Below are 576,716 nucleotides of genomic sequence, written 5' to 3' on the forward strand. Positions count from 1 at the left end.
CTCGCGCCATATTAGTGTACTTTGGTCATTTTTTGCTAAGGCAAACAGTAGCAGAAAAAGCAAGACCTGATCACAAATTAACCGTTAATGAAATTACTTTTTTTACGAGACCTGATTTTTGTCATGCTACTGTTGAGAGACGTTGGCGCTTAAGGTCATTAATCAAACCCTTTCAAGAGAAAGGAGCCCAAGCATTTTTGAATAATCCAGCTAAGCTTAAGGTTGTGTGGGGTGGTCTAACCAAATTTTTTGTTTCTGAGATCAAAGCCAAAAACTATCTAGAGGAGTTGCATTAATAATCTGAATAGAATAGAATATGATTCGAAAATTAGATTTCTAATTTATACCTGAGGGTACTGCTAAAACTTAGAATAATTCTTATACTTAAATACTTTCTTATGATTTTTATGCTTTTTCTAAATATGCTTAGGTATGTTGAAAAACGTTTAGTAATATGTTTTCTTTTCTCTCTTCTCTGGTATATTTAGTGTCTCTAAATTTTTCTCTACATCATTACACCATGAAATTATTCATTTTACTTTTCATTTAGTTGAAGCAGTAGCTCAGGTGTTACACTGCATCCATCACTAGTCAGACTCTGGTAGAGTCTGATGGCCTACACCTTGGGGGGGAAGGGAGCGGGCAGGGGGGAGGGGTTGCTAGAGGGGGTTGGGGGGCTGGTGGGGCACTCAAATAAAAAATAAAAATGAACCAGATTTGACGACAGAACAATACGCCAACTTTCTTTTTTTCGAGTATACTAAAAAAACTTTTTGTATAATGACTGATTATAATAACAACTAATAAACAAGGAGAGAGTAAGGGTATGACAAATCACTCTCTTACTCCAAAAGGAATAATTACATCAACAACTGAAGAGTGATAGAACAAAACATCACATCCAGGGGAAAGTCTTGGCGTGGTGAGAAAACAAACAGAAAGTGAAGGAGACCCAAAAGAAGGTTGAGTAAGAACCCTCACTCACCACCTAGTGGTGACATGCTTCATCACTGGGTTCCCACTGGAAAGACCTAGCGTCTTTCCAGTGTGCTACGACGCCTGTTTTGCAGCGGAGCTGGTTGTTTGTGAGTGTTGAGGGTGCAAACAGAAAAACCGAATTGTGATAAGTGAGTGCAAATATTTAAAAAGTGCGTAGTTGTGACAATCAACTATTTTATTCAAAGTCCAACCAGCACTGGTTAAAAACAATTTGAAGTGGAAACATAGGGTAGGTCTCAATAATTAAAGACACCTAGTCCACTGAGTGAGAAAATTGGTCGACATGTTTCTGCTCAGTGAGCCCAAGTCGCTCAGCTTTCGTCAGGACCAAAGGGCAGTGATCCTCCGGTGGTATGCACGCGCTAAGGTGCACCCAACCGTGAGGAATAATATGTGAAAAATTTAAATATGAGGAAAATTGTTCCAAAATATTTGCGGCTTAAAGCCGGTTAAGACCCAGGTAGCAAGTTGCTGAGGTCTGTACCTGTAAGAAAAAACTGTATGTTTAATCAGCACAACTTCATTACAGTGTTTCATTAATAAATCATGGTAATCCTTCACCACAATAACCACCCAAGTGATGGAGTTGGAATCAACGGGCAGTTTCGTTAGACGTGCATAGTAGGGAGTCTTAGCAGGTTGTGTTTTCATTTAATTAATAGAAACATAATGAAGAGTCCGAACGGTAAGTCAACAAGTGTAATGAGCAAATGAGTTGAGTCTATTTGGATCCGCATTTACTAAAAACCTTCCCCATACTTTCATTTGAATTCAGAAGGATACTTGGGGTTATAGGAATTAAAGGCTATTTGGCCCAAGGTGCAATTAGTTTTGAGAAACATAGAGTGTCCAAATGCACTCCTGCTTGAGGAGACGCAAAATGGGCTAAGGAATTCTTGCCAAGCGGTGTGATAACATAGGAAGACTGGGAATGAGATTCTAACTCACTATCAGAGGACGACAGTCTCTCCTCAATGGCAAACGCGGTGGAGGGAAAGCTTCACGTCGCGTATCTGAGGAGAGATATGCATGATGTTTAAACTGAGTTAAGCAGTAGTTGGAAACGTGTGGCCAGATGTCTAATATATTTCAATGAGCTACAGACTTATTTCCGAAAGTAGTAAGACATCTATGGCCGTTAGTGCAGTTTTGCCGGTAATGGATAGCACGAGATCAGATTAGAAATCTGTCCGTGCATCGTGCTGGTCATATAAAACGTAGAGGCGTACTTACATTTCTACTAACATCCGTAATTGTTTTAGCGATTTTCGCGGTGCCAGGCAAGACATTGGCGGAAGTTAAATATGCCCGTGTACCGCACTGATCTTTGAAAACAAGTTGAAAACACTTACGATCCCGCTGACGACTCCCCGTTTGCGACCTATTTAGTCAACACCGGGGCCCGGAAGAACGCCGAGTCTGCGCGGTGTGGGGTTAACTCGTCTGTGTAGCGATCACGTGGTGAGCACGTGACCTCGTGTAGGGTCCGACGGGCTCTGGCAGTTAAAGGGGCACCGACAATATTGACGGGCGCTCAGGAAGCCTAAAGTAGTATTTACATTACTAAGGAGAAATACAGAGTGGGATACGGCCATTAAATGAAAAACGAGCTGATCGAGTGAGCTCGGCAATGCAATTTTCATATCAAAGAAGTTGTTCCCATCCAGACTTGCTACATACGAACATCCCCTTCGGGTGAAAATGGTGTATTTATACATTTATATATTTTGGGCCAAAATAATCTCTTAGTGGAACCCAAGTATGTCAACGAACCCTTAAGTCAATAGTACAAGCAGTCAGATAGATGGGCCGAGGGTTTTTACTTTATTTACAGTGCAAACGCTAGGGACCGCAATTAAAAGTGTGTCAGGCGGAGGAAAAACCAAGGAGGCAAATCTGTTGATATGGAATGACAGATCAAGGATAAGAAATGAATAGACAGTATCACTAAGCATTGGCTAACATCTGTTCATTCTCAACGTTAGATCACAGTCCTAATATGAGTGTGTACTAAGTCACTATGAAGATATATCATATCATAGAGGTGATAGGACTGTATTTGTTTACGGAGCAGTATTGATATGTAGATTATTAACACATTTAGCGCCTTAATACAGAGCCCCGCGGGATATCGTCATTTAATCCATGTTTGTGACTGGATAAACGGTGGATCCACCGTTGTTCTTTTTCAAAAAGAAGTCTTTCGTCACCTTGAATTTGCTCCACCACAGTCCACCGCATATCATTCGGTGTATGATTGCTAGCAATGAAATGGTTCGTCAGTTTCGTTGCATTACGTTTACACCGAATATTGCTGCGGTGCTCACAGATCCTTAACTTTACCCTTCGGGTGGTCATACCAACATACTTTAAACCACAGGTGCAGATGATCAAATATACCACATTACTGGTATTGCAGTTGGTATGACCACATTGTTCCCATTGTTTACCTGGTTCAAGATTCAGAAATTTCGAATGGGTGGTAAGGTGACAAATACTGCAATCCCCGCATGGGAAATGTCCCTTCACTGCTGGGAGCCCCCAGGTTGATAAGACAGTAGAGACAGTGTTGCTTTGTTTTTTAGCGGGATGTGTATGGACTAGTGTGTCCTTCAAACTGCTCGCTCTTTTATAAGAGAATAGAGGTTTGTCCCACTTCAATTTGTTACTTGTCAAAATTTTCCAATTTTTCTGGATACATCGGCTCACCTTATTGGACATCGTGTTGTATGTTGTTACAAATGTTAGTGGGATTTCTTGTACTTCATTTCTCGGGATGTTCTCCAGAAGAGCATCTCTGTTTTGATTCTGGGCTCTCTTCCGACTCCTGTTAAGTATCCTTTTAGGATAATTTCGTGCCTCCAGTTTTTCTGTCAGTTCGTCTGCTTGTTGTTTAAAATCAGACTGGTCACTACAATTTCTTCTAATACGAAGGTATTGTCCATAGGGGAGGTTCTCCCGTAGGGGACGGGGATGAAAGCTATCAAACAACAACAGGTTGTTTTTCGTTGTTGGTTTATAGTACGTCTTCGTATGAAGCAGATGTTCTCTCTTATTGATGGTGATGTCGAGAAAGGTGACACTATCCCTGGCATACTCATGCGTGAATCTCAAATGGGGATCACAGCTGTTGATGCAGGTGAAGAAAGGGATCAAGGAGGCCTCATCTCCCTTCCACAACAACAGGACATCGTCAATATAACGTTGCCATAGAACCATGTTGGAATTAAAGGGGTTCGTGTGATTCAGAATGAACTTTTTTTCAAAATTGTACACATACAAGCCGGCCACCGAAGGGGCAAAAGTGCTGCCCATAGAGGTCCCCGTAGTTTGGAGGTAGATCTGATTCTCGTACTCAAAATAATTTCTCTTGAGTGCTAAAGTGGCACAGTCTACCACAAAGTCTTTTGGTACTGAGAAATTCCAGTCAGTTTGTTCCAGAATCTCTGCCACTACATTGATGGTATCGTCCTGTGGTATACAGGTATAGAGACTCTCGATGTCTAGAGTCACATGAAAGGTAGGTTCTTCTGATAATTCAATGGTCTTGAGCATAGCTAACAGGCTTTTAGTGTCTTTGATATACGTCTCAGTCGACTGTATAATCGGTTTCAAAAAATAGTTGCAATATTGCGAAAGAGGTTCCAAAAGGGAACCGATACCAGACACTATTGGGCGTCCAGGTGGCGGTAGGGTGTTCTTATGAGTTTTTGGCAGCATGTAGAAATATGGTATCCTGCCGGCCGATGATGTGAGGAAGTCTGTTTCTTGTTTTGACAACCATCCTTCGGATTCAGCTGTGGAAACCAGTTCCGAAATCTCGTCCTGAAGATTCTCCGTGGGATCCGCCCTCAGGGCGGTGTAGTTGTCTGTGTTGTCCAATAACCGTCTGCACTCAGCATCATAAGCTGCTTTGTCCTGGATCACTATGCCCCCGCCTTTGTCGGCACTTTTTATCACTATGTTGGTATTCTTTTTCAGTGATTGGATTGCTTGATGTTCAACAGCACTGAGATTGTTAAAGGTCGGGGGCTGTTAAATGCTTCAACTTCAGAAAGAACGGCTTGTTCGAAAGTCACAATCTCAGGTGGAATGAGATGTGTGGGAGATGTGAAATTCGACTTAACTCTGAAAGGAGTGTCAGGTTTTATCAAATCTGTGTGCTCAGTGTCCTTGCTCTTCTCAAAAAAGCTTTTTAATCTAAGTTTTCTAAAGAACTCATTGAGTTCACAGAGTAACTTGAATTTGTCACATCGTGGGGTCGGAACGAAACCTACGCCTTTTTCCAAGACCGATTTCTCAGCATCATTCAAGATGTGTGTCGACAGATTTGTTATTAGACTTATCTGTTGCTTGGGCCCGCTTATCTGTTGCTCCCCGGTTTTGCTTCGGGTGTTGTCCCCTACAGTCTCTGTTGGTTCCCAATGGACCTGGTTGGATCCCTTGCGTTTCCCCCTGCTTCGTCGGCCCTGGTCTAAAAAAGGCTGCCGAAATGAATTAGTTTGAAATTGGGGTGGAGCAAAGTGTGGATTCCAACTCATCATTGGCGGTGTGGGGACTTGGAAGGGGTTGTTTGGATAGGGCATCATGCCTGGATGTTGAAAGAAGTTGGGCCATCCCTGGTAGGGAGGGGGGAAGGGTTGATTACCCCGTCCTCGTCCACGGCCTCTGCCTCTATTGCCTCTCCTTGTGTTGCCTCCGCTTGAGCCACTCATATTCGAATCAACCGAAGAATCGGAACTGTAATCAGTTGTGGTCGGTTGAACATAGTCGGGACTCGAATATGGATAGATACGTGTATATGACCACTTTTTGAGGTCCTTCTGTAGTTTCTGCACCTTTGATTGGGCTAAATTTTCTTTGTATTCGTTTTTTCCTTATTGAGCTCTTCTAGCTTTTTCTTGAACCCCGTTAGTGTGGCTTTAAATTGGGATTCAGTGGTTTGAATTTCCAAAAGTAGAGTTTCAGAAAGCCGCAAGGCTGTTTTTATGATTAGTATGCCCCAATCTCTAGTGCAGTGCCATGCTATCTGCGCCCACTCTTTTCGAAACACGGCATCATCTAAAAAGATTCTGGGAGCATTGGTCACAAGTAGTCCCTTTGTATAGCTCTAATGCGACTTCTTTTGAGTTCCCCTAACTTGTCCCAATCCTCTGATGTGACAAATTCAAGTTACTCTGTGAACTCAATGAGTTCTTTAGAAAACTTAGATTAAAAAGCTTTTTTGAGAAGAGCAAGGACACTGAGCACACAGATTTGATAAAACCTGACACTCCTTTCAGAGTTAAGTCGAATTTCACACCTCCCACACATCTCATTCCACCTGAGATTGTGACTTTCGAACAAGCCGTTCTTTCTGAAGTTGAAGCATTTAACAGTCCCCCGACCTTTAACAATCTCAGTGCTGTTGAACATCAAGCAATCCAATCACTGAAAAAGAATACCAACATAGTGATAAAAAGTGCCAACAAAGGCGGGGGCATAGTGATCCAGGACAAAGCAGCTTATGATGCTGAGTGCAGACGGTTATTTGACAACACAGACAACTACACCGCCCTGAGGGCGGATCCCACGGAGAATCTTCAGGACGAGATTTCGGAACTGGTTTCAACAGCTGAATCCGAAGGATGGTTGTCAAAACAAGAAACAGACTTCCTCACATCATCAGGATACCATATTTCTACACGCTGCCAAAAACTCATAAGAACACCCTACCGCCACCTGGACGCCCAATAGTGTCTGGTATCGGTTCACTTTTGGAACCTCTTTCGCAATATTGCGACTATTTTTTGAAACCGATTATACAGTCGACTGAGACGTATATCAAAGACACTAAAAGCCTGTTAGCTATGCTCAAGACCATTGAATTATCAGAAGAACCTACCTTTCTTGTGACTCTAGACATCGAGAGTCTCTATACCTGTATACCACAGGACGATACCATCAAGGTAGTGGCAGAGATTCTGGAACAAACTGACTGGAATTTCTCAGTACCAAAAGACTTTGTGGTAGACTGTGCCACTTTAGCACTCAAGAGAAATTATTTTGAGTACGAGAATCAGATCTACCTCCAAACTACGGGGACCTCTATGAGCTGCACTTTTGCCCCTTCGGTGGCCGGCTTGTATGTGTATAATTTTGAAAAAAAGTTCATCCTGAATCACACGAACCCCTTTAATTCCAACATGGTTCTATGGCAACGTTATATTGACGATGTCCTGTTGTTGTGGAAGGAAGATGAGGCCTCCTTGATCCCTTTCTTCACCTGGATCAACAGCTGTGATCCCCATTTGAGATTCACGCATGAGTATGCCAGGGATAGTGTCACCTTTCTCGACATCACCATCAATAAGAGAGAACATCTGCTTCATACGAAGACGTACTATAAACCAACAACGAAAAACAACCTGTTGTTGTTTGATAGCTTTCATCCCCGTCCCCTACGGGAGAACCTCCCCTATGGACAATACCTTCGTATTAGAAGAAACTGTAGTGACCAGTCTGATTTTAAACAACAAGCAGACGAACTGACAGAAAAACTGGAGGCACGAAATTATCCTAAAAGGATACTTAACAGGAGTCGGAAGAGAGCCCAGAATCAAAACAGAGATGCTCTTCTGGAGAACATCCCGAGAAATGAAGTACAAGAATTCCCACTAACATGTGTAACAACATACAACACGATGCCCAATAAGGTGAGCCGATGTATCCAGAAAAATTGGAAAATTTTGACAATTAACAAATTGAAGTGGGACAAACCTCTTTTCTCTTATAAAAGAGCGAGCAGTTTGAAGGACGCACTAGTCCATACACGTCCCGCTAAAAAACAAAGCAACCCAGTCTCTACTGTCTTATCAACCTGGGGGCTCCCAGCAGTGAAGGGACATTTCCCATGCGGGGATTGCAGTATTTGTCACCTTACCACCCATTCGAAATTTCTGAATCTTGAACCAGGTAAACAATGGGAACAACGTGGTCATACCAACTGCAATACCAGTAATGTGGTATATTTGATCATCTGCACCTGTGGTTTAAAGTATGTTGATATGACCACCAGAAGGGTAAAGTTAAGGATCTGTGAGCACCGCAGCAATATTCGGTGTAAACGTAATGCAACAAAACTGACGAACCATTTCATTGCTAGCAATCATACACCGAATGATATGCGGTGGACTGTGGTGGAGCAAATTCAAGGTGACGAAAGACTTCTTTTTGAAAAAGAACAATGGTGGATCCACCGTTTATCCAGTCACAAACATGGATTAAATGACGATATCCCGTGGGGCTCTGTATTAAGGCGCTAAATGTGTTAATAATCTACATATCAATACTGCTCCGTAAACAAATCCAGTCCTATCACCTTTATGATATGATATATCTTCATAGTGACTTAGTACACACTCATATTAGGACTGTGATCTAACGTTGAGAATGAACAGATGTTAGCCAATGCTTAGTGATACTGTCTATTCATTTCTTATCCTTGATCTGTCATTCCATATCAACAGATTTGCCTCCTTGGTTTTTCCTCCACCTGACACACTTTTAATTGTGGTCCCTAGCGTTTGCACTGTAAATAAAGTAAAAACCCTCGGCCCATCTATCTGACTGCTTGTACTATTGACTTAAGGGTTCGTTGACATACTTGGGTTCCACTAAGAGATTATTTTGGCCCAAAATATATAAATGTATAAATACACCATTTTCACCCGAAGGGGATGTTCGTATGTAGCAAGTCTGGATGGGAACAACTTCTTTGGTATGAAAATTGCATTGCCGAGCTCACTCGATCAGCTCGTTTTTCATTTAATGGCCGTATCCCACTCTGTATTTCTCCTTAGTAATGTAAATACTACTTTAGGCTTCCTGAGCGCCCGTCAATATTGTCGGTGCCCCTTTAACTGCCAGAGCCCGTCGGACCCAACACGAGGTCACGTGTTCACCACGTGATCGCTACACAGACGAGTTAACCCCACACCGCGCAGACTTGGCGTTCTTCCGGGCCGCGGTGTTGACTAAATAGGTCGCAAACGGGGAGTCGTCAGCGGGATCGTAAGTATTTTCAACTTGTTTTCAAAGATCAGTGCAGTACACTGGCATATTTAACTTCCGGCAATGTCCTGCCCGGCACCGCGAAAATCGCTAAAACAATTACGGATGTTAGTAGAAATGTAAGTACGCCTCTACGTTTTATATGACCAGCACGATGCACGGACAGATTTCTAATCTGATCTCGTGCTATCCATTACCGGCAAAACTGCACTAACGGCCATAGATGTCTTACTACTTTCGGAAATAAGTCTGTAGCTCATTGAAATATATTAGACATCTGGCCACACGTTTCCAACTACTGCTTAACTCAGTTTAAACATCATGCATATCTCTCCTCAGATACGTGACGTGAAGCTTTCCCTCCACCGCGTTTGCCATTGAGGAGAGACTGTCGTCCTCTGATAGTGAGTTAGAATCTCATTCCCAGTCTTCCTATGTTATCACACCGCTTGGCAAGAATTCCTTAGCCCATTTTGCGTCTCCTCAAGCAGGAGTGCATTTGGACACTCTATGTTTCTCAAAACTAATTGCACCTTGGGCCAAATAGCCTTTAATTCCTATAACCCCAAGTATCCTTTTGAATTCGAATGAAAGTATGGGGAAGGTTTTTAGTAAATGAGGATCCAAATAGACTCAACTCATTTGCTCATTACACTTGTTGACTTACCGTTCGGACTCTTCATTATGTTTCTATTAATTAAATGAAAACACAACCTGCTAAGACTCCCTACTATGCACATCTAACGAAACTGCCCGTTGATTCCAACTCCATCACTTGGGTGGTTATTGTGGTGAAGGATTACCATGATTTATTAATGAAACACTGTAATGAAGTTGTGCTGATTAAACATACATTTTTTCTTACAGGTACAGACCTCAGCAACTTGCTACCTGGGTCTTAACCGGCTTTAAGCCGCGAATATTTTGGAACAATTTTCCTCCTATTTTAATTTTTCACATATTATTCCTCACGGTTGGGTGCACTTTAGAGCGTGCATACCACCGGAGGATCACTGTCCTTTGGTCCTGACGAAAGCTGAGCGACTTGGGCTCACTGAGCAGAAACATGTCGACCAATTTTCTCACTCAGTGGACTAGGTGTCTTTGATTATTGAGACCTACCCTATGTTTCCACTTCAAATTGTTTTTAACCAGTGCTGGTTGGACTTTGAATAAAATAGTTGATTGTCACAACTACGCACTTTTTAAATATTTGCACTCACTTATCACAATTCGGTTTTTTTGTTTGCACCCTCAACACTCACAAACAACCAGCTCCGCTGCAAAACAGGCGTCGTAGCACACTGGAAAGACGCTAGGTCTTTCCAGTGGGAACCCAGTGATGAAGCATGTCACCACTAGGTGGTGAGTGAGGGTTCTTACTCAACCTTCTTTTGGGTCTCCTTCACTTTCTGTTTGTTTTCTCACCACGCCAAGACTTTCCCCTGGATGTGGTGTTTTGTTCTATCACTCTTCAGTTGTTGATGTGATTATAATAACAAGCCACCAAAAGAATTTCTTGGTCAATTTTTCATGATAAACAATGGCTAAGTTGGTTATACAAACCTGGAATGTAGGGGGGCTATTGAACAGTGAGAAACAACGTCGGTTCGCAGAACTAATTGGCCTGAATCCAATAGATATATTATGTCTCCAAGAGACACATGTGCCATGGGCTCGGAGATCACTATTGAAAGTAAGAGGTTATAATCTCTTAGCTGCATCAACGCAGTCATCAAATATAAGAGGTGTTGCAATCCTAGCTAAATCACACTTAGGTGGGCCGGTACGTCACCTCTCTGATTCTCATGGAAGATGGGCCATTGTAGGCATTACTATTTGTACCATCTACGGCTCTAACCAAGATGACCCTACAATCTTCACATTTCTTGAATCAGAACTCGCCACTTGGCAGGGCCCTCTAATTATGTGTGGGGATTTCAATATCTCTCTTAATCCTATGCTCAATAACAATAGTGTTATTCAACAGACCTATACAGGCCGGAAACCTAAAGTATATAAAGCAATTAGGAGACTGGTGAATAGTTTGGGATTAATCGGTATATGGGAGGAAAAAAATCAGAACACCCAGAATGCTGGATACACATATTTTTCGCATCCACACCAAAAGCACGTTCGTATAGATTATGTATTCACAACTAGGAATCTAGCCACGCAATCCTCTATCAGCAAATATCCCAAAATCATATCAGACCATAACGCCCTGGCCTTCACAATGAAAATAGAAATGTCAACTAACAAAACTAGACAATGGACATTTGATCGCAAATTGCTCTCTAACAATAACTATATTAACTATATTTGTAATTGGACAGATTAATTTTTTAACATTAATCGCTTTAGCACCGCAAGGAATGTGGTATGGGACTGCTACAAATCGGCACTTAGGGGGGAAACTATAAGCTTTCAAGCTAGGGCTAAAAAACAAAATACCATGATCTATAGCTTAAAACTTGCGGCCTTAGCAAAGGCGGAAGAAAGTCACACCTTAATCATCTCACAAAGGCTAGATGCAAAACAATCAATGTATCAATTATCATTGTTAAAAGCGGAGCTGAATGCAAGCCTTAGTGAAAAAGCGGCCCAAACTTATAAAGCATACAGGAAAGATGTCTACGAGAGTGGAGAGAGAGTTGGTAGGCAACTGGCTCTACGCACTAGACAAAAGAATGTATCTAGCTATATCAGTCAGATAACTGATAGTGGTAGAACCTATACTGACACTCCTGACATCATTTATCAATTTCAACAATATTATCAGAAACTCTATACTGAAGAAACTAAATCTGCTGACAATGAAATATTCTGTTTTCTTGAGAATCTCCTTCGTAATCATGAGGCATCAAAAACTTAGATGATACTACTAGGGATGATTTAGAAAGTGAAATCACCTAACATGAAGTGGAAAATGCTCTGTTATCACTCTCATCGGGCAAAGCAGCTGGACCTGATAAAATACCAATAGACCTGTATAAGATACTTAGTCGTCAAATATCTCCTCTGCTTCTAGATCTCTTTTTGGGAATACAATGGAATGGTGTACCACCACACTCTTGGAAAGAAACAAATATAATTGTCTTCCCTAAGAAAGGAAAACCCCCTGAGCAATTAACTTCATATCGCCCTATTTCTTTGATAAATTCGGACTCTAAAGTATATGCCAAAGTGATGGCCATGAGACTCAGCAGGGTTATTGAACAACTTGTCTCCCCTTGGCAGCATGGCTTCGTTCCTGGTAAAGGCACTACCGATCATACATGCAGGGCTATTGCCCTCTTTGATGCCATGTCTGTCATAGGGGGTCGGATGTCAATGATCTTGCTGGATGCCGAAAAGGCTTTCGATCGTGTCTCGTGGAGCTTCCTTTGGGCAGTATGGTACACAACAATTTCGGCCCCAAATTTATTAAAGCCATTAAATCTATGTATATATCACCCAGAGCCAAACTTCATATGTTAGGAACTGAATCTGGTTATATTAACATCACAAGGGGCACCAGACAAGGGTGCCCATGCTCACCCCTATTATTTGCATTGTATATAAATCCATTAATTTTAAAAATTCTTGAGAGTCAATCCATCAACCCAATTATCTGTAATCAATACGCGACAAAAGTTCTGGCATACGCCGATGATATCGCGGTTATTACATCCGACCCGATTGAGGCTATAGATGAAATCGTGTCCCTCACCTCTGAATATGGTATTCACTCAGGGTATTCTCCGAACCGGGGGTAGACAATTGTACTATGTACCGATAACATTAATGATATCGATCAGAGAAGAGCTGATAGAACTACCTACTTAGGAATTACTATTAGCCCTGATGTTAAATTAATAAATGTTCTTACCTATATAACCCTCTTATTGAAAAAATCAAAAAAGATCTGGATCGGGTTAATGGTTTACACTTATCAATTATTGGAAGAGGCAATTTTCTTAAAATGAATGTGCTGCCTAGATGCTTATATCTGTTCCGTACAATTCCCTTTGCAGTAGACTCCAAAACCTTAAAAACACTCGACTCTCTTATGAGCAAATTTCTATGGCAACAAGGAAAGATCAGGAGATCCCATAAGTTATTATCCTTACCGAGAGATAGAGGTGGGCTTGCCATTCCCAATACTAGTCCATATCATTGGGCAGCACTCTTTAAACAAATGTCACCCATGTTTAACTTTAGTCCTGAGATAGCTATCGTTGACGTCAGTGTTGTACCATCAATTTATGAGCTAGTTCTTGGAAGAGATGTAAATGGGCTGTTTCTACAACAAACAGAAGCCAAAGATATTAGAAAGATATGTAAATTTGAAATTGTAAACAGTGCTTGGAAGGTTTGGGCTAGAATTGTTAAACATATGAAAATTACGAAATTTAATAGATACACTTCACTATGGCAACCGAGAACCACTCATTGCCTCTCCCATGATGTTATAGCTAGGAAATGGCAAAGACTTGGAATTTGTAGAATAAAGGATTTTCTGTTAAATAATTTTGAAACTAAGTTTATAGATTTAAAGAATAAATATCAATTATCTAATGGTGATTATATTAAATATGTGCAAGTCTATGCTTATCTCAAGGCAAAAGGATCGGCCATAAGTCTAACAAGAGTGGATATTATAGAAGCTGTTAATAGACCAAATATAAAAATAGGATTACTGTATGACATTTTATTAACTAACATCCAAGATGATTTGGAGAAAACCGAAGCAAACTGGGCTAGAAAAATTAGTAATCCTAATGTCGATATCTATAAAGTGTTGGAACTAAGTGATTCTTTGTTTATGGCTAGTAATCTTAAAGCTCAGACATATAAAACTGTATTCAACCTCTACTATACTCCTGCCAAACTATTCAACTGGGGTAAAAGGGAAAATGATTTATGTCCTAGATGTTCGCAGGGCCCAGCGACACTAATACATATGTTTAGCAACTGTCCAAAGCTCGATCTTATTAAAATAGCGATTAGTGATTATTGGCAGGTGATATTTGGGCGTAAACTCCCTGAATCCGAAACTTTGTTTATGTTTGGTTATGACTCCTCGTTAGAACTCTCAAAACAAGAGGATAAATTGTTATTTATTGGGACGGCTGTCCTTAGAATCATTTTGTCATCCCGCTGGAAAGAACTTGAACCCCCTAGCTTCCACATGTGGTTAGCCCGATTCTTAGCAGTTTTTAGCTATGAGACGGCTATTTATGCTACTAGGGGAACTAGAGCAAAGAAACGTGGTGATTCAATATGGCACCCAAAACCAAATTGGAAAACTGGTGTCGTAACTATGAATTAAGTCAATGTTCTTGTTATATATGCATTTTCGTTATATATGTTTTGTTTTACAATTGCATGTCGCTTCTTTTAATAGTCTTATTGATTCAGTATTGATGTATTATTTGTATTTGTATTATTTGTAATAAGCTATTGTACTTTATCTTTTTCTGTGTTTACTGTCTGATCGGATCTGGTTCAATAAAAAAAAAAGAAAAAAAAAGGACTGATCCCCATGGGTGATAGCTTGTGTATGCTCTAGGATCCGTTTTTTGGCCTCGAAGATGGTGCTTCCTATGTAGCTTTTGGCACAAGGACATGTTACCATATACGCTACGAATGTGCTTTTGCACGTCAGATTTTGCTTGATTTTGCACTTCTTTCCTCCAAACATTTAAATTTCCTTGGTTGTTGACGCTATTCTACAGACCTTGCATTGTTTGCAGGGCCAGAAGCCTTCACGGTGCAACAAGGTGAGGTTGGGGACATCTTTGAAGTGGCTGTGAAGCAATTGGTCGCCCAAGTTTTTTGCTCGGCAAAAGGTAACAAGTGGATGTTCTCCAATAATTTCGGCCAAAGTCTGATCTGAGCGTAATATACCCCAATGTTTTTTGATTGCTTTGATCAGTGTTTGTTTTTCTGCATTGTAGGATGTTATGAGTCTGATTTTGTCTTCTTTCTTTGTTTCTTTTATTTTGTGTAGAATTTGCTTTCTATCTGTTTCAATCACTTTCTTGAGACATTTTGCCACCGTGTTTGGTTGATATTTTCTCTTGATGAACCTGTTAGTGGCCTGTATGCTGTGTTTCTGGAACTCTGATTGTTTTGAACAGTTTCTTTTAAACTGAGAAATTCCCCGTATGGGATACTCCTCCTCAACTTGTCCTCATGAAAACTCTGTCCATGTAGAACGGACTTCGTTGCAGTCTTTTTTCTATGTAGAGTGGTTTCCAAGCAGTTATTCTCGATATAGATCTCTGTGTCTAGGAACACCACTCTTTCGCTGCTTATTTCATAAGTGAACTTGAGGTTTGTAGAGGTGTTATTCAATCTCTCAAAATATTGTTTAAATTCTGTTTGTTCTCCGTCCCAGATTATGAAAAGATCATCTATGAATCTTAGCCATAGAATCGTCTTCTCTTTCCATGTATAGTGTTCCGTTTTCCAGGCCTCATTTTGTTCATACCATCCCATAGTGAGATTAGCATAGTTGGGCGAAAAAGAGAAACCCATGGCACACCCACATATTTGTTTATAGATGTTTTTGTTGAATAGAAAGGTGTTGTTGTGTAGGCACAGGAAGATCATTTGGTTCAAAATTTTGTTGTGTTCCTTATATCTTATGTTTCTTTTGCCCAAATGTTCTGACCGACTTTTTCGGCCCTCCTTTGAGGAAGGATGATTGGAAGTGACTCTAGTCTATTATCATTCTAGTGCAAGGGTTAGAACCATAAACAGGGCCTATCCATAGGGCACAGTAATGCACTTTCATACCCTTTTCCTTAGATCAGGGCTTATAAACTTATGTTAGGGGATAGATTCATTAGTATTAGTGATAATCCGTCCTTTTGCAAGAGTGTTAGTATACCTTCTATGGAGTTATGCTTATTTCGGGCCTTGTAGGCCTCAAAGGGGAGAGACTCCATCTTGCTTTCTGCCCGGTAGCTTAAGATGCTTCTAGGTCAAGTGTAATGTTTAGTTTCGAAGTGTTGTTCGCTTGGAGAGAACCGGCTCAGGCTGGCCCTTATCGAAAGACTGTATTTTTCTCCACTCCGAAGACACAACATCAGGCCGGCCGGCTGGGAACGTGTCCTTGGTACGGGGAGGTACAAGAATTTGGTGGGCGGCAGGTTACTGGCCGTAACTTTCCATGAAAGGACAAGCTTCCATATTAGCGAAAGCATGAGGCAGTGGGTTAGTCAGTCTGTAGGTGGCAGCTAGCCGTTAGCATCAATGCTATTAATTATTTCCAGGCAGACAGTCGCCATTTTGAAGTCCGAGAAAGATCGAGAAGCTGATACTCTCTTAGAAAGATTGAAGTTATTTTAGTTGGAGCAGCTGGCGAGCTTTGACCCATACGATCAGAGCATTTCGAATGAAGCAGTTAATCAGAAGAACGAATACCAGAGTGGCTGAAACTAAATTATAAGATCGAAGCAGAGAAGTGGAGATGGTCCGTGATTGAGAGGAGAGAGGAGTAGTGCAGAACAGCCAGAGAGAAAGCAGCTAATGAAAGGAAGGTTCCAGTGACTTGGAGGGAAGCAGAGAAGACAGAGCATAGCGGTGCAGACGTGTATCCGTGACTGCCAAGGTGTGACTTTAAGACGAGCCAAGGCACAGACGGAAGGGAACCTAGATGACTGCTGAACCCACACTTCACGTTAATAAGGTGATATCTGCCCATATTCTATAGTGTGCACATTCTAACCTTTCACTTTCCTTTGCAGGATATATGTCATAGTATTGTATTGTTCTTTTTATGATCATTGTAATAAAGATACCCCAGTTCTTAGTGAACCAGCATGTGCCTCGTATTCTTGTTCAATCAGGGTAAACTGCTCTTCTAGTCAGGCATTGTTTTCATGAACGGATGTAATTCCCGGTCTGGTAAGTAGTGACTGAGCAATGAGGGAGAGAGGGGCCCCTTAAGGTGGAGAATAGATTGCACATCCTCTAATTTGGTAAGTTGTTGTATAATTCATCATATTGTAGTATCATATCCCGAGTAGCCAATGAGAGATTCCTTCCAAGGGTATTCATAGGAAAGTGGTCGTCGTTGGTAAGCGGCGTTAATGAGAACACCAGGCGGGAAACTGGTGCATAGGTCCGCCGGATTGTGGACCGGGTTGTGAGTGAGAGAACACCAGGGAGGAGACTGGTGTATAGGTTCGCCGGATTGTGGACCAGGCTGTGAGTGAGAGAACACCAGGGAGGACACTGGTGTGTAGGCACGCAGGATTGCGGAGGTGCCGAGCGAGCACTGACTGTGGTCAGTGTGTAATGGTAACTAATCAGAACTGCCCTAGAGTAGACTAGTCTGGGCCTAAGTCGCTGCGAGACTAACCGGTATGAGTGGGATATTGTAAAAAACCTATGCATGTAAATTGCTAATTCCCCATCCTTAGGTACAAAACATATACATACCTATTGTAAATACGTCCTAAGGAGGGAGGTGATTACGTTCCGGCTGCGTTGGAGGTGCTCTGAGGAGCTGATCCTATCTGGTCCGAGAATCCGGCCGTTACATCTGGCGTCACGAACTGTTTACGAAGCCTGTATGCGCTGTATTGTTTTAATCTTGTTGGTTTGCGCTCGGCTCGTACGTGGTTTCTTTTGTTTCTTATTTGTTAATAGTTGTATATATCTTTCTGGTGTGTCAAAATGTTTTCACGCTAATCGAAATCTACTTTTAAATTGCCTGTTGAAATTCCCGGCTGGGAATCTACGCCTTACGAGGCCTTGGCCCGTGAGTGGGCCGACTCTACTGGTTTGAGTGAGAATTGGACTTCTTGTTTGGAGCTGGCGGAGCCGGCTGATGTGGTTTCTTGCTTGCAGAAAGCACCAGTAGTGAAGGGTGACGAGCTTCCTATTTTAGGACGCAGAGGTTGGATTGTTTTGACTGCATACAGAATTCTTCATGAAAAATTTGTGAAATTACAGCAACGTTTTGTGGATGTGGAGGAAAAGTTTGTTGAGGTGCAAAATGCGCATACTCTTTTGCGATGTCAAAATAAATTACTTGCCGATAAACTTGAGACTTATCAGACTATTGCCGAAAGGGCTGCTGTTTGCATTGCGAAATATAAGTATAGACACCGTCGCGGTCGTGTTTCTAAACGGAAAGTGCGTCTAGTCATGGCGAAAGCCGGACTGGATTTGAACCCCGATGAATGGTATGGTAATATCTGGGACTCGAATGATTCTGGTTCCTCGGCTGAGGAGTCTGACAGGTGCGAGTCTTCTCGCTCCGGACGTGACTGTAAATCTACTTCTTGTGATACAAATGATGATTCTGGCGACCGTGGTCGCTTTTCCCGTTCTGATGACGTTTCTCGTCCTGATTGTTCCTCTAAATCTATGGATCGGGCGTCTTCGGATGCTCGTCCGGAGGTTTCTGCGCACCCGGTTTTTCGACGCAAATTACAACAGGCTCCTGGTAATCCGAATGGTGTTGCTTTGGATAGCTTGGAAGACTTTACTCAACAGTAAGTTAGTGACATTTTGCAACGATTTCGACAACGGCCTGGTGAGGCCTTACTTACGTGGATGGTATGCCTTTATGAGTTGGGCGCTGCAGGTATCATGTTAGATGCAGGAGATGCCTTGAAATTTTGCTCTTTGAGTTCCGATTCTACTGTACAAGATCATTTTCGAAATTTTAGTGGTGCTGGCCAAATTAGTCTACTCCAGTTAGCAACTGATGGCTGTAACCATAAATATGACAAGCCGTGGTACACTTTGCGCGATGCGGCGCAGCGATTGAAAGAGGAGGTAATGAAAACTGCGATTTTTCTCAGTACTGCGGACAGGTTGTTGGATGGTTTATTGACATCTTCTGTGCGGAATCGCATTATCCGTTCTTCTCCTGTTGCTTATAAGCAGGTTATGATGACTTTGTTGATCAATCAAACTGGCAATGCTTTGTCAATGGTGCTTGAATCTGTCCGTCAGCTTGGTGAGTTGGGTGACTGGTTTAAACCTGAGAGACAATCTCGACCGGAGGGTCGTACTGCTGGAGATTATAAATTCTCTAGAGGTGATATGTTTCTTGTGCTGTTGGCTGATGGTGTGAAAAAGGAGGACATTGACGGTGAGCCTAATAATCGCTTATGGGACATGTTTCGCAAGCGTTGTTTGGATCGTAAGGAGGGTGCCCGTCGTGTGCGAAAGAATGATTGTGATCGTGGATATTCTGATGACGGTGGGGATGAGAGGTGTCATGATGATTTTGATTGTCGTGGTGATCGACGGCGTGAGCGTGAAGTGTCCCCTCACCGTGAAAAAGAGAGGGGGCGAGAGAGGAAAGAGAAAGGGGGAGAGATGATCGTGTCTACAACAGATATAGAGATGAAAGGGATCAGTCCCCTGAGTTGAGGAGAAGGGAGGATCGATACAGACTGTCCGATCGAAACTCACAGTACCATGACAGGAATCCATTTCGTAATGGAGATGGATATGAGCAGGATGTTTTGATACCCAAAAAACATGAGAGTATTTATCCTGATTTGTCCTGGTTGACGGAACGCAGTAAGAATGCCTAGGAAATAGGTCAAGCTCCAGTACGCAGGTGGGCTCACAAAGACAATAGACCCTATGTAGATATTGAAATTTTTTGGAAACATCGTAATATCCAAAGGGCCCGAGCATTGGTAGATACAGGAGCGGAGGCCACTCTTATTCATGGGAAATCAAAGAAATTCAAAGGCCAATTTTTCACAATTACTGGTTTAGGTGGAAAGGAAACTCCCGCAGTGCAAACTACACTTGAAATGAAAATAGGCAGAATTCCCCGAAAAGAATATTCTGTATTAGTTGTACCACTTTTGGAATATATAATCGGAATTGACATTTTAAAAGGAATGACTTTGCATTTAGATGACGGCTGTTATCAATTTGGAACTAAACATTATATCTCGTCCAGACCCGTACGGGTTGGTCGTTTACGGATGCCCCCCATAAAAATCCCTCAGGCTACAAAAGTTGTTTCTCAGAAGCAATATCCTATTCCGGGTGGCCATGAAGAGATTAGTGCCACTATTCAGGACTTAGTTGATGCAGGAGTTATAACTCCGGTTACTTCTGCTTGGAATAATCCCGTTTGGCCTGTGCGCAAAAGTGATAATTCTTGGCGCATGATTGTTGATTATCGCGAGCTGAACAAACATACACCCCCTTTGACTGTTGCAGTACCGGATATCATTACTTTAATTGAAAGAATCCAAAAGCATCCAGGTACATGGTATGCATCCATTGATATTGCTAATGCTTTCTTTTCAATTCCGATTGCCCCCGAGTGTCAGGAACAATTCAGTTTTACTTGGAATGGACGTCAAATGACGTTTAGAAGTCTTCCTCAAGGCTATGTACACAGTCCTACGATCTGTCACCGGCTGGTGGCGGAACATTTGTCTGAAGTAACTGTACACCCGCTAATTCAGGTATGTCATTATATTGACAACATTTTGATTCAAGGTGAAACACAAGATCAAGTTCAGACCCAATTAGATCAAATCCTTGAGTGCTTACGTGAAAAAGGTTGGGAAATTAATCCCGATAAATTACAAGGTCCATCCCAAAGTGTAAAGTTTTTAGGCATCAATTGGCATGAAGGTCACAGAGAGGTGATCCCACAGGTTAAACAAAAAGTTTTAGACTTTGCAGTCCCAAGAAATCGGAAAGAAGCCCAGAGCTTCATTGGCCTGTTCGGTTTTTGGCGTCAGCATATTCCACACTTGAGTCAAATATTAGCCCCTTTGTATCGAGTCACTCGTAAAAAGAATGTGTTTGAATGGGGTGAACCACAGCAAAATGCGTTTAATCTGGCAAAAGAAGCAATTCAGTATGCTTTGGATTTGTGGCCTGTGTGCGAGGGTGATGTGGATTTGAATGTGTCCGTGCAAGGTCTTTATGCAAATTGGAGTCTGTGGCAGAAACAAGGCAGACAAAAAGTACCATTAGGTTTTTGGACCAAAAAGTTACCTGAGGCTGGTGAGCGTTATACACCTTTTGAGAAACAGTTGCTTGCGTGCTATTGGGCTCTGGTGGATACCGAGCAATTGACTTTGGGTCATGATGTGATTTTGAGACCTGAAATTCCTATCATGCAGTGGGTTTTGAGTTCGCCAAAAACTCATCGAATTGGACATGCTCAAGAGGCGAGTGTGATTAAGTGGAAATGGTACATTCAAGACAGGGCACGTGTGGGTCCGAAAGGTGTAGCATCTTTACATGAGCAAGTGGTGCAGGCGCCATCGATTGAGACTGGAAGTGATTGCTCCGTACCTGTAATGCAGGAATCTCCTGTTAAGTGGGGTAAGCCATTTGATGATTTGTCCGTGGAGGACAGAAAACATGTGTGGTTTACGGATGGTTCAGCAAGGTTCATAGGAGAGAAACGGCATTGGAAGGCAGTGTCCTATAACCCGATCAAACAGAAATTGTTGAGTACAACCGGTGAAGGTAAGAGTAGTCAATTTGCTGAATTATATGCAGTTTACCAAGTTTTAAAGTAGGAATTGCCTGGCACATGTCATATTTTTACTGATTCCTGGTCCACTGCTAATAGACTGGCGGTTTGGTTACCAACTTGGCATTCTCATAATTGGGAATTGCATTCAAAAGAACTGTGGGGAAAATAATTATGGCAAGAAATTTGGGAAATGCTCCCACAGAGTACTGTGACAATCTTTCATGTGGATGCTCATACCCCAATAGACTCCCTTGACAAATTCTTTCATAACATTGCAGATGAGAAATCTAAAATTGCTGAGGCAGTGGTGGACATGCAAGATTCTGATTTGGCGGGATTGGCGAAATGGGCCCACCAGAAAGCAGGACATTTTGGAGAGAGAGTCACTAGCAGGTGGGCTGCCGATCGAGGAATTTATATTCCTTTAAATTACATTAAAGATACCATTTTGCATTGTCCCATCTGTCAACATTCTAGACAACGAACAGTACCTCAAATTGTTAAAGGTCATTTACATCGAGGAAAATTGCCCGCTCAAATTTGGCAGATTGATTATATTGGTCCACTACCTATGAGCAAAAATTGCCAATATGTTTGTACAATTGTTGACACCTACAGTGGCCTTTTAGTGGCCTTTCCTTGCAAACAAGCTACCCAAGTGAATACCATTAAAACATTGGGATTGATTATACTTTATTATGGCGTCCCATTTCAAATTCAATCTGACAATGCATCCCACTTTCGTGGAAGATTGGTACAGGAATTTTGTGCGGAAAATAACATTGAGTGGGTGTTTCATATACCATATTATCCACAGGCATCAGGCCTTATTGAAAGAATGAATGGTTTGCTTAAAGAACAATTGCGAAAATTGACTGACAACAAGTATAAAAATTGGAGAGATTATTTGTTTCAAGCATTATTAATTCTGAACAATCGTCCCTTTTTGAATGCTGAATCCCCTTTAATGCGTTTGTTTCCCCCAAGTATCGATGCGAAACCCAACACCATTGGCAATACTGTAATGTACTGGGAAATTTCCCTGGCTCCATGCAGAGCAACCCCAGGTTCCGCAGGCTTGGACCTGCATGCAATGAATGACACTGTAATTAAGAGTAAAGATCGAGCCATTCTTGAAACCGGTGTTGGTGTCTGTATACCAACCGGAAATTTTGGACTGATTGCCCCTAGATCGGGCCTGGCCTTAAAAGGCATTCAAGTACTCGGAGGAGTCATTGACAGTGATTATCAGGGAGAGATTAAGGTTCTCCTGCTGAATAGCAGTGAGGTTGATTTATCGATTCAAAAGACTGACCGAGTTGCTCAATTGCTAATTATGCCTGTTTTCAGTGGTGAGATTCAGGAAGGCACTGCCCCAACGTTGCTAACTGTGCGAGGCCAGAAAGGCTTTGGCTCTACTGATAACCCTGGAGCGAGAATATGGGTGCAATCGCCTAAAAATCCCCCTGAACAAGCTGAAGGTATTGCAACCGGTCATGATAATATGATCCTTGTCACGAGACCAGGGAAAGATAGCTGGGAAGCTGTCCCGGCTGACAAATGTTACTTACGAGAATGAATAATGCCTGTATTTGATTTTCTTTCAGATCATTCTCTGGACTGCTGCTGCAGGATGTGCCGGCGTTGGACTCCTTTTGGTCTGCTACGTCGGGAGAGGAGAGAACCCACAGACTTTGGTTGATTGGAGAACCCGAGTACCGCGTTCCTTCGCTGCGTGGGATTCATCATCGAACTTTTGGACAACTTTAGCTAAACAAGTTACCAATTCCCCTCATTTTTGCTTGACACCGATGCGTTCAGTGACTGACATTCTAGCGACCTGTTTGGTTGCTGTCCCCGCCTCCCTAGAGACTCTAAAGCATATTTTTAATATATCAAATGCCCGACCCAATATCATTCTAGGCGATTTTGCAGCACATGAGTATTGTCCCTTATGTACTATCCTTTCAGATTCAATGCCCCCAATTCATTCCCAAATTACCACCTATAATATCACCCAGGGTGACTTGTGTTTCTTTCTTACTTGTGATCCTAATGCAATTACTGAATGTGTAAAGTTGAAACTCAAAGCATCAACCACTTTTTCGACTCATGAACGCACTTTGTGCTCCCGGAGACCTCCGAAATCATGTACTTCTGTTAAAAATAATATGACTTGTAAAAGCATAGTAGTTGCTCCTAGCCACTACCGTTCAATGTTGCTACCTTCTGGTTGGCTGTTTTCATGTGGCAACACTTCTTGGCCCTATATTCCCGCAAATATTTCCGGAGGCCCATGTGCCATCACTAGATTGAGTTTGTTAAGGTTTTCCTCACATCCTAATACCTATTCCCGTACAGTTCGTGATGCTATGATGTTACATGAGGATTGTGATTCTTCCCTACATCTTTATTCCAAGTCCGAATATCTTAGTTTAGCTATTTCCATTATTGGTGTCCCAGCATTGGCTGTTTATAACGCCAAATCCATCGGGAAAATGGCCTATTGGATGGTCAAATCAATTAATCAAACTTCTACAATTTTATCGGATATGTTATTAGATGCCCAGGGTGAACGCCGAGCTATCTTGCAAAATCGTGCGGCCATTGATTACCTTTTGCTAAAACATGGACATGATTGTTCTGATTTCGAAGGTCTTTGTTGTTTCAACCTGTCTGACCACACTAAATCTATTCAGGCTCATATTGACAAACTTCATGACTTGACTGAGGAGGTTGGTTTGACTGGCTCTTCAATTGGTTACCTGACTTACATTCCCTGCGACAGATATTAGGGGGTATTGTGATTTCTATTAGTATTTTAGTGGCTATTTGCTGCTTTATTCAGTGCATCCCTTCCCTACTCCAATATTGTAGATTCGGCATGAGGAATAGATCAGTTAGTTTTGTTTCCTATTATTCTTCCACAGATGTTAGTTCCGTATAACGAATGATTAATAGACTAAAGTCAAGGGTGAAGTGTTCTGACCGACTTTTTCGGCCCTCCTTTGAGGAAGGATGATTGGAAGTGACTCTAGTCTATTATCATTCTAGTGCAAGGGTTAGAACCATAAATAGGGCCTATCCATAGGGCACAGTAATGCACTTTCGTACCCTTTTCCTTAGATCAGGGCTTATAAACTTATGTTAGGGGATAGATTCATTAGTATTAGTGATAATCCGTCCTTTTGCAAGAGTGTTAGTATACCTTCTATGGAGTTATGCTTATTTCGGGCCTTGTAGGCCTCAAACGGGAGAGACTCCATCTTGCTTTCTGCCCGGTAGCTTAAGATGCTTCTAGGTCAAGTGTAATGTTTAGTTTCGAAGTGTTGTTCGCTTGGAGAGAACCGGCTCAGGAAGACTGTATTTTTCTCCACTCCGAAGACACAACATCAGGCCGGCCGGCTGGGAACGTGTCCTTGGTACGGGGAGGTACAAGAATTTGGTGGGCGGCAGGTTACTGGCCGTAACTTTCCATGAAAGGACAAGCTTCCATATTAGCGAAAGCATGAGGCAGTGGGTTAGTCAGTCTGTAGGCGGCAGCTAGCCGTTAGCATCAATGCTATTAATTATTTCCAGGCAGACAGTCGCCATTTTGAAGTCCGAGAAAGATCGAGAAGCTGATACTCTCTTAGAAAGATTGAAGTTATTTTAGTTGGAGCAGCTGGCGAGCTTTGACCCATACGATCAGAGCATTTCGAATGAAGCAGTTAATCAGAAGAACGAATACCAGAGTGGCTGAAACTAAATTATAAGATCGAAGCAGAGAAGTGGAGATGGTCCGTGATTGAGAGGAGAGAGGAGTAGTGCAGAACAGCCAGAGAGAAAGCAGCTAATGAAAGGAAGGTTCCAGTGACTTGGAGGGAAGCAGAGAAGACAGAGCATAGCGGTGCAGACGTGTATCCGTGACTGCCAAGGTGTGACTTTAAGACGAGCCAAGGCACAGACGGAAGGGAACCTAGATGACTGCTGAACCCACACTTCACGTTAATAAGTTGATATCTGCCCATATTCTATAGTGTGCACATTCTAACCTTTCACTTTCCTTTGCAGGATATATGTCATAGTATTGTATTGTTCTTTTTATGATCATTGTAATAAAGATACCCCAGTTCTTAGTGAACCAGCATGTGCCTCGTATTCTTGTTCAATCAGGGTAAACTGCTCTTCTAGTCAGGCATTGTTTTCATGAACGGATGTAATTCCCGGTCTGGTAAGTAGTGACTGAGCAATGAGGGAGAGAGGGGCCCCTTAAGGTGGAGAATAGATTGCACATCCTCTAATTTGGTAAGTTGTTGTATAATTCATCATATTGTAGTATCATATCCCGAGTAGCCAATGAGAGATTCCTTCCAAGGGTATTCATAGGAAAGTGGTCGTCGTTGGTAAGCGGCGTTAATGAGAACACCAGGCGGGAAACTGGTGCATAGGTCCGCCGGATTGTGGACCGGGTTGTGAGTGAGAGAACACCAGGGAGGAGACTGGTGTATAGGTTCGCCGGATTGTGGACCAGGCTGTGAGTGAGAGAACACCAGGGAGGACACTGGTGTGTAGGCACGCAGGATTGCGGAGGTGCCGAGCGAGCACTGACTGTGGTCAGTGTGTAATGGTAACTAATCAGAACTGCCCTAGAGTAGACTAGTCTGGGCCTAAGTCGCCGCAAGACTAACCGGTATGAGTGGGATATTGTAGAAAACCTATGCATGTATATTGCTAATTCCCCATCCTTAGGTACAAAACATATACATACCTATTGTAAATACGTCCTAAGGAGGGAGGTGATTACGTTCCGGCTGGGTTGGAGGTGCTCTGAGGAGCCTATCTGGTCCGAGAATCCGGCCGTTACACCAAATAGTACCTGCACACATTCATACCAATGTGGTGTTCGATGTTGGTGTACAATAAGGTCACATCCATAGTGAATAATTTAAAAGAAGATTTCCAGACAATCTTTTCTAATCGTTTCAAGAGATCAGTTGTATCTTTTATATATGATGGTAAATCCCTTACTAGGGGCGCCAAAAACTGGTCAATGTAATTTGAAATACCTTCAAGTGTGCCATGGGTTTCTCTTTTTCGCCCAACTATTCACTTCTCTTTTAGCTGTTTTCAGTATTTGCTCGGGGTACCCCCTCTTGCGAAATCTTCCATCCCCCACTTGGAAGGTATTGAGGCCATGGAGCAGGCAATCCTCAAACTTAAAGTAGATGAAGGAATGAAAGTATTTTTGATGGAATTAGTCATATTTACCCTGTATCAAAGCTATTTCAAACATGATCAAGATTGGTACTTGCAATTAGTGAGCACAAGCATGGGAAATTGCGCAGCTCCAGTCTACGCTAATACATACATGGGTCAATTTGAGAACATTAACATTTGGTCCAATCCCATTTGGAATAAACACATCAAAATGTATATTCGATTTATTGATGACTTATTCTTCTTATGGAAAGACACCAAAGAGAATCTTGAACGAGCTCTTAACACCCTCAATTCAGTCAACCAACGTATTCAATTCACATGGAAAATAGAATCTGAATCGATCACTTTCCTGAATATGGCCATTACACTCAAGGATAACCATATCACAACCGACATATTCCGCAAACCCACAGATCGTAATAACATTCTTCATTACACAAGTTTCCACCAGGCATCCCTCAAAAAACACTTACCGAAATCACAAATGTTAAGAGCAAAACGTGTAGTTTCGGACCCCGAGGTGGCCAAAGTAAGAATAGAAGAAATGACTGACAGATTTCGCAAGAGGGGGTACCCCGAGCAAATACTGAAAACAGCTAAAAGAGAAGTGAATAATCTAAATCGCCTGGATTTATTACAGACAGTGAGAGAGAAACCTCAAAGTGACAGAATGGTCATTGTGTCCAAATTTTCCAACGTGAGCACAACATTAAAAAAAATCATACTAAAACATTGGCCCATGTTACAACTTGAGGAGGATTTCAGAGATATGTTCAAATCACGACCACTTTTCGCTTACACGAGAGGAAGAAACTTGGGAGAAATTCTAAAACAACCGAAACCAACCAATACAACATCCTTAGGCACAAGACCCTGCAATAATTGCAGCAACTGCAACAATATCATTCGAGGCAATAAAATGAGACATCCAATGAAAGGCAATGAAATAACGCTGAATGCCACTGCCACCTGTGACACCATGAACTTGATCTACCTATTAAAATGCCCATGTGGTAAAATCTATATAGGGAAGACAGAACGAAAATTCAAGGTTTGTTTAAATGAACACAAGTCAAACATAAGAACTAAAAATCTGAAATCCACAGTGGCCAGCCACTTCATGGAAATGAACCATAATATTGCACAACTAAAAGCCATGGTATTGGAAGTGATTACTAAAATTGAAGGAAGAGACAACACTAAAGATTTACTCCAAAGAGAGAATTACTGGATTTACAGACTGAATTCCATTAAGCCCCATGGGCTTAATGAACGCATTGAATTTTCGTGTTACCTATGAATAACTCATATTATGACTGCTTTAGCCCATTTTGGGCATTCATGCTCTGATTAATCTCCTGTCCGTACATGCATATATTTTTAACATTCATTAGTTTTTTTAACAACTATTTGTTTTTGATAACATGCAGTGATACTAACATCATTTGTTACCAAGTTCCTTCAATTTCACAGCACATTGACGCATATTCGCTAGCTTTTTATTTTCAATTTTATTTTGATTTTCTCACCGCGACCCAGCCCTCTCTCTACCTCGACTTTTCCACATCCACGTGACAGGTAGACCTTCCGGTTTATACCATGGAGTAAACGCACACACTAACAACCCGTTCACCTACACGGAAGTATATTGCACAGAGGATTATCTTCGTGACCCCTCGCTGTTACAGACCGTAGGTAAATCATCGCACCATAACTTCTTAACGCTTGTTACAGTCTATAACTGTTTGAACCGCTTGACACACTCACAACGTCCTCAGCGTTTAACTCACTCCAGTTCACACTATCCTTAGCGTTCAACTCACTCCAGTTCACGTCGATTATCACCTTACCCGCCAATATTGTACACTTGGACACACGCGATTCACAGTCCTGTTATTGTTTATATCACCGTTTATCACTCTTTTCCCCTACCGTTCGGTTTTCATCACCAGCACCGTCGATAACATGTTTAGTCACATAACATGATGTGCATTTTTTATTATTACAACACCTGATATGTACGCAATATATGTTGTTCTTGTAGATGCTCCCAGATGAAGGGAGGTTGCCCGAAATGCATTGGAGCTGGTGAAACTATTGTTTGACAACGAGAAACTGTTTTCAAAAAAACTTCATTGAACATGTGGATGAACATGTATCATTGAAGCAATGTAAATAAAAGAACATTTTCAAAACATTAAGATTAAATCTTTTCAGAACATTAAACGGAGGACAATATCCCCATCTTCTGAGTGCCTAGAGGGATGCAATCAATTTCCAATTGATAGCACTTAGCCTTTCCAGTTACACATCAAGAGATGAATGTAAGTGCAGACTTGCATAATGTTTTGTCATGGAACATTGCAGGTCTGTCGGGAAAATTCCAGGACCCTATATGGTTGCAGTTCATCAGACAATTCTCTGCCTCCAGGAGACCTGGCTTGTGTACAGTAACCTGTTCTTGGAGGGTGATTAAGCCTTCTTTGTTCCTGAGTCCCCACCTCCATGTGGCAAAGCTAGGGGCGGGGTGGTGATTTATATTTAGTTGGCTGTGCCCTGTAGGATACAGCAAGTTCCTACTGATAATGAGGATTCTCAAGTTATTGTCCCAAGGAGAGGAAACAACAGTATGGGCATTATTAATTTTTATAATGCAATAGGCAGGCAGGGGGAGTGCAAGATTTCCCAGTTGGGTTGTCTCATAAGACAGTCCTGCGGTGCTGTTGCACATAAGCTCATGGTGGCGAGGGATTTCAACATCCAACCCTGTGGAGATCCTAAAATCAGAAGCATGGCCGAGCTGGGTTGTGCCAGGATGCGGGGATTCCATTTTGAGCATTCTGTCCAGGAGGATGTATTGAATAATTTGCTTTATGAATTTGACCTGTTATCATCAATGTCTTTATATGCTCCCCTCAGCACACAGCCTGTCCCCTCTTTCAAAGGATGTAGTAACAGCTCTTTTATAGATCATATTCTGATCTCCACTGATCTTCAATCTAATTTCCGCGGGTTTGCAATTATGGATAGTGCTTTTAGTGATCCTAACCCTGTTTGCATGCACTTGGAAGGTAGGCTGCTATCAACACTAACTAGGGTGAAAGTACCAGGCACGTTTAAGACCCGTGGAGGGAAGGCGCCGCCTAAAGTGGTCGCAGATATCTCCAGACTTAGTTTAGGGCAAAGTTCAAGTGTCTTGTGTAACAGAATTAGCTTCCTGTGTGTCATCCGATTCCGATCCGGGGGTTGTCCTTAAGGCTTTTGATGACATTATCTTCAAGGTAGGGGCACTCCTATGTTTTCCAGTACATAGGACAGTGTTATCCGACCCTAGATGGTTCAACCCACTATGCTCTAAGGCAGCGAGACAACTAAAAGATGCCCTAAAAGCTACTCCGAGAAATCAAACTTTGATTTGTGCCCACGTCTTGAATACAAATGGGCTTTGGCCACCCATAAGGGTGAACTGAAGGAGGAAAGGTGGAGAGATCTACTGGAGGCTAGTGCCTTAGGGAACAGTGCAAGGTTCTGGGGCACCATTAACCAACCTCTATTTGAAAGGGCGAGGGATGGAGATTTAGCCATTAACATAACTGAGGATGAATGGGTGTCTTATTTTCAATCTATCTTCAGCTGCCCCATGGTTCACCACCAATTCCAAGGCAGGGCTAACATTATGTTAGACCTTTCGCCGACTCAACCCACAACCACGGAAGCGAGGATGGCCCCACTCATCTGCCCTCTCTCGGCCCGCCACACGCACTGTAGTACAGCGTGACCGCGAACCGGGAAAAGGGAGAAGGTAGGAAAATAAGTAAAACAAAGAAAAAGAAAAGCCAAGGCTCTCTCTTTGTTACAGCTCGGCAGACCCTCCTAGTAGTTGGGGTAAAGGAATCCTGACCTGCAGCCACAAAAGACAAGAAACACAGAACAGAAAAAGAATGTCAATGTATAACCCAGAGCTTCTTCCTTTGCTTCCCTATTCCCACCTATTAACCACATCCAACACACCCCAGTCCCCTCCTTACCTGTGTAACCAATAGAAGGTTTCCGAGAAGAGCAAATAATTCACTTGGCAAATAGAAACCAGCGTGACTTAAATTCCTTTTGCAGGCAATGGGGGAAAAAGTCATACGTCTGACTGAAAAAACCCCTTGCAGGAAAAACACGAACAGTGCGTTATAAGCACAATCTAAATCTGTGGCCACAGACTAACACGCTAACCACAAAAAGCGGGGAGAACAAACTGTACTAAACTTCGGGCACACCGTACCCGGAAGGCTAAATCAGTTCCCACGAAGCAGGAAACCCAAATGCAAAGTCCCGATACTGTCAACAAATCCCGCTGCAAGGCACTCACTCGTTGGGGAAAAACGGACGCTTTTAAGTGCGTTACCGCCGTGCTTCACTCGTTCTGAAAAACAACCGGAGCAGCACCCATCCGGGCGGCTGTCACGAAGCCTCGTGCAGCTGAACGCATCCGTTTGTAGCTCCGCCAGTAGAACGCTCCAAACATACAGATTCCCACGTAGGCTCTTGGCGAACACAAATCCCGACTCCAGCAAGATGCCAACCAGGTTAGAAACCAAGCACAGAGCTCTAGTGCTGGTCGCCTAAATTCACGGAGGGAAAGGGGGCGGGGCTACCGAAAATAGGGAAACAAAGGAAGGACACCATTCCAAACAAAGAAAGAAGAAAAAAGACTAGCCCATGGAGCTAAACCCACACTAATTCCCAACAGTACCTCCCCTCAAAGGCCTCCCCACCGGGCGAGGTTTGTTCGGGTGACGAAGATGGAACAACCGAACCAATCTGGGAGCATGCACTGCAGTAGCAGGTTCCCAGGAACGGTCTTCTGGGGGATACCCTTTCCAATCAATCAAGTACATCAACCTCCCACGTCTCCTCCTGGCATCTAGAATAGCGTTAACCTCGAACTCTACCTCTCCTTCAATCATCACGGGAGGGGGAGGGGGCAAGGTTTGATCAGTGTCGGCATATGGCTTCAACAATGAGGTGTGAAACACCGGATGGATGCGATATTCATCCGGTAGCTCCAGTCTCATTGCCACCGGATTGATCACCTGAGCTATGGGGAAAGGACCCACAAACCTAGGCTGCAGTTTCCTAGGGCCATCCAAATGCAGATTCCTAGTAGACAGCCACACTCGTTCCCCCACGGCATAGGACGGAGCAGGTACTCTATGCCTGTCTGCCTGTCGCTTCATGTCATCCTTGGCCTTTATTAGATGTTCCCTAGCCAAATCCCATATCCTGCTCAAGGCGATCCCTAAGGTATCCACAGCAGGCACATGACCTGTAGGTTGGATGGGTATTGCCCGGGGATGAAACCCCATGGAACAGTAAAAGGGGGACATTCCCAGTGCGGAATGAAAGCTGTTGTTGTACGCGAATTCCGCAAGAGGGAGAGCCACCACCCAATCACACGTTAAGGAAGTCAACAAACATCTCAAGTACTGTTCCATGGTTTGGTTAACCCTCTCTGTCTGACCATCGGACTGGGGATGATAGGCTGAAGAAAGGCAGAGTTTCATATGAAGGGCCTCCCCTAACTCAGTCCAAAACCGGGACACAAACTGGGAGCCCCTGTCAGACACAATGGAGGAAGGTAGGCCATGCAGCCGCACGATAGATGACACAAATATCAAGGCCATTTCCTTGGCTGAGGGTAATTTAGGCAAGGGGATGAAATGGCTCATCTTGGTGAAGGAATCGACCACAACCAGAATCACCGTGCAACCTGATTTCAATGGCAGATCGGTAACAAAGTCCATACTTATCGTATGCCAGGGTGCAGGTGGGACAGGTAATGGTCTCAACAGGCCAGACGGGCAAGAATGTGATGGTTTACTCACAGCACAAATCGGACAAGACGCGACATACTGTTGCACATCCTGGGTCAACGACTCCCACCAAAACCAACGTAAACAGAATTCCCTGGTTTTGTGCATTCCTGGATGCCCAACCAAAGCAGATGAATGACACCATTCCACCACAGAGTCACGTAGAGAGGGGGGTACGAACAATTGCGATCCGTGATACAACAACCCATCCCTCTGTGCACAAGAAGGCATCGACAACCAAGGTGTTAAATCCAAACCCCTCAACTGATCTTTCACCGAGGCCACAAAATCATCCAGTGTGATACTACCTACTATTTTCTCAGAAGGAATAAAACACCCTGAGTCCTTATCGGTTCCCCACTCATTCGGTTTCACATGGATGCGAGATAGAGCATCCGATTTCAGTTGCTGAGCTGCAGGCCGATAGGTGATAATGAAATCGTACTCATTGAAGAATGAGACCCACCTCATCTGTCTGGGGGTAAGGGCCCGAGCAGATCGAAAGAACTCAAGATTCTTGTGATCTGTAAAGATGGTAATGGAATGCCGGGCCCCCCACAGATGATGTCTCCACTCCTCAAAGGACAATTTAATGGCCAGCAGTTCTCGCTCTGCCACCGTGTAATTTCTTTCGGCAGGCAACAAGGTTTTCGAGAAGAATGCTATGGGGTGCATAAATCCGGTCTCTGCCTCTCTTTGTGACAAAACCCCCCCCACAGCACCCAAGGATGCATCGGCTTCAACGAAAAAGGGCAACGCAGGGTCGGGATGGACCAGAACGGGGGCAGAAGTAAACTTTTCTATCAATTGATCCAGAGCCATCTGAGCCACATACGACCAGACAAAAGGAACACCCTTCCGTAACAATACTGTCATGGGGGCCACTATCTCCGAAAAATGGGAGATAAACCTTCTATAGAAGTTAGCGAATCCTAACAACACTTGGACGTCTTTCACATTTTTTGGCACTGGCCACGATGTGATTGCCTCGATCTTCCGAGGATCCATCTTGATACCTTCGACCGAGATCACAAAACCAAGAAACTCGACCCTGTCGGTATGAAACTTACATTTCTCAGGCCTGACAAACAACTGATTGTCTCTCAACGTCTGCAATACCTGCCGAACATGAATAACATGTTCTTCCTCGGAGTTTGAGAAGATCAGTATATCATCTATGTAGACAATCACGCTTACATCCAGAAACTCCCTCAAGATCTCATTGATAAAAAACTGAAACGCCGCCGGGGCATTACACAACCCGAAGGGCATCACACAATACTCATACAAGCCGAATTTAGTCCGGAAGGCTGTCTTCCATTCATCGCCTTCACGGACTCGTATGAGATGGTATGCCCCTCGGAGGTCCAATTTGGTGAACACGGTCGCATGCCTCAGCTGGTCGAGCAACACTGGGATCAACGGGAGAGGGTACTTGTTCTTAATAGTCCCTTTATTAAGCGCCCTATAGTCCACACAGGCTCGTAACCCACCTTCCCGTTTTGGTATGAAGAAGATAGCCGAAGAGGCAGGCGAAGAGGAAGGGCGAATAAACCCCTTAGCCAACATCTCGTCTAAATACTCCTTTAAATGGAGTTCTTCCGGCCCAGATAAGGCGTAGACACGACAACAGGGTAACGTCGCCCCAGGTATTAAGTCAATGCGACAATCAAATGAGCGGTGGGGTGGCAAGTCCCTCGCTCGCCCCTTGTCAAACACCTCCTCAAACTCCAAATATGTTTCTGGGATTGTCTGCACGTCACACCGTAAGCCATCGCCAACTGCACAAGATAGAGGCGTAACCCAATCAGTAGCAACTTTATAACAGCTTTGCAAGCAAAAAACAGAATCCAGGGTGACCGTTCTTCTAAACCAATCGATGCGGGGATTGTGGGATTGCAACCAAGGAACCCCCAATACAACACCAAATGAAGGGGCATCAATCAAATCAAACCCAATATATTCTGAGTGGCCGTTATCACAAATCATACACAAGGGTTCGGTCTGTCTAGTGATGGTCCCTGAAGATAATTCGGTTCCGTCTATCGCCCTCACAGGTTCGGGTTGCTCCTTTAGAATCCAGGGCACTTTCAATTGTTCCGCCAACTTGATGTCCATAAAATTGCCAGTGGCCCCTGAATCCAACAAGGCAGACACCGGAGTCCTGTGGCTGTTGGTAATGACTAAGCAGACGGTTATCATAAAATGTTTAGGGACTCGTTTGACTATACCAGAAACCTGGTAGGAAGGATTCAGTCGATCAATCATCTCCACTTCTGCCGAGGGTTGCACACAAGCCACCACCTTTCGAGAAGACAAAGAAGACGGTTTAACTGTGCAATCCCTGGCATAATGGCCTCCCTGCCCACAATACAAACACAAATTCTGAGTTCGCCTTCTGTTTTTCTCCTCAGTTGTTAAGGGACTTCGAACACCGCCTATCTCCATCGGTTCAGGGATCGTCCTACTCTCTACTGAACTCTTTACCTCTACTCTAGATGGAACCCCACGAGAAAATTGGAATCGATTTTTCTCTCCTCTCCGCTCAGTGAGCCTATGGTTCAGCTTTACAACAAGATCAATGAATTCTACACAGCCTTCAGGTGGATTCACTACCTGTGAGACAATGTCCTTTAAGTCCTCCGACAATCCTTGATAAAATAAGGACGTCCTTTTTTCGGCGGGCCAATGGGTTTCGGAAACCAACCGATTAAAGGTGGACACATATGTCATTAGATCTAGTTTTCCCTGCTTAAGTTTCAATAATTCAGCGTCGCTTGCCTGCATAAACGCGTGTTTAGCAAAGAGACAACGCATCTGTTCTTTGAAAGCCGCAAAGTTGTTCAGAACAGGGTCATCACTCTCGACAAGGGGCACGGCCCAAGACGCCGCAGTACCGGCTAAATAGGATATAACAAACGCCACCTTGGTAGAGTCATTAGGAAATGACGCAGGTCGACACATGAAGTGCAAATGGCACTGATTCATAAAGATGCTATATTTACTGGAATCCCCAGTAAACCTTTCGGGAACAGCCAAAGGTACCGGAGAGGGTGTAGTCACATTCACAGTCAAAGGGGGATTACCAGAACCACTAGTACCCACACCCCTATCAAATTGGAAAGTAGCAGGCTGGACTACGGGAGATTTACCCATTCCCCAAACCGGAGCCTTAACCTTCCCTGCACTCATTTCCTGACGTAGCCCTTGATTCTCCTGCTGTAATTCCTGCACCTTTAGCTGCAGTGCGTTAACCGCCCCTATCAATTCCTGCACAGTAGGGGCCCTTTCATCCACCTCATTCCCATCCTCATCCATACTCGCTCGGGTGGTTGCAATTTCGTGGGCTTGGTTTTCTGTTAGACCTTTCGCCGACTCAACCCACAACCACGGAAGCGAGGATGGCCCCACTCATCTGCCCTCTCTCGGCCCGCCACACGCACTGTAGTACAGCGTGACCGCGAACCGGGAAAAGGGAGAAGGTAGGAAAATAAGTAAAACAAAGAAAAAGAAAAGCCAAGGCTCTCTCTTTGTTACAGCTCGGCAGACCCTCCTAGTAGTTGGGGTAAAGGAATCCTGACCTGCAGCCACAAAAGACAAGAAACACAGAACAGAAAAAGAATGTCAATGTATAACCCAGAGCTTCTTCCTTTGCTTCCCTATTCCCACCTATTAACCACATCCAACACACCCCAGTCCCCTCCTTACCTGTGTAACCAATAGAAGGTTTCCGAGAAGAGCAAATAATTCACTTGGCAAATAGAAACCAGCGTGACTTAAATTCCTTTTGCAGGCAATGGGGGAAAAAGTCATACGTCTGACTGAAAAAACCCCTTGCAGGAAAAACACGAACAGTGCGTTATAAGCACAATCTAAATCTGTGGCCACAGACTAACACGCTAACCACAAAAAGCGGGGAGAACAAACTGTACTAAACTTCGGGCACACCGTACCCGGAAGGCTAAATCAGTTCCCACGAAGCAGGAAACCCAAATGCAAAGTCCCGATACTGTCAACAAATCCCGCTGCAAGGCACTCACTCGTTGGGGAAAAACGGACGCTTTTAAGTGCGTTACCGCCGTGCTTCACTCGTTCTGAAAAACAACCGGAGCAGCACCCATCCGGGCGGCTGTCACGAAGCCTCGTGCAGCTGAACGCATCCGTTTGTAGCTCCGCCAGTAGAACGCTCCAAACATACAGATTCCCACGTAGGCTCTTGGCGAACACAAATCCCGACTCCAGCAAGATGCCAACCAGGTTAGAAACCAAGCACAGAGCTCTAGTGCTGGTCGCCTAAATTCACGGAGGGAAAGGGGGCGGGGCTACCGAAAATAGGGAAACAAAGGAAGGACACCATTCCAAACAAAGAAAGAAGAAAAAAGACTAGCCCATGGAGCTAAACCCACACTAATTCCCAACACATTAACAATCCAGTAATGTTTGAACAGAAGGAGGTGGCAAAGGGCATTTTACGGCTGACGTGTCACAAGGCCCCAGGCCCGGCTGACATTCCCCCGGACCTTTTTAAATCAAATCCACTCATATGTGCTCCGGTCCTGATGGCGGTGCTTAATGCGGCGGCCAGGTTCAGTTGCTCGGCTTCTTGGAGCACCTCGACCATTGTGCCGGTCTTCAAAAAGGGTGATCGTAATAGTACTTTGTGTTATCCTCCAATCTCCCTTCTCGATTCTGGGGTTAAGGTTGTGGGTGGGGTGTTACTGGGAAGATTATCCGCCTGGGCAGTAGAGAATAAGGTCATCTCCGATATTCAATACGGGGTCCGCCAAGGGCGGTCTAAATTGGCCCAATGCCTAAACTTATATATGATCCTGGGGAAGTATACAATCGCCCGCCAAGACACAATCTACATGGCCTTCACGGATCTTTCCTCTGCTTTTGATTGTGTCAATCGGAGGAAGTTGTGGCAATCCATGAGGGTGGAGGATAATTTTGTTAACTTCCTGGAGGATCTACATAGGGACACCAAGGCCAACATCAGATTTGCCCAGGACCTGTGTGTATCAGGGATTTTAAAATAGAGAGGGGGTTAGGCAGGGTTGTATCCTGGCCCCCTTCTTATTTAACCTATATGTTAATGATCTGGAGAAATCTCTGGTAAACACAGGGGTCGATTTCCCTTATGGGTGGAGGTAAAGAGAGGTAATTGATTTTTGGGTTTGGAATGGGCAGAGGTAAATGGAGGTATGGGTGATTTTAGGATACGTTGTGGGTAGATGTAAAGGGAGGTAAGGGTTAGTTTAGGGTTTAGCGGTGGGGAGAAATACAGAGAGGTAACAGTGGTTTTAGTACTTAGGGTGGGTAGAGGTAAAGGGATATAAGGGTGATTTTAGTGTTATAGGATGTGTAGAGGTAAAGAGAGGTAAGTTGTTTTAAGGTTTGGGGTAACCTTTTGAAAGTTCAGCATGTCTGATGATGAATAAAATAGCCTCCAAATTATAAATATTAAGAATAATCCAGGATTTGTAAAGTGAAACAAATCACCTGTGAGGGTCTCAAGGCAGTAAATTATAAGCACAGGGAGTTTAGGAGAGTTGCACAGAATCACAGGATGCCGACACTGAAACACGAACCTGGTTCCCACCAGCTCTGAAGTCGGCAGCTCAGGCTATTTGTGCCACAACAAATAAGTAAATGTGACACAGCAGCAAATGTTAATTCTTAAAAACACATTCTGTATTGCAACATTCTTAAAGGAAGGAAGTATGTGTATAGCTTCATAATCAGTAAAAGAGACAGGAGTCCAAAATGTATGTTTGTGGGTTACCTGTTTTATAATTTAGAGGATGTTTTATTCATCATTAAAGATCCATGGTTTTCTTAGTTTAATGTGTCCACACTTACAGCTCAGAGACAACATTATAGTGTGAAAATTCCTTTATATGATGTATTACTTGTTCGCACATTTAGCAAAAATGATTTATTATTTAAAGTAATTTGCACCAACAAAGTTCTCACCAACCTGTAATCAAGTTTTCTTCAAAGAAACAAAAAATAAATAGCACAATCCCAGTGCAAGCGGCAGAGAAAACCACTAATGAAGAAATTAATTGATTCAAGGTCGAAGCTGTAGGAAAGAGAGGCAACTGAAGCTGTCATGGCACACCTATGCTCACCAATGAGAAGCAAGAAAATAACAGTGACAATGAAGGCAACCAATGATAAGTAATGGGCTGGCCCAAAGCTCAATTACTTTTTAAGTAATTAAAAATCTTTGCAAACAACAGCACATGCGTTGTCTTAGGTGACACCAAAAAATGAATGTGATAGTGCCACAAAAACAAACACCATCTACTTTTATTTATGTTTTTATTTTCAATTGATACTGTATGAATACAAAGTTTCTAAAAAGCTACAAAAGGCTACCACTTTTATCAAGAAGGCATCAAAATGTGTCACTTTGCGAAGACATGAAAACACCTGCATTAACTGACACAAAAATAGCATTTTTTAGAGTGATGAAATAATTGCACTTAAATGTCATGGATATTAAAGTTATCACACATGTGTACCGTAAAAGCAAGAATACATTCTTTTTTATTTCACTTTTTAGTTTTTTTTTTACAAAGCACCGTTTAAAAAAAATGTGTGCACACAAACCCTATAATTTTCATAGTTCTATTATACTAAATATAAATTCACTTTAAAGCCAACACATGAATTGAGTTTAAACAAAGGTACCAGTACCTACACAAAGACAATAACAAATACAAGAATACTGTACTGTCAAGAGCTTTGACTGAAAATCCTTTTGATACTATATGAAATTGAAAGAACCATAAAGGAACATTCACTAATCATTTACAAAGAGCCTTCCCTCTTAATTTAAAAGCAAGGTATATCAAAAGGCAAGTTCTATATCAAAGTTACCAGCAGCAGTACAATATTAAAGTAACCACTGACCATTTATGAATATGCTTAAGTCACAAACTCAGTTTATACACATCAGACAAATAAACATAACATAAGAAATATTTTAAGTCATTTACAACATGAACAGATGAATATCGCAGAAAAGTTACATATCTGTACCTACATTGAAAGGTTAAAGGCTAATTAGGCTTTTTCTAATGTTATAAAATCCCCTTTGTCTTATTCAGGCACGTACTGAAGTTAGCTTGTTTGTAGACAGGAGACCTAAGTAAAAGATCCAAAGGAACATTCTCAAGAGATGGAGAGAAGGAGAAATACACACATTGCTTTATCTCCATTCATCACAGTGGAACATTCTCTGAGAACACTATGAATTTACACACAAGCTTCTTTTTTTAAATTTTACTTAGATCCTCAACAATTACACACAATTTGGCCCAGTGTGATAGGATTATTATACCCCTTATTATGTTTATAACATAGGAAATTCAAACTCAAAATGAAAGAAAGGCCACAGGATCAACCTGAGGAAGTTGAGAAAGTGGAACTATACAAAAGTATCGTAATGTTTCAAGTTTGAAATATTCTTATGTCAGAATTAGCATGTGTTACTTGGGGGATAGGATTAATGGACAAGATTATTTTAAATATGTTTATCAAAATAAGCAATTTACTCATAAATATGTTTGCCCTTTAAAAAACCAAGACCACTTACCAAAGTACTTGTTTCAACTGCTACATAACAAACATACACCAGGTAAGAGGAGTGCATTAAAAAGTAAACATGTTTAAAATAAAAGATAGGTAGGAAAAGTTTGGATATGCAGTGTATTTCAAGTAGTGGTAAACAAACTAATCAAAATATATTTCCAAACAAGGGGGTGTATTTTATAATAGGGGCAGGTGATAGAGAAGTGTTTACCTAAAACAATACTTTTCTTCTATCCCATGTCTTTAACTCTGGCACTGTAAGTAAATAATAATAATATTAACAAATAGTTACAATTGCCACACACATTTAGTGTAGATATATGTCATCTACAATGCGCAATATTTCTATGTCATATTACAAGATCATTGTGTCATCCAAATGGAAGACTTAGTTCTTTGAAAAACGAAACAATTTGGGAACAATAAAAAAAGTTTGCATGAGGCAATTGCATGGTTTGTTGTTTTTCTTTTAATATATTTTGAGGTTATTTGTTATTCACCGAAGCATTTTATAGGGCTCCTATAGCATTTATTGTATTGGGTATTCATTCTCTAAGCCTATATCCCCATTCTCTCATCATGAACTTGCTGATAGATATGCTGAATATTTTAGGTCTGTAGTTTAAACATCTTTGTGGATAATTGCATTACATCCTGTGTTTCACACTTCAGAATTACTAGTATTAATATATTTAAAAAAGGTTTAATGGCATTAAAGGATTCTGCAGATCTCTCTTTTAAAAAAACATGGGTAGTTCATGTCTACTGTCTTGATTAGCACTAGTTACCAATTTATCTGTGAAGGTTAATACATTATATCAGAAATACCATAGGAAAAGAATCACACAATTGAAATAACATGTGTTGTAATAAACACTAAACTTTGAGAAATCACAATAAAATGCCATTGCAATCATGTGATCACCCGTTTGCCTGATAGAGTTGCAAGTATTTGTTCTTTTATGGATGATCACTAACCCTCCTCAGCATGAGCACTACTCTTTAAAGTGATCTTGTACATGAATATTATAAAACAGTCTCTCATCACTCCTACCCATATGAATATAGTTACCTTGTGTTGCTGCTTGGTGGGCAGCGGAGCACAACAATCCCTGTCTGATACCAAATTAACCATACACTGGTATAGGTGCGTATTAGGCAAGATATGAGACAGCAATGATGAATGCTCTTTCTCAAACACTCCTACCCATTTCTATTCTTATCCATGGTTATGGGCACTTTGAGCTGAAGATAGGAGGAGTCCCCACTGCCTGGCAAACATGTATTGCAAAACTTTTAGCAAGATTATCTATTTGACTCTCTAGGCCCTTGGAGATCATATGTTTCCATGGAATAGGTTACGTTTCATTCATCGGAGATGTCTGTTAATGCAGTTTGTGCAGAAGTAAAGTTGTGTCTTTTTATTAGATGTGAATGGAGTAGGGTGCTGCACTCTGTGTATCACACTGCAGTTTTAATCCTATATGGCGATACGTGTGCTGTACCAGATTAGTACCTGCCAACTAGTATTCAAACAATGTATATGGCCTAGTGTCAGAAGTCACTAGGACTCTAGTACGCACTACAGAAAAAACTTTTTTGAAATTTATATCGTTCAATTTATTTTAAACTTTTTTCAAATCATCAAGCATATAATGTTTACAACATTCTCATCAATTAATATGCACAAATGATACAGACATCAAAACCAATAATTAAATTGTAAGCGACAACAGAAACATTTTCAAAGGACTTTGAAATCTTGCACCGCCGCCGGCCGGCAAGCTTAGTGACGGTTTAGCTTTGATGAGAGAAGATCGGATTCTTGTGCGTATCGTAAAGAGAAACTTTCGCGTGATCGAGACGCCATCGCTTAGACACGCAGGTTTTCTTCATTTTCACAAGCTTGTATGCAGATACAAACTTGATTAAAGGACAGAACTTGTTTGGCTAAATAGGAATAACCACATGCAGGTTACATCTCTGCTTTCATTTTTTAGACCCCCGACGAAGGGGCAAATGCCCCGAAATGCATTGGGTTTTTTCTTTTGTATTGTTTTGTGTTTTCTCTTTAGTGAACCTGTGTATTGACAAAATGTTTCTGTTGTCGCTTACAATTTAATTATTGGTTTTGATGTCTGTATCATTTGTGCATATTAATTGATGAGAATGTTGTAAACATTATATGCTTGATGATTTGAAAAAAGTTTAAAATAAATTGAACGATATAAATTTCAAAAAGGTTTTTTCTGTAGTGCGTACTAGAGTACTAGTGACTTCTGACACTAGGCCATATACATTGTTTTTATTAGATGTGACTCTATCAGTTGAGTGATGTGGTCATAATTTTCCAAATCCTTATATTCAATAAATTATTGTAAGCAAAACAAAATGTATAACAGTAGTGACATATTCTAGCTATTTCGGATGAATAGTTGGAATTGCATTTTTAGAAGTATCTAACCTGAAATGAAAAAGCCTTTACAAATTTTGTGAACATGAGCCAGTAAAGAAGTTTACTTGCCCATAGTCTGAATTTCCTCAGCGTTAATAAAAATCACATTATGCAGATGCAAGGCTGAAACAGTGATGAACTAATATTGTGTAGTGTACGTTGCTGGCTCGTGTAAAGCAGAAATAGAAGAAACATGTTCATTAATGTATTCCCCACCTTAATACAATCAGTATCTACAAAATACTTGCAGGTGTACTATGAAAACTAGTGCTCTTCTGTAGTGGAGACCTATAGTTGTATGTGTTCTATTAAACCAAAGGCATTATGGTGATCTTGAGTTTTTGGTCTCTACAGATTTATTATAATGGCAGCACTTTTCTAAGCTGGAATTTCTAAACCAAAGGCACTTTCATGCTAGAGTGCAGACGACTTATAATTATTTAAATATTTGGTCATGAAAGTTAGAAGGCAGCTTTTTATATATCTATATTTTTCCTGGAACTGCGGTGTTGATTTTTGTTTTGGTATTTACATTTAACAGTGTAATAATAGGACTGTCCTGCACTGAAGGCTAAATGACAGGCAAAATAGTCCGAAAGTGTTCTTGAGCAACAAAGAAAACATACATTTAATAACAAATCTATTTTAAAACAAGATGCATTACTGATGAAAGAGAGGACTAATAACGCTAAGGCACTGCATATTGTAATGCTTTGGCAGCTCTGAATTGAAAAGTTCCTAGAAAAAGTAACAGTAACAGGAGAAAATATTCCAGCTTACAAAAGAGCTCACAGTTTACAGGCAGCCTTTTGGATTTATGGACCTCAACATAGGACATTTTAGGGGTTTAAGGCTTTCAAGAATGAAGATATAAAGGGATTAAGCCATTTATGCAAAAGTAACATTCACGTAGGTAAGGGTTTCCCAACCCTGAGCCTCACAAACTCAGAAAAGAAAGTCTATGAATGATCAGAAATTATGTAGTTTACCAGATTGTAGTTAAATGTGTACATTTTGTATTACATCTTGTCACATTAACATACTTTTTGATTCTCAAAAAAACATAAAAATTCCAATTTGACTATGAAATCAACCATATGTTTTTGACCTGTAACACCAAGTGCTTTTTATATACTATCCTACTGCTGGTATAGTTTAGTGCTTCTACACGCGTAGTGATTAGTGTTAAGACTTAAACAAAAATAATAAGTGGTGGATAGGGGAGTGTACAGTCAACGCACTAAACAACTAAGAAGTGTACCAGAGCATATACAGTTTTGTTATGGATCTGGCAGCTAGAAATCAGAGCAAAACATTGCAGACAGGTGCCGCTAGATATTCTACAACAAACAACTGCAATATTAATATTTATGATTCACGTGATGAAAGGTAATACCTCTTGGTTTTCTAATCTGTTTATAGTGCAAAGACTGGACCATAGTACAACACTATAAATTATCATTATTTACCCTTCTCTATGGATTTAAGCATTACATTTATCCAACAATGTTGTGATGACATCAGTGTTTTACAATTGCATACTGCACCTTACATGCTGCAGTGGCTATACAATTGCATGATGGTAAACCCTACCTTTCTTTCATATTGTGTGGCTGTATTTTTGTCCATATCTTTGGCATCACTCAGCAAAACAGGCTTAAGTGTATTTCAGGCCTGTTTGAGGACATTTAGAAAGGCTGGTTGTTTTGGTCAAATAGCAATAAAGGATAACATATTACTGTAGAATTGAACAGGCACAAGAGAGCTTGATAAGATGACAGCAAGCTGTATCCAAACAAATGTATTCTTTAAATAGATATGTATCACTACCACATGGCAACTAAGGTGCAATTACAATTATTAACAATTTTATTCAGGTTTCATAGATCAATAATAAACTGGAGGATCAAATTATAAAATGTGCCCCCTTATTATACATTATGATATTTAAATCCACAGGCATTAAGCGCAGAATAAATTAAGTAGTAAACACATGTTGAATGTTGTGTAGAAATTGCTAGGGAAGAAGCATAACCTAAGTAAATGCAAGGATTCCCATCACATGTTGATAGAACACACCATGTGGTTAAATTCATGGAGCAAGGTGAAATCCTATTCCATGTACTTGATCCTAAATGAGGCCCTGTAATGTGGGTGGTACCAGTTGTCACTAGTGGTGTAGACACAACCATAATTGTGACTATGTGCCCAAAGTGTGTTACAAATGGTAATTTACTTTTTGCAACTCATACTATATGCTGGTCTCTACAACTCTGCACGTCTTTCATATGTATTTCAAAACAATGTCTTAATGTAGAAAACTAAACACATAAAAACCTGCACTGTAATATATAATGTGAAAATGATAAAATTGTATTAAAGAAATCTTTGTGTGCTGTGAATGGTGTCATTCCCTTTTATAGTATTTGTTCTTTGCAGGGTGAATGCATGGATTATACAGTGGATTACAGTGCAATTCAGCAAAAACAGAAACAACTCAGCACCTGATAATTTCCATTTACCAATATATTTGTGTTATCATGGGCTAGCAAGTCTGAATTTAGTTCTGAATTTCTGGCTGCCAAACTGTATTGGTAATGGTAACACCTTCATGGCCTGTAATAAGTTTTAGATGGCAACTCACACACCTACTTCACGCAAGTGTTATACTTAATCGATTTTAAGAGCCTATCCACCACAGAGGTAAAAATAATTGCAGGGCAGCAAATTCTGACTCAATTCTATAGAAAATGTCAGTTGTTCATATAAAAGAAACCAGTTACAGTAGACAAGTGTACCTAGTTATTGCAAAAGCAGCCATCTTTTAACAAACTCCAATCTTATTTGTACATAACAATCATACATGTTGAAAAACACTAGATATGTTAAGTTCATGCGACTTCTTTTGCACAGTACCTGTTTAACCAAATGACTGTATTAGAAAGACAGTTAAACTTTTCAAGAAAACATGAAAGTGTGCCATGCTCGAGTTTTTGTGTTTCAATTCATCATTATATTCAACATTTGGTGTCAGAACAGAAAAGAAACATGTTTCATTTTCAAAAATAATTTAGCTAAATACATTCTTCCATAAGTTTCCCTCTAGTTACAGGTAGATATAAAGATAACATTTCAAAAAAGTTTTAAAAACTTATGAACTGATTTACATTCATATTTAATCCACATTCCACTTGAACTTTACAAGTGGAAAATTATTAAAAATTCTGCAACGTTTCCCAGGGTGAATATCGCTGTCAGTTGTATTATCATCTTTCGAAAGATAATTCCACAGGCCTCGGTTTCTCAAATGCAGTCTTTTCCAATAACTGTTCTGTACATATTTCAACAACATTTGAGTTTAGAAATAAACCTCTACAACTGTAACAGAATTTCACAGCTACAATGAATACCATCAACAATAAAATCACTTCACTGACACAGGAATCTGAATAAGGTAAGTGAAATCTGGCCAGAGTCACTGTCACTTTTGTGTTGTGGTGTACAGTATATTTCCATAATGAAGTTTTAAACGAGTGTACACTGTTATACCACTGTTCATTCCTTGATAAGCCTGTAAATGTGATGCTGTGCACCATGTTCACTGTTCGAAACTTCGAATACGCATGCCATGCAGAGTAATGTCTCCTGTGTATCTCTGTTTGTGACGACCTATAAGGAAAAGAAGACATGGTATGTTAATAAAACACAATCACAAGGTCTCTGATATATATATATATATATATATATATATATATATATATATATATATATATATATATATATATACACGAAAAGCTTCTAAGTACCTGTCTCTGTGTTTTTAAATGAAGTAAAATGGAAAATAGGACATCTTTTGAGTGAGTCACAGGGCGGCGGTCATTCACACTAGCCTGCCCAATAGGTATGGACTGATAAGCACACAAATTTAAAAAAGGAGCAAGGTTATAATGCTTAGATCATTTCAATATTTGCACTACAATGATAATGTTTTTCAGTTGAATATACATCTATAATATACATGTCTACATTTTAAAGCAAAGCCTGTCAGACATGCACGTGTAAGTGTTCTTTGATTGGCTAAATTAATGTGGGAATATACCAGTTGCATCTTATTTTGTTTTTAACAAAACTTAAAATAAATATGTATAAATACAAGATTAGTACAAACCATAAGACGGATAAACACAGATTAAAGTTTAAAACAATAAATACCAAAAAGGGGAAATTAATTATATTCAGCTACATGAATAAAGCAATGTACTCATTACTAAAGTAAGCGCCCAGGAAGCTAGCAAGATGTGCTAGTTTTGATTAAATACACAGTGATGCCCGAATCATTTAAAACACCCTTCAGAAAAACAGAATGTCTTACTTATACACTACATATTATCGGAAGTATTTACTTGAAGTATCAATTTGCAATTCACAAACAGCTAGGGTTACTTAAGTAAAATATGACCAGAGGCTCCTCCTACATTAAAATAGGACCATAACTGCGTGTTACTTACAATTGTTGCTAATTCACATGTAATTGAACTATGAGTGGAACTTGTGCATAATATGCATCCCTTGCATTAATGGACCAGGGTCTCAAATGAAAATCATTGTAACCACAGGTTTTGCCACAAATGCAACGTGCAAAGTGTCTTAATTTTTGAGCACTCATGAAAACACATTTTTGGCACTGGGGTGTTTCTTTGGAAGGAACAACTTAATTAAAAAAAACAAAATCACATTTGTTTTTATCTACAACCAGAGTAGACATCTTGACTTAGGGCCTGATTAAGATCATGGTGATGGGTTACTACCATAGGAGATAATGAGATTTATATTTTGGCTGACAGGATACCCATCACCGTTATGACAGAGTAACCCATCTCCTGAGATCTAAATCTAGCCCTTAAATGTGGGAGAAATGTGAGTGCTCCAACCAGGAAAACTGTGAGAAAATCCAGTATTTTAGATTTTCGAAACCCTTAAAGAAGCTTTGGATCATCCTACAATGCATGTATGCACCATCGTTTGCTTTGCAGGCTCACTGTTACCTCTTGGAAATTTCTTTAGGCATTCCTTCTTTTATTCATCAAGTTCTGCATTTGTCATGGCCACCACACACACAGACACACAAACAAAAGAATACATGCACACATAAAGAGCACATATGCACACACAAGAGGCTGATGGGATGATGGACGAAGCGTTTGAGCAAATTTGCATATGGCCATGTTTGAACTGGGGTGGCTGAGTGAGCTAATAAATGGTGATGGATTAAACCCAGATCAGTTGACTGGGGGTGAGTGTTTGATTTGCTCAAACGCTCCGTCCATCATCCCCTTTTGTATCGCTTTGTGCGCCCTAAGTGTGGCAGGGTATGCTCCGACGTAAGTCCCTTGCTCACTTTGGCACTGGATTCAAGATAGCCTGACTGATGAGGATTATGAATCCGAAACCGGTCCCAGGATGCTTGTTTCCGGTCCAGGGACGATATGGCTTCGCAGTTCGGGCTGGACTGTTCCCATGAGGCACAGGGTCAGACTGATTTGCATTTGGCCATGTCTGAACTGGGGTGGCGGAGTGGGCTAAAGAATGGTGATGGATTAAACCCAGATCAGTTGACTGGGGGTGAGTGTTTCATTTGCTCAAACGCTCCGTCCATCATCCCCTTTTGTATCGCTTTGTTCGCCCTAAGTGTGGCAGGGTATGCTCAGACGTGAGTCCCTTGCTCACTTTGCCACTGGATTCAAGATAGGCTGGCTGATGAGGATTATGAATCCGACACCGGTCCCAGGATGCTTGTTTCCGGTCCAGGGAAGATAGGGCTTGGCAGTTCAGGCTGGACTGTTCCCATGAGGCACAGGGTTAGACTGATTTGCATATGGCCATGTCTGAACTGGGGTGGTGGAGTGGGCTAAAGAATGGTGATTGATTAAACCCAGATCGGTTGACTGGGGGTGAGTGTTTGATTTGCTCAAACGCTCCGTCCATCATCCCCTTTTGTATTGCTTTGTTCGCCCTAAGTGTGGCCGGGTCTGCTCAGATGTGAATCCCTTGCTCACTTTGCCACTGGATTCAAGATAGCCTGGCTGATGAAAATTATGAATCCAAAACCGGTCCCAGGATGCTTGTTTCCGGTCCAGGGAAGATATGGCTTGGCAGTTCAGGCTGGACTGTTCCCATGAGGCACAGGGTCAGACTGATTTGCATATCGCCATAACTGAACTGGGGTGGCCGAGTGGGCTAAAGAATGGTGATGGATTAAACCCAGATCAGTTGACTGGGGGTGAGTGTTTGAATTGCAAAACGCTCCTTCCATCATCCCCTTTTGTATTGTTTTGTTCGCTCTAAGTGTGGCAGGGTATGCTCAGACGTGAGTCCCTAGCTCACTTTGCCACTGGATTCAAGATAGCCTGGCTGATGAGGATTATGAATCCGAAACCGGTCCCAGGATGCTTGTTTCCGGTCCAGGGAAGATATGGCTCGGCAGGTCGGGCTGGACTGTTCCCATGAGGCACAGGGTCAGACTGATTTGCATATGGCCATGTCTGAACTGGGGTGGCGGAGTGGGCTAAAGAATGGTGATGGATTAAACCCAGATCAGTTGACTGGGGGTGAGTGTTTGATTTGCAAAACGCTCCTTCCATCATCCCCTTTTGTATTGCTTTGTTCGCTCTAAGTGTGGCAGGGTATGCTCAGACGTGAGTCCCTAGCTCACTTTGCCACTGGATTCAAGATAGCCTGGCTGATGAGGATTATGAATCCGAAACCGGTCCCAGGATGCTTGTTTCCGGTCCAGGGAAGATATGGCTTGGCAGTTCGGGCCGGACTGTTCCCATGAGGCACGAGGTCAGACTGATTTGCATATGGCCATGTCTGAACTGGGGTGGCGGAGTGGGCTAAAGAATGGTGATGGATTAAACCCAGATCAGTTGACTGGGGGGTGAGTGTTTGATTTGCACAAACGCTCTGTCCATCATCCCCTTTTGTATCGCTTTGTTCACTCTAAGTGTGGCAGGGTATGCTCAGACATGAGTCCCTTGCACACTTTGCCACTGGATTCAAGATAGCCTGGCTGATGAGGATTATGAATCTGAAACCGGTCCCAGTATGCTTGTTTCCGGTCCAGGGAAGATATGGCTTGGCAGTTTGGGCTGGACTGTTCCCATGAGGCACAGGGTCAGACTGATTTGCATATGGCCATGTCTGAACTGGGGTGGCGGAGTGGGCTAAAGAATGGTGATGGAGTAAACCCAGATAAGTTGACTGGGGGTGATTGTTTGATTTGCTCAAACGCTGCGTCCATCATCCTCTTTTGTATCGCTTTGTTCGCCCTAAGTGTGGCAGGGTATGCTCAGACGTGAGTCCCTTGCTCACTTTGCCACTGGATTCAAGATAGCCTGGTTGATAAGGATTATGAATCCGAAACCGGTCCCAGGATGCTTGTTTCCGGTCCAGGGAACATATGGCTTGGCAGTTCGGGCTGGACTATTCCCATGAGGCAAAGGGTCAGACTGATTTGCATATGGCCATGTCTGAACTGGGGTGGCGGAGTGGGCTAAAGAATGGTGATGGATTAAACCCAGATCAGTTGACTGGAGTTGAGTGTTTGATTTGCTCAAACGCTCCGTCCATCATCCCCTTTTGTATAGTTTGTTTGCCCTAAGTGTGGCAGGGTATGCTCAGACGTGAGTCCCTTTCTCACTTTGCCACTGGATTCAAGATAGCCTGCCTGATGAGGATTATGAATCCGAAACCGGTCACTGGATGCTTGTTTCCGGTCCAGGGAAGATATGGCTTGGCAGTTCGGGCTGGACTGTTCCCATGAGGCACAGGGTCAGACAGATTTGCATATGGCCATGTCTGACCTGGGGTGGCGGAGTGAGCTAAAGAATGGTGATGGATTAAACCCAGATCAGTTGACTGGAGTTGAGTGTTTGATTTGCTCAAACGCTCCGTCCATCATCCCCTTTTGTATCGCTTTGTTCGCCCTAAGTGTGGCAGGGTATGTTCAGACGTGAGTCCCTTGCTCACTTTGCCCCCGGATTCAAGATAGCCTGGCTGATGAGGATTATGAATCCAAAACCGGTCCCAGGATGCTTGTTTCCGGTCCAGGGAAGATATGGCTTGGCAGTTCGGGCTGGACTGTTCCCATGAGGCACAGGGTCAGACTGATTTGCATATGGCCATGTCTGACCTGGGGTGGCGGAGTGAGCTAAAGAATGGTGATGGATTAAACCCAGATCAGTTGACTGGAGTTGAGTGTTTGATTTGCTCAAACGCTCCGTCCATCATCCCCTTTTGTATCGCTTTCTTGACATATGGCATAAAATGTAATATGATGTTTTTTGTATGAGTTTAGGTAAGTGGAATTATTTAACCTATAGGAAGTGAGAGTGAAAGAACCTTCCCCACCTCTTTTCCCACTCAAAACTGCCCTTCACAATGATCAAGTAAAACAAAAAAGAAAGCAAATCCATTATGAAAAACTCAATATTATGTATTAATCAATTTGTATGTATGCAGTGTAGAAAGTCTTTGATATATGCAGTGTACAGAGAGGGAAGGTAAGACAATGATCATGGTACATATTTTTATCAGTGTAAAGTTAGTAGGCCTAGATGGAACACTGACATGTTTTATCAATCACAACAAGGCAGTTCCCCTAAATGCACAACATACTTACTCATCATGCATTTGAGAAGTCTAATTGTAAAAATAAAATAATGCTAACTTTGTATATTGCATACCGGCGTTGGAATATTCTTTTGATATTAACCATTTTATAAATGTCTCAGAATTCCACTATATTCATGCTACACCTAAGTGATGTTATTACCGAAATGACTTTTTCTACATTTTGAGAGTTTTAGGTCTTTAATCTCAATATTTATCCAATCCAATGAGTGTTTAGATGTATCTAAAGCAAAAGCTGTAAGCTCTCCTTCGCAATTTTCACTAGCAGTAGTTCTTAGTAAATGCCTTAAATCACCTAGGATAATATCTCTATTGACTGGTAATTTCATTGAACAAATATCTAGTTGGTGCATAAAAGAACATAATATGTATTTGGGAAAGAAATGTATGTGTACCAGGTGCATACTTTTTGGTCTTACAAAATAATCAGTTGAATATTGGGGGAGGACAACATTGCAAATTGTGGCTTGTGTCAATGTGAATACTGAACTTGAATACCTTCATAAAAGCAGCATACTCCTTACACTTGCAGATGGTAGGTCGCCCCTAAATGTTCTATGACAATGGTGTAATTGTTCTTTGGCACTAAGAAATAACATTTTGGCTTTGTGATCATGGGCAGTGTTATTGGTGTCAAGTTTATCAAAGAGAACAAGGAGCTGTGGATCTGTTTAACAATATCATCTGTGCACAATGGTTTCAGCAATAATGGGGATGAAGATGGTGAGTGGTGAAGGAAAAAAAAGAGAATCATTACTGTTTGAAGATTAGCAATCAAATAGAAGAATAGTAATAGATAAAGGATTATTTATTGTAACCAATTTCCAGCACTAAACCAGAGACTGGTATACATGGCTTCCAGTTAGTAAAACTGAAATGCAAGGTTTACTGCGCAAGAATTAGTGCAGGAGTCAGAGTCCCCTAACACACTGAACCAAAGATTTTCTTTCACCTAGGCGTTTTACATATTAGTTTTTACATTCCATAATGAGGTATGGATGTAGTTAATGTCACAAAGTTCCAAGAAGCTTTTGTGAGTGTGTCACCTTTTTTCTTGGATTGAGCGTCTTCATCATCTCCTAGGGGGTTTCACTATTTCTAACTTAAAATGAATATAAAGCATGCACTTGAAATAATCCCACAAGGTCTATGACAGGATGTGCCAAGTTAATTCACTCACATTGTCATCATTTGTTTAAGGCTTTTAGCACTTTGGCATAGGAATGGGTTCAGATTGTTTTTAAATTTAAATGCACCTTTTCTAATAATAATAATAAAGAAGTTTGTAGAGCGCTATGGCTGCGCCATCTCGGCGTGTCCCCGCGCTGTAGGATTGTCGGGCCAAAAAAGACATAAGAGCTAACCAGCAGCAGATACCAGAACCCAACTAGCATGTAAACAAGTGAGCTTTTAACAGACAGCGAAACTTCCTTTCTGTTGGCTCAAGACGCAGGTTAAGTGGAAGTTTATTCCAACTTATGGCAGCAATCAATCTAAAAGAGCGACCTCCCATTTTTGCCCTCTTAAATCGATGGGTCACCAAAGTGCCCATTCCACAGGACCGCAGTGCTCGTTCTGGCTCATATCTGGTGATCAAGTCAGCCAGATATGGGGGAGCCTTCTGCCACAAGATCCAATGACAAGTCAAGAGGGCTTTAAACAGTATTCTTTTTTTAACAGGCAGCCAGTGGAGGGCCGCCAGAGCTGCACTGGATGCCGCTCTTCTGGGGAGTCTGAGCACAAGCCGCGCTACCGCATTTTGTAGTACCTGAAGCCGCCCTATGCTTTTACAGGATGCTCCCAGAAAGAGGACATTCCCATAATCAATCCGGGAGGTGATCAAGGCCTGGGTCATCATGCGTCTTGCCTCCAGGGGGAGCAGATCCAGGGTTTTATGTAAGATCTTGAGTATCCCAAAACACTTTCCGACCACCCACCTAATATGCGACTCATAGGAGAGTGTAGGGTCTACTCAGATCCATAGATTCTTGGCTTCGACGCACGGAATAGGTGCTACCCTCAGACACTTAGGCCACCAATCGCCAGCCCATTTCCGTTTATCACCACCTACCACCAGTACCTCCGTTTTTTAACCATTCAGCTTCAGGCAATGATTATCCATCCATACAGCTAATGCCTGCATACAAGCTCTAAAGTTGTCTGCTCCACCTGACGGTACTTGGGAAAGGGTGATCAGCAGTTGAGTATCGTCGGCGTAGGATACTATCTCTGTGCCAAACGATTGCACTACTTCTGCTAAGGGGGCCATGTACAAATTAAATAGGGTGGGACTCAGGGCCGAGCCCTGAGGCACCCCCTGATCCAGTGCTATTTCAGCCGATTGAAAAGAGCCTCTCTGGACCTGGAAGCTTCTGCCGGTCAGGAAGGATTTCAGCCAGCCCAGCGCCCGACCAACCACACCACCTTTGTTCAGACACTGTAGCAAGGTAATGTGTGCAACAGTGTCGAACGCTGCACTAAGGTCAAGCATGACCAGTGCCATGGTGTGTCCTGCATCTGCGCCCTGCCTCAGGGTCTCTGTAGCCCGCAATAAGGCAGTTTCGGTCGAATATCCTGCCCGAAACCCTGATTGGGAAGTGTGTAGGAGTTTAGCCTCCTCCAGGTAAGCCATCAGCTGTATGTTAGCTATCTCTCTGGTGTGCTATTCATGAGCGATCAACATATAACATATTTCTGTGTTTCTTACAATCTGATACTGATTTACACGAACATTTATCCATTAATGAAGTCATATGAAAAGGTGAATTATGGAATTATTAAAACGTGCGCTGTACTTCTGTACTGCAACTGAAATATGAACTATTTTGTGGTGTACTCTTTACATACCGTCAAAATACAATATCTGTTTCTCAGAGACATAGATAGACTGAGTATGTGGAGCCTGATTTAGATCTTGGCAGATGGATTACTCCGTCACAACAGTGATGGTTATCGCGTTCACCTTAGTATAAATCCAATAGGATATAATGGGTTTATACTTCAGTGGATGGAGTAACGTGTCTGCCAAAATATAAATCAGGCTCTTAGTCTGATATATTAATATTGTATCACCTGAAATTAAAATATCTTAAAAAGTGGTTAAAATAGTTAAGTTTTATGAGTATAGGTACTGTGGTAAAAACATAAATTTATAGTTAGGAGGCAAAGTTAAAAGTAGCTTTAAGATATTCTTTTAGTACTACTAATATGCTCAAATAAAGGTGCACTGAGGCCCCAGGACCAGTGAGTTTTAATGGACCTACTTTTTTCCCAGAACCTGGAAGGATTTTGCTGGTATGCTATAGGCCGCTGGCCTGTAGAAAATGTTATCTGGTTAGTGAGATAAGAAAGCAGGTTAGCAAAAGGCAGTCATGTCTAGCTTTGTGAGACTGGTGGTACTTCTTGATGAAGCACACATTCATTTAAAGTTATCTGTGGCTCAGAAAATATGCAGATTCACAGGCCAGCCTTACTGTCTCAAACAGCTAATTCTGTTTGGTTGGGGAAAGCTCCAAAGCAAAAAGCAAATAGAATTGTACTGATTTGAGGATACCCTTATCTTATATCTGGATGTTCTCTAAACAGAAGGTTTACATTTTTTCAGATATACTGTTACTAGGATTTTCTGCAAAATGAGTCAATTTCCAGGTTCATCCAAGCATCATACTTCTGGGTTACTATGAATCCCGGCTCTTGGTTAGTTGCTGACAATACCCTCTACTCCATTAGGCTTGAGGAAGAATGGGTCTAGTAGCTACCAAAAATGGTTGTGCAAGACTTCCATTGGCTACTTCCCCAGCTAATACACTGGAACAGCAGTTTACATTAACACCAGACATTCTGAAGTGGTTGTGGATAAGTCATGGCAAAGGAAGTAATGCTTTGGAACAATATTAATTTACCTGCACTAACTTGTAAGGCTCTTTCTATAGGGGGTTGCATCCAAAATATAGGCCACAGTAAAATCAAACTCCTTGGTTTTACGATGGGAAATTCCACAAGTTTTCTGGAGGAATATCTACAACACAAGAGTTATGTCAGTGCCTGTGTTGACCCCTAATGTTTAATAGAGATAGGGATGGATCAATTCAGATGCAATTATGCATGTTATTTCCTGGGGATACTTAGGTTCTTACAAAGCACCACAAAAACATTCATGAGGACAGACTCTTTTTGCCCTGAATAATATAAATTCTGATAAAGTGATGCCAGCTGCAGACCACCTGGTAAGCTGGCTTCATCATGCAGCAATCCTGAAATGTTCCCAAAAAATGCCCATTATAACTCTCTGGGTAGAAAAGATCTGCACTCTATGAATCAAAAGTCTTGGATTGTCTTTGGAGAGAGCAAATAGCCAGAAGTGTTTATATGTGTGCCAGCCATCTGTGATGAATGGCCTGGAAAAGAGGTGTGTGAATTTTATCTAATTTGCAATCGAGTGATTCTGCAAGCCTTTAGAGAAAATAAGCAAAACTAGGTGAAATGCAAATCTGTCATTTAGCACTATATTCTAAAGCAAAAGATACCCTAATGGCATTATTTGCTTTGAGGGCATATTTCAAACACGAAAATAGCACAAAATGCACCACCGCTTGTATTCTGGGAGTTCAGGTTGTGTCTGTGCTTCCATGCTGTAATTTTGCTGCAAGCAGAGGCATAATTATGTAGCACAATTTCAGGAATTTCGCTACCAAGCATAAAGTAGAATCCCAAAATTATGTCCCATTTTACATTCTCAGACCTAGAGTGTATCTAACCTCCATTCTGGAAAGAACATCACAGCCGATTTCCACTGTACACTGTGACGGAGTTAAGATTTACTCATGCCTTTGAGGCATGGTGACAATGGAAATAACCCGGACTGACATCACAATACAACGCTCTAACAATTGAGAAATCCATGAACTCTGAAGACAGCACATGTATCCAAATACAGTATCATAAAATGATGCTGGTTGCAAAATTTGGCAAGGACCCAATGAGAGTTGCTCACCTCAGACTTTATTTGATTGATTTGTCTTTTAGTCAAGCAAAGTTGTTTTATTGCTAGAGAATTTTTCTTAAATCCGTTTTTTAAACATTTTTTTCTTCAGTAAGTCACAGTGATCTTACCAATTCAAGTACCTTTGCATCACAAAAATATTTGCCTTTTACCTTGGTAATGCAATTCAATTCAATATAGCTTTATTCGATTTTGATTCAAAAATCATAAAAGCGTACAGTTTAAACATTATAAAATAAAAGCATACATACAATAATACATAATATCTACAAGTTAAAAACTTTTGCCCAGCCCGTGTGAGTAAGTGTCTTGGTTATAGAGTACTATACACAGGTCAAAATGTGATCAACCAACAATTAATAGGGGTTCCAGTACTTAGAACTATAGAGCAATAATTCCTGACGGGTATGAGTAGGAAAACTTTTGCCACTCAATGCATGATGTCCTCTGCCCATTGACATGTTGCACCCTGCCTTTGGACTAGATGTGGGGGACCACGACATTCTGGTGTAAAAATCGTGCAAATCCCAGATGGAGGTTGGGCTGTTTCCCACTTGGGGTGCACAGGTACGCAGGTACGGGACAATATGTCTCTGCCTAAATCTAAAAAGAACTAAGTCACCAACGATATCTTTATGGAGGGAACCCAGCCAGCCCACCCTTCTAACACTCATGATTGTACCCACAAGGTTGGGTGGCAAGGGTCTATTGTTGGTCAGCCAAAATTTGACCTTGTTCAGCAAGTCGTGTTGTCTCTCGGTTTTCCCTGGAGAAAGTACTGGTACTCCCGCGAGGACACACACAAAAGGAGCAGCCTCCGGGGGGAGTTGGATGGAAGTAACTTTGTTATAGTGTGCTCTAGGAGCAGCGAGTTGCGAGAGAGTAGGCAATTCCCTTTACCTTGGTAATGCATTTTTAAATATTTGCCTTGAGGTATTTTTTCCACTTCATCTTATAACATACCTTGTGATTTGCTAGGGTTTTTCATTAAATTATATATTTAAGGCATTCTTCACATTCTTTACGAATGCTTGTTTTCTACGCTTGATGACAGAATGGCCACATTCAAGATATTTGTTGGACGGTAGGTACAACATTTCTCTAATGTTGTGTCCTTAATAGTGTCAGTTCAAGTTATTTTTAAAATTGATAGCAAAAAATAAAGGAAATTACATTCTCAGAATGGTACTGTGATTACCAAATTGCGCAATACTTTTTAACAGAAAGATTTTGAAATAATAATTTTCCCTCAGAAATAGGGAAAGGGGAAAGTGATTGTGGAATACAGTCAATATTTATTTTAATGAAGAAAGAGAAAAACAGTTGAGGAAAGAAAAAACAGATAGGCAATGTGTAGGAAGGAGTGAAGAAGTTATAGATCTATCATGGAACACGAAGGAATCTTGAGACAAGGTTCCCAAGGAAAGTCAAACGTTTAGTAGCCTAAGAGGTGGGCACTCCAAGATACGGAGAGGGTGGTTGTGGAAGATTTATGGGACCAAATCAGGGGAAAAAGAACCATGAGCAAGGGGAACAGACCCCAAAATCAACTAAAAACAGAGAGCTAAGCCAATGGCCAACAAGATGTGTGTACACTAAAATGCATTTCTGTCAACAGCGGATACAGAGATGGGCAGCGAACTGCGGAGGGTGTAATTGACGAAGATGTGATGGACGGGAATAGGTTACATAGAGAAGAACAAATGGACTCTCTCACTTAAGAAAAAGGCTGCAAGAAACAGACATTCAGGAATACAAAATGATTAGCTACAGCTTAATTAAACTTAGCTTACACTAAAGAGAGATATGGTCAAGCAAGTTAAGTGCATGGACCCCTGTGTCATTCCATAGGAACTTACCAATAAAATAGTAAAATTTTCCAAAACGCTGTTCATCATGTATTTTTCGGGTAAGTGTTTGAGCTTGTGAATAAAATTAATCATATATTCACACATCGGTGAGCGATTAATTCTATATACAAATCGACCATTTTCAAACCGTGCATATTCCGTCTGGAAAAAAAGCAATAGACAACAGTTTAGAATTGCTACATTTCTCTAAAACACATGCATATGTGTATGCACACACGTACCTATCTATCTATCTCTCTATCTATCTCTCTATCTATCTATCTCTCTATCTCTCTATCTATCTATCTATCTATCTATCTATCTATCTATCTGTATTTATATATATACAAAATATTTGCAATCAATCAATGAAATATTAGTTTTCCATCTTGCTTATAAAAACAACATACTATTATATAGTGCCTTGCATTAGAGCAAGTGGCATTCCATTACACTGCAAATGCCTTAAAAACGACATTGCAAAACAGATTAGTAAAACATATCACAACTACAACTGTCATTTAGAGTGTAGCGATAACACATTTTCGCAAACAAAACATTCCCAACCTTAATTTCATACAATCTACATGTTTTGACTCCTGTGATTTTGCTATAGTAATGACCTCTTTTCACAATCTCGTAGATGTGATATAGAAATATTGAGGTGCTAACAGAAAACTGCAATAATATCAGCTCCGCAATATTAACTACCAATATATGCGACTTTTCGCCCGCCTAAGCCTTCTGCGCAGCTGCAGTTTTAGACATTTGATGAGGCAAGCAGCGCTTCTCACAGAAGGCCTATATTTAAAAGCAACAAAAGGCAGTAAGTAATTTGAAATTCTGTAATGTTTGTTTCATAAAATGAACTACTGTCTTGTGCCCGGAAAAGTGCAATCACTGTGGTGTGGTCTGGTCATAGGCGAGGGTTCTTTTGCAAATTCCCTTGCAGATGACGACATGCTGCCATACAAACCTGATTGCTGGGCTACCCGACCTGATTCACGAGTGCTAATAAATAATAAGCCTATATTTCGTACCACAAATTCAACTAGAAAGGGAAACTTTACTTGCCCTGCATAGAAAATAAATACGTTTTGAAATGGCGCCGTGAAAGAGACATCCATATGCTACCCAGCACATTTCATGTCATGACAGGAGCCATGCTGAGCGCAACTTCACAGAGAACTAATGTTAAAAGCTAGTCTGATGTAGAAAAAAGCAATAAAAACAGAACTAGCCATATCAGTCTTCAAACGTTTTAAAAACGACTTGCACACAAATGTTAATTACCAAAGCAAAGAACAAATGCACAGTCCTGCAAGATGTGCGAGGAGCGAATGCATTTAAAGAATATTAAAAAATATTTCAAAGAAGGCAGCTGCGTATTTCCCTAAAAGCAATGTCACTATTAAGGCGTGTACTATCTAAAAATAAATTTTGACCAACAACATTATTCCTTTTTAGTACACAAATTGTGATCTACTAAAGGCTCAGATGTTAATCATACATATGCTCCTTTAGGCTTACACTTAGTTCAGGGTAGATGACACATAATTTGTGTTTCAACAAAACATCGGAGAGCACTATAGAGACAGTATGACTGAGACATAAAATGGAAAAGTGTGGCTATTTACTAATCCAGAGTACCTTCTTCCTACAGCGAAGTGCTGGTACTCCCCCATTAAACATATTGAACCTCTGCTGAGAAGTGCAGGTACTCTCACTTGAAAATGAACAAAGTACAGGTTCTCAATCCCTGAAAGTACCAGCCCATTTAAAGCACCAATTATCACTACAGTAGTTTTCCAGAAATACATACACGTTTGTCAATGTGCATGGTGCAGAGTTACACATTTGCTTTAACGCTCATGAAAAGGTGGCCACACATAACATATTTCTTTCAGAGAGATTCTGATTTTCATTTAGACAATCCCCTTCTCCTACACCTCACGAATTTAAAGATTATTCCTTCTACAGTGCATCCTTCAAAAAACAATCTTCTTTTCCCCTGACAAGAATACATCAACGTTTAAATGTACCTTTGTGAATGCCAGCAAACTTGCAAGTTTGTGGGGCTTTCACATCGTTTGCAAGGCACTCTTCCCATTGAATGTCCACTTTCCAGGCTTCCCCCTCAGATTAGGGTAGAGGTTGTGGTATAACAGCCAGGGCTCCTATTTTGGAACTGGGGAACCAGTTTTGAGTCCAGGTGTTGGCTCACCACCCTGTGATTCTGGGCTAATCATAAATCTCCCTGTATCTACCAAAAATTAATGTGTCCTTGTGTAATGTAACTGGTGCTCATGTAAACCGCTCCAATACCATTGGGTCGAGTTTGCACGATCTAAAACAACAAGAAAAAAAAGAGCACATTTACCCACAAATTATATTAATATTAGTTGTTATTGTTTGAAGAAATAATTTAGATCTTTTTCCCAGAAGTGATATTTTTTAAGTATTGAGGTAATACTGTGAGGTAAGGCTGTGTTATTGTTTGTCAGTGTGAGATTTATGTGCTGCTGACGTTAAGACTTGCGGTGCTTATTTTGTCCATAAAGTACTGATGTTTGTCAATTTACATGTATAGTGAGGAATTTTGGCTATGAGGTCCTTTAGGGAGTGCATGACAGCCTTGAGAAGAACACTGCATTTGGCAGTAGCATTGAGTATTGAGTTCAGATTATGGTCAGACTTTGCCACAGTGATGTGAGTTTGACGCTCTCTGGGCTACTTCGAGTGTGACAAGGTTGTGTGGTGCTAGGAGGTTCCTTCAGGTCTTTTAAAGCTTCAGGATGAAAAATGGGGAGTATCTGTCTTTAGTGTTAAAGGTGATGAATTTACAATAGGCCATCACCTCAGCTTTGTTTAGCCAGCATGATCACTTATATAACACCACTAGACCTCCTTAGGAGAGTGTCTTACTTTTTCTAACTATCAGATGATGGATTACAGAGTCACTTATTGACACTAGCTCAGTCTGTATCATGTAAAAAGAAGAAAGGTGACCTGGATGCATATAGGCCCTAAACTCCTTATGAATATGTGTTCAAATGTACTACTTGTGGATCTCGGGCAAGGTCCAGAAACAGATTGTTGAAAATGGAGTTCTTCAGTTTAACCAAGCCCCCTTTTTAAAAGGATTCAATACTAAATGAGAAAAGCAACAAAACCTACATCTTTTTGTAGATTTCCTTGAGCTTGCACAGGCTTTCGATTCTGTGATTCAGAACTGTTGCCAAAATATGGAAAAGTTGGGGATTGACTGATTTGATATCTTTAATTGGTATTTTGTACAATGATACCTCAATAACTGTACACATGGCCAAGGGAGGGTATTTAGTTTTTTCTCAATATGACATGGAAGGGGGTGGGATAGGGCTGCGCGTGGGTTTCTGTCCAAATTGTGTCTCTACATCACTGAATTTTTCTATGGGGAGAATGATTGTGTTAAGGATGTGCCCATGTAAAGTAAAAGTGATGCCCTCCTTCATGCAGATTATACAGTCCAGGGTCTGCATTAAGGATATGGTGCACTATTCGACTCTGTGCCGCCATGGACAATTAAATCTATGTGCAGAACAGGACAGATTCAGAAGAGGCACATTTCTATAGTGGGCAACATTGTGAAGTGTGTGAGGTGTAGACAGAGAGGATCTAAAGAAGGTACTATATTATTATACATTATTCTGGTGTAATATTGCTTCTGAAGGTATCTTTCAGGATTGGTGGGTCTCTCAATCTTTTTTCTATGCCAGTTGAGGATGTGGGTGGAGCAAGTGGTGGAAGTGGGTGGAGGCGGGGGAAGTGGTTGTGGCCTCCTATAAAAATTTGAGCACCTGGACTTAATATTTTACAAATTAAGCACTGATACAAAGTTCTTAAACATGCAAGAAACAAAAGATATGCAAGAAACAAAGTGCATGTGAATGATAGTAAAGTACTGTGAAGGGTTCACCCCGGGATGAGAACCTTTATGAATAGCTTCACTTTCACAAAGAAATAGGCCATTATGTGAGACTACTGTCTCTCTAAGGGAGCATGCTAGCAAGTCTATCAGTAAGTGATAAGAAAACCCCTTTGCTGCAGACCTAACAAGAATCACTCTCACAAAAGGAAGAACCCATCCAATTCCTATTGAATACATGGGTGGTCCTAAACAGTGTTCAGTATTAATGAAGAATTTATGAGGAGGTCTTAATTCAAGGGACACTTGAAATACACTTTTTTCTAGTGCAGTCTCTTGTTCTGCACAGATTAAAATGTCTGCCAGGCCTGTGCTGCAGATCAGCCATTTTGTATGAGAGTGCTGTCGTCTACATCAGAACTCTCTGGGGTGATCTGCAGCTCTTAAGTGTGTTTTTTCCTCCTTAAAAATCAAATACAGTTTGATGGAGCAAATATATTGTTGTTTAAACATAAAAGTGGTTCTGTTGGGTAACAACACAATTAATTTGCAGATGCTTATACATGCAGTAAAGAAAACTGCCTCTGACACAGCACAGAACAGATTCTTACAATAAATGAGAAGAATACCTATATATAACTAGCTTGCTATATTTTTATGGTTTATCCAAGTTAAAATTCATTCAAAACAATTCAGAAGTGACTGTCAATAAATTGAAAAGTACAACAAGTGACAATAGTGAATAGTGATCACGTGACAAAGTGAATATGTACAATATATAATCAATTTCACTATGAACAATCTATACAAATATATACAAGTTGTAATTTCTCGGCAGACCTGGAGTCCAAGTGCATGTGGGTCACCTACATCAAAATGGGCACCAAGTCCTGTAATCGGTCTACTCGTATTGGTTTCTGTTGGGTTCAAAGGATACTCCGCCAGCAGCTACGAAGAGTCAGCTTACCGGGTAAGCTGACTCTTCGAGCTGCTTACAGGACTTGGTGACCATTTTGATCTAGGTGACTCACATGCACTTGGACTCCAAGACTGTCGTGCCTTGCACATCTTGTCTTGAGAAAGACACGGCGCGACTTCAAACATTACAAAAGGAGGTGGTAATGGACAGAGCATCTGAACCAATCGAAACACTCACACCCAGTCAAAAGATCTGGGTTTAATCCATCACCGTTCTTTAGCCCACTCTACCACCCCAGTTCAGACATGGCTATATGCAAATCAGTCTGACCCTGTGCCTCATGGGAACAGTCCAGCCTGAACTGCCAAGCCATGCCTTCCCTGGACCGAAAACAAGCTTCCGAGGACCGGTTTCTGGCATTCCAGCCATCTTCAGCCCGGCTTGCTTGAATCCAGTGGCAAAGTGAGCAAGGGACTCACGTCTGAGCATACCCTGCCACACTTATGGCGGCCAAAAGCGGTACAAAAGGAGGTGGTAATGGACGGAGCATCTGAACCAATCAAACACTCTGACCCAGTCAAAAGATCTGGGTTTAATCCATCACCAATCTTTAGCCCACTCTGCCACCCCAGTTCAGACATGGCTATATGCAAATCAGTCTGACCCTGTGCCTCATGGAAACAGTCCAGCCCGAACTGCCAAGCCATGCCTTCCCTGGACCGGAAACAAGCTTCCGAGGACCGGTTTCTGGCATTACAGCCGTCTTCAGCCCGGCTTGCTTGAATCCAGTGGCAAAGTGAGCAAGGGACTCACGTCTGAGCATACCCTGCCACACTTATGGCGGCCAAAAGCGGTACAAAAGGAGGTGGTAATGGACGGAGCATCTGAACCAATAAAACACTCACACCCAGTCAAAAGATCTGGGTTTAATACATCACCGTTCTCTAGCCCACTCTGCCACCCCAGTTCAGACATGGATATATGCAAATCAGTCTGACCCTGTGCCTCATGGGAACCGTCCAGCCCGAACTGCCAAGCCATGCCTTTCCTGGACCGGAAACAAGCTTCCGAGGACCGGTTTCTGGCATTCCAGCCGTCTTCAGCCCGGCTTGCTTGAATCCAGTGGCAAAGTGAGCAAGGGACTCACGTCTGAGCATACCCTGCCACACTTATGGCGGCCAAAAGCGGTACAAAAGTAGGTGGTAATGGACGGAGCATCTGAACCAATCAAGCACTCACACCCAGTCAAAAGATCTGGGTTTAATCCATCACCGTTCTTTAGCCCACTCTGCCACCCCAGTTCAGACATGGCTATATGCAAATCAGTCTGACCCTGTGCCTCATGGAAACAGTCCAGCCCGAACTGCCAAGCCATGCCTTCCCTGGACCGGAAACAAGCTTCCGAGGACCGGTTTCTGGCATTACAGCCGTCTTCAGCCCGGCTTGCTTGAATCCAGATATTTAACAGGGTCCACGGACCACGCCAGTGGGAATTCCATGTCGGGCTGACTTGTGGACTCTGTTAGAGGGATGACAGTGGACGTTTCCTAATTTACAGCCAGTCCCGATAGCAGGCTGAACCTGACATATTCCCATAGCAACTACGCTAGATAGAGCAATGGCTCCCGGACAAACAGCACCATTTCATATGCATATAATGAAATGGCTACCGGGCAATAATTGAAGTTCAGAGCTGTTTCTCTATGCCTCTGTCTGATAACACACGCCAGCGGCTCCAGAGCCAGCGCAAAAAGCAGTGGGGATAAAGGGCAGCCCTGACGGGTGCCCCTATGGATAGGAAATTGATCTGACGTGAGGCCCCCCACTCGCACCCGAGAGGAAGGCTCAGCAGATAGTAACATAACCCATTGAATAAATATTGGTGGAAAAAACATGCGCTGTAAGATAAAGAACATATACTTCCACTCATCCAATTCGAAGGCCTTAGCCGCATCCGCATTACTGCTGCAGCAGACAGGCTCAGCTCCAACCCGTGAAGCATGGAAAATATAGTCCGCAAGGTTTGCGCGGTGGAGGGGTCAGGTATAAAAAACGACTGATCCGGCAGCACCAGGCACGGCATCAGGGGCTGCAATTTGATGGCCAGGATTTTTGCAAGTATCTTGGCATTTATATTAAACAGCGACAAGGGCTTGTATGAATCACACCTGTCAGAAAGTGTATCTCTTTTGAGCAGTGTTATTATCAACGCTTGTCGAAGCGATGGCGGCAATACCCCGGAATCGTGTGCTTTCGCAAACACCTCCAGCAGGTAGGGTACTACCAGGTCCGCGTATGCTTTACAAAATTCTACGTGAGGCCGCCAGGGCCCAGTGCCTTCCCAATAGGCATATCCAGAGTCCTCCGCATCAATTGGCAGGCTCAGGTATTCCCTGTGGACATCTGATATCCAGGCACACGCCACATCCTCCAAGTATCTCTCCATCCAGGTTGTTGCAGATGTGTATAGTTCCGCATAAAAACTGTCAAACTGTTCAGTGATAGCAAGCGGGTGGTAATGGTCTATCCCATCGGAGTCTGTAATCTTATCAATATGAGGTTGCTCCACACGATCCCTGATTTTATTAGCCAGGGTGCCACCTAGACTCCCTCCCTCACCATGCCTATGGGCTGTGTGTCTACGCGAAGTGTATCATAATTCAGTTTCAGCCAGCGCGTCATATCCCGTATAAGCTCATGTATACGGATCAGGGTATCCGCCGATGGGGCAGATGTAAAATGATGCTCTAGATTGCGAAGTGTTGCTTCGGTTTTAGATAGTTGCGCTCTGAGATCTTTCAATATGCCCGCCGTGGTACCAATGCATACTCCCCAAATTGTCACCTTGAAGGCCTCCTCTAAAGTGGAGGCACTGTCCACAGAACCTTTATTGATCTCAAAGTACTGTCCTATTGCCTCCCGCACGTAACATCATATATTGGATCTATTAGCGCTTCCGACCACAGCCGCCACGTGAAGGGGCGATGTACCACCGTCGGGATATTGATATCTAATAGTACCGGGTTATGGTCCGAAAAAGTGTGCGGTAAGTTAGTGACCTCTGATACCCAGTCAGAAGCATCCTCTCCGAGTAGCCAATAATCCAGCCGAGACCAACTATTATGTGTCGGTGTAGCATGGGTACCCTCTTTCACAGAGGTGTTGCGAACACTCCACACATCCATCAAACCAAACTCCAACATGGCACTCCGTACAGCCTGAGCCACCCTGGGAGTCCGATTCGATAACTGATTAGATTTATCTAGCTCAGGATTCAAATAGATATTAAGATCACCACCCCACAAGATGACCACATCTGGCCATTCCCTCAACTTAGCATACATTCTTAAGAAGCAGTCCGGGTCATCTACAGTTGGTCCATACATATATACGATGTGCACCAATGAGCCTCCCAGCTTCCCCTGAACTATTGCGCAGCGCCCCTCTGAATCTAAATGCATCCGGATTGGGGTAAACACAACACCTCTCTGGATCAAGATCAGCACATCCCTGGCATAGGACAAGTAGGAAGAAGCAAGCCTGTAACCTGCCCACCTGCTGGCAACCCTCGCTCCGTATGTTTAGTTAAATGCGTTTCCTGCAGCAGAGCAACATGGATATCATGTCAGGACAAATTGGCTAAGATCTGCCGTATTTCCTTAGGAGAATTTAGACCCCTTAAATTCCAGGTTAATAATCTGTGTCACCCATCAATCACATCAACATTCCTAATGCACAGAGCAGCTAGAACAGACCAGCACAGCAGAGCAACAGCGATGCCACATGCATCAAAGTGACAATATTCTTCGACTCCCAATCCAGACAGCAACTGCCCCAAAAACAAAGTCACAAAAAACAACACAACACCCATTCCCCCCTTCACCTCCCTCCCACCACTCTAACCTCCCAATTAGGTTGTGAACGTCTTCCACCCCCTCCCTCCCTTTTACCCAATCTTCAATACAACTGACAATAGGGGATCACCCGCTCGGGAGGAGGGAACAGCACCGTGCACCCACCATATGGTGAGGGTGCCAGGCTGAAGCTGTGTAGCCCAGCTGCGCGCCAGCCACCATGAGAGACAGTGGCATATAAAATGCCCAGTAAGCAAATTACGTAAACAACAGCATGCAGAATAACAGAGTGGCAAACACTTCTCTTGTCATAAACGTAAGAGCGCACTTGAAACAACCATGATATGTACTTCGTTAGCCCGCGAAACGTGCAAATAATGAAATTAAGTCACTATAGCTAATCCGAATCCACAACAAACGGTTTATTGATGTGAAGTTAAGAAAAGAAATAGCGTTCTTGTGTACTATTTTTCACACAAAAAACCCAAATGTACCTACAGTTTGGCTACTTTCTCAGGCTACACCAGGAAAATCCATAAACCCTGCACACCTTTAGAATCCATGGGATGTTTGAAAAGAAGGAATCAAGGAAGAAAGAAGAAGCGGGGAGGAAAGCAAAATGGCGGCCGTTTGACATGACTGCTCGTAACACTCTGACCAGATAAATAGATGAATGGAAAATGTAACCTCGCCGACTACTGGGAGACAGTGTTGTTTAAAATTCTTTTACCCCCTCCAGAATCTTACCTACCTCACAGAGGGTATCACCTTGCATAAGCTGCTGTAGATTAAATTCAAGGCATGACAAGGTGTTTCTGGCCTGAAAACAGCTCTTGAGGTGTTGGATTGAGCCAGTTGCCTTTCTGTGTCCTCTCTGGTAACCGTAATGGGTCCGAAAGCCCCCACCATCAATCAGAGGAAGGCACTAGCAGGCTGCTGGACCCATGGCCCCATCTCCTTCATTGGGCAGGCAGAGTCAATCCACGGCGGATGTAGCCACGGGAGCAGAGATTGCCATGCGCCAACCAGGATGGTGCCAGATGACCCAGATGGACCTCACTGGTGAGAGGAAGGTGAAGGGCAGGGCTGTGACCCAGCAGCGTTTGCCTGGCTCAACCATCTTGAAACTGCTTTGCGGTTCAAGACTGGTGGGAAAACAGGAGCTAAGCCAGGATTGGCGTGGCTCATTAGGATCTGGATACTGAGCCGGCGCCTATGGCTGCAGATATGCACCCCCTCCTGCCAGTGTGCAAGTATCTTCTTCCCTGCTTGGAGTACCTCAAGTAGGGACATGCCCCAAGTTAGTGAGGGGGGCAACCTAAGGGCATTGGTCCATCAGACATTGACATGTACATCCGGGACGGTGAAGGAGGGTAATGATTATGACTCTGAGGCTAATGATTGTTTGTTTTTCATTATCGGATGAGACATGATCTGCTGACGGATCGGGTTCAATTACTAAATTGAGTGATAGTGATAGCCTACTGGATGCTAGCGAGGTGAACTCTGCTGCAACAATGTATAAAGTGCAGAGGAAGTCGGGTAGCTTCAATAGAGATTGGGGCAAAAAATCTTCAATGGGATCATTCCCCTGCAGAACAGTTGATTGGGAGTGTGGTAAATACATCTGAGGAAACACCATTCCCCTCCCTAAATACTATTCTACAATGTATACTTTCACGAGTATGTGAGGAAAGCCCTGTCGGACATTGAAAGGCCAGAATGGTACCATAAACCTGAACTAATTGGGAAAATCCCTACGAAAGCCTTAAAAAACCTATGTATGGAACATTTTAATACCCTAAGGCTTGGGAATGAAGTCAGCAAAAGAACTGTGCTCGACCACCAGCCGCTGCTGACTACCTACAAAATGCAACCGTACTTAACTTTCATCACCTTGGGATTTGAGCGCTTTGTCCTGACTAGAATCAGGTTTAATATCTTCCACCGCCTGGTCTCATATCCGGAGAAAAATGACTGGAATAGAACTTTGGCCCCATGTCCATGTGACAATATATCTACCCAGTCGACCTTCCATCTTGTACTATTCTGCAAACTGTATAAAAAAGAACGTGCGAGATGGCTGAAATCCTATTTAAGAGATGGGGCTTGGAGGCAATGTAGACCGGCTTACTTAAATCTCCAACAATTAGGAAACCCTCTATGTATTAGTTCTATGTCGATGTTTTTAAAAAGTGTTGTAAAATCACGGAACCTATCATGAACTCATCAATTATCGATTAATCACCCAAACTTGATTTAATAATGTTTTTATAACTATTTATTATATGTATTTGTAATGTGATTTTTTTTTATGAACTGCTTTAATGATTTTTTACTTGGTGAAAATCGAATAAAGTAATTGAATTGAATTGTATACTTTCACATCAGGAGGAGACCCAGCAAGATAGCCACCGATCTCCAGCTGCTATATGCAAAGTTCAGGGGTCAGTAAGGAAAGCCGCCAAGTCATGCAGGGCTATTGGCGAGAGGCTCACGGATTTGGAGACTAGAGTGGACTTTGTGGGAGCTTGAGGCCAGACCGAGGCCTATGAGTCTCACCTGGTAGATATTCAGTGGAAACTAGAGGACCAGCAAAACCTCCATAAACATATTATTCTGTGATTTCTAGGTATACCATAGGGCTAGGAGGGATCGGATTTCGTATATTCTTGGTAGATCTGTTGAGCAAAGCCCTCCCCTCCCTAGATGGCTAGAATTGGTCCCATGAGATACAGAGGGCTCACAGGGTCCCCTTCACATTAATACAACCAGCCATGCTGGATACGAATCCCAGAGCAACCTAGTGTACTTTGGAAACTATCTTTTGCAGCAATCAGTATTTGAGAAGGCCCGACCTGTAGCCAAGTGCACTGTGGGAGATATCTAATTTTTTGTTAGGCCGGATTTCTGTCATGCAATTGCAATTGTGGAGAGATGATGGCGGCTCCCCCAAATGGTTAAACCATTTCAAGAGAAGGGGCACAGGCGTATGTGATAAATCCGACTAGTCTTAAAGTAATCTTGGGAGACCATACCCAGTTCTTTACTTCTGAGATCAAGGCTAAGGGTGTAATAATAAGGCTTAGCTACCACTGAGCTAATATGATTTAAATACAAATCTTCTATTATTGACGGATGCTAGGATATGTTTGGGGGTTTGGGTTATGGGAGTAGATGCACATTGTCTTTGGATAGGTGTTAATCTCTTTGCTTTCTAGTTGGGGGATAGCTACTTGTTTGATGTGTGGAATTTATTTTTATACTGGTCAGAGGGGGGCTGCTTTCATCTACCATAGACCGATGTTCGGTCTGTAGTTTTTATGGCTGGTGGGAGGGAGGAGAGGTAACGAGTTGCTGGATGGGGTTGCAATGGGTGGGAGGTGGTATAGGGGATGGGTTGGGGCTGAGGGATGGGTAAGGATGGGGGCAAGGATAAAAAGGGGAAAACAACATTTCAGAGTGACATTTTTTGGGGGGATGTGCAGCATAATGGGATCCCACCCCAATCTTGGCAGGGTACAGATATGGTTATCTCCCCATAAAAGGGAAGCCGCTGGATATTCCCACATCTTATCACCCAATTTCTTTAATTAATGCTCTACTCTACTCTAAATCTTGGCCATTCGGTTAGGGAGAGTGATAGCGAACCTGGTCTCTCCATGGCAACACAGGTTCAAACCGAGCAGGGGAGCCACTGATCACATTCAATGTGTTATAACTTTATTTGATTTAGCAGAGGTAACTGGAGACCGAGTAGCTGTGATCCTCCTCAATGTGGAATCAGCCTTTGATCGAGTGCTCTGGCAGATTCTCTGGGGAATTTTGGCATAGAATGGTTTTGGCCCACATCTTATTACAGTCATTAGGGCAATGTATTATAACCCATATGATAGGTTTACAAATGATGGGTATAGAATCTGGTAAAATAGAGGTGGCTAGAGGGACAAGGCAGGGCTGTTCCTGCTCTCCAATCCTGTTTGCCTTATATATCCATCCACTTATTAATCAGATTCTACAAAACAAGATTATAAAGCCTGGTATTATTAATGGCTACGAAACTAAAATACTGGCATATGCAGATGAAATAGCTATTGTAACATCAGACCCGGAAAAGACAATTGTAGAGGTCAAAAACTTAGCAGGTGAATTTGGGAGGAAATCAGGATATCACTTGAATAAGGAGAAGACCCAGATTATTTGTTCTAAAAATATTAATTTCCATGATACACGCAAGACCAATACAGCTGCATATGTAGGAGGCAGGATAAATTGTGAGATGGACTCTATGTGGTTGACCAACTTGGATCCACTTCTAAGCAGCATAAGTATCAATTGAAGATGTATGGTCAAACTACGCCTATCAATAACAGGTAGATCTAACATACTCAAAATTATTATCTTTCCAAAGGTACTTTACCTCTTTTGCTCCATTCACCTGGAGATGGAACTGGCACATTTAAGAAATTAGATTCTTTGTTTAATAATTTCATATGGCATGACCAGAAAATACGCCGGTCTTTAAAACATCTTGTACTTCCTCAGGAGAAGGGTGGGTGGGCCCTTCCTAATTTGTTACTCTACTATTGGTCGGCTCTTCTTCAGCAGATGGGAGTTTTGTTTATAGCAGATAGTGCTAATATTGAAGGGCAGGAAGGTTGCTCTGCTCCTCCTCCATATATCAACTGAAGAGATGCATAAGGGGTTCTCCTCCAACAAGTGGAGCCCTGCTACTACAAAAACACTGTTATTAATGCCTAATGGCAGCCTGGAAAGTTTGGACTGAGGTGGGCACACTTATAAAGAATATGAGATATAACAGATATTCACCCTATGGAGATCTCCCTTTTTCCCTGATATGTTGTATGCTGTAATCGGCAGATATTGGGAAGAATCTGGTATCAGTAAGATTGACGACATTCATAAATCGTCCAAATTTTGCTCATTTGTAGATCTACAGCAAGATTACAGGATATCCTCCAGGGGTTATTTAAAGTATGTCCAGGTGAAGACATTTTACACTCCACTTCGGAGTGAGTCTTTGATTTTAGATAAGATGCCTCTCCTGGAAATTATTCATCAAGGTGGATCTAAGATAGGGGTTATCTTTAAAACCCTACTCGACACCTCCCCCGATGATATAGAAAAGGCTGAAGCTAATTGGGCCAGGAGGCTTGGGGATTTGAAGGCTCAGCATTATAAAACAGCTTTTAACTTGTATTTTACTCCGGCAAACTTATTCAATTGGGGAAGAGGGAGGATGACCAATATCCTAGATGCGCAGAGAGACCGGCCGAAATAGGACACATGTTCTTTGACTATGAAAAACTCCAACCTTTAAAAACAAGAATTTAGATTTTCTGGAAGAGGTGATAAGAAAGAAGGTGTCCATCTATGACACTTGGGTAGAATTTAAGGTGATGCAAAGGTATTTTATCTTTATTTCAGTGGCAGTAGCTCAGCTGCTGATTGCAAAAACCTGGAAGGATCCAGAACCTCCTACCTGTCAGGCATGGTTTGGTTGCCTCATAAGTATATATAGGTAAGAGATTGCTCTGTATAACTGTAAGGGTTTTGCTCTAAGATTTGAGGGGTGCAAGATTTGGTTACCCTTGACCACATGGCTTACTAGCAGAGGAAGATAAAAGAGCAGGTCCAACTAATTGGCAGAACTTTTATATATGTTAAGGCACTCGTATAGATTGTACAGAGTTTTGACATCAATTTGTAGATGTTTACGATCAAGTCTAAAGGAATACCCTTTTGTTCCCTCATTTTACAAGCTTTTAGCTTTGTACTTCTTTTAATACAGTTGACTAATAATTTCAAAGTAAAATCAAGGAACTGACTATGTATCATGCACTTTAGGTTCTTAATGTAAGTACTAATTGTGTCTCTCTGAAAATAATAAAAAACTGAAATTAAAAAAGAGAAAAAGAAGGATGCCATAAGTACGACCAATTATATGAGAATCTGCCTAACACTATGCAAACATAAACAATGACAGGTGAAACGGTTGAAGTCTCATCTGTAGAAGCTAGTGATTACAACACAAATATCTCTATAGCCACTACCAGCTCAACATCCGAATTAATCATTACCTCTAAGCAAGTGACTTTTTTGGACGAATACCGGCTCCTGAGAAGGGGTCGGCAAACATCAAGAGTAATACCTACAACAACGAATCATAGTTGAGGAAGAGGACAACGGGGAGGAACAAACAAAGAAGAAAACGAAGGAAACAAAAAGGCCAAAAACGAAGAAAGCAAGAAAGCAAATGGGAAACAAAGCTGCAAGCTCCAAGAACAAACAATTATGGATACAAATATGGTAAATAGAACCATCATCAATTTGTCTGAACGTTCTCTCTCTTTCCTGGATAAGAAAACCTTATGTTTAGGCTTGACCTTTTGCCCTACCAAGCTTATTAACTATTCTAATACTCAGGTGGTGGACTTGGGGTGGTGGGCGGTTGTGCTCCCCCCCATGGCGCCTGGGGGGTGCTCCGTAGCCGGCTGGGTTGAGGGCCTACCAAGGCCCCCCTTCCTTCTGGTTTGGTGCCCCTCTGGGACACACCTATAGGCCCGATCACCCGGCTGTGCTGGTGGCTGTCTAGACTTCCTGATATGCGGCCGTCCCTACTTGATGGGCCTACATTCTTTTCTGGTCCTGCCTGATGGGTTGCTGCGCTCTTTGTCCATCCTGCAACCGGGAGACTGCTGCCCGTTTCCAGCCACAACGGAGTGCCACATGACTCTCTCCTGGTCGTTCTGCCACATTTACACCACGTCTACTATCCCCTCTGGCGCTATCCTGGTCCTGCCTTCCTGCTGTTCCTTACTGGTGGCGCTCCTGCTTCTACTAGTTTACTGTTTGCTTGGGGGCCTGGATGGCACCGTGACTTTCACTGTGCCTGCAGCTTTGCCCACGTGGGCGGCCCTGCTCCTGCCAAAAGATCAGTTGTCCGCTCCTGCACCTGCCATCTTGCCTGGCTGCACCTTCCGCCACGCATGTCCTACTTGAGGACCTTAGTATTGGTCATCTTTCTCGCAATTCTGCTTCAACTTGCTTGCCACAATGGTCAAGAAAGACCCTAGGCAGCCCAAGCTCCAATTTGAAAAGATGCCGGGTGCCACGTCGGACCCCGCAGCGGAGTCGGCCGCGGAGACTGCACCCCCCTCAGGACGCGACCGACTCGGAAGTGGCTATAAAGAACGAAGATTTGGAGGCTCTGGGGCGCCGCAACAACATACGCATTCTTGGCGTTCCGGAGACAACAGCCACTGGTCGCCTAGACTCATTCGTGGAGCAGCTTCTTTCTGACCTGTTTGGCAGGGAATCCTTCACCCAAGGCTTTGTTGTAGAGCGGGCTCATCGATCCTTAGGCCTTCGCCTCAAACCAGGTTTACCTCCCAGACCAATTTTCGCAAGACTTATGAACTTCCGTGATCGGGACACTGCCCTCCAAGCGGCCCGCGAGAAGGGCAAGATCCAGTGGCAGGGATGCAGTCTCTCATTCTTTCCAGACTTCACGGTCATGGTGCGGAAGGCCAGGTGCGAATATCAAAGTGTCAAGGCCATGCTTAGAAATCTGGGGCTCCGATACGGCATGCTTTATCCAGCTCGTCTCAGGGTGGACATTGACGGCAGGCCAAGGATCTCCGACATTCCGCATGCTGCACAGGAGTTCTTTCGAGACTACAAGAACAATAAAAGTGGGGCGTCAAGTGGCTCAAGGTCCCATTCTCCTCCACTGCAGACGTCACAATCCAGCGTGGACCTTTACTCCTAGACAGGGAATGGCTGAGTGCAGTTTTGTATTGTTCATTGGCCCTTGTAGAGTTTCATTGACTTAGGCTCTTTCGCATGCTTACTTGTTATCCGCTTATTCTGTCGTTTAATTGCTGATCTGCCTGACTCGCGTGGCATCGCCATGCCCCATGGTGAATACCTCCATGGCTTGTTTTTTGGGATGTGATGTTAGGGTGCTCCTCTTTCTGGGTAGTGAGAGGGTGGGTGGGGGGTAGCAGGGGGGTTTTGTTTTGTTTAATGATGGATATTTCAGTTTGCAGAAGATGAGGTTTGCTTTAGATGATGTGATGCATTTTAACACTGACTTCCCTTTTTTGTTACAGTATATATGGTACAGTTAGGAAATGTGCCCGGTCCTTCCGGGCTTTTGTTATTAACGTGGAATGCGCGTGGCCTGAATAATAATAGGAAACGTTGACATGTTTTGAATTATGTAGCATGACATAAGACTGATATCCTCTTTATGCAGGATACCCACTTGGCTGACACGGGCGCTAACTCAATAGCTTCCGGATGGGGCCCACACAGGTTCTTCTCTACCTACAGCACATATTCAAGAGGCGTTGCCATTTTTGTACACAAAAGAATTCAGTTTGCACACTATGCCACACAACGGGACCCCGAAGGCCGGTTCTTAATAGTCACTGGTCTGCTGAAGGGACATAGGGTTTCCCTTGTATGCCTGTATGGTCCGAACACTGACTCCCCTTCATTCTATCACTCCCTGTTGACTCGCCTCTTCGCTGTGGACACTGGGCTCTTGATCCTGGGTGGGGACTTTAACCTCCTTTTGGACCATTCTAGGGACAGCACTGCTTCCACTCCTGACTCCACGCCCCATGCCTGACTAGCCCTTCGTTCTACTTTGGATCAGATCGAGAAGAAAATTGCAGCAGCAGATCGTGAATTGCTCACCTCTCCCTCTGACTCTCTTGCCGCCCACCGTTTGGAATTATGTGTCAAATTTTGGGACGAGGCTGATAGGGAACTATAGTTTCTTTATAAACAATGTGTGGCGCGGTGGTATGGGGAGGGAGAACGTCTGTGCCGCTTATTGGCCAACACGCTACACCCCCCAGGGGCCCCACGTATATCATCTCTGACAGGACTGGACAGCTCCCCATTCATTCTACCCCCGCGGTCAGTGAGTTGTTTCTCACTTATTATAATACCCTTTATTCTTCACGCCTCTCTGGGGATCCCGGCGGTCAGGAAGATTACTTATCCGAGGTGGCTCTGGTGTATCTGGAGCGGTACATGCAGGAGTTCCTTCTGACCCCCATCACCTCGGCCAGTATTGTGGAGGCAATTGATGCCCTGTGCGCGTCCTCTGCCCCTGGGCTTGATGGCTTTTCGGCTGACTTTTATAAAGCAAACAAGGACCTACTGGTGCCGCGCTTGGTCGAGGTCTATGCTGAAGCCTTGGTAGTGGGTATCCTCCCACCGACATTCTGTGAAGCGGTGATCATTTTACTGCCCAAACCCGGGAAAGATCCTATGCAATGCGGCTCGTACAGGCCACTGTCCTTGTTAAATTTGGACTACAAGATCTTAGCCAAAGTCATCGCCATTAGATTATCACTATTGATGAAATTTGTCATCTCCCCGGTCGGGCTTTGTTCCACACAGGTCGACCTCTCTTAATCTTCGTACATTATTCCCCGTATTGACCCTTCCATGCCCGCCACCACAATTTTACTTGATGCGGAGAAGGCCTTCGACTCCCTTGAATGGCCCTTTTTTCTTTCAGTCATGCGCCAAATGGGTATGCCGGAATGTTTTGTGGCCACTGTTACTCTTTTATACACTAAACCCACTGCCCGGTTGCGTCTTAACAGCACTTTGTCTGACCCTTTCCCTCTGTCGCGAGGCACCAGGCAGGGTTGCCCCTATCCCCTCTCCTTTTTATTTTAGCCATGGATCCCTTAGCTCGACAATTTCAGAAAAACTACCTCCAGCGCGGTTTGCAATTACGCACTGGCCCTTTGTTGCTCTCCATGTACGCGGACGACATGGTGCTGTATGTTCGACAGGCTCACGATAATTTGTCACCGTTGATTCGGGAAATCATACGATTCGGCAATTTTTCCAGGCTCCATATCAATTGCACAAATTGGTAATTTTTCCGCTTACAGCGGGCACCGTGCCTTGGTCATGCGAGTTTCCGCTGGAATGGTGCGATGATTCCATTAAACATCTTGGCATTCACATTCATCTTGACACTGCATCGGTGATCCGTCTCAACTATGGCTCCACAATTGACACATTGGAATCATAGGTCACCCGGTGGCTCCGCCTACCCCTGCCCTGCCCATGGTGTGTAGAATCGCAATTGTTAAAATGATAAAATTGCCCCGCTTTTTGTTTCATATTAATATTATTCCTGATCCCTTAACCAAGGTATTTTTCACGCAACTCCGCTCGCTTTTGATTCGCTTGATATGGGGAGACAAGACACCCTGGGTCGGTTGTAAAGTCTTAACCTTACCACCGAACAGAGGAGGCTTGGGTGTACCAGATTTTTATTTGTATTATTTAGTCGCGCAGTGCTGCTACGCTTACGCTTGGTTCCATCCGGATGCATGCATACCGTATTTGCGGCCAGAGGCAGATCTGGTTCTCCCGAGACGGTTTCTTACGATTCTTCCCACCGGCTTCCCTCGTGACCCCCGATACATACAAACAGTCTCCACCACATGCTGAGCTTGGATTAGATTGGTAGATTTTTGGGAATAGATCTTTTATATTCCCCGGCCTTACCCTTGCCTAATGCCTCCCTTTTCCCTATTACCAGTGAAACGTTGGTAGAGCGCACTTTGGCAAAATTCAACATATGTACCCTCGGGGACTTGTTCCCGGATGGTGAAATGAATGAGAGACTTATATAGCGCACGACTTACCCTGGGGCATCTCAGCGCTTGCTTAGGGAACCCGTCCTGGTATTCCCCTGTGAGATAACCCTGGCAGGGTATCCACAAGGTGAAAGTCAGGCATCCCACCGCGAGGGGCCGTTGTGGAGATTAAGCAAGCTATTGCCCAGAGTCGCAGAGTGTGAACCCGTGAGTCAAGAAGGCACCGGAGCGAGAATTAACGAGTCCGTGGAATTTTTGAGCCCAAGACCCCGCCGAGGCGGGGAATTGAACCCTGGTCCCGGGCCGAACTCAAGCTCCAGGTCTGCCGCCTCTAACCCCTGAGCCACACTTCTCCACAGAAGGTCATATGGAGAAGTCATGGTCATGTATTCTCCTTGTCGGAGGAGGCTCGATTTAGCGATCGCTCCTTTATAGACACATTCATTCTCACCAGGATACGCTCCCTTTAAGGGCTGGATTTCCCTCCTTCCATTTGTCCCCGGTTGAGACCCCTCCCCTCACTTTGTTGATTCAGAACCCAAATAGTTCACATCTGATCTCCAAATTGTATAAACAGTGTGGGACACTCAAACCAATAGATGACTCTAAGCTCAGGGCCGCCTGGGAGGGGGACTTGGGTGGGTCTATCTCTATTGATCAATGGGCACACTGCTGCAGGACCACAATGGACTCTTCTTTGAACAGTCGTCATAAGTTGTTTCAGTTTAAATTCCTTCGCCGGATGTATTTCACTCCTGCCCGAGCACACACAATTGACAATTCCCGGCCACACCACTGTCGGAAATGTCTGCCCCCCTTTGCTGATTTCACACACTTAACCTGGACTTGTCCCAAAATACACCAGTATTGGCTGGAAATCCACTCCACCTTGGGAGATATATTGTCCATGCCGCTCCTTCCTACTCCTGAGATTGCACTGTTGGGTTATGTTGAGAACTTTCCTAAGAAGGTTCGTAGATTAGCGGCGCTTGGCTTCCTCTTGGCCAAATGGAAGATTGTATTGCTGTGGGGAAGTAGACCCGTTCCTACCCTTCGCTCCTGGTTAAACAGCTTAGCGTTCTGTAATGTGAATTGCGAAGAATTTAGTACTTTACTCCCCAATTCTTCCAGGCCAACCGATATTTGGGGCTTGTATAGAGACTATATCTCCCAGCGCCAATTAGTGCATGATTCTCAGTTACAGTCCGGCATTACCCCTACTGGAGTGGGATAGTTCCCTACAGACTCCGGAGAGGAGCAGCGGGGAGATGATGACACTGCATTTATTTGGCTTTTGGTTTCTGTTTTCGACAGTATATATTGTTTGCAGTTATATCACTGGATTAATCTTTCATTATGTATATTATTTTGGTCGTTGTCAGTGCTTATGTATCATATTGCCATTTTTTGTTACCATGATTCGTATTTATGTTTTAATTGATATGTTTCTCAGAATCCTTATAGTTAGAAATTAGCATTTAAAAAAACCTATGAAATTCACTGAAAAAACCATTGGTTGCAGGGCTGTTATATTTAGTTAGACTTTTCACTCGTGGTGCTTACTGAAGGTACCTAGTGGGCTAGTTGGACCCTAGGGTCCTTCAGGATTCAAGGGGACTTAATCTCCCAATTTAAAACGGCCGCAAGGCGTGTTTACACAGTGGTGAAGGGAGGGGACCGGACTTGAAGTGATGTGTGCAAACATGCTCTCTGGTGCGTTTTAAGTTGGTAAAATAATTCCCCTTCAATCCTGAGGACCCCTGAGAGCCAACTAGCCCACCAGGTGCTTCCAGTAAGCGCCACTGCTCTGCGTTGCAGAGAGGTGGTCCAGGCCGTGCCTCTGTTTACACCTATCTGCAACGTAGCTCTGTGGTGCTTAATGGAGGTACCTAGTGGGCTAGTTGGACACTAGGGACCCTCAGGATTCATGGGGACTTAATCTCCCACCTTAAAACAGCCACAGGACGTGTTTACACAGTGGTGAAGGGAGGGGACCGGGCCTAAGGTGATGTGTGCAAACATGCCCCGTGGTGCATTTTAAGTTGGGAAAATAATTCCCCTTCAATCCTGAGGACTCCTGGGAACCAACTAGCCCACCAGGTGAGGTGCTTCCAGTAAGCGCCACTGCTCTGCGTTGCAGAGAGGTGGTCCAGGCCGGGCCCCTTTTGACAACTCTTTGCAACACAGCTCTGTGGTGCTTACTGGAGCTATGTAGTGGGCTAGTTGGACCCTATGGACCTTCAGGATTCAAGGGGACTTAATCTCCCAACTTAAAACGGCCACAGGGTGTTTACAAAGTGTTAAAGGGAGGGGATGGGGTCTGAGGTGACGTGTGTAAACACGCCCTGTGGCACGTTTTCAGTTGGGGAAATAATTCCCCTTCAATCCTGAGCACCCCTGGGAGTCAACTAGCCAACCAGGTGCCTCCACTAAGCGCCACTGCGCTGCATTGCAGAGAGGTGGTCCAGGCCGTGCCTCTGTTTACACCTCTCTGCAACGTAAATCTGTGGTGCTTAATGGAGGAACCTAGTGGGCTAGTTGGACCCTAGGTACCCTCAGGATTCAAGGGGACTTAATCTCCCAACCTAAAAAAGCCACAGGGCGTGTTTACACAGTGGTGAAGGGAGGGGATGGTGCCTGAGGTGACCTGTGCAAATATGCCCTGTGGCGCATTTTAATTTTGGGAAATAATTTCCCTTCAATCCTGAGGGCCCCTGGGGGCCAACTAGCCCACCAGGTGCTTCCAGTAAGCACCACTGCACTGCGTTGCAGAGAGGTAGTCTAGGCCGTGCCCCTTTTTTTACACCTCTCTGCAACGCAGCTCTGTGGCTCTTACTGGAGGTACCTAGTGGGCTAGTTGGACCCTAGGGACCCTCAGGATTCAAGGGGACTTAATCTCCCAATTTAAAACGGCCACAGGGCGAGTTTACACAGTGGTGAAGGCAGGGGACGTGGCCTGAGGTGACATGTGCAAATGCGCCCTGTGGCGTGTTTTAAGTTGGGGAATTAAGTCCTCTTTAATCCTGAGAGTCCCTGGGTCCAAGTAGCCCACCATGTACCTCTATTAAGCACCACAGAGCTGCATTGCATAGAGGTGGTTCGTGGCCATGCACCATTTTACACTTCTCTGCAATGCAACTCTGTGGCACTTACTGGACATACCTGGTCGGTTAGTTGGCCCCCAGGGACCCTCAGGATTCAAGGGAACTTTATCCCCCAACTTACAACACCCACAGGGCGTGTTTGTACACATGTTATGTAAGGCTCCCCCCTCCAATCACCAGTGTGCAAACGCACCCCGTGGCGCGTTTTAAGAGGTAGTTTTATTCCCCCTGCCATATCATGTACTAGGGGCTTACAGAGGAGGTCATGCTAATCACAACTCATAGTGTTCCCTACTGTCTGTAGGTCTTTTCACTGTATTCTAAGTGTCTTTTAGCATACCACTGGCTCTAGGCCTGGTTATTCAGAGTCAGTTAATACCAGAACCCATCTGTAAAAGTTGTGGGCACAGGATGATTTTGTAACAAGGCCTCTTTCTGCTCCTTTGTTGGTTCTTTCTGCATATGTCTTGCTTCTTCCTGCACTTTTCTTAATCTTTGAGGAATTCTGTTGCTTCTTTCTGCATTTCTTTTGCTTCTTTCTGTTAATTTTTTCTTCTTTCTTCACATGTCCTACCTCTGTAGGCATAGTTAGAAACTAGCATTTAAAAAACCTTTGAAATTCACTTAAAAAACCATAGGTTTCAGGCATGTTATAGTTAAGAATTATCATTTAAAAAACCTTTTTAAATTCACGGGAAAAACATAGGTTTCAGGCACGTTATAGCTAGAAATTAGCATTTAAAAAACCTAAGAAATTCACTGAAAAAACATAGGTTTCAGGGGCGTAATAGTTAATATATATAGTTAAATGATTGTTTATGCTTGCAGAGATGCATAGATCCTCATGACATTAAAATGCTGAGCATGATGTGGAAATTCACTCTGGAGTTGATTTATAAAGCTATTTACTTGGGTATGACTGGCAATTCTCTGTTTATACCAAGTTTTAAAAGTGGAAACTCCTTTTGTGAATTCTGGTTTGCAGTACACTTGAAAAAAGGTTGATACACATTTTTGACAGTAGATACATTTAGTCACACGAAATGGGCAAGTTGTGGCTGGAATAATTTGTGAGTTTGAACATTTGTGAGTTTTCACAAACTCTTCTCTAACTCCATGTCCCTCTGGAAAGAATACAAATGTACTTTGAAGAAGGGCAACAGTAAATGCGTTGCCAGAATGAGAGTGGGGCTTGATAACTGTTGAGAGTATAAGTGTTTATATTTGCTCATGGCAAAATGGAAATGGTAACATTTTCTAAGGCAAGTCATTGTAACCTGCATCTATCAAATGAAATCAGCCATGATTCTGGAAACAGTTGTAAATTCTTGAAAGCTGTGAACCTGCATCCATTGGAGGGCATATACGATTGGTGCATAATTCTGACTCTGTTTAAGCACTGGATCCATATGTGTCATTGTTAAACATGGAAATTGCTATGTGGAGATTCACAATTTGCCAGCATAACACACTACAATAAAGTTCTGTGAATATGTTTGGGCTCATGGATGAACAGCCGGAACATATCCAGAATTATTTATGAAACAAATTAGTGAACTGATACCCTTTTAATTACAGAAAAGCCTTATTTTAGCCTAGAATAATTATGGTAAAAATAAATATAATCCTTAGCATGACAAAGAATACCATACTTATAAAGACACAGTCCAAAAAAAAAAGTCTTAAAATCAACTCACCTCTACTTTCTCAACTACTTGTTTTCCAAATGAACAGACCTTTGTGGAACAGGTAATTGTCATATTTTCAGAGCTCTCATACTGACTCGTAACACCGTAGAATGCTCCTGCATCATCCTGAATATTGCAGTTTAAATCCGCCTAGACAGAACACAGAACATTTTAGAAAATAGAGCAAATATTCAGGACTCCCTCCTTATCATAGTGAAGAAAATCAAACGCATTTTTTTACTGGTGTGCACAAAGAAGTGCATATCTAGAGTTCCTAATCTGGACAAGTGGTTTGCTGGTGGTGGGCGCATGTGCTCATTTTTGGGAACTGTGGACTTATTTTTCATCATCACATTTTGACCCAAAGGAAGAGAGACAAAGGCAGAAACAGGGAAACAATGGAAGTAGAGAAGAAGAAAACTCATTCACTTATTTTTTGCTTATTTAGCTCTGCATGTTTGTATAAAATAAATGACGGAATTTCATGTTTACAGTAGATAATTGTAAACATAATGTACACAAAGTGTAAACATATTCTTTCATTCAATGCATGTTGTGTAAAGGTTTAACCCACTGTTAGTTTGAAAACATATAATACAGGTTCTTGATAAATTACATTCACTCGTTAAATGTTGTGGGCCCTTACCAATGATTTGTCAGTGCATAAAATGGGTTATTGCATTAGTGGGTATGATAATCATGCTGTTACACAGAATCAGTGCAGCATTTTTCTAGGTCAAGCATATTTTATCACAAGACATTGAACGGAATTCCACCAAATTTGGCAGAAAGCTAGCTTTTGGTACAAACGGAGCCCATCTTAGGTTTCACCTGCATGATGTGCTTGTGAAATCTAATGTTAATATATATCTAAAAAGGGGATTACAAACTCCCCCTTGCTTTTCATTTGTTACTGTGCTTGCCACCTACTTTTCCTCCATTTCAATTGACTGTAGCATGCTATTTCCTGTTGTTCTTCGTGTGTTTGCTTTTAACAGTGTCCCAACGCCAAAGTACTGTTTTCATCCGCTTTTGTGGAACTTCATTTAATGTTTTGCTGCATAGCGTTTGCTGTGCTTGTTAACATAATCTCTCCCTTATGGCACGCCTTTCAATCCTGCTTGCGAGACATGCTTCTCCACCCTCCTCCCACTCTCTGTTGTGTTTTGCCCAACCCCTACTCTGTCCGTTGTCTCCTCACCTCCCATCCTCCTCCCATGTTGGTTGTTTCCCCTGATTCCCCCGTCTGTTGTTTAATCTGGGGTTGCTCCGGCCTCACTGCAGCATAGGAGGGCGAATAACTGGCATGCATATCAATACATCTGCCGTGCATAGCACTTTCACTGCAAACTTATATTATTGTGATTGCCTTAACAATACGTTTACGCCAATGCCCATGACACTTCACAGTCAATGGCATTTTGGGAGCTGTAGTTCTGGAGCTGGGCTTATTCACAAGCTTCTGTGATTATTATCACTAATAGGTGTCTCGATTAGAACAAACAAGATTTCCCACCTTATTCTGGTTGTGTCTTCTTGTTGTCCATGCAAGCTTGCCTGGCTCGCAGGGAGGGTGTGTGTGAGCCCCGATTGATTTACTAGCGTTTAAACTTGACATCCATTGGCAGCAGCTGCCTGAAGCCCCCTGGGGAAGTCTGTACCATTAAAGTCAGCCGGGGTAGTGGAAGAGACCAGTGTGTGTCAGGCTAGGCTCTTGTTTGTTTTTCTACCAATACTTATTTTTTATGTTAAGCCATAATTCACTGGTAAGGCTCTCTCACCGAATTACATGTGTGCGCTTTGTTTTCTTTCTGAGCCTGCTGACTTAGGTATGTCTCGCCTCAGCTGTGTGTTATTTCCCCTCTGTTATTACTACTGTTCTGTGTCTGGCATGTCTGATCTGTGTATTTTTTCATGTCTGCAGAGTCCCATCTTTGATCGTTATCTCACATGTATCTTTATCTGTGTCTGCGGTTTTTGTGTCTGTTTATTATAGTTGCTGCTTCTTGACTCATATCTGTGTTTGTATTGGAAGTGCCATCTCTGATCCAGGTCCAAGCTGTCATATGTCTCAATCTGTGCTGTCTTTTCTCTTTGTGATAATTGTGTCTGCTGTGTCTTGTCTCTTTCTTGGTCTGCAGTCTGCCATCTGTGTTTTTTGTCCCTACAACCACCTGGCTTTGATGTTTGTCTTTTTCTCTGCTGTCCTCTCTCTCTATCATTATAGTATGTCTCTACTTTCTGTCTTTGCAGCCCATATCTATGCCTTTATCTATTCTATCACATAGAAGAGTTTGCCTCTGCAGTCTCTGAGACTTATCACTGCAGCTTTCCCACTCTGACCTGCCGTAGTCATATTGCTTTTTCCCTAACATTTAGCTTTGGTGCACAGCAGTCGTGTTGATGTACAAAATGGCGAAAAGTCACTGGCAAAGTCAATAGGTCTTAAATAGTTGGAACCTATTGGCTTTTCCAATGTTTGTTCTAATTTGGTGTAAATCCATTCAGTAGTTTGGAGTTATTCAAGAAAAAAGAATATATGTAAATTTAGGGATGAATTTTCTCTGTGGATCTGACAGATCTCGTGGTGAAATCTGGTTGGCTGCTAACAATAGTAGGTGTTGGCAGCCATCTTCGGATTGGGACTTGGGCAAGTCCAAAGAACATTTTTTTTTTTAAAAGACAAGGGGCAGGGTAGGATTACCCTGCCCCCTAGGCTTGGCAGTGGTGTCCCAACGGGACCTTGATGGAGGTCCAAAACGATTTTTGGGGCCAAAGATGTTTTTTGTAAAAAAAATGTAATATTCTGCTAATTTGTGGATAGTCTGTAGATAAGCTTCAATGTTGTAAAGAACAACAACAAGCATAGTTTTCCATGTTTGTTGTTATTAGCTCCCCAGGTGGGCCAGATCCAAGGGGAATTCATTATATTAATATTCGGGCAACAAGTTGCACAAGGTCCCACTCCCCAGGCCGCTTTTGGACCCTAAGAATGCCAACCCATATGGCACGGGCAATGTTTACAAGGGAAGTGGCCTGTGCACCCCCCTACTCCTCTGCCCGATTTTGGCACACACAAACCACAGAAATGTATCAGTTATAGTTATCTGAAATAACAATAGCTTGAGAACTAAGGTAATTAAACTCGCACTACGCACTGCTTCTTACCCCACATGTTACATCACTCATGCCATATTCTATGACATCATTGATAATATTACTGCACATTTGCTGTAAAATTATTGCCAAGAAAACTGTGTATGGTGGGACCATGAGTTATGGTAACATCAGAGAACATGTTTTATTTACTTGAGATACCTCTAACTATATCTGCTCAATTTATATGGTTTGTGTAAAATCCGAACCTAACTATAATGCCTCTATAACCTTTGTTTTTTTTTTGTGAATCTCTAAGGTTTTATATATATTGACTTGCCTATATCCCTGGCGCTGTTTGATGAATATTCACAAAATTACCACAAAAGAGAGCTTTGGTGATTCTTGTTGTGCATGAAAAGTTTCAGGGTGATCCGTCAAGTGGGGCAGAGAAAAAAGGGGAAGGAAAAAAAGTGTGTTTCTCATGTTAATTTCTATTGACAGTTAAGATATGCCTGCAGTCCGAACTACTGGAAGGATTGAAGCCAAATTTGGTAGAAAGCAAGTTTTTGGTTTGTTATTAGGTGTGAATCTGTTTAGTAGTTTGAAAGATATTAAAGTAAATTCTAATTTGTAAATCTACGCTTGCAAAGTCTTCATAAATAATGATGAGCTTGTGCAGAGATCTGCAGATCTCCGACTGGCTGCCAACACTTAAACCAGGAAGGGTTGGCAGCCATCTTGGGACTCGGATAAACTGTAATTGTTAGGCAAAAATATCAATTACAAAATACCATATGAAGTTACCTGAAATACATAACTGTACTTATGAAACTATATTTTATAAAACCTGGTAGAAATTGCCAATTGCGATTCAGGAAATGCAAATAGGAATTACCTACTTGCGACTACTAAAGCACATGAACAAGCCATTTCATCAATGCGAAACAGATAGTTAAATAATGCTATTACCATCAACTCAAAGTAAATGGTATTCATATGCAAATGCATTTTTTTATGTGACACGAAGCACACATATGTCCCTACGGCACTTGCACACTTACATGTGAACTGCAAATGTCCGGGTGCATTTAGTGGGGCCTTAAGCCCAGAGGCACTCTTTGGTTTGTATTTCCTGAATTTCAATTTCTTATTAGGAAATCGCAGTTTAGGAAATTCACACCATTTCCTATTTGGCCCATAGGTGGGAATGCAATAGCATTTCCTATTTGCGATTCCTACTCTGTGAATAGCTATTAGTAAATCGCAAATTTTGTACATACCATTTTGCATTTCCTTAATTTGGGGAATGCAAAATAAGAGTTTCGTACATCTGACCCAAAGTAACAATCAAGATATGATTTTAAAAAAAATGGGATTGGTTGTAACCATTGTGTAAAGCATACATAGATGATTCCTACTCAATCACAAGTTCTGCTGTTGAATTACAGACTCCCACAAGTGCTGTTTTTTACAGAATGTGAATTCTACATTTTCTTGCACTATCAAATGGGAATCCCTGGACAGCAGAGATTCAACAGGTCTAACATGCTTCTGAGACCAGCCTTGAAATGTGTCTTTGTCATGAAGAGAGTTAGTTAAGCCTATAGTCCCTCTTACCCTGGCACATAATTTAGGTGCACCACTGGACGAGTATTTTCACTTCCAGAAATTCATACTGGGCTTGCGATAGTGAAGAGGCACAGAAGATCAGTTGCAGCATGAATCTGCTATTTAACACTGAAAACATCCCATAATAAGTTTATGCCATTCCACTGATAAATGTGTAGGAAATATCGGCAACCCGGGGGGGTGAGGTTCTCCATGTGCCTGGATAGGGAGTTCAAATCTTTTCCTAATTGAAGAAAGTAGGGGTTTAAAGACTATGGGTGACTTCTGCTGCTTTCTGATCTAGGCATTTTCAATGAACCATGTGGATGTTTCCAGTGAATGAAGGTGAAAAAAACATTTTGCAATAAGCAAAAATTGTTTTTGAAGAAGGCATCTGGAACTTGGAATGGCTCTGAGGCTACCATAGTGGAGAGAATAGGTATGGATTGGTGGATAGTGCACAAGATTTGCATGTGGCTGTTTGCCAGTTAACTCTGAGAACCCTCTTTGTCTTGTTGTTTTAAGAGAAAAATAGTGCCAATCTGTACCAAGACTATTGCCTTAACAACTACCCGAGATTCATGTCAGAAGCAGCGGTATCTGGAGCTCCAGTGCTGTATAAATAGTCAGTCTGCCTGTCTCAATTTAAGGAGCTCAGGAAGGATGTCCATCAGGAACTGTGGGAAGAATGTCAATTAGCCAAGCTGTGCTCAGCATACCAGTTTACAATAGCACTCCTGATCGCCTGAAAGACCTGGTGAGCGAATACGACTGTCAATACCCTGATCTCTGCTACAATCAGAGTATCCTCCAGAGGCACTCATTCAGATCATCACAGTTTCCAAATTCTCCTGGGATAATTTGGTCAATTTATTCTTCTCAGTGACTTCATTCTTATCATGAGGACTACCGTCTGAACCCACTGAGGAGTTTGAGATAAAGAGGAAGGAAAGAAAGTGTGTGAACAGGTGTAAAAGTCAAAGATTCTGTCAGATCTTTCATCAGTCTATGAGCTGCTGGCAATTGCAGCAATGGAACATTACAGGGAAGCAGAAAATGTATGCCCATAGAAAGTGTAACAGCATCCACTTTTGGTTAGTGGCTCTACTTTAAGCACCCATCTCTTGATGAAGTTTACCTTTAACAGTCTTTCATTGTGTCCCTGGAGCACAAGAGGGCCAAAAAACCCAGAAAGCATGTCCTGTGCCTCCAGGGTCTATTTTCATTTATCCTGAAAGTTATGCACTGAGCCCTCAAGCCTGTGCAGTAAAGTAAAGTAAAGTAGTTCTTTATTGTTGGTTAATTAAAACCATTACAATATATACAATTCCACAATGTTTAAAATGAACATTTAAGTAAATAAAAAGAGAAAAGGTATGTATTCTAAGTGTCCAAAAGACTGACGTGAGTTTCAGTGAAATTATTCAAGACACAAATTGTCTTTGGAAACAGGGTTCTTAAGTCAAGATGAAGGTCGGACCTGTGACAATAGGTCTTGTTTTTTCACGAAGCTGTCCAGGAATTTAACTGATCTACAAATCAGTTGAGGATCCGCAGTGCATAAGATTTGGATTATCGCAGTCCGGCAGGTACGAATTCCTTGCTCGTTGAGCTTGTCCTTTAACCAATACCGCCGACCTTGATACATAGCCGGACAGATGCAAACTATATGAATAATGTCTTGTTTACCTGCGCCACAAAGGTCACATTCCGTTGATTCTTGTGGTTTCCATTTTGGTTGATCAAATCTTGTCGGGAGGTTACCCAGCCTTAATTGAAGAAATTTACATTTGATAAAGAACGAGAAGGCCATGTCTAAATAAGCTGCTGGTATGGGCTTTATGTATGATTTGATGGTCATCCAGGCGTGGGTCCGGGCGCTGAAGGTTATTTTATCGTTGAGAAGCGAGTGTTTCTTGGCGATCCTCACGACCGCTTGTTTGAACGAAGAAACTGGCAGTTTTGTTCCCCACAGTGGTCCCAGCTCGGTTGTATCCAGTGAGAGTTTTAGGTACTTTGCGTGCTCGGAGCTCGGGTTTGTGTGGATTGCTTCCCACAATGCCCCATTCATTTTGTTCTCCTTGTTCCTCCAAACGTTGTACCAGAATTTGATAGCCTCATATTTTTTCAGTAGTACTTGTGATTGTAGTCCAAATTCAAGTCTTACTTGCGCTGGTGAAGAGCTGTTCGGTAGGGAAAAGACCCGTTTATAGACTTTAGTTTGTATTTTGTCTATGAGAGTAGCACTTTTCCCATGATGTAATACACTCCCATATGCTATTGTGGGTAACAGCTTTGATTTCATTGCGGTTAGCAAGGGGGAGACAAGAGGACCTTTTAGCTCTGCTGCCAAACTAGTGAAAGCGTGCAGTAAGGTGGACCCTTTTTTTTCCATGTCCTTAAAATGCACTTGGAAATTGAGGCGGTTGTCTAAATGTACCCCCAGGTACTTGTAGCTGTTTACCACTTCCAGTTGATCATTGTTTATTCGGAAGCCTGTGCAGTAAATTGAATTCAATTTTGTCATTAGTCAGATGACAGGGTAGTTAGCTTGTAGTGAGAAAGATTTCTTTTTTGAGATGCCTTAGGGGCCAATTAAGACTATGGCGATCCGGGGGGAGGACAGTTTGCTGTGGTTGAGGCCGAATGGAAGGGGAGGGCTCTTAATGTAGTTTCTGTTTACCTGCCACCGGCACTGGGTAGAGATGCCTTAACAGATTTGGGCCGAGTATTGACCAAATTTCCCAATGGTACATTGATACTAGGCGGAGATTACAATGTGACTATGGACGATACAGTTGACAGATACCCACAGAGGCAGGGGGCCAGACCAAACGAACTTATGGCGGAATTTAAAGCGCCATTGCGCCTCTCAGGTGTGGGGAGGGACTCCAAATTTACGTACTTTTCCAGTGTGACGGTAATCTTTCCTGAATAGATTACTTCTTAACATATACGGCCTCAGTAGGTGATTTTAGACACACTTGGACGTTGCCTAGGGGTATCTCAGATCATTCCCCTGTGGGGGTTGAGTTTCCTCATGGAGAACGCCAGCTGCGCAGTACTATCGTTATTAACCCATGGCTGTTGAAAATACTGGATATAAGGGAGGAGCTCTTTGTGCAAACTGGAAACTTTCTAACAGAAAATCTAGAGTCTATAGACTCTGCACAAACTATATGAGAGGCATATAAAGTGGTCCTAAAGGGATATGCCTTGTCGCTGAAAACAAGTTTGATATTGAAGTAGGATGAGTACAGACTAAAGGCACGTGAACACATGATGGCGAAACAGAATGGTACCCAGCATAGGTTGTATGAGCTTGGTGATAGGGCAGGGAAGACACTAGCCTGGTTGGAAAGGAGGGAACAGGGTATGAGGTGGGTGCATCGGCTAACGTTGCTTAGCGGAGAGGTCCTACATCACCCCAGCGACATAGCTGAGGCGTTTGCAGATTACTTCGAGAAAGTATATTCTCCCTCCACAACGTATACAGCAGAGGACTCGCGCCAGCTTCTAGCGGATAGTGATGTGCCAACTCTCTTGGAGCTGGACAGAGAAGTATTAGATGCAGATCTGTCAAATGAGAAAATCCAGAAAGTTATTGTCCTAATTAGGTACGGGAAGTCGATGGGGCCGAATGGCACCCCCCTTGAGTTCCTTAAGGTTGTGGCCTCTCAGGTTGTTCCACACCTGCGGGCAATGTATAAAGAAAGTTGTGAGAGGGGAGATCTGCCAGCAGACCAACGTCTAGCTAGTATAGTTGTTATTTATAAGGCGGGAAAGCCGGTAGAGGACTGTAGCTCATACAGGCCAATCTCACTGATTAATGTAGAGGCAAAGATCTTGGCAAAAGTTCTTGCCACGCGACTTGAGACAGTGATTTACTCCCTGGTGCACCCGGATCAATTTGGCTTCATGCCTGGGAGGAACAAAGCCTTTAACATTCGCCGCTGCATAATGTGATGGCACACAGGGACTTTTTGAGGGAAGATGCAGTTATACTGTCACTGGATGCCTCCATGGCATTTGATTCAATCGAATGGCCATATCTTTTTGAAGTTCTCGTGAGAGCTGGGTTGGGTCCTAAATTTATATGATGGGTGAAGTTGCTATATACTGACATCAAGGGGCAAGTGAGAGTTAACAACTACACGTTCCAAATGTCCAAGCTACGGAGAGGCACCAGACAGGGTTGCCCACTGTCCCCGATGCTGTTTTCCCTTATGCTGGAGCCTCTGGTGGCCTGGATCCATTGTGACATGATGGTGCGGGGTTTCAGATGGTCACTGCAGTGTGAGGACAGAATATTCCTATACGCCGATGACATATTGCTATATCTTGCCTCCCCTTATAAGTCGATCCACACGGTCCTCAATATTTTTACAAACTTTGGGAAGCAATCCGGATACGCAATCAACTGGGGTAAATCTGTGCTATATGTGCTGCATGGACAGACTCCCGGTCTCCCTAGAGACTGCACGCTAGTGATTTCAGTGGATGGATTTAAATACCTGGGAGCCTTTATTACGTTGGACCTGTTCACTTTTACAGCCACAATTTGGTGCCCGGATTGCGAACTGATGTTAAACATTGGAGGTCGCTGCCTCTGTCGTTGGTGGTCCGCACTGCTCTTTTTAAAATGTTTTACAAAAAGGGGGTGGTGATGAACAGAGTGTCTGAGTTAAACAGACCACTCTTACCCAGTCCAAAGATCAGGGCTTGATCCATCACCGTTATTTATCTCACTGCCCCATCCCAGCTCAGAACCTGGCTATATGCAAATCAGTCTGTCCCTGGCCCAGTGCAACATGGGAACAGGGCAGACTAAACTACCAAGCCAATTCTTCACCAGAAAGGAGACAAGCTACCGGGGACCGGTTTCTGGCATTTCAGCCTTCTTCGGCCCGGCTTGCTTGAATCCTGATGGAGCAGTGAGAAAGGGACTCATGTCTGAGTATACCCTGCCACACCTATAGTGGCCAAAAACGATTTACAAAAAGGGGGTGGTGATGAACAGAGTGTCTGAGTTAAACAGACCACTCTTACCCAGTCCAAAGATCAGGGCTTGATCCATCACCGTTATTTATCTCACTGCCCCATCCCAGCTCAGAACCTGGCTATATGCAAATCAGTCTGTCCCTGGCCCAGTGCATCATGGGAACAGGGCAGACTAAACTACCAAGCCAATTCTTCACCAGAAAGGAGACAAGCTACCGGGGACCAGTTTCTGGCATTTCGGCCTTCTTCGGCCTGGCTTGCTTGAATCCTGATGGAGCAGTGAGAAAGGGACTCATGTCTGAGTATACCCTGCCACACCTATAGTGGCCAAAAACGATTTACAAAAAGGGGGTGGTGATGAACAGAGTGTCTGAGTTAAACAGACCACTCTTACCCAGTCCAAAGATCAGGGCTTGATCCATCACCGTTATTTATCTCACTGCCCCATCCCAGCTCAGGACCTGGCTATATGCAAATCAGTCTGTCCCTGGCCCAGTGCATCATGGGAACAGGGCAGACTAAACTACCAAGCCAATTCTTCACCAGAAAGGAGACAAGCTACCGGGGACCGGTTTCTGGCATTTAAGCCTTCTTCGGCCCGGCTTGCTTGAATCCTGATGGAGCAGTGAGAAAGAGACTCATGTCTGAGTATACCCTGCCACACCTATAGTGGCCAAAAACGATTTACAAAAAGGGGGTGGTGATGAACAGAGTGTCTGAGTTAAACAGACCACTCTTACCCAGTCCAAACATCAGGGCTTGCACCATCAGGATTCAAGCAAGCCGGGCCGAAGACGGCTGAAATGCCAGAAACCGGTCCCCGGTAGCTTGTTTCCTTCCCAGTGTAAGAATTGGCTTTTGTAGTTTGGTTTGCCCTGTTCCCATCATGCACTGGGACAGGAACAGACTAATTTGCATACAGCCAGGTTCTGAAACTGGGATGGTGCAGTGAGCTAAAAAACGGTGTTGGATCTAGCCCTGATCTCTTGCCTGGGTGAGAGTATTCTGTTTAATTCAGAGACTCTGTCCCTCACCACCCCTTGTTGTAAATATTTTTGTCCACCCTAAGCGTGGAAGGGTATACTCAGATGTGAGTCCCTTGCTCATTGCACCATCAGGATTCAAGCAAGCCGGGCCGAAGACGGCTGAAATGCCAGACACCGGTCCCCGGTAGCTTGTTTCCTTCCCAGTGTAAGAATTGGCTTTTGTAGTTTGGTTTGCCCTGTTCCCATCATGCACTGGGACAGGAACAGACTAATTTGCATACAGCCAGGTTCTGAAACTGGGATGGTGCAGTGAGCTAAAAAACGGTGTTGGATCTAGCCCTGATCTCTTGACTGGGTGAGAGTATTCTGTTTAATTCAGAGACTCTGTCCCTCACCACCCCTTGTTGTACATATTTTTGTCCACCCTAAGCGTGGAAGGGTATACTCAGATGTGAGTCCCTTGCTCATTGCACCATCAGGATTCAAGCAAGCCGGGCCGAAGACGGCTGAAATGCCAGAAACCGGTCCCCGGTAGCTTGTTTCCTTCCCAGTGTAAGAATTGGCTTTTGTAGTTTGGTTTGCCCTGTTCCTATCATGCACTGGGACAGGAACAGACTAATTTGCATACAGCCAGGTTCTGAAACTGGGATGGTGCAGTGAGCTAAAAAACGGTGTTGGATCTAGCCCTGATCTCTTGACTGGGTGAGAGTATTCTGTTTAATTCAGAGACTCTGTCCCTCACCACCCCTTGTTGTAAATATTTTTGTCCACCCTAAGGGTGGAAGGGTATACTCAGATGTGAGTCCCTTGCTCATTGCACCATCAGGATTCAAGCAAGCCGGGCCGAAGACGGCTGAAATGCCAGAAACCGGTCCCCGGTAGCTTGTTTCCTTCCCAGTGTAAGAATTGGCTTTTGTAGTTTGGTTTGCCCTGTTCCCATCATGCACTGGGACAGGAACAGACTAATTTGCATACAGCCAGGTTCTGAAACTGGGATGGTGCAGTGAGCTAAAAAACGGTGTTGGATCTAGCTCTGATCTCTTGACTGGGTGAGAGTATTCTGTTTAATTCAGAGACTCTGTCCCTCACCACCCCTTGTTGTAAATCTTTTTAAAATGTTGGCACTCCCGCGATTTTTATATATTCTCCAGAATTGCCCGCACCGAATTCCGGATGCGTACTTTGCAGTGGTTGAAGGGGAGATACGTACACCGCTGTGGGATGGTAAGGCCCCTAGGATTGCTCTTCAGAAACTAACGAAGGGGTGGTATGATGGGGGATAGGGTTGCCCAACATTAGGTTGTACTATTAGGCCTCTCAGTGGATATATGACGTTACAACGCGTTATTTTACAACGCAGACCATTACATCGCAATTTTTACAACGCAGGATCCATTACAATGCATGCCTTTACAACGCATGTCATTACATAGCAGATACTATTACAACGCATGCCATTACAACGTAAGTATAGGTAAGTATATCTTTAAAAAAAATTTTTAATTAAGTTAATTTAATTAATTTAATTTAATTAATTTAATTTTATTAATTTAAAAAAAGAAATTAATTTAATTTAATTAAATTATTGTAATTTAATTAATATTAAACATGTAATTAATTTAATTTATTTAATTTAAATTAACTACTGTAATTTAATTAATTTATGAACTGTAAGTAATATAATTTAATTTATTATAATAAATTTAATTTAAATAATATTAAAATAATAATTAATATAATTTAATTTCATTTAATTAATGTAATTTAATTAATTTATAAATTGTAAATAATAAAATGTAATTTGATTAATTTAATTAATTTATAAAATGTAATTAATTTAATTTAATTTAAGTAATGTAATTTAATTAATTTATTAATTGTAAATAATATAATTAATTTAATTTAATTAATTTAATTAATTTAATTTATTTAAAGTCCTGTTTTTTAAAAAAAAAGTGAACCCTAAAAATACCCCTGTACCCCAAAAACCAAACCCAACCCTAAAACCTAAAAATACCCCTGTACCCCAAAAACCAAACCCAGCCCTAAAACCTAAAAATACCCCTGTACCCCAAAAACCAAACCCAGCCCTAAAACCTAAAAATACCCCTGTACCCCAATAACCAAACCCAGCCCTAAAACATAAAAATACCCCTGTACCCCAAAAACCAAACCCAGCCCTAAAACCTAAAAATACCCCTGTACCCCAATAACCAAACCCAGCCCTAAAACATAAAAATACCCCTGTACCCCAAAAACCAAACCCAGCCCTAAAACCTAAAAATACCCCTGTACCCCAAAAACCAAACCCAGCCCTAAAACCTAAAAATACCCCTGTACCCCAAAAACCAAACCCAGCCCTAAAACCTAAAAATACCCCTGTACCCCAAAAACCAAACCTAGCCCTAAAACCTAAAAATACCCCTGTACCCCAAAAACCAAACACAGCCCTAAAACCTAAAAATACCCCTGTACCCCGAAAACCAAACACAGCCCTAAAACCTAAAAATAAATATATTTATGTACATTTAATATTAATCAAATTCATTAAAAAATGTGAAATAAAATATAAAATAAAATTATATACTTACCTATACTTACGTTGTAATGGCATGCGTTGTAATAGCATCTGCTATGTAATGACATGCGTTGTAAAGGCATGCATTGTAATGGATCCTGCGTTGTAAAAGTTGGGATGTAATGGTAGTGCGTTGTAAAAGTTGCGTTGTAACGGTGCAATACCCTCTCAGTTGGTGGCTGTAAATCAGTAGATATACGTCCTGCCAACGGACCCAGCATATGCCCTGGATAGGTATCGGATGGATCGCTCAGGTTATCTGGGTGTCCTGTATTCCCGCACCAAGAAGCAAAGATATATTGGCCCGACACTGCATACAGGGCAGATCTGGCAGCTGGCTAACTCGCGGCTGGGATGGGCTGGTATTCTCACTAAGGCAACGCCACTATGGTACATGCAGAAACTAGGCAGGTTGTGCTATCAACCAGGTTTTCATAGGTGGGATGTAATCAGCATCTCGACAGTTAAGGATTTGGTTTAAAAAAGGAGCATTACTCAAATTTGAAGATCTTCCGAAGAGCTACCACTTGGCCTGCAAATCAGACATGCCTTGCGGGCGGCCTTCCCAAGCTGCGAGGACATAACGGACTCCTCGCCTCTGGAGGATCACTTGTTAGATGGACCGCTGCAGTCCAAGACGATCTCCTTGACCTATAAAAAACTTAATAATTTGCCAGATGCCTTCGGGAAGCTCAAGTAACAATGGAAGAGGGATCTAGGACCGATCGATGAGGAGGATTGGCGACTGGAGCTTATGTCACCTAGGAAGGCGGCTATTACTCTTAGATTCAGACTAATACAACTCCAAATTCTGCACCGCTTCTATCTGACGGGGATAACGCTGGCCAAAATAGGGTCTAGGCAAGATGACCTCTGTCTGAAGGGTTGCAGGCAGCCAGCTACTTTCTATCATATCCTGTGGGAATGCCCGCTGGTGCGGGATCTTTCGGAGAGGGCTACAACTCATATGCAGTCTGCATTGGGGAAGGCAGTGAACCTGACGCCCCACCTGGGTTTGCTCAATATATGGGAAGATACAGACCTGACTGAAATAGAACAACAATTGGTGCTGCTGGGATACACATTAGTAAAGAAGGAGCTGGCAAGGGGATGGGGTGGAGTGACGCCGCCTGCAGTGTCAGTGTGGCTGAAAGAGTTCGACAGGTGTATGCCAGCGGAGAGAGAAGTCTTCATAGCCAGGGGATGCACGAGGAAATGGGATAAGAAATGGTTCAAATGGAACACTTACAGTGGGGAGATTTGTGTATCACCCTTGGTGGACATGGAAATGCGAAGGAATAGAGACGGAGAAGTAACTGTTTAACATGTCTATTTTCCACATCTTTGTACCATGCGCGGTGCTGAATGCAACTTGAGAATACCATGTGTAATTGCTGTTTATCTGTCTGTCACAAACTTTATTAACTCCTTCGACGCTCATGACAAGCTCAGCTCGTCATGATGTACACCTCCATACACTCATGACGAGCTGAGCTCGTCATGAACAATGGTATTCAGAGAATATCAGCACAGGAGGAAAATAACACTAGCATCGATGGTGTTAATAAAAACATGTAAATTAAAAAAAAGACTATGGCGGTCTTTTACCGCCATTCTCGCGCTGGCACAGTGGTGATGGAACTGCAACTGCCTCATTACAAGGCGGCTTTTAGGACCGGCGACAGCTGCACCGGCTGTGCTGACTGCACCAGGCAACCTCTGTTCCTTGGCCGTTGCACAGCGCAGAGGGCCTATATAATATGCAAGGCTGGACTGCCATGGTCCACCGAGTATATAATGAGTTTCCCCTCTGCCAACCATTCCATGGTGGGCTAAGACTGGCAGAAGGGAAACAAAGAGGGCCCTCAAGGGCCACAATACCCCCGCCACCATAGGGATGCATTCAGGGGGCCACAACATGTGCCCCCCTGTTTGTATGCACCCTATGTTTCAGGGTGGTCGTTCTGGAACTTCTTTTGGTTCCCATTGAGGTGTACATTTTCAGGGCACCATCAGGAGAACAACAAGAGAAAAGACAGGAAAAGCCTGCTAGACACGAGTTTAACTTGGAATCTTGCAGGCAGTCCATGCAGGGCTTTGGAGATGCTGAGCTGGATCAGAAGAGGCGCAGGAGCAGAGCAGGCACAGAACAGGCGCAGTACTGCCAAATTCATAATCGTCACCTTGGTTCTGAAAATTCTGACTTTATCAAATTATGAAAATAAACTGCAAACATGGGGTGCTTTTTTAATGCAGACTGAGACCCCTCTAATGCTCCTAGACCATCCAGCTTGTGACCTGTGAAATTCTTGCACCATGGTTTTAAGGTCTTTGAACAGGCAAGAAGTCTCTCAGCCTGAGACAGTGGAAGAAAAAAACATATCAAGGACTGTGCTATGTGTGCTATGAAAATTCAGCAGAAAAGAATAGGAAAATTGTGGGCCATGGATTAATTGGATTACTTGGAATTACAGGTGCACTGTGGGATATAGATAGGTGTAAAGTATGACATCCAGGGTTCTTGAAAAACATGCAATATAAACAGAAAAGATGTGTGTCAGCTTCAGACATTTGTACTTCACAAAAGAAGCGTTGTTGGAATACGGTCATCAATGGCATGAGTGGGCACAAGAAACGGGACAATAGGGTGGCAACCGAGGCTTATAGGTTTTGAACTGAGGAAACTCAAGCAGTAAAGCCACTTGTAACAATTTCACGCTGAATAAGAAAGCTGCGTTGTGGAAGTAAACAGGGACCTAAGAGACCAAACCCTGTATTGCAATTGCACCAGTTACATTTTACTCTTGCTCTACAAAATATAATCCCAGGCCTGACGTTAAATATGTTTACCAATCACAAACCCTCAGATTGAATAAATCAGAGGATTTGCAAAACTAAAACACTTTTTGTAACTTACTAAATGCAAAGAACGATTCGGAAAAGATTTTCTAAACCTTTGTATTATTATTGACCCTCAACCCGTTAGTAAAACATTATTATTTTACTACCAATTCAAAACTGATGGTCAACCTTTCGTAAATGGGAAGGAGTGGTTAGGGGATCCCTTCCACTTTGAAATGTTCAAAAACCTATTTCCATGGGGCCAGTGCCTACTCCTAAAAAAGGCTTGTTTAGCTTTTCATTTTATAAAATGCGTTTCGATTTCATTTTAGGAAAACGACTGCATTTAACAAAAAAAAAAGATTGCTTCATGTAAAAGCAATCACAAATATTGTGGTATGCTGCCCCCAACAGGCCACCATGCCTACGACTTTAGCCAATCGAAGTAGGTCGCAATTCACGACCTGCCTCATACAAATTAATGAGTTGGATAGAATTGTGTGCCAGTGTAATTCGAAATTTTGTGAACCAACCTATTTGTACATAGGTCGGATTGAAAATATTCCTTTCCATTCACAAGAAGTCGGGGTGAAATGTGAGAACACTTTTCAAATGGAAAATGTGAGCTTCTGGCGACTTGCCTATGGCTAAGGTCTGTAGGTTAGGCAGAAGGAATATTCCTGTTGTAACATTATTTTAGGAATCCGAGAAGGTGAATATCATTATATATATTTTTTAACTTATATGCAGCTTTTTCCAAATACGCTCAAAAGATATAAAAAACTAGACACACAGTTGAGAATCGTTTAATCACACTGACTTTTAAAGAAAGTTATCATGGAGTGTAGACTCGCCAAATTAAACAATGACCCTGGAAATTTCATGCAAGCTAGCCTTGAGTGCAGAAGGCATTCAGTACAGGTCAACCACAAAAGATGGAAGGTGAGAGTTAAAGTGGAATAAAGTTCACTTTGATAATGCCCATTAATTTACATAAAGCGGTTGCATGGGCTGGCAGCCACACAACATGCAAAAATCACGAGCAAATAATGTGGCTCTGACGTTCTGCGTCCCATGGCATTTGAGGTGCAAAAAGACAGCCTCCTTTCTCTCTCGGCTTTCTTTTCATATACTTGCATGCCGGCTCAGACACATTTGTCTCTCAGCACTGAGCACATTGATGCACAGTTTTCGTGAGTGGGTCGATAATGGAACAAAGGTTTCGTTGTGCAATACAATCACACGGTCGTTTTTGTTTGCATGCACATAAATAGGTTCTTTCATTGTAAAGCGCACTGCCAAGTCCAGTACCAAGTACAGTACCCCTTTTTCTATGAACGGAGGAAAGAGGATTTGCATAAAATGATATCCATCAAAAACAATAAAGGACTCCTCATTTAAGGGGTTTTATGACAGACACATTCAGAGATAAAAACCTTTGATAAACCTAGCTCCCTGCAATAAAGACAAAGGAGATTAGCTGTATGCATACTCAACGTATTTCAATAATTCAGCAATGAACAGCACATTCAACAGTCCTCTATTCTTAATCTTTCTTGGCAAGTAGCACACTTGGTTATTTTGAAAAAATATAGCATTTTTCAAAAAACCTAATTTAATTTCCTTTTATTGTGCAAATGTATTTATTCATTTGGATTTCAGGCCTGATTTTAACTTCAAAGGAATATTAAAAGCTTGATCTGTTTTTAATTTTATCTAGTTTGAATAGAGAAAGCCTGCCCATTTAAGTATTCAATAGAAAAAATGGCTAATATTAAACATCTTCAAATTATTTGCATCCAACAAAGCCATACAAATAAAAGAACATGTACAAGTTGTCATATGGCCTCATATTATGGAAGACAATTTGAGCAAAGCTAGTTTTATATACAAAATTATCTGTACGCTGCAACATTCGTACAATTAGAAATATGGATCTACAAGTCCCATAATGCTCTTACTTAAAAAGCCAAAGCTTATGCAATCTGTTACACTTAGGGCACAGTCTCACAGATTGCATTTTATAAAGACTTTAGACGTGGAAACAACTTCCCTAGACATGAGGCCTCCTCAAAGTGATTTTACTTTACAGCACAAATGTTATCTACTGAATACTGGTTTTGGTTACATACCTTTTTAACAACAAATGCTGATGAATAGATGCCATGGCATAAACAAAATATGTAGATGAGCAGAATGTACTATGCTATTTATTACTACTGTCATAAGGAGGAGTGGGATGTTATGACCCTACGGAGGAATATTGTGAGTTATGGCCCTAGTCTGCACATCTGCATACATATATACAGCACACTGTTTATAAAGGGGTAATGACCCAGCCCAGCCCCAGAGGAGATCATGTTTTAGGGCCCGATATGAGTCTGGCTGTCTGAGTGGTGAGGCGCTAGCTGCCACCGCACCGTCGGTCAGACTGCCCTATTACGAGTAGGGCAGTCTGACCAACCTGAGACAACCGATGCTGCCAGGGAACCACAGCTCCCTGGAGGTGGAGTACTGGTCAGAGGCGGCAATATGCTTGGGGGAACGCCAAGCATATTATGAGTTTCCTCTTCTCCAGGGTTTACATGACCGTTCCTCCTCCATGTACACCTTAGAGGAGAGGAAACAAAGGTGCCTCCTCCGCTTTGCATGCACACGGGGAAGTACAACATGTGCTCCCCTGTGTGCATGCACAAAAGTTCCTGCACAGCATGGGCTTTCGAGGCAATGACGTCCAGGAACCTTGTGAGGTGTTCCCATTGAGGTGCCTGTTTCAAATGCACTGCAGCCTTTAAAAGACGCACTACCCAGGAAACGACACGCTGCCTGCCAGACTCCAAATAACGTGTAATCTGGCAGGTGGTGTCAAGTCTTGAAGGTATGAGCATCAATTAGAAACAAATGAGTGATCACAATGTACACAAAAATCACTTCCAAACAATTTTTTTTCTCCATTTTAATGATCACATTTCGATTAATACTGGGAAAAAATCAATGTAACCATATATGGTTATATTTATCGAATCTTCATAGAGTTTTCTACATGTTAGAAACTATACCTAATATGAAAACACAAACACCAAGACACTATAAAGCTTAGGAAAGTGTGGGCATTTGTTTATATACATTTATATACATTTTCTGAAAACACGTCGTAAAAAGAGCAGCATACAAAATGATACACAGACTACACTTACCCAAAATTTAACTAGGAAAAATGCATTTTGTGGTCCTTTGCCAAAGAGTTCTTTTAAACCGCCTTTCTTCTCAGGAAATTTATCATAAATTTGACGAATATCTACAGATTCAATTAGTGGATCACTGTATGAGTGGCTTGACTGTCCGATGTGCACAAAAAGATGTTTGTTGTACTGCAAGAAAACAAATTGAAATACATATAACCACAGAATTACATCGAATTATGTTGTATTTACCAAGGTACACTCTGGAGAGATGAAGTCAGGAAATCTGTAGAGTTACTGGCCATATATACTGAAGCATGTTTGTCACTTATAAGAAAAACAAAAGCAATATATTGACACAGTAAGAAAAGGTGCTTTACCTGTGACAAAAGTAATCAACTGTTGGGCCTATATAGAATGACACATGCTGTTATCTATCCTCCATCCTGAGAATAAAATTACTTGTGCACTTTCAAGTTAATCAACCTTTGGTGGTCAACTATGGAGGAAAGGGTAATGGCAGAAAGTGACTGTGCTCAGGAGAAATAACACTAATTAAAAGTTCTGATTATGGTACTTAACTAATTTAAAAACTATATATTCCTAAAAGAAGTTTGTTATATATCTTCAAGGTTGTAAATCAGAGCAACCACAAGCAATCCAGTGAAAATGAAGGAATACAAACGAATGGCATACCCACAACACAAATTCAAATTACGAGAACAATGCCATACTATACACTTTTTCAAATAGTTTATAAAGGAAATCCTCCTTGTTTCAAAATAAATCCAGCAGATGTTTAACGTGGAGACAACCAAACATTTCAAGAGGTAGGGGTAAGAGATTCTTTTTTTTTTTAAACTGCACCAAACATAGTTTCTCTTCTGTAAAAGTAGAACACGCTGGAACCATTTTTGATTTGGCTTTTGTTTGAGGTTCTGTTATTTCAGAAGAGTTACTTTCATTTAGACCCACAGGATGAGTGTGCCACATAAAAGTCTGGTCTCAAATTTGCAGAACAGTTCTTGTTAAACTGAAACTGAAGCATACACTTTGCAAATAACAGTGAAGGGATATATGTCTATGTGTAAATTAGTGGGACTGTTTACTCATGCAGAATAAACTTAGGGGTTGCACAAGAAAAGTTAAGTGGCTAGAATACAACAGTATGTATGGGCCTGATTCACAAAGGTAAACATACATGTTTTAGTAACTTTATAATTGCTTGGTATTCAAAAATGATTTACAAGTAGTATCTGCAAATACAAAATCTATCTTATTATGTGCAGAGACTCCGCACTTGTAAAGATACTACTCGTAAATCCCTTTGTGAATAGCAAAACATTGTAAATTTACCCAAAAGAGCAATTTGCCTTTGTGAATCAGGCCCATCTCTGGTATCACTTTTTCTGTTATGTCCTGTTTGGAAAAAGAACCAAGCAAAAGTTAGGGAAAAGTGTTTTGTTTTGTCAGAAAATTTGAAACAGTACACAGATTTTCATTCATCCAGTATTTGCAACATTCGAAAGTGGGAGCAACGGGACTAGAATTAAAAAGAGAACTGTATGGGGCTGGACTAAACTTTGGATCAAAATGACAAATATACTTTAAACATTATTTTATGCCTATTGAGTACAGTAAATTCTATATCTACAGTCAGGACGTGAATGTTTCTGAGTCATCTGAGGTAAGTAATAGTTTTAATGATTGTTGCATTTCCACATGTATTTAGAATAACACTTGGGCACAGAATTGAATGGAGCAAAGATGTTTATTATACAGTTCTAGGTAACGCATGGTACAATGTTATGAAGAACTAAGAACATTATTTCTATTTGTAATTTGTTTTCTGAGTTCTATTATAAGAGCATGGATTCCAAGGATGACTGTTGGAGGCTGGCTTGCTAAGGGATGGTTACACTAGAGAAGATAAAAGGCATTTTCTAACTTACATTTGTATACTGTGTTATTAGAGTAGGGTGCATGTACTGGTGACGAGTAGAACCAGCAACTATAACTTTTTGAGGTAGCCTTGAACCTATTTGAAATTCAGATATCGATGAGAGGAAGTTGACGAGGCATTCACTTGATGAATCACAGGAGGTAGTCAAGGCATGACTAAGTCAGACTGCAGAGATTTCTGGATGTAAGCAGGAGTGTCGGACCTGCTCCGGTCTTTAATTTAATAATATTGCGGCACAATCACTGGGGCGAGTACAGCTTCCCAGCATGAGCACCGAATCCTGAAGCGCGCAGTGCTTATACAAGAGCACTGTGTCTTGAAGTGTGTGGATTTGTGCAGACTGTAATGTACATCACATATGTGGGCACCATCTTGGATTGGGCTCACATTGCACAGACGGTGATGAGCACACCATATTAAACACTATTATAGGTTTTTATCTGTACGCCTTACAAACTGTGATGCAGTCAATCAGTTACGCCCTCACCAAAGTCATTTATTTATTCGATTTTAGCGATCATAAGCAACTTTTATGTGGAGCATATCCCCTTTACTTATCAATAATGGAATGATGCACACTGGTATTGCCTATTAGTTTAGATATCTATTGTTATCTAAACGTAGCTTCCATAGGAGCATGACACTTGAGCGTGTCAATAACAGCGATATGCACACCTGGAGTAATTGTTAGCATGTCTGAGAGACTATTAGTGTTGATGAGCATATCACCTGAACATGTCAATAACGGTGATATGCACACCAGGAGTGATTGTAAATGCATTATTTTTAGCATACTTAATACTGCTGTTTGTTTTATTTTAATTGGTGATGTGCAACATATTTAGAAAATACCTTAAATAAGTGGCTATGTGCAATCACAAAGTTCTATTGGTTCACCTCTGTTATTTTTATCGTAAGCAGTTCCGAAACCTGAATCGGAGGATTGGATAGGGATGGTAGAGAACTACATTGAAGCACTGGATGGAAATGACTTTCGTTCAGCTAGAAAGAAAGTGCTACTTTTCCACACGTTGGGAAAGTGGGTCGACATGTTTTCAAAAGCTTATCTGTAGTAACTAAACTCAGTGGTGATCATTTACAGATGTATATAAAGAGACAAAGAAACAACCTGAGATTAGATTCGCTAGGGAAGTGAATATAATTATGCCCAGATATTCGTTTTACGCTCATCCTCAAAATGAAAATAAGCCGGTTGCAGAGTTTGCCTCCAGGCTAAGGGAGCTATTGGTTAAATGCAAATTTAGAGTAATGACAGAGGAATTAACCCGTTTGCGCTGATGACGGAACAGCTCCGTCATCAGCCTCGGTAGCGCTGTGCTGATGACGGAGTGGTTCCGTCATGGCCCGCTCGCTGCGCCTGCGCGGCGCTGATTTCGCGCCTGCGCGGCGCGTTCTATTGAGCCGGCGGGGCCATGACGGAACCGCTCCGTCATAAGCACAGTGCTACCAAGGCGGATGACGGAGCGGTTCCGTCACCAGCAGGAGAGCGCCGCACGGCCCCCCCACCCCCTAGCGCTGCGGCGGAATTGCCGCCGCAGCGAAGGGGTTAATTCGTTCAATGTAAGAGTAAAAAATGAAAGAACGTTTGTGGGCAGCAAAGAATTCTTCACTTGAAGATTCTATTGAAATTGCTAAAGGGGTGGAGCAATCAGAACTGTGCATGAAAGAGATGGAGAAAATAGATGCTAGCAACACTGTGGTCTGTAAAGACGAGTCTGATATTGGTGCGGTATTTAAATCTGGTAACAGTGCAGGAAAGAGCAAGCAGTGCACAACGTCATGTTATCAGTGTGTGAGGCATCATCACTACAGCTGACTACCGTAAATGCATAGATATCAATAAAGAGTGCAGGAGATAAGGCCGCAGAGGCCACTTTGCTATAGTTTGTAGACAGGTAAACAAGAATGGCGACAGTGGATGATGAGTGCCACACAGATGTACATGATGACAGTATTCTTAGTGTGCCGACAAGGAGCAAGAAAGGGAAAGGAGGTCTGAAATTTGTGATCCTTTGAGAAACTGTGGAGCTCATGGTTGAATTGGGCTCAATATATACTATTATTCTCAAAGGCTTGTTTGCAGGACTTTGGCCTGATACTGTTCTCTTGCCTAATGGCATTAATCCAGGGTGATATCAAGGGGAATCCATCATTCTTCATTCTGCTGGAGTATATACAATGCAATATGAAGTTTGATATGAGGGAGCTAAGGGGAAAGGTGTATGTATGGTCCACCTATGTTGGGTTGGTGGCCTTAATATAGTTATCAACCCTAGACACAGTTGGGTAAGACCTTAACATAGTCATCAATCCTAGATCACCTTATAGTGTTAAAACCCGATGCTGCACCCATTCAACACAAAGTGAGGAGTATACCTTTGGTCTCCCGTGTTGCTGTGAAAGAAATGTTGGAGGAAATAACCATAACCAAACCTGTGAAGTATAGAGGGTGCAATTGAAAAACTGTAATGGTGGTTGTTGGTAATTAAAAGAAGAGCCAATAGAGATGTTATAAAATTGATTCTTCAGAGACAACTATATGGTTTGTTGAGGTCTCTCTCTTATTAATAGCCGACGACGTGGACAGGGATTCTGTGGACAAGCTGTTAATTCCAGGTGCTCGAGTAGTATTTCCTCTGGTATATTGCCAGGTATTCCCCACAATAAGGGTGCTTAGTTCCCTTAAAAAGATGAAAAGCCACAGCTTGGCTTCTAAAGAGGTTCGCAGTAACAAGGATTACTGTAGATCCATTATTATTAAGTGTTACCCAATGAGGGCAACACCTTGTAAACACAGTAGGCCTGATATCATTAATTCCGAGTCCGTCCGGCTGGTGGAAGTGGCAGTAAAACTTAATTGAACCTTACTGGTTAGTCTAGTGGGTGAGGTTCTGCTTCCATACATAGGGGCATTAAGCAAGGAGCTGGATATGTCTTAGCCAGCCAAGGAATTACTCACTCAGTGGCAGGGTGCTATTAATGGCAACCATCTGATGGCTCAACAAACCATATAGTTGTCTCAGAAGAATCAATTGTATTTCATCTCTATTGGCTTCTCCTTTAATTACAAATAATCACCATTACAGTTTTTCAATTGCACCTTATATACTTAACGGATTTGGTTATGGTTATTTCACTGGGGTAACAATTCACTTCCAATATGCAAATGTATATATTGTAAATACACAGACAGAAAAAAACTTTTTTATGCCTTCTATTGTATGAAGAAAATTGTTATGCAAAAATAAATACTCTCACTTCGGCTGAAGTGAGAACAAAAGACATTTTTTATCTAGTGGGCCAAAAAAGCTTCAAACTGTTTAGGAATGTTTATGCTTTATTAAGCTAAGGCTCTATTCTATATCTGTTTGTTTTGCTTCATTCGAGCAGGATACATTAATTGCTGCAGTAACCAATCAATTTATTTAAAAATTAGTTTCTTGTGAACACTGCCTCTGCTTAATTTGTATTACAAGCATGACACAAAAAAACATCTAGAGAATTTCAGTTCAGTCCTTACTTGTAACCACTACAGGTTAATCATTGTTAACAGATTCTGAAAAGAAGAGTCAATCTCTTGTGTTCTGCAGAATTCACATAAATTGAATCTTCAATTAATTTGTATATGACCAAAGGCAAAGGGTGCAAAATAGAAGTATTTATAAGTATTATTGACATCCCACTGCAAAGGGGCATGGATTTTGGATGTACACTAAATCCAGAATTTGTTCCCACTGAAAGCAATAGAAGACTTTTCTAAAAAAAAATGTAGACCACGGCTTTAAGGGTATTAAAGCAGAACAAAATATATGATGCGTTTTAAAATGACAGGTGCAGTTCAATAGTCTATAAAACAGAAAAACTTTTGAATAATATTTCAGAAGATTTTTATGCATGTGTTTCAAACTCTTTCCATACAATCACAACATACTACCCAAATATTGCTTATGAGTGACCGGGCCCTTTTCAAGTTGTGCCTACTAGAATGTGCATGTACTGTATGCTGCATGACATATTGGTGCTTACCAAGAACATAGAGGGGCTTAGAGCACGCCTATTGCTTACCATTGATTTGCTTTTCCTATTGCTCTCATTTTCTGAGTTCTTACCCATGTCCCAGATTGTCAGTTCTGTTTGCCTTCCCATGGAGCATTGCTTCATTATCATCTCTTTGGCTGGTATCTTAGGTTCCACTGCTTGCTTTTCTAACACTACCTTTTTCTTTTGTGTTGAGTGCTTCATGAGAATACATGTATTTTGTACTGTCTCTCTCATGTACTTCTCTCTCCCTGAACTTCATGTTGCTCTCTGTCACCCATGTGCTTGTACCTGCCTTCTCTTACTGCACTTTTCTGTGTGCATCTCCCTCTAGGAACATCAAGTAAGAAAATACAGGCAATGGAAAAGTAAAAGCAACAAAAAACCTAAATATGTCTCTTACGTCACAACTACTTTGCTAACAAATGAAATGCTTGTGAAGACATCTTGTTGGACTTGTTCATCTCTGCAGGGTGATCCCCAAACATTTTACCTTAACACATTCCATCTTTGCTGAATTTGTTTTTGTTGGCTTTAGGAATCTGTGCACTCTGCCACTGCTACCCAGTTGGTACATCTAATTTATCTCTTAGGTGATTAGTGCATAATACATAGCAATATAAAATAACATAATAAGTTCCTGGTAAGTGATAGCACCTACACTCAGGGACTGAAAGTCAAATAATACTAGTGGGCCTTCAGCACTGATTGTGCCACCTACTTAAGTAGCTCTTTAAAACATGTCCCAGGGGAGGCGTGGCTTGCAGCCGATCAAGATGGCCGCACTCTAGAGGAGCTCTGGGGAGTGCAGTGAAATCCCCGTAAAATCAGGCATGAATTCGTGACCAAAGTTAACCACGGGAACACCCAAGGTAACCGGAACCCGAGGGGCACCGAATGCGCCGTTTGTCTAGCTGGCAGGAGCTCCGGACAGGCCCGTGATACAGAGGCCTGCATCCTAGAGTGAGGCCGGGGTCTTGCGTGGTACCACGGCCGCCGGAAACAAGTGCGGTCAGTGAAAAGGCGAGGAGAGTGGCAGATGCCAGAGCAGCACTCGGGGGCGGGACACTTACTGCGCCTCCCAGACACCGTGGGACCCCGCTAGGATGAGAGTGCGCCGTGGAGGAGGGAGGTCAGAGAACCACGTGGGACTCGGCGGGGAAGAAATATGGGCCCCCTAATTACTGGTCCGGTGTGCACAGCTCATCTGACAGAAGTTCAAATGAAAACAGAACGCTGAAGAAAAATTTAAAGGGCACCATCAGTGCTACGGACCTGAGGGGCAATAACTGCACTGGAGAGTATGCAGCAGGAGCTCTGGACGGGCCCGACGCACAGCGGCCTACATGTCAGTGCGAAGCCAGGGACTGGCGTGGCACCGTGGCCGCTGGAGGCAAATGCGGTCGGCGAGGATGCAAAGCGTGAGGCAGGCACCTGAGCGGTATTCGGGGGCGGGACACATGTAGCGGCCCACTGACGCCGTGAGGGCCCGGTGTGGTGACCGGGCGCCACGGAGGAGCTAAGGAGAGAGAGCCTTGCGAGGCCCGGGCGGTGAAAGTACAGACCACAGGATGCTGAAGTGGCTCAACGGAACAGTAAAATGGCGGCAAGGGTGAGTGGGCACTGACATGTCAGCTGCTGACCGGGGTGGCTGAGGGCTTCTCATTACTACTAAACAGTGCCCACTATTGACTGTTACGTGCAACCCACACCACGGCCAGCATAGCTATTGATTTGAACAGCTGGGAGCCAGGGTCAGTGAATTGGGCCCCGAGCACAGGCACACTGACAGTGCCAACGAATAGCCGCGTTTCCCCTGAAGGTGGTGGCCGGGTGGCGGTGGCCAGTGGGAGACACTGCAGCGTATTGTCCTTTCTCAACAGTGACCAATTGGTGATGCGTTCAAGTCATACTGCTACCCACATTAAACACGGCGGCCCCATACCCAAGGGATTGTACTACGTTTACTAGCCACCAGGGTGGCCCCCGAGGGCTTAAAGAAGATACGCTGAGCGAAGACGATATTGCACTGCTGTAAGTGCATAAACTGCGGTCTGAGTCCTCACAGGTCAGGAAGGAACAGCGCGGCGGGAAAACCGACAGGCCACGCGTGGAGTGGGGTCCTGCATCAGGCGGCAGCGACTACCAACCGGAGCGGCACTCCACAGTCAACGATTGGGGCCAGGGGGCCCTCGCACACAACCGCAAGTCAAGTTAGACAAATACGCCTACAATAAAGACTTTCCTGCACTGCCCGAGCGCACAGGCACACCTGAACAAGAGCCTGGACAGGAGGGGGCAGCGAAAGTGACACTAGAAGATATTATGTCAGCCCTCACGAAGGTGCAGTCAACTGTGGGGACCATCTCAACTGATGTATCATTCTTACGTGCGGATTTTCAAAAAATGACAGCTTGAGTCACGGAGTTTGAGCAAGTGACAAGATTCTTGTCAAAAGACATCACCATGTTACTCAACAAGGTCAGCCGTCTAGAGGCCGAAAATAAACTCATGGCTGAAAAGCTGGACGACCAGGAAGGCCGCTCACGTCGGAACAATGTGATAATCACAGGCATACCTGAAGGGAACCGCACCATGGACCTCTATGTTGAGGAACTTATTAAATTAAGACTCCAGCCCAGAGGTCTCTCTACCTTTTTTCTGTGGAATGAGCACACAGGGTCCCCGGGGGTAAAAGCCTAAACCAGGGGCGCCCCCAGACCAGTCCTGGCCCGTATTTTTAACTTCCGCAACAGAGATGTTATATTGCAAACAGTGAGGGTGGCCCCACCACTCAGTATCCACAACTCGTTGGTGTCCTTCTTTCCGGACTATACAGCGGCAGCATCTAAACGTCGCAAAAGTTTCCTCGAAGTTAAAAAAGAACTTAGACGCAAGGAGCTTCCATACTCCATGCTGTTTCCGACAAAACTGCCAGTGGTGACGGACGGGAAGACCTGTTTTTTCGAGTCGCCGGAAGAAGCACATGACTGGCTCGAGGGTTGCAGGTGAGTCAGAGGGTCCAAGGGGACGGAAGGAGGGAAGCCACAGTGATGAGAAACGGAAGCCTCCACGGACAGCAGACAGAGTCGTGAGGAGGCCGGCACACAGCAGGCGGACGACGAGGACTGACAATTAGAATTGCTATAACGAGGAGGTAATCTGTAGCCAAAAGGTGGCTATTTGGTTGGATCACATCAACGAGGAGCATTATGACAATGGTGGAGACCTGTGCGATGTACTCTTGACCTTAGCGAGGGAATGCCCTGGAACAGAGCAATGAGACGGGACACTGAGTTCCAGCGTATCATAATTAATAGTTCGTTCCTGAGGAGGGGATAGCATGTGGAGCTCTACAGACTTCTCTTTTCCCCCATACACGCAAGTACTATTGATGGGGTTGAAGCACTCTGCTAAGTTGGGGTGGCAGATGGTTGGGGTTCCATCTGGCAGGGAGGCAGAGGGAGGAGGCAAGGGGGGATATTTTTGCTTTGTTAGTTTGTTGGGGTTTCATTTGTGCTTCCTGGGCTGCACACAGTGAGAAGTCAGATCGGACACTAACAGAGTCGTCGAGTATCGGCCCTTGTCTGCAATTAGATGTGTTACTCCAATGGCATCTGCCTAACGTAGACGGGGCCTGCTCTAAAACATATTGACAGCAACATCATGCTGAATCGTACACAGAAGCACGACTCTATGGTCTAGAAGGTCTAGGTTGGGGAGGGAGGGTGGGTAGGTGGGGAGGGTGGAATTGCTACTTTTCTATAGTGAAGGGGGTGCAGGTATGGGACGAAAGGGAAGTTCGTTTTTATCAACGATGTTCGCTCTTTGTACTATTGTTCAGCAAAGTTTTCAGGTGTGAGGCCTTATTCTTCTCTTTCCATCAATTGAGGTACACATTGTATTACGTACTTTATCACACACATATCATCCACCATGGCAGCAGAGGTTCCAGCTACCCCTGATCCCGCAGGTCATACTACAACTCAAGTTACTCCTCTGTCTATGCTTACATGGAATGTTCACGGTCTGGGGAAAAAATAAAGCTGGGTTTAGTTCTGCAGTACCTGAAACGACATCCACCAACGATGGCCCTGTTGCAGGAAACGCACCTTACTGGCGTGGCATGCAAGGCTATGGACAGATGGTGATTTAAAATGGTAGTACACTCGAAGTTCTCGTCTGGCTCAAGGGGAGTGAGTATTCTAATCAAAAAGCAATCCCTGTTGATAGTGCTTAACACAAAAACGGACGATCACGGCCGCTTTGCAGTCGTTATAGGTCAATGGGAAGCACGGTCCCTAAACATAGTCTCTGTATACTATCCCCCCATCCCTTAACGCAGTGACACTCCCAGCATTCAGTAAATTCCTGCTTGGCCTTCCAGAAGGGGAGCTGCTGATCGGGGGGGACCTCAACGCAATTATGGACAACACTTTAGATCGCCACCCAGCAAAATCAAATGCTCCTGGCGGGTCTCGTCTTGGGAGTTTCATGGAGGCAATATGGCTCACGGATGTGTGGAGATGGCACCACCCCACGACGCAGCAATTCACCTTTGACTCAGGGGCACATAACAGCTTATCCCGCATTGATTACTTTTAAGCTACAGCGAACTGCCTGCAGAACGTTGACAGCATAGAGATAAAACCCAGTGGTATCTCTGACCACTCCCAAGTGCTATTGACATAAACACACTGTCGCAAGGTTAGGCGACGCATTTATCCAATTTACCCGGGCTACTTACAGGTCCCTAAAATTAAAAAAGCGATTCTTGAAGCGGCAAAGCATTATTTTCAAGAGAATGAGGCGTCAGTTGATTCCCCAACAATTCTGTGGGAAGCATACAAAACGGTCCTTAGAGGGCAAGCCATTGCCTCGGTCACGGGGCATAGACAGGAGAAGCAGCACAAACTACATAACCTGGAGCTGGCGCTGGTAGAAGCGGAGGGTCAACACACCAGTGACCCCACGCCGACCACAACTCAGAAATTACGGCTTGCACAACAGCAGCGTAGGAAATACTTAGAAGACCTGACAAGGTCGCTTCTGACAGCTACTTAGCATAAGATTTAAGAGATTGGGGATAAAGCCGGGAAACTTCTGGCATGGCTAGACAAAAGGGAACAAAGTACCAAATGGATAGCGAGGATTGGGACGGTAGATGGGAAAATTACAACAAACCCGCAGATCATAGTCCAAACCTTAGCACATCATTTTCAGCAGGTATATACGTCGACCTCTGAGATGTCGGTAGAGGAAGCACTAACTTACAATCAGGATATTGACATGCCCGGGCTACCTCTGGAAGCGGCTCTAGCACTTGAGGCGGATCTTACGGTGGAGGAAATGCAGGGGGCGATAGGCGCAATGCAGTCCGGCAAAGCGGCAGGCCCTAATGATATCACCATCAAACTCTATAAGAAAACGGCGGGAAATGTAGCCCCCTATCTGCTACATATGTACAATGACTGTTTTAAGAAGGGAGAGTTACCATTGGATCAAATAACGGCCACAATAGTGGCAATACCCAAACCGGGCAAACCTGCAGATTAATGTACCCCATATCGCCCCATCTCACTGATTAATGCGGAGGGTAAAATCCTCGCAAAACTGATGGCGATTAGACTAATGCCGTACCTAACGACTCTGATACACCCAGACCAATCTGGCTTCATGCCGGGCAGAAGTACAGCACTAAATCTGAGATGTCTACCGGATGTGATGGCATGCGTGCCCTATCTTCAGGAGCCGGCAGTCATACTCTCCCTGGACGCGAGGATGGCGTTCGATTTGGTGGAGTGGCCATTCCTGTTTGCGATGCTTCGTCACTTAGCCTTTGGTCCTAAATTATGTACATGGGTCTGTCTGCTTTACACTAAACCTATAGCTCATGTAACGGTAAATGGGCACATATCTGACGACTTCCCTTTGACACGGGGCACCCGCCAGGGTTGTCCCTTGTCCCCACTGTTTTTCGCAGTGGTAATCGAGCCCTTGGCGGCGTGGAACCAATGATAAAGGGAATCAGATGGACAGAAGAGTGGGAAGACCGCATTTCATTATACGCAGACGACTTCCTATTATATCTGACCCTTCCCAGGCGTTCCATAATGGTCCTCCTGAATGTCTGTGAACTCTTCGGGCGGGCATCGGAATACACCATAAATTGGTCCAAATCTATACTATACGTGCTGCACGGTCCACCGCCGCAGCTCCCCCAAGACTGCCCGCTCATGATCGCAGATGGCATGTTCAAATACTTGGGGATCAATGTTACAGCCGTCTCCGCAGACTTTTATCAACATAATCTGCAGCCCCTACTGGAGCGCCTTAGACGTGACATCATACTGGGAGTGCGCTGCAGCTTACGCTGTTAGGGACGGCGGCAATCTTTAAAATGATGGTGCTTCCTTGTTTCTTGTATGTGCTGGAAAACACGCCATTCCCGGTGCACCCAAGCTATTTTAAGGCAATAGAGGCCCAGGTCTCCAACCTGCTCTGGGGACACAAGCCAGCGCGCATAGCACAGACTAAGTTAGTTCGTAGCTGGTATGATGGGGAGGGGGGTGGCGCTCCCGAATATACAGTTGTATTACTGGGCGGTACAACTGAAAATAATCAATCATGGGATACATGCCCCCCAGGAGGATCCGGCGTTTAGGACACACAGGGTGGCTTTGGGTGTGTGTAAAATACTGTCCCCCCTTTATGACAAAAAGCGCACTAAAGCCCTCATTGGACACACACAGCAGACAAATCACCCTATGGCATGATGCGCAGAAGAAATTGGGTTGGCAGGGGACTATAACCCAACTCACCTCTCTTTGGGACACGCCGCAGCTGGGTCAGCTCAGGAATAGCAAGGGTTTTGCCCAGTGGGATGCAATTGGAATCTACACAGTGGGGGACGTTTGGCGCAAGGGAAAGGTTATGACATTTGAGCACCTTCAGCAGCAGTGTGAGTTGGAGCCAACTGAACTTTTAAGGTAGACACAGATAAAACATGCTCTGGTGACAGCCTCCAGGTACTGAGGTCCAGGAAGCCTCGCCTCTGGAGGACAGACTATATGCAGAAGCGGGCTACTTTATTCACATACCGGAAGCTATTTAACAATCTCCCAGACCCCACGATAGGGCTCAGAGGGAAGTGGTCCCGCGATATAGGTGACTTGGATGACTCGGACTGACAGGAGGCACTTGCCTCCCCAAAGGAGGTGGGAATACCCTTGCGACTTAGGCTGGTACAACTCAAGATATAAGTCTACTTCACTTGACTCACCCTACCTAAAATAGGTATAACGTCACATCCATACTGTCTATGGGGATGTGGGGAGGAGGGAACTTTCTACCATACCATATGGCAATGCCCCAAGATCATGGATTACTGGGTACAAATAATGAGAACAATATCACAGGTGGGGGAGGTGTCTCTTTTGCCAGAGCTCAGAAGATGTTTGTTGAATGTCTGGGAGCCAAATGACCTTAATCACCCTATGTAGGATTTGAAATGGTTGCAAATGGGGGGGCGGAGGTATTGAAGTTAACCGCATGGTGCATAGACATGGATATTGCAATGATTACAGAACGGACGGTGTTTGTTAATCGTGGTTACCCGGGGAAATGGAACAAGATCTGGGGGGCTTGTAATGTTTTCAGGGGAAATATATGTGAAGCGCCGTGGGTTCGGGTAGGGAGGAGGTGTGGGATGGACAGGGTGTTGGACACGATCGTGGTGTACTGTATACTGTTATACTACTGTAGTGGAAATGTGTAGTGTTTGAATTGTTGATGATGTACGAGTATTGTCTGGAAGAAATGTACCTTCTTAATGCTGATTATAATAAAAAAGAGTTTTAAAAAAAAACATGTCCCAGGCCTTACATTTCAAACTGTCATTTCCAGGCCTAAAATGTCCTTATTAATACTTATAAGTCACCCTTAACATGTGCCCTAAGAGCTTCTGGGACAGGTCCATTGTATTTAAAAGGTAGGATACTTGTACTTAAGGTTTACATATCCTGTGAGTGAAACAAGCCTAAAGTTGTTTTTTACTGTGGTAAGGCCTATCTCTCCCATTGACTAACAGTGGGTTATCTTATTACAATTAATAAGTGTTAACTTTGGATTGGGAGCAAAGAGAAATATGCTGTTCAGACTTAAAATGAATTGCAATTTATATAATCCCCTTTAATGGTAAAGTCAGATTATAAGTCACAATTCTGGAATGCCATTTTTAGAAATGTGCCCTAACTATTTCTGCCTTCTGCCAGTATACCAGATCGCATGACTGTGAATGGCTCTGTTGTTGGAATTTGTGTATTCCTCTCAGACAGTGGAACAAAGGGGCTAGGTGTGGACATGATGGGCGATTCTTCCAGGATGGCTGGGGCAGAGTTGTCCCCATTTACACTTCAAAGAGTTTCCCTACATCACACATACAATGAACCTGAAACCAGCCTTGTGTCACCTCAGACTTCTTGGAATAGGGGAAAAGAAGACATTTCCAGAACCACATGTGAGGGTAGAACACAGAACCCCCAAAAACAAAGGCTAGCACCAGGTATAAATATTGGACATCCAGAGGATTGGGCCTGCGGACATTACACTAGGAAGGAACCACCTTGTTTCCCATAGGACTGTCCTGTTGCTTGAGGCCTGCCCTTTTCTCCAAAGGGCTGCTTGGTGCTTGAGGCCTGCCTTGTCCCCCAGAGGATCGTTCTGCTGCATGAGGCCTGCTCTGATCTCTGAAAAGGAAGACTGGACCAGCTCTTTTCAGTCCAGGCTACATGAGAGACTCTAAGGGTCAGGTGGCTAGCCTCCTGTTCTGAGCTAAGGGAATACAGCAAGCTCCAGAGGGCTCAAAGCAACAACCCAGTTGGCTTGCTAAAATAGACCTGCCTGGACCTGCAACAAGAACTGCCTGGGCCCTGCTATAATGAGTCTCTTATTCCCAAGAAGTGACTCTCCAGATCCTGGGCCCTTAACTTGCCTTAAAATGCACTCTTCCTAAAACAAAAGGAGAAATCTTGAAGTTTTAGGGTCTTTGCAACCGCAAATAGGTCCATTCATGCCAAGACACTCAACATCATTGACTGCACGTGTTGACCACCAATGCAGAACTCCTGTAACGCACAACCTGATCTTCATGCAACAGAGATGACCATCGGCCAAGACAGGCCTGCTGTTTGCACTACAGCAACGAACATCTATTATTCTCTCCCTGCTGCTCACAGCCTTCTCCACACTAAACAGATCTCTTTGCAGCGGACTTTGAGATGGCAGCTTTTCAGCAGAACTAACAGGGTTCCTGTATCCAACCCGCACTCCATTGTGGTCAGCCTGAGCTTATGACTTTCCTCGTTCTTGCACAACCAGATGAAAGCAGATGGTACTTTATGCTTTTAGGCATTATACTTACCATAAACTTTAAAATGGCATATCTCCATTTCTACTGATTGGATGTTTCTTGTTCATGTATAAGTTTATTTATTGAACTATACTCTACTTTTCTGAATTTGTTTGGGATTTTTCTTGTGCTGTGTTTTCAATGTATTATTGTTTGTATGCTGCATAAACACTTTGCACATTGCTGCTGAGTTAAGCCTGATAGTTTTTACGTCAAGCTACCATATATGCATGAACTTTGCAGTGAAGAACCCAAAGTGGATGACTTATTTTTCTTGGAAAGTTTTGTGCAGATTCATTTAACAGTATACATGTTGAAAATGTTGTAAATTAACTGCTGCACTACACTACGTGCTCTTAGGATGGGTAAACAATATTGCATTGAAAGCTATATTGTAAATAAGGTAAAATAATTGAAGTGTTTTGCAACACTGAAAGATTAAACATGTCAAATATTACCAGGCAACATGAGACATCTGTGTACTTAAACAAATGAAAATAGATTGGCATTGGCATGAGGCACTACCGTGTATTTAGTAACTAAACAAAATTAGACCTCCTTTATTTCAAAGAACAAATTACTTCCTTGTAATGGTAGTCCATATGTTCTATTCTCTATAGTGACAGAATCGAAATAAATCTAAGGGGCACTCGCGGCTCACAACAGGATCGCAACGGGGGCCAGGATCGCACAGGGTACGGCAAACAAGGGGCAAACAAGTTGCCCTGTAAGAGTAAGAGTTCAACTTTTTGCACTAACTTGGCAACAACTCGGCCCGCAGATAAAATTGCCCGGCCGCCACTTCCCGCCGCTGCTGGTGGACCATCCGCCACTCCTCCCGCTGGAGGACTGTCCAGGGCTTCAACACTACACTCAGCCGCACCCAGCCACCACTCGTGGTACCTGCAGAAGTGGGCTCACGGGCTCAAGCTGAATCTGATCTGGGTGTACTGGTACTCCACCGGTCCCAAAACTAAAATGCGAAGGCTCGCGGCTCCCACAGCCGCAGTTCCCCACTGCTGCCGCTGCAAACCGCAGCAGATCGCCGCCACTCGCTTCCAGCTCGCGTCTGCTCCGACCTCCGACAACGAAACTCCGACTCCAGTAGGTGGCGCTGTATCAATTCCTGGACTCTGCTCACAGATTGGCAAAGTAGGATATATTAAGTTGGAACAATTGTTGATATATAAAAAATGCTTGCCCAATTGTTTGATGAACTGCATAACTTGATCAACTTAATGAGAATAATTTAAGTTTCAAATCATTTACTCTGATTCAGCGTTTAGGGACTGACAAATGTCTATCATCTGGACCCAATTTAATATCTAACCATTCCATTCACGCTAGGTGAGTTTAAACCAATCATGCCAACTTGTTCATCTCATTTATCCTCTTTCTTGGTGATGAATCTTAATATAGTTAATTAGGGATTGGCAAACAATATCAGCATTTCTAAAGGTATCACCATAGAATATTCATTTCATATAACTAAATCAATGACACTAATAATGTCAAATTATTTTTTGTAAGTCATGATGCTTTATCTAAATAACTGTGATTGCTCATCAAGTACAATACAGCTCGAATCATAGGTCATCACATAACAGAAACATTAGCAAATTAAACATCAATTGTACATCTCAAATGTCAGCACGATTAGTGAGTGGATAGGCGTAGAGACAAAAGAAATAAAAACATTTGCAAATAGATTTATGCAAACTCAGAATATCATACTAACCAAATAACGCAAGGTTTCTAGAAATCTGGAAAGCTACCCCTCACCACTACATGAGTTTCTGGTCAGTTGAGACCTAGAGTTCTGAGAAGAAGACTGAACATTCTCACAGAGACCTATGCTGCTTTATTACTGCTGCTGATTGATGTGGCCCTGTTGATATTTACCATTACATGTTACAAGCTATTACATGCTACAGTAGGTGAAAAAAAAAAATGTTGTCTGTCCTCCTGTGTGGCGGGAGGGGGCTGAGCAATCTTTGACGAGCGGTAGTCCCTTGTAGGAGCTGCAAGCATTTCTGTGTGCCTATAAAGTGCTGCAAGGTGTTTTTCCTCGTGGCAGGAACAACGTTAAGCACAACTGAGAGCCTTGAGCCTTGAGTTGTTCTCCTGTGCGGTGGGAGCAGTGAGTGGCTCTTTTAAGCGGCAGGAGCTGCAGGATCCGTGAGTTGCCTTCCAGTGTCTTTTGTGTATCTTTGCACCTCCCTGTGTCTCCCTATGCCTCCCTGTGAGCTGTGGCTGTGGTTAAGAAGGACTGTTCAGAGCCCAGGACTGGTTGGAGCCTTGGAATCTAGGAGGTGTCGGAAGGGACGGGTAGGGAACTGTTTATAGATGTGTGCTTGGAGACGCCTAGAAATTCAGCCCTGGGGACTGCTGGGTACCCCGTTTGACCAGTTTTGATCAGTGTATGTCTGTCCAGGACTACTGGATTATTATTGGGATACCAGTTTTGTTACCATAGTAACCATAGTAGTGTTCTTAGTGTATGTCCGGTGTTGCATGAGCGGCGCATCGGCTCATTCGCAAATAGGAGCTACATATTTCTGGTGTACCGGTATCCTGGCCAAGGGTCTGTGGCTGTGACGATCAAGTAATGACTGCAAAGAAACTGCGCTCGGGTAGAGTGATATATACAAGACCGTGTAAAAAAACCTAAAGCTAATCCCTTAAGAAACAACTCATTACAAATAAATATTGTAAAATTTTTTAATTCTATCACTTCTTTTTTCCCTAAAAAGGATATAAGTTTAATTGCAGCAGGGGTGGGGGAACTTACTCCAGAAGTACCTGGTGAGTCTAAAGCAGCTCCTGGAAACTTACCTCCAGAAGTATCCACCAATCTCAATCACTTAAATACTCTGTTAATTGTAAACGCATATCTTACTCCAGATGCTTCCCATGCTCACCTATTAAAAGATCTATTTGTTTTTATTTCTTCTATTCAGGATAGGGAAGATTGTAAGTCTTTAATGCTAGTAGGTGATATGAATGCTAAAGTCTCTTCACACAGCATAAGGGTATTTTCTAACATCGAAAGAAATGAAGCCCTAAATATCCCCACTGCCCATTTTCTGAATAAAAGCAGGACAGACAAAAGAGGTACCTTATTACTCGAAGGCCTAAGAAGTTTAGATCTTATAATAGCTAATGAAAGGGTAGAAAATGATATTCCTGCAAACTACACTCATAAGGCCCCAACAGGGAATTCTATTGTAGACTAATTGTCTCCTCTGAGTTTTTTTGTAATCTCATAAGTATGGAAGTTTTGGGATCAGTGTTTAGCAATCATATGTTGATCTGTTTTAAATTTAATTATACTTGTGCTAAGGTAGGTTCATGGAATTTTAAAGGAAGTAATGTAGGGTTTAATGTAAATAATGGTAGAATCCACTGCAACACTCAAGCGACAGTCATAATAAAAGCAAACTTAACAGCTCTTATAAAAGATCAACACCATTTAGTTTTGCATGAATATGATTCGCTTCAAACTGATCTTTTGGAAGTTTTTTCCTGTAATATTAGTTCTTTGGCAGCATCATGTAAATCATCGTGTACTCCATCTAAACAGAAATCTTATTTTAATCCACTGCTCATCTTAAATAGGGAAATTAACAAATTGGTGAGGGCCCAGTTCTTGAACTTTTCTAATGAACGTAGTAATTTAATCAATTTATTGAAAAGAAAAAGACATAGGAAAAAACGCTCTCCGAAGCAATTAAAGGAAGATGGTGCATGGGTGCAGTTAAAAGAGGCAGCCTCCAAAAACAACTCTAAAAATGTTGGGGAAGTAATTGCAGACTGCTGCGTTACAAGAGTAAAATCTCTTCCCATTCCTGTTAAAGAAGTGGATTGGAAAATCCACTTGGTAGGATTATACGCAGCAAATATTACCTCCCCTAGTTTTTTCCCTGCTGCACTTGAACCTGTGGAAACACACTTATCCAACTATGTACACTCTGTGAGTGACAGTCGGATTTATTAAAAAAATGAGACCCTCAGGAGCAATGGGCCCGGACGAAATACCGTTGACGGTAATCAAAAAGGAATCACTTCTGTGGGCTACGTTTTTGGTTCCTCTGTTTAACTTTTGCAATTCTCTGGGAAAGATATTGCCATCGTGGTCTGGTAGCACTTTAATCCCGTTACATAAAAAGGGCCTTAGATCTTATCCAGGCAACTATAGGCCAATAGCTTTACTAGATGCAGTGGGAAAAATATTTGCACAAAGTATTTTTGACCATCTCACGGAATGGGTCATGGAGAATAAGGTTCTCCCTATAGAACAAGCAGGTTTTAGAAAAAATAATTCGACATTGGATAATATCACCATGCTGAAATTAATAGAAGAGAAATATACGCTATCTCGTAGATCTAATGCTTACATGGCCTTCATAGATTTTTTCATCTGCCTTTGATAAGGTAGACCGGCCGCTCCTTTGGAGGAAACTACGAAATATGGGTTTGCCTACTCCCCCGCTGTCCCTAATCATTGCATTACATTCTCAAACTTGGTGTCAGGTTTTAATGGGAGGAAACCAAGGATTAACATCTGTAATTCCAATAGAAAAGGCCTGAAACAAGGTTGTTTGTTAGCCCCTCTACTATTTTCATTATTTTTAGCAGATTTACCAGACTGTCTCTCTGAGCGAGAGGGCGATGCCCCAAAGATAGGTAGCCGTCCTTTCGCATGTCTCCTTTATGCAGACGATATAGTCGTGATGGATCTTACTACAATAGGGCTAAACAAAAAGTTGTCATCATTGCAGAATTATACGGCGGTCCATTTCTTAAAGATCAATGTTTCCAAGAGTAAAAAGTTAATCTCGAAAAGTGATAGAAGCAGAAAATTATGTAAATGTAATTGGCACATTGGTCTTGAAAAGTTGGAGGTGGTTGATTCATATGTATATCTAGGGAAAATAATCGCAAGCAATAGGAAGAATAAATCCCATATCGAACACAGCACCAGTAAAGCTATGTCTTACGCTAATGGTCTGCGCATGTTTTACAGAACAATGGGAAGAAGGCATTTTTTACATCTACTGACGGTGCTGAAAGCAAAAATTCCATCGACCTTACTATATGCTATTGAATCAATCCCTGTAAAGGAGTGGAGTTTTTTAGAGAAGATAAAAGGCCAGATTTTATGTAAACTGTGTAACTTTAATACGCTAGTTCCTTCAGCTGCTATCAGATTGGAATTTGGGCAAATAAGCACTCATATTCAAGGTATTTCCAGAGTCTTACGTTGGGGATACCAGTTAAAAAATAGTGAATCTGATTCCCTAAGAGGTTTTATGTGTAAGGAAATTTTCGGTGGTATGGGGGAAAATATTCTTTAGGACGAGATTTCTCTTTGGCTTTAAACATTTTCTGTGTTAAGGAAGAATCTGTGATTTCACTCTATCAGAATTTAAATCCTTCGTAAAAAACTCAAGTGGGAGGATCAGCTTTAATAGAGATATTGAGTTGTGTAGTTCTAAAGAGAGATTAAAGATAATAGCAAGGACTACTTTCCCAAAACTGCCTCAAAAATATTTAGCCTGGAACTTAGATCATGGAACAAGACGCTGGTTCTCCTTATTTATATTCGATCTCCTTCCGCTAAATGATTTAACAGCATCCTGGTCCCAGAATTCAAAAAATGGAAAAAATTGCAACTTCTGTGAACTGAATATCCAGAACTTGGACCATATTTTGTTCGTTTGTCCGGCACTGACCTTTTATCGTCAGTGCTTAGACCGATGTTTTTACAAAATGGTGTTAAGGACGTAGCTTCAGCTTGCAATTTTCTTCTTAATCCCAAAAATGCAGCTGTGTGTGTAAAATTGTGTAATTTCTTTAATGAATTCATGTACACATTTTAACTGTATATTTTCCAGTGGGATTTAATTTCTGATCTGCTGACCTTCGTTTTAGTTATTTTAATGTCTCTTGACTAGAAATGTATGTTGCACTATTTGGCCCTCTTTTTAAGGGCTGTTGCTTATTTATCTTTTTATCCCAAATTGTAAATCTACACATGATTAGGCTGCTTCTATTTGTTATTTGCATAGTTCAGGATAGGCCCTGTTCTCTCATAATTGGCTGCTAATTCCAAACTCTGCTTCAAGTAAGAGTGTAAAACGTTGTCTCAGTCGCTTTCTAATTGCTATTTGCACAATTCTGGATGTGCCCCATCTCCTCATGGTTGGCTGCTAAATTCCAAACTTTTATTCCTTGAAATTGTTCTATGTTGAAATGTTTTACTGTCTTGTTTCCGCTGTATTATCACATGGTTTTATTGCACTTTATGTATTAACTGATGTGTAATTTTTAAGTGGACCTCATTGGAGTTCCAAAAACTTTAATAAAATTGAATTGAATTGAATTGATTAAATATGCTCTTTAAAGTCTAACTCCATGTGAACATTACTGGCAGTCACATGGCCAGAATTAAGTCTCATAGACAATATCTACCCTCAGTTGGCTGGGTATAATGTTTATCAAGTAAATGATCAATTCTTCTGATTTAATTAAAAATACATTTTATTATAAAACAATACAATATTAAAGTATTAAAAAGACTTTAACCAAACTAATAACAACCTACATAACAACAAACATTTTACAATGAAGTTATGTTATCCATTTTTTTAAATAAACTTTTACCTTCTTTCTGTTTTTTCCTACAGTAAGATCTCCACCTTAGACACAAAGGCACACATGCATCAAGCACTTTTGCATTCGCAAACGGTGCGATTCCTTAAAATCGTCCGTTTGCGAATGCAAAAGTGCTTTTTGGGTGCATGAAGCATTTTTGAGTAATTCGGTATTTTTACCGAATTCCAAAAATGCGATTGCTTTTAAGGAATTGCAAATTTGCGATTCCTTAAAAGCAATGCATCATTAAAAAAAAAATGGCGATTATTCAAATTGGAAGTGCAAATTACCACGAGGTTCAACCTCGTGGTAATTTGCGAAATTGTTTAAAAATGCTTGAAAATGCATTTTTTAAACTGTCCAGTTACAGACACACATGTCCTTAGGACATGTGTGTGTGAAACATGCACTTTCAATTGCATTTCAGGGGTGCAGGGGGGGTCCTTTGGACCCCCCCTGCACCCATGAAATTTCCTAAGTGCCACTCGCAATTTGCTACTGCCTTCCAATTGACTACATTGATTCCTATGGGCCTCTAGGCCCATAGGATTCAATGTAATGCCATTCCTTAATTGCACTTCTTTTAGGATTTCTTGATGCATAGCATTTTGCATTTCCTAAATAGCGATTCCTTAATTTTCGCTATTTAAGAAATGCAAAATCCTAGATTGATGCATGTGGGGGAAAGAGTGCCAAAAACCCAGAAAAGTTGTAATAGTAGCATTACAGTCATAAACTTAATTGGAAAATGCTCCGTTCCACCGTTTGAGGGGATGGAAACTCCTAAGTCTACACCTAGGTATAAATCTCCACTTGGAAATGGTGAAAAACTAAAAAGAAAAGATCTACAACTAGGTGTAAGGGTAAATATACATACCGATGGAGCTACTCATTTAAATGTACCTTTGTGAATCATCTGCGATATGAGGATGCAAGTTGTTTAGGACAAAGTGCCTTAAGGAAGCAATCATCAATTGTGAGGCTATGACAATGATGCATGAAATGTAACGGTGATAGAATGAGGAATATGCCATTTTAGAGGACAAATCCTATGACAAAGAGATAGCTTTTAACCTGTAACCTGAAAGTGCTGAGTATAGCTGTCTATGAATAGGGGATGGTAGAAATATTCTGAGATGATCATATGGAAAGATATAATACAGGTAAAACCATGGATTATCCTTTAAGACAAAACCTTGGATCAGCAAATTTAGTAATTGCTTTCATATGTCGTTATGGTTGTCTGCAAGCCACAACACTAATTCTGTTCAATTTATAGAAAATTCTCTTTCCTGCATATACTTTCACATTTCAATAGGACAAGCAAAGCAAACTGTATTTAAAGCATTCATTAAAACACATATATAAGTAAATGGGTCAGATCAAAAAACTTACTGAGTCTGGATCTCGCTGTTGCTCTAGAAAAGCAGAGAATTCAACTAGTCTGAGTTTTGTAGTCCCAATGGAGCGGCCCTGCCATGCAGGAACTGATGGTGTTTGTGCTGTTGCAGGTTCAAACCCTGAAATAGAAATTGTCACTATATATTTCTGTATATCACGCTGATCACTTATATTATTATCAACTGCATTCCTTTAACATCAGAATTCCCAAAAGAGTGGCATTTCAAGTGTTTGGCCTTACATGTTCAAGCCCTAAAAGATAAATTATCAACATATTTTTATAGTTCACTGTTGATCATCAATGATATGTCCAACTTTACTCCTTCAAATATAAGACCATTTAAGAGTACAGTTTTATAACTGAAAATGTCATATTTACTTGTGCTTTAGTTTCTAATTTATTAACACACTGAATGATCAGGACTCGGACATTTGAACTATGTCCTTTACCAAATAAATTATTTCGCTCCTGATGTATAATGTGTTTTAAAAAACGCATCTGTTGTGTTTGTACAGATTTTCAGGCACTTTCAGAAGCTCAATGCAGTGGAGGTTGGTAGGAGTAGTAGAACGGTTAAAAATGAAACCTCCAGAATATCACTCTACCATGCTCATAATGAGAGCCTATAAAACTCACTGCAGCAAATTACAAAATACTGTCATATAGCTTTGTAATAATGAATACTTTGATGCAGTACCCTTTAGTAATGAAGGATTAATAACAATATGTTTTGTCATTAACCATACTTATGTAACATAGAACTGGTCACATGGGCAAGCAATGGCCTTGAATGCATTAATCATCAGTCTTCAGGTGAAGGGTGGATTTTCAGGTTTCCTGAATCCTCACAAGACAATTACAAATTCTGGGAGCATTGTACTAGAAAGTCTGGTTGCCCTTTTTATATCTTTCAATTTTAATTATTCTGATATAAATCTCGAAGTTTTATTTGATCCACTGTAGTTCAGCATTTTTGTCTATGGAAGGTGGAATGTGTCTGGTGAGGTAACCATTTTAAAGCTTATTCTAGTTTGGAGTGGAAGCAATTGGAGGTTTTAGAAAATGGTGTGTTGTGAGATGATCTAATTTTCTGACACCTTTTGTTAAGCCATTCAGAATGAATTCCTGGTATGATTGTATCTATATGCAGCAAATCGAACCAACTCATACCTTTAAACATGAAATTGGAAAGACTGACACTGTAGCTCTGGAAAATATGTGCCAGGCTTGTGAGAAACAGCTGTATGTTATTCTGGGCTGGGCAAACAGATTTGTAGAGTCTCAGAGCTGTCTATATGCAGCACTGCTGCACAAAGTTTCTAAAATAATTGTGTGTGGATTGGTTACAAAAGAACACATAACACAATAGGTTTGCAGTGAGTGAAGGCAGTGATACAGAGACTTAATTCATTGCTACATTACCTTATCAAAATCCCCATCCTAGGCTCAATTTCATATATTTTTTTAATAAACTTTTTATTGATCAAAAACATAAAACAACAGTACAGCAATGCATTAAGGTCATGATATGCATATCGACGTTGTGAGCTGGTCAACATTCAATCAATAACATCACATTTCCCCATTTTGAGATGGACTGTCGATATCGAAAACATTATCGGGTTTCATTCTTTCGCGTCGCAATTAAATTTTTGGAGACAGACATATATCTCTCCTGTATTTATTACACCTACCCCACTTGCGGTCCCACTTTTTAGGGCATCCCCTGTACTTGAAGAAATCTTTTTGTCAATCATGGCTCTATCCATGTCAACTGACCAGTCACGAACATTGGGAACGACACCCACCCCCCATTTCTGTGTGATGCTATCAATTTCATCTTTTAACGCTTAGACACTATTGCAAACCCAGTATATGTCAGGTTCCTATTTGAAAAATGCCATGTGGCACAACATCTACTATACTACAAGAACGGGTCTGGCCCATATTTATTTATTCATAAAGTTTTATATAGCGCGAACAGCTGGTCATTTTCCAGATTGTCCTTGTAGAGGGGAACATCTTTCTGCATAGTTTTATTTTTATGGGTCACATATTCAATTAAGTGAAATGAATATAAACGAAAAGCAAAAGACATTCTGAATTCTGCATCCAACACTGTGTTATTCAGAGCCGTTTGACTTTGTAATTAAATTTCAATGGGGGCAATGTCAAAGTAGCCCTTATAAGGTACAGCTAGAAAATACTGCATTCTGAGAGGCAGAAAGTAAACGTATGTATGGTTACTCGCAAACTTTCATTGGAAATTTTGTAAGACTCTCTGGCATGTTTACATCTCAAGATATTAAAATCTGTCATGTTTCAGTGTGTTATGAATGTGAACATGAAGAGTTGCTGCAATGCATAGTTCAATAGATTATCAAAAATAGAATTATTAGGTACGGCAAAGTTTAGGATTCTCTCAAAAATGATAACTACCAGTCATAAGTCAAGAGTGCAACCCCAGTAAGAATTTTTTTTTTAAAATCTGGTCCATTTCACAAACTGTAAAGTATCAGGAGGGGGGTTTGAAAGAGCCTAATATTTTTGATGGTGGTTTTATCATCTGATGTGAGGCCCACACATATTTCAAGTCAGAGCCAAAGTTCCATATAGCCCAAATCATTTCAGTGGGCTTGACCATATGCTAGCATAGCATTGAAACATGCAATACAGAAATATTTTCAGATACCAGACCCCTACATAATACAGAACCATTCCATACCATACTCCTTGACATGCTGAAAGAAGACACAGCAGAATTTCCCCTGCTGAACAGACAGGGCCTGGGTAGAAGGGTTATGTATTTAAAAAAGTGAATTTTGAAGCACAGGGCTTAGTGACTCTAACCAGCAGCTGCAGTCTGGCACCGTTGAAAGTGCCAATTTATCTGTGCCATAGTCCACATTCTTCTATTTTCATTACTAAGCTTTTGTTCTTTTTTGTCTTCTTTGGGTTCTATCAACTCCCGGATCTGGGAGTGCTTTGACCTTGATTTGGTTCACCACTTGTCAGGAACATGGAGATTTCTGTTATTTTCTTGGTGCGTCCTTTGCGTGGCCAAGTCCCAAACTTTAGAGACAATACTGCTCTCAGTCATTAAGAGTAAGATACTTCAACGTAGGACTAAAAGCATTTACTTACTAAAAGAATTTTCAACCTGCTCACTTTTATCTATTTTTTAAGTTTTATTTCTGACAGCTAATTTAAAATACAGAGACCCAGGTTCCACTTTAAGTCTTATATTGTGTAACATCTTACATGGCTGGCTGTTGATTTTGTCAAATAAAAGAAATCACGTATTTAATCTGTACTTTGCGGCTAGGCCCCATTAGAGAACAGTTTTGAGTTTCTCTTGCATTTGTGGTAATTAGGTCCTATTAGTCATTATGCAATTGGAAAAGTATGATCTAGATCTGATAGCTAGGTCAACAGTCGAGCCCTGTGCAGGTAAGAGCGGTGGGGCCGTGTGGTGGGGATTTCGACAGACGACGAGGAAATATTAATTATTTATTTAATTTTCCCTCGTGGTCATCTGTTAAATCCCCCCCCCCCCAACTCGGCCCCCACCACCCCACCATTCTTACCTGCATGGACTGCGGCTGTTCGCCAAATGATTGGTTGACTGTAGTAAATCACAATGTATAGTCAGTGTTGTCTGCAGTAGTGTCAGAGTGCTGTGGAAAGCAGCATCCTGCTAACATCAAAATGTACGCCAGGCCTAATAAAATGTCTATACCTAAAACACAATACAAAATAATTAGGTGACACTATGACATGGTATGCTGCTGCATGTAACATAATCTCGAGATGTGGCAATGAGGCTTTGGAGGGGGCTTGTAAGTAGACTCATTTGATAACTAAATATTATAACTGCTAAAATGAAATGTATTTTGTCTTCATAGAGTGAAATGCACTATTTAATGTTTTGCCTATGAGCTATCCATTTTAAAGCCTTCACGTATTTAGTCTGTACTGTATCCTTGAGATGCGGAGTTGGATTTCGCAGGTACAGCTCTTACGTCTTCCATGGGTTAGGTTCCATGTCGTGGGTGTCAGTTCAGGGTGTAAAAGGCTTCTCTGGAGTTTCTTCCTGAGGGACTTGCACTCCTACTTTCTTCCTTGTTTTGGAAACACCAGCATCTCTGGGAGGCTTGTGTTTATGTGGAGTTTAGAGGGTCCTTCGAGTCTTCGAGCTCTGGATTCACTAGCAATCCCACCCTCCTCCGCCAGAAATATGAGACAGGAGGAAGACTGTTAAAACAGGAGAAAAACTATTAATATAGAAGAAGAGAAAAAATGAAAAAAGAATCCGAAGATGGCAACCTAAGGTGGGAGCTTCCGCAGGAAGCGCGGCAACGTCACGAAGGACACCATATATTGGTATGTCGACGCCCACCTGGGCCACGAAAAAAAAAAAAGAGAGAAGAAATACAGCAATTCCAGACCCAACCACTAGATGGAGGAATAATGCACAGCATAGTGCATCCAGAAAGATTCACGCTGCAAAACTGACAATCCGCTATTACCTCAGCTCATAGCTAAAGATGTTCGAAAAATGTACAGTTTGTTACTATCCGCAAGTAAAACGGCTTACCCACTGCCACATTATAAAACCCACTATACTCCAGAATGGATAGCAGAAAAGAAAATAAGAAAGAGGTCCATTACAAACAAATGTGCATTGTTGTGAAATAATCACAAAGTCATAGTCATCTTTACCTGTGAAGTTTATGTTGTGAGGAGTCATATACTCCTCAGTATGTGCAAATGGTAAGACAGAGATGTCACAGCCCAGCAAGGCCAATGAACATGGAAAGTTGGTGGAGTAATCGCATCCTGCACTGGGATACTGGTCAGCTGAGTTGAGCAACAAAAATACAACCAGGGCAGGAGGTGTGTTCAAAAGCTCATTGCAACGAATTGGTATAACTTCACCAAAAAGATTTGAACCCGATCCCTAGGTGCAGTGATTGAATGAAACCTCTCCTTGCAAGGCCCCGCACTGCCTGCGGATATTTTTTTAACATCTTGCTGTTACATTGCTTTAGCACTACATGTATGCTAGCTGGGCCTTCAAACATCTTCCTATGATGGTTGCACACCAACCACAGGCATGCCAGGCTCTGCTACTGGAAGGACACACAGAAAGAATCTGTATCAGCTGCTCCAAACAGTTTGTGATGAAATGGCAATGGCTGTCCCTTGGGAGTGCTGAGAAACAGGTTACAAAAAATGAAGTAGCAAGAGAAAAAAACAGTAGGAAAATAAAAACCTTTATGGAAGTAGATTCAAGTCCATAGGAAATGGAACAAGCATTGGCAAAGACAATAGGTCTCGCCTATGTGAGTGAATGAATGAATGAATACGTATTTCTATAGCGCATGGCTACCCTGGGGCATCCCAGCACATTTAAGACAGCTAGAACTTTTCTGCTACTCATGAAAAGAGAAAGGTCTTCAGCAGTTTCCTGAAGAGGAGATAATTAGGTTCAAGGCGAATGGAATCGGGGAGCCGGTTCCATAGTTTTGCCGCATGGAGAGAAAAACTTCGGCCACCAGTACGTGCCCGATGGATCCTAGGAACCGTCAAAAGTTTTTTGTTATTGGATCTAAGTGTCCGAGAGACCTGATACAGTTGAAGCATCGGCAGGATCACAGAGGGTCCATTGCTGGTAATGGATTTGTGCACGGTACACATGGCCTTAAACCAAATTCTTTGTTGCACTGGAAGCCAGTGCAACTGACAAAGTGCTGACTTAGCTGAGGTGCGCCTCGGAACATTCATTAGAAGTCGAGCGGCACAGTTCTGGATAACCTGTAAGCTCTTGATAGTCCCCTGTGGAGCACCCAAGTAGACCGCATTGGCATAATCAAGCCACGATAAAATAAGGGCTTGCACCAGCAGATGTCTAGCGTCAAAGGGAAAGAGTGGCAAGATCTTCCTCATCAATCTGATCAGGCCATAGCAGGTAGCAGCCACTTTGCGCGATTGTACAGAGAAACTAAGATTAGAGTCCACCATACACCCAGACTCTTAATTTGTTTCTTTGGTAAAGGGGGGGGCCCAGACAACTAGGCCACCAAGGATCTAAATTAGGGGGAGCTGCACGTCCTAGTATCATGACTTCCGTCTTGGAGCCATTAAGTTTGAGGAAGGACAAATCCATCCACTCCGCTACTTTTACCAGGCAAGAGGTCAGGTTCTTGTCATTCGTATCATGTTGGCTGAGGGACACCACCAACTGGGTTTCGTCAGCATATGTGACCAGCTGGACCCCTCAGGGAAGCACAATGTCCGCAACGGGCCGCATGTAGATGTTGAACATGGTGGGGCTTAAGGAAGATCCCTGGGGGAAGCCATACTGTAGAGGGGTCTATTTTGAAAGAACCTCTTCTTCAAAGACAATGAATGATCTATCGGAGAGAAAGGACTGCAACCACTTAAGGCCAGTCCCCGCTACCCCCACGTTCCTCAGTCTTTTAATCAAAATGTGGTGATTTACTGTATCGAAGGCTGTGCTGAGTTCTAACAGAATAATAGCAGCGCAACCTCCGGTATCCACAATTTTCCTCGCTTCTTCCACCACAGCAAGAAGGGCCGTCTCCGTGCTCTGCTTACTTCTAAATCCAGTCTGAGTGGGGTGTAAAGCATTATTGTTCTCCACATAAGCTGCCTATATAGAATTTACATGTTTTTCAGCCACTTTGCTAATACCTACCTGGTAATAAAGAGATTGGGCGATAACTAGCCCAATGCCCAGGGTCTAAACTTGGCTTTTTTTAAAAGTGCTTTAATTCTTGCTTGCTTCCATAGCAGGGGAACCAGTCCGGCCGCAAGGGAGGAGTTAATTACATCCCGGATAACTGGGGAGACAATCTCTGGCACTGATTTAAGAATGGAAGGGGGCGCAACATCGGCCGGAGATCCAGACTTAAGATTCTCTAGGAGACGCTGTGAGCCAGATAGAGAGAGGGGGGCGAAATCCTACAGCCTGGCATGTAGGAGGGGAGGAGAGAGTTGTACATCAACATACAATTGTGGGAATTGTGAGTAAATGTTAGAGGCCTTAGTGGCAATAAAATTAGCGATCTCGTCACAACGCTTTTGTGCATTCGTAGGGTCAGGAAGAGAGCTAGGGGGAGTGATAAGGGATTTAAAGATTTTAAAAATTTCCCTAGGGGAGTTAGAGGCCGTCACAATCATTTCCTGATAATAGCTAGATTGAGCAGCCTTTATTTTGCCTTTGTACAACCTGAGTGCCGTTCTATAGTTCGCCCTACTGGATTCAGAGAAATTGGATTTGTCAATGTTTTTAAGCTATGTTGCATAGCAGATCAGCTGTTGTGTAGCATCACTATAAGTTAGGAAAAAAAAGCTATGACGCAGCAGCATCATAGTGCTTGTTTGTGGTGAAAGGGGTCAGGTAAGGGGAAAGCAACATCAGGGGATGGGGTCAAGGGACAGGGCAAGCAACAACAGGGGAGGGATGGAGGAATGGGACAAACAATGACTGGGGAAGGGGTGATAGAAAAACTGGAATGGCTTCATATTGCTTTGTTTCTAGCGTGCGGGGCGAGTAAGGAGCAAGCAATAACAGGGAAGGGAGTCAGAATAATGGGGCAAGCAATGGCAAGGGGCAGGGGTCTGGCCAAGCAATGATGAGGAGAAAGGCGGTGGTGGTACAGGTCAATCATCAACAGGGGTCCAGAATGATGGGGGCAAGCAGAACAACGGAATGTGAGGAGGGTTGGGAGGGAAAGGGCAAGCAACACCAACCGAATGCGGGAGGAGAGTAGGGACAGGGGCAAGCACCAATGGAATGCAGGAGGGGTTGGGAGGGTTGGGACAGGTGCAAGAAACAATGCGGGGTGGGGTGGTGGAGAGAAGGCCTGCAAATATATGCACTACAACTACATTTTTCTAAAAGAGTATCTCCAAAAGCAAGCGAGAAGTGGAACGACAAGGTGCGCCTAATGGACAAGCACACGAAGAAGAAGTAAATCTGGCATCCGTGGACCAATGAGAAGCAAGGAGATGAAAGTGATGAAGCCAAAAAATAGTATGTAATGCATGCGTTCTAAGCACACCTTAAGCTAACAAAATGTCTCACAAATGACAGTGCATGCTCTGTCTCAGGTGAGACCAATAAACGAAAATGGTGATGGGCGAAGCATTAGGCCTCACGGACCTCTGAAGAGCACAACACCCTGAATGCGCGCAGTACATGTTCTATTCTGGGTCACACAGCACTTTCTCCTGAATAAAGTACATGCTCAAGCCTACTTCACAGACAACGACAATACGCGAAATACGACACATGGCAAGGGGGATTTCGGGTCACTCCCCGATATGGACACACTTGACATTGAGCGACAAGAGAGTGGGTAGTGTAGCGCCCCTCAACCCTTGGAATCTCCGCAATCCAACAGTAAAAGCCGCCCTGACTAGAGCTCTCGACCATTACTTTCAGGAAAATGAGGGGTCGGTCGGTTCTTCTGTGACCCTCTGGGAAGCATTTAAGACAGTAATCAGGGGGCAAGCATTGTCGGCCATTGCTGGATCACGTAAAGAAAAGTTTAAGGACATGGTTCGCCTTTAAACTGATCTCCTCCGTCTGGAGGAAGAAGTGGGTGACAGGGATGGGCAGGGCATGCTCCATCAATTACAACTGAAAAAAGCGAAGTTTAAAGCCATCGTCACAGACATGGCCAAAACCCTAGCGAGGGATGGGGGCGGCAGAATATATGACCTGGGAGACAAAGCTGGCGAATTAATAGCTTGATTAGACCAGAAAGAGAGAGCACACAGGCTGGTCCCAGAGCTAAAAAGTAGTTCTGGCACTGTGTTAACTGACCCCCAGGACATCGTCAATGAGTTCACAGACCACTACAAAGAGGTCTACTAGAGCGGTACGGACTTGCCGGAGGAGGACTCAACTGTACTCCTTGCATACATCGCTCTACCAACCCTTACAGCTGATAAACGACAAACACTAGACAGCACCCTGACTAATGATGAGATTGCACTGACAATTAGGAACCTCCAACCAGGGAAAGTCCTAGGTCCCAATGGACTACCCATAAAGCTGTACAAGCTTAAACCTGACAAATTGGCACCAACCTCAAAAACATGTTTGAGGAGAGTAGAGATCGCAGCCAACTTCCATGCGACCAAAGAATAGCAATGTTAGTCACCATACATAAGGAAGGGAAAGCAAGAGACAAATGCGCATCCTATTGGCCCATCTCCCTTTTGAACGAAGAACCCAAAATTCTTGCGAAATTACTGGCAAGCCAGCTAAATCAGGTTATATGTAAACTGGTACATTCCGACAAATCCGGGTTTATGCCTAATTGAAACACAGCCTTAAACCTACGTCAGTTACACGGCATACTGGGGCCATTGGCCGCAATCCGAGAAGACCCGATAGTGGTCTCGCTGGACGCCACCATGGCGTTCGACACACTCGAATGGCCATACCTATTTGCATTTCTCAAAAAGTTGGGCTTCGGCCCCAGCTTTATTGGATGGGTGAAACTCCTCTACTTGGACTCACTGCCGCAAGTAGTAGTAAACAACAAGAAATCTGATGCATTCACTCTTTGCCGTGGGACTCGGGAGGGCTTTTCCCTCTCACCCTTCCTTTTCGCTGTCTCCCTTGAACCCTTCGCGGCCTGGATACGTAGAGACCAATCCATCAGGGGACTCAGGTGGGCGGAGGGTTGGTAGGACCGCATCTCCCTGTATGAGGACGATATTCTCCTATATCTTGCTTCTTCAGAAAAGTCGCTCCATGTCATTCTTGATATTTGCACAAGCTTTGGGAAAAATTCCGGATATAGAATTAACTGGAGTAAGTCGTTGCTCTACGTTCTCCATGGAAACCCTCCCTCCCCACCTCGGGGCTGCCCCATACAGGTGGCTCCAGAAGGCTTTTAGTATCTGGGCATTTCCAATACCTCTGAATCCAAACTCTGTTATGTGTGCAATCTCCTTCCCCCACTCCAAAGGTTAAAGCGAGACGCCGCGACCTGGAAGTCACTGCCGCAGTCACTGTTGGGAAGAGCAGCACTCTTCAAAATGATGTCCCTCCCGCGCTTCCTGTATGTCCTACAGAACTCCTCCCCAGACCTGGTCTCAACTAGGTTCTTCAAAGAAATAGCGAGAATCCAAAGAGACCTGCTGTTGGATGGTAAACCATGCATTGCACTACACAAACTCACCCTTGGGTAACACGACAGAGGCATAGGGCTACCAGATAAAAAAATAAAAAAATACTACTGTTCGGCCCATCTAGCGGCCATAAACCACGGCACCTATCGTCTCGGTGACGCCCCTGGATACAGGAAGGATAGACGGCTCCTTCCCAGGGGGAACTTCAACAGAGCACTTTACTCTAGACCCCACAGATATTCCTTAATGGGACCCACAAACCACTCTGTCCAACTCTGGCACATGGTAAACCGTAGACTAGGGTGGGACCAAAAACGTATGCTAGACTATGGGGAGCAACAGCACCGCCTACACTAGCAGCTTGGAAGGCGGATATGGACTGGTGTATGGTGAGGGAAAAAACTGTTTATGTTGCCCGTGGTTGCCCCCAAAAGTGGATTGCGGTTTGGAGCAGATGGAATGTGTACCGTGGAAATATATGCAACCCCCCTGTTCTTCCCTCCCTTGATGATCCAACGTTGCCATAACCATAAAACATCTATGTCTCGCTATGTATAGAGTGATCAGATGTGTAACAGTCACATCTCCAGAACTGTGCAGCTAGTGCTAATGTGTATTTGTAAAGAAGTGACCAAACTGTTCAATAAAACTAAGTTTAAAAAAAATGGTGATGGGGTTACCCCACATGACAGTGAAGCTGTGTACTGCATATGTATGGAAGGGGGTACACAACGTTTCGCCCAAAAAGATTTTATGAAATGGTTTTTAGTACTACCACTAACTCCTATGCTACACAGGCACAAGAAATAGGAATACAGCAGGACATGAGGTTACATGCTGCGCTCTGCAAAAGAAGCAGGGAAACTATAAAAGGACATCAATATAGAAAGATTGGGGAGGCAGCAACCGGTTAGTAATATTTCAGAATCATCTGCGACAGTGAAGCTGGTCAAGATTAGAGCTAGTCATGTGTAAGGATCACATTAAAAAAAATAGTTGGATGGGGCAAATTCTGTTAAAAAATCAGCCACTGACCCTAAAATAATATCAGAGGTGTTGCGAGCTCAAGTGGTATGCAAAGTTATTTTCTGGATGACTAGGTGGGCTGTTCAGAGCCAATTGCAAGTCTAGTACCTACCTGAAATATCAGGTGAGAGAAGCAGAGCCAGATAAATGGCACACTGATAATGTAAGGATCATAGACATTTGCAGGTCAGATCCTGCTTGAGCCCTACCTCATCAAATGCTGAATTCCAGCCCTAATTTATTGCATGCAGAAAAAGAAATATGCACCAATTCAGATACCTAAAACAAGTTTTGAAATAGTACTTATTAATTCAACAGTAATGCATTTTAAACCTAGAACGCGCTGCTTGGTTTAGTAACTTCTTGAGGTTACTTAACCCCAGGTTTTTTTTACAGTGTTTTATATAGCGCGAACTTGATCCGGCATCGGAGCTCTTTACATAGCACCAGTTGCGTTACATGACACATTCATCATTTTTGTTAGGCACAGGCAGATTAAGTCATATTCCCAGAATCACAGTATGTCCAGCGTCATTGCTGAAACTCGAACCCGGTTCCCCAGGTTCGAAGTCTACCGCCCTAGCCGCTAGCCCAATTCCTCTCCCCAAGTCAGCTTGTAGATTGTTCAAGCCCCTACTTAGCTATACCGCAGAAAACCGTTTGTGGCCTGCAGGAAAAGGCCTTCGACCGCGGTAATGCATAACTTATATGTGCATTCAGCACATAGTACAGTAGTTGTTTCCAGATATCACACTCTTTGTTCAAATCAACACTGCCATGGTCGCTACCTGATATTGGCGCTGTGACTGATGGTTGAATGGAGTAGGCTTGCTGAGCAAATGGCTTTACGCTGAAAACGAATAGAGAAAAAACGAAAATCAAAAAGAAGTTTCAAGAATCAGTCACATGCGTCTATGAATAAACACATACGTTACGTACCAACATAAAAACATTTTAAAAATACTGTCCTGAATATCTAAAATCCTTGGATTTTGAGCATTAGCTGATGATCAAAGATATGCTACTATAATAAGAAAAATGGTTCACACAATGCAAGGTCAACGCTGCAGCACCAAAACCCCCCTTTATTTTGCATGTTTATCAGTCAGAATTTATTCAGATCTAAGCAATGTTTAACCTCACTTTGCAGTTGTCTGTGTGTAGTAATTATAAGCAAACCCATAGAAATATGTATTGCATATCATATGCCAATGATTTATTATCAATGAAAAGGTTTAAAGAATACATTAAATAGGGCACAAATGAACCCTTATGCTCAAGGTTGTCAAGTATATAAACAGAAACTGTGCAATGCAGAAGCGAATCAGCAGGGATTACAACCTGACCTATGCCCTTTTGGAAGTGGCAATGATGACTTTCAACTGGAAACAAGAGGCTTTGCTCAGTAACGTTAAACATTCAGTGGCATATTAACAAGGTCTTTATCTCCGCTTTTTTGGATTTAAAAGCCAAAGAAGCAGAGATAAAAGTATCGCTCTATTAACAACAGGGTGCTAACATGCAAAATCACATGTTAGCACCCTTTTTCACTACGCTTCCCTTTGCATCTCTAATGAGATGCATTTCGCCTATTATCAAGCTTCACGCTAACCCTGTTAGAGACAAATAAAGCAGCTCTAACCACTGTTAACGCTGCTTTTATGCATCTGCTAATTTTCAGACTTACGTATTAAAAAGGGAGAGAGTGAGGAATTCTTCACCATAGTGAACGGAGGGTACTCCTAGTCCCTGGGGCTGAAATCTAGTATAAACAAAAGAGGAGTATCACCAAAAGGACCTAACAAAAGGTACTTAATGGGATGTCAGAAGAGAAAACAAAAGGATATTTCCCTTTTGTTAAGAAACCCCTCACTCACCAACCTGGTTGGTGACATGCTTCATCATTGGGGTCCACCCAGATGGCCGAGTGCCATCCAGGTGTGCTCCGACACCTGACTACAGTGGAGCTGGTTTTTAGTGTAGAGTGCAAAAAAGTGATGTTAAAAAGTGTCCTGGTATGACTTGTAGAAAAAACTTTAATCAGAAGCTACTGGACAATAATAAAAACAGGGTGTCGATACTGGTAGGTTATATTGACCAGGAGTATCTATGTGTATGTTATATAAAAGAAAGGGTATACATGTTTCAACTTGTAAATGGTTTTTGTCAGGACCAAAGAGGAAAATGGGTGGTGTACACACACTAACGTGTACCCAGTCCTAGATTCCTTAAGCCGTAATGCAAAATTATGCAGCAGGCTGCCTCAAAAACCTAAATAGGTGAGGAAAAAAAGAGAAACCTGTGGGAGGAAAATGAAGACAGTCACAAAACAAATAGTATACGTGCCTGTAACCTAGTGTAGGTTCTCAACATTCTGCATGCTTCATGCGAATCCCATTTGTAATTATATCGTAATAAATAATGTGCCAGGGACGTGGATACTAGAGTGGATAATTGCTAGTACCTCGTGTTGTAGTGCTAGCTGGCCGTATATCGTAATTTGGTGTTGCTATAATATAGCCATCAGCATAAGCTCACTCATTCACACTGATCAATAAAAGTGTGCGTGGTGGCTAGGAAATAACATTAAATGGTGTCACTTGCACACAGAAGATTATATTTGTTGCGTGACTGTTAGAACTCACTCAATCGTAGGTGAGTTTATACAAACATGCATGCCTAAATAATTGTATCCGAATCTTAAGACAGCTGTCAAGTGGGGGAATCTTACTCCATATGAGGGTCTCGATTGCTCCAGGGGGCAGAGGAAAGGCTTGTTCAGGAGGAAACCTATTCTGAGGTATGAGATAGGTAAAAAAAACTGCGAATACAGCACTGAGTTTTGAATAAACTGGTTGCATCAGGGAGATTATATGAAAATAATGCCAGTCCGGACAGACCATCTGGATACCAGCTAATAAATGAAAGCTGGATAGAAAGGGAGACACCAGACACAGGCCGATCTCCAAGGATATTGTAGAGCTAATTTTCAGACTTAGCCATGTAATCCAATGGGAGGTACATGGCTAAATCCACCATGGGCTATCAACAAGGATATCCCTATCCTTGTAGTTTTATCACTGCATTACCAGCGATAACCTCCCAAAATGCCGCTATCGCTGGATTTTTTATCGCCTAGATGGTTAGCGTTGTTAATAACGCGATAACCAGGCGATATTATCCAGCGATAGTAGGCATTAAAAAAATTAACGCTAAGCGCCCTTAGCGTTAATTTTCCCTGTTCCTTGTTAATATGCCCCTCAGTACTTTAAGGTGGGTTTGTGTGGCACACTAAAGTAATGTGGAAATCCGAATGTGGTAGTCTATGAACATATGTTCTGCTCACAAATAACCCTCATTACTTCCTACTGGTGTGTGCCACCACACACCACTGACACATTTCATTGGGCATGCGAAGGTGGCAAAAGAGCATGTGAAATTAGCTCCTAACTTTCATCATATCTAGCTATGCATCTAAAAATATATGCATAGCCTAGTTAAACAAGTGTTCATTCACCTACAGAGAGACTGAGTTCATGTATTTTCTGTATGGGTTGTTCTGCGCCATAGGCTCACTTATGGGGACCTCGGTTTTTTATAATGACTGTGCACACCCATGTTTGCACAGAGGTTGGAATTCTGAATTGTGTGGAGTTTCCTTCACACAGTAATTAACAGGTGCAATCGAGTCTGCACATTTAGTTAAACTTCACGAGTGCCACAATTCAAAAGGGGAAAAGTGGTATGGTATTAACTGTGACATGCAAAATGTAATGCAGCAAACCGGTTTCGCCCTAGTTAGAGCTCAACAGCAAGGTATAGCCTGGTTCCAAATACATAAAGTGTGCATTGAACCCACATCTGGGCAAACCTATCACACTTAGGGTGACACACCAAAGTATGCAACAAGCATTTGCAAAGTCAATAGGTCTGGAGTCATCCGCCACCACTTTGGCAATTCTTGCCTTGTTTTACTATGGTTTTGCAAAACCTTCTTTCGGAAGCTACTGGACATTTGTCAATCGAAAACTACACATTGACCAAAGGCACTGAAGGGAACTACTTTGTGTGTGGATGTACTCCTTGTGAAAGGGATGTATGATGTGAAGTCAGCCAATGGCTGAAGTGGGGTGACGCATTGCCCCTTGATGCATGCTAGAGTGGGTTGTAGAAAAATGTGAATGACAGAACCACAGACAAATGGATGAAAGGTGGCCGAAAAGCCCCAAAAGTAACTGTCATACACATGATTTTAGTAAAGTCAAGAGGTCTTGGCTAACGCAGACCTAAAAAAGCCAATCGTTATGCTATTGGTTGTCAGCCTCCTTTGGGGAAGGAAGGGAAGAAGGCAAGACAAAAAAAGGAAAGAATGAGGGCAACAAAGAAGGAAAGAAAAGAAAACAAGAAATAACAAATAGGAAAGCAAGAAGGAAGGATAGAAAGACAGAGATCAAGAAAGAAGGAACAAAAGCAAGAAACAAAGAAAGAAGGAATAATTTAATGAAAGAAAGAAAGTGAGAGAAAACCAAAGAGGAAAAAAGAGAGAAAAAAGAAATAAGAGAAAAAAGGAAACAAAGAAACAAAAAAGAAAGAAGGAAACAAAAACGAAAGAAGGAAACAAAAAAGAAAGAAAGAAAGAAGGAAAGAAAGAAAGACGGAAAGAAGGAAATAAAGAAAGAAAGAAAGAAAGAAAGAAAGAAAGAAAGAAAGTGAACGAATGCGGGAAATAAGAGAAGAAAGAAATAAATAAAAAAAGAAGGCAAGAAAGATGAAGAAAAGAAGCGAAGAAAGAAAGAAAGAAGAAAAAGAGAAAAAGGAATGAAAGCAAGAAAGAAAAATTGACTTAAAGAAGTAATAAAAAAGAAAATGAAATGAAAGCAAAAAAGGAGAAAAGGAATGAAAACAAAAAAAACGTTAAAAAGAAAGTGGGCAAGAGAGAAAAAAAGTAAGAATGAAGGAAAGAAGGAATGAAAGAACGAGAGAAAAAAGGAAAGAAAGAAGTATTGAAAGAATAAAAAACGACAGCAACAAAGAAAGAAAGGAGGAATTAAATAAAGCAAGAAAAATGGAAAGAAGGAATAGACAAAAAAAGAAAGACAGAAAGAAACGTATTATGAAGAATTGTCTGCTTATGAATTCACATGTATAATAGTGAAGCTTTCAATAACCTACTGCAGAACATGATGCAATCTGTTATGCCGTAAAATTCCTTTCTTGAGTGTCCCTTGTTTATCTGAGAAAGTCAAATAAACAAAGGACTACAACAAAGGGAATTTACAACAGCATTGGCAGGAGACAGGAACAAAAGGGAACTAGCTTGTGTGCAGATGTGCTCCTTGTATGTGTGTAGTCACTCTAAGTAACATTATCCAGAGGCTGAAGTGGGCTGGCGCCCTAACCCATGCTGTAGGGTGTTGAAGTAAAATGTAAATGACACACCAACAGACCAGTGGTTGAAAAAAGATTTCTGAAAGTGCCTTTAAATAAGTATATTGTACATATATATTTTTTTTAATCCATAGGTCTTGGCTAACGCCAGACCTGAAAAGTGATGGATGGAATGCTTGAATTAATCCCAGCTACTTGTAATTACTCTGGCTGCACCCCAGTCCATCATTATTTTGCACACCATACCACCTCAGTTTGAACCCAGCCATATGCAAATCAGTTTTGACCCTGCTACAATGGGAACAATCCAGACCGAACTGTCATGCCAGTGCCTCCCTGAACCAGAATACAAGCAACCTAGAACTGGTTTTGGCCTAGTTGGGTCTCATAAGCGAGGTCTAGGTTGGTTTCTACCCCTCCGGGACACTTGTAATTAGGGCCTAAAGTGACATTTTTAGAGCTGGCTCTACTTTATCTCATATTTTCGTATACACTGGTGTTAAGAATAGGGACTGCTATTCAAAATGTTACTTTAACTTTTTTGGAACCCAATCAAGAAGTTTCTGTTAAATAGGCACTAACATTAATAGTGGAAAAACTGTTGGTATCATTGCCGCATCTTCATTTCAAAGTACACAGAAAGCGATAGATGGAATACTTTAATTAATCAAGATGGAATACTTGAATTAATCTCAGCCACTGGTAATTCTCAGTGTGGCTCTGGACATCTGAAGCAGAGAAGACTTTTTAGTACAGTTGTGTATCATCAGCGCACTGGTGAATCTTGATGCTGCTATTTGTGATTAGAGCACCAAGAGGCTTCATGGATAAGTTGAATATATCAGGAGACTGTATGGAGCCCCGAGGGACTCTACAAGTGATAGGGATCGTTTCTGACCTGCAAATGGCCTAGGAACAAACTGGTGTTCGTGTCTATTTTTTGAGGTTGATAAATGAGTACAGTTAAGAAATAAGAACTATGATTGATGCATGCCAGACACAATTTACTTGTCCTAAAAGAGCACAAACGTGTAACTCGTAGGACACATACACACATGCATACACACACAAACACACACGTGCACACTCTAAGATATATGTAACACTTGATTGTAGTGTGAAAACTGCTGTATTTGTAATGACAAGCCTGTTAGACTGACAAATTGCGGCAAAATTCTCTTTTGTTTGGTTTGTAGTTCACTGTATGTTTTTTTGCAGCATGGGTATCACTTTTGTGGAATTTGGCCTGCTTGGTAGACTTTTCCTCAACTTTCCCTGAGCTGCTCTAACATGAAATCGCTATAGGCAGCACTTTACTTTTCCACTCACACCAGCCTGCCTGCTATGCTGTGCATGGTCTATTTGAAGGTTTTCACAATACTTACTCTTGTGAAGAGCCAGGCTGCCCAGTCTGTATCATTCCCGACCAGAACTAAACAAATAAAAAAACAAGCACAAAGCGTTACCAATTAATAATACACTCTCAAAACCATTTCCCTTCACATATAATGAGTAGCAAATTTTGGGGTGACAGGATGTTTTGTCTACTGTCAGCTGGAAGTTGTCTGACATTCTCTTTTCCCGGGAACGAGCCACTACCTTGCTTAGCAAGTCCCTGCTTTAATCTTAACTATAATGATCGACATCCTATATGCCCCATCAATTCTTCAGGGAAATGATGAGACTTAACTACCTTGTTGAAACATGAAATGCTGGCAGTGGTGTCCATTTAAAGTCCAAAACCTATTAGAACACTTGCAGAAGTCCAAGAATAGGTGCATGGAAAACATGAACAAATCAATGTGAAGAGCAGCAGTAGAACCTGGCTTGGAGGCAATAAGTGTAGACAGCCAGACAGCAAAACAACTTCACCTAAGCAGTAACTATCTGAAACAACCCCACCCCTTCATAGAAGGATTGTACCGTCACTCTTACATTTAAAAAGAAGCATTGGAAAAGTTGCTATTGAAAAGAAGCATTGGCAAAACAATTTGCCTGTCTTTAATTTGACAATACATGCCAACACAGTGATGGAGAAATGTATTTCCATGCAGTAGTCCTATAAACTCAGACTTATTGACTTTGTCAATGCTTGGTAAAGTGGCGAAGTTTGTGATGTTGGTGCTAGCGAGATAATGGTGGTTGTATTGGATCTGGTGGCTGCCATATTGGCTGTAATGGGGATAGTGGTAGTAACAGTCCTTGTACTGTTGATGTGTTATTTCTAAAACTGGTATTAGTTATGTGGTGCTGGTGATGGAGTTATCAGCAGTGCTTAATTTGTAAAACAATATGTGTTGGGCCCAAAATTCTGTTCAGATCCCTACGGCTGACACTATTAAATGTCAAGGTTGCGGAATACCAAGGCTTCATAGTATTGAGTGGTGTGATACTTGTGTTTGTGATACTGGTAGTACTACTAGAGGTGGTGAAATGAAATGAAAATGTGCTTTGTAAAGCGCAGATAGTTGCCCGGAGGCGTCCAAGCGCTGTGACTAAGAGGTGTTCTGACAGTTGGGCAGATAGCACAAGAGGATGGGGAGGGACTATTTATTGAACAAAAAGGTTTTCAGTTGTTTCCTGAAGGAGGTTAGGTCGGGATTGGACCTTAAGTGGGGTGGGAGAGTGTTCCACAACCTGGCCACATTTAGGGTAAAAGAACGGCCTCCCGCTCTGGTCCGTTTGACCCTGGGCACGATAGCAAGAAATGCATTGGCTGGACGCAGCTGTCTGCTGGGGAGGTACGGGGTGATTAGAGGGAGATTGATTGCTGGTCCTGTTTCCCAGAATGACTGATGGGCAATACAGAGGGACTTAAAGCTAACCCTGTCCCTAACAGGGAGCCAGTGCAGTGTTTTCAGTCCAGGTCTAGCAGAAAGCCTACGGGGAATTTGCAGTAGGGTGCGGGCCGCACAGTTTTGGATAACTTGCAGTTTTCGCAATGTGGAGTCGGGGGCTCCAAGATAGAGTGCGTTTCCAAAATCTAGCCTGGAATGGATTAGTCCGTGTACGACGGTTTGTTTGGCCTTGAATGGTAACAGGGGAAGTACAACATTCTGAGAAGGCTAAAGCAGGTGGCCGATAGCTTGGTGGCCTGATAATCTAAAGTCAGGGACCTATCCAGCCAAATGCCCAAGCTCTTAATGGCATTCTTGGGAGCTGGAGGGGAGCCCAGACAAGCTGGCCAAATCGAGTCCACCGAAGATGGAGCCGAGCGTCCCAACAGCATGACTTCTGTCTTGTCCCCATTAAGCTTGAGACAAGACAGGGTCATCCAGCTGTTCACTTCGCTCAGGCAGCCTGCCAGATCCACCATGGCCGTAGAACCCTCGGCCCGCGTCAGAGAGACCACTAGCTGGATATCGTCCGCATAGGTAATGATCTTAATACCATATGGACAGACGATCCCAGCCAGCGGCCTCATGTAGACGTTAAACAACGTCAGGCTAAGAGAGGAGCCATGCGGAACCCCACAGCCCAAAGGTCTGCCGGTGGAGGTGGTATTTCCCTCAAAAACCTGAAAGGTTTTATCACTCAGGAAAGACCTGATCCATTTCAACGCTCACCCCTGGATTCCAATGTCATAGAGACGCTGCAATAGGATTTCATGATTCACTGTATCAAAAGCAGCGCTTAGATCGAGGAGGATGACAGCCGCCGATCCTCCTCGATCTAAGATTCCTCTAGTTTCCTCCAGAACTGCCAGCAAAGCAGATTCTGTCCCGTGTTTGGGGCGGAAACCCGTTTGTGAAAGGTCAAGCAGTTGATTGTTTTCTAGAAAATTGGTCAAAAAACTGTTGATATATTTCTGTAGTATCTTGCTGATCCAGGGGAGCAGGGAAATGGGGCGATAATTACTGAAGTTATTTATGTCCATGTTAGGTTTCTTCACGAGTGCCCTCACTCTAGCCTCTTTCCATGCTGGTGGGACCGTGTTAGTGGAGATTGAGACATTAAGTACCTCCAGCATAACAGGAAGGATAGTGTGGCTAACGGCCATTTGGGAACTCGGAGGTGCAGGGTCACAGAGAGAGCCTGATTTTACTTGCCTCATTAAAGTGGCAAGTAAGTCCGGGTGTAGCAGAGGGAGCTCAGCTAGCACAGATGACAGATTACCTAGTTTATCCTGCTTAGAGTTTGCCAGGATGTCTGCTGGGGCATTTGAAATGGTGTTTGAAAATGATGAGTAGATGAGATCCACTTTGTTGTAAAAAAAAGTCCGGTAGATCATTGCAGCGAGCTTGTATGTCTTCACTATTTACTGGGGCTGAGGTAGTTTAGTAAGACTCTTTACAATCCAGTAGATCTCCTTAGAGTTAGAGTTGGCTTCGGAGATTTTGTGTGTGTAATACAGGGTTTGAGCTTGGTGGTGATGATGGTATGAGTGTGACAGGTGGTGGTATTTATTGTTGTGGTATTGATGGCACTGTTGTATTGTTCGTAGTGGTATAGTAATAGTGATTGTGTCTAATTAGTGTGGTACTAGTGATGGAGCAAGGACTTCTAGAAAAGAGACCTGCTCGGAGAAATCCTCTTGTTTAACTTACTAATAAGTTATTAAACCATGTTTCATGAATAACTAATACGCACCACATTGAACACACTGGTTAGTGAAGCTTGCTTATGTGTGTACTAATGTGTATAACAATGAAGATGGACTAATACCGCTCTAAACGGGGAAAACTGTTGTGTACACGCGTCAACTGCATCTACGTATTATGACATATTAATGCTTTGAGGGAAATTCTGGAGCATATGCAGAAGACACTAAAATGGAGTCTTGAAGACTCGCATGCATGGCATCTTCTTGTTTGAACTAAATCGAGTGGTTTTTACTAATGCTAATGCGGGAAAAGACATAAATAAATGAACTGGGTTAGAGTAGAGGTGGGTGGTATACAGTGCGACCATTTTATTTGTAAAAGTAACATCTGTCTTTTGACTTTATCACTTGTTCGTATTTGGACCTCTCTTGCATAACAGGACTGAATGAAGTGACGCACTGCCTGCACATGCTCACTGAGTGAAGCCAAAAAGGCCATGACTATGCTATTGAAAGGGAGCCAAGAAAGAGTGTTACAGCATGGGACCGGATGGTGAAGGGTTCAATGAAGAAGACTCATATTCAAAATGTTATTTTAATGTTTCAAAGTGAACTTAGAAATGGATGAAAACTACATTTATGAATAAAAATTAAGGGGATGGGTTTGCGAACAATGGTCGAACTGACTTTAATGACATGTAAGCATGGCGTGATAGAGCTCCCCCCTTGCCTGACCAATCAGATTTCGTACTTTTAAGATATTGAAACTTTAGTGGGTGGAACATGAAGAATGAAAGGTATAATTGAGATAGCTTTAGTTAGTCAGTTAGACTGAGAAACAGATGCTGCAGGAGATACTGTTGCTGGGAGAGATGCTGTGATATGCTGATGAAGAGCTGAATGCGGAACCTGAAGCAGAACTTTCTATCCTAATTAATTGGGTTAGATCAGAAGATCGTGGAAGAATCTCGAGGAGGAAGAGAGTGTCAGAGAGGGGTGCGACGCAACCGTCGGTATTCTGGAGAGGTCAACTATCCTGTCCTGATTCCTGTCCTGAAGTCTTGCTCTCCTGCCCTATTACGGGTGACTGCACTGTATTGAGACTGTTCACATGCATCAAAATTTAAGATCAAGATTTGAAAACTTGAGTCTGTGGTGATTTTACTTAAAGTATAGAAAAGTTGGCTTATGTTAAGTATCACCATCAACTAGTTCAACTAATGATCTATCGACCAGAAGTAAGAACTTGTTCATCTGTGAAGGGTTAGTTAAAAAAAATTAGCAGAGGTACTAAATAAACTAATCCTAAACAGTTTTGTGAAAGTTTGATAAAACCTAAACCGACACCAGCGGTTACAACCACTTGTGAGTTTATGGGCCCAGATAAGTATATGGTAGTGGAGTATCTGTTGTCGGTGAACCACCTAATCACTGGTTTTGGGATTATTATCGGTGGTTTTTTAGGTGGTGTTGGTGGCGGTATTGGTAGTTGCATTGCAGATACTGGCAACAAGCTATTGGTGGAATGGGTGGTATTGGTGATATGTGGTTTTGGTCAAAGTGTGACTCCAATGTAGCGCCCGCTATGTTCTTCGCTCGACATTGGAATCTGTTGATGCCAAAGCCCTCCTCTGTTCACAATTGCAGCTTCATCGGTGCTGCCATTGAAGGAGATCAGGCGATGGCAAAGCCCTTCTCTGTTACCAACTACAGCTTCATTGGTGCACCCATCGAAGGAGACCTGATTCAAGTCGGGGAATAAAAACTTGACCTTCTCCTTCCAGAGCTTTTTCCGCCTGACCCAACGGCTTCAACAAGGCTCTTTTTTATGCCATAAATGTTCAACGTAGAGCCCCTTCTGCCTGCTTTCACTGAAGGCTGTTGACATCTGGAGGTAACTTAAACAATGGGAAGAACATCATCCTTGTATCTAACATGCTCCATCGCAGTCAGCCCGAAGACTTACCCTTGAAGTGGGTTAGTGCTTAACACATTTTGGTGCCATTTTTATTTAAAACTTTCAAAAGTCATATCTCAAGTTCCCCTTATTGGACATTTATCTTTTTGTTAATTCATTATACTTATTTTTCATTTTAGATTATTTTATGTATATATAATTATGCTGTGTTTTCCACTTTCAACTGTTTTTCTACTTAAAACTGTGTTACACATTTTCTTAGGGTAAGCCTGTCCGCTCTGTGCCATACTTATCAGAGGATGTGGTCAGGTTTAAATCAATGAAACCTTTACTGAACTTTAAAACAAAAGTGACATTATTACTTGTGGTGGACTACCATCCACTCCAATTAACAGTCTAACTTCTCATACTATTTCTAGAAATGAGGGGAAAGAGGTACCAATCCCTTACTCACCAGAAAGTGAGCGTGAATTTCTTAATTCTTGCCTTTGACAGGGAGAGTGCCCCTATCCCCCTAGGTTAAGCAGGATTTTTGCAGGTTTGTCTGGGCAAGATTTGTTGTGTCTCACGTGTCCTGGAAAGAATTCCAATTCCGCAATGGTTTCTTTATTCTTTGATAGTGAGATTATTTTTACTCTCTTCATAAGAGTTGGTGAAAGAGAAACATTTGCAGAATTGGTATTCTTTCCAGGATACCCGAGACACAACAAATCCACCCCAGCTGTAACTCTTGTCACAATACACCTATTGCACACTGTAGGGATACACATAGAAGCCATGGGGCACTTCCCAGTTTCGGAATATTTTCTCAACGAATGATATGGGATGCATCACAACCTGTGACCGTTGGAGCCACTTACTAGCCACACACTTTTCAATTTTCGTTTATACTTTATTAACGCATGAAATCGGACGCAATCACACTTGCGATTTATTCTAGCAATTTTAATAGGCATGACCACCGAAATTAGTCCTTCACAACCCCCCCCACCCCTAATTTTATTAAAAACACACTCAGGCCACTACCGCTATTACCAATCACCCAGATAGGCATTGTTTTAGTCTTTCCGCTACCACTCCCATAACCTCGACTTAGATCACAATGTTTCAACATCGCCAATCACCTTTACTAAAAGCGGGACCGTGCTGATTCGGACGCCCGACCCATTACATTGTAAATATGCCTTTTTCATTTAATATACTTATTTTACTGTCGATATTCCTCACTTGCTCACAATGTATCATTGATCTGTTACTTTAATATGTTCTCACTCAATTACCACTTATGCCAACTAAGTACCTAATCCCATCTGGGATTCAACAACATTGTCTGACTGTATCTGGTCAATACGGCATTTCTTTCCAAACTAAACTTGACTCATCCACTTTCAAAACTCAGCGCCGGAATACCAATACACATAATTCTTCCTCTTCTCCGTAAATTACCGACATAAAAACCATCAACCTTTCACTATGGCTCGCCCATTCTGGGGTAATTTCATGAAATAATTATTCGCCTCACCTAATGTCGTTCCGATGTATCTGATATCTTTACTATATGATCCTTTTAATGATGGAGTCAACACCATTTATATTTCACTACTGTTCTTACATGAATGACATGTCACATTACTGGGGATGAGGAACAGTCAGGGAGCTCGCAGACTAAAACACGAGGGGGGGAGGGGTGCTGGAGAGAGCAGACAGAAGATTTATACACGGCATAGACAATGAGTGACAATGAGCCCAAAGTGTGCAAAGTACAGAAGTGATTTCAAGTATTGCTAGATTACCCCATATCATGACACCTGTATCCAGTCATGGCCATTCCTATTACACGTCATTTTCCTATGGTTGTGGGGCCAATCAGTTCAACTAAAACATAACCACTAGATCACCTCATGTTAAAGAGTAGAAGAAGCTAAAGGGAAACAGATCTGAGGTAGGAACGCCCGGTTTTAGCTGTTCAGGCTACAATTAAAGGCTTAGCTTGGTTGGTGTCACTTTGAACAGACTTTCAGAGACAGGTGTTTCGAGGTGAGTTCTGTCTTGGAGTTCCTCAGTGTGATGTTGTTTTCAGGCTTTCTGGTTAATACAGGGAGGTGAGGCGGAAACTGCAAACCCCGACCACAGCAGGTAAACACAGATGAGACAATACCCAGTGTGCGGGGCCCGCTGTCTAAGTGGTTAAGTGTGGGCAGAATCCTAACCAGATTTCTTGATTCCTACATCTGTAGCTGCGCCACCGCTCCCCATGTGCTGCTTGAGAACAAGACTGCAGAGTCCCCCCATCAGTACGAGTTTCTAGGTTGTTGAACCAGCGCAGCGTTCACTTCGCCCCTCGTATTCTTTATAAGAGCTGTGCTGGTTTTCTAATACTATGTATCAAGTGTCGGTGCTGCTGAGCTGGATTTTTTTGGGGACCTTATTTTTATTTTAATATTTGCAGATTTTATATAGTACGAACTCGACCTAAGGAATTGGAACGCTTTACGCGAGCACCAGTTACGTTACACAAGGACACATTAATTTTTGGTAGGCACGGGGAGATTAAGTGATTCGCACAGAATCACAGCATGTTGAGCTGACACGGAGGCTAGAACGACCTGGTTCCCCAGCTCCAAAGTCAGTAGCTCTAGCCCTGAGGCGACATCCTCCCCGTTCTTCTCACCCTCCTCTTGAATGCAGGCGCACACTGCACGGGGAGCTCGAGCCCACCACACCACCTGCGCCTCGCATGCATCCGAAATCCCCTGGGGGCTACACACGATGTCAGTGGGTCACCGCCCTCCCTGCAAAAAGCGTTGAAGAGCCTTCCAAACACAGTGACAACTCTCATGGAAGCAGCTCCTGGTCGCAAGCGTTGGTCAGTCTCTTGTGTGCGGGGGGGGGGTTAAGAGGGAGGGCGTTGATTCAAAATAATTCAGGTGACTATATGAGTGCAGCTCAGGTTTTTAGGCTTAGTGAGTCACAAATGAGTGGAAATGAATGCCACGCATAAACGCTATCACCCTCCCTGGTGAATGTGTTGATGGTCACTTCATTATGCCTTTGGGCACTAACAGTGGTTAGTTGACCTTTCTCTTTAGTGTGCTTTGGGGGCATAAAAACTTAAGTTACTCCACCCCCCCCCATGTTAATTTGCCTCCAGTAGGAGCTCATAATTGCAGGGTCATTAAAGGCCGCTGTCGGTTATTAACAGACCTGCTCCGACCATATTATATCTCCGTCACTCATTGACGTCACCAGTCCTCGAGCAAGCCTGCCCTTACTCAGCCCCCCCTCTTGTTAATTTGCCTCCAATAGGAGCTCATAATTGCAGGGTCATTAACGGCCGCTGTCGTTTATTAACAGACCTGCTCCGACCATATTATATCTCCGTCACTCATTGACATCACCAGTCCTCGAGCAAGCCTGCCCTCGCTCTGCACTTCCAGTGATCTTAGAAGACAAGCAAACAACAGGGGCTCACGACACTCGAAGCCATATGATGGGCTCAGCCAGTCTAGGCGCTTGAAGGAGGGTAGGAATAACAAACAGATAAACGCAAATCTCTCTAGGTTCTAACACACATGACTGTTTGCCTAACCACAGGCCTCACAGACTGTCAGTAATTGTGAGACGGTGCCCACAAAGAAGCGCACACATATGTTTGCAGGATATATACTTCACCGGTACACGCAGTAATCCCTAAAACGTATTATCACCTCCCCCCAAATGAAATACACCACGCTCCCTGTATTCTAGTCTAGGTGAGAGTGGGGGGTTTAGAGGCAGTGAGCATTGCCCAGTGACCCTCCACCAATGGGTAGCAAAACATGGCCACTTACTGGTGAAACGTAGGCAGCAAAGGAGAGGAATACACACTGTTTGATGCCCGAGTCCAGGAGCTACAAATAGCGGAAGCCTTCCCTCGGCACGCCTAACTCTGATGATGGCTGCCCCAGGGTCACACGGTGCAGCAGGGTCTGGGCTGCGTACCTGCTCGGATCACTTTGAGGTGAGAGGTGGCGGTGCATGTTTCAGTCACAGCTACATTGCAGCTAGTCGAAGAGTTTAAATCTAACTCACTGGGACGGTACGAGAGACGAGGAAAAATATCACAAGATAAAACTCTGGAAACGACGAAGATGCCTTCTCCGCGCCCAACCAAATGGTGGTTCAGTTTAATGAGGCACAGTCAGGAGGGTGAAAGTCAGTGCCGCCGCTTCTTGCTTCCGAGTTGCCGGGTTGTGACAGTGTGAGGGGTCCGCAGAGGTTGATTTCCACTCCAGGGCAGTGGGCGCTCGTGCCTGCCTAGATACTGCTAGGCGAGTACGGCAGTCTCTCAGCCAGAAGCGCTCACTGTATGAATGCACCACCGAGACAAGGAGTGCTGAGGCTACACTGAGAGAGGGATATAGAAAGAAAGAGCGAGAAAGCGGAGAGAAGGGAAGAGAAAGCAACAGAGATGGAGAGACAGAAATAAACGAGAAACAAACACAAGTATAAATTACGGACAAAAGACAAGATGGCTTACCTGCCCCAAAAGAAAGAAAAGAAAGAAAATTCAGCTGGGGCGGAGGACTCAGCGACTTCTTGTGGCGGCGGTCGGGGGGAAATGCCAGAACAAAAGCGCCACCATTTTCGCGATTCGGGGGCGTGTATTTAGCAGTTGAGTGACGGATGACGTCACGGCTTAAAAACTGCAAAAAACACGCCCCCGAATCGCAAAAAGACGGGGCTTGAACCGAGTGACGCCCCTCTCCTCCAATGGCTGACCAGCATTTACGAGGTCAGCCAATGGAGAAGAGGGGCAGGTTCAAGCCCCCATACTGCCAAAACATAAAATCTCGGACTCCGCCCACTGCGTGGGACGCTGGTCCGAGACCTAAAAAGGAAGCCGTCCTTTCGAACTTTGCGGCCCACGGCTACTGCATTCGCTTTAGGCCAAGCCAGCCCCTTTTGTTCGGAGCTTGGTGTAATTATAGGACAACGGTGAGTTCAACAAGTCTCGTCTCTCTTCCCCAAGATATAACAGCCTGCCAGATGTTCACAACATGCTTGCTTATACATCCGTGATCCAAACGTGCCATAGCAAATGCAGCTTTTAGCCAATCCTCAAACTGAGGGGGCTATGGATCTTTCCAGTACTTACAAGTTTCCCTTCGGGCGATGATAACCAAATATAGCAATGAACTACTATGTAACGGCTGTAAAACGTTATAAGCCTCACCATTGTCTCCAAAAATAACTAAAGTGAGATTAACTTTAAGACTGACTTTAAAAATGCCCCATAGGACTTGCTCCACACTCCTCCAAAAAACTTTTAGCTCAGGACAATCATAAAAAATATAAATATCATCGGCTTTAAGGAGATCGCATCTTGGACATTTAGGGGAGGATATAGGAGCAAATTTAGGTATCTTCGCCGGCGTATAGTAAAGCTGGGAGGTGACAAAGTCCCTTATCAGCCCCTCCTCAAACCAGTGGTAGCGAGCAGTGAGGGGAACATGGCGGCCATCAGCTAGCGGTCTCGGCTGATGCTCCCTCAGGCCGTGTGCTGATGTACTCTAGGGGGGCCCTGTATGATCTAATTTTAAGTTAAAAATGCCCCTTATGCTCCTCACCTCTTCCTCACATTGGATTTAATGCCTCCTGGCCCTGAGAACGACTTCCCCAGGCGTGGTGAATGTTGCCTGGGTCCAGCAGTGGTTCGGTGGCGCTCCGAGCCTTGTGGTGGGTGGGCACGGCTCCCGAGTGCCGGCGCAGCGACGTTGCATGCCTTTGGTTCTGGGTCACAGCCGGAGGAGTTAGCACCAGTGATTACGTAAGCCTCGAGAGCGGTGTTTGTTGCGGGGAGAGTGTAAAGGGGTGTGTCACGCTCAGACAAGGCACATTATTATCGTGATAGGTGTTTTCTAAGTGCTTCTGATTTCAAACAGTATTCAGTGATAACACTATTCAATAAAGGCATGGGTCAATACAGCATCGAGCTCATGGTTGTAGAACATTTAACTAAAAAGGATATTTACTAAATGTTCAAATAAAGCATTAACACCTGACAGTCATTCAATGGAGCGTTTGCAATAAATCCAAGAAAAGTGCATGGCATGAGACTGGTGATCATAAGTCAAAATTCAAAATGAAAATGTTTCCCAATATGGACTACACAGACAGCCTAACATAATTGATATCATTTTGATGATTCTGACTAATATAAAAGGTTTTATGTTTACATTTTGATTAAGGTAAGAAAGAAGAGAAGTAGAGCAAACGTACTCATGGATCTAAGCAACAGTGCAAGTCAAATACAAGAATTTCAATCAGTTATGTGCTAAAGGGAGATGCATGTTACACACTGTTGAGGTGGCTTACCCCTGGTCCTGCAGGAAATGTTGGCCGTGGGATGCCTGCTAAGCCCAGCTTGCTATGGATGGCAGTGGCAGACACTATCTGAGCTGACGACATTGCTGCCATGTGCTGGAGTGCTTTATCCTTCGCCGTCTGGTCCTTCAATAGGATAGTTACAGGCAGACTTAATATGTGCTGGACAAGCAATTCGTAACATATTGAGCAAAAGCAATGCACATGAGCAATAAAGACTAAGAAGATGGAAAAGGGTAACATGCAAGTGAAATGAATGTAGCATGAAGATGATCAATGTCCTTTTATTACCTACCTTTTTATGAAACCTGGACTAAAGTACAGTTAAGTTCACAATATCTGAAAAGAATCCCCCGATAAGGTCAGCAGTGACCACCATGTTTGTTATACTACCCCTCAGACGTTAGACACCAATTGAACTGTGAACTGTGGTATCCACTGTTAGATTATGACCTTCAATTTAACTATTTACATATTTCCTACAATTCATGGATGTACGTTGCTAAAAAGGTCAGACCTTTGTTAAATAACTAGTGTTTGTCTTTTGTACTCATATAGATAAAATATATGTTTCAGACTCAAAATACTAACTTTTTCTAGTTCGTAAAACTCAATTCATACTAAATGCTTTGGGGTTAAAGACACACATATTTCATCACAATAACTTACTACTTGTAGAACATCAGCAAAGACGCTACACGATCATACATACATTTTCTATTGGAAGAACAACAATAATTAATATTGGTACTTTTAAAGATTGATATGAACAACCACTCCCCGGGATAATTCTTTAAAAACTATACCACGTGTTTTGCATCAGAATCAACACGAAATTACAATTCAGTATTTTAGAGATATCCAAGTATATATCATCCTCTGAGAATGAGGTAGACTTTCAGTACAGGCTCAACTGAACAGTGTCAAATCTCAGGCATGTTGCAATTAGTTGGAAGGGAAAGACAAGCCAGTAAGGTATTGAGTCATATATCTGAATCCACTTTGTCAATTGTGACAATCTCGCCGTAGCCATTTGTTACAATTAAACTTTGCTCTGCCAAATAACAGACAGTGTTTTTTCTTGCAAGAAGGCGGGACAGGGAGTTCTATACATTTACCAGATATATTGTACATCTAGAGGAACATTTGATAGAAATATATCGAGTTTTGTTACATGGGTGCAACGCGTTCCTCGCACAAACCCTGATGAAAGCAACACATGAATATCCCTGAGAAACTTTGTAACAAAAGATAGCATACATGTGTTATCTTTGGGAAATTTACTATTTTTATTTTAGAAATTGCTGGCATTAGAACACACATTTGAGTAGGATTCTGGATACATCACTAAGGCACACGGGGAAAGGGAAATCTGCAACCTCAACCAGTTAATTAAATTGGCAGGTCCGACGCTTACAGAAGGCATCTGCCAATTATTCTTTTAATCTGAAATAGTGTCCTATTACTTACCGGTAATCTTCATTACTCCGGGTCCCGTTGTCCTCGTCCCCTTCATTAATAACAAGTGAGATCTACTATCTCTCAGACAGAAAAAAGAAAGCAGGAATGCTGGTACGCCCCTCCCTCTCCCTATAGGGAGTACATAAGGGTACAGTACCCAGCATGCCCCCTGAACCACCAAGCCCAAGATGAGGGCCGGAAAGCCCGGGAGGGAGGGAGGGATGTAATGAAGGGGACGAGGACAACGGGACCCGGAGTAATGAAGATTACCGGTAAGTAATAGGACATTACCCCCAGGTCCCTCCTGTCCTCGTCCCCTTCATTAATAACAAGTGAGAATACCCAAGCAGCACCCGGCCATCATCAAACAAAAAACCACCAGGACACAGCAGAACAGCAACACCCAGCAATTTATTGCAAACAACAGCACAGCACAAAAAAAAAAAAACAAGGGGATCAGGAACACACAGCCCGAAGAACCCCCAAACCAAAGTTAGTGTCATCCCCCAGAACATTCTGGATACGGCAATGCCTAACAAAGGTATTAGCAGAAGCCCAAGTAGCGGCCCTACAAATCTCCGAAAGGGACACCCCACGAACCTCTGCCCAGGAAGCAGCCATACCCCTAGTAGAACGCCCCTGAACCCCAGCCGGGGGAGGGGAACCAGAAAGGGAATAGGCCAGAACAATAACCTGCTTCAACCAACGCCCAATGGAAGAAGTAGAAGCCCGACCACCCCTGGAGACAGCACCAAAAGAAACAAACAGGGAGTCAGAAAGCCGGAAATCCCGGGTCCGATCCAAAGAAACCCGCAAAGCCCGGCAAACATCCAGCAAGGACCAAGGGAGGTCGTCCCCGTCCACCGGAGCCGAAAGCAAAGCAGGGAGGACCAGCTCCTGTGAGCGATGAAATTGGGAGGAAACCTTAGGGACGAAAGAGGAATCCAAACGAAGGACCACCCCGTCAGCAGAAAAGGACAGAAAGGGTTCTCGAGCCATCAAGGCACCCAGCTCCCCCAGGCGACGAGCAGAAGTGATAGCCACCAAAAAAAACAACCTTCAGCGTGACAAACTTGATATCCACCACTTCCAAAGGTTCAAAGGGAGCATCAACCAGTACCCTCAAAACCAAGGGAAGATCCCAGAGAGGAAAAGACGGACGCACCACAGGGCGCGAGTTAGAAAAACTACGCAACAGCCGGGAAACCAGACCATCCACATCTGGCAGGTTCCCCCAAGGAGCCCGAAAAGCCCTGATAGCAGCCCACTGAGCCCGCAAAGTAGAAACGGACAAACGTTTCTCGAACCCATCCCAAAGGAACTGGAGAACATCCGGCAAAGGACAAACCAAGGGAGACAAAGCCATGCCAAGACACCAACGCTCAAAGTTGCCCCAATGCCGACCATAGGATTGAAGGGTAGAAGGCTTCCGAGACTGCTGAATAGCCAAGGCTAAATGCTCCGGGAGACCCCTACGCCTCCACCCTTGCCTCTCAACCGCCAAACCGACAGCCGAAGCCGCCGGAGGGGCAACATCGGAGACGACCGCAAGGGAGACGGAAGGAAGGGGAGGAACCATGGACCCTGAACAGCCAACAGCATCAGCGTGGGGAACCAAGACCTGCGGGGCCAGAAGGGCACCACCACCACCACCTCTCGATCCTCCCGCAACCGGCGGGACAGAAAGCGAGGTATCAGCACCAGAGGAGGAAAGGCGTACAGCAGGCGAGACGGCCAAGGAAGGGACAGAGCATCCACCCCCCAAGAACCCTCCTGAGGAATCCGGGAGAAGAAGCGGGGAAGCTGCGCATTGAGCCGGGAAGCAAAGAGGTCCAGAAAGGGCTGACCAAACCTCACGCATACCAGACGAAAGGCCCCCGGTGTCAATGCCAACTCCAGGGATGCAGGAAAAAAACAACTGAGGGCATCCGCCACCCCATTGTCCACCCCCCGAACATGTACAGCCACCAGGGACAGAAGATGGCACTCCGCCCAGCAAAACAACGGGGACACCCCCGCGTTCAGGGACCGAGAACGGATACCGCCCTGGTGATGTAGGTAGGACACCGTCACTGAATTGTCCGACCGAACCAACACATGGCGGCCCACCAGAAGAAGTCGAAACCCCCTGACAGCTCGACACACAGCCGACAACTCCCGCCAGTTCGAAGACTGACGACCCTCCAGAAGGGACCAACGACCCTGAAGGCAGTCCGACCCCAAAGTCGCACCCCAACCCAGAGCGCTGGCATCCGTCGTAAGCACCACCGGAGGAGGAGACTGCAGAGGCAAGCCCTTGTCCAGACTGGAAGACAGAGACCACCAACGCAGGGCAGGAAGGATACGGAGAGACACAGGAACAAGAAGGGATAAATCCCCCGACAATGGATCCCACCGAGACAGCAGGTAGGACCACAGAGGACGAAGATGGAAACGCGCCCATGGAACCGTGAACACAGTGGCGGCCATCAAGCCCAGAAGACGCAACCACAGGCGGACCTGAAACGACCTCCCCACAAGAAACCGATGAGCCAGAGAACACAGGGCCACAGCTCGATCCACCGGCAGGAACACCCGATTCAGATCTGTGCGGAAACGGGCCCCAAAGAACTGCAAGTCCTGAGTAGGGGGGAGCCGGCACTTGGGGAGATTCAACAGGAACCCATGGTCCCTCAAAGCAGCACACACCACCCGCTGATCCGACAACAACCGCTCCGCTGAGGGGGAATGCAGGAGCCAGTCGTCCAGATACGGGTAAACCATCATCCCTTGGAGATGCAAGAAGGCTACCAAGGGAGCAACCACCTTCGTAAACACCCTGGGAGCCGACCTCAGGCCAAACGGGAGAACCACAAACTGGTAATGGACCCCCCGAAGGCAAAAGCGCAGGAAGGGACTGGAGAGAGGATGGACAGGGACGTGATAATAGGCATCCTGGAGGTCCAGAGAGCACATGTAATGACCCTGCAGAACCAGGGGAATCACCCTCTGAAGAGTCTCCATTTTGAACGGGATCCGCAACACAAATTTGTTCAGGGCCTTGAGATCCAGAACAAGGCGAAACCCTCCCGTCACCTTGGGCACCAGGAAAATGATGGAGTAAAACCCCCGACCCCACTCCCCCGGAGGCACCGCCTGAATCGCTCCTTTGTCCAACAGCGACTGAATCCCCCGAGAAAGTTCCGCCCGTTTGGACGGGCAGGATGGCCAAGGAGTCGGACGGACCCCAGAGTCCGGAGGCAGGCTGGAGAACTCCACACGATACCCCAGGCGGATCACGTCCAGGACCCACAAGTCTGAACAGGAGGACATCCAGGCCGGAAGAAACAACCGAAGTCGACCACCTACCAATGGTCCGACCACGGACCCCAGATAGTCAGGAACGAGGCTTCGCAGGAGGGGACTTCGCCTTCATGTCCCGTCCCCGACCAGGCCGAAAACGGCCACGAGCTCTGGAAAACTGCCTGCGAGAAGAGGGTCTAAAAAAAGGCTTCGGCTTAGAAAAGGCAGGAGCAGCCGCGGGCATCTTGAAAGAAGAGGAATGTTTCTTCTCCTTAAAAAGACGATGAAGCTTCCCCTCCAACTCAGCTCCAAACAACATGGAACCCTGAAACGGCAGACGCAGGGCAGCAGTCTTCTGGGCAGAATCGGTCTTCCAATCCTTGAGGACCACATTCCGACGAGCCGCTATACAAGCACCCCCAGACAGAGCGGAGGCCCGAACCACGTCAAAGGAAATGTCAGACAAAAACTCAACCTGACGCTCGATGTGTGCCAGAATATCAGCGCAGTCAGTGGTATTATCCATAGAATCAAACAAATTCTGCAAGTCAGACAGAAGAGACCGTGCCACATAGGTCCCATAAATACCCGCCCTCAGGGCCAAATGGGAGCCAGAATAAACTTTACGAAGAGAGGCGTCAACCCTCTTATCCACAGGGTCACGCACCACAGCATCTTCGGCCAAGGAAGTGCGACCAACCAGACTGGCCACCACAGAATCCACAGGGACCGAGTCCGGCAAGTCCTTCGCCATATCCTGAAGAGGATACAGCTTCGCCATGAAGCGGGGCATCAGAATGCGATCGGGATCCTTCCACTCCCGATCCAAAACCTCCCGCACACTAGGATGCACCGGCATAACCGTTGGAGCAGAATACTGGAACTGGCGAAGGAGAGAACCTCCCGACGAACCAGGCACACTATCCGCCGGAAATCCCATATTTTCCTTGACATGGCTCAGCAAATCCGGCAACATGTCCTTGTCAACATACTTGCCCTTTACCAGATCAGCGTCCAAACCACCATCCTCAGAGCCAGAGGACGAAGAAGAGGAGGAAGAAGGAGGGGGCACACCTCTAGCCCGCGACCTGGACTTATCCTTAGAACCCCCAGGCCTGGAACCACCCATCTCCAGCAAGGACTCCTGGATGAGAGCCTTCAACTTCGCATCACCCTTCGAACGACGCCTGGAGCGCCGGGGAACAGGAGAAGGGGAGGAGGAGGAAGATGAGGAGGTGGAGGACTCCTCGACATGCTTGCGCTTTCGGGAATGTTTCCCCATCTGAGAAAGCCCCAGCAAGCAGGACAGACCAGCAGGCAGGAAAACCAGCAAGAAAAATGAGGAGCCCAGGCAGCAGCAGGAGAAACAGCAACCAAACGCCTGCAGCAGCACAAATCAGCACAGCGACCGTTATCCCCAAGAACAAGGACGAAATGCAGGGAACAAAGAACATCCAGTCAATTTAAATGCCCCAAAACCGCTATGCGGTACTTACTGCAGGAACCGGCAAACAAGCCTCACACCGCCCGCAGCCGGGAACTTCAAACGCCTGACTTCCGCTTCCAAAACCAGGAAGTCAGGCAATGGCCGGAAGGAAGCGCCCCAGCCACCACGGAGCCGCCGCACCTCCCGGAGCCTCAGACGAGAATGGCCGCGTCTTGCACAGCCCGGCGGCACAGAGACGCGGCCCGACACTGCTTCCATGCCTCCAGAGCCTCACCCCGCCGGAACAGACCCAGACTCCCACGAGCAGGGACAGAGGCGGCAGACAGCGTCACAGGAGACTCCTCAAGCCCGGCAGGAGAAGTCAGCCCGGAAGAACCAGCCCCCACCCGAGGCCAAGCCCCAGGTGAGACCCCAGGAGCCCAACCGCTCCTGGGCTTACAAACAGAAAACTGTCGACAGACAGAAAAAAGAACAGGGGGCATGCTGGGTACTGTACCCTTATGTACTCCCTATAGGGAGAGGGAGGGGCGTACCAGCATTCCTGCTTTCTTTTTTCTGTCTGAGAGATAGTAGATCTCACTTGTTATTAATGAAGGGGACGAGGACAGGAGGGACCTGGGGGTAATGGTATGCTTGCCCACTTCTCCTTACCCAGCTTATAACACTGTCTTCCATTTAATGACAGTTTATTTTAGCAAAGCACATTAATCACTTCGGTATCGAAGGAGGGGGCATCTGATCATTAAACAAATCCAAAAAGCATCAACTATTAAATATATTGAAAGCAGATGTTGAAGGCCTGCTAATAAGCATGTTATATAAACTCTATTACATAAAAGATTTACTACTTGAAAAACTACATTCAGTTTTCTGAAGGTAAATGTTAGATGTTAGAAAGATCAGTGAGCTTGTGGAAGTGTTTTAGCCGTAATAATGGTGTGAAGGAGTGATATGATTCATAGCCTGCAGCTAACTAATATTAGCATTGTGGGATTAAAACAAAATAATCCAGAATAGGAAAAGGTTCAAGGCATTGATTTTTCTAAATTAGTATACAGGAATGATAAGTGAAATAAACGTAGCGTGTGATCGAACCCTGCAGACTTTCATGCTGGCAACACTTTAGCATTGATTTCTAGACTATGCAATTTGCTTGAGAATGCATTTGTCTATGGGCGCTTCTTAAAAAGAGGTTTGGAAGCTAAGGACCTCATACAGAGGTGGGCAATAGGGTCATTAGCAAAATAACACAGTGGATGTCTCATCAGCGCACTTGATGCTCCCTTTACATATTTATTCTACAGGGCTACGTGGAATGCTGGCTTTCTGAAAGGTGGAGTTGCCACCATCTAAACCATTACAAATACTCTCTCATGGAGCTGGTACTGATGGAACTGGTGCCAGCCCTCGACATCTACTCCACTGGCAATCCCTCTCTTCTGCCTAAATGCCATGCTTTCAATGTAGGACATCTGAGGCCATTCAATTGCGCACGGAAAAAGCTCGCATCACCCAAAGTTTATTAGTTATGTCGTTGCAGGAGATCAATCCTCCTTTGGGGGCAGGAGGTCTATTTTCAAGACATGTAAAGTGACTAAAGTTCCATAATGTGCCATGCCCTGCAGAAAGACTGCCACAGCAGCACTTTCCTCAGCATGATTTATGCTATATGTGTGGGACCCATTCCTGGAGAAAAATGTTCACCACAATGGAAGACAACCCTAAATGTGGCAGTTCATGTGCCTGCGGTGTGGTTGTAAATGATGCCCTAAGTATCTCCTCTTGGAACCCTCAGAGAATTAAAAGAAAAGGGCCATTGGAAGGTGCATGGCTGTGCAAAACCAGAAGCCCATAGATGCAAGAAGGAGAGCTTGTGTACTTGCACACACCATAGATGTCACTAACACGTCATGCAAATAAGGCTGCAGCAAAGAATCTGCTATATCAGAGAGGTATATCCTAATAAATAAATAATCCATGTGAAGAATTGTATTGTGCAGTATTAATGAACTTATACACTTGGTAAAAACTTGGAGACATTTCACCTCTTTTTTCATAGTCCCCTGACAGGATATGAAGCCTGCACTGCCGGTGCAGGCTTCAATTTGTCTCATATTGCCTGTAGCGCTCGGTTGTTGTCTTTCCATTCTTTTTGGTATTTATTCTGCAGCATGCCCTCCTGTCTCTTAGTAGCAAAGAAAGAAAGAAAGATCGGAAGAAGAAGAGAAAGAAAGCCGGAAAATCCTTATTGACTGTATGCTGCAAAACTGGATGCACTGTGCTGCACACTCGGCTGAATAGGGCAATACTCATAATATAAAGTCAGTACTCTGCGTATGTGCATATGTGCATGCACACGTGCGTGATCAGAATTAAACTTTGGCACGCTCAATTTCAAACTAACATTTTAGCTAATATTTTTGTTTTATTTGTTTCAAACAAGTATCGAACGAAAAATAATGGGCCAGTTGTGTACTAGGACGAATAACGGATAGGGTTCAGGTTGGGTTGGCACTTCCTGGCTCTAATAAGGGTGAGAGAAAGGTTCACCTTTAAATTCGGGGTGGATTCACACAGTTGCTACCTGCAAGCCCTGTGCTGTACATCTAACTATGCTAGCTTCAACCACACGCAGCAAACTACAGCAGGTGTTTCAGTCTAATACACTATTTAAATCACTTTGTTTGCTAAACACAGCCTTGTTCAAAGCTGCTTATCCTTGGAGCAGCATTTATTACACGATATTCGGGATTTCCATCAACGGCATAAATCTGTTGTAGCCGAGCAACTAAATATAGCAAGAGAACCCTGCCAAGAGTGCTTAAAAGAGATTGTTTTGCAGGAGAATGCCTGTCAGTAACATTTGGTGGCTATGCTTTGCGTCTTCCCTTCGCTAAGCACTGTGCCATCTCATGTTCTTCAGAGGATGCTTGTTGAAGAAGCCCTAACAAAGAACTGGAGATTATGTTATTTGATTTATTTGCTGTTTTAATTAAAGGTGCTTTGAACAATTCACAAAACATGCCATTCATTTACATATGAACTAAGATGAAAGCCTAAGGGAAAATCAAAGGAAATGAAGGGGAGGAAAATACAGTTGTGGTAAAGGGTGGCTAATAGGTTCTCGAAATCAAGAGGTATGTGTTACATTTACACGGAAATGAGAAAGAACGGGAGGGGGGGCGAATATTACATTAGAAAGACATTGTATAATCTAGACAAGAGCCCACAATTTCGTCTTTTTTTGGAGACTATAATGAGAAGGTAGATTTTTAAGTACCAATAAAATATTATGCAATGGGAGGTGCAAGCATGCGAGTAGAGTTAAACACAAGAGTAAGAACACGAAGAATAGAGTGTGGGGAATGGAGAGGCTTCTGAAAAATGATTGAGGGGATGAAGGCCTGAGTTTGAGAGATAACTTAAAAACAGCAAAGCCTAAAGAGAGCTACAAAAGAGAAACAAATTAAGGAGAAAACAACTGGAGACGAAAGGGTTTGAAAAATACCTAAATTGGTGAAAGAGAATACATTAACAGAGAATGCCAGGTTGCCTGCAAAAGAACAAAGCACACATGAGCCAGTGTGTGAACGGAGACATGAGAGATTGTTAGGGGATTGAGTTCAGTTTCATTTTCTTGAATGTTAAAAATTGTACTGTTTATATGAAGAGTCATCTTAAAATGTTAAGGTATTTAATCTATTTTGTAGTACACTTTTATGTTACTGAAAAGTATTGAATAAAGTAATCATTGATTGATTGATTGATTATGTCAAATACAGATTGTTGTTTTTAAATATAGTATGAAAAAAAACAAATACAGATTTATGGAGCAAAGCAGGAGTTTTAAGTGGATAAAGAAACATCTGCCAACTAGTGCAGGTGAAAACAGAGGCACCTAAAGTTGGAAGCATGAGTAATAATAAAGACAGCCAGATAATGGAGACATGCCAGCCAACAACATAAAAGTTAAAATGTTGTGAAAGTATACCATTCCATAAAAACAGAGTGGGGTGAGAAACAAACAAGAGAATAAGGAAGTGCAATTCCAAAAAGCAAAATGTGAAGGCTGAACGTCAGGCCTGAGGGCAGTAATAAACTCAGTGGAAATATAAAACATTAAATGTATGTACCTTATAAATTGGTTCAAGTTAATAGGTTTGAGGATGGAAGAAGGGAACAGAGAAGGATGTTAACTATTGAGTGGTCTGGAGAGAAAACTGAAGCTTGAGGATTGCTGAGTAAAAAAATGAATACAAACTGAGGATGGCCAATTGGATATTAGCACCTACAGGTACAGAGGAAGTTCGTATGGCTGAGATACCCGCCACCCCCTCTCAACACAATCCCCAAATGAGGGAAACCGGAAACAGTTCTTGAAGTTTTTGGAAGTGGGAGGGAGTGACCCTCCCGGCCGTATTTATTAAAAACAAAAAATTAAAAACATTTAAACATTAATGTACAATTTCATACCACACTGCGATGTTTGGCTAACCTTAACAGATTCTCTAATACAGAGGTTCTCCTAGCCGATCTAACATCCTACAAAACATTTACTTGAAATATTGAAATTGTACATCCTAACGTTTAAGGGCCAACGGCAAGGTCGTAACCGGTGTCAAGATCCCTAACCAGACATACCCCCCCCACTTGGGAGGGGCGACAGCACTGAGGCGTACTCACGTGCAACTACTACAATTTCCCTTGTCTTGACGGGGGCACTTATCAACTCGACGCCAGTTAAAGGTCGTTCGAAGACTCGTGTGAGGTATCTAGAAGGTATCGTAGACCTCCCCCCAACCCCACACAACTTACCGCATCTGCCGTCGCAGATGTCACTGGCCCCGGGAAATTCCCCAGGAGGGGGCTGTAACCCCTCCTACACAGGAAGGGGCCTTGACCGCCTTTCCTCTTCTTCCGGCGACCCATCCTTAGAAGGGACCGCCTCCCCGTTGAGGGGCCAAAGGCCACCTCCCCCGAGCGCTCCCATCCGTGTTGGGTGACGCCCACTCATAGGGATCTTCCAATTAGTGCTCACCGATCATGACCTTACCGCCTACCGCCTGACCGAAATAAATACGACAAGTGCTAACTAAACGAAACTACATTGGCCACTATGACCGAAAAACCTGTGTCTAAATGGACCTTAAATCCGACATTCTTTAATCACCAACTTGTAACATTGTACCAATCTTTATTACACATTAAATATCAACATAACACCAAACAACCTGAAAACGAAATAAAATAACTGATCAACTTTATTAAAACAACTAGCTGTCCTCAGGGGCTGGTGGGTGGGTCAAAATTGGCTCTTCGTTCCGTCTCGAGCTCACGTGCAGCGGGGAGGTGCAGCTTCAGAGCACAGGAACAAGAGGATGTCTTCTGGTCTTGCGTCTCTTTTTATCCATCTTCAGGGCAGGCGTAAACCCGCCCCTGCCTGCCCCGAGGGCGTGGCCGGCGGCGTCCGTGTCTAGGCCAGCCCACTCAAGGGCGGGAAAAAGCGCGCCCCGGCTACGCCGCTTCGGGCATACCAGCCGAGACGCGCCTCCCGCCCAAAAATGTCTTCCCGGGGGGATCGAGGCACTCTGCCATACGTTCGGGGGGACCGAGTGGTCGCCCCTTTCCATATGGCTGAGATACCCGCCACCCCCTCTCAACACAATCCCCAAATGAGGGAAACCGGAAACAGTTCTTGAAGTTTTTGGAAGTGGGAGGGAGTGACCCTCCCGGCCGTATTTATTAAAAACAAAAAATTAAAAACATTTAAACATTAATGTACAATTTCATACCACACTGCGATGTTTGGCTAACCTTAACAGATTCTCTAATACAGAGGTTCTCCTAGCCGATCTAACATCCTACAAAACATTTACTTGAAATATTGAAATTGTACATCCTAACGTTTAAGGGCCAACGGCAAGGTCGTAACCGGTGTCAAGATCCCTAACCAGACATACCCCCCCCATTTGGGAGGGGCGACAGCACTGAGGCGTACTCACGTGCAACTACTACAATTTCCCTTGTCTTGACGGGGGCACTTATCAACTCGATGCCAGTTAAAGGTCGTTCGAAGACTCGTGTGAGGTATCTAGAAGGTATCGTAGACCTCCCCCCAACCCCACACAACTTACCGCATCTGCCGTCGCAGATGTCACTGGCCCCGGGAAATTCCCCAGGAGGGGGCTGTAACCCCTCCTACACAGGAAGGGGCCTTGACCGCCTTTCCTCTTCTTCCGGCGACCCATCCTTAGAAGGGACCGCCTCCCCGTTGAGGGGCCAAAGGCCACCTCCCCCGAGCGCTCCCATCCGTGTTGGGTGACGCCCACTCATAGGGATCTTCCAATTAGTGCTCACCGATCATGACCTTACCGCCACAGGCCGGATAGTTGACCGGCTATCCGGACCCCCCACAAAACTCCTACCTAAAGGTCATGTTTCAAAGATTTCAACCATGCTAAGAGGTCTCCTAAGAACAACTCATTCCCCACCCAAGACAAATGCACACCATCCCCCAAATACATCCTGTCATCATTAATACAGCTATGAGAAATAGAATGCAATGTCCTGGAACGGAACAACCTACTCACTTTATTGTTAAGCTTTCTAACAGAGTGATTCAAAGCAGGTATAGAGATAGCCCCCCGCCACACCTTTCGTGGAATCAAATGGGACCATGCAATCGTGCACCCCGGAACTCTCCTCGCCAACCAACTTACAGTGGAAAGCATTGCCTCCAGGAGTAGTCGTCTACCGATGGTGACCAAATCATTGCCCCCAACATGCACTATAACTATAGACGGCGGTGACCTTGTCCGCCCTAACAAACCCTCAAAAAATGTTTGAAACTGGTCAATACAGAGACCGCCCCTTCCGTAGAAGGACATCCTGTACCCGTATTCCCCAGCTACGTGAATCATGTCACCTGCTTTGAATACGTCTGCGGCACGCCTCACGTATGAGTGGCCCACGACCCACACCTCCTTTTTCACAGCCGGTGATGTCTGACCGCTGGCCCGGTGTAAGGTCGACTGCATAGTCCGCCCCGCCTCATAGGCTTGCGTAACTGAAACCAAACAAAAAACAAGAAGCGTGAGTACAGAGTACATAATTACAGCTTCACAACATGTGCAAACGCACATATCTTTTATAACAATTGGAGGACCAACGCCCCATTTGTTTCACTTGCTCAACATTAAGACCCCTGGCTGTAGCTTCCGTAGCAGCCCCTATCCGAAAGGAATGGGTCCCAAATTCGCCCGGGTTCAAGCCCGCAGCGGCAACTGACATCGCAAGCACCCGCTGAAACTGAAATTTCGTCAGTGGGGTGGCGTCCGCGTGTCTTAACAAAGTCCCCCCCCATGATGCCACCCTTCGTGCTAGGTAATCCTCTAAACACTTTACCGGACATATGGAGGACCCAGGAATCCTGCGTATGATGACGCAGTCACCCATCCCATCTTGGTCAGTCTTAGACCTTACAAAGGAGACAGTCATTGTTTCTCCCCTGATCTGAACGTGTTCCCGGCACAAACCCCCCGCCACATCCAGTTTGTTCCTTGCAACTAATTCGCTTACCCGCATTGCTCTGTGAAATGCTAGCGTAAACGCGGCTCGGAACAGCACTGCCTCAAACTGAGAGGAACATGTGGCAGGAAGTGTAGCCAACAACTGGGACAATCTATCCAAACCTTTCATCTACTCTGCGACCCTCAAGGCGTTGCCACCCACGCAGCGCTTTCTGTACAACGAAAGACGCTGTTGGGTCCTGGATAGCGTGTGCTCTGGCAACAAAGGAAATGGCAGCACGATGCCTCTGGGCCGTAGCCACCGATTTCCCAGCCCTACGTAAGGACATCAGGAAATTCACCACCCATTCCTCATGACCCCAAAGTCGCTCTCTATCACTCCCCAAAAAGGCTAAATAGACCCGAAACGCCCCTTCATATGCCTTCCTCGTCCTTGGTGCTAGACTCTCTCCCACGAGGTGACGAAGTTCGGGGCACCGAGAGACCAGAGAGCTTCGGTAAAGGGTGCCGGCTCCGGGTCCGCTGAGGGAAGGAAACCCGAAAAAGCCTGCATTTGAAAACGAGACAGTGCGTCAGCTGCCTGATTCATCACCCCTGGCACGTGTTTCGCTCTGAATAGCACGTTCAATTGCATACATAGTAAAACAATTTCTTTAAGCAGTCTTAAGATCAGTTTACAACGTGCTGCCTGACTATTGATGCACTCGACCACAGTCATATTGTCCGACCAAAATATGACCGAGTGATTTTTGAACCCATCGGGCCATGTTCTCAAGGCCACCAAGATGGGAAACAGTTCGAGGAAAGCAATATTACTCGTCAGACCCTTCTCATGCCACCAAGTCGGCCATCTTTGTGCCGACCATTTTGTGCCGAAGATGGCGCCAAAACCTATGCTTCCCGCCGAATCTGTCCATAGCCCCAGCTCCTCAGAAGACACGGCTGGTTTATTCCAGACGATTCTACCATTGAAATCCGCCAAGAATGCTAACCAAATACGCATGTCCTGGCGGATCTCGGCCGATAGTCTCGTGCGATGATGGCTTTCTTTAAGGCCGACCATCGCCTGGGCAATTGAACGGGAAAAGGGGCGGGCCATTGGTATTACCCTCAGGGCAAAATTCAACTGTCCCACCACCTGCTGTAATTGTTGCAGCATAACTTTTGATGCATTTATACACAGTTGCAGCGCAGCCCTGAACTTCAACACTTTCTCGGCTGGCAAACGGAAACACCCCTCAATGGAGTCCAACTCGATCCCCAGAAACTCGAGGCAAGTCGTAGGACCCACTGTTTTACCCGGCGCCAATGGCACGCCTAACTGTTTCATCAACACACAAAATTCGGCCAAGGCCCGGCCACATTCAAGACCCCCGGCTGCCCCAAGAAATAAAAAATCATCAAGGTAGTGCATTACATCTTGGAAACCCGTATGCTTTGTGAAGACCCATTGTAGAAAACAACTGAATTTCTCGAAATAAGCACAGGATATAGAACACCCCATTGGCATACACCTATCCATGTAATAACAACCCTGAAACATGAAACCTAGGAGACGCTGGTCGTCTGGGTGTACCGGGAGCAATCGGAACGCTGACTCGATATCTGACTTCGCCATCAGCGCCCCGGGCCCCAGGCGATTCAAAATGGCTACGGCCTCATCGAAGGATGCGTACCGCACCGAACACACTTCTGGATCGATTGCCTCATTTACGGAAAGACCTCGTGGAGCTGATAAGTTATGAATTAGTCGGAACTCTCCAGGGTCTTTCTTGGGGACTACCCCTAAGGGAGAACAAACAAAATTCTGGACTGGGGGTACAGTAAACGGGCCAGCGACCCGACCTCGAGTCACCTCTTTTCGGATCTTATCCTGTACTACGGTTGTATGCTGCAGGACGGAAAGTTGGTTTTTACACTTATCCACACCCTGAAAGTCCCCTACCGGGATGCGGAAACCATACGAAAAACCGTTTCGCAGCACCCCAGCAGAAGTACGATCCGGGTAATCACTGAGCCAAGGGATCATTGCCAGGGTATCAATGGGAGTGGGTAAAGGTGCCCCTCGGACTATATTAGACCTGTTTGGCACCTCCTCTCCCCCCGTTATCACCCGTTCTGGCTCTGCACGAGGCCTCAGGATGGGACGACCCACAACCACTACATTCATGTTTGAATTTACACGATCCCTGCGGTCTCGTACATTTTCCTCTGTTGTAATTAAAACAGAAACCCTTTCTTCCGGTATTGCCGGTAGGTTTCGAGTGATCATCGGCCCCCGAACCTGATCGAAAGGGCGTCCCCGCATATTGTCGGGAGGATTCACCCACATTACTTCCCACCAACGGCATTTTTAACATCCCTGACTCCTTCATTTTATCCCAGGTCAAGGCATCATAACAATCCCAGGTTAAACTTTTATTATGCTCCTTTTCCTTTCTGAACATATTATCGTAACAAAACCAATGATTCCCCTGGTGCGATGTCGAGTATCCCATGATTCGTGATTGGTAGATTGGGAACTCGGAAAGCAACTCAGGCCTACGTTCCCCCAGGATTGATGTAAAGATTCCCCAGGCATTGCCCCAATTGGCGATATTCTCATTCACTTTAAAGGCGGCCATTTTTGCGCGCCAAACACTCGGATGCATTAGGTCCTTCTGACTCTTTACATGCTCCACCTCATAATGATCAACAAGTAACGAAAAAATGTTCACATACTCCCCCGCCCAAATCTTTTCCTTAATTGCTAAAGGAACATGTTGCCCCAACTTTTCTCTCCGAGAGGGTGTTGACTCATCCCTCGCGATCGGCAATGGCCGCTTACCTGCACCTGACGCTGCCTCTGTGGTCGCAACCGTCCCTGGTGTCTTGTCCCCCACTGCAGCCGGCACGGGCACCTTGGCTGCTTCCCGTTTCTCACGCAATTGCTTAATCAGCTCCTGCGCTTCGACAGCCGTGGCGCCCTCGTTACCTTTTCCCAACCACGCTGCCAATTGTGCTGCCAACTCGGGCGGCATATCATCCTCGGACACGGGGGTGATCGGATTCCCCTCCTCCGGCACGGGAGTTGGAGCCTCGAGCGGAGCACTGGGACCGGGGATCTCTTCTTCCGCTGCCCCCCTCCTGGGCCTCTTGTTTTTCCCTCCCGGGGCTGCTCCCGCCAAAGGACGTTTTGGACCCCTTTCCTCATTCTTGTCCACCCGCTTCCTTAGCTCGGACATCTCCTTCATGAGAACACGCAGCATCTGGTCGGTATTCATGGGCTTTCCAACCTTCTTCGGCATTCTCCAACAAAGTAACTGAAAAACAAACAAGAACGATTAAAACGCTCAAAATTGGCTCTTCGTTCCGTCTCGAGCTCACGTGCAGCGGGGAGGTGCAGCTTCAGAGCACAGGAACAAGAGGATGTCTTCTGGTCTTGCGTCTCTTTTTATCCATCTTCAGGGCGGGCGTAAACCCGCCCCTGCCTGCCCCGAGGGCGTGGCCGGCGGCGTCCGTGTCTAGGCCAGCCCACTCAAGGGCGGGAAAAAGCGCGCCCCGGCTACGCCGCTTCGGGCATACCAGCCGAGACGCGCCTCCCGCCCAAAAATGTCTTCCCGGGGGGATCGAGGCACTCTGCCATACGTTCGGGGGGACCGAGTGGTCGCCCCTTTCCAAGAGGGATTTAAGAAAGTGAGAAAAGGCAGCTTAACAGGGGTGGCGTCCCGAAGCCACGATCGCTGTGTTTCTTCAGAGCTCCCACCAAGATGCTGTTTCTTCCCATGTCTGATGGACTCATTGATTCCTCCTCTGTGCTGTTCTAATTTAATTGATCATAGGTGCAACAAATAGGGAGTTTGAAGGCAGAATACTCTATAGAAGAATGCGAACTACAATAAGACCTTAATGAAAACTAGCATAGGAATAAAGGGTATTTCTGAAATGTAATCAAATCAGTTACATGTCTTCCTCTTCGCAACTTTACTTTTGAGGTATTGGTAACAAGGACATAGCCAGCAATAGTGCAGCAGGACCATCAGCACGAGGGCCTCAGGGGCCTTCTCACCCCAGTTTTTTATGACCTAACATGAGAAATAATCAATTTTTCCTGGCTTTCCTTAGGGACCATCGCACCAGTGATATGCCAGTGAGGAGTAAGCATTATCAATTCGATGCATTTGCGCAGAAAGACATCACAAGAGTGACCCAATAGTCTCAAAATATGGGATTAAGCTTGCAGAACTAAACAGACCCACTGCGACACAAGTGAGTAGCTACATGTAATCTAAATGCAAAATGCTACAGACAGCACTTAAACACCTTGTACAATATCACGACCTGTGTACCTCTTTGCTTCTTTTAAGCATTGTTACTTGTCTGACAGGATCAGGCGTGGCCGGCATAGGTAAGAGTGGTGAGGCGGGGTGAGGGTGGGGCGGGTGGGGGGTAGTCGACAGGATAGGTAAAATGAAATAAATAAATAAAACCACGTACCTTGCACTCGCTGCATCGCCGAGGTTAGTCGTTTTATTTATTTATTTCATTTTACCTATCCTGTCATCTATCGACTCCCCCACGACACCCCACCACTCAGAGAAGGCAGTCCTTTGACAATTTATCATGATTTTTGTTTTAGGCAAAAAACATTACAAACAAATTTGGCACTGATTTTGTGGGGAGAATTTAATTGTAGATGAAGGGTTTATGTTAAAATTTGATCTAAATTGCTAAAGCCACCCAACATTAATTATCAAACAGATAAAAACCTTTTATTCATAGTGTGGTTTCGAATCTTGATCACAGTATCTAAACTAGTTCTTTTTGGTAATAGTCCAATGTTTTTCAAATATTTAGTATCACTAATATGTTCTTTAATTGGTGCCAGGTAAGTGCACATTTAAATATTTCGTATAACATGCTCATGCTGAAAACGATATATGATTATTACTACTTGCCTTACTGAAAGCTGTTAATGAAACACATAATTTTTAGTTCCACCCTGTTTAATAATATGAGCCTATATTTAAACATGACCTCTTACATAATTTTTTTAAAATAATAACGAGTTTCGTATTTTTAACTTTCATACTTGCCTAGTATTATGGGAATGAAATATCTTTTCGTAAAGTTATCCTCTGACCCTAAATACTGCAAGGGAGATAGTGTCAACATTTTCAAACACTATTCAGAAGACTAGTTGCAAATATGTTTAGCACACACCAAATAAGAATATCCATTAAAATCATTGTATCTAGCTAATATTTTCAGTAGTTAATGGCAACGAAGAGCAGAGCTTTATTAGGAAGAAAATAGCAACGTTTTAATTGAACAAATGGGTATTATCAACTTTCATTACAATGGCAATTAATTCTATTAGACTCACACACAGCATTAGCCGTGTTACTGTGCAATAAATGTAACTATATTGAACACAAAACCTCCCATTTCCATATTGAAAGAAGCACTGTGCGAAGAATGTACTCTGGAGCACACTAATCATTCAATTTTAAATATACACTTTTTCAGCACAGCACCAAACTAGAGAATAGGCAAAATATTAGATTTCAGGTGCCATTAAAGTAATGGACCTGAAGTTCATGATTGCCTTTCCAAAATGAAAGGCAAATCTCAACGTGGTCAAAGATTGTAGTGAAATTAAAATAAATATTTCTTTCTGTGAGTGATTTATTTTTTATGAGTTTTTGCAGTTTCAGCTGAGCGTGTTAACTTAACTCATAATATACTGTTCAGGTCATGGACAATTATACAGGTGTTTAGCATGAAATTCGTCACACAGCAGGACTTTATCACACCATCATTATTCAGAGTCAACATTTTAAACACAGCAATATTCAGACTGAGGCAGGTAAAGCTAATTCTGTTACCAGCATGTTGTCATATGGATACTTCGTTACATATATTGCATTAAGTTAGCATGAGTGTATTACATGTTTAAACAGCCATTTTTCCTTCGGCTTCAGTTTTGCACACGACACCTACTTGTTGTTGTCGCTTTCACCCTAGAAGCGGTGATGTGATTTATTTGAGAATAATATGTTATTACTATGCTATCAGCTTTGCTTGGTACACTTGGTACAACTGTCTGCACACTGAGAGCTGCACACTCTAAGAATAACCTAACACAAGGTTGCTGGGAGGCCTGATCCTCGCACCACATTAGACATAACACAAATAATGTTGATGCCAACATTTTGGGCTCTACGCGGGTTTAAGATAGAGTTACAGGGAATGAACGTAGACACTTGGTGCTGCGCATGAAGAGAGCTGGTAGCTGTTGATGTGATCTACTCCTACTGACATTTAGAGGTATGGGTCCGCCCTGCTAAAGCCCGAATGAGACCTTCTTAGATATAAAATAATATGCTAAATAGGGTGCGCGAAATATAGGTGATATAGATTTCTATAGATTTTGCATTGTAACATGCTATCACCTTTTGCTTACTATTAATTAGTGACTATGCTGCTAACTCTGATTTTTATAATCTGCATTTTGGTATTTTACAAGATACTGCGTTTGAGAACCTTGCATTGAATAATAAATATTTCAAACTTGCACGTGTGTTCTTTGACTCTCAGTTTTGGTTTGAAATGATTATATAACGAAAGAGTGTTCATGTGTTCCACGATTCCTGAGGTATTCTAAAGATCATGTTCTGGTTTGTCTAAGACATGGATCATTTCATAATGATCCATGAGACACTGTAGCTAGCTAGGTAAGGGGATTTCTGATACTGAGGCGAGTTTTGGATCATCCTAACTCGCTGAGGTTCTAGATCTCTATGCACAGTTCTGTGGGAGAACGGAAACCCTGCTACAATGTAAGAACATAATCTAACTGTGATACATTTTAATAAAATGGTTAATGAAGCTCTCCCTTGGGATGAAATAAAAGACTTAAACGATATTGCTATCCTATGGTAATTCAAATTATAGATGACGTTTGGTGCTGCGTTGGTCCTTAGTCCCTAACAAGTAAGAAGACAAGAATTTATATTATATACAGGTTAAAGCAAACAACTCAAGAAGGAGAATAAGGTATCAGGAATACAGTATAAATGACTCATGGACTCCCTGCAACCATACTGAGGCCTTAGACACTTGACCATCTATTGAATTTAGGTCATTTGATTCCTCTTTACAATTATGATATTATCTTTGATTACTTGCTGAGCAGATTTGTACTAATGGCAACCATGCTTAAAGATTGTGTAACAAACATGTCATGTGACATTGTAATCAAAAACAATAAAGAGCAATTGATTACATAAGGAGAGTCATTGTCCCTCATACCTCAGACTCACATACCCTTTAAAAAATCTTAAACGGTTAGATACAACAACACTGTTGAAGCAGACCGTGAACTTAATTGACAGAAGAGGATAAATATGGAAATTAACACAGAAACACACTTTTTTTCACTCTTATGCCCAACTGAGATCGTTCCCCAATTGTTGGCAATAAATGGTTGAGCGTGGGATACCACTTTGAGTCGTGGAAGAATTATCAGGTTTGAAGGATAAAGAAAAGAACCAGGATTTTACTAATGTGACTGGTGACATTAATTATGACAAGGAATGTAGCTTTTTAAATTTAGGAAATCTATTCATTAATGATCAATGGCTCAAATATCTGTTTGGTCCAAATGTTTATGTGATGGAAAGTGCAAATAAACCAATGAAAATGTCTCTAAGCAGGAGAACTGGATTCAGATGGTAACCCAGGTAGAATTTTTCAGTCAGCGTCAATAATGACTAAATTACATGGCAGGATTTACTCTCTGATACTGCTAACATACAAATTACATTAAATCATCATCTGAAAACAAATAAGATTTACTAAAACTAAGAGGAAAACTTAGGTGACACATTGGTGGACACAGATCTGCCAGGATTTCAAGTGCTGCAGTGAGGAAACATGTGGCTCTCTCCGACAATGGATGGCATTTTCATATAGAGAATTAGGCTCCTGTGAATGGCTTCAGACCTTCACTCAAATAATGACAAAAAAGAAATGTAAGCACTGCCAGTGCTAAAGAAACTCACTGAAGAAGTAGGAAGGGGCACACATTTTTCTCATTGACAAGGGCACTTAAATCACTATACCGAATTTGGTTCACACAAAGGAAGAACTTCTGCAAACAATATAAGCTATTCCAAAGCTAAACGCCTACATTCCCAAGGCAGGTTGCTAAAGGTCTGTGTATATCATGTGTTTCCGAACTGAGGTGTATGTGCGCATTAGTGCCACCTAGAGGAAACAGTTAGATTTCTTCCCCTGTAGACATATAGAAACAGGTCTCATATCTTTCTTTGGTGACCTCAGCTGATGGGGATGGCAGTTATGTCACAATACTGATTTTGTTGGATCTTCTTGCCACCTTTTGATATCTTTGGTCAAACTATCATCCAGAGGCATTTTTTAGGTGGCAGTTATTCCTGACCTGGCCTATCACTGGATCACTGCCTACATAACCAGAAGGATGCATAGCATTTCACAGCATCAATTTACCACCTCACCAATGCAATTACCTGAAGAGTACTGAAAAACCTTTCCCCTTCTCCTGCATCATATCTTCTCTTCACCACACTCTAAACTCATCCATCCCCATATTTCAGACTGATGATATCCGGGTCCTCCTCACTTTGGTGTGATCTTATCTTGGAGACAATGAATATTGAAGCTCACATGCAAGTCATAAGTAGTTAAATGGACAGCATCTGATAAGATGGAGGTCACAGTAGTTGGTAAAAACACTTCTCTTAAATGTTTTTGGGCTTATATACTTGCTGGGTATTAGCTTCTTGGGTGATGAATTATGGTTTTAAGTTTGATGTTCCACTAGTTAGTGAGGTAAAAGCAACATCAGCGGTGTGTTTAGTTCAGATAACAATCTGGAAATAAATTATTTGATGCTTGAACAAGAATGCTAGAATGGCAGCAGTTTTGTCTCCATTAGGGTCCAGGATTGATTGCACTAAAGCAAACTCTCTCAGTCTTTGTGGATAACGTATATATCTGCTCCAGTTAATTCAGGATGCAACTGCCTATCTGGCCATAAGCATTTAAAAATTCCACTGTGTTTCCATATTATTTACAGAGCTTCCACTGGCCCCACATAGAATTTAACATGGTTATTGCGTTTTGGCACACCAATTAATAATTTGGCTCTTTTATGTACAGCTTTAGGAAGATTAAGATGGTCTATAATCAATCCTGTGGCATCTTGTAATACCCCAAAACGGGAAATAACCTTTACAACACACTACCATTACAATGCAGTCATTACAACTCAACACCCCTTACAACGCAAGCCATTACAATGCAACCATTATCACGCATGACACTACAACGCATACAATTACAACTCATGTCATTACAACACATTCATTACAATGCATACCATTATAACGCATACCATTACAACGCATTGTACCCTTACATTATCCAACACTTACCCTACTGTTGCAGCCCCTGGTGTTCGAATAGTAAATTTTACCCCTACACTATCCAACACTTACCCTACTGTTGCACCCGCTGGAGTTAGAATAGTAATTTTAACCCCTACACTATCCAACACTTACTCTACTGTTGCACCCCCTGGAGTTAGAATAGTAATTTTTACCCCTACACTATCCAAAACTTAATCTACTGTTTCACCCCCCTGGAGTTAGAATAGTAATTTTTACCCCTACACTATCCAATACTTACCACACATGCAATGTAATGGTATGCGTTGTAGTGGTATGCGTTGTAAAGGTAGTATGCATTGTAATGGAATGCGTTGTAAAGGTAGTTTTTAAAAATGTGTTGTAATGGCATGTGTTGTAATGGAATGCATTGTAATGGATGTTGCGTTGTAAAAAATGTGTTGTAAAGGTATGCGTTGTAAAAGTATGCGCTGTAACGTCATACATTCCCCAAAAACTAATATATTAGCAATTTTCTGCTTCAGCTCTCGCTAACTAGCAAAGAAAATAGCTGCCAGTGGTTCTAAGGTTGAAAAGCAACAGTGGAAAGCTTTCTAAGCTGTTACCATCCCATCAAATTCCAAATCCTGTCATGATGTCTTTTATGGGAGTCACAAGTTTGGGCCACAAATGTACTTCTTCATTATAGGCGAATACTGATTCCATTTAAACTCTTTAATCCATGAATGTATGTCACCAAATACTTTCATTTATTCATGATAATTTGTTATTGTCAACTGTCCTGCTATTCAAATAATTCCATTGTGATATAAATCAAAGGATTGATGAGTGTTTCCATGCATCATGCAGCCGATGGTGATTGTACAGGAGATTAACACTGAATTATTATGGGCACTGTTGAGCATACAAATTGCACACTAAAATGGTGTAAAGGGCGAATAAGGACAATATAAGGTAGTGCATAATTAGAACTTTCTTTCATTATTCTCTGTCTCCTGTTAGTGGCTTGAAGCCTGGGATGGAAAGGATTCAAAATCAAGGGTAACACCTGAAAGTGGTACATGTGTGTTTCTTGGCCACTTAACTATACTACAGTTTAAGCCCATGGTAGGCCTGCCAAATGAAAGCGCATATTTCTCACAAATTGGATGCACTATAATCCATCAAATAAATATTCCATGACTATTGAGGTGCATTGTAAAGTCCTTTATTCTCCCCGTACAAAACTCTCTGAGGTCTTAAGTAACTTAATAAAACACAGATTGTTATTTAAAGGGCCTTGTTGCTACTCTGACTTTAAATACCTGAGCATAAATCCTGTATGAATCTCCTTCTATTGCTTTTATCCTCATACAGCTATATCTCTGATATTTGTATTACATAATGTTAAATACATGTCAAATTATTGGAAGAGTTGATTAAAAGAGAAGAAGTGAAATTATAAGCAAGCTAAATTGTAGAAGCGAAATGGCAAGCATGCTGGCACAAGTGTACATGCTTTTAGTTACTTGTCTTACAATTAAACAAAGGGCTTTAGAAATAAATGAAGTCCTTAATGTAAATAGCAATGATTGCTGACAAAGACTCCTGCTAAAACTATAAAAATGCAGAAAACAGAGAAAAGCTAGCCGAACAATTTGCCAAGCACAGGCAAAAAAAGTGAATTTAGACGAAATATACTCACCATATTAGTTACCTGGACATAATAATAGACATTTGATTACATAAAGAATTAGAGATCTATATAATATATTACAGTGATGAGAAGCATGCTTTAAAAGCATCAAAAAATACTGATCATATTTTTACTGCAAGCATATGTTTTTACAGTCTACCAAGACAACAATTACTGAATACAACAGGCATTTAATTAAGGAATTGCTCAAGTTGTACTGGATGTATGGAGCACAAAGCCGTACAGTGTAATGACACTGACTCTACACTAAATAATTCCACCATGCAAAGGTTTATATTATTAGGTGTTCCAACTGTGGCCCAATCAGGGCTGCTTTCATACCATATTTTCAGTGTACAAGTGACTATTAATGATCCTCATTTAAGATTGTGTATGTAAATGTATCGTATGTGTATATCATGAAAACATGGATCATCTCTTAACTCTTGTTGACCAACCTTGGACACCAATGCCTTGTTTCAAGAATTTCAATTGGGAAAAGGCACAGATTTCTACCTTCTCATCATCTCATAACTTCACTATGGTAAAACCTCTAACACAGTATTAGTGGGTTGTTAAAAAATGCAGGTTGAAATTTGAAAGGAACATATAATATGATATAAATACTTAGGTCTAAATAGGATTTAGTGCCATAATCTTGGTGCATGGGAAAAATGGGCCAGCAAGGGGGTTTGTTTGAAATTCTTTAGGCAACATCAATGCTTGTGCCTAAATATCAGACACACAGCAAAAGAAATGCAGGTATCAAAGTTGGATATGGCTTCAGTGGCAGCTGGTGGAGAGTCACGACTTGTGAAAAAAGAAACAAAGCAACGAAGTTTACGACGTCGGCAGCAACAGCGCATCTGTTTGAATACAGCTGCATTTCTTCTGCTGTGTGTCTGATATTTAGGCACAAGCATTGCTGTTGCCTTGAAACTCCTGACCTGATAACTGGCAGAGTTTCCCTGTTGTTTCAATTCACTTCAACAAGCATCACTGACCCTCTTTGGAAGTGTATGTTGCTTTACTTCAATTTAATTTTCTCTAGGGTCATCAATTATAATGAATAAAGCCTATGTCCTGATGATGAAACTACCTCCTAAAGACCGAAACGTCGACTACCAAGTCTAACTCTGTTCACTATTTATCAGTCATCATTGATTTTCTTTTATTTATTTGAAATCATTATGTTACTATTTATCAGCAGTTTAGACTCATTTTGTGATGTAATATTGGAGCATATAAGACACTCCTTTTATGTCTCAAATGCATTTCTCTGTACCCTATTTTTATCATTGACTGAATTCATCTATTACAAAGAAAATAAGAATCTTTTGACTCAACAACCTGGTTATTGTATTTTTTCATTTCATTGTGTTAGTGTGGTAACATTATTGATCTGTATTAGAGAAATCATATCCAGCCACTAACCAGCAGTAGTGTGGGTACCCAATCAACCTGAGTCCCTTATATGCTGACACTGAGAATTTCAAACAAAACCCCTTGCTGGCCCATTTTTCCAATGTACTATTTGCCCAAGCCCGCAAGGGTATATTGGGTTGCTCATATTGGGTTGTTCATAGATTTTTATATGGATTTTGCCTTTGCATTACAGGCTCAACAGTATTCGAATTAATCAACTCCTGACACATAAGAAGCACCCAAGGCAAATCTACAAAAACACATAGCCAAACTATGGAACTCATCAAAAAACAAAATGAGTTGGTGAGTTTATGCTTCTTAACAAATGTGGCTTTCACTATTGTGGCCTCCAATTCAGTATGCTATCCACACGTTGAACCCCACTCATCAACAGAATGGTTACAGTGAATATTATATGGGATGATTTTAATGTTTCTAAACAGTTTGACAGGAGAATGTTGATGTCCACATATATGGAGTGAGGTGGGGTTATGAACCCAGGGCCAGAGCCTTTGGGTTACAAACATGCAGGATATGGTTGTAAAGTGAGTCTTTCCAAGCAAGTTCACCTAAACACAGATATGGCAAAAGCAAGAACAGTAGCTGAATTGAAAACTGAGGTACTGATGGTGTAACAGTGACAGTATAAAAGCACATATACATCAAGCCGATAGCAAGAAAATCTACCTTGTCTATTGGTAAAATTCAAATCTGATGCAGTCACAAATTTAATATTAAACCTATTTTATGAGGTGCGTAAGCAAAACACTTGAACATGATTATGTAAAGTTAAACAGCAAGATGTCGTCAGAGATGAATCTTAGATAGAGAAGTTTCATTAATTCTTTAGTCTTCTGTATTACAAATTATAGGAACAAGCAACAGATCAAGACAGAAATCCTAATTATCAAAACAGTTGTATAGCTTTTAACTTACACAAAAGATTTATGTCATTTGCAGCTTATATTCCAAACCTGTGAAGATAGTTTTTGTTAAATGCCTTTTTGCTTTCAAAATGATTTTAGGCAGCTTTTTACCTTGTCCTTAATTTACCCAAATACCATAATTGAAATATTGCCTTAAAGAAATGGTTTGCCCTAAATATTAGTTATAAAAATGTTGCTCCATTGGTGTTAGTGATAAATTCCATACACTTAATGGGATAACAGTTTTGAAAATAATAATTAGAACACTATATTTCTGTCATATAACATTTTTGCTAACAATATTTTGACCGAAAAATCTAAATCTGGAAGAAATGTGAATTACCTATGACCATGACATGCAAAGGTACTCCATGACTGACAATTGAACAAATAATTTTCTCAATGAATCTGAGAAGAAATTACACATCTATCCCAAATAAGTCTTAATTTTGACCCTGCAGATAGTGATTGCATGCTATTGTGGAGTGGGGTGGCTCACTGGTTAGAGGCAGCAGACCCGGAAGCAGAGGACGGCCCGGGACCAGGGTTCAATCCCTGACGCGGCAGCGTCGTGAACCAGGGTCAGCGGACTCGATAATTCTTGCCTCGGTGCCTACTCTAACCAGGGATCACACTCGGCACCTCTGGGCATTAGCTTGCCTCATCTCCACAACGGCCCCCCACAAACGCCGGGGATGCCTGGTTTCACCTTGGAGATACCCAGGATGGAACATCTCACAGGGAAAGCCAGGATGGGTTCCCCAGCGGTCTATAGCGCCAGGACGCCTCCGGGTAGCAGTGTGCTTTACAAGACACACACATTTACATTGTAGAACTTGATGAAACGTGTATAATACATATTACTGTCGGAAAAATTGGGGTACAAACCTCAGTGTTAATAAGTGCAGCACGGTCTATTTTGGACCTCCTACACTGCAGGGAATCATGTTAGAGCATGGGTACTGCCAAACATTTTCCAAAGGGCCACAAAGTTTGGTCTGTAATTGTGGCCGAGGGCCGCATCAATGCCAGCAGGGTGGCGATCGGGAAAAAGGCGAAGGGGGAGTAATATGGGAAGCATAAACATCTAGTGGCTGAATTGTACAATGTTAAACCAGAAAACCTGGTATGAATACCAGCTTCCCGACTTTACCAAATTGTGTGACCCTAAACAATTGTTTTATTTCACATTCCATCCTTTTTCCTTTATATCAAATATAAGAGAACCTCAAAATAATTCTCCTTTGTTTGATTTAATAAATCATAATGTTGTTCATGTATAATAGGAACCTTGACCAACTTAACAGTGTACATAACAGCTGAAAAATGCTAGTGAACTGCTAGTTTACTACTGGCATTGTTGTCAGGGTGAGGGGAAGCATGAATGTATTTAAGGGCCTATGTATCATTTAAAATTGCACTCGCAAATGCCAAAATTCGCCGAATTTCAGCGTTTGCGATCGCAATTTAGCTAAGTGGGATGTATGAATGGAAAACAACCTCGCAAAATAAGGAATTGCAAATTTGTGATTCCCTATTTTGCGATTGCATTTAAGGAATCACAAACTGCGATTCATTAAATGCAATGTAAGAGGCCCAGAAAAAGTGCAATTTGGCCATAAGGAATCGCAAATTACCACCAACTTCAAGTTGGTGGTAATTTGCTATTTCTTTGAAAAATGCACTTTTTTGCATTTTCAAAGTGCCATGTGGAGCATATACATGCCCTTAAGGCATGGATGTGTGCCACATGTGCACGCATGCACATTTCAGGGATGCAACAGGGTGTCCTTTTGACACCCCGGCACCCTTGAAATTGCATTCTCAATTTGCGATTTTCTAATTGAGAATCCCAAATTGAGAATGTCTTCCAATGGTCCTATAGGCCCATAGGAATGAATGGGGAGGTATTCCTTAACTGCGAATTACAATTTGCAATTCACAATTAAGGAATATGTAGGATTCGCAAAATGATTTGCAAATCCTATATACCTAGCGTTTTGCAATTCTCAAATAGCGATTCGCAAAAAATCGCTTTTTGAGAATCGCAAAACCAAAGTTTCATACATATGGCACTAAATTCTTAGTTGAAAACTATCGTTTAAAAAACAAACTTCTCAATGCATTGATATAATCTGATATGCTAAGGTGAAATGGTTCTGCATGTTAATGAAATACACTTTTTGAATTTTGAAAAAACCTTATCATATTTTTACACTTTTCCTGCAAGATGCCTTTGAAAATGAAGGTGTTCCTAAAGTTAAGTTGTGCAGGGAAACTTAGTTACTTCCTTTCTTTAGCTTCAATTCACCTTTAAATAAAGGCTTGCATTTATATTTAACATCTTTTGAGTGTTAGTGCTGAATCGAGCGAATGTCCACGGGCTGTACTTTGATCACTGTGTTAGAGGTTGATTTACAAATAAGCGCTAAGTGGAGGGAACGAACATTGACAAAATACTACATGGACTTATGTGATTTTTTTTCACCAATTAAACGTTTTGAAAAGTAAATAGGAAAAAAGATTTTCTAAGAAACATACGGTACATATAGAGCTTATAACAATGTAAATCCCTCACCAGCTTACTTTAGTGACTGTATCCTTGTGAAGTTGCTTTTGTCTCATTTCTGCCATCTCATAATGCTTTGAGGGTATTGGTGTACAAGCGTGTTAATGTAACACTTAACACCAACTGCATTGTTTGCAGAACATGTTGACTATGTCATCTGTTTCACTGTAAGCAAAAGACAGCTCACCCGATACTCATGCTGGCAACAGCCTTTGTAAAAGTGGGCTGGGATAAAAACTGACAAGTAATATGCTTTTGGTTACTGATTAGAACCGATTGGATATTTCATTGTGTTGGTAAGGCACAAAGAAGGTAGAAGAAATTTTAGGAGTGACTATTTTAGAACGTAGGACTATATACTAAAAAATACATGATCAATTGATGTGCGTTAATTTACTCCCCCTGCAATTTTTGGTAATTCTTCACTTCCTAATAAGTTTTATTAGTGTACAAAGGGCTCTAAAATAAACCTGGGCTTTGGTATTATTACAGCATCCACATTTTTGCATTCACATTTGCATTGGTATTTGTATGTATGTTGATCTGTGTGAATTATTGTATGTATGTCCATGCTTGTACATATATATATATATATATATGTCCATGTTTGTATATATATATATATATATATATATATATATATATATATATATATATATATATATGTATGTATGTATGTATGTATGTATGTATGTATGTATGTATGTATGTATGTATGTATGTATATATATATATATATATATATATATATATATATATATATATATATATATATATATATATATATATATATATATATATATATATATATATATATATATATATATATATATATATATATATATAAACATGTGTGTGAGAAAATGCCACCCTTTGCGTGGCCACCCCAATTTTTGTGGACTCATGCAAAACATTTTTTAACTCTGGTCATAGGGATACTGGTGCCCAGTCCTCTTGTGTGTGCTCTGCCCCCTTAAACATAGTAAAATGGGCTAATCCCCAATTGGCATATTTAACTCTTCAGTAAGGCCATACCTTTTGGTGTAACAAAATACACCAATGGCTCAGAATGTTAAAGGCTTCAGAAACCTATTGTGCTAGTCATTTGACTTACGAGGACAAAATGGCTTCAGAACTACCTGTGTAGCCTGACTCCAGCAGCTTTCAAATCTGAAGACAGACCTGACAACATAAACCATTCGGCAGGAGGAAAATCTGGCATTAAAATATTTGGTAAGCCACCCCTTAAGGAGCCCTTGCAGCCAACATCAGAGAGGGACTGGTATTTAAAAGTGGAACTTACACAAAGTTAATGTGTGCATGTTCCTACAGTGATCCAGCATCTAACAGCTATTTTCACTGTTAGGGATGTAGCTGTTTCTTTGAAGAAAAACTTAAAGTATTTTAAATATGTTAATTCTGTATACTGGGTTTGGACAAGACTACAGAGGTGGTTCAACCATTGTTTTTGATATTTATTAAAAAAATTGGTGGTGAAGCTAGATTTTTGGTAAATATATAGGAAATTGAACTTTTAAAATGTTATACATTCCCTGTCTGAAACATCTGTAGGCTAATTAGCATTGGTCTGTCTACAGCTGACCTATCAATGCTGTTTTGATGAGGTGTGAAATACTGGTCTCTGAGCAGAGACAATGGCTTGGGCATGGCAGGGTGGCTCAGTGGGGAAACGGAGTTGGGGGTGGAGAATAATGTGACTCTCTTGATACCTTTATGCCTATTGGTAAGAGAGTAGCAGGATTCAACCGCAACCACTGGCTACTGAAACCTACAAAGATGGCACCTCACCCACATTTCAGAAGAACACTTTCCTGGGCTGCAGAAGAACAGAAAAGGACTGGACCAGTAGTTTGAAGCCTGTGTGGAGAGCTGAAGGGCTAAACTTGCTCCCATGTGTAACCAGGACTGAGAAGTGGACTCAAAGGGTTGGTTAATATTCTGTGTGGCTACACAGAGAAAACAAACCACAAAATGCTTTTTCCTGAAGGGATCAGTGAAACCATTTCAACTAGAACTGGACTGGACTAAGCTTCTGGCCTCTGCTGAAGTATATTCTAGCCTCTACGTATTGTTCCTGAGGTCTTGGGAGTTTAAGAGGCCCTACCCAAGAAAGTCGGAAAAGTTGGAAGCTTCAGCGAAACGTCACAGCAAAGGTGCCCGATTTCAGAAGCACTTTGTCAGATGCGGTTTCAGGCTTGCCCTACTGGAACATTTTGAGCTCCAAAACAGACTAAGGGCCTGATTTATACATTGATAGCAAGCCTACCTCCATCACAACGGAGTATGTTTACTGCCAATATAATCGTCCACATTTATATGCAGGACAATATAAGGTGGTAATGGCATAGACTATTCCGCCTCTGCCTTGACCAAACTTTTCAGATGGCCCAAAGATGTAAGGGCAATCAGAGATACAGCATCTGTCCACCTGCCCAATTTGGATGGGCAGACATATAGGCATTTTTTTACTGCTCATCACTGCCAGGAAAACCCTGGTAGTAATAGGCATTTAGAAGCTGAAAATGCCTCCTTCGACATGGGAGGTGACTCGGATGGCGAGGGGGGCATTGTTTTTTTCCCTCAAAAACACAATTTGAGATTTTGTTGTGGAAAATAAACAAAGTTTATTGATTTTACCCTATGACTTAGTCATGTTTGATTGAGGCATACAGCAAAGTTCCAATACGTTTATAGACACTGCCTTGACAACGATTACTGTGAATCATAAAAATGTCAATCAGGAGATGGACATTTCTAAATTTTGCAGGCGAGTATTCCGTCGAGGTGATTAAGTTATTTACTGCATTGTCCTGATGGAATGCAATCCGTTTGCCCAAAAATAAATCATCCCATGGTCCTTTTTCATGATTACAATTATTTCAAAGCTTCAATAGACACTGTATGGAATTTAATCGGTGTAAACATTTCAGTGTTCAAGCTGTATCTCTCAAAGCCTACATTCACTGAAAAGGCTTTTAACGTCAATTTGTAACATATAAGGATTCAGTAGCGGTCGGTGGTGGGAGTGCTGCCAGCTGATGATGTGGGGCGGGGGAGGGGCAGGTTGGGTTTAGTAAACTATGGAATAAGGGCAAATGCAGGTAAGTAAACATATAAATAAATAAAAAGAATTTTGTTGCGCGCACTGCGTCGAATTTGGTGATGCAGTTCACGCAATGATATTCTACCCCCCAGCCTGCCCCTTCCTCGCCCCACATCACTGCCTAGCAGCACTCCCACCCCTGACCGCTACTGGAAGGATTACATTAGTAAATGCTATTAATGGTGGTATTCTAAGAAATATATTTTAATTCCTCCGTCGATTGTCATGGTCAGATGTTGAGCATATAGATTAAGATGCTCAATGCAGAGGTACTTTGCAAAGTCGGACTTTTTATAAAAAAGCTAATGTTACAGTTCTCATTGTTTTAAGGAATGTGTGGCAAATTACTTCTAGTGATCTTTCTGGAAAACAATAACATAAACTACCCTAATGTTCTGGTTCACCCTTTTCCCCATATCTCTCGAATTGTCATTCTTATAGTGTTTTTAAAAAAAGCAGATATAAGGGCACAGCAATAAATCTATGGAGACCATGATACAAATGTTAAATATTTCAAACTACATTTCTTCTCCCCCAACTCTTTGGCACTGGAATAATGGTTACTGTATAGAAACCATAGCACATTTTCATGGACAGTTCTAAATGACACAACTCTAGTTACTTTTGATGTTGGCGAGCTTCGCACATGTTCCAGTAATTATTAGAAGATAGCATCCTACAGGGTTTTTTTTCGCATTACAAAATAATATGGACAAATTAAATTTTTCAATTTACAGTAATGAGTTCAGAGACAAATGGAGATGCTTAATCTATGGCAGATGAAACTGAAATGTGTCACATCACAAAATGTGCTCTAAATGAAGAACATCAAACACTGACCAAGACATATAATTTCATAGAAGTTATTTGTAAGCATGTGTTGATTCAAATTATGGCTTGCGCTCCTTAGCAGATAACAATTGTGGCAAATAAAAGCAAGGGAGTACTTGAATTTTTCTAGTGGTGATCTTCAATTTGCTTAATATGAGGGAGGAAAGAATATGTACAAAAGACGGCTATTTCAGCTAGGCGATGGCTTATGCCAAGAAAAGAATGTGCATTCAGAGCAGTCCCAACGTGCTGCCTAATGAGTAGCAATTAATCCATTTTATTGTATTTCTGAATGCTGAAGTCTCCATTCACATCAAAGGGATTTTGTTCAATGCTTTCATCGCTGTTCATTGAAAACTACAGAGCTATATTAGGCATTCTATAATTGTCAACAATATCTTTTTTCAGTTCTCCAACGTGGAAGGTAGCATAAAAGATTTCCAAACAGGGAACATCCATCATCTGTTGGCATTTATAATACAGTATTTAACCTGACTAGTTACTCATACGACTCAAATTTTAAAATCGTGATCATATTTGTTTCCAGAAAATGCAACAAAATGGAACCAAGTAAACAAGTATGCATCATATTACAATATGAATCTTTTTGTCATGAACAGTGCTACTAAGGTCAGCTGAGACGACTGGAAAAGTGGAGGGTTGGAATGGAGGGGAGGGAAGGAACGAAGCAGTCCGATTTTGGTCTATCTTTCTTTGGGTGAAGAAGTTACATTCATGCACGAATAGAGGGAGGTTATAATGATTGATCTACTGTTCTGAGGGCTGTGTCTGTGCAAAAGTAGTAAGAACAAAATGATTGCAGCTTTCATTGTATTGTGGATGTTCTATTTTCTCTGCACCGTTGGTTAAACAAGCGGAGTTGTTTAATTAATTTTGGATTTTGCTTATTATCCCTAACTGCTCAGCCAAGTGAAGCTAAAAAGCCAGCCACCAACAGCCAATCCACATGTGCCAGCATGCTGTCAAATGCATATAAAGTAACAAATTTGTTAAAAGATAGGGCTCGTACTAAGACAATATGTTTGTTATTGCATTAGAGCTCCGAAAGTGTGGCGTGGTTCTTCATAATCTGACGCTTCACTGTCTTTAAAAGCTATGAAAATGTAAACATGTCTTCTTGAATCAAGATAGTTCTTGCAAATTGTTAACAAAGAATGGTCATGAGGAGTAATCTTTATTCTTTGGCACTATAGATTGTTATCATATGTAAATACTCCCATGGTGGCAAAATAAATTACTTATGTGACAATTAAAAAAAAAACCTGCTTTACTTCAGCTCCGATAATATATTTACTAGTCAACTGACAATATAAATACAATGAAATATTGAAGGTGTGTCGCTGTGTTAATTTCGGTCTGTCTTAAAGTTTCTTAAGCTTCAGAAATCATTATTTAAAATAAAATAATTGTTAAAGGGTGATTAATGGTAATTCAAATGGTAACTACTAGTGTAACTGACTTTTAAGTTTTAGCTCTGAAAAATGCACACATTGCAGCAAATCAAAACAAGTTTTGCAAATAAAGTACACTTGTCCCTTGTTTGTGCTCATGGATTTAAATAACTGTAGCAACTGAATAGTTCACAAGACTGGGTCGCTTGAATTAGGCATAGAGTTAATGATTTAGTATGGATGCTAGCAAAGGTTTCAGAGTTTAAGAACACAGACGTGAGACATGCAGGAAATGTAGGTTACAAGAACCAGAGCACAAGGCATTTGCCAATCACCATGGAAAACAGGAAGTGAAATGCATAGCAACAACAAGCCCAAAAGCAGAAAAGCGCATACCTTCAGCTTGGAATGAAAATCACGAGATTTCCTTCTGGCAAGAACCTGAATGTGACTAGACACCTGCAGGGTAGGGAAAGGGAGGAAAACAAAGGAGAAGCCTGTAACCATGGAGATGAAAAGCCCTCTACATCTGGGCAAGCCAAACGTACCTTAATGGCGGCTTGAATTTCTCGAACTTTCTTTCTTGCTAACACCTGTATGTGACTAGACACCTACATTGTTCAAAGTTATAAAAAACAAAAGGAAAAACAAAAGGGAAATCACATTTTAAACATTTACGTCAAAATATGTTTTTGGGAGGTTACTTTCATTCATCATTACACTATCGTCTTGGGGACAACACATTCCCAGAAGACTCTAAATTAAGGCTAACGTTTCTGTGCTGACTAGCTCAATAAAATCAGTCTGCTGTATTTCTAGATAAATGTATTAAAGTGTGAAATAAATTAAAAGATAGTATAAAAGTATACAAATATGTTAGACAAATAAATATATTTGAACGCACCAGCTTTATCATTATTAGTGAGACATTATTGGCCTCTATTAATGTTTTGGAAAACAAATTAATTTGGGTAATGTCAGATGGTATGATTACTTGTTAATGACACTAAATATCAGTGACGCAACTCACTACTGTAAGTTATGCAACAATGTATGTTATTCTATTGAGGAAAACGGAAACACCAAAGCAGAACACTTCCAGAGTGCTTAGTGGGAAATTAGTATTTTGCCATATTTCATACGAGTGGCAGAACTTACTTTTCTGTGCAATTAAATTACATTAATTATCAAATATAAATCTTCAGTTCAACACACATTGGTCAACATGCATAGCAATGTGGGGCGAAATACATTAGATTAAACCTTGCGCTTTTCATTGCACATCACCCTATGCACTATCCAAATATTATTACCCAAATATGTGATCAGAGACCCCTACATTGGCTATCTTTATTTTCAGTGCTTTTTATTAGTAACCACAACAAGACACAGGAGAAATATGGCGTGTATCATGAGTAACAAGATAGTGCCAAGAATGTGTGTTACACTCTAGATTAATCAAATCGTGATAAACTTAGCTGGGAGCATAGTTTGCTCATCTGCCCCTACTGTTTTTCATGTTTCTTTTTAACAATGGCTTACCAGTAAGAAAAATGAGTGGCTATCCTTTCTGTACTGCTAGGGACAACAATAGTATAGTCGAGGATGCCTTAAAACCGTCTTTTCCTTTTATCCACAGCATATAACGTGTTTTTCTAGAAGCTAAAATAGGAAAGCAGCATCATTGCCTCTAATTGCCATCTTTCGGAAATCTTAAAGTTGGAATTGACGCCCATATCACAAAAAGCATTTATGAGTGTGTTCTCCTTAGCTATAGTTATACTAAACTACACACTTATGATCCAATTGTTAACTTCTCTGCATGTTTTGAAAGATTATCATATCCCCAACAAAATGGCTATGTTTCAACGAAAGCCTTTCAGCATACCCTGCAAGGTGAACTTTTTGTGGACGGTAAAATTTGACTTTTCCTTCCTCTTAAACAAGTAGAAGAGAATTTCAAATTAGCACACATACTTTACCACCAAACATGACTGCATCCCCGCTGGACTATCAGCCTTGTGTCATTATGACTTGAACCACAGTGGCGTATTTGCAAGGCAGATATTTAGCCCAAAGGCCAAAGTTTGTGCGCCTAATTCAACAGTGATGATATTACACATGTTCTTCAATTGATGATTTCTCTTTACACTATCAGTCATAATAATGTTAAAAATATCTTAATGTAATGTGTTACGTAGTTTGTAAAAGCCAATGATGTCAGATATAAGCCTGGGTACCCTCCACAGCATACCATGTAACTTTCGATTATAAAACTTGTGTTACATAATATTGTGTCCCAGGAGCCACCAGTGAATTGTAGTGTCAGTACAATGTGCAATGTTCCCTAATGAGAGCCGACAATAATGCATGGTCGAGGTCGACTGGCAGTAAAGAGCTGGTTTTTCGTGTGGCTCAGGCTCAGTATCATGTAGACCACTTTTAAAAGATGTTAGCTTCTTGCTGCTACTCATAATGTCTTTACCCCAAAAACATATTGCAGGTGGAAAGGATGGCACACACTCTTTTTTGTTCTTACAGCCAATATTTAAGCCATAGCTACCACAAGCACATTACATTTTTCACCTCATTGTGGTGGACACCTAACGAGGGAGACGACTTAACTGAGAATACAATTTCTGAACGGAGAGGGTTACTTTAAACACTGCTTGCAAGCATTCGTTGTCTTTAGATTTTTTTCTCGCTCCCATTTTAGCTTACATATTACCTCTCCAATCTTCCCTATCTACTCTTCCTGTCACATTTCGCTCAAGTGGATTAACAGAAATGATATGGTAAACTAAACAGCAGTCTAAAAGACTGTGAAAAGAAAAATCTTGCCGATCTGTTTTTATGTTGTTCCTTTGTTGTATGCTGTTGTTATAACAGTTATTGATTAAATAAAAGTCAACCAATTGAAATTGCAAGGAAATTATTGAAGGAGAGGAAAGTGATTTGGTAAAAAATGTCTTATGACCATTTTACAAAACACTACAGTACTTTAACACCCGTTATATATCATTTTCAGAGAACCTAATGTGCTGTGCATAGAACAGCGTTCTTAGGTTCTCCCACCTCTTCTCCCCCTCCTTCTTGGGAGACTTTATGTTTAGAGTCATGTACCCTCTGGAAATTGATGGGATAGAATAGTCTATGTGGCAAGTGACTTGGGGTTTCAAACGTTGCACATGTTCACTTGAAAGCACACAAGTGCAGCTTTGCATATAAGTCCAAACCTATACGCATTTTCTACATAAGAAAACCTTTCTCAGTGCTTCCTTAGATGAAGCCTTCAGCAGTGTGTAAAAAATCCAGAGGGACACTTTTTTATAAACGTGTGTTAACATCCCCTTTAGTTCCCCATATAAAACGAAACACCAATGCTACATCCCCTCTCAACTAACTTCTAAAAAATGTGGCAAGCCCAATTGCTCGTAGCTGCCCTCGACTGTGCTTAGCAGATTTGGTAAGGATTCGATAAGTCTCAGCAGTAAATACAAGCATATTATATTTAAATAGGTTGTTAGTCGCAGTATATATGACGAATGCCCATAAATGAAAATCCCCCAAAAGTTTTTTACTGCACCCCATATGCTGAGATCATAAAAGGAATGAACCTTGCCATGTTAATTACAACAAACTGCTTTTCGATACAATAGTATGAATAGAGTACTACTTAAATGGGTGGGATGGATGTGGTGCTTTTGACACTTCAAAACGAGAAAGGCAGTGTTGGTGACTGGGCTATCCTCTAGTACCTCGATAGGGCAGATAGAGCATTTCTTCCACGTGGAAGGGAGGTGGAGTCTCTGTATGGAACTTTCTCATGGGATGTGTTTCATGTATCCTAATAACTGGGAGGACAGGGATATTTGCAGAGGATGCATGCATGTACATGTGTTAGTAAAGTGAGAGAAAGAGGGATGGATTCCTCTTCTTTAGGTAAAGGGACATATAGTTCTTGGTACAGTTCTATACTAGATCATTCTAAGAGCAGGTGGGGAAACATTTACATATAAAATATCAGAATAATGTTCTATCTATTTAAATATCTTTACAGTACTGACTAGACCCCATTTCCTAGCACTGGTGAATTTTCAGAGTTCGGCTTTGTAGTCCATTCTTTCAAGTCACATGGAAATCGTGAAGGATTAGATCAGAAGGATTCAAGACATTTCAAAGCTACATCTCAGGACGGTTGGAGGGTTGGTGTTCCCAGATCCCCTGAATGAAAAGGGGAGGTCCCTAGGAAGAGGTTGGTCTTCAAACATAAGATTCAACTGTTTTTCCAAGTATAGATTTCGAAAGCATTAAAAAGGTAAAAGTTTAATGCAGGTTTCCAATTTCTTAATGAGACTATGGAACATTAGATTACAGGTTAATGACTATGAGCTGCAACATATACATTCATGGCTAAAACAACAGTATTATCATGGATCAATTACTCCTGGAAATTGACAGAAAACAAAATATAACATTGTCAAAAATCTGTTTCTTAATCATGCATTGGGAACAGCTTGGAATTAAAAACATATTACAAAATGTTCAAAATACTAAGATAGGTTTGGAGTGCATACAGTTAATATTAATGCAAACTGCAAGCATGGGCATGGTGGAAGCAGTAAAAGAGAAAATAAAAAATGAAGGGGCTGACAAAAGTGTGTGGTGTATTGTATTGGCGGCGTGGTGTAACAAGCAACAATTAGCACATTATCCAATATGCCAGCTGTAAAAGAGAGAGAGATGTTGAAAGTAAGCCTACAGTAAATCTGGAAAGAAACACAACACTGTGTGTTTTAGTGTTTTACAATATAGTAAAAGTAAGTACGGTGGTTTATGATAGTTGGGGGTGGGTCGTGTAATCATAGACCCATTCACATTGGAGAGGGTTGGTCTTTGTAAAGGTCCCAAACCTAGAGATGTTGAAAAAATCATCCCCAATGGATTTGGACTTGTGTTACATAAGTAATGAGGCATTTCAACAATGATTTGATATTGAATGGGTGTGGCACACATGTCCAGGTACATGTAGCTGAGAATCGATCATGCGTGTTACATTCGACACAGCGTCCTGATTTCAAGATGATAGGTTTCTCCCTGTCCTGACCATGGGCTAGATGTAGGTAGCTAAACACCGTTCGGTAACGGCCAAAAATCGGTAAATTTCCCGTTACCGAACGATCTTTAGCCCTTTGAAATGTAGGAGGCTGGATTTAAGGATTCGGTAATTTACTGATTCGTTATTGTAAGGAATCAGTAAAATACCGATTCCTTAATTTAAGAATCTGTAAATTACAGAATCCTTAAATCCTATGTAGGGAGCACTCAAGTGAATGCATTATTGCTTTAAGGATTCGTTATTTACCACCAACTACAAGTTGGTGGTAAATATTGAATACCTTTAAAATAGGAATTTTGTGCTTTATTAAAAGTGCCATGTGGCAGACATACATGCCCTTAGGGCAAGTATGTGCGCCACATGTGCACACATGCACAATTCAGGGGTGCAACAGGGTGTCAATGTGACACCCTGCCACCCTTGAATATGGTCCCCCTATTACCGATTCAGTATTTACCGAATCGGTAATAGTGAATGGCTTCCCATTCATTCCTATGGGCCTGCAGGCCCATAGGAATGAATGGGAAGGTATTCCTTATTACCGATTCGGTAAATACCGAATCGGTAATAATGAATATTACCGAATCGGTAAAATTTACCGATTTTTTACCTACATTCTATTTACCGATTCGTAAATACCGAATCGGTAAAATTCGATATTTAGGAATCGGTAAATAGAGATTACCTACATCTAGCCCCATGTGCTCTGCTCTGATGATTGGTTTTATGATGCCTTTGAGTTGGAATTTCGTACATTGAAGCTTTTCTGGGTGTGTTAAGTAAACTGGTTGAGTTAGTGCTAAACATTATCCTTATGATAGACACACCGTCACAGATGATTGTGGATAGTATTAATTCAGTTACCTTATGTATTGGCTTGAGAAATACATTTGAGAGGTTATGTAATGCTGACTTTAGGTTAGGGTTGTTAGCAGCTCCATTAGTCAGAAGAAAAAATGAAGTTTAGTTATAACAGACTCATAAGAATGACAACCATGGAGCATCAGATAAAAATGTTGTTTCTAGTTTGTATAAGGTCCCACTTGCAGTCAGTGATAGGTCATAAAGAAAGTTAGCAAGCAATTTTAGATCAGTGTATGTTCTGATAAAACCACTGGTCAAGGATGTACTGGATAGTTATGCCACACTATCAAATCTGTTCAAAGTCACCTCAGTATTTATGCATTAACACTGTTATTAGCCAGGGGAAAAATATTAGATTGTGTAACCACCCGGAAGGCCATGAAATGTCTAAAGGATATATGTGAAAGAGAAGTTTATCCTGGACAATTAATGACAGATAAAGGGTAACAGTTAGCACCAGAAGAGATTAAACTTTTTTGGGAGTGTGGAGTAAAACACTTTAGGCAAGTTACCAAGTGTAATAAAATATCTGAGTTGCTTAAATAGCTGGGGAAAGAAGAACTGAATTTGTGATCTCCGTTTCAGGGTTTGTTAGTTATATACTACATCTCCATCATTTACGCATCAGCGTAACCCCTATTAAACAGCTATGGGATTATGCGACATGTTTAAATAATTCATGCTCAATGAATGAAACAGTACAGATAGTGGGGTACCATACATAACAATAAAAATGTTCAAGGTAATTCCAGGTGTATATTAGATTTGCAGAGAATTCAAAATTCAAAAGTGGCAGACATGCCCATGTTTTAAGACAAGATAGACTGCTCGAGTAAAGCAACGACATGATGAAAAAAGAATCTGTTTCTTAAAAGAGTTTTAAGATGTTGTGAGACTGACTAATTAGTATAAGTGTACATGTCCAAATCTGTCACTGCACCGGTGTCCACTGTAAATAAGATTCATTTAGACTGGTAGAGCGAAGAATATAAATACAGTGCCGGCAAAACCTATTATCAATCATAATGAGTGTACAGAAAACATGCCAGGTAACAAGTGAAGTAGTGGCCTATGTGACGGCACTGGTGTGTGGAACTTAAGTTTAATGTCAACGTTGATGATGTATGTTACGTATTTCAGCTCACTGGCTAGTTTATGGATTGCTGGGATTTACCCTGCGTGTTAAAATGATCACTTTCTATATATCTATTTGTACTGTATGCAGTGTTTCATTGTTTAATAAGGGTTGGCTAAGTTGGGTTTTATAGCAATGTGATGTAAAACAAAGTATGAAACCCGATATGAAGTCATCATGTAATGGCTAGTGTACAACCAGCGATGCAACTACTAAAGTTTTAAAACTTAAGGGTAATAGTGGCAGATTGACAATTGGTGAACCAGCCAGGCCGCTGATGCAGAATATGTCGTCCACTGTGCTGTCCATTATATTGCATTCAGAATTCACTCTATGCTGCTCTTGCTGTTCTTAGCTGTGCTATGCTTCCCGAACTCCCTCTGAGCGATCTCTATGGATCCCAGTTTATAGACAATGACATTTTTCTCATGTTTACCCAGAATGTGAGGCATTCCAGTGCAGCAATACACTCACATAATGGCATAGTGACCATATTCAAGGAATCTGCATTGCAAAGGAGCACATACCTCTTAGATACTGAAGGGGTCTGTATTAAGTCAGTAAGACTCTAAAAATTCAGTATGATCTCCAAACCTCCCTCACTCTTTTGGCAAGCCCCATTTAGAAATCTAGCAGCTAGGAGATACAGAGTTATAGGAGTACTGATCATCTGATAAAGAGGATGGGCATGTTATTAGTGATGAAAATTGAAGATTATTACTATTCAAAAACGCAAAAAATCTGTGTAAAAAATAATATGTAGCGTGGTTTTCTAGCCAGGGTTAATTTAGCACCACAGACCAGAGGGATCAGAATGAATGTATTCAAACCTAGTGCCTTAACTGACATACTGAAAGGAATTGCTAGCGTAGCAAACTGTAAAGCCCCATGTCCCAGTGAACTTCCGGTCAAATTTCATACAACCTAGGTGGATTAGCTGGTACATGGACTACTGGAACTCTACATTAATAGTATGAGCGCTGTCCCTTAAGTCATAAAAAAATAAAAAGATTTAGGACCCTATGGACACCAGTCGCAGTATAATTCAGACACAAAAATTGGGCCAAATGTCACACCTATGAAAAGATTGCAATATGTTTCAATTCTAATCCATAATGATCAAATGCAGTTTTTCCCACAATGATCATCTCATTTACAGACTTCCTGGTTGTACAATATTATGGCATAAATAATCCTGATTTAAATGCTGTGGTGTATCTATTTGACAAAAAACTCTCATGAATGGTTGTTCCTACGTTAAGCGTAGAAAATAACTTCAGCCTAGGCAAGAATATGATACTTGTGAGGGAAGTGTCATACTGCCATGTTTTTCATCCTGAGTTTAGAAGCATTAGATGCAAAGCGCAGGCAAGCACAGACAGACAAGCATGTAATATTAGACATGCTAGACCATTGTGTTCAAATCACCTGCCTTTACATTAAAAGAACCCTGATGAACATTTTGCTGAGGGACATAAATTCCTGTCTCCAGCTACGTCACAGATATGAATGAGTGACAGTGAACAAACAATTCAAAAGTCAAGAAGAAAAGAAGCGAATGAAGACAGTTTTCACCGATGCATGGACAAGGTGATTTCACTAATCCATATTATGGCTGAAACTCATTCCAAGGGTTCAATCAATTATAATTACCAAATAAGAGGCATCATTTCTGTCTGAAAAACAATCTTGAGTGACGTATTTTTTCGTAATGCTCAACGGGACACAAAGGGACCACCCAGCTGATCCTCTCCCTCACCAGAGACCCCGACACCGCCAGAACCAGCCTCCACGAAGGGATGAAAGACGTCGCCGAGTGGATGAAGAACAGCCGCTTGAAACTGAACTCAGACAAGACGGAAGTCCTCATCCTTTGACCTTCACCCTCCGCCTGGAACGACTCCTGGTGGCCCCCTGCCCTGGGCACCGCGCCCAAGCCGACAGACCACGCACGCAACCTGGGCTTCATCCTGGACCCCTCCCTCTCCATGACCAGACAAGTCAACGCCGTCTCCTCTTCATGCTTCCACACCCTCCGCTTGCTCCGCAAGATCTTCCAATGGATCCCGATCGAAACCAGGAAGACGGTCACCCAGGCCCTCGTCACCAGCCGGCTGGACTACGGAAACACCCTCTACGCCGGAACCACAGCCAAGCTACAAAAAAGACTACAACGCATCCAGAACGCCTCCGCCCGACTCATCCTGGACATCCCTCAACGCAGCCACATCTCCGGCCACCTGAGGAACCTTCACTGGCTCCCCGTCAACAAGAGGATCACGTTCAGGCTCCTCACCCACGCACACAAGTCTCTCCACAACCTCGGCCCCAAGTACCTCAACGACCGCCTGACCTTCCACGCGCCCACCCGCCAGCTACGTTCAGCTAGCCTCGCCCTCGCCGCCGTTCCACGCATCCGAAGAGCCACCGCCGGAGGCAGATCCTTCTCCTACCTGGCAGCCAAGACATGGAACTCCCTCCCCATCCACCTTCGGCTGACCCAGGACCACCTCGCCTTCAGGAGACAACTCAAGACCTGGCTGTTCGAGCAGTAGCGGCCCCCTTCCCCCAAGCGCCTTGAGACACATCCGGGTGAGTAGCGCGCTATACAAGTGTTATGATTGATTGATTTCTCTCCTGGAAGACCAACTGCATCTACACTTATATGGTACTTAGTGTTTGGACACTACTTATTGCATCCATGGTCCCAGACACTCTGTGGATTAGCTATAAATGTTTTGGTCCTAAAGAATTACCCTAGATCAATTCTTGACTAATTGACAGCATGAAACATGTTGACCTTATAAGTCACCAGGGACCATTGTCCCTACTGGTGACATCACGTCATTCATACTCATGAATTAACATGTGATTTGAGACTTCCTTGCCTTTTTTAAGTCACTAATCACTACTTCGACACCTACGTTTCCTCAATCTACACAAAGTGCTCTTAACTTACAATTCAAATCATGGCTTTGGAAAATGATCTCTGATAAAGAGCCCCCTTGAGGATGCCAGTCTGGCACTGCAACCCGACGAGGAGCAAGCCTGATGATGAAGCATGACAACCGCAAGGGTGTGTGAGGGCCCCATTTCCAAATTCGAACTACTTCCATTGAGGTGGCTCCTTTTCTCTGACCTACTCCCCTTTGTCCCCTTTAGGAACAGCATACCTTTTTTCTTTTGAGGACAGTGGAGCATGTTTGCTGGACCTCTATGCGCTCTTGGTCCCCAGTTTTTTGGTGATGGGCTAAACTAAAACTAACATCAACACCTGGGACTCAAGATTAGCATGACATCTGACATCACACGATGTGTCCCAGATAGGGTGAGCCCTCAACCGGAGACCAAGAGGGGGTTACAGTTCAACACAGTGTGGTGCGTCCTTTACCCTCAATTATGAAAGAGAAGGGGTGCCGTTAAATCTGGCATCCATAGCATGGTTTACTTTCACTTTTTGCCTTCAGACCTCCTGTTTTTGCTGACTTCTTTTTGCAGGCCTTATGCCTGTACACACAATACAACTGTTAACCAGTGCTAAAGTGCATGTGCTGTCTTCTCAAAACAAGGTAAGAATGGCTTATACCTAATTGGCATATCTAAGTTATTTTTAAGTCCCTAGTAAACTGCGTTATATATGCCCAGGATGGGTAATAGTGGGTCTTCAGCACTTATTGTGCTACCCACTTAATTATCCCTTCAAACAAGTCTCAGGCCTGCCATTGCTGAGCCTGTGTGTGTAGTTTTAAACTGCTATGTCGACCTGGCAAAATAAACCTTTTGCCAGACACAAACCTTTCTTTTTAACACAAATAAGTCACCCCAAAGGTAGGCCCTTGGCAGCCCCAAAAGCAGGGTGCAGTGTATTAAAAAAGTTGAACATGTACTTTTCAGTTTTACATGTCCTAGTAGTGAATAACTGTTAGATTCACTTTTCACTACTGCAAGCCCTATCTCTCCCATAGGATAACATTGGAGTTGCCTTACCACATTTTATAAGCGTCATTTCCAAATGGGGAGAGATGACTAGTTCATGTTCAGTGTCTCTGGAATTCTAATTTAAAATCCTAACTTATGGTGAAATCGGCCTTTAAAATACAAATCTTAAAATGCCTTTGTTTGCGATGAAAAAAGATAGCAGTATTGGACAGCAACTCGTGAGAGCAGAGATCACTTCTCCATTGAAAAAGAAAGACCTGCGATCCCAGTGGAATCTTAAACCAATCGAAGGCCACCATAAGTGTGGTAATTGCGTAGCTTGCAAATCAAACCTTTAGGGCACAGTATTCGAGCTGAACAACTTTAACCACATGGCTGCTAGGCGTTTTGCCGTCCTGCGCTGAAGAACCAAAATGACCATTATTCATGACGAGCTGGCCTTGTCACCCGCGCACGGCAGGTAAGCGCCATGACGAGCCCAGCTCGTCATTAGCTTCGAAGGGGTTAAATGACCAACAAAGCTTTCTCGAATTGTAAGATGAAAAACGTTGTTCATGTAATCATATGTCCCTGCGCCAAAATATACATCGGAAAAACAACCCAAGAGGTCAAGCAACATATTGCACAACATCGTTCCTGAATCAGAACAAAACCAATGCACTGATGGTCAGCCACTTTATGCAAACAAATCACAGCGAGAAAGATCTGAAATGGACAGTACTATGTGCCATCAAGCCAAATCCAAGAGGTGGGGATGTGGAGGCTATGTTGCTACAAAAAAAGGCATTTTGATTTTGAAGTCTAACAGGTTTAAACAAAATGTCGGAAATAGGTCAAGCTTAATATTTAACAATTTCTACCGGACTGGAGAGGCAAATACCAGAATCCTATTGTAGTTACTACTAAAGCCACAATGCATAGCCTTAAGTCATAGAAAAAGAGAAGCTAGTACCAGCCAATGTGTTGAACTACAATGTCCGTAATGCAGTACTCAAGTCGTGAAGCTAAATACCAGTCAAACCGGAAGTCACCACAATCAATCAGAGCGAAATGCCGGAACTGTATGGACGGATGATTTGTTGAAGAAGTAAATGCCCGTAGTATGTATATGTGTGGAGGAGATTGCAAAGAAAAGCTTTCATCCTGAGCGTATAAATCCGAAGAATGACTGTTGCTTGTCTTCATCTATTTTAGAACTCGAAATTGATAACAGAGGAATTCAGTGAAAAGACATCTCTTCAAAAGTGTTTGAAAAAGTAAGCCTTTTAACATTTGAGCACCAAAGTCAAAAGCTGCTGATGTAACAGCCATCACAATAATTTTGGTCGTTTGTGTTACAGACCGGACGGTCAGCAGCACAAGCAACACTGTTTCCACCCGAAAGAAATTGTCTAATCTACACACATAATGGAAAGGGGCGACCACTCGGTCCCCCCGAACGTATGGTGGAGTGCCCCAATCCCCCCGGGAGGCCATCTTGGGCGGGAGGCGAGTCTCGGCTGGTATGCCCGAAGCGGCGTAGCCGGGGCGCGCTTTTTCCCGCCCTGGAGTGGGTTGTCCTAGACACTGAAGCCGCCAGCCACGCCCCCGGAGGCGGGCGGAGGCGGGTTTACGCCCGCCCGAAGACGGATAAAAGGAGCAACAAGCCAAGAAAGCATCCTCTTGTTCCTGTGCTCTGAAGCTGCACCTCCCCGCTGCACGTGAGCTCGAGACGGAACGAAGAGCCAATTTTGAGCGTTGTAATTTTGTTCTTGTTCTTTCAGATATCTTCGTTGGAGAATGCCGGGCAAGAAGGTCGGAAAGCGGGTCGGTACCGATCAGATGCTCCGCATGCTCGTAAAGGACATGGCCGAGATGAAAAAGCAGATGGCGGCAATGAACGGGGTTGGAGGCCCGAAGCGAGTCGTCGGACCAGCATTGCCGGGAGTAGTCCCCAGCGAGAGAGGCAAGAGGTCCAAGAGGGGGGCACCTGGGGGGGAGGCCCCGGTTCCCGATACACCGATAGAGGTGCCAATCCCGGTTCCGAAGGAGGGGCAACCGATCCCCGTTGTAGTCACCCCCGTGAACGGGGAAGATATGCCTCCCGAGTTGGCTGCACAACTGGCAGCGTGGTTGGGAAAAGATAGTCAGGGCACCACGGCGGACAACGCCAGGGCAGTAATGAGGCAATTGCGGGAATCTAGAGAGGCTGCGAAGGCACCATCTTCTGTTCCCCCACAGGTTCCGGTGGCTGAGACCGCAGCGGGCACGAGTTCGGCAGCAATTACAGCTCCTAGTTCAGGTAAGCGGCTACTGCCGATTGCGGGGGAGGGGTCTGTACCCTCACGAAGGGAGAAAGTGGCCCAGCATGTTCCACTCGAAGTTAAGGAAAAAATTTGGGCTGATAAGTATGTGAACATGTTTTCTTTGCTTACCGACCATTACGAGATCGAACATGTGAAGGGCCAAAAAGAGCTTCTGCATCCGAGTGTTTGGCGCGCCAAAATGGCCGCCTTTAAGGTTGATGAAAACATAGGTACCTGGGGCAGGGCGTTTGGCATATTCACCTCAATTATGGGGGAGCGAAGGCCCGAGTTGTTGCCCGAGTTGCCCATATATCAGACACGTATCATGGAGTATTCTCAATCTTATGAGGGCAATCAGTGGTTTTGCTATGACAATGTTTTTAGGAAGGCCAAAGAGCACGACCCAGCTCTGACCTGGGATTGTTATGACTCCATTTCTTGGCAAAAAATGGAGAATTCAGGCATGTTAAAGGTACCATTGTCGGGGTGTAACGGGGGTGAGTCTTCCCGCCAATCCTCTGGGACACCCTTTCGGACGGGTGCTGGTAACGAGCATCACTCGAAGTCGAGTGGCAGCGCAGGTAAAAAGGGGATTTGTTGGAATTTTAACAGGGGAAAATGTACAAGGCCCCAGGGGTCATGCAAGTTTAGACACGACTGTGGGGGGTGTGGACAGTCCTCCCATCCCGAGACCATGTGCAGAGCCAAAACAGGTGATAACGGTGGTAGGGGAAGCGCCAAACAGGTCTGAAATAGTCCGAGGGGCGCCTTTACCTACCCCGGTTGATACCATGGCAATGATTCCTTGGCTCAATGAATACCCGGATCATGTCTCCGCTGGGGTGTTGCGAGACGGGTTTTCGTATGGTTTCCGCATTTCAGTGGTTGATTTTCAGGGTAAAACAAGTTGTAAGAACCAACTGTCGGTCCTGCAGCATACGGCGGTGGTACAGGTAAAGATTGGGAAAGAGGTGACTCGAGGGCGGGTTGCCGGTCCATTCGATTTACCACCGGTTGCTAACTTTGTTTGTTCCCACTTAGGGGTGGTCCCCAAGAAGGACCCGGGTGAGTTTAGGCTAATACATAATTTGTCAGCCCCACGAGGTCTTTCCGTGAATGATGCAATAGACCCGGAAGTGTGTTCGGTGCGGTACGCATCTTTCGATGAGGCCGTCGCCATGTTGAATCGCCTGGGGCCCGGGGCGCTGATGGCAAAATCAGACATCGAGTCAGCGTTCCGGTTGCTCCCGGTACACCCAGACGATCAGCGTCTCCTTGGTTTCATGTTTCAGGGTCGCTATTACATGGATAAATGTATGCCAATGGGATGCTCTATATCTTGTGCTTATTTTGAAAAGTTCAGTTGCTTTCTGCAATGGGTATTCACAAGAAAGACGGGTTTTCAGCATGTTATGCATTATCTCGATGACTTTCTGTTCCTGGGGGCAGCCGGGGATCCAGAATGTGGACAGACTTTAAAAGAATTTTGTGGCTTAATGAATCATTTTGGTGTGCCATTGGCACCAGGTAAGACTGTGGGTCCCTCGACTTCACTCGAGTTTCTTGGGATAGAGCTCGACTCGGAGGAGGGTTGTTTTCAGTTACCCAAAGAAAAGGTGGTAAAATTCAGGGCATCCCTTGAAACATGTATTCGAGAGACTAAGGTAAACTTGCATCAATTGCAGCAAACAGTGGGCCAGTTGAATTTTGCCCTTAGAGTAATGCCAATGGCCCGCCCCTTTTCCCGCTCGATTGCACAAGCCATGGTCGGTCTTAAGGAGGGACACCACCGCACGAGGCTCTCGGCAGAGATTCGCCAGGACATGCGCATTTGGTTGGCATTCCTGGCGGATTTCAATGGTCGAATTGTCTGGAACAAGCCGGCGGTGTCCTCCGAGGAGCTGGGGCTGTGGACAGATTCGGCGGGGAGTATAGGTTTTGGCGCCATATTCGGTACGCAATGGTCGGCTCAAAAATGGCCGTCATGGTGGCACGAGGGTGGGCTGACGAGTAACATTGCTTTTCTCGAACTCTTCCCTATTTTGGTGGCCCTGAAAACATGGCCTGAGGGGTTCCGGGATCCCTCTGTGGTGTTTTGGTCTGATAACATGAACGTGGTTGAGTGTATCAATAGTCAGGCAGCACGTTGCAAATGGATTCTGAGACTGCTCAAAGAAATTGTGTTATTGTGTATGCAGTTGAATGTGCTCTTTAGGGCAAGACATGTCCCGGGGGTGCTGAACCAAGCGGCTGATGCGCTTTCTCGTTTCCGTATGCAGGCCTTCTGGGGTTTTCTGCCCTCAGCGGACCCGGTAGCGGCACCCTTTCCCGAAGCTCTCTGGTCTCTCGGTGCCCCGAACTACAAAACCTCATGGGAGAGAGTTTAGCACCCAGGACAAGGAAGGCATATGAAGGGGCGTTCCGTTCCTATTGGTCCTTTTTGGGTTCTGCTAGGGGGGAGTTTTGGGGCCAGGAAGAGCTTGTCGTAAAATTTTTGCTGTCTTTACATCAGGCAGGCAAATCAGTAGCTACGGCCCAGAGGCATCGGGCCGCCATTTCCTTTATGGCAAGGGCTCATGGGATCCAGGACCCGACAGCGTCTTTCGTGGTGCAGAAAGCGCTACGTGGGTGGCAACGCCTTGAGGGTCGCAGAGTAGATGAGAGGCACCCGATAGGTCTGGATAGGTTGGCCCTGTTATTTTCCGTACTCCCTGCGACATGTTCATCCCAGTATGAAACAGTGTTATTCAGGGCCGCTTTTGCGTTAGCATTCCATGGGGCGATGCGGGTAAGCGAACTGGTGGCGAAGAACACGCAGGATACGGTGGGGGGACTGTGCCGAGAGCACATTCAGGTTAAGGGGGAGACGATGACTGTCTCGTTTGTCAGGTCCAAGGTCGATCAGGGTGCGATTGGGGATTGCGTAGTCATACATAGGATTCCCGGATCTCCCATGTGCCCTGTTGTTTGCGTAGAGGAATATTTAGCGCAGAGTGTGGCATCATGGGGGGGGACCTTGTTGAGACACGCTGACGCCACCCCACTGACGAGGTTTCAGTTCCAGCGGGTGCTTACAATGGCAATTTCGGCGGCGGGCTTGAACCCCGGCGAGTTTGGGACCCATTCCTTTCGGATAGGGGCTGCTACTGAGGCTACAGCCAGGGGTCTGAGTGTAGATAAAGTGAAACGTTTGGGGCGTTGGTCCTCGAATTGTTACAAAAGGTATGTGCGGTTGCACATGTTGTGAAGCTGCTATCATTTACTCACGCTTCTTGTTTTTGTTTGGTTTACAGTTTCGCAAGCTTACGAGGCGGGGCGGACTGTGCAGTCGACCCGACACCTGGGAACCAGCGGTCAAACATCACCGGCTGCGGAAAAAGTGGTAAGGGTCGTGGGCCACTCATACGTGAGGCGTGCCGCGGACGTATTCAAAGCAGGTGACATGATTCACATGGCTGGGGAATACGGGTACAGGGTGACCTTCTACGGAAGGGGCGGGCTCTGTATTGACCAGTTTCAATCCTTTTTCGAGGGTTTGTTAGGGCGGACAAGGTCACCGCCATCTATAATCATAGTCCATCTTGGGGGCAACGATTTGGTGACCACTGGTAGACGACTTCTTCTCGAGGCGATGCTTTCCACAGTAAGTTGGTTGGCGAGAAGGGTTCCAGGGTGCACAATTGCATGGTCCCATATGATTCCACGTAAAGTGTGGCGGGGGGCGAATTCGGTTTCTGCTGTAAATCATTCAGTGAAGAAAGTAAATAACAAATTCGGTAGATTGTTTCGTTCAAGTGCACTGCATTCTATTCCTCATGGTTGTATCAAGGGGGACAGTATGTATTTGGGGGATGGGGTCCATTTGTCCCGGGTGGGGAATGAGTTACTCATAGGAGACCTCATAGCTTGGCTAAAGAGTTTAAAGCATGACCTTTAGGCAGGAGTTTTTGTGGGGGGTCCGGATAGCCGGTCAACTATCCGGCCTGTGGCGGTAAGGTCATGATCCGTGAGCAGTAATTGGAAGATCCCTATGGGGGGGCGTCACCCATTACGGATGGGAGCGCCCGGGGGAGGTGGCCATTGGCCCCTCAACGGGGAGGCGGTCCCTTCTAAGGATGGGCCGCCGAAAGGAAAGGGAAGGTGGTCAAGGCCCCTTCCTGGATAGGAGGGGCTACGGGCCCCTCCTGGGAATTTCCCGGGGCCAGGACACCTATGACGGCAGATGTGGTAAGTTGTGTGGGGTGGGGAGGGGGTTTACGCTACCTTCTAGACACCTCACACGAGTCCTCGGACGACCATTAAATGGCGTCGAGTTCATTGGGGCCCCCGTCAAGTCAAGGGAAATTGGTAGATGCACATGAGGTACAGCCTCTGTGCGGTCGCCCCTCGCAAGTGGGGGGGGTAATTCTGGTTTAGGGATCTGACACCAGTTACGACCTTGCCGTTGGCCCTTAACGTTAGGATGTACAATTTCAAGTTAAAATGTTTTGTAGGATGTTAGTTCGGCTAGGAGAACCTTTGTATTAGAAATATGTTAAGGTTAGCCAAACATCGTAATGTGGAAATGAAATTGTACATAATATGAAACTGTTATTTTAATGTTTTGATTTTGTTTCATATTTTAATAAATACGGCCGGGAGGGTCACTCCCTCCCGCCTTCCAAAAGTTCAGAACTGTTTCCGGTTTCCCATCCTTGGGGATTGTGTCGAGAGGGGGTGGCGGGTATCTCAGCCATATGGAAAGGGGCGACCACTCGGTCCCCCCGAACGTATGGTGGAGTGCCCCGATCCCCCCGGGAGGCCATCTTGGGCGGGAGGCGAGTCTCGGCTGGTATGCCCGAAGCGGCGTAGCCGGGGCGCGCTTTTTCCCGCCCTGGAGTGGGTTGTCCTAGACACTGAAGCCGCCAGCCACGCCCCCGGAGGCGGGCGGAGGCGGGTTTACGCCCGCCCGAAGACGGATAAAAGGAGCAACAAGCCAAGAAAGCATCCTCTTGTTCCTGTGCTCCGAAGCTGCACCTCCCCGCTGCACGTGAGCTCGAGACGGAACAAAGAGCCAATTTTGACCCACCCACCAGCCCCTGAAGACAGCAAGTGGTTTTGAAATAAAGTTTTGATGTGGTAACTCTATTTCTTACAGGTTGTGATGATCGAAGTGTTATTTGAGTATGCAATAAAGTGAATGATTCTTTACAGTATGTTTTTTCGAATAAAGTATTTTGCACTAGTGTTGATCAGTAATCATACGTGAAGCAGTTATGGTTGTTTTTTAATTTAGTAATTCTAGTTAATTGTCGTATTTATTTTGGTCGGGCGGTAAGGTCATGATCGGTGAGCAGTAATTGGAAGATCCCTATGGGGGGGCGTCACCCATTACGGATGGGAGCGCCCGGGGGAGGTGGCCATTGGCCCCTCAACGGGGAGGCGGTCCCTTCTAAGGATGGGCCGCCGAAAGGAAAGGGAAGGCGGTCAAGGCCCCTTCCTGGATAGGAGGGGCTACGGGCCCCTCCTGGGAATTTCCCGGGGCCAGGACACCTGCGACGGCAGATGTGGTAAGTTGTGTGGGGTGGGGAGGGGGTTTACGCTACCTTCTAGACACCTCACACGAGTCCTCGGACGACCATTAAATGGCGTCGAGTTCATTGGGGCCCCCGTCAAGTCAAGGGAAATTGGTAGATGCACATGAGGTACAGCCTCTGTGCGGTCGCCCCTCGCAAGTGGGGGGGTAATTCTGGTTTAGGGATCTGACACCGGTTACGACCTTGCCGTTGGCCCTTAACGTTAGGATGTACAATTTCAAGTTAAAATGTTTTGTAGGATGTTAGTTCGGCTAGGAGAACCTTTGTATTAGAAATATGTTAAGGTTAGCCAAACATCGTAATGTGGAAATGAAATTGTACATAATATGAAACTGTTATTTTAATGTTTTGATTTTGTTTCATATTTTAATAAATACGGCCGGGAGGGTCACTCCCTCCCGCCTTCCAAAAGTTCAGAACTGTTTCCGGTTTCCCATCCTTGGGGATTGTGTCGAGAGGGGGTGGCGGGTATCTCAGCCATACAGGTAATGCCGCCAGTAACATGACACTTTCTATAAAAATGCAGTACTTTTTAGAAAAAAGGGGGTCTATTCAGTTAAAATTATGTTTCTTTTGATTTGTAGATCACATCCAGTTTTTGTCCTGAGGAAAATCCCAAGAATTATATTGTGATATGAAACGCGCCGGAATGCTTTACCAGTTGGGAAGCATTAGCATTGAAATAGGAATTCCTCATAGATAGCCATACACAATGGTAGTGTAGGTATGACGACTTATGCCATCCTTGGCAGGATGGGAGGGGGCTGGGCCCAGCCTCACTTACACCTGAATAGGCTGTGTCCTGTATTTTCACATAAAGGGCTGCATATCCACTGTGGTTCGCCTAGAACCAGGTCATGGAAAGCAGGTGATAAGTGCATTTCAAAGACATGCCTCTAGAAGTTTCTCCCCCTCCTAAGGCACAACTGTGTGCCAAAAAAGAACCTCAGATATTACCACTTCAGTACACTTCTGGACCTGTGGATACTTTGCTGGGAAAAAGGACTGCTGTGCTGCTACAAGGACTGCCACTCTTCTGAACTGCTGCTCTAAATGAACTGTTTCCCTGCTGTGCTGACCTGCTGCCCTCTTGCCAGGGGAAAAAAAATCTGAACCAGCAGCTTCATCGTAATCCCAGGACCCTAGAGTGACTTCAAGGGCTAGTCTGCTGGCCCCTTGATCTAAGCCTCAGGGACATAAAAGGCTTCCTACAAGCTTGTGGACCCATCTACAGAGAGTTCCTGACCTGCAAGTGTCCCTCTCTGTTCCTTTACCCTTGGTGTGGCTCTCGAGCTCTTGAAATCTAGCTTTTGGGCTCTTTGAGACAAGGCCTGTTCATATCAGTCTCAGAGGGTTATACTACTTATGCACACTACGGCGGATATTAGTTTAATCTCATGGACACCACACTGTGACATCGAGAGCCAGATCAAACTCTTTGGGCACCTGCCTGATGGAGTGTTATGAAAACCCCTTAATAGTTTTGACTTAGTAGATTCCAAGCAATGGGCATGGAAGCAAATACCTAACCGGAATAAGTGTTCTTGTTAGCTGCAAAGTTGGCATAACCTCGATTTGTATTCTATCGTACAACATAACAATGCTGCAGGTGCATTGAGGTCTGCTCCTCAAAAGCTATCCTTGTGGAAGAGGAGTGTGACTGATTATTGAATTGCATGACTTTCCATTCAGAAAATTTGTTGATAAGGAATCGGCACCTGTGATCTGTTTTCATACGAAAGCAAGGAAACACTGAGAAGTGATGATTTTTACCCATGCAGTTTCCTAGCGGCTTAAACACTATATGGCATTTACGCCCTTATTGCCTTATTTTCTATTTTATTCTTCATTCTAGAGGAGACAAGTCTGCCCAGTGAATGGTGTCCTTGCAGAAACAGGAGGAAAAGCCCATGGGAGAGTTTAACAAAGAGGAATGGACTACAGTCTGTTTTACATCAGTCTTCCAAAACTGGAGGAGTAGTAACATATTACCAGGAGGATAAGGGATACATTTCTAATATATATTTAAACAAATCAGAACACAACCTTTTTTTGTAACCAGTTCGCCCATAAATATGGTGACCCCACCTGCAGACCACATCTATGCTTTCAAGGCACATCAAGTGCGACAATTCCAAGTACACTGTGTGCAACAAAACTGCAACCAGGCAACTAAAATCATTTTAGCTCCCAATGTGCCCATTATTGTGCACATAGATTGGGCCCTACCCTTTGCGAACCACTCATTGAGGAACCCAAACAAAACTGTTTCTGTTAGCTAATAGGTCATGGATCAAGTGCATTTTCCTATACAAAGAATAGAAAGAGGAAGGCAGTGTCTTACTTCATTGGGCATGAACATTTATTTCCCCATTAATAGATATGCCAGTGCTACATTTACCTTAAAGAACCTTACAGGGGCTGGGCTGTATATTGGTTTTGACTTTGTGAAATCCGAGTGCCTGTTATATATGTATGGGGCATATTCCCAGATTGCCTTCTGTAGTACGATTAGTCGTTCTACAAGCGTACAACTAAAGTATTACAAAATGCTATTCACAAACCTTTGAATGCAAATATCCACCTCCACCTCTTGCATCTTTTCTACAGGGACATTCTCATACAGGAATGTCCACTAGTAAGGGGTCGATTCCAATGTCGGATGGACCGGAGTCTTTTCGATATCAGCACCACACATAGCCAACCACAGATACTGCATCAGCAGCCCATATAAAATAATGGAGTTAGAGACTAAAAATAAAACCTCATCATAGTGCTGTTAAATTATGTTATTTAAAATAGTTAAAAAATAAGAATAATTTAATGTAAAAAAATCCGAAAAATTAAACATACTTATTATTTCATTATAATACATGTTAATAATTTTTTTATTAAAACATAACTAGATTACTTTTCCAATTAAGTTAATTATAATTTAGTAAAAACATAATATTCCCTTAACTTCTAAATTTAAAACAAGGTTGTTAAAATGTTTTACCATTAAATAATATTTATTTATATTTTTAACTATTTAGAATGATTAAATTTAACATTAGTTCTGATGGGGTTTTATTTTATTCTCTTCCTCCATTACATTTTTTGAGAGGGTGTTGCCGTACTAGAGGTTGGCCATTTGTGGTGCTGGGCTTACTGCTGTTTCTTTTTGCCAGTAGTAACTTGCACTCATAATTTCTCCAAACTTTTGAGTAACTTTAGACTGGGATTTTGTGAAGAGCCCAAAGTAGTCAAGTTAGTCAAAACTTGCACAGTTAACTTACTCGCAAGTGTAAGTTACTTTTGTGACTAGCTCCATATGTGTTGCGCAGATTAGGAAAGACTAACAAAAATGGACTCTACCTTAATGCTTTATTTTATATGCTTTTTCCTAAATCCAGGGAGAAAAGAATACACTTGCACTATAGACAGTACATTATCTACAGACATATTAGTCAGTGGGAAACCACACACCTAATATTTGGAAAGGTACACTTTTTCCAAATGCCTACATTTTAAAATTATTTAAAGAATATGTTTGCTACACACTAAATGGTTTTGATTTTCAAACATCATGAGTATGGACCCTTTTTGCAGCATTCTAGCTTTTACAAGATTAAACATTTATCTAATGACCTTTCAAAGTGTATCCTAAAATGAGCCTTAGGAAAATTGCAGCCCACTTGATGATTATGTGAAATGGCAAGCACTTTCGGGAGAAGCAGACATCAAAATATACGTGCCTGAACTGAATAACAGAAGCAAAGGCTAGTACCGACAGAAAAACACGGTTAGAGAACTTTTTTTGATGTTTCCATCAACTAATGTTACCTGTTTCCTCGTCCGCGTCTTTCCTGTCCTGAGTTTGATATATCTGGCTATCAATTCGTTCCTACCTGAAACAAAACAGAATTTAGAAATAAAAAATAAAGTTCGTAATGTTTCTTACAATATTAACTTTGAGTGGTTTTCAGGCACAACAAAAAAATGCGCAGCATTCAGCATGATAATAGACAATCATTAACTCCAATAGTCCACATTAAAGAAATGTTCACAATAATACAGTATTTTTTTTCCAAAAAAATCATCATAAAAAAATCACTGCAATAAAACACTCACAAAACAGCCATGCATACCATAACTTGCAAAGTTCAAGTCAAACCAAAAAAGTTTTATTCGATTCATAAAGCAAATCATAAAACCACATCATTAAATGCAGAGCAATTTAAAAAAGAGATTCACTCATAAAAATATTATATTTCAAACCTAATAAAAATACCATATTCAAGAGGTAGTAAGGAGATAAGCTAAGACGTCAACATACCATAAATAGAGACATTACCAGCCTAAAATAACAATTCATCCCTTATAATAAAGCTTGTCACAATAAATATGCAAATTGCAATGACTGTCACTCTATAACAACATTTACCTGTACTGCTTTCTAATTACAATGGTGCCCCTTATGAAGTTCAGAACAGCAGTACAGATATCAATAGAGTCCAATGAATACAGATCTCTAAAACCATTTCTATAAGAACAGGGATGTTGCTCTATTAATAATGGGAGCAGAAATCTTGCTCTTATTGTTTTAAAAAGTGCACAGGAAAGTACAAAGAGCATGGTGCTCTGCTTGGTCATATTGTCACAGGGCAAGGCATAAGCTTCTCTGACTAAATTCCTTGACATGGAAAAGCTACCAAAAAGTCCAATGTGCCTAATCGAAACCTTGTAAGATAAAAGCTATATTGCAGGTTCATAATAAAATTGTTATAGAATAGTAAATGATCAGTCAAAGGACTAACCTCAACAGAGCTCAACAATTTATTGTGTGTCTGGGGCTACCGGTGATGTACACTAGCCCTAGCAAAAAAAGCTGATTTCATAATGCCTTTTGCTTTAGGAGGCATATTTTAGGGGTTTTCTGAAAGATCACATGAAACCCATCTAGAAAACATACACTTCAGATGGTTGAACCAAGGAATCGTATCAACATTAGACACAGGAAGACAATGCCTGATGATGGCTCTCAGAAAAACTAAATCCTCTGAGCGCCAAATCATTGCAAATAATAGCAAGGGTGCAAGGTCAATGAGGTCCTCAATATGTTCCAAACCTTATTTGGAGTGACAGAATGTCCATCAAAAGTCTTCTAATAAAGTTATTTTCTACAACTTGAAGCATGTTGCTCCTGCTGTACCCCTAGACTCCAGCCCCATAGGTGGCAATGGAAAGGCATTTTGCTATATAGAGGATTAACAATTATTTTACTGGTTTCTATCAAAATTAGCTGCATAATGTAAAAGGGCATCATTATCCTGGATATCTGCTGTGCTCTTAAAGTCAGTAGAGGATTCCATGACAGCTGTGTATTAAATAGATTACCTAAATAAGAACAACTTTAACTTATTCGATCGCTTTTCCCTGCATCATAAAAGTTTTAGATTTTGTTAACTTGGGGCCACATACCATAATATACAATTTCTTTAAATTAACTTTTAAACCAAGAGAAGTCATAACATCTATAAAAGCATCAAGAGATTTCTGAAGTTATATCTCTGGTAATGCGAAGGCGCGATACAAACACAATTTGCTTCCCCCTCTTCTGCGCCTCCGGCGTGACGTGGAGGGTTGGCGCAAGCTTCCGCTTTCCTTACTAGGACGCGCGGCATTATTTAAGATGATGTCTTTACCCAGGTTCCTGTACGCCCTGCAGAACACCCAAGATCCGGTCCCCGCCCGTTACTTCCGAGAGATTGAAGGGCTTCAACGTGCCCTACTCTGGGACGGCCGTCCCCGCGTCGCTATCACGAAGCTCCCGCTCCCGTGGTACGATCTGCTAGACCCAATTTTTGCAAACTGGGCAGACGTAGAAGTCCAGGCTCCAGTTCCTCTCCCATGGACTGACCACTTTTTAGTACCTTTTACTATAACTATTCCTGCCAGCAACGTCCAAAAATTTTACAATACTAAATATCTGAGTCGTAGATGGGCTGCATTTTCTAAAGCCGGGTTTGATGCCGCCCTTATCAACGGTGGCAGCCCAGGAGGGGAGGATGCTGCCACAGCATCTGATAGACTTGATGAACGCATTATCAACGCCCTGGATGGCACAGCCCCTCGTTGCTATAAGAAACCCGGGAGCAGACCTCGCAAATCTGCCCCCTGGTTTAATGCAGAACTTCGCTTAGCCAAAACTAAATGCAAGCAATTGGAAAGACAATGGAGGGTGGCCTACCTCGACCAAGCTAAACTGAGCTACATAGACAAACGCAGGGAATACCATAAGCTAATTAGGCGCGCCAAAACCAACTATTTTTCTGATAAGATTGGTGAAGCTCACAACTCCACGAAAGAGCTTTTTAAAATATATAAAGAAATCTCCCTAAGTAGCTCTTCTGTTGATCCTTCCTTGGTTTCAGAGGAATCCTGTAATCGCATCGCCACTTACTTCTTTGAGAAAGTGGCTACTATCTATTCCGCCTTCACAGGGGGTAAGGAGAAGGCAATAGAGTTCAGTGGAAATTTACCATCAGAAGAAGGCGCAAATAACCTAAGCAAATTCGTTACTCCACCACCTAATGAGCTTCAGCAAATCTGCTGCTCGATTAAGTCAGGCTCCCCCCGCGACCCGGCATCACCTAAACTCCTTGGAGGGAGTATGGAAGCTCTTGCGCCTTACATTAGAGAGGTTTTGGATCTCTCTTTTATGAGCGGCACCGTACCTAAAAAATGGAAGCAAGCGATTGTGCTCCCGCTCCAAAAGAAACCTAACCTCAGTTGGGATAGGCTAGACAATCTTCGACCTATCTCCCTCCTTCCCTATATGGCCAAAGTGGCAGAGAAGATCGCCAATCTCCAATTGATGACCTTTGTGGAAGATGCCAACCTTCTCCATCCGACCCAGTTTGGATTTCGGGCGCGTCACTCTACGGAATCTGCGATGCTCCTGGCAACTGAGACCATTAGGCAGGGTGTAGATGAGGGGCATACCATGGCTCTCATCTTACTCGACCTAAGTGCCGCATTTGACACTGTAGCACACTCCACCTTGCTGCAGTGTCTGAACAATGGCGGGGTAAACGGGATGGCACTCAGCTGGATGCAGTCCTTCCTGTCTGAGAGGGGCTTTCAGGTCAGGCAGGGGGAACACTACTCTCGGGTGTTCAATCTCGAACAAGGGGTTCCCCAGGGCTCGGCCCTCAGCCCCACCCTGTTTAACCTCTACGCCTCCCCTGTTGCCACCATTGTGGAAAGGCATGGCATCCAGCTGGTGTCGTACGCTGACGACACACAGCTGGTCATCTCGTTGTCACGGGCACCCGATACTGCGGCACTCAACTTCAGGGCCTGCATGCAGGAACTTGCTTCCTGGATGTCCAACAACTGCCTGAAGTTGAATGGGTCCAAAACGGAAGTGCTCGTGGTAGGGGGAGGCCCGTCTGTGTGGTCCTCAGCGTGGTGGCCTGACTCTCTGGGCTCTACCCCCACGCCGAGCCACCAGGCGAAAAATCTTGGGGTTCTATTCGACTCTGATCTATCCTTTGCTCCCCAGGTTAACCGGGTGGTTGGAATGTGCTTCGGGATACTGAAGAGCCTTCGCAAGGTCCTTGACCTATTACCGATTGGTGCCAGACAAACTCTTGTGCATGCTTTGGTCACATCGAGACTTGACTATGCCAACCTATTATATCTGGGTATTACGGCCAAAAGTCTCAACCGTCTCCAAGTTCTACAAAACGCCACAGCCCGGCTGGTACTGAGACTCCCCAGGAGAGCACCCTCTAAAGCTGCCTTGAGGTCCCTTCACTGGCTTCCTATCCGGGAAAGGATTACCTTCAAGGCTCTCTGCATGTGCCATCGCATCTTTGGAGGCAAAGCACCCGGCCCGCTGAACAGCCTTATTACTCCCTACAGACCTGAGCGGCTGCTCAGATCCTCTGGGATGGGTCTGGCTGTTGTCCCCAAAATCCGTAAATCTCGGATGGGAGGTAGATCTTTCAGGCTCCTTGCAGCCAAGAATTGGAATTTGCTCCCCACTGAAATGCGTCTCGAACCTTCTGAGACTAAATTTCGCAAAACCCTCAAAACCTATCTCTTCCGCCTAGCATTGTTATAATCCTCTGACTCTCTTCCAGGTTCTCTTCAGCGCGGGGACACGCCGGTGTGCGTTACCAAGCGCTTTACAAAATTCCAAAATGAAAAATGAAACGACGGGGGTATAGCACTACCAGATGTGCGCAGGTATTACTGGGACTCCCAATTGGCGGCTAATAATCATGGTTTTTATGGTCCGGAAAACAACCCTGGATATGCAATGGATAAGTGGCTCCTGAGTGGCGGCAATTTCTACAGGGCGCTGTATTCGAGGTCTCTGGATAGGCGGATGTCGGGCCCAACGAAAACTGCGGGCCATATTTGGCGGACAATTACCAAGGCGCAGGGCTGGCAAGGCAGGCTGACTAGGTTCACCCCATTGTATGATTCAGATATTCTGGGCAAGTTATGGCACACCAAGGGATTTGATAAATGGGACCTCATAGGTATCTCCAGGGTGGATTATATGCTATTGAAGGGTGAGATTAAGACCTTCTCCCAGCTGCAGGCTGAGTACCAGCTGGGCAGCTCTGAGTTTTTCCGATATGCCCAGTTGCGACACGCACTGCTCTCTGCTAAACCAGCTGAGGGGGCGATTCCAGAAAGCTCCCCGTTGGAGAACAGGGTGTTGGATGGCCATATGCCTGACAGTGCTATCTCACTGTCGTACAAGAAACTCATTAATGTTCGCACTGACCTCCTCCTGGGTGTGCGGGAACAGTGGGTGCGTGACGGACTGGAAATCGACGATGAGGATTGGCAGAGTGCGGTTTCTTCCCCTAAGGAAGTCGCCATTTCCTCTCGTCTCCGGCTGGTGCAGCTCAAAATCCTGCACAGGGTGTACGTGACTGGCCCCCGGCTTGTGCATATGGGCTACTCGATCGATGGGCTCTGTCGCCGCGGCTGCGGCGCCTCCGCCACTTTTATGCACATTCTTTGGGAGTGCCCCGCCATAGCCTCCTACTGGAGACGTGTGCACCGGATCATGGACGAGGTGACTGGGGTGGTAGCGATTGCGGAAGCTAGGAGATGCCTCCTCAACATTTGGGGGCCTTCCGATCACAATGTGGCCCAGACGCAGTGGGTGACCCTTGGCAACATGGTGGCCAAACGCGATATCGCGCAGAAATGGGGGGCTTCGGCAGCTCCCATGGTGGTGCAATGGAAAGCCAACATGGATTGGTGTATGTTCAGGGAAAAGACGGTCTATGTTGCCAGGGGTAAGCCCAAAAAGTGGTTGAAAGTGTGGGGGGCCTGAAATGCTTATAGGGGAGAAATTTGTGTGCCCCCGGAACCTGTCTCTTTGGAGGAACATCTGTCGCCATAACCTACGACACCAACTGTGACACGCTGTCATGCTGAATCCTGTCCCTTCTTCTTCCCCCCTTCTATCCTGACCCGCTCTCCTGTGTCCATGTTTGTGTACCCGCGGCTCCCCCTGCCCCGCTGTCAACGCCTCGCTGGTCTCATCTACTCCATTGCCACTCTTTTTACGCCTTCTGGCGTCTCTTCTTTTTCTCTTCTATGTTCCTTTTATGACACAAAATAATAAAATCAACCTTCATTGTACTGTGCCATCCATTCTTGCACTGTTGCTCTCCTGCTTCAATATGCTGCCTTGTCTCCGGGATGTTAGGCTGAATAGCTGTGTGCACTTTTCTAAATGAAGGTTTTAAAAAATTTTTAAAAGAGATTTCTGAAGGCTTATATAGATGTTATGACTTCTCTTGCCAAGAGGATGGTGATGTCTGCATATGAGAGTAATGGGGCAAAATAACTGCCAATCCTCAGAAAATCTAATTTCCTCTGCAATAAAAATTTCTCTAGCCCATTGATATAGTTGAGAAATAAAAAACGGGCTAGAATGCAGCCTAGCCCCTTTTTTATTTATCATTTAGCAGGCCCTGTCCAGCTAATGCAGCCATTTCCCTCAGAGCAGGGCCATTGTCAGTGCTCGGATGGGGTTGTAACCCTAACTGGCTTGTCCTTCTGCCACGCACCGCACTCTACCCACTGCTTTTGGCACGTCCAGCGATGTGCAGTGGGGTTTTTGACTGTGCAAAGACTTCAGCCATGAGCAGTGAGGGCTGAATGCAGGGCCTGGCTGAAGGTCCTATGCCCAACTCATGGAAGACATCTGATCCTGTTTGCAGAGTTCCGCAAAAGGATTTGCATACACTCAAGCTCTGCCATCCATGGTAACCTTGAAAGGCATAGTTGTTTACAGACACAATCTACTTTTTAGGTCTGGCATAAAGACAGCTGTAGATGACTTGCATCATGTTTAAAAATGAGGTATAAAAATTCATACATATATACATACATATCGGGACTTTCAGTCAGCCCTTACATTTTGCTCCTGACAGGATACATCATGTGTCAGTGGGACATTTCAACCACTTGCTCTCTTCACTTTGACCAACAGCATTTTACTCTTGCAGAAATGCTGATACATGTATGGAGTAGTTCATTTCAGTGGAAATTTCTGGTTTCATTATATATTTTTTTATTATTTATTTTTAAGATGGGCCATTATTTTCCTTTTTTGCAAAAATATACACACCACTTTCACGTGGTGAACTTATTTCCTATTTATTACTTTCACACTTTTAGGGGCCGATTACGATGTCGGGCAGAAAGCCTCCTCCCGACAGTCGAAATCTCCTCGACCATGTTGGAACACTTCAGCCCAACTCGGCCGGTTTCCAATCTGCCCAACCGATAATGATGCGGGCGGTCGGATTGCAAACTGCCCGGGCTTTTCTAAACCGTTCTGACCGGTTCTGGGAGAATTTGTGTTGGTTGGACCTGCTTTGTACAGCTCTACGGACAGCGTTTCCAAGTCGACCTGTTTGACATGAAAAGGCAGTCAGAAAGTGACTTTGGGGGCCCCTGGCAGGCCCCCCTTCAACCTACGGCCTCCAGTTTGGAGACAAGGGGGTACCCAAGGGCCCCCCCTGTAAAACCCTGCACTGCATGGCAGGCACAATGGGGTGCCTGTGACAGGGTGCAGAGTTTTTTGCATACACCCCATTTCAGCATAGGAGCCTGTGTTCTTGGGTGGACACGGGCTCCCATAGAAGTCAATGGGACTCTGACTGAACAGTGTTTGGTCGCATCGTAATCGGTCAGGTGGAACCGCCAACTGCAAGTCAGTTGGATCCGATTCCGAAACGGAAAGTTTCCACATGACATCGTAATCAGCGCTTAATGTTTACTGAACATTCTTGTGAAAAAATAGAAATAAAGAAACATTGCAAGCTTGTCAAGGCCCGACCTATTGGGGCTGCCTTTGCTTGTTTTAGGTTTTTGGTGGTTCTAAAAAAACATTTTGTTTAGGGTGGGAGGTGTTTTTTTTGTGCTTTTGGGTTTTGCCACTGATAGAGTGTATACTTTTCCATGTATTGATGGAATTTGGTGTAAAGTTCTTTCAACAACGTATTCACAATTCTGGGATTCTTCTCCTTATATTACAAGTTGCTTTAGAACTCCATGTAGGGAGTGTGCAAACATGACGCAGTGGGGGTTATTTTGCTCCACTTGATGCAACATCTCTTGCGGAACATTTTGTAGTCACTTTGATTCCTGGCATCCTAGTTTTTTTCTGTATGCTGCTCCAGAACACTGAGATACTTCTCATTGCATTGTTGATGTTCTGAAGGGGTAGAGTTCTGTCTACCCTGTCAAGTTTTAGGTAACATGGCTTGCAGGTGACCCTCTTCACACTAGGCTTCTCTGCAGGTGGATGTGTGAATATCTCAAACACATCTGAATCCTCAGTGAGTTTTTTACACTTCTTCACTTCTGCAACTACTACTTCTTTTCCTCTTAGGCAGCAGAATGCAGAGTGGTGGAATAACAACGTGAAGTTTGTGTGCTTGCATCTTCCTAAATGTCGCTTTGGATACCAGCTGCACCTATTCAGGTCTTCTGCTCTTCACAAAATGGTGGATATATCTGCTGTTGCCAAGAAAAAGGCACTTAATAATGTGATGAAAAGTTACCCAAACTTTCAACCACTGAAAAGCTCAGAGTGCTCTTTAAATTTAAAAATAGTCAGTAGATTTGACCAGTCCGTGCACTAAAGTAGAAGTCCTCTGCTTGTTGCTAGATATGCCAAGTTTGTGGTCTAGCAATAGAGAGCATAGACTCCGTGCATTTTCAAAAAGTTGAGTTCATCATGACACCCCTACAACTCCCCCCCACAAAAGTGATTCTGATGCCAGCCCACACTCAAGTGAACAGTTCTAAAGATAACATTTAGTTTTAAGACTTAATATGACACCAGAAGTATCATGAATCATGCAGGGATATAATCTTTAGGATTTCTTGCCGTCATTCTCATTGTTTCGTTTTTTAGAGGCAGTCTGTAATGTTCTGTTCTGATCTGCTCTTATCTCTTTCTTCTATTTCTATTCTCATTCTCTCTCTCTCCTCATTTTAGAATCCCTTGATTCATTCTTCTACTCTTTTTACAGCGCTGGCCGGCTCTCCTGTGGGTCCGTTATTTCTCCATACTTCAAAGACTCAATGAACTCTTATTTAAATTAAGAGCATCAGTCTTACGGCAATCCTTTCCTCAGGTACATAATTTGGTACCAGGAGTGGGGTCAAGAAGAAACAAGTATCCCTGATTCGCTTCTTGTGTACTTCGAGGATTTTCTACCCAGCCGACGTTGGAAAGCCGTCAAGAAGGATCGTCACTTCTAACGCTTTCAGGCGCGTTTGTGAAATAGCTTGCTGTGCTTCCAACAAGCTGTTCCACTGACAATTTGTTGCATCGGACCCACAGCGTAAGATTCTGCTCACTGGCAGTTTGTCTTCGGAACAGGTCTGTTTTACAGATTTATTTTTGCAGCGCTTTATTATTTCAATAGCGCGTTATCTTGTGCTCTTCAGTTTTGAGCTGTTCCTCATGTTTTAACAGCGCTAACAAGTCAACTGCCAACGGAAAGTACTAGCGCGAGCCTCCTTTCAGCGTTCACGCGCGAGTCAGCGCGAGCCTCCTTTAAACTTTCACGCGTCATTTAAACGCCTCATTGTTGTTCTTCTTGAGCTAGCGCGTCACATTTCTGGCTTCAGTTCACATGCGCCTAGCAATCACAGCGCATTCCATAGAGTGTTTCATACGCATTTAGCTTCCAAGCAGTCTTCCCTTTCTGATGACATCATTGAGCTCTGCGGATTGTTCTACAAACTCACACTGCAATTGAGTGGCAGCTTTGAGTTTCCTTGTATTCTTTTTCGAACTTGACACGCTCATTCCAGAATTATCGCAGGACTCTGATGAAGAATTTTATTTCTGTACTCAAACAAAGGGAGTTCTCTTAATCTACATTCCACCAACTTCAGGAACTTTAAGAGTGTACCTCATGACATCATAATTCTTTACTTCACAAAAGGCATTATTTTCTTCATTCGACATATCTGCCTGACTGTCAACACTCTTCATATTGTCTCTTCCATCCACTTATTTCTGGAACTTCATGAACATATTTTGTGACATCATAATTTGACTCTATGTACTATTATTTTACTATGTCCTCTTCAGAAAGTGCTCTACACCCTCCACCTTTCCTTCAGAAACCAGGCAAACCTGAAATTGTTTGGAAACAATGGATCAACATTTTTGAGAACTATCTTGTTGCCATCGATGGAGTTGACTTTTCGGCTCAAAGGAAAAATGCTCAACTTTACAATCATTTGGGTATTGTGGCACAGAACATTTTTAATAATTTACCACCTTTTCCTAGACCATCTGGTGATGGCACATGGAATTTATATATTGAATCCAAAGCTAAACTAAAAAAAACAATTCTCTGATGAGCCAAATGATATGCTGGAAAGACATAGCTCCTTCAAGAGGAAACAAGGGAGTGATGAATCTGTTGAAGAGTATATTGCCGCTCTCAGAGTTCTTGCTTCAACTTGTGAATTTGATAACTATACTGACACTTCTATAAGAGATCAGTTTGTTTTCAATTGTTTAAAAAAAAAATGCAGGAACGACTATTGACTTGTCGCAATCCCTCTCTTTCGGAGGTTATTGACATTGGGAAAAGCCTCCCGCGGCTACTGGCCCCTTTACTTTGGTTGCTACACAGTAGGTGTTATTTAGACTGTGAGCACTATTTTCTTTATTCCGTTTCACTTACTGCAGGCACGACGTGCTTTGGAGCCTTCTTTAACCCCCTCCCTCCCGTTGTCGTGCCTTGTTTACCCCCTCCCGCTCTCCTTCCTAATGTTTGTGCCTTCTCCCTCCCCGTCTCCCCGCCAGCCCACCGTCCATGCCTTCTCCCTCCCATTCCCCCGTCACCCGCCCTCTAGTTGTCCGTGATGCCTACCATTTGCAATGCAATAGGTCTCGCATTTCCGCGAGTTTACAATGCCAATAGCTTCAACTCATGTGATGCGAGGCCTATTACATTGCAAATGCCTGTATCCTATCTGTTCCGAGGAACTTTCGTTTTCCATTTAATCAGATGAGGACTGGCTTTCATTAAGCTCAGCTTGTCAGACGAGAAAGGTCATGCCCAGCTCTGCCTTCCTCTGAACTGTTAATCGTTTCTAAAAAGTCGGGTTGACACTCGGTCAGTGGGATATCCGTCTGCAGCAATTAAAGGTACTGCTGGTTTCTGCTTCACTTGTTACAGTCATGGGAATATTCCTTTTGTTCGTCAGATTCGAGTAGGGGTGGTAAAATCGCATGCCGACGACAATCCACACGTCTCCACGTTGTGAACGACCACACAACCTGCCATAAAAAGAAGTGCTGTTCAATCTGGCCCTTATTGCAGCTGCCGGCAGCAACCAAACTTCATATTAAGTTTTAACTGTATCCTTCCTTTGTGCTGTTCGCTGGTTCGCACTATGAGGTTTTTGGGGGTGGGAATGGGAGGCGAAAAGCTCCCACCTCCTTGAGTATGTTGACAACAGAAACTCCCCTTCCAAACACCCAATCTATTTGTGCCCATGTGTGGTTTTTGGGAGTTTTAATGCCACCACACAGCCCCCTGAAGGACAACATGCAATTTGTGCTTACTTGATACAGATTTTCATACTGCAGTTTTGACTTGCTTCTTGTGTGTTTTCATAGTTTTACAGATAAAGCCAAAAACTTTGACTACTCACTTCACTTTAATTAGTCTTTATTCGATATATTTCAATCATTTTTAAGTTCAAGAAAATTTTATTGATAATAATAAGAGAGAAAACCAGGTGTCAAAACAGAGTACAATGTGATATCAAGTTAAAGAATCTGAGCAAAATAATACAAACATACACATACAAGCATCAGATTTATCTTATTATGATATATTTCAATCATAAAAGACATTTTACAAAAAAAATTGTTGTTTTTGTCCCACCCCCTCCCCCCAGCCCCACAAGTATACAGGATCCACAGTGATTTAATACAATAAATAAACAAAATAAAAAAACGTCTTCCTATCTCATCCTATTTACATTTTTACATGATCTTAAAAATATCCTATTTACATCTTTACATGATCTTAAAATATCTATTAAAATACCAAAAACAGTAAAATTTAGAAAGCTAAGTTCATTAATGCCAAAAAGCAAGAGTAAGAAAGGAAAGTAACAATTACTTGTATGGTTTGCATAGTTTATCATTAAATAATACTGATTAGCAGTTCAAATAATCGCAGACAGTACGACAGACAATAACAATCCTAAATTTATTCCAGACACATTTTACGTGCCCGAATTATCCACATCCAGTGGAGAAATTTTGCCATAGCTATAACAACGGGCTGAGAGGTATCTGTTCTTAAGATCCTAACAGCCTCGTTTGCCGTTCTTAAACCTAACTGAATGCAAATTGGTTTAAGCCATGAGCGTCTGGGCATTCTATATTCAGGACAGGCAAACAACACATGTCCGATGTTTTCATTATGATCCGGACAAAAGGGGCACCTTGGGGTTTGTACCTTATTCTATTTCACTATTAGGGCATTTAGAGGTAGTGTCCCCACCCTCAGCTGATGGTATCTCTTCCGGTCCCCTGGGACCGTGATCCAATCCCAATAGGATTCGAGGGCCGGTGAGTGCTTGAGCTCCAGGTAATCGTATGTAAAGGAGCGGTCAATATGATTCCTAAAACACTTAATCTCTAACATGCTCCAATAAAGTTCACGAAGTGTCTTTTTAGGTGGAAATACATTATTTAGGGGATCATCCCACAATTGGGATAAACCCAGTGCCCTATGTAAAAATGTAACCTCTTTCATCCAGACTATCTTACAGCCAATATCCAGGGTTCTCACCTCTAGGAAGCCTTGGGCATACTGGGAGAGTTCTGGGGTTACCCATAACCTTCTCCAGTAGGCCACGATTCTGTACCTGGCCATGTCCCTAAAACTGTAAAATCCTAAATCATAGTTTAAAGGTATCAGTGGGGTTGACATCGGTAAACCAGTAATGTTGCGGAGAAATTTGTTCTGTGCTACCGTCAACTTGGTAAGATTACTGGACCCCCAGAGTTCAGCTCCGTAAAGAACTGCTGCTCTAACCTTAGCGTTGTAAATTTTTAGGACAGGTCTAATTGGTTTGGTATGAGATGAAAAAAGCTCCTTTGTGAGGACTCCTGCGAGTTGTGCATGTTTTGTATCTAGCTCATTTGTGTGCTGTTTCCAATCTAGATTGTAGGACAAATTAATACTGAGGTACTTAAAGACCTGGGTCTGTTCAAGCTGGACCCCATCCATAGTAACTCTACCTCTAATGTGTTTCCGCTTGTGCATAACCATAAATTTTGTTTTGCTTGTATTAATTACAAGTCCATGGTCAGTGCAAAATGCTTCAAAAACCCTAATGGCCCTTTGGAGTCCCTGCTGGGTCTTTGATATCAGCAGGGTATCATCTGCAAACATCAACAGGGGGATCAGTCTTCCTGCCAACCTTGGGGCATCTGTGGGCTGATGTTCAAAATAACTGATCACCCTGTTGATGTATAGCGAAAAAAGCGTTGGTGCGAGTACGCATCCTTGGCGTACTCCCCTCGCAATGGGGAATTTCTCAGTGGCACTACCCTGCTGATTCCACCGTACTTGTGCAAAGTTATTTTCATGCATTCTAATCAGTAAGGACAGGATTTCTTTTGGGATACCCTGATCATGTAGGATATTCCACAACTTATGGCGGGGAACTAAATCAAAAGCTGATTTTAAATCAACAAAAGCCGCAAAAAGCATCCCGCCCCCTAGTAAAACTGTGCGCCAGTACAATAAAACAAATCTAAAAACTTGGTCAATGGTGCTGGTATGGCTGCGAAAACCAGCCTGTAGGGGTGATAGTATGTCGTGGTCATCTATCCACCCATGTATTTGCTGTAATAATAACCTTGCCACCACTTTTTGTATACATGCAATCAGGCTGATGGGCCTATAGTTGCCTGGATCCGAGCATGCCCCCTTTTTAAAGATGGGGATAATCTCGGCTCCTTTCCAGGTCTCAGGGATAGGCGGGCCCTTTGCAATAGCATTGGCTAACAGCTGGATATAGGTGGCCCATAAGTCCTTGTCGTGCATAAACAAGTCTGCAGGGATAAAGTCTAAGCCCGGAGCTCTGGCTTTAGGTATATTCTTCAGAGTTTTTAGGACATCATCTTTGGAGAAGAGTAAGGGGCTCGTTAAAGTATCTACTAGGGCTAGACACTCCTCTTCACCTTCATCCTCAGCGGCAAACTGAGTAGCATAATGGGATACCCAGGCTTCTGGTGACACATAATTCATGGGTTCTCCTCTATTTGCCCCCCTTCCCCATTTAACAATATTCCAGAAGGGTGTCATGGATCTTTCCCTACTGGCTTCGAGGAGATCCCTCCAGTAGCCTTCCTCCCAATCCCTTTTTGCACTAATTTGCACTTTTTTATACATAACTCGGGCCTCCCTTATCTTGGTTTTATCTCTAGTTTTTACAGCATCTGACAGGAGCCTATAGGCAGTCCTACAGGTTTTGTCATACCACTGATCCTCCTTTCTTATTGGTCTACGTGGCTTCTTCTTAGCTTTCTTAACAAAAAACGGTTTCAACTTGTTAAAAAATTCATCATGGATCCTGCTAATTTCAGCTATCGGGGTATTTTTGTCAGTTATACCCCGAACTTCTTGGATGGCCTGGGTTGTTAAATCCCTCATAGCTATTATGCTTTCCTCATTGGCTACACAAGTTGCCCATCTGATGTGTCTTTGATCATTTGAGAGATTTATTTGGACATTTTCCCTCTCTTCCTCTTTTGTCATCAGATCAAACAATTTAAAAGTTAAAATCAATGGGTCATGGTCACTTTCCACCCTTGACTCGATCCACATGTCAAGAACATTAGCCCAATTCTCTTTGTTAGTCAAGATGTAATCAATACGACTGTGTGTAATTCCGTTAGAGAAGGTAGGGGCACCCTGCTTATCTGATAATGTTCTTCCATTAGTGGCCCGCAGCCCAGACTCGACACATAGTACTTTTAACTGTAAGGCAGCCTCAGACCATTTTTTAATGGGTATCAAGGAAAGCTGTGGGATTTCCCAGATGAACTCCTCTTCAGTAGTGAGGTCTACATCCTGATTATCAAGTGGTTCAAAACAACAATTAAAATCACCACCAATAATAATGTCGGCATTCAAACAGTGTTGTTTTAATAGGGTGTCCAACAGATCAACCGCCTTAGTGGGTTTGCCACCCGGTAGGCCCCTTGAGTAGATGTTAAATATAAAAAGATCCCTACTGGGCGGTCGCTGTAATTTGACCAATAATATATCAGAACTATTGGTATCTATTTGTAACACTGAATGATCGTTATTCTGCTTAATCCATGTTACCAAACCACCTTTTGCCCTTCCCCTTAAGCTCGGGGTAGCTGGAATGAAATAAAGTAAATATCCCTGGATTGGATCTGGTTCTAACTGCCAAGTCTCCTGTAAAAGGATTATGTCCTTTGAATCCAGGAAAGTTAGCAAGTCCTGTGATAGAATCTTATTTTTTAACCCTGCAACATTCCAGGACATTACAGTGCATTGTACATTGATATTGTCAATGGTAGATTTGATGCTACCAGTTTGGCCTTCGCACTGTTGCTGGGTAAGATCATATTCACTTGTGTTATTATCTATAACAGCCAATTCAAGTGATAAATTTTCATTTAACTCATTTATATCATTAATATCAGCATGATTGAAACATTCATTACAATAGTAAGCATTATTCGTAGTACCAAGTTCATCCTGTATATTGGTTACATTAATCAAAACATCAGTTAGTCCAGTGTTTGGCTGGGTAACCATTTCCCTGGCAGCATGATCACCAGAAGGAATTGAAAATGTTTCAGAACTATTGCCCAGTCAATCACAATCATTTAGCCCTGATAAGGCTTCATATCTATTGCCTAGAACCATGCCCCATTCATTAAGGGGAGCCCTTGGACCTCTGTTATTTCTCACGGTGTTCCACAGAGGACCCGGAGTCCTCGGAAAAGTCACATTCTGTTGCTCTCCGTAGAAAAGTTTTAAGGTAAGAGGAACAACAGATCCTGCTCTTCTTTGGGGGGGGGGGGGTAGATATGATTTAAGAGATTGGGCAAAACACCTGGATGGGAAAAAGTCACTATGACGCAGTCTCCCTTGAATCTTTTCGGTCGATTTCCAATCCACGCAACCCTCTTTACGGATTTAATTTCGGATGCAAGTTGGTGTTTTCCTCCCGGTGCCATTTGCATGTTGTTTGTTAGCCAATAAAGTGCCTTACTAGACAAAGATGCTGGCGTTTCAGGTTGTACATCCGTTGGCGGGGGAACATTAGCCAGGACCAGAACAACTGGGGAGGCTTCTTCAATAAATTGAAGGGGATCTGTTTCCTGACAGTTTATTGGCGCAATACCTGTTTGCCCTGGTACCCCAGCAGTATTCAAAGGTCGGTTGGTAGGGTGAGTTTCATTTCGGGCTGGGCTTCCAGGGAGCGTTGGACTGCTCTCTTTTTCTATAGAGCTCCTCGCCTTAGGTTCAGTTGGTTTCGCCATTTGTGTCACTAAGGTATTAACCATCTCAACCCCTTCCACAGCTTTAGTTTGAAGACCACTCATCTTTTTTACCTCCGCATTCAATTTGTCGATCTTGGCGATTAAAGGCTTAATGATGGTTTTGATTTTAGAGTCAATAATGTCTGCTATTTTCTGAAGCAAATCGTCCTCATTATAGCTTTTGTCGTGGTAACTTTTATCAAGAACATTATTATCGCCATCATCGGAGATTTTTGCCTTATTTTTTCCTGTCGGAGTAGCTTTTTTCCTCCTATTTCCTGAGCGTAACCCCATCCGCCTTTGCTGGGTTTTTCTATGCTTTCTCGAAGGTCGAGTTTCCTGCTCAGGGGATGACAGTTCGTCAGTATTATGCGCCAGGGTCTCATGTTCGAGGTCAGTGTTGATTTCTTCATCTGGTGGCACTGTATTTACTACATCATCCAGCATAAGACTATTCTGGTCATCCAAATTTGAAGTTGGATGAACCGTAATGTCTATTAAGTTAATGGAGTCATCAGGTGCTAAAGAACCTGAGTGTTGAGGACTTTGGGTTGGGCTTAGTAACTGTAGATTAGGCGACTGACTCAGTCCTAATGATTGTCTTCTTTCATTGTTTATTTTAGCTACGACTTGGAGCATATAGTTTTCTATGGGCTTGGTATTAGCAGGTGGCTGTTTTTTAGTTATTTTTTTAGACATGTTGAGGGCTATGTTGTTGATTTGCCCAGTGTAGAGGAGAATAGTACACTTCCACACCTACTCACCAGACCTACTACGTAACTGTAAAATAATAAATGCAGGGTGCTGTGTAGTCTTTAGCGGTAGTCACTTGTTGCTTTGCTGAGACGCGGGTATCAGTTAATTTAGATTAGAAGCAAGCAGTAAGCCTTTCTCAATGACATTGCACAGAGGAGTTAGTAAAAAGGAGATTTTCTTACTTGCTTGGGTTGCAGATGTTAGGGGGGTTGCCCAGTCCAGTCTCGGCCAGTCTAGGACTGTCTAAGACTGTCCCGCCCTTGTCCCAGGCTTCTCCCACGCGCGACTCGCGAGGCGAGTGGGGGGCGTCTCCCTTTCAGCACCGCCTGGCGCTCCTCTCGCGTCACGAGCGCGTCACCCGTGGTGCTGCTGGGGGCTGTAGTGCGCTTGGTCTCAGCGCGTCCCGCCGATACTGCCGTTCACCTCACGGCTTCACTGCCCGATGGCTCAACTGCTCCGCTCAGCTGGTGGGTGTCCTGGAGAATGAAAACGCTGCCCCGCGAGGCTCCCGGCGGCGTCTCCCTTTCAGCGCCGCCTGGCGCTCCTCTCGCGTCACGAGCGCGTCACCCCTGGTGCTGCTGGGGGCTGTAGTGCGCTTGGTCTCAGCGCGTCCCGCCGATACTGCCGTTCACCTCACGGCTTCACTGCCCGATGGCTCAACTGCTCCGCTCAGCTGGTGGGTGTCCTGGAAAATGAAAACGCTGCTCCACGAGGCTCCCGGCGGCGTCTCCCTTTCAGCGCCGCCTGGCGCTCCTCTCGCGTCACGAGCGCGTCACCCCTGGTGCTGCTGGGGGCTGTAGTGCGCTTGGTCTCAGCGTGTCCCGCCGATACTGCCGTTCACATCACGGCTTCACTGCCCGATGGCTCAACTGCTCCGCTCAGCTGGTGGGTGTCCTGGAAAATGAAAACACTACTCCCTTAGCAGGCTGGCCTTGTTTCAATTTCAAGATGGCACAGTTTGGCCTTTCGTCAGTTTTGTGGATGGAATGCCTAGATTTCTTTTGTATTTATAAATTTCCGCTAAAGACCTGCCAACGTCAATCTTTTTTTATTTAGCGAGTTGATATCTGTTCAAACCTATTCAGTGGCAAATAGAACATTTGAATTTACCAATAAGAAGCACAGTGCCTTGCCTTCAAAACTGTGGCAGGGTTGGGGGGGGGGGGGGGTGGATGGGGAATCAGGAGAGAGGAGCCATGGGCAGATGTGAATATATTTCCAATACGTCTTAATCCGAAAGCTCTGGTAAAACACTGTTTACCAGCACAGTATGTTACACGTATTTCTTGGAGCGGAATGCACACTGCATAATATTGCACAATTTTTTAGGTCTCACTGGACAATGCCGCTATCTGAAAACCTATTGTTACTATTTCTTAAAAATATACTTAACCTGAGCTTTGGCTGCGCTGAGCAGTTTTACCTCCTCACCTCATCCCATTAGGCTGTTTGGTATATAATTTCTCCTCGCATGGAGTGCTTTCATTGCAGTCCTCACACATGAATCAGTTTGTTCTATAATAGATGCAATCTATACAGACTGCAACCTTATTTGGTCTCTTTTACTACATAAGGCTTTCATTTTTTAGAAATATTTTAGCCAGGGTTCAAAATGCCAAGAAAACTAATTGGTTTTGCCAGTGCTTGCTGGTATTGACATTATCCTTTGTCTGCTATGCACCGTCCTTCGCTAGATTGAGGAGTGTGAATATTTGTTTTTGCTACAAACTGTTTTTGATATATGATGTAAGTGTCATCTAGTATCTTGACTAAAACACCCTTCTTGCATTGGCATCGCATAGCCTTTATTTTCTTGCCCATCAAAGTGTGAACAAATGCAGGATTCTCAAAATCTGTGAGAAATCACAAAAATTAGAAAAACATTCTTAATCTGGTGTATGTCCTTTTTGAAAAATATTTGGGTTTGGGGGTTAAACAATTTACAGTGCTGTAGTTCATCCCATCCTACATCCACCATGCTTCTGTTGTCCAGGCATGCAGTGGACTCTTGTGGTGGGCCCGTCAAACTGCTTTTAAAATCTTCACTAGTTTATTTATGGCTGTTATGCCAGCTAGCAGTACTCTTGCTAACTATATTGTATGCTCAACATATTGAATCCTATTCAGAGGCTGAAATCTAATGCTCCACCTGCGGAATGTCCTCTGCCAATGTACATCATGGGATACTTTGAAAATGTGTAACTTTTCTTCTATAATTTTTGGAACTTTATTGATAAACTTGTAACACAAGGAAACATTTGCCATCCTTTTCAGGTTTCACAGTTGCCTGCTTTTTTATTTTACACCTACACTTCGAGCAGCCATAGAGTATCCATTAACCAAACATTAGCATTGTCAAAGCCTATAGGTCTTGCCTTTGAAGTGCATTAGCTAAATGGTTTACTTTACCAGTGCCTGCTGATGAAGCTGCCCATCTTTGGCAAAAAGATAAACAAGCATTTGCAATGCAATAGGTCTCACAATTGCAAGATTTTGAGCAATTGGCATTGTAAATGACAATGCTTTGTATTTATGTGTTAAAAAAACCTGCAATATTAAAAGGCATTTTCATTTACAATACCAATAAGTCAAAGTTTCGAAAATGCGAGACCTATTGCATTGCAAATGCTTGTTCTTGTAGGACATGGCAACCATGCTCAGTTTCGAGTAATGGGAGTCAGAAAGCCATATTTTCTCTTGTGGCCTTCCAATTATTATCTTCAGGTCCTAAAACCTGACTTAAGGATTTGTGGTCTCAAAATGGATAATGAGAAAAAATCTATCTTTCAATCAAATGTCTTTATTTTTAACTATGTTTCTGCAAACTGTCCTCGAACCCAGGTTCGTAGAGAGTTCACAGGTTAATGGTCCACATATCTCTAACTTTCTAACCCTTTCAAGCAAACGTAATACATTTTTGTAGCATTCATTTCTGAAATAAATATGCTGAACTGATTTACACCAAACATAGCAAAGTCACTTCCTTGAGTAAAGTTGTACTTCTGTACCAAGTTTTGTGGAATTCCCTTCAATGTTTTTATTGTTTAGCAGAAATCAATATTTTCAATGAGAGTTCAAATTGAAAATGTCAGATTTTTGACTTCCCCCTTCAATCCCACCTCCTTTCTCTCCCCCTCGACCCCTCTCCCACACACAAATGTAAGGTTACAAAACATGCCATTCTGAACCCAACCTGATCTATTTTTTGGAATGTTTTGTGCAGATTCATTGAACGGCTCCATAGTTATTATGAAAACAAAAAACTGCTTTTCAGTGAACCTAACTCATACCTGCCAACTTAAAGAACAATCTCAGAGTGTGAGGAGGAGGCGGGGCCTTGAAGGGGCAGGGTCTCGTGCCGAAAAGTACCTAGGAGAAGTACCTAAGAGGCACTTTTGAACCACACCCCGCACCCGAGCCCCCTCCTCCCAAACAAAAAGTTTGTTGAGCCTGGTTCCAATATCCTTGGGTGTTTTCACACCACTTAATGGACGTCGACAGTTCAAACCCTCCTGAATATTAGCTGGAAAATTACTATTTATGTAGCTTTCAGCTCTTTTTTCCTGCCATAGTGGGATATTGGCTCCTTAGATGACCGGGTGATGGGAGCCAATATTGTGTGCCACACTGTGGAACCATGTGAGTTGGCAGGTATGCTAACCATAACTACAAAGCTGCTAATGCAGACAAAGCATACAAATATATACATACATATATGTATAGCAACTGGGAAGTATTAAAATATTAAGCAATTGAACAAACCAGTGACAGAAAGAGGAGGCAACCGAGAGGAGTTGCTAAGATAAAAAGAATCAAGACATATTCTTTTATTGCGATCTCTGAACCTGAGAGGATTGAATCTGAATGAGGAACTCTATGTACATCTATAACGAATATCCCACAAAGATAAAATGAGGAAAGAAGAATACTGTCCTGTTTGAATAGAAAACAACATCTGGAGTTGATTGAATCAGCAAAAATCCAAGGTGTTTCAAATATAAACAAATAGCTTTGAAAGAGAAAGGAAAAAAGCAAAAAAAGAAAAAAGAAAATTGTAAAAAGAATAAAGAAAAACTGGCAGAAAAGAATACCCACTAGAGGGTTACAAAAAGACAACTGAAAAGGATAATCCATGAGAGAAAATACATACACAACAACTAAGAAAAGTAGTGCAACAATTAAGGAGGGCAAAAAAGAAAATGATAAAAATTAAAGGGAATATAAGAAAAGAAAAAAGAAAACAATGCGACTTGCCCAAACATTGCACCAAAGACTAATTATAAAATACAATGTGATTGCCGTACAAGAACTGCATAAACATCTCCCTAAAAGTTAAACAGTAAAAAAACAGAAAATGTTTTTAAACCTGTTTTTTTATTCACTATAACGTATTTGCACGGTAGGGTGTTAAAATATCGATAACAAAAATATAGCTGACATAAATGTCGTTGCAAAAATATCGTTTACAAAAATATCGACACCCTCTACTTAAACAGGTAAGTACATAAATATCGACTCCAAAATATCGTTGTAATTAATATAGATGTAAAAAATATCGACTTTTTAAAATAATTAAAATTACATTAAATAATAAATAAATATAAGTACTATTAACAAAATACATTACATTACTTTTATTTTTTAACTATTTCAAAAAAATGTACTACACTTTTTAATTATAAACTTAATAAATGTGGACATATAAATTAATTTTACACATTACTTTATATAACAACAATAATACATATATATAATTAAAATACCCCTTTACCCAAAAACCCAAAACTGACCCTGAACCCTAAAAATACCCCTTTGCCCAAAAACTGAAAACTGACCCTGAACCCTAAAAATACCCCTTTACCCAAAAACATTTTCACTAAAAAAATCCTGTACACACACCTAAAATTAATTAAAAAAATAACATAATTAATTACATAATTATTATTCAATTAACTAATTAAAATTAATTAACTATTATTTATTACACTATTTATATTTATTTAAAACATTAATTATCCTATTATTTCATTATATTTAAAAACCCCTTTACCCAAAAACTGAAAACTGACCCTGAACACTAAAAATACCCCTTTACCCAAAAACTGAAAACTGACCCTGAACCCTAAAAATACCCCTTTACCCAAAAACTGAAAACTGACCCTGAACCCTAAAAATACCCTTTTACCCAAAAACTGAAAACTGACCCTGAACCCAAAAAATACCCCTTTACCCAAAAACTAAAAACTGACCCTGAACCCTAAAAATACCCCTTTACCCAAAAACTGAAAACTGACCCTGAACCCTAAAAATACCCCTTTACCCAAAAACTGAAAACTGACCCTGAACCCAAAAAATACCCCTTTACCCAAAAACTGAAAACTGACCCTGAACCCTAAAAATACCCCTTTACCCAAAAACTGAAAACTGACCCTGAACCCTAAAAATACCCCTTTACCCAAAAACATTTTCACTAAAAAAATCCTGTACACACACCTAAAAATAATTTAAAAAATAACATAATTAATTACATAATTATTATTCAATTAACTAATTGAAATTAATTACCTATTATTTATTACACTATTTATATTCATTTAAAACATTAATTAATGTATTATTTCATTATATTTAAATTACTTCCCACCCTACTCCCCTATAAACCCACAACCCGCTACGGAACTATTAATACTAAATTCAACTGAAAATACATTATTAAATAATAATATACTACTAAAAATACTACTTTGACTAAAAATAATCATTAAAACACTACATTACTTATAATTATTTAAAAAACGATATTATTGTAAACTATGTTTTTGTAAACGATATTTATTACAACTATATTAATGTTAACGATATTACTTACCTGTCTGTCGATATTCTGGTCAGACGATATTTTTGTCATCGATATTTCTTCCTGTAGATATTTTTGCAGCGATATTTATGTTAGTCGATATTTTTACGACGATATTCCTGCTCTGTACCATTTGCACATCTCATCATTTGTTCACTGTAGCGTATTTTGCACAAAAGCATTTGTACTTCAAAGCATTTGTTCCCCAACTGTGAAAAACTACAGAAATCATAATGCAGTGCATAATGGGAAATGATGTCATTGGACAAAAGGAAAATAAATGTCACACAGTTTTGAGGGAAGACAACCCATGATCAAGGTCTGGAGAAGACCGGAACGCGTTGGGTGGCTGTACTCATTTTAAATAAATAGAACGAGCAAAAGAAATTTGACCAGGAGTACATCCCCTTTGTCTAGTGCTCTGGCGCTAGAATTTGTAAAGATTGCCAGTGTGGTGCTGCCGAGGGAGTCAACAAACCGCCGAAATTGTGAACGCTGTTCCGTCCATCTTGGACCAAACAGTGGCAATATATGTATACAAGCATATATATTAATTGAAAAAAACTACAGCCGTAGTGAAGTTATGGTTAGAATTAGTTATAACACCATGGGGGGCAAGATGGCGCCTGCGTGAGCTTTGCGGGTGGCTGTCTCCCTACCACAGCCACAGAATGACTGGCTATATACTGCATAATACTGACAAAGAGGAAAAAACGTATCTAACTTAAGACTCTACGCTGGGCTGATGCAGATCCGGCTCCTCTCGGAAGCGGTGAGCCTTGCGACACGAGCGCTGAGAGCTCTTCCCTCCGCGGCAGCCACGATCAGACGCGAGGAAGGGCCGGGGGCTCGCTGATACATAGTATCCAGAAACTTGACGGAAGGCTCTGTAAGGAGTCGCAATACGGATTGCACTAAGGGTGTCTTTTTGAATATGCCTCCAAAAGGAAAGCCTGTGGGAAAAGACCCGAGCGTGACCGGTGGAAGCAAGGCTGCATCCATGACTCGTCGTGCTGGGGAAGACAAACTCCTTGATGTCCGTACAGATGCTCTGCAGCCTTGTCTGGGCAGGGAAGGCTCGCCGGGAGAGAAAACAGCAGCGAGCAGGATAAGTGAACAAAGGACAGAGAAAGGTGCTCGCTCTAAGGGGCCTATTGTGCCAGTAATGTTTGCCGGGTGAGGATCTGCCACTACAACATCTTCATTGAAGGCTGATACAAAATTTCCCCAGAGCAAAGGTAAAAGCGCAAGCAATTTGATTGTAAAAATGCCTGTAGACAATAAAAATAAAAAAAAGCTGAATGTGGATAAGGGGCCGCAAAATAAGACTAATAAAAGTTCTGTGAGGTCAGGTAATACCGTTCCAGGGGTAGATTAGATAAATGGCCTAGCAACAGAATTAGCAAACATCTACAGCAGTGGGCCAGTAAATGCAGTTAATGCACTGAAAGCGCAGGATTTGGAGGCAGTTCTAGCGGATGGCATGTCCCAAACAGGATTGGACTGCAATAGCTCGGATTTTCCACACACCCCAGTAAAGGAAATACTTTACTTGCCGACTCAGACTCAGGATGAAGGTGCCCTGCAGCGACACCAGAGGGGGATAATTTATTTTCGATGACCAATGAGTCCGAGCTTTCGGAGGACAGCTGGAAACACAGCACTGATGGAAACTCTTCGGACAGTGGCAGCCCTGTCTTGAAGCCTGACACTCAGAAGCGCATCCCCTTCCGCAGCAAAAAGAAAAGCATAAGGGGCTCGGAAAAAGACAAAGGCTTTATTACTGATGGTAGCCAATCCAGCCACTTGAAATGGTACTATTCCGCCTCGCATCTTGAAGGAGTACTAGAGAATGAACCTAGAATGCATACCACATAAGGACAGGGTGGCACAGACGACGTGACAGGTGCTCAGCTGATGCAACTTTCAACTGAACTAATATATGCTACATTGAAACAAATGCAGACCGAGGCCCGTCAGGAGCACAAAAGGGCCCATGCGGCAACCAGGAAACTTCAGGGTGCGGTCCGGAAAGTTAACAAAGCTTGTACGGAGATTAATGAACGCACCACGGTGCTTGAGGAACGCATAGTTCAACTTAAGGCAAGTGTGGAAAAATCTGATAAACAGTCCACCTCTAACGAGAGTAGAATGACGGACGTCCTCTGGAAGTTAGAGGATTTTGAAAATAGGCAACAACGGAATAACCTGCGGCTACTGGGAATTGCGGAAAAAGAGGAAGGAGATGATATTTGTGGTTTTGTTTTCAAGCTTTTGCAGGAGGCTTTTCCGGAGCTGGCTCACTGGAACTGGGATACAAAAGTTCAAAGGGTGCATAGATTTCCCTTGATGCTTAAAAAAAAGCCAGGCCAAGAAGAAAAACCAGGAGCTATTTTAATATTTTTTGGCAACTTTCTACTCCGCCAAGCAATTTTTGAGAAGGCTAGGCCGGACGCAAGAAGATCTGCTGCAGGACGCTACTTTTTTGTCTGACCATGGGAGGAAGGGGAGAAAAAGAATGTTTACAGAAAAATGGTCTTCACAATTTTTCATTTTTGTTGTACTGTATGCTTTAACCTTCCTTTTATTTTGTAATGAGGAAAATAAGAATAGCTTCGGTTAACATATGCGGTTTAAATGATCACCAAAAAAGGAGCAGGTCAGTATGGATGTTCAATTTTTAAGGGCTGATATTCTATGCCTCCAGGAAACTCATATCAAGGGAAGTAGGTGTGGGCTTCTGGAGATGTCTGGGTACCAAATTGTAGCAAATACGATGCAAGAACCTCGCACTAAGGGGGTGGCTATCTTGGTTCGGAAAGTGTTGGGTAATTTTCTTAGTTTTCCTCGCAGCCTGGCTGACAAAATGGGCAGATGGGTGATTGTTCAAGGTTGCATTGATAATAAAATGTTCACTCTCTGCTCAGTAAATGGATCTGTGTTGGATGATACAGCTTTGTTCGATTGGCTAAAAATTGAGTTGGTAGGCTGCACTTTACCTTTGGTCCTTTGCGGAGATCTAAATATTAATCTGAGTTACCAAGTTGCCACAAAGAAGGCTCCCTATCAGGGCAGGAAACCTAAAGTGTATAACTTGTTGTCACAACTCAAGACACTGCATGTGTTAGAGGATGTATGGGCTCCAAAAAGGGGAACCGACTTAGGCTTTACGTATTTTTCAGCTCCTCATAAAGTACATGCTAGGTTGGACTACTTCTTATGATCGCAGGAACTTGCCTCGAAGGGTGTTATTAATAAATTTCCTAAGGTTATGTCAGATCATAACCCCTTGGTGATCGAGCTGGATATACAGTTACCACCCCTGCAGTCACGGTGGTCATTTAATAGGGCATTTTTAAGTGATGCAGAGTATTCACGGCAGATAGGGGATTGGATTCCTAGGTTTATCTAAGAGAATTTCGGAAGCACAAATTTATGCATCATTTGGGACACATTAAAATCAGGGGTGAGAGGAGATTAAAACAGGTTTGGTTGGGAATCACAGAGACAAGAGAAAATCATGTTGCATGCTTTATATGAGTAACTAGGTTCGGCAGAGGCTCACTTGATAGAGATATTATCAGCTGGAGCAGATTCAGAGGCAAGCCAGCTGAAAGTTACTATTGCTAGATCCGCAATTACGCAAATCTCATCAAAGAAGGCTGCTGGTAAATTCCTGGTGTGGAAAAGTCGGTCTTATGAGAGCAGTGAGAGAGTAGGGCATCTATTAGTAACACGTACTAGGGAGAAAACGGTGCAGTCTTGGATTAGAGAAATCAGGGATCCTGGTGTTGGTCTAGTAACCGAGACTAATGCTAGCCTTAAAGCTTTCCAGAAATGTTATCAAAATCTGTACATCGAAGATACACAGGCTGGGAGTCAGGAAATTCAGGACTACTTTTTGGGGGTGTCCTTGGGTCAGCTCTCTGTAGAGGAAAGAGATAGAGTAGATGAGCCAATCACTATGGACAAATTGTTGACAGCCGTAGATCTTCTTCCTACGGGCAAAGCCTCCGGCCCGGACTTAATATCCGGGGAGTTTTATAAAAAGTTTAAAAAACAGCTTTTGGCACTGATGCTGGAAGTTTTCCGAAGCGCACAACTAGATCAGGTCACACCAGACTCCCGGAAAGGGGCTAATATTATTGTGTTGCCAAAAAAAGGTAAACCAGTTACTGAACTGGGATCCTACCGGTCAATTACTCTGCTTAACAGTGATGTGAAGATATACTCAAAAATGTTGGCGAATAGGTTGTCTGAAGTTATCGGAAAGCTAGTCTCTCCGTTCCAGCATGGATTTGTACCAGGCAGGGGGACCACAGAGCATATCAGACGCATAATTACTTTGTTTGATCTTGCTAGGGTTTCAGGAGACCCTATGGCGGCCATTTTTCTTGATGAAGAGAAAGCCTTCGATAGGGTTTCCTGGCCCTTTCTATGGGCAATCATGGAAAGACAGGGATTGGGTAAGGGCTATACCAGCACAATTGGTTGTATGTATCAGAACCCTGTGCCTAGGATCACTGCGATGGGCTCCTCTTCTGATATAATTAAAATTACTCGCGGGTCACGGCAAGGGTGGGCTTGTTCTCCACTTTTATTGGCACTGCATATAGACCCTTTAATTAGGAAAATTGTGGAGAACAACAGGATCCTGGCAGTTCAAACCCCTGGGAAGGGGGTCAAAGATCTTAGCATACGCAGATGAACTTGCCATAACAACAACTAGCCCTGCAGATGCATTAAGGGAGGTGGAGAGGGAGGCCCAAAGATTTGGTGAAGTTTCAGGCTACTTCCTGAACAGAAAAAAAACAATGATTATTAAAAATTCCCAGGCAGACCTGGTTGACACTCGGGTTGCAGGGAACGCTAGATATCTAGGGGTTGAAATATCCGCTAACGTGGATGAGATAGTGCAAATTAATTTCGAGCCCCTGCTACGTAAGACTAAAGCTGATTTTAATAGAAATAATAGCCTGCATCTGACCTTGCTGGGAAGGTGGAATATTATCAAAATGCTGTTTTTACCCAGAATTCTATATTTTTTTTAGAGCCATCCCACTGGAAGTTAATAAAACTTGGGGGCCTATTAGGATGGCGGACGGACCTGCGTCCGTCTGCCACCCCAGAGGAGGAGGGACCGTCCGCAGGGGCAGTGGCAGTGGCAGTCCCTCCGTGCTGATTAGGATGTGACCGCCACCCTGGCGGTCACATCCTGTATATTTAACATTGCGGCGGGTGCTGCTTGAAGTAGCACCCGCCGCAATGTTAAAACACCATGTTTTCCTTTGCGTGCACGAAGCTGCAGGCACCGCGTGGTGCCTGCCGCTTCGTGCATGCAAAGGCTGGGGGGTACCGTAGGTACCCCCCATGTGCACCGCCCACCCCCTCTTCACCCCTGGGGGCCCGCAACGGGCCCCGAAAGAAAAGTCTGTATGCCTTTCCACGGCGGAAATGCCGCCATGGAAAGGCACAGGACCGCCAACATCCTAATATGGCTGGCGGTGTCTGATAGACACCGCCTGCCATGTTAGAGCTTTTCCCCCGCGGTTGGAAGGCGGGGGTCTTTTTTCAGCCCGCAGCGGTTAATCCACATCCTCCGGGCCGGCAGTGGCTTCCGCTGGCCTGGAGGATGCGGATTAACCGCAATCCTAATGAGCCCCTTGGTTTTCTGCCTTCAATCAAGCTATCTCAAAATTTCTATGGGCTGGGAAGCGCCCACAAAGAGCGCTTATATATATGACCCTACCTAAGGATCGGGGTGGGTGGTCTGTCCCTGATATTCAGATTTTTTACTGGGCTGCAAACATTCAACAGATGACCGATCTTTTGGGGAAAGGGTTGTCCAATGCTGCGGATGTTTCCTACCCCTCTATTTATAGCCTATTGCTCGGGGATGAGGCCAATGGGTGTTTGATGCGGCATATTTATTTGCTTTACTTTAATAAGTTAAGTTTAAGGTTTTGTTGGGGGCTTTCAAAATATGGTCATCTGTCAGAAAAAAACTCAAATTAAATAGATTACACAGATTTACTCCTCTGAAAAACAACCAACTCCTGCCAGAAATCTTTCATGATGGTTATATGGAATCCTGGAGGGAAAAAGGTATCAGACATATTGGTGACCTGGTAAGGGATAATACAATACTTACGTTTGATGCAATTAAGGAAAAATTTGGGGTGGGGAATAATTACTTTTTAAAATCTTTACAAGTAAGGGATTTTCTTTCGAAGAAGCTGATTCAGGGTCACAAAATCCCCTTACTGGAGGCTGCTTTAGGAGCATAATGTACTTCAATTTCTAAGTTTTATATATTACTTAGCAACACTAAGGAGGATATGATCTTATTAAACACACTGACCGGTGGCAGGACCAGGTTCAAGCAGAAGCAGGGGTATGTGAGGACTCTTTACTGTTGAGCTCAACCACAGCTATATCTGCTAACATACAGGTTCAGTGCTTTAAAACCTGGATGAATTTATATATTACTCCGGCACAGATTTTCAAGTGGGGAGGTTCGACAGGTATACATTGTTCCCGTTGTGGTTGCCTCGCTGCAGACAGTGTGCATATGTCCGCAACATGCCCCCGATTAATAGGTTTAGTTGGAAAGATGGGCTACTACATCAGACAAATTTTTGACTGTGAGATTGAGCTGTAACCGCAAGTAATTCTGTTGGGGGTAAGCAATCAGGCTATGACAGTTCCTAAGAAGACTCTGCTTTTTATTATGATGGCAGTCTTTAGGCTATGTCTTGCTACTGTTTGGCTGGATAAAGAACCTCCCTCGGTTCATTGCTGGCTGGGAAAATTGCTAGCTACATATGGTTGGGAGAAGGAAATATATAAACGTAGAGGTTTGAGAGCTAGGAAAACAGGGGTCGATATATGGTTTCCAATTAGTATCTGAATTAACGAACCCACGCCCTAACCCCGTGATAAAGGGAGGCATCTTTGAAGTTAATTGTTACGGCGAAAGCTCATCTACTATAGGGCAGACATTGATTAAAAAGTTTTGCAAAATTTGACATTCTATGGTTTCAGGAAGAGGGTGGGGGGGTGGTTTTTGGGGGAGGAGGTAGGGTCTTGGGGAGGAATAATGGACACCCTGTGCATATGTTTGTATTGTTTTCTATTTATTACTGTATTGAACATTTTTATATGTAACGGATGTCCAAATAAAGATTTTTTTTTTTAATTCGTTATAACACCATAAGGCATGCTATAGAAACTTATGCAATTCACTTAAAAACTACAGGTAAAATAGGTTTGATTATCAGTTAAAACCAAAAAACTGTGAAATTTGTTAGATATGGTTAGCTCCACAATCCTTAACTTACAAAACGACCATGAAAACCATAACTCACACACTAAAAGCAATGCTTGTGACCTCATTTTTTGATTTAACAGATTAAATTACAAATGTCATTAATGATCTTATAGATCACTTTACCATAAACACTATCAAAGAGATAACTATAAACATAGTTTTATTTATTGGATTGAGAATGTGTTTTTATTAAATGTTGTGCTTTTAGCTATTCCCACTAATTGGTATAATTATAGTGCGGTCACAAACACTGTATTTGTTGTATGGGTAATGTATTTCCTTTAATTAGTTTCTATTATTCTTAGTGATAGTTTGGGTGTGGAGAAGATGTCAACCCAGATTAAAGTTAAAGAAAGATTTTGGACTCATGGGTTCTTTCTGTTTCTCCCACTACCCTGCATGGTTCGCAAAGAGGTAGAACCAACAAGGGAGCAAGAGTGCTTGGTTTGGGTTTGTGGACTCAGGACGGTGATTTTCAGAACTTGCCATTTTGCTAAGTGGTACGCTAACTGTGAGGCAAACCCTTCCACATATAATTATTTTTAACCTCCTGGAAGTCTCTTGGTTTACCCTACTAGATGCTCTCCCTGTCCCATGTTGGCTCTCCTCGATTTTTTTTCAGCACATGGAGACCAAGGTCTTTATCCTGTAAAGACAGATACAACAGAAACATTTCTGTTCTGGCCAGTTAATCGGTCTTTGTGTCCAAAGGTACAACTCTAGAGCTGCAGACCGAAAATGGATGAGTGGAGCAAAAAGCTCCATTATACAATAGGGACATTTTATTATTCAAATTTAAGTTTGAGAATCCAAAATCCAAGAGTGTCCCTGAACTAATGGTACAGCTATCTCAAATGTATAATCGGTTCATAACCACATACCTAATTTTTAATGTTAATTTCTCAAAAGTACTTAATGGATTTGCATCTAAAAAGCAAAGCCACTTGTATGACTAATTCTACTTTGCGTTTTTTCTGTAGCAGAGAGCAAATATTCCTACGTGAGTTAAAATCAGCAATACTGCATTTTTAAATGTTCTTATTTAAGAGTTACTCTGATTGGCAGATCTGCATAAAGCTAAAAATATCAAGAGTACACTGGAAACTGCTTCCGAGGTTTGCTACAATAAAATCGCTGGGCTTACATCGAGAGTCATTACATTTTCACATGTAAGTTAATTTTTATTGTTGTAAGGGACTTGATTTCAGTAGATCAAGTCACCTAAAAAGTGATTTACATTAATTTAATTATTAATTCAAAATAATATGATTTTAATGAATTGGAGTTACATTAAATAATACATAAAACATTTCAATGAATTTTAAGTAACATTTGAGCAAAAAAAAATCTTTTAAGCAATAAAATGTAACGTAATAAATTATTAATTAAAAAAATTACAACTTAATAAATGGGTATATGGTCATCATTTTTCAAAGTTCATTTAGAGGTGATAAGGAGTTTTTATGGCTTAGGAATCAGTAGTGTATAAGGGTAGTAAGGAGTTTTTAGGGTTGATGGATGGATAGTGTATGGGGGTAGAAAGAGTTGTTTGGGGATTCAGGAATTTGTAGTGTACAGGGGTTGTAATGGGAGTTCAGAGCTCAGAGAGCGGTAGTGTATAGGAGCAGTAAGGGTCATTTATGTTTCAGGGATGTGTAGTTTATGGGGCAGTAATTGCCTTTTTAGGTTTCAGGGATGGACAGTGTATAGAGGCACAACGTTTTTTGGGATTTATAGGGACAGTAGGGAGCTTTTAGGGTTCACAGTTGGGTAGTGTATGGGGAAAGTAAGGGATTTTTATGGTTCAGGATAGGTAGTGTACTGGGGCAGTAAGGGTTTTTAGGGTTCGTGGATAGGTTTATGGATTAGTAGGATTTAGAGTTTGTAGGGCTTTTTAGGTATAAGGAATGTGTAATCCATATGGGAATTAAGAGTTTTGTTTAGGTTCAGAGAGCTTGAAATTAAAGTGAAATTATATAGATTTCAATACATAAATGTATCATAATTAAATATGAAATGTAAGTAAATATAATTAATATTAATCTAATTTAATTACTTTATAGTGCTGTTAGAATACTGAATGTAAAACATAAGCCTAAAATATAAGATAAGATTACTTATAGGTGTATACATGTTTATAGTAAACATTATTACATAGGGGAGGGCCAGAAACAATACCTACCAACGTACCTCCATTGGTACTCCTGATGTAATGACTCCTAACTTAATTAACTACAGAGTAGCATGTGACATTTACCTGTCAAGTGTTGAACAGATCAATAAAATTGCAACAGAGTTATTAACAAATCAAAGATGTTTCCCTTCCTCCTCTGCCCTTACCCATCACCCCCATTGTTTGATCTGCAAGGAAGTTGAGATTCCTTCACATGGCTCAATTTCCTAGCAGCCTGCCAAATTTCACACCATCATTGAACAACACCAAAGTAATTAGCACATGAAAAAAAAAATTCCAATTCATCTTTGCTCTACTCCTTGCAGGATCTGGAAAAAATGTGCAATGCCCATGGAAGAATAACTGTGCTAAATGTCTGTGTCTGCCAAATGTAATGTGGAATTGTCAAATGATGCCAGCGTTAATAAAGATATCCTTTTTTGACTGCCCCTTTTAAATGGGCCCAACCTAGAAGATTCTAAACAAATTTAGAAATATTGCCATTAACCAGCCGCGGCCCGTGGAGGGAGTTCCGTGGGGCAGGCAGGCGGGGCGGTGGAGGGGCAGGTGGGGGGGTGGTAAACACCAGAATATGGATGATTGCAGGTAAGTAAACAATTACATTTAAAAAACGAATTTCGTTGCGCGATGCAGGGTGCGCTATGAAATTTGTTTTATTAATTATTAGATTATTATTGGTTTGCTTAAGGATTCTATCTGTAATCTTTAGTTGTTGGTTTTTGTAGCACTAGACTGTAGTTGTCTTGTCAGCTGAAAAAGAATTAATGAAAAGCTGCTAGAAAATCTCTCTCTTTCACTGTCAAGAAATTGTGCAGTACAAAGTGGAATATTTTTGCACTAGCATCTCTCTGTCTTGTTCAGTAACTTGAATTCTGGATCGTTTATGAGTGCTTGTGCCCTCAATACAACAAAAGAGCTCTATGAATGACTACCTGTCACGTGTGTGTGCCTAAGGATGAAGCCCTGGTCAAACTTGGTAAGGCTTCTATATTTAATCTATAACTTGTAGATAACTTTATTGTATTGTATTGTATTATAATAGCATTTATATATCTCTTACTACCCCTGTTGAGGCATCAAAGCACTTTTTCAGCGAGTAGCACGCTACTCCGGAACCCATAAAGTATTAATGTTAAATTAGTATAGTGACATAGGAAAGGAATTTGAGTGGTGGATAGGTTAGTCAGTTATTTGGATTCAGAAGGATAGCGGAAGGAAAGAGGAGAGAAAAAAAATGGTATTTATATTGCGCTTGTTACCCCTGATGGGGTGTTGAAGTGCTTTTTTGGCGAGTAGCATGCTACTCCGGAAACCCACAAAGGATTAGTGGTGAATTAGTATAGTGAAATATAAAAGTAATTTGAATGGTGGATATGTAAATCTGTGTTTTTGTTTGAGAAGGGTAGAGGAGGGATGGAAGAGGGAAAAAGGTTTTTATTTCTATAGTGCTTGTTATCCCTAATGGGGTGTTGTAGCGCTTTTAGGGCAAGAAGCACACTACTCCAGAACACATAAAGGATGTGCTGAAAATTAATATAGTGAAATAATGAAAGTAATTTGAGTGGTGGATATGTTATTCAGTTATTTAGAGAGAGAAGGGTAGAAGAGAGATAGAGATTCTGGAGCGTTTTTTCAGCTAGTAGCACGCTACTCTGGAAACCATTAAGAATTAGTGGTGAATTAGTATAGTGAAATATGAAATTTGAGAAGTGGACATGTTAGTCTGTTATTTTGATTGAAAAGGATAGTGGAGGGATAAAAGAATGAAGGATTTAGACTATTTTTTTTGTTTGTTTTGGAGGTCACAGGAGTAGGGGGAGGCTTGGGATGAGTAAAAAGGGATGCCCAGGTAAACTCTTTAGAACGTCTCCAGTTTGGCCTCCAACAGGGCAGTTAAATTGCAAAGCTATTTGATTCTATGAACTACAACTTTAAAATATTATCAAAAAGAGCAAACCCAGAGGTGTTCTGGGCCCTAATGGATCGCCATTATGTCTATTCAAGATGGACCTTGTCTTCGAGTCGGCTGCCCTTACACCAATGTTCAACTATACCACAATCAAAACCCGATTCCTGACTCAATCAATCAATTGCTTTATTCAAACTTAAATATGAGCATAAAAGCAAATATATAATTATCACACTTAGGGAGCCATTAGGATTACGGGCGGAGTTTGTCCGCCCGCCATCCAATCGGATACCGGGGTCCTGTGGGGGTATTAGGATGCGCCCGCCACAGTGGCGGGCACATCCTGCATTTTTAACATTGTGGCGGGCGGTGCTCTCAGCCCGCCACAATGCTAAAAATGCTTGTCGTGCATGTGTATGCACAACATGGCAGGCACTGCGCAGTGCCTGCCATGTTGTGCATGCACATGTAAGGGGATATCATAGGTACCCCCCATGTGCCTCGCCCAACCCCCCCATCATCCTGGGGGCCCGCAACAGGCGCCCCCAAACAGAAAGACCGCATGCCTTTTTCGTGGTGGCGTTGCCGCCATGGAAAGGCGCCCTTATCCTAATATGGTTGGCGGTGTCTCACAGACACCACCACCATAGGAAAGCACTTTTTCCGCCGGTCGACTTCGCGACCTGCAGAAATGCGGCGAACGGACTTTCCGTCCGCCGCGGACCCCCCAGCCATCCTAATGTGGCGGGGGGTCATTTTTTTGAGGATGGCGGGCGAATTGTCCTCGCCATCCTAAAAGCATTACGTTAAAATCCTGTCCTCGTTACATCTTTGATTCAATAGACCATATGACTCCTAACTCGAAGTGCTTTAAAGAAATGAACGCCAAAGCAAATCAGTGGTGAGCTAGAAGTCTGTAAGTACAATAGGGCAGGTCTACATTCAGTTAGCCCTGTGCCCCTCAAATCTGGGATTAAAAAGCACCTTGTAAAACAAGAATAAAATCTACAAAAAACACAAAATGCGACAAACTCTGTGGAGAACTTTCATTGCAGGGGAAAACAAGGATGAAAGAAGATTCATACTTCCATTGATGGTCTTTCTAATATGATTCACACCATGATGCATCTAAAATGAAAATCACTTGACCGAGCATTTTAATCAAGTTCCTAATGGTGCTGGTTTCATGCAGTAAATAAGACCTGTGTTCTGACACCTTTCTAGCCGTGATACCACACTTTAAGCGTGTGTCAACTGTTAATGTGCTTAGTCACACAACTACAATGCCTTGGCAGTTTTTCCTCCTCTCTCAATGGCCTCTTCGTTTGATCTGATGGCCTGTCTCAAATCAGGTTCTCCCCGGGATGCCTGCCCCGCCAAGTTTGTGGCAAAAATGGCAGTAGCCATTAATCCATATGTGAACCCCCTGCTGAATTGCTCTCTTGTACAGGGTGTGGTTCCCCAGTCATGGAAGCAGGCGATGATCATTCCCCTGCTCAAAAAGCCCGGTCTGGATGCGGAGGTGCTGGCGAATTACAGGCCTATTTCGCTTTTGCCCGCTTTCGCTAAGATCATTGAAAAGCATGTGCACAAGGTGCTCGCCGATTACCTGGAGTCCCATGATCTACTGCACCCCACTCAATTGGGTTTCCGCACCAATCTTAGCACTGAAACAGCCCTCCTGGAAGTCTCGGAGGCGATTAAGGAGGTGCTGGATTCAGGTGGCAGGGCGATGCTGGTGATATTAGATCTGTCGGCGGCCTTCGACACCGTCCCCCATGAGGGTCTCCTCGCAAGGCTCTCTGAGATTGGTCTCAGGGGGACGGTGCTCAATTGGTTCCGTTCATTCCTGGCAGGCCGTCGACAAACGGTCTGGGCCTCTGCTTGCTCCGCCGAGATGTCGCCACTGGGTGTTGGAGTCCCTCAGGGCTCAGTATTGAGCCCGACTCTATTTAACATCTTCATGACCCCTCTGGCGGCACTGGCGGAGTCTTTCGGGGCTCAGATCGTTTCCTACGCCGATGACACCCAGCTCCTCTGCACCTGTGAGAAGGGTGAGGACTTCGATGGAGATAGGATCCGGGGTTGCCTTGAGGCTGTATTTCAGTGGTTCCAACATAACAGCCTCAAGTGCAACTCGGATAAATCCGAGATCCTCTTCTTTGGGTGCAGTTCTGATCCGGACTGGAAAGTGTGGTGGCCAGAGAACATGTTTCCACCAGCAAGTTCGTCCCAGGTGGCTAAAAACCTTGGGATTAGGATTGACAACGGCCTAACACTGCGTTCACAGATAATTGGCCTCACTGGCACCTGCTTTGGCCTGCTCCGGATGTTGCGTAAGTTTCTCCCTTTGCTATCGGAGGAACACAGGAAGATCACAGTGCAGGCGATAATTGGTTCGAGAATTGATTATTCGAACATTCTTTATCTCTGCCTGCCAGAATATCTGCTTCAACGGCTACAGGTGGTCCAGAACTCGGCGGCACGGGCCATCTTTGGACTATCTCGCCGTGCCAGAGCCTCGGGCCTCCTGCAGGCACTGCACTGGCTTCCCGTCCGGAAGCGGATAATCTTTAAGACCTTGACTCTGGCGCATAAAGCTCTGCATGCCTCCGGAGCGAAATACCTCCAAAAAAGGCTGGCCTTCTACCATCCAGCCAGGCCCTTGAGGTCAGAATCCTTGTTCCTTGCTGCAGTGCCTCGTGTTAAGAGGGCACGCATTGGAGGCCGTTCTTTTAGACTGCTGGCGCCCCAGTTGTGGAATACGTTGCCAGTGGCCTTGCGCAGTACTTCTAACTTGTTGGCCTTTAGGAAGGGGCTTAAAACCTGGCTTTTCACTTCTTAGTTTTTTCCTTGGGCTTTTTCTGGATTTTCTATCTTTTATCTGTTCTCTTCTTGTTATGTTATGAGATAGGTGTGCAAATCAAAGCGCCGGGACACTCTTCGAGTAGCCGCGCGCTATACAAAACCAAGTATAACATAACATAACATAACAATGAAAAGCAGGAAGGCTATTACCTGGTTCAGTAACCTAAATGGGCTAGGAAGTTTTACGGAACCACTGTTATGCTTTTATTGAGTCCTGGGCATTAACAAGCAGTCTATTCAAAGTGTAATCCAAAAAAGAATCCCAGCTTAGTCAGTCTATGCCACTCCGACAAGTTATATTGTTTGTGCCCACTACACAGCCCACCACTACTACCTTAGCTGTAGGTATGTATGCCTGACTCAATTAACTTAACCAAAATATCCCCAGTGTTATGTGTAGGGGTATCGTTGTGCACGATGGGTGGAGCATGGTGAGGGATCACGGTCAGGCATTGTAACACCTTCTGATTTTTATGAAATCTTTCAAATTGTGTGCAAAGCGTGCCAATTATTTTTTTGTACGATTCTGACACGTCACACGAGAACACAAGGGATGGCCCAATTAGATGGATTATACTACTAATAAAAACGAAATACACCATTTGTCTATAAGCATTCGAGTGATAGTTAAGTTGTGTAAGTATTATTCGCTCTCCGAAGGTGCTTCACAAATGTAATATACCATACAGGAAATCTGCAGTTAAACAAAACTGTATAGTTAAAACGATCCCCACGCTAACAATTGAAAGAGCAGTTAACGTAACCTGTTGACTAACTGGGGAGCAGCAGATGTATTGAGGATTCCCGAAAATATTGTGGGCAGGTGCTTAACTAGTCCCACATTGAGTTTTGCTGGGGGAGGGGTTGGGCCGGGCTTTCTATGCAGGCGGCGTTTTGTTCAGACAAGCTTACTGCAGCAGGTCACGGGACAAAGACCACATAAACAGCATCTGGGGATTTTCAATTACAGGCCCTCACCCAGCATGCCTGCACTGTAATCTCTACCAGATGAGGCCCAGGCCTCTCTATTTTCAATAATTCACACACTGTGTACACATAACATGACAATACGGGCATTCATGCCGCCGCCTGATTCGCAGATCAAAGCCCCCGAATGGCCGGCTGTAAGCACGCTGACTGCTGAATAATTCATTCTTTTCACGGGCTTGAAAAACGCTCAGCGGGTCTTGGCAGGCAGGCGCTCTTTCCTATGTGCTATGCTAAACTAAAAATGTAAAAAGAGTCGCAGTCCGCAAACTGAGAAACAGATCCAACCCTTTAAATGTGTATTTACAAGTATTCAGTCGCTGGTTTCGAAAGCACTCGACGCAGCACACTGGTTTCACCAGAAGGCCAGAGAGAGAATAGAGCCGGCGTCTTTTTTCGCTTTGTCAGACAGGTGGCTATTTCGAAGGAGCTCGCCGCGGTGTACTTTCTGCTGTGCCGGACTGCAGCTGGAGTAAATCATATTGTTACCTCTTCTGAATCCACTGCTACCAGATGTTTAGCAAGGGACGTGCGCAGTAAATAAACCTCAGTGCCCCACAAATGCTATCGCACGTGGTGTGAAAAGAAGCCTAAAAAACGAGAATCCCTGAAAAATGTTACGTGTTTGAAAATTATTTTCACCGTCTGACGTAAGCTCTTCCTGCACCTGTTGCTATTCAGTTACCCTGACATAGCAAACCCGTTGCAGGGTTATATTTCCGTCATTTCATCCAAGAGGAAACGAAGGACGCGTCAAAGAGCAGGGCTCGCGCTGACGTTCAACACGGCACTTGTTGCCTTCTGTTTCTGTGGGGAACTTTGTCGGTCGGCGCTGGTAGTGTGTCACGTCACGATATTAAGGTCTCCCTGGGTGTCAATCACAACTAAACACAGCAGGGTAAACTAGCCATGACCCCCCATGCGCAGCAAAGGCATGCTGCTTACCAACTGCTGGGCTGTTTGTTTTTACGCTCCTTTGTCTCCCATTCAAAAAGGCCTCCTCTTAATCATGATAATCCCGGGAATTCTAAAACACCGCCATCTTGTTATAAGCCCTGCCTACCAGAGGTCAGCACGCCTGCCTTTATGGGCATGTCTAGTAGTAAATGATGCTTCATTCAGTGGGAATCCAATTTAGCTGGCACTGCACGGTTTTACACACATGCCAACATTTTAGAGCAGGCAAGTGGGAGATTTTAATAAAATAGTGGGGAGAATGAATTTTTCCAACTGACAAATTGAAACAGAGGCAATCTGCTTGATTAGACAGACAATTAGCATTTCATTTTTTAGGAGTTTCATAAAATAGTTCAAACAAAAAAACCCAGTTATAAACTCTTCAGTTTTTGTTTGCACTATGTAAAACTCACCAAAATACAGAGGCCTGTCACATTCTTTAATTTCCCCCTGCAAGAACTAAGGACAAAGCGTTAACTTTTGGTGTCAGAGGTAATTCTTAGCAGTGGCGTGGCAAGGGCAGGTGGTACCCGGTGCGAAAAGATTTTTGTCACCCCATGCTTGACAAAATGGCAAAAATATGTGTTTAAAACACGTTTTTGCCACGTTGCCACTCCCCTCAGTGAGGACACCAGGGGCGGCCCGCACCCAGCGCACACTCCTTCCTATGCCACTGATTCTTAGAGGGGGAGACTGGAGCATGCGTGCCAGGCATCAATATTTATTTCACCAGCTTTACAAAACTCAGATGTGCTTACTGGAATTGGGGAGGGAGGAGGACGGGAGGGGTGCTAGACCAGCCATGAAATCAGTAGTCTTCCACCGTAATCGGGAAGGGAGGGTTGGCATGTGGGGTCTTACACAACACTGAGAAGTGAATATTTCTGGCTTATTTACTACAATATCACTCAAAACGTACATTATTATAATATAGCCACTTGATGTGCACAACATTTTTACTTTCAATGCAAACCATTGAATTACAATCATATTTTGTAAAAAGTACGTTACTCAGTACTGTTAAATGTGGGGGAATGAACATTTCTATAACAGCATTTTATAATTGTAGTTGACCTAAGATTTAAAATATATTGAACATTTGTCTTATTAATTTGTGTGACATATATGGTAAACATTTTTATTATTAATTTGAGTATCTTACACAAGGTTAGTTTTGTAACATTTGACTCCGGAGCAAGAACTGAATGTTACAATATTACGCAGATTGTCTTAATTTTTTTAATGTCTCCCTTCCCTACAGCTACTGTGATCTAGGCCAAGTCAAACGGAGTGGAAAGGAGAGGATAGGAGAGAAGAGGGTGCTCTTCCAACACCTTCTCCACCAGTGTATTCATAGACCAGGATCTTCATAATCTGTCATGGCAGTCCAAAATTGTCCCTTTACTCTTGGAGAAAACGTTCAACAATTTGAGGACATTCATTTTTTCCTAAAATATAACTCCTATGGTGCTGGCAATTCTGCCAAGCCGCCACTGTATGGCACACTACTATTCACAATCTTTTCCCCAGCTGTGGCTACCACCACAAGAGGTGGGGCCTGCTTTGGAATACAAATAGGCCAGGCAAATATTAGAATTGGCAGTCAGCCTTCCAATATGTAAACAAGACAGTAAGAAGTTTTATTGGGGCCCGGGACACTAACGTCATACGAGGGTCATCACAGGTGCATGAAAATCTCATACCCCCAAAAAAACATTTAAAGGCAGCTCCAATGCATGGCCACATAGTGGTAGTTGATGATATCTGGCTCTTCATGAATATATCATAAAAGTTTGCAACATCTGTTTTCTGATATGTAAACGTATTATAAATATGTTTAGTAGTGGGAGCTGGTGCCCTGAAAAGAACTGGACTTTGAATAAATAGCCCCTGCTGTTCTCCACTTGTAACAGTCATACCTGAAAATGATGCTTTTAGTGCCTAGGTCTTTCATTGGATTGGCACTTGAGAAAAAATAAATCAATAACAGATTCCAACACCTTTTACTGTGAAATGAGTAACAATTGTCCCTATTGATAGCTCTTTCTTGTTTGAGTATACATTTTATAAACAGATCCACGGGTACCAGAATTAGTCCAACCTGTGCCCAAATCTGGCCATATTCTTTGTGGCACAATTTGAGGAATAAACTGTTTACTATCCACTCCATTCAATAAGCACATACGGCTGTGGATGACTTATACTTATGATGCCCTTCAAGTCCAGTGAGCAACCACCAAATCTTCTTTCCTTTCAATGCTGGCTTAATTCACTCTTAGTGATGAAAAAAAAAGTTGAACTTTCTTGACTTGCAAACCAGTGAGGATAGGCCATCTGTATACAATTTTATTTGGTTAACCAAAAAAAGAAACACTATGGAATATTAACACCTCTCATTCCCATGCACTTTATAAGCTTACTTATAGGCAATCTATAAGGGTCTGTTGTAATTGTAGAAAAAAGAATACATATTCATGAAGAATTTTATTCTATCTGGCAAACTACCTGTGAGAAGTTACTCTAAACATTTAGGGAGATATTCTCAAGAACGTGTGATAATTATCGCAAAATTAGCTTAACGCAACTTTGCACAATGCAATCTATAGTGGGAAAATATCACTGTGTTAACGTTGTATTCTCAACACGGTGGTACCATTTTATAGTCTCACGATAACGCGTTAAATGACAGCGTTAAAATTAACGCAATGCCTAAAAATGCGATACACAAATGTGAAAAAAGTGGCAATGTCCCAAATCGTGATACAAAAAACAGCGATAACCAGCGACAGTCCTGCAATTCCCACTTGTCATGTGGGAAAATGCACAATAAGAGCAGAGATAAAAAAATCCGAAAGAAATTTACCAGCATAGCACCATGGACGCACCCGGACCGAGTGCAGAGGACAAAGCGAACCCCACACGGCCCACAGATGACCAGCAAGGAACCTTGGGGTCAGAGAAGGCCAAGAAGAAGAGGAAGAAGCAATTCAGTACTCAGGAAAACAGGATCATCGCTACGGAGGTGATAGAACACTACCAACAACTGTTCGTCACCTCCAATCCGTCATTGGCAACAAAGACGCAAATATGGCATACCATCTTGGACCATGTGAATGCAGTTGCAGCATTGAGGAGGACAATGGAAGAGGTCAAGAGGCACTGGAATGATGTGAAGTAATGAGCAATGCATTCCCAGAGGTGCCAGCCTCAAAGTGCTGGTTGACGATGGACTGTCAGAAGATGAAGGAATCATGCACACTGCCTGGGTAGTTGGAGACGACATTGGTGAAAAGTCCCAGGTGGTCCACTATTGCCTGCACATTGATGGAATGCATGTGCTTCCTGTTGCGGTAAGTGTGTACAGTGGCGGCAGGGGGCACGAGGAGTACATGTGTGCAGTCAATTTCCCCCAACACATGCAGGAAGCCAGCTATGACGTAGAAGCCTTGTTGGTCTCCAGCTGTTCCTGCGCAGTGTGTGGGAAGTAAAGGTGCTGTGGTACCAAGCTGATGATGGCATCCAAGACAGGTGTGAGGAACTTGGATAGGGGAGGCTCCTCCAACTCTGGCAGTTTTTGGTTGGAAGGTCCCAGAGGCCAACAGGTGCAGCACAGCCAGCAGCTTTGTCTGCAGAGGGATGTTGGCTGTCTGCTGTGTTGGTACCGTCAGCCTGTGGGCAATGATGGTCAGGATGCGGAGGATGGTTGTCTTTTTTAGCCCGTAGTGGGCAATGACATCCTCTGGTGTTAAATCTGTGAGGCTGGTGCGTTTTCTGAAGGTCCGCTGTCTCTGTCTACGCTGCCTCTGTGGTAGTCCGGGGGGGGGGCAGGGATCGGAGTCTGGGGTGGGTGGAGAACCTGGGTGTGGTGGCGGTGGGTGTTGTGGCCCTCTTGGGGCTCCAAGCTGCATGATCAGTAGCTCCATGACATCTGTTGTTCTTCAGGTGTGGCTCTGGGCTGGGCTCCGTTTTATGGTGCAGGTTGTCATCCAACTTAACACCAGGTAAGAGCAGGTGTTAAATCCCTGCTGCTAACGCGCCTTATCACCTGTTTTGGGATCTTATTGCCGATCTGACTGGTCGTTGGGAATATTGTGAAGTGGTGTTATCGTGGCTTTTTGCACAGGAACGCCTACTCTGCATCTCATTAGCGTTAATTGCCGGTGTCATCCTAGGTGATGTTTTTTGCTGCTGCTATCGCAGGAAAACTGGTGATATTGGCTGTTAGCATCAGCTTGTGAATAGGGCGATAAATCTATTGCCACTTTGGCTGCGATAATGTGCCGCTAACTCAGCGATAAGTCCTTGAGAATATGCCTCTTAGTGCAACATTCTATGAAAAGTTTGATACTGTTATCCCAACTCTTTACTGAGGGTGAAAGAACTAACATTGTCTGAACTAGTTTGTGTCACAACAATTGGCTTTTTAAGTAACTCCATTAAGTAAACTGTCTTGAAAAATGGACATCAGAATTTACTGATAAACTGCTGGTCGCGTTTAAAAAAGCAGCAAATTTGCATGATGATCTAGTCAGAGCATTTAGGCAGCATAATAAGCCCCTGACTAGAACACAATAATGGGGTATGGGACCAGTAATTGGGTATTTTAAGTGTCGACATTGTGCTGCATACACCACCAAATGCCACAGCAAGCCTTTTATATATAATTCCAAACAATGGGGGTTTCAGACCAATACTTAATGACCAATACTTAATGCTGTAGTAGGAATCAAGCATACTTCAATGAATGCTCGAATGGGCTTTGGTATATTGACAAAACCACTCAGGATATCTCCGGTAAAATCCAACAACACAAATCAAATATCAGATATCAGGTATAAAGAACCTACTGAATGATCATCATTTTACAGAAAATCATAGTGAATCAGAGATGCTGTGGATGGTGTTTGACTCTAATAATCAATAAAGTCCTCCAATATGGACAAGGCTCTTACATGGAATGCATAGGATAAAATCTTGTAGGTTTAGCCTGCATCACGGCCTAAACTCTGCAGGCACTGGAGTGGCTGGCACTTGTTCTAATGTAATTTACTTGAGGGAACATCTTGCGAACACTCTCCATTATTTAACTTTTCAGTTGTTGGATGCACTGAATGGAAATACTGCAAATTTGAGGTGTTATCCTCTTCAGATAGTATGTAATGCCACCATTCCTGCTGGATGTGGTTTTCTAAACTATGCACCCGGTATTTTGTAAAGCTTATTGTTGAAATGAAATGAAATGAAATGAAATTGGATTTGTAGAGCGCATGGCTGCCCGAAAGCGTCCCAGCGCTTGCTTAGGGAACCCGTCCTGGTATTCCCCTGCGAGATAACCCATTACTGGGCATCCCCAAGGTGAAAGCCAGGCACCCCGCTGCGAGGGGCCGTTGTGGAGATTAAGCAAGCTATTGCCCAGAGTTACAGAGTGGGACTCCATGATTGGAATAGGCACCGAGGCGAGAATTGTCAGGTCCGGGGAAATTTTGAGCCCAAGACCCGCCGAGGTGGGGAATTGAACCCTGGTCCGGGCCAGACCTCTGCATCAGGGTCTGCCGCTCCAACCACTTGAGCCACACTTCTCCACTCTGTTAAATATTAGAATGCCATAGCTCGGTTACAGCACTTTAAACATGTGGATGCAACTTTTTAAATCACCTCCTAACTTAAATCTGATGGGTCTTTTGGTGGTTAAACAGCGGGCAGCTGTTTTCTGAATATGATTATAATGTCTCAAATGTATCTGCGCTTTGACACTGGCATTCGCGTTCTCTTTGAATTCAGTCACCTGTCGAGGATGGCTGTAAAGATACATTCAGAGTATGTGTGCCTTACTTAGTTTATTTAGCTTATGGTTCCATCTGGTGACATTAGAGGTTTGGTGAGATCTTGTATCAGTAGTATGATTTTTATGACTTCACTCTTCGAATACAGTAGAGGGCTTTGTTGGTTGAACAGATATCAACAACTGTTGTTAGTAGGCAATGCTTTTATGTGCAGGTGTGTTCACTTAACCTTTCCTTAATTAGTGTTCAATACCTGTAGCCGAGCTCCTGTTCTTCTGGTGAGCATACACATTTGACTTTGGGATGTACGTTGTTACAACGCATGCTTTTACCACGCATGCCTTTACAACGCAGGTTTTTCAAAGCAAGTCGTTACAACGACTTGCGTTGGGGGGGGGTGCTGGATAGTGAATAGTTTAATTTACTATTCCAACTCCAGTCACCGTGGATAGTCGGGAAGGTGTTGGATAGTAAATTAAACTATTACCTATCCTAGAGCGCCCCCCAGCGCAAGTCGTTGCAATGACTTGCGTTGAAAAACCTGCGTTGTAAAGGTACTGCGTGGTAAAAGTTGCATCGTAAAGGATGTTTCCCTTGACTTTGTCTCTTGAAATTTTGAGGTAAGACAGCACTGTAGTGCATTTTGAAATATCTGCCATTTTTGAAGGTCTCTGAAAATGCCTCTCTTTTTCTTGGGAGGATTTATTAATTTGTTGTGTTATGTGTCTGTTATGTGTGTACGCCTGCATATGGCACCAGTATACGTTTTGATTATCAAGGTCTCTTTCTGATTGATGCAAGTTTCTTAATCTGTCAATGCTAAATGAAATATGTGTTTGCACTTGCTACTGGTGACAGTTATTGGTATCATTCAGTTAATCTGCTACTGAAGCTTTTGTTGTGGTTTTCGCTTCCAGTAAGGAGTAAATGAACTAAGCCTTCAATATGGTGAGCCTTATGTCTTTATTCTGTGCTTCTTGCGAAGGCACACAACCAAAGATGCTCCATCTTTGGTTGTTTGCCTTAGCAAGCAAGGGTTCCGTATGCCTCTGCATATATATATATTTTTTTTGTACATTGTCGCCCTACAAAGAGTACTTCATAGCGAAATAGAGTTATAACATTATCAAATGAGCCTTCTCCTCTCTTCAGTTCCGAAGAGGGTTTTGAACTAGAAGCAAACAATTCAATTTAGAACTTTTCCTCTGACCACGTTGGGCAATCACAAAAATCGGCCAAGATCTTAATTACATGCAAACGTTGTAGGCTATAACATCATAGGAATATTTTACTCACAGATGAAATGTTAAGAAGCATACCTCCTTTTAAAGAGCTATATATTTTCATTCATGGCAAAAATAATATATCAATAATTTGATATTAAGATCTTAACATTTAACAAACAGTACGCACAGAAAACATACAAATACGTTTTCACATTCAAAGTAGCTATAAATAAAATATAACCCACTGTAGTATTACTGTCAATGGTAACTTTCTGTTTGAAACCAGTTTAACTTTGGTGCTGTTAGAGAGTATGTTACTTCTTGCATTTACATGACAATCAAGTGAAAGCGGCCCAGGACAAAAAAACAGTCCAACTGCTGCTTTAACAACACACTGACAGCTCTGTCCTGCATGATAAATGACTTGCGGGTCTTAAGAGCCTTTTACATGACAAAGGGCAACATTCATTGATAAAGAAGATCTGGGTAGGTGGTTTTGGCTGGTTCGGATCTTTCAAGAGGAAGGACTGCTGAAAGCCGGCCACAATCTTTAAAACAACACTAATTTATAATACTCGCACAAGACTGCACACTGTTTAATATTCAGATTTATATATCAAAATCAATCCATGTCCATGTGCAGAACCTTTAATGCGATTGCAGTCACACAAATCTTGTATTTAATTATGTGTAGGTGTTATTAAAATAAAGAATCACAAATTAGCATGCAATGAGTGCCAGAATCGAGTTTTGAAGCTGCACAATATCTAAAGGCCATAACCTTAAAGAATCAAAACCCAAATGGATAAGTGTCAAGAATTAGCAAAATAAGGTATTCCCTAAAGCAATTGAGGACGACTAATTCCCATTCTGTCCAACAAGAGCAGCTGACGGTGAGTTTTGTGCCATATTTATCTTTTCAAAGTGGATAAAAAATGACATTAGGTTCCTTCCTCAGTCTTCATAATTAGTGACATGATCCGTAAATTAGTTCTGCCGCTTAATGGAGGCAAATTTACAACCTCGAAAATGAGAAAACACACTAACTGAATACCAAACAAACCACACATTCATCCTCTTTTGTTTATCTACTAACAGGTGAGTATAGTTGATAGCATGGGTGTCACTGTAGAATGCAGTGACTGGTGGAGAAATAGCATTTCAGTATTAAAAAAAAACGACATTAGTTTTTCACTACCAGAACGTTAAACTTGAAGCCACATGTCCTACTTTTTTTAATACAAGGCACACTGTCCTAAAGCCCTTAAAGGTCTACCTTAGTGGTGACTTATATCCATTAACAAGGAGGGTTTAGGCCTGGCAAAAGGTTTGGCAGATTAAAACTGCACTACAGGATGCGGTGGCAGGCTTGAGACATTTAAACAACTTGGTGGCACAATGAGGATTGCAGACCCATTAGTAGCATTTAATTTACAGGACCTGGGTATATGTAAGGCCATTTACTGTGTATTTACAAGTACATTTAATGAGCCAGTCACCTGTAGGCCAATGGTACCACATTTTAGAGAGAGAGCACAAGCACGTTAGTTATAGCTGCAGTGGTAAAGGGCCTAATGCCAACAAAAACGGTTTCAGCAGCAGAAGGCAAGAATCTGGGGGAGAACCTGTAAAAAGGGCCAGGTCCATCAAGTGTGAACAAAAACAATGGAACGTGGTACCAATCATCAGTGAACCGAAGTTCACTGAGTACTCGCAAGAATCATTTTTGAGAGAGGAGAATTCTTTACTCATATTTGAAGGTGCCCAGAAAGGTATTGCTTCTTAGATTTAGGGGTTCCAAATTCTATTCACACTATCAATGAAGTACTGTGCCCACTAGACCTTTTCAGTTTACCTGTAATTTGGTCAGACCGTAAGTATAAGATTATAGGGAATACATGCGATCCTTTGGACAGCCCTCACTTCTTTATGTAAACACTGTAGTGTTAGAAATACATGTGTGATGTGACCAGATCTCTTGGTTCCATATGCAGCATGAAGGACTGCCTTGAGAGAAGTTAGGTGTGTTTAACCCCTTCCATGCTGATGATGAACCCCAGCCGTCATGCACTACGGTGCTCGTGTGCTGATGATGGCTGGGGTTCGTCACGGCCCGCCCCTGTTCGTGTTGTTTACAGCACACCAGGGGAATCGCGGCCGCATGGAAGGTGTTAAAGAAGGCCAATCAGGAGAGAGTTGTCAATGTCAATGCTTGAAGGAACTGGGGATTTTGCCAGAGATTTAAGAACAGATTACGTGAAGAACTGGCAACTTCCCCACAGAAGATGCAGTTAGTAAAGCATAGCCATATAGTTGATTTGTGCTTGCAAGTTGAGTCTATTATTGAGAATTACTCCTAAGGATTTAGCACTGCTGATGATGACCGATGTGTAGTTAAGAATCCCACGAGCTTCCATGTAGGATTGGACAGGTAAGGTCAACTGTTTGGGTGAAAGGAGTAGATGTTCAGTTTTTAGGAAGTTGAGTTTCAGATAATAAGTCATCAATCCTGAGCTGCTTGCCTCAAACCTCACATTTTTGCCTCATTAGTCAACACATATTTGTATTTTGAATAATATAGTCTGCAGCTATTTTTGAGTAGATTTGTGAAGGAAAATGTCAGGCCATTTTTAGACTCTTGCTCGATACTGGCGAGGAACTAAAGGACTGAACATGAGCAGATGAAATGGATACTTCACACTATGTAACTTTAAACCTAAAGCAATAGGTGTGATAATATGGCCACTTGGATTTCAACAATCCTCTGATCTGTCTACATGCACACGTGTGAAATGCAACCTAAATCAACCTTGATGTGGTTCCATTGGTGTGAGGTGGATTACATACAAGGTAAGCAAAACAAAGTTGAGTTCACTTTGTGGAGAGGTATTCATTCCGATGCCACAAGGATTAGTCCATAGTCCATTCTTTGCCAATGCATTAATTAATGAAACAGCAGAACGAGAAAAAAGGGGTCACTCTTTCCAGATGACAATAAGATCTGCAACACTGTTTATCGCTTCCAAATAATGGAAACATGCTTTAGGAAGTGAAGCTAATTCGAGGAGCATAAGGCATATATAGCTAAGAATAAATACAATTAAGTGCAGAGTTGTGGATCTGGGATCGAATTACTGAGAGAATCATGAGAAGGTAGAGTATTTTACTGCACTGTGAACTAAATCTGAATTTTATGGAAGTGCAGAGACGTAAAGTAGAGATGTTTAGTTACCTAGGGTTTTATATACAATACAGAATATGAGAACATTAAAGCAGATGTGTGTTTCTTACCCAAGCAGTCATGAAACAGTTTCTGCAGGGAGGATTAGGATAAGGAAAGTCTATTTCAGGAGGTGAGCCACAAATGCATAGGAAGGTCTTTCAAAATTCAAAAAGGAATGTGGCTTTCACGGGGGGCTGGCAATAGTGAAAGAGCAAAGCATGGGCTGTAGAGTTTAATAATATGATTCAGAAAAGGAAGAACAAACTTTTTGACACATTTCTTGTTTAATAACTGTCTTGGAGAAATGCTGTTTTCCAGTGCTAGGAGAACCTATGGGTGGTAGTGCTCTAAAGAAGTATGTTATACTATACCACACCGTACCGTAACATACCATACCATAACATGAACTAACATAGTATACATAACATAATGTAACACACAATCAAGCAGTGAAAATAGATAAATATCTGTGGACTCATATAGCACTGTGAATATTAGTATGACGAGGCACTATTATCAAAAGAAGGGTACCACAATGCAAGTTTTGGGAAAGGGGTAAAACACAAAAGCAATCATTTCCTGCTTAACCTATCTACATTCATCAATGGCATTAATCCAATATAGACTGACCCAGAATTCTTTTTTCACATGTTTATTTTTTTTTAACATTATTTACTTGTTTTCTGACAACTTTTCTTATTTTTATACAGTCCAGTTTTTTCATATAGTGGTAAAAACTCATACATAGATCCTACAAACAATACAACTATAAATGCAAAACCAAATCACTATAATGAACAACTATTAAACAATTGAATACCCCACTTGTCAGTCACTATCTCTCACTCATACACCCAAACATGGACACTCCATGTACACAATTTCTTAAAACCCCCAGAACAATATTCTTCAACAGACAACTAACGCAACCATACTTCTTTAGCCTTTCATTGAGGCGTCTTGTACTGGGCTTTTCAGACACTATTGGTCAACACACGTTTCGGTGGAATTGAAGTTCTTTCATCCACCTTCTTCAGGAGTTATTATGCTTAAGGTTTCATTTTTAACGCAATCCAACAAGTTGGGTAATATACTTATACAGGTCTTACATCAAATAGAATACAGTCGCAATCAGGTGTATCCAAATTACTAATTCATTTTCCAATTGCTCACACTACCGAAAATCAGTATCCAAGACGTTCACAAATATATTCCACCTTCCTCATCATACAATATTCAGATCTGTGCAGTTACTGGTAGCAATAATTGCACTTTAGGTTTGCCTCACTTGCCACGCACTCAGTCTCTGACCGGCATCCTCAGAGATGCCGTAAATCTACCAACTTGGAGGACATTTTAGCATTTCACGCTAGAGAACTCATTTTATTTCCTTCAGGAAGTAATGAATGAAATGTGCCTCGATAACAATTGTTGCATCTTTTTATGTGTGTGGGATTATAACGACAAACAGCATTACTAAAAAAGCTATTTAGTAGGAGATGCTCACCCCTTAAGATTGATGTTCCCCTGGTCATATGAGACGATTCCACTGACAACAATATTACAATACAGTCACTAATATTTGAATTGTTTTAAAATCTGAGTGCTCTGGTCATTCAGTCATTCACTTAGAGTCCTTCTCATAATGTAATGGACAACAATAAGGAATGCTAGAAGACACAAATATTAGGAGATTGATGAGGTTCCCAGAGGTTGTGGAAGACAGTTACAACAAATTGACATCTCTGGAAAGATATAATAATTTATACTGCATTTTGGAGCAGTTTAGACCTGGCAGTGCGAAAGATACGCTTTTGGGAAAACAGATACAATTCTTTCTCTTTGGGGAAGGCCACAATGATTTGTCAGCTCAATTCTGATTAAATTATATTGTTAAATGAATGGTCATTCCCTGTGCATCTAAGCTACAGAAAAGGGAAGGCCCTCTAAGAAAAAACTAGGAGTTACCATAGGCTTAAATGTAGGAGGCAGAAAATGTAATACTTGTCATGTATCATGAACATTGGTTACTGTAATAATTTTTTGTTGACTGTTTAGAAAGTAGTACGAAGTTTAGTGCCAGTAGTGTTCTTTTCTTTCTAGCTTAGTTCAGTTAGCCTCTGAATATCCATATTGGAATTGAGGGCCAGATTTAGAGTTTGGCAGATGGGTTACACCGTCATAAACATGTATTATATCCAATGGCTCTTATAATACCACATACTAGATATTCGTCACATTTGTACCCTCCCTGTGCAGGGTGTTCCAAAATAGTATTCCACCACAATGTGTATTATTAACTAAGTTGCTTCTGATTATGGCCTGCCCATGGGTTTTAACCCAATGTATCAGGGTTTATTATGACAAAGAATGCAAACACAGGCCTAAAGAAACGTTTCCATTCAACAGCCAGTGGCTGCTAATTGCAGAAGTTGTGCTGGCACTGTTGTATTGTTGGCGGTGGTATCAGTGGTAAGGTTTAAATATAATAGTATGAAATGCAGTAAGGGCTGCTGAATAACACACCACAAATGTGTGGAGAAAATGAATTGACACTTTGGGCCTACACATATGCACAAACATCCCTTATATTTACTGGTGACTGAAAAGTATATGCCTTGCCCTGCTTCCAGTGATGAAACAGCAGTGTGCAAAGAAATGAGATTTTAAATGAAACAGCAGTCTCTATTCATTGATTAGATGAAAAGTCTGTAGGGAAAATGTACAGAGAATCCCTGTTAGGAAATAAAAGTCGGAGCAGTGAACATTGACTGAAGACCATTTTTTATGTCCCCTTTACATATTTCATTGGGAATATTTCTAAGACATACTAAAATTAAGTCTATGAGTAAATACTAATTTTGTATACTTGCCAGCAACAAACTGCTCCATATTCGGTGAATAAGCACGGCTCTCTTGTTTATTAATTCAGTTCTTGCCTATAGACTTGAAAGAACCTTGCTAAGAATTCATTGACATAGTTGGTGCTTTTACTGAAACGACAAGCAGTGACACGCTCTTCTACCCATACAAAGAAGAAAAAAAAGGACGCTCTTCCGTAATTAGGCTGCTAGAAAAAGCAGATTGCTCTTTGGGGAACTGAAAAGAGGAAAAGTACTCACAGGTGCATTATTTCCCACAAAGGAAAGCAGCAAGGTATGCTTACATTAGAGAATAAGAGCCCGATTGAACTAAAGCCTGGGGTGCAAGGTTCACTTCTCAGGCAGCAATTTTAACATATAGCATTGTTGTTAGGTAACAGGATACGAGAAAACCTAAAGGCAAACTGAAAAGACCTTTTCTAGCATGCTAATCTATTTGTGTAATAATGCGCAGTAAAGTTTTATAGCTAATAAACAAGTATATCACTGAAATATATTAAATTGAACTAGGAGCCAGTTAAGTATAGCTCCTAATGTGTTTTAGCATATGGATGGTTTTCAAATAATGCTTCTTACAATATAACATCCTATATTACATAATATATCTGTAGCTCAGTCTCTTCTATTCGTGTGACACCCACATTGTGTGTAATTTTTCAACCAGCTTAGCTAATGAAAAAATATAAACTCATGCACAAAATTAAAACGACAGCTAAACCATACAAAGCCAATCAGTTTTCCAAAGGCACATTGAAATATGTTTATTCTTGAGAAGTTCCTACATTTTAGTTCTGGAAAGGATCTATCAATATAGGAATGTGAGGGAAGTTGGACACGTGAAAGCGCCATTGTAAAAAAATAATAATATATGCCTCGTCTCACTTTCTCACCTTCCCCTAGAAATACCAGCAACATTCATCCATTAACTCCAGTTCTCTCGTCACCCATTGCAGACAGACTGCACTCCAACTCAGCAACGTTTAGCAGAATATACAGTCTGCCAAGCAGGATGAATATCTAACTCCAAACTTGTTGAATATTTGGTTTAATCAGAGTTTTTAAACTGCTAACCAGCATATTTTACATCAGAGATACCATTGGCATTTCAACATATACAACGATTTAACACAGGGTAAAATAAAGATAAAATAAATAAGCCCAACAGTTTATAAGACAGAACTAGCCATAAATATGCATCAAGAATGCGCATCGTTGATGGGAGCTGCTATTAGAACACAGAGGGGTATATTTACAAGGGCTTTATCTCCGCTTTTTTGGCTTAAAAAGCCAAAAAACCGGAGATAAAAATATCGCCCTATTTACAAGAGGGTGCTAACATGCATAATCGCATGTTAGCACCCTTTTGCACTACGCATACCTTTGCTTCTCTAATGAGATGCAAAGTGGGCGTTCCTGACATACACTACATGTCAGGACATCATTAGCGCATCAGTAAGGGTGCCCTAGCATTTTAGCAGATGTTAGTTTTGGGAGAAAACTGCTGTTTTCTCCAAAAACTAACGACTGCCAAATTCTTGACTTAGCCACCCCTAACATAGGTGGTGGATTGTGCTGATACGATCTTGTGGGTCGTATCAGCAAGGTTATTGCCCTTTTGCAGGGAACATCGCAGGAAAACTAGCGATGTTACCTGCAAAAGGGAGATAACCTCGCTATCTCTGGAATCTTTATCGCCCTGGAGTAACGCGCTGTTAATTACGCGCTACCAGGGCGATAGAAAGCCGAGATAGCCTGCGATAATCTAATTATTGCTAAGCACGGCCAGCGATAATTATCGCTGGCCGTTGCTAAAATGCCCCAGAGTAAGTTACAAGTTTCACTAACATAGACTCGCAACTACAGTGATGTAGGACCATAGGCTACATGTACATTTCTGTTGATGCTTTTTCATACTCAGTTATGGTGGCAGCTTCTGTATGACGCATGCAACCTTTAACATAGCACCATGGCCGATTCTTTATTCAGGTGCCCTTTATATATGGCTCTGTGATTTTCATCCTTTGGAAGAGAGTGGTAGTTTGACTGAATTTGTTAAGTACCTTAAATGCTTGGTGTGGGTTAAAAGGGAATCACAATGAGTTTGATTCTGCTAAAGGTCTTTGTAGTGTGTATGTGTATGTATGGGTGTGCCAAAGGACATTGTCACTTTCCTTAACATATTCTAAAAATGTGATTTGTTATGGCCTGTCAGCACAATTGTGATTTCACTCCAAGCCAATTGACAGTCTCCAGTCATGAACTTTTCACCTACAAATCATTGCTTAAACTTTAATTAGTTCAATGGAAGGAGAACAAGACTACAACTTCAAGAATGCATTAGGCTATCACAGAAAGGTCCAGGCTGGAAACAGTCTCAATAATGGCAAGGGAGGTGGTCACCCTATATGCAACTACACACCATCAGCCAAGTTGAACATGACTCCTTAAGCTTTTGATACTGCTACTTCTATATATCATGATACTCTATATCATGATACTCTATGTATACTTTCCAAATCCTTTTCCAAAATGCAGTCTTGCCATTGCCTTAGTAAATACTAGCAAGATTCCCCACAGGATCCGTAACACTGCAGAGGAAACATTTATAAGAGGCCTCGTTCTTATTTATTAGTAAGGGAAATAATCCATGGGTTTATAGTGATTAAAAATCAGGCACTTTCAGAATCTATGATTTATTACCACTGTTCTCCAAAGGGCAGGTGCAGTTGTGGCAAACCCACTAGAAGAGAGTTAATAAAGTTAGTTACAGGCTTTTACATATACATTTGTATCAGACTTGAATACTTTGTCATACATAAACTAAATTACAGGTTTCACTAACAGGACCTTGCAAAGGCATTGATGAAGGAATATGAGTTGCAACACTATTTATTACACTGTGTTTTGAGCTAGTGAAAAGAAATAACCCTTGGTTTAGAAAATGATGTTAGTCAAGGCTGATAGGTTATGTGAAATATAAGTCAGTCAGTCATTTTAGTTTGTTTTCAGAATGGCTCCTAACAACATACAAATCACGTTATTACAGTATGTTATACCAAAACTGTTGTATTTTGACCAATTTTCTTATATTCCAGATTACTCATGCTTTAAAACATTCTCAGGTACTACAAAAACACAGTATATAAATACGTTTGATCGAATCAAACTAATATACAACAGAAACTACTCATAAATCTGTTTCAATGATACATTTAGGGAGGATTTGATACATGATCTTGAAAATAATTTTGCTCTCAGTAGTGTGCCAAACAAGTAATTAGCAACATCCAGCTGTAAAACTGGAATATTGCCATACCTACATAAAGCTATCTCACTGTGTTTAATAATTAATGTGGTTTGTAAATTGGAACTGGCCATTTCCATCAGAGTGGAACGTAACAGTGGCAAAAATAAGATTAAATAGTTTCTTCAATATTCAGACCACAGCTAAAAGACGAAGAGAGACAGCTAAAACTAGTATTCCCATTGTTTTTATACAGAGGTGCACCAAAATTATACAGCTTTGTACTCAAAATAAGGTGTTTGAACAAAATATTGAGTTGTAAATATCAAGAAACACAAACATAAGAAAAAATGATTGTGACATAAAAATATTGTGATGCAAAAATATCATCAAGAATATCGCTTTATTCCACAAGTAACATAGTGTTTAAGATTTTTTTTTAATTTTAATATTGTTTTCAATAATATCGTTGTAAAACATATTGTTTTTTAATTATTGTAAAGCGTGTTAGTTCATATGTTAATATTATGTGTTACAATTGTTTCTGTGATTGCTAATACTTTTTTAAAATATAGTTTGTCATTTTAAGTGATTTAGATTATTTTTTTAATGGTTAATTGTAATTTTAGTATTGTACAGGGTTACTGGGTTTGTAGGGGGATATGGTAGAAGTTAATAAAGCAAAACTATTTTTTAGTTAATTAATACTGTTTAATTAATTATATGATCAGTATTAATTATGTATATTATGTATTACTGATTTATTTTAGTTATATTTTAGGTGCACATTGCTAGGTTTGTAGGGGTAGAGGATGGGAAGTAATTAAGTAATGATAAAAATATTAATTTATTAATTATGTAAATTGTGTAACAATTATATATTTTTACGTTTTAGGTGTGGCCTAGTGGGTTTATAGGGGTGTAGGGTGGGAAGTTAATGAAGTAATAATTATCAGTTAATTCATTATTTAATGGATGATCAATTATGTAAATTATGCTATACTTATTTATTTGAAATGCATTTTAGTTGCAGAATGCTGGGTTTGTAGAGGTATAGGGCGGGAAATTAATTAAGTAATATTTGACAATTAATAATTGTTAAATAAGTATTTAATTGATGATCAATTATGTAAATTGAGCTATACTTATTCATTTGAGTTACATTTTAGTTGGAGGATGTTGGGTTTGAAGGGGTACAAGGTGGTAAGTGAATTAATTAATAATTGAATGACAATTATGTATTAATTGATACATATGTAAATGTAATTGTTTTTAGTTTTTTAAAGTAGATATACATATCATTTTATAATTATTGATAGTTGTTTTTAGTAAGAGTATTATTTTTCCGACATTTATGGGGTTACTCAAATATAAAATGTGTTTTAAGTGAAGTATTTTCCCTACTCTTGCTTAGAATGCAGTAAGAATAGTAAACTTAATGTCTTCACAGTTCAACACTTTCCCTACTGTTGCACTGTTTGCAGTGGAAATATTAAATCCACCCCCCCGAAATCCAACTGTGAGAATAGTACATGTTACCCCTCTGAAGTCCAACACTTTCACTACTGTTGGTTTGTTTGGAGTTGGAATAGTAAATGTAACCTTTTAAAAGTCCACCACTTTTCCTACTGTCATGTAGACTGGAGTGGAAATAGTAAATTTCAATCCTCCGAAATCTAATTCTTTCCCTACTGTTGTTTAGACTGGAGTGGGAATAGTAAGTTTCACCCCTCCAAAGTCCAACGCTTTCTCTACTGTTGCACTGAAATAATAAATATAACTCCTCTGAAATCCAACTCTTCCATACTGTTGTAAACTGGAGTGGGAACAGTACATTTTACCCCACTGAAGTTCAACACTTTCCCTACTATTGGCCTGACTGGAGTGGGAATAGAAAATATCACTGCTCCAAAACTCAACACTTTCCCTACTGTTGCACAGACTGGAGGGGGAGTAGGAAATTTTACTCCTATGAATTCTAAAACGTTACCTACTATTGTGCTGATTGGAGTGGAAATAGTAAATTTCATCCCTCTGAAATTCAAATCTTTTCCTACTGTTGCGTTGTTTGGAGAGGAAATAGTACATTTAACCCCATCCAAAGTCCAACACTCTCCCTACTGTTGTGTAGACTTGAGTAGAAATAGTAAATTTCACTCCTCCTCAATCCAATGCTTTTCCTACTGTTGCTTTAGCCTGTAGTGGGAATAGTACATTTCCCCTCTCAGAAACAGTGCTTGGTTCATTGTAGGCTCAAGATTAGGAAGAGTAACAGGCTTCAATTATCTCGGTGTTACCCTCAATGAAAGTGGGTGCAGGAAAGCTTAGTTAGGCTCCCTGAAATTAATGACAAAACACCTTATATGCAGGATGGGACCAACTCAGGAGAACTTTGCATGCCAAAATACAAATGCTCTACTGATGGTGGTGGCAACAAAGATGAAGCCCACAATAACCTATGGTGCAAATGTGTTTAAGGATCAACTCCATGACTGGCTAGATAAACAACAATGTATCTGCTGTGATCAATTATTGGCACTCCAAGCCTGCACTAGCCAACTGCAAATAAGACTGGAATTTAAATTAACAAAGAAGAATTTGGTTTTGAGGAATGACATCAATTGGCTCATTAAAACACCTTCTCTGGTGGAAATTCCAAGAGCCCGGCTCTGCATGGGCCTGCTCTTGGCAATCTCTATAAAGTCCCTGAGCGTGGAAGATCTAAGAAAGAACACCTTACTGTGGAGAACAACAGCTAAGCTAATAATGAAAGCAGCACAGATTATTTCATGGGATCAGGAACTCAGGGACCTGAGAGACAAATTTTACAGCAGTTGAATTGTGAATCTCTACACTCCAGGTATCCTACCCGAATATCTGAGTCTGCCTCTCCCAAACCATAAAAAGCATACACTTATGAGAATGCATTTTTGCCTTATTCCCCTAAGGTGCTATTGGTATGGTTGCAAGGATGTTGAAGGTGACATGCGATGCAGATGGTGTGAACAAACAGAAGAGTCCTTAATAGAGGTGATCTGCATCTGCAAAGTCCTTAAACCACTGAGATGCCGTTGGCCGATATTTAGAATTCTCAGTGTGAGGACATGTTGAGGAGCTGTCTTAACTTGCTGAAATGGAGACTTGTGTGAGCTATCCAGGTGTTAAATTTATGAAAGCAGCGATTGGTAATGTAAACTGTTCATGATTGCTTCTTCTCACTGAGCACCTTGACTTCTGGGGCTGCACCCTACTGGCTCAGAACACCTTTGACCAGTGTCTTTCAAACTGATAAATCAGAATAAAAATAATGTCCTAGTCGTAGCCTGATCATGATATGTTTAAAAAGAAATTCATGCCAGCAGTAAAATGTAAGAATGTTGCAACTGGTAATTTTAAAATGCTTATGATTTTTTTTATATTGGTCATTGTTCATTTCCACAGAGCACTATCACTCCTGGGGTTGCACCCAATCTAGCATGAAGCACTTTTAATTAGTGGTCCCCATGACTAATTTTCTTTGTAAGGGGAAGGTGAAAGGGCTATTTCAAACTGATATATTTTTCCTTCCCTCCTCAAAATAGTGTTTTACCCATGTTTTATCATTTTTGTATGTCTGTCATGATTTTAATTATTCAAGTTGAAATGTCATGATTTTAATTCTATGTGTGCTGAGAAGGGAACGGTTTGTCCTCAGCCACAGTGGACGTGTTCTGAGGATGGAACCATTCCGTCCTCACACATACCCACGTGGGAAGTGCTAGCGCTGCCCCCATGGGCAGCCCACTTTCAAACCCCAACCGGGACAGCAGTGGAATACCTACTGCTGCCACCACCATCCCCCCATCAGCGATCTGATGACAATGGCACGCTCATGGCACGCCAACTTAATTAGATGCAGCTGGGGACGGACTGGAAGCCATTTGCTTCCAGTGCATCCAAGGAGAAAACATTTCTGCAGGTGCGTCCTTCTCCCGGGATGGGGGTAGATTGCAGATGCAGGGGGAAAGGAAAAACTCTTTCCTTTCCCCCTGTTTGGAGTGGATTCCTGCATTCCTGCTCCATGTTCATGGGTGGGACCTCGATCATGGATCAGGAATTAACTTCCCTAGCCCACCAGGGATTTTTCTTGTTGTTGATGTGGAAGTGACCAATTAGGCAAGGGTCGCTCCCCTGGGGGCTAACAAATCTGTGTTTTGGCCTCAACAGGGACTGAATCAGCCACTTTTGTGGCTGATCGCCCCCCGTGGGGTCGAAACTGACTAATATCCAGGGAATGTTTTACAAACCTAACTGTGGAGAGCGACCCCTTGGGCAAGGGTCGCTCCCTTTGGGGGGATTTGTATTGGTAATTATGCCTCCCAAAGGCGGATCGCCCATTTTAGGCTGATCTGCCATCTGGGGGAGGACGGAAGGCCATTAGACACCAGGAAAGTTTATTTTGTATATATTGGGGGGGGGGGGAGGGGGCCTCTTAGGCAAGGGTCTCTCCCCTTTATAGGGGAAATGTTGTGGTTGTTTTCTGCTGCGTGGAGTCAGATTGGCCATATTTTTATGCCAATCTGCCCCCACAGGGGCAGAAAGCAACTACACACCAGAGAGATTTAGAGCTATTTGTTTGGGAGCGGCCCCTTGGGCAAGGGTCGCTCACCTTTATTGGGTGTTTTCTGCCCCCCCCCCCCCCAGATATAGGCCACATTTATCGGCACATCTGCCCCGAGTTGGGCGGAAAGCCATTAGACACATGGAATTTTTAAATGTATATGTTGGGGAGCATCCCCTTTGGCAAGGGTTGCTCCCCATGATAGGGTCAATTATTTTTCTCACTTTCCACCACTCCTGAGGACAGATAAGCCATTTTATGATAAAAATGATACCTCACTTGTGTGGGTGGGCCAAGTGCCTCTGATAGGGTAGGGCCAAAAACGTGTAGAGATTGAGGAGGTATCACAGGGTGTTCATTACCGCAATTTGTTTTTTTATACGATTTTGAGTGAGTTCGGCTTTGGGCACCTACAGAAGGGGGTCTTGGGGTAACACAGAATAGTAGAACAAGTGTTATTACCAATTGTCTTTCTCGGCATTTGTGTCTTCCAAATGTAAGCAAGTGTGTAAGAAAGAAGACATTTTATAAAATGCCCTCTTAATTCACAAGCTAGTATGCGTACCCACAAATTTAATGATGAGAAAATAACCACTGCTTCTAAACTTCATATCTTGTTCCCATTCCGAAAATACATGGGTTTCCTTGATACCTATTTTTCACTCTTTATATTTTTTGCCAAATGAATTGCTGTATACCTGGTACAAAATGAAAATCCATTGCAAGGAGCACCTCAGTAATTGGCTCTGGGTACCTTGTGTTCTTGGTGAACCTACACGCCCTATAAATTCCCGCAACCAGAAGGGTCTAGTACATGTAACGGTGCATTGCCTTAAAAAATCTGCCATAGTTAGACGAAGTTCCAGGTGAAAACGTAGGCATAAATGGCTGTATTTATCAACTGAATTTCAATATTTTTTTAATTTCAAGTCTTACTTTCTACAAGAAAACCTTGAAGGCTCTACACAAATGACCCCTTGCTAAATTCTGAATTTTCGCTTATTGTCAGAAATGTGTATCTTTCTGGTATCCACCATAAGTTCACCATCCATTTCTACTACTAACTGGAAAGAGATTGAAAGCACAAAAAATCTGAAAAACCAGCTATGTCTCAGTTGAATGCCAAAACGGTGTTGGAAAATGAGGTTTTCTTAAAGTAGTCTGCCTGTTCCTAAAAGCTGGGAAGATGGTGATTTAAGCACCACAAATCCTTCATTGATACCATTTGCAGGAAGAAAAAAAAACAGACGCAGCACCTTTTCCCCATTTTTTCCAAAAACCTTAAAATGTTGATGTATTTTGGATAATTTCTTGGTCACCCAAGGGGGAATCCACAAATCCTGGCTGCCTTTGGAAAACCCAGAATTCTGGGAAAAAATTACGAATATTTGAGATGGATACCTTATGTGGACAAAAATGTATGGTGGCCTAAGTGAACATCGATAAGCTTTAAACTATGTTAAACTATGTCACCCCTCCCAAGTACAATGCTTTCTCTACTATTACTCTGACTGAAGTAGGAATAGTAAATCTAACTCCTCTAAAGTTCAACACTTTCCCTATTATTTTGGTGACTGGAGTAGGAATAGTAAATCAAACATTTCAACAACTAAGAAAACAATATAAAAGAAGGTATGAGAATTCAAAAAAGCAAAAAAGAGAGCTTTTGGTACAATTTAATTTATAGCGGAAGGCATTCTAACCTGATGATAAATCAACTGACCAGGCATCGAAACGTCTTAATGTCAAACGTGCAGGAGGATTTCTCATACAGAGAAATTCAAACTGAAGCCATCAAGCATTCAGCTGAAACAATTTAAAGCAGACATCCAAAATAACCACAATTACTGGTAACAGGCAAATGTCAATTACTATGAAAAGGCACGATTCAGTAACCAGTGAAACAATGAGTCTCACTACTAAACCACCCCCACTATACAACATTGGACATAACAAATATAATAAATAAAGGTAAAACTAAAGGGGCTCCAGGCCCGAACGGGATTTACCAGGCCACCTATAAATATGACTCTGAATATTGGAGCATTCACCTAGGGAAGCTTTATGCCGATGTTGAGATCTACAATCAAATCAGTTGGCAAAGATCAATTATAACCACTATTTATAAAAGAAGAGATACAATAACCATTCGAATTACAAGCTAATTGAACTACAGGATGTTGAAGATAAATATTTTGTCTCACTAATCCTTGAAGATATGTTCAACTGGTCGGGGGATCTACAAACAGGCATCAGAAAGGGGATTTTAACTATCTCTAACATTCTGTCAATCTCTCTAATAGCAGAAAAGATGCAAGAACAAAAAAAAAGATGATCTGCATCTTTGTTTTATAGACTTAAAACTAGCATTTGACAGTGTGGACCGGAAATTATTGTGGGCAAAATTAAAACCTGGGACATACCTGAGAGAATCCTAAGGGGTCTATTGTTATTTTATACAGATACTTGGGTCAGAGTGAAACTTGGAGATGGTGCTAGAATCTCAAGGAAAGTGTATACAACAGCAGCAGCCGGTGGTGGAAGTACCTGCCGGGCAGGGACGTAAGGAGGGGGAGGGGCAGGGTAGGGGGTAGTAAAGTATGGATTACGGAGTTTAACAGGTAAGTAAACATTTAAATAAATAAAACTAATTTCGTTACGTGCACTGCATCACCAAATGCGATGCAGTGCACGCGACAAAATTCGTTTTATTTATTTATATGTTTACTTACCTGTTAAACTCCGTAATCCATACATTACTACCCCCCACCCTGCCCCTCCCCACATCACCGCCCGGAAGGTACTCTCACCACCGACCGCAGCTGGTATACGACCTAGGTCTGAAACAGGGGTGAGTTTGACCCCGCACCTGTTTAACTTATTCATATCAGACCTATCTGGAAAGCTTGGTAGAATGAATTTCCTTTCACCGTGCTAAGGTAAGTTACAGCTCTCGCACCTTGCCTATGCAGATGACATCATACTCTTAAGTCTAACTAAGGTTGGTATGACCAGACTGTTAGTCGAATTATCTGAGTTTCTGTCCACAAACAAGCTGGAAATCAATATATCCAAAACAAAAACAATGCTTGTTACCAATCGGTTCGCCCCACAATACAACATCTGGCTAGAAGACAAACTATTGGAGAACGTATCCTGCTATAAATACTTGGGACACTATATAGATAACAAGCTATCCCATTGTGACCAGAAAAACTACATGACACAGTGAGCGAGTGCCTTACCGTTTGCCTACAGATCATTGGCAAAGAAACTGAAGGGACCATCACTAAGGCCACTGCTCTCGGTTATATCTGCTAAAACACTGCCAACCTTAACTTACGCTAGCACTACTATGCATGGTAAAGATTCTGTGATTCTCAATAACCTAATAAAAAGCATTTACAAAAAGGTTTTTCAAGAGGAGAGGAGTTGGCCTAACGGCTAGGGCGGTTGACCTCAAATCTGGGGAACCGGGTTAGAGTCTCGCAAATGACGCTGAACATCCTGTGATTCTGGCTAAATCACTTAATCTCCCCGTGCTTTACAAAAATTAATGTGAGTAACGCAACTGGTGCTATTTAAAGCACTCTGATACCCGATACCGGGTCGAGTTTGCGCTATATAAAACTCCGTAAAAATGTTTGGTTTTTTTTAAACTCCCTACAACCGCAGTTCGGGTTAATGAACAAATCATTGGGTAGATTTTACACGTATAAAGGTCTGGTACCGGATAAAAAAAATCCAGAGGAAAACAGCCTCAACAAATTATTATGGTTAGAGCTGGAAAAGGATAAAAAATCGCTGGCCAACTAATTTCTGGACAACACACTTAAAGCAAACTTGTACCAACGATCTTTGGAATACAAATTTGCCTTTTCCAACTTTCAAGCTAGCAATAAATAAAGCAGCAAAATTTCATTCTCTGATACTTATTTAAAGCTTTTTTTTTTCAAAGATCTCACTCGTGGACAGTGATTAATAACTACAAAGTCTTATAGATTCTACATTCCCTATCCACATAAAAAGACAACTAATGACACTGCTATTAGTAAAGTTTCCTACATTGGCTGATACACGCACTGGAAGCAAATTGATTCAAAGGAATGCCGTCTTTGAAGCAGTCAAAAAGAAGACTTTATTCACCTCGTATGTCACTTTAAGAATTTGCAACCAGGGCAAGTCACTTTTTTAAGGAGATCTTTCTTGGTTAGAGGAATAAGGTCCTGTAGAACTGCAGTCATTAGAAGATTGGATCCATACAACCCCCAAATAAATTGTATATTAATAAAGTTTCTTCTTGCTCATGACCAAGCAGTGAAGGCGGAAGCACTTCAGTGATGGTAGCCTTAACGGGGGAGAGAAAGCTATTTCTACTCCCTCGTGCAAAAACGCTACTGTAAAGAGAGGAGACGACAAAGTCGGTCATCACCAATTTCCTGAATTCACAAATTGCACTCCCTTCAGTAGTATTGCCAGTACAATTTTGTTAGTTAAGAGACTACGAGAATTACAGGCATAACTCATAGCCAGACAGGAAATAAATAATCAGACTGACACCGCAAATGTCTAGTTTTACCACAAATGCACTTTATTTGTATTTTAGCATGCTCAGCTAGGATACAAGGGAAACATTTGACACATGTTATACCTTGACTTTTTATACCCGTTGTTTTTTGTACACTCCATGACAATTTTTATTCTGTAAAATGTTGAATTGTTTTTACATTCTTGAGTGAAGGATGTTGTCATATGTAAAATTGTTATGATTTAAACTAACTATACAATAATCTATTTACCATACATTACCATACAAGGTAAATCAAAACCCTTATGAGGCCGTTACTTTCCCTACTGTTGCATAAACTTGAGTGTGAATAGTATATTTAACACTCTTAGACTCTAATAGTTTTCATAATTTTGGTTGAATGGTATTTTTTAATGTATATTATATGTTTTTATTTTTACATTTATTTAAAGTTTATAGTTCTTTTATCATTTTGTTCAATATGTATGTTTATGTATATATTTTGTGATATGTGTCTGTATGGAAATTAATTAGTGTAACATAATTAATAAAACTTTATTTTCCAATATATATATATATATATATATATATACATTGTTATATTTTAAATGTATTACTACAAATGTATGTATATATATATATATATATATATATATATATATACACATATATATTTTATAACCACATGTAAAATATAAAACACTATTATAAAATAGTAAAGTATAATAAATATTTTATTCACTATATTCATGTCAATAAATGTAAAATATAACAACTGAATGTAAGTTAAGTATATTTAGCAATTATGTTACACTCTATATGCATATGTATATGTACAAACATATATATTATATATATGTGTGTTTTTATCTTTATATATATATAGATAGGAAAGCAGCAATAAAGGATTTATATTGCACCACATTGCGTCGTCTCCTCTTCAGATTGAGTGTGGAGGTGGAGTTTTATATATTAAGAATTATCACGGACACCTTGCATGGATTTGCAGGTAATTTAGTCGTATGTTAGACTGCACAGCAACAGCAACGCGTTTCGACTTACGTCTTGATCACGCTAAGGAAGCATCACAGTTAGCACATTCAAATACATTTCAGTGAATAAACACTAACAAAGGACTTAAACCACTGTGTATATACTATTGAACATATGTGGTATTTCCCCTATTGAACTTACTGACGATATTGACTAGGCTAAAATGGCGGCACCACCATACATCACTGTTTTACTTTACTTTATCACGGTGGTTTAAGTCCTTTGTTTGTGTTTATTCACTGAAATGTATTTGAATGTGCTAACTGTGATGCTTCCTTAGCGTGATTAAGACGTAAGTCGAAACGTGTTGCTGTGCAGTCTAACATACGAATAAATTACCTGCAAATCCATGCGAGGTGTCCGTGATAATTCTTCCTAAGTGGGGAAGCGCTGTGGTGCAATATTGTACAGGGCTGCCGGTGCCCTGATCACGGACCGCCCTGCGAGACGGCTTCTTTCACGACCGGAGCCTTTGTTGTTTATATATATATATATAATACAAATATTAGTGGAATATATTCAGTTTGCATTATATTATGTTTATGCGTTAAAATATTTAACATTTACTACTTTAAACTCCATTCATATTAGAAAATCCATATGTTTGACTATTTCTTGATGATTTTAGTATCAACTGTATTTTCTTGCAATATTTCTGTACTTACCATGATAAGCAAAGGGACACAATATTATGGTGAATAATATTTTTGACACAGTATTTTTGTCAATCAATATTGTTTACTTTGATATTGTGTGAGTGATCCCCAAGTAATCCAAATTATATTTTTGAGTACCCAAGTGTTACTGTCTCTCTTCTTTCCAAATAAAGTGTGATCAACCAACTGTAGCTTTTCAGACTCTCTATGTCTAAGACTACTTATTAATATTTATTTAAATACCAATGTTTCTGAGCCAAACCACAAAAATGAACTATGGAATAACTCCTACTTGTGGAAAGCATTGCCAATCTAGGCCTAATGGCAATGGGATTATTTGGGTTAATCGTTAACGACAGGCTAAAGTGAAAAAAGAGAGTAGGAGAGTGAAAGACAAAAAATTGCATAGACCAATTATTTTTGTGAGATCAGTAATGGCACAACCACTAAATATTGTGCTAACAGGTGTGACACATATGGTTTGTTTGGCCACACTAAGAGTGAGTTTTTTTGTGCCCCACTCGAGTGAGAAATAGAAAGGAACACCTTTTCCCGTTTTAGTCCATTTAAATGTTTCTCTGTTTCTGTGGGAAACAAAACAATACGTTTATTATTATTTGCCTATTTTCTTTTACAATATTTTTGAACTCCTTTTAGACGAGTATACAGGCTTTGCACTGAGTGGGCTATCAGAAATGAAATGCCTGCAAACAACAGTAACAGTATGATATGTACTCCTGTCTGACAGCATGTGTGTTAGCATTAATAAATTGTAATAGTCCATTGCTTCTCAAATTAAACAATTATTGAAAAATTAGGGGCATGCCTCTAATCAAGACCAATCCTTTGTCGGTTCTTCTCTTTTACAAAACAGGATTATTTTGGGTTTGCAATAATGAAGTATCTTGATACCTTCAATCAAATCTGGTACAAAGCTAAAGCTTCCAACGAAGTCTTCATGCAAGATTGTTCATTGAATGTAATTTGGTTGAAAAAGGTCAAACATTATTAACCCAACTACATATGGATATACTCCATGATACACAATTGCCTGTTTGATTGTGTGCTGCCTAGTTCTAAGCCCAGCCTGACAATTCAAGATATTATTTCGTTTTATTTACTCATGTGCTCTCGCTATTATACCTTTAACAAAGATGCCAACAGAGTACAAAATAGTTTGATAGTCAAGGTGTAACGTTCTCCCTGTTTTTTTTTTTAGAATTAAAGTATGTCAGCTCTTCTCTAATCAACAAGAACAACACCTGTTGTACAAATTTTACAAACTGTGTTAACCACTTGAGACAGTATCACAGCTGTTTTATGGGATCTTGGTTCCTGGAATTCAGTTTCCTTTCACCTTAGGACTTTGTGACTAACGTAAAATTCATTAAGACTCTGCTCTTAAGTATGTTTCTAATTTAATCAATTATCATATACCTATAAGGCGTATTTGTTCCAGTAATGATCCCAATCCTTTGGCAGCAAGATAATCCTGTGAAAAACTGGAAGGCTTTGAAGGAGAAATTAGATTTTTTTTATTCTGTGCTTGTAGATGTCTGCTTTTAAATGTGTGAAGGTTTAAATTTTGTTTTATGGGAAAGGAGTATTTTTGTTATTTAATGTTTCAATTATTTTACCTGCTTATATAATTAAATAGTTTTGTAATGTTATTTGTAACAATACATGTAAGCTTAATAACATCTTCATTGTTCCACTTTATAAACTCAATGAATTTAAACTAAGAGCTGTTTACATTTAAACCCTCTTTAGGGCTTCATTGTAATCCTGATGCAGGTGATAACGATGTTTCTACCTCATCAGAATGTGAAATTGGGCTTATAAAATGCAAATTCTTTCCCCACACACACTTTAGCAGGTAAAGCCTGTGTAAACACTCTCAGGGACAAAGTTTTAGCAAACAGGGAAGACCTGCAGGAATGGGTAATAAGCAGAGATTCCGCAAGTTATTCATCATTTCTCAGGGCACATCTGACCCTTAAGTATCTTGGAAGACGACAGCATCAATGGAGGCTGGGCATGCGCCGTCAGAGAATATCAACTAAATGCCTATTTTCGGTATGCCGAAATCTTCCACTTTTGCTGACTGCGCATGCAGAAGAATATTTATGTACAGTCCTCCTCACAATTAGTAATTACTTCACTGCATAAGTATATTAAATAAAAGATAGATGATTAATGAAACAGATGCATTTCTATTTTGTGAAGAAAACTCAGGCAATCAGTTTGAAGAATCTGCTCGATGGACTTAAAAGTCAAAAATTTAGTTATGTGAGCAAAAGAAAATATTTTCGAAAGCTCAAAGAATCATAGTTTCATTGACTAATTGGTTAAGGGAGCTGACTTATTTCTGTGCAACCTAATAAGACATTTTTTTTGCTAACCTCTACTGTTCTTGGGAAGGCACATATTACTACATTAATTACCAACCAGTCTTTCACTCTTGCCTCCCTGTGAAATCCCATATTTCCATAATGTCAATGATATCTGCTTAACTCAATTGAAATACCTCAAGTCTGTATAAAATAAAGGCTAAGTTTAAATGCTGTTGCTTGAGGTGTGGATACTCAAGTATCCCCTGAAGAGCAGCTGAAGGAAGTATGTCTCTTGTGTTTGAAGGTTTGGAGAGCATGTGTAATTGATACTAGTAAATACTGACACAGTAAACTAGTACAAGCTTAAAATGGCACGTCTATATGTTGTTGTAGTATGCAAACCAACAGAATTTAATATTTCACCTACTAACATTCATTAATCTTGGTGAGAGTGAAGGAAAAACAACGACCGATTTGGGAAACTGGGGGAGCAAGTTGTTCTCTAGGACCTCGTGCTTAACCCAGAGAGCAAAAAGAGAGTATTTCCAAGGTGTATATTTATATTCAAAATGATTAGTTTCATTACTATCTGAAACCGCAGACAGATGTCATACAATGATTCGGAATTGCTTTATAATGATATACACATATGTGCAATATAGACGTTTTTGCAATAAAACAAAGACAGACAGGAGAAATATCTTCCTGTTAAGTGTGACATGTTTGCAGCCTCGAGTCATACGGGCCTCCTTGCGCGCTGAAAGAAGCGCTTCCTATCGTTAAATATTCGAGGCGCAATAATGTCGCTCCTTTCCGTGCGTAGACATTTTGAGTGCAAATGCAGCTGATATTACTGCACCTCTACAACCGTGGGCTGATAAAGTAACGCGGCCTAGTCAGCCTGGTCAATTATTGCGTGGCCCCTAGGGGCCAATTAATACCATCCATTATGGTTTGAATCATTCCTCCAATTATCCACAGCTAACTATGTCATCACGTATATTACTCGAGTGCAGGTCTATTTTGTTGCAATCTGTCTTGTAGGAGAGCTGCCACACATGAATCACAATTGACTCGGACAACTGCAAGCATAATTTCAGAAGATGAAAAGACAAATGTGGCAGTCATTAGCGGTCCCCTGAGGAATTACCGTCAAGCAATTGTAATGTGCTAAGACTGCACTAGTGGGTACCCGCTGAACAAATCAGCCAGAGGTTTAAATCAATATTTTCAATTTCATAGGATCAATTGTGTGCTTGAGCAAGATGGAAACTTGTTAGCAAATGGCAGAATGTGTAAATGAAAAGTCAAACTTCTGATTATTTGTTAAGAAGGATTCGGCGCACTGCCTCATGCCCCAGGCAAGCGCTAATACTTTCAAGATCCAGTTGCTTGGGCATTCACTGAGAATCAGGCAGTTCTCAAATCTTAATGGAGTGGAACGGGTTAGAGATATACATGATGAACACAGGGATCGTTAAAAATGATTGAGGCATCAATGGCTGTGACAATGGTGTCCTTATCACATATTAGGGAGGAAGCAGATGAAGTTCAAGTCCAAAAGCAATGCTACCAAGTACTTGCAGCTACAAGTACTTACATTGAACGGCCGTTGATTAATACCCTCCAGACTGAGAAAAAGAAAGTTAAAGATGTTACAACTCGTCTAACATTTTTGTCCAAGTGAGATCTAACAAATGGCAGTCTTGCCTTTTTGTAGAAAAGTATGTTCAACACTGAAAGCTAAAGGAACTCTCAAAATGCAAATGCAAAATATACATTATAAAATTCCAACTATATAAGAATAGCAATTTTCAAAAAACCCAACCAAAAAAAGAAAAAAATGTTTTCAACAAGCAGATACAACCCGTGGTCCTCACTACAGGTCTAATGTTGTGATGTCAAAGTCTGCAAGAATCCTCAGCACTCAGAAAGTGCAAAAGTATCAAGAGACATCTATCTGGTTTTGTCGACTGTGCTGTTTTATAGTTACTCACCATTGGGCGTATTAACAACAGTCAGCGATAAATATCGCTAAGCGCGCTGAGCGCTTTAATATTTATCGCCGTCTATCACTGGAATTTATCACCATGCTTGCGCTGTATTTACAACGCATAGCGCAATGGTGATATAAATTCCAGCGAATCGCGGGGTAATCGCCGTTTTGCATGGAACATCGCTGGTTTTCCAGCGATGTTCCCTGCAAAACTGCTGATATGCTTGTTGATACGACCATGTGGTCGTAACACAAGAATCCACCCCCATGTTAGGTATGGGTTAGTCATAATTTTAGCAGACGTAAGTTCTTGGCACAAACAGCGGTTTTCGCCCAAAACTAATGTCTGCTTAAATGCCTGGGCCACCTTGTAAATATCGCGATGTGCACATCAGCGATATTTACAAGGTTGTACTGCCCAGTAACGCCCACTTTGCATCTCATTTGAGGTGCAAAGGGAGGCGTTGGAAAAAAGGGTGCTAACATGCACTAATGCATGTTAGCACCCTCTTGTAAATAGGGCAATATTTTTATCTCCGCTTTTTTGGCTTTAAAAGCCAAAAAAAGCGGAGATATGGCCCTTGAAAATATGCCCCCATGAATTTATTGCAACAACAGCAAGAAGAACGCTTCAAGCTGTGAAAAACCTGGTATTTTTCCATACACTTGGTCTGCACTTTAATGGGTTACTTAACATAGGTGAATGAAATCTGTGGTAAGACTATAAAATTAGAAGGCTGGTCTCGAAGATGCTGCATGCCTGACTAGGTGGAATCCATGGTTCAGTAGTTGTGCACTTGTAACAAGTCTTTTAGAACCAGGTAGCAAACTTGTGATCACCACCGGTCAATTTTTGCCTAGGCTCATATGCATTTTGAGACTGTTCCACGAGCTATGTAAAATGATTATCTTATTATTATTATTATTATTATTATTATTATTATTATTATTATTATTATTATTATTATTGTTATTATTATTATTATTATTATTATTATTATTATTATTATTATCATAATCCCAGAACAGACCTGGTTTTACATACATTCTTACACAGTAATATTTAAATACTTCAAATGCCATGATTTTGATTGCCATCAATGCTATGCACAAAATCAAACTACAATCAGTTTGGCATCTCTCTGCTTTCCACAGTAAAGATCTTTAACTCAAAGTAATGTTTTTTTTATTGGTCTTATAAAGTTCTACTTCTAGCTGTACCAGTACTTGGACTGTTTCTACAATCGCATGTGACAGTAACATTATATGCCATTCCTAATGGTAGGTCTTACCCTATCACCATCCCTAGCCTTAACACTGGCGTTATTGCCTGTACTTGTCTTAATTATATGCAATTCCAATTCTTTTACATTCTTCTATTTTAAAAAAGTTTGAGAAAATTAAATTTAAGAACAAATGGCTTGCCAAAAATGTAAGACTACATTTATATTAATTTTGTTTAAACGTTTCTTTTTTACCTTGATTGTTAATTGGATTGTACCTTTTCATATTGAATGTATTTAATTCACTTTAAATAAGGCCTGTGTAGTAATTAATTTTGTTAACCACATTTGATATTATCTGATACTGACATACATTCACAATCATCTGGAAAATGAACCATGATCTTAAATTGAATTTATAAATAACTTACTGTTTCTCCGGTTATTTTAAACTATTCATTTGTAATGAAACAAATTCTATGAAAGTAATTGCTTTAACTAAAGCATAAGGGCTCTCATATTCACCATTCTTTTCACTAAATTAATTAGATTAGTCAAATTCATCTCTTTCATTTTGACTAGTAAAGTGACCTTTATATGTGCTACATTTAACATTTAGGGCCTAATTACGATGTCGGTCGGACCGCTTCGGGGAAGGAAACACCTGACCATAGGTTGGCGGTTCTGACAACCACATGGTGGGTCGCAAACTTCCATTTCTCAATGGGAGCTTGTGCGGCCTGCCGAAACCGCCCGCAGCCCAAGCTCCCATTGAAATCTCCAAGTTTGTAAACAACCCTGCACCGTGTGTCAGGCACCGTGGATGCTGGAATGTTTAGGGAGGCCATAGGTGCACCCCAGACCCAAATGCAGAGGGCTAGGGACGCCCCTTCCTAATATCGAGTCTCAATGACTTATACTGTTGTTTTATAAACACATTTGTGGTCGTAAAAAACTTGCAGTTTACTACCCACTTCAAGTAGCTGGTAAACCACTCGCAAACGGGAAGGAGTCCCCAGAGGACCCCTTCCCGCTTTGTGAGTGTGCGCGAAAATATTTTTTAAAGTTTGGCAGTGGTTTCAGGGACCACTGCCTGCCCTTAAAAAAAATTAGGCTGAAAAGTTTCATTTTTCTTTTTTAAATGCAGCCCGTTTTCCTTTAAGGAAAAGGGTCTGCATTTGAAACAAGCATTGGCATAGCCAATAGGTCTCGCCTTTGGGACTTTATAAGTGTTTAGTCAGAGCTTTTGGCTTTGCCAATGTTTTTGCTTAAAGACAATATGTAGACAACCAGTGACCAAAAGATGACTTGTGGTGACAAATAAATGTTTTAGATATAGAGGTGAGATGCAGAGTGAAAAGGGACAAGCAACCAGCGCAAAACTGACATACAGGTGAACAACAGAGAAAAAAGAGAAAATGGTATGTAGATAAAATGAAAAACACTTCCATGCAGAGAAAAAAATGGAAATCCAGAGAAAGAAGAGATTGACAAGCTGAGAAACTGAAGTGCAAAAAGAAAGAGAGGAAAGTGTCAGATACAAAGGGGTTTATTATTGGGAAAAGTACATTCCTCAGAATATGGTCTCTGAGAGAACCAAGAGGAAGCATTTTCTCTCACTCTACTGAAGTATTTTATTCAATTAAATCTCTGTTGTGAATGTACAAGGATTCAGAATTACAGCAGATTCAATATAGATTAAAATATAATATACATCATTATTAAATAAAAGTAAGTTTCCTTTTAGCCAGCAACCATAAAGTAGCATATGAATTTAAAATAATCCCCGATATTAAGGTATTTCAAAACTTACTGTCCGAGGTGATATCATTCTTTGTGGATCACGTGATCCTTGATATTTAGATATTTGTTATTTATTTGTTTATCACTGTTTGCCTAGCAACCTAACTGTTGCAAAAGCTAAACCTGCAGCACTGAATAGTGCAATATAATTAACTAAATACATGTCTGGGGTATGCATCAGCCACTGGCACATGAGGGGAAATGATATCCTGCCCATGAGTATTCCTCAACCCAATGTTCTGTCAACACTCATTTTTATAGGCCGCAAACTTAGTTACAGAAATGACTGTCTCATATTATCTTTGGGGAATTGCCAATAAGTTTGTTTGGGGGTGGAGTATCCCTAGATGTATTGATGGTATTGAGTGTTCAGATCCTGTCACCTATGTCAGGATGAAACTAAGCCTTCACTTCATCGAGCTATATCTACATGGAACCTGGACATAACTCATTGTTTCATTATTCAAAACCTGCGACCCAAATACCTCTTTACTAATTGGTGCAGACGATTGCAGCTCGGAGAATGTCATTTCACAACAAGTTAAATTATTTTCTTGATCACCACACCACACCAGATCTATAAATGTCTCACCTAAAAGCAAAGTTCTGTTTAGAAAAAAGGTTTCCCTGTTTGGATAACAGGGTCTGCAACTTGCCCTACTTTTAAGTGCCACAAACCGCGCTCTAATGTAGAGACCTTTTTCATATGCTGGGTTAATTTTGTAATCGACGAGGGGGGAACTATCTGGGAAGCATCAATTGAGAGATCAAAAAATGGGGGTTGTGTGGCTGATGGATTCTATAGTTACATCCTGAGTTATTTTGTTTTAGCAAGGGGTATATAATGGAGTCACTTTTTTTCAGTGGGTGTAGGATACACTTATGTAAGGTTATGGGAACTCCATGACTTAGTTGAGGGGGGAGGGTGGCAGAAGACCAAGATAAATACTGGGTTTCCCACTGTCCACGGCAGTAAACAAAGTCATCATAACTAAAGTTATCAAGCGCTGTATATGCCATCTTCTCTAATGTCGAACACTTGCCAAGAGCCTGCAGCCCCCTGCCCCCCACCTTCCCCGGCCACCTGCACCTTCTCCATCACGGGCCACTGAGAAGCACTTTGGCGCCCTCCCGTCTGTCAGTCAAAAGCTGTATCCGGGCACAAGTGGCTAACAGGGTGTTTGACAGCAGAGAAGGAAACTGAACGCACACCTCCACATCTGGATCACTGTTTGACAAAACACTTGACACGGAAAAGACATACATTCATAGGACCTCGTGCTCACCTATTGTTAAGGAAAAGGAGTCAGTGTAATTGCAAGTCAGGAGACATCCCATGTAATCCCCAGCAGACCACAGCAGCCCACCTGGGCTCTAAGTGGGTGTGAAGTGCCTCTCACTTGAAGGGAATTTATCTCGCCACAAAGTGCTTTTTACCAGACCAGAAAAAGTTGACTTTGTTTCCATGGCAGCAGCACGTCGAACTTTGCGAGTTTCCTGCCTTCCTTTCTGTGCCGAAAATCAGTAACTTCTGCTTTTTTTAATGCTGCCTTTTCAGAGTCTGAAAAACCGCACCCATTGACATCTGGCAAATTGTCCTGAGTGCCTTTGTCCTTTGGGGAGGCATTGTTTATAATTAGAACACGAAAATAAAGCGGGGCAGCGCGGCGACCGCAAATGCGCTAACTAGAAACAGATGGCACCGCTGCTCGCTCCCGCAAGCTGTAGGCCGTGGCCAGATACATTTACTGTGAAAGGCGGGACATGCACCCGCCTTTGGCCAATTGCGGGCTTTCAATTTTTGAAAGCCACACGCAATGGCCAATCCCTTCAGCTTTTCAGCAAACTCCACAGACACAAGTTTGCTGAAAAGCTGAAGTGATTCCAAGAGATCGATTTCCGAAAGTGGCTCAAGCGTGCTGAGCTATACTCGACTTAATAAAAAAAACTGTTTTATTTTAAAAGCAGTCACAGACATCCCTGTGAGTGCCAGCCAATCCCAATGGGGTCACAAATTGCACTTGCCTCATGAATATTGATGAGGCATGCAATTTATGACACCATTGGGAATAGCAAACAGTGTCTGAGACACTGTTGTACATTCACCTTAGCGAGTCGCAAATTGCGAGTTGCAAATCGGCGCAACTTGCAGCTCGCTAAAGTGAATGCTCGTACATCTGGCCCTTAAACTTAATATTTTAATGGTTGAAATGAGAGAGTTAATTAAGCAAAATGTATACACCTAACTTAAGCTACCATAATTATACCCACGTGGACACAGCACATAAAAGAGAGCACAGCTGAGCACACAGGGGATTTTCAAAATTTGGGGGCTATGTTGCATCTGACTACATGTTGACCATCGAAACTGGGAATCAACCTGGCAAACAACATTATGATGCTGTAAACCAAACCTACAGTTACATTACAGAATTCTTGCCCGAACACTGAAAATTTCAGTGCACAGTAGGAACCAGACTAGCAGAAGTAACCCTAAGATGACAGCTCTTAAGAACCCTGCGATCATAATGGCTTGTGACACCACCAGGGATTACCTTCCAGTCTGGGTTTTCATCACAAAATAGACAAGAATGGCCACATGTGATAGAGTCAGAAATCGGTAGTGGGCCAAGGGTATTTGTGTTGCAGGGAAGAGTGGTTCCCTATCATATATGCAGCATGCAGTTACTAAATGTTGTTCTATGTTGCTTCCGTCACAGCTCAAGACTTGAGGAGCCTCATCGGGGGGCAGAGTTTGGGCAATGCACCTAAGAACCTGGCACAATCTATATGCCATCCATACATATTGTTGTTAAAAATATATGCTATTTTCAGGTGGAGGAAAGTGGCCTTTCTTGCCTCTGCAATGCAGGCAAATCATTAGAACATTCAGATTTATAACGTGTATATTTAGGAATGGTTAAATGTTATGTATAGGTACATTTCCACTAACTGAATATTTTTTCTTAACGAGGAAAACATTATTCCTTCGGCGAAGCCAAATTCTGCAAGATCTCCATCAACAGACTTATTCCTTAAGGGCCATATGTAAGAAGCCAATTTGCTTTCGCAAACGCTGAAATTCACAGAATTTCAGCATTTGCTATTGCAAATTAGCAGTTTGCAACGTAGCACACAAAAACCCCCTCGCAAAATAAGGAATCGCAAATTTTGCGATTGCCTTTCAGGAATCGCAAATTGCGAGTCCTGAATGCAATGTAAGAAACACAAATGAAAGTGCGATTTGGCCTTAAGGACTTGCAAATTAAAACCAACTTCAAGTTAGTGGTAAATTGCGATTTCACGAAAAAATGCACTATTTCGCATTTTTAAAGTGCCATGTGGCGCACATACATGCCCTCAGGGCATGTATGTGTGCCACCTGTGCACACATGCCCATTTCAGGGGTGCAACAGGGTGTCCTTTTGACACCCCGCTACCCTTGAAATTGCATACTCAATTTGTGATTCTCTAATTGCTAATCGCAAATTGAGAATGCCTTCCCATTCATTCCTATGGGCCTCCTAGCCTATAGGAATGAATGGGAAGGTATTCCTTATTTGCGAATCTCAATTTTCGATTTGCAAATAAGGAATATGTGGAAAAATTATTAGAAAAACTCTCATACATTGCATTTTGCAATTCTCAAATTGCGATTCGCTGAAAATCGCAATTTGAGAATCGCAAAATAACATTGTGATATATATGGCCCCAAATCTCCAATCCTTTCAGGGCAGGAGATGATCCACAAGGGATTTGGGCACTAACAAACCTACAAGTTTGTGTCTAACACCTACCTTATTCAAACAACATCATACAGGAGTAATTGTACATGTGAGTATATCTATTCATATGTGAAAGCACCTGTTTGTGGCACAATCGCTGAATTTGCATTAGTAATTGCTGCTATTTACACTCATAAGCACACATATTGTTTTCATAAATTGAGTCTAATAAGAGGACGAAATAGTTATACTAGGCTCATTTTTTTAGCAAGGCCATATAAGTCAAATATAGATTTGATTGTCAATGTAGAACAAAACATGCATAGAGGGTTGAGGCAAGAGCCCGCACCGGTCACTTCAAATGGCTGGCTAGTTTGGTGATGGTGCTAGGAAACCAGGAAGTGCACCGCTCTACACTGCCTATTGGGGTGATTCCCCCAAAACAAGCACACAAAAAATGGAATCAGCACGCATCAATTTAAAGTATTATTTAAAGTTCAAATGATATCGTGTCCATGATGATTTTAAGAAATTGTCCGGTCCAGATTTTTCTTTGTAATCAAAAATATTTTCTTTATTGATAAATATGTACAGTCGTTAAAATCCAATATTCACACATTTCCTTAAGCCATTTAGCCAACGCGTTTCGTCTTGAGAGAGACTTCTTCAGGGCTCTAAGTTTTGCACATTTTGCGAACATACGCTGAAACGATTGCTGCTGCCCACCCAGCCTCTTAATGTTGATGTTTACTTTATCATCATCGCTGTAAGATTATTTTTGTAACACTACAACTTTATTTCTCTTTGCAACTCTTTTTATTGTTATTGGATCTTGGATATAATATATTTACACAACTTAGATAACCCTTACGTTCTACATATTGCGAGTGCGCACGGGCAAAACGTACAACGTAGGGGTCATCTAAGAAGAAGGACGGCGGAAGGAGGAAAGAGAGCTGGCCATGACGAGGAAGAGGCAGCCACGGCAGGTAAGTGCCTTTTTAATTACTTTATAATTACTTTGGGGGGAGGGTGCGGGCGGAGTGAAGTTCCATGGAGTTGTTTTCCAACTCTGTGGGACTTCGCGTAGAGGCACTACACCTGCTCCTTCCATGGTTAGTGATGATAACTGCTCTTGCTAGACATCTAAAGCTGTCTGTAGGCGAGAATTGAGAAGCAGAACTTCCTGCCCATCATGTCCCTAGAGCAGTAGCAGAGAACCTAAAAAGGACTATATCCAGTCACTGAAATTGACAGACTCCAGTTTCAGAAGGAAACAACAGAAAAATATGGATGTCACCCAGACCAGCCAATTAGTAGCAAGTCCATACTAAAAATGTAATATACCATGGAAATCTGCTAAAAATGAAGCTGATAGCAAATATCATAAAATCTTCCCAGTACAAAACTTCAACCTGTAAAAAAAAGAGCGTAAAAAGTGAAGTTTTATATAGGTTTCAAAGTTAGTCTAAGGCAAAATTCAAGTCATGTTTTTTGCAATTTCGGAAACTAAATTGTGACTTTAAAGTTAAGAATCAAATTGCTCACAGGTTCTCCGTATAGGATCCATGTACTAAGCAAAACCAGAAACATGTCACATAATCAAAAAATAGCTATCCTGAGGATTAATTACATTGATCGTGTATGTTTGTCTGTACATTCACTCATAGGCGAGCGCAAAGTATGTGCAAATCCCAGTATTTATATATATTTACTATTAATTACATTGATCATGTATGTTTGTCTGTACATAGACTTATAGGCGAGCGCAAAGTATGTGCAAATCCCAGTATTTATATATTTTTACTAGCACAAATCACCCAATCTCAAACTGCAACCCACTACTAACTAAAATGTATACAAGTATATGGTTCCGCTATATCCTAAGTATTAATGATATTGTATAACCGTGTGTTTTTCATGAGCCACAACACATTGGTTAGTCAGGACCGTAGTTATGTCTACAAGTCTTCTGAGGACAGAATGTTGTATTATATTTCTAGATGCAATTTTTAAAGCCTAAAACATAGAAACAGGAACAAAAAAGTAAACAATCTGAAAAATCCAGGTGGGTTGATATTAGCTGGTTCTTTATTATTACCCTGCCAATAATGTTCAAATTAACTTGTGAAAATAAATATACATCACACGAATATTTTCACTGTCCACATGTAAATATGTTGCTCATTATGAATATTTCCCTGTGCCATATGTGAGTTGTCATGAAAGGGAACTTTGCAATATGTTTCAGAGCTTCTCAGAGCAAAGAATCCTTTAAGAGTGATCTGCTTAGACCTCCAAGTGAAGGTACAGTGCCCTGTCACTATGAAGAGCCCACTTTTTAAGTGGAAACACATGATTCTTTCCTGAAATTCCCAGAATCTATAATGTACAAATATCTCTCAAAATAAACTCTCAGCTCCATGATGTGTGAAGGCAGAACTGTTTTGGGTGATTGGATAGACTGTCTTATAAGAGCACATCATAAGGTGTTCTCCTGTAACCACAAACACACAACATGATAAGGGAACCTCCACAAGCCTGGCACCAAGATTTATTGGAAGATCATAGGGACCTTTGTAAGCATAAACATTCACAGCTAGTTCTTCAACACATTTTGCAGTTGGAAAGGTGCGAGGAAATATGTAGGCCTCCCAATAAGAGAGCTCACGGATTTCGGTGTGCTGATATCTCGTGGAACACAAGATGTGAGTAAGATTTGTAAGAGGAGAGCATGGAAGTGGTGTGTGTTAAGTGAACTATGCCAAGAGATCACAGCCTTTTACTCTGCTTTAAATCTAAACATTTTGAGTGCTTTTTGAAAGGAATGAAGGGACTGCATTTTACTAAAAGTATCCTTTTATCTGCACATGCATGATTCAGAAGCTGAGATATGGTCCTTTATTTGAGGTTCCATTGACTCACCTAAATACAAATATCCATTAAGATTCAGGGAAGTCTGTTCCTCCTGTGATTATGGGGGTCTTGCGAGCCCATGGGGCTTCGGAGAGGCCTGTTGGGGGTAGCACTGCTCTGTGTGGATACCTTACAGTCTATTGTTTGCAACCAGTCATTGAGAATCTGAAAAAGTCTTGATGTGGCACAATCAGACAGTCTCTTCATTTTAAAAGTTCTTCTTCCACCTTAACTAGGACTGCCGTTGGTACAGCCCCTGGGCTGCTGTGCCTGGCCTCCAAAACAGGCCTTGTGATCTGCAGGGATTTCGTGGATAATGAGTTCCACTGGATTCTGACATTGTAAAACTGGGCCCAAGCTATTATTTTCTAGATGAGGCCTAGGCTCACAAGCCGAGTTGGGGCACCCCTTCTTATCGGGCTCCTCCTTCTTGTCCAGTGCTTTGAGCAAGTGGACAGCCACTCTGGCGAAATGCTGCAACACACCTTAAGAGTTAATCTCCCTTTTTAATGATGGGCGTTTTTTTTGTTTTCTCTACCTTGGAGGCCGGGGTGTAGTCTCTGGGGTCCTGATGTTTCCACCAAGAGCAGCCCCAGGCCCTAGTCGCCTGTCATCATGGTTCCATTAGCCACAGCGACAATTCCTTTTTACTGTCAGCACCATGCTGATGGCAAAACGTGTGTGTTTACAAAATAACAAAGGTGTGCGCTGATAATTCTGGTTCATACAGAGACTCATGCAATGGCATATCCTAGGTTATAATGAACGACTTTTTGGTGCAAACACTATTCTCAGCATAAGCATGCTCACACAGTGTCCTGCAGCAAGCAAGAAATACCTGCATGCAATGGTATTCTCTTACTTACGCATAGGAAGCAACCACTAGTTTAGTGTAATTTATGGTACACCTGAGAAACGGGTTGTAATCAACTTTTTTGAAATGTAAATGTAATAATATGACGTGTAACCTCTGATGAAATGCCAATAAAAATATATTTAAAAAAAACAAAGAGACTTGTGCAAAATATATATAACTTATGCTGCAGGCAAAGTTAACATTGACCTCTATGAGAATTCAAAGGTCTCCTCCGATCTTCGCAATGGTATGAAATCTCCACCGTCCTTGCAAAAAGCCTGTTCAATTGCAGCCCATTGTTTATTAAAGGAACTCAAAATGAAACACATTTATCACAATTGCTGCCGAAAAACAACAGTGATAACTTCTATACCTTTGTGCGCTTTTACAAATGTTCACAGCCAGCACTTCTGCTTAATGGCACAGGAATAACGAACACCCACAGTGCGACACATTTTGGCTACGCTATTTATATTTTCCTCTAGCGGGGAATCAGACGCGTAATACAATTTTGCCCTACAAAGTGATACATATCATGTCTGTGGAAACAGAAGCATAGATTAAAAAACCTGTCTCTAATGATAGGAAAGTCATTACACAGGAACATGAAGAAACAATTTGCTTAAAACAGCGCTAGCATAGCCTTAGGGTGCAAAAAAAGCCATTTTCGTTGAGCCCTAAAGTACACGCTAATGTAGTTCTATTTTACTTCTAGTTAAAACTGTTAATACAACATCTTTGTTCTGAAAAATTCAATATTGTTTCTCAGCATGGATTCAATTTCAAACTGAAAATGCAAGATACGTTACATACCTTTAAATCACTATTTGCGCAAGGGCAGTCAGCAATGGCCAGACTTTGAACTTTATAGCATTACTAGCAAAACATATTTATGAGCTACACCAACAGTAGAAGATATCTTTGAACAGGTGGAAGGGACCTATACTCGGTAGAAATTACATTTTTTATTTTGCATTATGGCAATATATCCTAAAAATGGAATATGAGAAATAAAATAACATAGTTGATATGTTACTACCTAGACAATATCGAATATTTAGCAAATTTGAATTAAGATTACGGGAATTAAACTACAATTACAATATGAATGATGGATAGAATGCATTCCAAAGAGTGTGTTTAATGATAAATAGATCACTACTTTTTGAGTTATGCTTCCTTCTCGCGTATTGCACCAAAGAATGCTCTTTTCACATATTATTTAATTCTTCTTATAGCATTTCATAAGCACACATAATAAGCATAATGCCCACTTTAGCAGGCGTACAAATAATGTAGTGATTTCCGTCTGGCTCATACAACTAAGTTCAAATGTGCCTACATGGGCAGACTGAGACTTTTAAACTGCTAGCTCAGTTATACTACTTATGCATACTCTGGCATACCAAATAACTGTCTATCAAGCACTAGGAAAGGTTTGATATAAATTAGGGGGAAATGACAAAAGAATCAATAAAACTAAAAAAACAGATTTTCGTAAACTTCCAGGATTAAAAGATTGAAGATAAAAGTGGACTGCAGGTGGTCGCTGTAAAGAATACCCATTGGTCAAGAACCAGGCTTTAGAAACTGGGTTTGCATGATGCCTGTCGATGGATAGTATTTCCAGAGTGTTTTAAGAGATAACCGTTTTCTGTGTCTATTGTTCAGCACTGATTTGATCTAATCTGCTGATCTGGTTCACTGAACCTAAAAAACTGATTAATGTGTGTTTTCTGTCCCCTGAAGCAGCATAAACAATTCAAATGTCTGCAAAGCAGCAATTAACTATCAGAGGCAGGTAAGGTGACTCTGACTAATAGGGTGTAGAGGAAGGTGCGATTTAGAATGTGCGATGTTAAAATGTATACAAAAAACATTAAGGCCCTTATTACAAGTAAATCAGACTAGGGTGCTGTTATGACCATACATGGCAAATACCATTACCCTAGACTGAGGTACTTACTAAGTGTGATAAGTACCTCCTATTCCTACTTTTTAACTTGCAAAATATGCATACCATGTGGAATCTTATTTAACTCACCGAATTCTGCATATTTAATTTTCTTTGTATATCTTTCACCCTCCCCATTAAGTTTCGGCAGGTTTGAACTGCAGAAATGTATCAGTGGAAAACTGTGAGGGTGTGATAATTATCAGACAGTGCATAGTTCTAATTGTTTGCACTCGGATCAGAATTTAGCCGTGCACTTGTAATCTCTTCATCAAAACCAAAATGTATTTATTATTGAATGCACCAAAGAGTTTATAATGTTCATATTGCCAATGGTATACACTTCCCGAACAGTGTTAGTATACAAGGCACCGTGAAATGCGTGAAGCAAAATTCACACACTTTTACATGATTGGCAACTGTGACAGACCACCTGGGAGATTCCCTCCTTGATAAGTTGTTCTAGAAGATGAAAGGTGGCTTGAAAGTGCCTGTGGTATTGGGAAAAAAGGTAACACAGAAAATGACATTGATTCGGTATTCAAATATAATTTTATAAGTCGAACACTGACTTGGGAAAGCTGACCCCAATGAACTTTGTGGAACTTTGAAGGATGTAACAATTTCTTTTGAAAGGACTTTCTATTTTTTCCAATTACTAGGCCCTGATCTGTAAATACAAGCAGTAATATGGCCAATGTAATTGGCGGGGCTGCTGTATTTATCGTTAATACACAAAAAGCCCCCTGTTGCGCCTCTCCACAGCGACTATGTGCATTTATCCGCTAATCAGGTTACTTCCAGTCCATGGAACAGCACAATTTCAACAGAGATGTTGGAAACGGATTCTCCCAGATGCCACATGAAACAGCTTCAGGCAAGAGTTCCGACTCTGTAGTGTGGCTCGGGAGATTCTAATTAATGTGTCAAAGAATGAATGCGCTTGATGTATATAGCTTGCTTTTACAACAAAGGGATTCTAATGTGTTCTAATTAGAAAGCATCACCCACCTTTTATGTTGTTTTGCCCACTTACAGGGATGATGCCTAGTTCTGTGGTTCTCACCAAGCACGTTTAAAGTAAAAGTGACTCCAACCACAGTTTGAGGCTGGTTTATCAGCTGTAAAAATAACCCAAAAGATTGCCACACAACATCCCCTGAAATCAGAATAAACCCCCAAACTGCTTCATTCAAGAAAGCAGTTTGAGTAATACTGATGAATACATTTCTGCAATAGGATCTCCACTCCTGAACACTATGTATCCTCTTAGTCTTGCACGCATTATCATCCCTCGCATATTTTGGTGGTGGTTGCTCTTGAGGCTGCTATCATAACATATGCCGCCCTTGATAATAAGGTTGTTCTGTATATTACCTATCTCATTTAATACTTTATAGTGCTCTGATGCCTGCAAGGGTCATGTTCGATCTATAAAACGTTATAAATATATAAACAGTGCCTACTCCCCTTCCTTTTAATGTTAATAAGAGAACAAGCCATCTTTCGCATTTACAGGCCCCCCAAGGACGACGCTAGACACGGAGCTCGTCTTGCTGCTGTACTCTTTATATTCTAACTGCCTTCCCTTCTACTTCTTCTCCCGCCCCCCATACCAGCTCCTCCTCTTCCCTTCCTGCCTGCCCTGTCCGCACGTCAGGGTAGAGTATTAGGATATGACACCTCCCCCTTTTGTATTTTAAAATGTCCACTAACGTCAAAGATCTTCAATCAGCCAAGCAGGTCTCTGGATTGTCCTTCATGGTCGGCTAGCTTGCATCAGGTCAGGCGGGCTCTTGTCTCTCATACCTTCAGACTCCAGCGATGGCGATACTCACGATCACTGTTTCACTCTTGGCTTGATGAGTCCATGTCACGATCAGGCTCTCGGATTCGGGGATAAGCAGAAGGGTTGTACCTTTTGAAATATTATATGTTTCCTGTCGTCCGCTTGCCCTCAGATTCTGCAGTTACAATTGTTCCCTTTCTTCTTGTGACATGTAGGGGGTGTGCAAGTTAGCGGCTGTCTGCTTTAATTCTCTTGTCCTGCTTCACCAGCACCCAATCTCCTTCACAGATGTTGGACGTCCTTGCGGGCCTGCGTCGATCAGCGTATTCCTTCATTTTGGATTTCTTGGAATGATCAAGTTCTACTAGGGTGTTATGATCAGTAGTCGTGATTCGAGATTGTGTAACAGCATTTGTAGTTGGGAGTTGGGTGCGTGGAATTCGCCCGAGCATTAGAGTGGCAGGACAGTGGTTCGTAGTGCTGTGTGGCATGGTCCGGTAGGCTCGTAGAACTTCATTCAGTGCTGGTTGGATGATACGACGGGTCCGTTCAGCTTGCTGTATAGACTTTTTGATTGTCCCCATGAAGCGTTCGACCATTCCAATGGCCTGGGGCCATAGGGGCATGATTTCTCTATGTTTAAAGTTCAGGTGCTTTGCAAAATCTGCAAATTCTTGTCCATTGAATGGTGGTCCATTGTCCGTCTTCACCACGGTAGGTATTCCCCATGCTGTGAATGCTTCATCAATGACGGGTATGACGGCCGTCGCTTTGGTGGAAGAGATCTGATGAGCAATGGGAAAACGAGAGTATTCATCCATGATGACGACGATGTATTTCCCTGATTTTAGCGGACCGAAGAAGTCAATGGCTACTTGTTGCCATGCACTGTCCAGGAGGTCTGACATCTGCAGGGGCGCTGAAGGTTCATCTCATCCCACTAGTTGGCAGGATGTGCAGTCTTGAAGTGTGGCCTCCACCATCTGGTCAAGGGACAGGAACCAGACGCGTTCTCGTAGTGCTTTCTTTGTGGCTACCACACCTCGGTGTCCTTCGTGTGCCAGGTTGACGACTCCTTGTCTTAATCTTTTGGCAATCACAATTCTTTTGTCTCTCAGTATTAGTCCGTCAGTACTGATAGAGAGTTCCTCTTGGACGTGTTTGAACGCTGCAAGTTCTTGAGTGTTGATAACTTCATTTCTGTTGGCGTCTTCTAAGTGTCTCGACGAGTTGGTACGGATTTGATGCATAATGTTCTGAATCGTGGCGTCTTGGGTGGACGCTTCTCGAATGGATTCTAGTGGGACCGCTGGTGGACGGGCGTGGTCAATGACAAAGTGAAGGTATTCTTCCGCCACAGAACGTCGCACTTGTGTTCGAGTTTGTGGATGTCGCAACATGTAATCCGCCGGGTTTTCCACCTTCCCCGGTTTGTGAATGGTGGTGTAGGTGTAGTCTTGTAGGCGGATTCCCCACCATTCAATCCGTGGAGGCATCTTTGCCCGCAGGTTGCCGAAGATAGTTATCAGCTCCTGGTGGTCAGTGATGAGCGTGAAGTGTTTCCCATAGATGAAGAGGTGAAAGTGTTCACATGCCCACACAACCGCCATGCTTTCTTTTTCCGGTTGAGAGTAGGCCTTTTCTGTATCGGTCAGACTGCGACTGGCATAAGCGACAATGTGACGTTTGTCAGCTTCATCATCATATTGTGCTAAGATTGCCCCTAGCCCCACCGGGCTACCGTCTACAGTGATTTCAGGCTTCCATTTGGTGTTGAAGTAGGCTAAGTTGATTGCAGTGCTCACCGCCACTTTGATCTTGTTGAAGGCGAGGTTGTAGGAATTTCTGTCCTTGACGTGTCAATTCTCTGAGCGGATAGCTAATGGTGGCATAGTCTTTGATATAGCGAGCACAGTAACTGGCCATTCCTAGAAAGGAACGGAGGTCACTGACATCACGTGGTTGTGGAGTGTCCGAAAGGGCGGATACTTTCTCCGGGTCAGGTTTCAAGCCATCCTTTGAGAAAATGTGGCCGTAGAATTTGAGTGTTGATTTAAGAAATTCGCATTTGTCCTGATTAAGTGTGAGATTGGCATTGAGGAGGGCATGATATACCGATCAAGTGCTTTGTCATGTTCCTTTTAATTCTCCCCGAAGACCAGGATGTCGTCGCTGTAGTTAAATGCGTTTGGAATGTCTTGAATCACCAGATGGACGGCCTCCTGAAATATCTCGGCTGTTGAGGATATTCCGAAATTAAGACGTTTGTATCTGAAGAGGCCTTGGTGAGTGGTAAAGGTGGTAATGCATCTAGATTTTTCATGAAATTCTAGTTGGTGATATCCTTTGTTAAGATCCAGTTTTGAGAAGACCGTTGCTTCGTTTAGGCGCGTGATCATGTCACTGATGTGGGGTCCCGGGTGCCGCTCTCTTTCGAAAGCCGTGTTTGGGGCTCGCATGTCCACGCATAGGCGTACCTTGTTGTCTTGACCTCTCTTAGGCACGACCGCGACTGGTGATACCCATAGGGTGGGTCCCGTTGATCGCTCTATGATGTCCGCTCTCAGCAGGACTTGCAGCTCATCATCTACCACTTGTTGTAGATGGAAGGGTACTTTCCGGTGGTGTTGCGCTACGGGTGTTATTTGTTCATTGATGTGAAGCTTGACTTTGAAATGGGTTAGTTTACCTAGTCCGCTGAATAGTTTCGGGAATTTGTTGACTATGTCCGGTGAGTCATCCACTGTGTATAGGATTTCGACTAGGGTTAGGCGTTCTGCTGTTGGCAGGCTGAGGAGACAGTCTGCTGCTTCGGGGCCTTGAATCACATGAATGTGTATATGGATTTGTCGGTCTGTGAGGGTGGTGCAGAACTGTCCAAGACATGGCAATTGTTCTTTGGACATCCATGTGTAAACTCGCACTGCCAAGAGTTGGCTGTTTCGGGCTCTGCTACGAGGAGAGTTTGTTCGAGGTGATCTCGTGAGTCTTCCAGACTTCTGAGGGTCAGGGCGATGCCGCGAGTCAGTGTGAGACTGTACTCGAAGAGCTTGCTCTCTTTTTTCGGTTTTGCTGGCCTCCATCTTTTTCGTGTGTTCTTCAGCTTAGTCGTTGATGCGGGTGAGTTCTTCTATCTCCTCAAGAGTGTAATGTTTTTTTAGTAGTCGACGGCGTAGCGATTCTGATTGGCATCCCTCGATGATGCGCAGACGGAGTGCATCTTCAGTGTTGAATTTATCTAATTTGAAATATCGGGCCAGACGTCTGATGCGGGCGACAAAGTCATTCATTGACTCTTCCTTTTCTTGTGAGGCGAGGTTGAACGTGTAGCGTTCATAGTCGAGGTTTTGTTTGTGGAGACATTTTTTATCTAGCGCCTCTTTCACATCTTCATAGGATGCGGTATTAGCAGCCGGTAGTTCCTTGATTATTTTATTTGTGCAATGTCTTTTCCCACTAAATTCCGCAGGGCTATGAGTTTCTGATTAGGATCACGCACTTGCGACCCTGTCATGAAGTCTTCAAAATCTTCAGCCCAGCTTTTCCACTTAGGCCCCTTGCTGTTCCCAGATGTCAGCGGTAGGGGTTCAGGAGGGAGCAGGAAAGGTACTTCCATGAGCACCGACCCGAGTTGAGGGGCATTTTGAGTGGATCCAGTGGCCGCTGGCTGCATGGAATCGGCTTCCACTGACATGGTGAGTGAGGCTGTGACTCCGGCAGGCCGTGGGACTTCTCGTCCGCAAGAAAATTTGCAGATTTCAGGGGTTTTTGTAGTTTGCCTGACCTTTAGATGGCCGCCGCAATAGGGCCCTATGTTATTCTATGGGTGGTGCCTGACTCCAAGATGGCTGCTGGGTGGTCATACAGGCTTTCTTCCACCAAGTGAGTTTATATGCCCATTTGTTTGCAGGGTAATTATTTGGTGAACTAACACTGGTTTTGTGGCTGCAGGCATCCAGGGCATGCGTGGCAGGTAGCGGGCTGCTTCAGCGACTCGGCCTCGCGCTCGTTTTTTTTTTTGTTGAATGCTGCACGTCCACAGCTGCGCGTTCTCCTCGCGCTGCTGTGATTGCTGGGGTCGGCAGATGCAATGGGTCTTCCTATCCCACCTTCGTCGACTGTTTCGCATTTACTGGCCCCCCAAGGACGACGCTAGACACGGAGCTCGTCTTGCTGCTGTACTCTTTATTTTCTAACTGCCTTCTCTTCTACTTCCTCTCCCGCCCCCCATTCCAGCTCCTCCTCTTCCCTTCCTGCCTGCCCTGTCCGCACGTCAGGGTCAGGCAATATGATATGACACCATCCACCAAACTTTTGAAAGAATGCAAAACAGGTTTGTGCAGAGAGGAATTTTACAGCTGCAGTTTATAAAGCATTATCTTTGGAGTGAACAAAGTGCAGTCCCTTCAAAAGCAAACACTTAGGTTTTGAGATATTGGGTCCGAGGGGAGAGTCACATAGGTTACAGTTAAAGTCCCCCGAAAGCCCAATTTGTTCTCTCCAGTTTTCCGCTCTCGGAATGCATTCAGGGGCAAATTAAGACAGGAGAAACTGGTATCCATGTCATACCCCACCCTGTATTATAGAAGTTGATTAAGGCGAATGGAGGGGAGTCCGGCAATGACAACAACCCCTGCATCATCTGGGCTTCCCAGTGCATGTAATGGATATATCCACTCAGCTCAACTGCAATGAACATCATGAACCCCCCGAGCCCCAACCCCACCCAGCCACTGAGGACTCTGCTGGAAGACAATATGAAGTGTAACCTTGCACGAAAAAGCTGTTCTTAACCTCCTAGGTTTCTTGGAGGCAGATGATCTGATAGGTTTTCACAAACTGCAAATAGCTACGGTCAGTAAACTACTGCAATATTCCACAACAGGAGATCCACCAGGAGTCCCACAATATTCCACAACAGGAGATTAATTCAGTAGATGATAGTAGAGTAGTCACTGAGGAGGTGGGGGCATAGATGTCAAGGGGGAATCATGGGAGAACAGTCAGTTCCAAAACTCCAAGTCACTCGGGTGGAAAATCTGTTTGAGGTGGAGAAGAGAGGGGGCTGCCTGGATGCTAAGATACACGTTAGAAAAGCCCCTCCCTCCCAGACCTGAGACACAGTAGGACGGCAGACTCTTTCAGGCCTATACAAAAATCCCAGGGGGGGTAACTATGCTGGGCAGTTGCATATCCTCGGGGAGGGCAGGGCAGACAGGACATCTGCCACAATCTGGGATCATTAAAAATCAGCACCACACAGTCACCTCTAATAGTTTCCTGTCTCAGCCCACCCAATTAACTCTACAGGCTATTATGATGATTTCCTCAAGTCCCCAACCTCTATGAGTGTGCAACTTGAGCCAGTGCACCACCTAGGTTTTAAGCTCAGAGTAGATTTCAGCAGGTAGGTTTGAGTGAGGAGGAACATACCCTAGGACGGCAGCATAGGTACATGTTTGGTGACAAATTGAGCACATCACCAGGATTAATAGAAAGCGAGGGAGGTGGGATACATGAGTTGGCTGCCTTACTAGAGGCAGCTAGGGGAAGACATGCTACACAGGGGACCTCTGTCAAGCTCAAGGGCAAATGGGCAATCAGAGAAGAACCCACCACAACAGGTGGACCACTTGAGCTAGGATCTGGAGCAAGGTGACCAGGGTTAGTGGAACTCAACTGTGCATTTGGGGGAATCTGCTCCTGCTGTGACCCCCACCTCCCCAGGCGAATCTGGGTCAGAATCTCCAGCGCCCTGTCCTCAATGTGGATGAGCTTAGACTAAATGGGATTGAGGTTCTCATTTAGAAATGTCAAGCTCAGTTCGTAACTGCCTGCTAGGAAATAGGTCTCCCTCGAACCAAATGGGACTGGGGTTAGTTTGAGCTGACACACTAACCTGGGAATTATACTGGGTTATGACAAGACCTCGCCGTTTCCAAACAAGTCTAGGACTATCCATCAGGGATAAAAGGGTAGAGGACTAAGTAAGTCCCAGTACCACCACCCACCAGCCCTCTCCCTGGTGAGCCTGGTCACCCAGACCATGGGGTTCTGGGGCCCTACTAAACTCAGCACGAGCAAGGGATGGGTATGTGGCGGCTGTCCCTTCACAAGGTGAGCCTACTTTCTGCCAGCTCAATTTCTTTAGATGGCACTCCCACCATGTGATTTAGGAATCCCTCTATCGTGAAAACATGTGAGCGGCAGGTGGGGTGTCATCTTAGTGGAAGACCCTTGGCTTTTCCCCGTGAAAGTTTGCTTGTTACACCCTTAAGTTCCATCGAACCCTCCCAGCCCAACACCAAAATGGAGACTGAGCCCTCATGATCAGGCTCCGAAGTCAAGAACAGACCCCCGGAACAACAAGCCCAAACCAAAAACCAGCTGAGAGTCTGATGAAAACAGTCAGGAGTGCAGCCCTAGCAACCGAGACAAAGTTTATAGCTTAGTTTATGTGCGGCGGTAAGCAAGCTGGAAATAAGTAAAAGACAAATTACACCTACAGGTTCACCAGAGTCCAAGGCAAGTATTCAAGGCTGTCAAGCAAGACCATGCAGCAACAGGCACCTCTACTTGCAAGAGGCACTCCTCCTCCTCCCATCAGCCGGCACCTCCTGGCAAGTGTAACCCTAAGGCCTGGAGTCCTCCAAGCAAGGTGACAGCAAAGATACTGCATCCCACATGGGATGCAGGAGTGAGCGTAGCACTAAATAGTGCCCAGGTGGCAGCACTCCTCCCCCTCCGGTCAGCCAACGCCTCCTGGTGTGTGTGACCCTGGTGTCTGGAGTTCCTTAAGCAAGGTGGCAACAAACAAAGATGTGGCTTGCCACGATGCTGGTGGAGTGAGCGGAGCACTAAATATCGCTCAGATGGAAATGCTCCTCCCCCTCTGGGGCAAGTTGCCTCCTGGAGCATGTGACCTTGGTGCCTGAAGCCCCCCAAGCAAGGTGGCAGCAAACAGAGATGTAGCGTTTTTACTTAAATTTCACAGGCTAATTAAATGGACTTTTTTACTAATCATTGACCTCTCAAAATATAACACCATACAGATGAGGTTATTTACATATTGAAGGAAACAAAGGGAGGGACAGGGAGATTCAAGAACACTCTCTTAGTCCCCGGTTTTTAGATATGTAACAAAAGAAGAGAGGTTAGTATGAGTCTCTAAAGCCACAGAGACGGAGCAAGTTTGCCAATCCAATTCGGATGGATAAGAAAGCCCTCACACACCGACCAGGTCAGTGTCATGCTTCATCATAGGGCCCCACCTCGGAGGCCGAGTGCCTCTTCGGTGTGCTACGATGCCAGGAGACTGCGGAGCTGGTTGTGTGATAGGGCCTGCAGTGAGGAATATCAAATAAAACGTGTCTAAAGGGTATCTTGAAAAATTATTTATTAATAGATCCCTACGGCAAAATTAAAAGGTTGTATGTGTCTGAATTAACAGCCAAAGATAATGAATTGGATTAATTTAAATTATTAGTCAGTCAACATGTTTCAGCCTTGTAGGTGGTTTAAGTTTACCTAGGCATTCATCAGGACTAGTGTAACCCCGGCGGTATGGACTCTCTAATCGTCCACCCTAACCTGAGGACGTGAAAGTGGAAAAACAATTTAAGTGAAAAAAGTGCAAAAAGATAATGTTAATTCAGACACATACAACCTTTTAATTGTGCCGTAGGGATCTATTAATAAATATTTTTTCAAGATACCCTTTAGACACGTTATATTTTATATTCCTCACTGCACGCCCTATCACACAACCAGCTCCGCAGTCTCCTGGCGTCGTAGCACACCGAGGAGGCACTCGGCCTCCGAGGTGGGGCCCTATGATGAAGCATGACACTGACCAGGTCGGTGTGTGAGGGCTTTCTTATCCATCCGAATTGGATTGGCAAACTTGCTCTGTCTCTGTGGCTTTAGAGGCTCATACTAACCTCTCTTCTTTTGTTACAGATTTACATATTGATCCTTCATCGACCACAATCCACAGTCTTTGGGCAGCACATACCATATTGGGGCTATCCCCCTCCACGTGTGCATTAGAATAGTTAAGTTTATGGCTAACTTTAACTTTTAAATTGTATTCGTTTTTTATGTACATCTACTAAGCACACAGAATATTGTGTGCTGAACCTAATCTGGGCCTAAATGTTCATAAACCGCAGTGTCAATATGCATTTGTTGTAGTGTTTATACACCCTATGGCTGATTTTGAAAGCTGCTCCCAAAACCTGATTCGCCCTGATGGAAATATAGTGGGATCTGTGCTAGTCTATAATTGTTTGAACTACGTGGGTGAGTGTGCACGTGCACATGTTCACATGTTGGCAAGTATGCACTACACGTTGAGGTTCATCTAGTCTAGAAAAGTTTAGAATAGAAGAGAAACATTTGAAGCCAGTTATTGAATGGTCCCCAGAAGATAGATTGGACACGGGAAGACAGCCGTGTGTGCGTGTGTGTCACTGGGCGTCAGTATCTTTCTGGAAATTATAGAGTGCTAGTCAGTTTTAGAGGCTGTAAGAAGTGCAGGGTGCATTAAAAGAGAGTTAGAAGAGGGGAGGGCAATGGAGAGAAACAGTTGGAGAGAGAGATCGTGATGGAGGGAGAGAAGTAGGAGAATGCATGTGTGATTATATTTTGCTATGTTGTTGGGCAAGTGTGCATGTGAACCTTCATGCATGTGGGTGTCTGTAGGCATATTTCAATAAATTTACACCTATGTGCCATTTTTGAGGTAATACATAGTATAATTCATGATTTTATTTGTGAGATCAATGTACAGATAAAAATCTAAACACGAAAAAGAAAAGCTATTTCATCCAGCCAATTTTGACTTTTTGTAGACTGTTCTGTGATTTCCTCCACTGGTCTCAATAATATGTGAGTCTACTGGTCACACTCCATGATTTGTTTATATTCGATAGTAGAGTACCAGGCCCTGGTGGCATGGAAGGGCACAGTTAGTTTACCATACCTGCAGTAATTTAAATTAAAAAAGACTACTTACTAACCGTTCTGACAACTGATTGTTGATGGTTGCAGCAGACTCAAAGTTCAAAAACACATCCCTTTTAAAATGTATATGCATGAGAAAAGGCCTGCCTTCCTTCAGTGGTGACATTTAGTTAGTCCTTCAGAACTTGGGCTCCTACTTTACCCTGTTTGCATATTGCGTGTGTGTTTAGGGGCCTGGTACTTGTTTTGGGTACTTATGAAACTGACTATGAAAAAAGTGGTGTTCAATGTAAAATATTGAGATTTTTCCACAAAATGGCCATAGCCCTTCAAGTCATTTTTTGTTAACTTGGGCCTTGCCATTTGCATGCTGATCTCCGTCGGATCTGCCCCTGGGAGGCACCATATATTTTAATGTATGGTGTAGAATATACATCCAAATCCTGCAAGGCCAGGTCATTTACCCAGGCAGATCACCTGAACTTCTCTTTGTCCCTGTGCTCTGTGTGGTGTTGTCTAAAAATGGAGAATCTTGGTCTAGATTGTCTGAGTGATCTCTCCATAAAAGCCACAGGCCCTAAATAGTTGGTGTCTGCACCCTCCACTCAATGCAAGAGCTTTTAAAGAATGCCTGGTAAAACCTCTGAACGAACTGAAATACATTTTAGATAAGGCTTGACTTCTTCCTGACTCTAATTTCCCTCCAGTGCTCCAGCCAAATAATTATTGGCTAATGTAGGTCGGAAGTTGTGCTTCATTTAGATATCAAGGAAAGACTCTACTACTCCAGTAGATGGGCATTTGCTAGGAGCAGGACATGTTTTGTTATATCATATTGCCAAACACCTCGAGGCTAGGACTAAACCTAGGACTTGGAAGCAAGCTTTGTTTACTATAACATTTGGAAAGCGGTGGAAGCTTTAACTTCATTTGTGGAGGGAAGGAGGCAATTGACAAAGAGAACCAAGTCAAGGGAAAGTAAACTGGTGTCTACACGAACTTCATTTCAGGGAAGAGGGCCAATCAAAAACCAGAAAGACCTCGAGGTTCAGATGAGTTTGGAGAGCCCATGTCACCAAATTTCCAGTTCAAGAGGGATGAAGGGCTTTTCCCCTTCATCCTAAATCTTAGTGCAATGTCCCATTGGCTAGAGCTTGCTTGTCAAATTCTGGAACTGCTGGGACCATTATACAAGCCCTCGTCATTCTGAAATATTGCATTTTAGAGTCATAGAGGGTTCAATATTGTGCCTTAATCCGCTGGGTGTGCCCACCATTTGCAATGCTGGCCTTTAACATCTATAGGCCCTTCAAATTTGGTGCACTAAAATATCTGCTTTGGACTGAAAGTCCAGTTCCAGCAGGATACAATTCCTATTGCGAGTACTGATTTTGAGATGTGGGAGGCTTTTCAATTGGTTTCCATTAGCTAGCTTTACCCACTTATACTAGTAATAAGCCTAGTCAACTGTCACACTTGGACAGATTACATAAATATTCACCAGAGCACGGCAATTTTTCATCAAAGACCTGGTGCAAAAATACTTTTTCATCAACTCAATAATGGAAACATGTTTGCACCAGTTGGTGCAAATATTGTTTTTGCCGTGGTTGGCTGGTGCAAATATTGGAGCAAAATTGCCTTCCACTGTAAGCTGGTACCTGACGTCATGTATATGAATACTTATGGGAGATGTTTAATTTCTATTCTATTCCGTAGAGAGGGCGCAGCTTCCACTTGGTCTTTGCTCGTCAAAGTATTACTACTTCTGAAATATAACAATTGAAAGGGTCTACGAATCTTGCTCAGTATCAAATATCTGTGGAAATATTGCATTTAAGTTGTTCTTAATAGCTAACAACTCAGCGCCAGGGTGCTTATAAATCTCTAAATCGATTTTCTAGATTTTAGAGGGGTTTTCTTCACGTTCACTTTACCAATTTTTCACAGTACTTTTGTAGACAGACACCCATTGTGTAGTTACAAGAAAACGATTGCTTTGTTTGCAACTGAAAACTACAGCGTGTGGGTAAGAAATATCTACAGTGTAGTTCCAATACTACAAAGCTTTATTGTAACCATATAATTAGTACAGCAATCAGAAATGAGTCACTAGTTTTGTCATGCAATGCATCATTTTACTTCAAGTGGAATTGTAAACAAAAGCTGCCTTATCAGAAATCGCCACAAATGAGCTGCTAACTACAGCATTCTTTTCTTTGCTAAATTCTTGCCATGTCAAAGGGAACAGCTTTTGTTCAGATGCAGAGCAAACCTTACACTATCAAAAAGAAAGACGGCCTTGTTAAGGGTATGCAGCATTTTACAACAGATCTAGAGGACTCAGATTTATTTGAAAGAATTAAAGTTCATTATTAACATGCACTGCACATGTTGAACAAATGTAGATTCTGCACAAATTGCAACAATCCAACGCTGAAACTTATTCCAGACTATAAACACTTAAAAAGTATAAAAAGACTTTTAACAAAATATATTTCCAATATATACAGCTTATTCTATCTGTGCAGCTGTGAAGGGTAGACTATACAACGTGTAGTACATTACATTATTTTGTTGTGTGTCCCTCGCTGTGATAGTCTCATAGTGCTATTTACCAGTATATGAGATCCATGCAGGAATTGTGCAAGGTTTTTAGCACTTTAGGTAAAATAGACCTTTAGGTCGAGTCTATGAGACTGCACAAGCTGGCCGGCTTCAAAAAGCCTGTTGTTTCCTTACAAGAGCTAACAATGGGCTTAAAGCTGTAAACCCCATCCCTTGCTTACCATTACCTGGCCTTATGGTCACTCTTGTTTACTTGCTTCTAATTCTATGGTTTTCCTTCTCCATCTTGTGCCTGTTTAACAGAAACTGGCCCTGGCACACTGCTCAGCCGGCAGCCCCTGGGGTGAAGGGGAGTGCAGTAGAGGAGTTTGCGAGGGCCGGTTTCAGCCGATTTTGATACAGGGGGCCAATATTGCAGACCCCTGGTACTAAAAACAGCCCCCTAGTTGCTCAAAACCGGCCCCACCCTAGCAGCCCACCAGGGAAATGCCCAGTGGCCGGTTTGGCCAGACCCGCCCTGTGCCTGTTCCTTCTTGGGACTATAGGCTATTTAGTTGTGTTCTTCTACTGCTCACTTTTAAGGAACTATTCTTTCCTTAAGTATGCCATGAGAGTGTATGTGTATTCTAGCTGTCTCTCTCATGTACTTCTGTCCCCCCGTTGTCTTGTCTGTTTGGTGTTCTCCCCCATGCTGCTCTCTTTTGTTTCTTTCTATGTTAGCGCTCCACGATTACATGAGTTTTTCAGCTGCACCTCTTGCATGCTTCTCTCCTCATCCCATTGGGTGTCCCTGTTTATTATCTGTGCTTCTCTCCCACAACCCTGCTTTTCTCTCTCTTTCATCTGTGTGTTTCTCTCCTCCCATCTCGTGCTCTGTGTTGCACTCTCTCTCTCTCTTTCTCTCTCTCTCACCTGTGGCATCCTCTCCCAGTTGAACATCTCCCGTTATTTATGTCCTGTTTTTCTGCTTTCCCTTCCCACCCGGTCCTCGGTTGCCCCCATCCAGCTTTAGTTAGTGCCCACGCAGTTTAAAACGTGACTTTTTTTATCACCAATCCAAGTGGCGTCTCCCATTTTGGATCAGTAAATAAATCCCATGTGATTTTGTTGGGGCAAGAATGCATTCTCAGATATGCCTGCACCAGTCGAATGACGTGATCGCAATTGTGCCTTTTCTTATTTTTTATTTTGATGGTGTTCCACAGTGTACCGATGCTGTAAACAGTCACCACCAGCAAATGTGAAAGTTAATGGGTCCCAGAGTCGAGGCCTATTAACATTGCCAGTGTTTGTTTTGCACCTGGCAAGTGAGGGCCATTAGCTGTGGTTCACTAGCCTATCCATAGCCATCCAGTTTCATGTTATTTTCAGTTTTATTTGGTAACTATAAATACGCTTTAACTTTATTTTTAACAGTATATATCTGAAGAAAATAGCTCAGTTCAATACTCTTTTTTCAACATTTTGCCATAAAAGAGATAATAATAAAAAAATAATGTTCAAATCATTGCAATCAAGTTAAAATTCCTTACAGAAGCAAAAGATTAAAAACATCAAATACAAAACATATGCAAGGAGAAAGCTTAAAAAAATGATTCTTATTCTTATATGTACATATAACAAGTGTTTGCAATGCAATAGGTCTCACATATGTTAAAGTTAGAGCTGTTGGCTTTGTAAATAACAATGTTTTTTATTTTTGTTGGTTTATTTGCAGTTGACTTATTATATTTGCATAGCACTATTGCCAATGGTATCAAAAAATAAGAGTACAAAAATTGTCCTTTTCAATGGCAACAGCTCTAACTTTAACAAATGCAACAACTATCATTGGAAATGCAATCGGTCTTGCATTTGTTGGAGTTGGAGTTATTGGCCTTTTAAATGCTAATGTTTTTTACCTAGCCATGCTGCAGGGTGCAGTACCATACGTGGCCAAAGGAGGTCCAATGTGGCCTCTTTTGGCCACATGTAGTTCTGCACCCAGCAGAAGATATGGTAAATCCACCCTACCTATAATGCATTGCATGCAAGACAGTACCACAAGTGCATTCAAATAGCTATGTCCATATGTACAATTAGTAGCTTTGAAATCTGACCAAAGAATTCTCATATCAATTCCAGATTAGGTTGCACTTTGTGTGAAGCTTATGAAGACAAATTTATAGAAGGTCTCATAAATTTGTGAGATGTGCTAGTGAGTAAAATAACCACTGCCAGCCTTACTTAGGACCAAGCGTGTGTCCTGCCTGAAGCGCTTTAAGGAAATAGTGATCTGAGGCTCTAATTAAAACCTAGGCAGCAACAACACATGTAACAGGGGGTGTCCTCATGGGAGGTTACAAGAAGAGACAAGTCGGTACTAAGGAGGAACTACTAAGCATATTGACCAATAAAAAGCCACCATTTACAAGGACAATTAAAAGATGGGTGGGAAGTGGACAGAGTTTTACGCCCATCTCCTGAATACCGGAAAACTACAAAGGGGTGGCTCTAATCAGTATGGCTGAGCCGGTATCTAGAGCAACAAAATGAGGATGCCAGTACTGATACACATGAATACTTATTAAAACACTAAACCTGAAGTAAGATTCAAGGCTTGGAGCTGCTTAGTAGCTTTTATTATTTGCTTAATGTTTATCAAAAACAAATTGGTTCAAAAGTAAACAATATTACATGCTAGGTACAAAAATAAGGGAAGAAACAATCTTTCATTATGTCAGACATATCACAAGCATACAACAATCAACCATTCAGGAACAATGGGGAGAATAAGAGGTGATGTATTTACAGTGAACGATATTTACAGTGAACACAAGGATGCTGGAAAAGGCCACAGTCTGCAATATATTTCGAAAAGTTTAGCTGAAAAATTATTTACATAAAATGTACATTCCTAATCAAAATTTGAATAATCACAGTTTTTTGATGGAATAAAGTGAAAAAATGAGCACGGTAATGTACAACGGGTGATAATCAGCGAAGCAATTCAGATGAACTTATCACCCACGCAGACTTGAGAGTGGTGATGGGCCTACGCGTTTCGAATCCTGCTGGTCTAAGAGGATTCTCATCAGGGCCTTTGATTCTAAAGAAAGAAAAGAGATAGTGAGAAAAAGTGGTTTTACCAAATGTGCATTTGACTGATCAACATCAGAATCTAAACTCAGTTAACACCCCCTCCTGTGTAGGAGGGGGTGTTAACTGAGTTTAGATTCTGATGTTGATCAGTCAAATGCACATTTGGTAAAACCACTTTTTCTCACTATCTCTTTTCTTTCTTTAGAATCAAAGGCCCAGCAGGATTCGAAACGCGTAGGCCCATCACCACTCTCAAGTCTGCGTGGGTGATAAGTTCATCTGAATTGCTTCGCTGCTTATCACCCGTTGTACATTACCGTGCTCATTTTTTCACTTTATTCCATCAAAAAACTGTGATTATTCAAATTTTGATTAGGAATGTACATTTTATGTAAATAATTTTCCAGCTAAACTTTTCGAAATATATTGCAGACTGTGGCCTTTTCCAGCATCCTTGTGTTCACTGTAAATATCGTTCACTGTAAATACATCACCTCTTATTCTCCCCATTGTTCCTGAATGGTTGATTGTTGTATGCTTGTGATATGTCTGACATAATGAAAGATTGTTTCTTCCCTTATTTTTGTACCTAGCATGTAATATTGTTTACTTTTGAACCAATTTGTTTTTGATAAACATTAAGCAAATAATAAAAGCTACTAAGCAGCTCCAAGCCTTGAATCTTACTTCAGGTTTAGTGTTTTAATAAGTATTCATGTGTATCAGTACTGGCATCCTCATTTCATCTCCTGAATACAGCATGTCTCGAAAAGACTGGGCAAGGGCTTCCTAGGCAAGACCTAAAAATGGACACAATAAGAACTATTTTGCAATACAGATAAAATGCTTGTTAAAATATTGAACCGAGGCCAAACATACAAGGGGATGTTAATATATAAAACACTCCTTACCATTATCCCCAGGAGCCGAAAGAAATTTCCTCCTAGTAAACCACACTGCTAGTAAATACATTGAGACTGCAAGCAATGGGTTTACTAGTGTCTGATTGTAATACTCAACAAGCAGAGGCATGCTGATGAAACCTAGCTTCTTGCACATGGGGATCAGCCATTTGGCACTAACTCTACTAGACACTGGGCAGAAAAAAAGCATAAGGGCCACATTTCCTTGGAATAATTAAAAGAGGGACAGGTGCACCCTTTTCGATGCATAAGGTACGAAGTGGAAGGTTCCATGCCTCAATTTCCTTGCCATGCTTGGTACTTTATCATCTGGAAATGGCTCTGCCAAATAGGAATCCTCACCAACATGAACAAGCCGGTTAGAGTACCTGAAGCCTGTGATGATAATAAGAGATCTGACTTAAGACTCTTGAACAGACTTTTGAGTTCCATTTTGCTGGTCAACAGACCTAACCCCCCTGGATCATCCCACAATTTCACAAGGCCATGCTCGAAAAGGGTCTCTCTAACATATTTAATCCAGGTGAGATTACCTGCCCTGAGGTGACTGCGTATTTCCTCCAACCCACGACAATAGTGTGACAATTCCGGTGTGGCCCAGAGTCCTCTCCAATATATAATGGGTCTGTGATTTTTCTCAGAAATTGGCCTGAGCCCTACATCAAACCTTAATGGGATCAAAGGCGTACTAACCGGGAGGTACAACACTTGCCTCAGAAACCGGTTATCCACTAATTCTAATGTTTTTTTGGACTTGTGCCTACAAAGCTCGGCACCATATAGGGCCATCCCCAGTGCTTGTTAAGAGTACAACAGGGGAGACTGGTTTAGAGAAGCACCCCTGTGGATCCTCAACAACCTCTGACATGCTGCTCCAATTGAGCCTGCCCTTCGAAACATGGTGGGCTCAATCAAACTTCTCCTAATGGGTGACAACAGATGAAAATGGCAATGACTCCTCTACTTAGAAGCCTACACCAAGCATTCCAATGACAGAGTGTGAGGATTGGCCGCCACCAAAAATGAATTTAAACAAGACCTGCTATGCTTTTCATAGGATCGCAAATGGATCCCATTTCAGAGAATCTGAAAAGAGACAGAAAATAGATAATATCTCTACTGTGATAACATTCAAGGTGATTAACTTCTCAAAGTGGAATGCAGTGCATAGGATCTTTACCAGCCCTAAAAAAGGTTAGGACATGGACCGCCTACCTCCAGCTGGCCCTGGAAAGAGGTGGATACAACGCCGACAAACGTTGAAACCTGGATAGCATGCCCTGCCTATCATCGCATGTATGCAGCAGTATACCAGGCTTGGGGACACTAACTATGGAAAAGTTGACGATCCAATTAAAAAAATAACTGTTTTAATATAGTCTTTCATGCCACAGTTCTGCCGTCTCTATGCGTTACAATTAACACGGGTTACTACTGCCCAGTACAATGCTAATACACTTCCTGACCTTGGCAGGGTGGAAGGGCGAGCTGACCTTGCCGGGGCACAACGTGATGAACTGCAGACCACAGTAGGTGTCAGCAGCCAGTGTTAACTCACTTAGCCATCTGGCCGACATGATTTCATAGCCCAGTAGCGCTACTTATTTAATCATTAATTTGATTCATTCCAAAGTTTTATTCAGGGACACGTGCAAGCTTTCGACTTCTTTGGAGAAACAAGAACACGTAGATTGGAGAGCCAGTGCGCTTCTCCCACTCATATGTTACACGTTCCAATATGGCCACTTGACTTTCCTCTTCCTAGCACTTTTAATGCAACCCAGGATTTATGTGGATAAGCTTTTCTACGACACAGACCAAGTTGCTAACCTTTTATAGGATCCTGGCCTAATGCTTGCAACAGATCACCATCGCACACATTATAATATTAGCTGGAAGAATCACAATCTAGCAATATAATTTAGGAAGTTACCAACTCTGCACAAATCTGGTGCGAACTGCATTACTCAGTTTCACGTCCATCAAAGGACGATTCCGCCTTTCATCCTTCCAAGATCAATACCATTATAATTGGAAGAGTAAGAATTATTTATAAAGTCAAATCATATTATGATTATTATTATTTCCATTCTGAAAAGTTAAAAGTGTTGGTTTTGTACAAATAGATTTTCGTAAATGTCACTCCAACTATGCTAACACAGACCACAATCCTTAAACTTTTCTGTTCAGAAATAACGGACTAAGAAACAATCAACAAAGGTGCAAAGGTGCACAAAAAAGAACTTAGAGTACCTAAAAAGATTACAGATTAATGTAGTGTTAAATGCAAGTAACACATTATCACATTATCTGCATTCTAGAAGCCACCAGGAAAGTTCGAGTCTGGAAAATTTTTTTAAGTGGCAACAGAATATGTACTGAAGCAAACAGAATCAAGATATATTAATGAATGATCAATCACTGTTAAGATAGTGTTGCAAAATATTGATATTGTATCCAGCACGTTTCTTCCACAGAGCTTTATTTAAAACCCACTGAACGGCAGATGCTGACATAAGAAATACTACATAAAGCATTAGATAGAATACTTATCATACGTTTAGCACAGCTCATATTTGGTGTAGACTAGGCTATATTGCACGACTACCAACATGTGCCACCAAAAAACAACACACACAAACATCAGCAAAACACATCTGATAGAAGACATCACGCACGTTCAACACACATTGAAGCACAAACTGCGATATGTTCTATCATGCTGCCCCACAGCACCTTGCCACCAATTCACGCATTTACAAAGCAGTGATGTCCAAGGTGTACGTCACTAGTCAAATTAAGACATAGGCAAATGGTAAAGCCTTTTAGAAAATCCTTCCCATCAATTGAATCATTCAAACACAGCTCAGTTAATGAACCAGTTAACCTTGAAATGGAACAGAACACAAAACCTGGAATATACGACAGGATGAATCAGAGTCGTGTCTACGATGGAAACCTCAGCCCCTTGTGAGAGGAGCCCAAACAGTCCTACACACCATTCTAATGGCAGACTCTATAGTAGCTTCGGCAGCTATTTCCACGTGTCAGTGAGATGTGTTGAACTCAATCTTATCGATCTATCTGTTGTGATACTCAACTCGTCTTCACAAACACCAGATTGGACGTGGCATGCACAATATTATATCATAAATAAATTAGTAAATAAACAAAATATGTCACCCAGGAACAATGTACTATGCAAAATATTTGTTGGAAGAAACATTATAAGTATGTCAAATAATTTTAGAGCACTGGCAGAGAGAGTAAGCGCTATTGATGACAAATACAGGGAGCGAGAAGCAAGGAATGTCAGTTTCCCACTCTGCTTCCAAATAAAGTATCTGCCAAAAGTATCAAAAAATAGTCGGACTAGGTATTGTCTGAAGACCACATTGAGAAAAAATGTTATTACAAATTTCTCTTTTTTTTCCTTTTCAATATCCAGGACAGGGGGGACAGCATCAAGTACGAAGTCACTGCACCGCAAGAAGGGCAGTCAATCCACCTTCCCCCCTCAACCTATGGGGCTCAATGTATTAAAGGTGAAGAGGAGAACATTACTTTCTCACAAACTTACAAAAAGTGAACAGTACTGAACAAGGTTCAAGCCAAAGGATAGTGTCCTGTCAGGTACAGAAAAGGGATCTATCCATCCCATTGGCCCTGACGAAAGCCACCATTGGTCCTGGTGCAAGCACGGCTGAAACATGTAGACCTCCAAGATATGTGTGATGTGAGGGACACCTTAAATATCCCAGGACACATCCTTTCTTTGTTTTTAATCTTACCCCAACAATGTTTTATTAAATCATAGAGCTGTTGGTTAGTAGGTAATTTTAGATCACACTTTTATGTTGACTCGGATCCCACGTAGTCCTTCCAAGCAGGGAGACTGCCTCCGGGTGGAGGAAAAAGACCTGATAATGCTACCGGTTATTAGTACTTTGATGGCGAACAAAAACATACCATTTATGTACCGTATTTGAAAAGTTTTATATAGTGCAAACAAGACCCATCGGGGTATCAGAACGCCTTACAATGAGGTTGAAACGTTGCGCTGGTAACAAAGGAGTATACTGACTACTGAGGGTCCCAAAAAAACAACTTTTGAAACATTTGTAATTAAATTTTTTTCGCAATGTGATCCTCAGAGGATACCTGGCCCCACTCTTTTGGATTACTTTTAGAGAGGGAAAAAGTGCCATGGCAAAACTCCTGCGAAACTGTTGTATCTTTGTTAACTGTGACAAAGTGGTCTGTTCTGTGTTCGCCTGCAAAGAGCACCAATGCCAAAGTTATGCGTACAAGTGGAAAATCATAATGTATTGCATAAAAGAATTATTTTCATCCAATTTTCTTATGTAGCATACAGAAAATTCCTCATGCGTGCATTGCTTTCTGAAGCAAGAGCACACTTACTCGGAGTTTATTTCCATTGAAGGGAAGATGTGAGTTCCTCTTTTGAACAAAGGGCTAATTGAAATGCCCCAGTTAATTACTGGTAATCTTCCTTACCCTCAGTCCATCTCGTCATAGTCATTACAAAGTGAGGTGATGTCACCTCGTGACCGAAACAAAGAACAGGAGATCTTTGAAGGCTAGCCCCACTGATCCAACCTATGTGCCATATAGGGGATGCGACCACGCCTTCCGAGATCCTCCTGTTCGTGATTCCTGTTGCTAGGTGACATCAAGTCACTTTGGGCCAGATGTCGGTAATACCAGATTACCGATTCTTAAATACAGAATCATACCGATTCGGTATTTAAGAACAGGCAAATGGGATGTAAGTAATTTTTCCTAAACAATTACTGAATCGGTAAGTTTCGGTAATTACCAAATCAGTATTAATCGATTTGGTAATTGCTATTCATTCCTATGGGCCTGGAGGCCCATAGGAATGAATGTCAATTACTGAATCGGTAAATACCGATTTGGTAATTGGGGGAAACATTGAAGGGTGGCAGGGTGTCACTTTGACACCCTGTTGCACCCCTCAATTGTGTATGGGTGCACATGTTGCAGACATACATGCCCTAAGGGCATGTATAAAGAAAAACATGGCACTGTTGGAAAAGCAAAAAAAATGCTTTTTCAAAAGTTTTCATTATTTACCACCAACTTCTAGTTGGTGGTAAATAACGAATCCTTAACCGAGGAATGCACTAACTTGAGTGCTTCCTACATCCTGGATTCGGTAATTTACCGAATTGGTATGTTAAGAATTCGGTATTTTACAGAATCCTTAAATTACCGATTCGGTAAAATACTGAATCCTTAAAAAATGCCACCTACATCTTAAAAACCCAATACCGGTCGGTAACGTCCGAAATTCGGTAATTTCGGCCGTTACCGACAGGTATTGGGTGACCTACATCTGGCCCTTTGTAATTACTGGTAGGAGGAATGTAGGGGTAATGCCATAGGAAGGCCTGAAATCAAGTGTGTTAGACTGCCCCAAGCGCCTGTGTGGCCCATGCCAGGTTATAGGTGTAGGAAAGAGATGTCGGAAACCATTTAGATGCATATTTGGACTTTAACAGAAAAGTCACACTGATAGATGCAGAACTCCACACTTGAATAACTGTTGTTTGACTAGTCTCGCAGTGACGTCTTATTGATTTGTTTAAAATCGCTGGGAGAACTTCAACCGAGCTTTAAAACAGCAAGCTCTGAGACAGTAAATCTCGGTGTTCTCTCCTTTCCTGCCTCTTTATGTCTGTGTAAACTAACCACATCACAGAAAGGCACAGAGTTTACATTGTGCACTGATCCATGTTTTAATGAAAGTGTTTTTGCCGGGAAAGGTAGGCAGAGTACAGCAGTGTGACACATAAAGTTAGGTGACCCCACTGAAAAATAAAATCCAAGTCTAGGCCCTGAGCTGCTAATGAACATTCCTGTGGTCGCCTCAATGAAGTTGCATGACCCGCTACCAGCAGTCCCCTGTAAAATTGCAACTCACCTTAGCTGATGTTGCTGTTTTTCTGAGCAAAGAGTCCATTACAGTTAGCAAGGGCCAGAGAAAACCCTCAGAACCCAGCACACAGGCTACTGGACACTCACTCCTGACTGCTGTAAACCAAGGGCCACTTTTATGACAAGTCCATTTAATGAGTCATACTTACTATTAAAATAATTTTGGGTTGGCTATGAACACTCACAAAGCTTCCTGACTTTACACACTTCATAACATGTCGCCATCTCTTGGGTGAAAAATCAGTCGTACAAAGTACAGAGTGAAATGACCAGTTCCTGCTCTCAACCTTGCTCTACACCTCCTGAAAAAGGGCAGTTGACGAGTATACTGCCATTTTGCTTTGCAAACACCTGTCTTCAATTATACAAATGCAATACAATGCAATTTAGAGGTACAGTTATTATCTGTGTATCACATTCCATAGTTACACCTCAATTTTGTGAAAGAGCTAAATAAACAGCATAAGATCCAAAAACGGTTAAATATTCCGAACTGTATTAAGTTTTCAGAAAGGTTTGAGTATTACATTATAATATTTGTACACTCAGGACTCCCTCCGTCACATTTTTAAATGTGCAGTCTGATTCTGCCAAATTCTGATGATAAAGAGTTCAGACTTTAATTTCGACAAATATGCACAAGTCACTGAGAAGCCAACTTAAATGTGGAGGGTTACACCCTTATTTCTTGTCAAACTATTGACAGTTTTGTGCTATAACGTCTATCCGATTACTTGATGTTATGTAATTCAATGAGAAGTAGGAGTTGGAATGGAGACATTCATGTCATATAGTTCTCATGACAACATTGATATTTCTGGACCTGTGACATTATTAAGGCAATATTTTCCTCTCAAATGCCTTCATGGTGGCACGTATTATCAGAATACTCCTCTATACAAGCTTACTGTTCTAGTAGGGTAGAAGATGTTCCTGTTCAACGCATTTTGGCTATATGCTAGAATACCAGTAACAAAAAATATGACCTGACATAAATGTTGTGGTCTAAATATAGCTTATAAAAATATCCTATTGGGTAAAGATGTTATGTTACTAACTCTAATGGACGATAATTTTGTAAGTGATATTTGGGACCCAAACCTTTTCTCAGAAAATATCTATGCCACAATATTCTGGTATCATAATTTATTTTTTATTGTTTTGTTCAAATAAAATGCACTAAGAATTAATTTCTTGAAGATGACTGTTTCAAAGTTCTTAACTGAGAGAAGGCTCATCATGACTCACCCTTGCTTTATTCCTTTTGCCTTTTGATTGATGAATTCTTTGTAATTATTCTGACCTTTTATTCTTTTTATATTGTATAATAACATTGAGTGCTAATAGATGTCTATTTATCTGTAATGTTTTTATTGTAGCATACTTTTTATGCCGCTACTTTATCAACAAAATAAAGTTATTATGTCTGACTGACTGTTTCAATGTAGTATTAACCATACATTGTGGCACACCCGGGAGCGAAAATTAAGGTCTCTCGTGGCTGTCACAAAACTCACAGCAAGAGCATCACCATACTAGAAATTAGAAAGTGAGCAGGCATTGCCTTGTGATATATAAAAAACTTTTTAAAATCATACACTGGTGTCAACCGCCGCTTTGTCAGAACCAAGTACATTCAAACTAACTTTGCAAATACCCTCACCACGTGTGCCCGGGACTGTGCTCATTTTCCAGTGTGGATCCTTCGACCCACACAAATCCGGGGGTTATCGGGTTCATCCCCCAACCTGGCAGCACCATACTTACTTAAATCCTCATGAACATTACGCAAGCAAGTCTGAGCGCCACTTCTTCATGTCCTCACTAAAAACCCATCCCTAGCTCTTAGAAATTAGAAAGTGCAGAGGGGAAAAGAGAAGATGATCGGCCTTCTCATGCAATGAGAGCTTTGAACTCCATCCCAAGTACCAGTCCGGATCCAACAGGACCTTCTCCACTTCTAGCTGATCTGAAGACTTGTCTCCTTAAACACCTAACCACAGCTTAACTGCCCAGTTACTAGACTCTCCTTCAAGAGAACCTCCTCACTTACCCGGTCATTTATCTGAGTAAATTACTATTTAAGCCCCAACGGCACCTCATTATTCCTGCTACACACCAGTAAACTGGAACTTCTACCCAACAAAAATATTTTAATCTGAAGACCGATCTACTTCAAGAAATGTTTCAAGATCTTCTCTTTTAATGAACACCTTGTCTGCAAGTAACCACACACAAATGTAAATGACTGGGAGTCCATTTAAACACAAAGGTCTTCATTTATCTATGTAAAAATCGTTTTTAAACACAGCACTTCTTTGCTTTACATCTTGAGTAATGGTATATACACATAAAAATACATAGGCACACATATATAAAGCCTCAAGTATCTGTTTCTTGAAATTATCTTCAGATTTCCGGTACAAACCAAGAAGTGCCACAGGCTATTCACGCATAGAACAAATGCCTTAACTTTATAGCGGGCAAGATGGCTCTGCAAGACCACATTTGCCATAGACATTTGCAGTGATCTGGATGTGCGCAGATGCAAGCCCAACAAGGCCAACTCGGCTGGCCATATTTCCGAGGCTGGTAAATTGAGTGGTATAAACTACGTAAAATTAACTATTGTTCACAGAATGTAAGAAAAGAAGTGCCGCATTAAGAGCTAAAAAAAAATAGATATTATTTTTGTAAACAAGGTGGGTGAATACACTGTGCCACTTCAAAGCAAAATAAGTATCACTGCGGAAAATAAATCCAGGCTTGACGGATACATTGTGCATATAAAGAATGAAAAGCACCAGTGACATCCAGCAGCAAATATTGTTGATATGTCCAGAAGTAATCTTTGAGATGTTTCAAAATGTCACATGCGTCAAGAAAAATGTTTCCCTGTTTTGTTTGCTCAGCATCTGCTACAGTTCTGGCCAAGGCGCGAGAGAGTCCTCGTCCAGCCACGGTGTTTCTCAATCCTAACAATTAACTTCAGTGGGCAGGCATGCCGCCAACTCCAGCCCGACTCGCAGCAGCGAAAAGCCCTTCAGGTAAACAGTGTGATAAGCTAAACTGCAAAAACTAGACAATGTTTTAGACTATGAGGCAGTTGCTATGGAGACAGTTGCTAATTAACTGCATTCAGCCAAAGAGAACAAAGGGCTTAAGGGCAGACAGGACGCTGTATCTTCGAGGGAGCTATGCCTAGCATCTTATGCAATCTGCACATCGCTCATATCTGGAATACCTGAGTCTGGGCTGCAAAATAACTCGGGGAAAGACAACACTGCACAAAATTCATTCTGATCGGGACAATCTTGTAATTCGACAGCTTCTCCGTGCGAAAACAACAAACAAACTCGTGTTTTAGACGCTGGATATGAAATGAAAACGTCGGATGACATGTCAGGTGCAGTGACAATGACCAGAGGCATCGCTGCAAGACACGTTTTTATAACAGCATCTTTTTCTGCACAGCCCACCTGAAATGAAGTATTATTTAGATGTCTGTATGGGTGTTCTTTGTAAATAATACGCCCCTCGCCTGAGCTGGCATACTGGCTGCGACCACCCTTTGGAACACAGTTAATCCAGAAACTGTGCAGCCATGCCATACAGGATTGCAAGACCAGCATGACATATACACATATGTGCACGCTACAGAGTGCAACAAACCATGCAATCGGTTTTGCTTCAGCGAAAGCAGTAAGCGGCAGCCACAACCCAACTTTATTCTGTAGTTCACTACCAGTATGTATTTACATTTATCCCACGGTACAGACCACACACTCACTCTGAAAATGTAGGCTGTGTATACGGCTTTTTATGATGTCCGTGAATGCATTATAAAACAGAGAAATCAATTGATGGTGGATGCCGCAGAAACATATTTTGCATTAGTGATAAGTAAACTCAGGCACATTTACTAAACAAATCCATACACTCTCCAGCGATGCAAATAGAAACAAATACGCGTTTCTTTTTAGTTAAAAATACAAGGGCGTCTACGTGAAAAATCCTAATGAAAGAGGCCAGCCTCCCGGAAGAGTTGATAATGGGATGCAGGGAACTGACTACTTTAAAGAGCGACAGCGGCTGCAAGCAAGGGGGTGCAATTTTGGCAGATGTGTCTGAGCAACTCAATGGATGCTTAGCAACTAAGCAATAAACAGAGAAGAGGATAAAGGAACAAGTTAAAATTCTACAGTGACCTCACAGCAGTGCAAACCTGTCCGTGCGGGAGCAGGAGCTCGGGTACCAGCAGAAACATCCTTAACAACGTTTGTACTTCACTAAGCAGAAAGCTGAGCTGAATCCAAAATATGTGTATTAGGGTGAAGTAGTGAAACAGTTCTGGTCACGGGTGCACCTAAGACTGTGTGGCACGGGCGCTGCTCCTTTCGGTGGGCCTCGCTCAACATGAGTCCTTTCACGTGGGCACACACGTTATTTGTATCCCACATTAGGGCCGTCCCAACTTTCTACACCGCACCTACTTAACTATCTCTCCAATGACTTCCAACCAGGTGTCCAGCCAAAGGTTGGAAGGTTAAGGGCATCTTTCTGCAGCATCATCCCTGTTGGCCTAGGGCCAGGCCCCGGCCACTCCATTGGGAACTCTTGCCACCACCCATCGACCTCGCTCTTCCTGCTACAATTTTTCTCTGCCAAAGCTGGATTTCACTGTGAATACGTACTAAATTCTGTAACTCCATAGTACGTACCTACTATTGCCCTACGATGGGCTCCATCAAGTAGTTTAACAGAGTTAAGCCTCTATTACACCAGGAGCGACTTCAACCACACCCCTTAGGGGAGTACCTCCCGTTATTCGGACACACAAACATCAGAACTCGCTCCTATGAAGAGCAAGGTTCATCAAAGCCACTGGTACTCAGATCGCCAAAGAAGACTTGGGCACAATTAAAATATGCCGTAGAAGACCTCAAATGGCATTGATTTGTGTACGCTGCCTGCGAAGCTATCATTTACTGGTTGTAGCATAATGCTTCATGCACAGAGCGCCGCTGCACACTACTGCAACACGTTTCGAGCACACTCTCTGGGCATCGTGCATGACATGAAATCAGCACACTTTACATGGCACTGCAACCAACACCAGTCCTCATCCATGCATTTCAAGATTTGGCCGTACCTAATCGTCCACTTTGGAAAGCGCTTTGAGGCTTTGACAAGATGTACTGAAAGCACTAAAAAAATGCTCAAAAAATACAATCATTTTACCTTATGCCATCGTTCTGTGATTGTGAACTACCAGGGGGTTAAATACAATTCTGACTTATCAATTACACAATTCTTTAAAAGTGGTTCTTCATGTGAGCTTACATCTTCAGAATTACATTGAACGCAGGGACGACCCTCCTGAAAATTAAATGACACCTCACATGCCCACTACCTCTGGTGCAGAAGGCACTGCTGCACCCAGTAAATGTCTTCCCACCTTCATGTTAGATCTTTCTATCAAAAAGGGTGGACAGAGTAAGGTGATAACACAGGTTTACAGCGGCACCTTCGTCTGCTACAAACAGGCAAAGTAAGTCAAGTGCGGCTGGGAAATACCCATTAGTCTAAATGTTATAAATATTATGTGTGAATAGTTCTACACTCCCCAATTTTGTCATTAATCTAGAAACTTAAATCCCATAATTTTTACTCATTAGATGCAGCTGCACTTTATCGTTCAGTGCAGAACCCAGCCATGCCGACCCTAGAACGTTTCAGACATAACTTGTGTGAAAAGATACACAAATGTGCAGAATTTTCATTTGTAGCTATTAGGTTGATCGGCAAATGCAATTCTCTTGCTATGGCACCCACGCACTAAATGTGGTGACTGTGGCTTGCAGAAATTCCATTAATCTAAATGGTTGGTTTTGCATGTTGGTATTTTGAAACCACTCTCTTCCAAGTAGAGTACCTCTTGAAACCTAATATTTTTGCCTTGTTTCAGTCTACAAATGACGAAGTAACTCAGACCTAGTGTTTGCTTGCAAACCATTTAGAAGGACAGTGCCTTGCATGTGAAATTGTACAACTGCTTCAAGTCAAGAACGGGGTGTTTGACTGATATGCAAATGGTTTACAATGTAGTTGCAACCTTTAGCAAAATGAGATAGATTGTGCTGTCTTAAAATTCCCTTAAAGTCAATTATTATTTGATTCACCCTATGGCAAGTATACCACAGCAGCCTTTTTGCCACCATCTTCTTGGTCACTGTTGAGGTTTCATGCTGCTCCCCCTTATGAAGGAGTACAGCAGTAACTTAAGCTTTCCATATAGGTCAGTGATATGATTCACATTCTCACCAGTGGCCTGATTGGGCCCTAATGGCCAGTGGAGTTGTATCATCCCATTTCTCTTTCATGGTTTGGGTGCAGCGTAGTTCCATTAAAAAGTTTTCATGCCTATGCCATTTCCTCAATGGCTCGATAAAGGACATTTTGTAAATTATTAAGTGTTAATCCATAATATAGAGGTGCGCCAGGTGCTGAAGTATTGAATCAATTTCATACTAAGGGGAAGTGTCTGAGATATTTGGGACTGAGTTATGGATGGGGCAGCAGCCCCTTTGAAAGTGATAGAAATGTGATTGGTAAAAGGTAGATTTGGGGATTGAAACGAGCAGTGCAAATTTGATGAGTAGGTAAAATCTATGAAAAGGCAAGTTTTGGTCTATAATTGTCTTGAAGGAAACAGTTTTCCATAAGAAAATGGCATTGATGGGCATAAATGTAGATAGTCCTAAGAAGTAAGTTGTAACTCCTTATTTACGGTAAACTCTTCCTTTGATTCATATGAGACCGGACTCACTTCGAATGTTGAGCGCCAGTGCTCTTAGATGTGCCTGTACAACATGCATTTCCTGTATTTGCAACCGGGACATGTACATAATTGTCAGGTTGAGCACCAAGGACAAGTGTACATCCAGTTTTTGTTTGTGCATGTGTATTTTCGTGTATTTCCGTCTGTTTTTAAACACATGTGCATTGTCCTCCAGCTACCAATGGGTGAATGGCTGGGTCCTACTGATGTCAACAAATTGCACGGGCCAGGCCTTGTATGGTTCAGCTCATGGCATGAGGGAATGGCCATCGATGCACCAGTTACCAAAAAGGCATGCAGGATCTGAAAAGATGCCTCTTTGTCCTCTATCCTTTGTGAGCCAATCATGTGCACATATTCGGCCCCAGCACCTCCACAGTACTCTCTGGGGAGCACACATGAGCATCTCTTGACGATGGTACATGCGTGGCTGCTCATCCAGATGTGCACACTTAGATGTACTCTATGGCTCAAGGCCTGAAGAGCCTCATTGTTTGGGGTGTATCCAGACCAAGCACACGTTAAAAAATGTTTTTATCACTCAACAGAAATATAGAATTATTTCAGCTATCAACATACTGTTTGAATATGACCCTTTCATAGGTATAAAAACACAGGGGGCTATGTACAGTGAAGTGGCGGAGCGGGTTGTTAGCGTCCTGGGCTTAGCGACACACTCCGCCAATTCGGAAATGCAAGGCTGCACCATGTTTACAAGAATGTGGTGCAGCCCTGCGTTTCCCCCTGAAATGGCGCTAAGTTTAACAACTTACCGCCAACGCAGGCACCCTTGCATCAGAGTGCAAGGATATCTGTGTGCAGGGGAGGATTGGTTATGTGTACGAAGGTGTATCCTTCCGGCACATAAACAATCCTAAAATGCCATTTTGTAACTTTCATGTGTTGTGCTTCATGCAGCACACATAAAAGTTCCAAAATTGCATTTTTTTAAAAGGTTTGTTTATGTATAGGATGGGGCACCTTCCTGTACATAAACAAAGCATGGCATTTTGCTTTTTCTATGCGTCCTGGACAAGGCAGCACACATATAAAAAACAAAAACGAGGCGAATATTGCATTTCTCCTCGTTTTGCCAACATAAGACCAGGATTTTCCTGCTCTTAATTTTGGCACTGCCTCCTATGTACACCTCCCTTGTACATAGGGGGAACCGTCAAATACAACTGGTGTTGCGGTGGAAAGCCCACCACAACACCCATTGCATGCCCCTTTCACGCTAAACACACACATGTCTTATGTACAAGGCAGCGTTAAGCCAGTGGCTTAACGCTGCCGCTGCCTTTTACATAAGGCAAGGCCCCTATCGCCAAGGGAACATAACAAAAAGTGACGTTCCTGTGGCGATAAGGGCTTGTACATATGCCCCACAGTCTCGTCTACTGTTTTAATGCCCAAAGTTATCGCATTATTTGCTTTTTTTAATATGCGCCCTTCAATTGCTAATTGTTTTTTACATTTATAACGGATACCCATTCACACTGCTCTGTATAAGAAATTTGACTATAACCATAAGGTTCTCGTTTTACCAACCACAGAAGCATGAACAGCTGTGTTGGGCCCGCATATGCCAGCAGCTAGACCTTGCTTCGTGGAGGCATATGTCCGACTTTTGTATATTACAGAAGCTAACGACACCGAACATTACTTCCTTCCTCCTGAATTCTCAGTTTAAAGAAAGTATTTTTTGCTCGCTAGGGATGTTATCTTAACAGTAAGATCCTCCACGGGCATCACATCGTCTACATTTTGATCATGTTATTGAAAGAAAACAAGAATTAATACTTCTGAGCCCCGCGAGCGTGATAAAAGTTGAAAAACACAGGCAATCTGTGTCCTATCTGGAGCTCCCGGCCTAAATATCTACAATGTAGGCAACATTTCTGGAGGCAAATGATGGTTATCGAATCCAGTTTTTCATGAAATCAAGTAATTTATGTGATGCTACTCTGTAATTAAGTGTTTTAAGCCTTTTAAGACTGCATTATAGGTATGCACCCTGAGCATTTCGGGGCAGATTTACAAGCCCCTTGCGCCACTTTTGCGTCACTTTTCCCGTGTTAAAAGTGACGCAAAGTAGCGCAAGGGGCTTGTAAATCTGCCCCTTCATGTTTAAATGGTTTAAATATGAAATGAAAATGCGTTCAGTGCAATTGTAATGGAGCTATTTCTTTCGGTTGATCTAATTTCGCTGTGGAAAAAAAAAGAAAATAAATGGTAACCCATACTAAGGCTCCCCTTTGGGTTTACCTAACGTGCGGGGGCCGGGGCTATTCTGAATGGGGTCAAACCTCATGCAAATGACTCCCCCCCCCCCCCCCCCTCAACTGCTGATGCTGACATTCACATTGGAATTGTAGTTCCGGACATGGGAGGTGAAAAACTGCAATCCAAGCAGCCTTACCCGATATACATTTTGTATTTCCTAGGGGCCACCGGTAAGTGATTTCAGTCCCCCACTCCATTTGAACAGCAGGAGCAAAGGACGCATTTGGATCTAAAACGAACAGCTCAGCCTATTTTGGAGCCCATGCAAAGAGAAAGACTTTCTATATCAAATCCCAGGACGTACAGCCGGCTAAATTTTATACAACAGACAAAAGTTGGCTGGTACCACCTGTCAGCTATAAACGATGTCATCTGTGGTATACAACACTTATATAATAACAAGCATTTGCAATGCAATAGGTCTCGCATTAGGAAAGTTTGAGCTATTGGTATTGTAAATGACAAATTTTTTAGTTATGTGTTGGTTTTAAAAATAGCGAAAGAAATAGCTTTGTCATTTACAACGCCAATTGTTTTAACTTTCGCAAACGTGACCCCTATAGCATTTGTAATGCAATATGTGTTGTATTTACATGGCTTAGATGTATTAATATTACAAATAACAATGGCTTTTATTTTTTTTAATAATGAATACTTAAATAAAAGTTATTGTAATTTATAATGGCAATAGCTTAAACTTTTGTAAATAACTTTTGGGAAGATTATGTTCAGTGTATTTTATTGTGATGAAAATCCAAGAACAGAAGTGAAATATTAACATCTTTTTGTGACATTTGTAATAAATATTTGAATCATTGAGAGAACATATTAGAACCAGTTGTTGTTGAATGGTTGCACAGAGTGATGCTGTGCCGAGTGATATTTTGTGTGCACCCAGCTGAATTACGCACAGCAGAAAATGTCACGCGCCGGTGTCTTACCCCAGCCGAAGAGCAGCGTTGTAACTGGGTCCAGTAGGATTTTAACTCTGTTGCCCTTTTCAGTGACCCTTTCAGCGAACATTTGCACTGCATTTATCACATGTCATTGGTTCCAAGTACACTCTTTCGTAGGGAACACGCTGTGTATTTATCTACTGCCGAGCATAGTTTGATTACTGTTGAATACATGAGGCTGTTTTCTATTTCCAAATTGTAGTCCGTATTATTTGATGATATCGAATAGTTTAAGGGAACCGTGAGATATCAAAATGTACAGATCTAAAGACCGGATTAGAAAAAAAAAAGTCTGTTTGCCCGCCTCCCTGCTCGGGGCCGCGCTGCCATTGGCGGACCCCTGAGGCAGGAAGCCAGGCAACGGGAGAGAAGACTTAGGCCGGGCCAGAAGAAAGAAGGAAGTCCCGCCTGCTGCTGGGCTATGATTGGCTGCCCGCCGGGATGGAGCAAAGAAGCCAAGCCCTCCCGCGGCCAGGGGCTCCCGTGAGCTACGGAAAACCCCGGGGCCGCCCCAGAGAAGAGAAATCCTGCATAGCCGGTGAGTGGGGTCCGGTGCTGGTGTGTGTGTGTGTGTATGTGTATGTGTGCGATTGCGGCGGCGAGGGGAGGGGGGTCTTTGTATGTGTGCGTGCGTGTGTGTAGGTGCGCTGGTGTGTGTGTGGGGGGTCTCTGTGTGTGCGTGTAGGTGCGCTAGTGTGTGTGTAGGTGCGGGGGCGGGGGGGGTGTGCCTGTGTATGCGTGTGGCTGTGTATGCGTGTGGCTGTGTATGCGTGTGGCTGTGATGTGCGCATGCATGAGTGTGGGTGCGCGTGCAAGCAGCTGAATCCAGCCGGAGAGAAGCGCGTGGCACTTTCTTGTCCTCATTCCCCCGAGTTAGCTAGCTATACTTCTCCACCTGGACCGCATCCTTCAGATGCGTATTCCCAGGCTCGACCTAAAAAGGAGCAGTTTAGGGGAAGCTGACACCTAATGACTGTAATGCAATAATCAGCAAAAGCAAAGAGGTCTCAGAACCCCACAGAGCCTGCTCTCTCGGTCACAGCTCTTCAAGGAGATCCAAGTGGAGCATCATTGTTCTGTCGCTGTTTCTTCTTCGGTGTCTGTAGAAACATTCAAAGGTGAAAGTCCACAATTAAATCTTGTAACTGCACACATATGTATATGTGATATGTATATGTGGGTATAATGTCACTGCTTTTAAGAGTGACCACTGTATATATTGAGATTCATGTACTAACCCTAATTCAATAACTGAGTACAAAGCTAGAATCTTCTGTGCTCACGTGAAGACGGAAGGATGTAACTCTACAGTCTCTGAACAGGACACTGTGCAATACTGAATTCAAATCCCGGCGTCCCCACTCGAGCAAACTGTGTGATCCATGGCCCATTGCTTCACTTCACTTTTCCTTAGCCATCCCGTTTGAGAACACATTGAATTAATTCAATACTGGATCTGTGCCTTACAAAAACCTCAGTTATAGAAGGTTAGCATAAATAAACGAATCTTGATTCATGTATAATAAGAATAATACAGGCTGCGTAAACAGAGAACATGGCAAACTGACACATTTTGAGTAACATGCGGCAATGTCACCAGGGCATGGGGTGATACTTGAATGCTTGAAGTTAAAAATATTACTTTCAATAAATGCTGCTTAACTCAGTTATATAATAGTATGCACTTAATTGAGACACTGAGAAATGTTGAAAATATATAACGTTTTATTTTTATGTCAATTTTTTCTTGCTATTGTTCGTCTGATTTACATATTTGGCTGGCTCGGCTCGTGCTCTGGCTCTTAGAGCCACACCAGACCCCTGGCTCGGCTCTTCTCAGGGCTGTCCATGCCCCACCATAAAGGTCGTGTCTTCTCCACCCTTGGTTATGGGGTCTCCCCTCCTTGGTTTGTTAGTGTGCCTGGCAGGTACACAGCGCCTCGCCTGCTCCCGCGCCGCTTCTAGCAGCAGTGTTCAAGAAATGCACCCGGCCCGCGCGCGAGCCCGGGGACTGATCCAATCAGACGTCTGAAAGAGACTCGCAATTAAAAAAGAAAAAACACAAGACGCCGGTAACCGGAGCGCGGTCGCGGAATTCCTGGACAAATTGCCACTGAGTGCTTTGGACGAGCACCTCCCTGCCTGCTCGGCACTGTGACCGGAAGACATAAACTACCCCCTCAACTCAATCCCTGCTTCTTTCCGCCCTTCTTTACTCCCATGTCACTTCCCCTTCCATCCCTTCGTGTAGTCATAAAAGGCAGAGCTCTTGCTCTGATGGTGGGGCATAGAACGGAACTAACGAGGCACATAGAGACGCTCGAGGGGGATATTCTGGAAGATGAAAAGAAACTGTCCCATACTAATGACGATTCAGTTAAATAAACCCTAGAAGCCAAAAAACAGGACTACAGACAGCTTCTGACAGAGGAAGCTAAGGCTAGACAAACAAGCACTGCACGCGCACATTTATAAACAAAACTGGTTAACAGAAACCCACCGATGTTCTAAATCACATTAAAAAGCACACAGAAACACGAAAGAGACGCTCTATGACTGGCTATTTCATACGGATGCATCTTGTCTGCCTGAGAAGCAGCCTTTGTTCTAAACATTTTTATGCAGCGTTTTGCGCCGGCCTGCGACCAGGAAGTCAGGCAGGCCGGGCGGGACAACCGGAAACAGGAAGTAGGAGGGCGGGAGCCTACCCCGCCTCCCACGGAAGAGCCGCGATTGTTTGGAGCACCGGAGCAGGCAGGAGCCTACCCTGCGCCCCGGTGCCGAAGAAGGGAAGAAGAGTCTTGCTGCCGGTGAGAGCCGATGCACCAAGGAAGCCGGTGAGTGGGGCTTCGCCTTGTTGCTGGGCTGCGAGGGCGGGGGGGCATGTGTGTGCGCGCGCGCGCGCGTGCCGCGGCGGGCTGTGTATGAGCGTGCGTGTGTGTGTGTGTATGTGTCCTGGAGTCTGTGTGTATGCGTGTGTGTGTGTGACTGTGGGGGGGGGGTTGCCTGTCTGGGTGCCTGCGTGTCTGTCTAAGTGTAAATGCGTGTGCGCGTTTGTGTGCATGCATGCGCGTTAGGCTGACTTGCTGGGAGTATGGGAGGGAAGTGCACGGCGCGGCGCAGGACGGAACGTGCGCGTTCGCGCACCCAAATCTGCTCGTGACAGTTTCTTGTCCTCCATTCCCCCGTGTCCGATAGCTATAAGTCTCTGACCCTGGACGCATCCTTCGGATGCGAATTCCAGGGCGAGACCTAAAAAACGAATTATACGTTTTTGATGCCTGTAATACCCATGAGAACAAAAGGTGAGAATGCTTCTACATCGGTTTAATATGATCAGTGCCCTCATGGGTAATAGTAGTAACAAAACGGATTAAGAAACATATTTGTGCTTCACTTCTGTCTAGAGATTTTACAACAATGTCCCAGGGAACTACTCTTAGAATTAACACTCTACTTATGACCAGTGGCCAAGAAGGCATATACATTTCAAAATTCTAACTGGTAATAAAAATAAATTAGATTTAATGTTCCCTCTGAGTCCAATGAGGAAAAATATTTGTTTCTGACCAGATAGATTATTAAAGGGTGAGATCTGAAAGAAACAGAAAGACTGAAGAGGGGAAAGAATGAGAGACAGAGGTTTCAACCATGAAAAATCTTGGTGTGTGACCTGAACATCCAAGATGGGATAATGGAATATCGAGATCTGAGAATATTGAGGGCAAAATGTTAAATCCAAAATATCAAAAGGTAATTAAGAATAGATTTTCTATATCTAACTACACATATATGCACAATTGGGGACATGTTCTCATAAATCAATAATCAACCAGCAGACACAATAAATTGTTGTCAAGCCCATTGCTAATCTTTTAATGTAAAGAAAGTACTTTAATCACACAATAAGTAGGACACAATGCCATTAGAGGAATGTGATACAGAGATACCATCCTGCTCAGGATGTCAAGCGCTACACCCCACTAAGACCACTCTAACGCGCTCCAGTGCTACCCAGGGCCTGAGTCCCTGGCATCTATTTAAAACAAGCTGATGGCTAGACTGAGGTTCAGTCACCCCCCAACAGTTTATTTCTCTTTTGCATTCCATGCAATCTTCTGTTTGGGAACAACATTAGTCAATGTGTGAGGCCTTGCCTGATTCTCTGACTCTTGCCCACACCAAGTAATTTTATCCTAAGGTAGCCTCCTTGAGGCAGATGGACTGCTGATGGGTAAGGGATGGACATTGTAAGAAATGTGGCTAATAGTTTAGATGGGGTGGAAGCCACAGTCTAATAATAAACACAATTTTGTCAGGATGAACTACAAAAGTGACTAAATAAACGTATACTTAATGATCCGGTAGCTTGGTGTAAAAGCAGTCAGGCTTAACTTAGAAGCAATGAGTAAAGTAATTATGCAGCATACAGACAAAAATAAAGTAAAAACACAACACGCGAGAAATCCTAAACTAATTTAGGAAAATAAAGTACATTTTGGTAAATACAATGATTCCAAATGACAAAAATCCAACCATTAGAACCAGAGATCTTCAATGTTAAACCTTTCAGTGAAAATAGCACCTAAAAATGCAAAGAACCATTCGTGGTTGAGGTTAATTTTGTTACTTTGTGGTTGGCCCTCACAAGGGTTCTGGTCGTTGCCTGAGAAGGGCTTCTACCCGCCTCCCCAATAACTCAATGTCTTACAATACTGATTCATTGTTCTTTTTGTGTGTTGATGGTACATGATTGTCTAGCCCAAATCAACTCTCTGAGTCAGCTTCAGGTCACTTTGGGTCATTACCCCGAGATTCAAGTACTCAAAGAAATACTTGATCCCCAGTTTGACGGACTTAAGTATGGATACTCCATGGACACCAAACGAGAAAGACGTCCCAATGACACAATTGTGGACTCATAATTACTGACTGCCCTCGGACATACTGAACCAGATTTCACAAATACAATAGGAAGAGGTTTTGCATAGTGTACTCGTTGATCAAAACAATAGGAAGGGAGTTTACATTGTGAATTCCTTGCAAAACACCATAGAAAGGAGTTTTATAGTGTCAGCTCTGTGACAAATACAACAGGTACGGGTTTTACAATGTGATCACTCTGACTACTTCAATAGGAAGGGATTTTGCTCTGCCAATTCTCTCAAATTCACAATACGATCAGGTATCACATTATGAACTCTGACAGATGCAACAGAAAATGGTTTTACATGGTGAACTCTCTCACAAACATAGTAGGATAGGGCCTTAGAATGTGAGCTTCAGAATGCACATCATGGGAAGGGGCTTTATATTTTGAAATATCTGACCATTGCAATAGGAAGGGGATTTACATTTTAAACACTCAGGTAAATGCAATAAGAATGGTTTTAACACAAATGTAATTTTTTTTAGTCTGGCACTGGAAAATACTTGAAATTTCCAGAGAGAGATTCAGGGTTAATTTCAATGCACGTTTGCAAAATGTTCATAGACCACATAGTCATTATTATTTACATTCATGTTAAAATAAACACACTTTCTTTATTGATTATTGGTGTCATGATAAAGGCAGTATTCCTCTCATTTTACACTGTGAACAACTTGACAACTTCTGTGGACTTTACTGTTTTGATTGTAAAATTTGTAATAGTTCCAATAGGCCCATGTAGGAGCTGCTCATGTTGAGGATTAACTACTGTTGATATTTACATTGAAGTATTGTACCTCAAAGACGATGGGGGAAGACTATATATAAAGGGTGAGTTCACACTTATGATATTTGTTTAGGTGTGTGAAATAAACCGTCTTTCAATCTGTGAAGCACTGATTTGTAATTCCACCTGATTTTTTTTTTTATATATTTGTCTTTTTGTGTATAGTAATTAGTTTTGTGTGCATTTAAGTACTTTTCATTTTTAAAGAAAAATATTGCTCAATTCTTCGTTTTAACCCAAAACACCCCAAAATGTCATCCTTGGACTGCATGTCTCCATCAGGTTCTACATTGAGAACTGTTTGACAAATGCTCTTGAAAAAGGGAATATATTGTGGACTCTCTGACAAATTTAAGAGGAACCCTATTACATTGAAACTACGTAACAAGTGCTATAGAAACAACTTTCCTCAATAATTTTCCTAAACAAACAGCATGCACAGAAAATATACATTGGTCAACACTGAGAGACCTACTAACAGAGAGCTCTAGTTCAAGTTGCGCTAGAGAGGTTTTATTATTGTGTACATTTGTCATTTTAGGTTCACTGTTAGTTGTATATTAATTGAAGTACGTATTCTTTTGTAAAAGTAAAAACAGTGGACACAAATTTATTAAGAACTAATGTTCACTGTTATTGGGCTATTTAACCCATTTAGTTGTTATCATTCGCTCTTTTGGCTTTAATTTCCTTAACTATTCAATCCTTGATTTAGCAAGCTGGTAGTAACATTTAAAAGGTAAGTGCAGATAAAACAAAGGTTTTGTGTTTAGGGAATTAGCCACACACCTGGACCTCCGTTAAGCGGCAAGTGGCTCTTGGTCCACCATCAACCCCTGTTTCTATGACCAAATATGTTAGTGTTACACTCAATACTGATCTTACCTTCTGTCCACATATCAAAAAGATACCTGGTCCTTGTTATTCCATTTTGAAGAGTTTGAAGAAAATGATTCCTTTCCTCTGAGTCAAAGGGGGGAAGTTGGTAATTTAAACAGCTATTTCATTCTTTTTGGATTATAGTCTTGCTTGGTTAGTCTAACTTTCTTTGCTGTTGCTTTCAGATTGCACAAATGGCGTCTTCTACGTCTGTTACTAACTTTACCCCTGCACACTTCTTTTAAATCACGATTGGACTTCTTCCACAGGTTTCTAGAGAATAAATTAATGTTATTTACGTCACTTTGCTTGGTGCATGAGGCACACACCAGTGCATGTCTTCCATATTTCAGATCTCTGCCTCAGCCCCATGTGCCTTTTCACATGCTTAGTTCCTCCTCTTCTTATGCACTTTTGGCTGTGCCTGTGTTCCATCACACCAGAGCAGGCAGACTTCTTCCTTGGTTGTAACTCCTATACCAAGCACACCAGAGGCAAAAGACTCTGCCCATGTGAGTGTAGGACTAGCGGTGTGCCCTTGAGAGTGAAGCACATTAAAGCCAAACCTAATAGCATTGCCGATGCTTGTTATGTAACTGCCGGCAAAATAATTAGAAAACATCATCAAACATTAACATGGAGGAAAAATCATAACAGAAAAAGAATTAAAAAACAGAAGAGTGTATTAGAGCTGTCTAAACGACTCTTGTGCCTCAGCTAAAGCTGTAGACTAAAGCCAAATGAGTTGAAGTCCCACATAAATGTGAATGTCATACTAGGGTATCAATCAATTAAAGTGCTTCAATTTGTCCTTTCCAAAGGTGTCAGAGTCTAGCAGAAAATAATGTACGCATACGAACCGGAAACATGGGCGCGAGAAGAAGTACCACAATTGTACACTTGTACGTAAATGTACATGCCTTTGTGAATCAGCAAAAACGTCCAACTCACTCTTAGTAAAAGTATAAAGAAGGCCAAGTCATTTCTATTCTACTAATTGTATACAGATACTCCCTGAGTAGTAAAATTTTAATCCCATTTCATATGTTATAGGGCTAATTCTTGAAGGCATTTTAAAGTACAGAACAGAGTACTACAGAAGTTTTACTTTGCATATTCCACAATACCGATGTTAATATGCCCCTAACTTGAAAGACAATTGAAATAAGATTGAATACAAATTCTTGTGTGCGCTAATTTGGCAAAAAATCCAGTAGGTGGTAAATCTGTGAGGGTATACGGTGAGCGGTATATTGATGCTAAACGCCACATGACACTGATGAGAAAACATTCTGCTACTTTGCACACTAAACTCCACCAGAACCATAGCATTTAACTGTGTGCCAACAGCAGCTGAGACACTTCGCCCGAAGTCTATTTTTCCAGACATTATGTTTCATTTGGCTGAAAGGGTCACATGACAGCTGCGAACGAACGCCTTGAGGGTTGTTACTCCCTCCAGTTGACACTGACAGGCTGAGCGACTCCAATACCGCCGAATGAAAAAAAAAACCTTCTTTCCATTACATCATCCAGCCAGTATTGGGGGAGGGGGCACAGCTGGTGGCAGCCGCAGCACCATCTGCTTTCTTCTTAAAGTGCGCGCCAGTTCACACAGCAGCCTCTACCCTTCTGTAATAAAGCAGATTATGAGAGGAATGCATCAAACCTCCTGCCTCTTATGCATTACTAGGAAACAGACCAGTTTACCACAGAATACGTTTGCTCGTATGAGAAATCAGCCAATTCCAACTCGTTGCTGTGCACGCCGAGAAAGTCCAGGCTGCACTTTGCTGCAAGTGCACGCTATGTAATAATCACGGCCATCTGCCTCTGGCAACTTTGGAAGCCAAAACTGCAACTGCGCAGTCAGCAGAATTTAAACAAACTACAACAAAAGACTGGAGTTGCTGCCAGAATACAATATTAGCTGGAGGAAGTCGGGAAGAGAAGGCGAAAACAACACGATAGTCGTAGTTGCTGTGCATAGACGTCCCCGTGCCTTGACAGCAACAAGTTTACAACCGCACACTATATTAATCGAAGCTCAAACACATTGCACCCATCTGTCCATTAAATGCTAGGAGGCCCAACTTTGCTCCGAGTTATAACAATATGTTTTCAGCTATATTTTTAGTATTGCCCATAAAAATGCACATTCCGGTGCCCCCATGATGAAGCCTCTGAGACACTTTTCCTCACAATTTCCATTTAAGAAGATTGCAGTCATTTAAGCATCTCACAGACACATTTAAGAGCCACTCATGTTTTACTGCGACACACAATGTCTGCTGTGTCGAAGCCAATTGCAACAGACCTACCATACATCTTGCCCTCATCGGATAGGATGATTTTCCTTCGGCCGCATGGTGGGTAGATGGCTAGCGCTTCCTGGAAGCTCTGTTCAATGTCAGGGCTCCAGACGCCCTCTGCGTCATTGTCCATGGGCTTGTCCGCAGAGTCGCTCATCCGCTCTATGTCCTCGCCAGGACTTTCACTGCCGCTCCAGCTGCTGGGGTCCATGTCGGAGGTGGGGCTCTCCAGGCCAAAGCCAGGAGCCTTCAAAGAAATGGAACCTAAGACACAAGCATATTAAAATACATGTTAGTACTTCGACATGTTTTCAATGAGAGTCAGCATTGGTTTTAGGGTAGTAGTTAAAGTAAGTTCACTAAGCATCGAGCTGATCCAGGCACTAAAAACATAAACATATGGAAGACTGGAACACGTATGTTATGGCCCTCAGTATTGGTGGACAGAGTTTAGTCTGATGTTTACCACACTCAATAAAGTCATACTCCATAGCGGTTGAAATTTATTGGCTGTGGTACAGCACAATTTTGGTTCCAGCTTTATACTGCACAAATGGATAACCTAAACATCTTAAAACTTGGCTTTTCAAGAAGTAGTCGCGCATCAGAGTCCTGCCACATATTCCTTCAGCGCAGGGACACTCTTAATGAGTAGCTGTGCGCTATACTAAATCCTTTTCATTCATTCATTCATTCATTCATTCATAAACTAGCACTTAGCTTCCTGTTTGACCCAACAACAATTGGTATGAAATGTTGCACTTGACATCATTATTGAAGTGCATTCACTATAGAATTAAGAGATTTCATACATAACACTGTGTGCCTTAACCATATTAAATGAGGATTTCTTTGAAAACTTGATGTATAAACCATCCTCACATATTTAGAAAATGATTGCTCTGGAAACGATAAAGAATTTATGTAATATGTGCGCTAATGTTACAAATATTATTTAATATAAATTGTAGTTCTAGCCATACTTACATATGCTTATCAAATATTTACTGTATACCACATGCAATATGAAACTAATGTACTGACAAGGTTATATTCATTTGTGTTTAAACGTGCACACATATATTAAATGTGGCAATTGATTTAACATTTTAACTTTGCTTTGAGTAGGCCTCTTTTCCATTTTGCATAAAATACTGTTTTCTGTTTCTGCTGTAATGAATTTTCCCTTGCAGGTATTCGCACGCATTGCTAGTTTGAAGATAGATACAACACTGTATTAGCGATAGACAGGGAGCCTGAGAATATGACCTGGAGGAAAGAACATGAAGAGCCAGAGCATTAACTGAAGATTCCTATTCAGCAATGTTTCAACATGGCTTGGTTGAGCAAGGACGATGCCGTTCCCGTGTTCAATGTGGGTATTTTGCCAGTGTTTCAGTCTACAATGTGTGAATGGAAAAGGAAAATGGAACCCCTGATGATGCGAACAGAGGGTTTAGGGTAGTGTTGTAGTGTATGTGTAGTGTAGGGGGTAGTGTTTTAGGGTTTAGGGTAGTGTTGTAGTGTACGTGTAGTGTAGGGGGAATTGTTTTAGGGCTTAGGGTAGTGTTTTAGTGCATGTGTAGTGTAGGGTAGTGTATTAGAGTTTATGGAGGTGTTGTAGTGTATGTGTAGTGTAGGGGTAGTGTATTAGGGTTTAGGATAGTGTTGTAGTGTATGTGTAGTGTAGGGTAGTGTTTTGGGGGTAGGAGGTAGTTTGTAAAGGGTTATAGGGTATTGCTGTAGTTAACCGATATTTTGTAGGGGGTAGTGTTATAGGGTTTAGGATAGTGTTGTGTAGTGTAGTAGGGTAGTGTTATAGGGTTTGGGGTAGTGTAGTAGTGTATGTGTAGTGTAGGGTAGTGTTTTAGGGTTTAGGGTAGTGTAGTAGTGTATGTGTAGTGTAGGGGTAGTGTTTTAGAGTTTAGGGTAGTGTTGTAGTGTATGTGTAGTGTAGGGGGTAGTTTGTAAAGGGTTTTAGGGTAGTCCGGTAGTTAACCAATATTTTTTTAATTAATTACCCACTCAAATCCCCTATTTCCCTGGCATCCCGTCCCAGTGGTTAGGTTACAAATAAAATAATAAATAAATAAAAACACTTTGTATGCGTAGTAAAAACATGCGAAGTAAGGTACCGCTAAGAAAAGCAAATTCTAATGTTATTACTAATTTTGCGAAGTAATGACATGCGTACTAAAAAAATGCAAAGTAAATGCTTTTGTGAAGTAAAAACCGCAAAGTAAAAGCATGCTATGTAAATGCATGCTAAGTAACATCATACAATCGCAATAAACTACATGCATTACAATATAATAATGGGGGGAAAATTGAGATTTCGGTCCTTACTGCACCAACATCTGCATGTCCCTAGCAATTTTAGGCAGGAGTGGCATGCCAAAATTAACCTAGGGGAAACTGTACCGGTGCAGTCTTTGTCACAAAACTCAGAATGACAAAATGTTTGCGTGTACCCAATTTAAGCGACCAATATTAATGATCAACTACAAAGAAAGACTGCACACTAATTGGACTGATAAAGAATATCAAAGTAAGCAAACACATGTACTTAATGAGGAGATTCCTTCAACTTGCTGTCGGGCATCGAATCACCCTCAATACAAAATCCCAGCATGATCCAGTCATTTAATTTTTCCTGATGTAGTTTCTGCCACCTTTTTCCAAATTAACTGTTGAAACTTACCACTTGACAGTGGCCACCGATCCCCTTCCTTGCTATTGCCCAAAATATTTCAAGTAAAAAAGAGGATTATAAGACTTTGTTACTTTACGCAGATGTATGGGCATGAAAGCACCATATAGTATTGTGTACCTTTTTTATGTCAGAGTTTTGACAGTGCAGCTGTCAAACAGACCTATTGCTAACAAGATATCTATATATATATATGCCTGAAAGCTATCGTGCACGCTGCTGTGAATAAAGCACTGACCTGGTAAGCCCCGTGAGTGTGGTGCGTTCTTTGAACGAGGAGCCTTCATATTTTAACGGACCCACCGCCGTTTTCACCGCACCCACCCTGAAGAGTGCAGAAGGCGCTTTGGTGGACCCAGGAGCCTAGCAGCAGCACTGCATATGCCCAGCACCGCCATTGAGACACCCTGATACGGAGCCGCCAAACGGCAGCCATCCAGGCTGTTAAGATTGCGCGAATAGTCCGCTCCTTACTCCGATCAACAGGATGCCTCGTGGTTGGCGAGGGGGTGCCCTGTGAGTGTTTGAAGACAGCGGCTTAGGGCATCAACGGGAGACACCACATGCAAATTGATTGCTGGACTACAACTCCCATGAGACACTGCGGCATAAGCCTAGCCTGCAATGAGGCGTGTCATATAAAATGGACTTGTTTGCTTCACTTAAAGTATTGCTCGTCTTTTCCCTGAAGAAGAAGGCAAGACCTTCGAAACGCGTCGGACTGCATACAAGACGAACTTTGGTCCCTGAATACATCAGAGACTCTCTACTGTGCCTGAAAGCTATCGTGCGCGCTGCTGTGAATAAAGCACTGACCTGGTAACCCCTGTGAGTGTGGTGCGTTCTTTGAACGAGGAGCCTATATATATATATATATATATATATATATATATATATATATATATATATATATATATATATATATATATATATATATTACGCTCAAAGAACTTCTCCGTAGTATAAAAAGAAGAGAGCAGCACTCCGGGGAATTACTAGGCAGCGTGCAGTTTATTTAGCACAAACAAACGTTTCGGCAAAAAGCCTTCGTCGGTGTCACAACCCATAATCCAAAACACACCTTAAATGAAATCATGTGATGATTCATGGACATCAACAAGGGACTGAACCCTCAGCAGTACCATAAGCGCCATCTTAGAGTGGTTTTCTAAGAATCAAAACCATACAGATATAAACCATGGATTGGTTAAATCAAATAGGCAGAGGGCAAAATTCGATAATGCATTCCAATGATTATACAAAAGAAATATAGCCGTGGATCGGCTGGGGTCCCTTGAGTGAAGAGAATAAACAAATTCATGACCACATACAATAAAGTGCTGAAAATTATACATAAATATGTGCAAAGAGGAAGTGGCCTACTTCATATCAGCAGTCAAGGCGAATATTATTAGGTGCTATAAATCCACCCTGAATAAATAGTAAAGGAAAAGTTAATAAATCCTACAACACAGCAAAACAAACAGCCGGACGTCCATCCAGCGGGATACATTCACAGCAAGCTGTATACAAATGATCACAACTGTACAGAGGAGAATGGTCATATTCATGAGATCCATCCAATCAAAAACCTGATTAATGTAGAGAGTGATCAAGGTCAAAATATATACACAAACATACAGATACTAGCACAATCTAAGAGGAGTGAGATTCCGATACGAGACGTATAGTATATATACAATATCCTGTTCCATATAGTCTAAGCACACTATATACACTAAATACATATTTACTTTTTCATCAATTGACCATACTTACAAACAGTTATGCATAGTATTATAACGTACAGATAATCTAAAGGCAAGATGGAATATCAGGTGATAATGACTATGTACTCCTATTCAGCCCTTCATTTTCCCAAATGGACCACCATGTCCTCACCACTATTCATACCTTTGGGGAACTTGGTAGACAGATCAATTATGTATCTAGACTCAAGGCGTCTGAGCCTTCTTAGCCTATCTCCACCCCGTGGATTGAATGGGACATGGTCCAAGCCAAAGTAGCGTAATTTCGTTCTATCCTTTTTGTGGTGTTCGGCAAAATGCCTCGCTACTGGGTACGCGGGGTCCACCTTTTCGATCGCCCTCTGATGTTCGAGCACTCTCAGTTTAAGTTGGTTGATGGTACTACCAATATATCTGAGACCGCATGGGCATATAAGACAGTACACAGCATAGGTGGTGCTGCAGGTAATGAACTTATTGATTTTCTTGGTCCTACCAGCATCAGGAATATCATATTGCAGAACCCTACGACTGTTGCTACAAGCTTTACACTTCCCACATGGGAAAAAACCACTCATAGTTTTCAAGGTGTTGGTATTGCTTTGAGTGGGTAAGGGTTCTAGATGGCTGTGTACTAACACATCTCCCAGAGACCTCGCCTTGCTAAAGGTCACCAGAGGATGCGCGGGCAGATCCTCTCTGAGTACTTCGTCTGTGAGCAAGATGTGCCAATTTTTGCGCATCAGGCTCCTCAGTCTATCAGCACCTGCAGAGTAAGGGGTGATCATTCTAAAGACATTCCCAGTGTTCTTATCTGGCGTCCTTACTTTCTCAGCTAATAGATCAGCTCTCGGAATCGTTCTCACTTTTTTCAGTGTGTTGGACAAAAGTGGCTCATCATAGCCCCTGAGTCGGAAGCGAGAAAGGCATTCCGAGGCAGCCGCCTCGAAATCCTTATCTTGGGTGCTATTTCTTTTTATCCTCAAGAGTTCACCGTACGGGATACTCTTGACGAGCTTAGGTGGGTGGGCACTATTAGCAAACAGAATAGAATTTCCCGCTGTCTCTTTGCGATAAAGAGACGTTTGGACTCGGCCATCCTCGATGTGAACCCGCAGGTCCAGATAGTGAGCTGCCACTCCACTAATAGTACCAGACAGGTGCACATTGTAGATGTTGTCATTGAGAATATCAATGTATTTTCTGGCCGATTCCTCTGTACCCTGCCACACGATGAACAAGTCATCTATGTAGCGGTACCAATGTACCACTTTCCCACTTTCACCCTCTTTGTCATAGCTCCTGGGCACATGCTCCTCCCACCAGCCGACGAACAAGCTCGCATAGCTGGGAGCAAAGCATGTGCCCATCGCTGTTCCAGAGGTTTGTCGGTATAGACTATCTTCGAACAAAAAGATGTTGTTCTCCAAACAGAATTGCACAAATTCTATTAACATCACATTATGTTGCGCAAACCGAATGGGACGTTTGTTTAGATAGTATTCAACAGCAGATAGTCCATGTCCATGCTCAATGATGGTGTATAGGCTGGTAATATCCATCACTAAGAAAAGATAATCATCTTGCCAATCCATATTGTCCACTCTCTTTAAAAAGTCCTTTGTATCTTGGACATAAGAGTCCAGACCCAAAACCAGAGGGAAGATATAGTTGTCTACAAATTTGGACATATTCTCTGTTAGCCCACCGATAGATGCCACAATCGGTCGGCCAGGAGGAGTGACGTTGTTCTTATGTAGTTTCGGTAAATGATAAAAAGTAGGTATCATTGGATTACTACTTCTTAAGAAGATGTGTTCGTCTTTGTCAAGCATAGAGAGGTTGTACCACTTAAAGATCAAATTATCATATTCCCTAATACTTGCATCATACAGATCTTTAGTCGTGATGACATAGTATTTTGTATCCGAAAGTTGCCTCATTGCTTCTTGGTAATAATACTCCCTTGTCATTAAGACGACATTACCTCCTTTATCCGAGGGTTTTATAATTGTTTGTTTGTCGCTTAACAGTTCCTGCAAGGCTTTCTTCTGGGATTGAGTGATGTTACTGGGAATAGAGTGGGAAACCTTTCTTTCTTTGACCAACTCCATCATCATGGCTTCAGAGAAGGCATCAATTGCATCCCAAGGGGATTGAGGAATGAACGTTGAGAGAGGTTTAAACTGACTCCCATCTCTTTCTTGTTCAATACCTTGGGCCACTGCCCTCTCTGCCATGTTCATTGCCGAAATGTCCGTGTCAACATTTTCACTCCTGAGAGCTTCCATGGCTTCAATGCAGGACATGTCCCGGCCAATCAAGATGTCAGTAGCTGTTATCCTGAGCCCAGGTTTGGACATACCTTTAATGTGTGGTCTTAATTTAAAATGTTTGTGTAACTTTAGTTTTCTGGTAAACTTGAAAAGATCGATCTTGGTTTGTGTGAATTCGAGGTCCGTATTAGGGCAGAAGGAGAGCCCAAGGCTGAGGAGCTCTTCTTGTTCATCGGTCAGGAGTTTATTTGTGAGGTTTACCACTGTAAGGCTGCTCCCATTATCGTGCTGTTCTTCTCCAATTCTTACTTCTTCGTTTTGCGATATGACCGTGTTTGGGGTTTTGTTTTGCCCTTTCCTCTTCCTTTTGCCGCCTCCTCCGGCTCTTCTAGTCCTCCTTCTTCTTGTCGTTCCGGAGGCTTGTGCATGGGAACTACCCAGAGTTCTCTCCTTCTTTTTGACATAATTTATGTGTCACTCTATGCCTGCAAGGGTATTGTTTTGACTTATACTGGGTGCTCCCTTGTGTCTGGACAAAGCTAAAACTCTCTGAAGAGCTGTAATGACAGTGAAACACGTGTCAGGGGTTGCTTTTATTCATTTCAGGTTGGCTTAGATGATATTTTACCAATTCAAAGCTGTAATATTGTGCCTGGAGTGATAAATGGCTTTTGTCATGTTACAGCTTGGCGTGGATAGCACTGTGCTAATCCTATGCTTAAAGACTTTGCTGTAAAACTGGCAAAAGATTTTGTCCATTTCTATCTCGGCGTGGATAGCACTGTGCTAATCCTATGCTTAAAAACTTTGATAGAAACGAAGACATTTGAGGTGAGCAAATTTAGAGTGTCGCTGGTGTTGAGGGTGCTCTATGTAGGAGCTGCCTTCCACCTAAACTTGGGAACTACCCAGAGTGTGTGTGTGTGTGTGTGTATATATATATATATATATATATATATATATATATATATATATATATATATATATATATATATATATATATATATATATATATATATATATATATATATATATATATATATATATATATATATATATACATATATATACATATATATACATATATATATAGAGAGAGAGAGAGAGAGAGAGTCAGCTTGGGTCTACCTCTTTTAAAATGTTGTCTTTAATCGATCAGTCTCTTTCAGCCACTGGCTTGAAACTTTGTAATTCACATCTTGGCATAAGCAAGTGGAGTATTAGTTTCTCACCATATGCTTCTGGCTGTTTGGATGCATCCTTCCACATCTACTCAAGTGCTTCAACTGAACTTTCCAATGAACTGCTTTACAAATGTAGTTCTCTCTATCCACTCTATGTTACTTCCTGTGTCCCATTCTAATGTACTAAAGCAGTCAGTGATAAACCCCAAAATATATGCTTGTTTCTTCTTGCTTGAAAAAAGTGAGAGAACAGCAAGGACAAAGAAAGAGGTTGAATGAAGACTATTGCCTTTTTCCTTCTAAAGTCAGAAAAAAGTTAAATGAACTGCATCGGAAAAACCAAAATGACAATGATTTTAGGATTTTCTAATTGTGAGACATTCAAAGCCGCAAAAACATGTTGTACAGATCTTCTCTTTTATCATTGCCTGGAACATTACACTTGCGTTTCATTAAATACTCAGGCTGGGTGTGCTAAATATTTCACCCTTCTTAAACAAGGGAAACATAGACGGTATTTAGAGTAGAATGCAGATTTTGGTGCCATAAGCACCAAAATCTTCATGTTATTACCCCAAAACTTGTGACAGGTATTATTTATTGCATCCAATATATAACAAATCCTGTGGTATTGTTATTTCTGAGGTGTTATTAATATCACCTTGATTCTGACAAACTGTGAATCAGGGCCTCGAAGTCGGAACTCTAGTATTTAAAATGCAAAACTAAGAGTAACCACAAGTTTTTAAAACTGTAGAACTACATTTTACTCACTGATAATCTTTTTTAGATCCAGGAACGACTCCACAAAAGGATAATTTTCTGGTCCATAGTAAAAATGTTTTACTATGAATCTAGTGTTATACAAATATAAATGTCACAACTGCAACATCAGAGGAAACCTCTTGTTCCTAAGTGTATGGCGATGATACAAGATCCATCTGAACTGTGAAGCAGGTCGATGAAACCAGTCCGCCGAAGCCACGCCTAAGCCAAGCCCGTCTGCGCCCGTCTGCGCCCGTCCGCGACCGGACACGGCCAAGGGCCACCCCCCCTGGCCCGGCCACCTCTATAAAGTGGAGTCGTAACGAGCTTGTAAAACTGTCTACCATTGTTTGCAATCCTGCTCTCCATACTATTCAGGCAGGGGTGGAAACTGGCTGTAGACATTGTCAATTTCAATTTACTACGTCCATAGCCGATACCCCAGGCTGCTCTACCCTATCCTGCGGCTTACTCAATGTAAGATCACTACGACGCCATAAATTCGACATCCACGACCTATTAGTCGATAGACAACCGGACCTGATATTCCTCACAGAAACGTGGCTAGATGGTCAATCTGACCCCGACATCATCCAGGCATTACCGCAAGAATACCTGATGACAAGGTTGGACAGACCTGATGGCAGAGGTGGAGGCATAGCTATTGCATTTAAACAGCAACTCGCCTGCCAACTGGAACAAGTCCACATGGCAGATTGCGAGGCCGGCGTCTTCACCATAAAAGTCAATGGGGGGACCCGGTGAAGGGTTATCTAATCTACCGCCCCCCAGGCCCCCAGGCAAGGTTTAAAAATAACTTAATAGAAAGTGTCACTGAGATGGCGTTGAGGAGAGATAAGTTCCTATTACTAGGGGACCTAAACATGCACTTAGAGGACCAGACGGACAAAGGAGCTATGGAGTTTTGTCAAGAACTCCAGGCCTTACAATTAGAGCTAAAGGGCCAGCTCCCTACTCATCAGCACAACCATCTGCTCGACCCAGTGTTTGCTAACTGGGAGGATGTTACAACGGTTCCCCCCGTGCCTCTCCCCTGGACCGATCATTTCCTGGTACCATTTGCAATCTCCCTCCCAAAACACAAGGTGATAGACCCCTCCCCCCTCAACTACCCCAGGCGTAATTGGGCCAGGTTCTCTCTACCTGACTTCAACGCAGCCCTTATGGCAGAGGGCCCCCCTGGAGGCGACGACGCGGATACGGCAAACAAACTGCTCAACGCTCGTATTACAGCGGCCCTTGACCTTACGGCCCCCCTGGGCCGTCCAAAGGTGGGTGGTTGCAAACAGAGAACGGCACCCTGGTTCAATGAGGAACTACGGAGTGCCAAGAAGAACTGTAAACGGGCAGAAAGGCAGTGGCGGTCAGCCTATGACAGCCTAGTAAGAGAAAAATACCTCACTAACAGACGGTTGTACCACAATCTAATTAAAAAAGCAAAAACGGACTACTATGCCATCAGAATTATGGATGCTGAAAACTCAGCCAAGGAATTATTTTGTGTCTACAAATCCCTGGCTGTCCCCCAGTCCTCGACAGAACTAGAGGACCGATCAGTCACTGCATGCAATCGCATTGCTGAGTATTTCAGCGACAAAGTTTCCAAAATCTATTCTGCATTCCCTATCCAACCGGTGGCAGGAGGGGAGATTAAAATACTTGATAGAGAGGCTGAGGGACAAAATTTGTTGCTTAATTTCTCCACTCCACCAGGAGAAGACCTGATCAAAATTTGCAAATCAGTAAAGTCAGGCTCCCCACGGGACCCATCATCTCCCAAACGGTTGGGTGATAGCTTGACGACACTCGAACCATACATCAGGCATCTGCTGGATGTCTCTTTTAACTCCAGCAGTTTGCCGATGGAATGGAAACAAGCTGTGGTGCTCCCCCTCCGCAAGAAGCCTAATATCAGCTTCGATAAGCTGGAGAATCTGCGTCCCATCTCCCTTCTACCCTACTTCTCCAAAGTGGCGGAGAAGGTGGCCAATTTGCAATTAATGCAATTTGTGGAGAACACGAGTCTCCTACACCCCACCCAGTTTGGATTCCGGCCCCGACACTCAACGGAGTCGGCTCTTCTCATGGCAACCGAAACCATCAGGCAGGGTGTTGACGAGGGCCACACCATGGCCCTGATCCTACTAGACCTGAGCGCCGCGTTCGACACTGTAGCTCATTCCATCTTGCTACAGTGTCTGAACAATGGAGGGGTAGGAGGCGCAGCTCTAAAATGGATCCAGTTGTTTCTATCCGGACGTGGTTTCCAAGTCAGACTAGGTGACTGTTACTCAGAGCGAGTGGCCCTCGATCAGGGGGTCCCGCAGGGCTCGTCCCTGAGCCCTACACTTTTTAATCTTTATGTTGCTCCGGTTGCCACTATAGTGGAAAGTCACGGCCTGCGCATGGTATCGTACGCTGACGATACGCAGCTCGTCATCTCCCTATCGCGAGCTCCCGGTCTGTCGGCAGACATCTTCAGAGCATGCATGCAAGATCTAGCTGCCTGGATGTCTGCCAACTGTCTCAAGCTCAACGGAGGCAAGACTGAGGTGCTGGTGGTGGGGGGAGACCAAGCGGCCTGGACATCAGAGTGGTGGCCACCCTGCCTAGGACCCACACCAATCCCATGCCAGGAGGCGAGGAATCTCGGTGTTTGGTTCGACTCTAAACTCACTTTCGGACCTCAGGTCAACCGTGTGATCGGTTCATGCTTTGGGACCCTCAAGACCCTCAGGAAGGTCTTGGAGTTCCTTCCCATCAAAGCCCGCCAAACACTTGTGCACGCCTTAGTCACCTCCAAAATGGACTACGGCAACCTGCTCTACTTGGGGACCCTCGAGAAGAACTTAAACCGTCTGCAGGTTTTACAAAATGCCGCAGCCCTGCTGGTCCTCAGACGGCCCAGAAGATCAGCCTCAAAATCCGCGCTTCAAACACTTCACTGGCTCCCGGTGAGAAACAGGGTGAAATTCAAAGCACTCTGCACGTGTCACCGGATCATCAACGGTAGGGACCCCTCCCCTTGCAAGACCTTCTGACACAATATGAGCCTGTGCGTTCCCTTAGATCATCTGGCATGCGACGCCTGGCCATTCCAAGGGTGTCCAAAGCCAGGATGGGTGGCAGGTCCTTTAGGTACCTGGCAGCGTCCAGTTGGAATGAACTCCCTGTGGCGCTTCGCCTGGAACCCTCAGAGTCCACCTTCAGAGCTAAACTGAAAACACTTCTCTACTCCCAATAGTGTACCTCCTCCCACCTCTCCAGCCTGCACTAGGATCTCAGCGCGGGGACACGCCGTCGGTGTCACCATGCGCTCTACAAATCTCCCTATTATTATTATTATTGACATCATGATCTTCTTGGAACAGATGCTCCACTGGATGAAAGAGAGTAACTTTTATTTGAAAGACCTCAAGATGGATAACCGGCTGCTGGATGTAACAGGTACTAAGTGATCACCCATCTTTTCTCATCCTAAGAGCGCGACAATCCAAGGCACTGGAAGTAAGAAACCTGGGAGAACTTTTTGTGATTTTTCATTACTTCAATCTGCATGTCCATGCATTGGTCAAGGATAAAAACGTAAATCTTTTGCAGCTTCGGTATATGCTTCTACTTCTCTAAATGGTCGAACGGGTTTTGCTAATAAGAGCCTCCTTGATATGATGCAAAGGTTTCAATACCAGATTGCAGAATGTGATGCAATTGAAGCATTTGTGATGAGCTAAAACCTTGCTTGAATGTACTCTACTGGATCCCAATGGAGGGAAATAATAGGCCTAAAGTACTCTGCACCAAACAGAAGATGTACTAAAGCAACCTGCCGGATTATCTGCAAAACTAAAATTCTGCTATGTGTGTAGAAGAACCTTGTACTTGGTTTGAGCACCATTCACACTTAGGCGCAAACCTGGAAAACCTGAGCTGTATGCAATGGAACACATCTAATCAAAGACATAGTAGTGTAATTACTTTACTACTATTCAATATCCAGTCAACTAAAAGCTTGGTGCTATGTGGTTTACTAGTGCTGAGTATTGTTCTCTGTGGTTTTTGTTGTCATGGGTTGCTGCATAGGCTGTTTGGGCTAGGGTTCTAATTGGCTATTAAGACTGGGGGTTCCTATTGGACTTGGGGATTGGGGCTTTAGCTTTGATTGGTTGTAGGGCTAGGGTTGTGATTGGTTAATAGGGCCAGGTCTCCCATAGGGTTTAGGGTTAGGGTTCTGCAAGGTTAGGGCTAGGGTTCCATTGGCCAATAGGGCAATTTTAAGCATAGGGCCCAGGGCTCCGGTCGTCTCAGCCTGGGCGTCAAGGCTAAGGGTGGAGAGGACCAGGGCAGTTGTCTGTTTGGGCTGGGTGGAGAGGACAACAGCAGCTGCCTGTTTGGGTCAATCCTAGGGCCAGAGATGTTGCCCAATTTTCACCTACGAGCTACCACCTTAAGCCCTTTACATCAGCCAAACATCCAAGCACAATATCAGCAAAAGCATTCTACTCATGCATCACAAACAAACTTAATACAGATTACAATATGTATTGAATCACTATAAAACCCTACAAACCACACTTCCACACAATTCTGCCCAACTACAACACGTTGGCGCCTGCATTCTCACTCAAAACACAACTCTGTCCTGTATTACTAACACATCATCAACACAACACAAAGCCACATTATACATAACTTTAATGCATCCAGACACACACTCCCTGTTCAAACAAATCACAAGCTCTATCCTCTACTTGATCCTAACAGAGGCCCTTTTATCATGACAAAACTATACTCAGCCATCCACCAACACACACCTCCTCTTTTTACCAATTAAACACAACCATACAATCATTACACGCCACTTCACCACACACATTACCTATTACAGGCATCATATCTAAAACAAACACCCATAACTCTTGTCCATCGCCTCTTATCTACCTCATACTTTTCTCCAAAACACACCACCACCCCTGTACTATTCAAATACCACTTACCAGCAGTACTGCACATACAAATCCTTCACAGAAAACCACTACATCAAGATCTCCTCTCACTACAAAACACACAAAACTCAATACATTATATTTGTTGCACATATATTACCTTACTATGTAATCTTGTATCTATCTATTTATTATTTTAGTCCTATTGCACAAGGGGAAGTAATTACTCTCTTGAAAGCTTTACTTTGTCCTACCATCACTCTACACCTCCATCAATTTATACTCTATCTTCAATCTCTCTCATCCCAAACCCGGTCTGTGTCCTTTGTCATTGTTTTTTTATCTCAATAGGTACCACAGTACTTCCTAGGTAGTTAGGAGGTAGCAGTCAAGGTCATTATAAAAACTTATATCTCATGGCTTAACCCAGAAGACAGCCAAAGTGTGGTCTAAACAATATGGTTGCCTTTTTTTTTTTTGATGGCTTTCATTAACCAATAATATGGTGTTTTGAAATTTTTTTCATCGCTATGTACCATAGTATACAGCAAAATACCGTGGCCCAATATATCACTACGCTTTTGTCCTTTATAGTTAAAAACTACTGAACCAAATGTTATCAAATGAGAAAAAGGACCCCTTCACACACCATAATGTATATTTCTGCCAAACTTCATACAAATCCATTCAGCCATTTTGCTGCTATGTCTTCCTAAAATGTGTATGGAAAAGGCATTGGTGGTAAAACATCTTTTGGAGTCCCTTTTATATTTTCCCTCCCTTTTCTAATCACCTCAAAACTTTGCATCATCATCTAATGTGGAAAAAAATAATAGGTCTGCAAAGTTTGACAGAGATTGCCTCCTTTACCTACAAAAACGATGTTGCATGTAGGAGCGCAAGCACCTGAATCACTGTAGCACTAACAGTCCACGCAATATACCTTCGAAATGAATAATATAATGCTTAACTTTAATTGTACTTCCCTTAAAATTCAGAACCACAAATGTTGACCTCGCCACTGAGGGTGTATTAGGAGGAAGGAAACATACTGTATCAAAATTGTTCCATGAAACTCTACCATTCTCTGGGTTTGATGTTTTCTCATTGCAGTCTCTCTAAACACTCCTTCGTCACCCACGCTGGTTTATGTTATCCAAACTGCCTATCCCATCAAACTACTGTATGTGCTTACATCATCTGTTAGGCACGTCTTGGTTCGTGTAAATAAAATAATTAACCGATACTCTGAATTGTTGGATGATATAAACTTGAAGCATGCCAAGCATCCATCTGATTGACGACTTGTTAAATAGAAAGACGACTTGATGACTTTTATTCATCCATATTACATCAAGGCAAAGCACTGACTGTCATGCCTCTGGTGAATACTGCAGGGACAGGCCTACCACTGTGCTCCTCTTCCAAAACAGACACATTTTCAAACTGCCTAATTATGCATTGGTTAAGTAGTGTGTGGGATAATACTGCATTCCCACTTGCTCTTTAAATGCTCTGGACAATCGCCTGCATTGAGGTTTCTGAACATGTGCCCATCCAGCCTCTGTAAAATCTGCTAGGCAAGCGTGGATTTGCTGCATAGCATTTATTAATTACAGATACGCCAACCTTTCTGTTCTATATCCGCCCTTCTCTGAGCATCGTGGACTACTGCCACCAATAACCATTCACATGTCTTTCCTTGGACACTAGTATCAGTGCTTGATTTGAGCGTGGTGGATTCCAGTGCTCGCACCGACACTCCAACATACAATAAAAACAAATAATACCAGCCAAGTCACTCTTATAATTGTGAGAACCTCAAACAGTCTGAAAAGTCTCACTTGTAATGGTTAGTAGTTGTGTTGGTGCTGTCATTGGCAGCGCTGGCACTGGCAATGGGTAGTGCACGCTGTAGTGTCCTCCTGACGAAGGCCCTGGCACTTATGTTTTTACAAATTAAGCCCTGACTAGTACCCATGACTGCGGCCAATACGACCCCTTTCCATTCACTTTTACGTTTGCTTTGCTTCGGTTCACTTTAAGAAACTCCAAACCCTGAAAAGTAGCTACGACAAAGTTTGGTTTATTGTGTGTTGTGAACAAGGGGCAGAGAAGCAATCTGCTGAATATAAAATTGCATGAAATCAACGACTCGACGAGAAAATTCAGTTCTGCAGCGTTTTCCACAAAAAGGGTCAGGTTAAGGCGAAGCTAGTTAGCAACTCCACCATCCTGTCACAGGTGTGAAGATGAGCCGGTAGCATGAAATAGCTGGTCAAGACTCCACGTTCCACAGAAATTCACTTGTTTAATATGTTTAGGAGTTAAAGCTGGAAGTGGCTAAATCGCCCAGAAAATATGGGTCGAATTAAGGTTAAATACTCTGCTTGAGGGCTGAGAAGCTATGTGCACTCCTGGAAGGCATATCAGTTTATTAATTTCAACAATATAACATCAAAAACTTAACACGCAGCCCAAACTTGATCAAAGACAATGCTCTGTGAGACTGCTGTTGTTCTCAAATATCTTTCAGCTCTGACATACTCATCATTTTATAATATTTTGGGGCTCAGCCACTTCAGTACCTGCCCCTAAAATCAACAACTTCACTGCAACACAGTAGGTATACTCAAAGAAAGGGGGTTGCCAATGAAAAATGCAATAGAGCGCCCCAAGTTCAAGTCAAGAACTCCTGAAATTTTCTGATATCCCTTACCACCATTTTCATTTAATTGGTAGGCAGGCTTATTAAATATATAGCGAGCCTAGCATGTGGGGTCTATGCTGACCCTGCTGCTCTTGTTTAGCATATAAACTCAGACAACGTGTGTTGTGCTTCAGTTATTTTATGGTAATTTTGTAGCGTTTTTAGCCAAACCGATGCTGTGATTTAAAATCATTTATGAAACTGATTTGTGCACTGCAGCACATAATGTACAGACCCATAAATTAGTGTACCAGCTAAAGCAGATGAACATTTTTTTTTTACTTCCAAATTCGTTACTGCCCATTAGATCATCATTAAGTTGTCACAACGAGCCTGTGCACACGTCAACAGTATCTGCAGAGCAATTTCTCTGTATCATAACTTTTCACAGACTAGATAATCCTACACAGATAATCCTAAATTATTTCAGCATCTTTAATAACCAATTGAAAATCATTTCATGGAACGCAGCCGGGATACACAGTAGCCCAGAGAAATTCGAGTTACTATTCACGTTGGGTGCAAACGTGATTTGTATTCAAGAAACCTGGTGCACCAATAAAATTGATGTTACAAATGACTACTTTGTGTTGGAAGTTCCGGCTGTTGCTTCCAAGAAAGGCCATGCTAAAGGAGGAATCGCGTGCCTGCTATCAAATAAAGTGAACTGGAAATTTACTCAGTATATTGACCCTAGTAACCTCTTTCAAGCCATATCCATAGCAAATCTTACCACTCTTCCTAAGATGACGTCCGTTGTTATTATTAATGCTTATATTCCTCCAGAAGAGTGTTTTAATTCTGTATTGAAGCAGGTTTTTCAATATATTGGCCTCATTAAAAACAGAACTCCTTCTCCACAAGTCATATTAGTGGGCGATTTAAATTGTAAAATATCTAACTCCAGTATGAACCTTTTTAGAAATAAAGCCAAAGAAGAGGCGCACTTCATCCCACAATCAGTCTTCCCAGATAAAATTGCAACTAGCAAAAGAGGGAAGATTCTTCTTGAGGAATTATCGACAGTCGAGGGGCTTATTTTAAATGGGAGATTCCCCTCTGACGTACCTGCGAAATTTACGCATAATTCTCATTGTAAGCCCTCCATAATCGATTATGCGATATCGGATTATGATATATTCCCGCGCATCCTGGACCTTATTATAGTTCCCACGACATTGAGTGATCACAATATAATCCTCCTGGCTATTTCCTTAAAACCACCTAGTACGGCATCATGGTCTATTAATAGTAAAGATACAGCCTTTCATGCTTCCTCTGGTAGATGCTTTTGGAACCCATCTGCAATTACTGGGGTGCATACTATTTTGTGTAAAACTATAGCAGACCTGAATGCTTGGTATGGTATAGAAATCGCCAGTTTTGAAAACTTCATGCGGACCATTATCCTGGATGTTAAAATAGCTAGTTGTCCTTCGAAGCGGGTATACGTGCCCAGTGCTATGAGTACACTAAATAAAGAAATAAATAAATTAGTACGAGCTCAATTTTTAAGTAGATCTGGGGAACGGGAAAAAGAAGTATCTAGGTTAAAAAGAAAGAGAGTTAGATTGAAGGCGAAAATAAAAAAAGAGAAGGAAGACTTAGTATGGATTAACCTAAGGGAAGCAGTAGTGCATGGCAAGATCCGTGAATTTTGGTCCATAATCGGGAAGGGATGTGGCAATAGATTAACCCCTTGTTCAATTCCTATTGCCGAAGATGTCTGGTCTTCCTACATTTGGGAGCTTTATGGGGGGAACGGCATTATAGTGGATACTAACTTCCCTGATGTAATCTCTGAAGGAGAAATTAACTATCCTACAGAGGAAACAATAGCAGCGGCCATAAAGAATATGCGCTCGTCCGGTGCAATGGGCCCGGACGAACTCCCCATGACAGTCCTGAAGCAGGAGCCTCTCCTATGGAGTAAAATTCTTCATCCTCTATTCAAAGCCTGTTTTGAGTCGAAAAAGGTACCAGCATCTTGGAGGGGTAGTATCCTGGTCCCCATCTTTAAGAAGGGTGCAAGGGATATCCCTAGTAATTATCGCCTGATTGCTCTCCTCGACTCAGTCGGCAAGATCTTTGCGAAATGTCTCCTAAATCTACTTTCCGACTGGGTTGACGAGAACAATATTTTACCACTCGAACAAACGGGATTCCGTAGGGAACATGGCACTTTAGATAATTTAACCACCCTGCATGTGATATCGGACAAGTATACGAAAGTAAGAGGGGGATTTGTTTATGCAGCCTTCATTGATTTCTCCACGGCGTTCGATAGAGTGGATCGTAGAACGCTGTGGAGAAAATTATCTTCTCTTGGAGTACCCCCGTACTTGTTAGATCTTGTCCGTACATTACATACGGAAACATGGTGTAGGGTGTTGCAGGGGGGTGAAAGGGGTCTCTCTGACCGTATTCCTTCCCTAAACGGCCTAAAACAGGGCTGCCTTCTGGCGCCCCTTTTGTTCTCCCTATATACGCAGGATTTACCTGCCGCTGTTTCTGTCTGTGAGGGTATTGCTCCAGTGATAGGGGGGGGCTCTATTTCTTGTTTGATGTACGCTGACGACATTCTCCTTCTTGATCTAACACCTAAAGGCCTGGCAAATAGGTTGCAAGCTCTTCATGCCTTTGCAGTTTCCCACTCTATGAGGATTAACATAACCAAAAGTAAAATCATGTGCATAGGGGGGAAAAAGAAGTGCCGCTCGGAAAACTTCGGGTGGCACATCGGCGGCCAAAAATTGGAGGTCGTTAAAACTTACACCTTTCTGGGAAAAATCATCGCGGCTAACCTGAGCGAGAGGCCTCACATTGAACACTGCTCCCGAAAGGCCCTAGCACATGGTAAAGGCTTAAACTCGCTCTACTCAGCAACTGGCAAAAGACACTTCGCCTGTTTGCTTGAAGTATATAGGGCTAAGATCCCCGCTACCCTTCTTTATGGTATTGAACTTATGGAACTAAAACTCTGGGATTTCTGCAATAAAATTGAAGGGAAACTTTTGAGATCTCTGTCTTCCCTAAACACTAACTGCTCTTTAGCAGCATGCAGACTCGAGTTTGGGCTAAGGGGTAGCTGGGTGCAGGGTCTATGTGCCTTGGTACGATGGGTGGCCTCTCTCGCCAGAGCAGAACCGGGGACAATGAGAGCCTTACTGAAAAGTGAATTATTAGGCAACTTTAAAGAGTTTTCACTACTTGTAAAGAACTTCAGAAGAGCTGTGACTCTTCTGAGGTTAGATGAAAGTACCCTGTTCCTGCACTCTCAATTACAACTAAAAACCCTGTTAAAACAGGCATCGTGGGAACTATGCTTTCTAACTGATAAGAACGTAATACAAGGAAAAGGGGGTTGTGATCTTCTCCTTAACTCATATGTTGCCAAAAAAGCACTAAACTATGTTTTATGGAACTTACCCCATGGCATTAGAAGATTCTGGTTCCTTCTTCGTTATGACCTATTGCCATTAAATGTACTTCTCTCCAAATGGCATGGTTCATCTAACATGTGCAATTTTTGTAATGCAAGTATACAGGACTGTATGCACGTTCTGTTGATCTGCCCTGCACTTCGCACTTTGCGCCTTAAATGGCTAAAACCTATCTGCCTTCGCTTAGGTATATCTAATGTAAATATCTTTGTACAATCCTTATATTGGCCCCCAAATGAAATGTTCTGCTTCTATATTTTTAAATTTTTTAAAAGATTTTTAGATATTTATTAATGTTATTTAGTTTCGGTGCCAGCTCTTTTCAGTGCTTACTTTAATGAATGATTTATGGACTTGAATGACATATGTACTTGGAATATTTTGACTGAATTTGTAATTGTTTTGAATCTGTTGTACGTCTTTTATGTGGCCCTCGATGAGAGCCAAAACATAATAAACTTTGAACTTTGAACTTTGATCACAGACTAGAGATACAATGTTACAGAAATGCATTATAAATCATGATGAACACTCAGGAGTATTGTTTGTTCTTCTTTTTAATCCTGAACAGTTGCCCAGCCAACACTCATCTGGGGAAGTACCCCAAGACTTCTTGAGGGCTGCAAGGATGTACAACAGAAATGTCTCAGACAATGCGCACCAATAATGGTCATAACATTATGTACAAGGCAGCAAGTGCCTGGCGAGTGAGCACCCTACGTGACATAATACCCAGTGTTTATGATCAAAAGCATCCACATGTCAAGTACTAGACCCCTCGAGGATGGTCAGGAATACTAGTGAACACAGGTGAAATAATATATTCCAACAGAATAATGTTTATTGACCCGAGACATAGGAATAGTGAATGTGAAAGATATAAGAGAAAGAAAGACATAGAGTTCAATGTAGACATCAGGAGGGAGAGCGGGAGATAAGAAGGAGAGTAGAACTGAAAGAAAAAGAAAGAGAAAAGGGCGGGAAAGTCTCAGCGCCCATAAGATGGCCCGAAAGTCAGGATGGCCTAGTATCATGTATGAATAATAATAATAATAATAATAATAATAATAATAATAATAATACTGTCATTTGTAGAGGGCGAACAGCTACCTCCTAGGAGGTATCCCGGCGCTTGCCAGAGATTATAGTGAAAGTGAGTACTCAAAACAGAAATGAGTGAAGCACGAAAGGGGAAGGAAAAGGCCCCGTGCGCGCAGGGTGAAGACTATACACAGACAGAGTCCCTGCATGCTCTGCGACCAAGCCCCATGGTTAGAAGACGCAACTCAGCTAGGAGTACTAGCGTGGAGTGAAATTAACAGCGTATACATGTGTAGTCCTACCTTATGACAAAAGGAAAGTATTGATAATCTATGGGAAATGACAAAATTAGGAAAAAAGAAAATCAGGAGTGGGTCAGAGTCTCCTCAAGAAAAACGTAAGGAAAATGGGATGAAAAGAGAGGTATCTCACCACCCTGCCAGTTAACTTCCGTTCCGGCTGGCAAAGGGAAGTGGGTATTTCTAACCAATGTAAAGGGTCCAGAGTATAGACCATGAGGTGGAGCCAAAAGTAAGGGCTTCACTATAAGAGAGGACAAAAGCATAAGTCACAAAACTGGGGGTGATACAAGCGTGGGTGGGGGGTGAGACCCAGTGAATTCACGGTGAATAGGTCCTCCCCGATCCCGAAAACAAAGGAGTGAGCCCCGTTGGGTCTACGAATGGACATTCACAACCGCCACCCTCAAAACACTAGGTCAAGGGACATTCTCGAGTACCTGGTAAAGGTAATGTGGAAATAACCTATCTACCTTGTAACGTAGTGCCAAAGTAAATGGCTGCAGACGTAGAACCATCTTCAATGGTACGCCTACGCTGGCTATCTAGCATATGAGTAATGACGTCAGGGACTTGGAGCCTCTCAGGCAGGGAAGTAGCAGCATCTCAGCCTAGAGACCATCACAATCCGGAAACGTAAAATGGTTGCAATACGTTGGGGGATGTTTTTTTTTGTGGTTAATGATGCCGAGTGTTCCATTTGTACTCTGCAGTCTTGTTTAAGGTAGGTATTTGTTCTTTCCTGCAACCAATTGATGTATGCGAGGCTGTTCAGAGACCTGTTACTAACCCCAAAAGCTGGCACCAATGATGTTTGCGCAAAGAACTGTCACAATTCACAAACAAGCATTGGCATAGCCAATAGGTCTCGCCTTTGGGACCTTTTAAGTGTTTAGCCATGCAGCACATGCGTACACAGGACGAAGGACACTGACACTGATAGCGATAGGGATGGGGAAGGGAGAGGGCAGGAGGCAGAGAAAAATAAGGTGAGACAGAGGAAGAAAGAGGGGAGGAAAAGAAAGGGACCGAGTGACGGAAATGGATACAGCCAAAAGAGTACAAGAGAACAGAGAGAACGAAGGCTAGCGAAAGACAAACGAAGGAATAAAAGGCAAAAGAGAAATGGAGAAACAAAGTAAGCAAGGTGAGCAGAAGTAAATATAGGGCGGCGAAAAGAAACAAGGGGATAACAAATTTCACAGCGCAAAAGGGAGAGCTGAGCTTAAGCTACACTGCAATATTTAGAAGCATGCCTGGGCAATGGTCCCAGGAATGGGGTTTTGATTTTGACAAAGACAAACTGTTCTCATTCTTCCAAAAGAAGTCATATGCTGGTTTTATTTGTGCTCTGTGACCACAGTGCCTTCCATGCCCCCAAATCAAAGATTTATCAGCAGATACTTTAAAAATCATTCTGCAATTCAGAATTTCCTTCTGAAATGGAGCAAAAGATAAAAACTACATTCAGAAGCTAGTAATTATGCAAAGCAGCGAAGTCCGTTTTTTATACACAACTGAAGAAACACCGCTTATAAATCCTAAATGCAGTTGGCACTTTATGCATTTTACTTTAAAAATCATGTAATAAAAACTACCTTCCTGAAAGCTTTCGAAAAAATTATCTAGCAAAGTGAGAAAGCCCTCCCCGTCAAAGCATACAGGGGTTTGGTTCAATTATGAATGTACATTAGCTTAAAGGTCTTAATTTCTGTCATTAAAACGAAAAGGAAAGTGGGCATTGTGGATGCAAGGAACCTTCATAAACAAGCGTGCCTGTGAAAGCGCACTCTTGTGGAGGTGGGTTGTGTCCCTTTGGCCGGGGTGGAGGGGATGCGCCTTCTAATGAAAGCGGCAAGGAAACCTGACCCAAAACAGATGGCCCTGGCGCGCCGCTGCTTGCTCCCGAGAGAAAAAAGCTCTGGGAGTAGATATTGCCCGAAAAGCACACGCCTTTGGCCAATTGCATGCTAAAGCCAGACGCAAAGGCCAATAGCGTGTGAGCACCACACACACACAAGCTTGTACAGAAACTGAAGTGATTCCAAGAGGCCGATTTCCTAGAGTAGCGCATGTGCGCTGCGCTAGGCTTGACCTAAAAAGCACCCATAAGATAATGCTGACGACTTTAACCCACAAATGCTCTGCCACAGGACACCAAAACACATACTGCAGGCAGCCTGCATGATTCCAAACCGCCTACCTTTTGAAAGACCTTCCTTTAAAAACAGGCACACGAAGGGACAGGAACACAGAAACAAAAAATCTCCTTCAATACGAGATCGCCACCTAGACACAGGTGAACTGCCGGCATGATGGCACACTTGTGCCGAAAGAACAACGCAGGAAGCCGATGGAAGCTCTGCATAGGCGCTTGTTCACAGTCAGTTCGAGTCAGCAGCAGTTTACCGGGTGTGCACAGGCACGTCTTCTGACTGCGGACACCCAGTACTCAGAGGCCTTTCTCCAGGAAGTGAAAGTGAAAGTGAAAAACACAATTGCAATGTTAGTTCTCTGATAGGGGTATTTTTTCACAGAAATTAGAATCCCTCTGACCTTGTGGGATCCCGGAAGACATTTTAAGCTGTTACATTTTCAATTTAAAGAGAACGTTGCCTTCACAGCAACATTTTCTGCCTTAATTTCAAACTCTCGTTTGTATTTCTTGAAGAATCGCTAAGTTATATTTCACATAAGAAAAACATTTTATCTACATTTATCCGATATTAAAAAAAAGGAAGAAACTGCAACAGCCATTGCTTTTAACATGGAGATTGATTCCATTAAGGAATTTGAAAAGCTGATTTGACACATCATGCTTTGAAGGGGTAACTGGTAAATTAGGTATAACCTACTAGACAGCACATGCGCTGTCTTTTGCAGGACATAGTAACAAAGGGAGGCTTGGAGCTCGCTTGTTGTTTACCATTGGTTGTTTTTCCTACTATTCTTGTTTGCCTGCTTCTGATTTGTGTTCCAGCTTGTCAATCTTGTGTGTGACTCGTCCATGGAGCACATCCTCTTTACCTTTTCTTTTATTAGTTGGTTTCTATGCTTTCACTGCTTGCTTTTCAAGCACTGCTGTTTTCTTGAATGCCGAGCACTCCATGGGCATGCATATGTTTTCCAGATGTCTCCCTTGTGTAAAGTCTCTCTTCCTGCACTCCTTGTTATTTTCTGTTGATGTGTGCTTCTCCCTGCCCAAGCGGCTGCGTCATTCTATAGGCAATCATGTGTGGTGCGTTTGCTACAAAAATTATGTGGTTGGGTGCAACAAAAGATTTTTTATCATTTTTTAAAACTCCTTCCATGCTGCACAGCAAGGCTACAAAAAATCAGCAAAGTTAATAGATTACAAGGCTAAAAAAAATCAGCAAAGTTAATAGATCACAAAGACCTACTGGCTTTGCCAATGCTTGTTGAACATTACCCTAGCTTCCATGGGAAGCTAATTCTGAAAGATCAAGACGGACATGCAAGATCTTCTGGTGCCAAACAGATTGATTAAAATGAAAGTGGTTACATTTGACAGGAGGCATGGAACCCACCCCTGCCTCACCAACACACAAACTGCTAAAATGTGCAGTAGAGCTGTGGGGTGAGGCGGGACAGCAACCTTGCCTCTCTCATAACTCCAACAGTGTGATCAAAAAGGATGCAGGGAGTTGCCAGCCGCTATATCTTCTAAGTACCTCTCGTTCATGCTTTCCTCCATACCGCATCTCATTACAAAATGCGTAACCCCACCACCTTGCTATGAATGCAGGTCTCTGGAAGCACTTTGTATTATCCTGTGCAATCATTACATTTGTATTACAATCCTACTATACGCATCTGTGTTCAATGCCAAATTTGTGCGCTGGCTTCCAAGGAAAGATGTGCTTTATGAAGTAGGTATTTACAGACACACACCTATACAAATAAAAAGGATTTTTTCCTATCCGATCAATTTTCCTGTAATTACAGGCTGGCCGCACTGAAGTTCTACTGTTTACAGAATCTGTGAATGAGGTGACCCATGAAGTGTTAAAATCACGGGAAAGGAGGTCAAGTGTTATTGACTAATACATTTTTTTTATAACTTGCTATAAAAATTGTATTTCAATTAAAGTAGCATACATATTCAAGGTCTTGCATCATGTACTCCTGGTGCTGAAAATAAAGCCAAAGATGTGTCTCTGAAGACGAATTAGCATCGCTCCGCTGGCACGTACCTATGGGAAATGGAAGTTGCCTTGTACTATGGGGTGAGTTTCACACTTAAAGGACACCTGACTCAGGTTTTGTCAATAGAGGAGGATCATTGTCTAAGGGTAAAAGGTGCACCCCAAGGGGCATAAGGCGGAAGATGTGAAGACAAGCAGATGCAAGGCCAATCATAGTCTCAGATATCGGCCATCCAATCATGTGATTCAGTTAGGCTGCCTTTTACCCTGCATCAGGACCACTGGCGCATTGGTCTTACTGTGTTCAATGGTGCATCTGAGGTACTCCAGATGAGACATCTATCAAATGAAAGTAATAATTAATACCATTATGATTTCATTAGAATGAGATTGCTGTAAGAAAGCATGCGGAGTCCAGCAATGAAATCAACAGGTCCGCTTACAACCAGAGGGGTGAAATGGACCCTTGCAGCCCATGCTGTGGAGGGGTGTCCCCAACCCTTTAAGAGGGGCCCTGTTCAGCCCTGGATCAATGAATATCTGTGAGATATTGGAGACTCAGGGGACCGCTCACCCCTCATCACATTCTGCACGGAGGCCCCATCATTTAGCGTTAAGCCACTGCTCATAACCCTGAATAAATATATCTGAAATGCAGATGATAAAAAATAAAATTGGCTCACAGTAACAACAAATACCATTATATGAATAACCTGATAGAGGATGGCCACCTTCACTTTCAAACGTTTAGGTCCTCCATTGCGAGTGGCCTGGTGGAATATGCAGGGGGCATAGCTTTAGGGCCATTGTAACATCCCTAGAAAGTTCTAGTCCGCAGATTCCAGGACCAGTTATTCTGGGACTGGCGACACTGGACCCAGACTTAATAATGGAGCTGAGTGGCTCTAGATAGCTGTGGCGGACGACTGACTCTTGTTCTAAGGTAGTATGAGGGGAGCAGATAACGATCTCCCTTCACCTGCTCAGCCCATTCCCCGCCCCGCAACACTCAATCCTTAAACAAAAACATTGCACATTTATCACCTCTTCTTTGAGGGTGGTAAAGGTGCAGGGCCGGACTGGGAACTGAAAGTAGCCCTGGCAAATTTTGCCTGTCCAGCCCCTGTCTGGTGCGTAGAAAGCGAGCGCAGCGAGCAAGCCCGACCACTGTTAGGGAGATTTTGGGGGGTTCCCCCCCCCAAGTAAATTTTGGAAAAAGACAGACCAAAATGGTGAATTTTACAGCTCATTTTTCATTACATATTCAATTGTATCAACTTTCAAAGCACAGTAAATAGTAGATGATGACCTTAACCCCTTCCGTGCGGGGCGTATTTTCCGCCTGTGCTGACTCCGCCTTGCGCGGGCGGAGTCATGACGGAACGGTTCCGTCATCAGCACAGCTCACCCGTAGCTGATGACGGAACCGTTCTGTCATCAGCACGGAAGGGGTTAAAGGACATCAGGTTACCCACCCTGCCATATGTGCCCATAGACATTCTTTCAGAGAGCACCAAAAATAGACAAGTAGTGAATCAGAGAGAAAAAAGTAAAAGTGAGACCAGCCCCCGCATGGTGTGTAAAGAGCAAGCGCAGTGAGAAACCACTACTAGAGAAAGTTTGGGGGGGGGGGTTCTTCCCCCAAGAAAAGTTTGGAGACAGAAAGGCCAAAACTAAGCATTTTTCAACACATTTTCTCTCCTAAACCACACTGATGACATCACCATGTCTTCAACGAATGAGTCAATTCCAATAATTTATCACGTCATCCATGTACAACTGAGCCAGGTCATAGGTATAATGGATGATTCCATCACAATGCCCTTGAGCCAGAGAATAATTAAAGGCGTCATATTTGTGCCATGGTCTCTCCTGGGCTGGGTGCTTGTGGTGGCTGCAGTGGTGCAGTGCTGCCAGAAGACCACATGCCATGACAATAGGCGCTACTTTTGTTTCCCAGACATTGCCTTGCATTCTTGGACATGTAGTTTTGTTTTTCCAGTTAAGGGACAAGGTCTAGATTTTCATGCAAAGTGCTGAGGCTAAAAGGTCACGATGGGGTGAAAGCATCACACGCTGGTCAGGATTCACTTTGTAGTCTGTTTTTCAAAGGGAATCACAATTTCATTAACCAGTGGTGAGAAAAATGAAGACTATAAATGTTTTTGACAACGTTTTTTTGCCTCCTCATTAGCTACCACTCACTACACCTAGTCTCTGTATGTGTGCCCACATACTTGGGTCTACAGGGTACTGCTGACATGATGCCAGTTACCAAGTGGCTTTTCCTGGTACCACCAACTTTCTTTCCCATCCCCCTCCAGCAGCAGTGTGCCCCTGAACCAGCAGTTATTCCATAGTGGTACACACATCAGACTGCCCTTGCATGTGTAAGCACCCCTTAACATGTGGGTACACCTGTCGCAGCACCCATTCCAAGCATCTTCGGTCACAAGGTTTGCTGGCCTAGGTGTGTGAGCACAAACTCAATCCCACCTTCTCTTCATCGTGGGGCATGCAGGGTTCCTAGTATGGTAAACCACTGAGACACACATAACCCCCAGCACCTAATCTGCACAAACTACATACAAGTCAATCATGGCCAGCACCATGTCCGTGCTAAACATACGAAGGAAAACAGTTTCCCACACACAGACGTGGGAGGACACAATACAAGCGTCATCTGTGGTTTGAATTATCATTATAAATGCTTTGCTTTAAAATACCATAACAGAACACAAATATATAAATAAATACAGGACTGCAAGAACCAGAATGCACTCTGCCTTGCAGAAGTCCTATATACAACAATGCGCACTGTACATGCAGTTTTGATTTTCATTTTATAAACGCAGGAATTCAAGTACCATAAAGCAGTATCCCATGAGAAGGTATGATATAAAAAAATTAATGTAATTTTGAGTTTCATTCTGGTTCTGTAAGTACCCGAGTGAAATCTATCAAGCACAGATATGCAACAATAATACAAACTATACATGTTGCTTTGATTTTCATTTTATAAATGCAGGAGTACACGTATCAGAATCCAATCTTCCTCCAACATGTATTATATAGTACACACCGAGTACATGTTCTGCTGGTTTTCGTTTCAAAAATGAAGGACTACAAGTATCAAAATGTATCCTAGGTCAATTATAGCATAAAACACACTGTACATGTTATTTTCATTTTACAAATGCAGGACTCCAAGTATCAGAATGCTTTATTCAATGTACATGCATGATATAAAACAATGCACATTGTTATTTTGATTTTATTTTTACAAATACAGGACTGCAGCTACCAGAATGCAATATCAAATAGACAAGAAGAACACGAGCTGCTTGTGTAGTTTAGATTTTCCTCCTATGAACGCAGGCTAGAAGTATCAGCAGACAAACTGCGAAACAGTTGTAAGTTGCTGAGGTGGTAAATCGCAAATCTCTAGTCACACACTGGCCTGCTAAAAAAGGAAGGATGCTATCTCACTCACTCAGCACTCCCCCATACCGCAGGACCTATTCTCCTCACTAGCCAAGCGCCTAGGAGGCATCACGTGGTTCTTGGTAGCGCTACAGATACTCATCACACAGACCTAGCTGCAGATAGTGGTGTGAGGCAAACACTCCTCCCCCAGCAAAATGAGCTGAGGGGCGACTGAAACTCTCATACCTCACACACATTCTCAGTATGGAGGCTGAACTGGAGGCCCTTAAAGGTGGAACGACACCACCGCCAGGGCCTGCGCTGGTCCCCTGGCTGCAGAGAGATATAAAGGCGTCATGTCAGCACTATGCAAATCATTAAAATAAATGAAAACATATACAAAACTTTTTTTGAATTCATTAATATGGGTGAAATTTTGCATACATTGAATATATTGATGTGGCGCACATCCCTTTATAACTGAACACCTCTTTGCCAAGCAGTCCTTTCATTATGCTCTGAAGGTAGGGCCATGCTAACCTGTTACAAAGCCAGCATAACAAAACACGGCAAGCCACAACAATGACACTGTTTGTGTCAACCGGATGCCTGTGCCGGTCTCATCCCCTCCAGCATGGCTTGGGGCGGCATAAACGCTATACTGGATTGCATTTGCATTGCATGCAATTTAAACGGCTGGCGTCCAGTCATAATTAAATACTCACCTGCGGGCCTCTCTTTCCCAGTCCTGTCTCTGGCCTCTGAGATGCCTGCCTCAGAGTCACACGCACTTTTCAATTTGCGAGCCCCAATGCGCATGTCATGATGAGCGTCACCAGGAAGCAGAGACCCCCATCCTAAGGTAAAACTAACTTTATAACCCTGGCGCTCAGACACGGAGGCGGAGACATTTTCGCGTTGTGCGCGTCTATGACTATACGAACGTCATCATGGTCAGGTCAGGTGGGTTTCACCTACAAAAGGAGCGCTTCTCTGCAAAGTCTGTAAAGTGAGCCTAATGTGTTTGGATGTGATTAAAACCAATCTGGCCACTGTGCAACCACTGAGTCTTGCTTTATTTTGTTGTGTATTTATTTTTTATGTTTAAAAACTTTTATTTCTCTCGATTCCGAGGCTGCACTTTGGAATAGAAAAATGTCAGAAAAAGGGCATTTCCCAAGAGTGTTTTTCTTTTTTGGATCCATTTCACAGGGAAGCAACTAAAGGAAAGAAGGAAAGAGAGGTTGTGAACCGTTTCCGGTTTTCAGTAAGTGAGGAGAAAGACAGAAAGAGAGGGAATAATAGGAAGAGAGGAATTAAGCACAACCAGGCCCAGCCACAACCAGGCCTAGCCAGCTGGCTGGGCCTGGTTGTCCTTAATGTCACTGTCTCTGACTCACGCAGTCGGTCCGACACGCCAAATTGGCCCAAACAAAAGAACAGGCCCCCTGTCCCAAAACCGGCCCCCACCCCATCCAGCCTTCTGGGGGATTGCCTGCTTCCCGGACTTACCAGTCTGACCCTGTACAGGTGTACAGATTCGAGCCTTTGCGTTTTATATGATGGTGCAGTTATTGTAACAATGTTACAATAGCAAAGGTCCCTGATTATTAGAAATATATTTTATCAGCATGTTTGCCTTATTGAGGTAAATAACACAGCATCACCATGTACATTTAGATTCATATTTTTTTATGAGGAAAAATATCAATGTCTTTTTAAAATAATGATGATATTAGTAATACTTGATTTAGCAGCACACAGCACAATCTGAATAATTTCTAGGAATTTGAAAACTTGCTTTTATTATTAGTACCCAACTCAATCTTACTTTTTCCTAAATATCAACAGCAAAACGATTAATGGTAGAGCTGTCTGAACTGACAGTAGAAATTAAAGCACTATGGGTGTGATTTTAAGCCAGGTGAGTGGCCCTTCATCCATTACGCTGGTAGAGGTAATTATCTCCACCATAATGGTTGGGCTACAACCCACTTAGAAATCTCCACCAGCCTTGCAGCCACAGCCACTGATGCCACTGAAAGTATGCTGAGCAGCCATCATGCTTCTGGTGACCAATCAGAAAACATTTTCGTTTTTCAAAAACAAGCTCCAAAAGTGGAAGTTTGTTTTTAAAAAACAAAAAAAGAATGGTCCTGGCACTCTGGGTGTTTTCACCCAGGATGTAGGAGTTTGTTTTTTTAATTTATTTATTCTGTATCACCAGAGTTCCCCTGGCTGCCCAATCTGAAAAAATACATCACGCTATCCGCTCTAAATTGGATGGACAGTCTGCTGCATCTACACTGACAGCCCCTGACTCTGTCAGGCAGTCGTCAGTGTAGGGTTTCCAACTGTGTTACCAGGTGGACCACCACCTTTCTGACCTGGCTCTAAAATGATTTGCCAGACCATGGGTTTGGCAGATCTAACAATCAGTCATGTTTGTGGCAGAGTACCATGTCTGTCAAAATCAAAATCAGGCCCAATGTTTGTAGACGTAGAAGAGTGCATGGCTTTGGTGATGGTTGACTCTCCTCTAGGTACAGGAAAGCCTGGCTGGAGGAGGCTAGAAAATCTGGTGTGGTTTGTTATTTGGGAATATTAGGGTGATATAAATTGAAACATATTGACATGTCCAACAACTTTACTTTTGAGACTCCAACTGATAGGTTTATATCCTCCAACTAAAAAAGTGTTGGCATTGTGGGTATAAATCTACACCAGCCCACTAGCTTAAAAGCAAGGGCATAAATCTGGAACACCATTAAGAAAACATAAGAATAATACCAGGTCTTCCTCTTCCATCCTTTTCCTTCATCTTAGTGGCCAATGCAAAGTCAATGCAGCAGCCTTGCCAACTGGGTGCACAGAGGGGTCTGATGCAGCAGTCAACTGTGGGAGAGTAGAGCGGCAGGTGGAGCTGCTTTCCCCAGGTGGAGATCAGCTGAGGTAGCAATTTCATTTGTAATGAAAAGTGGGTCTTGGTCTAGTTTATGTTATGCCAACACTTCCTTACTAGGGATCACCTTGTTGAAGACGGTGCTAGTGCACCATGGACTGGTGTTGAGGTTCAAAAGAACACTGGTATATTGTGGGTATGCTGAGGTCGGAAGCAGCTGTCACAGAGCATATGAGTCCATTGTTAGCGGTGAACCGGTTTCATTGTCTAAATACTCACATAATCCTGGAAGTCAGGGCCCAACTCACTCACATATTCTCCACGTCTCCTCTCAAAAGTAAAGCAAAAATCCTGAAATCAGCCTGAACATGGAAGTAGCCCACATCGCTTCGATACAGTTGTACCCGCATATTCTTAAACTGAAATTTCCACAAGACTCTGAAATCTAAAGTGTAGCCGTATTTGCATTTATAAATTAATCAATGGTTAACCATATGCTATGGGAATTAGGAGAAGGCTACAGGTGAGACTTTTTCGTTATGCGTTTAATATGGGGACTCATGGGGGGTGATCCACAGAAGCATTTATGGGTACAGTAACCAGTACTACAGGAGCACTCTTTTACAATCTCTTACATGCCTTTGTACTAAACCCATATGCATATGCCACAAGAATTCACGTTTAATTGCCTTTTTAGATGTTTTGGGGCCAATTCACAAAGGCCTGTACACGTGCAGAGGAGTACTATAGGAGTACAACGTTATGGACTTCAGGATGCCTTTGTGAATGCACCTCTTGGTACCATGTGCTTGGCACAGCTTTCAAAACAGACTGCAAACCTCACACTATCTGCCTCACATGCTAAGTGCAGGAGGGAGTTGTGCACCAGATAACAGTGCTGCACACGTTGCTTTTCAGGATTTCCAGTCAATTGATGTGAGCTTCGGGTGAGATCAGTAGTCTTAAACATTGAATGAAGCTGATTAATGAGACTCCCTTCAGGGCAGACCTAATAAACATCATGGATGACTGTCTCTATTGTCTCTTCACTGTCATATTTTTGAATTGTTCTTAAAATGAAACACCACTTGGAATTCATTTAAAGGATGATGATTATTTCACACCCTAGGAAGAAAAAGTCACTAAAATACGCTTATATCACAACCTCACAAGATGAAAAGATCACGAATACCCCACTAATATTAGCTAAATTTATAGAGAAAGTATCAAAACATATGAATCACCGGACATCAAAATACGTAGCGAACACAATTCTGGAATTAAAACATTGTAAAATTATAATGACATCTCCAATGCTACAATGACATCATGCAGCAAATTGTCCATTTGAGTTGGCCTGAGCTTTTCTGCTTTCAACTATTGATTTCCTGCAACACGCTCGTCAGAACCCTGGAGGAGAAATCCGCTGTCGCTAAGCGAAAAGGGTCAAAGTTCACCCTTTTGCAGTGCTGACTACATTTATTTCATTAAAACCTCATCGGAACCCATTCAAGCCATCTTTGGAAGTCATTTAAAATAAAATAATATTCAGTCTCTCACATCATTTCTTGTGTACGTTTTACGAAACGCAAAAACTCCTTATCTCTGGAACAAGGGGTTTAAAACAGACAAACACCATTCTTAAGTAAACGCTACAAAATGTTTCACGTTTGTTAAATCTGGTGTTCATTCTAGGTGGTACTTGGCCTCCATGTTCAAGTTACACATGCTGAAGGCATCACTCACTACCAGGCACATGTAGAGATAATGCTTAAAGAGTCTGTATATCAGTCCCATAGAACAGTCTGTATATCAGTCGTATAGAACAGCAGCACAAGAGCTTGCCAGATCTTGGCAGAGAGTACCAGTTCCTAGCAGCATATCAAAAAGACTTAGTGACCTATATTCTCTTTTCTCCATTGTTTGGTCTTAAGCTCACTGAAGCTTCTGGTGCAAGTGCTACACTGAGCACCAGAGATCTCAATTTTGCAGGCCAGACATGGCTGAGTGCTCAGTTTTTCCAGTTTGTAGATGATGCCACAGACTTTTACTATAGCCTTCTATACTATAGCCTTATAGCCCGCCGTAGCGGGCTATACCGGCTATCATAGGCCTGCTGCAGAGATAAAGGCCTGAGCCAAAAGCAAGAGACTTTAACAAGGCAGCAGGACTTTAATAGCCGGTATAGCCCTGATAAGAAGGGCTATATAGCTATTAGAACATTCTGCCACTAGAGCAAGAATGTTCTAACAAATAAAGCAAAGCCTTCAGCGAACTCGAGGGGATTGAAATCCCCTCAAGTTCCCTGAAGCCTTTGTTCAACAAAGAAACATTGGAATGTTGGAGCTCCGGGCTTATACCAGCCATTATAAGCCCGGAGCAATCCATTGTTTTCAATGGAGCTACCAACATTCCAATGCTCTAATATAGCCTTATAGCCTGCCGTAGCGGGCTATACCGGCTATTAAAGGCCCGCTGAATCGTTAAAGGCCCGAGCCGAAGGCGAGGGACTTTAATGAAACAGCGGGACTTTAATAGCCGTATAGCCCTGCTACGAAGGGCTATAAGGCTATTAGAACATTCTGCCACTAGAGGGCAGAATGTTGTAATAAATTAAAGAAAGGGTTCTCGAAGCTCGAGGGGATATAAATCCCCTCGAACTTCGAGAAACCTTTGTAGACCTTTGGAATGTTGCTCTGCCAGCCTTTACCGGCCGTAGAAGCAGGGAGCACTCCATTGTCTGCAATGGAGCTCCCAACATTCCAATGTTCTAATAGCTATTAAAGGCCCACTCCAGCTTTAAAAGCCTGAGCCGAAGGAGTAGGTCTTTATCAAGGAAGCTGGACTTTAATGATGGTATAACCACACTAAGGAGGGCTATAAGACCTTTAGAACATTCCACCATTAGAGGATGGAATGTTTAAACAAATAAAAAAAGGCTTAATGAAACCAGAGGGGATTTAAATCACCTTCGTTCTCCGTGAGGCCTTTGTTCACAGCAACAGTTGTGAAGGACAATATTAGAATGTAGGAGCTCCAGTCTTCTACCTGCCATTAGAAGCACATTGCACTCTGTTGTTTTCAATGGACTTCCCAACTTTCCAATGTTCTAATAGCAGCCCGTCCCGACGTTGTCCTGGTATGAATTACTGCTGGCCAGTAGTATATTGTTTTGTAGGATTTCGTTTTGATAGCATTTCTTATCTGTGACAGGCCTGTGAAACGCTCCGATTAACAGTGCACTGCTGATGCACTTAAGAGTGCGCGTTCAGTAGTGTGTGAACTCGAGTTTCCCTACTTTATTTTTCCTTGCAATATTATATAGCGCGAACTCGACAACATGGCATGAGAACAATTTACATTACAGAAGAACACATTCATTTGTGGTAGACACGGAGAGACAAAGCGATTTGCCTGGAATCACAGGATGTTGAGCTGATGCCGAGATTCGAACGTAGATCCCCAGCTCTAAAGTTCGCAATTCTAGAACTTGTGGCGGGAGGTGTGTCTAAAAGTGTATGTCGTGCTGGCCATCAATGAGAGAGACCTGTGCATTTTTCAAATGGGTGGTGAAAAAATATGAGTATGTTGCTGGAGATGTGGGCCGCCGTGCCACCAATGTACTTACCGGGGGAGGGTAAACACCCATTATTCCGCAACTTTCTTTCCGCAAACAATCACTCCGCATACTTTCATTACGAAAGTACCATGACTCCGCAATGCCATTATAACGGATGGGATTAAATTTTATATGCTTTTACCACGCATACATTTACAACGAAATTCGTTGTAAATGAATGAATGGTAAAAGCATGTTTTTTAAAATGTTTTGATAAGGTAAGTATGGGTATATGTTTTGGGGTACTGAGGTATATGTTTTGGGGTGTTTGGGTATTTTAAGGGTTCAGATATAGTTTTGGGTTATGGGGTACAGGGGTAGTTTTAGGGTTTAGGGATAGGTATGGGTTTTGGGGTACAGGGGTATTTTTAGGGTTCAGGGCTAGGTTTGGGTTTTGGGGTATAGGGGTATTTTTAGGGTTCAGGGCTAGGTTTGGGTTTTGGGGTACAGGGGCATTTTAAGGGTTCAGGACTAGGTTTGGGTTTTGGGGTAAAGGGGTATTATAGGGTTCAGGGGTAGGTTTGAGTTTTGGGGTACAGGGGTATTTACAGGGTTCAGGGCTAGGTTTGGGGTTTGGGGTACAGGGGTATTTTTAGGGTTTAGGGATAGGTTTGGGTTTTGGGGTACAGGGTATATTTATAGGGTTAAGATGGGTTAGTGTTTAAGGGTGTTGGGGTATTTTAAGGAGTAAGGGTGGGTTATGATTATGGGGTGCAGGGGTATTTAAAGGGAGCAGGGTGGGATTAGCACACCATATGAGACATGGCATGAAGGACGGAACGTACCACACGCCCCCAGCACACGCCCCCAGCACAACGCAGACACGCCCACAAGGGACTACTTTCCTGGCACGGTTCTTTTACCTTTTAAATGTATATGGTGGGAGTCTGCATAGCCTATGTCCTTCTGCTGCAACTGCCCTTTCCAACGCTGTATTGGGTGTTGTGATTGGTGCTGTGGTTCCTGAGATTACCTGCCTCAAAGGTTTGGGCGCTCTCTTTATTATATTAGTATAGATAGGTTGGATGGTGGAGATCTACCTCTTTTCAACAGTGAACCTCATCATCGTCCAGGCTGGAGCTTTAGTTTTTGGGTCGCTATTGAAAAATTAGTAAAGATTTGCAGCCCAACAATAAATCCGTCACAGTGGTAACTATAGTTAACCTACTAACCGGTCATCTCCTGTACAAATATTAGTCTATTCTGACCATTGTCACAAAGTGATAATGTTCTTATTGCTCACCGCAAACTCTTGCCTACTCCCCAACTGTAGCACTATTGCTTTCTACTGTTGCATGATGCTCAGAATGGGCAGAAAGGCAGCAGAGTTAAGTGATAAAAAAGAATTAAGTAAATCGACTGATTTCTTAAACAAGGGCAATGTCAGAAAGGTGCTGGGTCTGATGGTCTATTCCCCAATGGATAGAGCGGGTGGATGAGTGGCTTGAGATACAACCTATCAAATTCCAAGTGGGATTCCCTCAAAGGACCCCAATTACAGCGACGGCTCGTGGAGGGAGTTCTGGTGGGGCAGGAGGGTGGGGAGGGGGAGGGGCAGGGTGGAGGTTGCTAAAAACCGGCATATGGATAATTGCAGGTAAGTAAACAATTTAATTAATAAAACGAATTTCGTAGTGCGCCTTGCATCGCAAAATGCAATGCAGTGCGAGCTACGAAATTCGTTTTATTAATTAAATTGTTTACTTACCTGCAATTATCCATATGCCGGTTTTTAGCAACCTCCACCCTGCCCCTCCCCCTCCTCCTGCCCCACCGTAACTCCCTCCACGAGCCGTCGCTGCCCAATTACAAGTAGGACATTACATTCCGATATGCACAGTAACTCCTGTTACCACACATATTGCCACTGCGGGTTCTGCAGTGATTACTACACCTCCACAATTTTCCTCGGATAAAGTTTGGGAGGTTAAACTTGACCACATTTTCTGGAAAGAAATGCCGCTTAAAAGCAGATACATGTAAAATTCGATGCAGTGAGCACTGAATTTTTAAAAGCTTGAAATAGGAGGTAATAACCACACTCACTAAATACTTCACCCTGCAGTGTAGATATTTACTAGGTGCAGTAAATACCTCACCCTCTCCAGGACACCCATTTCTGAGCCCAAATGTTCTCCCAGTTAGACTGGCTGATAGGTACGAGACGTAAAGGGAGGCTCAAAGCAAATTCAAACAAGCATTAGTACAGCCAATAGGCCTATCCATGGAAAACCTGCAAATTAGTAATGTATTTATTTGATTTGCAAACATGCAACAGACATGGAAAGTTTAAAAGTAAAAAAACAGAAACATTCTGGGGCCTGCAAATGTTTTGCAATAATAAATTTAAATTTTTTGCTGTGGGAGCAGTCTTGCTCCTGAACCGCGTAGCTACCAATTAACTAACTCAAATAAGTCTACTCCCTGCCTCTGAGTAGTTAGTACAAAGACCCGTTGCAAAAATAAACGAAAAAGAAATATGAAATTAAATCACAAATGAAAGCTGAAATTGACCCACCACCACTAGCTACTTTTTAGGTGGACGAGAACAAGCAAAAAGGCAGTCACAGTGAAGAGAGCCAATAGCTGAAGCAGACTGACCCATTGCACTTTCTCTTAAGCTGTAGAGGATGAAAGTGACTCTTAAACAAATACATGGACGAAGAGGGCTGACCCAAATGTATACATTTTTATAAGTGTCATTTTTGGAAACCTTTAAGCTAAAGTCCATAGCCCAGACCTACATATATGAGCCTGCAGTTTCCCTTCGAGTAGTATTGTAACTTTGCTAAGGATTGTACATTAATCATTTAAAACAGAAAAGGGTCAAAAAATCACTTGAAACACATACAAAACATATAATTGACAAATCCGGTTTGGTTACACATAAGTTTCATGTCAACCACATTTTAACATTAAAATAGATTTGCAGCGATTAAGGCAACGCAGCATTACAAAACACTTTCTTGTAAACTCTTCCTCCCTCCAGTCTTTGCCAACACCAGAAAAGCAAATGCCTTTTGTTTGCCTTAAAAGGAAAACAGTTTTCAGTATCACAGCAGACGTACGAATAAACCAAAGGTAAGCTGAGTGTATATATCAAATATTTTTGTGTTACTTGATGTTTCATCATTTTCTAAAAACACATTTTACAGTTCAGGGAGAATGAGTCATCATTAATCCTTGTCTCTTTGCCAAACCTGACCCTCTTCATTACAGACGTGCAGATAAAAGCTCTTACACTGCATTAGCTGGTATACGCCTACACCGGCAGCACAAATAAATTAACTGTGCCTGGCTTCACAGTTCCAAAGAAAAGTATCAAGAACTCACCCCATCTTCTTTCATTAAAACTTTAAATTTAGAGCATCAAGAGTTAATATAAAACTCTAACCATTACACACAAATACCCTGCAGGTCTATTAAGCCTCATACATTTTTATTTTATTCATTTTAATAAGACACGTAATTGAAAACGCAGAAACGGAGCCCTGAGATGCAGTAGCTAGTTATCATTGCAGTGTGTGACTGCATGATGTATTTTACACAGCCTTTAGGAGTGTAAGGCTAGAGGATGGGTAGGGACAATGTCCTTGGTTATCTGGACCAACAAAATAAGTACTGTAATGTACATTTTAATTGAGGCTGGACAATATTCCCTATAGTTGTGGGAATCAATATTCCCTATAGTTGTGGGAATATATATATATTCCCAAAACTATAGGGAATATTGTCCAGCCTCAATTAAAATGTACATTACAGTACTTATTTTGTTGGTCCAGATATATATATATATATATATATATATATATATATATATATATATATATATATATATATATATATATATAAAACACTCCTCTACACGCAGGCACAGGGAGACGACGCCATGTTCTGCTTTTTCAAAAGTTTATTGCACAAGTCGGCTGCTGGGACGCGTTTCGCTTGTTCGGAACTAGCAGCCGAACATGGCGTCGTCTTCCTGTGCCTGCGTGTAGAGGAGTGTTTTATACATTAAGGACTTGGTCGAGTCAGTCCTTGGCGACAACGCACTCTTCGTTTTGGTGCTGCGGTGGTTGAGATTTGGCAATTGGAGCCGTATATATATATATATATATATATATATATATATATATATATATATATATATATATATATACACATATTCAACAACAAAACAGCAGTTAATACAACGTTATAGTTAATTGTTGAAATAAGATAAAACTAATGTTTAAAAGCTGGAAAATACACTGACATTAGTGAATATATAGTTCATTGAAATAACTGTAACTCGAGCCCTGTAATGCACTACTTATGACGACCTCACATATTACATCACTCATGACATGTTAAATGACATAATTGATGACATCTCAAAGCACTTAATTGCTGACATCACTGATATAATTACTGATAACATCATCCATGATAATACTATTTACATTACCCCATAAACCCATATATCTTTTTAAAAAAGGAAGTTGATAGTAAAAGGCCTTACCGTCATATAGAGTATAGTATAGCTGTGTGAACACATGTGGGTGCATATAAGGGACATTGCATAATAACTGGAGGCAACTGTAGCTGTGCTCTGTGAAAGTTAAAAGGGGCACAGTTTGTTTACAGTTTACCAACCATTAACCTTTTGGGGAGAAGCAGTCGTTAAATGAGATAAAGGCTGAGCACACCTGATGTGGGTCGTAGAGGCATGTTTCAAAGAAGGGCATGGCTTAAAGCCAAAGCTTGTCACAAAAATGTGAGAAAAGTCAAAGAAACTGTTCACAATATATCATCAGCAATTGATATATATTTTTTGTTTTTTGTTTTAAATAGCCCAAACTAGACCCAAAGATATTGGGTGCCTTACATAGCATCAGTTTCATTACACAAGGACACATTCATTTTTGTAAGGCACAGGGAGATTAAGTGATTTGCCCAGAATACCGGATGTTGAGCGTTGTTGCTGAGACTCGAACCTGGTGCCCCAGCTTCGACGTCGACCGCTCTAGCCATAAATCTATATCCTCTCCCCATATCTGGCCATGTGATCAGGTTAAATATTTGTATGACACTGTAATAGACAAGTTCTATGTATAAGGGATGTTTATACGGTGTGGATCTTTATTTATATAATTTTGCTGCAGATTTGGAGGCATTACAGATTGTTGACTAATGCAGAATGAAAGGGTGACCCACTTAGAGACAGTTTAGCTCACACTGTGTTTGTAAGCATGGCTGTAGTGTCAAAGGTTGAATGCCATTCTGCTAATCCCAGAGAATGTGTGTAGTGCTGTTAAAACGGGGGTCTCTAGTTGGCAATGGTGTGCACTGTTGTCCAAGTAGGGACCCTTCTTCCTAGTCAGGGTAAAGGGGATACACTTCTAAAATAATCCCTGATCACTCCCTTTGGTAGCTTGGCACGAGCAGACAGGCTTATTTCAGAGGCTGTGTGTAAAGCATTTGTGCACACATACAAAGATGGGACACTTTCAACACAAAGTACAGTGGATGAGTCAAAATCATAAACAAAAACAGCCGCAAGGAAGGTGATGCATCGGTTCCTTACATCCAGGGAAGGTAATGCATCGGTTCCTTACTGAAGGGTAGGTGATGCGTCGGTTTCTTACTGTGGCCCTAGCATTGATGTAGACTTGGGGTCCCAGTGCGATGTGTGAGGATCGGAGATGCGTAGGTTCTCGATGCGGCAACGGCGCTTGCATTGGTTTCTTCAGCCGCGGTCCCACGATGCGTTGGTTCTTGCAGCCGCACAGCAGGACCTGCGTCGGAATCAGTGCGGTAATCTCGGATTTCATAGATCGTGCACTTGATGCGGCGTGCAGCGATTTCTTCTGCCGCTGGAAGGCGCTGCGTCGGTTTATTTGGCGATGCATCGGAAACAGGTGCGGATGCATCGCACTTCTCATCGTTGCATTACTTTTCCAGCTCCCAACAGCAGGAACAACCGCCCAGAATAGCAACATGTAAAAGAACGATGGATTTAACCCAGATCTCTTGACTGGGTGTGAATGTGTGATTCATTCAGCATTTGTCCATCATTTGTTTGCTTAGCACAGAATGGCAACAGCCACCTCTTGCCAAGTCAGAACTCCCAGCAAGGAAGTTCAGGGGAGCTGCGGGTGAAGTCTTTGTGTCCCTAAGACTTCAAATCAGGAGGCAAGATCTACTTCAAGCCCTTGGAGATCTTCCTCAAGCATTGGACACAGCACACAGCAAAGTCCTTGTCCTTTCCTTGGCAGAACAGCCACTGCATGCCATCCCCAAGACAGCACAGGGCAAAGGGGCAATCAATACTTCTCCTCAGTTGCTCCAGCTCTTCTCCTTGGCAAAGGTTCCTCTGAATTCCAAAAGTAATCTAATCTTCAGGGCAGTCCATTTCTCTTTGTTCTCTAGTGTCAGAGAGGCTCTGTGCTTAGTCAAAACCAGTTCTGACCTCTCTGGTGCAGCTTCCTGGTAGGAGGTGGAGACAGCATTGTGTAATGCAGACCAGGCCTATGCAGGTGCAAGGTCATCTCCTCCCCCTACTCTAAATGCAGCCCAGGTCTATTCAGCCCAGCCCTGACTCATTCAGGGAAGGCAGGACACACATCAACCCCACAGTGCCTGCCTGAGAGAATGCACATCCCCAAACCCAGTCACTCCAAAGCCAGACAGTCAATATACAACCTAGCAGCCGCACACTGTATGGCTAAGCAAGAAAATACCCTCTTTCCAAAATAGGGATTTTCAAACCCAGAATATAAAAATCATCCTTACTAAAAGATCCATATTTATATCCTGAGTTCAGGCATACTAAACTCCATCTTTCTACCTTGTCCCAATGGGAAGTTATATGTATAAGATGTTAAAATAAACTCCCATTCTATCCTATGGGACAGATAGCCTTTCAATAGTGTAAAACAAAATGCACTCTATTTCACTATCAGGACATGTCACACACCTCAGTGCATGTCCTACCTTTCATATATACTGCACCCTGCTCATGGGGCTACCTTGGGCCTACCTTAGGGGGTTCTTACATTTAAGAAAAGGGAAGGTTATGGTCTGTCAAGTCAACATGGCAGTACCAAACTGCGCCCAGACACTGCAGTGACAGGTCTGAGTTATGGGGGTGGCACAATCAGTGCTGCAGGCCCACTGGCAGATTTTGATTTACAGGCCCTGGGCACACACAGTGCACTGTACTAGAGAGTTACCAGTAAATCAAATATGCCAATCCTGGACTCACAAATCCATAAATACAATTTAGAGGGACAGCATATGGACTTTAGCACTGGTCAACACTGTTGAAGTGCCCAGAGTCATAAAACCAACAAAAACAGGGTCCAAAACAGGAGGCCAAAAAGCAAAAAGTCTGGGGATAAACCCGCTGGAAAAGCTAGGTCGAACAAGTGTATCTTACAAAACTTTGGTGGTTTCTTCATAAGGCCCAGCTATAAGTGTTTTAACAGTAGCTAATGTATACCTATCAGCCTCTTGACTTAAAATTGAAGGTCATGTGAAGTCTTTAAGAGGGTGAAGCCCATAAGGTGTATAGAAAACAAACTCTTTTTTGGAGGATGCTCAAGAATTTACAAGTGGGCTATCCCATTGAAGTATTTGGAAGCACTTTGTTAGTAAGGTGTGTAAATACCAGTAAATAGAGGGTAATATCGACCAAATGTGAGTAAGCTGACAGAAATGCTATGTGTCCAGCATGTAGGTAAAGATTATGTTCATTATTATTTGATTGGTGAAGCAATATTCGGGACATGTATGACAAATTGAACTTCTTGAAGTCCCTTAACCCTACAGGATCTTTCCAAAGTAATTGTAAGATGTCATCAGTGATGTCATGGATGATTTCATTTGAGAAGTTATCAGTTATGTAATTTGTAAGATCATAAGCAGTACATCAGGGGGAGTAAGAGTACAGTTATTTCTCTAAGCTATACCTGGCAAATGTCAGTGATTTTTCAGTTTTTAAGCGTTAAGTTATATCTCCTTTCAACACCAAACTATAAAGTGACTTTAAATTTATTTTTTTGTCAGTTAATTGTGTTTTTTATCATATTCAACATTCACCCAAATTTCTCCAGCAACCTTCACCCATACTTTAGCAAAGCGGCCAACCTCCACTGCATAAAAACTATTCTGTGCAAAGTCAGGTTGGCCACAGGGCCTGGCCAGCAGCCAGGTCTTGCACCCAACCCACCTTGGGCATCTTGCGCGCACAGCCTTCAGCAATGCACACTGGAGGTGACCTGTGCCTGCACAATGGTGGTTGTCTACAGGTCTGTTCTACCACCAGACACTTATAAAATACATTTAATAGTTTTTTTGGTACCAAAATACTGGGTACTGTTACCAAAGTACTGGTCATCCAAAATAATTATTTTATCGAGTCTTGTAATGGAGCCTGTAACATTTTCTTCTGTGTTGCAGCCAGCCAGTCAGATTATGTTGAACTGTTACGTGATACTGTGCTACCAGCACTGGTACCCCAGTATTAAAATAATACACAAGGAAAAAAGCTCCATCAGCCAACCAGGATTGCCTATTTTTTAATATTTTGGTACAGGACATATAATCCAGCTATACCTTACTTTTTCTGACCCCTTTATTCCCAACATATGCCCATTTTAAACACTAATTTCTCAAAAATGGCTGAAAACATTTACACCAAATAACAAACAGCAAATTTTCTCAGCAGTTCTCTAACTTTTTACCAAGTTTGGTGCAATTCACTTAGTCATTATTTCTGTATGATGGACTAATGTTTCCTATGTGAATTTACATAGAAAATATCACTTCAGTGCTGATGACAAAGCCAGCTCGTCATGGGTGTAACCTGCGCTGTGCTTATAATGAGCTGGCTTTGTCACAAACAATGCAAAAGGTGAATTTTCAGCGCAGGAGGGGAAAACCCCATAGCACCCAAGGTGTTAAGGACTCCCAATTTTATTGGCCCCCCACTTGACCGATCAAAGCAAAACTTTCCATGAAGGAGCCAAGACATATGAAAAGTCTTTTTGGAAAGTTTCATGTAGATTTGTTAAATGGTGGCAAACCAACAATGCTTTTCTTATGGAAACTCTAACCTAACTATAAAGTGACGACCACATATATACCCCAAGAACAATGGAACAGGAACCAGTGATTAGGTACATCATGGAATATAAATAGTCAAGTCATCATATTAAAAAAATGCTACAAAGTAACTGGCAATTACTCAAATTGGATGAGACACTGAACCAGACACTGCCAGATGCTCCACTGATCACTTATAAAAGATAGCAGCCCCAGGTGACCATTAGACCAAAGGGTTCACATCAAGCATTATGAATGATAATTCTAATTGGCTGACCAAATATCAAAAGGGATTTTGTCATTGTAAAAATGCATAGCCTGTTCTTTTGGGCGATATAAAACCTCGTTTCAATCACAAAGTGGAAAAACATATATCATAAAGCAATGGATTAAATGTGAAACTCTGTATGTAGTATATACATTGGAATGTGGCTGTGGGAAGAAATATATGGGGCGGACTGTCAATAAGTTGAAGCTGCGGATCTTATAACATCTCCAGGCAATTCAAAATCGAGATTCCCCTATGGCATGGCCAACACGCTTATGGGAAGACCATGAGGGAGAGAATTCTGGTGTACCTTAATATGGGATCAATCAAAGCACCAAAAGGAGTGATCGAGAACTGGCCCTACGGAAATCAGACTCAAGATGGATAATACTTATAGGCACAGAGGTGCCATGGGGATTGAACTCTAATGCTGAATTACATGTACATCTAAGGTAACTTTCTGTGTCTATTACAAGAATCAGCATTGTATATGTTCTCTCCACAAAGGTAACAATTCGGAAGACATATGAGGTTCAAAGTTCATTATGACAATTTTTAAGTGAAACAGTAGCCAAATGCACAGGTCACTTGATAACACATTATTCGACCATCGGTTCATGGGTGCTAAAAATTGAAAAAAATAAAAAGGATACAAGAATTGTCAAATTGTACCTGCCTCTGCTGCCTCTATCTTCATGGGTTCGCATATTGTAAGGAGTCAGTGAAAAGACACAACTTGAAAGGAAGCTGTGTTTGAATATATATACATGTAGATAGATAGATAGATAGATAGATAGATAGATAGATAGATAGATAGATAGATAGATAGATAGATAGATAGATAGATAGATAGATAGATAGATAGATAGATAGATAGATAGATAGATAGATAGATAGATAGATAGATAGATAGATAGATAGATAGATAGATAGACAGATAATGGAATTTCACTGAAAAAAACACCCGGGACATTCTAGTTAGACTCACATTTTACTCGTACAAAACCAGAGAAATTCAGCCGTTATAGTTAGCTGAGCTAACTATAACTTACGCCCCAATGCACTGCTTATGCCTTCACATAATACATCTCTCATGACATGATCAGTGACATCACTCATGACATCACTGATGACATCTCAAATGACATCACTAATGAAACCACTGATGACATCATCCAGTAAGTGTCAGTGTTTTGTGAAAGTTTGTGTGTTAAACATATATACCAATGTACAACAAAAGTTAAAATAGTACTCTTTGTGTACTACTAATGAGTAATACTTTTTCTAACATATATTATGTGTGTGGCTGTGTGACTGTGTGTATTTGTGTGTATAAGTGGGTGTTTGAGTGCCTGTATTGGTGTGTCCGTGCCTGTATTGGTGTATAAGTAGGTGAGAGAGTGGTAGTATTGGTGAGTGAGTGGGTGTTTCAGTGACTGTATGGGTGAGTGAGTGGTTTACTGAATGGCTGTATGAGTGTGTGGATGGCTCTGTAAGTTGCTGTATGGGTTAGTGAGGGGCTGTTTGAGTGGGTGTTTGTTTAAGTGAGTTGGTGTGTGACCGACTGTATTGTCGAGTAAGTGTCTGTGTGAATGGATGCCTGGGTGAGTGAACAGATGTGTGAGTGCTTGTATGGATGTGTGAAAGGGTATGTAAGAGGTTGTGGGGGTGTGTGAATGAGTGTGGGACTGATTGTATGGGTACATGAGTGGTTCTATTGACAGGCTGCATGACTGAGTGAGTGGGTGTGTGAGTGGCTGTATCGGTACATAAGAGGGTGTGTGACTAGCTGTATGGGTGAGTGAGTGGCTGTATGAGTGAGTGGGTGTGTGAGTAGCTCTATGGATGCATGCCTGGTTGTGTGAGTACTTGTGTGTGTCTGTGATTGGGTATGAGAGTGGTTGAATGGCTTTGTGAGTGGGTGAATGAGAGGTTGAATGGGGTGTGAATGGGTATGTAAATCCGTCTGTGGATGATGTCATCAGTGAAGTCATTTGAGATGTCTTCAGTGATGTCACTGACCATGTCATGAGTGATGTAATATGTGAGGTCATAGGCAGTGCAATTGTAAGTCATAGTTGTACGTTATAGTTAGCTCAGCTAACTATAACTGCTGAATTCCCCTTGTTTTGTAGGAATGAAATGTGAGCTTAACTTTAACATTCCTGTAACCTTTGGTTTTTTCAGTGAATTGCTAAGGTTTTTTCAATTATATTTCCTAATAATAATGTCCCTGTAACCTTTGTTTGTTTCAGTGAATTTGTAATTTTTTTAATGTTGTTTCCTAACTATAACGTCCCTGTAACATTTGATTTTTAAGTGAATTTCTAAGGTTTTTTACATTTTATTTCCTAACTGTAACCTTTCAGATTGAGAGTGTGAGGGAGTCCATGAGTGTGTGAGGGAGTGTATGAGTGTCTCAATGAGTGTGTGAGTGGGGGTGTGAGTGTCTGTATAGGTCACGGAGTGACTGCATAAGTGTCTCACTGGGTATGTGAGTGGGTGTGTGAGTTGGTCTGTGAGGGGGTGCATGAGCATATGAGAAGGTATCTGAGTGGGTGCATGAGTGTCTGAGTGAGTGTCTCAATGGGTCTGTGAGAGGGGGTGAGAATGTCTCAGTGGGTTTGCGAGTGCCTCCATGAATGTAAGTGAATGAGTGCATGAGTGTCTAAGTGGGCCTGTGAGTGGATGCATTAGTGTCTGAGTGAGTCTGTAAGTGGGCGTGTGAGTCTCTGAGCGGGTCTCTGAGTGACTTTGTGAGTGGCTGCCTGGGCCTGTCAGTGGATGCATGTGTGTCAGAGTAGATTTGTGAGCGAGTGTATGTGTTTGAGTGTGTCTGTGAGTGGGGCCCTGAGTGTCTGAAAGGGTCTGTGAGTGGCTGTGTGAGTGGCTGCCTTGATCTGTGAGTGGTTGCATGAGTGTTTGAGTGAGTGTGACTGAGTGGGTGTGTGAGTGTTTGAGTGGGTCTTGGAGTAGGTGCATCAGTGTCTGAGTGGGTCTGTGATTGGGTGTGTGAGTGCCTGAGTGTGTGAGTATATGTCTAAATGTGTGTCTGTAGCTGTGTGAGTGACTTAGGCACACAGGAACAGCACCTTCCCCTTTATCCAATGGGATCACTGACAGAATATCGATGAGGAAAATAGCAACCTGACATAATATAGAGGACCAAATATCTAATACAAACATATCGAATTCCTATCTGCAAACATGTAAGTACAAAAATATCGAATCAAAAATATCGTTGTAAAAAATATAGTTAGTCAAAATATCGAATTTTTTAAAATGTCTTAAAAGTAATTTAAAATTAATGAAATAATAAATATAATTAACTAAAACATACGTAAAATACTTAAAAATTAACCTTAAAATTATTAAATAAGTAATGTAAATTAAAAAAAGAAACCTACATTTTAATTTTTTAATACATATATACATATATATACATATAAATAGCAACCTGACATAATATCGAGGACCAAATATCTAATACAAACATATCGAATTCCTATCTGCAAACATGTAAGTACAAAAATATCGAATCAAAAATATCGTTGTAAAAAATATAGTTAGTCAAAATATCGAATTTTTTAAAATGTCTTAAAAGTAATTTAAAATTAATGAAATAATAAATATAATTAACTAAAACATACGTAAAATACTTAAAAATTAACCTTAAAATTATTAAATAAGTAATGTAAGTTAAAAAAGAAACATACATTTTTATTTTTTAATACATATATACATATATATTGACATAATATTAATACAAAATATTCAATATCTTTACCGTAGGATACCATAGGATAGCGGGAGGGTAACATTTACTATTACCACTCCAGTGAGTGCAACAGTAGGGAAAGCGTTGGATAGTGGGATGGTAAAAATTACTATTCCCACTCCAGTGAGCGCAACAGTAGGGAAAGCGTTGGATAGCGGGAGGGTAAAAATTACTATTCCCACACCAGAGAGTGCACCAGTAGGGAAAGCATTGGATAGCGTCTGGGTTAAACTGACTATTCCCACTCCAGAGAGTGCAACAGTAGGGAAAGCATTGGATAGCCTAGGGGTAACAATTACTATTCCCACTCCAGAGGGTGCAACAGTAGGGCAAGCGTTGGATAGCAGGAGCGTAAAATTTACTATTCCCACTCCAGAGAGTGCAACAGTAGGGAAAGCGTTGGATAGCGTAGGGGTAAAATGTACTATTCTCACTCCAGAGAGTGCAACAGTAGGGAAAACGTTGGATAGCATAGTGGTAAAAATTACTATTCCTACTCCAGAGAGTGCAACAGTAGGGAAAGGGTTGGATAGCGTAGGGGTAAAAACTAATATTCCCACTCCAGAGAGTACAACAGTAGAGAAAGCGGAGGATAGCGGGAGGGTAAAAATTACTATTCCCACTCCAGAGAGTGCAACAGTAGGGAAAGCGTTAGATAGCGGGAGGGTAAAATTTACTGTTCCCACTCCAGAGAGTGCAACAGAAGGGAAAGCATTGGATAGCGTAGGGGTAAAAATTACTATTCTCACTCCAGAGTGCAACAGTAGGGAAAGTAATGATTTACTATATTTAATAAAAATAAATTAAATATCAATACCAATAAAAAAGTAATTAAAATGAATTACCAATTACATATTATTTAATAATTAATCAATTATAAATATAAATAAATAAGAGTTACTAAAAATAAATTACCTATTCATAACAATTAACTAATTAATTGTCAATAACAAAAGTTACTTAATAATAAAAAATACCAATTAATAATTAACAGTACATTAATTATCAATACACAAAAATAATTTTAATATGTAATTAATTACAGTTAAATGACTTCCCATCCTATTCCCCTATAAACCCACAACCTTCTATGGGAAATAAATTAATACATTTTACATAATTATCAATTAATCAATTAATACAAATTAATTACTAATGAATAAACATTTATTACCAATTAACAATAAATTAACAATGAGTTAAAAATCAATACCAATAAATAAAAATTGTTTTACTTAATTACAATTAAATTACTTCCACCCTATTTCCCTAGAAACCCACAACCCGCTACAGAACTAAAATGCTAAATTAAATTACAAATAAGTAATAATTCCTAAAAATTAATATTTAATTTACTATAATTCAATTACCTCCCACCCTATTTCCCTATAAACCCACAACCAGCTACGGAATTAAATTACGCAAAAATTAAATAACATAAAATTCATTAGTTAAAAAAAATGAAACATACATTACAAAAATAATATACACTTTTAACATATTCTAACATACAAAACACTTAACAAAATTCGATAGTAATAAAAATTGGATATATTTTAACCCCTTCCATGCGGCCGCGATTTTGCGCCTGTGAGGCAGAATCGCGAGTGGGCGGGTTTATGACGGCCCCCAGCCGTCATCAGCTCACGTGCACCGTAGTGCATGACGGTTGGGGGCCGTCATCAGCATGGAAGGGGTTAATGCCTATATTATATCCTTCGATTTTTTGACTATCTATATTACGTACCTTCAATTCGATATTTTTAACCACTATATCATGTCCATACGATATTTTGTCCATTCTATATTTTGACGTAACGTGGCACTACTTCTTTACTTTCCAGGGCCGGCCCTGGAGAGGTAATGGTTCAAGGTGCCCAATGTGGCCCGGGAGGGAGGCCAGGCAGCCCCTTTTCCATTCTTTCAAAAAATATTTGGCCCCGGGCAGGTGGCGCTCCCTGGGGCACGTGGGAGTCCGCAGGCTCACCCTATTTTGTGTTATTTAGTGTCAGGAGGTGGACCCTACTTGATGATCCTTAATCACACTGCCACCTGGGTTGACACATCGACGTAAATATGTATCCCATGTCCTGAATCTCTACAACCAAAAAATTAGAATGTATTTGTTGTTGTGTTTGTGTATGGGTTAGATGGTTTATTGCACTATTTGTCACATCAGTAACTATTTTCATGTTGTTGTCATCATTTGATTTATCATTGTGTTGTATTTGTCAGCTCATTTAATTGTTAAAAATTTCACACAAAAAACAAGAAAATCTTTTTTGATATGGAAATCATTGCCTTGATTAAAAAAGAATAACAGACATATACTGATTTTTAGGTTTCGCTGGGGGGCGGAGCCGTTAGGCTCCTCCTCCAGAGAAATCTGTAGTTTCTAGTATGGGTGACTTGAACACGCCCCTCTGCTTCATTGGCTAGCTCCATAAATGGAGGCTAGCCATTGGAACAGAGAGGCGTCCGTCAATGCCGGACCAGACACGGGGGCGTTCCCGAGATTCTTTGGCTTTGGCGACGTCACGAGACGCCGGGAACGCCCCCGAGTCTGGTCCGGCCGGGCCGTGCTTGCTGCTGTCCTGCCTTGTGTCCCTCCTCCCGCCGTCCCCACGTTTCCCGCCTCCCTCCCGACGTCCGTGTCCTTTCCCGCCCCCCTCGTCCTCTCCCGCCCGCCCCCCTCGTCCTCTCCCGCCCCCCCCCGTGTCCTCACAAATAGTGGTATCCCGTCCCGCCCGGGGGTCAACCGGCAGCTGCTCGGCACCTTGGCCGAGGCACGAAGGGGCTGCGACCGCATTGGTGGCTTTTCGGAGGCTCGTCGGCAGAGGCGCACTCTGATTGGCCGCTGCTGTGGGCCTGTCCCCGTGAGCTGCGCCGCCATTGGTTGGAGCCTCGCCGCGTCATCAGGATCTGCCCCGGGAGCCGCGCTGTGAGTGGCTGACTCCGGGGGAACCCTCGACGTCAGCGGAGGCCAGTGGGAGCTGCGACGGGGGCCGTGCCTGCGAGGGTGAGTCTTCGGCCCAGAAGCTGGGGGAGATCGCCTTCCACCCCGCACCCGGTATTGACACCGGCTGAAGAGAGGAAGCGCTGGGGGCTGTGCGCTCGCTCGCCTTCCGTTTCCCCACAACATGGCACCCCTCTAGACTTCAATATTTCAGGCATTGTTTTTCGACAGGTAAGGGGAAGTGACGCAGACGGCCGGGCCAGCATCAATTCGCAGCTTGGCACCTGTGCCCTTCTCTGCGTTAATTGTGAGTTGCCGCCCGCCCACCGCAGCTGCAGGGTTTTCAAAAAGTTACTGTGCACAGGTGGTGGGGGGGGGGCACACTGCATAACACTCTGCGGTCTTCCTTCAGCCACTGACAACTGGATTTAACCAAAAGGTGATAATGTTGACGTCATCTGAAGGCCTGCAGGCATGCCTTAAAAATGCTTTCAAATGCGGGAAACTAAATCTTTCAGTAAATGTGTCATTTATTGTCGTGAACGTGTTTTATTGCAAACTCGTGTTTACGTCACATAGATTGTTCTCGGCGCAGTAGTCAGTCGGGAATGGCCAGCATAGAAACATCTCGAAAGTTTTGCATCTCGGCTTTCTGAAGTCTTATAGCGTCTCGAGAGGCGCTATAGTATGAAGACAAGGAGGCAGACATGGAAGACGAATTTGAAAATATGTCTCGTGCAAAGTATAAAGAAACGCCCTTTTATCACCAGTGTGAACCTGAATGCTTGTTTTCTGCGGCCTTTTGTTTAATGGGGTCAGTGCTTAGAAAACGGTGTTTCTATCCTTCGATTAACGATAAAATGATTCTTTGAGGACGAGCATCATTTTGAATCAGATCTGCCGAACGCATGCAGTGTTTTTCTTTCTTGGCAAACACACTGTATTATCTTTAGCGTTGGAACCCGTTTTTCATCGATGTGCGTTAAAATACCAGAATCGCTAGATTATATTTACGTTAGAATCTGCCTAGAAGCTATTTTTGTTTGCATAACACATCACATATTTTGCCTGGTTTACTTCGTGTTCTTTGGTTTCCTTGGTGCATTATTCCCTGCATCTGTGCTGCTAGTAGCGCGTTGTCGTAGCGGCTCCGTTTAAACTACTATCGAACTCTGGAAAGTTTGATTTGAGTGACAGTATAGCCCAGATAATTGTTCATCACTCCAACAATCAATGCAAAATGACACCCCCTTTTGAACAGCGAGAGAGAACCGACAAAATATTAGTCCGAATACATAAATACAGCGATGCAACTAATGAGCAGCAGATGGTGAAGCAGCAGCTCCTTCACAGAGCCAGGACTCAGGCCCCAAGGTCAGGGTTCACATCTCTATAAGATGAAGCATCAAGTGACTCCCAAGGCCAGGGTCTGATTCCAACCAAGACCAAGGGGGGCTCTTGTGTGGTGTGTGTGGGGGGCTCTTGTGTGTGTGTGTGTGGGGGGCTCTTGTGTGGGTGTGTGTGTGCAAATGCAATACGTCTTGCATTTGCGACAGAGTAAGCTATTGGCATTGTAAATGAGAATGCCATTTATTTATCTGTTTTCAAAACCAACACATAAATAAAAAGTTTGTCATTTACAATGCCAATAGCTCAAACTTTTCCGAAGGCGAAACCGTTGCATTGTAAATGCTTGTTGTAGTGTGCAGTTCCTAAAAAAGTAAACATTTTCAGAAAAGAAAATCTGATTCAACCCGACAGAACACATTTGTAGGTCACAGCACTATTACCCTGGTTCTGAGGGTCACAGGGTCTCCCATTGATCTCTATATTACCTATCCTAGATACTGTATGTCTCGAAGAGACAGCGCAAGCACTGCCTAGGCGAGACCTGACAAACAGAGGTATGGTATACCAGTAGAACACAGAGCAAAGTAAGGAAAAGTCAGATGAAGTGCAACAGAAAGATGAAGAGGATGAGGCTTGCATGCAAAGCAATCCTTTGAGGGGAGAGTGCGGTCTGCGATGACACTTAGCAACAATGCATTCTTTTTATGCGGTGTAGAACAAATGTACACATTTTTGTTTTACATATGATAAACTCCGGATTTAGCTTAACATTTGTATTTTATTTACCAATTATAATTTTATTAGAATGGGAAGGGCAGTCTTAGGTGGACTGCTACAGTCTCTGAGTCTCCGTCTAGTTGTGATTCCTCAGTCCTCCATCTAGTCTTCTATGAATTGGGTGCAATTAAGGAGGGGGCATGGTTTTCATGCCCACAAGGACTGTAGCTGAGCTTATAAGGCTGGGAAATAAATGTCAATTGGAAAAAAAATCATCTAACTGCGCAGACTGTATCTTCATGCCTATGAGTGCGCAGCTAAAGACATCAGAAATTAGACAGAATATACATACATAGCCCGTGCGTTGAATTCCAGACTCGGATCCCACCATGCACTCCATTCACTGAGCCATGAGGGCAAAATTATGAGTTAAACCCAGCAGTATGGGGAGGACCGTGGCACCCTCTTGAGGGTGAGGAGGGCAGGCCACTGCCTTATTCAGCAGTTAAAAAAAATATATAGATATGCACATTTTCCTACAACTTGTAGCAGGCCTTTTCAATTGAATCCACGCTTGCGCTTTCAATTCCTTTCAGCTGCTTGTCCTGCATTAAAGGGCACAGCACGAGCAGGATGGAAGGCCCTTTTAGAGGGCAACGACCGAAGCTAATTTAGTCTTTACGTAAAATCGCTGTTTATGGGTCACTCCCATGTAACTTAATAAAGCTTTCTTCGTGAACTGTCTGTACTGATTCATAAATACAAATGGCTGCTGCGTAGAGATATCATTAAACAAATCGTACAAGAAAAACTGGCCTTTTTTAACCATACAGCAAGTTCTGCAGAAACACTCCGCTTTGGAATGCTTATAACCTTTAGCATGACAAAGTAATTCAGGAGGAACCAGAAAAACCAGTTTAAGGCTACTTAGCCACGATATATGATTACACCCCTCGCACACCTTTCTAAGATCTTTTATGCAGTGTGTGCAGCTAGAGCAATTTGTTCAAATTGCTCTAGGACTTTTCTTGTCCTTAAACAGTGTAATTAAAGCAATCATCGTTTTTTAAGTTAAATGAATCAGCTTTTCCTAATAGCATGCTTTAACAAGTATTTATCTCTTCAAAGGAGAATATAGTATTTAAAAACGAAAAATCTGAGCAAATGGAACAAAGACAACCGCGGAGATCAGACGACCATAGGCAGAAACATACTTCTTTGTCTGCGCACATGAAAACACTCCAGGAGTAAAGTTTATCTGAAAATATTAACTTCTTAAACCTTTAATAAAGGGTGAGATAAATACACAAGGCATCCATGTGTTAAACGACAAAATACATCTGTTCATAAAAGCAGACAAGAAAAACAATGAACACTCCTAGATCAACAAATTCTCATAGACCTCATGTTTGCCAGACTGCAGTTAATTTGCATTTGGTATAAAATGAATAGGTCTAAGCAACTCCATGACAAGAGACGAGTGATGTATGGCTGACTGTTGAGAAGGTGATCGACATACGGCCTTAAATCTTTAAAAGTCTTTAAAAATACGTCATATTTTTATCAGGTTGTGTAGAAGTAACGACAATAACGGAAATGATGTCAACTAACAACTGCAGCTTTGCTAATATCTTTGAATTTATTTAAGTTATGGGGCGACAATATCAAGCAACTGGAACATATTCAAACGGTGGCGGGCAGGTTAGCGTTTTGCCACCCCCGTTTTGTCTTCTTTATCTGACCCCCTGGACACTTTGCATTAATTACTAGTTCTAAAAAAATAAGGTTAAGACTTTATATAGTTCACAAATCTATACATTAGGCCAAGCCTGGTCAGCCAGCTCAAACCTGCTGTTAGTTTCCTAAATCTAGGAGGACGTGGACTTGTGGACTCTGGTGAACTACTCCAATTTTAGTTACATTTTCACTTTTTATTATTGTGGGTCTTTTTTAAATGTCAATACAGTTAGCACCAAGACACCTTTTTGGTAACAGTTGAGCTTTACAAATGGAAATAATAATAACAATCATCATAATAATAATAAGTACTTATAATAATAATCTATTGTATCGTTATGCAATTATTTTGGAGTAAACCATCAGCAGCAAAAGAAGAGAAATGTTTACATTAAGCCTTTTTACATTCTCTCAAAGCATCTATACGGAACCAGTTTTAGACGACAAAGTGACCCTTTCAGCAGTCGTAGCAAATAATAAGATGTCATCACATATATGTTGAATCAGCCACACCATCTCTTATCATGTATTAGAACAGGTTGATGATTGGAGACTGATAACATCAGAATTAAAGCAGAATTTACTATGAGTTAATAACTTTTTACCATTTGAATATAGGCAGATGTTTTGCAGTTCTAAGTGTCTTCCTTTTTGACATGTCTGCTTAGTCACTGACCAGCACATCTCTTTCACAGGTAGTCCCTCTGAGTTTCACCCATTACTTTTCTTGTATCTTTTGTTACAGAAGCAATTGCTCTACACATGCATGCCTTAGGTTTGACATGCTATTCTTTCCAAACATATAGTAGTCCATACATTAAGGTGTTTTTGGTCAGCCTTCTTCTGCCATTGGCTTCTTCAACTCCAGAAACTTCCACCATTGTCAGTCACATTATAAGGCAGCCCACAGAAGAATATCAGTCTAATTTTTCTATTGGCTATTTGGGGGCCTGCTTATGCTTTTATTGTAATGTATTAGCGGCTATTTCACAGTCAGTAAGCAGCCTAGCAGCACTGAGGAGCACAAGCAAACTAAAGCAACAAAAAAATGTATGCTACAAAATATTTTCTATAGCATCCATTTTTCAGATGCTTTTTTCTGCGTTCGCTCCTCAGAACACATACAAGCACCCGGAAAGCCAATAGCACACAGTACAAAGATCAAGCTGGTTGTCTCTGCCAATGACTGTTTAACTTATAGCAAGAAACAATGTCCCACTAGGTATCAATAATAAAGACAATTCAGATTTTTGCATACAGTACGTATTGCAAGAAAGGAACACCAGGGAGTCTCAATACATTTTGTGAGAGGGTTGTTAATCACCAATTGCATTAAACACGGGAAGCACAGTTAAAGGCAGCACTGTACATGAAAAACATCATGAAGCAACCCAAATAACACTTGGTGAAAATGTGATGACGCAGTGATAGTGACGACGCAAGTGAAAGTGAAAGACAGCGTGGTCGGCGCAAAGTGATAAAAACAATCAATTAAAGGCTTTCACATTAAATATATACAATTAGACAAGTTCAATTTGAGATGGTGATAAGCCTATTGGTAGTGCGCCGTGAAATCGCGCTGTTGTTGTCGACGGCGTTTCGATCCTCTATGATTCGGGATCCTCTTCAGGACAGGGTTGGCGTTGAATTAGGGTGCTGGAAATTAGGTACACTAACTGGATCCAGGGGTCAGTCCTTCACAAGGTAGTGGGTCCGGAGCCTCGTACACATTTAACGAGTGTAGTTTCAGGTACCGGTTATGGCGCCTGAATCGCTGGAAGCAGAGCGTTACAGGTTGCGAGTCAAGGGATCACGCTGGGCGATTAAAAATTCCTCCGTATAAGTAGAGTGCCTGGGTTAGTCAGGCAGCGGCTGCCGATTCGATCTAGGCGGTAGCGTCCCGCGCAGAGTAGCTTGTTTAACAGCATGCGTCTGTTTCTCCTAAGCACCATTCCCAATCTTCAATCTTCTACTGCTTGTTTTTTTACTTTATTTCACCGTCCTTTTTGTTTGGCCATGCCTGCCTTACGTCTTGTTTTTTTCAGTTATTTTCAGTTATTTCATCTACGGCGATGGTTCACCTCGCCTCATCCAACAATTTTGAGGTTGCATCAGACAAATGCAACCATTCTGGTGAGAAAAACACATTAGTGTCAAAAACACCTAATTGGAAGTGGAGAGAAATATATTTTTCGTAGGCCACGAAATACGGAACATACATGCTGATGCCTGTGGAGGAAAATGAGTATGGCAGTTTGAGGCGTTTCCCAAGTATTGAAGACCCACGTATTCCTCTTAATTGTAATGATGGAGCCTCTTGAACGTTGTTGCCTCAAAGAACCATTTATGTAGCAAATTTGATGTGACTAGGAAAATACTGTAAATTTTGGTCCCACTTCCTGATCTCCATCAGTAGTTATAGCAGATGGGAGTAGGTGCTCCAAGTTCAAATATAGCTCACAGTATTTATCTTTTTGCATTACAAATACCTTCAAAGGAGAGAGGATGTACAGGAGAAACTATTGCTTTGAACGGTGGAACTTTGGGACATCTTCCACTGGAATCAATTATCGTGAGCATGGAAAGTGGCTGTACGCCAAAGAATCCTTCAGTAGGACAATGTTAAACTAAACAAAATTTCCTGAGAAGTGTAATTTTATAGTATCTGTCTTTTTTATTGTGGACAGTGGCAGCAATGTAGGCTTCCTTGACCTTGAATATACTGGATAGACGTGCTCAGTGGAATATGAGGATAAAAGGATGCCAGTGAAAATAGAGCCTTAAAATGCCAGTTTTTGATGTCTTCTTAAAAACAAGGAAGTTATTGTTGGCTTTATGCAGTAGGGGAACAATATTCAATAAAGACAGGGCGAGAACTGAGAAAGTATGACCTCCTGGTCTGTTGTTAGAACTCAAGCTTCATCAAGAAACATTGATAGTGCGGGTGAAGACAGTCAATAGGCATGCATGTATAAAGCAATTACTTCTGTAACAAGATGGCTGACTTATATAGGTACTAACAGTCTATTCAAAGTTCTTTAATCCGGCAATGATAGCTAACTGGGAATCAGTTCAGCACAACCGGCAGTGAGGTTGTAGAGTCCAACTTACATAAGCCAAAAATGACTCGCTAGTGCATTCATGTGGGCAAAATACATGCTATTCCTATAATCAAGTCGGGAAACAATATTAGCATCTACAGCTTTATTTATGGCCTTTCAAGGTGAGACAAAGAAGGATCCATCAATGGACTCTTAGGGGATAAAAGCAGTAAGACCTTGCTACAAATGAGAGGAAAAGAAAGTTCACAAACTATTGTAAAACTAAGCTACTTCACCTGCGTTGCAGGGGCTAGAGCCCTTGTTAGAGGCCTAGAAGATGTCTCAGAAGCATATTCCCCACCTACCCTTCCTGTTTGAAAGTGCCAACATGCATTGTTCCAACTGTTCTACTAAGACACCCGCCCATCCTTTAAGTTATCAAATTCCTGGGTGTCAAGTGCACACTTGTGCAAACGGCAACCCAGGGACTGTATTAACATAGTAGCAGATAGAGGATAATGAGATTTGATGCTAGGGAAGAGTACAAGATAAATCTGCATTTAATCAGCTCGAAAGTTGATATGAATGGTCTCAAGCATAGTGCATGATCAAGGATCAGAAGATGTGTCCATGGTCACAGAATTGAAGCTATTACAGAGCACACATTCCTGACACTAAGACCATAATACAGGTGTGCTAAATCCAAAAAGACAAGGAAATTCAATCAACCACTCGAAGACTCTACTGAAAAAACCTACATGGAGAGATAAACAGTTATGTCATCCACAGCAGAAGAGTAAACGGAAAACAGTCTGTGTTTTAGATACCTTTGTTAGCTGGCTACATGTGTACACTCCACACTCCTGCTCTTTGTTCTCTGGTCTGCCTGATTTTGATGTCCCCCTAGCAGCACTTTTGTTACCACTTAGCTCCATCCATCTTGGCCGTATGTCCACAAGCACCGAGCATTTGCACGGGCAGTGTACCAAAGGCAAACCCCCTTAGGCCAATCCATGTTAGGGGCTAGATATCCTGCCCTAATCAGCAAGCTTTTCCCACTATTAGATTCTTGGCTTAAATGGCTTACAATTTGTTGATTACCCTGTAGAAAATGGAATTCTTGCCATGAGCAGAAACAGGAGATAGAAAGAAGCTGTCCCTCGGGGAGCCCTGGTCCTAGAACGCCCTGTGGCTGCCTCACTACCCAATCTAAGGTCAAAAACCGATGTGAACTTCAGGAACTCATTCTTGATTCAAACTTTACATTATTGTTTAAGTCCAGACCTGTTGGGATGATCCTGCGTGAACCTTTTAAATAATCTGCTACTGCTTGCTTCATGTGCCTCCTCAGAATCAATAACATTAAAAACAGTGCAGGATTAACAATTATTTAAAGAGAACATATTCAAATGAAAGAGATGACTTTTTCATTTCAAAGATCTAAAATGACACTGGTTTCATCAGTTCTCCCTCTGGCTTGGTTAGAATACTATTTCATTTTAATTAAAACTGTCCCCTTTAAAAAGTTTGGGACTTTTGGCCCACATGTATCAAGCATTTTTGCGTTCACAAATGGGCCAATTCTCAGAATCGTCCGTTTTCAAATGCAAAAAATGCTTTTCACATGTATCAAACCCTATTTTGCGATTTGCAAAATGGGTTTGCGATTCGGTATTTTGAAATCATAACAGTATGCATGAATGTTTTGTGACCATGAATGCGGTAGCAAAACATTTGCCTGCTCTTAACCCCTTCGGTGCTCATGACGAGCTAAGCTCGTCATGAGGCACAGTGCTTGTGTGCTCATGACGAGCTGAGCTCGTCATGACCACACCCATTTCTATTAGGGCCCAGCACAGGAGAGGAATATCTCAAGATGTTAAAAAATGAAAAGTTAACTATTCATTTTTTTTCCTTTAAGGAAAACGGGCTGCATTAAAAAAAAAAGATTGCTTCATTTAAAAGCAATCACGGACATGGTGGTCTGCTGACCCCAGCAGGCCACCATCCCCGTGATTTTAGTGATTCCTTGGGGGGTCGCAAATTGCGACCTACCTCATTAATATTAATGAGGTAGGTGGATTTGCGACCCTCCTATGAATCGCTATATGAAACTCTTGGAGTTTCATACATTAATAATAGCGATTAACTAATTGCAATTTGTTGAAAATCGCAATTAGGTAATCGATATTACAAATGTTGATACATGTGTCCCTATATTTGGATCAAAAACATGAATGGCAATCTCTTGATGGAGAACCCATTCAGAGCTATTTAGAGGCATCTATCTCTAAACTTTGGCTAGATTAGGTCTGGGATTGGTGATTCCTACATTCACTTAGATGATTAACTGTGTCAAATTCCAGAACAGCTGCTTTACTGAAAGTACCGAGAACACATAAACCCTACAAGGAGGTTTGTGAGAACTCTTACATAAACTTATGTCTCTGCAAATTAAGCGTAATGTCTATGACATTGTAGATTTCACAAATAATTGATTATCAAGAAAAATAGATCCTTCTTTGGTAACCAAATACATTAGCTTGGAAGACAAAAATATAACTCCATATATCTGATTTGAATAGCCTTGCTGTTCGAGCTTCTAGCTTCTTAAGGCCTGCATAATGAGATGGCTCACTATTTCATGAAAACAAATATAAACATACTCTCTGTATTGTAATTGAAACTGCGTGGCTCTGTCTTCAGGTGGCCATGAACTTTCCTATAAGACTGACAGTACCTGCTTTCCCCAAAACAATCCAGGCAGGGACTGCAATAGGTGCCTCATGCTAGGATCTGACAATAGTGCTTATGTAGGTGTGTAAACCTATGTTTGTTTAGCAAAGTTGCAACATTACACACAAAGTGGCTGTACTTGTCTTCAATTTGGGGGGTGGGGGTCATTTATCCTGCATGTAAGAACTTTCACTGGCAATTACAGAGAGCAGAGGCAGTTCACGTCACTCTGAAAGACTGGCAATGACTTTAAGGCTCAGAGAGTAATATTTCCAGGAAACTTTCTTAGAGATATCAGTCACCTGTCAAGTCAGTCAATAATCTTTATTTCGTTGCAAATGCATCATAAAAGATATATAATTAAAATTCATTAAAATACAATTATGTAATATTCAAAAACACTAGTGGGGTATGGGGGGTCTACTTCGAATTACATCACATTTATCAGTTCAATTCATCCCGGTCTACATCATCTTATTTGAGTCATGGTATTATGGTAAAAAAAAATCATCACACATTTTGAATAAATAATGAGTTAAAAATAATCAGCATATTTACAAGCTAAAAAACAATTACATTTGAAACCACCAAGGCATAATAATTAAAAATTACAATGAAGTGATACAAAAATAATACACGGTTGGTATGCCCAACCGTAAAGTTGGGTACTTGGTCATCCTTTGCTTATGGTATATGTAACGATCATAATAATATTAGTTTAAGAGGGCTTCAACAAGTTATATGGTTAGAAATAAAGACTCATTTTTAATCTAATAAAATTAACAGCAAGAAGAAATCTGCTGATGCCAAACACAATTACTTGACTGGTGTCTGTTTTTAAGATTCTACCAGCCTCCTTATGTGAATTCGAACCAATAATGCGACATAGCGGCACTATCCACTTTTTCCTTAACTTGGCATAACTGGGGCAGAAAAATAATATATGTAAGACATCTTCCCTTGCATTGTTAGAGCATAAAGTGCAAAGATCACTGTTTGTCTTCACCCAACTTTTCTCAAGGGCTTTAGTTCTCAATGTTCCATATCTGTATTTTATATACAAGGTTTTTGCTAGTGGCGGCTGTACCTCATCCAAAAATGTTTCAAAATGTGCCACATCTTTAACCATTAAAAAAATGTCAGTTAAGGGGCCACGGATTTTTATGTATACAGAATCATAACTTATATAGGACCAGAAAGACAATTTAACAATTTTTCTTGAACCCACACTCATGGATTCTGGCTCGCTCCAAAAATGGGCTAATCCTACTTTAACTAACCAGGATCTTACATGCTTTAACCAGTAAATTTTGCTGCGACTATCAAGATCTATGACTTCTTTCAACCCGTTTTTGTATTCATTCAGTTCGGGGGTTGTCCATAATCTGGCCCACAGCAATAATGGTCTCAGCATTGCATGTTGGTCAGTACGTTTAATATCCAGATCCAAAAATAGTGGTATCAGCGGGGTGTTAGTGGGCACTTTTAGTATCAGCCACCTAGAAAATCACTCTTTTTAAATACATCTTTGTTTTGTGTCTCTAAAGTGAGACAAAAAATATGGGTATGGTATGTTGTGCCTTCTCCTTTGGTACAGCGCGATTATGGAATTCCCTTCCACTGTCTTTGAGACAGATAGAAGCACTTTTTCTATTTCAGTTTCAGTTCATAAAATACCTTTTCCAACAAGCCTACTCCAATTCTCATTAAGTTTGTATTTTCTCTATTTCCTTGGCCTACTCTGTGTAAATTAAGTATACAGTTTATATGTGCTTTAGAGAATTAATAAACATAACAGATGTTAATACTATCCTAAAAAAACAGTGAAGCAATCCAGAAAAATGGGAAACGAAGTTGATAAAAATTACAGAAGTTCCTGAAGATAAAATTGAAACAGAAACCCCATAACTTGTTCTAACATTAGAAATACATAATCCTCCTTCCTCACCAATTTGTGTTGAAGCCTCAATCTGGGATCCCTAAAAGACAGTCTGAATATCCCCGGATATTGCAAGATTTAGGAAATTAGCCTTCAGACACCACTTACTTACAACACAGTCTTGATGATGGACCTTCTAAAGACAGTCATCATGCACAAACACGCTGTTTTGGAGCTCTGGGCTGTTGTACGGGTCACACAGTGTTCTCACAAAATATTAGGTGGCTCAGCCTTAGTGTGGCCTATGTTCTGTGTGATTATAAAGACTAGAGCTTCCCTACATCTGTAAATATAAGTGACTTAAGCAGTTGCATCACTTGTCCCTTGTAGCCAGGACGAGAACACAACGAACTCATTCATGAATATTTTAATACAAACTCCTGAATTGCTGATTTGTCTGTGCACATATAACATAGGACCTGATTTAGAATTTGTCGGAGGGGTAGTCCATCACAAACATGACGGATATTCCATCTGTCTTATTACATGTACCACAGAAGATAATGTACTTGTAATAAGGGGGACAGGATATCTGTCACAGGTTGTATCACAAAATATTAGAGACAAGAATAATGAGATACTTAGATACAGCCAAAATATATTTGGAACCAAAATATCATGCTTACCTACTTTGTATGTAAACTATAAAAATATTGGAACAAAAATATTGTGAACCCGAATATTGTCAAACAAAAGGCACAAAGATCAAGTTATTTATGTAGCGATACATTTAATTTATTTTAGATATTAAAGGTGTCATGCAATAAGAATTGAGGAATTCTTTAAATTCTGTATGCACGAAGAGAAAAATCTGACAAACATTCTTTGCTGTTAAAGCAAATGCCCTTCTCTTTTAAGAAGATAACTCTCTCCAAAGTGGTTTGGAAAAAAAACGCCCTAGGTGGGAATACATATAGTTATCAAATATCTATAGAGAATTCACACTTTCCCAGTTAGCAGATAAGCAGAGGGTAAATAAAAAAAATAGAAAAGTGAACGGTCAGCAATCATTTGCAACATCCACCTCTACATGGTGTCAAGTATGCATGGGAAGGTAGAGATCCATTAGCGAGCCTGTTACAAAAGCAAAGGGCATAAGCAAGATAAACAGAAACTGTGTATTGTAAGGAGAATAAAACATTTTAGAATTATTATAGAGTGAAAGACTTTAGTGGTACGAATGTGTGACCCCCAGGGGTGGACTGGGAACCACAACCGACCCTGTCAAAGTGCTCGGCCGGGCCCCCCCCTCCCCACTTGATGGGGGGGGGGGGGTTGGAGGTGCCGCTGAGTTCTTTGCCGGGGCTGGTTTTCGGGCGATTTTGGTACACGGCCGATTTTGAAAAATGGCCCTGTAACAAAAACGGCCCCCAGGTACCCAAAACCGGCCCCCAACTGTGCGGCACACCGGGGGATTGCTTGGTTGCTTGGTGCCCGCTATGGCCAGTCCCACCCTGGAGACCCCGTTGTTAGCTCTCAGTTCTTAAAGTCTAATGACACTGTCAGAGCACGTACAGTCATGGAGCACACTTGCAGAACTTACACCACTTCAGCATCCCTCAGACTCTGCCCAGTTAGCTCATTTTCCTTCAGTTATCACCCTGCATGTCCAAACAATAATCACTTCTCGCACTTAGCATGGACTACATTTAGTCACTTCTTGCACTTAGCATAGACTACATTTAACACATCTCATATCGAGCTCACACTTGACTCACAGATATTTCTTGTTGAATACACTTTATATATCCGAAAAAGTTCTGATTTTAAAGCTTCTTACGTTTTACTATAATGCTATTTCTATTTTTATGCTATTTTATTTTTTGTGGGTAATACTTCCCCTTTTTCCACTTAGTTCTATTTCCCACCCCAAATTCCATATCCAATCTCTATATCTCACTAACCGGCGGCTCCTGTGCTAAGGCAGTGGAGTGTCACCCCACTGCTTTTCAGCAGCACAAAAAAGGAAAAATAAAATGTTATTATTATTTTATTCTGCCTGCTGAGGCAGTTTGTGGGGCCAGGGCAGGGCTACTCACAGAGCAGGGGGAGGAGTGGTTGGAGCGCATTCTATGTGCGCATGACGGTATGGTCGTCCGTCTTGGGCTCGCCAAACAGTCACGTGCACTTTGCTTGTTCTCCACCAGGGAGGCACACTATTTTACAGATGTCAAGTGAGTGTTCCCCTTCCAGCTATTTAAGTGGATTTAACAGCAGGCAGTGTTAAAATGCATGGCCTGCTGCTGAAGGTTACATTGCCCAGAGCTCTTAATAAGGTACATTTAATTTCATAATTACTAAAACCGTGGCCTAAACTCAAACAAGAACTACATACTGTTCTTATCCGAACAACTAACCTTCTACCTCACACCTCTATCTTGCTCTTGAATTAATGTTTTGTACAATACAGCTATTCAAATTAGATCACCACAACGTAGTTTCTTTGTAAATGAGTGTGTGCATGGAGATTTCAGAAAAGATGTGGCTTTAGTCTGACAATGAGGTGGTTTGCCCTCATTCAGATGTAGGACAGATGTATGCTCAGAAGTTGAAACTCTTGGACTGGAAAGCATTTACTTTACCATAATTTCTTTCACAATCCGTTCTTGCATTTACCACCATCCCTAGCCAACACCGGCATCTTTCCATTTACTCTGCCGTTGTACCCTGTCGCTCTCGTACAACTGGAGACACCTGGTGTCTGCTCGTTTTTCTGTTGTCATGCAAAAACCATGGCCTAGGAAAGTCTCATTGATTTTGTGGTGCTCTTAATTGTTGTCTATGCAAAGCAATTCTCAGGAGCTTTCATGAACATTCCTCTTCTCATAGTGGGAATGATCAATAAAGGGAATCTAGGCAGGGAAGGGAAGAAGGGAGCATTGGAAGGGGTGATCCTTTAGCAAAGGGGAAAGGAGAACTGTACAGTTTGAGCCTGTGGTTGCTGGCGGGCCCACATGCGCTCATTTTTGAGGACCTACACCTATTTTTCCTCATCAAATTTTATCCCAGAGCAAGAGAGAGAAAAACACACAAATGGGAAGGTGGGAGAGAAAGTTGGAAAGAACTTGTCAAAGGGAGAAAGCACGGATGAAAAAGAACCTACAAGAGTAAGATAAAGAAGCAGGGAGTGTCTAGTGGTGGATTAAAGGGACATTAGGTGGAATCAAGACTACACAGCCTTGGTATTCAGCACACCAACATTCAACAGTGCTGCCTGCGGCCTTCTGGGCAAAACTTTGGGCCCTGACTCTTATGCTTTACAAATTAAGCACTAGAACAGAGGGAGGTGAGATGGTTTATAATAGAAACACAGGAGACGCAATATGTTTTACAGAAAGGCTGTATATGACTGGTGGTAAAGGAAGCAAAAAACAGGTTTTTTGTGGGAAGGTGCTGTAAGGAAAGTATGGGCAGGAGGCTATAGGTTTATAGAAATGTGGTACGTAAAGAAGGAAGGTAGCAGAAGACACAAGAAGCTGTGAGTTGGGTTGTGTCGATTCATAACAGCATGAAAGTAAAAAATAAAGATTGCTTAGCAAATTAGTGATTCTCCTAATAACTTTAGAAATTGAGTTTCATGCATTTTTCTCTTCAAACAGGGTTGCGGTGAAATGTTCCTATGTACATTTAATGTGGCAAACTCGTTTTCTCCAATGAATATGATTCATGGGCCCAATATCATATTTACAGCTATGCAGCCAGAAACCTACATGGCTTCTGATCAAAACAAAAGTGAGGTCATCTTGGCATGCCATCAGAATCAACAGCCTTCCAGTTTTACCCTGTCTTAGTTGTTACAAAGCAGATACTTTAGTCGCCTGTTCCTCAAAAGCAATCTATCTCAAGAAAACAAGCAGTTTCTCTGATAAAACTATCCTGGTATGGAGAGGGTTGAGAGAGAAAAGATCTAGGATAAGCCTAAAAAAACTAAGACTAAGCAAGGAATTGGGAGGACAAAACCTAGCGAACTACAGAACCTATCAAAACTCATTCATAGCAAAGCAAGGCGCTTACTGGCTAGCACCCCCTAAGGAATACACACCGGCATGGCTACAAATAGAGAGAGAAATCCTAGACAACCTAGACCCAATGCTGCTACTAACAGCCAATAAACACACTCACACCTGTAACCCAATATTTAAGAACACAAAAATGGCCCTGCTCAAAATAGACAAACAAATGGAGCACAGTATAAAAGACTCGAAGTGGGAGTCCTTATGAGCAAACAATAAGATCAAATACAAAGGGAAGCACCTAGCCATAGGGACTTGGAAGAAGCTGGAAATCTCATTCCCAGCACAACTAGAAGAGGGGGATAAACCTGCCACGTTTGGCACGCTAAAAGAGAAACACAACTTGGCAGATATCAAGCTCTATAGCTTCCTAAAAATAAGAACTGCAATAACAAAGGCAAACTTAACCAAACATAGTCCATCAATTATACCATATATGACAAGGATCAATAGAGTAGGACACCAGGTGTCTCATCTATACAAACTACTACGCCCTAGAACTACCAAAATCAATGACAAACCAGCAGAATACTGGAAAAAACATCACAGCACCATACTGAACGAGCATGAGCTACAAACCCTCTGGGCCTCCCCATCAAAGACCAAGATAACTCCAGTTCTGACCCAGACAAAATTCTGGCTTCTACATAAAACATACTGGACCCTGGCACGACTGGCGGCTTTAGGTCTCAGGGAAAACAACCTGTGTTGGAACAGCAAGAACGAGAAAGGGGTCCTAGCCCACCTCATCTTCCACTGCCCTAAAGTAAAAAAATTCTGGAAGGAGATATTCACGTTTATAAATAAAATGCTGGGATGCACAATAAAGCCAGAATTCTCCACCCTCACCACGGTGTTCATAACCACTGACCTAGAGTCTAAACAAGACAGGGACCTGCTAGACCTCCTGCTGACCTCAGTAGTTAAAATGGTGATCTCCAAATGGAAGGAGACACACAAGGCTATATTCAAGGGGTGGCTCAACTGGATAACACACCTTGGAGGCGTAGACAGTATCACACTACGTAACTCACCCTGGAGACCAGCAACAAGGGGTATGTGGACAACACTCGACGAGTACTTGGGTCACTTTAATCCCCCGTGAACAGAACCGAAGAAGGGCGATAGCCCATAGGGCACGCCCCTGCTGACCAAGATAGAACCACAAGCAAGAGCTCTCCATGTGCATTTTTCGTCTCTTTCTTTTTCTTTTCCTGCTCTTTCTTCCACCCCCACTTTCTATCATCCCCATAGTAGGACAGGCTAAAGGGGGACATCCGATCATGTAGACAACTTACCTGTATAATGTCATGTAAAGCTAGATTGTGATGTTACCCCGGGAAGTGAAAGCAATGCTAAATGTATGTGTAAAAATTGTTCTTAATAAAATACTTTGAAATTTAAAGAAAAGATATTGTATAACTTGTGCACTGAACGAAAATACTAAATTTGCAGTTTTTTGCACTGCAAGGAAATACTTTTCATTAACATTTTCAGTCTGTCTTGATCTAATAAAACAGTAAGGTTTTAAGATCTGCAGCCATTTCAAACATTCTATAGAAATTGCCTCAAAATGAACATAAGAAAAAAAAAAGAAAATGGCAAATGCATAAAAACAAAAATCCAATAATACCACGTCACTGGTAAACATGTTGTGTAAATAAACAACTGAAAAAAATAATGGTTTGTTCTATGACACACGACCATGAAGATAAGAGTTACTACTTTTAATAAGTTACAAAATAGAAAACGCAGTTGCTGGGTTTAGGTTTTCCCGGGCAATCTGTTTATTGCTAACTGATCTAACATGCAAACATTTATAATGATTGAATAATCTGTTTTTATATATGTGAAATGCAACAAAAAAAATATTTGGACTTAATCTCAAATTGTGTATATTGTTTTATTGTGTTTTATTGTAGTTTTATGGCATTTTATTTGCCGAATAAAGAAAGATATAGATAAAAATGTGTACCTTGTAAACCAGCCTGAGTAAGATCAATTCAGGGATATTTAAGATAAACTACAATAACGTAAACACAATAGGAGGACCAGAGATATTTAGAGACCGGTTGGTATTCACTCCAAGCTAGTAAACCAGTCACACAAAGAAATGCCCGGGTCTAAAGGACAATTAGAAACCTAGAAAAACAGAAACCATTCCGTTTTAAGGACAAAATCCCTCAAAAACCACAGGTGGCAAACTTCATCATAAGGATTCTCCTCACATTGTGAGGGCAGATCAGGGTGCAGGCTACAACTGCCTTTCTAATCAAGGTGAGCTCTTCAGATGTTTCGGTGTGAGGTAGAAAACCCTATGGAGACAAACAGTGTGGTGAGGCTAGCAGAGCATGCGAAACATGAACAAAATGTGATATATGTGATGATTAAAACTGACTAAGGCATATAACTTTCTCCTTCTCTGCCTGAGTAAGGATTAAAAAGAGTGAAGATACACTGCAGCGGTCAGTTGACCCTGCATTTGTGTGTCATTGGTCAACATGTTTCTGTCAACAGAACCCTCAGGTGTATTGGCATTCATCAGGACCTTAGAAAGATTCACTTCTGCTTAAACAATGTGCATACGAAGGAGAGATATAGAACCAGATTAAGTGGTCGCCAATGGTTCAACAACAGATCCACTTTATAACAACCTGTAAGGAGATATAATGATAACTCAGTTATTGTGAAAGTGTTAGTAGCACTTAACAACATAGTGCTACCAACAACTTAATTAGTGGAACAAGCATCCACCTAGAAAAAGTGTGTCCAACATAAATAGTCATGGCATTTATACAAAGCACGTAAGGTAATACGCAATCGTCAGGTTTTGTGCCTCAACTCGAGAAACCCTGGCTTGGGACTAAGACTGCACTTTGTCCTAAGCGGAGGGATATAGGTATTTATATTACATGGCTTAAACAACAAGGCTCCTTGGTACTAACAAAATCAGCTATCACTGTCTGGTGAACTGGAGGCAGAAACCAGCAGGTGCTGCAGTTTGTCAGGTGTGGAAGAGCGGATTAAAATACTCTAAAGGATTGGCCAAGTCCATGCAGTGTCAAGACTCGGTCACAAACAAGTTAAAAGGTGAAATTTGGTTTGTAGAAGGATTTTATACTGGTGGGATGGATAACCTTGCCAGCTATGGTGCTGACCAGACGGTCATGGTTGACAAGGTATAATAACCCACGTGGTGTGGTGGTGATACTAAGTATAATGGCTTACTGATGTGTGTTGAGAAGTAAAAGTTGTCTATGCGGGCCTGAGATGTCCAAGAACACTAGCATATGCTGTGAGGCAACCGGAATACAAGCTCGCAATAGGCAATGGAATAAGACAAAACGTACCCAGGCATCTAAAGAGCCTAGTGCTCAAGTAGTGCACAGAAAACAAAATAATAGTGAGCCATGAGAGGTGCTGAGCATTGCACAACGGGGTGAGCATGCTCCTCAGGGATTAATGGACCAATAAATGGAAAGTAAGCTAAAAATATAAGCCACAGTCATAGTAAAGTGGTAACCAATGTAATGTTGGAAATTGAGAGTGTAAATTGCAAAAAGGATTGTCAGGTAGCAGTGTGCTCATCATGGTTTTGTGAACCAGTAACTGAAAATTGAAGCACAGCTCAAAATTAAATGAAACCTGAGCAACACGTAGCAGTAACCAATGTCATATTGGCAAGCGAGAGCAACAATTGCAAATAGGGCAGTCATGTAGCAGTGTGCTACATCAAGTCACAAGTGCAAAACTACAGCATATCTTGTGTAAGAGCATCTTACCTTAGGGAGGGTGCCCTTGTAAAGTCTGACCACCGCCAGGTTCAAGGACACTGGCGCCAGGTTTGAGGACACTGGCGGTGGCCGCAATGGGAGTACTTATGGGTGAGGCTGGGCACCCTGACCTATACGCAAGTGGCACAATAGAGTGAATGCTGCTGGAAAATGTAGTCCACAGCATTTGGATATATAAGTAAATTGGCCGATGCCCGGTGGAGCTGTCCTATGCAGCTATAGAGCAGTCTGGCCCCTTAGCTGTCACCCACCCAGCCGTCATCTGACATTGTTTTTCCTTGTCTCCCCATATGTGTATCTTTCCCTCCCCATTCAAGGAACTATGATGATGCCCCCTGGGCGGACACTAAAACAGTTTTTACCTACCGCGGAGCCCGAGCAACCTTGGCCGATGCCCGGTAGAGCTGTCCTATACAGCTATAGAGGAGTCTGGCCCCTTGGCCGTCCCCTACCGAGCCGGTCTTCTGACATTGTTTTTCCTCGTCTCCCCGTTCGTGTCTCCTTCCATCCCCCTTCTCCTCCCTATGTGATTCTTTGATTCAAATTGATGTAACTATGTAACCTGTAACTCACTGATTCAACTGATATATCTATGTATCCTGTAACTCTCTGATCCTCATGTAAAGCGCTCTGATACCTCCGGGTCTAGCCAGCGCTATATAAAACTTTGCAAATTAAATCCCTGTTTACAAGTAGTGAAGGGTGCGTGGTGACAAGCAGACCTGCCAAAGTTTAGTTGGAAATAGTATTGTATTGTATGTTGGATTTATATAACGCTTATAACCCAGGGGTCTCTAAGCGCTTGCCTTGGGAACCCGTCCTGGCTTTTCCCTGTGAGATAGCCCCTACAGGGAATCCCCAAGGTGAAAGCCAGGCATCCCGCCACGGGGGGCCGTTGTGGAGATTAAGCAGCTATTGCCCACAGTTGCAGAGTGTGAACCCATGATTAGGTCAGGCACCGAAGCGAGAATTATCGAGTCCGTGGACATTTGAGCTCAAGACCCTGCCGCGTCAGGAATTGAACCCTGGTCCCGGGTCTGACCTCTGCTTCAGGGTCTGCCTGCTCTAACCAGTGAGCCACACTTCTCCACACAGTAGTAGTCCAGTAAATTCAGGTGTAGGCATTTGTCATAGCTGCAGAAAGCCCTGTTATAGAATTCCAATAGAAGCCCAGGTTAGATGTCCTGCACATCTAACCTGGGCTTCTATTGGAATTCTATAACACATATTAGCAAGCCCATTATCGCCGTTTTAGCTGCAGTTTCCTGCCGGTTCAGCAGTCATGCAGTTGTGTACCCTACATTGCTAAGTAAATATGCTTGCCTACTTGTCACTATTGCTAGGTGGGACATTAAATACCTTTAAATATTGTAGGCCTCTTGTACATTCTGTAGGATTGTTTTACTTCTAGTGCCTCCTATACACTATTAACCTGATATTTAGCTTGTTTTAATGTTCAGTGTAAGTAACTTTACCTTATGTAATATACTCTATCACTTAATGGGTGTTGCCCATGGTAAACTAAACAATAAATAAACAACGAAATCAATACCATTTTAAATTATATGTAGGTAGACTGGCTACAATGGACATCTTTTCAGCATGGATATTGTAGGGTCGGCCCTAGGCCCGCATGCCAGAAATAACTGGTGACACGGACACACTGCTTACTGGGTGCAACTGGCCATGAGCACGTGCGCTCAGCCACTTTTATTATAGCTGTGTCACCTGACCAGTGACATCAGTGGTGGGTGGGTGTTCAGTGTGGTTACATGCTGAACACTAGAGTGCTGACTTTGACTCTAGGTCATTACAGATATGTCGACAATCAGGCCCAAAATCAGATGATTCATATTCCCCTGACTTTAAAATAAAACTAATGCCCTCGCACCTTCCGTTTAATACCTTAATTTTCACAACTAAATTATCCTCTCATAGCCGATAATGTAATTCTTCAGAGCTATATTCATTGCACTGTTTAGTATTGGCTACAAAACAATCAACATTTACGGGCAATATGCCTTGCATTTCAAAACAATCTACATTTAAATCAATGCACAATTATAAATATTATATTACACAACACTGCATCAGGTGTAAACGATAACAGTAGGCAATGCAATCCCATCACTATTGTTATTAGGTCTATGTTACAACGTTGTAAGCATTACTGAGTATAATTTAGTCTGCTCTATCTTTGGTTTTAACCAGTGTACAGAAGAAAACCATACCATTGAATGAAGAGGTGTGGGCTAACGCCAGACCTAATCAAAGGGGTAGTCGCACCTTTTTTAAATTTCTAGTATTGCAGAAACGTATAACATCAGCACACATTTTTCACAACTGAGCTGCATGGTGTACAGGAATGATACCCATAAAATCTTTTGACATAATCATGGAAACCTAGGCACTTAGATTTTCTTTCCCTAATATGGACGCCAAAATAATAAACCTTATGTTCTTGCGATCCTACAATGGAAGGTGGCCAACGCCTTCTTTGTTGCTTTACAAACTGCTGCATAGATCTTAGGCATAGAGATATAGTACTATTACAGCTCAAGTGCACAAGTATAAGATATCCAGTGCAGCCATTTCACTTTGTTTGCACTCTTGGCACATATACTTTGGTCTTTTGCCACAGTATGGAAGCATGAATCCTCCTTTCTCAGGGATGAAAAAAAGAGACATAATAAAATACCCCCAATTCTTCCTTAGTGTAACTAAAGAAATAAATTCACTTGTATTCAAAAGGAATGTCAGAATTGAGAACCTGCGTGAAACTGTTTCCAATAAAAATTCAAACAGTTGTTAGATCCATCAAGAATAAAAAAAAAACATGGTTGATCAACCAGTTCATAATGTCAATACCTAACCCGCACATTATTGTATTTAATGGGCGCCCTTTTCAGGATTCTTTATTGTATTACTCAGAAAACTAATGAGACGGATGCCTGCAAGGCACTCTTCCTGGACTCCTCTCTGTTAATCTGTTGAGTAATACAATTACTTGTAATACAATTATCTATATGTACTAGTGGCTTGTCAGGCTGTGTAGTGGAGAGCCTGGAGTGTAATATATATATTTTTTTTACATTTCACCCGCGACAAGAATTGACTTTTCCATTAGCGGGGTACTTTTTCATTTTTCATTTTTGACAGTAGGTGCCTAATCAAGGAACTGAGGGGAGCAGTCCCATGCAGCCAGTTCCAAATGTAGCAACACTGAGTGCTGTGCATGCTTGGAAATGGTTTGCGTCAAGATAAGATCTTTGGAAGAAATAACTTTTTTCAACCCTCTACAGATCTACTTTGAATGTAGCTCACAAAGTTGATGAAGGTGCATTTTCCCTCAATTGAATGCGAAAAGAGTCTAAAATATGGTCTACGGATCATCCTGGTGAGCTCCCTGTGATGATGTACACTGTGAAATATTGATTATCCAACGCGAGTGGTTCACTGCGGTAACTCGAGCCTCAATATCCTTCCTTGATCATAACCCTCCTCGTTACACCCTGGTGGGTCCAATCTGGCCTCACACCATTGCTGTGGTTATTGCAATCAGCAAAATTATGTTCTGCTCATGAGTTGTTTTCTGCACCTTTATGCCTTGCACGAGCTGAACAATTCTACATGATCAACCGTTTATTATTTGGTTGAATTGTTACTTCCAGTGAGTAAATATATCACATGGCATACATCATATAAGGAGTATTACCTCTCCTTTTCCTCACAGAGCTGTAACTGATAAATTATTCTGCATGTATTTGGACGCAGATTACTAAATGACAATGCTTTCTAGTACTGGAGTACACTCACTGTTGTGGTAAGCAGCTCAACAGTATAAAATTTAACAGACTAGGTTCTGTTTTGGATCAAGAGAGAATCATATTGTTCCTGTGATCATAACATACAGATTAATTCTTATTACAGCACAACAGCTAACCCTAACACTGCAGGACACGCAAAATTGGATGAGGCTGACTAGTTACAACATCATCATCCAAGTCTACATGTAGCTCATTTGCCCCAAATCTCACACACCAAAGGACAACCGAAGTAGTTGTTCATGTAATGTTGCATGACACTATTTTCATGGGCACATTGTTGTCTAGAGGGTAATGAATTACTTGTAGTATTTATCCTAGACTTTCGTGTGCATAATGCCCATTTTGGGAGTCTCTCATCTTCAGGTGTGTGGCGTTCAACACTTCGTTATATTTGCACATATCGCAAACAATTGGAGACATGCTTTTATTTGATCTAAGAACCACAGATGCTAGAGAATATACTCAAGTAACTTCTTTAGTTACCATAAAAAGGCACAGATGTGTAAGTACCAGCAGTACTTACTTTGAGACAGTGGAGCCACCAGCAATTATTTTTGGGGACCAGCACTTATGTTTTATCGTTCACCCAGAGCACGAGAGAGAAAAACACAAACCATGGAATGAAAGAGGAAGCAAACCATGGAATGAAAGAGGAAGAAAAATATTTTAAAGAAAGTGTCATTGGTGAAAGGCAGAGATGAGAAAGAAGCAGCAAGAGCAAGATAATGGACAGGGATTGTCTGGTGGTGAAAAAAGAGGCATGAGATAGAATCAAGATTGCAGCACTTTGGGATTCATCCCCCAATATTTGTAGCGACAGGTGCAGGACCTTGGGACCCAGGACTTATTTTTTACAAACTGAGCACTGAGTACCAGGATGCATATCAAAGTTATATAGTGGAATCTGGAGTCCCCCAAATGTTGCAAGAAACCCCATCAAAGAAAGGAAACATAGCCGTGATAGAAAGCTTAGGATGAAATTTAAGGCTCATCACCTTGTCTCTCTTTCCCTCTCTTTATGCTTTGTTTTACTTTTGGAGCGTCTGTTGCTTTGATTTTTGTTTATATGGTATATCTTACTGCTAGCATTTGCCACTTTTAGACATCATGGAATTAAGTTCAATGGGTTACTGTGATCCATAACATATAGGATAGTGGTGTGGAGCAATGGCAATGGACAAGAACTGCAACTTTCTTTGTTTCCCTGCTGCTGTGGTCAATATTAGGATTACAAAACAGTGATGGGTGTAATGCTTACATTTACCTCAAGAACTGGTCATTGGGGCCACATACCAGTCCATCTTTATTTTTGCCACCATGCCACCTCAGACAGGAACCAGGCCTAAGCAGATCAACAATGATGCTGCTTATAAAGGAGCAATCGAGCTTGGCCTGCCAGACCAGGTGGCTTCTGAACTGGAACACAATAACTCTAGACCAGTTTCAGACTATTGGGCCTCGTTGGTGGGTCGCAGCTTGGTTCTAGGGTACCATGTCTGAGCATACTGTCACATTCAGGATGTTCACACGGCGGGTGTTCAACTGAGTGATACCAAAGAGTAATATAAAAAGGTGATGGGTGAACATTTTGAATTAATCTCAGCCATTACTAATTACTGTGGCTGCATCCCAGTCTGTTTTTGCACTCACCATACCACCTCAGTAAGGAACCAGCCACATGCAAATCAGCCATGGTCCTGCTTCATTAGGAAAAGTCCTGTCTAACCTGCTAGGCCAGGACCAGAACACATTCAAACTCAGACTGGTTTCGCTTTCTAAGAAACTGTTATATAACAAATAATCATCGTGTTGACTACAATTACAGCATGTTTAATCTGAATAATGCAATAGTTCAAACAACTGCCAACTGTTTGATTTCTAGGTGGCACTGGGCATATAGAATCAAGTTTCATTGCCTGCTGAAATGGTAACAAAGTGTAAAGATTCTACAGAGTTCTGAAGCTGAGGGTTTGTTTAGAATTTGCACAGTTTAGATAAGCCAGGATAGAGATTTTAACAACAGCAGTCATGATTTTCTTGTGAGTTTATTTTTTGCTAAAGTCAAGATTTTTCAGATATTAAACCACATCAGAAATTTTTCAATACAAAATAAGGATAATAAAACAGGTAACAAATAATGAATAATATTTTTCCAAGGATGTTTGGGCTTGGATATAATAATATATTCATCTATTTCTGGATTTTTTTAAACAAATATTTTGTGTAATATAATAATTATTAGGAATTATGTGTTCCACTACTTTGAATGTTAATCAGTTCTAAAATGTTTTTACCTGAAAAAGAATCTTCAGAAGATGTGTTGTAAGAGTAATTTCAGCAAAGTATGTGGAAAACTAGAGAAAATTACACTTTGCTTGGGAAATAAATAATGGGCACCAAGAGATTTTGCTAAATACTATCTGGAAAAAAAGAATTAAGCTTTACTTGTATTTAATGGTTAACATTGATGGGATATTTGTGTGAGGGTTGACTTACTCCAGCCTCACTGCAAAACCTTTATAAATCAAGAGAATATCTAAAGGCGAAAGAGAATTGTTATTAAACCAGACAGTTATTTGGGGCCCGATGTAGGTACCAAATACCGGTCGGAAACGGCCGGTTTCGGCCGTTTCCGACCGGTATTTGGCCTACTGAGATGTAGGGGACCTTTTTTTGTCCAATTCGGTATTTTACCGATTCGATAAAATTACCGAATCGCAAAAATACCAAATCAGTAATTTTACCGATTTTTTTAATTTGGGATGTAGGTGGGACTACTTTCAGTCCCACAGGCCCTTCAGATTCGGTATTTTAACACCCAATCCAATTGGGTGTTAAAATACCGAATCCAGGTGTGCATGCACATGTGTGCATGCACACCTATGCCATGTGACAGACAGACATGCCCTTAGGGCATGTCTGTGTGCCACATGGCTCACATGCCTGTTTTGGGGGTGCTAGAGGGTGTCAAAGTGACACCCCCTGCACCCTTGCACAAATCGGTAATTACCGAATCGGTAATTACCGATTCGGTAATGCCCATTGATTCCTATGGGCTTCAAGGCCCATAGGAAGCAATGGGGGATACCGAATCGGTATTTACAGAATCGGTAAATACCTACATCTCCCCCCCTCTAATTTACCACTTCATAAATACCGATTCGGTATGATTCGATATTTATGAAGTGGTAAATGTAGATTTACCTACATCGGGCCCTTGGAGTCTTCACAGTACAAAGACCCTTTGAGCCATTTCCGTAATACAGTTGACTTGAAAGATATGAACTCAGCCAAACAATTAACCCTGTCACCGTGCGGCAAATTCCGCCGCCATGCGAGGGGGGCAGGGCTGGGCGTGGCGCTCAGGTACCCAGGATGGCTCCGGCCATCATAAATCACGGTGGGCGTGTGCTCATGAGGGCGGGGAGCCATTGGAACTCCGCCCATTGATTTATTCTCCTGCACAGGCGGGGAATTAACCGTGCATGGGTGGAGCGGCAACGTTCGGACGGCTCCCGGCCGTCATGAGCACACGTCTAATGTAACTCATGACGGCCGGGATCCATCCTGAGCATGGATATGGTTAAACATTGGTAAGATTGTTGCATTATTTACCAAGTAATGCTTTGTAAGTAGAAGCCACCTGAAAAAGTGAATTCGACATGAGTTTGTCTATGCCTGTACAAAAGAGGGATTTTTCCTAGCACCACATTTAAAGGCGGGTAGTCATAACTTTGCAGGAGTCTTTAGAAGGTGAGCTAAGAAGAATGAGTAAATTATTACAGGTTGGGGAAAGTCTCTGAGTAATTGTGTTCCATGTGGTGTCATATTATTCTGTCAATTTCAAAGCCAAAATGAAGATTAGTAGAACATTCCATTGCATACTCAGAAGTTAATATTCTGTCGGTAAATTGCTATTTCAATGCAATAAAATTTAAGAAGCCATTGCCACTTTTCAACGTCCTTTTAATCTTTCATGAAACGCCCGTTAAAGGCTTCCTGTGTAAGTCCTTCTCAGTGGGTTATGTGGGATACTGTGTATTGCTACTTCGACCCTATTCAGCATTCAAGAGGGGAAGAGTATACAGCATCTTCCTATTATTAATCCAGACAGTTATTTGGTTGGAGTCTTAACTAAATACTGTATAATTCCACTCTGACCTTATGCAGCATTCAACAGCTAGCAAACACCTCCATGAAACAAAGAATAGATCAACAGACCACATTAATTTTTCCACAGTGTTTATCACTTGCCTCCTCAATGTACAGTAATATATTTTGCCACCAAAATACACATATCATCTACTATTATCATGTTGTCACTCTCCCTGATGATCAGTCTTGCATTAACAATGTTAATGGCTTTAATTAATTGTTTTCTTGAAATTTGCTGTAACGCAAAAGTCAAAGCCAATTGATTTGAGTGAGTGAAATTATTTTGATATCGGAAATATTTCTGTATTGCGTGTTTCAATGCTATGCTAGCATATGGTCAAGCCCACTGAAATGATTTGGGCTATATGGAACTTTGGCTCTGACTTAAAATATGTGTGGGCCTCACATCAGATGATAAAACCTCCATAAATGAATATTAGGCTCTTTCAAACCCCTCTCCTGATACTTTACGTTTGTTAAATGGACTAAATTTGTAAAAAATAATTCTTACTGGGGTTGCACTCTTGAGTTATGACTGGTAGTTAACATTTTTGAGAGACTTCTAAACTTTGCCGTACCTAATAATTCTATTTTTGATAATCTATTGAAAGATTCCCTCCAAGCCCTTGACTAAGGCAAAACCTGCCTTCTTATACTCTTAGATCTATCCTCCGCCTTCGATACGGTCAACCACGACAAACTAATCGAACGCCTTGAACTCAGAATGGGCCTGAATAGTGTGGTCCTAGAATGGTTCAGGTCCTTCCTTTATAACCGTTCTCAGAGATTCCTCATCAACGGCATCCTATCAGCTCCCACCCCGGTCACGGTTGGAGTCCACCAAGGCTCAACCCTGTACCCCACCCTCTTTATTCTTTACTTAGAGCCACTTACCAAAGTTCTTCGCACCGCTAACATCTCTTACCATATGTACGCGGACCATACCCAAATTTACATCAATATCTCTTCGCTCGAGGAGAGCCTCTCTCTGAATGACTGTCCAATGGCTAGCCACTAACCAACTCAAACTCAATGCAAAGAAAACTGAATTTCTCCTAATCTCCCCTTCAAAAGCCGACCCTGAGATTCAGAAGTGGATCAAGGCTATCACTGCCCTAAACTGCCCGCTAATCATTGTGGACTCTGCCAAATCCCTGGGCATAATCCTTGACTGTAACCTGAATATGCAAGACCACATCAACTCGATGGCCAAAGCAGCCAGATTCCACCTGAGTTACCTATGAAAGCTCTAGTCGTCTCTAGATTGGAATATGGGTGTTCCACCCTTACCGGTCTACTCAAGATCTCTTTAGCATCTCTAAAAGCATGCCTCAAGGCAGCCGCCAGACTACTCACTGGCACCAGAAAATTCGACCACATCTCTCCACACATGAAAGCGTTGAATTGGCTCCCGCTAGAAGCCAGAATCCAGTTGAAACTGGCATGCATAACACACAAGGCCTTATACACAAACTCCCCTGCCTATCTGGCACAGAAACAAGTGGTATCTGAAGGAAGCAGAAACTCCCGGTCTGCCAGAAACCTCTTACTCCAACCTGCCTTTTTTCAGAAAAAAAAACCTACAATAGGGCATTCACTTGGGCCGTACCAAGAATTTGGATCTCTTTCCCACCCAACATCAGAAAAATCCCTTCTCTCGCACGCTTCAAGAAGGGGGCCAAAACCTTCCTCATGGGTAAATTCCTCGTTTAATCCCTGCCCCCACCCACCACATTTTGGCTGTCAAATCTAAGCCTATCACTCCCGAAAGAAGCTAAGACTATTGCCCCCTCCCCTGATCATCAATTATCTCGCAAAGAATTTAAGGGCCGCTGTTTTTAATGTTTCTAACTATGATTGTAACCATCTACATGTGGGAGTACGGGTAAGATGTGTTATTATTTCTCTGCATTACGTTGGTTTGTAGACATTGTATACCATGTAAAGCGCTCTGATACCCTCACGGGTCAAGTTCACGCTCTATAAAACACTGAAAAATAAAAATAAAATAAAAAATGCTCAACAGGTTTGACCAACTAAAGAAGATGTAAGATGCCTGATTTTAAAGCCTGAGTAAAAAGAACTGGGGAAGGATTGTTGCTAGTAAACTTATCATACTGAATTTTTAAGCTGAGACAACAAGAGATTGGTGGATATCATACACTCCACAGGCTTGCAAGGTTACTGTTTTATTACTCAAGTGTCATGCTCAGTAGGTTGGCAATGCTGTAGAAATTTGAGGTGAGATAATTACGATACAAGGAGGGGATACAGAAAGGTAAAGTGTAAACTGGAAATCTGTGTGAGCAATTGTCTAGTTATGCAATTTGTTATATATTTATATGCAAGTGGCTTCTTGGTGAAGTCCCAAGATAAAACCGTCAAGAACACTAAAACCATTTTTTGATGAACAATCAAGCTATTCGGATATGGTAACAAGCATTTGCAATACAATAGGTCTTGCATTTACGCGAGTTTGAGCTATTGGCATTGTAAATAACAATGTGTTTTATTTATGTTTCAAAAACCAAAGCATAAATAAAAGGCATTTTCATTTACAATGCCAATAGCTCAAACTCCCGTAAATGCAAGACCTATTGCATTGCAAATGCTTGTTTACATTACTGCTGCTGATCTATTGAGGCAATCACTGCTGGTAATCTTATTCAGGGTGGCCACTAATATAATCTGGTTTTAAGTGGTCACTAAAACAATACTAACAATATTAATATCTTAGGATAAATGTAGTTGAACATAAAGTAGCTTGTGTTACACAAAGGGTTGGATACCCCTGCTCTGTTGCGTATGAAACTCCTATAGCTTTTAAATTGCACTACAGTATGATATATTTTCCAGTTTAGTTGTCCAGTAATAGGAATGCCTGCGCTGTCTAAAGCCCACTGTACAGCATACACCACACAGCATAAAAGCTCCTCTTCTGTAAAGGTTACTGTACACTATACTATAAAGGGCCACTGTACGGTATATACTATGTATACAGCATGAACAGCATCCACAGTGCACATCCCACTGTCCAGTATGGTCCACTGTATAGACACACTCTGCACATATTGAACCCAAACAGAGTAACCTCCTCCTCTTACACAAGTCAACCAAAGAGGGATTATGTGCCAGTCACTCTGTCTTCTCCCCTCACTACTAATCTGGTCTGTGATCTACGTCGCTCCATTCTTAGTATTCCATGTGGCAGGTTGTCTACAAAGTCGGCCACATTTTGGGGCCTGGACAACCCTCCAACAAGAAAATATAGGCAACTCCAGGCCAGGGACATTTGCCTACTCAGCATAGGGACTGCCTGTGTTATCGGCCTTCAAGAGCGCCAGTCCCCAAATGAAGTACCAACAACCAAAGGCACATATTAAATACAGCTTTAATGTCACATCATCTGTTACCAACTTCATTAGTCCTAAATATTTAAGACAACCATTATTCAGAATCTATATTCATCATTTTTATTTGTATGGCAAACATTTACTGTTACATACAGTTCTACCTGTGCACCTCCCTCTCGAGTGCAGACAAGCTTGGCTGAACAACAGTGCTGCAGTCTTGTAAGCCGTCTTGTAGGCCACCAACGTGACATGTATGTATTACATAGCATGAACCTAGCTTTAACATACAACGCAAGGGAGTGCTGAAAGCCATGACTCGCTCTGTAGGGGCATCGTCTGACTCTCAGGGACACGACCCTTACATGTGAGGGACTTGGCCCCAACCGCCATCATGTCGGCCTTCCAGGTGGAAACCTCACAATTCGCGCTAATGACTTGTGGTCCGCTTGTCTTTAAAGCACAGGAAGAAATAAAAATACACAAACCCGAAATACCTCCACTTACGTCTGTGCTGTCCTCTGACAGTTGCGGGCTGTCCTCTTCGTACCCATCGCTGGCTGTCTCCATGGTGTATGGGTTTAGCAGCTGAGGTGAAGGCGTGCCAGGGCCACCTGTTATTAAGAGTGACTGGCTTACTTGCGCTCGCGCTCTCGGGAGAAAATCACAGGGCCCGTTATCTCGCCATGTATACTTTGACGAGGCGGGCAAACCGAAATCAGCTACCGTTTACCAACAACTGACTTCGGTCTGCCCCGTATCCTTCTGAGCAGTGAACCCTCTCTCAGTAATGTCCCCTCAACTTAAGGATCTGGAAGTTTTTTTGAGATGGCCACAGACCCCTAAAGTCTCGGGTGTTTCCACAGATATTCCACCTCAACCAAGTAGCTGATGGAGTCAGGAGCTTTACTCCACACTCGTAAGAAAGGTTTCAAGAACATATTTATTATATATCTCACTTCAGGGATGTAGACGAAACCTGGGAGATCACGTAATCGCAATGGCGTGCGCCACGACAGCTCACTTCCCCCTACCAGAATAAAAGACAGGCGCTAGCCATTGCGGGAAGGCAGCAGCTTTTTATTTTTGCATCGCGCTTTCACTTTAAGTGAAAGCCCGATGCAAAAATAAACACGCGGCGCCCTGTCTCCTTTGGGGACGGCCCATCCGGACTGGATCTCACGGCTTGTTTATATAATGCGCCTCCTTGAGATAAGGAATTGCTTCACGACAGCCGTGAAGCAGGCGATCCAGTCCGGATGGGTCGGACCAAAAGGTGAAAAGGAGGCAACGCAAACAGCTCAATTCCAATGGCAGCCCACCGTTTAGCATAAACTGTGACGCCAGCCAATGCAAGTGAGGGGTGGGGCTTCAAGCCCATTTCTGAAATCCCTCTCTCACAATATCTCTCGCCAGCGAGCAGCGTCTGCGCTGCAAAGCTAGGCGAGACCTAAAAAGATAGGTTTTGTGTGGGCACTGAGGAGCAACACACTCCAGTGTTTGATAGCTGCTACTGACAGTGCACAACCTACTGAAAATGTTTATTCTATTTTAAGGATGGTCAGCTATTTTCTGTAGACAATATGCCCACAAGTTACAACAGACCAGAGGCATAGAAGCCCTAATGAAAAAAGCGATTCCCCATGATCTTAACATGACAAGTGATTAGAGATTAGGGCAATGCAACAGGGATAGTGTACATGTATTTCCAACTTCCCAAACAAATTACCAAACCACAGCCATATTCTGGATAACCTGAAGGCTGGCGGATAAGCAGACATCCGCAGTTAAGCAATAATAATTTAAGCTAATTGAGTGGATTTCAGAACTGACATAATAACTGCTGGGTGAGAGATAACAGTGGTAAAGAAGACAACATTCTCTAGTAGATTCCCTACACTGAAATAACGATTCTACTTCAGTCGCAGTGTTTTAAGTATTTATGCACAACAGAGCTGCCAAGCAGTATCTGGAACCGGTTCCAACTGCACACATCGAATTCCAAAGTTACCCAGGTCTCGTTCCAAATTCTATAGAACACTATAGTAATGTTCCATTAACCATTGAACATGCAGTACTACATTACTTCTTCCCTTACATAAATAACAAAACAGTTTTACTGGATTGACGAAATTAAAGATGCTCAGAAGCTGAAGAGCTTACAGGAAATTATACAACATGAAAAATAAAACACTGTAGATAAGAACTCTAGAAATAAAAACACAAACTCAATACATACAGCCATGTATACATTATTTAGAATAATATGAAAATTACATGACTATAGAAAAAGCTCTAGGATAAACCCCAAAGCTCAATATATACAGCCAAGTATACATTTGTAAAATAAATAAGAAAATTACATTGACAGCCTACGAAAAGTGTAAAAATACTACTACCCCTTCATGGCAAATCAGTGCTACCCCACCATGGAAGAATTAACTAAACCTGCTAGGAAATCTCACCTGATCACCCATGTGTAATCTGAAATTACCATCCTGAGAAGTAGATGAACTTGGCCTGGACTTTGGCCGGAACTATGCCTTTCTCCCTGCTCCATTGGATAAGAAACGGAACTGAAACAAGGTGAAGTAGAGGTTGTTGGACCGGGACAACCCCTATATCCACCACTCCTTTAGTCTGAGGCCCCCTCTCCTTCTGCTCACAACTGAACTTCACTAATCTTACAACATTCCACCAACTGCTGCCATTCACTATAACTGCACTTCCACAGATTTTATAAACCACAACAGTCCCACAGAATTTCTTTCCAAACTTTATCACATGCACTCCGTTCCTGACAAGTAAAACATCCCCTACTTTGACTTGAAACTCTCTCATTCTAGACCGGTTGTCATAGTTCTGATTTTGCTTTGATTTACCCAAAGCTGAGTTCCTCTTGACTGGCACATCGGGATCCTCAAAGGTCCCACCACCTTTTATACACTTGTCCATCCAATTTGAGCATATCTAGGTGAAAAGCTTGCTCCTTCTCAAAAATTCGAAAGGAGACACCAATGTTGAACTTTGTGGGATATTACAATAAAACCAAATAATCGAGCTGACTTCATCACTACATACTTGTTTTATACTTCACACCGGACACAGTGTACTACTACCAGATTCATTCTCTCCACCTGACCATTGCTTTGAGGATGATACAGCAAAGTTCTCAAATGTTTCACATCTCAAAAAAACTTGTCACTTCCTCTTTGAAATATTGAACACCATTGTCTGACAGCAGAAATTGCGGAAAACCTCCTCACATGTAAAAAGCATTAAAAATGCAACAACCGTTTTCATATTAGGCTCTGACACAAATTTTAGATCAGGCCATTTTAAATATGTCTAGTGACAACAACGCATAGTGACACTGGCTTGAAAGGACATAAATAGGTCCAACCTGATCAATCCCAACTTTTTCCAACACTTGAGATGGGCACTCAATCGGCTTCCTCACAACAAACGTTCTCTCTGAAGTGGAGCAAATGGCGCATCTATTATAAATTCATTAACCTCCCTATTCATGGATGGCCCAAAAATGGTTTGTCTTAGCCTATGTTTTTATGAACGTGCTCCCTAGATGACCTTCATGTGCCAACTTGATACGTTGCATCGCACCCCTAAAAGGGGTACCAATTTGTCCACCCTGAGTAGTAACCCGTCCTCAGCTGACAAATCAACCCCCACCTTCCAAAATGGTTGGCAAGCTACCTCCACTGTTGTCTCCTTAGGCAACCCCTTAGCGACATACACAATAGATTGTTTACAGATCTCATCCATTCTCACTTCTGTCCTCCATTCTGCCTCAGATATAGCACACATATGTTCCAAGTCAATGGCTGCAATGAAACAACTTCCTTTGCACCCTTAAAACTCCACCTCCTCCTCATAGTGTGATAAACTTCTAGATAAGAAATCAGGCCTTGCATTTTTCATGCCTTGAATGTTCTCAATGTCAAAGTTAAATTGGAGAAGCTTGGTAGACAACCTAGCTAAGCGAGGCATTTGGGGGCATATTATCAAGAGAAGTTTTACCGCTTTTCCGGTACATATCACACTATCAACAAGGACTCGCTATCATGCGTTAGCGCTTGTTTCCTTGCGATAGCAGCCGTTTTTTGCTGCTTTGCATGGCAGCAATATTTATCGCTAATGATATGCAAAGTAGGTGATCCTCACTAAAACAACATGGAAACAGTCGCAAACACAACTTCCTCTATTACCAATGCGCCCCGGACCCGCGAAGCGATAATAAAGGTTGCGCTAACCGCGATTATCACTGGTATTTAACGCCTGATTAAAACCTCACTTAGCCATCTTGTCAATGGGAGGTGGAGTGTCAGGCTGAGTCCACACCTGCCTATTAGCAAGCTTTATATTAGCGCTGTCAAAATATTGCTGGCACTATTGCTGGTTTTCACAACTATCGCTGGATTTTACATCCCCTCTGAGCAAAGCGTTGCTAATATGCAGCTAACACTGCGATGTAATCCAGCAATAGCCAGCGATAGTAAATGAGACGCTAAGCGTGCTTTGCGATAATTATAGCATTCTGTTTATAATATGCCCCCTGGTTCTTATTCTTATCACCACTCAAAATGTTGACAAAAGGTTTATGGTCAGTCTTAACCATGAACTTGGTTCCTCGCACATAAGTCTTAAACATTACAATAGCCCACCAGTGTCCCACCAGTTCTTTCTCTATAGTAGAGCATTGTGTTTCTGGCTCTCAGAGTGTTCTAGATGCATACCCAATAGTGTTTTCGACACCTGCTCACTCTAAGTTAGAACAGCTATCAACCCATGATTGCTGGCATCTACAGTTATACAGCATGACAATTTTCGACTAAATGATTTTAAAACTTTGGAGATTGTTAACTGGCATTTAATCCAATCAAATGCTTCTTGACACTTGTCGTCTCAACAGAGCAACACATTTTTCTTTAACAGACATGTTAGCACTTTGACCTCAATGGCATAATATGGAACAAATCTGCCACAGAATTCAGTTAAAACCCATAAATGGCTTGAAGGTAGTTTTGTCTATAGGACCTACAGAGCTGATGATGGCATCCATCAAAACAGGCCTTAGTTCATTATCATCAGCCGATACCATGTGACCCGTGTATTCAACCATTTCTTTAAGGAAATCACACTTCCCCAATTTTAGTACAGCACCTTTTTCCTGAAAAATTGACAACACTTGGTTAAGAACTTTGTAATCCTCTTCTGTGGATGATGCGAAAATCAGAAAGTCTTCCTGAAATGCTGCCACCCCCTTCACCCTGGAAGACTGCTGTAGCCAAAGCCAAACCAAATGGCACTGTATAGTACTGAAACGTGCCCATGGGTGAAACAAATGCTGTGTAGTGTCTTGACTCAGAATCTAAAACTACCTAATGGTATGCAGAAGCAAGGTCTAATTTACTGAACCACTTCGCTTGAGTGTTGATTGCCAATAAATCTGAGATTTTCGGAAGAGGATGGGAATCTACCCAGATTGCGTTCTTAAAGCTGCACAAGTCTACGCAAACCCTCAAATCCCCATTCTGTTTGTTGTGGGCTTTCCTATAGATTTGGGAATACCTCCTCCTTACTATTGGGAACTCCCCTTTCATGTTCTTTTGACCCATTACTTTGTATGACATCCCTAATTTACCTGGGACAATGGTTCAATGCCTGTCTAGCCTTTGGTAAGTTGTCTTATCCTTATTGTGTTAATATTACCTGTATTGTAATTCTATCAATTGTACTATATTTGACATAGTTTTCACTGTATTTTCTAATTCCAAATTGATTTCTTGTATTTTACCTTTTATAGTTTTTTAATTTCCTATTACTTTAAATTACGCTATTGTGTGCAAATAAAACCTTGAATTATGAATCGCAATACTAGTCTCCACTGCAATTCAATATTGCATCCACATTTTATTTAATCAGACGTTCATATATATGTTTATGAGGTACCAACAAAGGTCTAAGTCTAAACAATATATTCTATGCATTCTGGGAAAGAGTGTATTGCGTAAAAATAAAGGTAAGTGATAGCAGTTCAAAGTCCAATTTACCAATGCATTCCCACATGCAAACCAAAACCACAAATAAAAAAACAATTTCACGTCTCAAAGCCATAGAAGTTCCACTGCTCTTTGAGCATACGTCTTCCTGTTGCTTACAAAAGCAAAATAACACTAACCACTAACAAGGCTGAAGCCATACCGCAAAAGGAAGCCATTGAAGCCTGGGTTTCCTGGCAGATGTGGCCAAGAAATGTCAGGCCTTTTGGTGGTTTCAAGAACTGACTCATCAAATGATTCATGAAGATGATACTGGATTTAATATATTTCTGATCATAAGGCCTACAAACCACAAACCCAATCCATCTGACATGGTAAAGGCAACCAATATTTTAATGAATTCTGTATATATAAACCTAGTAATGGAAACATGATGTCCAAACTGCTCAAATATAAAGGTCATGGAATCGAAAATAATAATTAATTTAATTATGAAAATAGGAACTCACACAAGGGCAGATTTACTATATTTTGGTGCAAAGCATAGCAGCAACCAAAGTCTTGAGCTGCCTTGCGTCAAAAGGAGAGAGAAAGACAGCACCATATATCAACTAAAATACTAAGATATAGACCTGTTCCACCCCTCCCCCGTGCTGGCGCGCTTTTAGCTGCATTGCACCAATGCACACACACTTGAAGCATAGTACAGGGATATTACAGGGTGTGTGCTTTTTGTCAGGCATAGGCTTTGTACTGAAGGAGGACTTTTCCAAATAAAAACATGCTTTAATACTTTTTCCACTTTGTATGCGTGCTGTAAAGTGCAGCACAAATGTAAAGTTGTAAAAATGTGTAGACTTTAAAAGTCATTCCACTGTTATGCCTGCAGTAAGGATGTGTATGTGTAAATGTTTAGTGCAATCTCTGTCAACGAATGTTAGTAGAAGATAGAGATTTGCATCCCAATAGATGGGTGGTTGCCTGGGAACGCCTAAATACCACCGAGTACGTGCAAAGTATCCTCTGACTAGACTTGGTGGACTTCAAGGGGTCTCTGGGCTACAGGTTAAGAACCACTGGTTTAGCAGATTACTTAAGTGATATCAGTGTTCACAACCCAGCTTTTCTATGGTAACATTCAGAATACTCTTGTGGCTGCCACGGCGCTACAGAGCAGAATTCCTTTGATTGGTCAAATGCAGTGGAAACAAGAGAATATTACACGGTATCCCTGTTGCTGCCATGCTGATACCAGTAGAGAGTGCAACTGTGATTTGTCAATGCCATATTGCTGAAACGTTCACAACTGCAACTCTCCTGTTACTAGAAGTCTTGTGATTACAATTGACTGACCTGATGATTTTACATTTCAATTAACATTTACAGTTTTTATAGAGCGCAACATCCATCACAGTGGGATATCACGGCACTAGTATCACTCCCAGACGTTTCTGAAGGAATCCATTAATGAGGACCCCAAATGCATTATGTCCTAAACAGCCATGTTATTAGCTTCTTCCTTACCCTCAAATGATCCTTAGTGAAGCTTAGGGGAGAATACAGTTAGAAGGAATAGCAGCATTGTTAATCAAAACATAATGTAGACTGCCCACCCTTAATTGCCAAGGAAGACAGCGGTTCCAAAGAAATCTGCCATGTCTGTTTTTTTCACCAGGGGTTGCCACTCTCCTTGATCCTATTTAACATCTATATGAGGCCCATCCATAGGCACCATAGTGACTGACACTCTTCGGATTTTCATTTACATAGTGGTGATGTCGTAGAAACTTCAAAGGAAGTGACAGTTATAACTCTCCCATCTATTCGGATTTGGTGAGAAATTGATGCCCCGTCCTTGCTGAACTATACAGTCAGGACTGGGAAGCAAAACAGAACTGCAAGTTCTAGACATTCAATGGATCTACAGGATCATTCAAATTTTAACTGGGTTTTAGAAGTGCCATCTGTATGATGTTGCAGGAATTGCAAATGTCATAAATGCAGAAATCCCCAAATTCCGTTTCGGCAGACAACACCTTTTTGTCGCACTGTGTTGTTTTGTAATCTCTGTTCGCTTTTGTTGGGGACATATAATTTCAAGGACTAAGAAAATGCGCGGATGCCATTTATCTCATGTTTTTGTCAGATGTTTCATGCAACGGAGCAACCTGACTATTACAAACATAGCCAGAGGTGGGTGGATGGGTTCAGGTGTTCACTCGGGAAACCAACCATTGAAAAGGACAGGTCTTTCAGGACAGTGGCCTGTAATTTAGTTTTTAGGCAACGCTGAAGCATAAGCTATTTTCAACAGCGTGGTGCTTTCTCCCTTGTCCCTAATTTGTTCTTCACCTGCTCCTACCTCTACTTATTTTCTGCTTTTCATTTCTTCCATAGAATGTGGTAAGCTTCCACGGGTAAATTAACTTCCAGGTGTGCTATTCAGAAGAGGTGGGAAACCAATGAAGCCTTGGTGGGTATTTCAAAATAAATACATTTGTGGGGAATCTAAATCGAATTGAGCAAACAGCTGGCTTGAAGAAAATCTGTGGTGTTTTGGCATTTTCTGTTAATAAATGTTTACATCACTGACAATTTGAGATGTTGCCTTTATCTGAGATGTCGATTCAAAAATGAAAGTCTCCTTGTATTATGATTTAGTTTGCTGAGCTGGCCTAAGAAGCTAGTCTAAGCCTAAAAGGCAATCTTCTCGTAGGAAAATACACTGTATAATGCAACAAGCATTGACTAAGCCAATAGGTCTCGGCCATGCAAGAGCTATCTGCTTTGCCAATCAATGTGTTTAGCCATGGTGTACACCAACGTGACTGCTATTCAGGATGGCTAAAAGTTAGTGGCGCAGAGGAGAGTGGCTTGGAGTTTCATAGAGTGAAATGGCAAAGATTGAGCTGATTGTTGTAGAGTGGAGTAGCAGAGAGTGCCGTGTGCTGGAGCGGCATATTGTGAAGTTGCGAGAGTGGTATACACAGGAGAGGCATAGAGTAGAGTGGATTGGTGTAGAGTGTTGCAGAGTATAGTGACATAGAGTGCAGTGGCCTTAAACTCAGTGGCATACAATGCAGCATCATAGAATGCAGTGGTGGAGATTAGATTGGTGCATAGTACAGTGCAGAGGCATAGAGTGGTGCAGAGTAGAGTAGCATAGAGTGTTACAGAATAGAGTTTAGTACTGTAGAGGGCAATAGCATAGAGTGCAGTGACATAGTGTGGAAACTGAAACAACTAGTGTAAAGAATAGTTTTGATCATATTAAAGTATTTGTTTCCATCACACTTCCGAATTAACAAAACAGGTGCTTAATTTGTGTTCCTAATCCTGATATATTCTGAAATATGTACACAGTTCATTTAAATGTTGTTAAGTGCTAGAAAAAAACTCTTTCCTACCCCCAGTATCCAGCAAGATTGTCACATAATTCTCTCACATTGAAGTCAGGATAAGAAAAGTTTTAAAAAACACCCTCGGAAGACTAGCCTGACATTTGACCTCGGTCTTTGAATGCACAGCAAATGTGACAAGAAAAAAACAAGATTTACAGGCCTGTTACAGAAAGGGAGCACTCTAAAGGAAACTGTAAATAAGGTTTGAGCAGGGGAAAGTAAAAACTCAAGCTGGACAGCCTAAAATACATAAAGCTAGCAAATGGAAAGCAAGAAAGCCAATGGCAAGCAACGGGCAGAATGCATTCATAGGTCACCTTTGTGAATGTTCCCAAGATGTCTTTAGGCTGCAACCTGATAAATGGGTCAATGATTCTTAGTGTCACGCACAATGAGAAATACTTTAGAAAAAGGTCAAAGAACTACATAAATATTTTTATTTTTAGTCTCTTTATTTTCAAATTATATGGCTACAAAATATGCAAATATGAACAGGCAAACAGTGAGGAAGGTGCGAAAAATTATTAAAAAAATATAAAACATATTTAGTCATATAGGGCGTGGTCACAGTTGCACACAGATAGGCTGACTGCACAGAGATTTTAGAATCTTTGACAAATTAAGTATATGTTTTAACGTGGAGTGATGTGGCTCACTGGTTAGAAGCGGTAGACCCGGGAGCAGAAGTCGGCCGGGACCAGGGTTCAATTCCCGACGCGGCAGGGTCGTGGACTTGGGTCAGCGGACTCAATAATTCTCGCTTTGGTGCCTACTCTAATCAGGGCTCTGGGCATTAGCTTGCCTAATCTCCACAACGGCCCCATCAACGCCGGGGATGCCTGGCTCCACCTTGGGGAATCCCCGCAGGGACCATCCCACAGGGAAAGCCAGGACGGGTTCCCCAGCGTTATACAGCGCCAGGAAACCTACGGGTAGCAGTGCTCTTTACAAGCTCAAACATTAATTAACCCCAAACGATAATAGTGAGGTCTTCCTCAGGACGACCAGCAAAATAAACAAACCCTATAAACTTCGCACCAGGGAAGAACAACCCATCAGAGTGTTGTGCAAAATCCCAAAAGGAATCAGTCTGAATAATCTTGAAGTTTAAAAAGGATGATCAAATTGCAATGTCAAGTGGGAGTACAGGAGCAATTAAAACTGATAAGTCACTGCTGCCTCAAGTCGAAAAAGAGAACCAGAACACATCAGGAGCCATTCGTGAGCACAAAGGAAATAGGCTCACAGGTTGATTTTGACACAGTTAGGTGCTGCTCAGGTGGCGTATGTTGATAAGGATATACTTTGAGGGCCATTGGTGACATTTTTACCATAAAGGAATCCCTTTTAAAAACAACAGTACCTCCTCCTTTAAAGGCATGATGATTTTCTTGCAATATGCACTGGGATAGTGGGTTGTATACCTGCAGTGAAATATGTCTCAACAAGAAATAAGTAGTCATGTTTCAAGTCAATGGCCAGTTTGTGGGTTAAATAGACATCGACAGTAGGTGACGAGCTCTCTTAAAGTTTATGTATAACACTGCTGAAAGAAATACAAGGAGAGGCTATAAATGGGTTTAAAGATATAGAATTGGCACAACAATGGGACATTTGTCAGGGAGCTTGAGTTAGTCCAATAAATTTGGATGGCATGGCGAACTGCGAAAAAGTTAGTAGACTAGGTTGGCACGGTATCCTAAGAGTTAACAGACAATTCCCATTGCATTGGAATTCATGTACAGCTGGTAGACAAGTACAGGCCTGGTGCAGGGTACAGATTAGGCCAGCTGGGAGGTGATATATATGACATAAAATCATGCATCGAGTTTCTGTGAGTTTCTGTTCTTATATTAAATCTCAGTATCAACAGAGAAAGAAACTTCAAAGAAAAAGTTCAAAGAAAGTATTAAGAGTTTTGAATAAAAAGGTAGGCTAGGAGTAGCAATAGCGTTTTGTGTGACTCAGAAGACTGTGAAGAAACTCAAAGACATTGCAAGCAAGGGCACACTGCCAATTTTTGATGCCCAATAAGAAAATGACTAAGCACAATCCGTGGAAACAAAAGAGTATAATTTGAAGCCTTCCTAGTAAAGTTGGGGGAGAAAGAGGGCAGCGCCAGTGAAGAAACACGATTAACCTTCAAGAAATGCATGGAGGCAAAGCATAGTCTTACACAATTTCAGAAGCAGTCAAGACCAGAAAACTTTTATTTTGCACCGCATGGGCCGCTTGGATTGGTCGGAAAAAATACTCCTTTATTTCATATGCGCAAAACACTGTAATGGACCTAAGTTAAAGGATTCTTTTTCGGTTCTTTCTGCAGCAAGCCTTCAAAATGTTGCTTATTGATTTAGCTACATTTCGGTAAGTGCCAGTTAAAGAAAATGATTAGAGCTGCATGTGCCAGGGTGGGGCGTTGACATGACAAGCATTCCAGATCCGACGGAGAACGAACAAGCACACGTGCAAGTGATTGATAGAATACTGAGAGAGAGGGTCAGAGGGCATTAAGTAGAAAAGGCACAGAAATTGAAAACGTCAGCAAATAAGTCAGCACTATAAAACTTCCACGATAAATAGCAATGCCTTGTTTGAGTTAGTTGTATAGCTGCAAAATGTGTAATTTCAAAAAATGTAGTTAAAATCCTTCAAAAGCAACTTTGATGAATCTTTTCAGGAGTTTTTTGTACTTGGCAAAGAATACAACATTGGGTTTAAGCTTTGTCTTTTCTAAAAAATTATCGGGCATATTATCACGAAACGGAGTTAAAATTATCCAAGTTCCAATAGAAACCCATTTTAAATCTGTGCTTGACAATCCTTACGTCAATCCTTACACCTGCTTCAAGCAGGCGCAGGGTTTTGACGCAGCATGGTCTCAAAAGTGACGTGCAGGAACTCCTACTTCAGATGCAGGGCTTTACAACGTGACGCATCTCCCATATGCGTCACGTTGTAAATACCCCGCAGCATGGCGCATATTTTGCGCCGCCGCTGCGGCACAAAAGTGACGCAACTGCAGCATAAAAGAGGCGCATGGGGCATGTAAATCTGCCCCCGAGAGAGGCAGAAATCAAGGCCGGCTTTAGCACTAGTGGCACCCGGTGATACAATCATTTTTGGCGCCCCCACACCCCATGACTGCCTCCTCGGATTCTCTCACTACCACCAGGCAAAAGTGCCCCTCATCTATCCTATCATAAGTTATTGCTAAAAGGAGCACCCCCCACCCCCGAGGCCAGCACCCCCTCCACAGGTCAGCGCCCAGTGCAATCGCACCAAATGCACTGCCCTAAAGCCGGAAAAAATGATTCGGAAAAGAAGAAGGAGGTAAGGAACATGTCATTTGGGGTGATGGAGGGGGCGAGGGAAGTGGAATTGAGTCGAGAGACCTGGGATAAACAATGAAGTCAGTAATAAACGTATACATGTGGCTGCAATAAGCATTAATGAAGGGAGCATGACACTCGCTAGTCTCACATTTTGGCTGGCAGTCTCATTCAATAAAAATTATTGTAGTCTCACACCAGAAAAAAAAATATTTTTTAGTTCGTTACTGCCGGCCACGTTAATCTCCTATGTACCCTGGAAGATCATTACAGCCACCCCCAGTTTCCTGCTCCAGGAATGAAAAGAGCAGCAGATTTGTGTTGTGTATGCCTCCCCGCTCTTACTCCTTCAAAAGGACAGCATTGAGAAGTTGAACATACAGGTTTGGGGGTTCGCTTTGAAGAGGTCGCCTGTCAGTGCCTGATGTCTAACTTGTGCGAGAGATGTTTGCCTTCTTCTCTCAAGATCAATTATAGGGGATGGGATGCACAATTGATCTTTCATATATTGCCCGTTGGGGATAGCACCCGCTAGGTAAATAGATAAAAAGTTGAATGTGTCATGCATCCACACGGTCGGTGAAAGATCTTAGGGGCATATTATCAAGGGAGTTTATCTCTGCTTTTTTGGCTTTAAAAGCCAAGAAAGCGGAGATAAAATTATCTCCCTATTACCTAGCTGTCGCTAACACCAGTTAGCGACAGCTAGTAGGAGATAGCGACCATCTTGGGGCCCACTTTGCATGTCAGTGATATTTATCACTAATGACATGCAAAGTGGGCGTGCCAAGATGTTAGCGACTAGAAACAGTCGCTACCATCGCTATCTCCTATTACCAACTTTTGGAGATATTCGCGCTAAGCGCGAATATCTCCAAAAGCTAACACCTGCCCTGAGCAGTTCTTAGCCATGTTATCCAATAGGAGGTGGATAACATGGCTAAGAGCATTAGCTTGGTAATGCATGAATGTCGCTGACTTTTCAGCGATATTCATGCATTGCGGACGATTTTTATCACATTTGCGATAAACCTTGGTAATACCAAGGTTTATCTGCGATAAAAATCGACGCAGCTCAGCGGTAAATTTTTGTCTCTAACCTAGCAATAGCGATAATTATCGCTATTGCTTGGTAATATGCCCCTTAGTTCTTCTAAAAAGCTGGTGTTGAATTTCTGTTGGCAATGAACTTTAGAATGACTTAAATAATGGTAATGGTGTTTTTATTTCGTCAATTACTAGTATGTTGGAACGGTGTTACGCAATCAGATTATGAATGAAGAGATCGAGCTCTTCTCAGTACATTAAACTGCATGATGGGACATGTAGTATTTTGCAAGTGAATAACATTAACGGCGGGGTAATAATGTAGGAATGGGCCAATTGGGAGTAAGCAGGGCGGCACAACTTGGTTAAATAAGGAAGGGGGAATGTTGGGAATGATTTCTTGCTGGAACAGCGATGCGGACAGTTGATTTTAAAGGCTCAAGGCAGGTACTGAAATATATGTGAGGGCGAGAACAGTTGTAAGTTAGAAGTTCAGTGGGTGTTTAAAATGAAAGCGTGTGAACGTCTTCAGGGAAGGTATCTTCACACAGCAGCAGTTACTTAGTGGTTAAAGCGGTGGGTGACATCTAGTTTGGTATAAAATGGGGCAGTTTGTAACATGGGTAGAAAAGAGGGAGGACAAATGATTGCTAAAGATTGGAAGGTGATTATGGTAACGGGGGCAAGGAATGTTGGTAGCAAGAAAGGAAAGATTATTGCTGTGAGTGAGAGTAAGGGAGATAGCTATTTTGTGTAATCATTGGTGGGTGGAAAGTTGTTGGAAAAGAGGGAAGATGACGGCCATAAGGGTTGAGGAGAGGGAGAAAGGTGTTTGTTGAGAACCAGCAGGGTATGGTGATTTGGTGAGGAGATAACAGGAAACGTTAAAGGGAAATATTGGTCTGTTTAGTAGAAGGAGGATGATTGTTCACATTATTATGCATGCTGTGTTTCATTGAGGGGACATATGAGCTATATGTGATGTATAGTGTAATTGGGACAAATTGTGCATCAACCAAGTACAATATGTCAAATTGAGAAACAAAAACTGATTATTGTCTTATTGTTTTATTGTTTTTTTATAGTGACCCCCGACCAAGCCCGAAATGCATTGGGTATTTTCTGAATAAACACTGCCTTTTACGAACTATTGCTTCAGTCGTGTTCATATAAAGAGGTCCGGATGGACACATTTTGGACATTACAAATTTTGGTAATGGCAAAAATTCCACGCGTGGATGAAAACATAAATGTAGCTAAAATGTCAAAAAGAAGATGGAATATAAGGAATAAATTGTTGAAAAAAAAGGAGTAATGACTGCCAAAATGGCGCAATCAAGCTGTGCGATTGGTTTGGGGCACGAGGACGCCCCTCCCTATGCAGTTGTTCTTCTCTCAAGAAGCACAATCAGGACAGTCACAGCCTGCCCAAGGCACCCATGGGCTGGTGCATGACTATTCCTAACACTGTTGGTGTTCATACCACCTCTTTACCGTCTGTCCTCTGCTTATGGAAACAAAAGTAAATCCATGTGTAGTCCTTGAATGATAGGTGTATGTTCCACTTGATTCTTGCACCTTTTTGGGCACCAATGCTCTACGGTGAGTTGAAAGGGCATTGTAATTGATACAGGGCACGCTATGAAGAATGCGAAGAATTGTGGAGCCCCACCAATGTAAAAGTGTGTTCTTAGTGCTTGTAGTGCACCACAATAAACCAAAACTAGAAAAAAATCTAAACGCCTTGCAGCATCTTCCAACCCCACTGATCGTGTTCTCCTTGACGCAAGGCTCTGCTACCAATCTAAGTGGGCTAAGAAAGAGCCTTTACATGAATGCATACCCCTGCTTTGGTGAGTTCATCATCTACCACAGAAGACTTGAAAAACACCTGTGTTTCTCCCATGACAACTACTAACACAAAACGATAGGTGAGAGAGATGGCTGATGTGCACCTTTGCAGATCCATGTAAACAGCGCTCACAACCGTACCACAAGGGGCGGAGCGGCTCTGGGTCTCTAGCTAAAGGACAATTAGCAGGAAGTATTTGTGGCTCAGTTGATCCCCATTCCACAGCTGTCAAAGGAAAAACGGGTTACCCCTCATATTTTTAAAGGATTAAGATTCCCTATGGGACAAACGTGTATGTGCAGTCAGAGGAAATTTGTTGTATTTCACACAGAGGGACCCTGACTGATACTAAGGGTAGAAAGACAGAAGGCAATGCGAAGTGACAGAGAAAACACTGGGATGCAGGAGGACACTGGGCAAAAGTGAGATAAAAGAACAGCAGGTTTAATTCTCCAAATGCTGAGCTCCTCGGTTTTTTCATTATGATTCCCCCTCCTCTTTCCTTTTAAAGCTCAGATTTTTCTCCACCCCCTGCCTCAGCATGGGGCTCAGCATGGCTCCCTAGGAACAATGACCACGCTTCCTTTTCTCTTACTGCTCATGCAGACTTCCCTCCTCTACCTTTGACTCATAAAAATTCCTTTCTCCTCCCTTTGGCCTGCATGCAGCTGCGAGTGTCTGGAAACAAATCTCAAAATTTAACCGGAGCCTCTTTATGTAGAGCTCACGATCCAGGCCAGTTTTATATACAAAACAGTTCTTTTCCTAATGCCCCCATTTTAAATATATTTTAGTTTTCTTTACTGCCTCACCAACTATAAGAATGAGAGAGTTGTTGACACTTTCCAGGTGTCTAGAGGAGGTTAGTTACCAGAGTCAAGCTCTCAGATCAAAAATGTAAGGTCACTAATTTAAGAACAAAATCTCGCGGCACATTGATGCCACATTATAGTGCTTCTAAATGGATAAGAGCAGCCAGTACATGAGTCGAATGTAACATCCCTGCTCCGGGATTAAGTTTATTGCACAAATGTGCGGGTCAGCACGTTAAAACAGAGTCTGGCACTGCGGAACCACAAAGGAACAACCCAGCACAGACCTTTGCCTGGACTGGACAAGTACTAAAAAATAAAATGTTTTAAAATATTGATGGATTTTTTTCAGCACAGCTAACAAATTGGAGTTTAATAAAAGTTGTGACCATTACCCAAAGGAATGGTACGAAGCTTATCAACCTCGGAATTATAAAATTCTGCATCACCCCTCACTAAATTAGCATCTGTAACTTGCGGGTTTCGCAGAAGCATCTGTAAGTGCTTATTCAACGCAATGAGCTGGCTTAGATAGGGCCTGATTACCTATTACACAATCCAAACATGAAACTAGGTAGTTAAAGTACCAAAGAACTCCAAAGCATCTCATGACAAAGCATTAATTGTCTGTGGGCCATTATGAGAGTGATGACACTGTTTGACAGCAACGAACGGAACAACTAGGCTGCTGTGATCGCATGGACTACAACCACCATAGATCTACCCATTTTGAATTACGCACTGGTGGGAGTTTGGCAGTATCCGACAGGGATGTAGTTAGCAACAGTGCAGCAGGTTCAGCGACCCCAGGACATAGAATGTGAAGAACCCACTGCACCACTATCATGGCTGTGTTTCTCTCTCTAGCTAGCGCACTTTCCTTGCTTGCATTAGGGTGCATAGCATCCTTGAACAGAGACTGCTGCCTGACTGAACACCTGTCTTATTATGGCCTATGGAGTGTTTGGGTGATGAGAAAGCATGGCTTTATTCAAGTCTGATTTGCAAAAAATGTGGCATCTCGAGAGAAACTGCACAAAAGAGTATATGGAAAATACAAGTAACATTTGGGATGGACTGAGGATGTGTATTTGATTTGACTAAGTGGGAAAGGGGCTTGCCGAGGCTAGCAGGAGGGCACATGTACATGTCCAGGCAATTCAGAATAACATATTTTCCCTGGTCCTACGCATTAATCCCACAAAACACAATTTCTTGCTATCAGTAACCTAACTAACTACACCACTTGTTTTACAAAACAAAACTGATGACATATTACAATCTTTATTTAGCTAAGTCATTTGCTTAACAAAATCTTTTCTCTTGTAGATTTCATATAACCATTGTTGTGTGCACCAACATTTTAGTGCACTTTCTAAATCTAAGATCTCTACGGAAATTCAGAGATGCTTACTGCATTGGACATCTTGACAAAAAGTGAGGTGAAGAAGAATATGCATGCCATAGAGATTCATCCTAAATGACCAGCAGTTCACGATTTCCAGTGTTATAATGCAGTCTGTGGGAAAATGTTCAGAACTCATGAGTTACCCAACACAGCCAAACTCCTACCGACCTTAAATAGAGAGCTATAGTACCATCTATTATGGCAGGATTTTAAGGTCGCTGAGTGGGGGCTGTGAAGGACGTGTGGGCCCACTAATGTAAACGGTTGAAGTCCCAAGGGTTATATGCTTGGTTTGCAAACTATGTTGAAAAGAACGCCAAACAACTCCCCTTTCCTCCACCTGGCGCATGAATTTTGTATCCCAATAGTATGTTTGTATTCCATTAGGAAGGGGTCAAGTTTAGTCTACCTTATGCAGTTGCTCTAATTGATATTTTTGCTCAAAGGAAGTAGATATATGTGACTTGAAATGTAATCCTAAATTACACAGTTTATAGAGGAGCTATCCTCCACTGTGCCTTCTTCCAAACTGTGCAGAGTGGTATCTCTGCAGAAGACATCACCCGGCATGATTCCAACCCCATACAACCTAACGCATTTATATGCACATTTTTCTTATAGTGGAAGCAGGTGGTAAATGTGTGCGGAAAAGGTCCCACAATCAAGGTATTGCATAAGGGAATGGGCCCAGTAATTCTGGGACCCCTATGTTATTTCACTTTCCTAGTAACTCTGATGACCGGTTAGTGGGATGAAGATACTGGCTGGATTAGGTAACACTGGGCCTGGAATGTCCCTCCCAAGTGACAGCAATCTAGGAACGTGGGCCTTCATCTTTAGGCAAACAATATCCCAGTGAAACAGACTGTGTGCTATGAGTGGCGTGTAGCCCAGAGACCTGAAGGTAATCACAATAAAATACATATTTCTTGTGAAATTATGACAATGATGGACCACAGGATCTACAACATGATATGGTAAACTTTTCTGTCTTTGCAGTACATATATAAATGGCATTAACATTTGGTCTTTTTAAAAGGAGCGTGTCTTAAGGAAAAGAACTATGAAAACAAAAGCAATGCATTGGCAGGTCTATACCCAGACAAAGCAGGCATGGCAAGTCAATTTGCTACCTCTAGCGCTGCCTAGACAGAACCTTGCAGAAAAGAGGCTGATATAGGCATATACATAAATGAGGACAGTACAAGGTATGTAAACCTACTGATAGAAATAATGCAGGAACCCCAAATGACCTTTTAGTAAAGCAAAAAGCGGTCATCTTGCTCCCAGTGGTCAGTAGGCACTATGTTATATTTATAACTGAAAATGTTTGGCATGTTTTAAAAAAGGGAAATTTAAAGTGAATAAAAGATTTCTATGAAACACTAAGGGGCTTATTACGATGTAGGGCAAAATTGCCTCCGACTGACACCATCTCGGACTTGGGACCAACCGACCTGAGGTCAGCCGTTCTGACAGCCTGATTATGATGTGACCGAACACTGTCCGGGTCGGATACTCACTTTTCTCCATTTGAGCTTGTGGGACTGCTGCTCCTATGGAGACATGGGCGGGGGGTGTAAAACCCTGCACCCTGTGGCAGGCATACCATTGTGCCTTCCACACAGTGCATGGATTTACAGGGGGGCACCCTAGGTATCACCATAGCCACCAACCGTAGGCCAATGAAGCAAGGTTGCCCTGCTAGGGGCCCTCAAAGTCACTTTCCCCCAGCCTTTACGTGTCAGAAAGGCCGGCACAGAAAGGCTTTGGGAAACCGACATCGTAATCCCGACAGCAGAAACGCTGTCCATAGGGGATTAGGGTGCGGTTCCGACTACCTGGAAGACTCCGATAGCTGGTCAGAACCGAGTTGGAATGGCTGGCCGGTTTATGTTCCGACCACTGACATCGTAATCGGGGAGTTTGCCCGCAAACCGACCGTGTCAGTCGGAAAGCCTCTACACACGGTCGGAAAGCTTCTGACTAGAGGTCAGAGGCTCTCCGACCAATATCGTAATCAGTCCCTAATTCTTCAAGTTGTTATCCACTTTCAATTAAGCCAATTAGGTCTTAATGTTTTTTGAAGCATGTTTCTTCAGTTTAAATTCGTCACGTTTGAACAAGTGGCTGTATTTTTCTGTTATAAATATAGCAGCCAGTTTAAAGGCTACTGTGAGGAAGATTCCTGCTGTTTGTAAAAATGAAACTTTGAAATAGGAGGAAATTTAATTGATGAGTTTTATGGAATCCTTACAAACAAAGTGAACTCCTTTGTTTAATTTTCTCCTGTTTCAAGGTGTCACTTTCCTGCACAGCAGGTTGCTTGCTCCCAGTGTTTGGTAAACACGACAGTATATTTAGAACTGAAAAATGCAGCCATTATTTTAAGTGGGAAAAATATAAATTGCAGAAAAATGTTTTATGTTATGAAAAATTTTCTGCACTTTAAACTTCTCCCATTTACAAAATGGTTGTATGTTCGTGTCATACATGTAATGGTGCCACATATGGCGAAAGGTATTTTCAGATCCACAAGTACATACGACACAGGCACTCAGGCATCCATGCACATACATCCCATTTATACTCACAATACTCAGAGATCCCGAAAGACCATGCTCTCATTGTCACACATCAATATAAAGCAATGGGGTAACCCGGTTATGTGCAGAACCTGGGGATTCGTACATGAAGTGAACAGTGGTTCTGCCACCTATTAGCTTTAGCGAGCATCTAAATTATTTGTATACTTGGTCCCTCTACTAAGAGGAGACTATCATTTGATGAAATATGTCCAAATTAAAGTCCAAACAAAAGAAACTCATGTAGTTCTAAATCAATATATGATTTTATAACAAATTAGGTGAAAGTTGTGTATTCATAAATGAGACCAAAACATATATATGCACACACAAATATATGATATACAATTACACTTATCAACAAATTGGTGACGTGAAGTGAAAACAAAGAAATATATTTACAAATCACATCACAATATATACATCACAAATGAACATATATTCAAGACATACATTTAAACAAAGTGTGAGGTAAGTGAAAATATGTTTCAACCCAACTAGCAATGGTCTAGTTATTCCTGATTGTTCTGGGTGAACATTAACACTTGATAATTATGCGTCGACGTTTTGACCCCTGGACATTAATGCGATTGTGTGATTGTCTGACGAGTGTCTTCTTCAGGACTATATATAGAGTCTGTGTGTGGCCTTAAATAAGGGTCCACCTTGATACCAGATTTACAGCACGGCAGCTTCTACAAAATACGTTTTTGACCTGAAATAAAAGCAGCTCTCCTTATCAGCTAGTGGTTTAAAGGTCAGTGGCACAACGTTCCTTCAACTCTGCGGTGCCTGTCACTTGAGGTCTTCTAATTAATATTCCAACTTCTCTTGGGGCAGTGGTTTGTTTGTGGCCGGCTACCTCCAAACTAAACCTTCTCCTTTGGCTCAGGGGTAACTAATGCCTCAGAATTCACTTGGGCATTGAATGTCCTCAAGTGGTTTACTCGGAGCTGCCTCATTGTCACACATTGAAGCCCTGTCATAGTGCAGCTAGTCAAAGAATTGTCTTCAAACTATAGGCCTCTGGTAATAATGCATGAGTTGCTTGGCCTTCAGTTGCTCATGATGATTTATGTTTATAGGTCTTATAGAGCGCATAGCTGCCCGAAGGCTTCCCAGCACTATGGAGCAGGAATGAGCCTAAGCCGGGCCTCAGCCTGGGAAAAGCCAAGTTTTCAGTTTCTTTCTGAAGGCCAGTTCCTCGACGGTTAGTCTTAGATCTACTGGCATCAAATTCCATAGTTTTGGCACCAAGTGCATAAAAGATCTTCATCCCCCATCTACATCTCCTAATCCTGGAGGTTTTGGGCAGGTGTTCTGAGGAGGATCTCAGGGCTCTTTCTGGTGTGCAGGGTGTGATCAATGTTTTTAGTAAGGTTGGTCTTTTTCCAGTTAAGGCCCTGTGTGCTATACATAATGTTTTAAACTTGATCCTGGCCTCCACCGGCAACCAGTGCAATGGTTTCAGGTCATTTCACGCTGATTCGTGTCTTGGTGTGTTTCTGAGCAGTCTGCTTGCCTCATTTTGCACCACCTGCAGTCTGTTCAGTATGTATTTAGGTGACCCCAGGAAGAGAGAGTTTCCGTAGTCAAGGCGCGAATCCACCAGCGCTTGTATCACACTTCTCTGGGCCTTCTCTGGTGTGCAGGTCAAGATTGTTTGGAGCATCCTCACGATTCCGAAACAGGTGGCTGCTAGTTTCCTTGCTTGGGTCTCCATTGTGAGGTTGCAGTCCAACCAAAATCCCAGGTTTTTAATGGAGTTCTTATGCCCTGGTGGTTGTCCTAGTTCTATTGGCCAGTTCATTGCGATTTGCAGTGATATTTTGTTGCATAGGAACATAAGTTCTGTTTGTCCCGTTAAGTTTTAGCCTTCTGCCGGTCATCCATCTGGCTATCTTTTCCATGCAGAGTGATAGTGAGATGTTTTAGGGTTCGGGGTCCTTTGTTACTGAGATTACCAATTGGGTGTTGTTCTTTGTATGTTATAATTGACAACCCAAATTCCTGGACAATGTCGGCCAAAGGTTGCATGTACAAGTTAAACAGTGTGGGGCTCAGGGAGGAGTCTTGTGGGACTCCACGCGTAACTTTAAAGTTGTCTGATATGTGTCCACCCTGTGTGGTTTGGAATGATCTGTCTTTCAGGAATGATACAATCCATTTTAGAGCATGACCTTGAATCCCTGCTCTCTCTAGCCTGAGCGCAAACGTCTTGTGATCCACTGTGTCAAAAACTGCTTTCAGGTCTAGTAGTAGGATGGCGACCTCACCCCTTTGGTCAAGAATGCTTTTCAGTTCTTCTGTGACAAGCAGTAAGGAGGATTCGGTGCTGTGGGCTGGTCTCCAGCCCATTTGGGTCTGATAAAGTATCCCGTTCTCCTCTCAAAACTGGGACAGCGCATGGTTAACATGTCTTTCAGTTATTTTTCCTAAAATGAGGAGAAGTGATATGGGGTAGAAATTCCCCAGGTCTTTTGGTCTAGGTGTGTTTTTTTATCAAAAACGAACTATACCGTGTTTCCAGAATTTCTGTACTGTCCCCTGACTGAGGGAAAGGTTAAGTAATGCTGTGGCTGTTTTCGCGATGGCGTCTCCCCCTTGTGACAGGATATGGGGGGTAATGGGATCCAGTGGGAACCCAGATTTAATCCCTTGGAAGATCTTATTTGTAATATCTATGTTGATTTCTGGGAAGGCCTTGAGTGTGGCTTTTACATTGGGTTCAGTTAATGCGAAGTTTCTTGAATATTTAGGGTGTGCTCCTTTTCTGACATGGAATTGTAAATGATTTCAATCTTGTTTTTGAAGAAGACTGCAAGTTCATTACATCTCTCTTTAGAGGAGGGTATTGGGGGGCCTCCAGTGCTTACAGTGTGAGAGATTTCACCACCTTAAAAAGTTCTCTTGAGGGGTTGTTGGCTGCCTCAATTTCTTCCTAGAAGTATATGGCTTGAGCTATCTTGATTTCATTATGATAGTGTCTGATCTCTGTTTTGTATTGTCTCTTTATGGTGGTATCATATGATTTCCTCCAGTTTCTTTCAGTTTTTTTACAAGCTCTTTTTAAGGATGCCAGGTGGCTATTAATCCATAGTGGTTTCCTTCATAACTGGTTTGTTCCCATTCACACTTTATTGCCCCCGTGTTCTGCCGACTTTGTGAGCCAGTCGCCCCAACTCGCGCCGGAGCTCTCTACTTCCCTAACTATCTCAGGAATGCCTTTTTTCTGGATTCTTTCAGTTTTTCAGGGATGATTGTTGCCCAGTTCCTGTCTAAGATGTACGTAACTTGCCCTGTTTTCTGAGGGTGTAAGTTGATTAAAGTAAAAAGGATGTAAAAATGATCTGACCAGGGCACTGGCATGGGGGTGGCTATTATTAGTTTAGTGCCTATGATGTGCCCTTTTTCGTGTGTTGTTACTTGCACCTTTTGGCTCCGCAGCATGGCGTCCATATCTTGGATGAATCTGAGGGTGATAGGGTCATCCTTTTTATCTAGGTAGATGTTAAAGTCGAGTAAAATGGTTGTGGTTTTTTTTATGATATGATGACGCTCTCTGTGATAAAGTCAGGTAGATTTTCCAAGAAGGTGTTGCAGGGCCCTGGTGGTCGCTATCCGAGGGTCCCAGAAAAGGTTTGAGTGGGTGCTAGCCGAATGCTGAACAACAAGGAGTCGCAGTTTAAGAGGGGTTTTGACGTGATGGTGTAGCTATAACTTTCTTTGTATATTATTGCTGTGGCGCCTCCGATTTTTCCCACTCTTTCCTGTCTGCGTATGTTGTAACCTAGTGGCAGAGCCATCAGTAGGGCAGGGTTAGACCACTCTTTTACCCAAGTCTCGGTTATATATAGAGCGTCCAGCTGCTCTTCCTCAATTAGGCATCTTATCTCAATTTTGTGAGCTGGGCTGGTGTCATTTCTATCAGATCCTGCGCTGTGTATCTGATTGTTACCTGAGATTCTAGCTTGACACGGGCAGGATTCATGGCCCCTGGTACCGGTCGGCCGTGGACGGGTGCAGACGGGCGCAGATGGGCGCAGACGGGCTTGCCTTTGGCGCGCCTTTGGGTGCCTGCTGCACGCGTCCGCTGCGCGCGTCTGCCCTAGCATCTGGCTAAGTAGTCAGACGGTCTCTAACCTCTAGACCGCTGCCTACGCCCCTGCCTGCCGCCGGAAGTGCCGAACCAGAAGTAGGGGTGTGGTGCGTGCTGGCTACCCTCCATGCAAACAGCACATCAGCCGCGGTGGACCAGAGTTGGAGGCACGAAAAATTCTACAACTCAGCAGGTACATGGGTGTATGCCCAGGGCTATAGGGGGAACATCACTTACAACGCATTTTTTACAACGCACTACCATTACATCGCAACCATTACAACGCATACCATTACAACGCATTGCGCTGGGGGGCGCTCTAGGATAGGGAATATATTTAATTTACTATCCAACACCTTCCCTGCTATCCACGGGGACTGGAGTTGGAATAGTAAATTAAATAATTCACTATCCAGCGCCTAAAAGCATTATGCGTTGTAATGGACTGGGTGGTAAAAACCGCCTTGTAAAGGCATGCGATGTAAAAGCATGCGTTGTAGTGACACCAATCCGGGCTATAGGAGCTTGAATGATTGATTGCAAAAATCTGATCAGAAGTAGCTCTCACTATAGAAAAGTTTGGAGGCTGCTGGTGTAGTCGCTTTGGGAGCGCCTGAATTCCAGAGACAGGAGCAATGGAGGTTGGATGCAAGACCATGCATGTGCACAACCATCAGCACAAAGGTTGTGCAAAAGACTCCGAACCATAGATATGTATAGTGCAATGGTTCCATTCTCATTGTCTTCAGCCAGACTGGGACTGTTTTCTACACTGAAAATAGGCAATTTACCACTCACTTCGAATGCACTCCTCTGTGCTCATGAAACCGTAACAACTTCTGCCATAGGGGATGCCTTTCCCATTGCCTCTGAGCGATCCCTGCCTTTGGACAGGGGTTACTCTTTTCTCATACTGAATTTCGTATTATTCTTAATGAAGATCCTCCGTTGGACATCTAAAGGTTTTTGTTCTTGGCACGGTTGGATGATGTTATTTAAATCAGTATTTAGGCCAGTAAAAGAGGGTGTGGTAAAAGTCCAATTGTAGTGGCCACCAAAAGAAACAAATTAAAAAAGACTAGAAGCCTCGTGTGCCAAGCCATGAGCTAAACTGATTTCCTGGAGGAGCCATCAACTCCACTCTCTTTTTCATGAGACACCTAAAAAAAACATGATGGTGGATCAAACATCTAGCCCACTGTGTTGCTCTCTGCCACCTAGTGTGCCATCTGATGAGATCTGTGGGTACCAAAATGTTGCCAATCTTGCAAGTACCCCAATTTTCATCCGGTGCCCTGGATTTAAGCAGAGTTGAAAAGTGTATCCTGTCCTCACTTGTTCCCCTATTAAACATCAAGTGGAAATAACATGAGGGATAAGCTCTTTCCCACACAGCAATGTAATGCTACTCAACAATCTCCCCAATCAGAAATAAATGTGTTATAAAACTATTTTACTTCTGATGTCACTGTGACCTTTTGTTTGCTCTATTGACAATATGGACCGCTGAAATATTCATGATTTGTCGAACTGTATTCCAAAGAAAAAATCAATCAGAGGCATTGTTCTTGTCTCGAGCATTGAACCCATAATTTAATCAAAATGCACAAAATATGTTTTGCTTACATATTCCTCTACAAATTAATTTCCTCAGAATATTTTAAGGAATGTTTTCCTTGCTTAGCATCAAAGGGCTGATAGCCAAAAAATGATAATGGTCCTAGTTGAAGGTTCAGAGATTGCTGCTACAGTTGAAGATCTGCGAGAGAAAATTTTTGTATGGCTTGTTTTGGCTTGTAAGGGATATGTTTCATGCTTTGCAGTTCTACTTCGAGGTTTTGAACAAACATCCATGCTTCTGTCCAAAATTCAGGTGCCAAGATTATCTACAAGTACAACAACCTGGTATGTGCAAGTATACCACTTCCTTAGAAGTACAGCTTTGCTGTGAAATAGTCTGCATAGGTCAGAGGTGTAAAGCGTAGCTATGGAAGAAAAGCTTTTAGTGCCAAGATGATTGCTTTCAGCTGTAGGATATTGATGTGACTGCACCTATCTGAAGGACAGATCAAGCACCTTCTGAGTACCCAGGCATTCTCATATCTTATGCTAAAAGGAGCCTTTTGTTGAGCAAAAATCTGGATCGCGAAAAGTATAGGTACTTCGCCCAAGTCGATAATCTAGTAGGACCCTTTGTAGGACTTCAATTATTGTTTGAGAGATAGATATCAGCATGGATTGTGCCTCAATATTTTGGTTCTAAACTGGTAACAGAAGAAAATTAGTAATTTTCTCCTGTGTTGGGAATAGTATCCATTAAATACAGCAAGACGTCACCCCAAGTTCCGACTGAAAAAGGCACACTGATAGGAAGAGGATTTTGTCCTCCAGATGGAAGGCCCTGCCTGCCAATGTATCCAACAACTCATCTCACAATGAAAGTCTGACATTGAGCAGTTATGAGGAAGAACTTGAGTTTATTTCCAAAGGTTTCAAATTCAAAATGTACAATGTACTTTACTGGACAGAGTGGCCAACATCTTGAGAAGATGCACTCAACTGAGTCATAAAAGTTAGGGCAGATATGCACATGAAGGTCTGCGGTGACTGCTGTCATGATGTTGGTAAACACCATACGTGTTGAATTAGATCAAAGGAAAGCATCTTTCTGTGTAGACAGAAAGTGGGGTTACAAACGTATACCGCCTTGAGTCCTACGTTAGAAAGCCAATATTTGAGTTGGGCCACATAGATGACTCTTCAGGCGACTGGGTCTCTGCAGTGTGAAAAGGTATTCACGTTGGAGTAGATGGAACTGCTGTTGGAGGATCTAACATTAAGCCAAGGAGAGAAACCTGTGCTTAGGAAACAAAATCCATATTATAACCCAAATAAGGTGGCAGGTTTGATGACAGAGGAGAGTTGGACACAGGAAGATATGTGGGCATCTCTGAAGAGCAAGAAGCAATAGGAACTTCAGCAATAGGCAGCTTAGCACATTTCAGCACTGATGAAGAAGAGCAAAGCCAAAATAATCACGTCCCTTAATATTCCTAACTGCATTCTGCTATGTGGAACAATCTAAAGTGTTATTAGATTAGGAGCCTCCTGGTAAATCCTCCACATATATGAGTGACGTAAATCTGACCCCATTTGCTAGCTCAATCAATCATCATACAATGTGCCAGAAAAAAACTTTCAAATGATGCACAGTAGAGTTGGGTGTGAGGTGTCCAGAAATGTCTGGGGTGACACCAGGGAGAAAACACCACCACTTGTATTAGTATTAGGGATCAACTGATCAATTACCTGATTAATAAACTCACATTTTACTGTTTATGTAGCAAGAGGGGATCTGCACTTTTACTAATACTCTCAGGATTATGTTGCTGTGAAATCGTCCCCATGGGAAGACAAGCCTGTTGTAGTGCTTTGTACCTCTAAAGTAGATTGAGGTGATTTGGGTGGTCGCAAGACTACAATATCCAAAAGAAAGAGTATTGTTCAGTACAGTGACCAATGCATTAATTGAAATGTTGCCAACTACTTTAGGCCTATATCCAATGTTAGCTGAGTACTACTTCAGTATATGCCCTCACATCACACCAGCTCAGGAAAACCCCCAGTACTAGGCAGAATTGGCGCCTCACAGTCAGGGGCTTTGATACTAAACCAGGCAGCCACATCTTGGTGAACCTTACTACGAAATCACTGGAAAGGGTTCCCTATCAGCTATAAAAATATTTTCACATATCAGCCATAAGAATCATTTCACAGTTTGTGGGGAGTGTCTGACAAAAAGAAGACGCTTGTCTTTAGCTACCACATAACAAAGGAATGCCCTAGAGGAGGGAAATTGAAAATATATGTGGTGCTCTCTGATTGTGGAGATTCATCTTGGAAAAACATACACAGGTTTTAGTTTATCTCCAAGCACTGCACTAAACTATGAGTGATTGCTTCTGAAACCTGAGAATAGCAGTACTTACAATCTCTTGACTTATGGAAAAAGCCAGACCCTAGGAATAAGAATCCGAAAGTGAAGCTAGGGGAAAACTCTCAATGGCAAAAGTGCATTGAGGAGCCTGTGCAGTAAATGGTAAGTTGGAACCAACACTAGAAGGGAAGAAGTAAAAGGCGTAACGGAGGTCCCCACAGCCTCCGAGGTGCGTGGAGGTTTCTGGTTTTGGAGGGGCTGCCTCACCCTCTAAGCATCGCTTTGTAGAATGAGTGCAATGGCATGGAATCATAAATAGTTAAACAGGTGGGAAAGCCAAAGTACTACCCAGAGCAGGCCCCTGCAAAATTGGATGGGCCCAACTATTCAGGGGGCTCCCATAGAGCCCAAGACCTATGAATGTCTGTGCGATCTAGAACACAACCAGGGTCCCTCGCCATATTCTGCAGGGGGACCCCATCCTCTTGCATTATGCCACTGGGAGAAGTGTGTTTGATTTCTTCAGTCTGAGGAAAATTGACTGAACATGGGTCAGTATGTTGAGAGGGAAACTAAAGCATGCATGAACTCATAACTGCACATGTTTCATACATTTTGTTTTACACTGTAATGTAACAACATATATGATGAACGACTACAGGCAACGTAAGGGAGTAGTCTCACATCTTACTATGCTTAGGGCAAATGGAAAATTTGATTTAAAATGTTACTGAGTAATTCTCAGTTCAAGAGAAAGTGTGTCCCATTGGCTGTGTGCTACTTGTAAAATGATCAAAATTGCAAAGTTGAAGAAGGGGATCTATTAATAAGAAGAGCAATACCGTACAGCAAAGTTACTGCGCTGTGTTATACTAGGAGGAGACAGGAGTGCAGCAGCATGCTCCTCTTCAGGTGCCTAAACAAGCTGACTAGTGAAATAAACACATCTTTGTAACACCGTGCAATCGTGTGTACACAATGTTTAGCAAAGGTTTTGAAATGGAAGGGCACTCTTCCAGTACAAAATATTATGCCTAGACTAACTTTAAAACGTTCCACACTTTGAGTGTATGTTGTTTAGTGCAGCACACATACAATGTGAAAAAAGTTTACAGAAACTAAAATACTTCACTAACTTAACAACTACTTCAAGAAGTTAATTTTTGGCACAAAGCTCTGACAATTTTAGTAGATAGGGCTTTGCATCAATAATCATGGTTGACAGCATGGGAGTGCCCATGTACCACCAATTGGACACCCCCTTGATACACAGTAGCACAGAGAAGCACAAATAATAATCTGCCTTATTTTTTAGGATACTTTCCTGCACAAAATAAATACTTTACCAGAACTTTGAGCTGGTTTGTATGGCTTTGCACCAGTGCAATGTCTTGATAAATCTGCCCCGTAATATTTTGTCACGTGGACAAAGAAGTCAATGTAGACATCGGAGAGCTAGAATGAGAGGACTGAAGAGAAGACTTAAATGCATAAAAGTAGTAGGACTGCCAAAGGAGTTGCGGCAAAGGGAATGATGGAATGGGATCTTTTGCATGTTGTAAGTGGGGTAACAGAGTATTGTCCTCCATTTGTGGGGCTGGTAACATATAAGTATGGCTTGGAGATGATGCGCGGTTCACAATGAGAAGAACAAGGGTTGAAGATGTTGAGGGAGAAGAATGCACGGAAGACTGAGTCTATAGTGCTGTGTACAACAATGAAGGCTTAGACATAGGTCGTGTTGGATGAGATAGCAAGTGTACATGTTTGGAACACACAATCTAGGGTTAAAAAGGTGGCAAGCTGGGCTAGGAAATAGTGATTTTCATGTGAGTTACTGAATGGTCAGAAAGAAAAATATGAAAGGAAGAAAACCTCTTGGCCACCAGAACGGTGAAAGTCCAAGAGGTATCTCCAGGAATTATGGGTTAGAATATATTAACTCCTTGACAGCAGCGCGAATTTTGCCGCGGTGCTGGTGATTTATTGAGTGAGCGGGGTTCGGATGGCCCCTGGCCGTCCACCGCACACTCCAACTGTGACGTCGGTCGGCCGGGGGCCGTCCGACGCATGGAAAGGGTTAAAGTCATTGACCAAATTATTATCACTGCACTTCAACTCTGACTAAGGGCCAGATGTACAATGGGTTTTTTTTTTAATCACAAACCCTCTAACTGTAAAATACCGAGTTTGGGACTGCAAGAACATTTTACATATGTACTAATCTCATTTTACAATTCTGAAACATTTTTCAGAATCACAAATGGGTTTTAAAATCAGTAATGAATTTCTGTTCAGAAGAGGCAAGTTAGGAGTGTCCCTTCTACATAGCGAGCCAGAAAGGTATCATTGCTTTGCACCTGTAATTCTGGCCGCAAACCACTAAATGACCCCCAAGAAAAACTTTTTTTTTTTTAAAGCAGCACCAGTTCCTTTGAGTGGACTGCTTTCACATAAATAAAGGTTTTCCGTTTTGGAATACAATCACAGAGATAGTGGTCTGCTGCTGTCCCCTGCAGGTCACCATCCCAGTGATTTTAACTAATCACAAGGGGTTGCAAATGCGACCTACCTAATGAATATTGATTAGGGATTAGGGAGGCCGCCTGCGATTCATTAATTTGTAATTCAACGTATTAATACATTGGTTGGTTCACAAAATAAAACAGTGGATGAAAATGATCGGTAAATGTATTGGCAGGTGATTTTTCTGATCACTATTGTAGTCCATCTGGCCCTAAATTTCAAGCATTGGGTTTTTAAAAAACATAAAAACGGATCTGGTAAAAAAATATCCTTTTGCTTCACATAAACTATCGGAATATTCGATTCGCCCTTAATTAAACAACAAAGGGCTGTGACAGCCAGCTTTTTTTTCTGAACAGTTTAATTAGCGGCTAACATTTACCATTTTAATAACAATCTACCTAAGTTATTTTCATGTATAATTACCCTGCGCTCAATGCCATCATGGAGGAGATGGGATTTCCGCAGCTGTGCTGCGACAGTAATCTTTCATTAGACTTTGGCACCCAAAATACCCTGCTCTGTAATGCTTAGTGATCCAGACACGAAACATAACAATCTTGCACCGATAAGCTAAATTAACAGATAGCTTATCTGAAGCATATAAGGGCCATATGGCGCCCATCTTGTGCAGCCTGTTGCCGGCCTAACAATGGCGGGGCCGAGGACTCCAGCGCGCGGCACTATTTGACAAACTGTCAACGGCCCTTCTCTCGTCGCTCTGGGGCTGTGGCGCGCTCTCCTATTTGCATTTTCTTTCTTCTACAGGTGAACAAAGAGTAAACCAGATGTCAACTTTAGAGGCCGACTGTCTGGGCTTGGAGCGTTCACAGAGGCAGGCATACTGCCACAGCCGGGCCTAGACAATGAGCTTTTCTAATAACATTCGGGCAAGGGGGAGTGACTATTCAAAACACCTGGCTTCTTTTATTCCCCCACCATGGAAGTGCATTCTCCTCATAAATGCCAGCTCAAATAAAGTCATTTTGAGACACTGGGGATTTCTGCGCCTTTCAGCAGCCGGCTCTGCAGCTTAAGCGCTACAATTCACCAGCTCTTTTTTTTCTCTTTTGAAGCATGAAGCTGAAATATAGGTATTCTGTAGATGGGCTGGACATATAGTCCAGAAAAATAACATGCAACCTCAACAACCGACATGAACTTGTACTGGAACAAGGCGTTGTTTTTTTTTAAATTACAACCGCGGGGTTAGCTGTAGAGAAGCTGGGTTTCTCGTGGTGTGTTCATGTTGCATCAGCCTGTGCTTGCTGAGTGAGTTCCTCTACGTGCAGATGTCGCTCTTCCTTCTTCAAGCACACTAGTGCATATAAATCCTCATCTGTAGAAGTAAATGAGCTTATGCACTCTCTGTAAGTATGTTGTGTAGAGCTAAACTGAGGTATAAAGTTACTATGTTATCACCCACAGCTACTGATTTTGGGCAAACTATATGGTGCCCATCCTGTGCATCCCCAACTGTTCAAGAAATGTGAGGCCCAGCGTCTGGGATGCAGGCTCGGATTCTTCTTGGTCCCCACTCCTAAGTAGCAGCACTTCTTTCAGGTGTGCATTTGAGATTGCATATGAACTCTTTCCAGCAAACAACGCTGGGCTAAATCACAGGTTAGAAAGCTGCTCACATGAGGGGCAGCCTCACTGATGCATCATGGGGAGCAGCTTCAAGCAGAATGTACAGGTTCATTATGTTCTCATGTAATTAGCATTTACCAACATTACCTACAGCCTTTGAACATGTATTTTCTCAACATACGTAGAGAGTGGCTGTTCTTTTTCAAGGCTGCCCCTTCCACGCATATAATTAGAAGTATTTTAGTCCTTGTTTTCCCTGTGGCTTATTAGACAGGAACAGTGTTTGAAGAATGTTGATACACTTACACGTGTTGCCGCTGTTTTAAATGATTGTTTATACTGTTGCAACAGAAAGTAATCAATTACATTCAAAGTTGTATTGTTGCTTTAATTATAGAGCACCGTGCAAGCACTCGCTGCCCCATTGGTTCCAATAAAGCAACATCTAACACAGCCCATAATAATACTATGTAACCATGTAAACACTGCAGTGACGTTGTATAATTGCCAACCATGGCAAAATATTTCTAAAATGCGGCTGGAGAATACGTGAAGTTCTGCTAAAAGGGATTTTTACTCGCTGAGACAGGCTAGAAACTTTTGTATGTCACAGTTGGTGATTCTGGGCCAACATAAAATGAGTACCACGCTGGGACAGTGCATCAGCGTCAGAGACCACACCGGTCCATGTACCGATGAGATGCTAAAGCCTCCATGGAGGCCCTGGTGTAAAGCCAATAACGAGCATTGCTGCAGTTTAAAAAAAACATAGATTTACATATGATGGTGCCTCATTGAAGATTCTAAAAAGTTTCCTATTGAAGAATGAGGAAGAGAAAGTTTAAATAGCATTGGCAAACGAGTATGTCTGTCTTTAATGTGCCAACGCATGTAAACATAGGTATTAGAAATGCATTAGCTCTGGTGGCGCCCGGTACGACAGTATTTGTTGGCGCCCCCCAATGACCTACTCCACAGATTCCCTCACCACCACCCTTCAACAGTGCCCCACGTCTCCATAATCACTCTCTCTCAGATGCATTTGTTTTTGTTTTATAGCACCAATGATGCCAGTGTAAGGTGTCAGAGCACTTTACATCACATACACATTACACAGAAACAATAAATCATAAGTGTGTAAATCAGTGTAATGGAAATGTAACATCAGACAGAGGACTACAAAGTGTAGGAGTCACAAGTCATCCATACTGATAGACAGTTTAGTTTAAGAGTGCTTGGTCTGGAGATATTAAGATAATGAGACTGGGGAAAAAATCATATCTCTCCAACCATTTCTTGCAGTTTGCATGCAGCTCTTCGATGATAGTTAATAGCTCCCTGTTGTATATTAGGATTCGAACTTATAAACTGCAGATAACTGAAGGGTCTCTTGGACAGAAGCAGTAACACACTGACCTATTTACATTATATGCACTTTGTGACCTCCATGGTACATGTTCTTTGCAGCAGGCATTTTAACCTCCTGCTACTTTATGATGAGTCAAAACTTCCACTCAACAAAACTCCATCTCTCTGCAGAAGGTCAATTAATCACCAGAGTTATCTTGACATTTTTATGGCTGCCTGAAAAGTGCTGGAGGCAAGGAGCAAGGCAGCAGGTGCTTTTAAAAACCAAATTGTACTTGAGAACACGCCCCCCCCCCACCCCCCCTAAAGTCAGCGCCCGGTGCGGAGGCACTGATCACAAGGCCCTGGAGCTGGCCATGTTAAAGCCTGCCCTACTGGTTTTGCCAATTCTGGAGAAATGTATGCAAGGAAAAATCCTTTAATGTCAGAAAAGCGTAAAATTGTCCCTTGTGCATTCTGTCATGGAGCGTGCAACGATGCAACAAATATCCAGTAGTATGAGGTGACAGACTAATACTATTGTGGGTGGAGCCAGCGCACATTCTATGTATATTTTAAAGTGTGTTATCAATGTATCTTGCAGGCAGTCGTGCTGTTATGCAAGAACTGAAAACCTAAAAATGATCCCCCATACAACGATAGGTTGCCCTTCTTCTGAACTCAGTTTGTCACAGTAGAGCTAAAAGAACCTAACCACTCACTTAATAATGTTCACTGAAGCACTCAGATGAAGGAAATATCGTAAAGGCCACTTATAGTACCTTAATACATACACGCTATGGATGGCAAGCGCAGCACTATCTGTGCAGTTTAAACCACACCATTCAAATAAGGCAGCAGTCCAAACAGGCTACGCTTCATCACCTTCACCAGACTAATGGCCACTGTGAACTAACATTTGTAGATTAGGTTGTGGCGAGTGTGCTAATGAGACATGAATGTAACCTGATGTTTTCTGTGGTTAAGTGCTGTCTAATAGGCATGGCAGGTTCCATATAACTCAATCATGCTAAATGGTCAATCTCTGTAAAATGTGCCTGTTGTTGCACTATGACACACAATCCTGATACATGTTAACCCCAGTAGCGGTCGGTCGTGGGAGTGCTGCCGGGCGGTGACGTGGGGAGGGGCAGGGTGGGGGGTAGTAAACTATGGATTAGGGACGAATACAGGTAAGTAAACATAAAAATAAATAAAACAAATTTTGTTGCGTGCATTGCATCGCATTTGGCAATACAGTGGGCGCAACGAAATTTGTTTTATTTATTTTCATGTTTACTTACCTGTAATCGGCCGTAATCCATAGTTTACTACCGCCCACCCTGCCCCTCCCCCTCTCCACGTCATCCGCCCAGCAGCACTTCCTTGACCGACCGCTACTGGTTAACCCTGAGACACTCCATTGTCTACAACAGTAGCGGCCTGTGGTGGGAGTGCAGCGCGCACAACAAAATTTGTTTTATTTATTTGTTTGTTTACTTACCTCTGTGAGGCCGTATTCCGGAGTTTACTACCCCCCACCCTTCCCATCCTTCTCCCCGCATCACCGCCCAGCAGCACTCCCACCAAAGGCCGCTACTGGTCTACAAACGAGCTTCCAACATTCTAATGTTCTAAAACACTGATATTACACTGGTACAAGAAAGTGTTAAATTGAGCTATAAAATTTGTGAAGAACTAGAACAAAGAACGAGAACATACATTGGGAAAGACAATGTGTCTGGTGCTGGGTGCAAGCCTTTGGCTTTGTCAGGGCTTGTTTTGGTTTGTCAAGATTTTTGTAAAACATTAGTATTGATGGAGCAGCCGGGGCCCTACCCAGTATAAAAAAGAAAAATATTGACTGAAAGCAAATATATATTTGTCTCCAAAAATGTACATTGTAATGGCAGTCCCTGACTGAAAGGAACTACTTTGTGTGTGGATGTGTTCGTTGTGAAAGATCTGAATGCTGTTACTCACAGTTAAGTTAGCCAAAGACTGATGTAGGCCTAGCCACTGCCCCACGCAGTATGCTGTAGTAAGTAGAAGAAAAAAAAGTGAATGATGAAAAAAATACAATTGATAAAGAAGGGTGACTGAAAGCCCATATATGTAAGTATGTATTTTAATTTCAGTAAAATCGAGAAGTCTTGCCTAAAGCCGGATCTGCAAATGGCACTTTCTCATAAAAATGGGCATTTTTCATAATATAGTAATGTACAAATGTGAGGCAGGACTACTGCCTGCTTGTTTTTCATTTAGAAACATTAACTCTTACTAACTGTTCCCTGCATTCACTTACTAACTACCTATCTGCGTTAATCAATCTCTTAACTAAGACAAATCGACTGCATGCTTCTTTGAGTTTTTTAATAACATGTTCCCTCTGAAGGCCAGGTGGTTGGTGAGGTCAATCACTGGTATGGAGCAGCCAATGGCTCCCCAGAATAACCTAACCTGTGAAATGTTATTTGGAGAAATGCCAAAGTCAAGATCAACCACCTTTTCGGGGATAGCAGCTCTATATTTAGATCACACATCTTACAAAAAAGGCATTTGTGTGCTCCATCATAATATCGGGTTATTGAGTCGTCATGAAGCACACGAACTCAATTTACCACTAAAGACTCAGAAAACACAAACGTGAAAAACGTTGCTTCTCATCCAGCTCTGGGTTTCATCATAGTGATGCAAAGTGCTCTAAGCACAGACTTTGCTGTGCATGGTTGCCTAAGGAAGCATAAATCCATGCTGTGTCTCAGAAACATTGATTTAATAAGTTCTTAGAAATAGACAACACTCAAAGAAGACAACTCCACAACTCCACAAAACATCTAAGGTAAATGTGTAAACTGGCCCAAAGCACTGCCAATACGTATACACAAAAGAATAAACAATTGTAATATAATATGATAGGGTAACGATATTGACAATATTCGGCCAGAATAGCTTGCACAGGCATGGTTTGGATGGTGATTCAGCTAGCATTGGTTATGTTTTGCAAGTGGGAGCTACTTTTTTGTTACTTGCATGTGTTTAGAGCACAATCTGTCACTGCAATAAAATTACAGAGCATGTAATCGCCGGCCTTCCACATTACATCTCCAAAATATTATTGCACTGTTTGCCTGCAAAAAGGAAAATGTCCACACAGTTTTGCAAATTCGAGGTACTTTGGCTGATGCGCTCTTGGAGAACGGTTGAGTCTTTTTTTTAATAAATGACATTAATAGGTTGTATTTTTCCTTCAGTCAAAGAAAAGCAAACACCAAAAAGCCGTTGACAGTAACGTTATGCAAAACCTGCTAGTCGCCTCCCTTGAAAACAGACTCCAGCTTCGGATTACACTTACAGCCACCCTCCAGGCACTGCAAGCCCTGAGCAAACACCTCCCGGTTAGGAATGCACAAAGGGCCTAGTTCACAGCGACGCCGTCAACGTTCACTTCCGTTTCCAGTTCCATGCTGGTACCATGGGCCTAAAATGGATCCCTCTAACCCACCCCTACTCTTACCCTTCTCTGAAAAGGCAAATATGTCATGAAAGCACCCTATTTTATTTATATGTTAAGACCCCTGCTAAATGATGGGGGCGGGGGGGGGGGGTGCAATACACCCTTGACTACAGCTCCTACAAGGTACAGGAAGATTTCAGTAATGTCAAACCAGGCATGAGAATGTGTTTATTTACACCTTTGTGAGGTTATGCGAACCATATACGGAATATCCAGATATAAGATTCAACACTTTTTAAAAGACATCTTGGTACATTAACTCAATGCAAAATGCAAGTATTGCAAAAATACAAAGCAAAAGCCCCTCTGGGCCCGAGTCAGTCTGGTCACAATCAACAACAGTGTAAATAAATAGTAAATAGACATATTGTAATACCGAGTCAAGATACAGCAGAAAAACTGAACTATTCAAAATTGAAGGGCATTAAATATTCCCTTCACAGATTAAAAGGATTGCTCAGTGGGTTAATGACTGCATGCTGGTTGCAGGTCACAGATTAGAATCCCTGCGAGGTGTTTTTAGGTCTGGCCTAGACATTGATTTTTACGCTCTTGTCTCCTGACACACAAATACACACACAGATTTCAGTTGTCCCTTTTCATCCACGTGACTGTTCAGTTGTCAGTTACGTTTTCCCTCAGCCCACCAAAGCATACCTCATGGGCAAATGGGTCTACCCACTCCAGCCATTGGCTCTCTTCACTGTTGAGTGACGCGTCTGCAGTATTTACTTGTAGTGATCTGCCTAAAATGTAGTTGCGTTTAGTGCTAAAATTGGTGGACCAATCTTAGCTTTCATTCATGTTTTTATTTCATATTTATTTTAATTTACTTTCTGTGATTAGTCCATGTTTACTTTTTTTGCTTGCAAAAATATACAGTTCGCCTTGAAATGGCGACATTTTTACGAATTATTATTTTAAAACTTCTATCACCTAATGTACATCTCAGCAACAAAAAAAGTTCACAATTATGTACCAAATGTATATATTTGCCAAGGCTGGACCCAATGGCTTTGCCAATACTGATTTTATTAACATTTCAAGACACGGACATGGAGTAAAGTCCAACAGCAGAGTTTACACCTAAAAGAATCCGCTTAAATACTCCATCTTCCACAGAAGCCTGTGGTGACGTACTATTATTAGGGGGTTTACAAGTTTGTGTTTATTGAATGAGACAGAACAACGTCCCAACCCATGGAACAAAAGCCGGATATGCCAGTCAGTGTAAAAAGTGTAGCCTGTCTGCTTCAAAAGAGACCATCCCTCCGTGATATTAATCTGGTAATATTGTCGACAAAATGACTTGTCAAACCTGGAGATTTTAATAAATGATACATACACAGCATCGTGGAACAGGCTGCTGAAAGTGTACCGTGCACATTGTATGCCTGCAGCTCGATGGTGGCCCTAGCTAAATGCAGGAACACATGGGGAAATGCCCACTGCCCACGTCCATCGTCCACTGTCGCCGCTGCCCCCATAGATCTGTGCTGTGTGCTGAGCGTGCAACCACCTGTAGCTGCCTACTCTCCGAGTGCCAGCAGGAAGCGCGCGCTCCAGGCCCGACGAGAAGTGTGTGATTCACGGGGCCCAGCCCCCCTGGGCTGGTTTATCTAGGCTGTGGGGTTGTCTTGTGCCACTTCACACCCAATCAATACACAAACTGTCCATGTCCAATTAAGGCAGCAACAGCTGCACGCGCTACAATGCGCCCCCCCGTTTCCACAGCGCACCTTTTCTTTTTAAAAAAAATCTGAATTTTATAAGTGCTGGTCTAGGGGATGGACTGTGCAAATTGCGGCAGAAGCTTGCTGCTGAAAATCTCTAACAAAGTGAATTTTCGGGCCAAACACACAGGTCGACACTGTAATATTATGTAAACAGCACAAAGCCACACAGAGTAGCCCGCCAGAGGAGAACCCCCAAAATTGAATATTTTCATAAATATAAAAATGATAAAGCACCCTGATTTGTTCATTTATTCAGAGTCCACAACCGAAGCACTAATGCTTATACTTGGGTTTTTTTTAGGAATTCATTATGAGGTTGGCGGGATCTCGCCTGTTTGAAATTAAACTATTTTTAAAACTCTTCGACCATTATACAAAGTCCAACATCGGCAGGTGACTCGGGATACTCAACTCGCTCGGTTTAAAAATGGACACGCTCAGGTATCCAAATTTATTATGGTTTATTTTTAAGTGCTTTTATTTATTTAATCTCAGCCGAGGTGGTCCTCGTGCCAAAGTTGTCACACAGGCAAAAGTCATCACCTTTCTGCCGCAAAATCTCTAGGGTGTTTTTTTAAAGATGGCAATGTTTGGCAAGTGAATGTCTGAAATTCGACAGTTCCCGTACATAAAAAAACAAACGCGAGTCACTCAGTGTTCTAGACACAGTTCGGCGCTACATTCACAGAACAAGTTGTACCATCTTTCTTGTTTTAAATGTTTTTTGTGTTTTCATTTGTCGAGGTAGCGCGTGTTGCACCTTTGCACTGTTAAACGTCAGCCGCTGCATTGCTTACAAAGTCATCAATAATTATATTAGTCAAAACCGGCAGATGGCACACATGCCAACTAGTCCTATTTAAAGACAGTGCTCCCTCTATTTTCCTCCACGTTTATATTTCCCTTTGTTTACTTTCTTTTAACAGATGGCCACATGACAAATATACTTTTCTTCCTGACTAACTCGCGGGTGCCCCAAACGTAAACAAGATTCTTTTTTCATGCATCAGACGACGTGAAAACACATAACAAGACAACGGGTGCGTCAGCTCAGGGCCCTGTTAATTGGGAGCAGAGGAAAATGAAGAAAAAACATCAATGAAGAAGGAGAGAGAGAAGGAGGAACGGCCGTGGCCTGCTGGCTGCCTACCGATGGGGTGAACCTCCCAGCGCCGGATGCCTGCCTCCCCCGGGCTCCCCGCCGCTGCCAGCTTCCGCTGTCCCCCTGAAACCGTCCGCTCCACCGTGCACCGTGTCCGAGGCCCTGCAGCAGAGAAGGGGAGAAGACGGCATTCCTGCTTTCATCTGTCTCGGGCAAAAACAACCACCAAACACCTTTCTGATTTCCCCCAACAAAGAGAAATACAAACAAAAAAAGCAGCCGAACCCCGAAGATGCGTGAGAAAGTCAGATAACCCAAAAAAATATGGGGAGGGTCTTTTATTTGTAAGCCGCCTCAGCTCAGGCAGTTCCCAAGTTCTTCCTTCTCCAGGAAAAATGTGAAAAATGTCAGATTTTTTTTTCCCGGCGGCAGCAAGCAGTGACTCAGGGAAGGAAGTCAGGCAGAGCAGCAGCAGCAGCCTGTTGCAGGAGCAGCAGAACTCCATGAAATAACTTACACTGCCCCCACCCCAGTGCCCCCTGTCCAGCACTGGGTGGACGATCGGACACAAGTATATGTATTCAACTGCACCAGGCCCCCCTCTTCATACTGTACCTCCCCATAGCCTCAGAAAGCAACACAAAAAACTTACCCGGCACCTCTGTAAATCCTGGTATTTCAGCCAGATGGAAAGTTTCAGCCCCCTCCCCAGCTCTTGGGGCGCTATAGGCGGGGGGTGCGCTTTTTGGGAGGAGGGTGCGGGTGGGCGCCGTCGGGGGTCCGCATGGGGCGCTTCCCTTTGGCCCGGCCCCGCTCTCCTGTATTATTTGCAACGTGCTGAACGGCGCGAGCGATGCGAAGAATGCCCGGAATGAAGGAGAAGGAATGAAATGAACGCCAGGACCGAGGCCGGGCGCGCGCGCCGGGAGGGGGTGTGGAGAGAGAGGGCGCGCGCGCACGCGGAACGGAGGGGGCCGAGGGTGACGTCATAGGGATGTCCAGGAAGAGCGCACGGAAGGATGTGAGCACACACTCCATGTAAACACGGGCGGCGTTTGCTGCCCAATTTGCACCAGTGAGGTCCTGTGGGAAGACCTGATATTACTCTCACATGTGTCGTCCTAGAAAGAATCCATCCCAATACTAAACAATTCAAAGTCTCCGCATTCTGCCGACTTCCTGTTTTAAATCATACGGTTTAAATATTTCTTGATCATTTCAATTTCTATTTTCTATAACACATATTAGAGCTCCATGTGATGCAAATGTATATTTTTGTTGTTTTTCAGAAATTTGACACCGCGAATTGGCTGATTTTAAGAAGGAACAACTGGCATTATTAATTGTATGTGCTCTTTCTTGCTCAATGTAAATCAATGCAGTTTACCAGTAATGGCAAGTTTCAAGTATTGGTCAATTTCATTTTTTTGATTTTAGCAAAGCAAATATATGTTATGTATAGCTGGCAAGGTTTCAGATAGGTTATGTGTGACATTTTCATAATTTCAGTGTAATTAGGAGTGACATTCAATGTCTGTAAGTGACACTTTCTCGCAAGCAAAAGCAAGATATGGAAGTCCAGGTAAACAAATACATTTCACCAATTTCAGCAACGAGAAACTAATAAGATCTTAAAACTGCTGCAAAGCACCAGAAATGGAATGGCATTAGAATGTGAGAGAGGCCCCAGCGTGGAACCTGAGCCAGCCTCATTGACGCTGAACTCAACTTTGGGAAGACTGCAGACAGTAACTGCAACGCAGAGCTCAGCCCAGGCACTGTAACTTTACTTACAGGCCAAAGCTGGCAAGTTTTCAGATTGCCTGTGTGACATTCCCATGGTTTCCCTACACTTACAAGTGACCTTAAACTGTCAAATGTGTGACCCTTCGTGTGATCCTTTCTTGTGAGTAAAATCAAGCAAAGAGTGCATGAAAAGAGATAAATACCAGAAATTATGCACTTTTGAGCAAGGAGAAGCTCTAAAAATATATTTACTGCTGCAAAACCCCTGAAATGAAAGACCGTTCAGTGCAACTTCTCTTGTACACTGTGTACAATACAATTTTAAAACAATAACATGCATTTTCATAGTGGTTTCAGTTACAAGCTGGGAAGTCATAGCACTGTATATTCCCCCTTTGCCAGGACTCAATTCTAGTTCTCTTTGATTGCTCACAAAACATCTGCAGCGAGTGCATTAACCAACTGAGATTTTATAATGTAAAAGTGTGTATTTCCTTGTTTCTGTTCTGGTGTGAGACCTAGGCTGCATTGGGTGCTCACACTGTGAGAGCTGAAGCCCATTATGACATTTGCAAATTGCACCAGAGGTTTATATGAAGAGCGGATTTAGTGCTGGGCATCTGAGCAGCACCATAGATCATGGGATACTGACAGCTTGGCATTTACTCCTGAAAGGATTTTGAATTTGACACTCACCATTCATCTAAAAATATTTCATGTTCCATCACCTCTCTTTGATGATGGAACAAGTTAACTTAAACCCATTATAATTTTGTGCATTTGAAATGTCAGAAATTTTAATGAAGAAAGAAAAATATGACTCACTTTGAGATAAACTAGTTGGAATTATGGTCTACTATTGTTAAAGCATATCCCTGCAGTAGGCAGAGTGGACTTGAGTGCAGACTTAGAGAGCCTTAGGCCCAATTATGACTTTGGCAGTGTGAGAGCGGGGCTGCTATGCCACCACCCCTCTCCCACATCTCCCAAGTCGTGTGAGCACCACCTGCCAAATTAAACATTTTCTTGTGTCTGACAGGCATTTCTTTAGTGGTCCCACGGCGGTGCCTTTTAAAAAAGGCATTTACAATGCAATGGTCCCGGCATTGTTAAAGTTATTTCTATTGGCATTGCTCATGACATTATTTTTATTTATGTTTTTTAAAAAAAACATATAAATAAATGACATTTTCATTTACAATGCCAATAGCTTAATCTCTCGCAAATGCGAGACCTACTGCATTTGCACCCACACACACGGAGCCACACACACACATAGAGCCCCCCAGACACACAGAGCTCCGCACACACACACACACACACACACACACAGAGCCACAAACAGAGAGCCACACACATACACACACACAGAGCCATACACACACAGACCCCCAAACACAGACACAGAGAGCCCCCCACACACAGACACAGAGAGCCCCCCCACACACAGACACAGAGAGCCCTCCACACACACAGAGCCCCCCCCCACACACACAGAGAGCCCCCCACACACAGAGAGAGCCCCCCACACACAGAGAGAGCCCCCCACACACAGAGCCCCACACACAGACATAGAGAGCCCCACACAGACACAGAGAGCCCCCCACACACAGACACAGAGAGGCCCCCACACACACAGACAGAGAACCCCCCCACACACAGAGCCCCCCACACACACAGAGAGCCCCCCCACACACACAGAGCCCCCCCCACACACACAGCCCCCCACACACAGAGAGAGCCCCTCCACACACAGAGCCCCCCCCACACACACACAGAGCCCCCTCCACACACAGATAGCCCCCCACACACACAGAGCCCCACACACATACCGAGAGCCCCACACACACACAGAGCCCCCTGCTTACAGAACCCCACACACACAGAACCCCTCACACACAGAGCCCCACACACACATAGAGCCACACACAGAGCCCACCTCACCACACACAGAGCCCCCCCCCCACACACACAGATCCCCCCACACACACAGAGCCCCCTCACACACACACAGAGTCCCTACACACACACACAGAGCCCCACACACACACAGAGCCACACACACACAGAGCAGGGGGCAGGAAAGCAAGCACAACGAGGGAACGGGGCAGGAAAACAAGCACAACGAGGGAACAGGGGGCAGAAAAGCAAGCACAATGAGGGAACAGGCGGCAGAAAAGCAAGCACAACGAGGGAGCAGAAAAACAAAGAAAACACGAGCACAACCAGGGAATAGAGGCAAGAAAACTTACCGGCTCAGGGGGGAAGTCTCTCTCTGTTGCGCGGCCGGCCTCCTCGCTGGTAGGCTCCCTCTTCAGAAGCGGCAGGGGCAGGCACCGGCAGTGTGCCTCGCGCCCCCTCTGCAGCAATAGGCGGCGAGGCTCTCTGTTCTTCCTGGGATCCCTCCAGCGCATGGGAGCCCCCGGAAGAATCACGCTGCTTCCCTGCTTTCACCCGGGCCCCCTCCTGGGACCCGTGACTTTTACTAGCGGCACTCGAGGAGCCGGGGTGGGCTCCCGATCTCCTCCCTCAAAGACTTTGTCGTTGTCGTGTGAACACGGGTGAGCCGCTGGGGAACAGAACCATAAAAGAAAAGCGTTCCCAAACAAACTTTTAAGAAGTGCAGTACGCATGTGCAAAAAGGACCAGGAAAAGAACTGCAGCATTGATTAACATTAGTTCAGTGTCAAGAGTCAATTCCGTTTAAGGTGCGTACAACTTGCACACAATCAATATTATTAATTTGCCGTTTATGTTACAAAATACATCAAAATGACGGGCATAGGTACGCTGCGTTGGACCCGGTAAACATCCTTTACCACGAAGTTTTTACCACGCGGTACCTTTACCACGCGGCCGTTACAACGCAAGTCGTTACCACGACTTGCGCTGGAGGGCGCTAAAGGATTAAAAATAGTACATTTACTATCCCAACACCTTCCCTAGGGTCCACGGGGACTGGTGTTAGAATAGTAAATTATACTATTCGAAATCCGCGCCCCCAACGCAAGTCGTGGTAACGACTTGCGTTGTAAGGGATGCGGTGTAAAGGGATGCATTGTGACGGTACGCGTTGTACCGTCATACATCCGTTGGACCCAGTGTTGGCATCGCCAAGTATTGCTGGCAGTGTGCCTAGGGAAAGCACATTAAAAGGCACCAACATTCAAATTTTGACTGTCATTTGAATGAACCTTTGTCCTGAAGGTGGTTTTCACGACGACTCATAGTTGGGAAAGTATTTTAGTGCTCAGCTCTCGCCTCCCTACAGCAGCAAAGAGAAAAGAGCAAAATACACCAAACGAAGGTACATGGTGGCCGTGATGTTATACTGGGCCTTATGGGGCAGCAGTTGCTTTCTTCGTACACTACATTGTATTGGAGTTTAAGGCCAACTGGAAATTATTTTTAAAGGACTAAACGCAAGGCCAAACACGTATGCAGTTAAACCCAAAATAGAATGATGGTTACCACTACCCGCTTTGCAGCCAGAAGTATGAAATCAAACACCCACTCAAACAGAAATCTATTCAACCTCCTGGCTCACTCGGCTTATCATGTTCTCCTGCGGACCCCGGGACGTAGCGCTGGAAGCTGTAGCCCCCTGAAGCGCCTCTCAAACCCGGTTTCCACCAACCTAAATCCGCGGAAGACATGGCAATGACGTCTTAGAGGCGCTCCCTCCGCCGAGGATCATAGAGATGGCCAGCGAGACGAGAAATGAGGTGTAGCACGGAAGAGCGCTCAGACGGCCATGGCGAAGCTGTGCCGCATACGGATTTCATAAGGAATGATGCAAGACCGACAGGGGAAATAGGTTTAAAACCTTGTAGCTGTCGGTGTAATTTCTCTTTATTTCCATTTGTCTGAACTCCATTCCTGAATGCATTTAGAGCTGGGAAGAAAGCGGAGTCAATCAGCTTTAAACAACCTCCATCTAGAGGCCAGTTACACATTCAGCCCCGCACCCGTATCTCCCGACTGGAGAGCATTTAAGTGTGCGAACTTTACCTTGGGAGGAGCGAACTAGGTTGGGAAGGAGTGGTTAAGGCTGATCCAATTGCGGAAACAAGGGGGAAAGGCTGACCATCTTTCTCCGAGGTCATGCAGAAATGCCTCGGAGAAAGGCCCCGTCATTTTTCGGATTCGGGGGCGTGTTTTTCTTTCTCTCCTCTTCCCATTGGCTGGAATGTAAAATTCCAGCCAATGGGCAGAGGAGAGAAAGAAACGAAAAAACACACCCCCGAATCCCAAAAAGACGGGGCGTAAATGGACAGACGCCCCTCTCCTCCAATGACTGGCCTCCGTTAGGAAGCCAGCCAATGGAGAAGAGGGGCGGGTTCAAGCCCCACACTAAGAAACATAAGATCTCGCCGGTGAGACTGTGCAAGCGCAGCCTACGCAGGCCGAGACCTAAAAAGGGCACCACAATTCGAGCGTCAAAGGCAGTTCCTGCATAGCATGGACTCTGCAGTCCATACTGTGCAGGAACTGGGGTGCATGCACACATGTGCCCTCCTGTATGCACACCATGTATGCACCCCATGGCCCTGAAGCAACCAAGTGCCCTGTAGGGTATGGCCCCCTTTTGTTTCCTCTCCGCCACAGTTTTCATGACAGGCTCACTGCTATGAAAACTGTGGCATGGAGGATACTCGTAATATATGCTTCATGGCGCCTCATCAGCACCATCAGGCACAACCAAGCATATTGCAACTTCAAGACTGCAACACCACCAGGGATCTCAGATTCCTGGCTGTTACGCTGGTCTCATGGCAGTCCGACTACCCAACTTGTAACAGTGTGGTGGGAAAGCTGGTGCAGCCGTGCCTGCACTGTCAAGTGGCTACGGCGTTCCATCGGAAGCCGTAGTCATAATCAGACCCTTAGTGTGTGACTCCCCCAGGCTGCCAATTCACAAGTGAGTATAAATCAAACAAGCATTGGCATAGCCAATAGGTCTCGCCATTGGGATCCTGTAAGTATTTAGCCACATTATCCTAGGTGCTATTTACGTGCCAAAAAGGCTAAGATGGGGTCGGCGCTGGCTTCATCCTAGCAACTTTTTTTCTTATGGTGGTTGGGGAGAAGGCAAAACAGAAAATGGGAGGGTGTGGCTAGGAGGGCTGAAACATAGCGGACAACGGGGGCAAGATGTTTCAAATGGGCAGAAGCAACAGAAGCACCAGTGGGAGGGGAAGAAACAACCGAAGCATGGGGGAGGGAGGAGAAGAAGCAACAGGGGCAAGGGGGAAGAAGAAACAGGCTTACAGGGGTGTGAGAGGAAGAAGCAAAAGTGGCACAGAAGAGAGAGAGAAGAAGAATCAGCACGAAGTGAGAGAGGGTGGGGAAGAAGCAAAAGGAAGTGAGTTTGGGAGGGGAAGAAGCAACATGGAGCAGAGGGTGAGAGGAGCAGGGATGGTGGGAGGGGGAAAAGCAACTCAGATAACCAAAGTATGGGCTAATGCAGACCTAATATTATCAAAGGGACTCCGGTAGAACAGTGCTTAAGAATGGGGAAAACACAGCAAGGAAGAAGAGGCTTGAAGAGAGATTGGCAGGCATGGAAAGATATGCGTCACAATGAACTTACATGAAAAATGGGTATTTAGAAGAGGTTAGAGGAGGATGTTTGAAAGAGTGGAAGGGGCTAAAAAGGGTGAGGGGTTTAAGTAGAGAGAGGCATAAGGACGAAGAAGTTCGAAATGCTAAATTGTTTTGCACATGTACATCCCTTTGATCCCTCTTTTAAGGATGAAACCCTTATCTTGATTTAAGGTGCTCCTACACACTCTCCTTTATCAGATCCGCTGTGGAGATCTTTAACAATCATTTGAATGAGTGCATATAAAAAGAATGAGTGCATATAAAAAACAAGCACGGCGAACGCGCAGCTGCAGCGTCCCGTTAGTGGAGCGCTTGTAACCTCAAGCTGTACACACGCATACCATCCTGTTCTATAATGATTTGTGACACTCTGAGTCAATAGCCAAATGCAAGAAATTGAGAAATGTAGGCTGAGAAACAAGCGTGGCGAACGCGGTAATTAAAAACAGATGGCGGATGGGGTGAGAGCGGAAGGAACAAGCGCGGCGAATGCGCAGCTGCAGCGTCCCGCGAGTGGAGCGCTCGTAACCGCAAGCCGTAGGCCATGGGCAGAGCCTAGAGTGATTCCAAGAAGTCATTTTCCTAGAGTAGCACATGCGCGTTGCGCTAGGCACAACCTAAAAATGGGGGGAGGTAGATGTTATTTATGTTGGATTCACCCTACTTCCATATCCTATAACATCCTCAATCAAAGGGGAATGAGCGCTACTAATATGAAAGGATCTGGGTATGCTCACTGTTTACCCAATCTCTGCCATTGGTGGCATATGTAATCACCACTGTGGTATGTCATTGGGCGGCATCATCATTGAGTTTTGCACGTAGGTACTCTCTTCCCTACATGAGTACAACTTCTTCTTGAGGGAAATTACTGGTGGTATCCATCCGGTATTATTCAAAATTACCTCCTGTATTCCAGAGGATATCTTTAATGTGGGTGGATAATACAGGGGTAAGGTTAAAAAGAAAAGGTGATGTATTTGTTAATTATCCATAACATCATACATAGGTGGTCAACATGTTTCGGCCTTTAGCGCCCCATTACCGGACAGGGTCTGGGCTTTCATCAGGACCGTATTCAAGTACTACAGGTCCCTCACTGTTTGTTGATCCTTATTAGACCTTCTTTACACTCATAAGTCATTTACTTGCATGTCTTCAAACTGAATGGCTTTTTCAGAAAGGAATTCTTGGCTTCTTTGAGCCTGAAACTTTAGAGGGAAAAAAGGTTTAGTGGACATAGTGGCGTCCGTGTAGTGTGCCCATTTCTTTTTATCCTGTTATTGTCACTAACCCAATCATGATCTCAAGTAGTTTTAAACATTACTATCATGAATTGTTAAAACAAAATATGCAAATTCTATTCATCTTGGTACAATGCAACTCGAAACCCATGTGAGTGGGGAAGTACATTTTTAGTCCCCTATATCTAATTCAAAACAAATACCATGAAGGGGGTGGGAAACAGGGGACATTAAGTTAAGAAAAAGAGGAAAAGTTAAAGTAAGAGGTGAGTTATACCTTATAATAATATTTGGTTTGCCTCTTAGGTATCAGACCAGGCGGGAACTTTTTTGGAAACATAAAAATTATAGGGTAAAATGCTTTTTAAGAAACAGTTTTTTATAGTGGATGACTGCTATTTTCGAGGAGTTAGCTCCAGGGAAGCCGGCTAAGTCCGCCGATAGGCGTGCTTCGGCCCCGTGGTTCACCTCATCCTTTGGTGCGATGCGGCAGGAATGTAAGAAAGCCGAAAGGGCCTGGAGACGCCTATATGACCCTCATCTTAAGGCTTGCTACAGAGATACCATCAAGCTATACCACAGGCATATCCTTGCAGGAAAAAAAGTTTACCTTGAGCGTAGAATAGACGATGCAGAGAGCACCAGTAAAGAGATATTTAGGATAGTCAAGGAGTTTACTTCTCCCTCCACTGGTGCCCCATCTCATGCGCACACTGAAGCTTGGATTAGCCAGTTAGCGGATTTCTTCGTGGACAAAATCAAGGCTATTCACGATTCCTTTCACCGTCCATGCCCTATGTCTGAGCTGGGTTTCACACCCAGCCTGGAAACATCTATAATGGAGGAAGGCCCACAGTTGTCGGAATTTCCGGCAATGTCTCCCATGGTTTCCCTCGACCTTCTGTCTCGGCTTAAGTCCGGCTCTCCGCTTGACCCTTGTCTGGCGAAATGTTTGGGGAAAGTAGCTCCTGCTTTAAATGCGGTGCTCAATCCTCTACTTAATACCTCCTTGAGCACGGGTGTTGTCCCTCAAGTGTGGAAGCATGCACTGATTCCTCCACTGATCAAGAAGACCAACCTTGATCCTCTCATCCATGCTAACTACAGGCCTATCTCTCTCCTCCCTGCTCTGGCCAAGGTGACTGAGAAGCCCGTGCATAACTCCATTTCCAACTTCATTGAGAGTAACAACATACTTCATGACTCTCAATCGGGTTTTCGCACGAATCTTAGCACAGAGACCGCCCTTCTCGAGGTCACCGATGCCATCAGGGAGGTTTTGGATACTGGAGGAAAGGCCATTTTGGTTATGCTGGATTTGTCGGCGGCTTTCGACACCGTCCCCCATGAAGGTCTCCTTTTAAGACTCCAGGAGATCGGTTTTCGTGGGACGGTGTTGAATTGGTTTAAGTCGTTTCTGACCGGCCGCCGGCAAGTGGTCTGGGCACCTCCATTTTCCGCTGAAATGCCGCCACTGGAGGTGGGGGTGCCACAGGGCTCTATTCTAAGCCCTGCGCTTTTTAACATCTATATGGCCCCGTTGGCGGTGGTTGCGAAATCTTTTGGTGCCCAGATCATAACCTATGCTGATGACACCCAGTTGCTCTTTACATCTGAAAAGGGTAAGGACTTTGACGGCCCGCGGATTAGAGACTGTTTGGGAGCCGTCTTTACCTGGTTCCAGCAACATAGCCTCTAGGAGTAGCCGTGCGCTATAAAAGAGCATTTTTAACATAACATAACATAACATTTTACAGACGTTTTGTGTGCCAACTGTTGTTTCAGTGCCGCTTTTTCCTAAAAAAATATACTTCTGAATCAGGGATTGTCAGACACCGCCATCTCAGGGCTGCTGTAATCCCCCCTGCACGAGAGTCTGCTGACTGCAGACATGAAGTCGTCAGAGTTGTCACTCTGTGCTCCCTCTGATCTCTGACACTAGGCTGCAGCATACCAACTCCTCTCTTGGCTTGAGCCCTGGCTTGAGCAATTCAGGAGAGTGGACTCAATGCTGCTGGTCAGCTGCTTCAGGGAGAGGCTCTCTTGGCCCCAGTGTGTTTCGGAAAAACAGTGGTTCAATGTTGGCCACAATGGGTCCAGAGAAAAAAGTGTGATCCCCAAAGGGAACAATGGGATTCAAGTTTAAACTGGGCGATTAATCATACTGGGAACACAAAAGTAGGGGAACATATGTTGTGTAAAATAGGCAATTTATTTTACACAGGTTTAACTTAGTACTCTAAGTAGTTTTCAGGTGCTCACACAAAGTGAAAGTGGGCATGGTGTGACGAGGTGATACTGGATTAAAAGCATAACATCGCATTGACCACAGACATTGGAACTCAACGTGGGTATATACAATGGAGGGAGTTCCTGTTGTAGGGGTCGACGGCGTTTCGATCTTAGAGACTTACGATCATCTTCAGGACATATAGTGAGCAGTCTGAAATCTCAAAATGTTGCTGGCCCAGTAGGGGGTCATAATTGTGGTCTTAACAGGGATTCAGGAGATGCCGCTTGCGTGGGTAGGCTGATCCAATTGAGGAAGCCTCAGTCAAGGCGCAGAAACTGGACTACTTCCAGTCGGAAGTTGTGCAGGGGCATGTAAGAACGTTTGAGCCTTAATTAAAGCATGGAAGGCGGACTGTAGGAGCACAGTGCCAGCGTGAAGGGCTCGGCGGTCCACTTGTGGCCGTGTCTGTTGAATGGCTATTTACCTAGTGAAGTAAGCTGGGAAGTATTAAGCCATAATTTAATTAATTTGCAGCTTTGTGGAGACACAGTCTGTTGTGTCTGAATTTAATTCAAGGTCCTGGGGAGGATTGAAGCACCTTCCTGGCAGACACACAGCAATTGACTGGCCTGGAGCGACGAAGGAGGGCAGAGGAGTCAAAGTGACAGCCTCCAACGATGGTGTCTGGTGTAAACCTGAGTCCAGTCAGCGCAGTGCTGTCTTTTAGAGATAGTACTCAGGAGCGGGACCTCGGCGTGACCGGACAAGTGTGCCGTGGCCCCCTCACACGAGCCTCCAACACATGAGCAGATGATGTTCATGAACCGGCGGGGGTTCGACAAGTTTGCACTTTCTGTGCAAACAGGGGGGTCATACACAACTTTAAAATGAACAACTGTCTCCCACCTCATAGTCTTATCCAACACAAGTCAGAGTGAGACTCCAGCTCCAGGTCGTATAGAGAAAAAGAGCCACTCTGCCCAAGGCGGGCTCGCTTGGAAAAACATAGCTGCCATCTACCTCCTGAATGGTCTGCCTTGCAGCGCAGGAGGCCAATCACCCTGCCTCCCGTGATCACAGTGGAGGGCGCCTTGCTAAAAAAACAACAACAGACAAGGTGCTGCCCCCGGATCCACATGTGGCACTCTGATTATGACCAGGAGCTGCAAAAGACACATAGTAGCCTCGGATGTATTGTTGATTACTGATTCGCCAGGCTGCGCTGCGCTCAGGTTCACCATGTATCTTTTTAATTTTCTGAAACATTCACATGCATGCTTTCTAAAGTGAAGCGAGCTCGCTTCTGCAGATCCTTGTTACAGCATACCTGGGGGTTGTCGGGTGTCCCTAATTATGCATGACTAATGCATTTAGTGCTATAACGTGGACACCAGCACTGAAATGGGTTAGTCTAAATCCTGAAGCGTGGTACTTGGCAGGGCTGGTTAGGTCACTGAGTCCTCCCGTAATGAAGAAAGCACAGTCCTATTCGTAGCACTGTGCAACAAGGTGTTTGTGTTAGCCAATTAAAAGTAGGAGTACACCCCCAGCTGCAGAAAATAGTATACCCTTCTATCCTAAAATGTTAAAAAAAAACCCTGAATCTATTAATGTGACTGTCAAAATAGAGTCATTTGACACCTCAATTGGGTGGGAAGGTCTCCTGCTGTTCTCTTGATATGTTATAGAATAAAAGTATTTTGAGAGGGAATCAACCATGTAAACTAAATGGAACCCTCAATTGCAAGTTGCTGCGAGACGTAATGCTGTTTATACAAAGCACTGGTATTTTGAAAAGAGCTGTTCTGATTCCTGTATGTATGTTATGCTGTTGTAGTTCTGTTACATGACAATTGTGTGTGAATGATGTTTAGAAAATCTGTGCAGAAGAGAATAGCAAAACATTTGCATTGCATTTATATAATACTTACTACCCCTGACGAGGCGTGATACTAAGCCCGAGAAATGAACACTCGGGAAACTGGACCTCTAAAGAAAGAACCAGGAAATGAAGAAACTAGTTGTCATCTGTATAAGATGCTGCAGTTATTTATCCATATTTGTTTGAGAGGTCTTTGTTTTGCTTGGTATTTTCTCCAGATGTTTGCTTTCTGTTGCTGAACCTTTTTTTGTTGACCATAGGATTCTGTGCACTTTACTCCTGCTAACCAGTGGTAAAGTGCTTGCACTCTTCTTTTCAAACTTTGCAAAATTGTCATACACCCAATTGGCACATTTTATTTATTTTTAAGTCCATATCATATGTTGCTAATTGTACCAGGACCATTAAATTAAGTGCTACGAATGGACTGCAGCATAATTGTGCCACCCACTACAGCCGCCCTATAAAGCGAGTTTTGAGGCCTGCCACTGCAACCTGCGTGTGGAGTTTTAAACTTCCATTTCGACCTGGCAAAATAAACCTTTGGCCAGGCCTAAAACTTTTCTTTTTAATACTAATAAGTCATCCCTAAGGTAGGCCTTAAAGGGTCGTAGGGCAGGGTGAATGGTATTTAATAGTAAGACATGAATATTTAATGTTTCACATGTCCTGATAGTGAAACACCCCCAAAGTGATTTTCACAGTGGAAAGGCTGGCTCTCCCATATGTTAACAGTGATTTACACTATTACATTTAATAAATGCTAAACCATTTGGGACTAGTTTGGAAATGCTTCAAGGGCTCATTTTAATGACAATTTAAAAGTTTTACTTGGTGGTAAAGTCGGATTTTATATTAATATTTTGTAAATGATACTTTTAGAAAGTTGTCTTTTTCCTGCCTAAAACCAAATATCTTTCCTGATGGTGTCCAGCTGTCATCTGACCCCTCGTGGCTCCTCTGTGGTGAGATGTGTATTGCTCCCAGACAGTGGACAAATGGCTCTGGGTGTGAGACGGTGCTCAGCCCCTTCCGAGGCCTTTCTGAGCTTCATAGTATGCCTAACCTCTCACTGGCTGGATGAAGCTTAAACCTATGTGTGCCTCTTCTTTGTTTCTCTAGTCAGGTTGGCTCCACAACCAAGTGACAGGAGTAGTAGTGACCAGAACTGTCTTAATGGTTGGGCAAAGAATGACCCTCCACCTATAGGCTGGCACAAAGCAGAAAAGTGGACCCCAAAAACATCTCCTAAGAACATTCTGAGACCCATGAAGAATCCGAAGAAGGACTGCCATTCAGTCTGAAAAACCAGAAGAAGGGGGCATGGCTTGGTAGCCAGCGATGTCAGACGCATGAGTCTGAAGCTCCGCGCCAACCCATCAATTATCCTGTGAATATCTGCCTGGTAACCGGATAGGGCTGGATCCAAGGCTGTAAGCACCTTCCTAGAGGCCGCAGGAGCTGATCTGTGCCACCCTGACTGGTCTTGAGCACCGCAAGGCTAAGTGCGACGAGCTGCGATACGAGTATGAGCTGGAAGGCGAGATGGCGGTGGGTGTAGCTGGAACGCCATATCCCAGAATGGCTGCACCTTCCTGAGAGTGATCGGCAGGGGTGGAGGACCTGGGTCTGACAAACCCCCACAAAAATGTTGGCAGTGTTGAGGAGGTTCGCGGCCAAAAGGAGAGACAATTGGAGTGGCTAATTGTGCCCTCAAGAACGCCTGTAGTCGTGAGGGAGACATGAAAGAATCGGCTGCCCAGACCCGCGAGTCTGTATCATAAGAACACTGGCGAGTGGAGCTATGCTGGGGTGAACGAGTGGGTCACCGATCCCGTGTGTGCCCCAAGTTAATACGCGCAGACACCACAGACTAGTAAGCAGTGGCTGCAGTGAAGGCAGCCCTTCAACTTTCCGGTGAAGCAGACATTCGGCTCCGGTGGTGGGCCCTATGGAGAAGTGTGGCTCACGGTGTAGAGCAGGCAGACCCGGAAGCTGAGGTCAGACCCGGGACCAGGGTTCAATTCCCGACGCGGCAGGGTCTTGAGCTCAAATGTCCACGGACTCGATAATTCTCGCTTCGGTGCCTGTTTTAATCATGGGTTCTCACTCTGCAACTCTGGGCATTAAGCTTGCTTAATCTCCACAACGGCCCCCTGCGGCGGGATGCCTGGCTTTCACCTTGGGGATGCCCTGTAGGGGCTATCTCACAGGGAAAAGCCAGGACGGGTTCCCAAGGCAAGCGCCGGGAAACCTCCGGGTAGCTGTGCGCTCAATAAATGCAATAATAATAATAATAATAATAATAATCTGTGGCGGGCCCAGCTGGAGGTAGCGGGCAATGCAGCCCGATTGTATTTTAAAGATGGATTGATTAGATGATCCCACCTGCCATATTGTGGAAGCAGCTGTCCGGGGTATCAGATATGGGGCGCCCTCACCTCAGATGGCCCCGCCCCCTTTTGCTGTGCGTGGGGCTTGGAACTTGAGATGGGGACCCCCTTTGTAGACCCTATCAACAGCTGCCTGCACTGGGGCCTTGGAGTACGTCCTTGGGGTGGGCTGCCCACAGCTTTAAATGACAAGCGGCGGGATTCGCCGAGAGCATGGACACACTCAAGTCCATTTTCCCACGCCCGGGCTCTGCCACAATCGCTGGTGGCTAAAACTAGGTCAGGTGCCGTGCCATAGAAGACTCATAACTAGGTAGATTGTTCAATAATCATCCTGAAGCACAGAGACATTACACATGACTTAGATTGCAAAACCCTACATCTCCATAGGAAACAGAAACCCTTGCCAGGACGACATGGTTTTAACTGCAACCACAGCAGGCGTATTCCCCTTCCCCCACACCTAAGCTGTGTTGTTGTTGGAACAATACAGGTGAAGTGGTTTGCTCGACCTTTGGATGTGGAGTCCGAGCCCGGTACCAGGTGAGAAAGGGGCCAAAAATAGAGGCGTGAATCGAGCCCCCCTCTTCTACAACCTAGCTGTTATAAAAACTTACATCCATAATGGGGAAACCAAGAGGAAAGGGTACTGGGGTGGCAACAGAATTAGAGGTGGAAGACCTAGGCTGCCACAGGCAGATCCCTGGTGGTTCTGACCCAGTGCAACCAAAGCTTGCCAAGATACTGGAGGCCATAGCAGACACCAAGCCCACCTTCCACCAAGACATCAGTACTGTCTCAGTTGGCTTGGGGCAAATGCACACAGAACATCGCAAGCTGGCGGAGAGGGTTGGAACTGTGGAAGCCTCGGTGGCCAAGCTCCAGGCCACACAATAATCACTAGCCCAAACAGTCAAAGACCTCATAGCCTGAGTAAACACTCTAGAGCGACGGGCAGAAGATGCTGAAGGTCGTAATAGATGAAACAATATCAGAGTGATGGATTTGCCAGAGGGCACGAAGGGAGGTGATATGCTGGCCTTCACGGAAAACTGTCTCCGTAGTGTAGTGGCCCCGGAGGCTCTCTCCACTTCCTACACCCTTGAGCAAGCCCATAGGGTCCCAGCCCATCCACCAGAGCCGGGGAGGCCGCTGGGCCCAGTGGTGGCGTGGTTGTTCCACATAAGGGACAGGGATACTATCCTGCACAGGGCGAGGTCCATGGATCTTTTCTTGATTAACAACAGTAAGGTGTCCATATTCCCGGACTACACACCTGACGTGTAGCAACAGAGGGCATCGTTCACTGAAGTAAAGAAGGCATTAAGAGACGAGTGGACTACAACACTCTCTAATATTCCTGGCCAAGCTGCCTATTACCCTGGAATGGAAGACCCCCTTCTGTGAAGACCCCGGAGTGGCGTGCGTATGGCTGGAAACCTACAGACCAGGAGGCCCTTCCCCGGGGGTGGGCTCTGTTGCGGACAGCCGTGGCGGCCCAGCTGGAGAACGGTCATTGAGGAGACCTAAGAACAGACCACCTAAGAAACCTAACCTCTCCCAGACAGAGAAAGAAAGAGTGGCTGCTCTTTTGGCAGTGGCCAAAATTATGGGCTCTAGGAAATTGGCCTCAGAGGCTGGCTCGCCCACAGGGAAGGGGTCCGGAGAGTCCGAATCACATTCATCAAGGGCAGACAGTGTTTTACTCCCAGAGGTTACTCCCAGATCCGCAGATGATCTCTGAATAGTTGGCTTCGCTCCTGTGGATTGATGTTGATATAGCCTGTCTGGAGGTGGGCATGCAGCGGACCTGGAGGTCCGGGCCACGAGTGTTCGAGCCGGCGCGGGCTGGTGGAACCCTCAAAGGTTACACTTAAGAGCCTACCCCCACTCAGAAGTCCATAACTAGACATGGTTGGGACCTTCTGCCGTGCTGAATGCACTATTTGCAGTTTGGACGGCTGGCCATTGCCGGGTTGCTCGGGGGGATGGGAGTTGGGCATTTTGCAATTTTGTCAGTTTATACCTTAGTTTTGTTTTTCTTTTAATGCAGGTATGATGCTACACAATATTCGGGAGTGGGGGTGTGGGAGTGGGGAGACAAGGGATGGACTTGTTATTACTTAAACAATGCACATACAAGGTACACTCAAGATTATGCCATTGAACATTAGGGGGATGGGGACCACTGTAAAACTTCACAATATACACAGGTTTCTCTGACGAAGAGGGGTACAGAGAGCATTACTTCAAGAGACCAATTTTATACACAGTGAAACCTAAAAATTATGTAGGCGCTATGCTAGAGGGGTGTTAATCTGGATTCCAGCTGGGGTGGCATTTGAGCCCACCCGCATGGTGATAGACAAAGATGATTGAGATATATTCTTGTCTGGGAGGCTGTGTGGATGAGAGATTGTCTTGGGATGCCTATATTCTCCCAATCTGGATCAGGTCCCCTTTCTTCAAGACCTTTCTGCACATATAGCTGATGGGGTGGAGTACGAGGTAATCCTTGGAGGAGATTTTAGTTGTGATGTGGATGTTTCATTATACAGATCACACCCACCACTACTAAGAGCCCAAGCCCACCGTACAGTGGCTGGATTTAGGGAATGGACAGACTATTGAGGTTTGGAAGACATTTGAAGGACACAGCATCCACAAGACAGAGATTATTCATTCTACTCACCAATACACCAGTTACATACATGGATAGGTACTTTCCTGTGCTCCCTGAACCTAGTGCAAAGCATCACACATACTGAGTACCTGGGCCGCACATTCATAGCCCCTTGATATTGGCCTTCCAGCCCATGGGACAGCGCCCACTGGTCCCGATTTGGCGCCTCAATGTTCAAATGCCGGAGGATACTTGTTTCAGGGAGTCTCTAAGCTCCACTGTAACCACATATTTTACTGTAAACGCACACACAGCCCCGTCAGTCCTAGTGGAGTGGGAGGCTTTTAAAGTGGTGACAAGAGGTTACTGTTTGGGGCAGTCTATTGGGGTCCAGTGGGAACTGCACCAGGAAATAAAGTCATTAGAGGTCACACTATACGTATTAGATAATGCACAAGATCAGGGTCCAGGGCAGCGGCAGCAACTGAAGGATACACAGGCTCAGTATTACCAGGCCCTGGAGTGACTGCGGTGTTATGACTATAAGGGATACTTAACTAAAGCACATGAAGAGGAAGGGAGACCTAGACCCCTGTTGGCCTGGCTAATTAACCCAGAGACCTGGGGCTTCCCAATTACACATGTGCGAACCAACGAGAATCAGTCGATCCATGAACCTGAGGGCATTAATGATCTCTTCTTTGACTACTACCGGACAATATATCTGAGGCACCCTTGCAGATTCCGCAGGCGGAGCAGTTGGTTTTCGTGACACACCTGCCTTTAGGTATTTTAGACCCACAAGATAGGGAAGAGCTGGGGCCTCCCATTACGGCTCCAGAGATTCGGGTAGCTATTAAGAGTATTGCCACTGGGAAAACCCCAGGACCCGATGGTTTACCAGCAGAGTTTTATTCAGCACGTCTCGACCTTTGCTCCCTGACTGGAGTCCATGTATCATCATTGTGAGTAGGGAGACTTACTGCCGGGTTAGGGATGCAATGGTGATCCCTCTCCCGAAGACAGTCATAGAGGGGGCACAAGTATCTGACTTTAGGGCCCCTATCCATGCTTAATATGGATTTCAAAATACTGAGTAAGGCACTGGCACTTCGACTTTTGCCACTCATGCCTGGACTAATTAAAAATGGCTTTCTTCCGTCCCGCAATACTTCCAATAATCGGCGCAGATTATTTTCACTACTCTATAATCCTGATGTGCAGCTACTACCGGGGGCAGCTTTCCTATTGATAGACCTGGGAAAAGCCTTTGATACTGTCAGGTGGGACTTTTTATTCAAAACAATGACGCATATGGGTCTGGGAGACGACTGGATTAAGTGGGTGTGATTACTCTATGATAATCGTACTGCCAGGGTCAAAACAGGTAAAGTTGTCTCAACAAAATATCAAATATTCTGTTGTACACAACAGGGGTGCCCAGTGTCGACACTCCTATTTGCACTGGCTATAGAGCCACTGGCATAGTTGTTCTGTCAAGGGGGTGCAGGGATGGGATTGTCAGTGGGAGGCCGGGAACACATCAGCTCACTATATGCTGATGATCTCCGCGACATCACTAGAATTCCTATCGCAGTTTGAACGTGTCTGGCTTGCAGATCAATAGATGAAAAACATATATGTTCCCGGTGGTATAGGCTGCTCCCCGCCTTGTGAACCTACAGTTGGACCTCAGTTTGGCTGCCTCCACCTTTAAGTACCTAGAGATCCATATCTTTCACTCTTTGGAGGATCTGAGGGATGGAAAACTTGAGCGGGCATTTTGATCTCTTAAGGCCCGTGTCCCATTCTGGTGCTCACTGCGTCTTCCAATTATGGCCCGCATGTCATTGTCAAAGATGGTCATGTTACCGCCCCTTTTATACTTTTTGTAAATCTCCCATTGGGAATACCCATGTGTTGGTTTCAACAGCTTGATGCTTTGTTCCGAGACCTGAGTTTGGAAAAAGGATGGCAGAGGGTCTCCCTCAGCACATTACAGTGCCCTATGGCGGAGGGTGACTTGGGAGTACCACATTTTGAATATTACTACCTAGCCTCCCAGTTGCAGTGGCTTGCACAGGGACTGGAGGGCATGGATGTGTTGGGAACGAATCTTACGAAACCGGTGGCTCACACTCCCCCATTGCTGGCCAAAATACTTGACCTTACGGTGGTGATTGCGCACCAATCTTTGTTACGGACCATTGATTTCCGATGCTGGAGATGATGTGTAATGAAACAACCCGGGACACCATTATATGCACCAGCCCTGCCCCTAATCGGATTGCCATACAGCAATCCTAAGAAAACATTTGCTGTGGAGCAACTGTCACAATGGACCGCAGTAGGTTTAGAAACGTAGGTGACTTTTACCAACAGACCGCACTAATAACACTAGAAGAATTAGTAGAAGATACAGGACTGGATGCAGGGGAATTTCTGCACTCCAAAGACCTAACGCGCACATTCTAGAGACTATGGGGCAGAGGACGGGAGCAGCACGAGACACACAGGGTGCTCCAATCCTTACTTATACTGGGAGGGGCAAAACACCAGATACAATGGTTGTATATCTCAATATCAGGGATACTCCGCACTGCCCTTCAGCTGTTGCGATGTAAATGGGACACTATACTAAATAAGAAACTTACAGGCTAGAAAAATCAGGGTCCAGGCCCTCATCTTGTCCCGGTTGGACTACAGGAATGCCCTTTATCTGGGTGCTCCTATTGCAACCCTTTCCAAACTGCAAACTGTACAAAACTGGGCAGCAAGACTTCTACTGGGCACTCCTAAACATCACTCAGCTAAACCTGCTTTGAAATCGCTCCACTGGCTCCCCATCCGGGAGAGAGTTAATTTCAAAGCTCTGTGTATTGTCCACAAGTCTTTAGCTGGAAAGGGCCCATAATTCCCCACACCACCATTCAGTCCTACCGGCCCAACAGAAACCTTCGCTCAGAGATTATGAACCTTGTCACTGTCCCTAGGATCAAGAAAGCCAGAAGCGGGGGTCGGCTATTCTCATTTAAGGCAGCCAAGCTCTGGAATTCCCTCCCACCCCATCTACGAAAGGAAACCAACCACCTGACCTTCTGTAAACTGCTAACGACCTTGTAATTCCCTTAGCTCAGTGGTTCCCAAACTGTGTGCTGCGGCGCCCTGGTGCGCCGTTATCAGTAGCCAGGGGCGCCGCGCCGCTCCTTTGGGAATAAATCTGTCATGTGTCAGACCATTTGCAGGGGCACAGTCTTCTCCTTCCTTTTCTGAGAGGATTAAAAGGACAAAAGAGGAGGCTGAGGTGCGGGCCACGTGCAAGAGAAAGATGCTTCGTTTTTGCTGCATGAAGAGAATTCATCTGCCCTTGTAACTGTAGTGCAACCTCCTGGCCTTAGCACAGAGGACGAGCTCTGAGCCTTTGGTCTCCACCTTTCTCTTTTTTTCTCTCCCCTTATCTTTTCCTTCTCGCTTCACTTCCCCTCCCACTGTTTTTCTCCCCTTGCTGTCTTTTACTCTCGCCCCTTCACGCACTTTATCTCTTTTTTATTTCTGTAATTTTTTATTGAAAAATAAAGCATATTTACATGGTACAGGGTGAATCACATGGGGGATAAAGTAAAGAAAGAAGCACCGGGGGGGGGGGGGGGGTCAAGCAATGTCCATATTGCCAGATTGGCTTACATTAGTTTAGATCCTGTTAGTCCATTATTCAGTTTGTTACATTTTCTTCTCGTCCGACTCGCACGTTTCCATTTTCCCCCTTGTCCCCTTGCAACCTATCTGGTTATCTTCCGTCCCCCTGGTGGTGTGAAGAGGTAGAGTATAAGAGGAAGAGAGGTGTAGGAGTAGAGAGAGACATAGGCGCTTTATGTTGTTGAGTAGGATGCTTGTCTGATTTTGCAGTGTTGCCTGGTCTGGGTGTTTAGGGTGGCTTATGAGAGGACAGATAGTTGTCTAGTGATTGCCATATCTCGCTCTTTTTCCCTGAGTTCGTTTGGCTGTTGGTTGTTATGGTGTCGGCTCCTCTTAGGAAAATTACCCAGTTGAACCAGGCTTTAAAAGTGGCTTTTGCCGTATCCTTCCAGTTGTTCAACACCGTTTTGACCGCTGCTGTAAGCAGGAGGTCAATCAGGTCTCTGTCATTCTTTGATGTTATGGATGGGTCGTTGTATCCCAGAATTAGGTGGTGAAAGTCCATTGACAGTGTGGCTCCTGTTACGTCATTGATTAGAGTGTTTACGGAGTTCCAGAACTTCCTTATTTTGGTGCAGTGGAAAAGGAGGTGTGCCAGGTCTCCTTTCTGCATGTCGCAGTTCCAGCAGGAGTCGGTCTCTCTAATACCCATGGCTGCTAGACGTGCTGGAGTCCAGTAGGCCCTGTGTACTAACCAGAACTTTGTCTGATCGAGGGTCGTTGTCACCTTCCTCCTTGATGTGGAGGACCATAGATCTGCCCTTTCCTTCTCGCTTAGCTCTCTACCTGCCGCTTCTTCCCATTGGCTTAGAGTTTTGTTATTTACTTTGGAGGATTTGGGGATCATGGCTTTGTATATGTGTGCTACCTGGTGTCCTGTGATGTTCAGGCTGTTAGCGTATTGTGTTATTGATGGGGTGAGCCTGTTTATGTTGGCTTTGGCTATTGCTACTCTTATTTTAAGGAAGTTGTAGAGCTCTACGGTGTCGAAACTGTATTGTTGTCTGAGCTTGTCAAACATGGTCTGCGTCCCTCCCTCCTGTAGCTGGCTCACCGTTGTTATGCCGTGCTGGTACCACGTGTGCATATCCAGTGATTTATCCCTATATTTGATTCTAGGGTTGTGCCAGAGCGATTCTAGCTGAGTTTGTCTGACGCTAATGTCTAGTAGTTTGTCTAATTTTAGTAGGGCCTGTCGTGTGTTCCTAAGGATTGCGTTCTGTTTAATCGCGGGGTGCTTTGTCGCTGTGAGTAGCGCCACGGGTTCCATTCCCCCTAGTAGTCTCCTCTCTAGGGAGAGCCAGGCTGGGGTGTAGTCGCCCTTTGGTGATATCCAGTGTAGACCCTGCGCTGCCAAGCAGGCTGTTTGGAATGTTCTAAAGTTTGTTATGTTCAGCCCTCCTAGAGCCTTGGGGAGTCTGAGTTTCTGAAGGCTGATTCTCGGTTTCTTCCCTCTCCATAGAAACGTGTTCAGCATTTTGTCAAGTTTTTTATGGAAGTCTGGTGTGTTGGTCAGTGGTAGCATGTTGAGCGTGTAATTTACCATAGGGGTGACCATCATTTTGATGGTCTCAACCCTTCCCCACCATGTAGTGAATCTTGGTGACCAACCCTCTAGTCTCTCCTTTATTTTGTGTAGGATTGCTTGTTTGTTCTGGTCTGCTGTGTTCCGCAAGTCTTTCTCCAACAGGAGGCCCAGGTATTTAATTGCTTTCTTTTGCCACGTTAGGCCCGAGGTGCCTAGCACAGTCTTGTTGGTGTGTATGTTCAGTGGTTTGCATTCAGATTTCTCTCTATTAAGTTTGTATCCTGACACTTGTGCAAACTGATCTATGGTATCCATTAGTGCTTCAATGGATTTTTCAGGGTCCTCTGTTACAATGAGGACATCGTCCGCATACGCAGCTAATTTGAAGGATTCACCCTCTATAGGAATGCCTCTGATGTCTGTGTTTGAACGTATCATGCTCAGTAGGGGTTCAATAGCTAGTAGGAAGAGGGCTGGAGAAAGCGGGCAGCCCTGCCTCGTTCCTCTTTTGAGATCTAGTGTATCTGATGTGCCTCCATTCACTACCACTCGGGCTTTCGGATCATTGTACAGTGCCATTACCATCTTTATATATTGCTGGCCAAGTCCGAATTTTTGCATACATTGGTCCAAGTAGGGCCATGACACTCTATTGAATGCTTTTTCTGCATCAAGGGCGATCATGACCGCCGCATTGTTGCTTTTGGACGCGTGGTTGATTACGTGGCATAGCAATCTGGTATTGTCCTGGGACATCCTGTTCTTTAGGTATCCCACCTGCGAGCAATGTATGAGGGATGGAAGGTATGTGTTGAGCCTAGTAGCTAGGATCTTGGCGTATATTTTACAGTCGACATTGATAAGTGAGATTGGCCTGTAGTTTTTCGGGTCTTGTGTGTCTTTGCCTTCTTTTGGGATCACTATAATGTTAGCTTCAGCCATCGACGGCGTCATGCGGCCTTTGTTTACACAGCTCGCGAAGACTGATGTCAGTACTGGCCTGAGTGTTGTGATGTAGTGTTTGTAGAAATTGGCTGTAAACCCGTCCGGTCCGGGGGCTTTTTTATCTTTAAGGCTTTTGACCGCCCTCTCTATCTCATCTCCAGTTATTTCTGAGTCTAGCATTTCCTTCTGTGTTCCTGATAGTGTTGGAGTTGTGATGCTCTCCAATAGCTCCTTCCCCCCATCTGCCTTTAGTGTTTCGTCTTTTTTGTATAGCTGTGCGTAAAACTCTTTGAAAATGTCCAGTATCTCTTTGTTCAATGTGTGTGATTTGTTCATGCTATCCTTGACTGCAGTTATTGTGTGCTGCCTCTGCTTGCACTTGAGGTATGCTGCAAGTGCTTTGCCCGCTCTATTGGCAGAGCACAGGTTTATTGCTCTGTACTTGTTGATCCAGGTTCCTGCCCTTTCACTAAGGATCCTGTTTAACTCGTACTTTTTCTTTGTTAGGGTCGTGAGGGTGTTCCTGTCTTCTAGGTTGCTTATGTGGCCTGCTTCTAATCTTTTGATTTCGCTTTCTAGATCGATTATCCTCTTGTTTCTTTCTCTGTTCTGTCTTCCTTTGATGTTGATTATGGTGCCTCTTACAGTTGCCTTCATTGCGTCCCATAGTGTCTCTCTGCCTATGTCTGCTGTGTCATTGTTTGTGAGGTATTCCTTAAGAGCTAGTTCTATTTCAGAACTACTGCTAGTGTTTTTGAGGAGGACTAAGACCCCCAGACAGCAACAAGTACTAAGAGATACCTCAACACCCAAGGACTAAACCGATGAACATTACACCGACACCTACCTCATAGCTATCCCATAGCTCGAATGAAGGAACTCTGAAAAACACCACCTCGAGCAACAGAGAAAGTCCACCTAACGAGAATGAACAGAACTAAACAACCGGACAATGAACAACTGCAGAATCAGCAACCAATCTACCTCAGGGAGCGGCGGATAAAGGAACTCTTGTCGTCGCACACCCACTATGCAAGTAAGGGGGGGAGGGGGGAGGGAGGGGAGGGAAGGGAGTCGGGGGGATGGGGGTGCGGGGCACACACACATGGGCTGATAACACGTTCTTTTCTTTTTCTATCTTTCTACACCCCTATTCTTTTCTTAGAGAGAGCAGACAGGGAAACAATGCTCAGTACTAAGATAAGTAGGAGCCCAACCGGAAGCCAGCTAAGCAGTAACGACCAATGACACACAACACGAGCCACAATCTCAAAACAGACATAAGAGTAGTATCGATGAATGTGAAGGGCCTCAACCACCCAGTTAAAAGAAGGAAAGTCCTTGAGCATCTGTCCAGATTAAAAAGTGACATTTATGTCCTGCAGGAGACCAGGTTAGGTGAGGAGGACATAGACCGCCTAAAGGCGAGATGGATAGGCCACGTTATAGGGTCACCAGCAAAGAACAAAAAAAACGGGGTCATAACGATACTCAGTAAAAAGTCAAAACTAACACCGGTCAAAACAAAGAGAGACGGAGAGGGAAGGTTACTAGTCACTAGCCTGCTCAGAGGGGAGGAGCCTATACATGTGGCAAACATCTATGGACCCAACACAGAAGACAAGGCATTCTGGGAGCGGACAGGCAGGGAAATAGAAGCATTACATTTAGGAGAACTACTAATAGCAGCTGGTGACATGAACCAGGTACTGGACCCAGCCATAGATAGACACCCACAAAGACAGGGCCTAAATACACCGAGGAGCAACCCACTACGGAACCTCTGCTCAAAACTCAAGCTAGTAGACCCATGGAGGCTACAAAACCCAGATGAGAGGGAATACACCTTTTATTCAAACCCACACAACTCATACAGCAGGATCGACTATATACTAATCTCAGACACTCATACACACCTCATAGAGCACACGGAGATAGGCCCAAGAGCGATTTCAGACCACTCTCACATCTGCCTAACTCTAACGGGCAAACATAACGAGCACCCAGCACTTTATCTCTTTTATTTCTCTTTCTCTCTTTTTCAGTTCTCTCTTTCTCTCTTTATACACTTTTCTCTGCCCTCGTGTTTCTCTACCCCTGTCTTTCTTCTCCTTTTATAGCGCACTGATGGCCTTTTTCCCATGGTGCCCCCTGCTAACTACAATTAGTTTTTACTTTAGTTAAATGATCCACAGAAATTCATTTCTTTTTTTAAATGAACCAATAGAATCCTGCAGATTACTAATGGCTGTACGTCAATGCTGATACAACTATATTGTTCAGGTAAAAACAGGAATTTTCATTATAATCGAACTGCCCAGCACATGAAGCCAGCCTGAGAGTTTCTATGTTCGGTATTTGCATTTTAATTATCACATTTAAGAGCGGGAGACTGACACTTTGTATAGAGCTGTTGCATGTAACAACTCCATGCGCCTCATGTAATATGGAACCTTTAGTCAATCTTAGCTTTTTAGCCATCATAGCTTTGAATTTTGGTACTCATTGGTTTGTTTACTCTTATATTTATGGGAGAGTGAAGGGGGAGCTTGAAATGAGGGGGAAACAACAAATAAAGTGCAGGAAAGATTGGAGGAATGACACAGGACACAGGAGAGTGAAATGGGGAGATTGAGATGAGGGTAAAAAAACGAGTGAAAAACTGAGGAAAGACACAGAAGGAGAGTGAAGGAGGAGCTTGAAATGATTGGGAAACAGAAAAAGTGCAGGAAAGATTGGAGGAATGACACAGAGGACACAGGAGAGTGAAAGTGGGGGATTGAGATGAGTGTAAAAACGGAGGAAAGACACAAAAGGAGAATTAAGGGGGAGCTTGAAATGAGGGAGAAGCAACAGAAAAAGTGAAAGAAAGAGTGGAGGCAAGACATAGAGGACACAGGAGAGTGAAGGGGGAGATTGAGATGATTGGGAAATGACAGACAAACGCAAGAAAGTTTGGAGGCTGGTCTTGCTTACATCCCGCCCACCAGTAAACAAATGGTGGGGAGCCACGGCCAACTGCCAATTAGGTCAAGGGAGCCACGGGTTAAAAAAGTTTGGGAACCACTGCCTTAGCTGGTGAAACTCCCTACAACTGCTGCAACTAGCGCTGGGATGCCTCTGGGTAGCCATGCGCTATATAAATGCCTTTATCATTATCATTATTATTATCATTATCATTATCATCATCATTATTCTAAGGGAGTCTTCCATAATACTAGGCTGAAATATATCCAATTAAACTATACACATTTAACATATATGACACCTCACAGGTTGCAGGTAGTTTACAGGGGCAAATTGCGGTGCTGCCAGAGACGCGGTCAGGCAGATGCAGATTTTATACATGTGACATAGGAGTGTGTTGCTGACAGCCAATTCTGGGAAGTCGTATTGGCATCAACATAGGCTGCAGTTCGCCGTACAATTACTCGCTCACCTGAAGTCTGTCTTTTGGACCTCTTCCCGAGGCCGACCGCATGAAAAGTGGGCACGAAATTTGTGGACTTGGCCGTTGCCTTCGCCAAAAGAAGAATAGCTTTGGCCTGGAAGATGTCAGGCGGCCCCACAGTAGAGGACTGGAAACTCGACATGACATATTTTCGGGAGCAGAGAGAAGGGCATTAGCACTGGGTATTCGCAGTCACCCCCTGGCGGACCTCTGGAAAGAGGTGATGGAAATTTGGGAACACCCTGAGAGGCACCAAACTCAGTAGGAGGAAACAGTAACCAGTTCAGAATTGTAAAGTAACTAGATCCAACTAAATTAACAGTTGAATGGGTGGTCCCGAAAAGATTAAGATTTCCCCTACCTCTGTCCACCACGTGGGGTCTCTCCTCCCCCCCCTCATTAGTGGGAAGAACTGGGTCAGCCCCTTCCGTCACTATTGCACTCTCCACCATAGTTGGAGAAATGCCGAGAATACACCATACCGCATAGTTCACAGTTTATAGTTCGCGTTTGGATTCACACTTTTTATTGTATTATTTTAATTTAGGGTATAGACATCCTATAGCTCTCTTCCACTAAATAGACTGCAACTATCAATGGGATCTTTAATTGAGCCTTACACCGCTCTGAATATTATAAAAATATATTGCACTTACTACACCTACTTGTGGCTCTCCCTATAATAGTTTTTGTAGGTGTTAAGATTACACATGTAAATGGAGGAAATGTGCAGTGAATTTCCGTTTCTGTTTACGCAGACCTGGTGAAAAATACAATGTAATCCTACTGTACTATATACTATATACAAATGTATAAACTATTATGTGTTCATTGAATTGCCCTAAATAAGAATAAAAATATGTTTGGAAAAAAAAGAACCCAGAAAAAAACCTGGACCTGCTTTCCTTGAACCTATGACTCAAGAATAACTTCAAGGGTCAGTTGGCTGTCATCCAGTTTGAGATACAATGACCCAACAAGGTTCTAGAGGCCTCTCTCCCTGCAGCTGACCAGTTCCAACTTGACCTGCCCAGGACCCTACTGCTGGCATCTGTTGGAGTGACTCCTAACCCCCAAGGGTGCCTCCCAAGTCCTGGATTAGTGGTTGGTGTTAAGAGTGTACTCCTCCTGCTCAAACTGCAAGATCTATAATTTTTAAACTTTTGTGAACTTTTTCAAGAAGTGGGGAGACTGGGGCTGCAATTGAGCTGAAGACGTCTACGTTAATCGCAAGTTGGATCCAACCTGCCTGTGAGGAGCCCCACAAGTCGACTGAGAATGCCAAGATGGCCACCAGTTTGACCAGGAGTGTACAGAGCAGCAACATTCTAGTCACCATAGGGGAAGGAGACAGATGAATGCTGCATGGCTGTGAACAAAATAGAGATGCGTTGGAGCAAAGTGAGACGACGGAGTGGAGAGCGAGAGCGGAGAAAAAGAAGGTGAGAACAACAATGCCGAAACCCAAACAAGGACAGTACCATTGGAGAGTGAGCCTGAGTCTTCACAGGAGGCAGCTGCAACTGTACGAGACACCAGAGCGACTACAGTGGCGACATCAAGGGGGACAACTGTACTGGGAGAAGCAGCGAGCCTCAGGAGACGCAACTAAACACTCTCAAACCCGGCGACCAAGAGGGGAAGGAGGATGCTGTACCACCACAATCCTGCAGGAGGGTCTTGGCTACAAGTAAGTGCCAGTTTTACATTTCCTGCAGTTATAGAGGTGGTGGAATAATAGAGCAGCCCACATTAAGATAGTCCGAGTATGATGATTAGAGGGGAACACCAATCATAAAAACTAAGTATCTCACACAGTAGATTGCAGTGGCACATTGAAAACAAGAATTTGCGACAACAGGCTGTTGATTAAATATTTGTGTGGCTTGCTCCAAGGGATCCCAGTCATCTTGGTGACCCAGAACAGAGAGGGACAGAGATTCACAGCCCAAAATTGGAACCTGAAATGAGGAAAATTGGGACACCGGTTAAAATCATGTGGAGAGGACAAACCGGAACATAGGAGTAATACCTAAAATACAAATAAAACCCCTTCAAATTTCACCAGAGTGAGAGTATGATTACCTGACTTGAGAACAAGTGTGTTAGAAGTAAGATATTGTGTCTGTAATCATGACATAACCCATATCATTGGAAGAAACAGTAGGACAACGCCATCTACAGCTGATGGTCGAACAGCAGGCCCAAGTAGCACAACAAGACCGGGAAGCCCTCCAAGCCTCTCTAAACGGCCAAGCCACTTTATTAACCACCAACCAACAGGTGCATGATACAGCCAGCCTGAGATTACCCGATGCCATCACTAGCGCTCGAGTACAACCCACTGTACTAGGAACAGTACTACAAAAGTATCAGGAAGAGGAGGACCCCAATTATGTTTTCATTAATTTTGAGATAATAACTTCTATGGCAGCATGGCCTCCTGAACAGTGGGGAAAATACATAGCACCATTGTTCTCCTTAGAACTGCAAGCCGCATATCAAGTAACCAACCTTTCGGGAACAACAGCATATGCTGAGATTAGGATGCAATCCAGAATACTACAGAATCTGATTTAGGAAATAGAAATTAAATGCCGGGGACAACCCTAGAGAGCTGTACTGTAGAATAAGTGATCTGGGAAACCAGTGGCTTCGACCCAGTTCTTCTACTGTGGATGACATTACTGAAAAGGTTTACTTAGAGAAGTCTCTTGGCACTCCACCATTATGTACTCAAGTTTGGTTTAGCTATCACCCCAACCTTACAGCGATAACTGCAGTTGAGCTAGCCTGTGCCTATCATTGCGCCCTAGATTTCAAGATGCATGTATCCTGACCCACAAATCCACCACCCCAGGGAACCTTTCCAGTGGAACCCCAACTTTCCCAAACCAACCATGTAGTTAGTAATCCACCACAAGGGGGGAACAGGCATCCTCAAAGCCCACAGTGTTTCCAATGTAGATAATGGGGGCATGTAGCCCACCAATGCCCACAGTGGGTCTAGGCAGTGGAATCCCTGGAAGTGGGGTATATCAGGGGCAGACTCTGACCACTGGGTCATTCCCAAGTCAGTATAGGAAGGCAATATTACTTAACGGCAGGGCCCCTCAGGCACTACTAGACACAGGATGTCACCGTATGGTGATCAGTCAGGAGATGGTTCCCAGGTCTCACATGAAGGAAGGATAGAGTGTAAATGTCCTGTGTGTAGACAGAGATAAAAAAAAGTATACCCAGTAGCTGAGATTCTGTTGGATATTGAGGGAGATCTTCAATTTAGGAAAGTAGGGGTAATCTCTTTAATGACTGAGCATGTGATTATTGGTACTGATTATCCAAAGTTTAACCAATATCTAGCAACCCTGGAGCAATTGAATTCTGGGGATAGTTGGTTTAAGGGAGCTTCCATCAGTCCTACAGAGATAGCAACAACCCTGTGCCCCAAAAGACATCTTAAAATGTGAGGAGAAAAGAGAGACAGATGTTCAAAGTAACCAGTAATACCAAACTCACTTCTATCCTCTCCTCCACAGAGATAACATGGAATTCTCAGCCTAGCGGCACAAAGGGAGGATGGTACATTGATACATGTATAGAAGCAAGCCATCGAGGAAGTCCACAATCAGGTAGGGCCCTGTTTCTGTATAAAAAAAGACATACTGTACTGGTTGATGAAGGTGGGAGAACATTATGTCAAACAGCAGCTGGTACCTGTAGCTCTTAGGGAAGAGGTGTTAAACCTAGCTTATAATCAGGTGGAGTGAGGACAATAACACTCACATGGTGGCACATTCAAAACGAGGATTTGCGACAACAGGCTATTGATTAAATATTTGTGTGGTTTGCTCTGAGGGAACCCAGTCCTCTTGGTGACCTGGAACACAGAGGGAGAGAGATATGTAGACAGAAATTGAAACCTGAAGCGAGGAAAACTGAGTCATCTAAGAAGATCATGTGTAGAGAAGAACCCAGAAGGGGCATATCAACGATTTGCGATAATTATCGCAAAGCGCTCTTAGCGCTGTTTTATTATTGCCAGCTATCGCTGGATTTCCTCGCCGTGATAGCGCAGTATTATCAAAGCGTATCGCAAAGGCGCTAGGAAATCCAGCGATAGCGTGTAAAACCAGCAATTGCGTGAGAATTCCAGAGATAAATTAACTGCGCTAATGAAAAGCTTGCTAATAGACATGTGTGTACTTAACCTAACAATCCATCTCCCATTAACAAGATGATTAAGTTAAGTTTTTCTTCAGGTGTTAAATTCCAGTGATAAGCGCGGTTAGCGTGACTTTTCTTATCTTTCTTGATTTTCGGGCATTGATAATAGAGGGAAGTTGTGTTTGCGACTGTTTCAATGGAGTTTAAGTCAGGGACAACTACTTTGCATGTCATTAGCGATATATATCGCTGACATGCAAAGTGAAAAGGAAAACGGCTAATATCATCGGAAAACATGTGCTAAAGCTTGTTTGCGAGTCCTTATTAATAGTGCGATATAAAAATCGCTGCTTTATCGCCGGGAAGTGCCGCTAAACTAGCGAAAACTCGCTCAATAATATGCCCTAAAAGTAGTAATAATACATAAAATGCCAATAAAATCCCTTGAAACTGCACCAGTGTGAGTGTTTGATTACCTGGCTTGATAACATTGGCATTCTGCCCAACTGAAGGAGATCCATCTTCCAGAAAAATTTCTAAGTCTGAATGTAGAGAGCTTCACAGTGACCAATGCCAAGTCAAAGGTTTTAAAAAAAATATATATATATATTTTACTTGTTCTTCCGCTAATCATCACAGTATGTTACAATCATATAAACACCTATAAACACATAGAAAAACAAATCATCTAAATACATAGATCAAGAACCATATGATACAGTTTCTCTATGTAGGAGCAGCTACTATCAGCTGCCGTGTACTATACACCTCCAAAAATAATGGGATCCGAAAGAACAGTATCTAAAAATCTCATACAATTAAACAAAGAACTTCCTCCCTCCCCACCCCCCAGGGTCAACCAAATATACCCCTCCCGTTGTCTACGTAGCATAAAAATTGGTAAGGAACCAGTGCGATATCTCAGTCCTACTATGTGCCTCTAAGCCACCACAAGCTATGTGCATACCCTGTCGTCTAGATCGGGTTGAGCCACCTGTGTCCTCTCATTATTCCGTGAAGGGGAGGCCTCTACATCCTCCTGAAGGGGACCCTCTAGGAGCATCCCCTGCCATGATCTCACATCATCTTCTAATTTATCGTCTCTTCGTACTTGCCCCATGCAAACTTCCTCCGCCGTCGCCCACTCAACCAGGTCCCTGGCCCAATTCTTTAGCGTAGGTGGCTGTGCACTCATCCAACGTATCGACACCCGCCTTTTGCCAACACTAAGCCTAGCTGCAATAATCGCTTGAAAGTTTCTTGCCCTTGGGCTTTGGGATAAGTCCCAGAAGTACTTGCTTACATGAGCGTTGAATTGACCCCCCCGTAGCTTATTTCAAATGAGCCAATAACGCCTCCCATAAGGGGATCACCATAGGGCAGTCCCATGTCATGTGTAAGAACCCAGCATCATCATATCCACACCTGTGGCACTTAGATGACCTGTCCGAGTATATTTTGTGTAGTGCATACGGTGTCAGGTATATTTGGTGTACAATATTAAATTGAATTAGTTTAAAATGTATGTTAGAGCTGATTTGTTTGAGCCCCACATGCACCTTTTTCCACTCCACCTGTGTCAGGGGCGTTTCAAATATTTCATCCCATTTGCCCTGTAGTGGCAGCGGACTTACAGCAAAGTCTTCCCGCAACACGATATATATATGGGATACCAATCGGCGGCCCTGTGACTAGAGTCCTAAGAGTAGTAGATATGGGCGGCTCTTCGGGAATGATGGCCATACCTCTTGCGCTATCGCCAAAATCTTGGTGTATGCCGAGTCAAAGGTGATCAGCGCTGAGGCCATTTTGGGCACGGGCGCAAGCCTTCGCCCACTCGGAGCTTTCACGTCTTCATTGACATCCACACCAGGACCCCACTCTTCAGCAGCCCACTGTTGTCTAGCCCCAATTCAGATCCAGCTTGCCCCGTCGAGAATAATTCTTTCTCCATGAATGTTTCTAAGTCAGAAGACAAACTTTCCACCTGGATGAACATGTCTCTGTATCCGAGTGCAATCCATTGTGGTCAGCCTTAACTTTTGACTTTGACCAGTCTAGCCAAAGCAAAGACCAGATACCCATGGTTAGCACTTTGTGTGTTTTTGGTGCTATTTTTAATTCAACTTTAGATCAGAATTGTTTTAATGTAAGTTAGGTTAAAAAATGCTGTAGCTCAGAATGTTTAGAGACATACAGAGAAATTATACCTTTCCTGCAATGCCAATTGCATGCAAAATAAATATGTTGCCATACATTTCTCCTTTGCGCTGATCGTTCTTTATTATAGGAAAACCGATAAGAAGATTAAAGAAAACAGCTGGTTTCCTTGTTTAAATTGCAACTGTAATTATACTCTGTGATTTGCCTCTCACCTTGCCTGCTGGCTCTGGCAGTAATCATTATAATGTCACACTCAACCGTAATACCTTATTGCAGCAACTGCATCATTTTATTGTTGTAAAATGCCTCTTTTTGCATGGTCATGCCCATTCTTTCCTCAATTTTAGTGCTGGTATTTAGACTCTGCACAATAGGACTTTCCTGTCCAGTGCCCAGGGTATGTGCTCCGATCCCTAAAACATATGGGGGCATATTATCGAGCGAGTTTTCTCTAGTTTAGCACCACTTCCCAGCGATAAAGCGGCGATTTTTATATTGCCCTATTAATAAGGACTCGCAAACAAGCTTTAGCGCATGTTTTCTGACGATATTAGCCGTTTTCCTTTTCGCTTTGCATGTCAGCGAAATATATCTCTAATGAGATGCAAAGTCATCCCTGACTTAAACTCGATTGAAACAGTCGCAAACACAACTTCCCTCCATTAGCAATGCCTGCGAAGCGATAAGAAAAATCGCGCTAACCGTGCCTATCGCTGGAATTTAACACCTGAAAAAAACTTGACTTAACCATCTTGTCAATGGGAGATGGATTGTTAGGTTAAGTACACACTTGCCTATTAGCAAGCTTTTAATTAGCGCAGTTAATTTATAGCTGGAGTTCTCACGCTCTTGCTTGTTTTACACGCTAACTCTGGATTTCCTATCGCCTTTGCGATATGCGTTGATAATACTGCGCTATCACGGTGAGGAAATCCAGCGATAACCGGCGATAAAAAAACATATAGCAAATAGTTGATAATATGCCCCATAGAAACTGGCTAATCCCTAATAGGCATATTTGGTTATTCCACAAGGTCGTTGTATATGGTGTAGACACTAAGCACATAGCATGGGAAGTTGAATGTCAACTGTTGTTGAAAATGGCCTTCTCTGAAGGGTGACCCCAAACTTTTTGACTTCCTCTTGACTCTGAGCATTTCACCACTGGTAAGCATTGCTAAAATGCATGTGCTCTCTCATCTAAACACTGTAACATTGGCTCATACCCAATTGGTATTTTACATTTACTTATAAATCCCTAGTATAGTGCATTGCATGTGCCCAGGGCCTGTAAATTAAATGCTACTTGTGGGCTGCAGTACTAATTGTGCTACTCACACAAGTAGCCCTTTAAACATGTCTTAGACCTGCCACTGCAGAACTTGTGTGCGCAGTTTACACTGCCATGTCAATTTTGTATTTAAAACCCTTTGCCAAGCCTTAAACTCCCCTTTAATTACATATAAATCACCCGTAAGGTAGGCCCTAGATAGCCCAAAGGGCAGTTTGCGGTGTAAGTAAAAGGTACCTTTACGTTTTGTATACCATGGTAAAAAAAAAAAATCATTTTTCACTACTGCGAGGCCTACCTCTCTCATAGATTAACATTGGGAATTCCTTATTTCACTTTTAAGCTGTAAATCCTGATTGCTGTTTAATATCATTGGTATTATAACAAGCAAAACCCCTTTGCTGGAAAAGGTAGATTTAACATTACTATTTTACCAATGCCACTTTTAGAAAGATAACAAAAAGATATGCCTAAACTGATATGACAATTGCAAAACATTAAATGGCTTCCAGAGGAGAAAAACTAATTTCAACCAGGGTTTGCTAATTAATAGCTATTTATTCCATCTTAATGAAAAAAATACAACACATGAGTTATTTCAAAAAAGTTACATACATATAATAAAAGTGAATTGGACACAGCACAATAAAATTACACACACTACACGTTTCGAATCCATATAGGTCACAAAGAGATTCTCCTCAGGGCCAAGGAATTTTCTCTTCAATTATAGGACGAAACTAATGCAGTGTGGCAGACTCCTATCAATGTCAGCAATGGGTCCACAGCGGAGAAATGTTTTATATAGAATGTAGGAAACCGGTGTATCTGTAAGTCGGCCTTTTAGTGGAGAGAGTGGTACCAGAAGTTCAACAGCCGGCTTTTATTCATGCGCGGAATTAGTACGCAGTCTCTTGGTATGCACGGTAAGTGTGTCCGAGGTCACCGGGTGTACGGGCAAGCGAAGATGTCATGAGTGATGTCACTGACCATGTCATGAGTGATGTAATATGTGACGTCATCAGCAGTGCATTGCACGCGCAAGTTATAGTGAGTCCAACTAACTATAACGTGTGAATTTCAATGGTTTTATGCAAGTAAAATTTCCAGCTAACTATAACTGGTGTGAAACCTACGTTTTTTTTTAGTGAATTTAATAGGTTTTTTAAATGCTAATTCCTAACTATAACTGGTGTGAAACCTATGGTTTTTCAGTGAATATATATATATATATATATATAAATATATATATATATATATATATATATATATATATATATATATATATATCACGTTCTCCGTTGGGTCTCAAGATTCCTCCAAGCCCCGCACGGACACGGATTGCAAAGTAAGCGCTGTATTTGAAATATTTATTACGATGTCGCCATAATGCGTTTCAACTCCATAAGCGTCTTAATCACATGACATCATTGTGGTTACATTTTTCTTTTTTAAGTGACAAAGTGCTTTGTGATTTGTGCAGGGAATGTACACAGATATGGACATAAAAGAAATACTTTTTAAAACCGTTTTCCACTTCGTAGATGTCAGTTTGTTGCATTAATACATCTTCTGCATTATGATTTTGTCACCATTGAGACCAAAGACAATATTGTCAATTTCACAAATATCCGTATATAAATATAAACATTTGATGAAAAACTGATTTTATAAAATTAATCCGTCTAAAATGGTTATATATATCCTAGTTGTGCAGTTGGAAATCTTTTCGGACAATCATTGATTTCCTCAGGATGTCCTACTATCATATTCATGAATAATTTTGTGAAATACATTAATATTGAAATTGAATATGTGCAAATAGTTTTTTTGTAATATGTAACATTCCATTATTACTAGGCATTAACTGTTTTTCTACAATCTACTCTTATGATAGTTTCTGTTTTAAGTCTAAATGTGCAAAATGTGCAAAAAAGTGTCAGTGCTTAAGTACTCAAAAATATGTTATCATTTTGTACAATTTTATTATTCATTGTACCTGCTGATATTGTGTCAGTAATTATATATTACTAGATGGAAACTCTCATTAAACCATCAGATCTGCCAAATTCATGGTATCAATACCGTTAGACCGCTATTTCAAATAGATACAAGTACACACAGTTAAATCTGCTTTCTTTCATCCTGTATATTTTGTGATTTCTTTTTGATTTGTTATTACCACTTATTTAATGTAGATTATGTCACATATGTTTAAATATTAAATATTAACTATACAAATAACATACAACTTCAGATATTAAATACATAAAAATCATTCTATCTTGAGTATACCAGTGCAAATAGTTTTTCTTTTAGTATTTCTAAATACAGGTGTACATATCTTCTGTTATGTTCAGCCTCCCTGGATGTTTAGAATCCATTTCAAGGATATATCTAGTTTCAAGTCTACGTAGCTTAGCCTCCCTATTTCCTCCTCTTCAACTGGGAGGAACAGAGTCTACAAGAAAGTATTTTAGATCTTGACTCCTTGACTTGTGATACTCCTTGAAATGTCTTGCAACTGGGTATGTGTTATCCTGTTTTGTAATCGCTTTGTTTATGGGTTTGAAGTTTTGTACTTCCTATGTATTGTAGCCCACAAGGACAGACTAAAACATAGATCACATACTCAGTTTTGCATGTTAGGAGTTTGCTGATTTTGTTCTCCATGGGGCTGAACGGGGTTGTGTATGTAGTCATATTTATCCCTAGTCGACATACTTTGCATGTCTTGCATCTGAAAAACCCCTTATGAGACTTCAGCCAGCCACAGCTTTCAATCAATTCAGGACTTGTTATTACCAGTTTGTCCCTCATAGAGGTTGTCCTTCTTTGTGTATTAGCAACCTTTTGAGACAAAGTATGTCCTATCACTGGATCACCCAATACCAATGGCCAATTACGTGTGATAATACTTCATAATTCTTTGTGTTGTCTGCTATATTCCATGATTATTCTAAACTCATCAGTTTTGGATTCTATTTGAGCGACTTGTGATGCCTGTTGGTCTCGCTGATTTGTTTGTTTCACTGTTTTGTTTTTAATCAGTTCTAATCTATCTGGAATCCTCTATTTAGCTATGGCCCTTCGATCGTTTTGAGTGAATATCCCCTTGCTAGGAATCTGACTTTGCTTTCTTCTTGTGCCTCTTTGAGAGATTATTCATTACTATTTACCCTCCTCAGTATTAGCATTTCCCCATAGGGGAGGCTGTTTATTAATTGTCTTGGGTGGGCACTGCTGGCATGTAAAGTTGAATTGCCCGCTGTTTCTTTGCGGTACAATTTAGTCTCTATCCTTTTGTTTTGAATATACACCTTAGTATCTAGAAAGTTGACTGTGGTTTTGCTTATTGTTGCAGTAAACTGTAAGTTAAGTGTGTTCACATTGATTGAATTGACAAACTCCTGGGCTTCCCTGTGTGTTTCTTTACAAATAACAAACAGGTCGTCAATAAAACAAAGCCATAATATGGTGTTGTTTTGTATACATTCACTATATTCAATTGCGAGCACCAGCACTGTAGTTCCGTAGTTTGAGGGTCTGGTTTGGTGGTTCCGAACCCGTTCAATAAAGGTCATCGGAAATAGACGGTTTTGGTGTCAGCGGACCGCAAATCACGAGTGCGGTATGTACGAGTGTTTTCGCATTAATTGATCAATGAGAACACTATGTATTTAGGGATTTCGTTTGAACCTTCGGGTTCCATTTTGTGTGCGGCAGCCATTTTGTGTGGTTGCCCTCACATAGGCCGATGACTACGGCTGAACAAGTCTTTGGGACACGTACACCTTAGCTGACTTCTGAATGACCTGGCCGAACTGACTCCCTTGCCCGAGGCTGACCTCGCTGAGCCAGTTCCTTGTTAAGCAGCTGGTCAGATAAAGATCAAAGAAGCAGGACGTGCCGGAGTTTACAGTACACTACACCCACCGTTCTATCTTGTTTCCAATCTGTTTCTGCTCCTTCCTTTACGACATGATTACTGATTTGGGTTGAGGTTTTATGATGGGTTTGTCCGGCCTGACCGAACAAGAAATTGGAATGTGCTTGGTCATTTCTGGTGGGCTGGACAACGGAAAGTGGGATTGTCGTCATGTGATATGTTTGAAATGTCACCATGTGATTGGCTACTTTGTATGTAACAGATGCCACCTTTAGAATGTGATTTTTGGCATAAAAGACCATGCTCCGCTCATTGAATTTGTGCAGTCTCTAGCGAACCACCCGTGTTGTGCTTCGTAGACCTCTGTTCCTGGTTGCAGCCAATAAACTTTGATCTTTGACGTCATCAAGAAGCGTCCCATGTCTCTGTTTGCCGAGGCAGGGGAACTCGAAGGCATCGGGCGTTTTCCCTGGCGCCGCTAGGTTCTAAAACCTGGTCCTTCAGTTGGCGCCCAACGTCGGGCGACTTCAGCGGTACTGGTCCAAGCCCGAAGATCGTGGAGAGCTTCGTGTGGAAATTCTGGAGGAAGGCCAGCCACTTCATCGACCCCTGTATGTCGTCGTGGTCCGAAAGTCTTTGCTGCGAGGTTCCCCGCTTTCCGACGGCTACGAAGGACTGCTGCCCTGACTGTCACCCTGTCTTGGAGCCTTAGATGATTTGTAGAGCGAGACGATAGACGGGTCTTCTGGTGACACCATCGACATTTCAGTTAAGTATGAGTGGAGCGTCTCCCAGTCCTTAATTTGTTCTGGTATCCTTTAGTGGATCGCTTTGATTTGGTACCTGCAGGCCCCAAAGCCAAGGGGCTCGTGTATTCACGAGGCTATCGTTTTGAGATTTCCCTTGAAGTTTGAAGCTAGACTAGTGAGCACGATGCCTGGTTTTAGCATTCTTGGAAAGATATTTAGTTGTGGTTGTTCTAAGGATTCCCGGTTAGAGGATTCGTGTCCGGTTCTTCGGATTGGAACTCCTACATATGATCTCTATGTGAAGCATGGTGTGGGACCCATTAGTTATAATGATATCTGGGTAAAATATACGAGGAAAGACGATGTCCTACAGTGGCCCCGTTATGGTAGTTTTGAAACTGAGATTCTAGATAATCTCGAAGTTAAACTGTTTAAGAAGAAAGCCCGGCAGGCAATGTTTGACTCTTTTCGCATATGGCGCAAAGAGGCCAAACAGAAAGAAATTAAATTAGCAAAGAAGAATAAACGAGAACGAGGTTTGTCAATGGTGCAAGCTGCTAGAGCGTATAGGGATAATGAGGAAGAGCAAGAGAGCGAGCAGATGCTTAGGGTTAGGAAGTTAGCAGTAGATAAATGCTACCCAGTTTTGCCGCGTAAAGAGCAGGAAGAAAAGAAAGATCTTGCGAAAGATCCTTTAATGTCGCATCTATTGAGTTCGACACCCCCTTATGCACAGAATTCTACGGCACCACCGCCACCAGTTGTAGTTGTGCAACCTCCGGTTGTTGTGCCACCTGCATTTCCTCCACAGCCAGCTCCTCTACCGTTGGCTACTGTTCCTTTGGCGCAGCCTCCTCAGGGGCCGCCAACTTTGCCTCCTCTTTCGTCTGCTACTCCTACGCCTATCTATAATACTCCTTCTGTTCCGACTTTGGATTCTTCTACTATTGTTCCGTCTTCTCTTATTCTTTCATCTTCTCCTTCTGCTAGACAGAGAATGACTGCTGCTTTTTCTGGTTTCCTTTCTCCTTTGTTGGGACAATTGGGTATGTCTCCGGTTAGTGAGCGTAGACAATCACATAGTCAGTTGCCTGATGTAAATGTAAATGTAAATGTAAATGTAGGTGTATTTATATAGCGCAACCTGTCACCCAAAGGGCATCCTGGCGCTTGCTTAGGGAACCCGTCCTGGTATTCCCCTGTGAGAAGCCCCGGCAGGGTGTCCACAGGGTGAAAAGCCAGGCATCCCGCCGCGAGGGGCCGTCGTGGAGATTAAGCAAGCTATTGCCCAGAGTTGCAGAGTGAGACCCCGTGAGTTGAGTAGGCACCGGAGCGAGAATTGTCGAGGCCGTGGAATTTTGAGCCCGAGACCCGCCGAGGCGGGGAATCGAACCCTGGTCCACGGTCGATCCCAGCTTCCGGGTCTGCCGCCTCTAACCACTGAGCCACACTTCTCCACTGATACAAATGAACGTACAGTTTTGGATCATTTGGCGCGTAAGTGGATTACGTACGCTTCTCAGTATGATCTTGAGGGTGTTATGGATGTCTTCCTTCAATGGGAAGCACCAAAGCAGCGGTACGTCTTTGAGATGATGTGTGTGTTCCTCCATGAACAATGGGTTGAGGAAGTAGGTAAACCTCCTGATGAGTTGTATCGAATACGTTCTGAATTTGCAAAAGGGACCGTTGTGGGTCTGAGTGATGTTGGAAGAGCAGTTGTGACTCTCTTGTCGTTTCGTAGCGACACTCCTTCTGAGCGATTGTTTGAGCCTGATTAGTCAGTTAGGAGAAAAGCTCGTCAATATCCGATGCGTGAGGTTCCTCCATTTTGGAGACCTGCTGATCCTAATGCTAATCCAGCTGTTGTTGCACACTTTCAGCGAGTATGGGTACATGTTCCTTGGAAGCGTGTTGAAGTTTTGGCAATTAAGCAGTCTTTGCCTGATCCGCGCAAAAATCCAGCAGGATATTATAAAGAGCTCACTCAGACTGGGTTCGTGCATCATGAATTTAGCAGACATAGATATGTTGTTTGGAAATGTTGTCCCACAGCCCATTTGGAGTACGATTCGACATACGGATCATGACCAAGAATTAGGTGATACATGGGTTAATATTAGTGCTGCGAATGATAGACAGGTTGGAGGTGCTAAGCCTGAAGATCTCATTACTCAACTCCCTAGTAGGATAATTAATTATATGAAGACTTTGATGCCTGAAGTGCGTGTTAATTGGGTCAAGTTGTCTGCTTGTAAGCAGAAGAAAGACGAGACGGTGTCTGACTTTTTCACGTGGTTTGAAGAGACCTTTGTGGATCATAGTGGTCAGGATATGGCTACTGAGGGTGGCCAGAGATTGTTCGTCGACAAATTTGTACATAATCTGCTTCCCAAATTGTGCACTAAGCTGAAAGATTCTGAGAGTGCTTGGGCTGTTTCCACGTCAGCGCATATTTTAGCTACAGCCCAGTACTATGAAAATAGGCGCAAAGATGAGTTAGAGAAAGCGGATAAGAAGGCTAAGGAATTGAAGACTAAAGTTCTTCTGCAACAAGCTTATCCACCCCGTCCTAATAATCAACGCGATTATCAGCAGAATCAGAAATATTCGAGAAACTCGCAAAGGAACGAGTCTTCTCAACAGCATTTTCCGTATGGGCCTAATCAGTGTGTGTATTGCAAAGAAGAGGGCCATTTTAAGAATAGTTGTCCGGTTTTGTTACAACGCACGAATGGTGCTTCTGGTGTAAGAGGTCGAGGTGCTCAACAAGCGGCTAGAGGTAGAGGTCAAGGACAGAATGGGCGTTCTTTGCCTCCACAGAATTCAATGAATAGTTTTGATCAACAGCAGGGTTCGTCTGGTAGGACAGCACAGTACTATACGGATGATTACTATGTCGAAGGTGAGGAAGTGGATGGTAATGATTGCTAGGACAGCCATGGACAAAGAGAGGGAGTTGTTTCAGTTCCAATAGATCAGAGTGGACCTTATGTTGAAGTGATTGCATCAGGTGTGTCAGAGCCTTTTCTGTTAGATACTGGTGCTACGAAGAGTTCTATAATACACTCTAAACTCCCTGGCGCACCTTTGTCTGGCTTTGAGAACGTTTCTGTAGGTTTTTCTGGTGCCCCGGTTACAAATCCGATTTCTGCTCCGTTGTCTCTTCTGTTGGACCTCGTAAGTTTGAAGCACCCCTCATTTTGACTACAGGTTGTGGTGAGAACTTGTTGGGATTGGATTTATTGAAGAGATTGTATGCGACGTTGTATTGTTCTCCGTCAGGAGTACATCTTACGTTGGGTGAGAGAGTGATCTCTCCGATGTACATATCGAAAGACAGACTTCCACCTGAATTGTCTTCTTTACCAGATTTGTTGTGGGCTGTTGGTCCGAATGATGTAGGTCTTTTAGAGATTCCTCCATATGTTATGACGCTGAAGGCGAATGCTAGGTTACCGCGCATTCCACAGTACCGTATCTCGAGTGATGGTAAGCGAGCACTTTTGTCGATTATCTATGATCTGATCAAAAAGGGTGTGATTGAGGAAGCGAGAGGTAATGTGTGTAATAGCCCCGTTTTGCCTGTTCTGAAGAGAAGAGATTCTTCACAGCCTCCTGTATATAGGTTTGTGATCGATCTTCGCGAAGTGAACAAGATTGTTGTTCCACAGTTTCCTGTTGTACCTGATATTACTGCTTTGTTGACTCTTATTCCGGCTACAGCCACATGGTTTTCGGTGATTGACTTGAAGAATGCTTTCTTCAGGATCCCGATTGCCGTGGAAAGTAGAGACATCTTTGGATTTTCTTTAGGAGAACGAAGTTTCCGCTTTCAGCGCGCTCCTCAAGGCTATTGTGAGAGTCCATAGATCTATAGCCAAGCTTTGAAAACACAACTTGATTTGTTGGTTTTACCTGATGGTGCTGCCCTTATTCAATATGTTGACGATTTGCTAGTTGCTGCTGACAATGAAGAGATTTGTAGGGAAGCCACCTTGTTGTTGTTATGCCACTTGTTTGATTTTCATCACAAAGTTTCTCTCTCCAAGTTGCAATATTGTCGACAAGAAGAAACTGTTATATCCTGCTCTTCCTCTCTCTTTGTCCCTCCTTAGTGTTAGTGTCTGCTTGTCTATGTCATGTCTCTGTGATGTCATCCATGATTCTACCTGTTGCTATTCAAGGGATTTATCAGTTACCTGGAGGCTGAGCAGGAAGTTATCTGCTCCCGGTGGGGTTTCTTACCATATTACATTCCTACCTGAATGCTGTACCTTTTATCTAATCTCAAGAATAAATATACTACATGAACATTACAACAAGGACCCATCATCTTAATTTTATTGAATTTAACACTAACCTACTTAGGTCACCTCTTATTGAAGGAGGGAAGGAAACTGACCCCAGAGAGAATTCAAGCTATTGTGAAAATGAGTGTTCCTACAACACAGAGAGAAGTACGTGCGTTTTTGGGTATTACGTCGTACTGTAGACAGTGGGTCCCTAATTTTTCTTTGTTAGCGAAGCCTTTGCTAGCTCTTACTGTTAAGGATACTCCGAATCCTATTCCTTGGACTGACAAATGTCAGAAGAGCTTTTCCGAATTACGCAATTCGTTGTGTTCGGCTCCTGTGTTGGGTACTCCCGACTACAGTAAGCCTTTCACATTGTATGTCCACGAGAGAGAGGGATGTGCATTGTCAGTGTTGACTCAACAGTTTGGCGATAAGCAACGTCCATGTGCGTACTTTTCGTCGACTTAAATCCGGTAGCTAGAGCATTGCCGAGTTGCTTGAGAGCTACAGTGGCAGCGGCTGTTTCAATTCGACAGTCTGCTGGTTTGGTTATGGACAACACGTTAATCGTAATGGTTCCACATGCAGTGGATACCTTGTTGAACCATACCAAGACACAGCACTTAACTAGTGCTCGGTTGTCGGGTTACGAGTTGACCTTGTTAGCGAGTCATGTGCACATTAAACGATGCAACACGTTGAATCCAGCCACGTTGTTGCCAATTTCAGTTGAGACAGATGATAGTGAAGAACAACATGATTGTTTTCTGAGAACTGAGGAAGAAACGAAAGGAAGAATAGACCTTAGGGATACTCCTCTTCCAGAATGTGATGGTACTTTGCGGGTTGATGGTTCGTGTTTTAAGTTGCCGAATGGTGATACGACTGCGGCATATGCTGTTACGACTTTGCATACGGTTGTTGAAGCTGCACGTATACCATATAATTCAGCGCAAGCAGCAGAGTTGATTGCATTAACGAGAGCATGTGTGTTGGCGAAAGGAAAACGAGTGAATGTGTATACTGACAGCCAGTATGCATTTGGTGTGGCTCATAGCTTTGGACGTTTGTGGCGTGAACGTGGGTTCTTGACTTCGCATGGAATGAAGATCCAACATGGGCAGTTGGTGAATGAACTTCTTGAATAACTTACTTTGCCGTTGCAAGCAGCGATTGTGAAATGCAGTGCCCATAAGAAAGTTACGGATGATGTTGGTCGCGGAAATGCGTTTGCGGATGAAGTTGAGAAAGAAACTGCGAGAAATGTGATGAGTCGAATGTATGTTGCAGGTCCGGAGAGATGGGTTCCAGAGAAAAGTATGTGTGAAGATACGATTGAAAGTGTGAAATCCATCTAGCTGAAGCTACAGAGAAAGAGTTGAATGACTGGAGAGAAAGTAAGGGTAGATTGGATTTGAATGGTTGTTGGACTGATTTGTCCAAGCATCAAAGATGGTTGTTGCCTGACGCGTATGTGCTTCCAGTTGTTACAATGGCTCATGGGATGGCACATATCAGATTTGTAAGTTGTTGGCTCCGGTTTGGCAGAATGTGGGAATTCCAAATGTGCCGAGAATTTGGTTAAGAACTGTATGGTGTGTTTGATGTACAATCCTGGTAAGGGAACTCCAACACCAGCTGGTCATTTTGCTCCTCCTACGTATCCGTTCGAGGCTTTGCAGCTAGATTTCATCCACATGGAGAGGTGCAACAACCTGAAATATGTTTTGGTGGTTGTTTGCTTCTTTTCTAGATGGGTGGAAGCTTATCCTTTGAAGATCAATACTGCCTTGTCCACAGCGAAAGCCCTAATCAAAGAATTTTTCCCGAGGTTTGGTTTGCCGAGAATTATCTGGAGTGACAATGGGAGTTAATTTGTGGGTCAAGTAATGAAGAGAGTATGTGAGGGATTAGGAATCCGGCAAAAGTTCCACGCTGCAAATCACCCCCAATCAGCTGGTTTAGTCGAGTGCTATAATGACACCTTGAAGTTAAAATTAGCCAAAATCCAAGCGAGCACTGGTTTACAATGGCCAGATGCTTTGCCTTTAGTGCTCCTGTCCACAAGAATGACTGTGCATTCGCGAATGGGTTTGAGTCCGTATGAGGTTGTGTTTGGTCGCCCGGCGAATATTTGAGGTGTACTAAGACCAACAAAGTTTAGTGACCTCGAGTATCCTGTGTTGCTTGATTACTTGCACGAACTGACGGCTAAACTGCGTGTTTTACACCAACAGGTTCATGAAAGTTTGCCACGAGTTTCTGAGGATCTAGGACACGCCATCAAACCCGGTGACTGGGTTCTCACAAAAAACTTCCAGCAGAACAAGAATGATCAGCCCCGTTGGACAGGACCACATCTAGTCCTCCTGTCTACACGTTCTGCAGTACGAGTGCAAGGCAAGAAACAATGGATCCACGGCGTACATTGCAAGCGGGCACCATTGCCCTTACCGTACGACTGGTGGGTCCAGGAAGGACTCCCAGACTCTTAAACAGAAACTGTGCCACGATTTTTGCCATTCAGCGATGCCCGTCTGATTGGAACAAACTCTTAGAAAGAAAGTGACGATCTTTTGCAAGAAGCTGTGCCTCCTTTGAATCAATTGAACACTACTGAGCCTGAACTCTTGTTCAAAGATCAAACATTGCCTGGAAAAGATTGTTATAATTTGCGACCAAGAGTCGTGGGACTAATAAAAAACAAATGAAGTTTTTATGATTTTTCTGTTTGCAGGTTAACTCTCCACCGAGGATCTACTCATTTTTGTTTTTCGAACCGCCATCCGGGTTCAACTGTAGGGTCGCGGTGCCAAGTCTTTGGAGTGCAAGCCTGAGACAGTAGGTCGAAGGTTCTGGTTGGCCTAAGGGAGTTGCCCTGGGTTGACAGAGGCATTCCTTAGCATAGAACACCCTACCATCGCGAGCAGCATATTAGTTAGGATGGATTTCTTCGAGTTGGAGAGACCTGTAAGGGCAATGAATTTTAAGAATAAGATATGCAAGCTAATCACACAGAAAATATTTTTAATACCATGTTTGTTTTTGCTATTGAGTTTATTGATATTTTTAATTGGTTATGTGACCTTCACTTTTAAAGTGACGTTTATTCCTACTGTGCAACCTACACCTCCACCTACTATTTCTTCTCATTCTTTTCATCCTTTGCCTGAACATGAGGTAGTTAGATGACTGGAATTTGCCAATAATTCCTTTATTCAACTTTTACACCAACACCAGTTAGTGATGAATACAACGAATTATTGGATTTGTGGTCTAATGCCCCATACGACCGATAAAGGTATTCCGTACTTGGTTTTGCCTTTTAGTTTGAATGGTTCTATTTGGGCTTACAGAACAATGTTTATCTATGCCCATAGTGTCTATCCCCAACGTTCACCGAAAGACAATCCGAAGAATAGTGCTGTAGCTAGAGGTATAGTCGACATGGTTAATGGGACCAATGCAGTTGAAACTATTCCGAAAGATGAGAAGCAACCATATAGTGGTTGGGACGTTACTGGATATGGAGTTAGTCTGAGTGTTAATCAGAGAGCGAAAAGTTCTCCACCGATTTGGATAGTGCCCCATCAGGGTCGCTATTGTCTGCAGGGTAATGGCAAGAATCCGAGTGCTCAGCTAGGGAAGAGCATTTGTACTGACACCTACGTATTTACGTCTCAGACTTCCCCAGCATACTGTTTGCCCCCCGACTTTTCGGGCACATGTTTTGTTTCCTTCCTGTTGCCTCCCACTTTTACAGCTGCAGCAGATTACCATAAGACGAGAGTTGCTAGAGGTGTCTTCAGTCAGGAAGACACTGCAGGGCAAGAGTTGGGATATTTCTTTAAGGGTTTTCTGGTGTTCTGGGGACCGATGGCCAACAGCAGGAATATTCGCCAGTTGATGAGAGTGGTTGAGTCCACCATAGTCGAAACTGCCGGTGCCCTTAGTAACATGACTACTGTGCTCCAGTCGGATAGACTTATGACACTTCAGAATAGGGTTGCTCTTGATGTCATACTTGCAGACCGAGGTGGGGTATGTAAACTGATTCAATCGAGCTGCTGCGTTTTCATTCCAGACAACGCTCCGACAGTCTTCCGGGCCATTTCCAAGCTACATAAGATCTCCGATTCTGTCCATTTGGATAAAGGAAATTGGTCGTTGATGGGATGGTTATGGGGAATGATATCCACTTGGGGATGGAAGATTCTGATGGTCATTGGGATGGTCTTAGCTATCCTTTTCCTGTTCTGTCTCTGTGTACAGTGTGCTCCTGCTATTTGTGGCCTTTGTGCTACTTCGTGTACAAGGAGACCTGTCCAGAGAGAGGTACTAAGTACTAGGATGATGCTACAGCAACATATCGATGATCTGATGAATATAGATCCAGATTCAGACTGACATGAGTTTGGGTTTGTTGCCTATGTAAGGGAAAAAGGAGGGTCTGTAGTTCCGTAGTTTGAGGGTCTGGTTTGGTGGTTCTGAACCCTTCAATAAAGGTCGTCGGAAATAGACGATTTTGGTGTCAGCGGACTGCAAATCACGAGTGCGGTATGTACGAGTGTTTTCGCATTAATTGATCAATGAGAACACTATGTATTTAGGGATTTCGTTTGAACCTTCGGGTTCCATTTTGTGTGCGGCAGCCATTTTGTGTGGTTGCCCTCACATAGGCCGATGACTACGGCTGAACAAGTCTTTGGGACACGTACACCTTAGCTGACTTCTGAATGACCTGGCCGAACTGACTCCCTTGCCCGAGGCTGACCTCGCTGAGCCAGTTCCTTGTTAAGCAGCTGGTCAGATAAAGATCAAAGAAGCAGGACGTGCCGGAGTTTACAGTACACTGCACCCACCTTTCTATCTTGTTTTCAATCTGTTTCTGCTCCTTCCTTTACGACATGATTACTGATTTGGGTTGAGGTTTTATGATGGGTTTGTCCGAACAAGAAATTGGAATGTGCTTGGTCATTTCTGGTGGGCTGGACAACGGAAAGTGGGATTGTCATCATGTGATATGTTTGAAATGTCACCATGTGATTGGCTAGTTTGTATGTAACAGATGCCACCTTTGGAATGTGATTTTTGGTATAAAAGACCATGCTTCACTCATTGAATTTGTGCAGTCTCTAGCGAACCACCCGTGTTGTGCTTCGTAGACCTCTGTTCCTGGTTGCAGCCAATAAACTTTGGTCTTTGACGTCATCAAGAAGCGTCCCGTGTCTCTGTTTGCCGAGGCAGGGGAACTCAAAGGCATCGGGCGTTTTCCCTGGCGCCGCTAGGTTCTAAAACCTGGTCCTTCAGCACCTCCCACCAGCCCATGTGTAAACACGCATAGGTAGGGGAGGTACTGGCTCCCATGGCTGCTCCTCGTATTTGTTGATAGTGCAAGTTGCTGAACATGAACACATTGTTTGCTAAGCAATATTCAACCATTTCTACCACCATCTTACAGTGCAGTGACAATGAGTCTGGTTTCACAGGTAAATAATGTTTCAATGCCCTGATGCTGTCAACATGTCTAATGCTGGTATATAATGCCGTGACGTCTAATGCTATTAACAGATAATCATTTTGCCATTCACAGTCTCTCAGTTTGTTTAAAAAGTCACTGGTATCTCGTACATACGATGGTAAGGATTGAACATGTCTTTGTAAATAAAATTTGTGACGTATGTTTTAAGAGTATGCCATGCTGCGAAATAATGGGTCTGTCCGTGGGTTGCTCGCATCCTTGTGGATCTTAGGGATAAAGTATATCAATGGAGTTATAGGATGCTCATTTTTCAAGAATTTTTATTCATCCATAGTTATTAATCCTTTGGCTTTCCAAGATGGCAGTTTGGTATAGTATGTTTTGTAAATTTCCTTGACATCTGTCCCATTTGTTTTAATGTAACAAGTTTGGTCGCTCAATTGTGGGAGTGCCTCTTTGGTATAATCTTCTCTGTCCCAGATCACAATATTTCCTCCCTTGTCGGAGTTTCTAGTAACCATTGAAGATTCATTTTCCAGTTTTTTCATCAGTGTATGGTATCCCACATTTGTCTGCTGTGTTTGCTTTTGGTATTCATTACTTTGTAGTTCAACTGTTTGATCTGGGCTACAACATGCTCAGTAAAGATATCAATTGAGTCTTGCAGACTGGTTGGAATGAATTTAGATTTAGCTGTAGATGGAAATGGTATAATTGGCTCTCCAATTGATGCTGCTGATGGGATCACACCTGCGATTCTATCGGTTGTGATTTCCTGTGTGTTTGATGTGTATCTCTCAATCCATAATTGTAAGTCCCTCAATAGGGCACATCATTCACAGACATGTCTTGCGAGCTTGGTTGCATTGCTCCTTCTCTTTATGGTAATGGTTCCTGAGCTGGTTCTTCTTTTAACAACATATGATGTTTTTTGAGTCTCAGATTTCTTATGAACTGGTATACATCCATCCTCGTTTTGGAGGAATTTAAATTGTTTTCCTGGCAATAGGATAATCTGTGACTAAGTATCTGTTCTTCCGCTTTGGTTAAATTTAATTTTGCCAGTTTAATGATGGTTTCTCTATTAGCCATTTTCTTTGTTTCCATCTTCCCGTTGCTTGCATCCTGGGATTTGTCATGTTGCCTCCTTGCCTTGCACCTTTGCCTGCATTTGTAATTTCTGTTGCTTGAGTTTTCGCTGTTTGATTTCTTGGGTGGAGTGTTTGTCTCCAGTCCATGCATAAAAAAACTAATCTCTTCACCGGGGGCTAATTTATTTTGTGCAGAACTATTCTCTTTGTTTCTTAGTTCTGAATCCAAACCCTTGTCTGATACTGAACTTAAATCAGAGTTTGATGCCTGCAGTACTTGTTTGGTGTTCTGGGAGGAATTCTGTGTTTGCTCATCAGTCTTGTTTAACTTTGATTGTCTCATCGAATCATAATTTTTAGAGAAGGTAAAAATCTGTCCCAGCTCATAGACTGCTTTATCTTAATTTTTTCCTCCTCTTTCTTTAGCCACATTGTCATCTCCTTATGCAATTTGGTAATTTCCTCCATCTGCTCATTACTGTCAATGTCTTCATTAAGTTTGTCTATCTGTTCCAACAGTGAGGCATGATCTATTTCTGCATATTTTATTAGTATTAACACAAAGTTTCTTGATGATTCTAAATTGCAGTCAGCCCATTCTTGCATCATTTTGGGGTTTGGGTTTTCGTAGCTGGGAGCTATAAATATCCTTAAGCCCCTGGGTATCCTCCCAACATCGATATATCTTTGTAGGGACTTGGACTCCCACCATTTGCTTTGTTCCTGGCGCATGTGTTTTCTAGCTGCTTGAATTTGCACTTTATCATTTGGTTTGTACTATTTGTTCCCTCCTTTCTGTTTGATGTTTTGGGGGTTGTGGAGGGCAGATCATTGAACATTTCATGTATATTATTTTATCTTTTGAAGTTATATATAGCGCTGGCTCCACCCAAGGGTATGGGAGCGCTTAACATTGTTGGTATGATATTCATAAGAATACAGAACAATTGTATCAAAAACAATCAAGCATAGTACGCAAAAATAACATAGTGAATGAAAAAGTCATTGGAGAGAAAGAGAAAAAAAGAGCAGCTAAGAAGAAATATTATTTAAAGGATGTCTTAAAAAATTATACTACTATAAACATCTGATAGGTTAAATTAACAGACTCAAGCTGGCAGGTAGGGTGCGTGAGTAAGGTGGGATGAGGGTTGAATTGGGTTGAGGAGATGATGTAGGTAAGGGGTAAAGGGGGGAAGTGGGATGTGAGGTGAGAGGGGGAGTGAAATTGGGGAAAAGGTGAGTGTAGCAAGTGCAGTACGAGAGGGCGAGTATTTGTTGAGCAGGTGTATTTTAAGGTCTTTTTTGAAATTTAGATAGGAGGGGTTTTCTTGTAGATTTTTAGTCAGGGCATTCCAGATGCTGGGGGCCTTTCCAGAGAAGGAACAGGATTTTGAGGTTTGTTTTTTCAGAAGAGGGGGGATGAGGAAAAGAGAGTTGGTGCTTCTCATCTGGCGGGCGCAACCCGCTTTGTTGAGTTCATTTGAGAGGTAAGGTGGGGTCCTTTGGTAGAGGGATTTGTGCGTAATGCAGGCTATTTTATGGGAGGATCAGCCTTCAATAGGAAGCCATTTAAGGGCCTTGAGGGCAGATGAGATATGATCAAAACGTCTGTTGTGAGCCCAGCTGCTAGGTTGAGAACGGATTTGAGGGGGGTAAGGTGAATTTTGGGAGTTTCGGAGATTAAAGCATTTCTGTAGTCAATTTTCGAAAGGACTAAAGATTGGACACTCGATTTGAAATCTTCAGCTGGGATAAAAGGTTTGATTTTTTTAAGATGTCAGAGTGGGAGTAGTGCTCCCTTTGCTGAGTTTTTTTATATGGGAATTAAGCATTAGCTCCTTGTTGATGGTGATGCCAAGAGATTTAACTGATTCAGCTAGGGAGAGAGAGCAGTTAAGGGCATTAAGGTCAGTGACCCAAGACTGAATGGGGAGACGATTGTTTTTAGGAGCAAAGAGAATGATTTCAGTTTTGCAGGAAATGAGTTTAAGGTGATTGGAGTAGAACCAAGTTTGAATCTTGGTTAGGGCAGAGTTGAGGTGAAGAATACCGGAGTGGGATTTGATTTTTTAGTACAGTTGGGTGTCATCGGCATACAGGTGGTACTTTATTCCGGCGTGAGGGTAAGGGGTTCCATAAAGAGTTTGAAAAGTGCGGGAGAGAGAATTGTCCTTGAGGGACACCGAGAGAGACAGGTGTGGGGCAAGAGAGGTGGGTTTGTATTTAAATTTCTTGGGTTCTGTGTTGGAAGTAGGAGGTGAACCAGTTAAGGACAGCGCCATTTAAGCCGAAACGATCTTGGAGCACATTAAATAAGGTTGAGTGGTTCACTGTATCAAATGCAGCGGTAAGATCGAGAAGAATGAGTATGCAGGACTCTCCTTTATCCAGGGTGAGGTGGCTATCATCTACTATATTTAGCAATGCTCTTTCTGTGCTGCATCCTTTGCGGAAACCGGATTGTAGAGGGTCGAGTAGGTTGAAAGAGTCAATGTGTTTATCTAATTGGAGAAGGGCACATTTTTCAAGGGCTTTGGAAAGAAAGGGGAGGTTGGAGATGGGGCAGAGGTTATTAGGGTCATTTGGATCGGCTTTGTGGTTTTTAGGGATGGGTGTGATTTGTCCAAGCTGGAGGGAAACTGGGACGCACCCCTTGGAAAATGAAGAATTGATGATGTAGGTCCAGTAAGGGGCGATGATATGCTTTAGTTCATGGACGAGGGAATATGGCAGTGGGTCATTTGTGTGAGAAGATGATTTTAGTTTGGATAATATGTTGAAGACTTCTAGTTCTGATACGGGATTGAAATTATGCCAAAAGGCATTGTTTTTAAGCAGAGGGTTAGTGGGGCTAGATTCAGGTATTGTAGATGAGGGAAGGAAAAGGAATGGTGTGAGGGGTGGAGCTAGGGGGGAGGGTGGTGTTGGGGTCGCATCTGGAGGACATTGGTGGGTTGGGGGGCTGAGTGGTCTGGAAGGATTATTCAATTTTGGCAATTATTTCGCTAAAAAAGCTTGCAATTTCTTCACATTTGTTAGCAGAGGCCAACAGGTTGAGGGGGGCCGGGGATGTTTGATTTCTAACAATGTTGAATAGTTATCTGGGTCGGTTCTTTGCCCGGGTGAGTTGTGTGCGGAAGAAAGAAGCCTTTTCAGAGAAAATGTGGTTTGTGTAGGTAGATCTAGTGGTTTTAAGGAGGGTTAGATGGGCAGGGGAAAGGTGATGTCTCCATTTTCTTTCAGCGAGTCTAAGTGAGCGCCTTTCATTGTTGAGGTCAGAGGTGAACCAATATTTGGAGGGAATATTTGTTAGTGTTTTAGTTGTGAGAGGGGCAAGTTGGTCTAAAACCTCAGAAACTGATGTATTGTAGTACTCTGTGAGTTCATTTGCATTAAGAGAGGGTAGGGTGAGACGAAGTTGGGCTTGGAGTTTGGACTCAAGTGCACCCGGAGGGATTTGCTTAAGATTTCTAGTTGTAATCATGGTTTTGTTGTTTCTAGCCGGGGCGGGCGGGGTTGATGGTGAAATTTTGAACAATATCAGATGGTGGTCAGACCAATCAATGGGGATGATTTTGGATAGGGAAGCTAAGTCCTCATTAGCAATGATAGCGTTGAGAGTAGCCCCTTTGGACTGGGTCAGAGAGTGGCAGAATTGCTTGAGGTCACTAATCTCAAGAAGGTTAGTGAGAAGGTTGATTGGGGGATCATCAGGTTCATTCCAGTGAAGGTTAAAATCACCAAGAAACAGATTTTTGGAGTTAGAAGTAGTGATTGCATAAGAAGGTCAGATAGTTCTTAAGCGAAGGGCAGAGGTTCACCAGGTGGGTGGTAGATATGGTGTAGTAGTATTGGGGGAGAGCCCTTCAAATTAAGTTTTACTCCAAGATATTCAAAGGTTACGTAGTCCGTAATCTTGGCTAGGGAGAGTTGGAGTTCTTTTTAAAAAATAATTGCTAGACCACCGCCTATTCGCTCAGATCTGTCTTTCCTGATAATGGAGTAACCAGGGGGGATTGAATGATCTTTAAGCCAGGTTTCTGTGAGGAAGACGATGTCTATATCTTCGCAAAGGATGGTTTCGGATATTTTGGTCGCATGTCTAACAGCTGAGCGACAATTCACGAGCATGCAGGACAGGGGTTTGGGGTTAGAGTTGGGGGGAGGGCCTGGAAGGATGGTGGTGAGTTGGGGTTCTGGGGGATCCGGGAGCTGAGTGGATTCTGCTGATCCCCATAATAACAGGGATGTTGGATTGAGGGAAGGAAGAATCTTTGCAGGTGGACTTATTAGGGTATGAGTCGCAGATGTCAGCTAGGTTGGAGGCGGAGTAGTCATTTAAGGTGCGAAGAGGTCTGTGTGAACAGTTAAGAAGAGGGGTGGATTTTCATCGTTTGGGATACAGGTATTTGCTAGGGCCATAGTATAGAGAGGGCCATGAGGAGGGGGTTCTATGTTTGGGGGACTTGACGTTTTTGAACTCTTCCCTAAGTCTGGCAAATTCAGTAATGAAGGTGGAGATATTGTGTTCAATGTTGCAAAGTGTCTGGGTTAAAAAAGAGAGGTGGGATAAGGTAGGGGCCGGGGCAGAGGAGGGAGTATGGTCAGAATTAGCTGGGGTGTTAGGTTTGGAGTCGGGAGTGGGGGGTAGTTCATGAGGGGATGATGTAGGGGCAAGAGAAGGGGAAGGGGTGAGGTGAGAGTTGACTGGGAAGGTGGATTGGAGGTCAGAGACGGCGAGGGGCGGGGGATAGGGGTGATACTGAGCCTGTGGAGATGGAGGCCTGGTGAGGGGAAATGGAGGACAGTGAGTGAGGAGAAGTAGCAAGAGGGTTGAGGGTTGGAGTGGAGATCTGCGAGGGAGGAGAAGGGGAAGGAGGGGGTGTAATAGCTAGGGGGAGAGGGCGAGATAATGTATGTTGAGATGGAGGAAGGGTTGAAATGGAGATCAAGGTTGGAGCTAGGGGCAGAGCTGGGTTGAGATGTGAAAAGGGGTTAGAGAGAGATGAGCATTTGTGGGCAGGGTGATTTGAGGGGTGGTGAGGTGAGATGAGGGTGATAGCATAGCGCTCAAGGAAAGGGATATGTCATTATGGTTTGGTATAATCGTGTGGGGAGGGGTTGACATTGAGGAGTCAGGAGAGAGCCATGAGGGGTCTTGGGGTTGGATAGGGGTGGTAAGAGGAGTTGGTATGGACATCTGGTGTGAGAGGGTGTTGAAATGGTGTTCAAAGATGGTGAGGTGGAGTTCGGAGGCTTGTATCAGGATGTTACCTGTTTTGAAAATGGAATTGTCAATTTCACCAGGGAAAAGTGGTGAAGAAATGGTGGATAGTTTTAAACCGTAAGTTATCTTACACAATTTAGATATAGGGAGGTGGTGTAGGAAGGTGCTTTTCCATTTGGAGGGGCGTTTGGTGTAGAAGATTTAGTTTGTGTTTATGGGGGAAGTGAGGCTATGGTAGTTGTTAACAATAAGGGTTTCAGGATGCTGGATTAGTAATTTATGTTTAAGATTTTTCTTGGCATTTTTGGAAAGATTAGTGGGGTAAGGAATGGTCCAGGAGTTGGGGCTATGTTTAGTGAGGGAGGGGTGTATAGAGGAGAGAGCGGGAAGGAGGAGGGATGCAGGAGCATGAATGTGAGAGGACATGATAGGTCAGTTTGATAAGTCGTAGTAAAGAGGGGTGGGTGCAGTGGCGTAAGGAGATTAAGGACACTGCAAGGAAAGGGGGTGCTGAGGGAGATGTAGGATGGTGAGGAATTGTACTGAGTAGGGAGAGGTTAATTGATGATGAGTAACATGGCGGGTGCGATAGAGAAAGAGAGAGAACTAGATACAGGGGGGATTAGCAAAATGGAATGCATGGGTGAGATAATGTTAGAGTAATGGTTTAGGATATGGATGGGCAGGTAGGCGTGGTGGGAAAGGTCAGAAGGGGGGTCTTGAGGAAGTATGAATATTAGGCCTAGTAGTGAGAGCAGTATAACTAAAATATAGTTATAGTGAAAGCATTCAGGCATCAATAAGAACAGTACAGGTTATACAAAGTGCATAAAGGTCAAATTAAACAGCAGTTAGGAGATACCTTAAACTAACAATAGTAGCGTATTTTAGTTAAAGGTCAAATTAAATAGCAGTAAGGAGATATCATAAAATAACAATAGTAGCATATTGAAGTCAAAATAAAGCGATTTGAGGGGGCAGAGAAGGTGCAGTGAGGGTCACCAGACAGGCAGGTTTATGCGGGTGTGAGTTACACAGATGTCCTAATGTCCTCACAGTCTTTTTTGATTACTTGTTGTGGGGGAGGTACAAAATGGGCGCCAACCTCAGGGACAAAAACAAAATGGGGGCGAGTCAGGCATCAAACATTTAAAAATTCAAAGAGTATAAGAAACAATCCAGTAGGCCTCATAATGGGATTTTGGGAGCGTGTCTCCATTGGTAATTAGCCCTGTCCTAACTGAATAGCATTGAACTGCGAGGGGAGCATTATAGCCAAAAGCTAAGTCCAGGATAGTCTAAGTATAGAGGCTGATCCAGAGCATGCCGACCCCTTATAGGAGAGCGTTCTCCATGTGAGGAGGGGGACACACAACAATGACAGCGTGTTTCATAGGGATGAGACTTCAGAGTGTCTACGTCTGGGGCAAAAAAGACAAAAAGGCAGCCCTCCCACACCTACTGGACGTCACCAGTAGGTAGTTATGGTTAGGACCAAAGTTTCCATAGGAAAATAGTTTTTTTGTTTTGCCAATAACTTTGACTTCCACTTGATGATTCTTCATGAAATTTTCAAAACTCGTCCCCATTTTAGTTTAGCTACTGCATTGAAAGTTTTGAGGTGATCCATAAAGTGGGGGCCTAGAAAAAAGATGGAGTCCCAAAACAGGATTTACCCATGTTATGTCTATGGATATTTTTCTGTTTTTGATGACAACTACAGCCCGCACCGCTGAATGGCATTACACCAAATTTGGCAGAAATCTAGATGTTGGTCCTGAAAAGGTGCTTTTTGTGATTTGGTGTAAATCTATTCAGTTTTTTCAAAGATATTTAAGTTAAAAAATATAGATACCTGATAGCCCAACAGCCTACTCAAACCCTACAGATGTTTGATTGGCTACCAACACTACAACCAGGAAGTGTTGACAGCGATCTTGGAACTCTGTTGAACCAAGTCCAACAAAAAAAAGAAAAAAAAGAAAAGGGGGCAGGATAGATAAACCCGGACCCCTAGGGCCCTTGGGGGGGCGGGGTCCCACTGGGATCCCAGGGCCAAAAACATTCATGTAAATAATATCGGCTGAAAAAAAGCGTGGTCTCCCGTGCGTCATTATTAATAGTTGCCCAGGTGGGCCAGGTCCTGGGGGCAGTGTAAAAATAAAGGAGTGGGGCACATAAGCCCCCCCTCTGGGGCTGATTATGCCCCAGAGGCGCCTCCTTCCCGGGGCAAAAGTGAATATTAATACAGGGGGGCTGCAGTCCCCCCACAGCTCCAGGGACCACCACCTCCCCGGGGCTTTATTCACATAGCAGTGCACCAGGAGGCACATTTGCTGAGTGGTGGGGAAAGGGGCCTGGCCTCCGACAATCTCACAGCAATCCTGCTGTGTGAGACTTACTGGCGGTAACAGGGGGCCAACTGCCCCATCTTTAACCTACAGTAAGTTCCTCATGGCGAGATTGCTAAGAGGTCTTTGGAGGCCACGTCCCCTTTCTCCACCACTCTGCAAACACGTCTCCTGGTGCACTCCTGTTTGAGGAATGACGTCCTATTGGATGGTGAGGGTCCTTGGGGGCCAGGAGGCCCTCCTGGTACTTTCTGTAAGTCCTAAGCAGCGGGTGTCTTGAGAGCTGGCTGGAGGCACGACCTCATGCCCTACCACTCTGCAAACGCCGTTACTACTTAAACAAACATACAAATTCTCTGAAAAAAAACAAAGGTTACTGCAACGTTATAGTTAGAAATGAACATTTAAAAAACCTTAGAAATTCACTGAAAAAAAGAAAGGTTACATGGATGTTATAGATGACATCACTGAGGATATCTCAAATGACATCACTGATGACATCATGCAGTGACTGTGAGTGTTTTAAAAAAGTTTTTTTTAAATTGTTTTATTCTGACATATAAATGTAACAGACATTTGACAGCGACAAACTATATCGTACAATTGCAAGACTATAGTTCTAAACAAATCAGTAGTAGACCAGTGCAGAGCAAGTTTAAGTTACATCCCTTAAGGTTATTGGAAATAGTGTGTCAAATACGACAGGTTCGCCAGCAACATGTACACAGATTACAATGCTGAGATATTGTACATTAGACCAGATAAACATTATTGGGCATTTCATTTACCACAGTTATACATATACTGAGATCTTTAGGCACAAGAGTGTAACAGATTTGAGTGCACAGCACCTTTGGGAGGCGCATGCACGTGGAGGTGTGTATCGGAGCGATGAGTGGGGCTGTGTTAGTGGTTGGCATAGAAGTGTCCGATATTACCATGTCTTTCTCCCAAGCCAAGCCACAAATGGCTCCCAGATGTCTTTCGGGCGGGATGCCATGGGCATGAGGTCCCAGTAGGCAGCCAGTTGCTCTTGACAATAGGTGATGTTGTGCACCCTGGTATCTATTTTGGACGGTTTTGGGGCGCCCCAGTGTATGGCCAGTCTACATTTAGCAAGTAACAGCATCATAGCTGTGAGTCGGCATTTCTCAGGTGGGATCTCCTCTACGTAACTCAGCAGGCCAATCAATGGTGTGCATTTCAATGATACACCTGTGACCTTGTGGATAATTGCATATACTCCGTTCGCAGACTCGGGCTATGGATGGGTAAGCTCACGTGACATTCAGGAAAGTTGCATCCTCTTGCTTACATTTCCAGCAGTTCGCGTCTGGGCGTAGTCCCATTTTGTGTAGCTGCAGTAGAGTGAGATACACCCTGTGAATGAATTTAAAGTGAATAAGTCTCAACTTGTAGTTTGGGGATAGATATCTAAGCTGGGAGCAGCAAAATGACCATTGTTCGTCTATAGGTGATTCATTTAGGTCCACCGTCTATTGGCTAGAGCCTTTGGGGTGACAAAGGGGATGTTTGATTGTGTTAGGTTGTATAACCTGGTAACCAATTTTCGAGGAGATGGGGTAATGAGTTTGTGTTCCAATGGCACCATTGTAGCAGGGGCTGTTGGAAAGGAGGTGTGCAATGTTTTGCTGGTAGCTCTGAGTTGGTAGTGTAGAAGTGATTCTAAAATAGGCCCTGGGGTGCCTTCTTGATTTTGTGGTGTCTCTAAGAATGTATCCTGCTCATAGAGGTCTCCTAATGTAGTTAGGCCCATTGTGCGGGTACGCGCAATGGTACCCTTGTCTTGAAGAGAGGGCAAGAGTGGGTGATATGCAAGTGGGGTGTATGGTGCATATAGCAATGGGGTCTCAACGCGCTTCTTTAGACCATCCCAGGCCCAGTGCAGCATCACGACTGTGTTCACTTTACCGGTTGTTCTACGATAGGGTATGTATAGTGCGACATGCAGAGGGACCGGGTCTGCTACATCTTTCTCAATTGCCACATTCGGCTGAAATGAGGTCGGATGCACCCAGAAATGGAGGTATTGGGCTTGCGCACACAGTGCATAAAGTTCGAAGTCAGGAGCTCCTAGCCACCCCCTTTGAGAGCGGATGTGTCAACAGTTCCCAACTTACCTGTGGCTGCCTCCTGGCCCACACCATGGCCAATACAATGGAACGCAGGGATTTGAAGAATGCTTGAGTGAGGGGGATGGGATGTTTGCAAATAAGTATAGGAACTTGGGCAGGACAATCATTTTTGTTATGGCTATTCTACCAGCCAGGGACAAGAGCAGAGCCTACCAGTACTTTGATTTGCGCTCTAGCCAGTCTAACAGCTGACCAAAATTCATGCACCAGATTTCTTGCGTGTCTCTACTCAGCCATATGCCCAAGTATTTTAACGAGCCATCAGCCCATCTGAGTGGAAATTCTAGTTCAGTTTCTAGTGGGGCGTCAGTTAGGGGCAGGAGTGACGATTTACACCAGTTGCCAGACATTCCATCGAATTGGAGAACTTCCCGCAACACCAGATTTAGGTTTTCGTCTTGTTTCCAAATGTACAGTGTAATATCATCGGTGTACATTGAAATTATTAGACTTCTGTCTGTGACCCCAGCCATCGAGGAGCGTGGTGTTGACATATTCTGGCAACAAGAGGCCCATCGCCACTGCGAATAGCAGTGGCGAGAGGGGGCAGCCCTGTCTGGTTCCGAGTGTTATAGGGAATGGTTCCGACAGTAAACCATTTGCTTTTAGAAGAGCTGTGGGCTCAGTATAAAGCAGGCTAATAAGCTTGATGAAATTGGGGCTGAACCCTAGTCTGGGCAATATGGTGAACAGAATTGGCCATTCCAGAAAGTAGAACTTTTTGGTAATGTCGAAGAATGCAGCGTTGGCCAACAGTCGAGGGTCAATCGGGTGAACAGCAGCGAAGAAGGTTCATAAATTATGGGCCATGGATCTGGCCGGAATAAAACCGTATTGGTCTGGCCTGGCTATAAGTGGTAGGAGCACCTGTAAAATGTTAGTGATTAGATTGGTAAGGATTTCAACATCTATGTTGATTAGAGAGAGTGGTCTGTATGAATCACAGCGATTAGCTGCCTTGTCTGGTTTTAGAAGGGAGATGATCACCACTTCTCTCATTGTGGGTGGCAGGGAGCCACGATCTAGTGATTCTTGGTATACTGCTAGTAATCGGAGTACAAGCTCTTCCATGTACGATTTTTAAACAAGGTCATCAACCCATCTAGCCCTGGGGCTTTCTCACCTGGTAAGCTACTTATGACCTGTACAATGTCTTCTACTGAGAATGGCTCGTCCAGATAGGCCCTACGGGCGTCGCTGAGATAGACCAGCTCAATGGAATCTAAATATGTCTGCAGTTCAGGATATTCTGCGTGGCGGTGTATAATGAGGAGTAGAAGTTGGTGGGACGTGCATGAGTGGCTTGTTGACCTCTGATGGGAGTCAAGTCCTCCTTTAGTAGTTCAGCTATGAACATTGAGGATGTACGTTGTTTGAGTGTGTTCGCTAGGGCCTTTCCCGGCCTATCGCCTTCACCATAGCTGCAGGCTTTAGCATTTTTCCCCAGGAAGGGGGCCTCTCTCTTGCTTTTATAGATTTCAAAACCCCAGCTTGCTGCTGAGCGATGCATGCACCTCTTATAACTGCCTTAAAAGCATCCCACAGGGATGAGGGAGATTCCACCGACCGTTCGTTTCTGGAGAAGAACTGGGTGAGTCCATTACGGATTTCCTCTCTAAATGCTGCGCCTAGTGTGGGAGTCGCCAGGCTAATTGCTCGAGGTAGAGATTGTGGTATGACCCAGCGTAGTACCACCGGGGCATGATCAGAAAGTGTGTGCAGTAAGTGCACGACGTCTGCAGTCCAGGATACTATGTCACCCGCGACCAGCCAGTAGTCCAGCCTGGACCAGGCATTTTATTATGAAGTTATGCATGCCCTCCCTAGCCCCTGGAAGCCTGCTGCACCAAATATCTATGAGACTGTGACCCTGTGTGATGGAATTCAATTGCTGAGTCGCTCTGGGATGTGGTCTGTGGGTGGCACCTACCCTGTCCATTTCATTTTGTAAGGTGGTATTGAAGTCCCTGTCCCAGATCACTGTGTCACCCCCCCCCACCTCCCCATTGACAGCACCTTTGCCCAAACAGTGAGAAAGAAACTAGGATCATTTACATTTGGACCGTATATGGCAACCAGAGTTACCTGAGTGGACATTAGCGTACCACTTAAAATAACATATTGCCCCTCTGGATCGATTTGCGTGTAGGAAGTTGTCCAGCCCAATCCACACCTTATCAGCACCAACACTACTCTTGCATAGTTAGAGTGTATCTCACCCCAGTATCTGTTGTGCAGCTTAGGGTCAGTACCACCTCTCAGGCGAGTCTCTTGCTAGAAACAAACATCGATGTGGTGGCTGATTAGGTATGTGCGCATTAACCTCAATTTCCTGTGATCATTGAGCCCTCTGATGTTCTGGGTAAGGAATTTAGTCTCAGTCATAAGCTAGCTGTGATGTGGTATAGTGTGTTATGCATTTGGTGAAAATGCACACTGGAATAAACGATTGAACACTGGAAACTGCTAACGTTTACCTGGTAAATGTGTGTATGAATTTGAAGTAGCATCTAAGGAAAACAAGTTGCTGTCTACTGTGAACATGAAGGAAGTGACCTGTTTAGGGTCACCCGGGTCACTCACAACCACCTCTAAGCCTTCCTTACCAAATGAAGAGTCGGTCAGACAGTAGAGAATACAAACCAAGTATATATTTATTCAGAAACACTTGAGTAGAGCCCCGTCTGCCCAGTCGCTTTGAGGTGCTGCAGAGAGGACTGACTTCAACAAACATAGCAATAAAATATGTACATTTCACAACCAAGGAAGACCTGCCGATAATGGAATTATCCGAGCAGGTGCAGCTAACACAAATAAGTACAGTAGGATGGGTTTTGATTCTGAGGCCGGGCACACAGTTTCTTCTACCAAAGGACACTCTGTCCGTGCCTGCCGCTAGACTGGTGGGAGAAGACCTCTACCTAGTGGGAAAGGTATGCACTAATAACAGCGGTCTATTTATTAGCAGAGCAAGGCCTAACCTTAGAAAAAATGAAACTTTCCACAGCCTGCTTCATGAGGAGACAATAAGCAGCTAATGGCATGATTCAAAATGGCGGCTAAACATAAAATGGTGCAGCGAACGCTAACTTACATAAAACAATTGCACAAACAGAATAGCAAAAACATGTTCATTTCATCAAACATATGCTGTATAGTTGACATCTTCTTGTCTGAGAACTCTATAACCACCCCTTCCCCCCCCTCCCACACCAACTTCCCAATAGGTTGTGTAGAATTGCCCTCCCTCCAACCCCTTTTTCCCTGTTAACCCAAATAAAAAAACACATGGGAGATCTCCCAGTGGGGCCTGGGATGCCAGCATTATCCCCGCCTGGTGGCAGGGTGCCCTGGATGAATCAGAGTACTAGGAATTCGCTTAATGTGGATTTAGAATGATTCACTGCCAGGGAAATCGACTGGCACAGCAACAAGAAATGTTATAACATACAAAGTTACAATCAAAATGTAAGGAACTGTTCACATGAACCTAAGTCTTCACATCAGTCATTGTCGCTCAGGTTTCGTTCCGATTCAGGTTGCTGTGAGGAGCAGGGAAATGTTTTTTTGGTGCAGATATGCTTAGTGAACTTCAGGGCTGCTGTGGCATCTGTAAAGAAATGTGGTTGCCCTTCGTGCATGATCTTTAATTTGGCCGGGTAGAGCATTGCGTATGGGATGGAGGCATTTTGGAGGATGCGTTTTGCCGGTGCGAACTCTCTACGAGTACCTCCACCATTGGAGTGCAATCTGGAAAGAAGGAGAGGGAATTTCTCTGATGGTTTATTGGGCTTTGGTCTCTGGCGGCTCTAAGGATAGCATCTATGTCTCTGTAATTAAGAAGACGCGCTATTATGGGTTGTGGCGCTGTACCTGCTGGTGATCTAGGACCCTGTGAGCGGTGGGCATGCTCAACTATCATGACCAACGAAAGCACCGGGCCATACAGTTCGTGTAATAATTTTCCATTGTATGGTTCCATTTTCGGGATGGCGGTGGATTCAGGCAGGCCAAGAATTCTGATGTTGTTGCACCTCGAGCGTGCTTCTAAGTCCTCGTTTTTGCTTTGATTCCCACTAGAACTTTTTCCATTTAGAGTAGGTTTTCCCTAGATTCCGCTTGTAAGTCTTGGGTGTCTGTAATCCTGTTTTCCGGAGTGTCTAAGCGAGTCTCGTGAGTGTCTACATGTTTTTTAACCTTGTGTAGGATTAATGACCCCGGCCTGCAGAGCCCCTCTAGAAGTAGGCCTACTGCAGCTCCCAGTGTTTTTAAAACGTTTATGAGTGTTAAATATATATACCACGGTGTATTGGTAAGTTAGTAGGTGTATGAGTGCCTGTATGGATGATTCAGTGGGTGCATGCCTGATTGTATAAGTGAGTGATTAGGTGTCTCAGTGAAAGTATGGCTGAGTGAATGGTTGTGAGGGTGAGTGACTGGTTGTGTGAATGTTTGTATCATTCTGTCAGTTGGTGTCCAAGTGGCTGTATGGGGGATTGATTGGTTGTCTGAGTAGTCTACATATACACATTAAGGATCCAAGTATCCTGAAAACCAAGGAAATGTTTGTTAATGAGCACATGATGGAAATCCTCATAAAGTCAATGTATCAGTAGTCCCATGGAAAGCACATAATCTAAATCAATAAAGGATTGCATCTCAATAACGTTATCATACCTTGTTCTGATATTTTCTAACGTTTAATTTCATGAGGAGTGCCACCATTCTTCAACATAACTTCCACCCATTATTGGGTTTTTTCTACCACAAACCTAATACACTTGAAAGTACCAGCAAGTCCGCAATGGTTAATTCAAACCTTTATGGTCATGGTACAGTGGGAATTTGTGCATATTACAAAAGTATTTAATAATTCTACTGTGCTCAGAAACAGCAACATATTTTGAAATGATATTATATGCATAACCTGAAACATTCAAGAGGTGGTAGGAAGAAGAGTTGTGAAATCATAAAATTATGAGGGTCTTCTCCTGATTGCATGAGAGGATATACTGGACCAACAGAATGAGGCAACTGTTCATAAATTATTTTCATTATTTTAGTACAATATTATTTGACACCCTGGATAACCTAGTCAACACTAGCTCTTCAGTGAGAGTTTTTTTAAAGGATGTTTGTGTGAAAAAAAGGGAAGCGAGGCTCTCTGAGAAACTGCGTTTATTTGTTATACAATGTCAAGCTGCAAAGAAGGGAAGAGGACCACTCCTAGGACTTTAGATGCGGGTGAGTAATGTTGCAGGATGTGAATTTGGCCAGGTGTTAGCAGTTGAATGCTCATTAACTTCATTATATGACAACAAACAGCTAACAATATCTTAACCAGAGGGCAATAATGCCTACTTATTTTTTAAGAAATGTTGCTTTGGTTCCACACATCAATGAAACTCAAAGTTCAATGTGATTTGAGTACCATGCCATTTATATGTTTCTGGTGAGCTGCATTCCTAAATATGTTTGCAAATATTGCCTACCAAGCCAACATTATGTTGTTGTTTTTAGTTACAACATATGATTTTTGCTAGCACACTATTTGCTACTCCCATGGTTTATTTGTGTGAATATAGAGGACAGCGAAGAATGAACACTTACTCAAATTACTTAATGGATGATGCTCAGTCATATTCCTTAATCAGCTTGTAGGTAAATGCAAAAATAAGTAGAGTGGAGTCCATTAGATATATGAAAAACATCACATGGTTTATTGAACCAAATGTAATTCAGTATATTTTTATATCTTCAATATCAAAACAAGGAATAGGCAGCACTGGGTGGTTCTCTGTGTGAAGGCAGAGGCCTTGGAGTCTAACTGGCAACCTTGGAAGAATGAAATCAGGATACTAATATGAACACATGTGAGAAAGGAGAACAGTGGAAATTACATAGAAACAGAAACTGCCCTGGGATTCCCCTACACCTCAGGACCTAAGAAACTCATCTGTGTAGTCCCTCAAGCTCAGCCCAACACTCTTCAATGTCTACATGACACCCCTCGCAGCCATCCTCAGAGCCGACTCAACAAGCACCCCCAAAGCAAACTTCACGAAGTGCTTGAGCAATGCTGCTCCTTGGGCTGAAAAATAACTGCCTCCAGTCATAATCTTTGGCAACAGTCCCCCCCCCTGAAACACCTCTTGGTATCATTCCAGACTTGGCCCCAATCCACTCCTGGGGACCATGCCTTGAGCCATGGGATCCCCCTGGACACCAACCTCTCCAGGAGCAGAAAGACGAATGCTGTCTCTTCATCATGCTTCCACATCCTGTGAATCCTTAGCATGATTTCAGATGGATCGCACTGAACACCATACAAATGGTCAACCAAGCTGTTATCACAAGTAGACTTGATTACAGAAATGCCCTCTACATTGAAATCCCATCCATGTCCTATGCAGACTCCAGACTACTCAGAACACTGCCACCAGACTCATCCTGTACATCCCAAGTTGTGCTGGTGTTGTCCTAGCAGCAGATTCCTAACAGAAGGATTCCATTGTGGGACCTGTTCAACATTGTACTATTCCTGTGGCTTTTGAATGGATGCTAGCATCACACACCTGATGTGTTTTAGCTCATTGTTTTCACCTGCATATCACATTATAAAATACACTCCATTTCAGAACATGACCATTTGCCATTCCATAACAGCAGAACATTGTTTTTTTTTTGGAAGACCTTTATTGCACATTGTTCATATACACAGCGGTGTGCCTACAACCCACTGCTGGGGCCGGCCGCCATCGGAGTACCACATATATCATACAAGCTTGAGACCATACGCCAGAGGCACGCATGCCGAAGTCCAGAATTCTTAGCTCATGTAGGCACTACAGTAGATCCATATGCAATAAGTTCAGCACTCCCATTGCGTGCGGTCGTTTCGCCCCCATGTGATCTCGGTCTAATTTTCAGTTTTTATAAAGAAAGATAATGCCAACAAATCCCAACCCCCCCTCCCCAACTGATCCTGATCATAATGAGTATTCCAAGTCCAGCAGTCATAATGTAATAGGGTAGTCAATACATCAGATGTCTGACACGGCATCCTGAGATAGGAAACCTTCACCACCTTCTCAGAACTCCCCAGAAGCCTTAGCGGGGAATAGTAAGGCATACCTGCATGCCAGTTTCAGCAGACCAAGACACTCCCACTCACACGACCATTGACTAGTCATACCACGCAACACACAGGGCAATCTTAACGCCATCTCACAAGGCCATCTCACGCAGCTCCATCCCCGCCATCAGACAAAGCAGTAGCCACACTCTCGTCGCTGTCGGATTCCGTCAAAGACAGCATGTAAAGTGTGAACGGAGTCCATACATCCCTCGGGCGGGCCGCCGCAGGCAATTCGTCATAGTAACAGTTCAGTTGGTCCCTACAATAGGCCATATCCTTCAGCCACAGTTGTACCTCAGGCGCTCTCCTCCCTCCCCAAACCATAGCAACCCTCCTCTTGGCCAACTGAAGCGCCAGCACCACCAGTCGGCGCAACGGAGCAGCCACACCAGAAGCAATGCCCAAAAGACACAGGCGTACATCCAGCTTCACCTCAATCGAAGTGACGACTGTCAGCCTTTCAGTCACCTCCCTCCAGAAATCGTAGACACGGGGACACCCCCAGGCCAGATGTATAAAGTCGGCCTCCTCGGCCCCGCATCGGACACATTGAGCAGTGGACCTAAGGCCATATCTTACCAGTTGGGCAGGTGTATAGTACCATTGTTGCAGAAACTTATAATGTAGAAGGCGGAAGTTGCCATTGATCACATACCCCCCGGTCATAGCACAGCATTCATTCCACTCGTCATCACTCAGCGGTTCCGGGAGACTCCTGTCCCACCGTGCTCTAGCCAGCGCCGCCCCCCCGCCCTCATCTTCTTGTGCAGCCTTATATAGTTTAGATAATAATTTAGTCCTGTCCTTGACTGTGTAGAGCAACTGCAGGGCACTCAGGGCCAGAGGTTCTTCCGGATAAGTAGGGTACAGGTCGCGCACGGCGGCCCGTAACCTGACATACACAAAGGTGGACATAGTGGCATTCGTCGAGTGGGTCGTCATCTCCTGAGAGGAGAGAAACGATGCTCCCGGAAACAGGTCTCCCATAGTCTGTAGCCCAGCCTCCCGCAGGATCTGCAGCCCTCCCGGTTCTCCCGACACAGAAATATCCGAGTGATAAAGTAGCGGCATAGCCGGGGCATAAAGCGGTATCCTACCAGCCCGTTTGCCCAGGCCGTGCCATGCAGTCGCCGTGAGTCGCACGGTGTCAATCTCCCCCTTCTCAAACACCGAATGCTTATTGGCAATCATAGCCCTTAATGGGTATGGCAGGACCGCGCTTGCTTCCAGCGCTACGTGCGGAGTGTATGGCGGAGCAGCTATCCAGTAACTCGCGAAGTGTGCCTGCGCACACAGATAATAAAGCCTCATATCCGGCAGGGCAAACCCACCCAGATCGTATGGCTTGACCAGCACCTCCCAAGTCACTCGCGGTCTCTTGCCAGCCCAGGTGAGAGATATTAATAGGGACCTGAGCCTCGCAAAGAAGTGGGACCTCAACGCAACTGGGATGTTTGTGAAGAGATAAAGAAATTTCGGAAGCACCACCATTTTAATCAGCGACACTCTGTCCGCCAGGGTCAGTGGTAAACGAGTCCATCTCGCCACCTGATCTTCCAGTTTGGAAATGGCAACGCCGTAGTTGGCCCGTATGACTTCCTGACAATCCCTATGCACCCAGATGCCCAGGTATCTAACCGACTCCGTCGCCCATTCCAGCGGGAATTCCAAAGGGACCCGGTGGGTAACATCCGTGAGAGGCAGCACCACCGACTTGTCCCAGTTTACGGTCAGTCCTGAGTGTCGGCCGAATTTAATGAATTCTCGAAGTATGTTTTCAAGGTGGAGTGCAGGGTCCCTGACATATAGAACCATGTCGTCGGCGTACATTGATACAGCCAACGATCTGAGAGGAAACTTCAATGCTGCATCCGCATACCTTTGCCGCAAGATACAGGCCAGTGGCTCCATCATGATGGCAAAAAGCAGGGGCGAAAGAGGGCACCCCTGTCTTGTCCCCCTCTGTATCGGAAAGGAGGAAGAGACATGTCCATTAACCCTGACTCTTGCCGTGGGCGCATTATACAACAGGGCGATCAGGGATGTGAAAAAGAAAGGAACCCCCATCCGATGTAGTACTGCTAGCATATACTTCCATGCTACTGAATCAAAGGCCTTGGCGGCATCAAGCATGACCGCCACCGCAGCCAGTTCTGGCTTAAGGAGATGCAGGACAGCGAACAGGGTCCTCAGGTTGTGAGTGGTGGACCGGAGGGGGATAAACCCCGACTGATCAGGTAGTACCATGACCGGCAGGAGTAGACGCAGTCTCGTGGCTAATACTTTAGCAATTATTTTAACGTCAGTGTTCATAAGTGAAAGTGGGCGGTATGACTCGCATTTATCCAGAGGTTTACCGGGCTTGGGGAGCGCCACCAAGAGTGCTTCTCTCATGGTCCCTGGAAGCCGTCCGCATTCAAAAGCCTCCTCCAAAACCATTGCCAATCGCGGAATAAGCAAATCTGCAAAAGTCTTATAGAATTCGGCGGGTAAGCCGTCTGTGCCAGCCGCCTTTCCATTCGGGAGTGCTGCAATTGCGTCTCTAAATTCGGCCTCAGTGACATGGTGCATTAGGAATTCCTGTTGACCCCTGGAGAGCCACACTAGTGCCACATTCTCCAAGTACTGCGTTATGTCTGCCTCTTCCGCCGTTTCCCTATGTTCATAGAGTTGTGCATAATGTCTCGAGAAGCAGGCGAGTATACCATCCGACGTAGTCACCACTTCTCCCTGATCCTCAATTTCCAATACAGTACAGTGCTTAGCCCAAGGATCTCGGATTCTATCAGCAAGCCCCTTACCCGGCCTACCCCCTTCTCCATAGTACCTGGCTGTAGCGCGTTTGGACAGAAATTTCACCTCCTGGTCGGCCAATTCATTATATTCTGTGACCTTCGCCCTAATATCCGCTAACAGTGTGATTTCCGCCCCCCCTCCAGTCGGCGCTCCAGAGCCAACAGCTCCCTTTCTAGTCTGGACATAGAGTCTCTGATGGACGTGAGGACCCCGGACCGCAACCCAATACATGCACCCCGCACTGAGACCTTAAAGGCCTCCCACACCGTGAGCATACTATCAACAGAGCCCACGTTGATCTCAAAAAATTCCTCAATCACCTGCCGCAGGCGTTCACTCAACACTTGATCCGTTAATACTCCAGGTGAGAGTCGCCAAGTAAATGGAGCAGGAGCATGTGTAGGTATCCGCAGCGTTAACTCAACAGGGGCATGGTCAGAAAGCGTGCGGGGCAGATGTTCCGCATGCAGCACCCATCCGCTCACATCTCGGGTCAATAGCCAATAGTCCAGTCTCGACCACGTATCATGCGCTGACGTGTAGCAAGTTCCCTCCCGCCTGCCAGGATTCCGCAGGCGCCAAACATCCAACAGTTGCAGTCCATGCATTCCCTCACACACTGCATCCATCGCTCTCTTTCTTTCATAGGGCCGGTCATGCCTCCTGTCCAACTCAGAATCCAGTGTAACATTCCAGTCCCCCCCACAGAGGATAGCCGAAGGCGGCAGGTTATACAGCTTGTTCCAGAGTGCAATGAAAAAATCAGGATCATCTATATTAGGGCCATAGACATTGAGAAGAGTGACCATCGTGCCACACAATTTACCCTGCACAACAATATATCTGCCATCCTGGTCCACCTCCTCATGCAGCACCTCAAACGGAACATTCTTTTTTATCAGAATCATCACCCCACGGGCATAGGAGGAATATGACGTGGCCCACCTCGCCCCCGCCCACTGTTTGCCCACCATTTCGGCTGCCGTGCCCTTGAGATGCGTCTCCTGCAGAAACACCACTTGTGCTCCGTGTCTGTTGAGAAAGGCAAGCATTTGTCGTGTTTTTTGCGGCTTATTCAACCCTCGCACATTCCATGTAACACACGTTAGGTTGCCCCCCCTATCCATATCGCCAAAGGTGTAAGCAGCCCAGCAGTGATTTCGTCCTCAGCAGCCCCCTCTTGTCAGACCATCCCTCTTCCCGCGCCAACCCGGAGACGACACCAGTAATGCTGGTAAGGTTCCCGTACACCCTACTGTGACCCCACTCGTCTCCCATGAATTTCTCAGACTCAGTCTCTGTGATCAGGAAAAACAACAACATCCCAACAGATCTCAACATCCCTTCCCCCAACCCGCCACCCACTTCAGCGCCCCCAATTTGCCAAAGGTTCCCCACGTCCCCCCCCTTTGCAACCCCCAACAATGCAAACAGCCACATTTTGGGGATCTCCCTTATCTGGGGGCGTAGTGGCGCTCCACTCTCGCCAGAACTGACGAGAGCGCAGACCATTGCCGTTAACAACACCCCAACTCCTCCCCCCACACCCACGGTCAGAGCATCAAACATGGTAGTATTCGTGTAACAGTACATTGCACTGGGCGCCCTCGAAGCGTCCGCACCTAAAGAGCAGCACCAAGAGCCCAGAAGCGCCACTGTATCCAGCGTGGGAACACATAGTGCACAACGGGATCTCATTCAGCCAATTTGAACCAGTAGAGAGCCCCCATTGAGGCGACAAGGCGGCACCAACAGGAATAGCGTTAGCCTGAGCGTCTCCCTCCCGCAACTTTCAAGGCAACAGTACTAAGTGGATCATGTGCCGAAACGCCCTTGCGGCTCTCGTTTATTAAAGCACACACCGTAGTAGAGGCAGCCCAGTGCAATACCCCGCAGTTCCCCCTGCACCAGGGCTAGCAGTGCAACTTAATTCAGTCCTCCTCTTCCAGTCTTTCATCATCTCCCTCATGACGCCCCGGCGGTTCCTTGGCACGTTTTTTCAGCTTTTTGGCATAGTCCATGGCCGCCTTGGGCGAGGAGAAGATCCTGTTATCCGAAGGAGGCCCAATCCGAAGGCTCGCAGGGTACAACATGGCATAAGCTATGGTCTCGGCCCTCAGCAACTGTTTCACCGCAGCGAATTCCTTTCTCGCAGTCTGTACAGCCATGGTGAAGTCGGGATAAAACTCCAGTTTATTGCCCTGATATTCTATGGAGCCCTTCTCCCTGGCAAGTCGCAGGATAGTGTCCCGGTCCCTGTAATTCAGGATCCTAGCCACAATAGGCCGCGGCGGCGCACCCGGCGGAGGCTTCTTGGCCAGAGAACGATGTGCACGCTCCACAATGAAGACCCGAGAAAGGTGGTCAGCGCCAAAGATATCGACAATCAGTCGTTCCATGTAGTCCTCCATGCGCCCCACATTTGTGGATTCCGGCAATCCTGTAACGCGAACGTTGTTCCTCCTGGACCTCCCTTCCAACTCCTCATTCTTCGCTTGTATGACCGCCAGAACTCGTTCCATACTGAACACCTTGGACGAGACCGTGGCCAGGCCATCCTCTGTGGCTGAAACCCGCTGCTCCACTTCCCCCATCCGTTCGTTCTGGCGGTCAAATTGTGTCGCCATTTGATCAAGACGATGATTGACTGACTCCATAGTGCCCTCAATGGATTGTAGAGTCTTCTGCATCGCCACCAGTGTGGATTCCAAATTAGGTGTACCCCCAGCAGCCCCACCTTGGTCAGAGTCCACGGGCGCCTGGGAGGATGTGTGCGCAGTCTTTTTCGCTTCAAAATTAATTTTAGGCTGGTTTCTTTCGGGCCTGCCCATGGCTGCGATTGAGGTCAGCGCGGTATCAGGCTCAGTTACGCAGGGCAGTGTGTCCAGTGAAGCCTTTCAAAATAAAGTCGGAGCCTCCACCTGTCGCTGCACGCCCTGGAGCACGTCCAGGCCCAGGCCTACAGGTACCTCTAGTCCAGGCCAAATAGTTCCTCCACCCCAGCGGGCAAAGCGCGCCAAAACAATGTCCATGCAGCAACACAGTTCAAGTGTATACAGTTGTGCGCAGAGCCCAAAGTGATGAATTGACAGCACCGGAGGGCCCCCTGACTGCGCTGATGTTAAGATAGTTAGCGCTGGAAGAGCGCCCACCGCCAGTGCTCAGTGTTCAGCAGCCATAGAAAAGGAAAGCCCAAGATGGCGGGTCCGCGACCTCCAACGCCGTAGGCCCTCCAGGGAACCCGTGTGCTGACCAGCGCTCCTCCAGGTAGCCCAGAGCGTGTTCCCGCCTTTGCACCTGACCGTCCCGGCTACTCCGTACCCTAGCCGACCCTTCCTCTAGCCTCCCCGGCCCTAGCTCGCGCGGCGCGGGCTAACGCGGCCCAGCACCACCTCCGCAGCACCGAGCTAGCGCAGCACCTCGCCCCACTCACCGGTACCAGCAGGGCCAAGTCCAGGCCGTCCAGCGCACCGAAGCCGCTCCGGGGGATCCGCGGTCAGCTCTGCCTCGGCGCTGCAGCAGTCCCAAAGCGCCGCCTCCCAGGCTCCGTTCTCACAGTCAGCTACGGTGTCCAGCGCCCAGAACTCCTCGAGGTCTTCGCTCCGCAGCCGCCGGGGCCGCCGTCCTCTACGTCCCAGCCTGGGGTCGTTCCGCTCCAGGCGCCCTTAGCACAGCCACAATTCGCACTCAGAGCGTCCCAGGGGGTCACCGACGGTAGCGGAGTAAGCTCAGCCGGGGTGTAAGGCAAGAGCCCCGGGGAAAACAGGATAAATTAGCGGATTTTGCAATGGTCGGGACGGAGCCTCACACAAGTGCGGCCATCTTGTCCGGCGCCCTCTAGCGCCCCCCCCCAGCAGAACATTGTTCATGAGAACTTTTTCAGTTAAGTCAGGTTTTGCTTTCTATGTTTCTTGTTATTTTTTTTTTTTGTCTTGTGTGTTATCACATAAAGTTTATTATTTGATAATGACAGGGAGAAGAAATCCCTGTTTTACTGAGGGAGAATTGTAAGTTATGGTGGATTCAATTATTAGAATAGAGCGTCAATTGGTTGGAGCTCAAGTACAAAATACAAGCATAGCTAAAAAAATGCAAATGTGGGCCATACTAGTAAATGCTGTAGCAAGCAACCTGTGCACATAGGAGGAAATTAAATTAGGAAGAGGTGGAACAACCTCTGGCGGAGAGTGAGTTCCCTGGCCGCCAAGTATCACCTGGAGGCACAGAGGACTGGTGGTGGTTTTCCCAGCTCCCCCTTACCACTATGGAACTGATTACAATCTCATAAGGAAGGCCTCCAGATGGGGTTCCGGAGTGAGCAAAATCTGATTCGGAGCATATGTTTCTGACTGTATCTGCCCCGTTCCCACCGACCAAGTAGGATTCAAAGACCTCGTCTGCCTCGACTGAATCGTTTCCGAACCTGTTCCTGTCAGTCTGACGCGTTCTCAGCCGAATTGTGACTCGTAATGGAGCCGGCTTCCGAACGAGCGAGTACGAGGCACGATTTGGACAGCCGTATGGACTCGGTCTCAGTGAGATGAAACAGCTGTGGGAATCTGACTTCAGGGGGCTGTAGCAGGCCCCCCTTCACCTGGGGCCCTCCAAATCGGTCCTGTGGGGGTCCACATGGGTCCCCTCTTTCCATGCATGCACAGTGTGGTAGGCACCATCGGGTGCCCGCCACATGGTGTACGCTTTTGCTCACCCACCCCTTTTTGGTATGGGAGCCTGTGTACGCATTTAGCATACAGGCTCCCATAGAGTTCAATAGGAGTCAGAGCGAACCGAGTCCGTCACCATACGGGTGCATCAAAATCGATTGCTCAGACTTGCGTAGCGCAATTTGCTAGGAAAGCCCTCTTGATCTGAGTTGTACAGAGGGCTTTCCTAGCAAGATCATAATTGGCCCACATATCCCTGGGAGGAGAAGGTGCAGATCCTACACTTGAAGGCTTGACAGGAATCCCTGGTGGAGAGGAGACTGGCAAGTTATACTTTTGAATGTGTGACTAAACTTAAATGTCGTTTTTGCTTTTAATTCAGCTGTTGCTAATGTGTTTTGCACTTTTTTTAAACACCTGAACCTATATATAATTTTAGTTTTTTGAGGGGGAGATTGTAGCATTTAGCATTATTGTTGTTTCTCTAATTTCACTAATTGTTAATATGTTTTGTCAATATGTGTGTTTTTATTAATTTGTTTGCCTTGTTTATGTTTGAATGTATTTTGTTGAATTTAAGATACATGTCTCAAGCGCCATTAAATTTCACATGATGTTATGGTGCTTGTAAGTGTTTTCACCTAGTAACATATTTCATACATGTATTTTAACTTGTAAATATCTGTTTACTTTTATTGCCTAGTTTTACTAGGTATGTTTAACTTACACTTATGCAAGTGTTGTTAATGTTTAATTGAAATGACTATCATGACGCTTTATTTGTTTTGTTAAAATAATATTGTAATGTTATTTTGGTCATTCTCTCTTTTGTTTCCTACTTTCATATATGTTAAAGTGTTATGTGTTTATTAGTTTCTATCTTATGCCATGCTTTGAATTGTTTTTTGTTTAATTTTGCATGTTGTCATTTTTTGTCATTTTATCGAATTGATATTATTTGTTTAACAAATGAAAGTTTGTTGACTTACAAATGTTTATGTACGTTATTTTGTATGCTGACTATACGTTTAAAAAAAATGCACTTTGCAATGTTTATATGATGACTAATGCTATTTATCCTTCTAAGCTGTTTAATTTTCAGAATTGTACCCTGCTAGACCATGGAATGGTTTATTTCACACCTCTCCTCTCTACTGTGTGGTGTTCAATATTTAGTATATTTTATGCATACTTAAATATTTTCATCTCATTTCAGGACATCATTTTTCCTGCTTTTTTAAGTAGTTTTGTGTGTAATTTAAACAGTTTTTGAAATTTGTTAAAATACTACTGAAAGGTATAATAATTATATTATTATTTTTTTTCCTTTTAGGCTGCTTCCTTTTTTGCTTCAAACTCATTTAATGTATAATCCATACTTTTATCATTCTTTATGTTGTAATTTAATATAGGTCCAACACTTGAAGTACATGGACAACTATCTGCCATTGCTGCTGATGATACCACCACTCCAGTCCATGAAAAACCTTCAGTGTGGAATCCACTCCTGCAAGTCTGCATGAAGAAGAGCAAGCTGGGCCGTCTGGTCTGCCTGGGCAGACAGCTCCAGTGAGTCTTACTTGGCCCACATCTATACCTCCCTCCCCAGCTGTTTCCACACTTCAGCCTCTGGATGCATCCACTTCCTCTTTCTAAAGGAACTTTACACAAATCATGTGCCCCCCAGTCCTTGCTGCTGTCAATAAGCCACCACCACCGCCTCCAATTTATCCAGGAGCCAGTGGGATGGGGCACACTGGGTGAAGGGCACAGAGTAGTGGGGGTTTGGTTCATGGGAGAAAATCTGTGGGCCAGCAAAGTGAGGCCAGTGGGTTCATTGTCACCCAGGCCACCATCAACCAAGTCTTAGGATCCCTCAATCAGTCCCAATACATGATGGCCCAGGTCCCAACAAAGTTCCGGGGGATGGAGCAATTGCAGAGGGAGCACAATGTTCAGATGGAAAATCTCAACTCGAATTTGGGCTCCCTTACTGGGGTGCTACAGGATTGTTTGACCCATCTGTGCAGAGTTTTTCCAGCAACACCTCCACTTTCTGTGGTCCAACAACATGTGGGCCTACTATATCTGCCTTAGCCACAGAAGGGAGGCCCTGCTACAAGAGGAAAACCCTGCGCCCACCGCAATCCCTGCAAATGTGGCTCCACCAGTCCCACTCAGGAATGGGCATTCATCCAGGCCAGCAGGAGACAATGACAGGACCTCCACCGCCACCAGCAAGAGATGCAGAACCTAATATCCTGCAGTGTGTGACTAGCATTTACTCTGTGAACTATTTTCTGGAAGCATCTAGCTTTTTGATGCCAGTTGTATTTTGTAAATTGGATTTCAAGCAATTTTGGCTCTTCAATAATAGTTAAATTCACCATGACTGGATTTTTTTTCCATCTTGTTATTTTTTTATTTCGTTTTGTTGAATTAAAGCAAGAATTACAAATTCAAAGACTGGTGTTGTACTTCATTTTCCAATTTGTTCAAGTTTTTTTGCTTCATCATACATTTTAAAAAGTTCACATTAAAAAGATTGTTTATTCATGAATAAATTAGATGTAGGTAATGCTTTGGACATTTTTTAACATGACAAAAAAATAACAAAAATGACAAATCAAATAGTATTATTTTATTAAATTGGAATAAATAATTGTTTTTCATATTTTTTTAATATATAAGAAACCATGCATAATCCAAATACTTCATGCTATATTGTTATTTACAGCTCCAGACCATGCCACCTTTAAAGAACGGGATGTAATAAAAAAAATTAAGATTAATTAGGCAAAATATTATTCATATATGTCATGAGCTGGAGCCAGATCTTCAACCGTACAATAGGAATCCAACATCAATGACACCAATAGTGAAAATAATGGCAGTGCTCCATTTTATGTCCACAGGATCATTCCCATACAGTGCTGAAGTATCTGGTGGAATGTCACAACCATCTTTCAAAGGTGTGCTACAAGAAATTCTTTCTTCAATGATGAAACACATCAACAGCTTCATAAAATGATCTTGAAATGAGAATTTTGCCTAAGTGAAGAGGGATTTTTATGCTTTGGGCCACCCACCCACATGTGGTTGGAGCAATTGATGGCACACATATATATATAAATACATTTACATACCAAAATGTTTTTTAAAATTTTTATATTCATCTTTTTTTTTGTTAAATTTTTTATTGAGCAGAAAGAGGTTAAAATACAATTCATGAATCAAGAATTTGAGCAATGGAAATGAAAACAAGGTTAGAAAAAATGCTTCTTCTTCAAATAGAGTCGCGCAAGAGTCAAACATGATTAAGGAGCAGGTTAAAAAAGGGGGAGAAATTTAAAATACATAAAACTCGAAAGAAGGCATTGTTGTACTCCTTATTTCACAACATATTAATTAATTTTCAAGTACAAACAATGTGCAACAACCGCAAACTTTGATCATAAATTGCAAGTGCAGTACAGTACAATCCAACCTAATACAGTCAATGTGCAATTCCGCAAACTTGAGTGTAAAGTGCAAGTGCAAAATAGTGCAATCCAATCTGGAAAAAAGAGCTTGAGCAAAGAAATTTGCTTACTTAATTTAGTCTAGCAACATTGCATGACTGCTTTTAAAATCATTTTGATTTAGTTTTAGTATTCAATCTATTTTTTAATTTAACCCCCCTTTTATTGCCACCATATTCTCGAAATACTTGCATTTTCTTTCAAAACTTCTGACTGCTCCCACTCTACAGGCATATGTTTTTTTGAAATTCCGGGACCTCCTCATTTTGTTAAACCATTTTAGATGGGATGGAGGTTCCTTAGATTTCCAATTTTGGAGTATTAGGGAACGAGCAACTGTACAAGAGATAAACAAAAAATGTTCCTCGTTCTCATTGAGGGAACCTCTATCTTTGGATATACCAAAGAGGGCCAGTTCAGCTGAGGGTGTTAGTGTTTTCCCTATTGCCTCCTCAATGTCTATGAGTATGGCCTCCCAGAAAGATTTCAATTGAGGACAAGAGAAAAAGGTATGGAGCCAATGCCCCTGACCGGCGGCTAGGCATCTAAAACATTTATTCTCAACCTCTGGGAACCTTTTCTCGAGTGCTTACGTAGTCCAGTACGCTAGCCAACGGGACAAGAAGGCCATCCTTTTAAAGTTAGCGGCACGTAGCGATTTATAGCCTAACAAACTTATAGTTTCCCAGTCCTTGTGTGTTAAATTGCATTGGGTTTGGCTAAGTATTTTCTCAAGATGGCTATCCACCATGTCTAAATGACCAACACAATGGAGCCTTTTGTACCAATTTCCTATGCCGGTGATTTTGGTTCATAAAGGAACGTAACCGGCTCACTCAGAAGCGGTCGCTCCACCACGCTCCCTGGCCACTTAAGTATCTGTTTTTCGTTTGATCTCATCGCGCATTGCTTGTTTGTTGCATTTCCTGTGGCGCTTTTAACCTCATATCCTCTGTTCCTGATTTAAATCGCAGCGCTTCATTGCGATCAGTGCTCACTGTCATAATTGCATGTGATGCGCCATTACAAAAGCGTAAGCTTCGCTTTGCAAAACATATTCCTCAGTGCTTTCATATAGTCATAGCGCTTCATTGCTCCCAGTGCTCATTGCTGTAACTTTAATCTCTCTGCGCCTGGAATCAATTTGTTTATCTTGCGGCCATTTTGCTGTTTGTTGTTCTGCCTCCTGGCCCGTCTGTACACCCCGCCCCCGCCTCCCAGCTGACCATCCCTCCCACGAGTAGCTCTGGACTGTCCCGCCTGGTGAAGCGCTGTGACCGTCCTGACTCACTCAGAAGCCGTCGCTCCACCACGCTCCCTGGCCACTTAAGTATCTGTGCATCGGTTGATCTCATCGCGCATTGCTTGTTTGTTGCATTTCCTGTGGCGCTTTTAACTTCATATCCTCTGTGCCTGATTTAAATCGCAGCGCTTCATTGCGATCAGTGCTCACTGTCATCATTGCATGTGATGTGCCATTACAAAATCGTAAGCTTCGCTTTGTAAAACATATTCCTCAGTGCTTTCATATAGTCATAGCGCTTCATTGCTCCCAGTGCTCATTGCTGTAACTATAATCTCTCTGCGCCTGGAATCAATTTGTTTATCTTGCGGCCATTTTGCTGTTTGTTGTTCTGCCTCCTGGCCCGTCTGTACACCCCGCCCCCCGCCTCCCAGCTGACCCGCCCTCCCACGAGTAGCTCTGGACTGTCCCGCCTGGTGAAGCGCTGTGACCGTCCTGACTCACTCAGAAGCGGTCGCTCCACCACACTCCCTGGCCACTTAAGTATCTGTGCTTCGTTTGATCTCATCGCGCATTGCTTGTTTGTTGCATTTCCTGTGGCGCTTTTAACCTCATATCCTCTGTGCCTGATTTAAATCGCAGCGCTTCATTGCAATCAGTGCTCACTGTCATAATTGCATGTGATGTGCCATTACAAAATCGTAAGCTTCGCTTTGTAAAACATATTCCTCAGTGCTTTCATATAGTCATAGCGCTTCATTGCTCCCAGTGCTCATTGCTGTAACTATAATCTCTCTGCGCCTGGAATCAATTTGTTTATCTTGCGGCCATTTTGCTGTTTGTTGTTCTGCCTCCTGACCCGTCTGTACACCCCGCCCCCCGCCTCCCAGCTGACCCTCCCTTGCCCCTCCCCTCCACTATCCACATATGACAGATGCTTCTGCGCTCAGCGTTCACGCGCAGCGGTCGCTCCCCATGCGTGCCGAAGGTGCGCCAAAGGTAAGCCCGTCTACGCCCGTCCGCGCTTGGACCGCGCCCAGCGCCAGACCCCCTGGCCCCCGCAAAGTGCACTCCTCCAGCATAACGTATGACTCCGCCACCCTCCTAGCCCTTAACCCTGGACGTACACCTCTATGCTGCGTAGCTGCCCCAGGACTCACCCGTGGACCCTTCGCCTGCCACTCCTGCAAATTTACCTGCATCAAGACCCATACCACATCCACTAACACCAAACACAGCTCAGACTCTAACCACCTGAAGTGCATCCTGCTAAACACCGGCTCGGTCCACAGACACGCCACCGAACTCTGGGATCTACTCGACACTACATCACCGGACGTCGCCTTCCTTACTGAAACATGGATGAACGCATCATCAACAACCGATATCGCCATAGCCATCCCGGACAATTACAAGATTATCCAAAAAGACAGCACCAACCAAACAGGTGGAGGCATCGCCATCGTCCATAAGAACACCATCAAAATCACGACCAGCTCCGACGATAACCTTACAACCGCCGAACACCTCCACTTCCAAGTCCACACCGATCCTAGAACCACACTCAGAGGCACCCTCATCTACAGGCCTCCAGGAACCCGTAAACAATTCAGAGAAGACATCACTGACTTCATCAGTCCACATGCCCTCGCCTCCGAGAACTACATTCTATTAGGAGACCTCAACTTCCACCTGGACAATAAAAACGACAGCAACACCACCACCCTTCTTGACAACCTGGCCAATCTCGGCCTCAAACAACTTGTTGACACCCCCGCCCATATAGCCGGACATACGCTCGACCCAATCTTCACCTCCAGTAAACACATCTCCTTCGATCGCACCACAGCTCTCCACTGGACGGACCACAGTTGTGTTCACTTCAGCTACAAAACCACCTCGACCCACAACCCCCCACAACCTATCCCCCGAAGAAAATGGAACAAAATCACCACCGACCAACTGCTCACATTGCTCAACCAAAACCCACCCGCCCTCTCATCGGACCCAAACCAAGCTGCCATCAAATTCAAACAATGGATCACTCACAGCGCTGACGAATTAGCACCCTTGAAAAACCATCACACCAAACAAGACAACAAAAAGGCCCCCGGTTCAACGATGACCTTAAGAAATCCAAAAAGCTATGCCGCACTCTCGAGAAAACATGGAGAAAAAACCCAACCACAGACAACATGACCACCTTCAAGGCAGCCACCCGCAAACACCACCAGCTGATCCGAGCCACCAAGAAATCAGCACTCAAGAATCGACTCGACAACAACGCCCATAACAGCAAGGAACTATTCAACATCGTCTAAGAATTCACCAACCCCACCGCAGCCTCAAACAACATCACTCCCTCGCAAGACCTCTGCGATTCGTTATGCTCCTTCTTCTACAACAAAATTGCCGACATACATAACAGCTTCCAAAACAGTTCCAACAAACAATCCTCTACACCCCCTCAGAACCTAAACCGCCCTCTAACAACCTCAGCGCCTGGAACCCAATCACCACTGAAGACACCATCCGCCTCATGAATTCCATCCACTCTGGCTCGCCAACCGACCCATGTCCCCACCACATCTTCAACAAAGCAGACTCCATCATCGCACCCCATCTCCGTGATGTCATCAACTGTTCCTTCACCTCTGCCACCTTCCCAGAAAGCTGGAAACATGCCGAAGTCAGCGCCCTCCTGAAGAAACCCACAGCAGACCCCTCTGAACTCAAAAACTACCGCCCCATATCCCTCCTCCCATTCCCGGCCAAAGTCATTGAGAAAGCCGTCAATAGCCAACTCGCCGCCTTCCTCGAATCCAACAACTCCCTCGATCCCTCACAGTCCGGCTTTCGAGCCAAACACAGCACTGAAACCGCCCTCATCGCAGCAACAGACGACATCCGAACACTACTGGACAACGGAGAAACAGTGGCCCTCATTCTCCTCAACCTCTCCGCCGCCTTCGACACTGTTTGTCACAGCACACTCATACAACGCCTCAGCAACATCGGCATAAAAGGAAAAACCTTGGACTGGATCATCTCGTTCCTAGCAGGGAGAACTCAGAGAGTCCGACTTCCCCCCTTCAAATTAGAGGCCACCGAAGTCATCTGTGGTGTACCACAAGGATCATCACTCAGTCCCACCCTCTTCAACGTTTACATGAGTCCACTCGCTTCCATCGCGCGTCAACACAACCTAAACATCATCTCCTACGCTGATGACACCCAGCTGATCCTTTCCCTCACCAAAGACCCCAACACCGCCAAAACCAATCTTCACGAAGGCATGAAAGAGGTAGCCGTATGGATGAAAGACAGCCGCCTTAAACTTAACTCAGACAAAACGGAAGTGCTCATCCTAGGATCAACCCCCTCTGCCTGGGACGACTCATGGTGGCCTTCGGATCTAGGCCCAGCACCCATACCCATGGACCACGCACGTAACCTTGGCTTCATCATAGACTCTTCACTCTCAATGACCAATCAAGTCAACGCTGTCTCATCCTCCTGCTTCAACGTACTTCGTATACTCAAAAAAATCTTCCGCTGGATCCCCGCAGAGACAAGAAAGACTGTCACCCACGCACTGGTTACGAGTCGACTAGACTACGGAAACACCCTCTACGCCGGAATTCCAGCCAAATCACAGAAAAAACTCCAACGCATCCAAAACGCATCAGCGAGACTCATTTTGGACATCCCTCGCCAAGATCACATCACTGGCCACCTGAAAGACCTCCACTGGCTTCCCGTCAACAAGAGAATAATGTTCCGTCTCCTCACCCACGCACACAAGGCCCTCTACAAACTAGTACCCGAATGCCTCAACACTCGACTATCCTTCTACACACCCACACGCCAACTAAGATCATCCAATCAAGGCCTCGCCGCAGTTCCGCGTATCCAAAGATCCACCATGGGAGGTAGATCCTTCTCCTACTTGGCGGCCAAGACCTGGAACTCACTCCCCACTCACCTCCGCCTTACACAGAACCACATCTCCTTCAGAAAAGAACTTAAAACCTGGCTATTCGATAAATAATGTACCCCCCCCAAGCGTCTTGAGACCCTCTGGGTGAGTAGTGCGCTATATAAATTCTTGAACTTGAACTTGAACTTGAACCCATTTTGGGGAGATGTCCACCAATAGTTTTTCTTAAAAAGTGAACGATTTGTAGATATTCAAAGAAAGTTGGTTGCATGGGAGTGGTCATTCTAGCCTGTACCTCTTGCCATAAAATAATTCTATTCTGGACAAAGAAGTGTCTTAACTCTCGAAATCCCAAATTCTCCCAATTTAGTATTCGGCTACTACTAATTTGGAGGCCCAAACAGAAACACTCATGTAAGCTTAAAAACTGGGAAGCTGAGGAGCTCAGATTTTTCTTGAAAAAGGACTGTAATCTAGATAGATGTTCTTTTATGGTCTTATATGTCGTCCTTTTAGGGAGTTATGCGGTCTTTAAAAATACCTGGGTTTGAGAATCGGACTCTTGTAGCATTTGTACTAAGAAGAAGCTATCTCATTTGTTTTTTAGATCTATCAGACCTGCCACCAAGTCCATAAAGGCTGCCTCATAATATGTTTTTGTGTGTGGAAGAGCAAGTCCCCCCGGTCATCTGGGAGTTGAATCATGGATAGATTTACTCTGGGGGTTTTTCCCCCTCCAAACAAAACTTCTGATCATAGATTCGATATCTTTAAAAAAAATAGAATTCAACTTAATAGGGATATTGCTAAACAAAAATATTAATAAGGGTAGAATCGACATCTTGATCAGAGATATCCTACCAATCAAGGAGAGAGGAATTAAAAGCCATTGGGAGAGAAGATTCTTATTTTATTCTTCATTGTCACATAGTTAAGGAAATAAAGCTGATGGTAATCACAGGTCACATATATGCCTAAATATCTAATAGGGTCTCAACGTACAGCCTGGACATGCAAGCAAGATGGAAGATGGCTAAGACTGGTGTTTAAGGCGAGGACCTCTGTTTTTTTATGTTGATTTTGTAACCTCCTATTTGTTCATATGCTTTAAATTCTTTTAATGCTTTCAATATTCTCCTTGTTTGGCTTTGCGTAAAGGATAATATCATCCGCGAATAGCTTAAGCTTTGCCATCCCAGTGATATGGGGGAGGATGTCGGGATTGTTTCTAATTTTAATAACCAAGGATTCAATAAAAAAAGTAAATAGGAGAGGGGAGAAAGGGCAGCCTTGCCTGGTCCCACGGTTGACTTGGATTGAGCCAGCTTTTTCTGAGTTTATTATAATCTGTGCAGAGGCGTCTTGATAGATGTTCTGGAGCATCTTAATCACTTGTTCTGGGAACCCGAATTTGGTAAGAGAATGGAACAGGGTTGCCCAGTTAACTAGGTCAAGCGCTTTTTCCGCGTCGACCATGAGGAAACAGGCGTGGGTTGAATTCACATTAAAATAGTCTAATGCCTGAATTAAGAATTCAGTGTTAGAAGCCATAACACGACCTGCTATGAATCCTGACTGATCGTTATGTATGACTTCTTGTGCCGCATACATAAAACGATGGGCCCAGATTTTCATGAGGATTTTATAGTCAGAATTCAGAAGGCTTATTGGCCTATAAGAATTGATATCTTCTGGACTTTTGTCTTTTTTTACAAAAGATATTATTATTGCTTCTTTAAAGGACGCAGGTACCATTCCTCCTCGTTTGATGTAATTAAATAAATTCATGAGCAGAGTAACTAGTACTTTTATAAAGATTTTATAGAATTCAATTGGGAACCCGTCTTGCCCACAGGCTTTCGCCCCTGGTGTTGCTTTTATAGCATCAACTATTTCCCCTGTATTAATTTCTAACACTAGTTGTAAAGCCCGATTGGGCGTGATCTTTGGGATATCCAGGTTCATAAAATAATCCTGAATCTGACCCTCCTCTACTTGATATTCAGTGGAGTAAATGCGATTAAAATGCTCCAGAAAAGCCCTTTGAATCGAACTATTGTCTACTATCTCTTGGTTATTTAATGGATTTCTGATTTTAACTATCGCAGCAGATTCTTGTTTCTTTCTCACTGAGTTTGCCAAGAGCTTTCCTGCCAATTGGCTATCCTCATATATCCTTTGTTGGAAGGTTCTAGAACTGTTGATCTCTTCCAAGACAAGGAAATCCCTTAATTCTGCTTTTGCTTGCTCCAAGTGATTCGGGCAAAGGAGGACCTGTAAAGCATATTCTTTATCTACGGCCTTTTGGAGCGTAGATATCTTTTGTCTCCTCTTTTTGACCTGGGCGGAAGTAAAATATAATATCTGTCCACGTGCTGCCGCCTTGAATCCCTCCCAGACCGAGAATGGTTCTGCTGAATTATTGTTAATAGTAAAGTATTCTGAGATCCATTCTTCGAAACCAGCCACCCAGTCGGGGTTCTGGAGCAGGGTCCGATCCAAATACCACCTGGATTGGTTCCTGCCCCCACCGCCTAAATTAACTTCCAGCTCTATTTTCCCATGGTCGGAAAAGGGATTACAACCAATAGATGAAGTTAAAATCTGAATCGATCTTGATATCAAAAAGTAATCGATTCTTGACGCCATCTGGAAGCGGTGTGAATAGCAAGTGAAGGATGCCCCTTCTGGGTTTATTGTACGCCATGGATCTATAAGCTGATATTCTAAGATAAGGGCGTCCACAACTTTTTTAGTATTAGGCTTTAGTTGTTTCTTATTTTTATTAGAGGTGTCTTTTTTTAAATCATGTAAGTAATTGAAATCTCCTCCCATGAAGATCTGTCCAGGGTCTCCCCTAAGAAGGTCGTTGATTTCTAAAATACTAGACACCTCATCGGATATTTGCCCATAATAGTTTACGAAGTTCATTACTTTCCCTTGGAATTTGGTTGCTACCCATAACCATCTCCCTTTGGGATCCCTTCTTATTTTTAAAATTTCTCCGGATAGTTTCCTTGAAAAATAAAATGCAACGCCTCTCTGTGCCACCCCAGCTGAAGCAAAAAACACATGGGAGAAATATTTCGGGATAAATAAATTGGGGGTGCTGGTTTTTAAATGGGGTTCTTGGAGAAATATCACATGGGGACTTAGAGAGACTGCCCATTTTATGAGAGCACCGTATTTTTGTTTATTTAAAACACCATTGGCATGAACTGATAGGATATTGCATTTGTTCATTTCCATAAAAGAGTTCTCGCATCATTAAACCCTTCATTCAAATTTTGGTACACACCCTGCCTACAATTTCTGCTCTTTTTTACTGCTTTCAACCCAACCCTCCCTCTCCCTCCCCGAGTGGACCCCCTCCCTGCCCTGGGAAGTGGCCCCTTCCGTACCACCCAAGCAGACCACATTACACCCCCCTTCAGATGGACTGGGTGTCTTCTTGTTACACCCTTAGTGACCCTTTAAGCCCGGTGCCCCCCCTCGTCAGCCAAAAAGTTTTTATCCTATTCTATTTTGTTACCGGGAAAAACAAATTTTTTTTTTTGGGACAAATAAAAAAAATTCTTTCAAGCTCTACCAATATTGCTCAGTGGGCTGGTTTTAATTACTCAAACATTTGTTTCTGGAGTTATCTCTTTTCGTAGAGATTGAGCTTCTTCAAGATTGGAAAATATATAAAACTTTCCCTTTACGAGAACTTTTAACTTTGACTGCTGGGCGATTGAGGCTTGGGCACCGTTCATTTTAAACAAATGGAGGATTTTAACAAATTCGTTCCTACGGCGTGCAGCTGCAGCAGTCATGTCTGAAAAAATTCTACATTTAATTGTCTCGGTAACGGAAAATTGTCTTTGTTGAAATGCTTTTGATAAAATCTCTTCCTTTATCCTAAAATCAGCAAAGTTCATTAGAATAGTTCTAGGAAAAGTTGAATTGGTGAACCTCTGAGCCGGGACCCGATGTGCTCTCATAATGGACAGATCATCTTCAAACTGGCAGTACTTTTTGATGAATAAAAGAGTTGACCCACTGGAGCATATTTGAACCTTCCAGTCCTTCAGGTACCCCCCTATCCTGAGATTGGATCTTCGGGAATGGTTCTCGAGCTCCTCAAGCTTGTTTTCAAGTTTGCTTTCCATGAGGCTCTTTTTAGGTGCAGTCTTTTCAGCCTCTAAACGTACTGTTAACTATTATCCTCCCCTATACACTTTAGTTCTAATAAGGGGACGTTTCACTGCATCTCGTCCAAAGTTTTCATGCAATTTAGAAATAAAAACCTAAGGCCAAGCCTCCTTGACAGCCACACAGAACAACATAAAAAAGTGTCTGACACCTCTAATCAATACCGGATATCCACAGCATCAGTGTTGGACCAAGTTCTCTTTAGAAATAAAAGTGCGAGAAACGAATGATACTTCACGGAAACACCACCAACGGGGTAACTGGTATGTAATCTCCAGACAGGCCCCTGTCTCATCATCGGTTGTCAACCGATTCTCAAAGAAAAAGGAGAAAGAGTGTCCAAAGCAACCAACCAAACAGTGCAACAAACAGTGGAAGCAGAAAAAATCTGCTAGTGACAAAGGTAATGCATAAACAAGTGCATAAAACACAGCATCCAATTCTCTTCAATAACTTTATTTATAGAGATATGGATGTCTGCTATTGAAAATAAAAAGGCTGGTAGCTATCCATGCATACCATTACCTATTGCCAACATGTTTCACTGCCACAGCAATTTTGGCAGATTCATCAGGGCTGAACTATATGCTGCCACTCCACTATTGGACACTTGTTCTGTGTTATCTGTCAAAGAAATAGGCAAAAATAGGTAGTTAAAAACGTGCAATCTCACCCTACTCTGCTGTATGTGTTAAAAACAATGTGTGAAAGTTATTTACCCAGAAGCAGCTTGAATGCTCATACCTGCTCCCTGGGGATCCAATGGGATACAGAAGTACTCCTAAAGTGAGTCTCCACCTTCACATAACTTATATGTATCAATCTGGGGATATAAAAACACACAAGGTCAAGTTAGCTAACATCAGTGATACAATGCCGTTAGTATCTTCTTGCACTACACGAGGTTATCTCCTCTATAGCACAAGACATAGTGTAAAGTGCCATGGTTTCTCCGCTACACTTCTCTTAATCGTATTAAGAGCCTCACACAAAAACTCATACTGAGGAACGGGCCCCCGATCATAATCGTGACATAAAAAAAGCCTGGAACGTTTCTTTGGCGATGTAACATATCGTCCCAAGCCGTCACCAATTCTGTTGTCTCTCCATGTGCCCCTTGTTCAAGGCACATTTTTAAATCGCATAAAGTTTCACCCATTCTACTACACACAGAATCAGTAACTCTACTTCTCACTGTGAAACTGCCAGACGAGCGCCATGTCTCGTTCGTTCCTGTCTCAGCCCAAGTTGCTTGTTAAAAGGTAGCCATGGTGCGTGTAAACGCCTCCAAGTTCCGATCACGTATATTCCAGTCCCCTCCGTGGCAGCCTTCTTAGAGCGTTAACTCATAGCTAAGAACTATGTGCCATCAACTTGATTCGAGTGCACAACCAACAGCACGCATTCATTCAACTGGCCGCTTATGTTTACCACTCTCATATGCACCTTAAAGCGTTTACTTACAAGGGGGTAAACACAATATTAAAAACTCCCTCGGGGTACATAGAACAAGTGATCAACAAGCCAAAAATAGAGCTGTTAATACACCACGCAGTGCCCTTTTGGAGAAAGTTGTTTGGCAAAGAGAAGAATGTGTCCCAGTGGTAATGACATATGACCCCATGGCGACCAAAATAAGACAATCCATTGGAAAACATTGGTCCCTGTTATCAAACAATTTATTTCAAATGCCGCCACCGAGATTCGCGTTTAAAAGAGCGTGTATTCTCAAGGACAAACTTGTACATACTCCTGAGCCTATAGATAGAACTGCCCCGTTGTCTACTGTTCCTAATGGTCATTACCCTTGTGGTACCTGTTCTGTCTGTCCCCTCACTAAGAAGAACACCAGTGTGTTGCTAACATCAGGCAAAGAATGGTTTCTCAATCAATTCAGTAATTGCAATACCACTCATGTGGTGTATAGACTCACGTGCCAATGTGGTTTACACTACATGGGATTAACATCACGCAAAATCAAAGTTAGAGTGCAGGAGCACTTAAGCACTATAAGGGCAGGTAAATTAATGACTAAATTGGTGCAACACTGTTTTAATGAGAAGCTTACCTTCACCTGGACAGTATTGGAAAAGGTGAAAGGGACACCGCAAAATATGGAGAGTATTTTACTCTCAAAAGAAGCGCGTTGGATCTATAGTGAGAAGACAGATCAATGTGGGTTGAACGAGATTATAGAGTGGATCAGGATCAAACTGTAATGAGAATGTCCCTGTGGTCACGCGTAATTTTCTACCATATAAACCAGTACATGCAAGTAGCACTTCTTGATAGGGGATCTTAGCACACATAGTGGGACATGCCTGGACTGTAACTATGTAGGCATTCTTTACTTGGTTCTTTTGCCCTTTGGTATCATGAAATGCAGAGCAATCCCTACTGTACCTTTGATATTTTAGGGGAGTGTGGCTTGTTGGTTGATATCAATTATGGGTCCTAATAGGTGGTGTTTATGCCATATTTTGAGCTACAACAGATATACTCTATTGATGTAACATCACGGTAAAAACTTTTAAAATGTCCATTCTATATTGGACTTGTGTCTCTTTTGAATGATGGTTTTACCGAACATAAGACACTTTATCGGATAACATTGTTTTCACTATGTTTGTTGTGTGTCTGGGATGTATATAAGTCCTATCCCCAATAGGCCCCCCTTTGACCAGTCTAAGTTGGCCGACACATCCGATATGGGATCACTTGTTTTATGTACCCCGAGGGAGTTTTTAATATCGTGTTTACCCCCTTGTAAGTAAACGCTTTAAGGTGCATATGAGAGTGGTAAACATAAGCGGCCAGTTGAATGAATGCGTGCTGTTGGTTGTGCACTCGAATTAAGTTGATGGCACATAGTTCTTAGCTATGAGTTACCGGTCTAAGATGGCCGCCACGGAGGGGACTGGAATACACGTGATCGGAACTTGGAGGCGTTTACACGCACCACGGCTACATTTTAACAAGCAACTTGGGCTGAGACAGGAACGAACGAGACAAGGCGCTCGTCTGGTAGTTTCACGGTGAGAAGTAGAGTTACTGATTCTGTGTGCAGTAGAATGGGTGAAACTCTATGCGATTTAAAAATTTGCCTTGAACAAGGGGCACATGGAGAAACAACGGAATTGGTGACGGATGTCAGACTTTGGAAACCTCGTGTGAGTGGTGATGGCTTGGGAGGATATGTTACATCGCCAAAGAAACTTTCCAGGCTTTTTTGTGTCACGAGTATGATCGGGGGGCCCATTCATCAGTATGAGTTTTTATGTGAGGCTCTTAATACGATTAAGAGAAGTGTAGCGGAGAAACCATGGCACTTTACACTACGTCTCGTGCTGAAGAGGGGATAACCCCGTGTAGTGCAAGAAGATACTAACGGCACTGTATCACTGATGTTAGCTAACATGACCTTGTGTGTTTTTATATCCACAGATTGATACATATAAGTTATGTGAAGGTGGAGACTCACTTTAGGAGTACTTCTGTATCCCATTGGATGGTATGAGCATTCAAGCTGCTTCTGGGTAAATAACGTTCACACAGTGTTTTTAACACATACAGCAGAGTAGGGTGAGATTGCACGTTTTTAACAAGCTATTTTTGCCTATTTCTTTGACAGTTAACACAGAACAAGTGTCCAATAGTGGAGTGGCAGCATATAGTGCAGCCCTGATGAATCTGCCAAAATTGCTGTGGCAGTGAAACATGTCGGCAATAGGTAATGGTATGCATGGATAGCTACCAGCCTTTTTATTTTCAATAGCAGACATCCATATCTCTATAAATAAAGTTATTGAAGAGAATTGGATGCTGTGTTTTATGCACTTGTTTATGAATTTCCTTTGTCACTAGCAGATTTTTTCTGCTTCCACTGTTTGTTGCACTGTTTGGTTTGTAGCTTTGGACACTCTTTCTCCTTTTTCTTTGAGAATCAGATGACAACTGATGATGAGACAGGGGCCTGTCTGGAGATGACATACTAGTTACCCCGTTGGTGGTGTTTCCGTGAGGTGTCATTCGTTTCTCGCACATTTTTTTCTAAATAGAACTTAGTCCAACACTGATGCTGTGGATATCCGGTATTGATTAGAGGTGTCAGACACTTTTTTATGTTGTTCTGTGTGGCTGTCAAGGAGGCTTGGCCTTAGGTTTTTATTTCTAAATTGCATGAAAACTTTGGACGAGATGCAGTGAAACGTCCCCTTATTAGAACTAAAGTGTATAGGGGAGGATAATAGTTAACAGTACGTTTAGACTGTCCTATTATAGAAGTAACTGACACAAGTAGCGTCCTTTGGGCAGGGTCTTTTGTTGTTGGTCACTGTTTGAGTGGAGGGCGACCCGGTCCATAATTTCCCTCTAAGCTCCTATTTAGGTCAGACTTCCCTAGATTGCCTCCAAGGCCAGGACTCAATTCGCAGGTTACTCCCTTGCAAAAACAGGTCAATTTTTCATAGTTAATTTTGATTTCTCCACAAGACGTTTTGGGGTGTTCTCTCTTACTGCCACTAGGCCCACCCACACAAGTGAGGCATCATTTTTATTGGAAGAATTGGGGGAATGCTGGGTGGGTGAATGTTTGTGGCTCCCCAGATGAAGGACATTTGTGGCTCTCCTTAGATTCCAGAGCTTTACATAGGTTTCCTTTATACTTATTTTCCACTCTTTATATTTTACCAAATGAATTGCTGTATACCCGGTACACAATAAAAAACCATTGCAAGGTGCAGCTCAGTTATTGGCTCTGAAAAGCTCCCTATAAATACCTGCAACTAGAAGGGTCCAGTAATTGTAACAATATATTGCTTTACCAAATCTGCCATGGTTATAAGAAGTTGCAGGTGAAAACGGAGGCAAAAATGGCTGTGTTTGTCAACTCGATTTCAATTTTTTAAATGTAATCTGTTACTTTCTAAAGGAAAACCTTGAAGGATCTACACACATGACCCTTTGCCGATTTCAGCATGCTGTATACCTTTCAGAAATGTATAGCTTTCTGGTATCCATTATTGGTTTTGCCCCTATTTCTACCACTAACTGGAAGGAGATTGAAAGCACAAGCAATAGGAAAATTAGGCTATGTCCCAGTAAAATGCCAAAACTGTGTAAAAGAATGTAGTTTTCAGACAAAAGTCTGCCTGTCCCTGAAAGCTGGGAAGATGTTGATTTTAGTACCACAAACCATTTTCAGGGCAAAAAAAACGAAGCTTTCTTCTGCAGCACTTTTTTTTCCCATTTTGCCAAAACCCCCAAAATATATCTTTATTTTGTCTCCAGGGTAATCCACAAACCCCAGGTACCTTTAAAATCCTCAGGATGTTGACAAAAAAGAGGCAAATTTGGGGTAAACAACCATTACAACGCAACTTTTACAACGCACTGCTTTTACAACGCAACTTTTACAATGCAGGATCTTTTACAACGCGTGCCATTACAACGCAGATGTCATTACAACGCATGCCATTACACCGCATTTTTGGGTAAGTGTATTATTATTTATTTAATTTTTTTGTATTTAAGTAGGTTTGATTTTAATAAATGAGTATTTTTTTGTTACTAGAGTATTTTTCTAAAGTTTAAAAAAATTATGTTTTTTTATTTTTAAATTAAGGTATTACTGTATTAATTTGCATATTTTGATTATTATTACGAAAATAATTAATACTCTACTATTAAACACACATGTTGTAAGAAGAACCCTTACAAGACTTTTTAATAAAAGTAAAAAAAAACAATACTCTTTTTAAAAAAAAATAATACATTATTTTGCATATTTTGACAATTATTAAGAAAATAATTATTACTCTAGTATTAAACACACATATTGTAAGAAGAGCCCTTACAAGACTTTTTTAAAAAAAATTGAAAAAATAATACTCTTTAAAAAAAATGTATACTCTAGTATTAAATACTCAAGTTGATTAAAAAATACACTAGTATTTTAAAAATTAATACTCTAGTATTATAAACACATGTTGAAAGAATAGTAACTTATTCTCTTATCGTACACTTACCCTACTATTACTATTAGTGTAATTGGTACCCCTACACTCTCCAGCACTTTGGAACCCCTACACTATCCTGCACTTTCCCTACTATTACACCCCACTTGAGTTAGAATAGTAATTTGAACCCCTACACTATTCAGCACTCATCCTAATATTACACCCCCCTGGAGTTAGAATAGTAATTGGAACCCCTACATTATCCAGCACTTACCCTACTATTACACCCCCCTGGAGTTAGAATAGTAATTTGAACCCCTACACTATCCAGCACTTTCCCTACTATTACACCCCCCTGGAGTTAGAATAGTAATTTGAACCCCTACACTTTCCAGCACTTTCCCTACTATTACACCCCCCTGGAGTTAGAGTAGTAATTGGAACCCTTACACTATCCAGCACTTACCCTACTATTACACCCCCTGGAGTTAGAATAGTAATTGGAACCCCTACACTATCCACTGTAGTTAGAATATTATTTTGAACCCCTACACTATCCAGCACTTACTCAACTATTACACCCCTTGGAGCTAGAACAGTAATTGGAACCGCTACCCTATCCAGCACTTACCCTACTATTACACCCCCCTGGAGTTAGAATTGTAATTGGAACCCCTACTCTATCCAGCACTTTCCCTACTATTACATCCCCCTGGAGTTAGAATAGTAATTGGAACCCCTACACTATGCAGCAGTTACCCTACTATTAGACCAACCTGGAGTTAGAATACTAATTTCAACCCTCACACTATCCAACACTTACCCTACTATTACAACCCCCTGGAGTTAGAATAGTAATTTGAATCCCAACACTATCCAGCACTTACCCTTATATTACACCCCCCTGGAGTTACATTAGTAATTTGAATCCCAACACTATCCTGCACTTACCCTACTATTACACTCCCCTGGAGTTAGAATAGTAATTGGAACCCCTACACTATCCAGCACTTACCCTACTATTACACCCCCCTGGAGTTAGAATAGTAATTTGAAACCCCTACACTATCCTGCACTTACCCTACTATTACACCACCCTGGAGTTAGAATACTATTTTGAACCCTTACACTATCCAGCACTTTTTCTAATTTTACACTTCACTGGAGTGAGAATAGTAAATTATACCCCTACACTATCCTGCTTTACACTACTATTATACACACCTTGAGTATAAATAGTACTTTGTACTCTTGTAATATCTAATATATATTATTGGATTATAACCCACTTGCATTTAAAAAAAATCATTATATTTGTACTAAATATTAATTTAAAAAATGTATTAAGAGTGTAATTTTAAATTAAAATTATTTTTAGAAATTTTATTATAAATAATGAAGTAAACAACAATAGTTATATTGGTTGGCAACATAGGTAGAAAATATTAAATAAAAAATTTCTCACGCTTTAACATTGATTGCAATGAAAGGAATTGTCCTACATTTATTTCAATGGCTCTCTATGTGAATATCGCGTACCTGAAATAAGAAGCTGGCTGGAGACTAACTGGGTTAGTTTTACATTAAAACGAGAGTATGTATAAGGTAAGAATAATATAACATTTATAAAAACATTTTAAATAAATAAAAATATACATGTTTAAATATAAAAGATTTGTAAAATAATTTAATACGACACATTTTATTGAAGAAAAATGTAAAAAAAATGATTTCGTGAAGATTTTATTTAAATACATTTTTGCAAATTTTTAAATATTTTAAAAAAATTAATAACTAAATTGTAATATTGTTTAATAATAAATAAAGTTTAACTCAAAAATAGTCCTTTTTACTTTTTTTGCAGCTTGTGATAACGTATACGCGTGAACGTCAAACGCGTAGGCAGCCATATTTAGGAGCACCGCTGGACAGAGCAGAAGCATGGAGATCTACGCTCAGGTAGGAAACTTTATAAAGTTTATATTTACATTTAAACAAGCATAGGTATATATTTATTGCAAGGAAAGAATAGGGAGGTGTAGAATATGTAAATAAGATGTTTACGTTATATTCCGCATGTTCACAAACACATTGTTAGAGTATACGTATCTCGGGTCACGTGTTTGTTTATCTTTTTTGCAATGTATGCTTCAATAATTTTAAAAAGTAGTTAAACAATGGTTTGGAAATGTATTTTTGTGAAATTATTTGTTCGGGATTCCGTCGGACACAGAAGAAGATCGATTTACGAACATTGGATTTCCACCTGAGAAAATGGATCATTAATCGTGGAGGATTTAAGGAATCGTGGAATATATCTTTGGTTTCTTTTTTGGCTTTGAATTTCGATGGATTTACAATTTTTGAAATGGATTTTGAAGGAGTGCTGATTTGGAGTAAAGCTAGAGGATGGATGTTTACTTGGTTTTTTTTGGACTTTGGAATTCAAGAACAGCAAGATGATGGATACATTTACGATTTTTTGGGAGTTGGAGATTGTTTCGAATTGGAGAAGAAAATGTTTTTGCCTGGAAATGTTTGTTGTAAACCGATCTTCAAAAAAGGAATTCCTTACTTTGGAAATGCATTTTGTTTAAAAAAAAAAGCAACAAAAACATTTATTTATAGTTTTTTGGGGGAATGGTTTTGAAAAAATGGAATACAAAGCAAACATGGCTTTGGATTACATTGGATTGCATTAAAGAAAAGAAAAAAAGAAAAAAGAAGACATCTAAGGTAAGGTGACCCGACTTTTAATTTTGCAAAAAATATTTTAGAAAAAAGCCAATTAAAATGCCAAATGAAATATGTTGTATTGTAATTTAGGGCAAAACAGGAAAGTAAAAGTGAAGGGAGTATTAGTAGTGGAGTATGTGTGCAACATTATCTAGGTAGTCTGAAGCCACACACAACGAAAACTGTTGTAAAGCTCCCAATAGTCGTTCTGACATTTCTCTTGATCTTTTAGAGATGCGTAGGTTCAGACTACCTGTTAATGATTGTGACATTCTCATTTCTTGAAAACGTTGCTCCTTCCTCAAAGTTTCCAAGAAATGATAGAAATTCGGATGAGGTTTGCCAATTGTGTGGTTGAAGGAGTTGTGCCATCCCTCTATGGCATTGTTTGTTTTTGCCTCTCCTTCTAAGCAGGACGTGTAGCAGTTCACCCACTCCACATGGAAATGTGGCTTCCTCCTGCGACACAACCTGCTTAGATGACCAATCCATGTGTGTTCGAAATAATTTAGCAGGGGTGCCATTTTTTCTTCGTTTGTAGTAAAAAACTCTGATTCGATAATTGCAGTGTAGTACTCTTCTACACTTGTGGGAGGGACAAAACAAAGTGCAGTTAGTTTTTTAAGTTCAAATTGCAGTTTGCTGTCTGATATGTAATCCACAACTAGGGATGATTTTTGTATTTTACGCCAAAATGCCTGGGAAAAATGGAAAAACATCCCTGAATTTGGGTATCCGTGTACGTTTTGGAAATAACATTTATCATCGCAAATTCAAAATCAATAATTATTTTCCGAGGACTTTTATTGGAGGTCTTAGATTTAACCACTGTTAAAAGATCAGTGTACGTTGTGGATTGTTTATCTGGCAGCAAACTGTATACTAGGGGTACTACTGTATGGTTAATTTTTGCGTGTATATTTGGGTAAAAGGATGGGGCGTACTTTTAAACGTTCCATCCATCATCCAAATATCACTATTTTCTAACTTAGCAAGGTTACGGGGTGTGCTAAAAATAATTATTCGTTTTTGAGGGTTTTGGTTATCATGCATGATAAAGGTTTCATTAGAAATAGAAAGAGAGAGTTCAGGAGGAATTACAATGTCACTGAATGTCTGGGGTGTAACTCTTTGAAGGTTACTTGCCTGTTTTTTACGTTGAATAATTCGTCTCAAATTAGGTATTATAGGCATACTACTAGCAATGTGGACAGGAACATGTTGAGCTACCTCCCTTAAAATCGAACCAGAGGACTCATTGGAGGTGCTTGCAATATTTTTCATTTCTTTAATGGTTTCTCTTACTTCAATCTCCATTGCAGAGGCAGAATGGTTATGCTCAGTTGTTTTTTCAACGGTGTCACCAAGAGTAACCACTCTGCCTTTGCAATGGGATGAGTAATATTGCACGCTCCTCCAATGTCTCCTTGGTTCAGTTATTCTTTCCTTGCAATAAATGTAACCTGCATACTGTAGCAGTCGGTTTCCTTTCCTGATTTCAATGTATTTTGCTGCTTTATCTTGAGACATGTTCTGAAACAATAAAAAGACAAGAACTTTTTTTTAAAAAAATTGAAAATTGTTTTTATACATTGTATTGCATTTACATTTGTTTATGTGGTTTCTTTTTACTTTTTGTGCCCTTTCTGGCGTAGATTTAGGTTAGTTAACCTTTTTTGAAGATAATTACCTTGCTGCTGTACTTTGAGTTGACTTTTAAATTGTTCTTGATTCTGGATTGATTTATATCTGATCGGTCTGTTGGTCCTGTTCTTGAGTTGGTTTTCTTGTTATTGTTTACGAGTTTTCTGTAGATTGAAAAAAATATATATAGCTTGTTTAATTATTGGCTTAAAATACCCTATTTGTTTGGGATAGAAATGTCATTATTGAAATGGTTAATATCCATGACCTTTTCTTAAAAAAAATATTTTGGGACAACAGCGAAACATTTTTCGAAATAAATTCAAACATTCAATTCGTAAATTTTTAAAATAGTTGATTCTATGTGCTCACTTACCCTTTCTGTGGTAATAATATCTCTTTCTGTTTTGTCGAAAATGAGATGTTCTTCTTTAGCTCTTGTGCTTGAAGAATAAAGATGATTTCTGTTTTAAATTAAAAAAATATAATGATGTTTATTTCTACATTATAGATATGTTATGTATTTTGAATGTAAAGAAACATGTTAAAATTGTTAGTTTAATTGACTGATTAAAAAAAAAACCTGTTTTTTCGCTACACTACACCACAAATACTTTCATATTTTTGAAAAAGGCATTTTTTAAAACAATGATAGTACTTATTCTATCTGGTAAAATTAGTTCATTTTACATCGTAAATTATTTTGAAATGTACTTACTGAAAAAGTATGGTTTTTCGATGTGTTTCAGTAGTTTGTCGTTTTTATGGAAGCTGTTCGTTTGGTGTTTCTTCGCAGCTTTAAGTTTTTATCTGTAATTAAGAAAAGGTATATTTTTAAAATCTATTTAATTAAAATTTCTACACACCATTTAAAAGTAAATTACTGTTTGACATTTTTTTAAATCACAATATTTTTCCTTAAGAATGTTTGCTTGCAAGTTTTAAAAGTATTACATTTCGATAAAAGAGCATTTTTATCTGTTTCAATTTTTGCATATTAGCGGTTTATTACATTTTAAGAGATTTAAAAATATATTTTGCTTACTTGTTTAAATGGATAGTTGTTTTATCGTTTCTCTTCAAAATAATTCTTATCGAAGTGAATTAGAAACTGTAAAAATAATATCTGTATATTAATTTTTAAGTTAGGTAGATTTCCTTAAGTATTAATTTAAATATAGAATAGGTAACTTACTTTTATTTTGAATGTAATTTCAATGAGAGAAGCTCTGTGTCAGTCACGTTAGCAGTGGCGTAAAATGCTTCTGCTCTCGCTCGTAGTCATCCGACCACTGAATTCAAAATGGTGGTTCACCTGTATTTATAGTTTTAATTGTGTGTCATCAATATTTTTCTAAAAATAATCGTTGATTTTGTAATTTTTTAATGTTTCATTTGATGTGAGGATGTATATTTTAATGTATTGTTTTAAAAAGTGTGCTTATTCTTTTTTGGTTCGGCCTTTCTCCTCCATTTTGTTTGCTATGCGTTCCATATTATTGTCATTGAAACTGTTGTAGGACTGCGACATTTGCGAGCTTCTAAAATGGTGGCTTCTTTTATTTACGTTTGTTTACTCTCAATGAAGCATTTTTCCTGGCTTTTCTTTTCAAAACCTAATTTTGGGTAAATGTATTCTCCGTGGATTATCTATTTTTTTTAAATTAAATTTAAAAAAAGATTTTTAATTTTAATACCCGAGTATTAATTTAAATACTAGAGTATTAATCTTACGACTTGAGTATTTATTTAGTTAAAATACGTCACTTTTCGTAAAAAAATACGTTCAGTTCGTTTCACCGTTTTAATACACTTCCCCACCCAAAACCCCTATTTTCCCTGCATCCCGTGCCAGGTTGTAGGTTACAAAAATAATATTAATTATATATTTTTTTAATTTATATGCGTTGTAATGGTATGCGGAGTATTGTCATGCGTTGTAATTGCACTTTTTTAGTATTTATTACACTTGCGTTATAATGGTATGCGTTGTAAAATCATTTGTTGTAATGGTATTTGCGTTGTAAAAAATGCGTTGTAATGGTATGCGTTGTAAAAGTATGCGTTGTAACGTCATACATTCCAAATTTGGCGTGGATGCCTTATGTGGACAAAAAGATAAGGGGGCCTTAGCACAAACTACTCCAAATAGGCAAAGAAAGGCTTAGCACAGGACGGGGAAGGCCTAGCAGCAAAGGGGTTAATGTTGTGCTATGCACAAATCCCATTTTAGATGTCGGAAAAGCAAAAAAACAAAGTAAACTTAAGTGACTTTGGGTCATGACTCATGAGAGGCGAAGCCTTGACGGAATTCATGATGTTCCTACCCTACCTCAACAATGTTATAAATAGAATATTATACTCTGCACACATGGTTTATGACATGGAATTTTTTCAAGTGAATTAGTTTTACCAAAAGTCATTTAAATGCTTAAATGTGGATGATGAAACATCAGGTCTTATTAACATCTTGTCCTCCATATTTGAAAAGAAAATCTTCTGATGCAAGCACCAGAAAGATTTTCTTTTTTGAAGATGAGCAGGAGACCGAAGAGCTGCCTTCATGTCCTCAAATTATTATTTTTTCCTCATTGGATGATGATTAGGGCATACAATACGCTGATATTACATGATGAAAACGAAAGCCAGTGCATCAGTAGGTATGACTGCTTTCTCTTTGAATGACTCTCATAACTCAGACCTCCAACCACTGATCAATGTGGGAGAGGTTCTGCTAGAAAGGGGACAATGCCTAATTTCCAGCAGTAATTCCCCTGGCAAATCCCCGCTCGGGATTACTGCAGGAGGAGAATGCCCAAGCAGCTGTCTACCCTGTCAGCACCAATGGGGAAGAGTGGGCCATTTGGGCATGGGCAAATGTTCTCTCCTAAAAAATAATAAACTCTTGGGGACAGAAAACCCAGTTAGACAACAAGATTAAATTTTTTAGGGACAACAGATCAGTCCTTCTGCCCTTTTAAATGGCATATTATGGGGTTTAATGCCCATCTGCTTTCCTCAAACGGGCAGAAAGGACACCAGGCACCAGAGATTGACTGGGTATGTACAAGTGTTCCAACAAACAATTGGAACAAACGTTTTAGTTACAAAAGAAAAAATTGGTGGGGCAACCCATGTGATGCCTGACCCCACCAATAAAGGGCTCAACATTTGTTTCCATCCCCAGAGATTGATTGGGGGTTTACCCCAGGGACAGGTAGGGGAATGAAAGCCCACTCGACATCAGGTAATCTCTTGTTTCTTTTTTTATCAAACATATGGGTGGGCTGTCCCTGTCTAGCATTGGACTAACCTCAACCACTCAAGGACCAAACAGTCTTTCTACTCACTCCAGTGGGTTGTTTGGGGGGTTTACCCCCAAGATGCCCCCTTGTATGGCAGGGAGGAAAGTCTACCAGAAACCAGGGATTCTTTTTGTTTTTACAAAACAAGTTGAGCTAAGGAGGCTCAACCATGCATTGTGCCATTTACAACATTCCTATAGGGTCCAATAGTTGTAATGCACCCTCAGATCCTAGAATCTCATACCTGTAGTAAGCAAATAGAAATGTGGATTTTGTAGTTTATATATTTAACGTAGGTCAGAAGAGGGGGGTAAATCCCAATTACCTCTCATTTGCTATGCTGATCGGAAGTACATGTTAGATGCTTTCTATTTTCAAATTCCCGATTAGTGTTTGGGATGCTTAATTTAGATATGTTTTTGCTATTTTTTGCAAGCTCACAATTTAGTGCAGCAAATAAAACCTGGTACTTTGTCATCAATTACAGTATGCTTACTTTCTTCAATTAGATTGCAATTTGAAACATCACTCAATTATTTATTTTTATGGTAGGTGATTTTAGATTTTTCTCCTACATATTTGGCCAATATGTTGCCTGTATTTAATATACTCTGTATTTAATACATGCCAATGTTTTGTCAAAATCCCCCTGACTTATTTTGCTCTGTTAGAAAAGGTTGTGATAAACCTTATACACTCCATTCCTTCTTTAATCTCAACCTTTTTGTGAGTTTTAAGCAAATCTTGTCTGTGAATAGGGTGTACCTTTTCAAGTGCTTTTTTGATGGCATCCTCTCTCCTTGAAATGTGTGAAAATGTTACTGCATTACACCTCAAAAATGTCATCTTTACTGCAATTCCTCTTCGCTCTTAAAAGTTACTGTAAATGAGGCTAGTAGGATGAGCACATGATGCATGTACTAGGCTGTTGCCCACTGTAGTTTTGTGAAAAAATGTTGTTACCAGCTACACAGACACTGATCTGTATGTCTAGAAAATCAATGGTAGTTTTACTAATCTTGGTCATTATCATTCAAACCATTGATAAATGTGTGAGCAGTTTGTTCACAACCCTCAAAATGATAAACACGTCATCAATATATTTCAACCAGAGCACTACCTGATCTTCATATCCATCCATGTTGCTGACCACCTACTCCTACCACCAGCCAACTAATAAATTTGCATAGCTGGGGGCAAATCTGATGCTTACCGCTGTGCCTTGTGTTTGTTTATAGAAATATTTGGAGCAAAAAAGAAATTGTCATTAAGGCAGTATCATATCCAATATCATCTCTGTGTGTAACAGGAGAGATAGTGGTCTAGATCGCATACAATGTCTACAACATTCAAACCAAGATCATGTTTCATACAGGTGTAAAGACTGTTAACATCCATGGTTCCCAAGGTGAAATCATTCTCCCAGTGTATACCTTCAATAACGGCAAGATAATGGCGTGCAACCTTCACATACACTGATAGAGAGGTAACAAAAGGTCTAAGGTAGTTATGTATGTATTTGGATATATTTTCAAAGACTGGCAGTGTTAGATTATTTCGACAGTAAAACTGTTTATATCTGATCTTTTTCAATCTTGTATAACCCCTACCATAAATAAATCAATTGATTCATGTGGTAAAATAGGTGTAAAATAGATTCAGGTTTAAATACATTTGGACAACTCTTGCCATCATTGATACCTAGATTCTCCAGATTCACAAAAGAATCATCATGATAGTCTGTGCTGGAATCTAATAATGAAAGAGAAGACTATGCTCCACCTCTCTGTCACTTGTCCTTAATCCCTGCATCTACTGAAGCATAAGTGGAGGATTATCCTTCCTCCACATCACAGCAAAGACCTGGAACGGCCTCCCCATGCACATTCGGACCATCACCTCAATTCTGGAGTTCCCAATGGCCCTCAAGACCTGGCTGTTCGAATAAGCCTCCAGGACCTGCAAGCACCTGGATACCCTCTTGGGTGATTAACCATGCTTTATAAATCCTGATTGATTGTAAAGTTTCAATATATCTAATGAGAAGATTACTTTATGTCTCATGTGTTGAATTATATTTATCATTTTCAGGTTTGTTCTCAAACCATTTCTTCAATTTTAGTTTCCATGTAAATTGAAATAAATCAATCTTAATCTGGACATAGTTCAAATTTAAAGAGGGGTATTAATATAAAACCAATGATAACACTTCAATTTCATTTTTACTTAAAATGCGTTCCGAAAGATTTACCGCATTCATTAGTTGCTTATTTATTGTGCCTTTCCTTTTTCTTACCCTTATCATGATTCCCACTGAGGTTTTGCTGTCTTTTGTTTCTACTTGTCTGTGTTTGTTTGATCCTCTTTTTCCTCTTCCTCTTTGACAGTTTGTTTAAATTCTGAACTCTGTCCTTACCCTGCTTAAAAGTTGGAATTCCTTAAACAAAATATCTCTTGTTAGTGAGAAACCCGACAAGTTACTTTCCGATACATCTATATATAACTATACATAACTACATATCTATATATAACTACACATATATTTATAATACACATACACAAATATATACTACACATATATATACATATACTACATATATATAACTACACATCTATATATAACTATACATCTATATATATATATATATAACTATATCCAGAGGTTGACTATGGTTGATACCTCTAGTTGCTACTGTTTTGAATTTGTCTTCTCTGCCCATATGATTATATTCTTTATTGAATGTCAGAATTCCTCTAGACTGATCATCTTTAGAGTCTTTTATAAATTTCCATTTCTTTCTAGCTTTTATTTTTTCTTTTGTCTAGTCCAGTCTGTCATATTTTCAATATGAATACATCAAAAACCTTGGAGTCACTGTTACAGAGTTCTGAGTCCAATTTGTCTATTTTTGCCAATATCCTATCTCTGTCTTTTAATGACTTGCATGATGCTTAAAGTGCAAATATTTGAATTATCTGCCCATTCTTGTAACATCTCCAGATCAGGGTCCTCATAAGTGGGAATCTTAAAAATCCAGAGCCCTCTAGGTACTCTTCCTGCTTCAAAATATTGCTGCTAGGATTTTACCTCCCACCATTTGGACAGTTCTTTCTTATATAGTCTTTCAGGTTTTTCCATTTTATTCATTTAGATATCACCTTTTGACTTGAGTGAGTAATGCCAAGTTTCACAAATGTCACAGAAAAGAAGAGTTTATTTGTGGCCTCCTTCCTCTTAGCTTCTAAACTGGAAGACATTTTCAGCATAATTCAAATGAGTCTCTTATATCACAACATGTATATAGCTGATCTTGAGTTGCCCTAAAGGATAAAGACACTGATAGGAATCTATCTTAAGGACTCCATCTGCCAGACAATTGCTCAACATTTCCCAGTGTCCACAAAACCACAAAGGAAGGCACGCGCAAGACAGAGCACTACCCGCATAGAGAACCGTCTGCATCTTTCGACACCAATGTGGGCCTTCTTTACACGGGTGCGCAACTCATTCCTCTCTCATGCTGTCATAATGCTGTCAATTTGATCTGGAAATCTGGCCGGTCTGGAGGGAAACAACTAAATGACAAACACACGTAGACTTCCCAATGTCCTCTGACCACTTATGGTGGCATTTTGCATCGGGCTCGGACGGCCCCTATACATTACTCTCCACAGTTCTCTGAGATAAAAAGAACAGTCACAGACACACTGTGAGTGATATGTGTAGTTTATTAAACAGCTCCCTGCCGCATCGTTTTGGATGTAGCCTTTCTCAGGGATCTAAAGTTGTATAATTTTTGGAACATACATATACAGTGTAATCACCATGTACAAAGGACATTAATCCTGCCCTCAATATGAAAGAAAACAAAATAATGTCAGCCATCTTTTAATGGAGTGGTTCGAATTAGGAGATCAGTAAATCATCACACTAAAGTAAAGTAATACCCATAATTTGATATCAATGCCTCCTATAATCAATTCTGCAATCTATTGCATGTTTCTATGAAGATACAATGTACCTAACATCATCATGAGGGCTATTACCATCTTTGCCAGCAGATCTGGCTCATGGGCACCAGAGGTCATTTTGAAATTGTGTAAGTCCAAATGTATCTCAAAGGTTTTATATGGCAGTGAAATATGGGGGTATGCTCCCATCCACAGGGTACAGGTGAATACATTCTTGCGCCGGATCTTGCCCCTCAAGGTACGCAGCTTTGTCAGTGCATGAAGAGTTAGGGGTTGATTTCCTGGTTGATCAAGTGGCAAACAAACCTTTACTGAGCTGGATAAAGATATGGACAGGTGAAAATAAAGGACTAAATCGTCTGATCCTTTCAGACTGCCTTTCTTTGGAGCATTGTAACTAAATACCCCAGATATGATATGTAAAGGACTCTTTTAGGGAGGCCAGACATTTTTCTTGCACGCAACACTTTTACCACCAGGGATGTCAATATTGTAAAAGATTTACATTGTAAATTCACTACTGCTCACCGTGCAAATTTCGGGCTCAGTAAACCCTCAGTGAGGGCTTATGTTATGTTAAAGTCTGTTTTGGGTAAGGAACATTAACTCCTTCCCATAACTAGTGCAAATGACAGACTTCGAATCACTCATTTTAGATTTGACTATCTACATTTTCTTTCAGCATCCCGGCTGGACTTTTACCTCTAAATTGGTATACAGTCAAAATATCGAGTATTAAATATCGACCTACCAAAATATTGTGTTTGAAATTTCGAAGGTGCAGAATATCGATGTCAAGAATATCGTTGGACAGAATATCGACCCTAAGGTAAGTAATATCGAAATTCTTTATATCAATGTAAGTAATATCGAAGTTAGTAATATCGATAGCATATATATCGATGTTACTAATTTCGATGACACTAATATCGATATTCGTATTATTTTCTTGTTTTTTATTATGTATGTGTTATATGTTTTACTTAAGTATTTAAAATAATTAATATTATATGTGTATTCATTTTATATAATAATACATTTATTTATAATCAAATTATATGTTTTAGTACCGGAGCGGGTTGTGGGTTTATAGGGGAATAGGGTGGGAAGTAATTTAATTATGATAAATTGATTATTAATTAGTAGGATTTATTAATAAATTGTAATTAATTGGTAGTTATTTTTAATTAATTGGAAATTAATTTTAATTATTGATTAATTGATAAACATGTTCTGTAGCGTGTTATGGGTTTATAAGGAAATAGGGTGGGAAGTAATATAATTAGGTTAAATGAATTAATAATTAGTAGTTATTATTAATTAATTTTAAATAATTGGTAATTACATTTGATTAATTGGTAATTCATTTTAAATAATTGATTAATTGATAAATATGTTCTGTAGCGGGTTGTGGGTTTATAGGGGAATAGGGTGGGAAGTTATTTAATTAGGTTTAATTAATTATTAATTAGTAGGAATTAGAAATTAATTTTAATTAATTGGTAATTAATTTTAATTAATTGGTAATTAATTTCAATTGATTGGTAAATAATTGTAATTAATTCATAAATAGATGAATGTGTTCTGTTGCGGGTAGTGGGTTTATAGGGGAATATGGTGGGAAGTAATTTAAATGTAATTAAGTAATATTGTTTTTAAATTAATTGTTTTGTTAATAATATAATTGTTAATTAAATATTAATTGGTAATTAAATATTATAAAATGGTATTTTTTAATATTTATTTTTGGTTAAAAATATTTAGCTAATCATGTTTTTTATAATTATGTATAGGTATTGTATATGGTTTATATTTATTTTATAGTTTATATATTTATCATTAAAAAAAGCTTTTATTTATAAGTATGTTATTTTAACCCCTACGCTATCCAACACTTTCCCTACTGTTGCACTCTCTGGAGTTGGAATAGTAATTGTTACCCCTACGCTATCCAATATTTTCCCTACTGTTGCACTCTCTGGAGTGGGAATAGTAATTTTTACCCCTACGCTATCCAACACTTTCCCTACTGTTGCACTCTCTGGAGTGGGAATAGTTATTGTTACCCCATGCTCTCTTATAATTATGTATAGGTATTGTATATGGTTTATATTTATTTAATAGTTTATATATTTATCATTAAAAAAAGCTTTTATTTATAAGTATGTTATTTTAACCCCTACGCTATCCAACACTTTCCCTACTGTTGCACTCTCTGGAGTTGGAATAGTAATTGTTACCCCTACGCTATCCAACATTTTCCCTACTGTTGCACTCTCTGGAGTGGGAATAGTAATTTTTACTCCTACGCTATTCAACGCTTTCCCTACTGTTGCACTCTCTGGAGTGGGAATAGTAATTTTTACCCCTACGCTATCCAACGCTTTCCCTGCTGTTGCACTCTCTGGAGTGGGAATAGTAATTTTTACTCCAACGCTATCCAATGCTTTCCCTACTGTTGCACTCTGTGGAGTGGGAATAGTAATTTTTACTCCTACGCTATCCAACGCTTTCCCTACTGTTGCACTCTCTGGAGTGGGAATAGTAATTTATACTCCTACGCTATCCAACGCTTTCCCTACTGTTGCACTCTCTGGAGTGGGAATAGTAATTTTTACCCCTACGCTATCCAAAGCTTTCCCTACTGTTGCACTCTCTGGAGTGGGAATAGTAATTTTTACCCCTACGCTATCCAACGCTTTCCCTACTGTTGCACTCTCTGGAGTGGGAATGGTAATTTTTACTCCTACGCTATCCAACGCTTTCCCTACTGTTGCACTCTGTGGAGTGTGAACAGTAATTTTGACCCCTACGCTATCCAACGCTTTCCCTACTGTTGCACTCTCTGGAGTGGGAATAGTAATTTTTACTCCTACGCTATTCAACGCTTTCCCTACTGATGCACTCTCTGGAGTGGGAATAATAATTTTTGCTCCTACGCTATCCAACGCTTTCCCTGCTGTTGCACTCTCTGGAGTGGGAATAGTAATTTTTACCCCTACGCTATCCAACGCTTTCCCTACTGTTGCACTCTCTGGAGTGGGAATAGTAATTTTTACCCCTACGCTATCCAACGCTTTCCCTACTGTTGCACTCTGTGGAGTGGGAATAGTAATTTTTACTCCTACGCTATCCAACGCTTTCCCTACTGTTGCACTCTCTGGAGTGGGAATAGTAATTTATACTCCTACGCTATCCAACGCTTTCCCTACTGTTGCACTCTCTGGAGTGGGAATAGTAATTTTTACCCCTACGCTATCCAAAGCTTTCCCTACTGTTGCACTCTCTGGAGTGGGAATAGTAATTTTTACCCCTACGCTATCCAACGCTTTCCCTACTGTTGCACTCTCTGGAGTGGGAATGGTAATTTTTACTCCTACGCTATCCAACGCTTTCCCTACTGTTGCACTCTGTGGAGTGTGAACAGTAATTTTGACCCCTACGCTATCCAACGCTTTCCCTGCTGTTGCACTCTCTGGAGTGGGAATAGTAATTTTTACTCCAACGCTATCCAATGCTTTCCCTACTGTTGCACTCTGTGGAGTGGGAATAGTAATTTTTACTCCTACGCTATCCAACGCTTTCCCTACTGTTGCACTCTCTGGAGTGGGAATAGTAATTTATACTCCTACGCTATCCAACGCTTTCCCTACTGTTGCACTCTCTGGAGTGGGAATAGTAATTTTTACCCCTACGCTATCCAAAGCTTTCCCTACTGTTGCACTCTCTGGAGTGGGAATAGTAATTTTTACCCCTACGCTATCCAACGCTTTCCCTACTGTTGCACTCTCTGGAGTGGGAATGGTAATTTTTACTCCTACGCTATCCAACGCTTTCCCTACTGTTGCACTCTGTGGAGTGTGAACAGTAATTTTGACCCCTACGCTATCCAACGCTTTCCCTACTGTTGCACTCTCTGGAGTGGGAATAGTAATTTTTACTCCTACGCTATTCAACGCTTTCCCTACTGATGCACTCTCTGGAGTGGGAATAATAATTTTTGCTCCTACGCTATCCAACGCTTTCCCTGCTGTTGCACTCTCTGGAGTGGGAATAGTAATTTTTACCCCTACGCTATCCAACGCTTTCCCTACTGTTGCACTCTCTGGAGTGGGAATAGTAATTTTTACCCTTACGCTATCCAACGTTTTATATAATTAATTTTAAAAGTATATTTAATTTTTTATATTTTTTACATTTTATTTATGTTATTGTTTTATGTTTGTAAATGTATTTGTAATTTAGAATATATTTCATTAATTTATAAATTAGTAAAATGATTATTACAACTTATTGTTCAGTACATATAAAAGAAAAAAAAACAATATTTTTAACATCGATATTTTTAACATCTATATTATTTTTTATATATTTTTGTACTTACCATGTTGTAGATAGGATGTCGATATTCTTGCCCTCGATATTTTTGACTCGATATTCCTGTAGGTCGATATTTTGTAGGTCGATATTTTGTCAGTGATCCCTCTAAATTAAAGAGGACCCTGTTGCTGTGATTCTAGATCCTCACAGGACATGCTGCATTTCGTACTCCTGTGCAAAGGTTTCTCCTGGCCAAGAAGGCAAATTCGCTGGCCCCTTCTCAAGAGCCTGAAGTTCAGGCATACTAAAGTGGCTCTTTTGTATTTACAGGTGCTGCAAAAGGATCATTCCCTATGTGCAGTGACAAGTTTCCTGCGGGCCGCTTACAGATCCCGGCTTGCTAGAACTGAATAATCTGTGCAAGGCCCGCGCTCATGAGGCTCCTTAGTTCGATGATGTGTACTGTTTATGATTCTTTGAGATATTATGATTTTAACTATTTTTAAAATTAGTGATGTATTATTTTAAGAATTGTTTTTATTCCATGCTGTGTATTTATATTTCTCTATTTTGTACGACTGTATCTTTTATGAACACTTTTGCTTCAGAATAAAAAAAGAATATATATATAACAATTGTTATCTTTAGGACTCTCCTACTTCCCCGAGTCTAACTTTGACTACCCTCAAACATGGGCAGCTATTTATAAATTTATCCGCAAGTTGAAATTGAAAAAGTTTCACGAGCTGAAGGCACGATCTTCACGAGGAGAAATAGGGTTAATAACCAGCGGTTCTGATGAAACGCAGGAACTCTTGGTGACTGATTTGGAGATTTTAGAACATTTGCATGAGCTAGCATATGAGGCTGCAGGGAATGGAGAAGACTTGTGCATGAGTCCATCTGTAAGCAGTGGCAATATGGGCCAGGCATTAAGACCAAACATGAGTGCTAAACCGTCCACGCCCTTCAAACTCAAATCTAAATTCACTCCTATCATGCCAAGGGATGCCATAGATGTCTTTAATGAACAGGTAGTGGCACAGGTAAAAAAAAACTCAACATGACCATCAATAAAAACAAAAGGAAAATGACTAATCATGAAAGAAAATACAACCAATTGATAAACAAATTGAAAAAAGAAAATAATGTTGTGATTAAAAGCTCAGACAAAGGAGGGAATATTGTGCTGTGGCTGTTAAAAGATTATTTAGAGGAAGCTTATCTTCAGTTAAATGATGCCCAATGTTACCGGAGAAGCTCCCCCTTGAAATACAAAGCAGTCCAGAATTTGTTTTATTCAAAACTTTTGGCATGGAAGAGCATGGGCCTTATCAATATGGATGAATACAAATATTTAAAAACAGATAGCCCGGTTACTCCCTCAATGTATTTTATTCCCAAGGTCCATAGAAACATTGCCAAACCACCAGGGAGACCTATTATAGCAGCCAACAATGGATTGTTAGAAAACATGTCACGATACATAGACCTTTTCCTGCAAGACCATGCGCCTAAACTGAAATCTTTTGTACAGGATACTGGGGATTTTATCAGAAAAATTGCTGACATACAGTGGCAGGAAAGGGGGGCACTTACTAGCCCTGGATGTATCATCCCTATATTCGGTATTAAGAAATCAAGATGGTCTCAAAGCAGTTGAGTTCTTTTTAGCTAATAGACCACTGAAATATGCACAACACAACAAGATGTTGATGGATATGTTATTGTTTGGTCTAGAAAACAACGTGTTCATCTTTAAGAATCAAATGTTTCAGCAGGTTCAGGGAGTTGCCATGGGGGCCAGCTTCTCCCCCAGCTACGCCTATTTATTCATGGGCTTGTGGGAGGAGCTGGTCCCAATGAGGCAATTTGAACCAATATACAGAGAAAATGTGGTGTGTTGGATGAGATTTATTGATGATCTGTTCATAATATGGCAAGGATCGGAACAGGCAGGCTATGATTTTGTTGCACAACTGAATAACAATGATGTAAACCTGCATTTTACTTTTAATATATCAGTAATACTAGTATAGCTTTCCTAGATGTGCAGGTCAGTATAATTGAAAATAAAATGACCACTTCATTGCATCGGAAGACCACGGCAGGCAATACATTACTTCATGCATCTAGCTTCCACCCCCGCATTTAATACATAGCATCCCCTATGGGGAGATGCTACATATCCGCAGGATCTGCAGTGAGGAACATGACATGATTGACAAACAGAGGGAATGTAAACAGCGATTTTTAGAGAGAGGGCATACTAGCGCTTCTATTGACACAGCAATTATTAAATCTAGGAAATCTAGTAGAAAGGACATTTTATTGGACAGGAGAAAACAAAAACAACCCCACAAAGGTAATGAGGGTACAAGTGAGGGATTTACTGAGCCCACTAGATTAATTCTCACTTATTACAGACAGGAAAAACAATTGCAAGCCATTATAAGGAAAAACTGGCCAATTGAACGTGATGACCCAGTTATTGGGGCTCTTTTACCCAAACAGCCATCTATTACATATAAAAGAGCAGCTTCTATGGCCAATGCTTTGGTTAAAAAGAACCAGAAGAGCAAGAGAAAACCGTCTGGCTGGTAGCCAGAAAAGGCTTCTTCAAATGCTCTAGCTGTAAAGCTTGTCAACATGGCTCTATTCGAACCACATACCAGTCTGCTTTTAGTGATAGGGCTCAGGACATAAAGCAGCACTTGACATGTCGCACTGATTATGCTGTTCATGTCTCACAGTGCTGCTGTAACGTATTATATATAGGAAGTCCCAAACTCGCTGTCCACAAGCGCATACTACAACACATTAGGGCCATTAATAACAGCGACCCTGGTTATCCTGTGGCGACACATTTTAAAATCCATCATGACAACAGCCTGCAACATTTGCAATACTTTGTCATAGATGCAGTCCCGCCCCAAAAAAGAGGGGGAAATAGAGATTTAAAATTAAGACGCTTGGAAACAAGATATATTCTAGAACTTGACACCAGACATCCAGGGGGCTCAAAACAAGTGAAGATCTTTATACCTATTTGTATTAATGGTTAAATGAGCCCCTCTACAAAACAGGTTTACCTTTCCAGTCATAATTATCCTGACAAAAGTACCATTGTTTCTCAATATAAGCTAATAATGATTTTTTAAATCCTTTTATAGATGTATTATGTAATAGGATATATATATATTTTTTTAGATGGTTTTAGGTTGTGCTTTTAGGAGTTGAAATGTATTTATTGACAATCAGTATGTATTTATATATTTATATATTTATATGTCTGTATTTAATTTTATACATTAGTGGGAATCAACCACCCAACGATCAAACAGATCAAATTTATATATACCTACGATCTTATCCTTGTAGCCTCGAGAGTAACAGGCATTTGATCTCTAAAATATTGCTTTTCCTACTGAACATCACAAATGCCCATGATTTTGATTATGTGGTTACCTGGCAGTAGTAAACTTTTAAGCAATTAAAAAAAAAATCATTTTTTAACAAAATTAGTTTTGCACATGCACTTTATAACCTCTTTTAACAAATTTTTCCACTTATAAGGTATATTATGGTTTAGTTTTATTTAAGTTCCCAATGCTATGTTACGATTAACAAATTATAGTAGGATTCATTGTACATTTATGCAATCTATAGTGAATAACTGTCAAACCTATGCCAGTACAAAGATATAGGGATAGTAATGGCTTATAGTGTTACATAAAATATTGAATTTTAACACGCATTTAAGCCAGGAGGTATGAGAAAGTGGTTTTGGAAATTCGAGAGTGCATTTATGCTTTGATTGAGCAAGTCAATGAATTCCATTAGATAACCATTTCTTTCTCCCTTTTATTCTTCTCTTTAAAAAAAAAAAATATTTATTTGTTTTGCATTTATGCTTTTACTAAGCTATGTACTGGTATTTTTTTGTATTAACAAGTTTATCATGTATTGACAAAAATATGTACGGAAGTAATTCTTCTATGTTTATCACGACATGTGATAGGGCACTTGCACTTTAAATTTGGTGAGTCACAAAGTTAACGCTGTTATGTGATCAATCCATTAAATTAACCAACTGCGTTTTACTAAATATGGCATCCATATTTAAATAGGATGTTTAGTCCAACCTGCACTAGGTCCTGTTACACAAAATTATTTCATTCTGCAGGGGGGATTAGGTCCCTGGGTAGAAATCAGTCTAGGGATGTGGGCTGTGTGCCCTCCTGCAGACTGTTTGTAGGGCCAGGGCAGGGGGTCCCCAGGATGAGTGCCCCACTTGCCCTGCAGAATGCCCACAGGGTAGTTATTGGCCTGGGACTGGGGCAGCAAAATCTACACCATGCACAGTGGGGGTTTGGCTGCAGTGCCTACCGGTGGCTGTGCCCTGTGCCCAACACCCAGCTGGTGTCCAAAATCCTCAATGTGAATGGGAAAATGCCATATGTTGCGAGGGTTTGGGCACTTACCCAAGCACCTAATCCCCCAATGGTACCTAACGCCTTGCTGCAGAGCAAAGCACCAAACTCCTATGTAATGTTACAATATAAAGGGTGTATTTTGCAATATGGCAGACCTAGTGACCAAATTATAAAAAGTGAGACTTTTGCTCTTATGAAGGGGTCAGCATATCAACTTACATGAAGCAGGTATAAAAACAACCAAAAGAGTGCCTTGCACTCCAGCTAAAGAGCAAAAAGCTCCAGATAGGAGTGCTTTAGTGCCATTTGACCATGTGCGGCAGGGGCTTGCTCACATGTTCTTTCCGGTGACCTGGTCCTGCGGCCAATTCCCCACATGCAGCCCCCCACCTGGGCTGATTTCCTCAAGCATCTTCTTCCAGAAATCTGTGATAATATGAACCTTAGTATAGAGAAGATGAAAAGAGTACAAAGGGATGAATCTAAACCAAACAAGTGTACTTCTTCTTAACTATATGAAGTAAGTGCTTCTTCATTTGGTGGAGATGTTCTCATATTTTTCTGCATTTAAAAAGCATCACCAAATCAGCAAGAAACACCAATGGTGGCCTTTTGGTGAGCTGTCCATCACTGTGGGAAAAGGCGGCAAGACCTTTGCATACTACTAAGGAAAACAGGGCGGGGTCAAACGGTCGGAGTGAAGGACTGGGTTCTTTTGGACCCAGCGGTGCCAGGGCACAACACCTGAAACCTTCGTGGGTAACCTGCTCCGGCGTACAAGTCACAGAGACACGGGACACTTCCTTCGGCGTCAAAGAGTCAAGGTTTATTTACTGCAGGGAACACAGAAGTCACAGGAAGTACATCGAGTGTAGTTCGGGGAGACTGCTTCAAATTGTATTTGTGGATCGCTCCTTTTATACAGTTTTTACCCATAGGATAACATGATACACAATAGTTTACAACCTGGTTCCCACAAGTCGCTCTCAGAGGGGTCGTTTAGATCACTTTGAAACACACAAAGTCCGGAACATAAGTGCGGAAACATTTGGCGGTTCCCAACTGTAAAAACCCATCTTCCCACCATTAGCAAATTCCAATCAGCAGTAAAGTAGATCGAAATAGGAACGAAGACAGGTGCAGAGGAAGACGGAAACAGTGGGGAGATCGGAAAGGGTGTAAAAGGGGAGTGTCGAGAAGCACGAGATACAGGCATCAAAGGGACGTGCCTAATGAGATGCACGGCTGAGACAATAAGCCCGTGCGGCAAGATGAGCCTCGAGCGGCGCCATCTGCCTTACAGTAGCATCCCCCTTGTCATAAAGACACTTACAAAGAACATGTGTCTTCCGCCATATCTTGGAAGTCCCAGGGTCGTGAAGCGGACAGCGTCCGTTCGCTGGCTACTTGAGGGCAAGAGACAAAATGGATGCCGTATCTAAGATGGAACCCGTGGGTACAGATGAGAAACCCACATAACAAACGAACGGTTTAAGTTAGCACAGGGAAACTGCGCACACTTACTAAACTCGTCATTTACGGTTCATAGATACTAGACTCGACCATATTCGTACGAGTCGAAAACACCACTTACAATTGTCACGGAACCTCAGACGCTCCTTTTGCCCTCATGTAGGCAAGCACTAGTCGGAATCATACTCGATATTCATCAGACCATCAAGATGTCGTTGTAGCATAGCTCTGTCCGATCGAGTCCCCTTGGTAACAGATGGTTGTCTCATACACGTTGTAGCACAGAGGCCACATAAGGCAGGACCACACTGCACACAAAGGCAACACGTGAACAGGAACACTACCACAACCCCGATGATCGTCAGAATCTTCCAACCCCAAGTCGACACCAGGCCCCAAAACCAACCAAGTAGCGTCCAATCCCCTACATCCACGTGTATGGATTCGGAGATCTTATGCAACTTCGAGATGGCTTGATAGACAGTAGGAGCATTATCTGGAATGAAAATGCAACAGCTCGAATGGATCACTTTACATACCCCACCGCGATCTGCCAAGACAACATCTAAAACCATACGGTTTTGTAATGTCATAAGTCTCTCCGCCTGAAGTTCTGTGGTGATATTACCAAGGGCACTGGCAGTAATGTTAGCTGTCGATTCTACCACTCGAGTCAAATGTCTCAGGTTCCTACTATTAACCATAGGTCCCCAAAACGGGAGGAAACCCTTGAAAAAGTCTCCTGCCTCTTGACCGGCAGTATCCTCTTCGCTAATTACGCCTCGTACTATTCTAGTCTTATGATAATCGGCATCTACAGTAAACGTCGGAGGCAACAGATTTGCAACGAAACATGAGCCCATGAAGTCTGCGGGCAACCATGTATATGCACGATCATGACAGATAAAGTATGTACCCTTGGCAGCCAGAAACACAGGGGACGGGGACATTGGCAGAACATAACTTTCAGTGCAAGCACTTACTCCAAGTGAGGCTTGCGAGCCACGA

At 42.5% G+C, this 576,716-nt stretch overlaps 2 protein-coding genes across 7 annotated transcripts; one reads left to right on the top strand and one right to left on the bottom strand.

Moving 5' to 3' along the window:
• The first annotated feature begins 15,040 nt into the window (after positions 1-15,040).
• LOC147730993 (uncharacterized) lies at positions 15,041-29,243 on the top strand. The gene is made up of 2 exons (XM_086958662.1): positions 15,041-15,704; positions 26,388-29,243. Exon 2 carries the CDS (start codon positions 26,709-26,711, stop codon positions 28,032-28,034), a length of 1,326 nt encoding a protein of 441 aa, XP_086814788.1. The 5' UTR covers positions 15,041-15,704; positions 26,388-26,708; the 3' UTR covers positions 28,035-29,243.
• Positions 29,244-46,074: 16,831 nt separating this feature from the next.
• Positions 46,075-461,021, bottom strand: TEAD1 (TEA domain transcription factor 1). Of its 6 annotated transcripts, none has more exons than XM_086955929.1 (14): positions 460,807-461,016; positions 460,203-460,316; positions 337,852-338,106; positions 212,392-212,456; positions 190,197-190,259; positions 190,045-190,107; positions 154,528-154,662; positions 143,095-143,141; positions 137,110-137,171; positions 125,113-125,237; positions 101,645-101,818; positions 82,344-82,484; positions 58,208-58,360; positions 46,075-46,324 (listed from the first exon to the last, which is right to left on the bottom strand). In XM_086955929.1, the coding sequence occupies exons 3-14, from the start codon at positions 338,051-338,053 to the stop codon at positions 46,211-46,213; spliced, it is 1,344 nt and encodes a 447-aa protein (XP_086812055.1). In that variant the 5' UTR covers positions 338,054-338,106; positions 460,203-460,316; positions 460,807-461,016; the 3' UTR covers positions 46,075-46,210. The 6 variants fall into 6 exon arrangements, with proteins under 6 accessions (XP_086812055.1, XP_086812054.1, XP_086812059.1 ...); XM_086955928.1 differs by having other exon boundaries at positions 212,392-212,452; positions 337,848-338,106; XM_086955933.1 differs by lacking the exon at positions 190,197-190,259 and having other exon boundaries at positions 460,807-461,021.
• Between the last annotated feature and the right edge of the window lie 115,695 nt (positions 461,022-576,716).

The sequence above is a fragment of the Lissotriton vulgaris genome, chromosome 2_1, assembly GCF_964263255.1.
Source record: "Lissotriton vulgaris chromosome 2_1, aLisVul1.2, whole genome shotgun sequence".
In the NCBI taxonomy this organism is placed as follows: Eukaryota; Metazoa; Chordata; class Amphibia; order Caudata; family Salamandridae; genus Lissotriton; species Lissotriton vulgaris.

What these genes read in the sequence shown, in the direction of transcription:
- TEAD1 (XM_086955930.1), bottom strand. Translation starts at nt 338,053, where the DNA reads ATGGACCCCAGCAGCTGGAGCGGCAGTGAAAGTCCTGGCGAGGACATA. An exon ending in CAGCCTGGCTCTTCACAAGA is followed by an intron (nt 137,172 to 143,094) that starts GTAAGTATTGTG and finishes ATTCGTTTTCAG; the next exon opens with CGTAAAGCCATTTGCTCAGC. An exon ending in TTTTCCTAGTTAAATTTTGG is followed by an intron (nt 82,485 to 101,644) that starts GTAAGTGTAGTC and finishes TGTTCTGTCTAG; the next exon opens with GCGGATTTAAACTGCAATAT.
- LOC147730993 (XM_086958662.1), top strand. Translation starts at nt 26,709, where the DNA reads ATGGAGCAGGCAATCCTCAAACTTAAAGTAGATGAAGGAATGAAAGTA.